The sequence below is a fragment of the Acomys minous genome (genome assembly GCF_964271855.1).
Source record: "Acomys minous genome assembly, chromosome: 6".
Classification (NCBI taxonomy): Eukaryota; Metazoa; Chordata; class Mammalia; order Rodentia; family Muridae; genus Acomys; species Acomys minous.
Window position 1 is genome coordinate 95114685 of NC_140487.1, and position 568304 is coordinate 95682988.

The following is a 568304-nucleotide window of genomic DNA, read 5'->3' on the forward strand; positions in this document are numbered from 1 at the left end:
CAATCAGCTTAAAGGACAACTTTCCTATATCCCTCTGATCTATCACATAACAAGAAGGCTTAGAAACGGCTTAGGACACCTGCCCCCCTACATGTTTTTTATTTAAACCCCATTCCCTTAACAGTAGGGGCTGCCATCTTCCCTCCTCATGAGGGGGCTGACAGTCCAGGCTCTGAGCTTGACTAATAAATAAGACCCTGTGTGATTTGCCTCTGGATGATTCCTGGTGGTCTTTGGGGGTTTCACGACTTGAACATTACAGCCTCAAATTCAGAGATCCCTCTTTCTCTGCCACTGGAGTTTCTGAGATTACAGGTGTGGGCCACCACACCCAGCCGCAGTCCTGATTCTTTAGATCCCTCTGGCTAACTGCTCTTCTCTCAGCTCTGGTTGGACCTTTAATCATCATTTTGGTTGGATTAATGATGGGCCCTGCATCTTAAAATTATAAGCAGGGCGTGGTGGCCCACACCTTTAAGCTTAGCATTCTGGAGGCAGAGGCAGGCAGATCTTTGTGAGTCAGAGGCCAGCTTGGTTTACAAAGTGAGTCCAGGACAACCAGGATTATTATACAGAGAAACCCTGTCTCTAAATGTGTGTGTGTGTGTGTGTGTGTGTGTGTGTGTGTGTGTGTGTGTGTAGCCAATTATGTATCAGTTCAGTAAAATCAAATCAATGGGCCTCAGGACCAACCACACCTCTGCAGAGTGGATGACTTCATGGTTTGACTCATTGGAGGCTTAGCAATGTTAAATGGGCACTCAGGAGGCAGAGGCAGGTAGATCACTGTGAGTTCAGGGCCAGCCTGGTCTACAAAGCAAGTCCAGGACAGCCAAAGCTACATAGAGAAACTTTGTCTTGAAAAAACAAAAACAAAAAAACCAAGGTTAAATGAAAAACAGCTTAAAACAGATTTAAAAGGAACAGGTTTAAATGTGTGTGTGTGTATGTGAGAGAGAGAGAGAGAGAGAGAGAGCAATTATGTCCCTGAGAAGTGGCAGAGTGCAAAAGCTCTTCTTGGAGGGTTGTGGGGTACCAACAAAGCAGTTCCTTGCACAGCACTTCTGCAGCTACCCCCTTCCTGATGAGTTAGCCTGCTGGGGGCCGGGCCCTCAAGTCTTCATTCAGACCTCTTCCAAAGCCAGCAGGAGTGTCCGGAGCTAGAGTTTCAGCCAGACCCGGCAGCTGAGCTCTGAAACCTAAGGTCTCTTCATCTGGTGGGTCCTACCTAACGCAATTCTACTTCCCTCTTGTTCATAGAAGCCTAAGCTTACAGGGCACCGGAGGAGTGGAATGGTGTCAAGGGAGGAGAAACTGAGACCATCTCTGGCAGGGCTGTCAGCCTAGTGGATGAGGAAGATCCTGAACCCACCAAAAGTAACTCAAAGGCCGCAGGTGTTTCTCTGCCGAGCCAGGGAAACTTGCAGTAGAGCTATTTAGTTTGTTTGGTTGGTTGGTTTCTTATCTGCACCGATTGCCCTGGAGGCACAGCTCTTAGCTGTCAAGAGGCTCTCTGAAATCTCTGTTCCAGGGAGGGGCCCTTCCTGCCTGCAACACTTTGAGATAGTCTGATTTCTATCTATCTATCTATCTTTCTTTCTTTCTTTTTTTTTTTTTTTTTTTTTTTGGTTTTTCGAGACAGGGTTTCTCTATGTAGCCTTGGCTGTCCTGGACTCTCTTTGTGGATCAGGCTGGCCTCGAACTCACAGCAATCCGCCTGCCTCTGCCTCCCGAGTGCTGGGATTAAAGGCGTGCGCCACCACGCCTGACCCGATAGTCTGATTTCTTATCTCTACCTGGAGCCAGTTGATCTTTAGGGAAGTGGTTTACTGTTGCCTAATAGATTGTGGCCATATTTTAGGATAAAGTTAATGAGATGACTGCCTTGGGCGTGATGTCCTGTCCCTATAATTCCAGAATTCAGGAGTTGAAGCCGGGGATCTCAAATCCAGGCCAGCCCAGAGAGACGCTGTCTCAAAAACAAAACCAACCCAAACGGTAGAATTACCTTCCTTCTTTTCAGTAAATGCTTTAAGATATAAAAGGGATAAACTCTCTAGTCCAAAATTGAATGGGTTTATTAATTTTGTTGTCATTATTGTTGTTTTTCAAGGCAGGGTTTCTCTGTGTTGCCTTGACTGTTCTAGACTCACTTTGTAGACCAGGCTGGCCTTGAACTAACATTCATCTGCCTGCTCCTGCCTCTGGAGTGTGAGGGCCACCATGCCCTGCCTGAGTTTTATTAATTTTAATTTCATTTTTATAGGTGTTTTGCCAGCATGTCTGTCCATGCCAGAGGGCAAAGGAGGGTGTTGGGTACCCTGGGATTGGGGTTAGGGAGGGATAAAGCACTCACTATGTGGGCTCTGGGATCCAGTCCGGGTCCTCATAACAAGTAGCCAGTGCTTTTAGCTACGGCAGCCGTCTCTCCAGCCCTGAAGATTATATGAAACCTTATAGGAAAGAAGCTAAAACAGATGCAGAGCAGGTGGGGCACACCTGTAAATCCAGCACTGGGGGTTGGGGTCGGGGGGGGAGAGAGGCAGAGTGACTTTGAGGCCATCCTGGTCTACAAAGCGAATCCAGGACAGTCAAGAAACCCTGTCTCAAAAAAAAAAAGGAAAAGAAGAAGAAGAAGAAGAAGAAGAAGAAGAAGAAGAAGAAGAAGAAGAAGAAGAAGCAGCTAAAATATTTCTAAACATTTGTGCACCTAACGGACAACTAAATATATGAAGACAACGTGGCTGAACTGAAGGGAGAAACCCCCTTGGTTCTGGCTAGAACAAACCAGATAGGTAAGGAAAGAGAGGGGTTGACCAACACAAGAAACACATAAAATAAATACATAAATAAATAAATAAAATAATTTTTTAAAAGGCCAGGCACGGTGGTGCACGCCTTCAATCCCAGCACTCCGGAGGCAGAGGCAGGCAGATTGCTGTGAGTTTGAGACCAGCTTGGTTTACAAAGTGAGTCCAGGACAGCCAAGGCTACACAGAAAGACCCTGTCGCAGAAAAAAAAAAAGCAAGCAAGCAAGAAAGAAAGACACAGAACTAACTGAGGTTTAGATAATTCTATCGCTGGATGGTAGCAGGATGAGGAACAGAGGCAGGTGTTTCTCTTGAGTTTAAAGCCAGCCTCTTCTACAGATCCAGGGCAGTAAGGACTCCAAAAAGAAAAGGTCTAAGGTGTGGGGGACAAAAACAAAGACAAACAAACAAACAAACAAAAACAAAAGCAAATCTATTCATAAACAACCAAGAATCTGCATTATCACTGAAGTGACCTGACAGAATTCTCAGTGTTTCCAACCAGAAATCACTTTTGATTATATTTTCCAACTATCAATAAGATGGAATCTTCATATTTCAGTAGCTGATACAAAGCTAGAAATGCAGCTATTTATTAAAGATTCAACCCATGAGAGCACAGTCGTTTGCTTCAAATGCAGACTCAATATTTTTTTTCTTGTTTGTTTGTTTGTTTGTTTGTTTTTTCAAGACAAACTTTCTCTGTGTAGCCTTGGCTGTCCTGGACTCGCTTTGTAGACCAGGCTGGTCTTAAACTTGAAGAGGTCCACCTGCTTCTGCCTCTCCAAGTGCTGGGATTACAGCTCTGTGCTACCTGCCCCACTATGAGGCAACCTTTTAGTACAATCTCTCATCCTGTGGTGATCTGCATACATAAGATTATTTTTGTTGCAACCTCATTACTATCCTCTTTGCTACTTTTATGAATTGTAATGTAAATGTAATATGTAGTCTATCTGATAAGGGTAAACGATGAAAAGTCATTCAACCCCCATATAGGTCGTGAACCACAAGTTCAAAACTACTGCTCTAAGGCTCCTTGCTAGAAAATCCAATAATTCCATGGTCCCAGCCCCTTGATAGGTGTACATTCGCTGCAGGAGGCTCCTCCCCCAATGGGCGTGGTCACAAAGCAACATAAAATGCAAAGCCAGAGCTTCTTCTGCTTGTGGGTTTCTCGAAGTAACCCTTGATCATCTCAGCTGGTGGTCACGGTCCAGGATCTGCTTTCTGGATCTGCTTTGGTGAGTCTATGGTTCGAATCTCATTGGGGAGGGTAGCTAGCAAGTTTGGAAAGGGACAGGGGAGCATCAGCTTAATGGGGTGCAGTAAGGCACAAGTATCTGAAGAGCTTCTATTATGTAGGGGCCCATTTGCTGAGTGCCAGGGCGTGCCTGCCACCAGAGGAACGCAACCTGTGAGGAGACCTTGGTATGCCTCCTCACCGCTGCCTTTCCGAGGTGTGGTCGTAGTTCGACCCTCAAGCAGGCTACAAGGGTGTGTTGAAAGCCAGGGCTGATGAGTGAGTCAGATGCCAGGATTAGAGTTTGGGGCGCACAATACAAGTCCCAGCACTTGAGACAGAGGCAGACAGATCTCTGGTTTCAGGCAAGCCAGGTCTACATACGGAATTTCAGACCAGCCAGGGCCCCTTCTCAAAATAATAAAATCACTTTAAAATGCCGGGCAGTGGTGGTGTACGCCTTTAACCCCAGCACTTGGGAAGCAGAGGCAGGTGGATCACTGTGAGTTCGATCCCTGGTCTACAAAGCGAGTCCAGGACAGCCAAGGCTACACAGAGAAACCCTGTCTCAAAAAACCAAAAAGAAAAAAAAAGAAACTAATAAAGCTGGGTGTGGTGCGACACGCCTTTAATCGAAACACTCTGGAGCAGTGTCACATGTCTCAAAAAAATTTTAAAAACACACACAATAGTAGTAGCAGCAGCAGCAGCAGTAGTACTAAATTAATAAAACATTTGGCTTTTGTTGTTTTTGTCAGGTAGCCCTGCCTGTCATGGAATTCACTATGTAGACCAGGCTAGCCTGGTATTCACAGAGATCCGTGCACCTCTGCCTGTAGGAGTGCTGAGATTATAGGCATGTGGCACCACGCCCGCCTGTCTGAGCTGAATTCTTTTTTGGGGGTGGGGGGGTGGGGGTTTTTTGGGGGGTTGTTGTTGGTTTTTTTGGTTTTTTGGTTTTTGAGACAGGGTTTTTCTGTGTAGCCTTCGCTGTCCTGGACTCGCTTTGTAGACCAGGCTGGCCTAGAATTTAAGTGATCAGCCTGCCTTTGCATCCCAAGTGCTGAGATACAAGGTTTGCGCCACCACACTGAGCAAACTGGATTTTTTTTTTCAGAGCCCCCCTCTCCCTCTCCCACACACAATATGAGTACTAGGATCAGGTCCTCTGGCAGAGAATCAAGCGCTCTGGCCCTAACCGTCGAGCCATCTTTCTCATTCCCTAAAGGTCTATTGCTTTGGAATATTTGTGGTGGGGTTCTGGGTCTTTTTGTTGTTGTGTTTTTGTTTTGGTTTGGTTTGTCTTTTTGTTACATAAATAACAACCGTCTCAATAACTGTGTGATCCCTCGAATTTCCTTTTCCTAAGTTGATAGGGGGCCTTTGTGCTTGCGTGTTACCCATTCGTATGTATCTCTTCAGGGACATGGTTGGGGTTCTTGGCCTCTCCTGTGTGTGCTGGAGATTGAATCCAGGTTTCCAGGGAGGGAAGGGCTGTGCCCATGAGCTGTGTCCCCACCCACAGCCTCCCAGCCGTGTTTGAGGTGCTGGAGTGTACAGCGTACATAGTGCAAACTGTATGTGAGCCATGCTCTACCCTGAGCTGCTCTCCCCAACATCTTTATTGTTGTTGTTGTTGTTATTTTGGTTTTCCAAGAGAGATTCACAGTGTAGCCCTAGCTGTCCCTAGAACACACTTTGCAGTCCAGGCTGTCCCTCTGAACCTACATAGATCTTCCTGCCTCTGCCCCCTGAGTACTAGGAATGAAGGCATGTGTCATCGCCACTCAGCTATTTTTTTTTTTCCAGAACTGAGGACCAAACCCAAGGCCTTATGTTTGCTAGGCATGCTCTCTACCACTGAGCTAAATCCCCAGCCCCCAGCTATTTATTTTTTAAACAGTCTTTTAAGATTTATATTTGTTTTTGTCTTGTTTTTGCATTTTAATCTAGACAGTTTCTCTGAGGCCCTGTCTATCCTGTACTAGCTCTGGAGATCAGCTGGCCTAAAAATCAGGGATCCCCTTTGATAGCATCTGAGTGCCAGAATTAACAGTGTGCTCCACCACCACCTGGCTATTTATTTATTTCGCTGGGAAATAAAAGTTTTCTTTTTTGGTTTTAATTTTTTTCTAGACAGGGTTTCTCTATGTTATCTTGTCTGTCCTGGACTTGCTTTGTAGACCAGGCTGGCTTTGATCTCACAAAGATCCTCCTGCCTCTGCCTCCTATGTGCTGGGATTAAAGGTGTGTGCCAGCACGCCCAGCATGAAAGCTTTTTTTAAAAAAATATTTGATTGGAGTCCATCATAGACATGAGGAGAGCCGGGCGTGGTGGTGCACGCCTTTAGTCCCAGCACTCGGGAGGCAGAGGCAGGGGGGTTGCTGTGAGTTTAAGGCCAGCCTGGTCTACAAAGGGAGTCCAGGACAGCCAAGGCTACACAGAGAAACCCTGTCTTGGGGAAAAAATGAGGAAAATGTCATAATGAAACCATTTTTGTACATCAGATATATGCTAATAGAAAAAGTTAAGCCAGACATTGTGACACAAGTCTGTAATCCCAGCACTCAAGGAGGCAGAGGCAGGAGAATCTCTGTTAGTTCAAAGCTAGCCTGCTAAGAAAGCAAGTCCAAAACAGCCAAAGCTACACAGAGAGAGTGTCTTGAAAAACAAAAGAACAAAAAGCTTTTAAAAAAGGGTTGAAAAGATGGCTCAGCGTTAAAAGCACTGACTCTTCTTCTGAGTGTACATGCAGATAGAGCACTCACATACATAAAATTAATCAACGCATCTTTTTAAAAGTTCATTTCTAAAAGTGGTTGCTTCTTTTTGAGTGAGAGTATAAGAAGAATCCTGGAATGATGATTGAATGATTTCTAGAAATTAAGATGTTGACTTTGTTTGGTTTTTTGTTGTTGTTGTTGTTGTTGTTTTCTAGACAGGGTTTCTCTGTAGCATTGCCTGTCCTAAACTCACTTTGTAGACCAGGTTGGTCCCAAACTCAGGCATCCACCTGCCTCTGCCTCCTGAGTGCTGGGATTAAAGGCGTGCACCATCAGGCCCAGTTTAAGGTGTTGAATTCGTTATAGAATTAAACTTGAATTGTGGGAAAGTTCTTTTTGAAAATATTTAAAACTTAATAGCAAAGTTCAGATTGCTCTTTTTTTTTCCACCCTTTAGCTTTATGTTCATCCTCAGCTTTTCTTGGTTTTAGAGAATCTAAAAGGTTTGTGACCCAAGCTCACAAGTGAATGACCTGGTCTTTGTCAAGTAGCATTTGCAAATCTTTTACACACTGGTTTGTTTGTTTGTTTGTTTGTTTGTTTGTATAGCCCTGGCTGTCCTGGAACTCTCTTGTAGACCAGGATGGCCTCACAGTCACAGAGATCCATCTGCCTCTGATTCCTGAGTGTTGGGATTAAAGGGTGTGCCACCACCGCCCTGCACAAATCTTTTTAAAAAACAATGCCACTGCCATCTACCACAAGTCATGGGGGGATTGTATACACACACACACATAGACCCCCAGTTTAAAAGAAGCCGTGCATGAATGCTTGTCACCCTTCTATATTGCAGCACCCCCACAGCACCTAATCCTGTCAGTCTTACCTAAGTTGGTATAGGGATGGCAGGCTGCTCCCTGACTCAGCAGGCTGTGCAGATGTCCCGTCCTCTGCTGCTCCCTGACTCAGCATCCTTCTATGTTCTCTCTCTCAACCTGTCAGAAGGGCCCCGAGGCCAGCTGGAACAAGTTGCTAATGTTCTAGTTCTTTCTTTTTTTTAAGATTTTATTTGTTTATTACTTATACAGGCACATGTGTGCCTGCCCACCAGAGGAGGGCGTCAGCTCACATTATAGGTGGTTGGGAGCCACCATGTGGTTGCTGGGAATTGAACTCGGGGCCTCTGGAAGAGCAGACAGTGCTCTTAACCACTGAGCCATCTCTCCAGCCCTGAGTTCTAAGACAACTTTTTAGACCTTTAATAGTGTTTTTCTTCCCCCAGTAAGATTTCACTTCAAAAAAGAAAAGGCATCATCCAATAAATTGCTGTTTAATTTTTGTCTTGTTTTGTTTTGTTTTTTGTTTGTTTTGTTTTGTTTTAGACAGGGTTTTCTAACTATTTAGTCTAGGAAAGCCTCAAATTTAAGACCTGCCTTCCTCAGCTTTGCAAGTCCTGGAGTCTCAGGAGGAGATTACACCATGTTATAGCTATTGAGTTATAGTCTGGACTGCAACTCAGGAGACCTGCATCTACTTCTTGCTGTTTTCTTTCTGAGACGGGACCAAATCAAGCTAGCCTTGCCCTCCTGTCCCCTGCCTCCTCTGAAGTGCAGGGAATTAGGTGGACACATGTCAATTCTGGATTCTACCTCTCACTCTCTTTGGATCAACAGAACGGCTGAGCAAACTCTGTGTCCTTATCAATCAGGAAAAAATGCTGCTAAAATTAGGAGCTTTTCAGGAAGATTTAAGTCCCATGGGAACTGAAAGTGCTGGTAACTTAGTGTAAGTGCTCAGACAGGTTTGCTTTTCAGGCACTTTTGTAGCTTAACTGACAGATTCCTGTCTAGTTCTGTGTGATAATGAATTCCTATCTGCTGCTTCTTCCAAGGAAGGGTGGGGTCATCAGTGGAGCCACAGTACGATGTGAGGAGGGCAGTTGCCTGGGTCTCCCACTTGTCTGCTTGTTTTCCAAGTTCTCCAATGCATGAGGTGTCTCTGCGAACCTCATGATGGCCCCAGAACTGTGGCCTTTGATGATGATCTGATCATTATACTGCAACTCCGTCTCCAGCAAGGGACAGCCAAATGCTCTCTCTCCCCATCCGCTCTCTCTGTCACTTTCTTTCTCCATCTCTCCATCTCTCTCTCCATCTCCCCCGCCCCTGTCTGTCTGTCTCCTCCCATCCATCCGAATGTCTCCCCTTCCGTCCATCTGAATGTCTCCCCTCCTGTCCGAATGTCTCTCTCTGTCTCTCTCTCTCTTTCTCTTTCTCTCTTGCTGTGATTGAGTCAGGCATGTTTTTAGCCAAACACTGGAAACCAGGCATCTGTTCCAGCTGCTTTCTCTCCCAGCCACATCCCACCTCTGTTTCCAGAAGCAAGCACTGCTTTACTAGGAAATGTAATGAATCCACACACTGGTATCTCTACTCAGCCCAGGCCCTGTTTTCAAATACAATTTATTATTGCTGTTGTTGTTATATAGTTTTTCTGTAGCCCTGGCTGTCTCAGAATTCATTCTGTAGACCAGGCCAGCCTGGAACACAATGTTTTTGGTTTGGGTTTTGATTTTGGTTTTTTAAGACAGGGTTTCTCTGTCTAGCCTTGACTGTCCTGGACTTTGTAGACCAGGCTGGCCTCCAACTCACAGCGATCCACCTGCCTCTGCCCACCCTCCCAGTGCTAGGATTAAAGGTGTGTACCACCACCACCCAGCTGGAACACAATCTTTTTTATTTTTGATTGTCAGGCTAGCCTTTAATGGTTGACCCATCTCTCCAGTCCTATAGTCTTTTTTTTTTTTTAAAGAATATGTTTTCCTTTCTATTTTATTGGTGTGAGTATTTTGCCTGCCATCATTTCAGAGAGCCACATGGACATAGCACCAGCAGAGACTTGAACTGGAGTCATACAGACAGTTGTCAGCAGTTATATGGAGGTTGGGAGTTGAACCTGGATCCCTGGAAGAGTAGCCGGTGTTCTGAACTGATGAGCCATCTCTCCAGCCTTTTTTTAATTAAATACACAAGCAGATGTGAACCTGTAATCCTTCTGCTTCAACCTTCCAAGTAGCTGGGATGAAGCAGCGGATCTCTGTGAGTTCAAGGCCTGGTCGACAAAGAGAGTCCAAGACAGCCTGGGCTACACAGAGAAAACCCTATCTCAAAAAACCAAAACCAAAAATAAACACCCCAAAGTATCTGAAATGATGGGCTTGCCATACCATGGGGTGTGGTGTGTTTCACGTATGCAGGCATGTGTGCCTGCATGTGGCACAGTGCAAGTGTGGGTTACAGGACAATGTGCAAGAATAGGTCTCTCCTTCCTCCATGTGCATCTCAGATTTGACCTACAGCACCTTCACCCACTGAGCCATCACCTTCCTATGAGCTCTGCTCTAATCTTGTTTCCTTCTTCACCATCTCTGAGTCCCTTTCCTCATAGGTCCCCAAGTGGTAACTAAAGAAGCAAGTTGTTTTGTCATGTTTCCAGTCTCTCAATGCATTTGTAGCTCTCCATGTGGCTGTTTTCTCTTGAAAACACTGTTATCCATGACACCTGGGGCCACTGTAGAAATGTTATGTCCCTCACAAGTGGATTTATTCCTTTAGCCGGGTCTCTACTGAAATGCCTGGGGAGGCCCAGAAGTGAGTGAGTCAGTAAGAAGAGATTGTGGGAGGGATTAGCGGGCCATCAGCAGGGATGGGGAGGTGTAAGGATTGGGATTTAGTCAGGTGTGATGGCACACGCCTTTAATCCCAGCACTAGGGAGGCAGAGGCAGGAGTGGTCTACAAAGAGGGTGCAGGAGAGCCAAGGCTCTGTGTAACAGAGAAACCGGGGATTGAAAAACCAAAAAGAAGGAGGAGGAGGAGGAGGAGGAGGAGGATGAGGATTGGAATTTAAGATAGAATTCATTGACCTCCTGATTTTTCTTTTTAGGTTCTCACAACTCAAAATCTAGTTAAAAAAAAAAAGCTTTACTCCATCCCCAAACATCTGAAGAACTTGAGTTTCCCCATCTTCCTGCCATATAAGCACCAGCTGCCGGCACCAGCTTAGCCTCAAGCCTTTGTGACTCTCTCTGACCCTGTAAAGGGTCAGCCATGGCAAGTCAGCCCAGAGCCAGGTGTCCCTGCTGTCCCCAAGTGTCCTCTGAACGCTCTATCCTGCGAAGAATTCTTACTTATGAGTTAACAACATATCCTGAAAAAGACCAGTATACGGTGCTTGCAGAGCCAGCTGAGGCTGTTCCTATAAACCAAGAAGCTATGCCTGCGGATCAGGTGACATCTACAGCAAGCTCTCAGCTGACAAGTGACAATGATAGCACCGAGCCATTACTCACTGATGGCCAGAAGACAACAGTCATGGAAAGCAAGGTGATAGTTTCTAATGAAGGCAGCCAGATAAACACCCCCTCTGGTAATCAGCTAGCAACACCTCTAGAAGGCCAGGAGATGAGCTCCAGTGATGACAAAACCTCAAGTGAGGACAGTCCAAACACTTCTGGGGGTGACTCGGCCTCCAGCATTGACCAAACTTACCACCTCCATAGTGACCAGAATGGCAGTGGCAGTCAGATGAGAACTGCCAGTGGTGACCAGACCATCTGTAGTGATCAGGTGACAATCGGTGGTGACCAGACCACCTATAGAGATCAGGTGACAACTGGTGGTGGCCAGACCATCTATAGACATCAGGTGACAACCGGTAGTGACCAGACCATTTGTAGAGATCAGGTGACAACTGGTGGTGATCAGACCATCTATAGACATCAAGTGACAACCCACGGTGACCAGAAAGCCAGTGGAAGTCAGAAGAGAACTGCCAGTGGTGACCAGACCATCTGTAGAGATCAGGTGACAACTGGTGGTGACCAGACCATCTATAGACATCAGGTGACAACTGGTAGTGACCAGACCATTTGTAGAGATCAGGTGACAACTGGTGGTGATCAGACCATCTATAGACATCAAGTGACAACCCACGGTGACCAGAAAGCCAGTGGAAGTCAGAAGAGAACTTCCAGTGATGACCAGACCATCTACAGACATCAGGTGACAACTTATGGTGACCAGAAAGCCAGTGGAAGTCAAATGAGAACTGCCAGTGATGACCAGACCATCTACAGACATCAGGTGACAGCCTACGGTGACCAGAAAGTCAGTGGAAGTCAGAAGAGAACTGCCCGTAGTCACCAGACCATCTATAGGCATCAGGTGACAACTTATGGTCACCAGAAAGCCAGGGGAAGTCAGAAGAGAAGTGCCAGTGGTGACCAGACCACCTATAGAGATCAGGTGACAAACTACGGTGACCAGAATGTCTACAGAAAGAAGATGAAAACTCTCAGTGGTGGTCAGACCTATGATAAGGGTCAAATGACATTCTCCAGTGGTAGCAAACCTTTCTATGGAAGTCAGATGACAAGTCCCAGTGGGGACCTGATCATATCTGCCGGTCAGAACATACCACCTGACATCAACCAGACTCTCTATGGGAGTCAGATGGCATCCCTCTATGGCCACCAAACTCTCTATGGTGGTCAAATGACAACCCCCAATGTTTACCAGATCTTCCATGAGGGTCAGACAATGCCCCTCAATGGTAACCAAGTGGACTATAGAAGTCAGATGACAGCCCACAGTGTTGATCATACCTACTATGTGAAACAGATGACATCCTATGATCATAACCAGACTCTCTATGGGGGTCAAATGTCAATGCTAGATGGTAGCATGGCCTTCTCTGAAGGCCAGACAGCAACCCCCAGAAGTGACCCAACCTTCTGTGGCATGAAGATGACAACTCCCAACGCTGACCCAACCTTTCGTGGCATGCAGATGGCAACCCCCAATGCTGACCCGACCTTCTATGGCATGCAGATGGCAACCCCTAACACTGACCCGACCTTCTATGGCATGCAGATGGCAACCCCCAACGCTGACCCAACCTTCTATGGCATGCAGATGGCAACCCCCAACGCTGACCCGACCTTCTATGGCATGCAGATGGCAACCCCCAACACTGACCCGACCTTCCATGGCATGCAGATGGCAACCCCCAACACTGACCTGACCTTCCGTGGCAGGCAGATGGCAACCCCCAACGCTGACCCGACCTTCCGTGGCAGGCAGATGGTAAACCCCAATGCTGACCCAACCTTTGGTGGCATGCAGACGGCAACCCCCAACGCTGACCCGACCTTCTATGGCATGCAGATGGCAACCCCCAACACTGACCCGACCATCCGTGGCATGCAGATGGCAACCCCCAACACTGACCCGACCTTCCGTGGGAGGCAGATGGCAACCCCCAATGCTGACCTGACCTTCCGTGGCATGCAGACGGTAAACCCCAATGCTGACCCAACCTTTGGTGGCATGCAGACGGCAACCCCCAATGGTGACCAGACCTTCCATGTCATGTAGATGGCAACCCCCATGTCTCAAGAAGTTTACATTTTAAATTGCATCTTAATTTATTGCATTGGGTCTGAGTTTAGATCAGTGATGACTTTTGGGAGTCAGTTTTCTGTTTTCAGTGTTTGGCCCTAGGCCTAGAAAACTTTGGGTGGCATGTGCTCTCTGCTCCATGAGGTATCTTCTCAACCCATCTCATGAATTGTATTTTTTGTTCTTTTTTTTTTTTTTTTTTAATATGTAGCCATGGCTCTCCTGGAATTTTCCCTGTAAAACCAGACTTGCCTCAAACTCAGAAGATTACCTGCCTCTGCCTCCCAAGTGCTGGAATTAAAGGTGTGCACCACCGCTGGCCAGCCTCATGAACTTTCTTTTAATACAGCTTAGAGGAATCTCTTTGTCTTTAAGGAAATTATCTCCTCAGCCAGGTGTCGGTGAGAGACGGCTCAGTGGTTGAGATTACCTGCCATGAGGACAGAACCTGAGCTCAGATCCCAACACCCAAGCAACAAACAAAGCCAGCAGTGTGTTTCTTTCTCGTGTGTTCCCAAAATTTTAGCCCCATGGAGATGCCTCAGAGATGAGATTAATGCTGATTCCCAGGCCAGCTGGAGGTTCAGAGAAAGACCTTGCCTCAAAGGAAAACCAGAGCTTGACAAGGAACACCAGTGCCAGGCATGGTGGCGCACGCCTGTAATCCCAGCACTCGGGAGGCAGAGGCAGGTGGATCCCTGTGAGTTCCAGACCAGCCTGGTCTACATAGTCCAGAACAGTCAAGGCTACACAGAGAAACCCTGTCTCGAGAAAAAAGAAAAAAAGAAATGGAACATGCTCCATTGATTGATTATATGAACAGCACAAGTTGAACTTGGCATTAACTTTTCTATTTTTTTTTTCCTTCTTGTGTGGTGGGAGGTCATAAGGGGGAGGGTTGGATCTGGGAGGGCTGGAAAGTGAATGTGATCAGGGTACATTATGTAAAATTTCCAAAATCAATAAAAACCTCTGGATAAAGGGTCTGGATAAGGTCTAGTGTGTGATGTATTTTACTCATTTATTTGGGGTACTAGGGGAAGTGTTTTCCTCTCAGAGCTATTAAAAGGGGGCAGACCATAGATTCCCAGCAGCACGGTTGCCCCACGCAGCATTTAAGGGTCTTGACCACCTGTTCTCACTGTAGAACCACCATAGTTAACACCTGTGTCCTGAGTCAAGGAGACAACAGTAGAGATCTTGGCTCTGACTGTGTGCAGTCAGGCAGAGTTGCTTGGAAGAAAAGTTAGCACATTAACATAACAGTACCTGGCTAGTGCATCTTTCAGTTCAAGATAGTGGACACACCTGTTTCTCTGGAAGAGTTGGAGTCATGAGTCAGCGGCCCGGGGTTTCTTCATAGGCAGGAGAGCTGAGTGGCAACTACAAACAAAACCAACCCAAGAAGAATGCTGAAATATCATTACTAAACATGTTTATGTTTATCATATATTCATATATAATATACTTCAGATACTCCTGTTTTATATTATAAAATCAGTACCTTTATTATCATTATTGCTAATTTCTGTGCATCCAAAGAATCAGAAGAGTCTTGTCAATGAACCAAGTCTTCCAGGAACTTGTTGGATTCCAAAGCCAAGCGTCGTGTCGCCTGGCCAGTGTCCTGCCAGGAGCTCAGGTTGAAAGGACTGAGAGGTTGGATCCACAGGCCCTAGGGGACGTGACCTGTTGCAGAGCCCTGGGCATTGTGTGCATAGGCCCCACCGAAAGGTAGAGCTTTTCTGGTTACCCTGGTTATATGGAGATCCTCACGTGGTTTATGTGACAGCACCAGTGGCCACCACCACCCGGAGCCCACCACCCGGGGGACAGACAAGGTCACGTGCTTGGAAATCCTTCCCTAGAACAAGAAAACATGCTGCCCCTGCCTTAGATCACACTTGGAAAATTCAATGGATCCTGGGTACTTGTGTCTTTGTGTTAATCACGCAAGCACGTTGTTTACAGTCAACAGAGGAACCTCAGCCTACTCAACCTAACTCTTGAGGGTTTTTTCCTTCAAATTTTGTTTTGTTTTTCTTTGTTTTGTTTTGTTTTTCAAGTCCGGGTTTCTTTGTGTAGCCCTGGCTGTCCTGGAACTTTCTCTATAGACCAGGCAGGCCTAGAACTTACCGAGATGTGCCTGCCTCTGCCTTCCTGAGTGCTGGGATTAAAGGCGTGCTTCAGCTTTTTTTTTTTTATGTATGTGGTGCTCTTCCTGCATGGATGCCTGTAATCCACACGCACGCAGATACCAGAAGACGGTGTTGCATCCCCTAGAACTGGAGTGACAGATGGTTATGAGCCCCCATGTGGGCGCTGGGAACTGAGCTTGAGTCCTCAGGGAAAAACAGCCAGTGCTCTTAGCCACTGAGCATCTCTCCAGCCCCCTAACTCTTTGTTTTACTTTATTTTTGGAAGTCAAAACCTTAGGTAAGATTGGCTGGACTCTAATTCATCTTCAGACTCACTGGGAGGGAGTGCTGGTTGTCAGCCCCACGGTCTTTGCTGGGCGGTGCCAGTTTTTCTGGACCAAACAGGGTATGCCGACATAAGTGAAGGTGAAGGTGGAAGGCCTTTTCCACCATGTGATAAAACACAGCTGAGAGCCGGGCCGTGGTGGCACACGCCTTTAATCCCAGCACTCGGGAGGCAGAGGTGGGCGGATCGCTGTGAGTTCGAAGCCAGCAAAGTGAGTCCAGGACAGCCAAGGCTAACACAGAGAGACCCTGTCTCGAAAAACCAAAAAAAAAAAAAAAAAAACACCACACACACAGCTGGACTGAGTTGCTAGTAGAAGGACAGCAGAGGTGCACTGAATTGAGCACAATCCTCTGGATATAGGGAGTGTGAAAAGGGCACATGATACCCAGTTTGGCCAGCCACTGATGGGTTATCGCTGCCAATGAAAGAAGCCAATGGAAGCCAGATGCAATGTATAAAGAGGGCAGCTTTATTTGGGAACTGAGGCTCCTCCGGGGCGGGTTCAGCTGCCTGAGGGGAGGAGGCCAAGAGAAGTGGAACCTCTACTGTGGCAGGGTTTTAAGGACTGCAGGTGAAGGAAGATGACACAAGATGTCTGCAACCTGCTGGGCTCGGAAAGCCCCACCAGGTGTGGATGGGGAGGGGGTTGGGGCAGTCCTCAGGAATGCCAGGACTGTGGAGGCCTTCCTTTGAAGGAGCATGGTTGGAGATAGTGCTGGGAGTTACCCTCTAAGGTTCACAACTGCCTTATATAATTAATTTTTAAAAAATAAATTACAGGGCTGGAGAAATGGCTCGGTAGTTAAGAGCACTGCCTGCTCTTCCAAAGGACCCGAGTTCAATTCCCAGCACCCACATGGCAGCTCACAACTGTAACTCCAAGATCTGACACCATCACACCAATGCACATAAATTAAGATGAAATAAAATATTTTTAAAATTTTTTAAAATTACATACTGCCTAGTTCTTATAAAAAGGAATATAGGGCCGGGCGTGGTGGCGCACGCCTTTAATCCCAGCACTCGGGAGGCAGAGGCAGGTGGATCGCTGTGAGTTCGAGGCCAGCCTGGTCTACAAAGTGAGTCCAGGACAGTCAAGGCTACACAGAGAAACCTTGTCTCAAAAAAAAAAAAGGAATATAAACTGGGTATGGTGGTGTACGTCTTTAATCCCAGCACAGGCAGGTGGTTTGCTGTCCCGAAAAACAAAAACCAAAGGATATATATATGCATATGCTTTGATTCTGCAAGGGCTAAAGATTAGAAAAGCCTTGACAGTGACAGTGCTTAGTTCTGCCACTCAGAACTTGGCCACTCTTTAGAATTTTACTAATACATGGAGCCACCAAAGCTCCCTCACACATCTTTAGCAAAGGATGTGCTGAGAGAGCACCAGAGAGATGTCTGTTCTTCCTGAGGATCCAGGTCCTTCAGCTAAGTGAAGACTTTCAGAGGACATCTTTGTTGAGCTAGTGTCCAATTATAAATGAGTATATGCCCTGTGTATCTTTCTGGGTCTGGGTTAACTCAGGATGACCATTTCTAATTCCATCCATTTGCCTGCAAATTTTAGGATTTCCTTATTTTTAATAGTTGGGTAGTATTCTATAGTGTAAATGTACCACAGTTTTTTAAGCCATTCTTCGACTGAGGGACATCTAGGTTGCTTCCAGGTTCTGGCTATTATGAATAAGGCTGCTATGAATATAGCTGAGCATATTTCCTTGTTGTGTGGTGGAGCATCTCTTGGGTATATTCCAAGGAGTGGAATAGCTGAGTCTTGAGAGAGCCCTATTCCCAGTTTTCTGAGAAAGCGCCAGATTGATTTCCAAAGTGGTTGTACAAGTTTGCACTCCCACCATCAACGAAGGAGTGTTCATTCTCCACATCGTTGCCAGCATGTACTGTCACTTGAGTTTTTTGTTGGGGACAATAGGCCATATAGCCAGTGTTCCGCCATCTTGTCCAAGTCTGCACCTTTAAGTCTCTGTCTTTCCCAGAGCTTGCCTTTCACCAGAAATTAGCTGACCCTGTTGTGGGTCAGCAGTTAGACTAAAGACAGATGAGATGGAGCAACCCTGTTACGGTTTAGCAGTTAGACTAGACAAAGAGGGAGCCAGATACCCTGTGTGGCAGGACATTATGACCCTGCCTGGAATTCCCTGTGTTTTGAGAAAAGCCTGCAGCTGGGTTGCTATAGCACTATGCTCCCCTGCCTTCTGACTTATAAAAGCATCTGCCTGACTAATAAAGTTTGAGAGTTTGATCAATCAGACTTGCTCTCCTTCTTTGTGTCTTGCATTTTCAACAGGTGGCCTTCCTCCCGAGTTTTAGTTGAACCCCGCAGGCCGGGGCAGTTTTTGATCTTAGCCATTCTGATTGGTTTAAGATAAAATCTCAGAATCATTTTGATTTGCATTTCTCTGATGACTAAGGGTGTTGAGCATTCTTTAAATGTTTCTCAGCCGTTCGATATTCCTCTGTTGAGAATTCTCTGTTTAATTCTGAGCCCCATTTCTTTTCTTTTCTTTTTCTTCTTAAGCCAGGGTTTCCCTGTGTATCCTTAGCTGTCCTGGACTCACTTTGTAGACCAGGATGGCCTCGAACTCACAACAATCTGCCTGCCTCTGCCTCCCAAGCGCTGGGATTAAAGGTGTGCACAACCACGCCCGCCCAGCCTGAGCCCATTTCTTAATTGGGTCATTTGGTCTTGTGGTCTTAAATTTCTTGAGCTCTTTATATATTTTGGATATTAGTCCTTTGTCAGATGTAGGGTTGGTAAAGATCTTTTCCCAGTCTGTAGGCTATCACTTTGTTCTGTTGACAGTGTCTCCTGCCTTACAGAAGTTTCTCAACCTCATGAGATCCCATTTATTAATTATTGACCTTAGAGCCTGGGCTGCTGGAGTTCTATTCAGGAAGTTGTCTCCTCTGCCAATGAGATCCAGGACTCTGAAAAGGGAGATTGAAGATGACATCAAAAGATGGAAAGATCTCTGTTGTTCATGGATCAGGAGAATTAATAGTAAAAATGGTCATCTTATAAAAAGCAATTTACAGATTCAATGCAATCCCTATCAAAATACCTACACAATTTTTTAAAGACATTGAAAGATCAATCCTCAATTTCATATGCAAAAACAAAAAAGCCCAGAATATCTAAAACAATTCTGTGTAATAAAAAATCCTCCAGAGGAATCTCCTTACTCAATCTCAAGTTATACTATACAGCAACAGTAATTAAAACAGCATGGTACCGGCATAGAAACAGGCTGGTTGACCTATGGAATCCAATTGAAGACCCAGAAATAAATCCACACACATATGGACACTTGATTTTTTTACAAAGAAGCCAAATCTATTCAATGGAAAAGGATAGAATCTCAACAGATGGTGCTGGTCTAATGGATGTCTACTTATAGAAAGATGCAAGTAGATCCATATTTATCACCATGCACAAAACTCAAGTCCCAGTGGATTAAAGACAACATAAAACCAGAGACACTAAATAGGTTAGAAGAAAAAGTGAGGGAAAATCAGTTTTTTAAAGAAGAACAAAAGGGGGCTGGAGAGATGGCTTAGAGGTTAAAAGCACTGGCTGCTCTTCCAAAGGTCCTGAGTTCAATTCCCAGCAACCACATGGTGCCTCATAACCATCTATATTGAGATCTGGTGCCCTCTTCTGGCCTGCAGGCCAAATACTGTATAAACAATAAATAAATAAAAATAAAATCTTTAGAAGAATATGGAGGAGGAAGAGATGGCTCAGGGGTTAAGAGCACTGTCTGCTCTTCCAGAGGTCCTGAGTTCAATTCCCCCCAATCACATGGTGGCTCACAACCATCTATAATGCCCTCCTCTTCTGGCACACAGGTGTACATGTAGACAGAGCTCTCATATACATAAAATAAGTAAATCTTTTTTTTTCCAAAAAGACAGAACCCAGAATAAAGAAAAGATGTAATTCTCTTTTTTAAAAGAGAAGAGCAAAGGTCAGAGGCACACTGTGTTAAAAATCTGGCAGAACATTCCAGACAGCCTTAGTATCTATGATAGACAAGGCTTGGTTCTTCTGAATTTGTTGAGTGGCAGAGTCCATCAAACACCAGAGGAGAAACTATTGTGAAGAAATGTAAAGTTCCTGGCTCCTATGTGCTCATCAGCCAATAAATGAGGGGAGACTATATAAGGGTGCTCTTTCCTTTGTAAGGTCTCTCATAGAACTTGCCTCCTCTTTCAAAAGGAAGTTTCCTTGTGATGGCATTGGACCACTCTTGATCCCAGACTGAACACTGACATTTTCTTTCAAGTTGTGGTGAGTTGTTTGTTTGTTTGTTTTGTTTTGTTTTGTTTTTAAAGACAGGGTCTGAAAGCTCTGGCTATCCTAAAACTCTCTATGTAGACTAGGCTAGCCTGAAATTAAAGGCAATTTGCCTGCCTCCCTCCTCCTAGTGCTAGGATTGCTATGTCTTCCTAGTGCTAGTGTCTTCCACGCACCACCATGCCTGGTCTTACCAATATTTTGTAACTATGCATGTGCTACCCCACGCATCTTTCTGTGTTCCAGAATTAATATACCCTAGGACTTCACATATGTAAATTGCCTTAATTTTCCTTTCCTAGGTTTATCACAAATGTTTGGGTTGGTTTGTTTGGTTGGTTGGTTGGTTGGTTTGTTATTTGTTGTTGTTGCTTGGTTGGGTTTTGTTGTTGTTCATTTGTTTTGGTTTTGGTTTTGGGTTTTTTTGATTTTTGGAGACAGGATTTCTCTTGTAGTCCTGGCTGTCTTGGGCTTGCTTTGTAGACCTGGCTCGCCTCTGCCCCCCAAGTGATAGGATTAAAGGTGTTTGTTACCACACCTGGCCTATCACAAATGCATTTTTTGTTTGTTTGTTGTTTTTTTTGTTTTTGAGACAGGGTCTCTCTGTGTAGCCTTGGCTGTCCTGGACTCTGTGTAGACCAAGCTGGCCTCTACCTCCCAAGTGCTGGGATTAAAGGCGTGTGCCACCACGCCTGGCCCACAAATGTATTTTAAAATAACTTGGGACTGGGGTGAGGCTCAGTGGTAGAGGACCTGCTTAGCATGTGCAAGGCAGCAGGTCCACCTTCCAGCATGACAAAAACAAATTTAAAAATAAAATTGATTTCCCATGTGAGCTTGGTAAGTATTCTGCTGTTATACATGGGCTTGTGGAACTTTCTTTTGTTCCACTCCCTGTTCTATCTCTCACATCCATCCATGCTATTGATAAGACTGATTGGTCACTTCATTCACTGTAGCCAAAGTCCCAGGAGACTTCAAGGGATGAAACAGTGCTGGGTTTGGTGATACACACTGATCTCCCGTGCTTGGGAGGCTGGGGCACTAGGGTGAGGAGTTCAAAGTTCAAGGCCAAGAGTTTGAAGCCAGATGATATACAGGAGACCTTGTGGGGAAAAAAAAAAGGCGTTTGGTGCACGCCTTTAATCCCAGCACTCAGGAAGTAGAGGCAGGTAGATCTCTGTGAGTTTGTAGGCCAGCCTGGTCTATATAGTGAGTTCCAGCACAGCCAGGACTGTTACACAGAGAAACCCTGTCTTGAAAAAAAAAAATTAACAAAAATAAAATAAAATAAATAATCAAATAAAAGGGAAGGGGAGTATTATGTTGGTTCATAGTTTGGTGGCATCAGCACCTGGGACGCTGGGCCCACTGTGTTTGAGTTCATGTTTGTCAGCATGTTGAGCAGAAGAACCCCAGAACGGAAATGAGAGGAGGGGTCGGGCGAGCCTTCAAAGGTCTAACTTCCTTTTAATGGGCCCCTGATGTTTCCATCCTCTTCCCGTTTCACCTCAGGTAGGAGACCGAGTCTTCCACACGTGGGCCATTAGAGGACATTCAAGGTCCCAAACACCACAATTGAAATTTTAAAAGTCTCCATAGCAAGACACCTGAAAGGTAGGGGTAGAAGGTCAGGGAAATGTGCTTGGGTCTTACAATAATTGCAACAACTGTTTAAAAAAAAAAAGATAATAGTTATACCTTATGATCCACATCTAATCTGTTGGATCATGAATTTTTGGACAAAAGGAGACTATATTCCATTAACTTAAACGGTAACATATTCCCAACCTATCCTAAAACCCCCATCGTTTCCCTCAAATTTCGCTAAAACTCATAACAATCCATGGAGTATTTCACATTAAAGCCCCCCAATTACATTTTATCTAAAACTTAATGGAATCATTTACAGACACAGCAGTGTGCAGAATGCAGCGCTGGACCGTAGTCTCCAACCTTCTCACACAGTGACGCGGGTGGTGTGCTCTGAGACTGTGTCAGTCTGAATCCAGCCAAGAAAGAGGTACACACACACACACACACACACACACACACACACACACACACACACACACACACGGTTTGCTTGTTTGTCTACCATAAGTGTGCCAGGTCCCCAGAAGGGGTTATCAGGTCCCCTGGAACAGGAGTTATAAGAAGTTGTGAGCTGCCATGTGAGCCATCTACCAGGCCCATAAACAGGCAGAGACTGGCACACAGAAATTTTCAAATACAGGGGACTGGGTTTAGGGACTCACATCTGTAACCCCCGTACTCAGGAAGGAGAGACAAGAGGATCGCTGCAAGTTCAGGGCCAGCCTGGTCTATGCGTGGCGACGTAGGCCAGCCAAGGCTACGGTTTATTCAGCGGAGGTCAGAGGTACTACCAGTGACCTTGTACATATGTAGGCCAGTGGCCAACTCATGGCGTCTGCTCTCTCTTTCCACCATGTACGGCTTGAGGATCAAACTGAGGTCATCAGGCCTGGTGTAAAGCCCCATAACCCACTGAGTCATCCTGCAGGCGCAGGCGGGGCTACACAGCAAGAGCCTATCTTAAAACAAATTTAAAATCCAATAAAAAGACCAACGGGAGAAAATACGAGAGTGGGCAGAAGAGAGACACAGACACGTGGAGTTCCGTGAACTTCCTGTCGGTGATTGCTGCTTCCCTGGCTTCTCCAATCAGAATTGGTCCGGTGCTCGTTTAGCAAACTTTTCATCTAAGACTAGATTTCCAATAATGTCTGTACTGCGGCCCCTTCCTCCCCCCACAATGGGATTAAAGGCGTGTGCTTCTGGGCCCTCTAAGGCTGGGATGTGGGCCACCAATTCTGAAAAGAAGTGTTTCTTGTGAAACTGTATTTTCTCCAAACATGTTTATAATTTGAAAAGCTAAAGTTAAAAATAATAGCCGGGCGTGGTCATGCATACCTTTAATCACAGCACTGGGGAGGCAGAGGCAGGTGGATCCCTGTGAGTTCGAGGCCAGCCTGGTCTACAATGCAAGTCCAGGCCAGGCCAGCCAAGGCTACACAGAGAAGCTCTGTCTTGAAGAACAAAAAAAAAAAAAAAAAAAAGGCTGGGCTGTGGTGGTGGTGCACGCCTTTGTGCACACCTTTAATCCTAGCACTCCGGAGGCAGAGGCAGGTGGATCTCTGTGAGTTCAAGGCCAGCCTGGTCTACAGAGTGATTCCAGGGCAGCCAGGGCTACACACAGAGAAACTGTCTCAAAAAACTAAAATAATAATGATGATAATAATAAAAATGTAAAATATAGCTCTTTCCTCTCTCCCCCCTCTACCTGCTCTATCTCCTTTCTCTCTCTCTCTCTCTCTCTCTCTCTCTCTCTCTCTCTCTCTCTCTGGGGTACTCCTCCCTTTTTTCCTTCTGTCCCCATGCTCACTTAATAAGCCTCATATAATAAAAAATTTAAATGTAAAATATAGTCATATAAGTATGAGGGGGAAGAAGTGAATTCCTACACCTAAGAATTTAGAGGGGCTGGAGAGATGGCTCAGTGGTTAGGAGCACTTGCCTCCCTTCCAAAGGTCCTGACTTTAATTTCCAGCACCCACATGGCAGCTCACAACTGTCTGATGCTGTCTTCTGGTGAGCATGCAGACAAAGATCCAATAAGATACATAATTTTTTTTTTTTAATTTGCCAGGCACGGTGGTGTACACCTTTAATTCCAGCACTCGGGAAGGAGAGGCAGGCAGATCGCTTTTGAGTTCAAGGCCAGCCTGATCTACAATGCGAGTTCAGGACAGCCAAGGCTATACAAGAGTAACCCTGTCTCAGAAAAAATAAATAAAAAAAGACTTCAAGACTGACTTTACATTTTTGTTTTAGGTTTATTTTTCACGTGTAAATGTTTTGCCTTCAGACATGTGCATACTTGCACTGTGCTCTGTCTGTACACCTGGTGCCTTCAGAGACGAAAAGAGGGCATCGTAGTCCCTGAGACTGGAGTTGGGGGTGCTTGGGAGCTGCCATGGGGGTGCTGGGAACCAAACCCAGCTCCTCTGCAAGACTAAGACGTGCTTTGAACTGCTGAACCATCTCTCCAGGCCCTGGAAGAGATGGGTATTTGTGGGTAAATACGGTGGCCTGTAAGTCCCAGTCCCTAGAAGGATCAGGAGTTCAAGGCCAACCTCGGCTACATTCTCAGCTATAAGGCCAGACCAACTTGGCCTTGAGCTCACAGAGATCCGCCTGCCTCTGCCTCCCCAGTGCTGGGATTAGAGGCGTGTGCCACCGCGCCCGCTGAGATGGGGTTTCTTTGTATCGCCCTGGCTGTCCTGCACTAGCTTTATAGACCTGTCTGAGATCCTCCTGCCTCTGCCTCCTGAGTGCTGGAATTAAATTCCTGCGCCACCACACCCAGAGGCTCAGTTCTTAAGAGGAAAACAATTGTATGTGATCTTTTAGAATTGACTCACAAGACTGAGTAGTGCGTGCCTGTGTCCCAGGACTCCAGATGCTGAGGCAGGAGGATTGAGAGTTTGAGGCCAGCCTAGGTTACATAGTGAAACCTTATCTCAAAAGTTAATGTAACAAACATTGGGAGATGGGAACGTATCTCAGTCCTCAGAGTACTTGCACACACAAATCCTCGGCACAGAACCATATAAAAAAAAAAAAGGCACAATACATGCTTAGAGTCCTAGTAGCTTCCGTGGTAGAGGTAGGAGGGTCTGAGTTCAAAGCCGTCCTCTATTACATAGTAAATCAGGCCTGAGCTACACGAGACTGTGTCTCAAAACATTTTTATCTATCTATCTATCTATCTATCTATCTATCTATCTATCTTTCATCTATTTGAGATGAGTGTTCTCTGTGTAGCCCTAGCTGTCCTGGAACTCACTCTATAAACCAGGCTGGCCTCGAACTCAGGGATCCATTTGCTTCTGCCTCCCAAGTGCTGGGATTAAAGGCGTCAAAACCATTTTTTCAAGTAGGTAAAAATAATTAAGTCCTGTCCATTCAAGGCTGGGAATAGTTTTGTTTCCCTTTGCTAGAAAACAAACGTGCAATATACGTAGCACTAGACAGAGTGCTTAGGATAATGCCTTGGCATGGGAAAACTGTAAGAAAGTACCAAAAGCTCATTCTGGGTCTGTCTTTAAGATTAAAAAGTAAAGCCAGGCACGGAGGCGCTCACCTGTAATCCCAGCCCTCAGGGAGGCAGAGGCAGTTGGATCTCTGTGAGTTCGAGGCCAACCTGGTCTACAAAGTGAGTCCAGGGCAGCCAAGGCTAACACAGAGAAACCCTGTCTTGAAAAAAAAAACAAAAACAAAAACAAAAGCAAACCACTGATTACATCCCCTAAAGTTAAAAACCAAGGTCTATTCCCTTATTTGGCCACTGAGGGTGACAACCAAAGTCTAGCTATCAAAGTACTGAAATCCAGCAAGGAACTCCCCCCACCCCCCACCCCCACCCTGCCTTTAGCTCACCTAATTAACATGCCTAATCAAAATTAAACACATCCTAAAATGGGTTTCTCCTTTTTACTTTATAAACTTCCATTTACCTATTGTCCCGTGTCTCCTCCCATCCACAGATACCCCTTCTTTCCTCCCTGGGTCCTCCTTTTCCCCCATCCTCTATCTTCTGTCTTTATTCCTCATCTCTGCCCTCCTTTGTGCTGAGAACTTGGTCTTGGGGTGTCTAGAGCCAAGGCTAAGGTTCCCTGCAAGGTACACCTCTTACTCCTTCCCAGCCCCCACCAGCTGGGGACCGAGCACTCACACACACGAGCCTATGGGCACCACTCTCACTTAGACCCCACCACAGGGAGAAATCCGACAGAGCAATTGTGGCCAAAAAAAAAAATCTCCAAGCTTTTAGACAAGAAATCATCATACTAAAATTTATTGGTCCTCAGATTGAAAATAGCAAGGGCATACAAAACCGATCACTGTATTGTTAAGGGGTAGATTCATATAAAAGACAGTAACAGTACTAGGTTTACCAAGATCTAAAATTTACATACATCTCTTAGAGGTTTAAAAAGACTCAACGGTATACAGAATTCTTTGACTCAAGTGACTTATAAAATAAAATTTTTTAAAAAGCCAGACACGTCGTATTCTTTAACTCGGATCCCGGATACAGCCTTCAGCTGGCATTGTAGGTAGCTTGGTGGTGGTGTTCAGCCAGCATTCATAGAGCCCTGGGCTCCATCTCCAGCACCCAAGTAGTTGGCACATGGCTGTAATCTTGGCACTTGAAGACAGAGTAAGTTTAAAAGTCCGACAATCATCCTCGGTGACGCACTGAGTTCAGAGCCACCTTGGGCTACACAAGACCTGGTCAATACATTTATATATTAAAAGACTGTTTTCCTATATGGTGGACATCACAACAGATACCCCAGTGGCTAAGTCCTTCAGTCTGACACTCACAATGCCTCTGAGGTCTTTTCTTCTGGTACATCCTTTAGCTATGGAGCGTTGTGGGATGACTCCTGAGAACCTGCCAGGGGGCACCATGTAAGTAGGGCCAACATTGTCCCTGTTCTGTACTCAACACTTGGCACAGGACTGTGCCTAATCCTATAGAACACCCAGAGAAGGTACCAGCTTTTAGGGAAGAGCCACACTTTGGGGGCAGTTGGGTAACTCCGCCAAGCCACTTCCTATCTCTTTTCAATTTAGTAAATCTTTGACCTCCCCTGAGGTGCATGAATTAAGGCCAAGCACTGTTCTATTAGCTTAATGCTCAGTAAAATGGCCGACTGAATCCATTCAACCTGAAGACTTGAGCAGCCCTCCGGAGTAGAATGGGCGGGTTCTGGTGGAGAGCCAATCCACGCCAGGGCCAGACCATAGGAGAGATCTTTGAACATGATGCTTTTTAATATCTTAGTGCTAGAACATACTGGACACATCACATGTGCTGCAACGGATTCTTGCTGGCCTTCACATGCCCAGAGTGTCTGTCTCTTCCCAACAGTCTTGGACGGAATGCCCCAACTACAGGGCACATCATCTGGCATTCCATCGGGCCACCAAACCCAAGCCTTATAAGGAAACTAGTATAAATGGGAGATAGAGAGGCAGCAATTCTCTCCCTGACACCCATGAATTAATGTATTTTCTGCCATATAAGATGACTTTTTTAGCCCCCACCCCCAAATCTGTGCCAAAGTTGCGGGTCACCTTATACACTGGGTACTTACCTGTAGCTTGCTTCCCCTTGCTTCATATGTTGTGCTGTGGCTGGTTCCATCGCTGTGTGCGGGAAGCATGAAGCAGGGGGCAGCAAGCTGCACACATCTTCCTGTACCTCGAGGAGGAGAACATGAGCGTGGACAAATTTTGTCTAACCAGGATAATTATAGTCCCTCTATCCCATAGGGCAGGAGAGGCAACTCGTGAAGCCCAGTGGCTGGCCTATACCTGTAACTCTAGAACTTTCCAGGCAGATGCTAGTCAGCTTAGGCTACACATGAAGACCTGTCTGGCAAAAGATGCTGGCTGCCAAGGCTGACAACCAAGTTTAATCCTGGGGACCCACACACTGTCCCTAACATCCACCTATGAACATACAATAAACATTATTTTTAAAATGCATAAATGACAACCTATGACCTGGTACCTGGGCCAAGCAGGGAAGAGGTTACTGTGGGGTTTGTGCCCAGCCCTCCTATTCCCCAAACCATTTAAAGTCTAAACATTGCTTTTATTTGGGACACTCAAAGCCAAGGTATAGGAGAGAGAACATCAGATGGAACAGAAACAATAGGAAGTGGTACAAGGCAACATGAGCAAGCAATGAGCATTGCTTCATAACCAACCTTGGAAGAGGCTGGCATGTCTGCTAGCTGCTTGGCAGCCCCCCCACACACACACATACAGGATGAGCTATCAAAACAATGCCTTGAAATAACCGTATTTTCTGGCAATATAAGATAACCCCACCCCACCCCCATTTTCCCAGGAATATACTCGCTGTATAAGACTACCCCTCTTCCAAGCACACCCTGGGCAGCAGACCTGGGCACGACTGTTGTCTATTTGCAGGCAGGGCACAAGCCAGCCAGACACTATATTAAATGCTGGCAGATAGCCAGGGCCAGCCGACACTGCCCCTTTAAGGCGCACTGCACACACTCAACCTGAAGACCTGAGCAGCCCTCCAGAGTAGAATGGGCGGGTTCTGGTGGAGAGCCAATCCACGCTCATGTTCTCCTCCTCGAGGTACAGGAAGATGTGTGCAGCTTGCTGCCCCCTGCTTCATGCTTCCCGCACACAGCGATGGAACCAGCCACAGCACAACATATGAAGCAAGGGGAAGCAAGCTACAGGTAAGTACCCGGTGTATAAGGTGACCCGCAACTTTGGCACAGATTTGGGGGTGGGGGCTAAAAAAGTCATCTTATATGGCAGAAAATACATTAATTCATGGGTGTCAGGGAGAGAATTGCTGCCTCTCTGTCTCCCATTTATACTAGTTTCCTTATAAGGCTTGGGTTTGGTGGCCCGATGGAATGCCAGATGATGTGCCCTGTAGTTGGGGCATTCCGTCCAAGACTGTTGGGAAGAGACAGACACTCTGGGCATGTGAAGGCCAGCGAGAATCCGTTGCAGCACATGTGATGTGTCCAGTATGTTCTAGCACTAAGATATTAAAAAGCATCATGTTCAAAGATCTCTCCTATGGTCTGGCCCTGGAAACTGTGGAAGGCCCCAAGAGAGAACACGGGTTTTGTGGAACAAGCATGAGAGAGTGTCTTGCCTGGAGCTTCTAATAGAGTCCCATCTCTGGTTCCATGTTCTCGTTGGGAAAACTCATTGGGCAGGAGTCAGTAACCCAGAGGGGTGAAGACAACCCATGTTTGAGGAATCCTCCATGGTGTCCAGAGAGCTTCCTGGGGGCTTTCCCCCACCACTTCCTAATCTTCCTGTCTCCATCTGAACCTTCACTTACCCCAGAGAAATCTGGTCATGGGCAGTAGACTCTTATCCAGGAGAGAGGGCTAAAGCTCCTCCTGGCCATAGTCAGGAGGACCATTTGTCGGTTCGACGTCGGCTTGAGGCTTCAGGGGGCGCCTATGCGTTCGGTCGTGCTGCTTGAGGTGATCGGCTCTCATGAACCGTCGGCCACACTCCTGGCACTTATGCGGCCGGTGTCTGGTGTGGGACAGGTTGTGTCGTTTGAGCTCATCAGAGCGAAAGAAAGACCACGTACACCCTTCCCATTCACACACGTAGGGCTTTTCACCTATGGAGAGAATGGGAAAGAGTGAAATTACGTGGAAAAGGCCACGAGGTGGGAATGAAGGTATCTAAGGCAAGAGCATTCAGAGTTGAGAAACCAAACCAGAAGAAAGGAACGAGGAGGGGGAGGCAAGAGCAGTAGTGAGCCAGCAAGCTAGTGGGGTCAGGAGGGCTTGGAAGAGAAAGGGTTAATCCTGGGCAATTACAGATCAGCAGGACCACGTGAACCAAAAGAAGATGGGCCTTGTACTTAAGGGCACTTGCTGCGGGCTGGAGAGACGGCTCAGAGGTTAAGAGCACTGGCTACTCTTCCAGAGGTCCCGAGTTCAATTCCCAGCAACTGCATGGTGGCTCACAACCATCTATAATGTGATCTGCTGCCCTCTTCTGGCCATCAGGTGTACATGCAGGCAGAGCATTGTGTACATCATAATAAATAAATCTTAAAAAAAAAAAAAAAAAAGCTCTTGCAGAGGACCCAGGTTCAATTCCCAGCACCTACATATGGTGGCTCAAAACCATCTGTAATACCAATTCCAGGGGGGAACCAAGCCCTCTTCTGGCTTCTGTGGGAATCAGACATGCACATGGCACACAGACATTCATGAAAGCAAAACACCTCTTTCACATAATAAAATAAAAGATTTTAAAAGGACAAGGAGCCCTAGATCCCTTTCTCCACCCAACACCCACATTTACCTGTGTGTGTGCGTTCATGACACACGAGATGAGAGCGCTTGGTATAAGTTTTTCCACAGTTGTCGTATGAGCAGACGTAAGGCCGTTTCCTGGCTGCCCCTCCTGAGGTACTGGGGCTCTCAGTCTCCTGTGGAGCAGGTGTGGGCTGATCACTTATGAAAGGTTCTTCCTGGAGGTTTGACAGGGTCACAAGAGAGCGTTGGGATTCTAAAGCTGACAATGGTTGGTGCCTAGCTGGGGGCACCCCAAGGTAGCCGGAGTGCACCGTCTGACCTGTAAAGGGGGGCATAGCATGGGTCCCAGGAGAAGGCATGCCTGGGACAAAAAATACTCCGTGGTTTAAAAAGCCTATGGAAGCAGGTGCTGTTAGGGGTACAGAAATAGGCCCTGCCAGGGCACTGCTGTGGCCCGACACTGAGACCCCATGGGAAACTGAGCCCGGCGGGCCACTATAAGGCAAGTTCTCATTGAAGGGTGCGGCCGCTCCCAGAGCATCTGGACTCCCTATGGCCATCCTGTGGGATTCCCTCCCAGTCCCTCTCTGAGGCGACTTTATGAGCTGTGACTCCCTTGCACCCTCATTGTGTCTGAATTCCTCAGCAGATAACACAGAGGGCCTTAACATCTCCGGCAAATGTTGAGTGGCTGGGAGTTGATGAACGTTACTCATTCCAGAAAGCTCAGGTACATGCAAGGCTGGCATCGGCATCGGCATCTCATTGTCCTACAAGAAAGAGTTGTGAGAAGAAAATCCCCTTTGCTCTACTGAGCACCACACCGTTCCCGCTACCGGGGGCCCTACCCCTACCCCGACTCCCAGGACAGGCCAATGATGAGCTGACCACAGCTTGTCGAAAGGACCTTGATGGCTGAGAGAAGAGACTTCTCTCTTCGTCCTCCACCCCAGGCTGGCTGAAAGTCACTGTGTAGCCCCAGGCGTTGCCTACATCCAGCAATCCTCCTGCCTCACCCTGCTGCTAAGTGATAACTTAAGGTTTGACAGGCACCTAACTTATGATTGGTATACCCACCGAGGGACCTAGGTTAGTTTTGATTACGTGGCCTTTGTGGTATTTGGATCTTTGTGGGTAGAGTCCCATCTGGGATAGCTCATTATTTTATTCGAATTCTGGCTGGCCATGGAGTTTGCCACCACTGACAACAGGGCTGTCAAACTGTTGGGTTTTCAATTTCCTTCCTGGACACCAGAATGGGCAGAGGATTCAGAAGACGGAGCTAGGAAAGGTGTTGCTGCGGATAAAGCATTAGCAGCACAAGCTGAATGCTCATCTACAGAACCGATGGAAATCCAGGCTCAACAGAGAATGCGTCTGCAGTGCCAGGGCTGCTAGGGACTTGAGAGGCAGAGAGAGACAGCAGAGTTCCTGGAAGCCCTAGGGCCAGCTAGTCTAGCACACACACCGGCAAACAACCAAAAACCAGACCCTGTCTCACACGGCTGGGAGAACAGGACTAACATGCAGTATCATCTTTTGACCTCCTCATGCATGCCCACACTCACATATATAAGCACATACACACACACACACACACACACACACACACACAACCTCTAGTGTGTGTGAGTGTGGTGGCATACACCTGTAATCCCTGCACTCAGGTGGTGGAGGGGAAAGGATCAGGAATTTAGGGTCCTCCTCAGAGGCAATCAGATCTCTGTAAGTTCAAGGCTAGTCTAGTCTACAAAGAGTTCCAGGACAGTCAGGGATACAAGAGAAAACCTTATCTCAAAAATCAGGAGGGAGAAGGAGGGAAGGAGAGAGGGAGGGAGGGAGGGAGGGGGAGAGAGAGAGAGAGAGAGAGAGAGAGAGAGAGAGGGAGGGAGAGAGGCCTCTCTTCTCTCTTCCTGTGGTTTGGGTTCCAGGCATTGAACTCAGGTCATTGGGCTTGGCAGCAAGCACCTTGACCTGCTGAGCCATCCCACAGCAAACACTGGCCATGTCTAACTGTTAAGCACTGCTGCATTAAGGGTGCGTTTTTATGTATGTGGAGTTTTGTTTTTGACGATTCTAAATACTAACAGCTCCAGATACATTTAAATTAAACAGCAAGTTGTTAGCTAAGGGGACTGCAGTCGACTCAGGGGATACTAATGTGGTGACTAGCACTGTGTTACATTAGACATTTTAAGAGAACTCTGTTGTTAGCGCACTCCTAGCCTAACAGAATTCTAATAATGGTATCTGGGGACACCGGACCCTGAGATGCCCATACCCTTCCTTCCGTGGAACTCTGATCAACTCTGACAGAGCTTGGTTTCAGAGCGAGTTGCAGGACAAAGCAGGCATGTCATCATTTCAGGTAAAGAAAGGAAACCAAGAGCTCAAATTTATCCTATCCATCAACAAAAAGGAAAAAAAAAATCTTATGCTCGGTCAAGGTAAAGCAGCGCATGTCTGTAATCAAGAGTTTACCATGGCTGCAGAGAAAGCCTATCCGGAACAAAGGATGAAGCAAAAAATCCCAGCTAAAAATAAAAACAGGAATTCATCCCCAAAATAAACTAAAGTTACAAAGCCATTTGACTGCCCCGCAAACATTCCTTTGTTTTATTTTATCTATCTATTTATTTATTTATTTATTTATTTATTGGGGGGGGGGGTTTCTGTTTTTGTTTGTTTGTTTGTTTTGGTTTTTCGAGACAGGATCTCTCTGTGTTAGCCTTGGCTGTCCTGGACTTTGTAGATCTGCCTGCCTGTCTCCCGAGTACTGGGATTAAAGGCGTGTGCCACCACACCTGGCTACACATTCCTCTTTTTTTTTTTTTTCCAAGACTCGGTTTCTGTATAGGATCTGCCTGCCTCTGCCTCCCTCAGTGCTGGGATTACAGGCGTGCACCACCATGCCCGGCTTTTCTGAACTCCAGGAGCTTAAACCATCTCCATAAGCAACACAAAGAAAATTGTTACAGAATATATACAAAAGATATTGTCATTAATCTTAACAGATTAATAGTATTTTAGCAAGCTGGGTTTGGTGACATATAAGTGGCAGAGGCTGGCAGTCAGCCTGCTTTTCGTAGTAAGTTCCAGGCCAGTAGTAGAGGCTATAGAGACTTTCTAAAAAATAACTTTTGGCTATCAAGGCACATTTTATTTGTTTGTTTTCTCTGTGTAGCAGCTCTGGCTGTCCTGGAACTCAGTCTGTAGACCAATCTGGCCTCCAACTCAGAGATCTTACTGCCTCTGCCTCCCCAGTGCAGGGATTAAAGGGGTGCGCCACCAGGCCCCGCTTTCACCTGGGTTTCCCAATAGCTTTCTAACCATTACTTTGAAGTTGGAACCCCTAGTCTCCAACAGCACTTTTAGAGGGTGTGTTGGGTTAAAGAATTTAATTTTTTTTATTATGGACAGGTGTGGAGGCACCTTTAATTTAATTGGGCATAGCTGTGCACACCCTTAATCCCAGCACTCAGGAGGTAGAGGCAGGCCAGTCTGAGTTTGAGCCTAGTCTAGCCTACATAGCCCAGGACAGCACCACAGAAGGCTACATAGAGACCCTGTCTCAAGATAAATAACAATAAAACTATCGCATTAAATGTTTTTTATAAAGATCATGGTAGCTCACACAATCCCAGCACTCTGGAGGCAGAGGCAGGTGGATCTGAGTTCGAGGCCAGCCTGGTCTACAGAGGAAGTTCCAGGACAGCCAGGGCTACACAGAGAAACCATCTTTGAACTCCCTACCCTCCCCCCCCCAAAAAAATAAATGGAGTCTGGCAAAGGGCTCTGATAAATAAGTTTTGTTCCCCACACCTCCTGCGGTACACAAATCCCTCTCTCTACAATTGCTTCCAAGGCCCTGGTCTATAGAGTTCCAGGACAGCCAAGGATACACAGAGAAACCCTGTCTCCAAAAACAAAAAACAAAAACAAAAAAAAAACTTGACTGACTAAACAAGCCTCCTCTGGCCTTGTGCCCTTACTCCCTTCACCTTCGCTCCATCTCTACCACCACCTGCAGCAATTTAGGATGGACCTCAGACTCACCATGGGAAACTGATGCGCTGCCTGCGACAAATCGCCGTGCTCCATGTCGGTCCGCACCGATTTCAGACCAAAGGGGAGACTGGTGCCGTCACAGGCAAAGGTCCCAATACCACTACGCCACAATCCCACAGTGACTGCGTGGACCTTTTAATGGCCTCTGAGCCACTGGGCGGAGTCAAGGCCACGCCCACGCAGAACCCTTCCCACTCAGCGCTCATCCAATGCCACAACTCCTTAGCAGGCCTTATTCGCTGACCTTTAGCTCCCCACCCCCACCCCAGTTTTTCGAGACAGAGTTTCTCTGATGTTCTGGAGTCACTTTTTCGACCAGGCTGGCCTTGAACTCACAGCGATCCGCCTGCCTTTACCTCCCAGAGTTCTGGGATTGCAGGGGTGCGCCACCGCGCCTGGCTTGAACCTTACCTCTTCTTAAAGACATTGTGTCTGCCCATCTCTACCTATATCCTCCAACCTACAGTCTGAGCAACTATTTGGCCCTAAAAGGTGCTGAGGAAACCGCATTCCCGATCTGAGATTTCAGCCAAGCAAGTTTCTCTGACCTCAGAGTGGAGAAATCAGAGAAAGGCTTGGTGACAGGGGCAGGACAGATGCCTCTGTCCACAAGACCAAAGCAGTAGGCTTTCATAGGGCAAGATCCGTGGTTCCTGCTAAGACCGGGCACCTCTGTCCCTTCTCCACACAGACTGAAGCCCACATGCCCATGTCACCCAATTTAGGTATCCCTTAGTATTAACCTTACCCTGTGGGTGGGCACTGGTTTTCTGTAACTCCAGTTCCAGGAGACTGGACACCCCTCTTCTGATTTGCTCGGGCACCAGGCATGAACATGGTGAACATGCATTCATGCAGGCAAAGCACTCATACCATAAAAATAAATTTTAAAAAAATAAATTAATAAAATAATAAATAAATAAATAATAAAAAGAAAAATAAGTGAGGCTGAAGAAATGGCTCAGAGATTAAGAGCATTGGCTGCTCTTACAGAGGACCTGGGTTCAATTCCCAGCACCCACATGGCAGCTCACAATTGTCTGTAACTCCAGTTCCAGGGGATCTGACACCCGCATACCGATGCACATAAAATTAAATAACGAGAAATAAGCCAGGTAGATCTCTGAGTTCAAGGCTATCCTGGTCTATATATTGAGTTCATGGATAGTGAGGGCTAAAGTAGTGTGACTTGGTCTGAAAATTAAAATTAAAATTAGGTTAGTAATATGCTTTGAATCTGGACACAGTGGCACACACCTGTAATCCCAGTGTCTGGGAGGCAGAGACAGGAGGATCTCCAGTGTGTGAACAGTCGGGGCAGTGGGGACAGTAAGACTCTGCCCCTGCAAAAAACAAACACACACACATAAAATTTAGCTATTTTGGAAGGACCTGTGAATTGGATTGGAGCAAAACAAAAAGGAGTGTGTGAGTGTGAGTGTGTGTGTGTGTGTGTGTGTGTGTGTGTGTTGAATGCCCTTGGTCAGTGTGAGGCATTGGAAGATACAAGGTGGACAGAAGTTACTGTGTTACTGGGCTGATGGGGGGGGGGGGCGGGGATGGGGAGCATTTCCCCGAGTCCCAGGGAAGCCGTTGGTGCTGTTCCCTTTTGGGGAGAACATTAACAAAGGTAGGTTTTTCAAGACATGGCCTTGGCTGTGTCCCGGAAGTAGCTCTTTTGTAGCCCTGGATGTCTTTGAATTCACGCTATAGACCAAGCTGACCTTGAACTTGGAGCTCCAGCTGTGCTTCTGCCTCCAGATGGCTCAGAAGGAGCCTTAGAGAGCAAATCTGGGTGGAATGGTAGACTTCAGACTCGAGGCCACGTGCAATAAACGAGATCGTAGGGGGTTTGAATACGGAGGGAGAGGGTTCAGGACTTGACCTGGGGGGACCTGGGGTGGGGGGACGGTAAGTAAAGTGAATCCATAAAAGAGAGAGGAGCTGTAACCCAAGGTTGAGTTTTCCTTACTAGCCCTGTTCTTTTTGGGGGGCTGGGGGGGATGGTGGTTCAAGAAAGGATTTCTTTTTGTGTAGCCCCTGGCAGTCCTGGAACACACTCTGGAGAGCAAGCTGGCCCCAGAGATCGACCGGCCCTCTGCCTCCTGAGGGCTGAGGCCTAGGATTACAGACGTGCACCACCACGCCCAGCTCAAGCCTTAAATCTTATTGTGGAATATTCTGTCTTCCTGAGAGTATGAAAATCGAAAACCTTGCGGGCATGGTGGGCTCCAGACACACACAGAGTATGCCTCTAGCCACGCGCGTGAAGCACTTAAACACATACGGAATCAAACGAAACAAGCTGGCTTCACCTGTTTGGTTTTGCATCTCGTCGGCGAGGACAGGGCCCGCAGTTTGGAGTTAATCACGTCTCCACGTTACTGCTCCGTTCTCCCCGTCTCATTTCCAGATGTCTATCTCCTCCCCCCCCTCTCTGTGGTGCTTTAAGCCATAATGGCCTCCCAGGCTCACGTGTCAGAAGGCTTGGCCCCAGCGGTAGAACCGTTTGGGAAAGCTTAGGAGCTGCATGTGGCCTTGCTGGAGGATGTGTGTCAGTGTGTGTTTGCTTGCTTCTGTGCTTCCATGTGGGCCCAAAATTCTCGCCAGAAGTCTCAAGAGACAGGGTGCAAGTTTGAGCCACGACACCAGCAGCAGCTCTTGGCCATTTCTCTAGTCTTTTTCTCCTTCAGTGTGTCCCATGGTCCCTTTGTTTGGAGATGCTTGCTTGTGTTTTTAACTTTTGGGTTTCTGTTTCCGGTTTTTGTGCATAGGTGTTTCTTTTGGTTGGAAGTAGAGTCTGTCTGCATAACCCTAGCTGTCCTGGAGCTCACTATGTAGACCAGGCTAGCTTCAAGCTCACAAAAGTCCACCTGCCCCTGTCTCCTCGGTACTGGGATTAAAGGCGTGAACCGTCAGTCTGGCTCCCTGAGGGCTTTTTTCTTTCTTTTTTTTTTTTTTTTTAAGATTTATTTATTTTCCTTTGTGTGTATGAATGCTTTCACTGCCTGTCTGTGCACCACATGTGTGCCTAGTGTTGGCAGAGGTGAGAAGAGGCAGGTTGCACCCACCATACGGGAACTGAACCCAGGCCGTTTGGAGGAGGGCCACGTGCTCCTAACCCCTAAGTCCTATCCAGTTACCTCTCAGAAGACTCTCTAGTCCTGCTCCAAGAATGTTGTTTGGTATTGCAGCCCGGTCTCAGGTAGCCCTGGCTGGCTCAACGACCTACGTATAGCTGGAGATGACCTTGAATTCTTCTGGTATCTGGGTTACCATCATACCCTCAGGTGTCTGAAGATGATCCAGTGTGGTAGGACTCGGCAATGTGCCTGTGGTGGGCTGTGGAAATGTCCTTCCCCTGGGCTATTTTGAATCTCCTTTTCTGTTTACTTGCAGAAATTTTGTTTTAATTTTATCCGGTTTCACTATTTTAAGATAGTTTCATTTTATTTTTATTTATTATATATATTTGGTTTTTCTTCTTTCTTTCTTTCTTTGTTTTTTTTTTTTTTTGTTTGTTTGTTTTATTTTGTTTTTGTTTTTCAAGACAGGGTTTCTCTGTGTAGCCTTGGCTGTCCTGGACTCGCTTTGTAGACCAGGATGGCCTTGAACTCACAACGCTCTGCCAATCTGTCTGCCTCTACCTCATGAGTGCTGGGATTAAAGGCGTGCGCCACCACGCCCGGCTATTTTTTTTGGTTTTTCAAGACAGGGTTTCTGTGTAGCCTTGGCTGTCCTGGACCCCAGTAGGCTGGCCTTGAACTCAGAGATCTGCCTGCCTCTGCTTTGGAATGCTGGTACTAGAGGCTTACACCACCATGCCCAGCTTTTTTTAAATAGTTTTTTTCATACAATATAGTCTAATTATGGTTCCTCCTCCCCGGCTCTTCCTACATCCTCCCCATTCCCCATCCACCTAAATCCACATCCTTTCTTGCTCTCATTAGAAAATAAAGAGATGCCTGGCGTGGTGGCGCACGCCTTTAATCCCAGCACTCGGGAGGCAGAGGCAGGCGGATCTCTGTGAGTTCAAGGTCAGCCTGGTCTACAAAGCGAGTCCAGGACAGCCAAGGCTACACAGAGAAAACCTGTCTCAAAAAAAAAAAACAAAAACAAAACAAAAAAGAAAAGGAAAGAAACAGGCATCTAAAAAGAATAATAAGATAAAATAAAAACAAACACATCTGAGTAAGACAAACAACAACAAAAAGAACCAAAGAAACACATCACAGATAGATGCAGAGACACACACATTCACACAGAGAAATCCCATAAAAACATAAAATTGTTGGGCATGGCAGTGTGTGCCTTTAATCCCAACACTTGGAAGGCAGAGGCAGGCAGGTTGCTGTGAATTTGAGGCCAGCCTGGTCTACAAAACAAGCCTAGGACTGCCAGGATAACACAGAGAAACGCTGTCTTGAAAAACTAAAGAACAAAACAAAAACCTGCAAAATCTTTGGAACTATAATACATACTTATACGTGTACATATGATATATATGTGTGTGTATATGTATACATATGTATATGTGTGTGTGTGCGTGCGCACACACACAAAGCAAAATAAATAAATCTACAAAGAAAAACATTGAAAATCTCTAGAGAGCCAGATTGGTGGTGCACTCCTTTAATCCCAGTACCAGGGAGGCAGGGGCAGGTGGACCTTTGTGAGCAAAGTTTATGAAAATGCTCTCCAGTGGCTGGAGAGATGGCTCAGCGGTTAAGAGCACAGGCTGCTTTTCCGGAGGACCCGGGTTCAATTCCCAGCACCCACATGGCAGCTCATAAATGTCTGTAACTCCTGTTCCAGGGGGTCAGACACCCTCACACAGGCATAAATTGATTTAAAACAAAAAAGCAGCCGGGCTTTTAATCCCAGCACTAGAGAGGCAGAGGCAGGTGGATCACTGTGAGTTTGAGGCCAGCCTGGTCTACAAAGTGAGTCCAGGACAGTCAAGGCTACACAGAGAAACCCTGTCTTAAAAAAAAAAAAAAAAAAAAAAAAAAAAAAAAAAAAAAGCGAAGAAATGCCCAGACAGAGCATTACAAGACAAAAACAAACAACAACAGAAACCTCCAAAAATATCAAATTCAGTTCGTGTTGGCCTTCTATTGCTTAAGTTGTAGTTTGTGTACCCAGTGAGACTCTGTTAGGTAGAAGAAATTTTTTTCCCTTCGTTAACTGCAGACAGCTTCTGAGTTGGGGATGAGGGCTGTCCTCCTCCTGCCCTCTCAGAGCTGTTCCTTATCTGGCTTAGACCCGCGCCCTGGGTTTCAGCGGTTTTCAGCGTGAGGGTAGTTTTCAAGAATCGTAGTTCAATGGCGCCCCCTTCTGTCCGTACTGTAAAGTACAGGTCTTGAGTGCCACCGTCTCAAGGGTTCCCGAAGGTTTGACAGCTACTTTCAATTTAAGCTACTTAACAGTACAAAGATGTTGTTTGCCCTGTTCTTTCTCACTCTCTCCTCCCTCTCACCTTCACTCTGTATTCCTTCCCTCACTTCCTTCATTTCTCTTTCTTTTTGTTTTTCGTTGGGGGGGGGGGGGGTGTCATGGCTTTTTTTTGAGACTTACCATTTTTTATGTGTGTGTGTCCTGTCTTTGTGTGTAGTGTTCACACCACACGTGTGTGGCTGCCGTGGAGGCCAAAAGAGAACATCAGATCCAGATATATGGCTGAGAGCCACCTGATGTGGGTGCTGGGACCAACTCTGGTCCTCAGTAAGAGCAGGATGTACTCTGTACCTCTGAGCTGTCTCTTTTTCAATCTTCTCCACACTGTTCTGATGTACCAGGGTCCCTCTTTCAAACTGATGTACATATAATGCATGCAGGGAGTGTGTGTGTGTGCGTGTGCGTGTGCGTATGCGTGTGTGTGTGTGTGTGTGTGTGTGTGGTGCTGGGCATCAATCCTGAGTCACTGCACAATCTAGGCGAACTCTCTACCCACCGAGCTACATCCTGAGCCCTTTCGTTACATCTTTAAAACACGGGCCTGGCCCACAGGGCATGAGTTGTTGACCCTTTGTTCTATACCGGTATTCGGAATGTTAAGATGTTCAGATTTAGGCAGTCATTATTAGTCTTGGGAACAAAGGCGCCCATATTGATTTCTTGGAGTTCTTTATATATGCGAAGTAAACACACATCCCCGTGGCAGCTAGGGCTGGGTGGCCTGGACCCTCTCCTGGTGGGGGGTGGGGGCAGGGGGTGAGGGGGAAGGGGGCGGGGAGAGCTGTGGCTCTGCTGCAGGGAGGCACCAAGAAGATGACATCTGGCAGCCGGCTACTTCAGGGACCCTCTCATTTATGGATAGCTGCAGGAGGTCAGGACTTCCAACAGCACTGCTGGGAGGAGGCACCGGGAGGCAGAGGCCTCATTTCTTTCACGGGTATTTATCCCTCAAGCCCCCAGCACATCCAGCTCAAGCCTCTGTACTTAGGCACCTCCCTCTGAGACTTGAACTTGGTTACAATGCAATTTGTTTCTGGGCAGAGACCTGTCTTAACTATTTCTTTCCTCTCTCTCTCTCTCTCTCTCTTTCTCTCTCTCTCTCTCTCTCTCTCCCCAACACCCCACCCTCACATTTTAAAACTTACCATCCAATTGACCTGATACAGTGTGTGTGTGTGTGTGTGTGTGTGTGTGTGTGTGTGTGTGTGTGTGTCACTCCTTATGTCTCAGCCTCCAAGTACTGGGAGTATAGATGCACACCACTAAAATCAAAACCATCCCCTCTCCCCCCCACACACACACACTTTAAAATAACAATTATTATTACTTATTTATTTAGTGTGTGTGTAGTTCAAAGGAGTTGGTTTTCTTCTTTCACCGTGCGAGTTCCAGGGTTTGAACTCAGGTCTTCAGGCTTGGCAGCAAGCACCTTTCCCCCATCATCTATCGCTCTGGTCTTTAATGGCGTTTTTATTAAGCATGAAGGGTTAGAGAGAAAGAGCTGCTCAGAGGCAAACATGTGAGAGCAGGGGTATGAGATTCCCTAAAATAGAGGCCTCCCCACCCCTTCCTTTCCCCCTTCCTTCCCCCTCCCCGCCCCCTTCTTCTTTGACTTGCTCTCACTGAGTTAATAGTCTGGCCCTGAACTCATTATGCAGCTGAAGCAGGCCTGGAATTCTCTCTCCTCTTTCCTCAGCCTCACAACACTTGGTGCGTGTGCTTATCTTCGTGTGTGGGGCAGTACATACGTGTGCACACGTGTGTGGAGGCTAGAGGACAACCAACACGTCATTGTTGGGGACGATAGGCCATATGGCCAATGTTCAGCCATCTTGTCCAAGTCTGCACCTTTAAGTCTCTGTTTTTCCCAGAGCTTGCCTTTCACCAGAAACTAGCTGACCCTGTTGTGAGTCAGCAGTTAGACTAAAGACAGAGAGGGATGGAGCGACCCTGTTGTGAGTCAGCAGTTAGACTAAAGACAGATAGGGATGGAGCAACCCTGTTGTGAGCCAGCAGTTAGCCTAAAGCTAGATGAAGGCAAAGCAAGATACCCTGTGTGGCAGGACACTATGACCCTGCCTGGAATTCCCTGTGTTTTGAGAAAAGCCTGCAGCTGGGTTGCTATAGCAATATGCTTCCCTGCCTCCTGACTTATAAAAGCTGCTACCTGACTAATAAAGTTTGAGAGTTTGATCAATCAGACTTGCTCTCCTTTTTGTCTTGCATTTTCAACAGATGACCTCCCTCCCGAGTTTTAGTTGAACCCCACAGGCCGGGGCACGTCATCACTCAGGAACTATCTGCTTTGTTGTTTGGAGATAGGACCTCAAGCTGGGACCGAGGGTGTAGTGGAAGTTTTGGCTATGTAAACATCTTTTTTGTTCCGATCCCAACTGTAGGATGTGAAACTGCTTTGTGAGAGAGTGCCTGGTGTTTGTCCACCGGAAACAGACGCTTGAGAGGATGCCTGCTTCATGAGGGGGCATGGTTTTTGCCATCTGAAAAACATCCTGTTTCAGACTCTGCTCTGAGCCTAGAGCAGAGAGAGGTCACTTTACTTTGCTTCACTGCGCTTAGCTCCACTTCGAGATGCTTCCAGAGAGAAACGCTCTGAAGAAAACTTGGAAGAGGCTACTGATTTGTTCCACGGCTGCTGTTTCTGTCTGTTGTTTGCCATTTGCTGCCACTGTTTGCTGTTTGACTGGACCGCTGTAATCCTGCCAAGGAAGAGTGGAATCACCCCCAAGGAACTGTGTTTAAAAAGGTTTACATACCCTGTGCCTACTAACCTTCTTCCTCTTCTGCCTAGGCTTGGTGGGTTGGAAGGGAGGTAGAAGCATTAAGGAACCCCCAAATAAAGTAGGTTTAAAAACAAAAAACAAAGAACAACAACAACAACAAAAATAACCCAAAGCAGCCAGGTGTGGTGTCGCTCACCTTCAATCCCAGCACTCGGGAGGCAGAGGCAGGTGGATCACTGTGAGTTCGAGGCCAGCCTGGTCTACAAAGCGAGTCCAGGACAGCCAAGGCTACACAGAGAGACCCTGTCTCAGAAGAAAAAAAGCAAAGCAAAACAAAACAACAAGCAAAACCAAAGCCTACATGGAGGACTTGCTACCTAAACTGGGCTGGCTGGCCAGTGAGCCCCTAGGGTCCTCAGATTCAGTCTCCCTAGTGCTGGGGTCTACCACCCGGCATGCCGCCACTCCCAGCTCTTTTAAGTGGGTGGTGGGGATCAGTCTTGGGTCCTTGTGCTGGTGTGGCAAACACTTTAGTACCTGAGCCATGCCCCACCCCCACCGCCAGAGCCTGGACCTCGATCTTGAATTCCAACTTCCAAAACGAGGAGGGAATGGCTCCCTGCCACGTCAGCCACCCGCTCTTCAGAATTCAGCCTAGCGACCTTAACAATACTCCACACAAGCCAAGTGTGGTGGTGCTGGCCTTTAATCCTGGTACTCCGGAGGCAGAAGCAGGCAAATCGCTGTGAGTTCGAGGCCAGCCTGGTCTACAAAAATGAGTCCAAGACAGCTAAGGCTAACACAGAGAAACCCTGTCGTGAAAAACAGGGGTAAAAAACAACAACAACAACAACACTCCACATACACTTCCGCCATCATCAACCATGACAAATGCTTTCACTCCCTTGGCTAGGTCTCAACAGGTTTTGTTTTGTTTTGTTTTTTGGTTTTTGGTTTTTTTTTCTGAGACAGGGTTTCTGTGTGATAGACCTGGCTATCCTGGACTAGCTTTCGTAGACAAGGTTGGCCTAGAACTCACAGAGCCCTGCCTGCCTCTGCCTCCCAAGTGCTGGGATTAAAGTGCTTGGTAAAAGTGAAACTCCAGTGAAACACAATTCTTTCTTTCTATCTGTTGGGGTGGGGGTGGGGGTGGGGGGGCATCTCTGTGACCACCACAGCCAAGAGAGTAGTGATCCACAGGAGGCAAAAAGGCAGTTTGGTTGACACAACCCAGCAGTAGCCAGTGTTGACCCAACCTTTGGGTACCTGACTCTGAGTAGTTTGTTTTAGCAATACTCAAGAGCAACACCATTTGGTGAAGGCTTTTCTGGTGATAAACAACTCAGCCGCATGTGCCCAATAAAGCATTTGTAGATCTCCTTGAGGAACACAGTAAGCAAATAAGGATCGGCCCACTACAGTGAAACTCCTTGTTAAGCACATATGACACCATCCGTAAAGATGGCTGGAGAGATGGCCCAGGAGTTAAGAGCAGTGACTGCTCTTCCAGAGGACCTGGGTTCAATTCCCAGCACCCACATGGTACCCCACAGCTGTCTGCAACTCCAAGATCTGACACCCTCACAAAGACATACAGACGAAATACCAATAAAAATAAATGTTTTTTTTTAATGGGTTCTCTAGGTTGACTAAGAAAAACAAGCTTATGATAAGGTTCTGGGGGAGGGTCCACTGTGGTCTCTGGCCACTCAGAGAGCATAAAAGTCATCAGGCTAGAAAACAGGTCCACGCCAGCCTTCTGGGTGGATAACAGGTACTGCACTCCTTCCCATGAAGAAACAAGCCTGAGTGCTAACATGCCAGGATCTCCTGATGCTTATCTGTGAGCACAAGAACCTCCATTCCTCCTGCACCTATCTATCTATGTATTGTTCTGTCTGTCTGTCTGTCTGTCTGTCTGTCTATCCATCCGACTATACAGCTAGCTAGATATTCATTTTAGTAGTCTTAGAGTCTTTTTTTTTTTTTTTTTTTTTTTTTTGGTTTTTCGAGACAGGGTTTCTCTGTGTAGCCTTGGCTGTCCTGGACTCACTTTGTAGACCAGGCTGGCCTTGAACTCACAGCGATCCACCTGCCTCTGCCTCCCAAGTGCTGGGATTAAAGGCGTGCACCACCACACCCGGCTTAGTCTTAGAGTCTTATGTGCCCTGGGCTAGCCCCAAACTCACTCTGTAGCAAATAGTGACCTTAAAATTTCTTTTACATTTTAAATTATCTTGTGTGCATGCGTACATCATGGGCACACACATGGCATGTGTGGAGGTCTGAGGACAGTTTTGGGGGGAATCAGTTCTCTCCCTCCACCCCCACCTGCCCTGGGGATTGAATTCGTGCGGTCAGGTTTCAGGAAATGTCTTTCCCTGCTGAGCCATCTCACAGACGAAATTTCTGATCCTCCCGCCTCCATCTCCCGAACGCCAGGCTGCAGCGTGCACCACCGTGTCCATCTTGGAAACTTGATTCTGCTCAGTCTACATCAGTGCTGCAAAACAAGGCTGAAGGAAGCCACCAGCTCGGTGGCAGCGGCCATGCTTTAAATTCATGACGCTTACCCTGTGCGCACTTAATATCCTAGCAACGACTGACTCTACATTTTTCTAGCCCGTTACCCTCCTCATATCTTTCCCTCCCCTCTTCATCTGTGTTCCACCTTAACTCTCTGCCGTTGGTCCCACGTCTTCCGTTCCACCTTAACTCTCTGCCGTTGGTCCCACGTCTTCCGTTCCACCTTAACTCTCTGCCGTTGGTCCCACGTCTTCCCTTACAAACAGGCCGCTAGAGAGCACTTTCTCCACGTGCTCCAGTCTGCAATCCGCACCCAGGCCCTCAGTCCCCAGCACTGCAGGCATGTGCCTTGCAGTGTCCCCAACCCTCTACGCAGCTAAGATTCATTGTCCGGTGGATAAAAATGTCCAAGGTATGGCTCAGTGTCAGAGTGCTTGCCTGGAATGTGGAAGGTTCTGGGTTTTAATCCCCAGCACCAAAAGACAATAAATAACTTATAGTTTTCTTTTATGCAGGTGTTAGGTTTATATGTGTTCTGGGGTGTGTGTGTGTGTGTGTGTGTGTGTGTGTGTGTGTGTGTGTGTGTGTGTGTGTGTGTGCGCGCGCGCGTGTGTGTATAAGCCAGAGGACAATCTCAGATGTCCCCAGCGATGCTATCTACCTCCTTTAAGACAGAATCTCTTATGGGCCTGGAGCTCAACAATTAGGCTAGGCTGGCCAGGCAGCAAACCTGAGGGACCCTCCTGTCTCTGCTTCCTGGTAATTACAAGTGTGCACCTCCACGCCTGTCTCATATAGGATGCTAAGGGATTGAAGTCAGGTCCTCGCCTAGCAACTGAAACAGGAAGATGGCAAATTCCAGAGACCCGGGCTACCATAGCCAAACTTGCCCTCATCTTTTTTTCTTTCTTTTCTTTTTCTTTTTCTTTTCTTTTCTTTTTTTATTTTTTTTTTTTATTTTTTAATTTTTTTAAAATTTTTTAACACATTTTTTCTTTTCTTTTTTTAATACTCGCTGATTACCCCCTTATGTGAACACCACACCACACAACGATACAAGGATCAGAATCTGTGACAACACCTGTCTGGAATTCCAACATTTGGGGTGCTAAGGCAGAAAGATTAAGGGGCTGAGAGTAGCCTGGGCTATACACAACAAGTCTCAGCTAAATAGTGAAACCTTATATTTAAAAACAAAAAAACAAAAACAGTGTCACACTGTGCAACAAGACAAACTGCAAATATTACAATTTTTTATTTAAATTTTGTGTTTGAAACAGGGTCCTGGCTGTCCTAGAGTTTAACTATGTAGACCAGGCTGGTCTTGAACTCATAGAGTTTGCCTCTGCCTCCCAAGTACTGGGATTAAAAATACGAGCCATCTCTGGGCCAGCCTGGTCTACCAAGTGAGTCCAGGACAGCCAAGGCTACACATAGTAACCCTGACTCAAAAATAAAAAGATGCGAGCCACCACACCTGGCCGGCCTTTTTTTGTTTTGTTTTAGTTTTATTTTGGATTTTACCTGTGTGGGTCGTTTGCCTGCATGTATGCCTGAACACTATATGTGTGCAGTGCTGAACAGCAGCCAGAAGAGGGCATCAGATGCCGTGGGACTGGAGTTACAGAAGGTTGCAAGCTGCCTTGTGGGTATGGGAATTCCACTGTCCTCTGAGGGAGCAGGCAGCGCTGGTAACCACTGAGCCATCAGAGTCTCCAGCCCTAAAAATAATCTTTAAAAGTAAACAAAAGGATGGGAGAACCTGGTGGTGGTGGTGACAGCGGTGGCAGTGGCAGCGGCACACACCTTTAATACCAGCATTTGGGGGACAAGAGGCCTGCACTGGGGACCAGCCTGGTCTACAGAGTTCCAGGACAGCAAAGGGTACACAGAGAAACTGTTAAAGGAGGAGGAAGCGGAGAAGGAGAAGGAAAAGGAGGAAGAAGGAAGGGAAAAAAAGAAAAGAGTGTGAGCTTTGTGGGGGGAGGGAATATTTGCTTTTTTAGCTAATATTTAACTCTGGTACCCAGAGTATTGGCCTGTATTACTGTTACTATGTATTGAACATAGTAAATGTTCAATAAACACTCGTGAAATGAACAAACAGAAATGTCAACTTTCCCGTGAATACAAATAGCTCAGCTTCTACCACAAAGGATATTTGTAAAACTTTCAGTCATTTATTTGCAAAAAAGAGAAGTGTTTAATTGGTTATGTTTTCATAATTAATTAATAAGTTCATAACTAACTTATCAAACCATCATTAACCAGAAAACATCACTCTTGGGATTTAGCAACTTTATTTCATGTGTGTGTTTGTTTGGGCTTGTTTTGTTTTAAATGGGGTCTCTTGCAGCCAAGGACATCCTTAAACTCTTAAGGACCACTTTGCCTTGACATCCACGTATTTGTGTGTGAGATGGCACATGGATACAGGCATCCACAGAGAGCTGGAGTGGGAGCTGACCAGCAGGGATGTTAGGAACTGAACTAGCGTCCTCTGCAAAAGCAGCTGGTGCTTTCTAACTCCTGAGTCACCTCCCCAGTCCCTACTTGAATTCTTGATCCCCCTGCCTCCACTCCCAAGTGCTGGCATAAGAAGCATGCCCCGTCATGTCCAGTCCAGCTCAGAGGCTTAAAGGCACAGCAAGTGTGTGGGTCCCTTTGTGCATCGAGGAGACTAGATGTTAGGTTTAGTTCTCCCACTGGTCACACTGCCCCTTCTGAACATGCCAGTCTGGTTTGAGGTCTGCTTTTTTAAGGTGTAGGAAAACATGGCATTCTAAACTGAAAAGGCTTGTCTACCCCAGAGAGAAAATGCTAGCTAAGAAATTTCAAAGAGATCCAAAATGACTGAGGGGCCTTTGTCTGATCTGTGTGTGTCTGTTCTGTATGGCTTTTGTGAGTCAAAAAAAAAAAAAAAAAAAAAAAATCAAGGCTGGAACAACACTGTCCTCAAGCTGTTCTTTCTGTTCGTAAGAAGTGTTCTATCTCTGCCAGGTTGAGTCTCCTGACAGCAGTGTCTCTCCTCTGGGAAGATGTCTAAATCTAGGTCATAAAGCAACTGTTTTTGACTGCTGCTGGTACAGGACCATAACCTCTCTACCGCCCCCTCCCCCGCCCCGCCCCTGCACACACTCCCACCCACCCTAGATGCACGCCACTACTCCCAGTGTCATTTCCAATGCCTCCGCTCCCTCCTCCACAAATAGCCACCACCATTAAAGGGCTTTAATGTTTCATTCCAAATGGATTGGTTCCTGCGACCAATAGCCAGTGTAATTATAATGAATGTCGTGTTAATCCGCGCGGTATTTCCCTGAGTTCTGTATACCACTGCATCTCAATCTTTCGCTCTTTGGCTGCTCAATTACCCTCTGAGGCTGTTGGCGGTCTTTTATTGGGGCTTATTTCATCTGTGGTACATGGGCTCCAAGGAATTGGCTTGTGCGGTGATGAGGATGTTACTCTGGCTGTGCGTCACTCCTAGTCTCTCCCCTAAGCCACATCACGAAATCCCAGAGAAGCAGCTGGAACAGGAAAGCTTTGGACATTAACTTTCACCATAAGTGTAGTGGCGCACACCTTTAATCCCAGCACTCATGAGGCAGAGGCAGGTGAATCGCTGTGAGTTCAAGGCCAGCCTGGTCTACAAAGTGAGTCCAGGACAGCCAGGGATACACACAGAGAAACCCTGTCTTGAAAATTTTTTTAAAAATTAAAAAAAAAAAAAAAAGAAAAAGAAAATGTATCTAACTTTTAGAACATTAGAACTATGTGATGCCACATAGGATAACATACTAGAAAATAATACAAAAACAAAACAAAACAAAAACATAACAATTTAGATGTAATATGAATAAATTAATAAAATATATTTTTAAAAAACAAAAACCTCTGCCACTAGCAGTGTGGCTCAGTAGATATTTCTCTTTTGGGGGAGGTTTGTTTTGTTTTGTTTTGTTTGAGATAGGGTTTCTCTGCATGTATCCCTGGCTGTCCTGGACTAACTTTGTAAACCAGGCTAGCCTCAAACTCACAGGGATCTACTTGCCTCTGCCTCCCGAACGCAGGGATTAAAAGCGTGCGCCACCACGCCCAGGCCACTCACTAGACACTTCCAACAGCCCTCCCGCTTTAAAAACATATTGATGCTAAGTTTAAATACATAAATTTTCATACGCTTTATTAGGGCTGTTAGAAAGTAAGGAATTGTCTAACAGCCTAAAACAGAGCGCAAAAAGCTGAGACCAGTGTGTTTCCATGTAGAAGGCAGATGGTCTTGGAGGAAATGCTAGGAAGTGCCCGTCCTAGTGTGTGAGATCTGGTCTCACCACACACTGTGAGGCCAAAGAAAAAGGCAGGCAGATCTGGGATCCCACAGAGTACAGTTAGTGGGGAAGCAGGGCATGGAGAGGTTGCCAGTTGGGTCCCTGCCATCGGAGCCCGAAGAAGGAGCCACTCATACTGGTTATGTGCACTGGTTAGGAGAGTAACCTTACTTAAGTTGAAAGGTACCTGGTTTACCTTAAGCTAATACCGAAGAGTCCAGGAGGAGGTCTGGGGAGATGGCTCAGTGGTTAAGAGCACTGTCTGCTCTTCCCAGAGGTCCTGAGTTCAAGTCCCAGCAATCACTTGTTTTTGGGCTTCTGTAGTTCCACCTCCTTTTTTTTTTTTTTTTTCCTTTTCCTTTTCCAGACAAGGTTTCTCTGTGTAGCCTTGCCTGTCCTGGACTCAACTCGCTTTGTAGACCAGGCTGGCCTCGAACTCACAGCGATCCACCTGCCTCTGCCTCCTGAGTGCTGGGATTAAAAGCCTGCCCCACCACGCCCGGCTTGTTCTAATTCTTGTAGTGATTACAAACATGTTTTTGTTTGGATCCCAAGTGTGGGATGTGAAACAGACTTGTGTGGGGTGTGCAGTGTTTGTCCACTGGAAACAGACTTGTGAGAGGAACTGCAGTTTTTTGGTTTCCACATCACTTCCTATCAGTCACGGACGTTTATGACTCCGCTTCGAGCCCGAGCTTCCGGATTCCGGCTGCTGCTCCAGGTTCTGCTGCTGGGGCTGCAGTCGCCTTTGCTGAATTGCTGGTTTGTGGTTTAACGGGTCTGATAGAATCCTCAGGATGAAGAGTGGAATCCTCCCAGGAACTGAGTCTAAGAAGGTCCACGTCTCCTGTTCCCATGAACCTCTTTTCTCTCCTATCTAGGGCAGGTGGGTTGGAAGGGAGGTATACGCATTAAAGAACCCCAAATAAAGTAAGGTTGAGAAAGTGCACAGCCCACAGCTTCTGGCTAACTGTTCCTGTTAACTGAAGTATGTCACCCCAGGACATGGTTTTTGTGCTGAAAAGCTCACCCTGAGAAAGTCTCCAGCCTTCACTGGGATCCCGAACACCCACTGTAGTCGCCAGCCAGCTAATAAAGACTTTCTATTGGCTTAAACCCATGTCCAGCTGGTCTTCTCTGGTGGACACCATACAAGCACAGCGTCTCTCCAAGTACAGGGTAGATTTTCAAAGCTAATACAGGGCTGGCAAGATAGCTCAGAGGCTACGAGTATCTGCTGCCAAGCTGGGGCTCTGATGCCAGGGCCTGTGTGATGGAAGGGGAGAGCTGGCTCCTATCAGTTTTTCTTGGACCTACACACACACTGTAGCACATGCATACACACACACACACACACACACACACACACACACACACACGAGGTGGGGGGAATCTTAGAAAACTGTGTGTGGTGGGGGTGCTTCGATTTGTTGACTGCCACTGAGGCACATTTTGCTGAGATTCATAAAACATATTTCAGAAGGTTTCAGGAAGCTATTTTTTAATTTAATTTTATTTTTTTAAATTTTATTTTATTAATTTATTCATATTACATCTCAATGGTACTATTTTTTTTTTAATCTGAGATATGTTTTATGGGTCTTAGCACTGCCGTCAGGCTTTCTCAGAGTTTAGCAAAATGTGCCTTCAGTGACACTCAGCAACTTGTGTAGCCGAGGCTGTCCAGGAACTCACTCTGTAGACCAGGCTGGCCTAGAACTCGGTGATCCTCCTGCCTCTGCCTCCCAAGTGCCTGGGATTAAAGGCATGCATCAACCACTGCCTAGCTATGAGTGCATTTTCTTTAACTTTACAATAGCGTCTGTTATCTATCTATGGGGCACCTAAATGTAGAGGTCAAAGAAAAACTTGCTAGGTTAGTTCTTTTCTTCTTCCATGTGAGTCCCAAAGATGAAACTTAGGTTGTGAGGACTGGTGGCAAAGGATCTTAATTGTTGAGCCATCTGGCCAGCCCTATGCCTCCTGTCTTAAAAATAAAGCTTCCCATGGGCCAAGGACGCGGTTCCGTTGACAAAGTGCTTGCCACAAATGTGTGGGGACCTGAAGTCAGAGACCCAGCATCAGTGCAAGAAGCCAGGTGCAGACTGCACACCTGTGCTCCTAGAGCTTGGAAGGCAGGGACGAGAAGGTCCCTGGTTCATGGTGACACTCCAGTCTGGCCAGTCAGTGAGCTCCAAGTTCAGTGAAAGAGACTTTGTCTCAAAAAATAAAATAAAATAAAATAAAATAAAATAAAATAAAATAAAATAAAATAAAATAAAATAAAATAAAATGGGGCTGGAGAGATAGCTCAGCAATTAAGAGACTGCTCTTCAGGAGATCCTGAGTTCAATTCCCAGGAGCCACCACATGGTGGCTCACAACCTTCTATAATGTGATCTGATGCCCTCTTCTGGCATGCAGGTGTACATGCAGATAGAGCACTCATACGTAAAACCAATAAAACTTTTTTTTTAAAGGGGTGGGGGGACCGGATTGGTGGCTCAGCTCTCAAGAGCATTGGCTGTTCTTTGAGGACTCAGGTTCAATTCCCAGCACCACACCCAGGAGACATCATGAGAGAGCAACTGGATCAGAGAAAAACCATAAAGTGCAAGTATCTCAGGGATTTTAGTTGGAAGGAAGCCAGATTATCTTAGAAGGTTAAAATAGATTAATGCTGCTCAGTTCTTGTGCCATAAAGCTTGTTAAATAAATATAATAGTCCAGTCTCAGTTACTTGGATGCTAGCAGGGTTAAGAGAGAAACTGCAACACATTTTAAAAAAAGATTTATTTATTTATGTTCTGTCTTTCTGTATATCTGCATTACAGAAGAGGGCATCAGATCCTATTATAGATGGTTGTGAGCCACCATGTGGTTGCTGGGAATTGAACTCAGGACCTCTGGAAGAGCAGCCAGTGCTCTTAACCACTGAGCCATCTTTCCAGCCCCCCTGCAACACATTTTTAAAGCAACCACTAACAGCATTGCATAGCTGGACTATAGGAGGAAAGATGATGAAAACCCATAAGCCCATAAGCAAAAGGGGGCAGCAGCCAGGTCAGTATGCTGTCCCAAGGTAGTAAGTGCTGCTTTTGACTTCCTCAAATTAAAAAAAATAATAATAATAACTTATCAAGCAAATGTTTAGACCTCAGTTCACTTGAACTTTGGCACAGTTGTTCACTTCCTCCTCCTCCTCCTCCTCTTCCTCCTCCTCCTCCTCTTCCTCCTTCAAACACGTTTCACTTGGCTCCGGTTAAGACGGCCTCACTCTGTTGCCAGCCTGGAACAGCTCCTGAGTGGCCGTGACTCCAGGAACAGCATCCAGCCCGACACCAGGCGTTAGGTTATGTTCAGTCTCGCCGGGCGTGGTGGCGCATGCCCTTAATCCCAGCACTCAGGGGCAGAGGCAGGTGGATCACTGTGAGTTCAAGGCCAGCCTGGTCTACAAAGTGACTCCAGGACAGCCAAGGGTAACACCACAAAGAAACTGTGTCTCAAAAAAAAAAAAAAAAAGATTAAAGATGATGTTCAGTCCCCTCCTACATGGCTATCTTTCCCTTCTCTGGATCCTCTGTCTGGCTCCTTCGTTCTATTTGCATTTTGCATTTATTTTCTTGGTGCTAGCATCCAATTCTGTTGTTTAAACCTCACCTTTCCACCGCTGGCTCAACTTCAGCACAGGTCACAAGTCATCCCCCCTCTACTCCACCTCCCCCCCCCCCACTCCTCCCCCCCACCTACACGCACGCACGCACGCACGCACCTCACTGGATTTCTTCTTTTTTCCCTCCCTTTGTTTAGATATAAGGTCTTACTATGTTCAAGCATACTGGCTGGCCTGAAACTCCTGGCAACCCTCCTATCTCCCTGCCTCCCCAAGTACAGACATTACAATTATGCACCACCACGCTTGCCTCTAACTGGATCTTACACACACACACACACACACACACACACACACACACACACTCGACCAGGTCTCAGGTATCCTGGGCTGCCTTTGAACTAGCTACACAGCTGAGGATGACTTTGAACATCTGAGCCTCCTAACTCAGCCTCCACTTGCACAGCCACACTCGATTTATGGGGTAACAGGAAATCTAACCCAGGGCTTCATGCATGCCGAGCAAGCACTCTAGCAGCTGAGCTCCACTCTGGGAAGTGTGTGATCTGTGAAATATAAAGCCGTCGGGGAGTGGACCCTGGCCCCTGAGAAGATGTTCCCAGGAAGGAGGAAACGGCTGGAGGAAACACAGGCATGGACGGAGTGACACTGTGAATCGCTCCACTCTCCTGAGTGGGCCCAGGCTCTACCTGTACTAGTTAGTTACCTCAGAAGTAGTCTTCTAGTGAAGGATTGGCTTAGTCACCTCCCTCTCTCACAAACCTGGACTTCCCCACCATGTGACATCTCCCTGTGACACAGAATGAAGACCTTAGCAGAGTCTGCCCCTCTGTCTTATATGTCATAGCACCCAAAACAGTGAGCCTAATATGTTCTCTTTTTTAAAAAGATTTATTTATCTTATTTATTGCATATGAGTGCTTTATCTGCAGAAGAGGACATCAGATCACATTATAGATGGTTGTGAGCCACCATGCGATTGCTGGGAATTGAACTCAGGACCTCTGGAAGAGCAGGCGGCGCTCTTAAGCACTGAGCCATCTCTCCAGGCCCTAATACGATTTTCACTCGTTGTAAATTACCAGTCTTTGGTATTTGGCTTTAGGCAGAGGGAATTGAGGCTTCTTTCTCAGCCTCACTTTTAGGGTATGGCACCTACTCAGTTAATGATGTCACCAGTGGTGACCCCAGAAGACTTTTGGGTGGCAGTTGTGTTGGGAGAGAAAGAAGGTGGGCAAGGGAAGACACTGTTTTTACTCAGATTGTGTCTTTTCTATTTATTTGGGCTTGCCTGTGGGTGGTTCGTGGTGTGTGTGTGTGCATGTGTGTGTGTGTGTGTGTGTGTGTGTGTGTGTGTGCATGTGTGTGTGTGTTACATATATGTGCCATGGTGCACACGTGGAGGTCAGAGGGTAGCTTGCAGGACTCCGTTCTCTCCTACCATGTGATTCACAGGGATAGAACTTGGGTCCTGGGGTAGGGGGGTGCCAGGCGCCCTTACACACCGAGCCATTTCAGTGGATTGTTTCTCAAAGGCCTGACTGGGAGGTGGATGTCTGTGGCCTGGTTTTGGTGCCACTCTGAAGTAAACAATGGTCAAAGCCCGGACTCTGACCTTGGAGAACTTTGCCGGCAAAGCGCAGATTAAAACTTCCTGGTGTGTCCTCCCGTGAGGACGGAATGTTCTGCTCCACAGCGAGGCAGTTTAGGAAAATCCACCCACACCCAGAGAGACACAGACCCCCAGAGCCTGAGATCAGGGCCAAGAGGGGGAGGGGAGGTAGGAAGAGGCTGCCTAGAAAAGCCTCAATTCCCTCCACCTAAGAAACTGGGAGAAGGGTCCAGGGCGCTGATCACCAGGCTGAGGCCGAGACTCACACAGTCGGTGCAGGGCACTGCCCAGGAGCTCCATCACTCAGGCCACACCTTGCTGAAGGAGCCGGACTGCAGTGAGATCACGGACCTCCAGATGACAGGGCCAGACAGTGGAGCACATGTGTAATGCCAGCACTCAGGAGTTAGAAGCCAGAGGAACAAGAGTTTAAGGCTAGCCAGGCGTGGTGGCTCACGCCTTTAATTCCTAGCACTCGGGAGGCAGAGGCAGGAGGATCGCTGTGAATTCGAGGCCAACCTGGTCTACAAAGTGAGCCCAGGACAGCCAAGGCTATACAGAGAAACCCTGTCTTGAAAAAACTAAATAAATAAATAAATAAATAAATAAATAAATAAATAAAACAAGAGTTCAAGGCCAACCTCAAGGTGAATTTTATGAACAGCTAGGACTATATGAGACCCTATCTCAAGACAAAATTAAATAAAGCCTGTAAGCCGGGTGTGGTCCGCACCTGTGAGCCCAGCACTTAGGAGACAGAGGCAGAGGTACGGAGATGCCTGTAAGGACATCAGCCAGGTTCACACAGTGAGTTCCAAGTGAGCTGGAGTGCTCAGCTGTAGGCAAGATGGGGACTTTAAGGATGAATAAAGAAAATAGGAGGTGGGGGGGGGGGCAATTCAGCCATTAAAAGATGAATTTCTGTGGTTTGTGATAACACAAATGGCGGACATTACTAAGTGAAACAAGCCAGGCACGGGAAGACCGGTGGCAGCACACGGATTTTTCTCACACATAGGAACTGAAAAACTTGAAGTCATGGGAACAGAGAGAGCGAAGGCTGGGCCTGGAGGAGACTCGCTGCACAGGGAGGAGTCAACTGCAGACAGATAAGGAGACACAAATGTTGAGATCTGATGTAATGCAGTGTGACCACTGTGTAGTTCAAAATAGCTAAGCAAGTACATTTCTTGTGTCTTATTACAAAAGTGATAAGCATCAGAGGGGGGCTTCATCAGTTAAAAGCACACATTGATTGATCTTGCCTTGGACCTGAGTTCAGCTCTCAGCACCCACTTGAGCGCCAGCTCCCAGTGAACCTGTGTTCATTTCTGTGAGCACCTATACTCAGGTGCACACATACAATTAAGAATAAAATAATAAGCCGGGCAGTGGTGGCGCACACCTTTAATCCCAGCACTCGGGAGGCAGAGGCAGGCGGATTTCTGTGAGTTCGAGGCCAGCCTGGCCTGCAAAGTGAGGCCAGGACAGCCAGGGCTACAAGAGAAACGCTGTCTCAAAAAAAAAAAACAAAAACAAAAACAAAACAAAACAAAAAAAAAAAAAAACCACCGCATACACACACAAAAGAATAGAGCTGGGCTCAGTAGTGCCCGCCTATAACCCCAGTACTCAGGGGTCGTTTATGCTAAGGGATCGCAATCCATGTGTTGAAGATGTCTGCACACCTGTTTGTTGCAGCAACAGATAGTGTGGACTCTACCTATTTGTCCACCAGCCTATGAAGGGATGAAAAAGATATGCTACGTACACAATGGGGTACTGATACTGTTTGCCTACCAGGGGATGGTGTGCTGGCATTTTAAGGCAACTTGGGCAGGATTGTGGGATATTGTTGAGTGAAATACATCAGTCCAGAAAGAAAAATACTGTGTGCTCTTACACGTGGAAGCTAAAGGTGATTTCAAAGAAGTAGATACAGTGCTAACCAGAGCCTGGGAAGAAAGGAGATAAAGAAAGTTGCTCAGTGGAGCGAGGGCTCTCTACGGACTGGAGGAATAAGAGTGTGTGTGTGTGTGTGTGTGTGTGTGTGTGTGTGTGTGTGTGTGTGTATACATACTTGCAGGGGCGGGGCCCTTACAGGTGTCGAGGGTGGTCGAGAAATGGTCCAGGTAAGGTAAGGAAAATTCAGCTCAGCCTGACTTAGTCGGTCGGTGCTGGTTCAAACTTCTGGAGTCTGACAGCAAGCCGGTTGATTTTAGACATATTAAAGGACAATATAATTTTAGGGGAAAAAAAGTTTCCTGGTACAATGATCTCAATCCCATGTTCACAATAAAGCTGAAGGCATGACTGTTTCAAAACTCTTATGCAAAGTCCATGTGACCTCTACCATGAACACGAGCTCTACATGTAAAGGTCTAAGTAGGCTCAGGTGGCCTCTGGGGTAGCAGAGAAGCCAGCAGGGTATAAAACGCCTGTGGCTTTCCCCTAGGGATGGCGTCTACTTGCTGAGAAACAAAGCTAAAGCTAAAGGCCTGTGGATGGGGAGGTTGGGGTAAGTATTCTCGGGGATTAGGGTGAGCGCTGGCTCTACTGACAGCAGACAGCCAAGATTATCAAGTGATTAGCAACATCCACTTCCAGCCTTCTGGGTAGAAAACAGCATTCATTTCTTCCCTCGAGGAAAGAACCCTTCGTGATTAGCACTCCTGGACTCTCCAAAACTTAGCTGTGAGCAGTTGTGCCTTCGACACATGTTCGTGTGTGTGTGTGTGTGTGTGTGTGTGTGTGTGCACACACGCACGCACATGTATCCTAGCACCGGCATTACTTTACAGACACATGCTGCTGAAACTTGGCCTTTACCTGGGTGCTGGGATCTGAGCTCCTGTTTGTGGAGTCAGCACTTGACTCACAGCACTATCCCCCAGCCCCAGGACCATAACCTGTAATGCTCTGTGGCTCAGGATAGCTATAGTTGGTAACTGCATACTTCAAACTAGCTAGTAGAGGCGTTCAAGGGGTAGGTCAGTGATAAGACATACCCTGAGGCTCTGCGTTCCAGCTCCAACACCCCACTCCACAAAAGGAAAAAGATTAGAGAGAAAGGAAGAAAAGGTGAGGAGAGAATGTTTCTAAAAGTCCCAATGCAAGGAAATGGCACATGTCTGAGGTGACAGATGTGTGGGTCACCCCAACCTAATCATTTCACATAAGATATACACATTGAAATGTCACACTGTACCCCATAGACAAGTACAATTACTATGTGTTAACTAAATGTTTTTAAATATAAGCCAGATGGTGGTGGCACATGCCTTTAATCCCAGCACTTGGAGACAGAGGCAGGTGGATCTTTGAATCTGAGGCCAGCCTGGTCTACAGAGTGAGTACCAGGACAGCTAGGGTTATACAGAGAAACCCTGTCTTGAAAAACAAAAAACAGACCGGGCGTGGTGGTGCACGGTTCGAGGCCAGCCTGGTCTACAAAGCAAGTGTAGGACCCCCAACGCTACACAGGGAAACCCTGTCTGGAAAAAACAAAAAAGAAAAAAAGAAAAAGAAAAAAGCAAACAAGAAAAACAGTCTGGAGAGCTGGCTCAGCGGTTAAGAGCGCTCACTGCTCTTTCTGAGTTGTTCCTAGCACCTCTCACACCAAGCAACTGAGTGACTCTCAGGATCTGACACCTCCTCTGCCTTCTACAGTGCCCACGTACATATGACACTTATAAACTCACACAAGCCTACACCTGACTAACAACAGCAATAATAACGGGGTATGGTGGTGCTCACCTCTAAGCTCAGCACTTGGGAGGTGAAGACAAGCATCCTTGGCTACATAGTAAATTTGAGACTAGCACTTGCTACATGGACCTCTGTTTTAATTTTTTACATTTAATAATAAATTAAGGCACTGTACTGGGTCAATAGCCTGCACCAGCCAGCTGTAGGTAAGCACACCTTATAATGGCCCACAACAGCAATGCCCTACTTAGAACACATCCAATCATTAAATAAGCCAGGATCCTACATAATCACTATATTATTACACATATACCAAAACACCATATGGCATCTTGTAAACTTATACAATTATGAGCCATCATTTAAAATAATATCATTTTGAATTTTTCAAAAATGCATTGTTTATGTGTTATTATTGTGTGAGTGAGCACATGCTATTGCACATGAAACTTTTTGCTTGTTTTTTGGTTTTGGTTTTCCAGACAAGGTTTATCTGTATAGCCTTGGCTGTCCTAAAACTCTCTCTGTAGACCAGGATGGGCTCACAGAGATCCGCTGGCCTCTGCCTCCCCGAGTGCTGGGATTAAAGGAGTGCGCCATTGCACCTGGCTATAAAAGTATCTTTTATACAACCGGTGGAATTGTCATCTAGGAGGCTCACTGCCTCCGTCTGCTAACCTAGGCCTAGTCCTGGGAGCTTCCAGCCTCCATACAATCTTGTATAGGCCTAGAATATTTTCAGCCTCTGAGACTCACTGATAAATAAGCTCATCCTTTCTAGTCCTTTCTGAACTCTGCTTGGCTGGTTCAACTCAGCTGTTCTGGCTTACACTCCTCTTCTAACTGACTGAACCAATCTGGCTTCTCTCTCAGCCTCCGACTCCATTGCTCTGCTTGGCCTCATACTTACTCCGGCAATCTGTTCTAATCTTCCGGCTCCTTCTCATTCTCTGGTTCGTGCTGTCTCCGCCTGCATCCAGCTTGCTCTCTCTGCAGCCTGCCTCTGTACAGCTGTCCCAGTAAAGCTGTTTCCTCCTCCTCCTCTCTGTGTGCTGCTCCCTTTTAGGTCATCTCTCTTTCCTCTCTGTTCCTGTGAGAATTGGGCATATCCTATTCTGTCAAATCTTGCTCTGACTCATCACTTTGTCTGCCACTCAATTAGACACCACTTTTAAAAAGGAAGTTAGTAGCTGGGCAGTGATGGCCAACACCTTCAATCCCAGCATTCGGGAGGCAGAGGCAGGTGGATCACTGTGAGTTCGAGGCTCATCTGGTCTACAAAGTTAGTCTATGACAGTCAAGGCTACACAGAGAAAAACACACACACACACACACACACACACACACACACACAAAGGAAATTAGTTCCTTCTAGCAGCTAACTTTGCCTTCGTTGTTTGGGATTAACAGTGTGTATTAAGGATGTGTCTGTATTCCAGCCTTAGTCACCTTGTTGCTGGATTTAAATACCTACACACACGCACACACACACACACACACACACACACACACACAGAGAGAGAGAGAGAGAGAGAGAGAGAGAGAGAGAGAGAATACAAATAGAAGAATTGGGTACCATTATAACTTGAATATAGAAATATGACAATTCCAATTCCTATCTTCTTTTACATTTATTATATGTACAGTGTACTACCTGCATGTACACCTTCATGCCACAAGAGGGCACCATATCTCATTATATGATGGCTGTGAGGCACCACGTGGTTGCTGGGTATTGAACTCAGGACCTTTGGAAGGACAGACAGTGTTCTTAACCTCTGAGCCATCTCTCCGGCCTAATAATTCCTATCTTGATGGCGTTATTGTGAAGTGGTAGGAGCTAGAAAGTGGTGTTAGCTTGAGTAAGTAGGTCACTGAGGGGTGCTTTCCTGTCTGATTAACTCTGTTTGGTGCCTTCCATGATAGGAGCAGCTTTGCTCCATCTGGCTCCTGCTGTGATGTTCTGCCTCACCAGGCCCTAGAAATGATGGAGTCGAGTGACCACAGTCAGAACCAAAATAAGTCTCTCCTCTTAGTTGTCTCTTTCAGATAATTTGTCAGAATGGCTGAAAAGCTATCGTAAGTATGCACTTGAGTATACTTTCTGGATATGCCATCCTAATGATGTAGGATGAAGGTAGCTTGTTTTTCAGGGTGATGGCTGAATTTACATGCCCACCGTTCATGTGTAAGAGATCTCACTGAGGAGAACAGAATGCAGTGGAAGCCGGGTGTGGTGGTGCACGCCTTCAATCCCAGCACCCAGGAGGCAGAGACAGGTGGATCTCTGTGAGTTCGAGGCCAGCATGGTCTACCTAGTGTGTTCTAGGACAGCCAAGGCTACAGAGAGACCTTGTCTCAAAATAAAATAAAATAAATAATAAAAATAACTCCAGATGGATGTAGAAGCACGCATCTGTTACCCCAGCCTTCCTACAGTGGGGTGGAAGGCAAGCCAGAAGAATGGCAGGAAGCTCACAGCCTGGCTAGCCTGGCACGCGCATCTCAGCCAGTCGCCATGGCACACGCCTGCACACGCGCACACACACACACACACACATACACACACACATTACTACACGGAAAAATACTTAAAAAGGCAGGTGAGATTGCTCAGTGGCTATGGGGGACTGACTGGGGTTCAGTGCTCAGCACAGTACCCACACGGCAAGTCACAACAGCCTGTAACTCTCATTTCAGGGAACCCAACACTCTCTTCTGACCTGAGGGCGGTACATGCACAGGACACATTTGCATATACACAGACAAAGCACTGATACACATACATCTTTCAAGGGTGCACTGGTATCCTTGACCGGGTGGTGGCGCTCAATCACACAGAGGTGCATTAGCTCCTCGTACTAATTATAGCTATCAATACAGAAAACCATACATTTTTTTAAAAAAATTGCCCTAGGGACTGGAGAAACGACTCAGTGCTTAAGAGCACTAGCTGCTCTTCCAGAGATCCCAAGGTCTACTCTCTGCACCCACATGGCGACTCAGCCGGCTCTACCCCAATCCCAGGGGGATCTGAAGCCCTCTTCTGCATAATTTGACGCATAGACCAGGCCAGGCCAACACTTAAACACATAAAATAAAAATAAATAAAACCTAAAAAATAATAAAATGATAAAATTTCCTCAGGTGGCCTGGTGCTGTGGCCCACACCTAGCACTCAAGGAGGCAGAGGCAGGTGGATCGCTGTGAGTTCAAGGCTGACCTGGACTATATAAAGCCAGTCCAGGAAAGCCAAGGATGCACAGAGAAACCCTGTCTTGAAAAAACAAAATAATAATAACAACAATAATAATAATAATAATAATTTTTTTCCTCAGGTGTCATTCCCTCAAAGCAATCATCATCAGCTAGGAATGTTAGTCTCATTCTAGGTATTTTCCATACAAATTAAATTTCCATATAAGGATATTATGAAGCATTTTACCATGTACCATGTAAAGTAAGTAGTTCCTTGTAAGCAGCACATTGCAGTTGGCTAGCAGACTTGGTATTGGGTTCACATCTGCTCTCCCATCTGTGGCTTTGGCCTGAGTCCTTAGATAGCTCGGTAGTCAAATGTCTTCCGTTTCATTTCTGACATCTTAGTCAACTCAAGGGTACAGTTAATACTTCAGAGTAAAATGTTATCATAGCGGTTATTTAAAACCTGCTAAGTGTATGCACAGAAGCAACGAGGAAGGATTTTCAAATATAGATTTGATCTTATTTTATTTTTGAGATAATTGTCGTGTAGCCTGGGCTGTTCTTGAAGTCAATATGTAACCGAGGATGGCCCTGAGCGCCACATCCTCATTCCTCCAACTCCTAAGGCTTAAATATGAAAACATTGAAGTTTACTGCATCAGCTGTTGCGGTAGCAAACGTCTTTAATCCCAGCACTCAGGGAGGCAGAGGCAGGTGGATCTCTGAGAGTTCAAAGCCAGCCTAGTCTACAGAGCAAGTCCAGGACAGCCAAGGCAACACAGAGAAACCCTGTCTTGGAAAACCAAAAAAAAAAGAGAGAGAGAGAGAGAGAGAGAGAGAGAGAAAGAAAGAAAGAAAAATGTTTACAAGAACTTGAATAATGCAAATTAAAACACTAGCATTATTGTATATAATAATTCCAATTGCCAAATGATTGTTTGAATAATACTATTCATAAGACTAATAGAATAATATGAATAGCTATATTGGTTCTGTTTATTACACCTAAATAATAAAAATGCAACCTACATACAAAAAAGATAATTACAATGAATCAGTAAAGCATTAATAACTTGGATTATGGGCTGTGCGTAGTGGCGCACGCCTGTAATCCCAGCACTCAGGAGGCAGAGGCAGACAGATCACTGTGAGTTCGAGGCCAGCCTGGAATACAAAGTGAGTCTAAGACAGCCAAGACTACACAGAGAAACCCTGTCTCAAAAAAAAAAAAAACCAAATAAATAAATAACTCAGATTATTGTATATACAAATAACACCATTAAAACTGTAAGAAAGGAGGAACTACTTCAATAGAAAAATAAATCAAGGGGCTGGAGATATGGCTCAGTGGTTAAGGGCACTGACTGCTCTTCCAAAGGACCATGGTTCAATTCCCAGGACCCACATGGCAGCTCACAACTGTCTGTAACTCCAATATCTGACACCCTCACACCAATGCACATAAATTAAAATTAAATAAAATATTTTAAAAAATAAATCAATAGAAAATCTCAGAGTTGAGCATGGTGGCACATGCCTTTAATCCTGGCACTTGGGGAGGCAGAAGCAAGTAGATCTCTGTGAGTTTGAGGCCAGCTTGGTTTACAAAGCAAATCCAGGCCAGACAAGGTTACACAGAGAAACCTTGTCTCAAAAATCAAAACAAAACCAAATGAAAAAGGATAACCTCAAAAAAGGAACCATGTACAACTGATGAATTAATGAAAATGTTCAGTTTTACTAATATCAGAAAAATGTAAATGAAAACTAAAATGAGATACTGCATACCTCTATTTAATTAGCCAAAATAACTATGACACTGTGTTCTGATGGCTTTGGTTTGGTTTGGTTTGGTTTTTTTGAGACAGGGTCTCTCTACAGAGCCCTGCTATCCTTGAATTCACTATGTAAACCATGCTGGCCTCTAACTCACAGAGATCCTCCTGCCTTGGCTAGGATTAAAGGCTGGCTTTATTTACTTTATGTATTTTTCCCCTTTTCTTTCTTTATTTTTTATTTTTTATTTATTTATTTTTTTTGGAGACAGAGTTTCTCTGTGTAGCCTCGGCTGTCCTTGACTCACTTTGTAGACCAGACTGGCCTCGAACTCACAGCGATCTGCCTGCCTCTGCCTCCCGAGTGCTGGGATTGATTACAGGCGTGCATGACCAAACCCAGCATTATGTATTTATTTTTACTGTGGCTCTGGGGACGGAACTTAGGTTATTGGCCTTGTGTAGCTAGTGCCTTCTCCACTGAGCCATCTTGCTGGCCACGGCATGTGTTTTAGTTTAATAAAGACCCTTTCCACATTTGCTGTCTGGATAAGTGCTGTTTTAACAATACATTTATTTGATTGGTTTTGTGGTTCATTGCTTTTAGCCTATAATGCCTTCCTCAGTTTTCAGCTGGCTTTTCTCTCTCTTTGTTGTTGTTTTTTAAAGATTTATTTATTATTTATACAGTATACATCTGATCACATTATAGATGGTTGTGAGCCACCATGTGGTTGCTGGGTATTGAACTCAGGACCTCTGGAAGAGCAGGTGGTGCCCTTAACCACTGAGCCATCATCTCTCCAGCCCATTGTTGTTTTTGAGACAAAGTTTCTCTGTTACACAGAGCCCTGGCTGTCCTGGACTCTCTTTGCAGACCAGGTTGGCCTAGAACTCACAGAGATCCACCTGCCTCTGCCTCCCAGGTGCTGGGATTAAAAGCGTGCACTGTGCTTTTCTCGGTTTTTTAAAGGTACATTGGCATTTTACCTGCATGTATGTCTGTGTGACAGCGTCAGGTCCACTGGAACTGGGATTACAGACAGTTGTGACCTCTCAAGTGGTTGCTGGGAATTGAACCCGGGTCCTCTAAGCTTTCTCTCCACCACCTACCTACCTACCTACCTACCTATCTACCTATCTATCTACCTACCTATCTATCTATCTATCTATCTATCTATCTATCTATCTATCTATCTACTTTTTGTTTGTTTGTTTGTTTGTTTGTTTGTTTGGGGCAAGGTCTCACTATGTAGCCCTGGCTAGCCTGGAACCCTCTATGTAGACTAGGCTAGTCTTGAACTCACAGGGATCCACCTGCCTCTGCCTCCCAAGTACTAGGACTAAATGTGTGCGGCCCCAGGCTCAACGTTTCGTTCTTCTCACTGTCAGCTGCAGCCATTTTAGGGAGACCTGTTGGGCAATTGGGCTGATATTCTCCCTCTGCTCACACTGTCACCTTCTACCTTTTCCCCATCCTGCTCTGCGCCCCCACTATGGCTCCCATCAACTGTCCTTGCCTCCTAACTAGGGCTAGCTTCTGCTTCCTTCCCGTCAGGATCCTGCAGCACAAATCCAAACCCAATCCTGCTGTCTAAAATGCTAACCCAAGAACCTCTGCAGTGTGTGCCCCACCCTGCTGCGGTAAACCAGCTGCATCTAATTTTCAGCAACTACAAATCTACTCCTTATAGCCGTTTGCCTTTTTGCTGATAATTTTTTTTTAAAGATTTAGTTATTTACTTTTATGTATGAGTGCTGTCTTTGCATGTACACCAGCGGGCCAGAAGAGGGCACCAGATCTCATTATAGATGGTTGTGAGCTGCCATGTGGTTGCTGGGATTTGAACTCAGGACCTCTGGAAGAGCAGACAGTGCTCTCAACCGCCAAGCCATCTCTCCAGCCCTTTTGCTAATAAATTTTGATCTACTATGCAAACTCATTCCTCCTGAATCTGTGTCAAGTTAAAACACAGAGCAAAAAGCCGGGCGCAGTGGTGCACATCTGTAATGCCCGCATTCAGGAAGCAGAGGCAGGTGGATCTCTGAGTTCAAGGCCAGCCTGGTCTACAGAGTGAGTCCAGGACAGCCAGAGGTACACAGGGAAACCCTGTATCAAAAACAAAACAAAAGCCGGGCGTGGTGGCGCACGCCTTTAATCCCAGCACTCGGGAGGCAGAGGCAGGCAAATCGCTGTGAGTTCGAGGCCAGCCTGGTCTACAAAGTAAGTCCAGGTCAGCCAAGGCTACACAGAGAAACCCTGTCTCGAAAAACCAAACAAAACAAAACAAAACAAAAACAGAGCAAAGCCGGGTGTGGTGGCGCACTCATTTAATCCCAGCACTTCAGAGGCAGAGGCTGGAGGATCTCTGTGAGTTCAAGGCCAGCCTGGTCTACAGAGCGAGTACCGGGGTAAATGAAGGCCAGTGAGACGGCCCAGCAGATGAAGATGCTTGGTGCCAGTTTCGGTCATTTGAATACGATCCCTGGAACCTCACATGAAGAGAGAACTGACTCCCATAAATTCTTTTCTGATCGTCTTACACACACACACACACACACACACACACACACACACACACATACACACACACACACAGTAAATAGATGAACTGGGCAGATGGGCCGCACTTTCAGTCCCAGCACTCACAAGGCAGAACCGCAAAGATCTCCGTGAGTCTGAGGCCAGCCTGGTCTACACAGTGTGTTCCAGGAAAGCCAGGGTTAAAGAATGAGACCCTGTCTATAAATAAATAAGCATAATAAAGTTTTACATTTAAAAAAAGGGAAAGAAAAATGAGGGCTAGGGATGGCTCCGTGGGTAGAGGCACTTCTCTTGAGCCTGACAAGCTCAGTTCAATAAGGAAGCCACGTAGCAAGAGAGACTCAGCACTTACACATCGGCCTCGCTGAGTCCACTCCTATGCAAAAATAAATACATACGACTTTTAATTTAAAAAGCATGTAATTACTTTATTGTTATACTTGGCCTTTGGCTAAACCCCCACAAGTCAAAACTCAGACTATGTCCTAATTTTTAAATTCTATTTTAGTGGGGGGGGGGGGAGGCGTAGATGAGAGAGCGCCTTGTGGGAGTCAGTTCTTTCTTTCTGCCAGGTGATTTCCTGTTCAAACTCAGAAGGTCAGTTGGATAGCAAGTCTCTTCACATGATGAGCTGTCTTTATAGCCATTATTTGCTCTAAAAATTATGTATAAATATTGTTTGGTTTTTTTTTTTCCAAGACAGGGTTTCTCTGTGTAGCATTGGTTGTCCTGGCCTCAACCTCAGAAAGCCACCTGTCTCTGCCTCCCTAGGGCTGGGATTAAAGGAGTGCACCACCACCACTGCCTGAAGGCTGAGATCCTACGATTTTTTTAGGTTTTTTTGAGGGTTTCTCCTATGTAACAGCCCTGACTCACTCTGTAGACCAGGCTGGCATTGAACTCACAGAGATCCACCTGCCTCTGCCTCCCGAGTGCTGGGATTACAGAGGTGCATCACCACACTCAGCTGAGATTCTGGTTTTTTAAAATAAAAATTTAGGGTTGGCCCGAGAATAGTGGTGTTTACAACTAACTGATCACAACCAGTTACAGGTTTCTTTGCTCCTTCTCCACTCCTACTGCTTCACTTGACCAACCTTTAAAAAAATAAATAAATAAATAAATAAATAAAATAAAATAAAAATTTAGGCCAGCGGTGGTGGTGCACTCCCTTGATCCCAGTACCAGGGAGGCAGAGACAGGTGGATCTCTGAGTTCAAAGCCAGCATGGCCTACGGAGTGAGTCCAAAACACCCAAGGCTACACAGGGAAACCCTGTCTCAAAAAACAAAAAAAAGCCGGGCGTGGTGGCGCACGCCTTTAATCCCAGCACTCGGGAGGCAGAGGCAGGCGGATTGCTGTGAGTTCGAGGCCAGCCTGGTCTAAAAAGCAAGTCCAGGACAGCCAAGGCTACACAGAGAGACCCTGTCTCGAAAAACCAAAAAACAAAACAAAACAAAACAAAACAGATGGGGCTGGAGAGATGGCTCAGTGGTTAAAAGCACTAGCTGGGATTAAAGATGTGAGCCACCACACCCAGCTAGAGTGCCGGGGTTAAAGATGTGCATCCCCTACTCCTAACTAATTATTTCATTTTTTGAGAGTAAGGTAATAAAATCTCCCACTGATAAGTATAGCTGTCAGTTTTCCTCCTCATCAGTTTTCTTGATAACTTCTGGGGCTATCTAGCCATATCTATACACTTTTTCCCCTCTATAGCACTGTACTTATTGCTGATGGGTCAACACTAAGCAGTGTATAAGATCTTTGCTTCTATAAAATTTTTTATTTAAAATTTTAATGTTTCAAGATTTATTTTTATTTTATGTATGTGGCGTTTTGCCCGCATATATGTGTCTATGCACCACGTGTGTGCAGTCCCTGTGAAGAGCAGAAGAGGATGTTAGATCCCCTAAAACTGGAGTTACAGAAAGTTGCTGGCCACCATGTGGTTGCTGGCAATCAAACCCAGGTCCTCTGGAAGAGCAGCCAGAATTCTTAACTACTGAGCCATCTTTCCAGCAGCCCCTTGTTTAAAATTGTCCTAATTAGCTTTAATTGTCAACTTGACACAGCCAAGAGCCATCTGAAGGGAAAGCCCTGGTTGAAGGTGAGATCAGACTGGCTTATGGGAATTGAGTTGCCTTGATCACTAATTGATGCACTAGGGCCCAGGCCAACGTGGGCAGCACCACTCCTAGACTTACGACCACAGGCTGTATGAGCAAACTAGCACAGGAGTGTGTGAGTGGCCGGACCGGCAAACGGCACAACTCCCTGCTTTCTGCTTCAGGTTCCCCCTCTGTCTTCTGCCCTGACCTCCCTGGGTGATGGACTGTGACCTGGAAGTGTAAGCCAAACACACGCTTTCCTCTTCCAAGTTGCTTTGGGTCAAAGCGTTTTCATCTCTGCAACAGAAAGGAAACCAGGACAATGGCATTTCCACGTGACACTGCAATGTCAAGTAAACATCGGAAAGAGTCAGGGCTGCCCCTGACTTAGAGACATCAGTCTGGCTAATTGGCAGCTGTCACTGACATCACCGTGAAGACTTGCCAGCCGTATGAGTTTGTTTAATTTAAATATAATAAAACACACACGTTGATCCTGTCATTATCTGGATCCAGAACAGACAATCCCAGCATCCTTAGCAGGCTCTCCCCTGCTCTCTGCCCCTTTATAGGTCACCCCACCTGCTCGGTACCCCAGTGGACTAGTGGTACGAGGTCTCAAACTCTACTAACTGTGATCAACTGCGTGTATTCTTTTGTTGCTGTTGTTGTTTTGAGACAGGGTTTCTCTGTGTAACAGCCCTTGGCTGTCCTGGATCCATTTGTAGACCAGGCTGGCCTCAAACTCACAGAGATGAGCCTGCCTGCACTCTAGAAATCGAGTTCCAGGACAACCGGGCCTGTTCCACAGAGAAACCCTGTCTCAGGAAAATAATAATAATTTTTTTTTTTCTTTTGAAGAGGTCTGGAGAGATGGCTCAGTGGTTATCAGTGTTGGGTTGCAGACTCAGGACAAGTGACTGAGGTGCATATTTAACATACAAAGGGAGCCTGGCCTCCAGGTTCTCCCAGCATCCCTCAGTCCCTACCTGTTACAGGGCATGGCTTTCCAGCCCAGGGGCTGGGCTTCCCTATGTAATCCAGACATTTTGGTTTGCTCGCTCTCTCCCTTTCTCTACATTTTCTCTCTCTGCAGCTCTTTCTCTCTTTCCCTTCCCCTCCATCTCTGTCTCCCTCCCCATGGCAACATCCCTGGCCTCTGTCCTTGGGACCAGTGAACCCACCCAAGAGCTGCATCAAGAAACCTGCCTATAAATCTGACTTGAACTGGCTCATTTCATTGGCCGAGGAAAACCTATTAATAAGTAGTAGATGCTCTTCCAGAGAATCCAGGTTCAATTCCCAGCACCTACACAGGGGGAGGGGGAGGGGGTAGGGGGCTCAAAACCATCTGAAGTTCCAGTTCCAGGGGACCTGACACCCTTTCCTGGCCTCTACGGGCACCAGGTATGCAAGTGGTGTACAGACAGGCAAAATACCAGTGCATATAGAATAAAGTGTAAAATAGATAAAAAAATAAATAAGGAAGGCACATTGAGGTGGCTCCGTCTCCGAGTCTGAAGGTGGGAAGGAAGGTCGCTCTGAGCCGTCCACCCACCTGATAGAGAGAGGCTCCTGGTCAGACAAGTCTATCATCCATAGCGGTGACATGTTTCATAAATACTTCTGCCATGTCACATGCAATTTCTTGCAGCTCCAGCCTGGTTCTTCTCTGTGTTCCCTCTGAAGTTGTACCTGATTTTATCAGTTTTTAATACCAATCCTTTGGGGGAGTAGAGCGATTTTGCTTCAGTATCTTGGCCAGAATTGCTTGATCCAACGTTCTTTTTATTCTTTTTTATTTTTTTAAAAGATTTATTATATATACAGAGTATTCTGCCTGCATGTACACCTGCAGGCCAGGAGAGGACATCAGATCACAGTATAGATGATTATGAGCCACCATGTGGGTGCTGGGAATTGAACTCAGGACCTCTGGAAGAGCAGCCAGTGCTCTTAACCTCAGAGCCATCTCTCCAGGCCATTCTTTTTCTTATTATTCCAATTTTCTTCATGTGATAATGCCTCATATACCTGAGGCTGGCCTCAAATTCACAGTGTAGCCCAGGATGACTCTGAACTCCTGATCCTCTTGCCCTGACCCTCCCAAGTGCTGGGATTATAGGCTCTCACTGCCTGCCCAGCCTGATCCCGGGATTCCTGAGAGAAGTCATGACAAAGGACAGAGTCAAGCACACACACTAGGATGGTGGCAAAAGAGAGAAGATTTGTAAAGGGCTGAAACCAGAATGTCCTCATTTTTAAATTTGGAGGGTTGTGTGTATATATAGATAGACGTATTCTATAAAATAAGAGACGTCTGACGTGAATAGTTAAGCTTGACAAAAAATTAAAATATTTTTCCCACTCCTGTTTTACATTAGAAATCTAAAAATATTGAACACAAATTTTGAGTCAGGGTGCTAGAATCAGTGGCACTTTCTACTCTTGTTAGTTTTCCAGCATCTACCTGGTGGCTCACAGTCTGTTAACTCCAGCTCCAAAGGATCCAAGACTATTCTGGCCGGGCGAGTTCCAGGATGGCTTGGGCTGCACAGCAAAACCCTGTCTCAAAAAAAAAAAAAAAAAAAAAAAAAGACCCTCTTCTGGCCTCTACAGATATCAGGTATGCATGTGGTATATGTACATACATGTAGGTAAAACACACATATTTATATATATATATATATATATATGAAAGATTAAATCAGGCACAATGGCACATGCCTGCAGTCCCAGGAGCACTGTTGCAAGTTTGATGCTAGCCTGAAGTTCCATGCCAACCAGAGCTATGTAGCAAGCCCTTGTCTCAATTTTTTTTCCCCATAGGGGCTGGTATGTAACTCAGTGAGTAAGAACCTGCCCAGCACATGTGAGACACTTATTTCCCCAACTAGCCACTCACATTAGTTAATTACTTATTATCTCTCTTTAGGGAGAAAACAGCAATACCATCAAATGATGGAAAACTTGGGGTATTTTGTTTGATGGAGTCTTGGTTAATAACTAACAACTGGCTCCCTCAAGAAAGACACCCCGCCAGGCCATTGTGGCGCACGCCTTTAATCCCAGCACTCGGGAGGCAGAGGCAGGCGGATCGCTGTGAGTTCAAGGCCAGCCTGGTCTAGAAAGTTAGTCCAGGATAGCCAAGGCTACACACAGAGAAACTCTGTCTCGAAAAACCAAAAAAAAAAAAAAAAAAGAAGAAAAAGAAAAAGAAAAAAGACACCCTGATGTGTGGAGGTTGCCAATGGCTGTGGTGTAAATACTTCTACCATGGCTGAACTGCCACATACAGCTGGCAGGACTGGAAATTGGTGCAACCACTTTATAAAACCGTTTGATGCTGACTAGAAAGGTAAACATATGTGCTGGGCGTGATGGCACACTTCTGTAATCCCAAGAGACAACAGTGAGTGGATCGCTGTAAGTTCGAGGCCAGCCTGGTCTACAAAGCAAGTCCAGGATGGCTAAGGCTACACAGAGAAACCCTGTCCAGAAAAACAAAACAAAAGTAAACACATGTAAAAAGATCAGAGGCAAATTCTCCTCCTAGCCATGTGTGCCAAAAGACACACATTATTTACAATAGTTAAAAACTGAAGAAAAAACTAAGCCTAGCAGTAATGGTGTATGTCTTTAATCTCAGCACTTAAGAGACAGAGGCAGATGGGTCTCTGAGTTAGAGGCCAGCCTGATCTACAGAGTGAGTACCAGGACAGCCAGGGCTACACAGAGCCTCGAAAAACAAAAATGCCAAAACAAAAGAAAACCCCTGAAAAACTGGAAGTCACACATGGCAACATACTCACGCCAAAGGATACCATACCACAGTGAAAACAGACAAGCAAAGCCAAGGGAAACCTCCCTGGCTAGTGGCTACCTGGGGAGGACCAAAGGGGTCCTAACTAAGGAGTGCACAAGACACAACTTTCTAGCCGGTCACTGCTGTCACTGCTGGCAACTAAATGCTGCACCCTCCTGAAACCGCAGAGGCCTCATCTCCATAGCCTTAGGGGCTAGAGCCATTACTGCTTGTGATTAGAAGTCCCAATGAGAAGGTAGCCATGTTCAAGCTAAGAAGAAAGCCCACACAGGAAGCGGCCCTTTCAGCAGTTTGGTCCTGGATGATCCAGCCTCCACGTGAAACGTGTCTGTTGCTGATGCAGTATGTTACGGCATCCCCAGCCGACTAAGCCAGCCAGGGTTACGCAGATGTGTTCAAGCGGCAATTATGCGTAGCCTATGATTAATACACTCTTCTGCATGAATTATTTACTTCAATAACGTTCATTAAACTAATGTATTCATGTACTATTTGCATACAAAAGCAAAAAATAAAAGCTTCATTATCACACTCAACTTTTCAACATGTCTAATTTGTAGACAAATCTTACTGTGATTCATAAGTTAAACTCATTACACCTTGGCCAAACACACAGTTTTTCCCAGAGAAATTTAGGTTAAAAAAAAAAAAAGCCGTTCATTTATGTTCTTAGAAGGCAGCCAGATGCAGCCAAAATACACAGTATTAACCAGGCAGTTATAAATCTAATTATATCAAAGAGAGCCTGAGTCTCCAAACATACATTTTAAAACAAATAATTTCCTACTGAGGAAGAGCCTTAACTTATCTACTCTGGCACCCAGCCCCCAGTGAGTGGATCGGCCCTTTCATGGTTTCTGCCAAGTCCCCAAACTGACGCCACCTAAATTCTGGACACGTCCATGAGAGGGCGCTACAGCCCCACTTCTAACCGGAGCTGGATACACAAGGGCTTTTGTGAATTCCTCGTTCCATCCAACCCACGCCCCACAGCTCCAGAGACGCGTGCCTCACCCAAGGAGGAAGTGGTTGGCACGATGAGGAAGGAAGCCGGACTCAGCTGTCCTCCAGTTCCCATGACCCTGGGCTCCACAGCAGGATCCACACAGTTCCATCCAGCGATTCCTTGCCTTAAGACCATGTGAACCTCCCCCCCAACCCCCCACACCCCACTCCCCAACCCCTCACCCCCCCAATCCCCCACTCCCCACTCCCCAACCCCTCACCCCCCCCACCTCCCCACCCCCCTACCCCCACCCCCACGCCGGCCAATGTGTTGGTAGTGACATAGATTTCTCCATGACGGTTAACAACAGCGCAGGAAAAGTCAGAGCATTGAGTTGGGTCTTGGGTCACCGTCCAAACCTTAAGAATGACTTAGGAGCTTATCCTCTGACCCCGCACCTGTCTGAGATGAGTTGTTTCCGGGCCACCGTCACCACCTCTCCTCCTCCTCTCCCCTTTCTCCTGCCACCCTTCTTCCCAGGACCCTAGGGTTGTTGTCTAAAGTCACCACACGTCTCTTGTTTGTCCAGTGAGGAAAGTCGCCGCCTGGGTGCCTTAATGCTCTTAGCACGACTTGATCTTAGGGAAAACGAAATGAGTTGACTCTTTGTGTTGGAAGCTTTCCTGTGCCTGACCTTAGCTTACTAACGCAACAACAGTGCCTCTTGCTGTGCATGTTACCATCAGCCTCATTTGGCAGCCAAGCATAAATGCATTCTGGGAGGTGGGGCAGCCTGGCGTGGGGGTGGAGGGGTGCATGCTTCTAAGCTAGGTTACCTCTGCGCAAGCCCTGGGTCTGTGGTTTACATGCTCCGTGGACATGGAAAAGCCTGAGCGCTCTTCCTATCATTTCTTTATGTGTTAAAATGGGGAACGCAATAGTACAGTTGTATGAATCTCTTATTCCAAAAGCTTGAGGACCAGCCAGGGATGGAGGTGCGCACCTGTCACCTCCAATTCTTACAAGGCAGGAGGATCCCAAGCTCAAGATCAGCCTGGTTTAGAAAACAAGATTCTGCCAAAAGAGGGGGGAAAAAAATCAGGAGTTTGGACTTTAAAATGTGAGAATATTTACCTATACATGAGATGCATTGGGCACACAAGTGTTCGGCTGAAACCCCTGCTGCCTGCCCCACCCCACACACAGAAGCTTGGAAACCCCTGTCTGCTCTCCTTCCCTCAACCCCACCCTCATGGAGAAAACTCCAGGCTAACACATCATCGCCCCCTCACCTCTGAGTTTCAAGCAACCCACCCAAGAGTGCTTGTCCAGGGCCTCAGCTTTTGACCAGATGTATACACAGTCCCAGCTCCTAGCTGACACATTATCACTCCTCTTCTGAGCACTATAAGACCTGCTTGCAGCCGGGGGGGGGGGGGGGGGGTGTCTCACACCCTTGATGCCAGCCCTGGGGAGGCAGAGGCAGGTGGATTTCTCTAAGTTCTTCTCACTCTCTTTTCTGGTCATGCCTGGCTGCCTAATACCTTTACTTGGCCGCAATATACTTCACCTCTTTGGAGCCACCCCCTCCTTGGCTCCCATATCCTCTCCTGACTCCCATCTTCCTCCTCTGGTTGCGTTGCAGACTCTTACCCCAAACTGCCCTGCCCCTACACTACTGAATCCTGTCGACCCCAAGTCCGGGGTATCTCCACCCCAGCAATGGCTACCCTCCACCAATGGTCCTAGTTCCCCTTTTCCTTCCCTTCTAGACCCCAGCTTCCCATATCTGAAACCCATCACCCCAGGCTCCAGCCCGTCATTACCCACCTCCGACCTCAGGGACTCCTAACTCCTATGACTCGCCCTGCAACACTCCCATTCTCCCTGTGCCTATGCCTTTGGGTGCCTACCTACCGCTCAGTTCAGGCCCTCCCCCTTATTAGTGAGGCATCCATCCCAACCCACCCACCTTTACCAAGCCCTACACCCTCCTAGTACGCTTCTTTGGTATGTAGATGCCCTCTTACTCTGCAGCCCCTCCCTGTCTCTGTCCCAGAGAGCCACCTCTTAACTTCTAAACAATCTTGGCTCCTTAGGATAGTGGGTCTCCCCACCTAAAGCTCAACTATGCCCTCTCACTGTAATGTATTTGGGCATTCAACTTAGCCAGGACTGTGAGACCCCCCCCCCTCATCGCCTAAGTCTTTAGAGCCCCGGTGGGCAGGACCCTACACGGTGATCCTTACCACCCCCTCAGTAACCAAACTCCTAGGACGTCAGTGTTGGTACCATCTATCCAGGCTCAAAAAGGTCCCTGGCCCAAAGATGCATGGTCCTTCAGCAGCTGGAACCCACCACTCTCCTCTTCAGGGATCCTCAGGAACAGGTCTGAATGGTCAAGCCTGGTTGCATTCACTCTCGGTACCTTCACCTTTGCCGCTTTCTTTTTCTGGGTCAAGTTTTGTTTTTCCCCGTTGCCACTGCCACCACAAGTGCCAGGTCCAATGATACCCCTACCAAGTCGTCCTTTGACTTACAGCCATCTCAGTCCTTGCCCGCCTGGGCAAGACTGTGCCAGCTCCAATATACTTCCATGTTCCAGAAACGTGGACTGATGGAGCTATGTAAGACCCACAGTGACATCATGGGCCAGGCCGACTGTCCCTCTAAGGGATGCCAAAATGTTATCTCCATCCCAGCAACCCGCTTTAAATGCACAGAGGGGTACAGTTACTCCATGCTTTGCTTTACCCTTGACCAGAGAGACAAAGGCCTGTCGCACCCAATGGGTCACAGAAAATAGGAGCTGTCCATGGGGCTCTTGTGGAAAGAACCTCCCAGGATGATACAAGCAGAAATTCTGTGGGCTAACGTGGCCAAGGAGAGGCCAAAACACTGGTTTACCAGTCCCCACTAAGGCACAACACTACATTAATATCCTAGGTCCTCGGAACGGCCTGTGGGCTCACCAAGTAGTAGGCAAGGTCCGTCAAAGAGAAATGTCTACATATCCGCGTGAACAAATAGAAATCTGGCACACCTCCACCCAGACCCTGCCCCCTGCCCCCCAGAACTTGGCAAACATCACCGAGACCACACAACAGTGGAAGGAGTCCTTCCAACCACACCTGGGGACCCCTCCCAATCCTGGGTAAAATCTAAGGAAAATGAACCTTTCTCCCAGCTGAGCCTCACCCAGGAGTGAGCAACCCTACCTAACCTCACTGGAGCCTCCCACCTTAATAACTGTTTTCTCTGTGCTCTGGGTCATGCACCCCCCCTCCCCCATCAGACTGCAATGCCCCCTCCTCAGACCGCAATGCCCCTGCCAAGGGCTGACCCCCAACCAAGGACAGCCATTATGAAAGATGTACCCCTCCTTCCAGAACTCTGTGGACACCTGATGCCCTGTCTGCTACTCAGGGCCCTACTCTCTTTGCAATACTCCTAACAGCCCAGGCAGATATCTTCTGGTGCAATGGTTCCATATCAAAAACCATATCCCCTGGTGGTCCCTCCTCTCTACATATCCTGGTGATACTGGGAAACTTTTTCCTCCAAAAATTTATTTATTATTTATACAGTATTCTGCCTGCATGTGAGCCAACAGGCCAGAAGAGGGCACTAGATCTCACTATAGATGGTTACAAGCCATCACGTGGTTGTTGGGAATTGAACTCTGGACCTTCAGATGAACAGCCAGGGCTCTTAACCTCTGAGCCACCTCTCCAGCTTTACAGGAAGCCTTATAGGCTATAATGGCCACGCTCTCTTTTCCTGACTCCTTCCGTCTCGGGCACACTACTAGAACACACCAGATGGTCGCAGTTGTTGTTGTTATGGTCTTGTCAGTGACAGCCAGCTTAAGCACAGGTGCCATGGGATACTCTGCAGCTGGGATTAAAGGGATGTCCAACTGTCTCCAAAGGGCCATCGACAACTCAGCTGTGTCACTGGCCTCTCTCCAATGTCAGATCACTCTGGTGGCCCCAGAGACCATGCAGAACTGGAGGGCACTGCACCTCCTCACAGCAGACAGGGGAGGCACCTGCATGTTCCTGGGGGGGGGCTTCCTGGGGGGAGGGAGATGGGGGGGGGAGGAGAGTGCTATTACTATAGAAGGAATCTGGCCTGGTGGGGATTAACTGTCTGAGGTGGGGGTGGGGAATGTGTTTGGAAGACCGAGCCAGGAAGGCCTTGAGTTCAAGGCCAGCCTGTGCTACATAGCAAGTTCAAGGCAAGTGTGAACTATATAGTGAAATCCTGTGGCACCTCCCTTTAATCCCAGCACTTGGGAGGAAGAGGCAGGTGGATCGCTGTGAGTTCGAGGCCATCCTGGTTGACCAAGTGAGTCCAGGACAGCCAAGGCTACATAGAGAAACCCTGTCTCAAAAAAAGAAAGAAAGAAAGAAAGGAGGAAGGAAAGAAGAAAGACAGGCCTTATTTGTAGCATTTCCAAATTTTGTGAGCTGAGACTTCAAGCTGTCAAGAGAAATCATAGTGAGCCACCAGGGAGGTTTTGAGGAAAAGGATCGGGGCCTGAGGGACTGATGGGTTTTGATGGTGATGGATTTTGTTGTTCTTTTCTTTGTTTATTTGGGGTTTTTTTAGATTTATTTACTTATTATGTATACAATGCTGTGTCTGCATATATGCCTGCGCACCAGAAGAGGGCACCAGATCTCATTGTAGATGGTTGTGAGCCACCATGTGGTTACTGGGAATTGAACTCAGGACCTCTGGAAGAGTTGGCAGTGCTCTTCACCTCTGAGCCATCTCTCCAGCCCTGTTGTTCTTTCTTTCTTTCTTTCTTTCTTTCTTTCTTTATTTATTTATTTATTTATTTATTTATTTTTGTTTTGTTTTTCGAGACAGGGTTTCTCTGTGTAGCCTTGGCTGTCCTGGACTCACTTTGTAGACCAGGCTGGCCTTGAACTCACTGCGATCCACCTGCCTCTGCCTCCCAGACCTGGAGAATGAGCAGAAACCAGAGGAGGAGGGTGAGAAGTCTGTGGGGGAGGGGAGGGGGCAATCAGCCACCTCCCCCTTAAGAGCGCTACAAAGAGCTAGCATGGAGGGTCCTGCACACCTTTAATCCCAGCCCAGCACTCGGGAGGCAGAGGCAGGCGATGGCTGTGAGACCGAGGCCAGCTTGGTCTACAAAATGAGTTCCAGGACAAGGCTACCCAGGGAAACCCTGCCTCCAAAAACAAGCAAACAAAAACACTACAAAGGGTAGGGAGTGTTCAGCAGTGTTTTTAAGGTTGATAGGTCACCCTAGTTTAGAAGAGGGTGCCCCATAACCCTGATGAATCCGATGCTATGTCACCCTGAGTTCCCCACAACCCTCAGGTAAGGACACGTCTTTTTTTTGCCGTCTCATGGACCTCTGATGGAAGCGCCCCATCCGCCAATTAGGCGACTCTGAGGAAAATCTTGGAGCTCTGGGAGATAAGACACAAGCTTCTCTCTGGGATGGACAAGCCTCTGACATGGGGGCCTGGTCTAGGCTTTGTAGGATTTTGGGCGGCGCCCATGGCCACTTCCTGTTTAAAGAATGCACATGTGCCCTACCCCCAAGGTTCCACAGCTAAGAATGTGTCCAGCTCCAGGCGGACCTCCATGAAGGGGGGGGGGACGGGACACACAGAGGGGTGGGGGGGCAGAGGGGTGGGGAGGATGGGGCGATGGGGGTGGGGGGAGTGGGGGTGTGTGTGCAGGGGGTGGGGGTGGGGTGGGGGGGTTGCAGGGGGACCCTCACATTGCCCCAGTTAAACATTTCTGCCGCTCCCCAAATTCTTTTTGAATTGTTATCCTTGCATCATTGGGATAATCTTGTATTAGCTACGATTCAAAACCGCCCAATCTGTCAAACACAAATGAGCCAGTGTTCCTCAGGGCGCGCGCGCGCGTGCACGCACACACAACACACACACACACACACACAGCCACTTAATCACCTACAAGTCTGTGTCCCCATGTCCTGTCCCAAGCCACAGTCCTGTCATGGGGACTCATTGCCCAGTGCCGACAGCTTCACCCACAGAAGCACAGGACTGTTGGCATGGTAGAAACACGGATGCGCATACTCAGAGGCAGGAAGCTCATAAAAGCAAAGAGGCTCGCAGTGACGGAGGGTGGCCTTCCCAAGGCCACTACTGGTGGTGTGCTAAATAAGTCAGTCGCTGGGGTCCCACCAAGGCTGCTGCTAAGTCCTGCTTGTGCCTTCAAGTCCCATCCCCCTACCTGTGGATTAGGTCTGGGGTGGGGGAAACTAGATTGGAAGGGTAAGGAGCTTACACCCAACGTGACAGCTAATCACGGACACAAGGCCTCTGTCTAGGTCACCAAGCCCTGAGCATCCCCACCCCCACCCACGAGGCCAGAGGAAGGAGTCCAAACCCTCCCCAAATTCCTTCTTCCCCAAGTGAGGAAGAGATGAGAGATGCCCACCAACATCTAGAGTGTCAGCAGGGGCTCTGAGGGAGCAGCGACAGAGAGCCTGAGTTTTCTACTAGACTGTCCAAGGAAAGGGCGTGTACCATCGGAGATGTTCTGCCTTAACTTGAGAGATACCGTGAGGGCTGATGGTTCCTCCTCTTCAGGACACTCCGGTTTGCTCAGACCCTATGTTACTAAGAAAATCAGGCTGTGTGTGGGCAGTGGAGTAGGGTGGGGGGATGCAATAAAAGGCTTTAAAGAGCCCACCCCAAGCTCGCCTGGCATGGTTGCCATGACAATGCCCCAGATACTCCAGAGGCAGCTGCCGGGTCCTTGAAGTAGGGATGGTGATACACAGGATCTTCACACTGAGGCGGGTTGGGGTGAGAGGTTACCCGTGTCTGGGAACATTCCTGCTGGGAAGATGGCTGGGGCTGAACTCCTCCCCACTTCAGTTCCCAGTTCAAGCCCCTGTCTCTGCCCCTCCCTCTCCCTCTGGCCTCCACTCCTCAGCTGCTCCCTGGAGAAGCGCAGAGTCTGGCTCCCAAAAGGGCTACAGTGGCTCAGCTGGGCAGATGCAGGTAAGGGAAACAGATGGCCTCACAGAGAAGGACCATGAAGATCTGATGCAGAGGACAAAGTGCTAGAAGAATGAAAATCCAGGCAAAGCCGGGCATGGTGCCTTTAATCCTAGCACTCGGGAGGCAGAGGCAGGTGGATCTCTGAGTTCGAGGCCAGCCTGGTCTACAAGACGAGTCCAGGACAGCCAGGGCTGTTACACAGAGAAACCCTGTCTCGAAAATCAATCAAACAAACAAACAAATCCAGGCAAAATATCATTGTTAAGAGCTTCAAGTTTCAGGAATCCTTGTTTTTAATAGCTGGGTAGTATTCCATAGTGTAAATGTACCACAGTTTCTTTATCCATTCTTTGACTGAGGGACATTTAGGTTGCTTCCAGTATTGGGACTCCAGGTGAGAAAAGTATGGGAAAATGGGGAAATAGAAGGATCCAGAGCGTCTGTGTACTATGTGCATGCAGTACCTGAATAGGCCAGAAGATGGCATCAGATTTACTGCAACTGCAGTTACAGACAATTCTTAGCTACCATGTCAGGTTCTGGGAACCGAACCAGGGTGCCCCTACAAAACAAGTACTCTTAACCGCTGAGCCGTCTCTCCAGCCTCAGATGAATAATGTTTTAGTGTATGTATTTAATAGAATCTAAAGTAGTCTTTTTAGTTTACTTTGCGTTAAAGAGGATTTAAAATCCATCCATCCCTACAGGTGTTGCTTTCTATCCCCGAGGTTTTCCTATCTGTAAAATGGATAGTAACAGTGTCTAACTCACAAATTCTTTCTTAGGAGTAAATGAGACAACAAATGTAAGACTTTAAAAAAAAACTATTTATTTATTTATTTATTTATTTATTATGTATACAATGCTCTGCCTGCATGTGTGCCTGCCTGCCAAAAGAGGGCACCAGATCTCAATATAGATGATTGTGAGTCACCATGTGGTTGCTAGGAATTGAACTCAGGACCTCTGGAAGAACAGTCAACGCTCTTAACCTCTGAGCCATCTCTCCAGCCCAAATGTAAGACTCTTAACATGCAAAGTGCTCCATAAATAATGGCTTTAAGAGAGAGAGGGGGGGGGGAGCGCAAGCCGGGCCTGGTGGCACACACCTTTAATCCCAGCACTCAGGAGGCAGAGTCAGCCAGATCTTTATAAGTTTGAGGCCAGCTTGGTCTACAAATCGAGTCCAGGACAGCCAAAGCTACACAGAGAAACCCTGTCTAAAAAGCCAACACCACCCCCCTCAAAAAAAAATGGGGCTTAAAAACAGAAGAGACAGAATTAAGCAAGATCAGCTGGGCAATGACCCATGCCTTTAACCCCAATACTCAGTAGATAGAAGCAGGTGGCTCTCTGTGAGCTTGAGGTCAGTCTGCTGTACAGACGGAGTTCCAGGACAGCCAGGGCTACACAGTGAAACCCTTGCACATGGAAAGAATTAAGCAAGATCACTAGGAACAGTATAGCTCCTGGTCGGCCAGCCTGCAGCCATATCTGTCCTGGAGACAGTCGCTAGGGAAAGCGCAATTTCCTTCCTCCTTATGGAGAAAAAAAAACAACGGACCACGTGTGGAGAAGGTGACAGCACACACATTCTGCAAGGGAGAGGGAAGGAGCTCTGCCAAGCGCACTGGGAACAAGATAAAAATGTGGAGCTCACCCGTTGGGATGCCAGCAATAACCCTTGCCGTCAGGAGATCGAGGCCTCGGGACCAGGCCGACCTGGGCTGCAGATCAAAACTCTCTCTCAAAAAGTAATTAGATACATTAAAAAGAAGTAAACAAATAATAATAATAATAATAATAATAATAATAATAATTATTATTATTATTATTATTATTATTTTCTTTATTTTGTGTATGGATGCTTTGCCTGTGTGTACATCTGTGCACCACATGGGTGCCTGTGTGGAGCAGGAGGAGACCAGAAGAGAGCGTCAGGTCCCCTGGGATCAGAGTTGTGGTCTCCATGTGGGTACTAGGAATCAAACCTGGCTTTCTGCTGGGCGTGGTGGCACACGCCTTTAATCCTAACACTCAGGCAGGCGGATCGCTGTGAGTTTGAGGCCAGCCTGGTCTACAAAGTGAGTCCAGGACAGCCAAGGCTACACAGAGAAAAAAAAAACCCTCAAAAAAAAAAGTTATTTCTGTCTATAAGCACTCACACCATATTGCACGGGCATATCTTGCGTGGCACCCCATCTGAAGCACGCAGGAGCCACAGCTGAGGAGGGCTTTGGGCTACAATTCTCTCCAACGGCCTTACGGTTCCTTCTGGTACTACAAAAGCTAGCCCACAGAGAGGAGATTTTTTTGGCTCAGTCCTCGCATTATTTCTTTAACTCTTGCAAACAAAGTGTGTAACATTTTTAGCAACAGATTCTTAGCATCCAGTTCTGGAACGTGGCCAACAGTGATGGCCAGAAGAAGGCACCAGATCTCATTATAGATGGTTGTGAGCCACCATGTGGTTGCTGGGAATTGAACTCAGGACTTTTGGAAGAGCAACCAGCTCTCTTAACCTCTGAGCCATCTCTCCAGCCCCCCCCCCCCCGCACATTTTATTTATTATTTATTTATTTGGTTTTTCAAGACAGGGTTTCTCTGTGTAACCTTGGCTGTCCTGGACTCACTGTGTAGACCAGGCTGGCCTCGAACTCACAGAGAACCACCTGCCTCTGCCTCTTGAGTTCTGGGATTAAAGGTGTGCGCCACCACAGCTAGTTTGTTTCTGTTTTTCAAGGCAGAGTTTCTCCATGTAGCCCTGGCTGTCTTAGAACTCTCTCTGTAGACCAGGCTGGCCTCGAACTCAGAGATCCACCTGCCTCTGCCACCAAGTGCAGGGATTACAGGCTTGCGTCACCGTGCCCGGCTTGGGTCTCCTCCTTATGGTCTTGTTTCTGATTATGCGTCTGTGCGTGGGCAAGTGCACAGAGTGCAGGTGGCTGCAGAGGCCAGAGGAGTTGAATCGCCCTGGAGCTAGAGTTACAGGAGCTTGTGGGAAGTTTGACGTAGCTTCTGGGAGTCAAACTTGGGTCCTTTGTGAAGAGCAGTTACCTATTTTTAACTGCCAAGCCATCTCGCCAGCTGTGGTTTGCCCTCTGACCTCAGTGGTGAACTGGTAAGCCTCATAAAGCCCCAAAGGCTCACCAGCACCAGCTTTGAGTCCCCATTTGTTATTTTCCTAAGGAGCAAATCCACCGGCGTTCCCATCTGAGGGTCGTGACGAGGTCCCTTCGCTGGGCTTTCTCTCATTTTATCTGTTTTAGCACCTGATGGACCGACATCATTTATGTCTGGCAAAGCCCTTCCTACCTCCCAGAGATTATGTCCGACCATGGGGCTTCAGCGACATCACTGGAGCACATCACTCAAGCACCACACCCGTCTCACTGTTCTTTTTTAGTTAACTACGTTAATTACTTTCTCCACCCTCTAACGCGCATAGTCGTATTTGGCCCCATAAGCTGGGCATCCAATGTGCCCTCTCCCATGCCCACCTCTCTTCTCCTCTGTTGTCCTCCAGTCCCTGGCATCCATAGGGGATCTCGACTGGTCATAACCACGAGTCTCTATGTGGCTTATCTGAGCCAGTCCCTTAGCGAGTAACTCGCCACCTCAGGCACTTCAACCTTCGTCTCAAGGAGGAATGGATGGGTTATATTGCTTAATTTTTCTGCTCCCATTGGTCCCCATACCTCACAAGCCAGGTGGCGAGAGGCTCTTTGTATGTATGCAGTGCTCCACCTGCACATACACCTGCAGGCCAGAAGAGGGCATCAGATCACACTATAGATGGTTGTGAGCCACCAGGTGGTTACTGGGAATTGAACTCAGGACCTCTGCATCTCTCCAGCTCCTGGCTAAGAGGCTACTTTTATTTATTTATTTTAATTTAATTTTATTTTTTAAATTTATTCAGATTACAACTCAATTGTTATCCCATCACTTGTATCCTCCCGTTCCTCCTTCCCTCCCGCTTTCACCCTATTCCCCTTCCCCTAGGTCTATGGCCTAGGGGGACCTCCTCCCCGACTATATGGTCATAGGCTATCAAGTCTCATCTTGGTAGCCTGCTTATTCTTTCTTTGAGTACCACCAGGCCTCCCCACCAAGAGGAGGTGGTTAAATATGGGGCACCAGAGTTCATGTCAAAGTCAGTCCCCATTCTCCCCGTAACTGTGGAAAATGTCCTTAGAACTCTCTCTGTAGAGAGTTCTGTCCATTGGGTAGATCAGAGTAGAGGTTCTATGTTTACTACTTGTATTGTCCTTGGTTAGTGCAATAGTTTGAGCAGAATCCCCTGGGCCCTGATCCACCCATCACGATGTTCTGCTTGTAGGTTTCCAGGACCCTCTGGGTCCTTCTATTTCCCAATCTCCTATATTTCTAAGTCTCCTATATTTCTAGGAGTCCCAGTGGGATGTCCTAGGAGGCTCCTTTTAACTGCTGTTTTTAAAGTCTTTTTCAACTCACCGGGCAGTGGTGGCGCACGCCCTTAACACCAGCACTCCAGAGGCAGAGGCAGGTGGATCTCTGAGTTTTGAGGCCAGCCTGGTCTACAAAGCAAGTCCAGGACAGTCAGGGCTACACAGAGAAACCCTGTCTTCCAAGTGCTGGGATTAAAGGTGTGCGCCACCACGCCTGGTCTAAATTTTTTTTTTTTAATCTCTATATTCACTCACCAAGCAGGAATGCCATTGCCACACGGAGGGAGAGACCCTCACTAGGATGCCCCTCATGGACTGGTTACCAAGACTGCCCCTTTGGGATTTCCACCACAATGATTTATCTTATAGGAAATCACTACATGACAAGCACCAAATAATCTTTTCAGCTAATTGGGGATCATCCTGATGTTTCAGGAAAGCTGGAGATAGTAGTTTCCTAAAGATAAATTGCAGAGAAATTTTTCATGTTTTATTACACTCATTGGTCTGTTCTCGTTTCGTGAGAATCATGAGCTCGAGGTCAGAATGGATAAGAGGAAAGACTCTGTCTCCAGAAAAGTATCCGTTAATCTGTCTTTGAAAGCTCTTTTTAAAAACAGAGCTTTTTTTTTTTTTTTTTGTGGGCATAGTGGTGCACACCTTTAATCCCAGCACTCAGGAGGCAGAGGCTGGTGGATCGCTGTGAGTTCGAGGCCAACCTGGTCTACAAAGTGAGTCCAGGACATCCAAGGCTACACAGAGAAACCCTGCTCAAAAAAGCAAATAATAATAATAATAATAATAATAATAATAATAATAATAATAATAGTTATTATTTATTTATTTACTTTTATTTTATAGGTAGGAGGATGTCAGATCCCCTGGAACTGGAGTTACAGACAGTTGTGAGCTGCCATGTAGGTGCTGGGAATTGAACCATGGTCCTCTAGAAGAGCAGTCAGTGCTCTAACCACTGAGCAATTTCTCCAGCCCCTTGAACAGTTCTTTTACACAAGCATGATTTTGTAACAGGCATTTAATCATTAGAGAAACACTGCTTGACCAATCTCTCTCTCTCTCTCTACACACACACACACACACACACACACACACACACACACACACACAAAATGTCTCATGTAGCTCAGGTTGGTCTGAAACTCACTGAGGTTGAGGATACTCTGAACCCCTAATCTCCCTGCCCTCACCTCCCACATGTTGGGGTTACAGTCATGTACCCTCATGCTCATTTTTCTCTTTTTTTCAAGGCAGAGTCTCTTAGTGTAACCCAGGCTGGCCATACTCAGGAGTGAATAGAACTCATGGAAATCCTCCTGTCTCAACCTCTCACATGTTAGAATTAGAGGCACGAGTCACCATGCCTGGCTTGTAGAACTTCTAAATGTTGACATATCTCACTATACAATATCAAAAACTCAGCAGACAGGCACAGTCAGAACGTTACCACCAGTCTGATCAGCCCTGGGAAGCTTCAAGTTCCTGGCAGCAGATAACACTTTTACCAATTTTTAATTTTCATGTGGAAGCTCTAATTTCACCGTTGGCAACAAACACTAATACTTTATTCCTTGAACTGACACACTCATTTTGTTCATTTTAGAGGAAAGGTATGACAAATGCTCCAGTCTGAGAATTACAGCTCATCATGCTGGGAAAATCCAGCTCATGAGCTTCCAGCCACCGCAGGCGCTGAGCCTATCTCACAATCTGCATCCCTTCATAGTGATCCCGACTCTGCTAGGTGGGCACTCTGCTTTCACTGTGGACCAGCAGCCCAGGATTCTGGTAAATAAGGCATACTTCCCATCTTATACGCAGTATTAAAGAGGCCCGGACTCAAAGTCAATCATTGAGCCGGGCGGTGGTGGCGCACGCCTTTAATCCCAGCACTCGGGAGGCAGAGGCAGGTGGATCACTGTGAGTTCGAGGCCAGCCTGGTCTACGAAGTGAGTCCAGGACAGCCAAGGCTACACAGAGAAACCCTGCCTCGAAAAACAAAACAAAAAAAATCATTGAGTGGGGTGTGGAGGCACACACCTGTACTCCCAGCACCTGGACACCTGTTCTCCCAGCACCTGGACGCCTGTTCTCCCAGCACCTGGATGCCTGTACTCCCAGCACCTGGATGCCTGTACTCCCAGCACCTGGACACCTGTTCTCCCAGCACCTGGACACCTGTTCTCCCAGCACCTGGATGCCTGTACTCCAAGCACCTGGATGCCTGAACTCCAAGGACCTGGATGCCTGAACTCCCAGCACCTGGACGCCTGTACTCCCAGCACCTGGATGCCTGAACTCCAAGGACCTGGATGCCTGAATTCCCAGCACCTGGACGCCTGTACTCCCAGCACCTGGACACCTGTTCTCCCAGCACCTGGATGCCTGTACTTCCAAGCACCTGGACACCTGTGCTCCCAGCACCTGGATGCCTGTTCTCCCAGCACCTGGATGCCTGTACTTCCAAGCACCTGGACACCTGTGCTCCCAGCACCTGGATGCCTGTTCTCCCAGCACTTGGGAGGCTGAGAGATGACTAGGATCTTGGCTCACAAAGCAAGTTAGTTGGGGCTGAAGAGATCGCTCAGAGGTTAAGAATATATTTTGTTCTTGTAGAGGACCCAGGCTCGATTCCCAGTACTAGCATGGTGGCTTCCAACCACCTGTAACTACAGTTCCAGGGATCCGAAGTCCTCTATGGACTGCTGCAGTCACCAGGCACAGACACACAGGAAAAAAAAACATTCATACACATAAAAAACTCAGGACATCTCCAAACAAACCTAACCCTCCCTTCCCTTCCTTTAAAAGAAAAGAAAAAAACAATTCAATGCATAGTGGCAGAGAGAAATCCCAAGCCTCCCAGTCAGTTGCCAAGTGCTGTAATCCTGCTTACGTGCCAGCACTTTTTTACTCTCTGTCACTCTTGTGTCCTAAGTGAAAACATCAGCAACTGTTAAGAGACAGATACTGATTTAACTATTGTTAGCAAATAGTTTTTGCCTGTGGATACCCTGAAAGGGTTTTTGTGCTTACAAGTATTAGTGAACTTCTCAAGAATTGTTCAAATTAAAGAAGTACAGGAATTAGGCTGGGCATGGTGGCGCACACCTTTAATCCCAGCACTCGGGAGGCCGAGGCAGGCGGATCTCTGTGAGTTCGAGGCCAGCCTGGTCTACAAAGTGAGTCCAGGACAGTGAAGGCTGCACAGAGAAACTCTGTCTCGGGAAAGAAAAAAACAATCAATAGCCTGTATACTTTTTTGCCTCAGTTTGGTTTGATTTTTTCAAAACAGGGTTTTTCTTTTTCTCTGTGTAGTCTTGGCTGTCCTGGACTTGCTTTGTAGACCAGGCTAGCCTTGAACAAACAGAGATTGGCCTGCCTCTGCCTCCCAGTACTAGGATTAAAGGCCCACACCACGACAAAGCAAGTCCAGGATAGTCAAGGCTACATAGAGAAACCCTGTCTTGAAAAACCAAAAAAAAAAAAAAAGCTACCATTCCAAAGCATGTAAAATGTTTTCACAAATGTCTCATGAGGAAAAAAAAAATGAAGACCAACTCCATCTGTGGTACTGTTTGCTTTATTTCCTCAAAAAAATAAAAGCAGGGGGGAGGAGAGAACGGGAATTCAGCCCCAGGGGAGTGTGTCAGACACGTGAAGCCATCCATCATGTTTGTCATGGTGAGCGGACTCAGTCCTGGGACGGAAAAGCCAAGTGGTGCTGGGAACTCAGGGCCCTCTGTCACCTTCTCTCCTCTCTCGATCCCACTAGCTACTGAATGTCCACCACAAGTCACACGGTCATGTTCTTTGTCTGTCTGTCCACCTATCCACCTGTCTGCCTGTCTGTCTGTCTCTCAACACACACAGACACACACACACACACACACACACACACACACACGCACGCACGTGCACACACACACACACACACACTGCCACGGCTACTCTCACACAGTGTTAAGTAACAAGCTGAACCAGGTGTATGTTACAGCCACGCAACCACATAAAAAGCCATAGAAAAAGTCCCATCAGCCAACAGCAAACCTCAGCGCCCAAACCCATTGTCACTGTTTCATAGGCACAGCTAGAGAGCCTCAGTGGCGGGAGACTCATTCATGACACTCAGACAACCAGTGTGGCTCATATGTTAAACATCTACTGCCTGGAGTGTCCATGTAGGCACACGTGCACACACGCGCGCTCTCTCTCTCTCTCTCTCTCTCTCTCTCTCTCTCTCTCTCTCTCTCTCAAGTAGTCTGTGCACACTTGTGATAGCATAGACTTTGGAGACATGCCAGCCTGGGCTCCAGTTCAATCTTTACCACTGATTAATAGTATAATTATTTGTCCTACGTGTCCTTGGTTCTAGGAAATGGAGATTTTTTTTTCTTACCTTACAAATTTGACGTGAAGAGGACATGAAATAACCAGGCAAATGATAGCATACTGTCTGACCCACTGTGACCTGAGGCATCACACTAACAATTGCCATGTGTGGCTTTTGTCACCAGAGGGCACCAGGGCTCCAAGTGGAATTTCTTGGAAACAAATGTTCCAGGGAGGCTGGGGTTCCTGGAGTTTGGGGTGTGTGTACAGACCAGGGAGGCGGCGGTTAGGTGCATTGAGGCTGGGAGGTTCTGGTGACCCCAGCTAGGGTCCCTGTACGTTTCTGGCCATGTAGGACATACTCCTGGGGAAGATGCTGACGTGTGAGGGAGCACGCACAGTTCCCATACGTACAGAAGGCTGGCTCCTTTCTCCTACTGGGCAAATCCTTTCATGTCCCACATCTCCAGGCTTCAGTCATTGCTCCTAGCACAGAGGAAGCCTCAGGAACATGGGTTCCAAGTTTCTCAGACAGCAGTAAGGACCTAGGGTGCCATAGCTGGGACATAGGATTCTTTTTTGGGGGGGCGGGGGGGACATAGGATTCTTATTTCCCTTTCCTGGGTTGTACTAGGACTTCCCGGCCCCAGCTGTCTCCCCTGGTACTGAGCCAGCCCCAGCTGGCCTTGCCCCTCTTCCAGCCAGCTCCACACCTGCTCCCTGGGGCCAGGCCCTGGTAAGAGCCTTATCAGACATGTGTAGGGAACAGATAAGACATGGTCCCCTGCACCCCACAGGTCTCTTATCCAGCCCTGCCTTCCCAGCTGCTCGGACTTGTAGGGAGCTGCCAGCCGCAGGAACCCCACCCACCTACACAACAGGCCACAGTGTCCCCAGCCCTCAAGGGTTCTCTTTGGGTCATCCCTTGTGATGTCATCACTTGTAGCGAAGCTCTGTCCTTCATTCAAATCCAAGAGAGTTACACAGCAAGAAATGCTCCCCGCTCCCTGCTCCCCGGCACCAGGTCAGCAGCTAGACTGGGAGCAGGGGTGGGGTCACAGGATCCTCCCCCAGGGTACAGAGCTATTTTGGTGTTGGCTGCCTTTACATATGGCCCCTCCTCTTCCTGTCCTCCCAATCCATAGAGGCTCTGGACTCTTTGGGAACTGGGACAGTGGGAAGAATGTATCCCGTCACATGGAAGGACCGGGTGTCCGGAGCCAGCCCTGTCCTCCTCCTCACAAGGAGACTCAATATTTGGGAGCCTGAGGGGACCTTCCATCCCATCCCTGTGAACAGCACCAAGGAAGGAGGGATCGCTGGAGCGGCCAGTCAGACGGTCCCAGCACCGTAGACTAACGGTCGTACTAACGTGTAGACATCCCTCCTGATGACACAACATGTTTACCATCACATGCCAACAGCCTCTCATTCTCCAGGGGGCCACATTCTAAACTACACACCGACAGACACTCCAACAAAGAGACACCCCAAACACCCCATGTGTGGAGGTGGAAGTACTTTTTTCCTCGGGGCCATATTCCTGGAGAGCGTCATAGTTCCCAGCACACAGTAGATGCTCAGAAATATTTGTTTTGTTTTGTTTCCGAGACAGAGTCTATTTGTTTGATTTTTGGTTTGGTTTGGTTTTTCAAGACAGGATTTCTCTGTGTAGCCTTGGCTGACCTGGACTCGCTTTGTAGACCAGGCTGGCCTTGAACTCATAGCGATCCGCTTGCCTCTGCCTCACGGCCACGCCTCAGCTCACAGAGCCACCCCTCCCTTCTTTTCTCTAGAGAACCAAGACAATGGCGCTCTGCAAGTCGCGTAGTAGGAACATTCGGAGGTGTAGTTAGTTCAGCATCGTGACCACGGTGTGAGTCCTCAACAGTGTTGGCAATTCTGGCTTCCTTGGCACTGTCAAACACTCTTAAAAGAATCTGGGCATAAGCTGGGCGTGGTGGCACACAGCTGTAATCCCAGCTCTCGGGAGGCAGAGGCAGGTGGATCGCTGTGAGTTCGAGGCCAGCCTGGTCTACAAAGTGAGTCCAGGACAGCCAAGGCTACACAGAGAAATCCTGTCTCAAACCCCTCCCTCCCCCAAAAGAAAAGAATCTGGCATAGACTGCTCTGGAGATTTCAAGGGCTACCTGGACCGGGCCAAAATCAACACCTCCTGTCTGTCTGATTTCACTTGTGGCAGCTGAGGTCTAGCCTGGATTGACTTAAACTGGGAAGAGTGAGGGTGGTATAAGATGACCCAAGAAGCACCCGGGGCTCCAAAGAACCTCATGGATTTAAGCAGCTGTTCCACCTTGGGCCAGGGCAAGGGGTGGGGGTGGGGCGGCCGGGGGAGTGACGTAATGACGGTTGGGTTTTGAGTTCAAGAAAGGATGAAACTGAGAGCAAGGGTAAGGCAGGATCCGTCCAGCACTGCTTCCTAGCCCCTGAGGCAGGGACTCTAAGGAGGTAGAGGCAACTGATCAAGCTGCATTCAAATTTAAAGGAAAGCCCACCCCACCCCCAATTTCTCAGCAGGGTGCTCAGCATCAAGGTGCCTCTCAAAAAACGCCTCAAGTCTGGTGTCCTGCCTCCTGTACCTATGCTGACTCTGGCTAAGTCCCCTGATACATAGGACTTACCCTGCCTGGTTTGTTGGTGACAACAGACAGGCGCCCAGCCAGCACTGGGGGATCTGACGCTGGGCCTAGCCCTCCCAGGAAATAACTCTGTAACTGGAGGTTCCAGAGACACGCCTAGGCCTGCAGTGGGTGTGGCCCGGCACTGCCTGCCCACTTGCTGTCCTGTCCTCAGGTAGCAGGCCACTGTGATCTGACCCCCATCCTTCCTCCTGCCTATCAGAGCTGACCACCCTCCTCTCCCCGCTGGCTGGCCATGTCTTTTCTTCCTGTGGGCCAGCTGCCCAGGGCGGGGACCTTCCCGCCAGGCATGAAGGCCCTCCTAGTTCTGACCTGGGCTAGGCCCGGACCTGTCTCCCTTGAGACCTCATTCTGATTGGGGAAAAAAACAGATGCGCCAGTTCCTGTCTCCCAGAGACAGCTTTTCACCATGGAGTCTCTCTCTAGCCTCTCTTTAAGAACCCCCCCCCCGAAGATTTCTATGAATCAGGTGGGTAGCACACACACACACATCCGTTAATCTTTGTACACACATATACTTTTTGCTGTGTCACTGTTAACCAAGCAAAAACTTCACAGTCCACATCCCCAATTTCTCCAAATGCCCCTCAAGATAATCTTCTCCCTCAGACAGTGGTGAGCTTAAACCCTAGGTTGCTTCTCAAATCCCAGACGCTGGTAGCACTAATTCTGCACACCTTCCTCTTCCTCAGACCTCCCCTAGGTCTCAGCCCTGGGCTGGCATGGACCCTGGGGGTCTAACTCTCAGGATTTCTCCATCAGGTCCCTGTCAAGTGGGTTTCTTAAAGTAGGTAAGAGAGCTGCTGTCACTGGGCATTAACAAGAGAGGTAGAGGCAGAAGCAAGAGGACTGTGGGCAGTCGGGCATGGTGGCGCACGCCTTCAACCCCAGCACTCCGGAGGCAGAGGCAGGCGGATCGCTGTGAGTTCGAGGCCAGCCTGGTCTACAAAGTGAGTCCAGGACAGCCAAGGCGACACAGAGAGACCCTGTCACGAAAAACAAAGATAAAACAACAACAACAACAACAATAACAACACAAAAGAAAAGACCAAACAAACTAAAAAGAGGGCTGTCAGATGTTCAAGGCTGGCCAGGGATACATAGCAAATTCCATGCCAGCCAGAGCTGCGTACATAGTGGTCACAGTCTCAAAACAAAAACAAAAACACACACAAAGCTGGGCATAGTGGTGAAAGCCTTTATTCTCAGCACTGGGGAGGCAGAGGCAGGTGGATCACTGAGTTCAAGGCCAGGCTGGTCTACATAGTGAGTTCTAGGTCAGCCAGAGCTACGTAGTGAGACTCTGTCTAAAGGAAAAAAAGAAAAAGAAGAAAGAAAAAAAAAAAGAAAGAAAAATAAAAATTTAGACATTTTCTTGGACCGCTTTTAATGCCTTTTAGGTTCTTCTCACCCTTATAAGGAGAACAGAGGCCTCTCTCTCAACCCTAACCCTCCCTCTACCTGGTGGCTTCTCCCAACAGCCTCCAATCCATCTGTCCTGGGAAAGAGCCCTTTTGGCTAATACAGTGATGACGCAGGATAGGAGAGACCATAAACAATTTGTAGAGGAAGCTAACTCCTGGTAGGAAAGATGAAAAGTGCTTGGATATCATCTGCCCAGATCCCAGGACTCGAGCATGCACACACGCAACTACACAGCCTGCTGCAGGACACACAGTTACCCTTCCAGAAGCTTCTGCACAAGCATAGTCAAAGGTCACAGACGCAACAGATAGCTTAGGTAGAGCTCTCCGTGTGTTCCCCCTCTACTCTATACAAAGCGCCTGTAACTAGTTCCGTAGATTATTATTATTATTATTTTTTTTGGTTTTTCGAGACAGGGTTTCTCTGTGTAGCCTTGGCCATCCTGGACTCATTTTGTAGACCAGGCTGGCCTCGAACTCACGGCGATCCGCCTGCCTCTGCCTCCCGAGTGCTGGGATTAAAGGCGTGTGCCACTACGCCCGGCTTAGTTCCGTAGATTATAAATCCCAAACAGGCTCTATACCCACGTGAACCGCATTGCTCTGCTGTGTTCAGAGGCACACTCAAAAGGGACATTAAGTGTCTTCCTAAGATCTGATGGAAATTCCAGTATAAACAGATTTTGAGTTCCATGATAGCTAGTCCTGGCAGAGAGGCCAGCTGAAGAGAGAGAGCGTGCTGGCTAGCTGGACACCTGGTGTCTCTTTCGGCGATTATAAATTAATAAGGAGTCTTCTCACACCAGTTGGTCTTGTATGATTTAGGCATGGATGCACCTGCTTTTTGGAGGCTGACTATCGATAGATAAACAAGCAAGCTTCCCGGCTGGACGAGGATGAGAACTCAGGGTAGAGGGTGGCAGGAAACCCGGAGCTTGTGTCTCCAGACCGGGGCCTTTCGCTGAGCACAAGCTGAACCAACAGTCCCTAGGGCTGTCAGGACTAGCTGCTTTGATGGAAGGGTGGCTCAAGGTAAGCAAACGTGGGAAGCCTGTGCCAGCGGCCAGGCCGCGCTGCCAGTCTGGAGCAATGCGATTCACGTGGGTACGCGTTTGTTTAGCTCGACCTAAACAGAGGGGGAAACTGAGGCTGAGCGAAGCACCTGAAAATTCTTAGAGACTGCAGTCCAGGTTCTGTCTGCCCCACCTGAGGAGCCCTCGGTAGCATTACCACCCAGGTAGGGCTGATCAAATCAGCGTTGGAGAATTCCTGGTGAAGGCGCCCAAGCCTTGCAATTCCAAGGAATGGGTCTCAGGCCTCACTCAGCTGTGCCCACAGTCTCCAGCGGCGCTACTCCAAAGGGAACGGAATTTGCTCTTGACTTCTCTCTAGGGGGAACGCAGGCGCAGAAGGCCAGGGGCCTGGCGGGCTAACTGCAGCTCCAGCCCCGCAAAGCGCCCCCGGCCTTTTGGCTTTATTCCAAGCCTAACGCGAAGGAGAGGACATCTGCTTCCTCCAAGGGTCCCAACTGAAGGGCTGGGAGACAAGGGAGAAGGGAACTCCTATGTCGAGCCCCACTCCCAGGCGTTCGTGAGGATCAATCAACTGAAAACTAGAGCCACTTGTAATTTTATTCCCTAGTAGGAGGAGCCTGAGTAGTCCGCACGCGGGAGGAGATGGGACCAAGGGCGGGGGAGGGCAGCCAGGGGAGCCGCTCTGGGAGGGGAGGGACTTGGCTAGGTTTCTCAAGCCTTCTCCACTCTCCAAACTTTCACCAAACTCTTAGCCCCCGCCTCCCCGAAACCAAAACACAACAAGCTCTGGAGGAGCGGCAAGCAACGCGGCGGGGCGGGAGGACTGGCGGCTGCAGAGAGCCTCGGGAGGCTGATGCAACTTTCCCTTTAAGAAAGCCACCTGGGCGCACCGCGGTGCGGACCCAGCACGCCTGGGCCGGGGGCTGCAGTATGGTAAGAGAGCTGGGGGAAGGGGGCTTTGCGGCCCGCGCCTCGGTCTGTCCTGTCGTGGTTCTGGGCGTTTCTGTGACTCTGGGAGGCTGAGCCCCAGGACCAGCGTTTGGATGTGTGTGCGGTGCGTGGATGCGATAGCGTCTGCTTGCGGGCATCTGTGGCTAGGAGTGTTGAGTGCTTGCACCGGGATGTCTCTCTCGCGGAGAAGGTCGGGGTAGGTGCGCGAGTCTGTTTGTCATCGCTGTCACCAAGGAGCTAAAGCAGGCGGGAAGGGGGGGTGATTTCGGAATGGGGGGGCGCTGCGTGCCGACGCCGGTTTGGTCGGGGGCGGCTGGTGCGGGACTGTGCGCGCAGTACCGGAACCGAAGAATGTCTACAGTCCGTCTGGGGCGCCAGTGGGTCTGCGGCGGCCGGGAGCTGGCGGCGGGGTCTGCGCCCGGCTTGCAGCTTCTCGCCCCACCTCCTCTCCCTGCCGTCCCGGCTACCTATCTGGTCGCCCCAGCCGGCGGCCTTCCTAATCTGCCCGCCCACTCTTGCTCGCCCGGTGCCGGTTCCCGCGCGCCCGTGGTTCCTGGGAAGCGGCGAGGAAGAACCCCAGCGCCCGCCGGTTCCCTTTTGTCCGTGGCTAACGTGGCTGCGGCGTTGGGAAGAGACTGCGGGCGGGGAGTGGTTTTGGGGGGTCTGCCATTCTGGGGGGGGGGAAATCCGCGCCCTGCCACTCGAGCCTTCACTCTAGCTTTCCTTCTGGGCGCGCCTGGGGCGAGTGCGGGAGGCCACAGGTGAGGCCTGGGTTCTCGCAGCTCCCGGGTGCCCGCTCCCAGCCTGCGCCCCCGCAGCCGGCAGCCACGCACGGGCCGGAGCTTAGGCCGGCGAGCCGGGAGGGGGCTCTCCCGCAGACCCGGGAGGGGCCGAGGACTGGCGGGGGCGGGGCAAGGGGGCGGGGCGCTCGGCACCCCGGTACTTTTCCACCGCGGGGGGCGGGGTAGCATCCTCCACGCCAGCTGAGAGGCGCACACGTGGTAGCTGATGTAACGCCCGCCCCCCAACACACCTTGCACGCTGATTAAAGCGGATCGGTCTCATTTCGAGTAAGCGGGTGCTCCGTGTGGTGCTGCGGCCCCAAAAGTGACCGCGCCCCACACTGCCCGCCCGTCCAGGGCCTTCTAGTCCCGGCGGTGCAGCTACTTAAAGGGGCCGCACCCCCTCTTGGGCCTGCTTTCCACAGGCCACGCCCCTCGCAAATCACTCTTAAAGGAGCCACGTACCCACCCAGCGCTCTGACAGCTCCCCCACAAATTTTGTTCTTTTTCTTTTTCTTTTCTTTTTGCTTTGTTTTGAGGTAGAGTTTCTCTCTGTGGCCCTGGCTATGCTGAAACTTGCTTTGTTGACCAGGCTGGCCTTGAACTCAGAGATCTGCCCACCGCTTTCTCCCAAGTGCTGGAGTTAAAGGTGTGTTCCTCCAGGGTTTGGTGTCAGTTGCTTAACTGAAGCAAGTCTGAGGCTATGGCTGTTAGAAAATAAAGGATAACGGCCAAAGAATGGGCAAACAGAGCACCTGAGAGGTTAGAGGCATCCCCAAAGGGAGAAGCAAAAAAAAAAAAAAAGATTAGAGAGAAGGGGGCGATAGGATTGACTCGAGGGACTGGGGCAGAGCACTGAGAAGCGCGCCCAAGAGTTTCCAAAGACCTCAGAGAAAACCACCTCCTTACTCTCCTTACTGAACCACAGTAGTGTAGCTCTCAGGACACAGAAGAATCATACCTCTGCCCCCGCAGAGCTCTCCAGCCTAGAGGAGGGGACCCTCTTGGACAGAAGCAAGCGTGCTGTACTTGTGACCAGCATGCTAAGCAGGACACTGCATTCACGAAGGGTACCGTGGGAAGGTTGGCAGCAGGCACTGGAAGGCTTCGTGAAGATAACGGTGTGGGGCCTGGTGTTGAAGTGGGTAGGCTATTTGCAGGTGACCAGAGACCCTTCCTGGGGGGAACTATTGCCTGAGCAAAGGCAGGGTGGCAGGAAGCGGAAGCTGAGAAGGCTGAAGGGAGTCCCATGTTGGGCAGAATGCAGCAACTAGCTGGCTTGGGGCCCCAAGCAGGATACACTGTGCCCCGGCACTGTCCTGACACTATTTCCATGCACCGACTAGGGCCTGTGAAGTCAGGGAGACCTGTTGCCTTCGTGAGGACTTGGTTCAGACAGACGCCTAGAACTGGTCTACCCAGGGGCTGAAAAGATGGCTCAGTGGTCAAGGATGCATCTGGGACTGGAGAGACCACTAAGAACACTGGGTGCTCTTCCGGAAGACCAGAGCCTTGCTCCGGGTTCCATGGCAGGATGCTCACAATCACTCTTTACTCCAGCTCCAGGGAAACCTCCAGGGAAATGTGGTGTCCTCCACAGGCCCCCACCCTACCTCTGTTCCACCACTGTATGCATGAATTCACACACACACACATATAAGTAAAAGTTTAAAATAAGCTGGGCTGTGGTGACACACACCTTTAATCTTAGCACTCAGGGAGGCAGAGGCAGGGGCATCTCTGCGAGTTTGAAGCTAGCCTGGTCTACAGAGCGAGTTCCAGGACAGCCAAGGCTACACAGAGAAACTATCACCTCAAAAACAAAACAAAAAAATTAGAGCCAGGAGTGTTGGTGCATGCCTTTAATCCCAGCACTCAGGGAGGCTGAGGCAGGCAAATCGCTGTGAGTTAGAGGGCAGCCTGGTCTACAAATTGAGCCTAGGACAGCTGAGGCTACACAGAGAAACCCTGTCTATAAAAAGCCCCCAAAAAAGGTGGAGGTGGGGAAGAAATAGGAAAAAACAACAGCAAAAAGTAAAAATAAATATTTTTGTTATTTATTTTAGGTTTTTAAAGATAGGGTCTCTCTACATAGCCTTGGCTGTCCTCGAAATTGCTCTGTAGACCAGGTTAGCCCTGTTCTCACAGAGATCCTCCTACCTCTGCCTCTGGAATGCTGGGATTAAAGGCATGAGCTGCCACCATAAGGGTGAAAAAAAAACTTATAAAAAATTTATTTATTTTTCATGAGCTCTGGTGTTTTGCCTGCATGTATGTCTGTGTAAGGATGTCAGATCACCTGAAATTGGAGTTAAAGACAGTTGTGAGTTGCCATGTGGGGCTAGGAATTGAACCCTCTCTCTAGTCTCCAAAATAAATCTTTTTTGTTGTTGTTGTTTTTGTTTTTTGAGACAGTTTTCTCTGTGTAATAGCCCTAGCTGTCCTGGAACTCTCTTTGTAGACCAGGCTGGCCTCGACAAAGTAAATCTTTTTTTTTTTTTAAATTTATAGTAGTAAATTTTAATTTAAAACAACATGGGAAAGTGGGCTTTAGTTTATCTCAACAGTCCCAAAGTTAACTACTAGAATTAATATTACAGGATCATGTGATAATTTTATTTTTAAATTCTGTAGAATTTCTTTTTTTTTTTATGTTATTTCTTTTTTTTTCTTTCACATTTTTATTGAAAATTAAAAATAGTTCCTATTACATCTCATTTTTTATCCCATCCCATGCATCCTCCCATTCCTCCCTCCCTCCCACTTTCACCCCAATCCCCCTTCCCTATGACTGTGGCTGTGGGGGACCTCCTCCCCCTGAATATGGTGCTAGGGTATCAAGTCTTTTCTTGGTAGTCCGCTATCCTTCCTCCGAGTGCCATTGGGCCTCCCCCACAAAGGGACATGGCCAAATATGGGGCACCAGAGATCCTGTGAAAGTCAGTCCCCAGTCTCCACTTAGCTGTGGAGAATGTTCTGTCCCTTGGCTAGATCTGGGTAGGGGTTTGATGATGACTGCCCGTTTTGTCCATGGTTGGTGCCTTAGATCAAGCAGAATCCCTGGGCTCAGATCTAGCCATCATAATGTTCTTCTTGTAGGTTTCTAGGACCCTCTGGGTCCCCCTACTTGCCTATTCTCTATATTTTCCTCATCTAGAGTCTCAATAGGATCGACAAAGTAAATCTTAAAGCAAACAAACTGCATAGTGCTCTTGCAGAGGACTCAAAGGTTTCCAGCAACCGTGGTGTGGGCTCAGAACCACCCAGAACTCCAGCTGCAGGGGGACTGACTCCTTCCTCGTACTCACACACATATGCTCACACACATAGTTAAGAATAAACATAAACACATGTTTTAAATTGGTCCACCTGGCTGCTTCCTGGTCACTGTGCCATCAGGAGCTTCAGCAATGGCCAGGCACCTTAATGAGGGAGCCAGTAGATCACCAACTACAGCCTCTGAAACCATACCCAAAAAACAAACCCTTCCCTCTTTAAGAAAAAAACAAAAAGCCTATTTGGCAATCACGTCTGAGGGACAGGAAAGTCACAAGTACCAAAGGGCTCTGTGACCCTCCCAGCATCAGCCTTGGAGGCTCACAAACAGCCCAGAGTCAGTCTGCCCCCTTCAGACCTCCTCTCCCAGCTCCAAACCCGCAGCCTCACCAGCTCCTGTCCCTGGGACTGCTACCAGCTTCCTCTCATTGCAGCGCTAGGAAGTAGCGGAGGCCCTTCCTTTCCTCTCACCGCATCAGTGCATCACCAGTGCATCACCCAGTTCTGTGTTGTTACTGTTTCTCTCTTGTTGGTGCCCCCTTCCTTGCGCCATCACCAGCTCCATGGTCCAAGCCCTTTCCTCCTGCCCTTGCTCATCTCCTTCCTAGCTGGTGATTTCTCTTCCACGGTTGCCTCAGTGTTTTCTCTACATGTTATCTGGAATGGCTCGTATTCTCTCTTTAATATTTAATTTTACGTGTGCGCGCCACGTGTGTACAGTGCCCGAGGAGATGAGAAGACACCAGATCCCTGGAACTGGAGTTACCCAGAATTGGGAATTGAACTCGGGTCCTTTGAAAGAGCAATCAGTGCTCTTTTTTTAATTTTGTTTTGTTGTTGGTTGGTTGGTTTTTCGAGACAGGGTTTCTCTGTGTCAGCCTTGGCTGTCCTGGAACTTGGGTCTGTGGACCAGGCTGGACTTGAACTCAGAGATCGGCCTGCCTCTACCTCTTGAGTGCTGGGATTAAAGTGCTGTCTGGCACAGCCAGTGCTCTTTTTTTTTTTTTTAAATCTCCCCCCCCCCCCACCTCGAGACAGGGTTTCTCCAGTAGTCCTGGCTGTCCTGCACTCACTTTGTAGATCAGGCTGGCCTCAAACTCACAGAGATCCACCTGCCTCCCGAGTGCTGGGATTAAAGGCACGAGCCACCACGCCCGGCTCTCCTCGCATTACTTGTAGGTGCAGAAGATGGTACTTTCTTAGCTTCCTGAGTACCTGAGACTGTAGGCAAGCACCGCCACACCCAAGGTGCGGTACTTTCTAGCAATCCAGTCTCCTCCCCGTTGATCTGCTTAAAAGCCCTTAATAGCCACCAATGGCATAGGGCTAAGATGGACATCCAGACCCCAGAGGCCCTTCCCTGGGTATCTAACCACTTTGCCTTTCTCTTCAGCTACCAGAACAGCGCCGGTTTTGTTTTCTGCTGTCACCGCTGCCCTCTTCCTCCCTCCCTTCCCACTGCCAATTGTCCTTTTGCCCAGAGAAGCCTCCCAGACTGTCACCTGCTGTAAGAGTACACACAGAGTTTTCTCCAGCACACTGTTTATCTGTCTGTAATTACTTGGTTTGAGTCCCCCACCCCCAACCCCAACAACCCCTGTCATCTAGGATGCAGGAAGGCAGAGAGCCCTTTGTGTTCTCGACGCCTAGCACAGGTCTGTCTACCCAGAGCAGACCTGCAGTGACTATTTGTGGAACAGACGGATGAAGTTGTAGCCAGCCTTAAAATGCCTGATAAGCAGCGGCAGTTCAGGCCAGATCCTGTTGGCTGTGTAAAACCCTAGGAGGGGATTGAAGCTTTAGGGTTTTCGGAAAACTAGTGGATGGGAGGGAGGAAAATATGAAAACTTGTAATAGACACAGAAATTAAGCAAAGACACGTTCCCCCCCCCCCCCCCCGCACTCCTCCCAGGCTTAACAAAGGAGTTATTAGCTGCCACAGCCTCCAGATTGAGAAAAGTCAGATTCGAAGGGGTCTGATGCCGATCAGAATCTTACCTAATGAGTGCCTGGGGCCAAATCCTGCCTTGAGCTCTCAGGTCCCAGAACCAAAATCCTTACTTGATCCTACAGTGACCATGACCCGCTGCTAGTCAGTGTTGCTCAGTGTATGGCTTGGAGCATATGTCTGGACCTGGGTATTTCAGGTCTTTGGCACCTCAATGAGGGCCTGACGTACGGTAGGCATTTGGTGGGTACTTTATTGTTTCTTCTCCCCACTACTAAGGCTCCAACTCAGGACCCCCAGCACGCCAGTCAAGCCCCATCACTGACCTGTACCCCTTGTACGCCATTGATTCCTTTTGAATCAATGATCCCCCAGAAATGGTAGAGGAAGGAGAAACTACAAAGCCGCACAACCCCCCTCATTCTACTGGTGCAGGCACTAAGCAGCCTTGTCCTTGCTCTAGTGCACAAGCTCCTGAGGGCAGGGACTGCATCTGCGGTTGGCATTGTGTACTCCAGTGGCTGCCTGGGTATGATTGGCCATGTCTGCCGTAAAAGTTCACTCAATCCTGCCGGGCTAGGCATTGGCCTCTCTGAGTCAGACCCCCCGCCCCCCAGTTACAAACCTCAGGAGAAGCGTCAGGGTAGCCTGGTGAGAATGCTGTGTGGGTGCAGGCTGAGGATATTCTCAGTTTCCTGAGCTGCCCAGAGGACATGACTTCCCGCCTGGGAGGTGGCTCTTAATAGTATGGACTGCCATGATTTGCTGTCATCTTTGTCATTATTGGTCCTTGACAGAAAAGAGGCAACTTAGGGAAGTTAGGTCGAAGTACTGAAGGGTTCAGCGGTTGAAGAGAACAAAGGTATGACGGGCTCTTGAGGGCCACATTCCTCTTGTGACTGTCGCCAAGAGACAAAAGCCATGAGCATGGCTTCTTTAATAGAACGCCTTTTTGAGAGACAGAATCCAGCCCCAGCTACTGACTGGTGGCTTTCCCTCCTCGTCCCTGCCCCTGGTAGGGAAAACCAAGTGGCTAGGACAAAGGACCTTATGAATCAGGGGCTGATTCGTATAAGTAAACAGTGGCGCCTTTCCTCCAGACTTCAGAGACTTCCTGTAGGTGAGAGGTGGCCCTTGATGGGTGGCTGCTGGTGACACGAGTGATTCTGAATAGACTTTGGAGTGGAAATCATCAGCGGCAGAGCCAGGTCATCCCTGGGACCAGGCCCAGTGCGAGTTGGACCACCTGGCTCACCTCGCCCCAGGTTTCCCCTCCCGTGACCAAGTTCTTCAAGGCTCTACTGATTGATCCTTCCTGAGACCTGTTCTGTCCACATCTGGCGTTGACGGCGTGAGCTTTGCCTTGTGGCTCACTCCTCCCGCTTTATCCTTCCTCCTGTCCACCTCACCTGCCCACTACACGGCTCTTAGCTGCTTCGTGTACAATCCCAGCCTATACTTGCTAACTGTGCTAGGACCTAGGCCCAGAAGGGTGAAGGAAGCAGTCCCAAGTCCCCGAGGGCTACAGAGAGGATGTGACATTTAGGCCCAGTCCGAAAGGATTTGCAGGATTTCACTTGATACGACTGGAGGACTGTGTTGTGAAAGCAGGAGGTGTGACCACATCTGGTGTGTCCTGTGTGGACCAGTGACACAGCAACAAACCCAGCCACCCTGGAGCCCAAGCAGAGTGGCACTAAGGTTGGAGGGGCGCATTGTGGTCGCCTGACTGGGGAGGGCCCACTGATCCAAGCTGACCCCTCCCTCTCCTGGGAAAAGGTTGCAGCCATTCACACAGATGATGAAGGTCTTGGACCCCGTCCCAGTTCTGTGTTCACTTTTTTATCTTTTATAGGATTGGGCATCTGGAGAGTCAAAAATAGACCTTTGCCCATTGGGACAGGAAGCCTGGAGAGTAAGGGATCTGGGGAGGGGGAGGGTTGAAGGGGCTGGACCCCAGGGTCATTCCTGAGGGAGCTAGATTAAGAATGGCCTGGCAGAGGCAGAGGGTGCGGAGAGGGGGACGTGAGGTTTTCTGGCTGGTGGTGTGGGTGCCATACTGTAAGGATGCTATGTTGGAAGGCAACCTCTGCTCAGGCTACAGTACCTGCTGTGGCCTCCTCTCACAGATACCCATAGGCTCCCGTGCTAAGAGACATCCGGGGACCGGGATCTCTCACCTGGGAAGTCCACTCAGGATATTGGCGCCTTGTTTTTTCTTTCCTACTTCCCTACCTCCTGGCAGGAGTGGCTTGCGCTGTGAACCCACCCTATCTTCAGAAAGGCTTAAGAAGCGATGCCTCGGTGGGCTCTGACTTCTCTCTTCAGAGTTCTCACCATGCTCTGGTGCTGGGGCCTGAATTGTCTTCAGGGGCCCTGCCATGCAGTTGCCTTTCTGTGTGTCTGTCCATGGGTACTAGTAGCTTTATTTTATTTTAGTTTTTGAGACAGAGTGTCTCTGTGTAGCCTTGACTGTCCTGGACTTTGTAGATCAGGCTGCCCTTGAACTCACAGAGATCCGCTTGCCTCAGCCTCTGGGATTAAAATGCTGGGTTTAAAAGTGTGTGCCATCAAGCCCGCTTCATATTACTTGTTTTGGAGAGCCCAGGGGGGCCTGCCTGGTCTAAAGCCTTACCTCCTTCTGTTTGCTCCACAGCTCTTGAGGCCTGTTGTCTGAAAGTGTGCAAGTGTGGTCCAGGTCTCCAGATCCCCCCAACCCACCGCCACCATGGTAGGAAAAGGTGCCAAAGGCATGCTGGTGAGTACGGGGGCCAGACTTTGGGAAGGAAGAGGAATTCCTTTTCCTAGGGGGCCCTCCTGCCAGCTGCCTGTCTTGACACGGGGGCCTAAGAGGTTCCACAAGGCCTGAGTTGGCGCTACCAGGGCTCCCAAGTGCCAGTGCTGCCCCAGGCCTGGGCAGGCAGCCCCTTACCCAGCAGGTTCGACTGGGCTCCAAGCCTGTAACTGGGCAGGTTTTATCACAGACCCAGCGAAGGTCTGCCAAGGAGCAGAGGGCACCTATCCTATCCTGGTTATAAGAGATGCTCTAAGGTGGACATGGGTTGTCTTGCTGAGGGGACAGTGGGTCACATGTGATTAGACCACACGCCCACCCAATGCTGGGCATGCTCAGACCCTGTCCAGGTTTCCCCACTTCTCGGTGGCCTTCTCACTGCAGGAAGTAACAGATGCCTCCCCCTGGCTTCTCAGAGAACTCGATTCTTCTCTACTTCCCTAGCCTTAGCCCTTCCTCTGCTCTCGACCTTAGCGCCTGCTTCTGCCTCCCAAATGCTAGAAGCAAAGAGCTAGGCCCCCATGCCTGCTCTCCTGTGAACCCCTTCTTTCCGAGTGGGTCTGAGCAGATAAAGATGCACAGCCATGCTTGGCCATGGGTCAAGTTCTTGAGGAAGGAGGGAAGACGCACTGATGGACGGGGCAGCGTGGGCTGCAGATCCTATCCCCGAGCGCTAGGCTATGTTTTCCCTTGGGAATCTTGTTTCCGAGGAGAAGCCAGAGTGGGGGCATTCGTTGAGGTGGAAGCCAGTGACAAAAGACAAGCCCCTCCCTGAGCAATACCCTCCCTCACATCCCCTGACTTCCACCGCTTTCTTTATTCAGTTAAAGGCGGACTGCCTTGAGGTCTGTGCTGAGCCCACCTCTCTGAACGAATTCTGTCTCTCCACCAAAGATTTCTGAGAGAGGGTTCAGACTGAGAGAGGGTTCAGAACCTTTCTCTAGCTCTGTTCAAAGCCTTCAGACACCAGCCCTTGGCCCAGCCCCTCAGGCCTGCTCTAGAGTGACCCCCCTCCTCCTGTTGGACAAATACCTGAGCCAATCAGAAGTCGGGGACCTCAGGACCTCCAGAGAAGGGAGATCACCCTACCTGCGTACTTCGTTAGGGAGGACTTTGTCCTAAGGCCCAAAGAGGACCTGACCTTTCCTCTAAAAAGTCTCTCAGATTATTGCCGGCCTGAGTGGGACATGGGGTATAGCTCTGCTTCCTCCTACCGTGGAGAGTCTGAGCCACATGAAACCCTTTGAACGTTCCGTGGCCACGGTCCTTTTCTCTGGTGTGACCCTGGAAAGGCTAGACAGGCAGGGGAGAGAGAAGGGGGGGGGCACGTGGGCGGAACAGAAAGAAGCATGAATCACAAGGTCCCACAATCCCTGCCCCAGCTAAGCTTCCGGGACCCTGTCCTCTGCTGGCCAGCCAGGCCAGTCTGTCTGTGGGAGGGAAGGCTGCCGTGGGACTCCCATTCCCAGCACTGGGCTGTGCCTAAAGATAGCCGAGGCGTGCCTTCTTCAGTGCTCTCTGCCCTTTGGCTTCTACCCATTGCTGTGTTGGAGGCTCACAGCATCTGTCCCATGGGCACCCCGTGTGGACGCGGCTATTCCTGCCTCCATTCAGTTCTGCTGATGACCTTGGACTACTCTGTTCTTGCGTCTGTTTGGAGCAGATGCTGCCTGCACTCACTGTTTGTCTCTAGGTTACAGCCTTGGAGGTGTACCCGGCAGTCGGCCCCTGCCCAGCCAACCCCACTTTTGCCTCTCTAACAGGGGAGCTATGTCAGCACCTCCTGGGTGCTGTGTTTTCCTAAGGCCAATGGGATGAGCTGAGGGAGTTCCTTCCCTCCAGGCTCCTCCTCAGGATGCCCAGGGAGGTCGATGGAGGGGGATGAGGGATGTGCATGCAAGCCGATGGCCCTTGGACCAGTCTAGTTCTCTGTGGAAGTTTCACTCTGTCTGTGCCCTGTCTGTAGAGTTGACAGCTGGCACCGTTCTATGGAGTCCTCGGTTCTGTCAGCCTTCGTCCCGGGTCTAAGTGTGAGAGCCTGGGCCACTCAGGTCTCTTCACTGTCTTCACCGTCAGTAGACACTCTTGGGTTATCCTTGATACTTCTGCCTGGCCTCTGGAGCAAGTGTCCCATGGAGGAGCAAGTCACTTCCCAGCACGTGCCCGGGCCCACATGCTTGCTGCACGTGTCTCCCCCCACCCCTTGCTTTCAGCCCAGATGGTCTCTGCCAGGCCAGCTCAGCTGCCTTCCTCACGGCTCAGTGGCTCCTAGGACAGGGCCGCAAGAGAACCCAGCTGGCCAGAGTGCCTCGAAGCAGGGGAGCAGCTGGGACGCTCGGGGCTACTGCGGGTGGGTGAGGCGGTCCCTCCATGGAGACCTGGAGCCTCTGTACGCGTGTGGGGGCAGGACTAGGTCTCCAAGGACAGGAACCGGAGGAGGACAGCCTAAAACAGGCAACACAAGGGCCCTCACCACCTCGCTGTTAGCCCCACCATCGCACACTAAGTTTCCATGCTGGCCACCTCAGTCAGTCCATACCCATGCGCTGAACCTTAATTCTTCCCATGTCTTTAAAACATGCTGGTTGCCTCTGACCCTGGGAAACCTCCAGAGTCATTCTGACACCAGGGTGCTTGGTGCCAGAGGCTTCTAACTCCCAGAAGGCTCTGCAAGCGCCACAGGGCCACCCGAGGCTGCCCCACCCTGACCTGTTCCTTTAAAGTTTAGCATGAGGATTTCGATACCTCCTATCTGCAGGCTCTACACAGGGCCTGGCGCACAGTGGGTACTGGCTCACCAAGCCTGGCCTTGGCATCTAGCAAGTGTTCAACTAGTATGGGCTTGGCACACATTGACCACGCCCTTGGTAAAGGGCCTGGCAGGGTTGGGTATAAGTCTCAGCATGTGGCCAATGCCTAGCTAGCAGAGACTTAGCACATGTTGGGTGTTCTCAGCACAGGGCCTGCCACCCGGTGGGCGCTCATGGAGCACGGTGCTAGGTGCACAGTGGGTATTTTGCCACATCTGGTCCTTTCCCTGAACCGGATGTAGCATACACAAGTTACTCACCGAGTGCCAAGACCTCATACCCCAACAATAGTTCACACCACATGGGCTGACACACAGAGTTCTGAGTATTAGACATGGAACGCAGTAGGCATTCCTCTAACAGAATCAGGGAAGCACACAGTGGGTGCTTTCCCAGTGCACGTCTGGCGTATAGTATATATTCTTCGGGCCTTGGACTTGGCAAACAGTAGGCACCCTTGCTATCGCAGGTCCAAGCATACGGTGGGTACTCTCCTAACACAGACGCTGCACACAGTGAGTTCTTTTTCAGCACACGCCTGGATCACAGTGCATTTCCTTTCAGCATTGTAGTCAACATTCAGTGGGCACCCTGCTGACACAGGCTGTGGCACTTACTACCTGCTTTCCTAGCATAGGCTTTGACCCGTGCAGGAACTCTCTTAGCTCAGAAACCACACATGCTATTGGGAAGTGCCCTCCTGGCCAGAACAGGCTAGGCAGCAGCCTTCCACTGGTCTCAGTGTGCAAAGGCTATACCTGCAAAACAGAATATCAAGATTCAGAGTGAAGAAGGGACCTGGCTTCTCTGCTTTTTCTGTAGGTTCCCCCCCCCCCCAACTTCCTTCTCGCCTCCCCTGTAGCCGTTCTACTCAGCCCTCACACAGCTTCTGCTAGCCTTCCCCACACCCTAGCCTGCATACCTCAGTCCCGGCTCAGCAGGACCTTCTCGAGAGAGCCACAGAGGACAAGGCCCCTAGACTTCTCGCCCCTCTGGAAGCATGCCCGCTCTTATTAAGAAAAGTCAGAGGCTGGGGCTGGGGGAGCCGGCTTCCTTAAGTGGGGATGGCGCAGCTGGATCCCACTAATGAGGCCTCATTACGGGGCCGAGCCCAGCTGGGCTGCTGCCTTCTGTCCCCATGGCCAGAGCCAGGGAGAGCCATCCAGCCAGGGCCGCCTGTTCTGGGCACCCAGCCCAGCGCAGGGCAGCCAGAGCCCAGAGCCCACCCTGGGTGGAAGTAAGCATTTGGGCATCATGGGTGACTGGGTCTTCCTGGAGCCTTGGCTCTGGGTCTGTGGCTGCAGGAAGTCAGGGAGTGTCTCGGGACCCTCCTGCATGACGCTGACCCAGTGAGCAGCTGGATTAGTGGGGTCTGAAGCCCCTGGGGAGACCTAGTCAAGCAAGGCCCCCAGCAAGTAGAGAGAAGGCGATGCTGTGCTATAGGGTCCCCAAGAGGCCAGCGTTAGTAGGTATGAAGGGTTTAGGTAGAGCCTGGCTCATAGTAAATACCTAATATGTGTTGTTTGTCTGGTATTAGCACCACTAACCGGCTTTAGTGAGTGTACACGTTATCCGTTTTACAGAAAACCAACTAGACAGTTGAACAAGCAACCTAAGGTTATAGTCGGTGAGAGATGGGATAGGCCTGCCTGGTTTTTTGGGGGTTTCGTTTTGTTTTGTTTCAAGACAGGGTTTCTCTGTATAGCCTTGGCTGTCTTGGACTTGCTTTGTAGACCAGGCTGGCCTCGAACTCACAGAGATCCATGTGCCTCTGCCTCCCCTAGTGCTGGGATTACAGGCATGTACCACCACTGTTTCTATTTTTCAAGGTAGGGTTTCTCTCTGTAGCCCTGGCTATCTTGGAACTCTCTCTATAGACCAAACTGACCTTGAACTCAGAAAATCTGCTGGGATTACATGCCTGATTTTTTTTGTTTTGTTTTGTTTTGTTTTGTTTTTTGAGACAGGGTTTCTCTGTGTAGCCTTGGCTGTCCTGGATTAACTTTGTAGACCAGGCTGCCCTCGAACTCACAGAAATAATCTGCCTCTGTCTCCCAAGTGCTAGGATTAAGGCATGCATCCCCATGCCCAGCTGCTTTTTTTGTTTTTGTTTTTGTTTTTTTAAGATTTATTTTTTAAATCATGGGTCTGCTGGGGTAGAGTGTATGCACGTGTGAGTGCAGGAGTCTGTGGAGGCCAGAAGAGGGCCCCGGTGAGGCACCTGATGTGAGTGCTAGGAACCAAAGTTGGGTCCTTTCTAAGAGCAGTGTGCACTCTTAACCACTTAGCCATCTCCCAAGTCCCTACCCTGTGCCATTTTAATTTTTCCACCCCTCTAAATAATATTCCCCCATGAGGTCACACATACAGACTCTCAGGAGAGTGGTCCTTACACCGGAACTCATCCATGGCACTATCCATCAGGTATTTGCTAAGACCCCACTGTATGCCAGGACTTCGCTCTCCTGGTAATCCCCAGAGGGAGGTGTACATTCCTAGTACCAGAACATTGTGCCTGCCTTCCCAGGTCTCTGACTTAGGGTGTCTGACCAATGAGTGTGGCCTCAGAGAAGATCGGTTGCATGGGTCACTTGATGGAGGCCAGTGCACAGAACTGGATATGGCACACAGTCGCCACCTTCTAACAGAAGCGGGCATACAGGTCAGGTGGGGACCAACGTCCACCACAGTCATGAGACACTGCTGGAATCACCCAGCCTACTCCTCGGATGCCAGGTGACGCAGCTCAGACCCCCCCACACAGGTCCGTATTCCTCACCTGCCTCGCTTTGTCTGGACTTCGTAGTAACCACTGTCTTGCTCTTAAGACGACAGGCAATGGCCCAGTCACTACTACGGAGACACCCCATCATCTTGGTTGGTTGGGAAATCCATAGTTAACCAGAAACAGGTGCAGGCGTAGGACCTCGTATCTCCTAGCTTACACCGCTCACTCACTCGAAATACTGTTTGCTATGGACTGTGCCCTCCACTCTCCTGTCCCAACACCGTCAGTCCCCCCTACGGGTACCACCTACCCTTCTAGTAGCCTTCTAGTAGCCCATTGGTGCCCAGCTTGCAGGCTCCGCTCTGGAGGCCAGCTCTTTGAAGGAACAAGCCATCCCATTGCCCTGTCCTATGCCCAGTGTGTGTGTGTGTGTGTGTGTGTGTTGTTCTTGTAACTTGCTGAAAACAAGGGGACGGCACAACAACCCCATGCTTCATTCTCCAGCTCCAGAGCACCCGCACCGGGGCTGCGTCGGGACTGGCCAGAGGAGGAGGGCCGGGGAGGGGGTAGGCAGAGCTTCGGGAGGAGATGAGGTGAAAGTAATTGACGCAGCCCAGCCGGGCAGTGGGAGAGGCAGGGGATGTGTCGTCAGTGTCACGCTGGAGCTGGCAGAGGTGTGAATGAGCGGTGGAGACACGCGTGCCGCACACCGGCCGTGAGTGCTGGTCTCGGGATGGCTGCCGCTCACGGACCTGTGGCCACCTCTTCCCCAGAACAGGTCAGTCACCTTCCAGAAGGTCAAGGCCCCCTTCCCTGGTGCCAGGCAGGCTTGGTGGCTAGGCTGGTGGTGGGGCAGGGGACTAAGTAAGTGGTCAGTGCCAGGAGGGACAGGCACAGCCTGTGAATGAGACAGACACCAGCCAAAGTGACCCAGAAAGTTGTGACTGCTAAGGGAGCGCAGGAAGAGTTAGCTGCGTGGTGGGGGTAAGAGGGAGGCAAGTGGGGGTGTTGTTAGGGCTCCCCCAGCCCAAAGACCTGCTGAGAATCTCCTCAGAGTTTCAAAGCTGCATTGTCCCAGCTCCCGGGGAGACGGGCCGGAGGTGCCCAGGAATTGTGCTAATCAATACAGCCCCATTGTCTGTGCCACGGCAGTTACTCCTATGGGGAGAGAGGGGGTGTGTGTGTGGTGGGGGGACAAGGAGTGTGGTACAGGGGCTCAGTGGTGAGAGCTGGGGGAAGGGGACAGGCAGAAGGCCCTGCTGGGAGGACCCTTTGGAGCATTTGCCCACACAGGGTGGGAACGGTGGACCCTCAGCTTTGGAAGTTGAGGATGGGCACGGCACAGTACGGCTGATGGTGGTGAGGCTGCTCCTCTCCCCTGTAGGACATCCTGACTTGACCTTCTGAAGGCAAGAGAAGGAATGTCCTCTGAGGCCGTGTGGGCTGGTTTTGGAAGACGCTTTATGTAGGCTGTTCTCAAACTTAAGGATTGCTTAGAGCCAAGGAACCAGGGCCACTTCCCAGAGTACCATCCTGCTGCCAACTGATGAGGCAGAAGCTGCCCACAGCTGCCTCGGCCCGGTCTTGTAGGCTGCCAGGCTTCTCCAGGAAGGAAGGTGAGGGCATGGGCAGGGCCCAGGGCCCACCCAGCATTCTCCATCACTCTCGCCAGGACCTGGAGCCAGAGCCTGGCATGCCTAGGGTGCCGGTGTCTTCTGTCTGCTGCCTGTAAAATTGGCAGGTCACTCTCTGTCGATCAGGGCTCTGTAATGATCAGGGCTCTGTAATGATCAGGGCTCTGTAATGAGCCACTATCAGGTGTATCCCTGCCTCTCTTAGCTGCCATATGAGGGCCTGGACTCTGCAGGCACTTGGAAAAGGTCCTGGGAGGGGCCTAGCATTGTTTGGAGTTGTTTCCTTGAAGTAGAATGCATCCAGGACCCCGGAGATCATATAGGATGGGCCAGGTTTTACCATTTCTGAACCCCGCTCCCTGCCCTCCCTCTCTCCAGCCTCCTGCTGTCTCACACCTAGGTTGCTGAGGCCAGAGATCAGGCCTGCGGTTGAGTGTCTCTAGTCCCACTTGACATCCTGCAGCTGAAGGTTGTCAGCCCGTGGCTGCATGGGCCACAGCTTGAGAGCCACCCCGTTCCCCGATGCCAGGAGAGCATACAGGAAGACAAAAGCAGAGGGGTGCCTGGGGGGGGGAATGACTCGGGGTCTTCTGAGGCAGCATTGTCTAACAGCTGCTCTGGCCTGCCCTGCCTTGTTTCTGCACTGGGGCTCCGAGCAAGTTGCCTGTGATCTGATTCGGTTCCAAGTCAGTCTGGGATGTGAGGTCTTGCCGTCTCCCTTCCACTGCGTTTGTCTTGGACTGATTTCATCCCATGAGCAAAAGCCTGGGGCCAGAGAGTCCCGAACAAGAAGCCTGCCGGGTCCCAGCGGAGCCCGCCTGCCAGGGCAGCTCCAGAGTTCTTCCCTATCCACAGAGGGCAGGTGGGGGAGGGGGGAGGTGAGGGGGGGGAGGGGGTGTGTGAGTTCACAATTCACAAAAATACCCACTGAACGCTGACCTGGGAGTGGGGGAGTCCCCAGCCAGGGCAGGGGTGTAATTTGGGGTTCCGGGGCTGGGCTTCTGTGTCCATATGAGGAAGCAATGAGGGGCCGCTGCCTCATGTGGGCTGCTGGGGTGACATCAGAGCTGGGCCTGCCTGCCATTCCTGGATGCTATTTTAGGTTTTCACATCAAACTTTTTCTTCCCCCTAAAGCCAGGTGGAATGGCTCACACCTGAAATCCTAACACTCAGGAGACCAAGGCAGGTTCACAGGTTGACTGTGAGTTTGAGGCTAACCTGGGCTACAGAGTGAAAGCTTTAAAAAAAAAAAAAAAAAACTCTAGAAAGCTGGTGGGCACCAAAGGGAGGTAGTGGTGCAGAGACAGAAATCATTGAGTTGTGTAAAAACACTCGCTGCACAAAGTGTAAGGACTTGAGCTTGATCCGGGGATCTCACAGTGGAAAAGGAGAACCAATTCCTGAAGAGTTCTCCAGGCATTCACACACTATGATAGCATTAATCAAAATTTCAGAGTCTGTTTTGTTTTAAAGTAATAGCTGAAGTGCAGGTGGGGTAGAGCCAAGGAGCACTGGGAGAGCCTACAGCAGGCGCCCAGTGTGCCCTCCGGTTCCCTAGGTAGGTACACTGAGGTACCTATGATGGAAGGGACTTGCCCAGGCTGCTCCAGAGCAGGTTCTAGACTACCCAGGTTCTGACCTTACACTTCGTATCTTGGCCAAGCCCCCCCCCAGGGGGGGGGCACAGAGAGGGAGATCATGATTCCAGCAAATAAGCCAAACAGAGGTCTATGCAAAGGACTTACATAATCAACTCAGCTTAGCACGGTTCAGTGGGTGGTGGTGGTGGGGGGATTGTTAACCTAACAAAGATCACAGTCCCGATGAATGCTTCAGTCTTCCGTGGCCAGCTCTGTGAGCGAGGGCTCTTCTGAGGAGTATGTGTGTGCATGCACACGTGTGTGTGTGTGTACACATGGTGCCAGTCAGGTGTGCCCATTCAGCTGTGGGAAGAAAGTGCTCAGTGCATTCTGCCCAGCCTAAGAGAGCTTAGGTACCTGGCAAGGCACCCTTTCCTAAAGAACCACCCACTCAGGCCAGGAGCGGTGGCAGGGCGCAGACAGGAGAGTCAGAGGGACCTGTGTGCCAGGTCGCAAGGAGAGTCTCCAGTGGTCTCACTCTCATCCCCACTAAGGTATAAGGAGGCAGGAGAGAGGAAGGGCATCAACGGGCAGCCAGAGTGACGTGTGGTGGGCCGGATAAGACTGGAACTCAGCCCGTCCAAGTTCTTAGGCAGCCAGGCTGACAGCCGAGGTCAGATCGTGAGCACAAAGAGGTGCGGGTTTTTTTGTAGGCATTTCAGAGCCAATGGGATGGTTAATATTAGTGATGAAGCAGGTCAAGAAAACAAGGGGTTAAAAAATATTAAAAATAAGAATGATGATGCAAGGAGGGCAAGAAGCTATGCGGCATAGAAAATGTGGAGGAGCTGGGCTTACCCTGTGGCAGAGTTTGCCAAGCATTCATGAAGCTCTAGGTTCAGTACACGCACACACACACACATCCACACGCATACACACATCCACACACATACATACATCCACACACATACATACATATATATATACACATCCACACACACATACATACACATAAACACACACATCCACACACATGCATCCACACACACATCCACACATACATACTCACACACACATAAACACACACATCCACACATCTATACTCACACACACATCCACACACATACATACACATATACCCATACACACACATACATCCACACAAACATCCACACATACATACTCACACACACACATACATACATACACATATACACACACATCCACACAAATATATTCATACACACACACACACACACACACACACACACACACACACGTAAGAGTGAGTGAGTCCTTCCCTGGAGTGGCTGGCTGGGACGTGGAGGGTACTCCAGAGGAGCGCTGGACAAAGTACAGACTTGGAACACTCAAGAAGCCCCCATAGAAAGGTGGGCTCCCTCTGTTGACTGAGGACGTGGCACATCTAGCTACTTAAGTTAAGATCTACCCAAAATGGAGGCGTCCCGGGGCCAGTGGTGAGTGAGGTTCCCCACATTAGCACCACTGCGCCATTGGTCTGGACAGGAGAAGGGCACCCCGTCTTGAGGCAGCCCTAATTTCATCAATAAGTTCTTGCCAGTGCCTAGTGACAGGCCGGAGTCTAGCTCCTGTCCTGGGGCGTCAGCTTCCCTCATTGTGTGCTCGGCTGCATCAGTTAGCACACGGCTCACTGGTGTACGGCTCCGGCTCCGTGGTATTGGTCTCGTTAGCTAAGCCCTAGATTTGAGGACTATGAGGAGCCTATGGCACGTGGCTGGGGACTTTACCACCCCCACTCCGTTCCTCTTCTGTCCCCCTCTGGCAGGGAGAGAGTAGAATTTTGGGACTCAAATAAGGTCCTGATGTACTTGGTTGGAGAGGCCAGGAGGCTGTTCCTGGAGGCCCTGAGTCAGGAGAGATGTTTAAACATTAAGCTTTGGAGTTGGGGGGCCTTGTCCCTTCCCTGCCTTTGGGGCCATCTTGAACCCTCAGTTGTCCCTTTTACAGCTGGAACTACTGTCCTGTGACCCGACCCATGGGCTGTGGAGCTGCCACAGTCCAGCATTGTGCTCCTAAGTAAACAAGCCTGGGACAGAATAAAAGTGTTATTGTGGGGCCAACAGACAGGAGCCCGATGTGGCTGATATTTGTTTGGGTGCAAGATAAATGGCCCTAAACAGGCCTCATACCGTTCAAAACATAGCCCAGGCCCTGCCCCAAAGAAATATTGCTAGAGGTGCTTGACGTAGTGTTCTATAGGGGTGTGTCACAGAGGGCTGCCACCACGCCTCCCAGGGCCCATCATGCCTTGCCTAGACCCCACCCTGCCTTCCTTTTTTTTTTCCCCCTCACATACTCTTAGAGCTTTGAGGAAGTCCGTTTTGTGATCATACGGAAGTTGCATGTAGGGTGATACGTGTTTTCCTTTTTCCCTCCCCGAGACAGGGTTTTCTCTGTGTGGAGTAGCCCTGGCTGTCCCGCTATAGACCAGGCTGGCCTCAAACTCAAGAGACCTTCCTGCTCTGCCTCCCGGGTGCTGGGATCACAGGCGTGCACCCCCACACTTGGCAATGTGTGCTCTTAGTTCATTAATGTCTCTTAGCACTGTTTTGTTTCCAACTGAGCTGCCATTGCCTGGCACATGGTGTAGGGGTCTTGACATTTGGTGAATGAATGAGTGGGTTAATGAATGAGTTAATGAATGCAGGTGCCTTTAGCCCGCCCAGTCCCATCTGGTGCTCTGGGAATGAGCCCCCCTCCCTAATTCCTGGTGCTTCCGCCTTTGAGGGCGTGAAGGGGCTACATGTCTGAGTTAAACTGGATACGCAGGACTGTCCTCCCCCCCCCCCCCCCGAAAGTGCTCATCCACCAGGCATGGGTGCTACCTAGGTCTCCATTGCTTTTCAAAAGGCCCTCGTGAGGCCATTCAGGCTTGAGGGTCTGACAGTGTCTCAAGAGTGCCAGGCCATCTTGCTATACTGGTTGCCAGAGTGGCTGCTGAACTTGACGCTTTCACATGACAGGTCAGTGTCCTGTCTCCTGGCCACACTGCTCCACCCTTGATCCAAGTGCCTGTAGCGCAACCCCTGTCCTTTCCTCTCAGGGTCATAGCTCAGCTCTGGGAAGTTGTTGGTGGTGTGCAAGCACTCTGTGTGTATTTCTCTGCTGGTGACTCCCAGGGTCCTTATGCCTCCTTAATGACATTCTTGGGCCCCTGAAGCTGGCTTGTAGTGGGTTCCCACCCATGGTGGGGGAGGGCTAGGAGAAGAGTGCCCCAGAGAAGGGGCACACAAACTAAAAGACTTCCAGAAGTAGTTCTACATCCGAAGCAGAGACTCTCACGGGGGTGGCCCCAGTGGGTCCTGGACAGCCTAACCCATCGCTTCCCATGGGCAGGCAGAGTACCCATCAGGGATTCGTGCCGGCCACCCTCTCGTTCAGTGAGGCCCTTCCCTGGAACCACCTCTCTTTCCTCTAGCAGAGCCTGTCCTCAGAGGCTGGCATGGTGCCTACAGCTCTGGTCTCTACCCTAACTCACAGCCCGGCGTCCCCAGCTGTGGCTCAAGTCAGCTTCCCCAGGGCCCTTTCTGATCTCCACAGTGTCCAGCCCAGGTCTGGCCAAGCCTAGCTGCACAAGCCCCCTCTTTCCACCCAGCCCTGCTCACCATGTGCCCCCAGGAAGAAGCCTTCGCTAGGGAGCAGTCTAGCCACTGACTGCCCATGGGCAGCGTGCTTAGCCTGGCGATGGGGTAGGCGGCGGGTGGGGGGTAGCTGTCAGGACACAGGCCCCTTTGTGCCCAGCTTGACTTGGCTGCTTGGTATGGGGCTCAGCTGCTCCTAGGTCCTTAGCCCGAGAGGGAAAGGCAAGGTTTCAGAAAGGTTAGGGGGGCTCTTGGCTCAGGCTCCTTCCTTGGTGTCCCCTTTTCCTGCTGTTAACAGTTCCCTCCGGTGGGCTGATACACCTGGTATACCTGGCATAGGGTGCTAAGGGCTGGGCACCATCTGGCAGCTGCGCCTTCCTTTTCTTCCGCCAGGCCTGCCCTCAACTCCTGCCAGCAGAGGGGATGGCCCAGGGTATATGTTGGGGGTGACATGGAGGTCCAAAGAAAAACCACTGGAGGGGGGGGGGGACGACCCAGAGAGGGTCATACATGGGACACAAATGCCTTACTGACGTTGGCTTCTTTCCTATTCCTACAGAATGGTGCTGTGCCCAGCGAGGCCACCAAGAAGGACCAGAACCTCACACGGGGCAACTGGGGCAACCAGATCGAGTTTGTACTGACGAGCGTGGGCTATGCCGTGGGCCTGGGCAATGTCTGGCGCTTCCCATACCTCTGCTATCGCAACGGGGGAGGTACCCAGTGGGCACAGGGCAGGGACCACCCACTTGGGTAGAGCCCACCCACCAGGGCTTGGGCCACTATTTCCCCAGAACAGATATTACTCCAGGAAGATGCTGGCATCTGGCCCTGGTTTCACCCCAGCCCTGGCTTAGGCATGATTTTGCCTCAGGTGCAGATCACCCTTAGACGCTGGCAGCCTGTTTTTTTGGGCCCGATCCTACCAGCCTGCTCCTTGAAGGCTAGGAGAAATACAGAGAGTCAAATTTTCTGGGTTCCCTACCTTAGTGCTCCATGTTTTAATAGCCCACCCTCCATATAGTACAGAGATATTTGAGGACCTTGGTGCTGGTGGTGTGTGTGTGTGTCTGTGTCTGTGTGTCTGTGTGTGTGATCATTAGGTTAAACTATCAAATCCTACCCCAACATGGCAGTTCTAGGGTCTGGGTTTTCTCCAGAGCAGACTTCCTGGGAGCCTCTGTCAAAGACATTTCAAAGACAGGGCGGAGGGGGTGGGGGGTAGGGCTGGAGAGATGGCTCAGAGGTTAAGAGCACTGGCTGCTCTTCCAAAGGTCCTGAGTTCAGTTCCCAGCAACCACATGATGGCTCACACCCATCTATAATGAGATCTGATGCTCTTCTGACCTGCAGGTGAAACATTGTATACATAATAATAAATAAATAAATCTTAACAAACAGACAAAGACAGGGCGGGGAGTGTGCCTCAGCCCTAGGCTGCTGCTCAGTGCTGACACACAGCCATCCCAGGCCTAGTGAAGCACAAAGGTTTTCGTGTAGCTTCTGAGCAGGAGACCCAGGGAGGGCTACCACAAGCCCACCCCTGAGCCTGACCTCTCCCTGCGTGCCAGGCGCCTTCATGTTCCCTTACTTCATCATGCTGATCTTCTGCGGAATCCCCCTCTTCTTCATGGAGCTTTCCTTCGGCCAGTTTGCAAGCCAGGGCTGCCTGGGGGTCTGGAGGATCAGCCCCATGTTCAAAGGTGAGGTTCTGGCAGCGTGTGTACATATATATATACTCGCATGCGCTCATGCATACACTCTTTGTGCATGTGCATGCACACGCGCGCGCGCACACACACACACACACACACACACACACACACACACACACACACACACACACGGAGGCTGCCTTGTCCATCTGTACAAACATGAACATCCCCTGATGAGACTCGGTGCTGACCTCAAGCCCAACATCAATGGCCAAGGCCACGGACACACGCTGGAACTCCTATTTACTTGGCCCCCACCTTTCCCTCCTGCCACGTATATACACAAAACCCCCTTCCTCCTCCTCACGTATCAAGGCCTGAACCTTCTTCCCTTCTGTAGGTCTCCACCAAGCCTGCCCCTTAGGCCTTTAGGAACCCTTAACCTTTACCTAGATGAGTGAGGATCCTCCCTCAGTGGAGCTTACGGTGTCTTCCCACCCCCCTGCTCACCCCCTTCCCCGGCGCAGGCGTGGGCTACGGCATGATGGTGGTGTCCACGTACATTGGCATCTACTACAACGTGGTCATCTGCATCGCCTTCTACTACTTCTTCTCCTCCATGACGCACGTGCTGCCCTGGGCTTACTGCGATAACCCCTGGAACACGCCTGACTGTGCCGGCGTGCTGGATGCTTCTAACCTCACCAATGGCTCCCAGCCCACTGCCCTGTCTGGAAACCTGTCTCATCTGTTCAACTACACCCTGCAAAGGACCAGCCCCAGCGAGGAGTACTGGAGGTAAGGCTCCCATCAGACGCCGGCTCATGGGGGGGGGGCACTTGGGAGCAGCCCTGAGACCTCCCTGTCCACATCCGGCAGCCATGCCTTTGTCATCTGTACACACTGACTACCACCCAGTGGGTGGAGGCGGGTTGACTTGACGGACATACAGAGGGCTGTGAAGACTTGAAGATGGACTAGGAGTCTTTAGACAGTAGCAGTAGAGGGGCAGGTTCTGGAAATCTTCTGTCTCCAGAGGCCAGGCAAGGCAAGCGGGGCTAGCCTGTTAGGGAGAATAGCATGAGTGAGGGTCCCAGAGGACCCAAGGTTATTGTCTTAGCTGTGCAGAGCCCACCCCATGGAGACTCCCGTGGGTGGGCAGATCTTATGGGCTCTAAGGTGGTCCTGAAAGGGCACTGTGTTCACAGAGAGCTGACAAGAGTTAAGCGTCCCCTTCACACTGCAGAACAAAAGGAGCCATGGACATTCACTAAGCCCGGGATGCCAGGACAGCCAGACCCATTCTGTTCAGAGGTGACAAAGAGACTAGTGTCTCTGAGGCCCTCTGACGGGAGGCAGCTGCTGGAGGTGTCCGAATCACCTTGTCCCAACGGGCAGAGAGAGGGCACAGGAGGGCACTCTTCCTGTGTCTTAGTGGAGAGTCCCAGGGTAGAGGGTCTTTGCACGCCTCTGTGCCTGTGAGGTGTAAGATGGTCCCGAGCCTCTGTTCCCTACTTAAGTATATCAGGCGTGGACACTCTGGCACGGAAGTGTGGACGGGGCACTAAGTGGGTAGTGGTAAGTTCTGTGAGATGGTGACAGGTGATCATACTTGCCCAGAAATGGGTGAGAGAGACGAGCAGAGGCCATGAGGCAAACTGAGGCCGAGATTAGGAACAAGTGGGACCAGGACGGACGGAGTACAGCACATGGTACCGGCAGCCTAGAGGCTAGAAGCTTTCCCTGCTGTGTGATGAAGGGCAGAGGCACACCAAAGTTGTAGCAGGTCCTCCTAAGTCCCAAAGATGCAGCCGTGGGATGGGCCACTTGCAGAAGGGAGACCGGGAAGAGACCAAGACAGAGCTCACACCCAACCAGAGGACTCTGGGTAACACTGTCCACTGGGGGGGTGGGGGCGTGATGTGCCCTGCACAGCTTGACCTAGATGGACAGACTGAACACCTGGAGTTTCTAAAAGCACAAACCCTGCCTACCTTCCTCACCCCAAGCAGATGCTACAGTGCTGCCCGCCTCAGGGGCAAAGCTCCCGAGACTTTCACCAATGAAACCCGTGGGGAATAGCTCACAGAGACTGGGCCTAGGGAGGCATACCGAGGGACCAGCTGGGTCCTGCTCCCCAGCTGGGGCTGTGCCAGGCCTACCTAACCAGCTCAGTTGCTACCCCCAGTGGCTCCCTGCTGCCCCCTCCTGGAGAGCTTGTAAAGAGACTTTTCTGCTTTGTTGGTAATTGAACACTGCCCTACCCCCCCCCCGCAACCCCCACCCCTACTCCCATGCCTGCTAGGCAAGTGCCTTACCCCTGAGCTATACCCCTAGCCTTCTTTTTTACATTTTTACTTTGAGACAAGGGCTCACAAAGTTGCCAGGTTGGTCTTGAACTTGTGATCCTACTGCCCAAGCGCTAGGATAGCTGGGATTGTAGGCCTGCAGTCCACATTCCTGGCTGGAAGGAGGCAGCGGGCAGGTGGGTGTACATCCAGTGGCAGAATACCTGGCTAGCATGTCTGAGCCCCTGTGTTGGATTCCCCAGGACCAGAGGAGAACAGAGCTGCCCTGGCCTCACTGATTAGAGGAGGGTGCAGGTTACTCCCTACTAGGTGCCAATGCATTATCTCAGCAAATCTTGTTAGCTGTTTCCAGGTTTAGAGACTGACAACCTGAGGCTAAGGATCCAGCCAGCTCTGGAGGTGGCTGGGCTGTGTGTGCCAGGCCTGCCCTGGCTCTGCTGTCATCCGGTCCTAGGCCAGTGGTGCTCTGCCAGGGTTCTTACTCTGAAGCGTTCCTTTGAAAAATGGCTCAATGGGTTGGGGCGCAGTGGTGCACGCCAGTAATCCCAGCACTCAGGGAGGCAGAGGCAGAGGCAGGTGGGTGTCTGTGAGTTCGAGGTCAGCCTGGTCTACAAGGCAAGTCTAGGATATCCAAGGCTACACAAACCCTGTCTCGAAAAACAAGAAGAAGAAGAAGAAAGAAGGAAGAAGAAGAAGAAGAAAAAGAAAAAGAAAAGAAGAAAAAGAAAAAGAAAGAAAGAAAGGAAGGAAGGAAGAAGGAAAAAAAAAACAAAAACCAGAAGGTAGCATGATGTAGTTACCATTTTATGAATGAAGACAGCTGGCTGCAAGGTAGATGGAAGAAGGCTGGGGTGTGGCTCAGTGCTAGGGCTTGCCTAGCATTTGAGGTCCCAGGTTTGATCTCCAGCGCCTAAACAGAAATAGACAACAGACAAACAGATGCCTTTAAAGAGAGAGCCTGGAGGGGCCGGTTTCTGAGCCACTCCTACCCACCCCCTCTCCAGACTTGCTTCTGTGCCCCTCTGAGTCCGGCTTCTGACTACGGCTTGCCAGCTCTGGGCCCAGGGCAAGGCTTGCTCAGCTCTGCAAGCCTCTGTGGCCGGCAGCACCTGACCCAGCGGACTCTGATCCCAGCTCCACCCTCACCCAACCCAGAGTCTCATGCCAGCTTCATAGTCAATGCCGACGTCTCAAATCCTGGCTCTGCCGCTGGCCCGCCGCGTATTCATGGGCAGCCATCAAACCTACCTAAGTCTTGGGTGTTCACCCTTCAAGTCTGGGTGGCTATAATTCTCCCCTCATTGTCACAAAGGTGAAATGTGGTAACATGCCATAAATTCCAGAGATCACAAGCGCGTGCTCAAGTGTCTGCGTCTGTGAGAAACAGGAAGAGGGCTCTCCCCTCTCAAGCCAGCTACTCTCAACTCAAGGATATAAGATCTCTATATATCTGGAATTTAGGATTTTTTTTTTCTTTTTGAGACAGGGTCTTATATAGCTCTGGCTGGTCTTAACTCCCTGTGTAGAATCAGGCTAGCTTCGAACTCACAGAGATCCTCCTGTCTCTGCCTTTGCCTCCCAAATGCTGAGATTAAAGATATGGGTCACATCTGGCCTTTATTTTATTTTATTTTATTTTATTTTACTTTACGAGACAGCGCCTCCTAATATCTGGAGACATTTTAAGCAGGGGAAAAAAAAAAGCTGAGCATGGTGACTCTTCTGTAATGTCAGGGCTAGGAGGCTGAAACAGGAGCATCATAAGTTAAGAACCAGCCTACGCTACCCTCTAGCCTCAAGGAGGGAAAGAGGAGGGAAGCAAAACAGTCCCCACCAGGTCATGTGTCAAGAGCCAGCTTATAAATAAGTCGCCTCCGAAGAACTCTGGGGTTAACTGTTTGATCTCAAAAGCACATGGTCCAAAGCAAAACAAAGAACTAAATGTGGCACAACCTAAAATAAAGCTAGAGTCGTTCCTCAGTTCCCAGGCTAACAACCATCTGAGCTCTGCAGCCCCAGTACAGTATCCGCTGGGCTCGTGCAGTAAAAATAACATCAGATGCTGTCATTTTTGCATGGGTAATTAGGCAAAAAAAAAAAAAATTTTTTTTTTTTTTTGAATCCTTTAAGCGAAAAGGGGTTTCTTGACTTGAATGTTGGCACTTGCGGGAAAGTGACTCAGTAGTAGAAGCAAGGCAGCCTGCGGTTACTCCGAAGCTCCCACCTCGCTGGCACTGGTTCTAACGTAGGAAACACCCAGACAGGCCTGGCCTAGGCTGCCAGGAGCTCCAGTCCGTTGTCTTCAGCTGTGTCTATCTCAGTGGGGCCAACAACATTGTTTTCTGCGTCGGGGAGAAGACAGGAAAGTGATGCCAACGGGAACCTGGAGCCTCTGGGGTCCCCTGAACTTCACACCTCTGTCTGTTGATTTCCAGGCCCTGCCAGCCTCAATGTAGATAGACAGTGGGAGAATTGGGCAGAGGGAGGAGGAGTCCGACAGCGCCCTCTGCAGGCCATGCTGTGAAGGGTGGCCTGGGAGGAAAAAGGAAAAATGTTTAAGGAAAAAAAAAAAAAAAAAGGGAGGGGGGCAAGGAGGGAAAGGAAGCCAAAAGGAGGCAGGTGAAATATACTTTGGATGGTCAAGGCGGGCAGGCCAACCAAACACCCAAGTTCCAGCCTGACAGCGTTGCTCCACAGAGACCCAGACTCATTAAAGCTGTCTGTATGAGGTTTGTGGGCATAGCTAAGGATGCTGAGCAGGGGAGACCAGCCTGCAGACGGGACCTATGCTGAGAGGAAAGAAAGGAGCCTGCGCTTTCCCCGGTTATCCCAGGTGTCTGGGGCTGGTGGTGTGGTCCCATCTGCAGCTGAGGAAGCTGGGGCTCCCAAGCGCCTGGCTGAAAGTTGCTCAAGAAGACCCCCCTTTGAGAAGTGGCCATCTAAGTGAAGACTGGGGGGTCCAGCTGTATCCTATACAGGAATATAGTGTAAAACATAGCACTTTGGCCAGGCGTGGTGGCGCACGCCTTTAATCCAAGCACTTGGGAGGCAGAGGCAGGTGGATCGCTGTGAGTTCAAGGCCAGCCTGGTCTACAAAGCAAGTCTAGGACAGCCAAGGCTACACAGAGAAACCTTGTCTCAAAAACAAAACAAAACAAAACAAAAACAAAAAAACCCAAAAAACAAAAACAGCACTTTGTTCACATGTGTAAAGGATGTCAGGGTGGCCCAAGGCCTCATGTGCATATAGTTCTGTGGGGGAAGAGAAGTTGGTTCAGCAACGGTGGCAAGTACAAAGGTCCTGGGGTGGGAGCGTGCTAACATGGCGAAGGACAAACCAAGTCTAATGCAGCTAAATCTGCGAGCAAAGTGGGACGGGAGAAGCAGGGGAGCTCAGAGAAATGGCAGGGCTGGGGGGGACACTGGATCCCTGCAGGGCCTGGAGCCAGCACAAGGGTTCTGAGAGCCACTGCAAGGCTTGGTTGGAGCCATAGAGAAGGCATGAATATCCTTAAGCAAACCAGCTGACGAAAGCCTCCCAGTGCCTTCAGGGGGAACGGGAAAATTGTCCAGTCTCGCTTTCACAACTTCTTACAACCGGGTCCCTTCCTGTCCGCCGCCTTTCTATCTTGTCTATCTCCTCTTCCTGCTCCTGAGTGAACCAGCGTGCTCAGGCTGGTCATGCCAGCTCCTGGCCGCCTGCCCTGTTGTAGGCCTGTCCTTCCCACTGCCCCTTTCACCTACATCCTCACACCACACTTCCAACCTCATCCTCTCAAGGGAGCCTCTCATCCTGGCTCGTCCCCCGGGCTTGAAACACATCCACACACATACCCGTGTCCCGTCCACTCTGTCGTGTCCTTCCCACGCATGGTGGTCCTATGTGCTCTCCTCTACCCTCTTCCTCAAGGACTCTGGTACGCTAAGTATGTGATTGACTAAAAAAAAAAAAAAAAAAAAAAAAAAGCACAGCCTGCAGAGCATAGGGCTCCAGGTGACGCCACACCCACATTGGAGGAGTCAGGGTGGCATCATCCCTCTGCTGGCTGCTCAGCTCACTAGAGCTGGAGCAGACTTTCATGGTATGCCTCTCTCTGAAGGCTTCCTGGAGGATGTGCTTTTGATGGGATGGGTGGGCCTTCCTAGTGTAGAGTGCACGTGAAAGCAGACACTCAGAGTCATGCTGACCTAGGAAAGACAACCAGCTCAGGCTTGATCCCTTGAGGGTCCCAGGGTCCCCAAAGCAGCCCCCCCCCGTTCTCCCACAAGCAGGCTTCTGGGATCTTGCAACCCGGGGCATCTAGATCATGAGAACCGGTTGCTGGGTAGCAGAGGCTGGCCCTCCGTGACAGTCACTTCCCCCCTCCCCCTCTTCCTCCCTCCTCAGGCTGTATGTGCTGAAGCTGTCAGATGACATTGGAAACTTTGGGGAGGTGCGGCTTCCCCTCCTCGGCTGCCTCGGTGTCTCCTGGGTGGTCGTCTTCCTCTGCCTCATCCGAGGAGTCAAGTCTTCAGGGAAAGCAAGTACCCTCCCCAGGCAGGGTTGGTTCCCACCCTGCCTCTCCTCTCTGGGTGGCTGTGGTGGGGGGAGGCGGGGGTTGGAGAGGGCTCTGGGGAATCCATGGAGCCTGTCTTGTGCCAGGTGGTGTACTTCACGGCCACGTTCCCCTATGTGGTGCTGACCATTCTGTTTGTCCGCGGCGTGACCCTGGAAGGAGCCTTCACGGGTATCATGTACTACCTGACCCCACAGTGGGACAAGATCCTGGAGGCCAAGGTGGGATGTGGAGGGTTTGACCCCAAAGGGACTAGGGAGTGAGCACATCTGACTGCGATGGCTCACTGGCCGTCCTCTCTGCAGGTGTGGGGGGACGCTGCCTCTCAGATCTTCTATTCCCTGGGCTGTGCATGGGGTGGACTCATCACCATGGCGTCCTACAATAAATTCCACAACAACTGCTACCGGTGAGCAGCAGCTCCCCCCCCCCCCCCATTGCCAGCCTGAAGGCTTCCCCCATGTCCCGAACTCTCCACCATCTGACCCTGGATCCACAGGGCCACCGGACTCCGGTGCAGCTTGCCGCCTAGCAGTGACCTCCTGTACTCATGACCTTGAAGCCCTGAGAATCTTCTCAAGTGGTTCATGAAAGTAGAAGGCAGGGCTGGAGAGATGGTTCAGTGCTTAAGACCACTGTCTGCTCTTCCAGAGGTCCTGAGTTCAATTCCCAGCAACTTCATGATGGCTCATAACCATCTATAATGAGATCTGGTGCCCTCTACTGGTGCGTAGTTGTGCATACAGGCACATACTATATACATAATAAACAAATCTTAAATTAAAAAAAAAAGTAGAAAGCAAAACACTGGCCAGAGACGGGAATGGGTGGTTGAAGGGCCTTTAAAAGACGAAGAGCAGAAAGGAAAAGGAGTTAGGGGTACTTTTGTTTCTAGAATATCCAATCTCCACGTCTTCTCTTGGCCCAAACTGAAGAAAGGGAAGCAAGCTGGGTGTCCTAAACTTGTCGTTTTCCTCTCCCTCAGGGACAGCGTCATCATCAGCATCACCAACTGTGCTACCAGTGTCTATGCTGGCTTCGTCATCTTTTCCATCCTAGGCTTCATGGCCAATCACCTGGGTGTGGATGTGTCCCGAGTGGCAGACCATGGTCCTGGGTTAGCTTTCGTAGCTTACCCTGAGGCCCTCACGCTGCTTCCAATCTCCCCACTCTGGTCCCTACTCTTTTTCTTCATGCTCATCTTGCTGGGGCTGGGTACTCAGGTATGATATGTGTGTGTGTGTGTGTGTGTGTGTGTGTGTGTGTGTGTATCCGGCTGGCTGGCAGCGTGGGCGGGAGGAACTGGGGCAGAGCGGAGCGCAGGCCCCTATTCTGAAAGCCGTGTCTGTAGTTCTGCCTCCTAGAGACCCTAGTCACCGCCATCGTGGATGAAGTGGGGAATGAGTGGATTCTGCAGAAAAAGACCTACGTGACCTTGGGTGTGGCTGTGGCTGGCTTCTTGCTGGGCATCCCCCTTACCAGCCAGGTAAGGATGGAGATGGTGGCAGGCAAAGCGGCGGGGGGTGGGGGGTGGGGGTGGGGTAGGGGAGTGCTGCACTTGCCAGGGCACTTGGGAATGGGTGGGTAGCCTGGTCTGTGGCACCCTGGCTCACCTGCCTGCTGGCCCACAGGCAGGCATCTACTGGCTGCTGCTGATGGACAACTATGCAGCCAGCTTCTCCTTGGTTGTCATCTCCTGCATCATGTGCGTGTCCATCATGTACATCTATGGTAAGTGCTGCCCTTCCGTGGCCTCGAGCGTCCCAGTCTCTGACTGGTCCACTCTGTCTGTCCTCCTGGGCCGCTGACACACACCCCCTCCCCCGCATCTCTCCAGGGCACCGAAACTACTTCCAGGACATCCAAATGATGCTGGGGTTCCCTCCGCCTCTCTTCTTCCAGATCTGTTGGCGTTTTGTCTCTCCGGCTATCATCTTTGTAAGTTTCCCAGGGGCCCTCCCAGGTAGCTCTGCGCCTACGGCTCTGGCTCTTTGGGCATCTAAGAGGCCTGGATAGTTAGATGTGTGCGCCCTCCGAGGTGCCAGATCCTGACCTTGGCTTGGGAAGGGATACTGAGCCCACTGTTTGGCTGAAGCCAATAAGCCAAGCTCAGAGCTGCAACGACATCAGGGACCCAGCCTCGCTCCCTGGCACCACTGCCCAGCTGCCTTGAAGGGGCCTCAGGGAGTCACTGAGTGACTTCTGTCTGCCCTTTCCCCCAGACACTCATGGAGGCTGACCCTAGACAGGGACGACATGTGAGACCGCGGCAGCATTCCTCTGAAGCCCTGGAACCTGCCGGTGCAGGGCTAGGGGTTAGGTGGGCTCGGTGGTGGGGGGCATTTCCTAAGCCTCCGGAGGCTAGGAAGTTGGACAGCTTCGAAGGGAGCACCCCCATTTCTGCAAACGCTGTGCCAGCAGCAGGGACAGTCATCAGAGCAGAGCACTGGTGTTAAGACTCCCTGCAAGAAGAGAGCCGGGCTCTTCCTCTGCTCCTCTACCCTGGTGACACACCAACTCATGCAACAGCTCTCTGGGTTTTCACTGGTCTCCTTATTCTACACACAGGGACGTTGAATAGGCCCACCTCCACCACACACTTAATAAGGGGCAAGAACGCCGGTGCAGCCCAGTGTGCCACAGGAAACCATGCTAGAGACGGGATGCATGGCCTGTGGGCTAAAACCTGCCTCATTTTGCTGCTTGTGTGAAGTGAGAAGGGGAAGGATTTGATGGTATAGTGGTCACTGTGTAAGGAGAAGGTCTGTGTGCCCACTCGGTCCCTGGGCTCCCGCAGTGGCAAGACAGTGTCCAGAGTCACCGGTGTCTTGCTCAGTTCCTTGGCATCATGGGGAGCTCTGTACCAGATGTCAACACTGCCTCATGTTTCTGAGAAAAGGTCCCCGGAGGACCGAGGCCTCCACCACAACGGGGTGTGGGATGTTCCCAAGCCTGGCACGGGCACCAGTTCTGGCCACGGGCCCGGCATTGAAACAGGAGAAGCGGAAGTCTTTCAAGGCTGAGAGGCCAGAGCGGGCTGGAACCCCTGTCCAGCACCATGCCCTCTGGGGGTTTGGCATTGGCCAAGGACCAGGGCACTCTCTCCTGAGGGCTAGGAGGCTACACTCTGTTATCTGGGGTCACCCACTAAAGGCCTGAGTAGAGATTGATTGAAGCAAGCAGTGCCCAGAAAGCCAGGCTGGAGGTACCTTATGGGTTTTTTTGTTTTGTTTTGTTTTGTTTTTTGAGGCCTAATGTGCCTGTGAAAGCTCTTGACAAACCCCATAAGGACAATGAAGGAGTTCATGCTCATATACATCAGGCTTTGTCAAGACAGGTGTGGTAGTGCTCAAATTTAATCCCAGCACTGGGGAGGCAAGAGGCAGGGGCAGGTAGTATTTGAATTTGAGGCCAGCCTGATCTATATAGTTTCAGGCTAGCCAGTGTGACCCAAGTGAGACCGTCTCAAACAAAAGCAAAAACCAAACACACACACACACACACAAGCCAGGCACTGCTAGGTCCGGAAACACACACACTTCGTGTATGGTGTCCCAGGAAGGATGCCCTAGGTTCAGTGTGGGGAAGGCTGGAGGAAGTTGAGCTCCAGGATGCCCCTAGGCTGAGGGGCATGTCGAGTCCTTCCACAGGGTCACCTCGCCAAACCTCCTGTTTCTTTTAGTTCCTTTGTTCACCTCACCCAGCTCTTTGGAACCGGACACAGCATTTCCAGCCTCTGGGCTCTCTCCAGGCTGAATGTCACCTGTTAACACAGCCACAGGGAGGCAGCACCTCACCTGGCCTGCTCTCTTCAGCAGCCTTCCCAATCCAAGCATCTCCCCCGGCACAAATCAGCTCAAATAGATAAATGAGATTGCGCAAGGCACCCTAGACCCAGGCTTAATGCAGTAATCCTCCGTGCTCGCAGGCCTATGAGCAGCGCAGAGGGAAGCAGATGCCGCGGAGGGAGAGGCCTTCTAGGAGGCAGGAAACCCCGAAAGGCTTCCTGAAAGAGGTGGCACGGGCTCAGGGCTTGACAGGAATGCTGAGGGTGGGTCTGCAGAACATCGGAGGCCAGCGAGGTCCTCTGGCAGAGTTGAAGTTTAAGGCTAGAAGTGAGAGCCGGCCGTGGTGGCGCACGCCTTTAATCCCAGCACTCGGGAGGCAGAGGCAGGTGGATAAGTGTGAGTTTGAGGCCAGCCTGGACTACAAAGTGAGTCCAGGACAGCCAAGGCTACACAGAGAGACCCTGTCTCGAACAACCAAAAAAAAAAAAAAAAGGCTAGAAGTGTGTTCTTATCTCACTAGGCAGCACAGGGCTGAGAAGGTGGCAGCAGCTTGCTTCCTCTCTGTCAGTTCAGCACACTGGCAAAAACATAGCTGCTGGGAGGAGGGCTAGCCTGGGGCTCTGGCCAGCCTCACACGTCATCCCACCTCTCCCCCGCCCTCTACAGTTCATCCTCATCTTCACGGTGATCCAATACCGGCCAATCACCTACAACCACTACCAGTATCCAGGCTGGGCTGTGGCCATCGGCTTCCTCATGGCTCTGTCGTCCGTCATCTGCATCCCGTTGTACGCACTGTTCCAGCTCTGCCGCACAGACGGCGACACACTTCTTCAGGTGAGGAGCGAAGACGGACTGGGCAGCAGGAGAAGCGCAAACACTTTGCGCTCACAGGTTTTCCTGACACGCTCTTTTTCACTGTGCCCCCTTGCCTACAGCGTTTGAAAAATGCCACAAAGCCAAGCAGAGACTGGGGCCCTGCCCTCCTGGAGCACCGGACTGGGCGCTATGCCCCCACTACAGCCCCGTCCCCTGAAGATGGGTTTGAGGTCCAGCCACTGCACCCGGACAAGGCCCAGATCCCCATCGTGGGCAGCAATGGCTCCAGCCGCCTCCAGGACTCCCGGATATGAGCACAGTTGTTGTCGCAAGGGGGAGAGGCCCCACCCAACCCTTGCTCCCACCACAGAGACTGGGGAGGCAGTGGACAGGTGTGGCTGCCTGCCCCGTCACGGCCCTGGCCAGGATGGCTGCTGTCACCTTGGCCACCACTGCTAGTGCAGACGTTTGTGCTCATGTCCCCAGTGTTTACACGTCCTTCAGATGCCAAGACAGCAGCTGTGGGGTGGGGGGGTGGGAAAGCCATGGGAGGAGTGATGTCAGGCTGGGGCCTGCGGTGGTAGTGTTCAAAGCACTTTGGAGGGAGGTCTCAGGCCAGGTCCCCAGAGGCCTTGCCAGGCTTCGTGTGGCCTCTGATGCCCTCACGCTCTGCCCCGAGCTGTGGTTCACTAGGGGATCAGAGGTTCTGCTGCCACAACCCCACCTGTTCTCCAGCCTCATGACCAGTGTTCCTGACCCCAGAACAGACCCTAGCCTCTGCCCAGGCAAACCTGTATCTCTCTGTCCTCGGCACAAGGGGCGGGGCCACGGGGTTGCACAGTGTTACTTGTCAGCCTCTACCACCCAGCCCTGTCCATTTGCGTAGTTATTTTTGTAAACATTGTGTTGCCTGTGGTTGCCCCGCCCCCCCCCCCCCCCCAGCCTTGGGTCCAGTCTGTCTTCCAGGCCTGCCTGCACCTCACTCAGGGGCTGCTCCAGGGTCTCTCTGCCCTTTGTTCCAGCCCTGGTTGTCAGGCCCAGCCAGCAGAGGCTGTGTGTGACCCAGCAGCCTGCCCAAAGCTCTTGTTTATGGAGGGACAAGGAAGGGGACTTCTCAGTAGGAAGTTTGAGCCCAGAGTCCTGGGGAAGGGAACCCTGCACGGCATTCCCTTGTCCACCCTCCACCAGGTTGAAGGCCCAGTCTTCCTAGATGTGCTAACCCCCCACTCTATGTGCCAAATGGCCCCAGTCCACGTGACCCAACACCCTACTCCCGCCCACCCCCCATCCCCAAACCCGGAAGTCAGAGCTCCTCCCAAGCCCTGCAGTGTCTGTTTGTCCGTCCTCTGTGCCCTCTGCAGTGACAGCCCTGGCCAAGGCACCTCTAATCCTCTGTAGCAATAACGGTGTGCCGCCCACCACTGCCCATTGTCCATCACTAGGGTTTTAAAAGTCCGTAGATTTTAATGAAATTTCTATTCCTGTCTCTGAGCTGCTGCTGTGCTTTGTCTGGGTCCCTAGGGACAAAAGTAAGGTTGGAACCTCTCTGTCCCCCAAGCCTCTGTGGAGGCCTGAGTGGAGGAGACTGACCAAAGGCTTTGAGGGTTAGAACAGGTGTCCTGCCACTCAGTCCTGGATCTACCAGTGACCCGTCAAGGGTTGGGGCTGGGACCAGACCAACACACAGCTTGGGGTGAGGGGTGGGGAGAATGAAGCAGAAACTGGTAGGGCCACAGCAGCTAGAGGCAACTATAGATGGGCTAGTTGAAGCAGAAGCAGTAGCCCTTTTTTTGTGACCAGTCCTTCAGGTCGGGGCCCGGGGTGCCCCACCAGACCCTGATGTGGAAGTTGGCTTGTCCCAACAGCTGTACCGAAGTTTTCGTCCCCAACGTCCGGTGGTTGCCTGCCCTCGAGGGTGGGGGCAGTGCCCTGGAGGAGGTGTAGGCATGTAGCCATGGAGACAAGGGAAGGGTCTGAGGCCTGGAATGGATGACCTCAAGGGCTTCTGCCTGCACAAGATGGGGAGCTGTGAGGTGACCGCGACCTGGCCCTTCACACTACCCTGTCCGCCCTCTGTTTTGGTGTACCTGTGCATGGCAGAGGTATAGGAGGGCCCCAGAGAGACCTGTAGCTCCTGCTGCATGGCCGCCTTCTGCTCCTTTATCTCTGAGGAAGGGATAAAGCGTACCTGGCCTCTTCTAGAATATGTACAGTATGGGGTAGGGGGCTGGGGACTCTGGGGACCTGCCTGGAGTCCTTACCTGTCAGGGTGGGCATCAGGGTAGCCTGGCAAGCCTGCTCCTGCTCCATTTCCAAACAGTGCTGTGGAGAGAGCTGTTTCAGTGGCCCTGCCTAAAGGTGGAGACAAAGAACCCTAGTTTGGGGCTCAGGAATAAAGGCCACGGAGTCTCTCAGGCAACCATCATGAGGGCATAGCCTGTGGAAAGCCAAGCTTAGCAAGAGGGCGGCTGGGCATGCACTCAGACTTAGTGAGAGGATGCAGGAGACCTGGGACTGTCAAGTGGGTTGGTCTAGAACTGCCGACCATGGCCTCTGATAGCTGAGAAATGGGGTGTAGGACTCACCAACCTTGACATGCACATATGTGTACACACATGCACACACACACAGTCATGATCCCTGCTAAGCAGAGAACCTGGGGGAAGGCCTTGGGCTGTGCTCACCTGCAGGTCAGAGACCTTGCGCTGCAGCATGTGGCACTCCTCCTCCAGGAGGCCCCTAGATAGGAGCACGAACAGGCAGAACCAGTGAGGCAGGACCTGCCCAACTAAACCCACCACAGGGCTCCAACCTCTAGAGCTGCTAGAAGCCACTCTAGCCCCTCCATTCTCTCAGGCCACATTGTCCTCTGGGTGCTGGCACAGTCTTCCAAGCCCCCACTGTTTCCAGGCACCTCAGTGTTTGCCCCTCCCCAGGTACCATCCTCGTCTGTACCCTGGCACTGGGCCCCTGGCTCATCCTCCTTCCATTAGCCCGCACATCATAGCCTACTTATAACCCTCCCGTGGCTCCCCCTTGTACCTGGCTTAAAATCCTACGACCCTGGCCCCTCCTGCTCCCTGCAATTGGCTACTTGCTGGTATCGTAGCAGCCCCACTAACTCTGTCCACCTCAGACACACACAGCCCCTTAAAATCCACTCCTGATGGGCGCTGGAGAGATGGCTCATCGATTAAGAGCACTGCCTGCTCTTCAAGAGGACCTGAGTTCAATTCCCAGCACCCACATGGCAGCTCACACCCGGCTGCAATCCAGCTCCAACTGATTTGAAACCTTCACACAGACATGCAGGTGGGCAAAACACCAATGCACATAAAGATAAATCATAAAAAAAGAAAAAAAACCCACTCCTGTCTTTTCGTCCCCAATCTATACACACCCATGTGCCCCTAGGTCTCACCTCAGGTGTTTGACAACCTGGTCAATGTTCGACACATTCAGTTGGTCTTTGATGACACTGAGGTCCCTGTGACAGCTGCTGGCAGGTGGGGTTAATGTCACTGTCTCTGTGTTGCTCATTTTAGTCCTTCAGGGTACAAATGCCACGTCTAGAAAATTTTGTTTTCCATGCACAGGCAACGTAATATCGTACAAACGTACAAATGACAGTTCCCGAGCCCAGGCTTGCACATGGCTTCTGCCCCTGTGACCTTGGGGAAATTGTTTATCCCTTTGAGCTTTCGTTTTCCCACCTGAAACCTGGGGACTGTGCTCAGCTTACAGGACTTGGGGGGTGGGGGTGGGGAACATCTGAATAAGACGTTGCTGCAGTCTACTCATGAACATGAGCACATTCATTTTTATCTCATTCTGTCGCCAGCTGAAAATGTCACTTGTCACCTCCTCTCAGCTCTTCGTGTATCTCTAGCCCAGCCCTCCATCTTGCTTGCTAGGCCTGAGAACGGCTCCCTGGAGGTGACTTCCTGTCCTCTAACCTGCATCTGCTTGGAAAACTGCTCCTCCTACTCTAGGACCCAGACCGAAGCAGTCCTTCTCCCGACAAGCTTTGCCTGCCTCCAAGCTGGGCAGGTGTCCCCTCAGGACTTCAGCCCTCACGTACCCACCCCTACCACAAGCGGCTATAGAAGTGCCCAAGCCTCAGAACCAGAACTCTTCCACAGAAACGGATTGGATCCACCAAGTCGGTAGAGACTTCTAGTCAGGGACAGAGCTTCCTCCCTCCTTACCATCTCTTTACCTGGGCTCACCAGCTCTCATTGAGAATACTTCCGGTTGGGTTGAGTCACATCTGGGCTCCTCTAAGGCAAAGCGAAGAACCCTAGGACTATACTGGGCCCACACCTGGGTCTGGTCCCTGAAAATCATGTGCATGAAGGGACCGACCTGAGGACCTCCTTTCAGGAAACCCCAGGAAAGGCCACCTGGGCTCTTCTTAAGGGGCAGACCATCTGATGTCCCGGCAAGGAGGCCATGCCTGAGACGCCCACCTGCCCTCACAGATGGCCTTAAGGCGGAGGCCTTGGAGCAACTGTCGGAGTTCTTGGCGCATGAGGTCCCTCAGAGGAGGGGGAGGTGCCAGAAGGGAGGGAGAGTCAGAGATGGGGTGGGATCCCGAAACTTGAGAAGACCGGATATCTTGGAGCAGCGCCTTTAGCATCGCCACCTGCAAGGAGAGCTGGGGCACCTTGCCACTGGGGCAGAGGGGATGGGTGTAGTGTGTTGGTGGGGGGTTGTCAGGGATGGGAGGAGCCAAACAGGGGAGAACAAGGTATTAGGGGTTCACCAAATGGGGCTTGGGACCCGGTAGGGGCACAGGAAATCACGTGAGTTGCAGGGCAGGCCTGGAATGTGACCCACCCCCAACCACCAGACTCCCACCTCCTCTCGCAACTCCAGGCTCAGGTCCACTGCTGCCTCCCCCAGAATCCTCTTCACTTCAGGCCGCTCTGGGAGTGGAACATGCTCCTCCACCAGCTCCCACAGTGCTGGGGAGTCGCCGGGCATGGCCTGCGTCGCGATCCCCTGTTCAGACCTATAGGACTGACCGACCGACTGCAGGTCAGAGTGCTAGATTTCCTAGGAGACAGACGGTCGCTCCGGACCAGAGCCACGCCCACGAAATCCCTTCAGCTGACATCGAGGCCCCGCCTTTATCTGCCTATATTCCCCACACTGGATTTGTGCTGTCTCTTGGTGGCCTACCGGGGACAGACCCTCTGGGGTACAGGATCCTGGCCACCTCTAGGAGAAGCTTGGCTTTAGGAATCAGGTCTTAGCCCCTCCCCTCCCAGAGGCGGTCACCTGGGAAACCAACTCGCCCACGGATCGGCCCTCTAAAGAGGCCTTGCCCTGCCCAGGCGCTCCTTAGTCTTCTAGCACCTTGGGCTTACCCTGGGATGCCTTTCTACCATGGAGTATGTAGAACTGAGAAATCTGGTCCCATTGGGTTCGTTAGGCTGAAAGCAGCATCATCAAGATAAACCCTTACCCCCTAGAACAGTGGAGGTACAAGGGCTTGGAGGTTATTAACTAGAGGGCCCTGGCCAGGTCACCTCCCACAACGGATACTAGCTTCAGGGAACCAGATCCCATTCCCAAGCAGACATGGCGCTGTTCCATTTACGTTTTTTACTAAAGCACCCACACAAGTTTCTGTGCAACATATAAACAGGGCAGGCCCTGGGACTTCTGCCTCCTCTCTAAGGGAGGGAGGCCAGAACCGTGAGTGACCCAGCTCCTACCTGTCCCTTCATGCAAAGGCCAACCCCATGGTCCCAGGAAACAATACAGCACCCCTTCTGGTCCCCTCCTGGGGGCGCTCCTCGGTAGGTGGCTCACAAAAGCTTGCCTCCTACAATTTTGAGTGAAAAAGGTTTCCCCTGCCCTGGAAACATGAGGGTTCTCCAGATCTGAGAATTCCCCCTGGAAGAGACACTGCCCCCTAGTCAAACCTCCCACCTTTCCAGGCCTTAGGGGACTTGAGGGTGTGGGGGGAAACTGAGGCACAGAGAGGTGGAGTGACCTAGGCCAGGCCACTCCTCGAGGCAGTGCAGGGGCTGGCCCAACCCTAACATTGAGGAGGTTTGGGCTGGGGAAAGTAGGGCAGGAAGAAGGGTTGACCCCAAGGAGGGCCATAAAGAGGGGCTTGCCAAAAAGCCCTCAGAGTGGGCTCTGAAACTTGTAGATGCAGCTGGCTGTCTATTAAGACTCTCAGAAAAACAGCTCACAGTCTCAAGTCTTGGGGAAGCCCCCCAAAGTAGCTGTCAGCCAGGCTGTAGGTCAGTCCTCTGGCAGGCAAGCCCTCCACACCAGAAGGGCACGGGAGGCCTTTGTCCGTGAGTGTCAGCCTTGATTGAGATTGAGCCATGACATGGGCTGTCCAATGTCCACTGTGATGTTGGTGAAGAGAGGTTGCCGGGATACTTCCAGGACGCGGTACCGCACCGAGCCAATGCCGTCCCACTTCATGCTCATCTTTGTGTTTTGAATCTTACTAAACCTAGGAAGGGAGATGAGTTCAGATCAAAGCTAACAGTCTCTGCACAATCCCAAATCTCTACGGCCAAGGCACAGCCGTCCCCTCCCAGCAAGGACAGCTTAACAGATGCCCGTTGCTCTGTTTGTTCTCAAAATGGAGGCCTGAGCCCCTCTGGTCAGAGAGCATAACTGCAACTCTCACGGCGTCTCCATTCAGACCTTCAATATACATACTTTATTACCACGGGGACACGTGTGTAGAGGTCAAAGGACAATGACCTGAGATTAGGTCCTTCCACCTTTACCTGGGTTGGGGGGGGGGATTGAACTCAGGACTCCAAGCTAGCCCACTGAGCGCCTTTACTCGCTGGACTACCTTGCTGGCCTGACTCTACTATCTGAGGCCTCCCACATGCTTCCAATGCAGTATACAGCCCACGTGTGACCTGCCATCTTTAATCTCCTAACCCTTGCCGTGTTTTGTTCCTCTTCCCATTAGTCACGACTTCCATATACACTCCTGCATGCCAGACTGCGCGCTGAGCAACAGGGACACAGCCGTGAGCAGGATGTGCAAGTCCTCCCTCCCCACAGCAAGCTTGCTTCACAGAGGGAGACAGATCCTTGGCAGAGGGAAGGTCTGCGTGCTGAGGGCACAAGGTGACTACTACTTTGGGAGAAGTATGAACTTGACAAAGGGAAAACAGACTGGCTTGTGGGTCAGAGCACGCATGGGCAGGACTCCGTGAGTCATAATAAGCAGTTCACAAGCCGTGAGCAAGAAGACACCGAGGGAATCTTAACCCAGTTTGGGCAGAAGGGTAGGATGGACTGTGGGAGGGCAAGGAGGAGGCGGGACACCCTCGCAGTCCTTGGGGCAAGAGCACAGATGCCAGGCTAAGGTAAAGACAGAGAAGTGAAGCAGACAGGCTCAAATGCTTGGTGGGTGGTACTGACAGGCCCTGCAAGTCACTCTGTAGACCAGGCTGGCCTCAAACTCATAGAAATCTACCTGCCTCTGCCTCCCAAGTGCTGGGATTAAAGGCCTGTGCCACCACTGTCCAACACCCAAATAATTATTAAGTTAGAGGCAAAAGGTATTAGAACCAACAGCTATACATACTTCCTTAGCCCCCAAAATTTCATGCTGTCTAGCCCTATCCACACCCAAGCAGACATCACTAATTGATGACCAGCTAATCCTACAATGAGACCAAGGGTCCTGGCATCAATTTACCTCCCTGTCATTCCTTCCCTGCTGACCATGGTTCCATTGGCTCCCTGGACACCCTGGGGGGGGGGTCTCATACTCCAGCCCCAAGTCAGTCCACAATCCATCTCTCCATTCCTATAGATTAGAGCAGAAAAGTTGGGAGACATAGAAGTCCCAACGGTCCTTCCCCTGACATAGCCCCTCCAGTTTTATGAATTCAGGCTTGGTCAAGGTTCTCCCTAGGTACATCCAACAACTAAACCATTCCTTCACCTCCCTGGAACTCAGAAAGTCAGACTTCCAGACAAATTCAGTAGTGTCTCTCCCCGTAAGGGACTCTCCAGTCTCTCTGAGAAAAAAAGCTAAAATACCCCTAGTACTCAACGACACGGCCCTGATGACCTTCTTGTCGCTGCCAGCCTCCAGATATCTAAGAACCAAGTTGCTTTAAGGTTTCAGTCTATGCCACGCAGGCGCATACTCAACTCATACAAAGACTCTGGCTTCTCCATCAACCCAGCACATCGCACTGGCAAGCATATACCCAAGGGAACGTGAGGCAAACTTTAGTGAAGGAGTAACTTTCCAAGTCCCACCTTATGTTCCCTCTACCTTGGTCCTTGTGGGTCGTCACGACATGTGCCGTAACCATTGACCTTGCCTGGTGTTAAAGCCTCACAAGAGAGAGCAGGACATGGCCTGGATGTGACTCCAGAAGGCTTGCCACCACTCAGAGATGCACCTGGCAGCTCAAGGAGTCTGCTTGTATTTCCCACGCCTGTCAGATCTTTCCCCAGCCAGCCACAAACAGCTAACGCGGGAAGGAGTTGGTGGCTCTGCCCTCTCTCAACCCTCCCTCCCCACACTTCCTGTCTGGTACACCTTTGTTGGGTTCCTAGGATCTGTGGCTGGCACCTGCTCTCATCTTATCTGCTCTGACAGGGTCAGAATAAGCAGGGGTCATCCAAAGTAACTAAGTGAGGCCTTTGAGGGTACTAATAGAAGAGCAGTCTAGGCGAGAACACAAAAAGCAAGCTGGAATTTAAATCTAGTCACCACTAGGAACCAGGCCAGGGGTGCCAGGAGTCACCGTTAGAGGTCAGGGGTCAGGAGTATTTGGGTCATTTCTAGGAATCAATTGCCTGTGGCAGGCACTCCTCAGGGGCCAAGGATGCTCAGAGGCTTCCTCTTATGGGGTCAGAGATCAAAGGCATTTGGGGTCCTGGGAAGTTACCTCTAGGGAGCAAGGGAATCAGGGGCACCTGGGGTCAGGGGTGCTGGGGTCACCTCTGAGGGTTGGGCTCGTTATGCTTGTCCCGGTCGTGCTTGATCATGCGGTAGCGGCCTATCCGGACATCCGGCCGTGAGATCTTCATCCCGGTTAGCGAGATCCTAGGGTGAGAGACGGGCGGACTGAACAGGCACCAGGAAGGATAAGGAGCCCCACCCAGGCTGTGCCTCCTCGCACCCTGACCCAGCCTGCTCTCTCCCACCTCTACTTACCGGTTGAAGATGTCATCATCCTCACCGCCCCAGCCCCAGTACTCGTTGGGAAAGCCATTGATCCTCAGAAACTGGGCCTTACTCAGGCCCGACACACCTCCAAAGTAGCTAGCATAGGGCAGCCTATGACATGGGAGAGCAGCTGTTAGGGTCACAAAGGCATTCGAGATGCAGGGTCACAGATGGTGTGTGGGGGTGACGTGTAACAAGGACTTGGGGGCGGATCAACATTACAGGGAGGGAATCTGAACCAGGGCTGGAGGCTGGGAGGACACGGAAGCTGGGACTAAGGGCCTGGGTGACGCAGGTCTGAGTCTCACTAAGAGAGTCTCACCGGAAGCCAAACTTGTCCATGGCTATGGCAAAATGGCGGGGCTGGTCACCACAACGGTACAGATTGCGGTCATCCATAGGGACCAGGTCCACATCACTGAAGATGAAGCAGTCATAGGCAGCATCCTCTTTCAGTGCCTCTAGGAAACCCACATTGAGCAGCTTGGCCCGGTTGAAGGTCTCCTCACCATGCTGATGGGAGGACACAGGTCAGCTCTGGGTCCGTGACCAGCAGGCACCTGCCACGTCAGTTTCCATGATAATCCCAGGGGCCCACACAATAGTCCCCCAACCCCGACAGCTCCCTCAGACTCTCAGGATTAAGTGCATCTTCTCACCCTAGATCCCCCATTCAAAGACCTTTTACAGTTTGGTTCGTCTCCTCTTTGGTGTTGCCCAACCATGTTACAATGCTTAGGTACCACAGATCATGCGGGACTTTTTTGTTACCAGGCATGAGGATGGGGATGGGGTTGGGGGTGTGGCTAGCAGTTCCCCTGTCTAGAAAAATGCATGCCTGGGAGAGGCTGACTTCTGAAGAAAACTCCAGGCCCAGTACCACCCCCCTTTCTCTTCTGGGCTTTGTCTATACCTCGTCTCGTTCGTTCATTCAGACACACCCTGCGACTTTTCCCTCTGTGCCAGATGCCAGGGCGGGGTGGGGGGGTAGTCTACAGATGAGACACCGGGGTGGGCCTGCCTCCCTGCTGAGCCTACAGTCACGATGGGAGACAACGAATGCCCGAATGCCCTAAATGACCAGGGCTGAAGCAGTCCCGCTGGCCCATTTCCATCCACTTCCAACTCCCTGGGCAGCCTCTGAGACAACACAGGACTGTGCTAGATGACCGTGTCCTCCCAATAAAAAAGACAAGCAAAGGGCTATTGGCAGCTACACCTCTGTGAGCCGGGGACCCAAAGAAATAGGACTGCAGGGCTCCTGGCCATACAGGCCCAGGCAACTCTGGACAGAGAGACAGGATCTGTCAAGAAGAAGTGGCCGCTTGACCTCTTTTACAATCCATGCTAAAGACAAATGCCTCTGCAGCTGGCATCTGTGAGTGGGTGCCTCCCAAGGACGGGGGAGACAGCGGACACCCCCAGAGGCAGGAGCCGCTCCCCTGGAACAGTGACCACTACCCCTGCTCACTGCCTTCCCCCCATCGTTCATCTAGTCTCTCTCACCAGCATCTTTCCCACCCGGCTCCTAAAACATGCTCGGTTCTCTCTCTGGAGGAAAAAAAAAAGCCTCACCTGTCCCCTTCAGCCATCACCCTATCCTTGGCCTTCCCTTCTCAGCAGAGATTTTTTTTTTTAAGAGTTGTCTCCAATTAGTTACTTTGTCAAATCTGATTCCTTCTTCAACCCACTGCAATCTGCTTCCGCCCCCACCATGCCCCTGAAATGGCTCTCACTAGGCCCACCTTGTTGCTAAATCCACTGGACGTACTTGGTCCACATCCCTCTCACTCCCCCACACTGCTCACACAGCTGCCTTGCTTCCTTCCTGACACTGGCTGCTGGGCTTCCAGGATATGCACTCCCCGGGGTCTCCTGACACTCTGTTCCATCTTCTGGGCCTCTTTAGCTACCTCCCTTTCTCCGTAAAACCCTCCAATGCTATTCTCCGTCCCTCAATAGTCCACACTCTGTAGACATGTCAGATGTTGTGGGTTTTAAGACACTTCTAGTTGGTCAGATGGCTCAGCAGGTACAGCAATTCCTGCATAAACCTGATGACCTGAGTTTGAAATCAAGTACTCCACAAAGTTATCCTTTCACTTCCAAAGTGTTCTATGGCACGCGTACGTGTGTGTACACACGTACGTACACACACACACACACACACACACACACACACACACACACACACAGAGTTATGGGCTAGTGAGGAAGCTCAGTTGGTAAAGCATTTGCTGAATAAGCTTGTCAATTTGATCCAAGGAACCTCAAACCCAAAACCCATGTAGACTGGGGAAGGGGAGAGCTGACCCACAAAGTTGTCCTCTGACCTCCACAAGTGTGCCATGGCCTGAGTGTGCATACACACACAAACAAACATTACACAATAAAAAATGTGTAAGCTGGGTGTGGTGGTGCACACCTCTAATCCCAGCACTTGGGAGGCAGAGGCAGGCGGATTTCTGAGTTGGAGGCCAGCCTGGTCTACAAAGAGAGTTCCAGGAGAGCGAGGGCAGTTATACAGAGAAATCCTGTCTTAAAAAACAGAAGAAAACGTGTTAATAAAGAATTGCCTGCCAGGCGTGGTGGCACATGTCTTTAATCCTAGCACTTGGGAGGCAAAGGCAGGTGGATCGCTGTGAGTTCGAGGCCAGCCTGGTCTACAAAGCGAGTCCAGAACAGCCAAGGCTACACAGAGAAACCCTATCTCAAAAAACCAAAAGCAAACAAACAAAAAAGGCTGAGCCGGACAAGTCAGGCGTAGTGGCGCACACCTTTAATCCCAGCACTCAGGAGGCAGAGGCAGGTGGATCGCTGTGAGTTCGAGGCCAGCCTGGTCTACAAAGAGAGTCTAGGACAGCCAAGGCTACACAGAGAAATCCTGTCTCAAAAAACCAAACCAAACCAAACCAACAACAAACAAATAACCAAAACAAACAAACCAAACTAAAACTGAAGAATTGCCTACATCCTAGTGTTTCCAGACCCCCGACAGATGTCCCTCCTAGGCCCAGACTTACATCTGACTGCCTGCACAAGGCCCTCCCCCCCCACTTCTCCAGTCTATCATCCCAGACAAGACAGCATCCTGTCACTCTCCTCCTGATATGGCCTAGCTCCTGTGGTCCCCATCCCTCTCACAGGTGTGGCCATCAGCCAAGACTAAAACCCTTGCTTTGTTTCCACATCTCTTTTCTTCCCACCCTTTGACTCCACCCATAAGCCCATTCACCAGCTCTTTTCTGGCTGCTGTAATCTCTTCCTAATTGGTCACACTGCTTCTAGGCAACCCCTCCCTCCATTCTTCACACTCATCACAGCAACATACACACACACACACACACACACACACACACACACACACACACACACAGACACACACAGGTTACCCCTACTTCACACAATGGCGCCCCACCAGCTCAGGCTAGACTCCAACTGCCAGACACATGTCTCAAGCTTGTCCTCATGCCGTCTCCTCCCCCCCACCCCCCACCCCTGCCCCGGCCCCACCTCTGGCCTACTGTTGCTACCCAGCCTGTATGCTGAATTCCACCCCTTAGTCAATAGGTCCTAAACACAGAGATCAGTTCTCCCAGTAAGCTCTGGCCTTCTAGGCTCCTCTTCCTAGAAGGGTCGCCTCCTCCCGCTGCCGGCTGTGTCTGCCAGTGCAGGCACCTGGACCAGGTTCCCACCGCCCATGCTCCAATCCAACCATACCCCTTCCTCCTGAATGCTCCAGGGGGCAGAGAGAGTACGCATAAGGTCCTCTCTGAGACCCAGTGACGGTTCTAGCCAGGGCTTAGATGCGTAAGCAACTTACGGTTTCAGGGTTCACGTTATCTTTCAGAGTCTAAATCTCCCTCTCCTCAAGGCCCCCAACACTGCCTCCTACTTGGTGCACACTAGGCCTCTACCACCTTTGTTTTAACATCTCTTCAATTCTACAGTGCTAGATGCCAAAGAGATGTGGAAACAACCTATGTACACCGAGTCCATGCTAACATTTATATGTCCATACCCTCCCACTCTAACCTTCCTGTGTTCACTGGCAGACACGTAGTCCCCAGTCTATGTCGACTCACACGACCACGAACACGTGAGGACCCACAGATTTCTCCAGCCCCACGTGCCCACCAACAGGCATGGGGGGGGGGGCAGGGGGAGGGCTCCCACATCCCTGAGCAGGCACAGCCACAGGTGCATGTGAGTTCCTTGATGCTGGCTAGCGCTCAGCCAAGGACCACAGACCACGCACCTGGTTGATGACATAGATACCGTAGCGCAGCCGCTGCCGCCTCAACATGGGGTGCAGATAGTGGAGCCAATAGCGTAGGTGGTGCTCCCGGTGTCTAAAGGGGATGATGACTGCCACCGTTTGGGCTGGGGTGCAGTCAGGTGGTGTATAGCGGCCGCCCAATAGCACGCCTGGGTTCTCCCTCTGCACCCGCTCCAGAGGCATGGGTGAGGTGAACTCGATGACCACTCGGCCCACTGCAGGCAGGACAGTGTCAAGAGTCAGGGCCTTTGCCAGAATCCAGGGACACTAGCCACCTGGGAGTGGGCGACAGAGCCCCAGGAATCGCCCTTTTTTTTTTTTTCAATAGACCTGGAGCCTTGGTGCCCCCATGGTTCAGCGCGCCAACTCCCTAGTCACACTGGTAGGAGTCTCTCCCCACCCCTACAACAACAACCAGGTAGACCCTACTCTACAGGCTCACCAAGACCGGGCGGCACGTCAGGACAGGGCGGGATGACTGGGGCCGTGGGGCCCGGCCTGGCACTGGGCACTTGAGGAAGCCCGGAGCTAGCGGCAGTGGCGTTGGGCCGAGAGCAGTTGGTACTGCTGCTGGCCGCAGGGTACAGGGCATGGGCTGGGCTTCGGGTACTGAAGCGACTGAAAAAGGCCAGGTGCTGGGCGTAGACGTCAAAGTAGAGGATGACGGCCACCAGGAAGTGCAGCACGCACAGAAGGAGCACAGCCTTGCAGACCCGCTCCAGCGTCCCCCCCAGCAGTCTGCTCATCCCGCAGGTGGCCAATGGCTGGCCCAATGGGCCCAAGCATCCGGCTGGCAGCCTGAGCAAGGGGAAGAGAAACAGATCGGCGGTCAGCACAGGACAGGTAAGGCTACCTAGCTGCTTTCTACTCGGCCGCCCACTCACAGACCCCTGCGTACACTTTGTATATACCTCTCATGAACTTGTTTGCATTCTGCTTGCAAAGACACCAACAGTCACTGGCAAGCGGGGTTTCTGCTATCTTAGACACACCCCGAACACTAAGCCACTTATCCACACACGTAAACCCTCGCTGTACGGCTCCGTATTCGCACACCCGCTGCGGTACAGACAGGTGAACTCGATTACACAAGGCCTGCGCCTCAGCACCGAACCACGTTTATCTATAGGCTCCACCTGGGCTCCCCAGAGGCCGGCTTCCTCACAAGATCGACTCAATACAGGCCACATGGTTAGGGAATGGATCACCTACTGAGCAGCTGTGGCTGTCATGAAGGAAGGCTTTATACTGTGGCTTCATTTAGTCCTTCCTACCAAGGGGCCGTAATGGGAAGTCATTTAGACACATGGCTGGTTTGGATATTCAGGTTCCATCAGCAAGCAGGCCTGGCCAACTGGGACCAGGCTGAGAAGGGGCCTTCAGCATCTAAGGGGTGGGGTGGGGGGGCCAGAAAATGGAGAGGGCGTTCTCCCTGGAACAATGGGTGAAAATACAGTACCAGGCAAGCAATTGATAGCCCTCACCTAAGAGCTCACGCTAGCTCTGGAGCCTCATTAGCCAAGCTATTTCTGAGTCCTGAAATGGTGTACGCTTGGACCCTGGAGGAGTAAAGTTCTTAGGGTGGCAGAGGTGGAGACAGAAGGGCCCTTGCGTGGGCCAGGCCTCCACTGTAGTTTTCAAAAGGACAACAAACACTTCTGGCAATGTTCCTGAGAACAGACTATCTCCAACATAACACAGGATCGCAAAGGCAGCTTTAGGACCAGCAGTAGGCACCCACACTCAAAGGGCACACAGAGACCTACATATAGAGCCAGGCACACTTGGGGTGACAGTAACACATGAGCCACATACATCAACAAACCGCGGCTCCCAGACTTATACAAGCTCACCCATACACCCAGACCCACGTGCAAGTACTCCCACCCCTCCCTCCAGGGCAGGGGCTCTGGGTCAGGCTGAGGGGGTGCGTCTGGGCGGGGCTGGGAGGTTGAACACGTGGCACCCCGGGACGGGGGAGGCAGCAGAGGACAGGTGGGTGTGGAGCCCTGGGGAGGGGTGCATGCAGTGGGGGATGTGGATGTGGGGCAGGGGCCCGAGCGCCTCTGCGAGACACAAGGCCGGGGCGAGCGAGGACAATGAGGGAGGCCGGTTGGGGGCGGATGCAGGAGCCCGGGAGGCTAGCGGGATGGGGGTAGGGTGGGGTGCAGCCAGGCCGGGGACAGCGCTGGCGCCTCGCTCACCGGGTCCTGGGCTGGGATCTGGGGCGGCGCGCGGGCGGCCCCCTAGCGGGACCGGGTCTGGAATGTCGGGGCCTTGGGTTGGGGGCCGCGCGCGCCCTCCTCTCACCCAGCGCTCGGGGCTCAGCAGGGAGCTCCGTTCCAGCTCGGGTAGGGATCCCGGCTCCGGCAGCTGCGGACCGCTCTGTCCCCCATGGCCCGGCCCCACAGCCCGGTCAGCGGTCCCCGCGGCCCCCCGGCCACCTCCCGCCGCCGCCGCCGCGGGCCATGGAGCCGAGCCGCCCCGGGAGGCAGGGCGGGGCCGGGCAGACCCACGGACCGGCGGACCGACGGACCACTGCACTGCCGCCTCCCTCCCGCGCTACGGCTCCTCGGAGGGGCAAGCCAGGCCGGCGCGCCCGCGCGCGCGCCCCCGCGGCCCCCGCCTCCAGCGCGCCCGCACGCGCCGCGCGCCGCTCCGCCGCCCGCCCCTGCCGTTGGCCCTGCGCGGCCCAGCCGGCGGGGAGAGCCGAGACCCTGGAGGGGCGCAGGAATCCATCAGGTTTCTCCACCAGCTTGCCTTGGGATTGGAAAGAGGCCAGGAGCTGCATGGCTAGGCCCTTCAGGTAGTTGGGACCGGGTGTGGCTAGTGGGCGACTCAGACACGGGGTTAAGGCCTTACCAACTCTTTCATGGGGGCATGATTCAGATTCAAGGTCAGTCAACTAGGGCTGACTGCTTGGTAAGACCCTTAACGATGTTGACGGAAATTGACGTCTGGGTTAAAAGCATGTTGGATGAGATTAGGGGGAGGAAATCCAGAATTGGATAGGAATGGGTGGAGCTGAACAGGGCAGCAGGGATTGAGACCAGAGAAGACGGTTCTGGAACGGCTTAGGTGTTCATTCAGGACTATCAAGAGAAGTAAAAATTAGGCTCTAGCAAGACCCAGGTGTAGGGAGTTTCAGCAATGTTAAGCCTGCGAGGAGAGCTAATTAGCTGTAGTGAGTTTGGGTCTAGTGCACAGGGATCAAGGCCGTAGGACTAGCAAGATCCTAGAGTCCAGACTTCCAGGAAGAGGCTCCTGCACCTAGTCTGCCTAGCATTCCCCCCCCCCCCCCCAGCAGTCAGCACTGTCCAGAGCAGTGACAGAAAGTTAGAAGAGGTTGGAGTGAGTGCACAGACCCTACCCTTCCTCGGTGAGAGGTGTCGCAAAGGGCCAACAGAAGCCTCATTGACTGGGACAAACACCAAGTTTATTTCATGAACACTAGGAAGATGGGCTGGATGGGGGTGTGGGAGAATCGGATGCACAGGTGCACAGAGGCACCATCAGCAGCCTGCTCCGCACACTGGGGTTCAGTCTGGACTGCAGTGCCTCCAAAGTCAACAGGCAGCAAGAGGTGAGTGCAGGAGGGCCCTGAACGCCAAGCCCCGGAAAGGCTAAGGGACACAGCTCCAGCTGTCCCAGGAAACCAGCAATAAATAACAGCGGGCACGGCCCCACCAGACACCCCGTCTAGTCACCCATCTTCACTCTGGAGGTCTGCAAAAGAAGAACAGGACAAGTCAGGCAGGGACAGTGATAAAGTGACAAGATCAGAACCCGCAAGCCAGTGGGTGGATACAGGCCACAGATGGATGACTATACAAGGACAGACACACCACGACAGACAGACATGCCCAGTGACAAAGGAGTTCAGTTGTACAGCAAAGACAAGTCCCACATGGAGAGTGCCAGTGTCCCCAAGGGCCAACCCAGACAACCTTCAGGTGGCCATTTAGGTCACAGACCCACACACTGTGACCAAATGCACAATTCAGACATGCTATTCTGGTATCCTTTCCCAGACATATGCACGCAGACCCTAAGAGGAACACGTCACGTTAGACTGACACAGACACCAACCCAGGATATATCACAAAGAAGACGTTTCTAGAGACAGCAGGGAGGGAAAAGATGCAAAGAGACTAAAGAAGAGATATGTGCATATAAGGCAACAATGACGAGGGAACCGAGAGATGAGAAGGGTTTCCACTGTTATGGGTAAAGAAGGGAGGCACTTCTATTCCTCTAAAGCTGAGTAAGGTTGGGCTGGGTACAAGGACAAAAAGGCCAGAGCTCCAGGGATGGGGATGGGAAGTGGGGTGGGGCGGGGGTGGATCCAGCACCTGAAGGATTGCCACAATGACTCCAAAGAGGCCAATGGCACTGCCAAAGATCTCCACGATGAGAATCTTTACAAAGAGGCTGGGGTTCTGTGCATCCGCCAGGGCGGCCCCACTGCCCACGATGCCCACACAGACTCCACAAAACAGGTTGGACAGTCCGACTGTGAGGCCAGCCCCAAACATGGAGTAGCCTGGAGGATAAAAAGCAGCTCAAGTGAGGCCAAGGCAAGCACAGGAGACGAATGAAGTGTCCAGAACGGGCCAAGGGGGCCAATCCCACCCCAACACTGCAAAGTGGACTAAAGCAGCGGAGTATAAAAGGAGCAGGTGTGTAAACCTGGACACGTACAAGTACGTGGCCAATGTTTCTCACTATGGAGCTATGTAGTGCTGGCTGGCCTCAACTCACTGCCTGCTGCCGCCTCCCAGTGCTGGGATTAAAGGCCCCTACCACCATGCCGGGCAAGACCAAGCATTTTGGCTGTCCACTTACCTGCATGATAGTTTCGATGGCCAATGGCCTTGGGGTCAGTAGCACTGAAAGGCTGGGGAGGACAAAGCCAAGTCACCAGAAGCCATCCCTTAACGCACCTACCTTCTCTCCCCTCCAATCATTAGGCAAAGCGTAGACCGTATCAATGGATGCCTATCTCCTCTTGGCGTCTCCTTACCTCAGCCATGTTGCTAATGACAATGGCCATGATGATGCCATAGATGGCCACAGCTTCACAGAAGATAATGCTGGCAACAGTAATGGTAAATGGGGGGTGGGGGGTGGGGGTGGGGGAGGGGTGGAGAAAAGAGAGGAGAAGGAAATCAGCCATTCAGAAAATCCCCAGCCAACTTTCCTTGACTCACATGCACGCTGCGATGAGACTGGTCACCGTATATGTCATCAGTCCTCCACCACAGCTGGGTTTGACAGAGAAAAGCCCTTATACTCACCTAACCAAGTTCTTGGTCTTGATTCTGGGGGCCTTGACTCCACCCCCAAGGATGGAAGAGCCAGTAATATAGATGCCCCTGGTGGAAGGATAAGAAAAGGAACACAAGTAGTCATGGTCATCAGGATTATTAGGACCCCAGCGATAGTTGGGTGCAGTGTCACACGCCTGTAATCCCAGCACTCGCAGAGGCAGAGGCAGATGGATCTCTGAGTTCGAGGGCAGCCTGATCTACAAAGTCCAGGACAGCCAGGACTACAGAGGGAAACCCTGTCTCCAAAAAAAGAAACAAAAAAAGGGAACCTAGTGATGCCACCACCTGCTCCCACTGCCCCTCCGACTGGTCCCAGCACCCCAACACTCACCAGGCTGCTCCAACCACAGACAGAGAGATTGCTAGGCCAATGCCCAGATTTGACCACATGAAGGGGGAAGTTTCAGTCAGGAACCTGGTGTGGGAACACGGATAAAAGTGACTCGGCTGTGGTCAGGAACGGGCAGGGGTAGGGAGACCACACTAAACTCGGCTGCCACCCAGTTTCAGCCCACCAGTCCCTGGATGCTACATTAATAGATTTCATATTCCCCAGTGTGTGTGTGTGTGTGAGAGAGAGAGAGAGAGAGCGAGAGCGCGAGCGAGCTGGGCTCAGACTACAGAAGAGAAGAGGGGCTCCTCGGAGAATCCTCTCCGTGCCCTCCCTTACCATGCTACATCAAAGCGGAAGCCCAGGTCAAAAATGGTGTAGCAGATTCCTGCAGCAAATGAGGAAAGGAGTTAAGGGCTGCTCTTTTCAGACACATCCTCCAACTTAAGAGAAACACTGCTCCGCAACCTACATCTAATTAGACAAGTGAAAGTCCCGGAGCGAACAGCACCTCCGCCCAGGCCTCCATTTTTTTTTTTTTTTTTTTTTGGTCACTCCCTAGATAACCGGTCTTCAATGACACCAAGCCCCTCCACAAGCAGGAGAGAACAGGCGTTGCGCCCAGGCCGCGCCAGATCCCGCCGGCCCACTCGCTGTTTACCCAACAAGCTGTGAAGGGGGGAGGGCAAGGAGGAAAAAGAGGAAGCGGGGCGCCCAAGTCTGCAGCTCCTAGGCGAGAGGGAGCCGGCGGTCACGACCCTGGAAAGGCCAGTGTGGCTCTCGCAGCCCGGGGCCGCCGTCCTCCGTCGCGGGAGGGCTCCGTGCTGGGCGGGCTCCGGCTGCCACCTGCCATCTGCCCCCGCCCCAGCTGGCCAGCTTGGCCCGCCCAGGCCCCGCTCACCCACGACGATCATGCAGGCCCAGAAGGCCACAAAGATCCCGGTGTAGAGCAGCGCCAGCCCCGTCATGGTGGCAGCGACGGCGGGGGTCGGATCGGTGGGACCTGAGCTCGACCGCGTCCACCGTCCGCCCCGCAGTCTGTTGGCCCGCCCCTCAGCGCCACCTGACCGGCGCATGTGACGCGCAGTCTCCACGTGACCCCCCTGCGCACGGTGGCTGGCTGCCTGTGGACCCGGCTGCGGGTGACGTCGTGCCGCCGAGCACTGTGGTGGTTGTAGTCTCGCGGGGCGCTCGTCGAGACAGGTACCGGCTCTGCACTGCGCTGTTCCCTAACTTGCCCGTGGACTCCCAGTTTATTCTCTAACCAGTGCAGATCCTTCTAGTCTGTTCTAGTCCTATGTAGTTCTAGGAAGGCACTGGAATGTTCCCTCTGCTTGAAGCAGGATTTCGTGGTCTGCTGGTCATCAGAGGTCATTCTTCTAGGTTGCCTTTCCTAAGCCAGAGGCAGGCTGGAGTGCCAGCTGTGAACTCCCATGATGCCCACGTAGCCTTTTTTTGTTTTTGGAGACAGGGTTTCTGTGTAGCCTTGGCTGTCCTGGACTCGCTTTGTAGACCAGGCTGGCCTCGAACACTCAGCGATCCACCTGCCTCTACCTCCCAAGTGAGTGCAGGGATTAAAGGCGCACACCTGACCCAGGCGATCCTTATAAGGCCATGCCATTCTCCTGTTGAAATGCCCTGCAGTTCCTAGTACGCTCGGGCCAGAAGAGAAAATCCTTAGAATCCTACAGCATGTAAAGCAAGCACTAACACAGAGCTACATTCCCAGGCCCCTAATACCTCATATTCTACCATGGGCCAGCACCCTAAAAGCTACACCTCCAGCCCTCCGTAACTCTACTTAGGTTGAGGTGCCCACTAGAGAGTCCAGGAAGCAATATTGATATTGAACCAAGGTATCAATATCAAATCACTACGTGTGTTCTGTAGCTATTTGGCCCCCATGTAGGGTCCAGCTTGACTCAAGGCCAGCCAGCCTGTGCTGAGGGTCCAGCTTGACTAAGGCCAGCCAGCCTACGCTGAGGGTCCAGCTGTATCTAAAAATATTCCACTACCCCTGGAATGTACTTACCCCTCCTAGCTAGCCTGCTAAATTCTGCCTTTGCAAAAAGATATAAAAAGCACTTGCTGGGCTGGAGAAATGGCTCAGGGGTTAAGAGCACTGACTGTTCTTCCAGAGGTCCTGAGTTCAATTCCCAGAAACCACATGGTGGCTCACAACCATCTATAATGTGATCTGATGCATACTGTATACATAATAAATAAAACCTTAAAAAAAAAAACGCACTTGCGCCTGCTTTTCAAGGTCTGCAGCTTGAAAGAGCTTGTCAGACCTTGATGTGCACCAACTCAATAAAATTCCTGTGCATATTGCACCAACATTGGACTCCGTTTCTCTCTGGGGACTCCAGGTATAGACTAGAGATCTCTCTGGAGGTCTCAGTCTTACAGCACCATGGTGACTGAATTCCGTCTGTGGTTAGGCCCAAATATTCTTTTCATGCCTTTTAGTCTGATAATACTTTTTCTTTATAAGATCCAGCTTAGGACTCCCCTGTCTGGGACGCCTCTCGAGTCCCCTTCAGGAGCCTGCCATGGGGTCCAGCTGTCCCTGGGGCGCCCTTCTTCGCATACCGTTCGGTTTCATGGGCTCACAATTTCCTCCCAACCACATTTTGAGGACAGAAATCTGATTAAATATAACATATCCATCCACAGGAACTGTGTAGAACCAAGGTTTATTTGGTGAATAAAAAGAAACAGAAAAAGCATTCCATTTATTTCAGTTTCTTTGGTGTCCCCAAGAAACTAGTCTGAGCCAGTGTAGCCCAGCACTGTCCAGCAGAACTTTGTGCTGAGACGGAGCTGTCCTCCGAAGTCCACGTGCAGCCGTGCGAATGCCTGAAATGTGACTGGGAAACTGAGGTTCTCGTCCACTTTAAATCACAGAAGCCCTGTGTCTAGTGAAGACTTTCTTGGACAGTGCAGGTCTAGACCAGCGGTTCTCAATTAGGAGCAGTGATAGGCATCTGCCAACATCTGGAGATAATCTGGGTTGCCATAGCTGGGGGGGGGGGGGGACGTTCCTGTCAGCTGAAGCCAAACATCCTACCATATACAGAATAGCCTCTGCGGTAAAGAATGACTCTACCCAACATGTCAACAGTGGAAGAGCCCTGGTCTAGGTCATCCAACTCCTGCCCTCCCCCCGCCACCCACCGCCCGCAACAAGGGCTGAACTACCTCCTCACACCAGGGGCTGGGATGAGCCACAGTCCCAAACAAGCCCTGGGGCTCCTCACTCCCACCACCAAACCGGCAGTTACTGCACTACTGTGTGCTGAGCCAGGACCAGGACAGGCTAGGCTGCTCCGCAGGGAGGAGCCACCTGCACTCCCCCTGCCCAGGCCTCAAGTACCATTGCGAGAGGACGAGAAGCTGGTTCAGGGAGCACAAGTCCCAGCAGTCTTAACGCCCTCCGACTCTGGCCTCACATGGTATGAGCTGCTCCCCTCATCCTCATAGGCAATGGCGATCCCTCGTCTTCCACTGACGGCTTCTTTCACTGGTGTCTGGCCCAAGCGGGGCTCCAGCCCCTGCCAGCTCCGGGAGCTAAGGAACGACGCTAGAGAGAGAGAGAGAGAGAGAGAGAGAGAGAGAGAGAGAGAGAGAACAAGCTGTGTGGGCCGGGCCTGGACAAGCATCCAGCAGCGGGCAGCTATTTGCATGCTTACCTGCGGGGCTGCTCTCAGCCAGCTCCAGCTGGGGCCTTGGAGTTAGGGCCGAACATCCAGTGTCACTCGGTGACTTCCAAGAAGGTGGTGGTCGGAGCTCCCCAGAGATGAGCGACACATCTGGGGTGTCCCACAACTCTGACTCGGGTGGCGGGAGTGGCACATGGAAGGGAGAACCTGACACGGAAGGAGAAAAGAAAGCTGTTCTGGTTCCTCAACTCCAAGCCCCAACTTTCAAGCCGAGACTGCGGCCCCCACCACTCACCAGGCAGCAGCTCTGCATAATGTGTGAGGTGGGGAGCGAGGCCTGGAGGTGGCCAGGCAGGGTTACAGGCAGCCTCCAGTTCACATGGTGTCAACACAGGCCGCAAGAAGCCACCTGAAGGCTGGGGAGCGAGGGCTCCCAGGGGACAGGACAACAGCACAAAGACATCCATCTCGGGGAAGTTGGCAAGCTTGGCAGGTGTGGGCCTCCCCAGGGCCAACACATAGCTACATTTTCCAGCAGCTTCAGTCAGTTTCCGCAGGTGTGCCAGGGCCTCACGGTGTTGAGCCACACCTAATGTACCTGCCAGCAGCCCTACCACACGGGCATCCCTGGCCCTCTCTACAAGATACAGTCTTCGCGCTCGTAGCCGCCCAGCCTGCGCACCCTGGTCTTGTGTCTGTCCTGTGTCTGGACAACAGGAAATGAAGGGCTGTCCTGGTGCCCACCCCAAAAGCAGTCTGCTCAGATCTGGATCAAGGCTGGGGTCAGAGCTTGCTTGAGAACCCCCCACATAGAAGGCACCATATTCTTCCAGATGTCTTCCTGGGCTCAGGGGGAAGCGGCGTCCGAAACGCTCCAGGGACTCGGGCTGTGAGCTTGGGGACTCCGCTGGCAGGGGAAGAGCTGGGCTGGCGATGAGTAGATCTTGGTACTTTGGGCGCAGGAGGGTGGCCAACGCCTCTGAAAGAGGAGGTGGTATCAGAGTCGAAGTCCGGCAGAGTAGGAGGTGTCTCTCATCCAGGTGCCTAAATATGACCCTAAAGCACAAGCTAGCTAGGCAAGAGCTCTACGGGCTTACCCCCTCCTTCCCTCACAGGTGTAATTTCTCACCTAGGGCGTGGGCACAAGCTGGCTCACTCAGCAGTACTACCGGTGCTGTGGTATCTGGGTTCTGGGCTTCAAAGGCCTTTGCACAGAGCTCTAAGGCAACAGGACGCTGACCAAGGACAAAGGTGATGGGCAGCAGGCGGGCTGGGGGGCTTAAGCAGGCAGGGCCAAAGTGTATAAGGGCTTGCGCTCCCGCCTGCTCAGCACCCAGCACATCCACACAGCAGCTGCAGGGAGAGAGCATTGGTGAGAGGTAGGCATTTCCTACCTGGAGAGAGTTGTCATCTAGAGGGAATGTGACCAGCAGAGAAAACGGTGACATGTTAGGAAATTCACTGTCACTGAGGGGAGCTGGCACCAGGAGTTTCTCATCATGCGAACACGGACAGTGGAGGTAGTCACTATGTGCAGGGAAACCCCACAAGGCGCAAGTTTCCTTCCTCATAACTTGACCACTTTTTTTTGAGACAGGGTTTCTCTATGCAGTCATGACTGTCCTAGACTCACTTTGCAGACCAGGCTGGCCTCGAACTCACAGCGATGCACCTGCCTCTGCCTCCCGAGTGCTGGGATTAAAGGCATGCACCACCACACCCAGCTTGACCACTTATTCTCAGCACGAGTTCATACCTGCCATAAGCTGTGTCCCCTAAAATGAACATCTTAGACCCTGTGACTTCCTCTAGCCGGGCAGCCACCGCCCCAGCATCGCCCAGTAACTGGTCAGGGAACTGCAAGGCCACCTGCAAGCGCAAGCCATAAGGTCAGCAAAAACCTCACCCCTCCACCAAGCGCCTCAAAAGAAACACGCAAATTTCCAAGCCCCTACTTCCTGGGGGACACTCAGCCCCACGGAATGGGTGGTCCGTGCAACATGGGCAGACTCCAATTTCCTCAACCCACCAGTTCTCACATAGCACCCAAGATCCCAAGCCCGCAACCCATGCCCAGAGGGGAGCCCTATGTCGACCCTCACCCGCTGACACCCTAAGTCGCAGACAAATTTCGTGACTCGCTCCAGCTCGTATACTCGGTCGAGGTCTTCCCGAGGGGTCAACAGTGCAGGGACGCCCGCCTCCCGTTGCAGGGCCGCCTCCGCGGGGCTGCTGAACGTAGTCTCCATCGGGCACGATGCAGTTGCGCCCTCAATAGTCCTCAAAGTCAGAGCAGTTTTGTTTGTGGATCGTGACCAACCCGTCCATGAGCCCTAGGATCGACACTGTACGCTTCCAAACTCCCGGTCCTCCACTACACATGGGCCTACGGAGATTACTTCCGGGTTCAAGGAGTGCCCTCAGACAACCAATCACCAGCCTCGCACTCAGGACCAATCGGAAGTGCCGCAAAGCCTTGTGGGTGTTGTGGTTCCACTGGCTGCAGCTCCCTCCTGGTACTTTCAGGAGAACCTGGGTAACATCAGCTTCCTAAGCCACTAATTCAGCGTGAGCAGGTTCTATATACTGGTCACATTAAGCATCTTCTGTGCAGTGAAGTTTGTTTTAAACATGTGCGTGCGTGCACGTGCACACATGTATACATATGGTAAGAGAAGGGGTTCTTGACCATCCAACTCCCTAACCCACCAAACCATCTCATGGGGTCCCATAATTTGCGACAGGGTTCTGCAGTGTAACTGATGCTGGGACTCCCAGCACTGTGTAATTTCTAACTCAGTGCCCACTGTTAGGGTTTGAATATTTGTGGGTGGACACTTATCACCAGGCTTCATAGGACTGTCTCTATGCTCTTTACCTTGTCAGCTGAAGGATTGTCCCAAGGGTCGTTATAACTTTACAAACTAGTCCTTGCATATCCCACGTGTTGTTATCCTCACACCTCACAGTCTGCCAGTCAGACACTGAGCCTTGCTAAGTTCATCAGGCGCCAATTCTTTTTTTGTTTTGTTTTTTTGAGACAGGATTTCTTTGTGTAGCCTTGGCTGTCCTAGACTCACTTTGTAGATCAGGCTGGCCTCGAATTCACAGCGACCCACCTGCCTCTGCCTCCCAAGTGCTGGGATCAAAGGCGTGCACCATCAAGCCTGGCTCAAGCACCACATTCTTAGGGGCAAGAATTATCCCATTTGATAGATAAGGAAACAAAATTAAAACCAGGTCTGCTAATGTACTCTCTCCCCACCTCCGTGGGACTGAACCTGGGTCTCATGCAACTCTACTGCTGAGCTACATCCCCAGCTCTAGACCCTACATTCTCCTACCTTATATACATGAGGAGAGATGGGAGAGGACAGAAAAAGGATTGAAAATAGGCAGATCTCTGTGAGTTCGAGGCCAGCCTGGTCTACAAAGCGAGTCCAGGGAAGCCAAGACTGGCTACACAGAGAAACCCTGTCTCGGGGGGAGGGGTCTAAAAGCATGTGGATTACTATCTCTGTATCCTCCAAGAGAGCAGAGAAATAAGTACTATAAGAACGGGCCTGATGGAGACGGGTGGAGAAACGGTTCAGTGGCTAACAGCACACATTGCTGTTTTTGCAGAGAACTAGGTTCAGTTACCAGCACCACATGGTGGCTCATACCCGTTTGTAACTTGTTCTAGGAGATCCCTTTTCTAATACCTGCAGGTAACTATACTCATGTGGTGTGCAGACAAATTCAGGCATACACACATACACATAATTTGTTTTTAATTGGGACTGAGGAGTTGGGTGATAAATGATACTGTGGAAGAGACTGAACCTAGCTGGCTCAGGAAGCCACTGGATGAAAATGAATGACAGAATCAGTACAAAAGCTGGGAAAAGAACAGAGGACTGGGATGCAGTTACTCCATCAAATGGATTCAGGTGTCACAGATGGCAGTGGGGTGAACTCAGCTCCTTTCTTACTGACTGGGAACCAGAAAGGCAGGGCTGAGAGAAAGTTAAGAGTCCAGCAGCCAGGCGCTGTCCGTGGTCCTGATGAGCCCAGCTCATCTACATAAGAGGTCCTAAGAGGGCAGAGCTAGGGGTCCACAGGCAATGTTAGGTAATACTTACTCTTCCTGTAGGGGCTGAAAGGCATTCCAGCTCACCTCACCCCACCCTACGTTCTACAGCCCTCTTGACCATATGCAAGTTCAGATGTTCTTAAACACCTTATCAGAGTGTAGGCGGCACACTAGTACACTAATTACAGCCCAGCTCTCTGTCCACTTGCAATGTACTCAATATTTTTCCTAAAAATATAAACATAAATGTAAACAAAAATAAAATACCCTACCACACATCCATCCTGGAAATCAAATCTCTGTTTCATTTCTTCTCATACTCCAAGTGGATCCTGAAGGCCCATACTCTCATCAGAAATACAACTTCCTCCACACAGCCTTCCTCACCCATTTTCTTTTTTTCCTTTTGGTTTTTCAAAAGACAGGGTTTCTCTGTGTAGCCCTGGCTGTCCTGAAACGCTCTTTATAGACCAGGCTGGCCTCAAACTCATTGAGATCCACCTGCCTCTGCCTTGAGTGCTGGGATTAAAGGCGTGTGCCACACCACTAGGTTATCCTCACCCATTTTCTACTGAACACTAGGTAGCTATGAATGGGGTCAGCCTTTGTTTGGCCTAGAACCAGGGACCCAGGATTCAGCATTGTAGATTAAATGTCTGCAAGAGTCTAACAGGAGCATTTGTGGGTTACGGATGCTACAGTAGTCTCTCATCCTGGGAGCAAGGGAGGGCAGTGTTTGGTTTCAGGCCAGGCAGCTTGGGCAGTAGTGCCTACCCTGTGAGCTAGGTGTTCCCACCATTCTGCCTTGTTTGCTTGAAGTCAGGGTCTCACTATTTAGCTCTGGACATCCTGCCCTGGAGCTTACTGTGTAGACCAGGCTGTCCTTGAATTCACAGAGATGAGCCTGCATCTGCCTCCCAAGTGCAGGGGTTAAAGGTGTGTGCAACTGCACCCATTCTGTGTCCCCACTATTCTTTTGTTTGTTTGTTTTTGTTTTTTGAGACAGGGTTTCTCTGTATAGCCTTGGCTGTCTTGGACTCACTTTGTAGACCAGGCTGGCCTCGAACTCACAGCGATCCGCCTGCCTCTGCCTCCCGAGTGCTGGGATTAAAGGTGTCTGCCGCCACACCTGGCTTCCCCACTATTCTTAATCAAGGCCTAGGTCCAAGCATCCTTCCATTCTTCCGTCAAGCTTGGGTCCAGTTAGGCGATGGTGGAAGCAGAAAGGAAGCAGAGGCAGCAGTGAGAGTCCAGTTTACTCTTTGGGAGTAGGAAAGGGTGTGAAGGGGTGAGTGGGACACAGGTGTCCCTCAGTAGTCAGCTGTGTAGTCTGTGCCATGTAGCCCCCGGCACAGTAGTGTAAACTCCTTCACCATCTCCTTCACCCTTCTCTTGTTCACCCGCTCACTGGGGGAGGGAAGGGAGAGTATATTAGCATCGTCTGCCGCACCGGCACCTCCATACCCGGGTTCAGGCCCACACCAGCTCTGCTCACCGGAGGATCTGCTGGCTGAAGGTGTCCTTCTGCTCAGTGCTGAGCCGGGCAGATGGGAATCCAGGTGGCTGTAGTGCCTCCTTGATCCACATGCTCAGGAGGCTAAAGCAGTGTTTGTTCAGGGCGAACAGGATGTCGGCAAAGCAGTCCATGAGGCTGCGGGAGGCCTGGCCCCCAATGGCCTGAGGAAGAGGGGTTCTCAGTACAGCAGACCTTTCTCCTATGTAGCAAGGAGGCCTAGACATGTTGCGGGCTCTCTGGGGCACATCCATAGCCAAGCTGTGTAAGTGAGCACTGTCTTTTGAGAGCTAGCTGATCCTCGTGGCAAGCAATGCTCAGACATTTAATCGTGGGAGAAACAGAGTCAGAGAGCTTAGGAAACCCAAGACTCGCCCCTCCCCCGCAATCCCAGTTGCCTCAGCAGGGAAGAGCTCCCCACACCCAACCCACCACTTACTCCAGCTCACCTCCAGCACTGCTATGAGCAGCACGCGGCCATCTTCCTGTACCACTTTCCCCACAGGTTCTATTTCCCCACACCGAGGCAGTAGCTCCGTCTGCAGAAGAGAAGCCTGTCAACCCAGCTCCTCCCCACCTCTCCCTGCACACCACGCCCCTACCATCTGAGTCCCAAGGGGAGTCAAGGGTCTGCGTGGGACTCACAAAGAAACCACAGGAGGCCTTGACGGTAGGTGCCTCAGGGAACTTGAGGGCCAGCACAGCTGTGGGAGAAGTGGAGGTTAAGTCAGAAGGGGCCTCGCAGTGGCAGGGGAAGCCCAGGCCCGCCTTTCCACTTGGCCCCACTTACCACACTGGAACACAGCTTTGACATCCAATCTCTCACACAGGAACAAATCTGGCTTCCGCTTCAAAGCCTGCAGGAGGTGGAGCTGGTAAGGCCAGCCCCAGCCGGCTCCAAGGACCATCCCTCCCCGTCACCTGCCATCACCAGCTCCTAACTTCACGAAACATGGGTACAGGATGCCACCCAGACATCTCTGAGGAACCCCCATCACCCCAGAGTTCAGTCAAGTGAGAAGCTGCCCCAGGGATGCTGAGTGTACAAGTAGGTGTACCTGAACGCACAGGTGTGAGAAGCTGTGGGTAGGGACCATTAGTGAAGAGTATTTAGGTCCCAATCACTCCCTAAGCAAACAGCTTCCCTTCTCCCTCTCCCAAAGGCTCCAGGCAGCCTGAGGTGAGGCTACTGTGTTTTGAATGGCAGAGAAGTGCACGCCCCTTGGGTGTGTGGGAAGGGTGGCAGGAAGAGGAGCTGGCAGTTGGACTGAACCCCAGCCCAGCACTGCACTCCCACACCCCTCCCTGAATTCCTTTCATTTTCTCTCAGTTCTTCCTCAAAGAGAAATACAGGACACTCTGTTGGGGCGCCTTCTCAGCCACCCCCATGCTAGGAGCCACTGCTGCCATGGGGTAGCAGATGGAAGGGTGAGGGCAGATGGCCTGCCCCAAGTGCTACCACACACGGTCAGCACATCCTTGAGTTACAGAGGACGTTCGGCACAGCTCCAGCACTCCTTAAACACTGCCGTTCTCCAGCGATGCCCCCAGCGCACACAACATAGACACCCTCCGACCCCTCATGGATACCCACATGCTTATTCCGGTGCAGACACCCCTACATGTGCCCCAACTCGAAATGCCCTGCCATACCTTCATAAATGCTCTTCTGCACTTACAGCACGCTCACGACAGTCACAAACCCAACCCTCACACATCCCAAACCATCCACACACTCGCAGCCCTCTCCCACAAGTGCGCCATTCCAGCATCCCCACAGCCTTCTTGCTAGAGACACACCCTTACGATACTCACACGCAAACCCATCTAGGGCCAGAATACCCCCCCCTTCATTCCTCTGCCCCATCCCCACCAGACTGGAGGCTCCAGGACAGCAAGAACCACACCACTGTATGTGCTTATCTAGAGTCACAGCATAACTACAAGCTCAGCAAATGTCTGTGGGATGAGTAAACAAAAAGATATCCCATTTATTCCAACTCACAGAACCCTTCCAACTCATAGGGACTCATCACACTGACCTCCACCTGTCCATAGCGGTGGTGCACACCTGTGATCCCAGCACTTGCAAGTTAGAGGCAGGCGATCTCAGTGAGTTCCAGGCCAGCCTGGTCTCTAAAGGGAGTCTAAGACAACCAGGGCTACAAGAGAAACCCTGTCTCAAACAAACAAACAAACAAACAAACAAAACCTCATCTCTCGGCCAGACATGGTGGCACATGCCTTTAATCCTAGCACTTGGGAGGCAGAGGCAGGAGGATTGCTGTGAGTTCGAGGCCAGCCTGGTCTACAGAGTGAGTCCAGGACAGCCAAGTCTACACAGAGAGACCCTGTCTCAAAAAACAAAAAACAAAAAAACCCCAAAACCAAAAACCAACTCATCTCTTAAGTCCAAACCCCACCACCATCACACACACACACACACACACACACACACACACACACACACACACACACGGACACACACAGGCACATGGGCACACACACACGAACACACACACACTGCCAACACATATCCATGTTCAGTGTGCATCAATTGTCTAACAAGTCACATGTCAACATTCGTACAACATAAGGGCCACCCTCATCACACAGCACATCAGTCTCACACCTTTTTCAGTGTCCAGCACAGTGCACATCCCACTTACAGTAGACAACTTCTGTTCCTTTCTGAAACCAGACTCCAAACATACAAAATAAGGTCACAGCCCAGACACAAGCACATCCTGCTAAGGTCTCACAGTGGAGCCTGCACCCCACGTCTGGCAGAACGAACTCTCCACCAGATGGACCCTGGGCTGCACATAGCTCCTTCACCTTGAGCTCTGCTTTTTGGAGCTTCTCCTAGCCTACCTCTTAGGAGCAAGCTGGGAGCACTGAGGCAGGCAGTCCCCGGCGGGAGCACGGGGACAGTGAAGCCCAGGCCCTTGCACTTCAGCCCTACCCTTGACGGCTCTGGGTAAGCTGGCCACACAGGAACTGTTGGGTACAGTCTCCACCCCCTCCCTTTCCTTTCCCTCCCTTCAGGATCAGCCTCTCTCTGGTCTTTTGAGGGTGACTGAGCTAGTTGAGGCAAAGGGGCACTAAAGGGGGGTGTTGGGTTGTCAACTTCCACGGAAACAGATGAAGAAACTCTATTCAACTGAACAGAAAAAAAAAATTTGTCAACAGAAAGCTAAAAATAGGCTTAAATTGAATTTCAACATAAGAGAAAGAGAAAGAGAGAGAACAGAACGTGAATGAATAAAACTAAAACACACCTGTGCCAGGAGTTGCATAAATGAATCAACAATATCAGGATGATCCCTGGGCCCTAAAATATAATAAAGATGGAACTTAAGAAAAAATTATACAAACAGCAACTCAACCTCATATAGTTATGTGGGACTGAGAGCCTGCAGGAGACAGCGTGGGGGCACATGAGCAGCAGGAAGCAAGATAAAGAAACAAAACATACAAAAACCATGAACTGGGAGAGCCCAACAGAAAGAGACGGCAGAGTGAAGGACGGGCCTGCCCCAGCTCCCTCAGGGCCTTCCACCTACTCCCCATTCCACCTCAGCCCAGGCCCCACAGTCATCTCTTGGTACTCAGACAATTCTAGATTCCACAGAGCTGAGGAAACAGTCTAGCTCTGATCACCTGGGGTAGCCCTACACTGCTGCTTGGCATATGCTTCCCTGTCACCACCATCTAAGTGGCTGCAGGTTGCTCTGTGGCACTTCATTTTAAGGCTTGGCTGCAGGCCCTGGGAAGTCCAGGGCATGAGAGCTTGAGTAAGTGTCCCCTTTGGTCTTATGGCCTTGGGGCTCTTGGTCTGGCCAAGGAAAGAATTTGTTGTCTGCTTGAACTAAAGAACTCCTATTAGGGTAGGGTGGGGCCCTGGGTGCTAGGAGGCTGGCCAGTCAAGTCATCAGTAGGGCCTGGAGAGTAAACTGTATCGTGAGGCCATGAAGGAGAGTGCTATCCCAGCAAAGTCCCCTCCATACGGCAAAGACTTAGGAGACAGCCAAACTCAGGACTGAGGACAGCTCCCAGTATCTGGACATACCAAAATGGGAAACCAGTCAGTATGTCACCCCGTGACCCAGCAGGAAGTTAGAGCCTGAGGAAGCCTGAAACTGGGACAGCAAAACAGGTAGGGAGACCATCCTGCCCAGAAAGACAACCAATAACCCTGACAAATAGCGATGTTGGCCATCCCTGCCTCAGCTTTGACCATTCCAGGGCATGAGCAAGGCTTGCGCCCGCAGCTCCTGCTTGGGCTCCTCCACTCTCAGGAGGGTGCAGTGGAAAGGCCCGTGCCTGAGACACCACTGAGTAGCTGTGTGATCTTGTGTAAGCCACAGGTTTCTGTCCCCCCACCTGTGACACATGATCTCTCCTTCGCTTCCTTCTCCAGGCTCCTAGGAGCCACTCCCTAAGGCCGATCCTCTCAACTCTCAAGTCTGGGCTACTCAGGTCCTGGAAAGGTCTGATGTGCCATATGCCTGGGTCGTACAGTAAAAGAGTGAGTACAGTGTGTGGGCCTTCCTGCTTCAGCCAGATAGTGTGGGAGAAAGGTTCTGAAGGCAGGAGCCCTCCCTGACTCAACAGTGTTTGAGACTGGCCTCATACAAGGAATGCAGGAGAGGAGATGCAATCCTGCCCTAGAGGTTCAGTCTATGAAGAGAGACAGACGTGGAGGTTACTCACTTTGTGCCCTGGGCTTTATCAGCAGTCTAAGTATGATGCAGTTTTAGCACATAGCTACAGGTGCCCAAGCCTGCCTCAGACTCACTTGTCTGAGGACAAGTGCCTGCCTCCTGACTAAGACACGAAAGAGTGAGAGCTCGCCCAGTCAAGGGCATAGCACTTTTCAATTGTAGGAGCAAGGCAGAGTTCACGTAGGGCATAGTAAGGATAGAGTCAGTCAGTGGGGCTGGATTGCCCCCCTCGTGAGAGAGCATTAGAGATACACCAGAGCTTGGTCCTATGCGAATGTGACAAGAACCTGAGGGCAATGGGCAGCATTTGAAAGGCTTTTAGGTCAGAGAGGAAAGCGATCATATTAGTGTTTTATGGAGTACAATGACTGCTGTATGCTGGATGGACTGGAGAGAGGGCAGGTGTGCACACAGGAGTTTATGGAGTTAACTGAGGTGAGGCAGAGCCTAAACTAAGAGCTCATGGAAGGTGAGGAGTGAGCCCACTGAGGGATGAACAGACCTAAGATCATGAGGACTCATCCAGAAAGGGGGAACAAGGAGTGGGCGAGGTGGAGTGGAGGACAGTCACAAGTGGATGTGCTCCATGGCCCACAAGGGACCAGACACTAATGGTATGAGATGGGAGCACTCTGGGCCTCTGAGCCCCTGCTGAAACCTCTGCTTGACTTCAAAGCTCAAATCCAGGTTAGGCTTACAGGGCTGAGAGAATAGCATCATTTCTGTGTCAGCTTAGAACCTGGGTTAGACAGGAAGCCCGAAGGCCAGTTTCCAACTCTCTCAGACAGAGGGCGGCAGAAAGAGGGACTGGGACCACCCGTAAGGCTCTTTGGGCCCCAGAAAGGACTAAACTTTGACATGGGAAAAGGAACTGGTGCTTTTGAGTACTCTATATGCAAAAGCCCAAGCCAGGACCCAAGGAGCCAGAATGCCTGAAGTGATATGGAAACCAGGCTCAGCACAGGTCCGTGACTTGCCCAAGGTCACACAACTCGTTTGGTGGTGGTGAGCTTAGATTCTAGGTCTACCTTGTTTCGAAGCCCATGCTCCTTCAACTTCTCATTACATCCCAAAAGCAATGAGCCAGACCCATGGCCCAAGTCCCTCAGAGTCTGAGCCCAGCGCCCCCCAATATCCAGGGTGGCCCGGTGCGCAGGCAGGCTGTAAAAGACATCGTTCACCATCTTACCCACTTCAACGTGAAGTGCCAACTGCTTATAGATAACCATTGTGCTGCACCTCATCCCCAAAGTTTCCCATCAAGTCCCACGTGTGGCCAGGGGACCGAGAATGGAGTGAGTAGCTTTGGCTTCCTGGTGGAGGAAGCGGACGCAGCGGCAGAGACCCTGATGGGCACTTACCTTGCTGGAAGAGAGTGAGTGTGACGGAAGTGACCAGCAGGAAGAGGGCCTCTATTGGGGGAAAGTGGGCAGGCTCATGAGCAAAGATGTGGACCAGCTACAACAAAGCAGGGGGTGCTGGTCAGCTGAGGCCCGCCTCACCAGGACAGACCAACTCCCCTGGAACACAGGTGGGTACCCCAGCCACGGCAAGCATCCGCCACACTCCCAACCCAGAGTCAGGTCTCTAACTAGGGTGACACCCAGAGCACTTACTGCCCAAAGCAGATGGCTTACCTGTCGAGTGAGGTCAAGGGCAGAGGCCTGGGGAACAGTGCTGTACATCCGACCCAGCATCTCACAGAGCTGTGGCACCATGGGGGCAAAGTCATCCAGCAGTGTCTTAACAGACTTCTCGAAGATGGCGCACACCGCCTGAGGAGGAGAGCAGAGAGACCCTTGTCAGCAGGTCATGGGAGGGAGGCCTGAGAAAGGACCCTTACCCAGAAGTCTGGCCAAGGCCTGCAAACCAAGCAACTTCTTCTTAGCCTGAAAAGAAGGGGCAAAAGGCTCTTCACAAAGGAGCCCAGGCTCAAACCTTGTCACTTGACTCCCGCTACATTTCCTCTCAGGGGACATAAGAGCAACCGCAATCACAACTCACAAGGGACCAAAGCCAGGTTTCTGATGCTACAACAGACATCTGTACTTGGTCCTGACATCACTATCATTTCCCCCCAGCACTGCTGTGATACAGGGGAGGTGGCAGGTGGGGGCTGGGGGCAAAACACCCATCTGCTTTTGTGTCAGTGTTGAGCCTTCTCCCCTTATTGGGGCTAGGCAGCAATCTTTTCCTCTGGTACTTTTAGCCCAAGTCAGCCGAGGAACAGAGAGGGTCGGGGCTCACCTCAACCACCTGGGCATCGTTCAGCCACTTGCTCAGCACCTTCTGGATGAGCTGGAAGACTTGCTGTAGCACAACCACCACCTAAAGACACAGGGAGGTGTGAGGCGCCGCCACGGGTACCACCTTCCCGCCGACGCGGCAGGAGGCTGGAGGCCAGGCTCATCCATCACCCCTGACTACACACTGAGGATTTGCTACGTAGGACCCCTGGGTCAAGAAACGGTGAGCTTGGCCCCCGAAGAATGACAGAGAAGACTATCTGGAGTTGCAGGTCGTTTGAGAGGAGGACTCAGCGCTGCAAAGCAGAGACATCCTTAGCCCTTGATAAGATTGTGATAAGCTTTGCAGGCGAAGCAAAACAAGACAACAGAACAAGTCATTCTCTACCCATTTCTGCTCAGAATAAAAACCAAAGCAATGGGCTAGCCCCTAAGGAGGAGATGCTCTCTCACCAAACGGAGGAGGGGTAGGGAGCCCCACGGGATGCGTAGATATGGGCAGCTTATGGCAGAGCAGAGAGCAGGCTGAGGTCCTGGGAGATAGGGAAGGCAGAGTGATCACTGCCATAGAAGAGGAGGGGGCTCTGTGGGATGATGGTGGCCCAGGCTTGGCCAAGAGCCTAAATGGTAACTGAAGCTGAGGTGTGGATCTGAGCTGAGAGCAGGGTGTCCCTGGCCTCATTTTTTTTTCCCCAGGAGAAGGCATATGGCATGTAAGTGCAATGACCAGTGCAGTCCTGGTATCTGTGCAGAACTTTGCTGTCTGCCAAGCTGTCTCACTCAAGCCTCCTGTGCACCAGCAGTCCTGTGTCGAGCACCCGCAGGCCCCAGTGGCCACAGCTTTGCGAGGGAAGCCGAGGCTTGTCCCAGAGCGTACAGATCACCTCAAGGGCTGGGGATGTAGACTGGTGGCAGAATGTTTGCCTAGCATTTTCAGGACCCTAGGTTCAATCTCCAACCCGACAAAAACAAGACCGTCAAATTCCAAATGCCTTTGATCCTAGCACTCGGGGAGGCAGAGGCTGGAGGATCTCTGATCTTAAGGCCATCCTTATTTCCACAGCAAGTTCTAGGCCAGCCAGGGCTACTTAGCAAGACCCTGTCTCAAAAGAAAAAACAAAAACAAAAAGGCAAAGCGGTCAGCCCAAAACCCGTGCCACGTCAGCACAGTGCTTATCACTCTGCTCTGCAGAGGTCTGTTTCTGTGAATTTCCTCTCAACGGGGGCAACCTGAAGGCAAGAATGACTACACGTGGACATGTGAGCATCCTGAGTGCCTATAAGGGACAGCGAACGAGGAAGCGGGAGGCCCAAAAGAGACGGGGTTGAACACGAGCTGTAACACAGTTCAATGGGACTAAAAGATAATTCCAGTTTCCCTTGGGGGTGGGGAACAAATAAACCTCAATGACAACACCCCAACTGGGCTGAGGACAAGGAAAATGTCATCTACAGGATGAGAGATGCAATGGCATGGCTACATAGGAAGTGGAGGGTCAAAGGACCAAATACTTGACCTCTGTGGGGTTAGGAAGTGACACCGACATTACCCACAAACTTGGAGAGTGACAAAGACATTCCCATGAGGAAAGGGAGTAGCAAAGACAATGTCACCTACTGGGTTGGGTCCCTGCGGCACTGGCAGCTTCCGGAGCTCAGGGCCTTCGTGATCATCCTCGTGGTGACTGACGTCCAGTGTGGTAAAGAGGTTAGAAAGAAGCCCCAGGATGTGAACAATGGCCAGCTTGTTGGAGGGATTGGGCTACGGGGAGAAGGCAATCAAGCTCTGGATCTCCCAGGCCCAGCCTAGGGGCCAGCTCTCAACACCAGACCTGAGTGCCAGTTCCCACATGCCCACCCCTAGGCGCACACAGTGCCAGTTCCCACATGCCCACCCCTAGGCGCACACAGTGCCAGTTCCCACGTGTCCACCCCTAGGCGCACACAGTGCCAGTTCCCACATGCCCACCCCTAGGCGCACACAGTGCCAGTTCCCACATGCCCACCCCTAGGCGCACACAGTGCCAGTTCCCACATGCCCACCCCTAGGCGCACACAGTGCCAGTTCCCACATGCCCACCCCTAGGCGCACACAGTGCCAGTTCCCACATGCCCACCCCTAGGCGCACACAGTGCCAGTTCCCACGTGTCCACCCCTAGGTGCACACAGTGCCAGTTCCCACGTGTCCACCCCTAGGCGCACACAGTGCCAGTTCCCACATGCCCACCCCTAGGCGCACACAGTGCCAGTTCCCACATGCCCACCCCTAGGCGCACACAGTGCCAGTTCCCACGTGTCCACCCCTAGGTGCACACAGTGCCAGTTCCCACGTGTCCACCCCTAGGCGCACACAGTGCCAGTTCCCACGTGTCCACCCCTAGGCGCACACAGTGCCAGTTCCCACATGCCCACCCCTAGGCGCACACAGTGCCAGTTCCCACATGCCCACCCCTAGGCGCACACAGTGCCAGTTCCCACATGTCCACCCCTAGGCGCACACAGTGCCAGTTCCCACATGCCCACCCCTAGGCGCACACAGTGCCAGTTCCCACGCGTCCACCCCTAGGCGCACACAGGGAAGCTCCCGAGCCCCAGCGCTGCCCAGGTCCCCAGAGCTCACTCACTATCTCTTCCGCCAGCTTCTCCAGCTGCTGGATGTAGGGCGAGATGAGTGAGTGCAGGTTCTTTAGGATCTCCTCCACCTGCAGGGCTGACAGCAGGAAGCCCAGGGCCTGCATTAGCCACATGCACTGGCTTGTCTGTGGGAGTGGAAAACAGGGATGGGCCATCCTGGTCACATCTGCTTGTGACAAGAGGGACGAGCTTCTTGGGGAAGGTTACAAGAACCAAGAACAAGAGATACATGGGGAGGAGAAGAAGGTGAAAGGCAGGGTTTAGGGGTGACCAAGTCCCCTAGAAAGCTTGGGCCGCACCTTGTGGATCTGCTTCATCAGCACGTCCTGCGGGCAGGGAACAACGTGTCAGCGTGGAGCAGGGCACTCTGAGGCCCGGCACCACCCGGGGCCCTGCATACCTGGGAGACAGCTACAATGTTGGCAGCGTACGGTGGCAGGTCATACTTGCACTCTCGGCAGATCTTTTTGAGGGTAGACACAGAAGAGACAGACAGCTCGGGGTTGCCTAAGGCATGTAGCACGAGGGGCAGAACGCTGTTGATCATGACGGGGTGGTCAGCCAGCCACTCAGACAGAGCTCCTACAGGGAAGGGAAAAGAGAAGGCTCACTGAGGCAGGCCAGACTTTAGGACTGGATAAGTTACAGCCCCAGGACATCCAGAGTGCTTAGAGGACCGCGTGGGCAGAGACTCTGATGCTCTAGCGTGAGCCTCACTGCTGAAAAGCAGAAAAGGATTACTCAAGAGAGGCCCAGCACTGCTGCTCCTCTGTCTGACTGACAGCAAACTAGCATCACTGAGATGCAGCTCAGTGCACTGCAGAAGGGAGCCCAAAGCTTGCCAGGAGGGCTAGTTGGCTGCAGTGTTGACTGAGGGGTGGGGTGGGGGTGGACAGGACCTTGAAGCCCTGCCATGCTTCATGGATGGATGGATGGATGGATGGATGGCAGGTCTCACCAATGGTGAACATGACAGTGTCTGCCAGCTGCACGTTGCTGATGCTGATCCGTGGGATGAGGCCGATGAGCCCGGGTACCACATCAGAATAGTTGACATCAATGGTCTCCGCGATGGATTGGAAGCCATAAAGCAGGGCCTCTGTGTGCTGGGGAAAGAGGGTGCCACTGGCGTGACTGAGGAGAAGGGTGCAGCAAGCTATGGAGGGCAGAAGGAATCAGGTTTGGGACATACCTGCCAGGAGTAGGGCTCCTCTGAGCTGGTGAGCAGACGGCCCAGCTTGTCGTAGAGGTTGCTAAGCAGCTCAGCCCCCAGCATCTCATAAACATACATGAGCGTGTCTGAGATGTCTACCCTGAAAAGCACATAAAGGCCTTTTATACTGCCTGGATCTTTAACATAAGCCAGGAGCCTACCCAGGGGCCCTCATAATCCTGCGAAATTGCCTAAAGGCCAGAGAAAGGCATCCTGGAAGTCAGAAGGCCTTGCTTATTACCTCTTGCCTTATTTTATTAGGGTTGGCCTGTGAGCATCACCTGTAGATTCGGAACTGCTCCTTTTCATCTGAGGACCAGAATCCATATTCCTCATCGGAAGGGAACTGGGCCTTGTGCAGAAGCACGTCCACTAGCTGGAAGTAGACTGGCCGGTACACCTGCTGGTACACAGCCTGCTTCTCTGCCTCAAAGGACAGAATGTCATCCTGAGAGAGAGCCACGGAAAAGAGTTAGCGGCCTCACCAGCAGCCACAGAAGCCCATGACCCACCTTCTTTCATGATGGCCCAGTCCAGCTGATGGGTCACACAGACACACCTGCAGCGTGTACCAGAAGGTGAGTGTGAGGGAGCTGGTGGTCTCATTGACAGGATAATGGCCAGGGATGCCCGTGCAGAACATGATCATGTTGACGAGTGCCAGGAAGCTCTGCCAGTGCTCTACTTGGTCTAACAAGGCCCTGAAGGGAGGTGGGGAGAGGAGGGGGTGATGGAGAGAGAGAGTTAGGGTCCACGATTTTAACCTTTCACAGGCCCTGCCATCCAACCAGCAGCTGCCCCACTCCCTACCGAGAGTGGTTCTCGCCCAGGGCCACAGCAATGCGACAGATGCCGTGGGAGGTCTCCATGTCCCCATTCTGCACGGCCTGTCGCAGTTGTTCCTGCAGTCCCAGCACCAGCGGGATGAGTTTCAGGAGTGTGTTCACGTACCTAGAGGCAGGAGGTAAGGTGGCCCATGAGAGCTGTTCACCCAACCCCACAAGATTTGAGAAGAAAGGTACAACCCCCACTCCCACCTCCCGCTTCCTCCAAAGCCCTCCTATCAAAGAGGCCAAGGCTGCTTTGATGCTGCCCATGCTGAGGACATTAGGTCAGAGACCTTCAGGAGAGCTCTGGGCGGGAAGCACAAGAGAGGCCGAGTTAGAGGCTGAAAAGCTTCCAGCAAGACTGGAAGTTGACACTGGCATGGGTTAACGTTTGGAGGGAATCAGGATGAGGAGAATGCGTTTCTGTGTGTGAGCGTGACAGATTGTTTTGGGTTGAAAATCTCCTTAGAAGGTACGCTGAAGGGCTGGGGAGACAGTCTGTGTCGTACAATCATGAATTTGATCTCAAGACCCTATGTCAAAAAAGCTGGGTGTACTTGTGATGCCAGCACTGGAAAGGCAGAGATGGGAGGATTCTAGGGGCTTGCTGGCCTGCCAGCCTGGCCTACTTTGTGAGCTCCAGCCAGTGAGATGCCCAGTCTTAAAAAACAAGGTAGACAGCTGCTTAGGAACAACAGAGGCTGTTGTGCACAAACAATGTTGGCATTCTACCCCTAGGTACCTGCATGGCCCGACACTGGACAAGGGTCTCATGTCAGGAACCCCGTTAAAGAGGACTTTGGAAAAAGCATCACTGCAGATAAAAGCATACTAGAAGAAGTGTGCTCCTAATCCACTATGACTTGAGACAGCCATGTGATGACAGAGACACCGTGGGACAATGCCAAGTATAGAGAAAGGTAAACACTCAGAGCAGTGCAGCTGCAAGCCAAGGAATGCAAAAGCTGCCAACAAACCAGAAGCCATGAGGAAATCTACAGGTTTCAGAGGGAGCGCAGTCTGGCCGACACCTTCATTTTAGACTTCTGGCCTCCGTAATTGTGAGGCGCTTTCTGTCATTCAAAAGCACCAGTTTGTGGTACTTTGTTATCACAGCCCCGGAAGGGAACATAGTTGGTGTCAGGGGACACTGGACAAGGGTGGCCATATCACCCTTTAACACTGTTAAAGAGGATCTTGGATGGAAGTGACGGCTCCTAAGGGCATCAGTTCCCACGGGCTGCCTCCACGTCCCAGCTCCTGCGTCTGGTGGCAGCAGGATAGGAGTGACCTAGATGATGAACTTAGAGCAACAGGTAAAAGGGACAAAGCAGAAGACTGGCTGGTTACAAAGGCCAACCCTCCACCAAGGAAGGAAGGCCTGAAGTTCCTGAGACGCGGAGAAGGCAGACGGGGACAGGAACACTGTACTGAGAGGTGAAGCTCAGCATCAGACAAGGTGTACACGTACAAGTGTTCAGAGAGATTGGACATGAAACCCTGAGGCCCAGCGGCGAGGTCAGAGCAAGACATAGATTCAGAACTCATCAGCTGGTAGCTGAAGATACAGGAGTCATTAAGAGCTGAGCAGGAGGAGGTGTGCAGTGAGAGAGATGTAATGTCCAGGTCAGGATGCTGAAGCACAGGGGAGGCAGAGAAAGCCAGGACACCAAGGGAGATGCGGGTAACTCCATCCACCCTGTGGGAATAGGGCGAAGTAGAGGAAACCACGGTCTTAGAGAAGATCAGATGCTTGGGACCTCTCTGATGCCAACCAGTGTCACCATAGTAATCTATGTATGGCAGGAAGGGGGGAGGGCGGAGGGTCCATGGTACCTGGATTTGCCCTAAGGAAGTTGTTAGATGACACCATCTGGACCACAGTGAAAAGATGAAAGGACATAAAGAGGCAGCCAGACCAGGAAAGTTGACTTCCTTCTCCACAACCTCGTTCTAGATTCTGCTAGCAAAAAATTTTCCCTACCAGGATACCCCCAGTTCAGAGACATCCCTAGGGCATGTTGCCTGGAGACGGCTGGGACAGCTTCAGTCAGTCTCAGGATCCTGACACAGGCTGCACCACGAGACAATGGGTATCTTCAGGCCAAGCTCTAGCACAAAGAGCCAGGGGTGGGGCCAAGGCTATGACCCATAAGCTCCCTAGCAGTTGAAATGGAAGCTAACTCCACAGTATCACCACTGTCTTCCGAGGCATCCTCTACCTGACAGGTCATGCAGACAAAAGGGTGGTAGTGAAGGCCCTTAGTGTGTTTCAAATAGGCTAAAGCAAGGACAACACAGCCTATAAGGTTAAAGAGCAACTTAGACACAGATCAAACTGAGAAAGTCTTTAACTGCTGTAGATCCACTCCCCTTTCAGGGCCCAGACAGAATTTCCTGCAGAGGATCTTATGTGCAGATCTAGGTTTGTATGTCTAGCCCTTATGATGAAAATCTCAACACCCTGAGAAGGTATTCCAGGCCGGGCATGGTGGCGCACTCCTTTAATCCCAGCACTCTGGAGGCAGAGGCAGGTGGATCACTGTGAGTTCCAGGCCAGCCTGGTCTACAAAGCGAGTCCAGGACAGCCAGGACTACACAGAGAAACCCTGTCTCAAAAAAGCCAAAAGAAAAACAAACCAATAAAACAGACAAACAAAAAATGTATTTTGGTGGTGGTAGTGGAGGGGGGAGTGATTTAAAGGAGAGAACCAGGAAGCAGGAGCAAGTGTGGAGGAACAGGAAAGGAAAGATGACTTGAGTGCAAGCACGGCTGGAGGGAAGGCTGATACCGGGACACCCGGAAAGGCAAAAGACACTGGATTGATTACCCAGGAATCAGTCACTGAAGACCACTTTCTTAAGGCAAATATAACAAACATGATTGGACAGGACAGAACCCCAGTGCCCACTCCTGGCTTGTTGTAGCCCACCCGTGGGGAAACCACCTGTGTAGATTTCCTACCACACACGCTCCAGACCTCTGAGCAAGCAGAACAAGCTTGAGACCTCAGGGCTTTCTAGACACGTGGAGGAAGCCTGAGAGGACTTTAGGGCCATGGTTAGGGCAGGTTCAAGAGGCGGGGCTCAAGATGGTCAGCTCCTGCAGCTGTAGCGAGGCTGGCTGTGGGGATGTCTTGGCTGCCACTCACACAGAGCTCAGCCCAGACCTACAATTAGAGCTCTGGGAGCAGAGCTGAGAAAATGGGAAGAGTTGCTAAGCAACCAAGGGGCTGCAACCAATGGGTGCCTAGGAGGCTATGGGTTCCCTCACTGGCCCCTTGCTTGCTCATTCGTTCAGAAGAGAAGGGGTATCTATTACTTGCTAAAGCCCTCGAGACAGGCTGGGTGGGTAAACGTGGGTGTATCCAAGGATACCCAACATCACCCTGGTATTTTTCTTGATAATTCTCCTTAGCCCACCCAGCACTTGAGCTTCATGCTGCCAATAGAACCCTGATGAACTTGTTACCCACCTCATGCTAGGGAGCCAGGTGTTTCTTACTAACTGTCCTTGCAAAGACAATAGCCAGTATTAACGAATATACGTGATGTTATGGAGAACCCGCGACCATGCTAATACCTCACGTTATTTAACCTCTTATTTACCCTTCATACCAATGTTTTCGTTGTTGGTTTTTATTGAACCTAGGGGCTCATGCATACTACACTACTACTGAACCTTGATAGCCACAGCCCTTTAAAGTTTTAAATAACAGCAATTAACCATATTGCTTGTGTGTGTGTGTGTGTGTGTGTGTGTGTGTGTGTGTGGTGGGGGGGCAAAGCACACTGTGTAGGAGCTTTTGCCCACTGAATGTAACAGTTTCTACTTCTTACTTGCTTTAAGCAAACAGCTTTAATCAGTTCAACAGTAACTGTTTCTTTCTAAAAACAAAAAAAGTTAGCCATTTACCGCAAACGGTAAAAGGACAAGCCCATCATACACACAGCCCCTACTTTACAGCATGTGGCATGTGCATAACACGGATGTATTAATAGGTGCTGCTGACTTCCCACAAAGAGCAGCCATGGCTCAAGGAATTGAAATACTCTTTGCTGAATACCAAGGGATGGCCCTGCGCACATCATACTGTTCTAAGCACTACAATTACTCCACATGTTTTGTATAATTGCCTCAATTTTTGCTTGGGAGTGGTTTACCCAAGGTCTCACATTTAGTAAACAAACTCTGAAATGCAAATGCAGACATGACCGTTGGCAAGGCTGCGCCACTAGCCACTCCTCCACACGCCTTCAGCGGTTTTCCTCTCCATCTCTGCCCAGGATTCCCAAGCCTCTTCCTCTGAAGTGCTAGGGTCAGGTTTCCAGTCTTGTTCTTCCAGCCCGACTTATACCCCAAAGCCGGGCAGTGGTGGCGCACGCCTTTAATCCCAGCACTTGGGAGGCAGAGGCAGGCGGTTCGCTGTGAGTTCGAGGCCAGCCTGGTCTACAAAGCGAGCCCAGGACAGCCAAGGCTACACAGAAAGACCTTGTCTCAAAAACACCCCCCCCCCGCAAAAAAAAAAAAAAAAAGAATCTTAACACACCATTTCCTATATAAAATCCTTCAGCAACTTTACACCCATCTCTAGGATGAAAACTTAAAAACAAAAAAACCCCAAACCTCTCAAGTGTGGTTAACAAGTCCTACATGATCTGAACATGGTCCTCCTACCGCTCTGGCCTTTAAGCCCTGCTATCTAGTCATCTGCAGTAACTTACAAGCCACCGCTAATTCCTTCACGTCTTTCACCTCGCTTGGATGCCTTCATCTGTTGGGATGTCCTCTGCAAATCTATCAACGCATCTGACGAACTCTCCAGAGCCTTGCTTGTCACCTCCTCTGGGAAGGCTTTCACTTGCCTCAGACGGAGGTAAATGCCCCCCACTGGGTTCCCACAGCCTCTGCTCTCTCCATCAGCACTGAATGGTAGCTGCCTGCTCGTGCGCTCACCAGACCGTGAGCAGCTGACACGAGGAAAACCTTCACCTGCGTGCCTCCAGTGCTCAGGGCGCAACACAGCCGGTCCCCGGCGGCGGCTGTCTGACAGACACACACTTCGCTGCATTCACCTTCTTTCTGGTCTTGGAATGTGCGGCGGCACCGTCCACCTTAGGGTTCTGTGCCTGCCGTGGTTCCTGAAGCTAGGGGTGTTCCTGCTCGCCCAGCCTTCTCTCCCTCCAGCCGTCCCTTCATCAGGCAACTCCATTTTCCATCCACTCAGAAACTAGTGGATATTCCATTTCCCAGGCTCAATGAGATAAAGCAAAATGACAGGAGTCAGTGTCCTCGCAGTTGAGTGGCTAATGGGGACACGAGCACTGAATTCTGAGGGGATCACGTTACAGGCTGGGGAGGGACACCAGCAATATCACTAAGAGCTCTGAGGTAGCACAGTAAAGACCAGCTTGGTCTTAAGAAGCCTTGGGGACTTCTCTACGGAAGTGAGATGGAGTTTAAGCGGAGGCAGAGGTGAAGTACCAGGCACCTGTTCGGGGGCTGGGACAGAGCAGGAAAGGACAGCAGAGAAGCGCAGGACGTCAGCAGAGTGACATGACAGGAAGTTGGTGTGGGCCTCCTGGAGGCATCGTTCAGAGGTACACTAACGATGCTGAACTTAAAACACAGAGGAAACCACTGGTCAGAAAGGAAAGGAAGGTTTGAGCCTCTTTTCCAGAAGGTCACTCTGACTGACAGGATGACCAGGGGTACAAGAGGGGAAAAGCAGGGGACTGGTGAGAAAGCTCTGCTAAAGTCTGGGAAAAGAGACGGTGACAGCTGGGACTAGGGTGGTAGCAGCAGAAACCAAAAATAATAGATCTGCAATGTGGTTGGGAGCAGAGCAGCCAGGACTTAGCGACAGGCAAATATTTTAATAGTCTACCAGATAATTAGCTGTTGAGTGTCTGCCTCACTTTCTCAACCATGAGGACGAGGGGGGCGGTGGCTGTGTCTCCTTTGCATCCTTCTTTGTGTCTCCCATATAGGATAAAGTGTGTGACAGACACTCCGTTCATGTTTATTGGGTGGGTGTGAAGCTGTCCCTCTCTGGGAAGCTGGTGACTAACTCACCTTTGGGCATCAGGCTGGGAGATGGCGTTGACAATGGCCTCCACGCTGCTGTCAAAGAGCTCCGAGTCCTGCAGGGCGGTGAAGGCAGCCTGGATGAGCGCCTCACAGTCCTGCAGGGGCACTTCCAGCTGCACCCAGCTGGAGAAGCACTTGAGCACCTTCTGACGCACACAGCTGGGAGAGCTGGGCTGTTGCAGCAGTTGCTCCAGCAATGGGAAAACAGCCCCGCACTCCACAGCCAGGCTGGCCCGTACCAGACCTTTGCGGTACTGGGGCAAGCGGCTGGTCTGGAACTCCTCGGGCAGCACTGTCAGCAACTCTAACAGGGCCAGACAACGGCCCTGGCCATCCACCGGCGAGTCCTCAGCCTGAAAGAGTCGGACCATATCGGCGACAGCACACGGCCAAGCGTCGGGCATCATGCTGAGAGCCAGCGAGGCCAGCGCCACACACAGCCGAGTCAGCACAATTTTGGAGCCACTGGCAAAGCGGGTGATCTGGGTGAAGAGCTGGGCCTTGAGGCTTTCATACTGGTCGGTGGGGATGTCACTCCAGTAGCGAGAGATCTTGATGTGCAGGGCGCTGGCCCCAAAGTACTGGATCTCAGGCACCTTGTCCGGCTGTAGTAACTGCCAGCTGAAATGCCAGGCCTGTGGAGAGACCTGGGCCTGCATCAGCCACTTCTGTGCCAGGTTCTTGTTCTCGATGTTGGGGTCGTAGTAGAGCTGGTGCAGCGCCTGCAGGACAGCAGAGGACTGAGCAGGTGCTGGCCACTCTGGATTCTGCCAGAGCTCAGAACAGAGGATGTGACTTGCTCCTGCAAGATGCTGCCTCTCCCTGACTTGGGGGGAAGGGGGAAGGGAGTGAGCAGGAAGGGAGAGCCGAGGGCTCGGCTGACCTCTTGAAAGCCTGCATCTTGCCCATGCTCGTATCCTCTTCTTAAAGCACAACTGAGTTCTCAGAGGGACTCTCAGCAAAAGTATGGGGGGGGCTGGGCTCTTCCCATGGGGAGGTATGTAGGGGCAAGACCTAGAAGCAAGGAATGGCCTCACGGGGAGAAATGTGAGCTTGAGACAAGTACAGAGCAGCCTGAGAGGGCCTGGCCCTTCCAGATACAGCTGACTCTCCCATTGGTTCCAACAAGCAAACTCCATTTGCTCCCCAGGATCATCCCGAGGTCACTCCGGAGGCTGGCACTAAAGCCAGTGGGGAATCTGAGAAGGGCTGCTTTGGGCCAGGTAGCCCTGGAACAGCTACACTAGAAGGGAGGGGTGGGAACATCTTCAGAGAGTAAGTGTCCAATCAGACTGACAGCAGAGACGCCTTGGCCCAGAAGCAGCCCAAGCAAGTGCCTACCCAGGGGCCGAATCCCCAGGGCCGAACTCCGGTGAGACTTCATGCAGTAAGAAAACAATGGCTCCATCTCCCCGGCAGCACACGGAACCGCATGCCACCATGCCAACGCTGTCCGGCCCCAAGGACCAGGTTCCCTAAATGGAACCAACTAGGAGTAACCCTGAGAGCCACTCATGGCTACCGTCCCTTGCTCAGCCACTTGGGGATGCAAAAGGAGAAATCGAAACAGAAGGGATACATTCTCCACATCTGCGAGGGCAAGCAAGGCTCAGGAATAATAAATGAGTTTCTCTAACTGCCCGTTGCTTTCCAGCAAGGTATCCCTGGCTCTCTATTCATCCCTGGGGGCATGGGCTGGGGTGGGGGTGGTATATTCCTACATCCCTGGATGCTGGGAGAAGAAGAGAATTAAAAAAAAAAAAAGATGGCCTGGGCAATGGAGAAGTCTGGAAGGAAGCCATGGCAGAAAGCCACGTGGGCAGGTAAGGAAGGGAGGACGGAAGGGCCCTATAAAAGTTGCCAGCAGAGCCAAGCCCCTTGGTCCCAGCACAAAGCAAGGGAGCCAGCCACACTCCTGCCTGCCCAGGACCGGTTTGGCTTCCATCCAATAAGGAAAATACCCTTTTCTGAAGATGAATGAAAACATGACCCAGATGGGTTTAGTTTCAGATATTTTTGTGAGCCTTTGACTGAACAAAGTGAGTCAGGTCCAGGATGGTTCAGCGTCGGTGTGGTTTTTAAGGTGGAGGTGGGGGATGGGCTGTCAGAGACAGGTGTTGTGAGTTCCTGGTTTCCTCTAGAACTACTGCTGCTTTTTCTTCTGGAACTGGTCAGGGGCCAATCTGGTCCTAAGTCTTGGCCCATCAGCACCCTAAGACTCTAGAGAATCTCTCTGAAAGGGGACCTGTGTCTACAGAGAACCAAAAATAGCCCATTAGGCACTGCAACACTGCTGTCCAAAGCCGGCTGCCCAAGAGAGAGACGGTAAATACCAGGTGCTCTAGCGGCATCATCCCAGCGGGCACTGAGCCCAGGCCTGAAGCTCTAGCGTTAATGTCAGTCCCCAGAACTTCTGCTCTGTCACTGGACTGCCCACCCCAAGGCCCTCATACCTTCTCCACGTTCTCCACAGTGAAGTCCAAGGCTGGGGCTGCTCCAGCCCCTGCAGCCCCCAGCTGCTCCTCCCGCCGCTCCATCTTTGCTCCCTGCCTGGCAGGGAGGTGGACCCTGATCTCTCTCTTGCCCCAGCCCTTTGGCTGTCGGGCCCCTGCTAGACCCCGGCTTGAGTACCCAGGAAACGGTGGGCTGAGGGGATGCCCAGGGAGGGCATGGCTGCCGAGGCCTGCCCACCTCGTTTGGAGGGTGAGGGTGGGTGGGGGGTTTGCAGAGGTCAAAAGATGTGCTCTTTGGAGGGGACCCGCTGAAGCGGCTCCCAAAAGAGAGGCGTCAGTGAGGTGCTCCCAGGCAAGGGTCCTAGTGGGAGGTCACAGCTCTGTCCCTTGAATCAGAAGTCATAGGGGAGGGAGGCCTAGAGGGGAAACAGAGGCCCTGGCCCGTGAGGGGTCACAGGGTCAACGGCCTGTACCCATAACACCCTAGTCTGGGTAAGCTCCTAGATGATATGAGGTCAGGGGGCTGGGAGATCACCCGGGAGAGAGCCCTTCGCAGGATACGGAGGCGTCCAAAGAAGCGCGGGGTTGTAGTTTCGTGAGTCTGGGGCAGAGTCGGTGATGTTGAGGGGCTGAGCTAGATTCCCTCCGTTGGCCTGGCCCGCGATCTGTTCGCCTCCCGGCTCTGGCCCCGCTATGGTCGCTGCCTCCGCCCCAGTGACTGACAGACGGGCCGGCCTGGCCGGGACGGGGCGGGGACCTCAGCAAGACGCGGGCTGTCCCAAGCGCCTGTCCCCAGTACCACCAACTCAGGCCCCCACCCACGCCTGTCCTGGCCCGGCACGACCAAGCACATCCAGGCACGGCGCGGCGGAACTACGCGGAAACTCATTCCGGGTCTTTGGCCTTGTCCTCGTGCCAGCCCGCGAGCCCCCGAACAGGCGACGGAACGGCACACTCAGGGGCCCCTACCCGAAGCAAGGACCTACCTCTATGCATCTTGGGAAATGTAGTTTTCACTCTGCCGGAAGGCGGCTCGTGAAGAGATAGGCTTGGAGCACGTGGGTTTGGGTCCTGTGGAGCCCCAACCTATTCCCGGTTTACGGCAGAAGACCGTTTTGTTCAGTTATATTGTCTAGGAATGCAACTCCTGCGAAGACGTGATTCTTGGGGCCTGTGATGGAGTTAGAAGTCAGGACTGGAGGGTGCGGGGGAGAGGATCAAGTTCGGTCTCTGCTCACTGCCAGGGCATGGTCGGGCCAAGGAATCGGTTTGTGTTGGTGAACTATCCGCACCTGCTAGAGAAGAGAAAAGATAGGAGTTACTTGGTGCCTCACAATTAGCTTGGGGGAAAAGGCCATGCAGAGGTGTGTGTGTGTGTGTGTGTGTGTGTGTGTGTGTGTGTGTGTGTGTGTAAATGACGGGAAACTTGTAAGTTTTTCATTGTACCTTAGGTCTGTTCTTTGCCTGCTGTGGTGTGTTGATTTGTTTTGAGATGGAGTCTCTTGCCAAATATGGTGGCGCCCACCTTTAATCCTAGGGTAGACACCCTGGCCTCAAATTTAGAGACCCACCTGCCTCTGCCTCCTGAGTGCTGGGATTAACGGTGTGCACCACCATGCCATGCCCAGCCTAAAACATTATTATTTTTTTTTTTTAAGCTTAACTATTTTAAACTATTTAAGTTTACTGGATGACTTATTTCTCCTCACTAATTATAAACTTTTCCCAACACAGAGCCTTCTAGCAGGAGCACAGTTTAATGTAGGAGATGGGCTGGCATATCATCAGGAGGATCAGAAGTTTTGGGGAGGATACAGATTAAGACAAGGCTTTAAGGGCTGGAGAGATGGCTTAGAGGTTAAGGGCACTGACTGTTCCCTCCAGAGGTCCCGAGTTCAATTCCCAGCAACCACATGGTGGCTCACAACCATCTATAATGTGATCTGGTGCCCTCTTCTGGCCTGCAGGTGTATGTGCAGCTGGAGCACTGTATACATAAAAAAAGACTTTAAATGTGCACCACCGGAAAAGAAACTTGATAAAAGTTTGAAGAATCTTCAAAGCCTGGGGAGGAGAATGACTCAGTAGCTGCTAAATCCCATTGCTCAGGAGACAGAGGCAGGTGGATCTCTATGAGTTCAAGGCCAGCCTGGTCTACAGAGCCAATCCAGGACAGCCTAGGTGACACAGAGAAGCCCAGTCTCAAAAAACAAACAAACCAAACAATAAGAAACCAAGCAGATCCCTATGAATTTGAGGCCAGCCTACTGTGCATAGTGAGTTCCAGGACAGTCAGAGCACTGAGTCCCTGTCTCAACAACAAACAGCACTTAAAGAACACTAGTGAGTTCGGGTGTTTAAGGGGCTGCGTGCAGGTGAGGAAGAAGGAAGGGCTGTTTGACAGAGTTACTTGTGAAGAGGAAGTTGAGGGCAGTAGACGTCTGTAGGAGCTTAGCCATGGTCCTGAGTGCAGTATGAGACTGCGGTGGGGTTTCACGTGAGTACTGGTGGACTGCCGTTACATTTTAGAAAGACCTGCCTGCAGTGTGGCCCGGAAGTGAAGGAGGAAAGGGTAAAAGGTAGGAGAACCGGGGAGCCAGAAGGAAGTAACTGATCCCAGGCCTTAGGATGTGAACTTCAGCAAGCTGCTGCTAGCGGAGGGTTTCCAAGCCATACGAGAGTAGCCTAGTGGGTGGCGCAAACTGAAATAACACATGGCTAGGAGCTGGCCCACAGTCACAGCGTGGCTGCTCTGTGTTCTTCCTGTTTGCAGCTAAGGGCTCCTTCGCCTCGCCATCACCTCTTAAGGTACCTAGACCGCCACTTGCCGGCTTCGAGACAGATCAATGAGGATTATAAATCCCCTACTCATGATAGGCTTTGAACCCACCTCCTATTTTCTGTAGCACTGGGAAGCATCACAAATGTTTCACCCTTTAAAATGTAAAATGCTGCATGAAAGGGACTGGAGAGATGGCTCAGTGGTTAGAGCTCTGGCTGTTCCTCTTCCAGAGACCTAGGCTTGATTGATTGCTAGCACTCACATGGTGGCTCACATCTGTCCTAGTTAAGGTTTCTTTTCTTTCTTTCTTTTTCTTTTTCTTTTGTTTGTTTGGTTGGTTTGGTTTGTTTTTCAAGACAGAGCTTCTCTTGTAGCCTTGGATGCCCTGGACTCGCCTTGTAGACCAGGCTGGCCTCGAACTCACAGCAATCCACCTGCCCCTGCCTCTTCAGTGCTTGGATTAAAGGTGTGCACCACCATGCCTGGCCTTTTTTATTTATTTATTTTTCCTCTTTTTTCTGTTCCGGTTTTTTGAGACAGGGTTTCTCTGCGTAGCCTTGGCTGTCCTGGAACTCTGTCTATAGACCAGGATGGCTTCAAACACAGAGATCTGCCTGCCTCTGCCTCCCACAACCTGGCTAGCTAGGGTTTCTATTGCTGCAACAAAACACCATCACCAAAAAGCAAATTAGGGGTGAAAGGGTTTACTCAGCTTAACACTCCAGATCATAATCGATCACTGGAGGAAGGTCGGGACAGGAACTCAAGCAGGGTAGGAACTTAGAGGCAAGAAGTGATGCAGAGGCCATGGAGGGGTACTGCTTACTGTCTTGCCTCCCATGGCTTGCTCAGCCTCCTTTCTTACAAACCCAGGACCACCAGCCCAGGGATGACTCCATCCACAATGGTCACTAATTGAGAAAATCCCTTACAGCTGACTCTCCTGGAGACATTTCCTTAGCTGAGGCTCCTTCTTCTCTGATGACTATAGCTTGTGTCAGGTTGACACATAGAACTAACCAGAACAACAACCATCTGTAGCTCCAGTCCCAGGGGATATGACTCCCTCTTCTGGTCTCCACTTGCACCAGGCACACTGTGATGCACAGATGTGCAGGCAAAACATTCATCATAAAAGTGAAAAATCAGAGGGCTGGAGAGATGGTTCAGCAGATAAGAGCACTGTCTGCTCTTCCAGAGGTTCTGAGTTCAATCCCCAGTAATCGCATGGTGGCTCAGAAACCAACTTTAAAAAAAAAAAGATTTATTTATTTATTACATATACATGTATACCTGCACACCAGAAGAGGGCCCTAGACCTCATTATAGATGGTTGTGAGCCACCATGTGGTTGCTGGGAATTGAACTCAGGACCTCTAAAAGAACAGACAGTGCTCTTAACCACTGAGCCATCTCTCCAGCCCCTCAGAAACCAACTTTAATGTGAACTGATACCCTCTTCTGGCATGTAGGTAGGTGTGTATGCAGATTGAACACTCATATATAAATTAAATAGATAACATCTTTTTGTTTTGTTTTGTTTTGTTTTGTTTTTCAAGACAGGGTTTCTCTGTGTAGCCCTGGCTGTCCTGTACTCTATTTGTAGACCAGGCTGGCCTCGAAATCACATCTGCCTTTGCCTCCCAAGTACTGGGTAAATAAAATCTTTTAAAATAAATGAAACGCTGAAGCCAGGCGGTGGTGGCACACACCTTTAATCCCAGCACTTGGGAGGCAGAGGCAGGTGAATCTCTGTGAGTTCGAGGCCAGCCTGGTCTATAGAGCGAGTTCCAGGACAGCCAAGCCTACACTGAGAAACTTTGACTTGGAAAAGCAAAACAAAACAAAACAAAAACAGATAAAATACCATATGAAAAAAATGAAGGTTTCAGGGCTTTGTTGAGGCCCATTAAGGGAATGCTGCTTCCTCCTAGTCAAAAGAATGGAATCTGACTTCTGTTCTGGTTCCGGGTAGAAACATGACATTTTGATCAGACTCAGCAGGTTACGGCACTTCCTGTCAAACCTGAGGACTTGAGTTCAACCAGGGAACCCACAGAAGAAAAAATAAGTGGCTCCCAAAACTTGTCCTTGTGTACATGTGCGCGCCCCCCCCCCCCGCCCCAACAAATACATGAGCAAATAAACAGACCCATCAGAAAGTTGATCTACCTGCCGGGCCTGCCGATAAGCTGCCTGGGAGACCACCCTCAGGAAGGCCGGCCACCTGAGGACAAGCTAAGGAGATGGGAGAAATGATCTCCTTAGTGGAGTAGCGTACTTGGGCCCTCCAAGCTGCTCCTCTGTCACAGCAGTTGCCTGTAGCTCTGAAGAGCTCAGCCTGCCTGCCTGAGTTGTAACTCAGAAAGTATAACTCTTGCTTGCTTCCTTGTCTTCAGACATTGGCCAAAAGCCCAAGTATGCATTCTCCAAGACCCTGGACTTTCTCACTGCCTTGCTTCAGCTGCTTGCCAGCCTCCTTGCAGAACCCAAAAGGCATAACTTTGCCTCTTCTTTGTCTCCTTCCTCCAGCAGTTGTTGAGACTGTCAGCCTCTCTCCCGTTGCTTTTCTCTCTGGCTCTAATGAAAATGTCCCCAAGCTTCCTTCTGTGCCTGTTTTAAAAATTATTTTATCGATGAGAATAACAATTCGGAAAAGAGACTCCCCGGTTCCCCCTTAACATTCCCATTGCTGTACACAGGAGCCAGTGATCAATCCATCAGACGCACGCTGCCTCGGTTTACTTTTCTGTTGCTATGGTAACACCATGGCTTATATGCTCTGATCATAGTCCATCCTTGAGGGAAGTCAAGGCAGGAGCAGAAACTCAAGAAGAAACCCCAGAGGAACAAACTCTGCTTCCTGGCTTACTTTCCCAAGTTTACTCAGCTTGCTAACGTGACCCAGGACCACTTGCCACCCACAACAGTCATTAAATCAAGAAAAGGCCTCGCAGACATGAGCACAGGATCATCTGGTGGAGGCAGTTCCTCAACTGCGAGCCTCCCTCCCCAGATTTGTTCTGGTAAACCTGGACATAAGTGTCAAATTGACAAAATACAAGCAGCCCCCACACCCTAACCAACCCCACTGGGCACCCTTCAGTGCTCCCTCAGGACGAAACCCAAGCTCTATGGTGTAGCACATAAAGCCTTGCGTGACATCTCAAGCCCCTCTCTTCATCTGTTTCCTCCCCAAGGTTACAAAACTTCTGATCCTCCTGATGGTATGCCAGCCCATACCGAACTTCCCCAGCTGTGCTAGTGCTAGAAGATTCTGTAACCAATAAGGAGAGAGAAGCTATACAGTAATCCCAAATTGAGTTTAATATAGTTTATCTTAAAAATAAAGTTTTAGAGCTGGGCTCTCAGGAGGCAGAGGCAGGTGGATCTCTAAATCTAAGGTCAGTCTGGTCTATACACAGAGTTCCAGGACAGTCAGGGGTATGTAGCAAGCCCCTGCCTCAGAAAAACATAAATAAGTTTTTAAAATGTTCTATTAAGAGCCGGGCTTGGGGTGCACGCCTTTAATCCCAGCACTTGGGAGGCAGAGGCTGGTGTATCTCTGTGAGTTTGAGGCCAGCCTGGTCTACAAAGTGAGTCCAGGACAGCCAAGGCTACACAGAGAGACCCTGTCTTGAAAAACAAAAAAACAAAACAAAACAAAATGTTCTATTAGCACATATCAGTCATATGTAATGGTCTCTTTGTGACATTTTCATATATTCATACATTATAAATAATGCATTTTAATAGCAGCCATCTCTCTTGTCCCTTTTCCTTCCACTGACGCTTTTTTCCCCCAGCTAATCCCCTTTCTTCTTTTCTGCTGTGTCGGTGTGTCCCTGCCCAGCCCTGTGTGTGTCCCAGTGCATTTCACCAGGGTTGGTTACAGGAGCATAGCCATTACAACTGAGGAAAAAGTCATTAATTATCTATAACTCCTCATGGAGCGATGGGGCCTCCTGAGGCCCTTTGTGATCAACGACAGGACACTGATGGACCCACTATTGTGTGGCTAATCATTCGCTGCTCGCCTTCTGCCTTTTCCCCAAGCCTTGGATGATGTGATATAGATGCCCCACTGAAGGCTGAGCAGTCAACAGTCACTTAGTCTCATCACTGACCCATTATGAGGCTCTGCAGTTACTGCTGCCCACGACAAAAAGAAGCTTCTCTGACCAAAAGCGACAGCGGCACTGACCCAGGGCCATAAACAGTCATTAGAAGGCACTTTGCTGGCCACATGGTGTCAATTTAGCAAAGCAACAGAGGTAGTGTCCCCATTAGCACCTGTGAATTTCCCAGCCATGAATTTCTGACTAGGTTTACAATACCAGACATGAGTTCCCCCTTTGTGCAGTGGGCCTCAAATCCAACCCGGAAGTGCTTGTTACCCCAATACCCGGCATGCCACTATTTCGCCAATGGGAACATCTTGTCTGGCAGGTCAGTAGTGTAGCACATGACGCTCACAAGTAAGGAGGACTGGATGATAATCCTCTTCCGGCAGCCTGGTACCAGCCAGCAGGAGGAAGCTTTGTTTCTTTATGTCCTACAAACCAGAGCGCATGGTAGCTTCAGCAATAGGGTTTTAGCATTAGTTTTAATGAGCAGCCAACAGAAGCAGGCATTGTTGCTTTAGGGCCAGTGGATATGCTCAAGGAGTCTAGCATGTTGCCCAGGCTTCAGGTTGAGGTTGCTGAGCGGGGAATATTGGAGTGGTTGGAAAGCTGGAAAGCAGGGAAGGTCATCAGTATGAATCACACGGAGGAGAGTGGACAGCGATGGAGAGCAGAGGTGAAGGACAGCCGACACCATGAAGGTAGGTGAAGCTTGAAGACACACGGATAAGCATTAGATCACAGGCTCAGGGCTCGCAAGGGTCTAGGCTAAAGAAAAGTGTGGGCACCATTAGCGTGGAGATGGAACCGAAACCCCGGGAGGAGATAGTGCTGGGGGGAGGGTGTCTGGTTTCAGAGCCCTAGGGCCACATAAAATGCAGAGAGAGGAAGAGGAACCCGAACATAGTCAGAAGGAACAGCTGGAGTGGTGAGAGGGGGGTGGGGTAGGGGGTGGGGTGGGGGGTGGGATCCAGAGAGGCAAAGTACGTTTTCTAGAAGCGGCCATTGAGGCCCCCGAGGCCTCAGTAAAGTCCCCTTTGGAGAAGGAAAGTCAGAGCAGATGCCTCCGCCAATCTCCTCCATAGTCCCAACAGCTCTCTCTCTCTGCGATTCTATTCCAGTCAGTATAAATACAGAGAGATGCGCAACAGAGAAAGGCTGAAGGGTGGAGTGTATTGTAAATAATTGACAAGGCCCTGATATCGGAGCCCGACTACATCAGGAATCAATTCAGCCACATAAGGTCCCTAGAGTAGGGCATCGCATGGGGGCCAAGGGCTCCATGAGACCTCTGGGTGAGCATCAGAAGGTGTCCCCTGCCTCCCACGTACACCTTAAGTTTAGTGATGGATTTTCAGATCAGTAACCTTTCTGGGCATCTGGTGCGGGGAGACGGCCCACAGCTTTCACGGGGCTTCTCTGAAGGCTCTACTTCCAACGGCAGAGGTACCATCACGGAGCTCAAAGTCTCTTAAGTCTTTTTTCTCAACTTTCTTTTCGATAGGAGATGCCAGCCAGTCCCCAGAGACTACCCCACAGGGACCCACGACCAGGAAGAAGTTAGGGGTTCCTTGGCTGAGAAGAAGAGAGCCACCGCTAAGGGCCATCTGGCAGAGCAGGAAACGTGGGCATGGGGAAGCGCAACCAAGAACCTCACTTCCCAGATGGAATGAGCCCAGAGGAAGGTTTGGGGCGTTCCCTAGGGCTAGCAAGACACATTGCACAGCTGCTTATAGATTTCTGCTTTCAGAGGAGACAGACTCTGCTAGGACGGTCCAGGAAGATCACTCAGTGCGAAGTGTAGTTTTGTAAGTGTGAAACATAGACCAGGGTCGGAAACAGAAACACCAGAGTGCCCTGCGCTTCCAGGAGCCCCGCCGGGTGCCTAGGCTGGTTACCTTGGCTGCATTGCAATCAGGCAGGTGCAGCCCTGCAGCTGTTTCTTTGACCAGAAAGCATCATTTTCAAGACTTGACTTAGAGGGCTGGAGGGATGGCCCGCTGCTTAAGAGCTCTGTCTGCTCTTCCAGAGGACCAAGGTTCAATTCCCAGCAACCACATGGCAGCTCACAACTGTCTATTACTCTGTCCAGTTCCAGAGGACCCAACACTCTCACACAGACATACATACAGGCAAAACACCAATGCACCAAAGAGAATGACTTGGGGGATAGACTTGGAAAGGAGTGCTGACTGCTCATGAGAGTGTGCCTATCTGTCTTGGAGAAGACGGTATGCTGGAAGCACAGCGCAGCTTCAAGATGGAGGTGGACCCTATCCTCTCAAGGATTGTGGTTTGGGGCATGTGAAAAGCCAGCCCTCAGCTGGGCGTGGCTGATCATGCCTGTGATGCTTGGGGGTGCTGAAGCCAGGGGACTGCTGCAAGTATGAAGCAAGACTGAGTTAAAGCAAGAACTTATCTAAAACAAACAAACAAGCAGCACTCCCCCCCCAAAACAAAACCCCAAAACAAAACAAAACAAAACAAAAAAGAGCTAAGCAGTGGTGGCACACGCCTTTAATCCCAGCACTTGGGAGGCAGAAACAGGTGGACCTCTGTGAGTTCCAGGCCAGCCTGGACTACAAAGTGAATCCAGGACAGCCAAGGCTACACAGAGAAACCCTGTCTCGAAAAAAAACCAAACCAAACCAAACCAAATAAATAAATAAAAACAGAAAAGAGAGAAAGCAACAAGAGCTGGCCCTTGGCTTGGGCTGGCAGCTCACTGTGAGCATTCTCATGAATGACCCAGGGCAGCAATGCCCACGGAAGACTTTTGGCACCAGGTTCAAAGGTCAGCAGGGTTCTCCCTAGCCCAAATCACCTTAGAACTGAAGGAATGATAAGGCTCTCTGGCAACCTTTTCTTTGGGGAAGTGTGTGTGTGTGTGTGTGTGTGTGTGTGTGTGTGTGTGTGTGTGGTGTTTGGAAGCAGAGGAAAGGGTGAAGGGAGTGCCTGTGGGTATAAACCCACCAAAGTTTGGGGAGCGTATAGAACTGAGGTGGAGACTACGGCTTGGCTTGCCTACTTGACCCAGAACAAGCCCAGTCTTGCTACTTCTTTGCAGCCTTGGTTGGTGAAGGGCTCCTGCGGCAAAGCAGGCAGGCCCACGGTGGGGGTGGGGGGGAGACTGGGTGGGGGGAGTGGAGGAGGGAGGAAGGACTCTGCAGACGATGTTAAAGGGCTGGGGTCCTACCTTCAACCTGATCTTGTCTGTGGGATCTCATATGCCCCTGGCTACAGCCTCAGTGCCAACAGCTCTCAAGTGTGTCCCCCCCTACCCCCCTCAACCCTCCCCCCCACCCCCCTCAAACACCCCCCCCCCCCCCGCTTCCCTGCTCTGCTCCAGACCGCACCTGTGTTGTGACATAATTCCTCAGACATTAAACGTCCCCATCTTGGAGGCTTGGGAACTGGTCAGTTGATTAGTGCTTGTGGCACAACCATGAGGAGCGAGGGCCTGAACTTGGTCACCATCATCCACGTACAGCCCAGTGCTCACGCTGAGCAAGGTGGCTCAGTGGGTAAGGTACCGGGCACCAGGCCCATGGATCTTGGTTTGGTCCCCGCGACCCCACGGTGGACCGAGGGAGCTGACTCCCAGGAGTTGTTCCCTGACCTCTAATTGTGTGCTGTGGCACGTTCACCCACACATGCGTACAAAATAAGGTAAACAAAATGAAATTACACTTCAAGAAATTACCTGCCTGCAATTCTGGAGCTGCGGAGGTGAGGTAGGAGGATCCCTGGGTTTTCTGACCAGCCAACCTAGACACCTTGGCCAGCTTTAAGTTCAAAGACAGACTGTGTCTCCAAAGTTAAGGCAGAAAGCAGCAACTGAGGGAAGACATGGTTGTTGACCTCTGGCTTCCACACATACAAGCATACACACACACACACACACACACACACACACACACACACACACACACACACACACACACAGAGTGTCCTGTCCTGTTTTAAAGAAGAAAAATCATACAGTCTCCTCGATGCAAATGCCTAGGAGCAGGGAAATAGTTTTTCTTCCTTCTTCCGTTTCAGACAGGATGTCATGTGGGCCACGGTGGACTGGAACTTGCTGTGGAGCTGAGGGTGATACCGAACTCTCTTACCTCCATACCTCACGTGCAGGGTTACACCTGTGCACCGGCACAACTGGTTTAAAACATGGTTTCAAAGGCCACGCAGAAAAGCTCAGATAATCGCACTGATCTTTTGGAGATGACCCGAGGACAACACTGACTTTCTTTCCAGTTGTTTTTCATACCGTTAGCCACACTGCACTTACATGAGTATAGATGCCATTGCTTGGTTAATGTCTGTCTTTCCTTTTTTTTTTTTGAGACAGGGTTTCTCTGTTTAGCCTTGCCTGTCCTGGACTCTTTTTGTAGGACAGGCTGGCCTCAAACGCACAGAGATTCCCCCTGCCTCTGCCTCCCGAGTGCTGGGATTAAAAGCGTGCAGCAGCACACCTGGAGAGAGTATTTCTTTTACTTCTGAATCTTTTTCCTTTTGAGATGGACTGCCATGTAGCCCAGGCTAGCCTGGAACTCAGTATGTAGCTGAGGATGCCCTTGAATTTCAGATCTTCCTGCTTCTGTCTCCTGAGTGCTGGTATTATAGGCCTGTGGTACTACACCCTGAACCAAGGCTTCTAGCATGCTAGGGAGCATTCTAGCAACAGCCCTTGCCTCAGTTCTGCATCTTCAGCGCCTACATCGTAGCTGACATTTCACTGTCAGGGTTCACTGGGTGAATAAATGCATACTCTTGCTCATCACCCAAAGTCCACTCTCTGTTGAGACCCTCAGCGCTTCCTTCCCATAGACCAGCACCCCGGTGCTCCTCTCTGACCCTCAGTCCTTCTTCAGACGTTTTCTTGCCCTGGGATGCTTCTGGAATTGACTACCTGTAAGTGAAAGCAGTGTGTGCATCTGTCAGGGAGCCTTTTAAGACAGGCCCTTGCATGGTAAGACACCTGCTCAATACACACACATACACAGGAAACAAAGGGACAGATGAGGGTGTCGGGTAGGAGCGAGCCCGCCTGGACATTGATGGTGTGGGGGACAAAGCATGGTTTTCTGTGTCTTTACCCACTAAGCAGGGGCCTCAAAGGTGCCAGTGCTGGCAGGGTGGCCTTTCTCCAGAGAAGGCTGTATAGTTGATTTTCTCGCAGGTAATCCAGGCCCCCAAGTACTGAGGACTGTGCATCTTAGTCACCCACCTGTGCCTCCCATCCATCCCAGAGCCACCTGAAGTGCAAGCAGTAGGTGGTCCAGGTCAACACTGTGATGGCTAAGTCAGTGTGAAATGTGGAGGTGGAGAGGTGGGGGGTGTGGGGGGGGGAGCGGGCAGCAGGCACATCTTCAGCCTCTTCTACCCATTCCCCGTGTCTAGGAAAGGATCTGACGGACCAGCAAAGTAAATAAATAATTTAGAAATAATAAATAGGACTTCAGCTTCCACAAGTGAACACAAGGCTGGCTTTTCAGCACAGGCTCTTCTAGCAAAGTCACTACAATGTATCTCCTCAAAATTCATTCCCCAGGGCCTGGGCTCATTTCTGGATTCTCCCGGAGGAGTTCTCTTTGGCTGAGGTTTCTAGTGTCTGTCAGAGTTGGGATCCATGAGTGCCTTGAGACTGTTACCAAAGAACCCAGGTGGCTCGGTCATCTCCCCAGGCTCGGCGTTTGTCACTCACTGGCCTGGGGCCTGAGCGCTACAGCCTCGATTTCCCGCTGAGGCTCCGGGCTACTGAGTCCCGGAGGGTTTGTTCCAGGTAGGGCGGCGACACGTGGATAAAGAAGGTCCAGTGTGCAAAGGCTTGGAGAGCATCCTCAGCCCAGACAGCCGCAGGCGGTGGCTGAGAGGTGGTCTACGGTCCTCCAAGTGCTGTTCACGTCCATGAAGGAGACGGCTTCATAGCGAGTGGGCCGGCAGCAGGGTTGGCTGATCGGCCGGGACCCGGGGGGCGACCGCAAGGCCCCGGCGCCCAGCAGGCTGGCCAGGCTGAGGTCGTGGGGGGAGCGTGCTCGCCGGCACGAGCCGCTGCAGAAGCGGAAACGGACCAGCTCGTCGGAGCTGTGGCCCAGGCCGAGCGCGCTCACAGGCACCAGCTGCGAGCGCAGGCGGCAGCCGCGCTCATCTGTGGCCCGCGCGCGGCTGCTCCGGGTCCCTGCACGCGCTGCTCGTGCCCCGCGGAGCGCAGCGGGAGGAGACTGGAACCCGGGACCTGGCGGCGGGGGTGCGGGCTGGGGAGACTGCGGCGGTGGTGGCAGGGTTCTTTCGCTGCACAAATGCGCAGCGCGTCCCCCTGGAATGAGACTTAGTCACTTTCGGGGGCGGGGGGGGGGGACGGACGACGGGGGTGTCTAGGGCAAGCCTCGCCCCTGTTCGCCCTGTCGCGCTCTCACCTACCAGGCAGGTGGTCCGTGGGGGGTGCCAGGACCGGTGAGGGACCATCGCGAGTGGCGAGGCTGGGAGACATCTGGTCCAGGGAGGCTTCTGTGAGACTGCTCAGCAGGGCAATAGCAGTTAGGGTTGGCCACAAGATTGGCTGCTCAGAGAAAAAGAGGAGACTCGAGGAACAGGGCACTCCGGGAGGGTGGGGAAAAGGCTCCTCGCTAGGTGGCAGGGTGTAAGGAAGGGCTTAGGTATAATAGGCATTTGCTGCTTCCAGGAAGAGCCCAGGGGAGAATCACCTGACAGCACTAACCATCCAGAGAAATCCTGTTTCTTTCCTCCTATGACTGTCTCCTCCCTCCTGCTATTTCTCCTTTCGTATCTGACCCCTGCCCAGGCCATCGCCAACTTCCTTTCCCCCAATTAAAGCCAGCCGGGAAACGCAAAAGACTGACTCACCTGCCACCTAGGCTGGGGGCAGTGGGGCGATGCAGCAGGGTCTCCAAGTCCCACTTCCATCTCTGTCAACACCAGGAGCTCCCATCAGCCTTTCGTGGACCTGTTTCCCCACCCTCTTGTTGAGGCAGCTTGCAAATCGGAAGATGGAGTTAGTTATCTTTAGGGGTATTTATCCTTCGACTTCAGTTTCTCAGGTAGCTGCGTGGGAAACCTTAGTGCGTTAGGTGCTGTGCAGTATTCCCTCCTCCACGATTCCACAAGGTCAAGGGCTCACATTTCCAGATTGGGAAACAAGGCTTAGGTGAGCTCACAGATTGTCTAAGGTCACGGGGGTAGGGGGTGGGGGGTCGACAGGACACTCACACAGCTGTGGTCCTGTCTTCTAAGACCCTTCTGCTCTGTACTTCAGGGCTGAAGGTACCAAGGTGGTTGGAGAAAGTAGTAACTGGGCTGCTCTCTTAGCTCCATACTGGGCAGTCACTCAGTACCTCAGGGGAGGAAGCAGTGCCCTAGAGAATTAGAGTGTCAGTTGGTCACTCTGAGTTATCTGATGACTGGGAGCCTAGGCCTCCTGCAATCTCTGGAGCCAGAGTCACTTGAGTTCTCTCTTGGGCCCACAGCTGTTCCTACCCCCCCCCCCCCAAAGAGTCCACCTATTATCTGGTGGAAGTGATGGTCCTCCTGAAAACACACGGCCTGGGCTATGGCTTCCTGTGACCGCCAGGGGGCAGAGTTTGTAAAGTCTGCAGACTTAGAGGGACAGGGGTTTTCCCCACACATCCTCTGCACGTTCAGGTCTGAGCAGTTCCCAGGAGGATCACCTAGTCCTCCACACCAACCTAGACTCAGAGGGCGAACTACCCTGAGTGCTGGCCCAAGTCTGGGCCATCTGCCTTCTGCCGACCTAACACCCTAGCCTTTACTCCTAGGAGTTTCCCCCATGAACCATCCTTCCTGACTCTGGCCGGCCTTTCCTGAACACCACTAGTCTTTGTGAGCCACCGCTCTGGGGTCCCCAGAACCTTTAAGAGCACTCATTCGTTAGTCTCCTCTTGAGTCCTAGATGTTACCTTCCGTCCTTCTGTTAGCACACAGAATACATGGGGAGTGTGACACACGACGACTCCAGGACACGACACATACCTCCCAGACCTTTTTTTGTTTTGTTTTGTTTTCTTCCAGGAAGCGGTCTGGCAGGGCTAGGTGTGTACCTGTTGGCTAACTAGATTCAGATCCCTGGTTACTATTCTCTTAGATGGACGCAAAGCCAGGCATGGCAGCCTTAGGGGTATCTGCGCTAGGGGGAGCCCAGGAGCAAGTCCCTAGAGGGCAGCTCAGAGCAGTCTCTCCTTTCTTAGCATCTGGGATGTTTGGTCCTCCAACCCTTGCCTCCCTTAGCCACCAGCCCTATACTCACCAAGGGGGTCCTGTACCGTGTCCTTCTAGGCGCCTTTCCTGGGGCCAGGGCTGGGATTTCCCCCGAAGCTCAAATGGATCATGCCCAGAGTTGTGCACCTGGCGGCGCCTCTTTCAGTCAAAAGTGGGGCCTTGGCAGCCGGTCTGTGCCCTGCGGCGGCAGCGGGAGCCTCACATTACAGCCAGCCAGGAGGGCTTACACAGTCGGACAGGCTAGCGACAGAGGAAACTGGAGGGGCTGGGAGGGCTTTAAGGCGACGCTGAGGGCCCAAAAGAAAGAGGCTGAGAGAAAAGAGGAAGACCTTTCGGCTCCTTCTCCTGCCCTAGGAGCGTCCATCAAGGGGGTGGACAAGAAGATTGGCTTACCTCGGGTGCAGGGCTCTGAGCCCCAGTTGCAGCGAGGGCTGGGGCCCGAGGGACTTGTTGCTGGCAGAGCCCGCGGGCCGCATCTGGGGGCCGAGCCCAACTCCATCCCTCAACAGCCTCCTGCCCGCCGCCGTCCGGTGTCAAATTCCAGCCCCGGCGTCACCAGATCCCGGGGTGGGGCCCAGAGCGCCCCCGCCCCGCCCCACCTTTCAGGGCTCACCTGGCCGCTCCACCCTCCGGATCCGGTCCCCGTTGGCTCGGCTAGGTCCCCCTAGGTGGGGGCTAGACATTGAGAGAAGACCCCAGGAGGCAGAGTAGAGATCGCGGGCGGCAGCGAGGCGCTGAAACTGGGAATTCGAAGTTGGTAGACACGCAAAGTAGGGAACTGGGAGGCCTGGCCAAGGGCGGGAGAGAGGAGGGAGGGCGGTGAAGGAGGGGCAGCCTGGAAGAGAGTTCCAGCCTGGGCCGCGCAGACGTTGGGGTTCTGGCTGGCTACCTTTCACCGTCAAGTGGTGGCTCTGGGACCCCCAGAAGACTCAGCTGCCTCAGACTCGCTGGGCTGTGCCTTGGGCTCCCAGGGTCTAACGATAGTATGTTTCAAAGCTCAGCTTCAGAGCCTTGGGGCTCTCCCAGTGAAGGCAGTAAGAGTGTGTATGGGACCAGGGGTGAAGAATTGGAGGGCCACAGAGTATTGAACTGGAGCTTGAGGTGCGATGAGGCAATTTGACAGGTGGTCTGGGCGTTGGTTGATGGCCACGATCGGAAAAGTCCTTCGAACTAGTCTGGAACTCATCACAAAGATGCTGGGGACCAAAAGACCTTCGCTGAGTATTTTGAGATGTGCGTTTCCGTTAAATGACTGCACGAGGAAGAGTGTGGTTTTGAGACAAGCAAGACAGATGAGGGTGGGGGGGTTCAGGCTGCTGAGGGCAATAGGATAAATCCTGAGCAGGGTTGTGGGGAGCTAGGGGGCTGCTGGAACCCAATCCCCAACATTCCCTTTTGACTGATTGTACAATGGTGTGCCTTTAGCATTGGCCTGGGTGACCACAGAAGGCTGAATTTTAGGAGCTGGCACTCCCTGGGAGAGGTTCAGATGCGCACACGTGTATATGGTGTGTGTGTGTGTGTGTGTGTGTGTGTGTGTGTGTGTATGTGTGTGTGTGTGTCGGGGGTGTGTGGGCATGCTGAGTTAGAAGGTATGTGAACTCCTGTTGGAAATCCCCCTGGAAGCAGCTTAATTTGTAGCCAGGAGTAAAGTGAAGGCAGCTGGGCTAGTGAGGTTAACTTGGTATTTGCTGATCAATATATAAGTACTAAGTATCAATATATAAGTACTAAGTAGAGGCTGGGAGGTAGAGTACCCAGCGGGCTCTCTAGTCCCTCTACGTACATCTAGTCCAGACATAGTAGATGTATGATGCCGTGACAGGACATCAGATGCCCTGGAACTGGAGTTACAGGCGATTGTTAGCCCCCAGGTGGTTGCTGGGAACTGAACCTGGGTCCTCTGCAAGAGCAGCAAATACTCTTAACCATTCAGCTGGAGGACTCTGGAGGTCCGACACTTGACATGGAAAGTGGAAGGGACCCCAGGAGGCCAGGGGCTGGAAGGAAGGTCCCTGAGTTCAGTGCAATTTTTGTTTCTTCCAGAAGTCAGAGAAAACAGAAAGCCATATTCAAGGGAGAACTTTATTGTTTCCGTAGATGGTTGCCTGGGCCAGCTGCGGCAGCCTGGGTAAGGTCCTCGAACCTCACTCCCCTGCGGCCCTGGGTAGGACCCACAGAGCTGGCAGCATGTTTCAGCACTGTTTTGGACCTTTAAAAACTACCCACATCCAGGCTCCATCCCAGATCTGAATCAGAATTTTGGGGAGGGCAGGTGCAAATCTCCAGGTCTTCACCTTGATTCTGGCACACAGCCATGGTTCATAACCACAGCTCTGGAGAGAGTAGTTTTGTGTGGTGCTTGAGGCGGAAGTCTGACTGCAGAGACTACAACTGCCTGTCAGGGCTGTCCCCAGGCTCCATAGGACTGCATTGTGGGATAGGGTACAGGGGAGGGAGCGATGCCACATGTACTGAGCACTTTACTCTCTTTTCTCATGTAACTGGTTACTTAATTTTTGTTTTCTTCAGCCAGGACTACCACTGACAGACGTGGCCGAGGCAACATGGGGGAGCACTGTGGTTCTTCAGGTGGCCAGGCCTCGCTTTCCTTAGCAGGTTTACCCGTGGGGCTTACTGGGATTTGATGTAGGAGAGGTAAGGGGACAGCTGTCCTACTCACTGCCATAGTGGCCAGGGTCTGGCAGGAAGCTACCTCCATGGGTGTATCTTTGAGCATTCTCAGATTTACTTGGGGTTACTTTAAGAGGGGTCAGATTCCAGAGCTCTAAGGAGGTGAAACAGGATCTCTTTTCTAAAGTCCCCGAGAGTGCCTAGGGCTGGGCTGGGGGCTTTCCTGTTTTCTGTTGAAAAAAAAAAGGGGGGGGACAGTGTTAATGGGGAATGGGCTAAATCCATTTCTAACCTTTGTTTTTCTTTTAAGATTTATTTATTATGTACAGTGCTCTGCCTGCATGCAGCCTGCACACAAGAAGAGGGCATCAGGTCATATTATAGATGGTTGTGAGCCACCATGTGGTTGCTAGGAATTGAACTCAGGACCTCTGGAGGAGCAGAGAGTGCTCTTAATTGATGAGCCATCTCTGCAGCCACTTATCCATTTCTAAGTTGAGCCATGGATGACAGGGAGTAGCGAAGAGGTCTGTGGGTTTCTCTGTGCTGTTGGCCTCTGCTGCTGGTCTTTTAATATGTTAACTTTGTTGTGTCTGAGTGTGTGTGTGTGTGTGTGTGTGTGTGTGTGTGTGTGTGTACGTACATATATATATATACATATACATACATACCACAGGAGCCCTAGAGATCAGAAAGGGACATCAGATCCCCTGGAACTGGAGTTACAGCTATTGTGAGCCCCCAGGTGGTTGCTGGGAACTGAACCTGGATCCTCTGCAAGAGCAGCAAATGCTCTGAGCTGGAGAACTCAAAGGTCCCACACTTGACATGAAAAGTGAAAGGGACCCAGGAGGCCATGGGCTAGAGGGAAAATCCCTGAGTTCAGTGCAGTTTCTGTGTCTTCCAGAAAAGTGAGAGAAAAACCACAGGAGCCTAGATTCAAGGGAGAGCTTTATTGCTTCCGTAATGGTTGCCTGGGCCAGCTGCGGCGGCCTGGGTAAGGTCCTCGAACCTCACACCCCTGTGGCCCTGGGCAGGACCCATGGAGCTGACAGTCTCATCAAGCAGGCCGGACCATCTGACAGTTGCTCAGTCCAGGCAGGAGCATGTCCCATGGACCAGGGACAGCCATGGAGAGGAGCCACTCCCCCCGGGGCTGGGCTAGGCCTTGCCTCCTGAGTTCTCTCTGCTCTTGTCCAAAGAGCTGTCCTGTTGGCTTTAAAGGGATGGCTCTGGGGTTCCCCTATGGGACACTGGGGGGCTGGTGAGAGGAAGTACTCCATCTTCTCCCCAGGGAAGGCCAAAGAGTATCATGAGCTGGAGGTGGCTGGCGTGAGATGCCACCCACCTCCCTGTGACCCTGAAGCACGGTCTTACCACGTACATCCTTCAGGGAGCTCACTGGTACCGCTGTCTGACAGGCCCTCTAGTGGACCTCTTTCTGCACAACAAGTGGACCAAATGTGACAGCTTATTTAAAAAATAAATTATCCCACCCCTCCCCACACCCAATTTCACGAAATGATAATACACCAAACACTGATTAGAGAAACGGATTCTGGCAGCACTCTTGCTACCAAATGTCCCACCTCCTGCATGCGGGGCCTGCTGGCCACAGCCAGTGGCCTCCTGGCCCTCTGGCTTCACGGACCCAGGCTGCAAGGCAGAGTGCTGGTCTCTGAAGCTGGCCGATAAGCAGGCACAGCTCTGGGTGCCTTGCCAAGGCCTCACTGGCCCTCGGGCTCCCTTGGCACTGTCCTTTTCTGGGTCGGAAGATTCTTGTGCAGGTGGCAGCTGCTTGCTCCCTGGTGTGAGCCTCTCTGGCCCAGTGGAGGGCCCACTCAGATGCCACTGCTCAAGTCGGTGATGACGCGCGCTTTCACTAGCTTCCGTAGAAACTCTTTTTCTCGCTGGATGTTGTGCGTCCAGGACTAGAAGGAGAGAGACGGAGGAGTCATGCCGTGGGACAGTCCAGAGGGCTTCTGGGACATAGCCTTGCTTAAACCTGAGCTAGTGCTCGCTTCCAGCTTCCTCTGAAGCTCTGGGCCTGGGAACAAGCAGGCACCCATTTGTCCTAGGTTTCTGCTACAAGACCACAATAGCCAGGTTGTAGAACACTACAACTTAGGCTTCTCCTAACAAGCCTGGTACCCAGCATCACCCCAGAGGAACTCTGCCCTGGGTTTCTCTTCTGAATCTTGAGTAGTCTCGGTTCCCTGTCCCCTCAGCGCTCAGAATCTCATTCCCTCAGTCATGAGCCCACAGTGCCTTGGCAGCACTTGGGTTCTAGACACCCTGAGGGCAAGGAGCTGAGTCACTGGACCGCACAGCATGGCATGAGCTGCTTCCCTGGCCTGATGCAATCCTTTCTCCAGGCCTGAGGGAGCTAATGAAAGCCTCCATCCTATGCACAGGAACCAGGGAGCCTAAGGAACATACCTCATCTCTTTTCTTTTTCTTTTTTGGTTTTTCGAGACAGGGTTTGTGTGTGTGTGTGTGTGTGTGTGTGTGTGTGTGTGTGTGTGTGTAGTCTTTGCTGTCCTGGACTCACTTTGTAGACCAGGCTGACCTCAAACTCACAGCAAAGATCCTATCTCTGCCTCCCCAAGTGCTGGGATTCAAGGCTTATACTACCATGCCCATATCTCATCTTTTTGTAAAAAGTGTGATCTTTTGGGGTGCGGTGGCACACACCTGTAATCCCAGCACTCGGGGAGGCAGAGGCAGGTGGATCACTGTGAGTTTGAGGCCAGCCTGGCCTACAAAGTGAGTCCAGGACAGCCACGGCTACGCAGAGAAACCCTGTCTTGAAAAACAACAACAACAACAAAGTTATCTTTAAAAAATTAAACATTAAATATTTATTTACATTTGTTTTATATGTACTATTTCTCTCTCTCTCTCTCTCTCTCTCTCTCTCTCTCTCTCTCTCTCTCTCTCTCTCTGTGTGTGTGTGTGTGTGTGTGTGTGTGTGTACATATATAATGTATGGCTTTCTGAGTATGGGCCTGCTCATACCACAGTATGTGAGTGGAGGTCAAATGATGACTTTTGGCAGTGGGTTTCCTTCTACGGTGGGTTCCAGGGATTGAACTCAGGTCATCAGGGTTGCATGGCTAATGCTTTTACCCACTGAGTCAATCTCAACCGCCCTGGGTTTTTTTTTAAGATCAAGTCTCACTTAGGAGCTTGGGCTGGCCTCAAACTCATGGCCTTTATATACCTCACCGTCCACATGCTGGAATACAGGTGTGAGCCTCTACACCCATCTGCTTTCTTCTGAAGCACGTGTCACTATATAACACACACTGGCCTTGAACCTCTTTTTGCCTCCGCCTTCCAAGACCAGGCTGGCTCCCAGTGGCTAAAAGCACGTACCCATACCATCAGCCTTGATTTCTCCCTGCCTTAACAAGCAAAACAAAATAAAAAGTACTATATACTTAAAAATTGCATTCTTGTCGGGCGTGGTGGCGCACGCCTTTAACCCCAGCACTCGGGAGGCAGAGGCAGGCGGATCGCTGTGAGTTCGAGGCCAGCCTGGTCTACAAAGTGAGTCCAGGACGGCCAAGGCTACACAGAGAGACCCTGTCTCGAAAAACCAAAAAAAAAAAAAAAAAAAAAAAAAAAAATTGCATTCTTAAGCCAGGCATGGTGGCGCATGCCTTTAATCCCAGCACTCGGGAGGCAGAGGCAGGTGGATTGCTGTGAGTTCGAGGCCAGCCTGGTCTACAAAGCGAGTCTAGGAACAGCCAAGGATACACAGAGAAATCCTGTCTCAAAAAAAAAAATTTTTTTTTCATCCTTAGAGAAGATGCCACACTCCAGGGCTTATGGGATTGGATTCCTTCTCATTCCCAGAAACCTTCCCAGGAAGCCTTGGTGACTAAGCCTCTCAAAGAAGGAAAAGGCTTGACTGAAGGAACAAGGGATGATGTCATTAGCCTCATGGCTTTTACCAGCTGGCCTCTGCGCGTGTCAGCACTGGGCCCCTGTGTGCCTGTACTCAGCCGTTATTTACCGGTGCTAAGAGCTAGGGGCTGTCCAGCCCGTATCTTGAGTCCCACAACACTCTCCCACCTTCCAAATCCCTGTAAATCTAAAATTCAGACAGCTATCAAGCGGAGGCTCTATACCCACTCCTCAGCTTCCTTAAGGCCTCCTGTGTGAGCCACAAACCTGGCTGCCCGAGTGGCAATGGTTTCCTCCCTCACAATCCGTAGCACAGTGTCTGAAGTGGGCCCATCTCCCTCAGTTTTTCTCCTGTTTTTGCCATCTGTCCCCTGACCCCGTCGAAAGACATAGGTCTCGGCTTTTGTCCTTCCACCTTGCTGCTGCCTCTGCCAGTTGTCCTCCTTGTCTCAGACCCCTGGACAACTCACGCCCATTCTTTGAGGATTCAGTCATCTTTCCAGATGTTTCTAAGGGCAGGGATGGTTAGACAGAGAGTGGGCACTGCATGCGATTTGTTCAATGGAATCGGATTGAACTTCTTTCTCATTCTTCTCTTCCTTCTTCCTCTCTCTTCTTACCCCCTCTCTCTTTCTTGGTGTGTGTATATGTGTGTTTGTGTAAGCGAAAGAGAGATCGTGCATATACGCTTGGGGAGGGGAGGGGGGGATGTTACCACACTGGCCTAGCTCTCGCTGATTCTCTGAAGACCTTGGAGCTAGGCTGCTGCTCAGGATTAAATATTTTGTTTTAAATTATTCATTCTTATTATATGTGCATTGGTGTCTTGTCTGCATGTGTGTCCATGTGAGGCTGTCAGATCCCCTGGAACTGGAGTTACAGGCAGTTGTGAGCTGCCGTGTGGTTGCTGGGAATTGAACCCAGGTCTTCTGGAAGAGCAGCCAGTGCTGTTAATCACTGAGCCATCTCTTCAGATTTCAAAGATTTTATTTTCATCAGTCCTTAATACTAATACACAACTACAAATATAGTGATTTGTAAATCACTAGAGCCCATGTAGAGTTTTATGAGTACAAAATAGAAATTCCAAACCTATTGAAAATTCTCCTAAGAATTCCTTCCTTGGGCTGGAGAGATGGCTTAGAGGTTAAGAGCACTGGCTATTCTTCCCAAGGTCCTGAGTTCAATTCCCAGCAACCACATGGTGGCTCACAACCATCTATAATGAGATCTGGTGCCCTCTTCTGGTGTATATGCAGGCAGAACACTATGTATCTATGACAAATAAATAAATCTTAAAAAAAAAAAAAAAAAACAATTCCTTCCTTGACTTGAAAACTAAAAAAGCACTGGGATGATGTGTGCACCTGTCCTTGACTCCCTAGCTTGATTCTGCTGCCCTTCCTGTTTAATGGGATGTGAGGGCTGACGCTCTGAACAGGCTGCGGCATGCAATCTGTGCTACAAACCGAGGGGCAACATCAAATCCAAGGGTTTGTCTCACAGAAAGAAGGTAGCTGAAACAGTCAAAAAGGGCTTCTTCCTTGCTGAGCCTCTGACTAAGGAGATGTTGTTAGACCTAGGGCTGGAAAACTGCTAGAGAATAAAAGGAATTTGTTTAGAAGCTACGGGAAAGAACTGCTCTCCGACTTTCACTCTTCTCCCTCATTTCTGGCAAAAAGATGGGGATGACTGTCCTTTGTAAACATTTTAATTTAATTTAATTTATTTATTTTTGCTTTTTTTTTTTTTTTTTGAGATGAGGTTTCTCTGTGTAGCCTTGGCTGTCTTACTTGCTTTGTAGACAAGGCTGGTCTGGAACTCACAGGGATACCCCTGCCTCTGCCTCCCAAGTGCTGGGATTAAAGGCGTGCGCCACCCACGCCCGGCTGATCTTCCTTTTTTGCCTCAAGAGAAACAGAAAATTCTTGGGGTTATGTCTTTTGTAGTTTGTAACAATAACATGAAGACCAAGGAGATGAGGCAGAGCCCCGTTGGATTAGAGAGTAAGGAGGAAGCTGCCAGAAGAAGGTTGAACTGGGGTGGGGTGGGGTGAGGGTGGGGGTGGGGGTGGGGGTGGGGGTGGGGGTGGGGGTGGGGGAGCTGGAGAGATGGCTCAGCGATTACAGAGCACTGGCTGCTCTTCCTGAGGGCCAGGGTTCAGCTCCCAGCAACCACACAGCAGCTCATAACTACATGTAATTCCAGTTCCGGGAGCTCTGACCCCCCTCACACAGACATGCAGGCAGGCAAAACACAAATGCACATAAAAATAAATTACTAAAAAAAAAAAAACAACAAAAAAAACACACACAGAATAAAGACGAGAAGTTGAATTACCTTTCCGTGGTTGGTTAAAATTTGCACAACTTCTTTACCTTGGCAAAAAGTCAAGCTGCACGGAAGACTGAGTCTAGAGCGTTTTATATTTTTTGGTTGTGAGCCTAGCCTTTAACGGTTGAGCCATCTCTCCAGCCCGATGAGTCTAGAGGTTTTTTAAACTTTCACCCAAGAGGGCCTGGAGAGATGGCTCAGCGGTTAAGAGCGCTGTCTGTCTTTCCAGAGGTCCTGAGTTCAACCCCCAGCAACCACATGGTGGCTCACAACCATCTGTAATGGGATGATGCCCTCTTCTGTTATACATGCAAATAGAACACTCAGACAAATAAATATTTAAAAAAACAACCTTTTACCCCAGAAAAATGATGAACAGTGTATCACGGTCTAGACACAACGAGGAGTGGAGACCAGGAAGAGCTCTAGAAACCTACAAGCAAGTATTTCAGCTATGAAGACAACACTGTCCTCGGATGGTCCCAGATGTGTGTGAGTGGTGGAGGGGACACTGGGACTCACCCTCTGACTCGGGCTGCAGTTACACGTGCAGACTCTGTCTGATGTAACTGTGGGATTTCAGAGTCTCCTGAAGGAACACAGCTTCCTTCCGGAGGAGAGCTGAAGAGGCTGGGTGGGGCCAGGGAGGTGGCTCAGCAAGCAAAGGCACTAGCTGCTCAAGCCTGGCAGCCTGGGTTTTACCCCTCGGCGTCACTCGAAGGTGCGCGCCTGACCTCTGACATTCTGACTTCCTGTGATTTGAACGTAGGTCCTCATGCTGGTGTGGCAGGGGCTCTTATCCTCTGAGCCATCTCCCCGGGCAGAAATTAGATTTTTTTCCCAAGACAGGGTTTCTCTGTGTAGCCTTGGCTGTCTTAGACTCACTTTGTAGACCAGGCTGGCCTCGAACTCACAGTGATCCACCTGCCTCTGCCTCCCAAGTGCTGGGATTAAAGGTGTGTGCCACCATGCCTGGCCAGAAATTAGATTTTATAGGCAAAAGCAAAGCAACAACAACAACAACAACAGCAACAGGTTCAGAAGAGCGGCAGGAAGGGCACATTCAAGCAAACAGGGGCACTTATAATCTGTTCACCCCACACCTCCTTTCTCCTCCCAGCAGAAGTAACCAGTGGACGAGTCGGTTTCAAGTGCACCCACTGGGAGTCACTGAGGGTTAACAGGTGAGCAGAGCACTGGATATTCCACAATACTAAGACATTACTAACTTAAAAAAAGATTTATTCATATATTATGTATGCAGTGCACATTAGATCACATTATAGATGGTTGTGAGCCACCATGTGGTTGCTGGGAATTGAACTCAGGACCTCTGGAAGAGCAGGCAGTGCTCTTAACCTCTGAGCCATCTCTCCAGCCCCATTACTAACTTTTTAGGTGTGGTATCAAACTAGTTCTTATCTTTCAGTTACTGAATTTCTGCCCATAATGCTGTATTTAAAAGCATGGTGGCGCATGCCTTTAATCCTAGCACTCGGGAGGCAGAGGCAGGTGGATCTCTGAGTTCAGAGACAGCTTGGTCTACATAGTGAGTTCCAGGACAGCCAAGGCTACAAAGAGAAACTCTGCCTCAAAAAAAATTTTTTTTTAAAAGATTTATTTATTCATTATTATGTATACATTGCTCTGCCCACATATACACTTGCACGCCAGAAGAGGGCATCAGATCCCATTATAGATGGTTTTGAACTCAGGACCTCTGGAAAAACAGGCAGTGTTAACTTCTGAGGCATCTCTCCAGCCCAAATCATTATTTTTTAAATAATGTGTATGTGTCTACATGCTACATATATGTTGGGAATAAAGCTATGTGTGCTCTTAACTGCTGAGCCATCTCTCTCCAGCCCTGTTGTGGCTTTTTTCTTCTCCTCCTGAGACAGGGTCTCACTGTAGCCCTGGCTGGCGTAGAACTCACAGAGACCCACAGAGATTAAAGGCCTGGGCCAGCACACCAAGCCTAATGCTGAGAATTAGGAGTTAGACTCCCAGCACTCTAGAGGCAGAGGCAGGAGGATCTCAGTGAGTTTGAGGCCAGCCTAGTTCTACAGAGTGAGTTCCAGGACAGCCAGAGTTACATAGAGGAAAAAAACCTGTCTCAAAAAAAACCAGAAACACTAGAAGTTAGGGGAGCCTAAGCAGGAAGAAGTGGTCAGTATAAAGAAGGTTTTTGGCCCGGCGTGGTGGTGCACACCTTTAATCCCAGCACTCAGGAGGCAGAGGCAGGGGGATCTCTGTGAGTCTGAGGCCAGCCTGGTTCTACAAAGCCAGTCCAGAACAGCCAGGACTACAAGAGAAACCCTGTCTCGAAAAACAAAAACAAAAACAAAAACAAAAAAAAACCCTCAAAGTTTCTGTGCAATCAGGAAAGATGGTCCATGGATGGAGAATACAAACACTTGCTGCATCAGCCTGACCACCTGAGTTTGATCCCCAGAACCTACAGTGGGAAGAGAAACTGAATCCAAACAGTTGTCCTCTGACTGCCACATGTCTACCATGGCACAATGCAACAATGCACCCACCACCACAACAGTAGGTAAACAAATGAAAATAAAGAAAGATGGCATGCGTGTGTGTGTGTGTGTGTGTGTGTGTGTGTGTGTGTATCTATATATCTATATATATCTCCATATTATGTATGTATGTATATATGTATGTGTGTGTATACACACACACACGTATCCATTAGACTCAGCATTCTTGAGATGGGTTACTGGTAACTTTGAGGGACGTGAAGTCAGGTGAGGGGTAAAGGGTTGGAGAGGGGTGAAGAGTGCAAAGGAGGTGCTCGCTCTGGGACAGGGCCCTGCAAGTCCTACTGATGCCTTCAGATTTCTCACTGCGGGAGGGAGTTGGCCAGAAGGCTCCAAAGCACAAGGCTCAGGAGCTGTCGGGGTGTTGGGTAGTATCTGCCAGAGCCCCTGGATTCACAGGACTGTGGACCTGCATGAGTGAGCAGTTTCTCCAAGCACACCCACCCTCCGGACTGTCGGGGTTCAGGCGTGGCTGAGTGCGAGGCTGCAGCAGAAGCGGAAGTACGGGAAGGGTTCACCCCGTCTCCCAGCCGTATCATTGCTGTGGGGCTGAGAGGCCTGGAGAGCTAGAAGCTACCTGTACAGACGGAGTGCCTGGGAGCGCGCAGGGTGAGTTCTGTGCTTGGTGCCGGAGGGCGTGGAAGGAGCAAGAGGCGAGTGTGATGGCCAAGTGTAGCAAGGAGGGGTGAGGTGGGGACCAGTGCAGCCCATGGAGGGAGCATTCAGGAAGAAAGCCAGAGGAAAAGGGCTCTGGGCTCCGGGGAAGGCTGGGGGAGAAATGCATAGTTGGCTAGAGGCCCGCATGCTAGGTGGATGGCAGTGGGTGAAGGTGGCCCTTCTGGGAACTCTTAGCGCTGGTCCCCCCTTAGCATTCGTTCCTTTGTACAGATGCTGCAGCCCATCCTTCGTGCTGACGCCCCTCTTTGGCTCCACCCAAAGACTGCTACCCGCCCTCACCCAGCTCTCACCTCTTTGATGGCTGCCATGCGCACAGTTTCATAGTAGTGCAGGGGCGCGTTGGGTGTGTTCATGTCGTAGCCAAAGCCGGCCACTGCCACTTCATCACAGCCGTGTAGTGCCATGGTCACTGCCACACTGCCAAGGGTTGGGATGTTCTGGAAGAGGAGAAGACAGAAGTAGAGTTCTGTGGGGGTGGGGGGCCTGGGGGAGCTGACACTGCCACCCCCCCCCGCCCCAGAGCTAATGAAGCCCATTTCCAAGATAGCCTTTTCCCCACCAAAAGGAGCCTCCTACCCGCCTCCCTCCCAGGCTGCTCTGCCTAGTTCGCCTCCTCCCCCTGCCTAGGGGTCTCACCCCCCTGCCCATGAGGCCGTTGTTGAAGGGCAGTCCGATGAGCGTGAAGGCAGCCTCCTGGATGAAGTACGGGTTGAGGATGCGGATCTCAGGCGGCTCCTTGGGCACGCGAGTGGCCACAGACTTCCAGAAGCCATCGGATGCACTCTGTGGGCACAGCAGAAGAAGACATGAGCCGGGCAGCCCGGTGGTGGCCTTGGAGGAGGGGAAAGGGCCCACATGCGCCGTGAGGAGAGAGCACGTGTGTGGAAGGGCCATCCGAGGTCCGTGGTGTAAACCAGCACAGGGAGGCTTTGGCAAGCGAGGGGGTCATGGGACGTTGTGACGAGGCATATACGTGTTGGGGAAGGCTGACCATGTGGTGGGGTCGTGGTTTGTAGTGGAGGGCACAAAAGTGAGTTTTGAGCAGAGGACAAAGTGTGGGGCGCTGTTACAAAAAGAGTGCTGCTCTGGCCTGAGTGCAGGAGCAAGGGTCTAGGGACTGGCGCCCAGCAGGGGCCTGCCTATCTGCTCTGCTCGCCTCCTTCCCCCCTTTTCTGTCTTTCCTGGCTCTCTCTCTTAGCGAACTGTGCTAAAGCGGACCTGGAAAATAAAGACATTGCACGAGCTGTCACAAAACTGCAGAACGACACTCAGATCTCAGTCCTGCCACTGAGCAGAGCTGGGCGGCGTCAGGCCTGGTACGTGTAGACTAGTTCTTTCTCCCTCATGGTGCGTGGCGTCAAATGCGGACTCACTGCCTCTGAAACCCACGCATGTCCGACCCAAGGCCATGGTGCCTCTTCTTTCCTCCTGTCCGACCTCACGAAGACCTCTGACCCCCCAGCGTTTCCTGGTCTAGATCCCCCAACTCAGTGGCTTAACTACTTTCGCAAGCTCCCCTTTCACCACGCCTACAACAACAGGGCTCCTTGGTATGCTGCAGGAAGCGGTGATCCAAGCAGTCGTGGCGCCGTTACCATGGCCTCCAAAACAGCAAGCTTGTTACCTGCCTAGCGGACGTGCAAGATCAACTAGACACAGAGAACTGAGCATGCCAAGAGGAAACAATCACTGAGTACAAAGAAAGAGGCCCCCGAGGCCAGCGAGATGGCGGAAGGAGAGAACCAAGCTGCCCTTTGACCCCCTCACATATATACAGGTGTGTTACATACAATAAACAAGCAAACACACATGAAAAAGGAAATTTCCCAATTGCAATTCCCCATTGTATTTTTACCTGCTGATCTATCTCACTGGCCCTAAAAAGAGTTTTGACTTTTTCTATTTTTGGGGGGGGGGGGGTGTTTCTCTAGCACTGAGGTCAAATCCAGAGCCAAAAGCATGCTCAGCAAATGCTCTACCACTGAGCCACATGCCCAGTGCAACTTTATAAACATTCTTACATATGCACCTCAGAACACACACAGTGTGCACACACAGAGTTTAAAATAAACAAGTCTTTGAAACATAAAACAACACAAGCAAATTTAAGAGAGAAACAAAAATGTGGGAAGTCTGCCACAAGTAGTTAAAAAAAAGTTCATTTTTTTGTTTGTTTTGTTTTTTTGAGACAGGGTTTCTCTGTGTAGTCTTGGCTGTCCTGGACTTGCTTTGTAGACCAGGCTGGTCTCGAACTCAGAGATCTGCCTGCCTCTGCCTCCCAAGTGCTGGGATTACAGGCACATGCCCGACGAGGTTCATGTTTTAAAAGTTAGTGAAAAATAGCCAGGCATGGTAATACAGTCTTGTAATCCTAGTACCTGGGAGGCTGAGCCCAAAGGATGGTGCAGGCTTCAAGGGAGGCTAGCCTGGGCTACATAGCAAGACCCTGCTCCAACAGACAAAAATCATGAAAAAAAACAAAACAAAACAATAAGATCTCATAGAAATGGCAAGAGACGGTTACTCAGCAACCCAGGGCCATCCTCAAGCTAGTCAGGCAGAGACCCACACGCCAGGCTGCAGGTGGGGGTACTTACAAATGTGAGGCACAGGAAAATCTCCAAAAGTTAACAAAAGCCAAGTGATACTGGACACAGCCCCATAAAGGAAATGCCAGATATCTAAATTTTTAAAGGAATTTTACCACATAGCTTTTTGCCTTTTGCTCATCTCTTCTGATGTACCCTAAGGAAGAAGTGCCCACTAGCCTTTGAGAGATGATAAAACAGAGTCAAGGGCCTCAGCCCTGGGCTTCAGCTGTAGCTCACTGGGGTGGGGACTCTCAGCCAGGAAGAGATTCCTAATGGACAAGCCAGAGACACTGCATGTTTACCATGTGGGTCACTGTGAGAACTATACAGGCCCAGGCTCCTCTCAGATTCATTTCTGTAGCGCAGGACCCAGCCCAGCTGGGGCAGAGCAAGGTTACTGAAAGGGGTAAAGACATTCTCCCAAAGCTCCTCCACCGGCCTCAGGAGCAGAACAACAGGATGACGTAGGCCCAGCACGGAAGGGAACAGGCTGAGCCATCGGATAGAGTTATGGAGACACCCCTTCCTGGATGGGCCAGGCTGTGATGGGGTGTCCAGAAGTGGCAGATGTGCTGGCCACATGTCTCACACCTGTCTCTTCTCCAGAGCTCAGCAGGCCCCAACAGCCCACCCTCAGGCTTCTGCCTGTGCCTGTTTCCACACACCTGAGGAGGAGAAAGAAATCACGGGTGTCCCCCACCTCCAGGAGCTGCAGGGGTGAGGGAAACGGGCACAGCAGGGGGAGGGGAGGGACGAGGCTCCCTTACTTATCTCTTCTTTTATCTATGTCACAGGCACAAAGGAAGACTCTCAGACTCACAGAACCTTCCAGGCTGGGTCTACATTGAAACCTAGCATCTTGGTTCCAAGGCAGGTGTTTTGCTGCCGGGCCATTATACCTTAGCATCGCTGTTCCCTTTCAGGGAGTCTACAGCACAGAGGAAAGGCATCTATCTCCCTGTTGCCTTCCAAGAGCTCTAAGGTGGGTCAGGGGTCCCTTGGGAACATGCTGGGGGCACATATACAGCTGGCACAGTGGGGCACATCTAAGATGGGTTCCACTCTGGAAGCTGGGATCTTCCCGTGATTCGAGGCATTGTCATGGAAACCATCGTTCGGTTCTCAGCCAGTATCTAAACCACTATGTGAAACTAGAGGGAATTAGCTAGTGTATTGCAAATCCCTCTAAGAATCTGAAAAAAAAGTGCCAGTGGGGAAGGGCAGGCCACAGCCTTGCTTCTTGTGGTTAATTTTCTGGAAGGAGAAATGACTAACTGGGTGAGGATCTGAGGACGTAGAGGGTCCCATTTCCAGTAGGAAGTGAGTGGTCTCTTACACACGTAAGCACACGTGTGCATACATGCTGATGCGCACACATACGTGAGCAGCGCCCCCTCACTCCTTGCTTCTGTGCAGCATGGGATAAGCTGAGGCAGGGCCTGCATCCTGGGAGCAGGCAAACACTTTCTGCCCATGCCCAGCACGTGTGCAAGCTCTGACATTTGTGTTGCTTTGGGGCAGCCGGAAGTGGCTTAAGGGTAGTGCTGGGACCCTGGGGAAGAGTCCCACACTCAGGTCCCAAGTCCCAGGAAGCCTCACAGGCCGTGGCACATTTCAGCGTCTCTTCTGCGTCTTCCCATTGGCCGTTGTCCCAAGGTAAAGCTTCTTTGGGAATTCAGGGACAAGCACGGTCGTAAGAACAAGGCGTGATATGAGTTTTTGTTTCCCTGGCTGGAGAGATGGCTCAGTGGCAGAGGACACTGGCTGCTCTTCCGAGGACCAGGTTCAGTTCCTAACACTCAATATGGCAGTTCACAACTGGCTTTTTTTTTTTTTTTTTTTTTTATTGCATGTGCATTGGTGTTTTGCCTGCATGTGTGTCTGTGTGAGGGTATCAGATCTTGGAGTTACAGACAGTTGTGAGCTGCCATGTGGGTGCTGGGAATTGAACCTGGGTCCTATGGATGAGCAGTCAGTGCTCTTAACCGCTGAGCCATCTCTCCAGCCCCGTGTTCACAACTGTCTTTATCTCCAGTCTCAGGCATCTGATGCCCTTTTCTTGCACCAGGCATACATGGAGTACACACATGTACATGCAGGCAAAAATACCCATAAACATAAACAAAAAACCCATAAATAAATAAATAAATAAATAAATAAAACTATGAGGTGTCAACCAAATCTCAGCCCACCTCCGAACACCAAACAAGCACCCCCCATGACTCCTCAGAAGTCTGAATGGGATAGGCTTTGCAGTGTGGAAAACTGAGGTTCACACCCCAATTCCACATCTCTGTGACCTGGGGCACATCACGTCATCTGGTTAAAGCCCCAGGTTCCTCTTGCATAAAACAGGGATGACAAGACCAACTTCCCAGAAAGCCAAAGGGATTAAAGGAGATGCTGTGTTTGATTGCACTTGGCAGTGTCTGGTATGCGGCGAGAACTCAATAAATCTTTCCTATTATGACCGACTGTTGCAGAAGCCAAAGAGATTGAAACAGAGGGTGTGGCTGGAGGTGTCAGCCACCACAGAAAGGCCAGCATGCATGCACACCTGCACAGGTCCACACCTGCACCCATTCAGACACGGGAGTGTGGGGCCAGCTTCCCCCCCCACCGCCCGCCTCTGCCCGCCCCCACTGGTTACTGCAGGCACTGGGTGCTAGAGGCCCGCCTGCTGCTGGGCGCACTGTCACAAAGGCTGCTTACATCTCACTTCTCCCCGCCCACAGGACACAACCCAGAAGCCAGTCAGTGGCACCGCACCTCTCCTTGAGGATAGCTGTGGGTTGCATTCCTTGTCACTCCCTCCTCCAGGAATGTCCCTGCCTTAGTCAAGTCTGGGCTGGCTCCTGTGTGCGGAGCTGCCAGGCTCCTGTTGATGCAACCTGCTTTGCTCTTCTCAGAATAGCCAGAACCAACTGGAAAAAAGATCTGGAAAAGAAAAATAAGGGTGTCTCCCCGAAAGGGTCCTGTTACCACAATATTTCTTGGTCCCTGTGAAAGATTTCTTCTGAGGAGTCTGAGGACAGTGACAGCCTGGCTTTCTGCAGTGACAGATCAGATGTGTTCACTCTGAATGTTGCCCACTGCTCCTGCCTCAGGATGGGTCATGGGCACTCCTAGGACCATTGCATCAGCCACCACCTTACCGTCATCTTTCTGTTCCTTGTACTTCCCTGCATAGGTCTGGTCCTCAGCTTCTCAGGGCTAAAGTCCTCAGTGGCTCCCACTGCCCTCTGGGATGGCTGGTGTCAAAGGCTAAGAGTGTGGGTCTAAGATTCAACCCAAACTCCTGGCTGCTCAGTCTATGTCCTTTCTAAGTCTTATTATCTTCCACTACAGGGTAAAGACAGACAGTCCCAGTGTTGTTCTGACAGGAATCATGCATATAAAATATCTGGCTCAAAGTCAGCTCCTGTTAGCTTCTGTTATTGTAAGTCTTTATAATAATAGGTCCAGAGCCTAGAGAGCGGGCCAGTGGTTAAGAACACTTCCTGCTTTGCCAGAGGGGGCGAGCTCAGCGGTAAAGTGCTTGCCTAGTAGGATCAAGGCCCTGGGCTTGATGCCCTGCCCTGCAACCATAAATGAGAAAATAAAATCCATACTCCAGGCATTAGGAAGCTATAAATCAGTCTATCAGGCTGTTAGACACCTTTCCTTTAAAAAAAACTGCCACGGAGGGCAGAGTTGGAATCTGGAAATTGGACCTGAGACTTACAAGGAGAAGAGCTGCCCTCCTTCCCATACAGTAAGGCCTTCTCCTGTTTGCAGCCTCCTCTCTCTGTATATCCCAACTCGGCTCACAGGCCCCACAAACAGCCTTCCCAGAGTCAGAGGAGGATTCAGAGCAACATTCTACCTTCAAGGATGGAAGTGGCCTCCGCCCTGTCAGAGTAGGAGATATGGAATTCTCCAGGACATGGCAAGGGACTCAAAAGGGTAGGTGAGCCTGGGTAGGCCCTTCGCCCTTCTATACTTTTCTTCACTCCATGCCCCCGGATGTGGCCTGAGTACGTAAGGAGGACATGCTTTTCTTTACTCACTATAAGGGTAGCACCTTTCTGACGTCATACCAGATGAACTAGTGTTTTTGTTTTTGTTTTTGTTGCTTTTGAAATGGGGTTTCTCTGCGTAGCCCTGGCTATCCTGGGAGGAACTCACTCTGAAGACGAGGCTGGCCTCAAACTCAGGGATTTTGCCTCTGCCTCCTGAGTGCTGGGACTAAAAACATACGCCATCACTGCCCAGCTGAACGGAATGGTTTTTAATTCACTAAAAACAACAAACAAAAAACCCACACAGCTTGCCAGTGCTATCCTCTGTGCTTGAAACCTCCCTCATCTGGCTAGTCTCCTCATGAGGCTAGAGATTGCAAGGCAGCCAGTTAGGACCTGGAATTTACAGTAAGTGTCCCAGGGGCAGAGAGACAAGCAGTTGGACCCTTTTGACCAGGGTAGCATCTGTTCCCTTCTGCCAGGGCCGAGGCTTGCCCTGACCCAGCTCCTCTTGGCCCTGAGGCTGGGCATTCTCCACAGTGGGCAGAGGTGCTTACTGGGCCCAATCCCACTTCTCGGAAAGCAACCGGAGTGTCAAGGGTTGGCACATGTTCACCGTCCTGTTGGTCTCTACAGCTGTGTGACAGGTGGCTGTGGCAGAGGAAGAAGATAGTTGTGGGGGTTTGAAGGAAAATGAGCCCCACAGGCTGGTTAAGTGGTACTGTTGGGAGGTGTGGCCTTTGTTGGAGTAAAGGAAGTGCATCCCTGGGGGGGGGGGGGAGAGTGGACTTTGAGGTCTCAGAAGCTCAAGCCAGTCTCTTCCTGCTGTCAGCCAATCCTGATGGAGCTCCCTCTCCAGCACCGCGTCTGCCTGCCTGCCTGCCGCCATGCCTCTCGCCCTCCCGATAACAGGCTGAACCCTTGAAACTGTAAGCCAGCCCCAATGAAATATTTTCCTTTATATGAGTTGCCATGGTGGTGATGTCTCTTCACAGTGGGAAAAACTCAATTAAGCCTAGCCAGGGGCAGTGGTACACGTCTGTAATCCCAGCACTAGGAGAGGCGGAGGCAGGTGGATCTCTGTGAGTTCGAGGCCAGCTTGGTCTATGAAGCAAGTCTGGGACAGACAAGGCTACACAGAGAAACTCTGTCTCGAAAAAGAACCAAAGATAAAACAAAACAAAAAACCCACCTCCAAACCCAAAACACTAATGAAGACAATAGTTTTAGTACCTAACATAGAATCCAGCTCTCTGTTCACCATCCTTCCTCACACGCAAAGACTAGGAGAGTGACCGTGACGGCGGCTCCAGACGTCCACACCCACTGTAGACTGGCTACGCGCTCCATTCAGCAGTGACAACCATAGTTTGTGTAACCAATCCCTTGGGTCACGTTTGGATTTGGCTACTATAAATACCAGCACGATAAAAATCGTGTATGCAGGGTTTTCCTTCCTCTGGGGGACTGTTCTTGGCACCGTGTGTCACTTCTTTTCCAAAACCCATCCCTCCCCATATAACCTGAGAGCACCTGTCTCCCCACTCTTGCCACTGTACTATGTGTAATTTCATGTACAATTTCAACATATTTTTTGAGAACGTGATGGGTGACAAGTGGCACCCTGCTGCCTGCGCGTGCATGTCTCCCACTGCTGGGCGGGCTGTGCGCACTTGGGTCGTCGTTTCCTCCTCATCTCTCCTCAGCAGCCTGTGCACCCCTCTTCTTAGCTGCAGGGCTCTGACGGCTTTCCTAGCAGCCCCAGAATAATAAACCTTTGCCCATCGTATTTTCTAAACATACTTTTCAAAATGTCTGGAGTAGTATTTCTGTTTGATTTAAATGGATATTGTTTAGGTTTCTTCTAGAACTTCTGGGCCTTAAAAGTTTGTCCCTTCCTAACTCTGGTGCCCCTTTTCTGACCATGTCCCCTGGATGGGGAGGCCTGGTGGAAGGATAGCAAGTTACCAAGAAGAGACTCGATAATCTTTTTTTTTTTTTTTTTTGGTTTTTTGAGACAGGGTTTCTCTGTGTAGCCTTGGCTGTCCTGGACTCGCTTTGTAGACCAGGCTGGCCTTGAACTCACAGTGATCCGCCTGCCTCTGCCTCCCGAGTGCTGGGATTAAAGGCATGCGCCACCACGCCCGGCCTGAGACTCGATAATCTTAGAGCATATATAGGGGGTGGAAGTCTCCCTTAATCACAGACATAGGGGAAGGGAGAAGGGGGGAAGTGGGAGGGAGGGAAGAATGGGAGGAAACAGGGGAAGGGCTAACAATCAAGATGTAATATGAATAAATTAATTAAAAAATGGTAAAAAAAAAAAAAGTTTGTCCTTTCCTGCCAAGCATGGGGGCTCACACCTGTAATCCAAGCACAGGGAGCCAGCCTCCTAACAGTGCAAGACAGGGAATTCAGCCAGGCGTGGTGACGCACGCCTTGAATCTCAGTATCCAGGAGGCAGAGGCAGGTGAATTGCTGTGAGTTCGAAGCCAGCCTGGTTTACAAAGTGAGTCCAGGACAGCCAGGGCTACACAGAGAAACCCTCTCTTGAGACCCCCCCCTCCCCTCCAAAAAAAAAAAAAAGCTAGGGAATTCAATTCAATTAAACAAAAAGATAAAAGGAGAAGCATGGAGGACCGGGTGTGGTGGCACACATGCTTAACCCCAGCACCGGGACAGCAGAGTTAGGACAACACAGTCAGAGCCTGTCTCTGAACAAAGGGATGGGGGTGAGGCAGGAAGATGGCTCGGTAGGTAACGATTCTTGCTGTCAAGCCTGACAACTGGAGTTTGGTCTCTAGTACCTCTAGCCACTGAACCCATACAATGCAGAGAGAACTCACTCTTGTAAGTTGTCCTCTGTCACATGAGAGCTGTGGTACATGCCCCCCCCCATAAGTAATAAATGTAAAATAATTTTCAAAGTTTTTTTTTTTAGAAAAGAGTTTGGTATCTATTCTATTTTCTTCAAAATCTCCAGCTAGTTGTGGTATCTCACACCTGTAATCCTAGAATCTGGAAGGCGGAGCTGGGAAGATGGATGAAAGTTCAAGCCCAGCCTGGGCAGCACTGTGAGACCCAGTAGTATATCCATCCTTTAGTTGTATTTTTATATTCTGCTTTTTAGTCCGCTTGGGATTTATGTTGATGTATGCTACAAGGGGGGGGGGGGGCAAACAACCTTTTTGAAAGCTATATTTGGTAAAAGCCAAGAACAAAGAGTCAGTTTGGGGTGGCTGTGGGCCACCGGCAGCTCAGGCAGGGAGCCAGAAACTGTTCAGCTTTTGTTTCCTTTGTGGAGGAACCTTCTTGGAACTGCTAATGAGGCTCCTCAGGAGAAGCAAGAGATCAAGAGGACACAAGGGTCCAGACCGCAAACGGATCACCTTCCGGGGTTGCAAAAGCAAGAGGCAGCTTCGTAGAGAGGAAAGATCCAGACTGTGAGCCCCACGGTCTGGTTAAAATCCTGACTCCTCAGAAGCTACCAGCCTCAGTTTCCATGTTTATTCATTTGAGAATGTCAGCTCTGCTCCAACACTGCAGAAGAGCCTGGGCTTGCAATAGATAAGATGGCTCCTGCCTCCAGTGCCTATGAGAGGGGTCCTAACCGCCCTGGACAGTGCAGGCTGAATGCAGTAGTATGAAACAGGACACGCAGTTTGGTGTTGACAGCACAGAATGTGTGTGTAGGGTAAGAGAAAGCGGCAAAGACAAGAGAGGTTCTGGGGATGCCAGAGTTTGAATTCGGTCCTGCAGGCCAGCGGTTCTTACAAGGGGGTGGGGGTGGGATGACTCATTAAAACAGGTCACTGGTCACCTCCAAGTTCCTCATTCAGAAGTTCTAAGGTGAGACCCTCACCCAAACATCGAGATTGCAAGTGATACTGACGGTGTTGGTATGAGACATCACACTAAAAACTAGCCAGCCATGGGGACATGCCAGCATGGTTCTGAAGGCGTGCGCACATGGTGAACGCACTGGAGGAGGCCTGACTGGAAGCAGAGACCCAGGAAGCTGCTGAAATCGCAGGAGCAGAGCTGTTTATGGAAGGGCTGATTACAGAGCTGGCTAATCAAAGACTGAAGGCATAGGGCGAAGAGAGATTGGAGGGAGTCAAGGCTTCCGAGGGATTCGGTCAGGACTGTCTTTAGGCCCTCACGCTACCAGGTCACGTAAAATGAATGCCCTGAGGGTGCTGGCTGCTGAGTTGCCCCTCTATTGTGGGGACAGAGAGTGAGTCTTCTGGCTTTAGAATCAGAAAGTCACTCCAATAGAGGGGTGGGTTCGGATGCCGGGACAGAGGGGCTGTATAGCAAAAGGGGTTGACTATTCCAGCTACGTGAGACAGGAGGTAAGAGGCTGAGTAAGACAGTGCAAGGGCTTAAATTCATTTACTACGTATATTTATGTATTCATGGTGTATGTGTGTGTGTGTGTGTGTGTGTGTGTGTGTGTGTGTGTGTGTGTGTGTAGAACTCAGAAATGGGACTGGGACCCAGCCATGAGATGCCGGCTAACATCATGGCCCATGGTGACAACCTTGCCACAGCTTGTGCTGGGGACTGCAGGACATCTGGTGGGAGGCAGTTTTCTTTTCTCCCATTGTGCAGTTCCAGGCTGCAACCTCAGGTCGGTGGGGTTTGGTGGCGGTCGCCCCTTCCCACTGAGCCACACTGGCAGCTCACAGGCCTATTTTTAAAAGGAGAAGGGCCTGAGTGAATAGACAGATGTGAGGAGAGCCTCAGCAACGGAGGTGAGGAGACGGAGGGGAGAAGACCACCTCAGGGGAGGAGAGAAGGACTCCTGGCTCAGGAAAAAAAAAATGGGGCCTGGAGAGATGGCTCAGAGGTTAAGAGCATTGTCTGTTCTTCCAGTGGTCCTGAGTTCAGTTCCCAGCAACCACATGGTGGCTCACGACCATCTAGAATGAGATCTGGCGCCCTCTTCTGGCCTGCAGGTGTACACTGTATACATAATAAATAAATCTTTAAAAAAAAAAAAAAAGAAAAGAAAGAAAAGGAACCTGGTCAAGAAGGCCAGGGGTGGCGGAAGAGAATAGAAGCAGATGTGGGTTTTACTGTGGTGTCTGAATGAGAATAGTCCCCCATAGGCTCAGACAGTTGAATACTTGGTCCCCAGTTGGTGGAACTGTTTGGGTAGGCTTTGGAGGTGTGGCCTTGCTGGAGGAGGTGTGGCCTCAAAACAGCTCTAGTAGACTCTCTGCTTCCTGCTTGTGGCTAGGGATGTGAGCTCTCAGCTGTCCCTGCTGCCATGACAGCGGTTTCCTGCCACAGTGGACTGACAGCCCTCTGGAACCGGAAGCCTCCATAAGCCCTTCCCTCTCTAAGTGCCTTTGTCATGGTGTTTCATCACAGCGACAGAAAAGTAACTAATACACATCTGTGGACGGGAGGCTGGGAAGTTCACTGATGTGTCTCACTTACAAGCCCAGCAGAGCTGATGGCGGCAGTGAGAGAGAGAGAGAGAGAGAGAGAGAGAGAGAGAGAGAGAGAGAGGGAGACAGAGAGAGAGACAGAGAGAGAGAGCACCGGGAACACTGATGACTAGGGACAGGATGCTGGCAAAGGGACGCCATGAGCTACAGCTTTGGCTGTGGTGACATTCAGTCTCTGGTACAGGACGGGCTGGATGCAGAAAAAAGGTGTGGCAGGGGTGTCAAGTAAGAGGGGTGATGATGGTAGCCCAAGGGCTTGGCATGATGTTGGCGACTGGTCTGGATTTGAATGAATGGGCCAGTGAGTAAGCAAGAAAGGCTACAGTGAACAGTCAGGATGAGACGGCTTTGACTCACAATGCAGATCCACCACTTAGGAGCATGAGCAGCACCTGCCTCGGCCAGCCACGGGACAGCTGTCAGGCAGGCACGCACCGGGGCCTGTCATGGGCAAGAACTAAGAACACAGGGTCCTCCCAGGCCACGGCAGGAAGGGGGCGACACAGAGGATTGTAGGCAGGAAGGCATGTGGTCAGACTCCTCACAGGGACTGCTGGGGCAGCCAGATGTGGGGGTTACACCCAGTTCCTAACTACTTAACTAGCTTGTTACTTCAGCCAGGCACTCCATCATCTCTGGGCCTTGGCTTCCTGGTGTCTACACTGAGGATGGCAACAGTACCAGTCTAAGAGGGTTGTTATGAGGATGGAATTGGGGGATTCAAGGAAAGCTGAGAACAGAAGAGCGTAAACAACAGTGATGATGATGATGGTGTGTGGGAACCAGGCCAGACTGGGCTGCCTGCCTGTCTTGCTGTCGCATGTCCTGTTTTTAGCACCTTCCGTGCGTCTGTGCTTATGTTGGTTAGCTAGTCATGGTTACTGCTCTGAGAACGCACCCCTCCCCTCCCTGGGACTTTCCCTCGTGTGCGCAATCACCTCTTGAGGGATTTCACCTGCGAGTGGCATCCCTGCTTTGCTGCCTATAAAAAGGCTCTTTGGGCGCCCAATAAAGGACCTGCCGTTCTATTGTGCGTTAAATCCACAGTCCCTTGCCCTTGACTCGGTACTGCAGTGGCGCAGGCGCCACAATGATGGTGGTGGTGAAGATGGTGATGATGGAGATGATGATGATGATGATATGGGGAAAGAGAGAGAGGGGAAAATAAACAAGGAAAAGGAATGGGAGGAGCAGGAAGACACGGAGAGTGACAATTATCCTAAGGCATGAGCAACAGGGCACAGAAGGAAGTGATGATGAAGAGGAGAAGGCGGCGGTGACCAGTCCTGCTCCTGAGCATTTGAGTCTGCGGTGGAGGAAGCAATGGGCACGGCACAGGAAGGCCTTCTGACTCCTGCATGGAGCAATGCCTGGTGGAAACAGTATGGCCACTGGTGATGGCCTGCCAAGAAAACACCAGCAGAGGCACGGAGAGGGGTCCGTGGCCACTTGTTCTCCAGTTGGGGCACAAGGAAGGCCTGCCCTGTGTCTTCCCAGAGGTGAGGCAAGTCCCCCTGCCAGCTCCCCTGAGCAAAGTTCTCTCAGGTCAGAACAGGGAAGAGGCTCAAGTACAGATGTCATCCAATCCCTAATTTGGGCCCTGTCCAGTAAGGCCTCGTATTCAGGGACCTGATGGCCCTGTCTGCCCCGTAGAGTTACCAGACTACTCGGCTAGCTCTACCGTTGGTCCACAGAGGGCTCCCCTTTTCTCTGGACCTGGTCTGACTCCTCCTTTTGGGTCACTCTCTAGGCCAGATCCCACAGCATAGATAGAAAAAACGCTTCACTTCTCAGTTCAATGGGGCTCTAACCGCAACCACCAGTAAACAAAACAAAACGACAAAACCCGCTAAGAATGTTGGAGTAGCCAGAGTCTCGGCACTCTGGAGGCTGCGGCAAGAATATTGACAACGGTTCAGGCCCAGCCAGGGCTACAGAGTGAAACTCCTGGAACTGCTGCAGCTGAGAACTTACTGCAATGTTTGTGCTAGGCTTTAATGTCTATGTTACCTTAATTCTTAAAAATATCAGCTGAGCCTGGTGACTCACATCTATAATCCCAACACTTGGGAGGCAGAGGCAGAGAGGCAGAGAGGCAGAGAGGCAGAGAGGTAGAGGTAGAGGCAGAAGCAGAGGCAGAGAGGTAGAGAGGCAGAGGCAGAGAGGCAGAAATGGTGGGGAGTGGGAGGGTGCCGAGGAGGACAAGGCAAGCCTGGGCTACATGGTGAGTTTCATGCCAGCTTCTCTGAAAACAAAAACAAACAAACAAACAAACCCCAAAACCAAAGCCTAAACCGAGGCCACCTCCTGAGCTTGAATGTGGGAGCCTGGCTGGCCTCTGAGATCCTGCCGCCCCTCCCTGGGGAAAGAACGTGTCACTGTAAGGTCAAGCCTGTGGTGACTATCCAAGGGCCATCTCGGGCCTTCATCTTTCCCTTCCCTCTGCATGTTGGGAGCACAGCCACACTGGCCCAGTCCAGACAGGAGATATCAGATGCCTAGTATCAGTGGGAAGATGACGTGGGAGGAAGGAAAGGCCCCAGGGGGGCTCTGCAGCTCTGGGCCACCTGGGAAGGCTGGCAGGAGCACAAGGTGGCAGCCTGAGTGACCAGATGAGGTACTCTGTCCTTCACATGCCCTTTCCTCCCCAGTCTTCATGCAGGGCCAGGATGATGATGGGCCACAGCATCTGGGACACTGGGCCTCAAGCTCTGACATCAATGGCTGTGTGCGCTGTCCACACAGTCTTAGGGTGGGAGTGAAGCATGGCCTCCCAGGGTCTCCATGTTTATGGTTCCTTTTGCCTGACACACCCGACTCACTCCCACCTCTTCCTTCCCCCTCCAGCTAGGCAGTGTCTTTCAGGAGGCCTTCTCCTGGCCTTCCCGGTCTGCCCCCAGCTTGCTTTAGAGGGCTCCGCCATCATGGCACTTCTTACACTGCACAATCATTGTAGTTTCAGGGACGGTGTCTCCCATTAGACTGTGAGTAACTTCTGGTTTGGAACAGAACTGAATTTGTCTTTGAAGTCCTAGGGGCTGGCTCAGAGCTCACACTACACTGATGCCTGGCCAACAGGTGACTGCACAGGGGAGGTGGCAGTCTGACTCGGCGAAGAGATTTTTTCTGAGCTGAGGCTCCCATCAGGGACTTAGTAACATCTGGCTGCTTCTCCCTCTCTCTGGCTCCGCCCTCCCTCTTAGCCTCAGATCCACTCAGAATCCACCACAGCCTGCTGGGAGCCCCTATCATACATCCCTTGTTGGCTTGATCCAAGTTCCTGGAACCAGGGAGGTAAATGGTCTTTGTAATCTGTTTGGAGATTGCTGCCCCTGTCCAATGTGTTAGAAAACCAAGTGGTACAAGTTTGCACTCCCACCAGCAATGAAGGGGTGTTCCCCTTTCTCCACATCCTTGCCAGCATGCACCAACCAAGGACAATACCTGAAGTAAGCATTGACCCCCCTACTCCGATCCAGCCAACGGACAGGACATTCTCCACAGTTGTGTAGAGAACAGGGCCTGACCCTGACATGAACTCTGGTACCACATATTTGACCCATTGACCCCCCTACTCCGATCTAGCCAACGGACAGGACATTCTCCACAGTTGTGTAGAGAACAGGGACTGACCCTGACATGAACTCTGGTACCACATATGTGACTACTTCCCCTTAGTGGGGAGACCTGGTGGCACTCAGAGAAAGGATAAGCAGGCTGCCAAGATGAGACCTGATAGGCTGCGACCATATGGTGGGGTAGGATGTCCCCTTCTGTCACAGAGGTAGGGGAGAGTAATAGGGTGAGGGAGGGAGGGAGGAACGGGAGGATACAAGTGAAGGGATAACAATTGAGATGTAATCTGAATAAATTAATTTTTTTAAAAAAGAAAGAAAACCAAGTGGTGACACCCAGTGAAGGGTAGAGCCATTAACATCTTCCCTGTTCCCAGTGCTCTAGGCTCCTGGGTATGAGAAAGGGACATGCCATAGGCAACGTAGCAGCAGGAGCAAGCAAGTGTCTGGGTCTCATGCCTGCTCCAGCCCTGCCGAGCTCTGGCCCTGGAAGCGGAGCAGTTTCCTGCCAGAATTCTGCAGGTGAAACCCTAGACAGGCATAGCGCTTGCCAGCAGCCAGAGGCTAGGCAGCTCGAATCATCAATGCATGAGCAGGCCAAGCCTGTGGCGGAACCCCAGACACAGTGGGGAGGGCTGGGAAAGGCAGCCTGGCTTAACACCTATACTATCTGAGAAGTGATGCGCAGCCTGGAGAGGTGGCTGGAGGCCACCGACCTCAGGCTTGGGGGAGGGGCACTCAACAATGGGCCTCTGGAGTTTCACCTGGTATAGTGGTTTGAATAAAATTAGCCTTCATAAGCTTATAGATTTGAATGCTAGGTCACCAGGGAGTGGCATTATTTGCAAGGACTAAGAGGCGTGGCCTTGCTGGAGGAAGCACGTCATTAGGAGTGGGCTTTGAGGCATGCCCAGTGGTTCTCTCTCTGTGTGCTGCCTGCGGATCCCGTAGAACTCTCGGCTACCTCTCCAGCACCGTGTCTGACTGCGTGCTGCCATGCTCCCCACCAGGATGATAACGGACTAAATCTCTGAAACTGTAAGCCAGCCTCAATTACATGCTTTTTGAAAAATAAAAGTTGCTGTGGTCACGGTGTTTCTTCGCAGCAAATAGAACACTGACTAAGACACACTTGGGATGTGGAGAAAGGCGTGACTATTACTGGCATGACTTGGTGGCTCATTCAGAAGCCCAAAGCCATCGTGCTGTGGTGCCACAGAAAGCCCACAGGATTTCAGAGGGCTGTTTGCCATGTTCCCTCTCCCTACTACAGTCAGGAAGGCCACGTGTGGCTAGGACAGGGCCAAGCGAGGGCTTGAGCATACCCCACACTGTGCCTCTGCCTTCCTGGGAGCAGCAGGGGGCCTGATCTCTGCTCCTCCCTGCCCCCCCCCCTTCAGTTGACTCTCGCCTTCCTGCCTTGGATAGAAAGCAAGGGCTCTGACTCCACTGACCTTGGTGCTCTTGGAGGTAGAGGTGACCATACACAGCTGTCTGCTGTCCCCAGGGAATTGGGACTATCCCCCACTTTTCTCAGACTGCTCCTCAGGAAGCAGGAACTGGTGTTTGAGCCAATTCCAAAGCATCTGTAGTGATAGGCACCATGGGGCGGGCACTTAATGGGATCAGGGCCCTGCTCTCTGGCTCTGAGAAACGTTGGGCTTTCTTAGGTGTCTGTGGGTCAGGAACAGGTGGGCTGATAGGCAGAGAGCATATATGCAAAGGGCTCACCGAGGCAGATCCAACTCACTCCCATTTCTCCCTCTACAGTGCTTGCCTGTTACCTTAAGGCAAACAGAAAGGCTGGAGGGATTCTGAAAAGAGAAGGGTGCTCCTCTAACCCCATTCCTACCCTAGTTTGGGAGACAAGAGGCCTGCTTGAAGCTGGGGCTGGTTAAAGCCAATCCACGCACTTGTGTCTTCACCCTTTCCTTCCCTTTGGAGATCTGGACTGCACCCAACACAGCCAGCTACTTCACTCAGCCTAATCCTGAGATGGGCTGTCTTCCCCGCTGTCCCACCCACCTTGAGCTTTTGGACCTGACTTCTGTTTTCTCTCTTGCTTGCTACCCACTTGACACTGTCTGCATTTGGCCATGCTTGGAAAGGGCTGTGGATTCAAATCAAATTGCACTGAGCTCCTCATAGGCAGGCTACGCTGCTCCCACCATCCATAACAACTAGCTCCTTCCTGAAGGCAGAGGGTAATCTGACATCAGTCTCTAGGACGAGGCTTGGGCACTGGGAAATGAACGGCCTGAGCTCTGCGTGCCCCTCCCCTGGGTGGCTGATGACAGCTGGAGGGGAGGAGACAAGGGCCTGGGGGTGGGAGACAGACTCAGACAAGTTGGCAAGTATCCCTGCAGGCCCAGGAACTGGGATACAGAGGTCTCAGGAGGGGCCCCAGTGGGTGGTCACTCATGGGCAATGTGACCCTACTCTACCATATGTGCTCCCTAGACACATGGGCCCAGATCCTGGCCAGCTTGGAGCAGTCAGCACAGTGGCAGCCTGGAGAACAACCTACAGGCCTGCAGTTAAAATACAGGTGGAGAATGGTCTGGATTTGTGAGTTTGGGAGCTGACCCTGTCCCTGTAGAAAATACCCCAGAAGGCTTTCTTTCCCTGCTGAGGAGGAGGTAAGGCTGTAAGAGCAGTCAGAAAGGCTCCGTGGAAGGGAAGCGGGGCCATGGAGGCAGCTCCAGGCAAAGGCAGGAGGCTGTGAAAACTGGGAGTAGCCCTGAGGATGGCCATAGGGATTCCCTGGGATCGGAGACACAAGGCTGAGGAAGCCCCTGGGGCAGCAAAGGACAGGCATATTAGCCCCAGTAGCCCATTAGGCACCCTGCCATTGGCCTCTGTACCTTGCTGGATTTGCTGTCTTTTAGCTTTGGGTCAATTTGAAGTTTCCTATTTGTTCTTTGTGGGGCCTGGTGGGAGGAGGCGCTGCCTGGGAGGCCGGGGGCAGGAGAAGGGGTGCTTTTGGTAGGAGCTCACCACTCTCTCCTTGTAGACGATGTACTTCAGCCACTTGAAGTCCTGCCACTTGAAGCCAGCGAGGACAAAGAGAGAGTCTCGCTCATACTGCTCAGGCCGCTGCATGGCGCCCTCAGGGTAGGTGATGCGCAGGGTGGTCTTGCTGCCCACGTCCCTCTCAAAGCCCTTCACAGGTGCTGAGTTCAGTCTACAACGAGCCGGTGCAGTCAGAGCTGGCCTTGGGCCTGTGTTTGGGGAGGCACCCTGAACCCCAAGCACCCCAGGCGCAGAGTGGGAATCCAGGCCACGTCCTTGTTCCTTTTTAAAACCCCGCCAACCCAGCAGCGCTCTTGAGGCTTCCGTTAACCCCCTAGGCTAGGTGACCAGATGGTCGGGACAGTTCTCAATGCATGGGGGGGGGCTCGGGATTTGGGCCCCCAACATGCATGTGCCCAAGGTTTAAGGGCGCTCACCTGACCACAATGTCGTAGTCGTCAATCCGTGACCCCAGAGACTTGTTGGCGAGGACCCCTCCGTTGCCCACAATGATGCAGCGGCGGCACTGCAGGCTGAGGGAGAGAGCAGAGGCCTGTGAAGGCGGTCCCCAGCTTTCTTTCCCTTTGCCTCCTTGCTCTGGACTCTGCTGTGACTTTAGCCAAGGCCATGCAGAACTTCTGGAAGGAGTCCAGAGCCATACCTCAGGGAGCTAGAGACCTTGGGACACTCTGGCACGGCTAGTGTCTGACACTTCTAAGGAACACACAGGAGAGGCTCGGTAGCCCAGCCGTCTATTGGCTTCAGAGCTCTGTTCCCATTAGCTGCCTCTATCAACTCCCCAGTCACCTTCAGTTCCTATGCCCAAGTCAGGGACGTCAGAGGACTGAGAAGCCTTGCAAAGTGCTTTACGTGGCAGGGGGTACGCTCGGTCCTACTTATATAGTCTGCCCACAGTGTGTGCACTGTGTATGCGTGGGAGGTATGGCAGAGAAGCTTTCCAAATCCAGGAAGAACTGGGCCACAGCATATCTGCGCATGCCGGAGAGCTAGGGGGAAGGGGGGGTGCCGCTCACCTGTCCAAGGCAGGGGTCAGGCGATACTCTTTGGTGACTGACAAGATGGCTTTGATCAGATTGTCTGTGGACAGAGGAGGGAGGTGACTGTTAGTGAGACACGTTTGCTTGTAATCTCACTGGGAGGGCCAGGTCTGGGGATAGAATGGAGGTGGGGATGGGCAGAGGGGAGCTGCAGACACAAGGCTGGGCCCAGCCACAGTTAGTTTCCACTCCTCCTGGAGGCAGGAGATGGAGGTAAGGTAGCAGGCGAATTCGGCTGTGCTGGGAGCCAGGCTCTACCCCCAGCACGTACCTTTGTCCCACAATCCTTCCTTGGAGCCTTGTCTGGGTTTCTGAGGTGCCATTGCTAGACCTTGGGACATGTGTCCCTACGCCAGGGCTTTGCTTGGAATGGGAGTCTCTAGTCAGAGACACACCACTGATGTCTTAGCACCGTGTCTCGTGGGGCAGATTCCAGGGAACAAATCAGCCAACTAATGGCCGAAGGGCTCACCCGAGTAGACCCCTTGCCTCGGTGTGTGATACAGCCTTCTCTCTTTCCGCAGACCCCTGGTCACTCCAGACTGCTCACCTCTGATCCTGCTCTTTGCCACGCTGCCACGCTGCCTCTTCTCCCTCACCTGTCACACCACCTGCAGCTTGTCACCTGCCCACCTGCACTCCACTCGGTACTCTCAGCCCGGACCCTGGGACCTCTGCTCTCCCAGAGCCTGATCTGAGAGAAGACCTCACCTTTCTGGCCTTTGGGTGACTGCTCGTCTTTAAACTGTGGGCAGCAGGAATATTCAGATGTAACGGAGGAGAAGCGGTTGGCTCCATCGGATTCTAGTTCTGCTACATAAGACCCCGTGACCTGGCACAAATCACTCCCTTCCTTTGAGCTCTCATTTCCTCGCCTTTAAGACAATGGTGGCATCCCTACTTTGCTGAGTTGTTGGGAAGATATAATAATGTACATAAAAGATCTATAGCAGCAGCTCTCAATCTGTGGGTGGTGACCCCTTTGGAGGTCGCACATCAGATATTTACGATTCATAGCAGTAGCAAAACCACAGTTATGAAGTAGCAATGAAATGTTTCTATTAAAGATTTATTTATTTATTATTAAGTATACAGTGCTCTGCCTTCATGTACACCTGAAGACCCCAAGAAGGCACCAGATCTCATTATAGATGGTTGTAAGACACCATGTGGTTGCTGGGAATTGAACTCTGGACCTCTGGAAGAGCAGTCAGTGCTCTTAACCTCTGAGCTGTCTCTCCAGCCCATGAAATGGCTTTAAGGTTTGGGGGGGGGGAGGTGTCACCATAACATGAGGAGCTGTATAAGGGGCCACAGCATGAGGAAGGCTGGGAGCCACTGCTCTATGGACAAGCAGCCTGGTACCACCGTGGTGGAAGGCATAACAAAACCAACCAAAACCTCATTGGTGACACATAGCTATGTGTACCAATGCAGATCAAGCTAATCTATGCCAAATATCAACATAAAAATGTACACATGGGGGTTAGGGATTTAGCTCAGTGGTAGAGCGCTTGCCTAGCAAGTGCTAGGTCCTGGGTTCGATCCTCAGGTCTGGAAAAAAATGCATACATATATATATGCATATGTAATGAAACCTATAAAGTTTAAAAATATAACAAAATCAACACACACACACAAACATTTTCAAAACAAAGTCTAAAGCCCTGGCTGGCCTGAAACTCAAGGAGATCTGCCTGCCTGCCTCTGCCTCCCAAGTACTGGGATTAAAGTATTCATCATCGTGCCCCATAAATAACTCATTTATGTTTAATGGATATGTGAATGTATAGCAAAAATAAAACTCAAGGCAAAGAGACATGAAATGTCAACATCAAAACAAGGATAATGGTATTGTGAGGGGACAGTTCATGGGAGAGCACCCAGAAGCTCTCTTGTGGCTCGTATTTTATTGCTTTTCTTTTTAAATATATAGCTGTTTTGTCCTCAGCGTGGCTGTACACCCTCTGCGTGTCTGGTGCCCGTGGAGGCCAGAAGAGGGCATGAGATCTCCCAGGCTGGAGTTACAGATGGCTGAAAGCCACCAGGAGGATGCTGGGAACTGAACCCCGGGTCCTCTAGAAGAGCAGTCAGTGCCCTTAACCACTGAGCCATCTCTCTAGCCCCTATCATGCTTTATTTTATAAATTAGAAAGGCAATGTATGATGCCCATCATATTATTTTACTTATTTTATTAATTCTGAGACAGGAGCTCATGAATCCAGCCCCCAGGGGCTTGATTTGTAGCTGAAAGCGGCCTTGAACTTTTGATCATCCTTCTGCCTTTACCTCCCAAGGGCTAGGATTTCAAGCACGTGCCACCAAGCCTAGTTTTATGAGGTCCTGGGGCCAAACTCCAGGCTTTATGTATGCCAAGCAAACACTCTACCAGTTGAGCTGTATGGTAGTCTTACATTTCATGTGGAGAAGAGGCCTCCAAAATCAAAAGCAATACAAAACTTTCTGCCTTTTTGTTTCACTTGGTTTTGTCGTACCTGGGGTTGAGTCTAGACAGCCTTGCATATGTTAGGCAAGCTCTCTACTAGCTACACCTCAGCACCTTGGCTGGGCATGGCAGCATGCACGCTTTTCATGCCAGTACTCAGGAGGCAGAGGCAGGTGGATTTCTGTAAGTTCTTGGCCAGCTAGGGCTAGCTACATGGTGAGTCAGTGTCTGTCTCTCTCTGTCTCTGTGTGTGTCTCTCTGGGTCTGTCTCTCTGTCTCTGTGTGTGTCTCTCTCTCTGTGTCTGTCTCTGTCTCTCTCTCTCCTCACACCACACAGACACTATTTCGGGTACAGCAAGAGGTCACGTGAAGGACCGGAAGTACCCTTTCCATTGCACAGGTGCCCTGAAGCAGCAGGCAAGAAGACTATTCAGGCTGCGCGTGAGACCCGGGAGGATGCGCATGCGCATGAGCCCCACGTGCTGGATGAGAGTGGGCTGAGGAAAGGAATCTTTAGCAAGGTTCTACACTAAGTGCCGCCTCCTGATTCACCTTACAGTGGGGAAGACCTCTCATTCCCTTCTTTTCTCACCTCCAAATTTACCCAAGGAAGAGGTCTTCACTATTAACTGACCAATGGACGAGGACACAGATGGGGCTTTGCTTTCTACAGAAGGGCACATGTGAGGGCTGCTCTCTTCTTGCTGGCTGGGGACTCTAATGGCCTTCGCTGGCCTTTGGAGCTACTTAGCCCGTCCTGAGGAGGGAGGAGGAGTCTGCCTGGATACAAGCGCTGAAGAAGGAGCTTTTCATATGGCTTAACGTAACCCATTGGCTGTGCCTATTAAAGGCTTGAGGTGTGAACCCCAGTCCGACCGCATTTTTGCTGGTTTGTCTTCTTTCGAGGGAGGGCTAGGCTAGCAGAGGAGAGGGCTACGTCTCCTGGGCAAATGTTATGTCCCTTCAACAGCTCTTTTCTTAATTCCGACCATAAGCATTAAACAACAGAATGATCTCTATTTAGCTGACAGAAAAACTCAAGCGCACACAGGCTAAGAAGCCCGTGCAAGGTCACAGCTAGGCAGGAGGTAAGTATAGGGAGCTGACCCTCCCATCATGCCATGAAACAGCAAGGAACTTGACAAAGAAGCAGGGCTCTGTGGAAGGGGTCCCTGAGGTGAAGTTAGGAGGGGCAGTGCACTGGATAGAGAGAGAAAGGTTAGCTTGGGACCAGAAAAAACAAAACAAAACAAAACAAACAAACAAACAAAAAACAATTAGAGGGAAAGCTAAGGATGAAAGACATTGGGTAGGGATTACAGGAGCAGAGTGTGTTATGTTGGTGTTGGTGTCTGTCTGTCTGTCTGTCTGCCTGTCTATCTTTTCCATGTAGCTGCAGCACTGTTCCAACGTCTCTAGCACATCTCTATTGCAATCTCACGGCAATGGAGTCTGGCCCTGCCCTGAGTACCTGCTCCTTCCCTAGACTAGAGCTTTGAACAAAGGGACTGCATCTGCGCGTCTCCGTGGCAGACCCAGCTCTGGCGAGTACAGAAAGGGACTGCTCTGTTTTGTTGAGACAGAGTCTCATTATGTAGCCCCGGCTGTCCTGGAACTTGCTAAGTAGACCAGGCTGGCTCCAAACTCAGAGATCTTCCTGCCTCTGCTTCTGTGATTAAAGGTGTGTACCACAATGACTCTACTCTCCCTACACACACACACACACACACACACACACACACACTCACACCCGCTCATGTGCACAGGCACTTACACATGTGCACCATGGAATCAAAGGGCAATTTATCACTTCCACTCTGTGGGTCCCAGACATAGGACTCAGGTCATCAGACTTATCAGCAAACACCTTTCCACACCGAGTCATTTCACCAGCCCCCAGTGCAGAGTTTCTAAAGATACAGAACCGTCTTGAATTACAGGGAGTTAGCACCGGGAAGACGGGGTGTTTAATGTTCAAAGGGTTCCCAACATACCTTGACCTTTGATGCCAAAAGGTGGCACAAACTCCCGGATCCTAGCCCACTTGCGAAAGGAGTTATCCAGGAACATGGGTGCTGGCTTGGAGAACCTGGAATACAGCAACAACGCAATAGGCTATAGGGCTGGCTGGCTCTTCTCACATTGCCTTGGTGATGGCTCTGTGAAGCCACCCTCCACCTTCCCATACAACCCTCCCCTCCCAGCCTGTTAACTGGGTAGTTGCTGATTTTACTGAGTAGAACTTGAGTGTGAGAAAGCAGGCCTGGTCAGTCTTTATTTGGCTGTGGGAGTAGAAGGACGAGCTCTGCTCAGCGCGGATTAATGTCTGAGAGCTGGAAGCCCTCCGAAGGTTATCCAGGGCCTCATCTCCACTCGCTCCTGCCCACTACGTTCCTCCAGTCTGGGAACACAGGGATAAGACAGTGCCAGAGGAGCACGAAAGTATCCAAAAATCCATCCAGTATCGGGGAGACAGAATGCCGGAGAGGATTCTGGGAGTCAGACCACCCAGGATGAGGAGGAAGGCAGACTCACGATGACACAGCAAAGTGGGAAGAGTACCGGAAAGAGAGAATGTTGCTAGGAAGGAAAAAGCAAATTCAGAGTTCTATGATTAGGGTGCGGGGCTGACATGAGAGGTCAGCACAGCCAGAACCGGGGTATGCTTGTTGGTGTACCCTAAGTTCCTATGGAGGCGGGGAAGTGACTCATAGAGTTTAAGGAGATTCATTTGGGTCATAGGAAAGATGGAAAGGAAAGGAAAGAAGGAGAGAGGGCAGGGGAGGGGAAGGGGGGAGGGAGGGAGGATGTTGAGTTATAAGGAGGAATGGCAGAATATCTTCTTGGCCAGGGCAGGCTGGGGGCTTGGGGATGACTGTACAGATCACAAGAAATGTAAGGGCAAGTGAGGGGCAGTGGGCAAGGACATAGGAGTCAAGCTCTTCGGAGATGCCTGGAAGACACTCCACAGCATCCTGGTCCCAGACCCCTCTCAGGCTGGCAACCTTGGAGGCGGCCAGCACACTGACTGTGCTGAGAATTCCGCTGCGGGGAGCTCCTGATCAAGAGTCACCACGTGGAGGCCTTGGCCTCAGTGACTACTAACCTTTGCTTCTGACTCAACTCCAGTTAGCTTGCCTCATAGTCGGAGGCTACAGGAAAGCACCCCCTGCACCCCGGGGCCCACCAGGAAGCTGGTCCATTCCCTCCTCACACACTGTAAGCTTAAGCATCCATTTCTCACGTCCATCACAACTAACTCCATTATTCCACCATCCCGAAATAACGAGCTAAGGAATCACTCCAGAGGCCTCATATCTCTAGAGACTTTGACATGAACTTGAAAGGGATAGAAACACAGTCCTGCTCCCTCCCCCGTCACTGGTTACAAAGGTGGCCATGCTCACGGCCATGACGGTCTCCTTCAGACTTGTGGGTCCCAGCAGCTGACACTCCCCTTTATGCACAAGTTCGATTTCTCACATTGATAGCATATTTGAGACTTTCTGGAGGCAAGAATCGTGGCCAAGGTCTACAAGCAGCGGCAGTGGGAACAAGGTGTCCGGGTGCACACGCACCGAGAGCTAACCCTCTATCTCAGCACTGACGTGACATGAGCTTTGTAATGTTCCAGAGTCAAGCCTGGACGGGATTTTATCTGCTTCGCGCACAGTATGTACGGGATGTCATATGCTAATAAAATCTCAGATCTGGCTGAGAGAGCTACATGTATTTTTTTTCCTTCTCTCCTTTTTGTCCCCCAAGCTATTAGAGTTTATTATAATTCTTATTCTTAAGAAAACTGTATTTTGGGGGCCTGGAGAGATGGCTTAGTGTTGAGAGCTTGATGCTTTTCCAGAGGACCCAAGTTCAGTTTCTGGCACCCACACCAGGTGGCTCACAAGCTCCTGTAACTCCAGCTCCAGGGCATGCCATACCTTCTTTTGGCCTTCACAGGCACACAGACACGCACACACACACACACACACACAGACATACACACACACGTACACATACACAAAGATACACACACAGACATACACACACATACATACACACACAGACATACACAGACACACACACACAGACATACACAGACACACACACACATAGACACACACACACACAGACACACACACACGACATACATATATAAATACAAGTACACTATTTTCCTTTTTGAGACAGGCTCCTATTGTGTAGCCTTGACTGTCTTAGTCTCACAGAAATCCTCTGCCTCCAAAGCGCTGGGATTAAAGGGGTGCACCACCACACCCAGCAACACCTTAGTTTAATTTCAAAAAAACATTTTCTTCTTATGTGGTCTACTTTTGCCTATGAATATAGTAGGCCCAATAAGGAAGAGTAGCGCTCTCTCTCTCTCCCTCTCTCTCTCTCTCCTTCTCTCTCTCTCTCTCTCCCTCCGTGTGAGTGTGTGTGTGTAGTGTGTACATGTGCATACACATACATGTGTGGAGGCAAAGTTAAGATTGGAAAAATGCATTAAATGGTGTTTTCCTTCATCATTCTCTACTTACTTTTTTTTTTTTTTTTTGAGACAGAGTCTCTCCATGAACCTGGAGCTTTAATGTCTTGCCAATGAGCCCTAGGGATCCACCTGTCTGCCTTCCCGGTTCTGGGATGGCTGGGATGACAGGCACGGTGGCATGAGAAGCTGTTTCAGCTTTTTATGTGTGTGCTGGGGATACAACGTCAGGTCCTCAGGCTTGCACAAGCCCACTTCCTCAGCCTCTAACATGTCCCAAATTTAAAATAGATTTTTTTTTTTTTGAGACAAGGTTTCTGTGTCACCATGGCTGTCCTGGACTACTCACTTTGTAGACCAGGCTGGCCTTGAATTCACAGCAATCCGCCTGCCTCTGCTTCCCAAGTGCTGGGATTAAAGGCGTGCGCCACCACACCTGGCTTAAAATAGGTTTTTTTGGGAAATGCGCAGGCAAGCACACATGTGCCACAGTCCTATACCACAGACACACGTATCAAAACCGATGCTCCCTTGCGAATATGGTTCTGTAGACTGCTTTGTGGACTGGCTTTCCCTTAAATCACGGAGACTGGATCCAATAACGGAACCTGGAGGCTGTTGATAATGTGACCCGTGTCAGGCCCCCAAAAGTCAAAAGGAAAAGAAGCGACAAATGAAAATGTTAACTAAGCAAAGTGGGAGTTGCCAAATTAGTAAGAGTCAAAAGAAGTTCACAGGACAAGACTGGAAAAATGCATTAAACGGGCCAGATAAGGCCTCATAAAAATCCATCTGTTTAGAGCTTGTGACCTACCCCTTTCTTACTTTTACGATGCTTTCAAACACTTGCCACTCGGCCTCATTCTTTTATTGGGCCTTCCTGCTTTAGATACTCACTCTGTAGCCTCTTTTTATATCCCTTCAAAGAAGGAGCCGGCCTCCCCTAGTGGTCCTTGCGGCTGGTGGGTGCACCCCTTTACAACCGGCACCCCTCCCTCTCCCCGCAGTAGTTATACTCTTAAACTGCTTGCTATGCTGCGGGTAGAGATGGGGGTCTTCCTACCTGGCAGACAAGTGCTCTACAAATAAAATACATCCTCAGCTCCCATTGTTCTTGTCTTACTTAAAAAAAAATTTTTTTTTAATTTATTGTTGGGCTGGAGAGATGGGCTTAGTGGCTAAGAGCACTGTCTGCTCTTCCAGAGGTCCTGAGTTCAATTCCCAGCAACCACATGGTGACTCACAGCCATCTATAATGTGATCTCATCCATACTGTATACATAATAAATAAATCTTTAAAAAAAATAAATTTATTGTGTGTGTGGGTCAGACAACAACCTATTTGGATTTGGTTTTCTCCTCCACCATGTGGGGTCCCAGGGATAGAGCGCAGGCCTTCAGACTTGGTGGCCCTTTATCCAATGAGCGATCTCGGTTGCCCATCTCCCCGCCCCCTTACGTCTTAACTGGTTCTTTGAGAGTTTTGTACTTATTCACATCTCCCCTAACTCCTCCCAGATTTACTCATTCCCCCACAAGTTCCCTACCTACCCAACCTCGTAACCTCTCTCTCTCTCTCTCTCTTTTTTTTAACCCATCAAGTACAAGTGGTGCCTGGATGTCAACTGGGGCTAGAGCTGGAGGCTTGACCCGACTCAGGTTCGGCAGAGGCCACCTAGGACACACAGATGCTCCCCTGTGGTGACGAGAGCTGATGTGGCTTCGTACACAGGGCCTTCAGCAGTCACTGGGGTCCGTGCCCAGACCTGCCAGAGGCTGGGTTGTAGAAGCTTCCATTAACTTCTACCATCTCATTCAACAACTCTTTGGTCGTCCTCAGGAACGGGGCTTCTGGGTGAACTAATTCATTATGATCATTTCTAGTTCAATCCATTTGTCCACAAATTTCGGGAATTCCTTGTTTTTAATAGCTGAGTAGTATTCCATAGTGTAAATGTAGCACAGTTTCTTTATCCATTCTTCTACTGAGGGACATTTAGGCTGTTTCCATGTTCTGGCTATTATGAATAAGGCCGCTATGAACATGGTTGTGCATATGTCCCTGTTGTGTGATGGAGTTTGTTTGTTTATTAAGATAGGACTTCACTATGTAGCTCTGGCTGTTCTGGAACTCACTCTACATAAACTAGGCTGGCCTTAAACTGTCAGGGATCCATTTGCCTCTGCATCCCAACTGCTAGAATTAAAAGCATGTGTCACCACACCCAGCCTGGCTCTTTCTTCTTAAAAACTATTTATTTTTATTTTTAATTATAAGTATGCTTGTGTGTCTCTCTGTGTGTACGCGCTTGTGAGTGTAGGTGCCTGTGGAGGCCAGAGGTGATGTGTCCCTGGACCTGGAGTTATAGTTGACTGTGATCTACTCAGGGTAGGGGCTGGAAACTGACCTCAAGTCCTTTGTAGAGCACTGTGTGTTCTTAACCAATGAGCCATCTCTCCAGCCCACACCTCATTGCTGTTAAGTTGAGCTCCTTTCTAGTAATATCAACACATTTAGTTGCTTTATCCTAACATGTACATACAGGAAATACACACACACACACACACACACACACACACACACACACACACACACACACACGACATTTCAGAGAGTACCAGCATCATTACTTACACTAAACTGAAAAAAAAATTACATTTATTTAGTAACTCTCTCCTTCCACCATGTGGGTCCTGGGGATTGAACTCAGGCCTCCAGACTTGGCTGCAAGCTCCTCCTGAGCCCTACTCTCTGGCCCTACTCACTCTATCTTTACCAAAGACAATCTAAGTTCTCTTGCATTTCTCTTCTGCCTTAGGTGCCTTGAGTTCCAGCGTGACAAGTGTAGAAAATGGCTTTGCTTTTGACACTTGAAAGAATTCATCTGAGTTGATTTGTGCAGAAGCCGCAGTCAGGTTTTGTCTCGTTTTTTGCTTTAAAAGGGGCTGCTTTCCTCTCACTTGAGTTGAATTTTGCCTTTGGATGTCATAAAGCTTTATGCAGTGCCCAAGGTAAATTCACAAAGCAGCCTACTCAGGAAGTGCCGCTTTCACCTGCGCTCGTCTCCTGTCATCATTTCTATTCCCCCAGGGTTTCCCTCCTCCTCTTCTTTTTCTTCTTTCTCTTCCCTTTCTCCTCCTCCTCCTTCCAATTTGAAAGCTCCTGCCATAGCTTTCTAAATGCTGTAATTATAGATGTAAGCCATTCCATTCCCTAACCTAACATATTACACACATTTGGACTACTGGTATATACCTCATATGCCTTGACAGTTATGTACCATGTATAATGCAGTCAGCCCCTTTGTTTCTAGTCTTTTATAAAACAGGTTCCAACACTAGTGGCTAGCAATAGCAGCAGCAGCTTCTCCTCCTCTCCTCCTCCTTCTCTCCTCCTCCTCCTCCTTCTTCATCGATGTCATCTTTTGCAGTCATTGTCCAGGCTAGCCTCGAACCTGTGACTCTCCTGCTTCAGACGCCTAGGTGCTGAAATCACAGTGTTTGCCAGCACACCTGGCCCCACACACCTTTTCTGTTTACCAATGAAGAGATCCCAGGAGTGCTGAATAAAATAGAAATTGTGTCTGTGTGCTGTTGCTCCATATTGCCAAACTGTCTCCCACAGGGACTGTGACATTTTGTGACACCCACCAGCAGTTTGTAACGTCCCACTTCCCAACTACTACAGTGGGAGAGGACACTGTTAGACTTCAGGCTTGTCAGTCTGGTAGCAAAGAGACTGCATCACTGTCATTTTACTTATTCTTTATTTGGGTTTCTAAAAAATAATTTTATTACTTTATCTGTCTGAGTGCCTGCATGTATGTCTGTGCGCCACACACATGCCTGGTGCCCACAGAGGCCAGAAGATGATGTTGGGTCCCCTGCGACTGCAGTTACAGATGGTTGTGAGCTGCCATGTGGGTGCTGGGGATTGAGCCTGGGTCCTCTAGAAGAGCAGCCAGTGCTCTTAACCACTGAGCCATTTTTTCCAGTCTCTCCCCAGTCTTTTTTTTTTTTTAAGGTAGGGTCTTGCTGTGTAGTTTAGAGAACTCACTACGTAGCCCAGCCTGGGCATGTACACAAAGGAATCTTCCTGCCTCAAGAGAGATGGGGTTACAAGTATATGCCACCATGCCGGGCTGTCACTGCCATTTTAGCCTTCCTTCCTTCTCTCCCTCTCTTTCAATTAAAACATGGCCGGTACCACCCCACCAGGCTGCATGCTGTATGAATAAGACTGCTAATTGTGGGCTGGGCGTGGTGGCACACGCCTTTAATCCCAGCACTTGGGAGGCAGAGGCAGGTGGATCGCTGTGAGTTCGAAGCCAGCCTGGTCTACAAAGTGAGTCTAGGCCAGCCAAGGCTACACAGAAAGACCCAAAAAAAAAAAAAAAGACTGCTAATTGTTCTATACATGAAAAGGTCATTTGTGGGTCCCCGTGAACTTTGTTTAAACCCCTTAGTGCTTTTTTTTCTACCAGACATTGATCATTTCCTTTTTTTTTTTAAATCATGAAGTTTTTTACATATTAAATATATAATCCTCTGAGATAAAATTACATTTCCTTTCATTTGTTTATTACTTGGCTGGTGGTATTTTCCTTACCTTCTTTTCTTCTATTTAATTAAAAAAAATTGTCATCAAGAATCTGCCAACCCTTTTTATTGCTTCTAGATTATGAGTCTAAGTTTTGACTAAGATTTTGAGTAAGTTTTCTTCATCCCAGGCCACAGAGAGACCCATCCATGCTTCTTTCTGCACTTTGTTATTCTTTCTCACATTAAAAAAAAAACAAAAACCAACCTTTTATCTTCATTTGCTTATTTTTATTTTATGCACATTGGTATTCTGCCTACGTGTACGTTTGTATGAGGGTGTCAGTTCCCTTGAAACTGTAGTTACAGACAATTGTGAGCTGCCATGTGGGAGTTGAACCTGGGTCCTCTGGAAGAGCAGCCAGTGTGCTTAACTGCTGAGCCAGCTCTCCAGCCCCCTCTTTATCACATGCAAATGTGACCCATCTTGATTGGTGTAAAGATTGGATCCATTTTATTTACTTCTATGTCTATCAAAAGACTCTGTCTCCTTTAGGACTATGCTGTGACTCTTGACCCTTTCTTGTGTGTGTGTGTGTATGTGTGTGTATGTGTGTGCACGTGTGCACCCACTCTAGTGTGCATGTATGTCCTGGTTTCCCTTTTCTGCACCACTGACTCTAGCTATACAAATTTAAGCACAGTCCACACTGATCCCTTGTTTCGACTTGTGTTAGCTCTGTCTTTCCTGCTGAGAGGGTTGGCGTTTCAGGGTGGGAACAGGCCGTGGTACCCCACACTGTTGTGCTGTTCTTCCCTTGGAACTCCAGAAGAGAAGGCAGATGCTGCAAGTTACATCACAGAGAACACTGTAACTTTCATATCACCGCCACCACCAACACCGCCTAACTCTCCTTTTAGCAGGCTTTCAATAAATCATCTACAAATCTGCCTCGTGCACGGAAGGTTCAGCATCTGCGTCATCTTGCATGCAAACCCCCGTTTGCTCATCATTTTCAGAAAGATCAATGTCCTAGAAGCTTCCAGAGATCGTACTTAGCTCTAGTTACCCTTGTCATGCATAGCTCCACTCCACATCAGCCTTCATTTCTCAGGCGCAGACTGGACCCCTCCATCACTGCACACTGTACGCACACCCTCCATCACTGCACACTGTACGCACACCCTCCATCACTGCACACTGTACGCACACCCTCCATCACTGCACACTGTACGCACACCCTCCATCACTGCACACTGTACGCACACCCTCCTAACAGTCCACCTTCTCTTCTCTCTCCTGTGTTGTTGCTCCTGGAGCTCTTGGCTTCCATACACATTCCTAGTCTGTTATCCTCCTGGATAGAACCTACATCCGTCTCTTCAGTGTCTCTCTTGTCAGGACCACGTGTCCCTCCCCCTGCCTCCTTTGTCATTTTTTTTTGTCCCACTCATGAGGCAAAACCTAACCAGAGACTAATCTAATCTCACACCTTTGTACCTTTTATTATGGTATGGGGGCAGCAAGGAATTTCAGCCATAACTTCCCCCTTTGTCTAGAACATCCAGGTAAATACACACACACACACACACACACACACACACACACACACACACACGGACATACACACATACACCCAGATAAACACACACACAGACACACACATGTATACCCAGATCAACACACATACACAGACACATACATATACACCCAAATGAACACATACACATACACAAAGACACATACATATACACCCAGATGATACACACACACACACATGTGCACATACATCTGCACACAGATAAGCACACACACAGACGAACACATGCATCTACACACAGACAAGCACACACATCCACATCCACACTGGGCAGATGCCACCACTGATTCATAGACCTGACGCTCGGCTTTGCTCGGCACCTTTTCCAAACATGTTCTACAAACTCTCTGGCCTTCCCACATCCTTGGGCACAATCAGATAGAAAACCAAGAGCATCGAATGGGACCGTCTTCAGCTTCTTGCTTCCCTGACTCCTCCAGCCCCTTTACCTACCTGGATATCTGCTTTGTTGTCTGACTGCTCTGCCACCAAAGTGGGAGCTGCCATCCTGCCTCAGTCTGCTCCTACTCCACAGGTGTTCCCTCAAGAGCAGAACCAGCTGGCTTTCCTTTCTTTTTAAAATGATTTCTAGGGGGCTGGAGAGATGGCTCAGCAGTTAAGAACACTGTCTCCTCTTCCAGAGGTCATGAGTTCAATTCCCAGCAACCACATGGTGGCTCACAACCATCTATAATGTGATCTGATGTCCTCCTCTGCCTGCAGATGTACATGCAGGCAGAGCACTGTATACATAATAATAAATAAATAAATCTTTAAAAAATGATTTCTAAAACATGTTTTAAGATTATGCTTGTGGGGGCTGGAGAGATAGCTCAGAGGGTAAGGGCACTATCTGCTCTTCCAGAGGTCCTGAGTTCAATTCCCAGCAACCACATGGTGGCTCGCAACCATCTATACTGAGATCTGGTGCCCTCTTCTGGCCTGCAGGCACACAGGGGCTGGGGAGGTGGCTCAGCGGCTGAAAGCACTGGCTGCTCTTGCCGAGGATCCTCCTCCAGCCTCAGTGGGCACCAGATGCACAGACACACGAGACAACACCCATACACATAAAATATATATTTAAAAATAAGATACTCTTCTATTTAGATATTTTGTATGTGTGTCGGTCAGAGGACAACCTGTGGGAGCCAGTTCTCTCCCAGTATGTGGGTCTTGGAGGTCGAACTTGGGTCACTGGGCTTGACAGCAGCCACACCTTCACCCACTACAGCATCTCGCCGGCCCCTGAACAGACTTTCCTGACCACGTTACCTTTCGCTACAGACATCTTATCCTTAGAACTTTCAGAAAGAGCAGAGAAAAGATGGGCGTGGTGGCGCACGCCTGTAATCCCAGCACTCTGGGAGGCAGAAGCAGGCGGATCGCTGTGAGTTCCAGGCCAGCCTGGTCTACAAAGGGAGTCCAAGATAGCCAAGGCTACAGAGAGAAACCCTGTCTCGAAACACCAAAAAAAAAAAAAAAAAAAAAAAAAGAAAAAGAAAAAAAAAGAAAGAAAGAAAGAAAAAGAGCAGAAAAAATTCTGTCCCCATTCATCGCTCAACCTTATGCTTTATGTCATCTGCACTTGAGCCCCGGCACCACTGCTCTCCTGGTCACCCTCCCTCCCTGTGTCCTGTGTGGCTCCCTGAACACAGTAGTCCTCAAGCATTTACCTGGGTCACCTCTCTGCTTTCAACACAGGGCCCTCCTCTAGTCCCCAAACCTTGCCTCTCTGTCCACTTAGAAAATTCTGTTTCTGTTCTGTTTTAAACTTAAATGGTGTTTCCTCTAGAAAACCTTCCCCTGGTTCCCCGGGGTAGAGTTGTCCTCTTCTCGCTGGCACACTTACTGGGCACCTGTGAGGTGGCTCAGGGCCCAAGAGGCCTTGGAAGCTGAGCCAGGGGACACAAACAACAGGAAGTGTGGGGGCGAGTGATGATGCAGGTGGGGTGTATGTGTGCTGTCAACTCTGGAAGTGGCCTGTGGTAGCATCTCATACGCCTAGAATAGCACGCAGGGGCTTCCCTCCATACCACGCGCCAGTAGGGGCCCCATACAGTGTAGCGGTGGCCTTTCAGGTGTGGGACGACTAAAGGATGACTGGCCAGGGTCCTGTTTGCTCTGGCCTAGAGGGTAGCAGGGCAGGGTGAGGCAAGCTCTAACAGACAGGCCCCAGCGCGCCAGCCCCGAGAGAGCCCCAGCACTCTGAGGCAGCCTCAGGATCGGGTTCCAGAAGGGTGTGTGAGTGCGTGAGAAGGTGTCCCGGAAGGAGGAGGCGGAAGTCCTTCAGAGACCTGCCTGTTATTTTCCCTTAAATCCAAGAGCCCAGTAGTTTGGGGACTTGAGGCCCTAGAAAGGCACTAACCTGAATGTCTCTTATGGCAAGGCAGGAGCCAGGAGGATGCCCTGCTGTCAAGCTTACAGGAGGATGCCTTGCTGTCAAGCTTACAGGAGGATGCCCTGCTGCCAAGCTTACACACTGGCACAGGACCATGGTGAGGTATCAAGTCAGCCTGACGGCCAGGAATGATGACACGGGACCCTCTTAAGGGATCCTCCAGCTCAGCCGTGTGCCTGAGGTACGGTGAGGAAAGTAAACACCCTGGACCTCGCATCTGCCTAAAATACTTCTATAAAAATATGTCTATTCACCAGGCGTGGTGATGCACACCTCTAATCCTAGTGCTCAGGGAGGCAGAGGCAGGTGGATCTCTGTGAGTTAGAGGCCAGCCTGGTCTACAAAGTGAGTCCAGGACAGCCAGGGCTAAAACCCCAAACAAAAACAAAAACAAAAACAAACCCCAAACATTTATTCTGTGTGTGTGCGTGTGCGTGTGCGTGTGTGTGTGTGTGTGTGTGTGTGTGTGTATGTGTGAGTGTGTGTGTATGTATGTGTGTTGAGTGTGTGTATGTATGTATGTGAATGTGTGTATGTATGTGTGAGTGTGTGTGAGAGAGAGTGTATGTGTATATGTAAGTGTGTATGTGAGTGTATGTATGTGTGTTTGTGTGTGCGTGCCTGTTGGATGGCCCGCCTGTTAGCCACGTCTATAAATAGCCTGCAAAGCACAGAGAGCATAGAAGGCAGAACCTTGCTGTGACGGCTTGGACCAGAGAGCACAGCACACTTGTCCGCTAGACTCAGCTGGAGGCTTTGCCCTAACCCTAGGATGCGACTCATCTGGTAGGGGAAAGCCAGAACCTACAGTGAGGAGGGTGGGTACATAAAACAGAGAGGACACAAGTTTTCTAAGACCTACCCAGTCTTGCTTAAAGCATCTAATTGCTGCAAGACATCATAGAGGACCTGGCACAGTAAGGCCCTGGGATATGTCTAAGCGAGGAAGATAAATGCTTTCTAAATGCCCTGTCAGCCTTACGCCGTGCTGTCCTCTCCCACGGGAAAGCAAGCGTCTGAGGAGAACGGATGCTAAATCTTTCAGATAGGTGGGCATACGCCCTTAGGGCGCTCAGAGGAAAAGAGACAGACAGCAGGTGCCTACCCCCCAGTACGACTGTACTTGAAGCTCCTTTCACAGCTTACTGGGCACTAGCTGGAGCTGCAGAATGCATCTCTGTCCCTTGCTCCTAGGTTGTGGGCCCAGTGCTAGCTGAGAGCATTAGTGCTCACCAGCGCTGGTCCTTCTTACAGAAGCTAATGGTAGAGACAAAGAAACCGGCATAGGGAGGTCCGTCTCCAGAGCCTGTATTTTGGACACAAAGGGTATAGAGCAAATTGGGCACACAGCAAAGATTTCTTGAAAGGAGATGATGACTAAACTGGGCTGGGCTTTGAGTGACAAGCAGTCCTGAGCCTGGCAGAGAGTGCTGGGGAGGGCATTTGAGCAGCAGGGTACTATAGACAAATGGCCAGGGAGGAGATTTAGCTCGAGTCCCAGGGGCTCTGCCCTCTGGTCCCACCCGGGTAGGTAGTGCAACAGGGAGGAAGGAATGAGCAAGCACCTTCTGAACTGGGTGCAGCAAAGTTGTGTGCAAACACTGCACACGGGAAAAGGCTAGGCAGGCATTTGCCAGCACTGCGGGGCTGGCCCGACCGCACCCGCAAGGCTATGCCGTGTTTCCATCACCGGAGACTTCAGTTCAAGTTCTCTCACTGTAGTTTGCAGAGGATGTTTACATTTCAGCCCCTTTTTGTTGTAATGGTGTTCTGCTAGTTGAGCACACACACACATACACGCACACACATGCACAATAAATAACTAAATAAAATTAAAAAGAATAGGAGGCTGGAGAAATGGCTCAGTGGTTAAGAGCACTTGCTGCTCTTGCAGAGGGCCTTGATTTGGTTCTCAGCATCCACGTAACAACTTACCACTGTCTATAACTCCAGTTCTAGGGGACCAGATACCTCTTTGGACCTCTAAGAGCACCAGGCACACACACAGTGTATATACAGTTGAAGCACTCATACACATGAAATAAAACAAGATAAAAAATTCTATATATATAAAAGACTAGGCACTTAGATACCAGAGGAAGTAGGAGGTTTTTTTTTTTCCTATAAAGATCACAACCCCTCTAAGCCAGTTGTTTGTTCCCATAAATAAAGTTTTATTGGAACACGGCCACACCCATTCATTTCTACAATAGTCTGTGGCTGCTTTCATGATCCAACAGCAGAGCCAAACAGTTGTGGCAGAGACAATCTAGACCAAATCCAGCTTGAATTTGCCAAAGCCAAATGTAAGTGCTGTCTGGCCCCTTAGGGAAAAAAAAAAAGCTGGCCAATATAGATAGGCTTAGAAGTGTGGGGTGATCCTGAAGCTACCTGGACACAGCTATCATGATAGGATGCCAAGGAGAAGGCAGAAACAAGCTGCAGGCTTGAGTGGGCCAGGAAGTCTAGCAACATGGCTTAGTCATCTGGATGTGGGATTCCAGCAGCTGTGGCTGCTCGCTGGAAGACAGTTTCAATGCTCCGGTCTGGTGCACATGTTTGCAATCTAGCTCCTTTCAATCTCTCTAGTCCCCAGGTATCCTATCCCCTTCCTTCCCCTCGGCTCTGACTTTTGTTTGTTTTTTTTTTGAGACAGGGTTTCTCTGTGTAACAGAGCTCTGGCTATCCTGGACTCTCATTGTAGAGCAGGCTGGCCTGGAACTCACAGAGATCCACCTGTCTCTGCCTCCCGAGTGCTGGGATTACAGGCCTGTGTCATCACATCTGGCAGCTGACTTATTTTACAATTATGTAATTATGATTTCTAGAATCCACTGAGCCCCTAACACCTCATGCCTGCCGGCCTCCTGTCTCACTCCCAGGAACTGCTCACTCTCCGAGGCCTGCCCTACAGCATGTCTACCTTGCTGTCACCGTCCTTAGGTCACACGGGGCCTACGAAGGCCTTCTGCCCCACCACTGTTCTTTGTGCATACTATGATCTTACCATCTGTCAAGATACTAGCATCATCACTTGGCTCCCCACCAGACTGTGGTACCCCTAATGTAGCCAAGCACACAGCAGGTGTGTGGCCTGTGAGAGAGGGTACCAGCTTGGGGTGACAGCCCCCTCAGTATGGATCTTCCAGGACTAATTCACTCACCTGTGAAGATCTGGATGCTACCTTCTGTGCAGCAACTCATGGACAGTGTGTGTGTGTGTGCGTGTGTGTGTGTGTGTGTGTGTGTGTGTGTGCGTGTGTGTGTGTGTGCAAGTTAAGGTCAGAAGTCAACCTTCAGAGTCACATTTGGAGAGAGGCTATCATATTGGCCAGGAGCTTACCAAACAGGCTAGAATGGCTGGCCAATGAACTCCAGAGGTCCACCTGCCCCTGCCTCCCTAGTCCTGGGATGACAAATGCACACCACCTCACTTGACCTTTTTTTGTTTGTTTTGAAACAAGGTTTCTCTGTGTAGCCCTGTCTATCCTCGAACTCAGAGATCTGCCTGCTTCTGCCTCCGGAGTGCTGGAACTAAAGGCGTGCACCACCATGCCTGGCTCATACTTGGCTTTAATGTAGGTTCTGAGGGTTGAACTCAGGCCTTCACGCTCCTGAGGCAAGCCCTTTATGGACTGAGCTATAAGCCCCCCAAGTCCCCCCTCCCTCACCCATACTCCCCCATCTCCGTTTCAGAGGGCAAGATTTCAGCGATGTCTCCTTTGTTCAGAACCACTACCCACTACCCAAGTCTGAAATCCTGCCAGTGATCGCCCTTCGCCTGCAGAGGGACTGTGGCCACATCTGTGTCCAGACAGGCTGGAGCCACAGCCTGACATGTATGACAGGCAAGGAGGGAGGCCTGCGCTGAAGGAGCGGAGAGGCTGTGCCAGAGGCCCTCGAGGGGCAGTGCCTGAGCTCCTGCTGACAGGCTCCCAGTGGCTCTGCTGACAGCCTGTACCTAGTGTGGAGGAGGACGGAGGGGAGCAGGGAAGGCTGTGGGGAGCTACGGGACAGAATAGAGAGCACGGGGGTGAGGGTGGGCAGTTGCTCCAAGCAGGGAGACCCCCGAAGGATGGCTAGACTGTCAGGATAAGTCACAGAACCCAGAGAGCACGGCACGGTCCCACTGGCCTCCAGAATCCATCACCTGTCTCTCCAATATATTTCATGTAGTATCCCACGCGTTGTGCTGGTCACTGGGAATGTGACAACAAGAGCCTCAGTCCCTGCCTCTGTGGATTGTGGGTGAGGCGACCAGGTAGAGAGGCAAGCTGTGAAACACAAAAAACACACAGCTAACAGCAAACAGCTCCTGAGCTCTTCCTGTGTCCCTGGGCCTACGCACATGCACTACCTTACTTGATCAACAGTGACTTCACGGGTCGGTACTATTTACTGCCACATTCTTACTGTGTTGCTTGTGGGAAGACATGAAAGCCACTGTTGTGGCTGGAGAGAGGGGCAGGACCAGAACTGCAGGGCTTGAGGAGACAGAGAAGGAAGAAAGTGATGAAGAGAGAGCCATGGCCACTTTTTTGTTTGTTTGTTTTTTGAGACAGGGTTTCTCTGTGCAGCCTTGGCTGTCCCGGACTCGCTCTGTAGACTCGATTGGCCTGGAACTCACAGAGATCCTCCTGCTTCTGCCTCCCGAGGGCTGGGATTAAAGGTGTGTGTCACCACCACCCAGCTGCCATGGCCACTTTTAAAGAGTAGAGATGGGGGAGACGGAAGTGGAAGCTACAGAGCGAGGGCAGGTGAGAAGGGCACATCTGCATTCCAAGAGGAAGAAGACAAGTTTGACAGGGCACAGGTGCTGAGGGTGACAGTGGACCCCAGAGGGAAACAGATGTAAAGTACGGGGAGGGCGATGCTGTGAAGATGGCTACCCTGACAGGCAAACTTAGTAGTAGGGAGGAGCCGACAGTCTCTTCTCTGGGGTTCAGGGTTCAGGGTTGGGGGTTAGGGGAAGGTGGACAGCAGTGACCTGTGAATGCCAGAGATCAATAACAGTCCCACGACAAGCCAACAGGACCGCTGAGAGGCGCTGAGCAGTCCCAAGAGGCAGGGACCACAAAGCCATTGGCAGCACCAAGACTGGTACTTGCTTGTGGCCAAGGGCCAAGCTGCCCAGAAGCAGCACACAGAGGAAAGGTGGTTGGATGGGTTCAGCCCAATGTGTGTGTGTGTGGGGGGGCTGTTGTGAAGCCAGGAGAGTAATGAGCTGGAGCCACTGGCTACACGGAGGCCCAGAAGCTTGGGGTGCTGGCAGTCATGGTGAGGAGGAAGGCCAGGCGGATGCTGTTGGTCAAACCCCAAGCCAGGAGTCAGTCATTTTCATTTTTTTTTTTCGGTGCCATTTGCCCGGATCCTCAGACACGACAGGAGGAATGCCTATTTTACACACAGATCCCTCTCTTGCCAGCTGGGCAGCATTCCTCGGAGTCACTCTTGACTCATCTCTTCTTGGCCGCTTCTCTGCCAGTTTATCAGCAAGTTCTGTTAGTACTATCTCGCCCACTCGCCTGCCCCATCTACTGCCATCCCGTGTCGCTTGACTACTGCAATGGGTGATGGCCTGCTTCCACCCTTGCCCCTGCCCTCAGATAGGCTCTGGTGGCCCTCCCAGAGCACCCGAGTGACACTCATTCCTCTGACAGGAATTCCTTCTCACTGCCTCTGAGGAAACCCAACCACAGGACATGGGGTAGAAGCCTCACCCGCTCTCTCTGGACTGTGGTCATCCTTCCCTCCTGATCCCACGTTCTGATGGCCTCTGGCTACCCTTGGATGGAGCAAACTTTCTCAGTGTCTGGACCTTCCTCAAGGTTGGCTCTTGTGGGTTGGATGCACCGCTTCCTTTACAGAGGTCTTGTTGGGCTCTACCACCTGTGTGGGCTTCCTATTGTTTCCCTGGGACATCCCACAGTGTCCTCCGAGGCACAGATTACCGTGGAAAGCCGTCTGGCTCACCGCCTCTCCTCTCCCCTGGGCTCTTGCTTGTTGCTATATGGAAACCTGAGCCCTAGTTGAACTGTGCACTGCTATGTACCCTGGCACCAAGGACTGTGCCTGTCACAGCAGATAGGATCCACCAGAGGAGGTCCAAATCTGCAAAGCCACCTGTATCTGCAGCACATCCTTCCTTAGACAGAAAGGAGCAAGTCTCTCCCTCGAAGATCAACCTGTCCCCCACGCAATGCCTGCACACCCCATGCAGAGACCCAATGATGGCCTGTGGGCCTCAGTTTCCTCTCCGACCCAGTCTCCTACTAGCTCCTGGCCACACTTCTTGCTGCCTTAGGGCCTGAAATGTTCCTCTTCCAGATAGACACTGGCTTCCCCTCCCCCCACTCCTTCCAATCTTTGTTCAGATCTCATAAGGCCAACCCTGACCAGCCCGCTCACCACTGAGCCTGTCTGCTCCTGTCACCCTGCCTCCCTCTCCTCCTCCTCCTTTTTCTCCCTCTAGTATTTACCTTATTCTAGTCTGTGAGGTGGCTTACTCACTACTGCCTTCGTTTTTCCTGGCAGAGAGCAAACCGCACAAAATGGGACTGGTAGATGGGCCGTTCCAGGCTTGGCAGCTGGGAGGGCCTGCTCCGTACTCACACGCGGTTTTAGGTGAGAAAGGCTGAGGGCAGCTTCCCCCGCACACAGAAGGAGGGACAACAGGACTGCAGGAGCCACGTGACCACTGGATGAGCTGTGCCCACTCACCAAGGGCTGGGGATCTGGGTGACAGGGAGCCTGGTAGGAGCTGGGGCACGGCTCAACAGACACCAGAGCCACGAAAGAGGAACCTTCTAGAGCTGCCTCAGGAACCCAACACAGGTGCACTACGCTCTGAGCCCTGTAGACACGTTCTAGAGAAAGCGGTCACAGTTGTTTGTTTTCTTCTGTTCAGGGATGATACAAATGGCAATGAATGCACAGAGGTTGACCTTCTACCTTCAGGAGAGAGGGCCAAGATGGAGGCCCAAAGACAGGCATATGGGCAATTCTTATCAATTATCGTCTACTCTACAACCCCTTATTGCCTATGGTCTAAGGAAGGATGTCAGCGGGGGGCGGGGTGGGGGTGGGGTGGGGGCGTGGGGAGAGTAGAGAATGTGAGTGTTCAAACAGTCAGATAGTCAGTCTCCTGTGCTGAGCTGGTGGTTGCCAAGGCCACACTTAACCAGCCGCACTCTGAGTGAGTATCTTACCCAGATGCCCCATGGGCAACTACTAGGCTCACCAAGTAAGACAAGTGTCATCCCCACCCCCTACTCACTCTCTCTCTCTCTCTCTCTCTCTCTCTCTCTCTCTCTCTCTCTCTCTCTCTCTGTAAGATAAAGGGTAAGGATGTGGTACCCACTGCCACTAGAGCCTTGAGGGTGGTCTTCAAGGGAAGAAGGGAGGGTGTGTCTCTCGTGCAGGAGCTCCTGTCCCAGGGGCCTGGATTGCATCACGTTCCGCACCCACGATGCTGGGTTACATCACAGTCTGTCACTGCCCTAGGGTGGCAATGCACCAAGTGGTTCCCCTGGGGACCGTGCTCCTAGGAAAGTACTCTGGCTACCTTCTTGGGTTCAGGGGCTCCAGCATTGTGGCTAACCTTGGGTGGGGGCCGGAGTGATAGAATTGTTTCTTTTATAACACCAGATCAATCACCAAATGGCCAGGGAGAGGCTGGGGACAGCTGGAAGAGAGACTGGTCTCAATGCTTAGGGAGACTTGGTCTACAGTTAGAAGTTCAGCCACAGCACGACACAAGTGTGGCTCTCCTAGGACCTCAGGCCATCCTCAACCTCCACATCCCCAAGATGGCCTATTTTTGTTTGTTTGCTTTGTTTTGTTTTTGAGACAATGTCATGCTATGTAGCTCTGGCTGTTCTGGAACTCTCTCTGTAGACCAGGCTGGCTTTGAGCCTTGAATTCACAGAGATCTGCCTGCCTCTGGCTCCTGAGTGGGGGAGTTAAAGGCATGTGCCATCACACCCAGCTGGGAGGTACTATCTTGACCTCATGAGAAACTGACTAATCATTTCCCTCCCTCCCTCCCTCCCTTCCTCCCTCCCTCCCTCCCTCCCTCCCTCCTGCAAGATAGGATTCAGGACCCTGCATAAGCTAAACATGTGCTCTACCACCGAGCGACATCACTTTACCTTCAATACTACACCCCTGGCACCTAGGACAGCGCTCGGCATATTGTAGACTCTGTGCACGGGACAAGAGCCTGCCATAGCTGTAAACTACAGGGCCATAGCATTTCATTTCCGTAGCTCCCCCATTCCCTGCTGCAATCTGCACCCCATGACTGTCCATCCAGGACTAGATTCTAGCCACACAACAGCTCCCCAAGACATACACTGCCAAGCCTAGTAAGGACTGGTTCATGTTTGAACCCCCTTGTCCTTGATGCCCACAGTGGCGTCTTATAGTGGCGGGTGAGAGGCAGCAGCTCCCACATGCTGATTTATATATTTGTTCTCTCTCTTCTTCTTTATCCTCCATCCTCATCCCTCCCTCTTTCTCGTTCTGCATCTTGATCTCTCTGAAAGCCTTGAGCCTCTGTGACCACAAAACACCAGTGACTCATGTGTGCAGTCAAGTTCACCACCCCTTGCTTAGCAGGTGTGTCTCCTCTCGGCTGTGGGCTCTGTCAATATCAAAGTGGGGGATGGGCTCTAAAAGCAGTTGTTATCAATCTCGATACGGACAGTGTCCTCCTTTCTCCAACAGCAGGAAACAGGAGAGAGGCTTCCTTCTGAACACAGAAACTGGGCACTTGAAGGGGAGAGGTGCCCGGACCTTGTCGACTCCTGGGACCTGCTTTTCCCCTACCTGTTCCAGCTCTGTCCTGAGTTAGGTCACTACTGATAAACGGAGTCCTTTCTGGCGTCAATCCCCAGCCCTTCCTCAGCAGTTCACTGTCTACAGCTAGCTCACCCGTTCTCACGCTATACCTGGGTTCACCCGCCATCTTTCCAGGGTCCTCTGGCTGCAGTCCTCAAGTCTGTAATTGAAACCGCCGCCTGGCCATCAGTCTCAGCTTCCTTGCTTTTCTCTTCGTGTGAATGGGAAATCACCTACCTCCTCCTCCACACCTGCACAGATATGAATGAGGAAAGTACACCCTGCTTGGTCTCACTCTGAGTTCACGGGAGGCCCTTACGCTGCCTGCAGCCACACAACTTTCTCTAGTCCCCGGGATGACGGGGCAGACTTTCTGTCCACAGCTCATCAGATAGCCCGCTGCACGTATCTGCGACAGAGTGTCTACCAGCTCCGCAGCGACGCTCACCCGCATCCGCATCTCTACGGCACCCCTACCGGTCATTTGAGCTGTCCAAGTTCGTAACCAGGGTCAGCTTCTGTGCCCTTTGGTTCGTGCTTGTTTGCCAAGCTTGTCTCAAACAGCAGTCCCTCCAGCACCCGCCTCTCCATTCCTCATCACTTGCCTCTGACACCTCCAGTCACAGACCCTTAACTGTACTTATTATCTGTCTTGTCTCTGCGCTCTGTCTCCGCTTGAGCATGCACCCCGTGAAGGCAAAGCATCTGTCTGTCAGCTGCCCCCATGGCTAGCACAGCTTGACACTTAATCGTCACTCGCTAAATACTTGATGAATGGATGGATGTGATGTGGGCCGAGCGAGCGTGCTGCCTACCTCTCCGGTTGCTGTAGAGATGAAATGTGATAAGGCGTAGGAAGTCTTGGCACGCCACATTGCTCAATAACTGGCAGCTCCTCTCCCTTCCTCCCCTCCCAGTTTTGGTATCAGCCATGCCCTTCTCACTCAGGGAGTGCCAGGTCAGAGGCAGGGTGGACAGCGGGCCCGGAAGGACTCCCTCAGCCTGCTCCCGCACTCCACACTCCGCTGTCTCTGGCTAGGTGTGAGCCGTTCTGCTCTGGCGGGAGTCTGGAGGCTCCAGAGTGACTGAGAACACTCGGGCAAGCCCTGTCCTCACAGCAGAGCTTTGGAGTCAGAGGCCCAGGCCCAGTTACATCTCTTATAGACCCCATCGACACAGCACAGGCAACAGCTCACTCTCAAAGGCTCGTGCAGTGTCAGTGTCTGGCTGCACGTCCTCTGCGCCTTTCCGCAGGGCACTTACTAGGGTTTTCTTTTCTTCTTATTCGCTATGAGACAAGGTCTCATGTATCTCAGGCTGGCCTTGAATTCGCTACGTACGCTCACATGTCTGTAGCTGAGTGCACTCATTAGTCAGAGAGGACATCGGGCGTCCTGCTCTATGTTATGTCTTTGAGATAGAGTCGTCTATGCAGTCTGGCATCCCTGAAATCCTCCCATCTCTGCAGGAGTTAACAGATGTGTGTGTGTGGCTGCGCCTGGCTTTTGACATAGGTGCTGGGATCTGAACTTGGATCCTCATGCTTGCACAAGCAACTGCTCTTGCCCATAGAGCCATCTCTCCAGCCCAGCCTTGAACTTCTGATCCTCCTTCCTCCTTCTCCCGGGTGTACCACCATGCTCAGTTTCCATGCCCCATTTTGTTTTATCTGTCTGTCTGTCTGTCTACCTATCTACCTACCTACCTACTGGACAGGGTCTCACTACGTAGCTCTGTTTGGGTCGGAATTCCCCATGCAGATCAGGGCAGCCTTCAACTCACAGATCCACTGACCTTTGCCTCCTTAGTGTTGGGATTGAAGGCATGGGCCACCAGCCCTGGCCTTCCAAGCCCAGATTCGTGCTGTGCTGGGGACAGAGTCTAGCTCTGTGCATGCTAGGCAAGCATCCTACCAACTGAACTACATCCCCAGCCCCTTTTGTGTTTTTCTGGGACCTCTGGGTTGGTGTTATGTACTTTGGACACACTTTGTTCGAATGAAGGCAAGAAGACACCACCCACCAGAGAACAACACCGCTGTCCTCGCGCGTAGGGAGGGTCTTGGGACTAACCAAGGATAGTCCAAGAACCAAGAAAACCAAAGTCTCCTCCTTCTCCAGTGTCACCAACAAATATCTCATTCCATACTCCTAATCCTGTCACATGGAGGTGGCTCCAATATGGCACCCAGGTTTGGTCTGGGCCCACAAATCCATCACACATGCCAAGTGGCAGCCTGTAGAGACCAGGCCTGCAGAGTGGGGATCTATTAGAGCTGAGTGGCTTGGTGTTTGTCTCGTACATACAAGGATCCGGGTTCAATTCCCAGCACTGGGGGGAAAAAAGACTTAACGGTCAGTGTGCTGATCAGCTTTAAGTATCACGTGACACAACCTAGGCTACCTGGGAAGAGAGTCTTCTTAATGAAGTATTGTCTGTTGGTTTGGCCTGCGGGCATGTCTGTGAAGAGCCGGCATAATTAAGTTAATTGATATTATGGGAAGACCCAGCCCACTATGGGTGGCACCATTTCCTAGTCGGGGTATGCTGGACTACACGAGAGGGAAGAAACCAATCTGAGCACATGCAAGCAAGCAAGGAGACGTGTTGCACCCATCCTTTCTCTGCTCTTGACCATGGACGTGACCAGCTTCCTCAAGTATCTGCCGCTTTCACTCCCTATAAGATGGATGTAACCTGGAGCTAAAATCAACCCTTTATCCCCTAGTTTGCTTCTTGTCGGGGTATTTTATCACAGCGTCAGACACGAAACTAAAAGAGTCAGTGTGACACGATCACTTTTAAAAAAAGTAGCATACGTGGAATGCTGGCTATTATAAAGGGCGTCCTCTGTCTGGTCACCCCCTGGAGGAAGCACACGTCCTATTTGTGGGGGTTCCCTAAAGGGAATGGAAATAAATGGAACTGACTCAGGAGAGGTCCACCAGGACAGAAAAGGGCTCCTGCAGATGCCTCATGAGGGCAGAGACCCCGAAACCACGTGACCACCAGCTTCAGCTCTCTGGACAAATGGTGCAGGAGAGAGGCTAGGTTTGTTGTGTGTGGCTCTAGAAGGCACAGGGAGGACCACGGGGAGAGTCACAGGGCTGAGGAACTCAGCTCTTCAGAGCTGAACGCTCCAGTGGCTCTCTAGAATGGCTGTTCACACGCGTCACACTCCTGCTGGTCCAGGGTCCCCAGTTTGGGGAAGGGCAACCTGCTAGGGACTCTCCATGATTCTGGCCACAGGGACTCCAGATGGACAGAGCTCAAGAGAGTGACCGGCACCATGCTCTCTTGGGGATCACTAGGGGTTGACAACAGTCGCAGCTTCCAGGCTGGTCTGGGTGAAGCACAATTTTATGGGTCACTGGTTCTGGGGTCCGGGAACTTTCTCGTAGGGCCGCCCACAGTTTGGATTAGCTGTTTTCTCTCTTTAAAAGGAAAACCCTGGAAGGAAGGAGGTAGGGGAGACTATTTCCATCCTGAACGTCTACCCCGAAGCGCTGGTGTTTTGCCAGGATTTAAGCATGGTATACACTAGGCTGTTAAAAATAACTGAACAGAAGGCGTGGGAAGAGGGGACGGCCCCGCGACTCTGCTAGAGGGGGGGAGAGGTGGGCAAGAACAGGAACGTGCACCCAGAGACCCTGGGAAGGGTTTTACTCCAGAAGAACTATGCGGGCACAGAGGGACTAAGTGCCAGCAAAACCCTGGCCCTGGCCGAGCTTTTCCAGGAAGAACGCCCCTTAGTGCCAGGCGGGACATAAACAGGCTGCTGGGTCTGGATGGCTCTCCCAGGACGGACTTGAATGCCAGCCTAGGAGACCAAGGTGAGAGGAGACAAGTGGCAGGAAGCCAAGAAAGGTTAATAGAAGTCAGCCAAAGACAGAGGCCACAGAAAAGGCATACTGGGTGCAGCTGTCGGGGATGCTGGCGATTTGTGTGTGAAGACTGGCGGACTTCTCTTTCCATAAGTGGACATATATAATACGAGAGGCATGGCCTTATATATCTTGCTCCATAATTCACTTTAAAAACTCCTAAACTATAAATTAGGGGTGACGTCCGCCAGTACAGTTGGTCACCGCCGTTTTTCATGAATGTGTACTATCCGTCAAGTGGATGGACGGCTTGAATCATTCTTGGCTGAGAGACATTTGGTATTTAGGTTGCTCTGATGTTTTTGCTATTTTTATAAGCATACCACAAAAGGCATATTGCAATGACATATGTACACACAGGATTTCCCCCTTATGTTAATATTTAGAAGCAGATTATTGAATCTAATAAAAATCAACATTTTATATTATACACTGTCTATGTTGCCTGCTATCATTTCAGAGAGGGCAAAATTCTGTTTTCTCAAATTTTTCTGTTTCCCTCACTACCCACTCTCTACACTTAGGAAATTGTAAATTTTCATTATTTTTAAGAATGTGTCAGCGGAGGCAGCAGGGTCCAGAGGCCTTGGATCTCTCTGCGGCTGGAGCCTTCCTACATGAGCGTGGCAACCTGAATTCGGGTCCTCTACAAAAGCACATTCTTAACCGCTGAGCCACCTCTCTGGCGCTTCTCCCCATGACTTGCAGAACCCTAACAGTTTACTTATGGGGAAACGAAGACTTCTGATGTTTTCCTCCCATCATTCCTCGGCGGGAATCAGACTAACGTGTCTTTGCACCGAAATGCCAGAATCCTCCGTTTAAATATTGCTGCTTGGGTTTGCAGACTTGATCAAAAAGAATCATTCAATGAATCTGACTCAGAACCAAGACAGAAGTTCCAGAAATTTCTGAATTATTATTATTATGATGATGATGATGATGGTTTTTTGAGACAGGGTTTCTCTGTGTAGTCTTGGCTATCCTAGACTCACTTTATAGACCAGGCTGGCCTCGAACTCACATTGATCTGCTTGCCTCTGCCTCCCGAGTGCTGGGATTAAAGGCATGCGCCACCACCCTTGGCTCAAAGAATTATTTTAAAATAGACTTATGATGTATTATTGGCCAGTGTTGGTTTGTATACTTATCTCCTTTTTTTTTTTTTATCAGATCGAATGCAGATTTATTAAGAATGGTGAGAAGGACTCCCAAGGGTGGGAGGGGCAGCAAGGAAGGAGCACTTTTTTACATCTGGTTTGTGTGTACTGCACATGGGGTTGCATCAACGTTTCCTGGGTGAAAAGGGGTCATGAGTGGAAAATTTTAAGAAGCCTTGGGCAACAGCAGTCCTTTGAAAGAGTAAATGTGATTACAGCTTTCTTTTGTCTCTTGCCTCAACCATGTCACTTGTCCTCTTAGAAGATGAGTATGCGCACACATGCAAGCACACCCACATGTGGAGGTCAGAGAACAACTTTACCAGATGGTTCTCTCCTTCCATTATGAGGGTCCCAGGGACCGAACTCAGGGCGTTAGGTTTAGCGGCAAGCATCTTTACCAATTGAGCCATCTTGGTGACCCAGAAGCTCGTGTCTTTTAGAGTGAACTCTAAGATCTTTTCGTTGCTTTGTTTGTTGTTTTTCCAGACAGGGTTTCTCTGTGTAATAGCCTTGGCTGTCCTGCACTCACTTTGTAGACAAGGATGGCTTTGAATTTGAACTCACAGAGATCCACCTGCCTCTGCTTCCTGAGTGCTGGGACTAAAGGTGTGCGCAGCCACACCCAACTTCTCTAAAATCTTTCAAAAGTAGCCTGTAAGCCGGGCGTGGTAGCGCACGCCTTTAATCCCAGCACTTGGGAGGCAGAGGCTGGTGGATTGCTGTGAGTTCGAGGCCAGCCTGGTCTACAGAGTGAGTGCAGGACAGACAAGGCTACGCAGAGAGACCTAGTCTCGAAAAACCAAAAAAAAAAAAAAAAAGTAGCCTGTAAACTATCTCAGGATCTGGTCCTGGTGACCTCTTCTCCCAACAGTCTAGGATGTAATGTCACACCCTAAATATGCTCAGCTGCTTGCAGTCTTCAGAACAGTGTGTGTGTGTGTGTGTGTGTGTGTGTGTTTTCAGCTTGCACATCTACTCTTCTAGAATATGTGCCCTGCCACTTTCAACTCCACAAGTCCTATGCGATCTCTAAGATGTGACTAGAACATCACCTCCTCCAAAAACCCTTTTTACTGCTCCCCCCCCCCACAAAGACAGCTTCCTCCAGGTGCTGTCTGTCTGTCCCAGGGCTGCACCCACTTAGCGGGGAGGAGTGAAAACATTCACAGTGCTAACCCAGGCTGCTGATGGGCTTGGACTCGGCTTTCCTCCAATGCCTCTGAGGAAAAGCAGGACTGGGGGGGAGTGTGGGTCAGAAGACAGCGGTGGTCTGGAGGAGGAGGTCAGGAGAACAGGGAAGTCAGAGCTTGGCTCTGGATGTGCTTGGCCTCGAGGGATCCATGAAGGGCTTAGGTCCACACACCCAGTACTGACAGACGTAGCCCACCTGCTCACTATTCCAGCACCCATCTCTCCCGAATGAAATGCAAAGGCAAAAAAAGGAAGACAGCTTCCGCTGAATGGTGGTGAGGCACTACTCTCCAGTGCACCAATGGCCTCCCTTGGTCTTCTCATGCCAGGAGCAGATGAGCAAGGCCAGGCGGCTCTATAAAGAATAATGGCGACAGCAGAGGTGTGGGTCTGGGTACTTCTTTAGCCCCTTGGGTTTGGCCTTCTTTGGCCGTTGGGTTTAGCCAGGAGTCTCCCTCCTGTGTTCCCAGCAGCCTGCACCCTCACAGTTACGGAGTCTGTACCATGTGGTTTTGGCTTTGTGTTTGACTCTACTTCTGAAGTTTTGGGGTTGGGGTTATTCCTTGCGCCCAGCACGATGCCCAGGGAATGGAAATGCTTCTAAAACAAAGATGACAGAGGGGAAGGGAGGGAGGAAACGGGTCCCGTGCTGATCAGTGATAGAGGAATACAGCAGATAGACAGGGGCACCATCAGTGCTTATCTTTGAGAACAGAATTCATAGCGATGTTGCTCTCCGCAGAGAGAACCCGAGGAAGTCCTTCCATCAGAGGGCCTTGGTGTGCACATCTCCAGGCAGCTCCAAGCTCAGCGTTTCCTAGAGAGCTCAGCAGCTGGCTCCAAGGTGCTAACTCCGGCTTTCACAATCTTGCCAGAACCCCAAAACTGGGGTCCTGGCTCACGCTCCTCCCTTTCAGTCAAACCTGAACCAGCCACCTGCTGTGCCCTTCCCTGACATCCCATAAGCCCATCCTTGCCCCATCACTACTCCCCAGGGTCTCCTGGTCTAGGCTCACCTCCCAAAAGCCTTTCTTCCCACTTTAGGCAATGCATCTGATGCCGTCCCTCCTTCCTCACTTTCAAACCTTGGCTGACTTCATCATACAGTGTAAGCATGTCAGCATGAAGTTTAAGGCTGGTGGCCACCCAGGACTTACACTCCAAGCAGGACAAATTGCTTGCACATGTGTCTCCTTTCTTTTATGTGAGCCCTTCCCTAGATCCTTTGCCTGGAGAGTTAGCTTACTTTATATTCTATCTTAATTTTCTTTATTCTTAATTTTAAAAATTTCTATGTGTGTGGATGTTTTGCCTTTATGCATGTATGCCTGGTACCCTTGGAAGGCCAGAAGAGGGTGTCGTCAGATCCTCTGGAACTGGAGTTAAAGAGCATGTGGGTGCTGGGAATCGAGCTCTGGTCTTCTGGAAGAGCATCTCTCTAGCCCTTGTATTTTAAATTCCATGACACAGTACTTGTATGTCTTTATGGGGCATGGTGTATTTCAATACACGCGAGAGATACATAAAGCTTAGCTGACGTGCTCCATCACTCATCGCTTGTGTTGAAATACGACTTCCTCTCTCCTATTTTCATCTGTACACAGCTGTCCTCAACCACAGCCGTCCTACTGTACAGTGGACATTATTCCTTCTGACATGGGCCCCTGTGTCCGTTACTCACTCTCCTTCTGCCCCGATTCCCTTCCCAAGCCCTGGAGACCACTGGGCACCTCTTCTGCGTGGAGATCAGCATCCTAGCTTCCACACGGAAGTGAACTGCATCTGACTCCTTTTGTTACCATGGTGTCCTCTAGTTCCAGCCAAGTTGCCGCAAATGGCAGGATTCCATTCTTTTTGATGGTTGATTGATATCCCATATTTTCTTTATCTACTCATCCACCCATGCCTCAGGTTGCTTTCCCGTTTTTGCCTGCTGCCAACGCTGCTGTAATAAACACGTGGATGCACACATCCCTGTGGACTCAGACCCAGTGGTGGAATGGCTGTTTCATATGGCAGCTCTGTTTCAAATTGTTTTGTCTTAAATTCTTACATCATTTGTTAAAGTTGGGGGTAGCTTAGCACAACCTGCCTGGCTTCCGTTTTCCATATTGGCTGTACTGTTACATTCCCATCACAGGAGAAAGTGTTAGCATACTGCTCCCACTCTGCCTAGCAACCTATGATGTCATTACCTGCCTGCCACTAGGTGGGCCGGCTGCCCAGGATATAAAAAGGGCAAACTCTCCTCATCTCCCTCTCTCACTTCTCTGCCTCTCTTCCTCTTCCTGTTTCTGTCTCTCTGGGGTGCCCCTCCCACTCCCCTGCTCTCCCACACTCCTATAATAAACCTTTCCATATCATATGTGTTGCCTGGCGTCTCATTTTTAATCATTACAGAGAGCATTCCCTTCCCTCCACTGGCATTTGTTATTTTCAGTCTTTTGGGTAACAAGTCACCCTAAGTGGAGCCAGAGGACTTCTCACAGTGATTTCAATTTGTCTTCCCCTGGTGATTTGTGATGTTGAACACTTCCCCCCCAATACTCTTGGCAGCTGCTTGTGGTTTTGTTGTTGCTGCCTGTTTTTGGGGAGGGGTTTTCTGTTTGCTTGCTTGCTTGTTTGAAACAGGGTCTTACTACATATCCCAGGATGTCCTCAAACCCGCAATCCTCCTGCCTCAGTCTCCTGAGCATTGAGATTAAAGATCCGTGCTCCACCTGGCTCACTTGTTATTTGTATAACACACCTTTGCTTGTCTTTTGAGACAGGATCTTAAGCATCAAAAGCTGGCCTTGAACTCTTGATCCTCTTGCCTCGCCTCCCTAGCGCTGGGATTAAAGGCTTGTACCACCATCCCTACCTTGTATACTTATGGGAAGTGTCTGGGGTGGGGGTCGGGAGCTGGTGGGATCGCTTAGCAGGTAAAGATGCCTGCTGACCTGAGTGATTCCCAGAGCTTACATGGTGGGAAGAGAGGACAGGTTCACACCAGCTGCCCTCCGACTTCAGCATACATGCTGTGGAAGGAGCACATGCGTACACACAATTAATAGCACATCTTTTAAGGAAGTGTCTATCTGGGTTATTTATTTGTTTTTAAATCATATTTTTTTTTCCTTGTCAAACTGAATGAGATCCTTGTAAGTTCAGCAGAGTAACTTTCTGTTGACAGAGTTTGCGAATGTTTTCTCTCCTTCTGCAGGCTGCCTCTGTTGGCTGTTGGCTGGGTGGAAGCTTTTGGGGGTTGCTATCATCCCGTTGGTCAGTCACTTGCATTTGTTCCCTATGCTTTTGGGGTCACATCCAAAACATCTTTAAGTAGACCAATGTCCTGAAGCATTTCTCCTGTTTTCGAGTAATTACATTGTCTTGGGCTTGGGCTTATGCTCTTGGACCATTTTGAATTCACTTTTTATATGGTGAGAAACAATGGTCTGGGCTTTAAAAAAAAAAAAAAAACAAAATACAAGTGGATATCCAGGTTTCCCAGCACATAACTCAAGAGATTCCTGGATGCTTTGGCTGGCTGGCTGGCTGCCTCGTTCAACATTAGCCAGCAGTAAGTATGTGGGGTTGTTTCCATGCGGTATGCTCTGTCCCACTTATCCTGTTCTGATGACTATAGCTTGTATTTCTTGTTGAGACAGTGCCTGACTATGTAGCCCAGGCTGGCCTTGAACTCATAGAGATCCACTTGCCTCTGCCTCCCAAGTGCGGGGATAAAGGCTGCACCACCGCACCTGGCCAGCTTGCTTGTCTGATTTTGACTCTTTCTTCTGGTCTCTCCCTATAACATCCATAACTTGAATGTCGAAAATGTGTTCACTTAACGGTACCCTTTAAGTCTGAGGATTTTCTTCACTCTTAGATTTTTTTCTGTCCTATTATTTCCTCCTTTCTTATCTGATTGGACCCATTCTGTTATTGAAGCCTTCAGCTGTATTTACGTATTGATTCCATTAGCTCCAAGATTTTGTTTTCTTTTTCTTGTTTCTTTAAGATCCTGTCTCTTTGCTAAATTTCTCTCTCATAGCATGAACTGCCTTTGTGCTGGTTGAGCTCGGGTGCCTGTCAATGTGTGAGAGACTCAGGGGCTACGCTGGACCAGTAGGTCCATAAGGAGCCCTCATCGGTATGCAAAGGGTTAAGGGTGATTTTGCCTACTCAGGGGGAGGCCAGCCCTGTTGCTTCTCAGGGCCAAAGGTGCGCAGGCTGAGCTGCTAACAGGGTGCTCATTGCTTCTTGGGGGCCCCATCTGGAGTTGGGGGGAGTTGCCTGACCAGGGGTGAGGGTGAGTGGATGGGACTAATCATGGTGAGGGACAGCAGCTAGGAAAGCCTGGCTGCTTCCCAAGGCCCTCCTTCAACAGGACAAGCTGCTAAGAATTGACAGCCTGACTACTTTTAAAAGAGGCTGAGGATGGGCAGGTGGCACTTGTTGGTCAAGGACACGCTATTGCTGGGAGGGGTGTAGGCCTGCCAACCAAGCTGATCAAGTGAGCGGCTCAGGAGGTGCTTCTAGGTTTAGGGAGGGTGAGAGGGTGGGCAGGGACATCAGGAACTGTTCAGAATATCTGCTCTGCTGGCCACAGGACTGATGGCGACAGAGTCTCGCCACAGCCCTGTGCAACTGGTACCTGGGTTTTAGTGTGGGCTGGGTTCACTCTCTGTGGCCAACAGTGGGGAAACCTGGACGCTCGCCCTAAACCACTCATTCATTTATTCTCACCAGGGGCTGACTATGTAGCCCAGGCTCTCCTTGAACTCACCATGCAGCTGAGCTGGTCTAGACCTTGCCGCTGTCTTGCCTCGGGCTCTAAGTGCTAGGACTGAAGGTATAAACCCAAGCTCTTATCTCCAAACCGGCCTTTGGCCCTTGAGGGCATCAAGTGCTTAAGTGGTGACTGCTGGGTACCTGGCTGGCTTCTGGCTTCCCACCCGCAGAGAGCACAGCGCCAACCTCCGCTACAAAGACTTCTGCATGCAGTTTAGTGAGATGCCCTCAGGAAAGCAAACTCAGTCCACTGTCCCTGCAGTGCCTGCAGTCCCCACACTGGCACAGCATCCACTCACGGCAGCTGTTGGCTGAGTTCTGGCCCCTATAGCAGTTGAGGAGGAGGAGGAGGTTTTCTCCTATGCCCAGGGCATACTCTGCAGGAAGCTTCCAGAATTGAGCCCACATGCTGTGCAGACACAAGCCCAATCCTAGGAACAACACTGAATGAACCACAGTTTTTCCTGTTCCCCCTTTTGTGCCGCCTCACCATTATTATTATTATTATTATTATTATTATTATTATTATTATTATTTGGCATTTTCAGGTAAGGTCAAGCACAAGTTGGCCTTAAGCTCCTGGCACTCTTCCTGCATCAGCTTTAGAAGTGCTGAGATTACAGACATGTGTCACCACACCTGGCCTCGTTTTTTTTTTGTTTTGTTTTGTTTTTTTGTTTTTTCCATTCTTTATGGTCTCAGAATTGCAGAAGCAGAAATGGCTCGCCCTCAATCTGGAGCTCTTCATGAGCTGTCTAGAAGAAATGTCAACGGGCTTTTGTCTGGGCTCGGCTTGGGTGAATGGGCCAAGACTAGCTCGGGGGAATCTCCTTAGATGCACCTGTGTGTCTACCGCCCTGCTCTGCACCAAGTCACCCTCAAGCTGGTTGTTCTGAGGCTCCAAAGCTGTCATCCTTCGGTTCCTGATACTGCCTGCACAGCTACCATGCATCAGCCTCCATTCTGGGCAGGACTGAGGTCTCTGTAGTGACAAACCCCCCAGCCCCTGTCTCAGCAGCCAATCCAGGGCAAGGGTGGGGTGTTCAGCCAAGTCCCCACCTTTTCAGTTTTAGGTGAATGTCATCAGAACCCTTTAATGCAACTTCAGTCTCCCAGATGTTCTAAAACAGCTATCTTGGCTAAATCTTAAAAAATGATCTTCCCAATGTCCAGTGCAGTTCCTGGAGCTCAATTTACAAAATGCACTCTAGGCTGGTAAGATGGCTCCCAGAGTAAAGGTGCCTCTAGCCAACACTTGTGACCTAAATTCAATCCCCAGGACCCACAAAGGGGAAGGAGAGACCTTCAAGTTGCTCTCTGACTTCCTCATGTACCCACACACCTGTCCACCCACTATTTGAGGCAAGAACCATCTAGAACTTTTAATACATTCTCTTCTCAGTCACATTAGTTTCTCTCCACTGCTTATGGATAAGAACCCAGAAGACTGTGTGCTGTGGTGCAGAGCCTGGACATGGCAGAGTGCACAGGTTAGAAGGCCTACTCTCGCCTGCTTCACCAAGCCCAAGTCAGGTGTGATGGTATGGTGACAGGACAGAAAAGGGGACCGGGGGAAGGTGACCCCACATCAGTCAGTAAGTGTTGATACGAGGTAAGTTAAAGATGAAAGTTGGAGGGCTGGAGAGATGACTCAGTGGTTAAGAGCACTGTCTGCTCTTCCAGAGGTCCTGAGTTCAATTCCCAGAAACCACATGGTGGCTCACAACCTTCTATAATGTGATCTGATGCCCTCTTCTGGCCTGCAGGTGTACCTGCAGGCAGAGCACTGTATATGTAATAAATAAATATTAAAAAAAAAAAAAAGATGAAAGTTGGACAAGGATGAGTGAGGACACTCCCAGGAAGGTGCTTCAAAATATTACAAAAAGAAACATGCAAAGAGCTATGGAAACACTATGATGAGAAAGATGTCACAGGCCAGGTGACATCTAAGGTGGGGTTGTAAAGGCAGAGAGCACACAGGGACACTTTCGGTAGCATATGTGTGTCGACAGTGTACCAAGCTGAATGCCGGTTTCACCCAGTCCTGCTATGCCCTCAACTGTGGGGGAGCAGCCTGTAGCAATCAGTTCGGCCAGAAAAGACTACAGTTCTTGGTGCCAGCAACACTTGGGCTGCTTGTTAAAGTAAAGGCATGGCTCTTAGGGACAAAGCTGGGAGGAAGTCCCTGCTGAGAAACAGGTACAAAAGAAGTGTTTTCAGGGCAGTACCCGGAGGCTTAGGTACCTGGAGACATCCTTCTCTGGTGCTCTGACAGTTCTGTCAAGGTGGTCAAAAGGCTTTTTTAAAAACCTAAATTATAAGTTATCAGTTGCACCCTGTGTGGCTGAAGATGCCAACAACCACCTTCCTGCTATGCTCAGTGGTCCTGTATCAACAAGTGCCAATCACCTGGGATTGTACGTACAGTCGACACAAGTCCCGACAGCTCCTGCCCAGAATATATTACGGGAAGGTATATGTAAGGAGGCAATGGGGAAGGGCAGAGCAACAGCAGTACTTCCTGCCCCTGACAGAGCCCTGACTGCAGGCTCAGCCCCAAGGCCATGAATTATGGCCTTGGTGGCCACCGCCTGGCACTCTTGCAGATTAGGCCAAAGCTCAGCTTGACAAAGACACTTATGCAGGGTCACACAGCTAGGTTAAATGGTGGAGCCCAAGTTAAATGACTGAAACCCAAGTTTGCCTGGCTCCAAACCCTCATCTCTTTTCCCTTGTGTGGACTTAGAAAGCTGAGGCCCCACCAGCTGCAGTCAGTCTTTGCTAGGGCAACATAATGAGCTACTGTGAGCCTGGACAGGGTACTGGCATCAATGGATCAATGACCCCATGGTGAGGTCACAGGGCAAAGATGCCCTTCCCCCACTCCGACCAGCTTTATTTCAGTGCCAAGAGATGACAATCTGAGCATGGCCAGATCACTGCTCAACCACCAAGCTCCCTGCCCCTCCAAAGCCACATCCACGCTCAGAGAAGGTCTAAGATGAAGCCAGTGATGAACCCAGTCATGGGTTTTCTTTCCTGGGGGTGGGGTGGGGCAGGTGTGAGTGTTCTCCAATGGGAGGTAACATGGTATCTACAATTATTTGCAACCCAGGTTCCCAGGTGACCCTCTGAATAACCAGCCTCCGAGTCCTGCCTCCAAAGGCTCATGGCCGGACAAAATGGCCACTGCTTACGGAGGTCGGCTCTGGGATTCTGCAGATGACTGTCTTGCCTTTCCTCTTCTTCCTCTGGTACATCTCCTGTGTTGAGTCTCTGCGTGAGGACTGGGCCAAATATGAGACAACCAGGTTTACCCTCTCCTACCAGACCAGGACCTTGTGGGCAGGCACTCTCTCTGCTGGGTGCCTGCAGATCTGAAAGCCCAAGTTCACCGTAACAGAGACTGTAAAACAATGAGTTTTTGTGAGGCAGCTGTAGACAGAGCTGGTAGGGGGCCTGACCTCCCTCACAGCAGCTTTCCCCATGTGCCCCAGTCCTGGGCACGGGCAGCCTGTGCCTCCTGCGTTTTTTTTCCTTCATTCTCCCTGAATAAGAGTGGCAGCAAACAGAGCTAGCAAAGCCACAAGAGGCAGCCACTCACCACAAAGATCCCTATTTCTTTCCACAAGGAATCCCATGGCTCACGGTTCCTACTCTGACCACTGGCCACTCTCATTACGTCCTACCCGCCGGGATGAGGAGAAACGGAGACACGTTCACTGGCTATCAGGGCACCTGTGATGCAAGGATCTACGAGACAGACACCGCACGGGACCATGGATAGGTGCTGGCCAGAAGCACTCTGATGGGGAACGTATCCCCGAACAAAATCCTACATGTAAGCTCATTGCCTGGTCCTGATGGTGTGCTCGAGGTGGATGGGGTGATGGAGAGTGAGGCGGCAACAGCCTTTTACCTGGCCAGAAGCTTGCTGCTGCTCACAGTGACCTCGGAGGCAAGAGATCAGGGCTAGTGGCAACAGCAGGCACTAGACTGATCAGCCTCCCTGAGGGGTCCCATGAGATGGCTTCTGAGCCCAGGCCCTGAGCACATGCCTTACCCCTTTGGTGGTCCTGCCTCATTGGGTGTCTCTTTCTTGGGGTGAACTCTGTAGCTGGCCCTGGGGCCCAGATGTTCTCTCTGGAGGGTTAAGCAGCAGAGTAGACAATGTCTGTCTTCCAGCTATGTCAAGTGGTTCAGCTACAGGAGACCCTATCTGAGCCCTCAGAGCCTGGGTGGGGAATGAAGGGGGATGGGGCCTGTTCCAACACGAGAGGCATGTTGGCAGGCTCGACCCTGTCTTTCATAATGCCCTCATGGTCAGGATGTATCTTCCCCACCAGAGGTGCCCTCTGGCTACTTCAGTACTTATTTATTTATTTATTTATTATTTTAATAAAGTTCTCAGACTGCAGCCCAGGCTGGCCTAACATTCACTATGTAGCCCAGGCTGGCCCTGAACTTTCAACAATCCTCTTGCTTCATTCAGTCTCCCATGTGCTAGAATTACAGATGTGAACCACTAAGCCCAGCTCCCTTTCTTGCAGAGACCAGGCCTCTGTATGATTAGGCAGAGCTGAGCAGAGTTTCTAGGCTGGGCAGGCACGGGCTACAGTCCTGCCTCCATGGGGGAGAACCGGGGGTCTTTCTCTCTTCTAGCTCTGGCCATCTGTGTAGGACAGTCAGTCCTCTGGGAGCAGATGAGCAGGGAAAGTGGGTCCTGAAGGAACGGTCAGGCATCCGGCTCACTTGCTTGCTCGCTCACAGTCCCAAAGACTTGTGTAGCGGGTGGGACTGAGACTTGAGCCCTCCCTCTGCGAGGCGCCCGCCTGCCCCCAGCTTTCAGCAGCTTTTGCTCCTCACAAGTGACTGAGCTCCCACGTGGGGATCTTGTACCTGAACCAAAACAAGCAAGGCTGCTAATCTGAGGAGATCAGTCTTCAAATACCACAGGAATGCAGCCCGCCTGCTTGCTCGCACCAGGGGCTGGGCTGGGCTATGCTGCTAAGCACGTGGGTTGGGGCGGGGGGTGCACTCCTGCTATCCTTATCCTTAACCAGCTGGGTCTTCCTACCACAGCTCCTTTACAGACCAACTTCTGAAGGGCTGTTGGCCTTTCTAGGATATAGCAGCTAAAGAGGCGGTAAGGGAGACTCTGAGCGGTGAGGCACACCAGTCCCACCCTCTTCCAGAGCCTGTGCTCTTCCCAGCATGGCCCAATGCTTCTCAAGGTCTGTGAAGGACCATTTTTATTGTTGTTGTTGTTCTTTACACTTCAGTTCTTTCCCAGAATGATAAAACACAACAACAAAAAAGAACCATTAGGGAAATGAAACACCCGTGGAAAATGTAATCCCCCCGTCTCAAAATTATTAGATTCATCAGCATAAAGTCACTATAATTGCTATGAAAGCATCCAAAATTTAGTCTGTTTGTAGGAAATTGTGATGCAGACCGGTTCATATCACTTTTCATCCTGTGATAGTCCAGAGGCTCAAAGATGACTGATGCCCAGTCTGGGGCATTCTGCTGAGGCTGCTGCCTGCTTCACCCTCAGGAAGAAGCTTAAAGGAGGGAAACGTGGAGCATCTCAGGCCCTGACCTGGGGCTGGTGTAATGAGCACAGTAAAAACAATGCCCTTTAGGCATGTGAAACTAGCCTAGGCAGGATCCCCACTACCTCCAAGGCTGCACCTGATAACCAGAACCCAGCGACATCACTCGCTCAAGATAACCAGACACAGTCCTAGGACCCCATGATGCCCACAGCATATAAGCAGAGACCAAAAGTGATGCTCTGCTCTGCACATCTGGAGAGACGCCACCTTGATCTGCCCTGCAGCTGGAGAGTGTCCCCCAGGATCCTGACGCTCAATTCAGAGACCTCCGTTAAGAGATTGGGCCTGACCTTTAGCTAAGCCACATGACACGGGTGGACAGCCTTGGGGGGATGGGCTTAGGGCTGTAGTTGAAGAACCCTTAGCAATCGTAAGATACATAACTCTTCTTATGCTAACTACACGTTTCTACCTTCTTGCTTACCATATCAGGAGAACAGACGTACTCAGCTTTGAGAACAGTCAGAAGACTGAGGCCTAGCACACAAATTCACAGACAGCGCACACAGTGGGTCAATAGTAAGTACCATGCAAAATGGTGTGGGTCTCCAGACCTCTACGAAAGGAGTGGTCACCCCTCAAAACAACCAACCAACCAACCAACCAACCCACAACTCTGGCCATCTGCTAAGTCCCACCTGTGAAGGTTGGGGGACAGAGCAAGGAAGAAAGAGACTGGGCATGCAGCTTTAGGGTCCTTGAATGGTGACAGAGGGCACGCCAGTCCCTAGGAGGGTAAAGTTAGTTTGGAAACTGAAAGTGGATCGGTTTTCAGAGGAGGTCAGAACACTGGATGCTTAAGAACATCGTGGGAACAGTGGGAGAGCTAAGAAGCCAATCAGACTCAGATGACAGTTCAAGCCCTCAGGTCAAAGACAGCATCTGCCATCTGTCAGTACACCAGCAGCATCCTGCACTCAGCAGGGGGTCTGGACTCAGCTTGCCCCTGCTCTTTTGAGAAGGAAACCCAGTAGCACCCAAGGGTTTTGCTGCAGAGGGAAACTGATCAAAAGCACTCAACACACCCTCCAAACAAAAGGAATCTGTATTACCCCCAAAAGGTGCAAGGTCCAGAGTCCCAAAATAAAGGTATACAGTATGGGGCTGCTGGATTTGGTCCTGGCTACTGTACCCTCGGCGACAGCTTTCTCATCTATAAAATGAGTCCAGGAGCACTTACAGCGGGGTGGTCGCGTAGAGGCTGAGGTCAAGAACAGTGTTCAGCACTGTGGCCAGCTTGCAGTGGGTTCGCTAACAACCATGACTTTCCTTGTGTGTATGGCTGACTGCAGTAAAGGGGTAAGTCTCCAGGATCTAGAAATGCACATGCGCCTTGTGGAAGGAACCAAGCGGGTAAACAATGACAGCACACAGCCAGCAAGGGACAGGAGAAAGAGAACCAAGACCCAGGTGGGAGGACCTGGTGACGGGGGAGGGGCCCGACTAGAGAAGAGATTCTGCAGACTTAGGGAGCTCTGGAACTCAGGGGCTGCTTAGGTATTCATGTGGGGAAGGAGGAAGACTCCAGAAGTTTTGCCCAGGTGAGAGGGGACAGCAGTGTCATTTACTGAAATCTGTGATGTGGTCTGGCTCAGTGTAGTTGCAAATTTGGGAGACACTGGGTTTGAGATGATTTTTGAGTCGGGTCTTCAGGTTGGAGAGTGGTCTCAGCTGAAGGCGTGCGCTGAGAAGAGAGAGCGGAGGGTCAGAGGACGGAGGGAGAGGGGACAAATCAGAGTTTCTAGGCAGAGGAAAGGCAACCAGGAGAGGATCATTTGTCAGTGGGGGCTTTCTCATGATCTGGACACGAGCAGCATTTAAAGGAAGGAGGTGAGAGAGAGAGAGAGGGGCTGGATAACTCAGATTGAGGCTGGGAAGCAGGAAGTCCTGACAGGGTGGGGGCTGGGCATCTTCCTCCGAAGCACAGAGATGTGCTGGAGTGGGGAAGAAGCCTCCACTTTTTGTGATTTATCGTATGGGACAGACAGAGTCCATGCCTCTCAGCCTTACCACACCTCCCCGGAGTTGTAGAGATAAAGGTCTCGGGGGTTCCTTCTCTGGAGGGGCAGAGAGGAAAGTGCTTTGGAATGTGGCCATACCAGCTACTCGGCTGCCCTGGCTAGGAGCCCACAAGCTTTCAAAGCCCCCAGGGCAGTGCAGCAAGCCTCCTGCACCTTCTCACGCAAGGGTCCTGAAACAGGCAACAGGGACTACGCTGGCTCCAGACTTCCTGCAGGGGCTGGGCGGGTCACCCTTGAACTCTTGAGGGAATGCAGCCAGCTTGGACCAACGCTCAGCAGTCCAAGAATCACAGTACGGAGGCTTCCTAAAGCAAAGTGTCTCAGAAAAGCACACTTTTCTCCTGCAGAGCTGCATAACAGGGCATAACCGCACCGCTGCCTCAGCAAGGCATCTGGAGAACATCTGTACCCTGCCCACTAGCCATCTGTCCACAGCTGTGACAGGACGTAGAGGCGATAGTTAGGCATGTAGGCGCTGCAGCCAGAATGCTTGGATTCAAAACTCAGCTTCAACCAGAAGTGATGGTTCGCATGTGTAAATTCTAGCACTTGAGAGGTTACGGCAGGAGGATTGTCATGAGTTCAAGGCCTGCCTGGGCCACATAGTGAAGTTCAAAATGGCATGGGGCCTGTTTTAAACACCAAACCAAATCAAAATACCTACACAGCGTTCATTCTTCCTTATCTTTGTGCCTTTGGACAAATCCCTCCACTTCTCTGCACCTCCATTTCTTCATATTAAAACTGGACTGATAATCAAATCCACACCACAAAGTCGTCAAGAGGACTAAGACAGAGACCCAGGAAGACTCTTGTCACAGAAGCCACTGGTGGCTGTGACTTTCACTGTGCAGCACAGGACATTGCTCTGCTGAAACTGCTGGCCATGGACTCGGCCTGGGGATGACACTCCACACTGAGTGGCCAAACTGGTCACCATATAAAAGACACGGCACTCAGGCTGGAGAAATGGCTCAGAGGTAAAGAAAGAGCACACGAAGGTCTTGCAGAGGACCTGAGTTCAAGTCCTAGCACCCGCATCAGGAAGCTTGCAATTACCTGGGGCATTAGCTTCAGGGAGCTGATACGCATTGGCTCGGACAGCCATCTGGTCTCCTTAGGCAAATACACAGGCACAGGCATGTGCGCACACACACAAACACACATGCATGCATGCAACATGCACATACATGTACACACGCACACATGCACACGCGCACACACAAATAATACATCTTTTAAAGGTATGCTACTCAATGAACTCAACCGTCTTCTACCAATAAGCAAAAGAGCTGCCCACATGTATGAACAAAGGATTGCTAGGAATATGGAATATCGATTCTGGTTCTATATAATGTATTCAAATGAATTATAATTTTTCCTTTAAAACAACATCCAAAGTATTTATTGTGACCTACTCTGAGATGAGCATTTCCTAGATAGTAAAGTAAACAAAACAACAACAAAGCCTCCCGACTCATCTAATTATAATGAAAGTCACTGGCAAATGGAACTTATTTGCCCAAAGTCCAATTTACTGGAATCATCTAACATTTACACAGCCCCAAGAGATGTCATCTGATTTCATTTTCTTGACTTAAAGGCTGTTCCAAGTTCACACAGACTATTACATGAGAACGCCAAAAGGACTCAAGGACACCATCCAACACTCATGTCTTTCCAATGTAGTGTATACTGCAAGATGCCATAATAATTTTCCTTCTGCCGTTCCTCACTAAGAGAGTGCAAGAGAGCACCGTGCCAACAGTTCTCACACTTAGGACTCTCAATCTTTGGAGAGCACACACACACACACACACACACACACACACACACACACACACACACACACCTTTTGGGGTGGCTCAAGACAGGGTTTCTCTGTGTAGCCTTGGATGTCATGGACTCGCTTTGTAGACCAGCCTTGCTTTGTACTCACAGAGATCCACCTGCCTCTGCCTCTCAAGTGCTGGGACATATACAAACACCTCTTTTCTGTCAAAATCTGATGCTGTTTCCCTTTCAGCTACCTCTCAGTTTTGGTGGGCTGGTTGAAGATGCAGATCTTCTGCACCATGGGTACTGTGAAATCCCTGTAATATCTACAGACCCCTTAAAATAAAGTTCAAAGATGGATGGGGCTATGAAGAGATGATGTGTAGAAATTTCCTCCTGCAGCAGATGGGAACAAACACAGAGACCCACAGTCATTTGGACAATGTACAAAGAGTGAGAGACCTTGGAACACTTAGCTTTAAATCCCTCAAGACTGCTCCAGACTTGCTAATAAAGCCAGGTGCAGTGGCGCATGCCTTTAATCCCAGCACTTGGGAGGCAGAGGCAGGTGGATCGATGTGAGTTTGAGGCTAGCCTGGTCTACAAAGCGAGCTCAGGACGGCCAGGGCTATACAGAGAAACCCTGTACCAAGATCTAGTGCCATTTAAAGGAATACAACAAAATCTAGCACAGAAAAGTTTAAAAAACTATTATGTCCAATAAAAATTACCAGGTAGAGAACCAGAAAAAACAAATATCAATAGAAGTCATTCCAGAATTAGCAGACAACAATGTTAAAAACAGCTTGCCTCTGTTACTTTTCTATTGTTGTGGTAAGACACCGTGACCAAGGCAACTTACAGAAGAAACAGTTTATTTGGGGCTTACAGTTTTAGACAGTTAGTGACCACTAGGGTGGGGAACATGGCAGGCAGGCAGGCATGGGGCTGGAGAAGCAGCTGAGAGTGTATATCTGATTCTCAAGCAGGAGGCTGAGAGAGAAAGCTAACTGAAAATGGCATGGACTTTTGAAACTTCAAAGCTCACCTCCAATGACACACCTCCTCTAAGAAGGCCACGCCTTCTAATCCTTCCCAAACAGTTTCACAAACTGAGTGCCAAGTGTCCAAATATATGAGTTTAGGGGAGCCGTTTTCATTAAGGCCATCACATAATTACTACAAATATGCTCACTAAGCAGAAAAGAAAAACCATGGACATAAAAACGGTGAAATCTAAAAACATACAAAATGTGTGCTTGGATTGTTTCTTCCTTTTGACAATTGTAAATAATGTGACTTTAACTTAGTTATAGCTACAAAAGAAAAAAAATCACACAAAACAAACAAAACTATGAGTCCACAGACTCTTAAGCAAAATAAACATATTAGACACCATCGATAAAGAGAAAAAAACCTCAAAAAGCAGAAAAAAAAGTGCAAAGGCTTCTCTGAAAGAATATAGAAGAGCAGGGCGTGGTGGTGCATGCCTTTAATCCCAGCATCCAGGAGGCAGAGGCAGGTGGATAGTTGTGAGTTTGAGGCCAGCCTGGTCTACAAAGTGAGTCCAGGACAACCAAGGCTACACAGAGAAAAACCCTGTCTCAAAAAAACAGAAAATAAAATAAAATAAGAAAGAATACAGAAGAAGAGAAAACTTTTTGGCAGAAATTATACAAGCTTTTAAGTAAAGAAAATAGTAAGCCCATAGCAAGTGCTTATTAAGTAATTCAATGGAATAACAAGTAATGGTGACAAAAAGAAACGGAGTTGCTTTAAAGTCCTGCAAGAGCTGTAGGTGTGGGGAGTGCTGTTACTCAGCCAGAAGTATAACAAGGATCTTTTCAGTCAAACTGAAGGACTTCATATGCCACCAGATCTGTTTGTTACCCACGCAAACACTTGTGCACATGCACACACAGGCACACAGATGCACATGTGTACTTACACACACACACACACACACACACACACACACACACACACACACAAAGTTAGAAGAGGTTCTTCAGTCAGAAGATGGAAATCTGTATTTATCGACTGTTACTGCAATCACCAGCATCTGTCCCTTTGTGGCTGGCTTATTGCACTGGGTGTAACATCTTCAGTCAGGGGTTCACACTATAGTGAGTCAGAGTGGCTTCCTTTTCCTGCCAAAAAAAATACTTCACTGTCCCGACTTGTCTTGTTTTCCCTTCATCTGCTGATGGGCCCTTGGGTTGCTTCTAGCTTTAGGCAAATATGAACAAATGACTCTATGACCTTGGATGTGTGGATAACTGAGTCCCTGATTTAGTTATTCTGGCCATACAACCAGAAGAAGACTTGCCAGATCACGTGCTACCCCTATTCTAATAAGGTTAGGAACGACCACACTGTTTTTCACAGAAGCTGGACCTTTCTACCTTCTCTACACCTCACAAGCTCTTGCTACCTTCTGCCTGTCTGGACATTAGCTATGTGTACAAGGAGGCCTCTCATGGTGCTTCTGCAGTGCATGTCACTCATCAGTGACACTGAGCATCTGTTTATATGCTCCTCGGCCATTTGCTTATCTTCTCTTGGCAGGTGCCTGTATAAGTTCTGTGTCTAGTTTAAAGCCAAGCAGCTCCTTTTGGTTGATGAACTTTAAGAGTTCTTTGTATATTTAAAAAATATCTTATTTTTTAAAACTATGTGTATAGATATGTATGTCAAGAAGAAATAAATAAAACAATACTGGAGCTTTATGATAGATAGATAGATAGATAGATAGATAGATAGATAGATAGATAGATATAGATAAATAAACAGATGTAAAATATATGATAAATAGCACAAAGAATGGAAAATATTATTATATAAGGCTGCTGTGTTTGTATGAATGTTATTAGAAAATAACTATAAATTAAAATGTGCCTTATAAAATGCAAACTATCCATTAAAAACAAAACAAAGAAATAGACCTACTAAGCCAACAGTGAGGGCAAAATGAGATCATAGTATGTAATTAATCCAAAAGGAGGCATGAAAAGAAGGAAACAAACAGGAAACTAATGGTAATATAGTAGACTTAAACACAATCATACTAATGACTTATATATAAATGGCATATAATTTTAGACGCATTCTAATAAAAGATAGATATTATCATATTAAAAAGCACTAAAAATGGGCTGTCTACAAGAATCCCATCTTAAATATGAAGACATAAAGACACCAGCAGATTAAAGGTAAGGATGGACCATACATGCAACAGTTAAACAAACAAGTATGCTACTCATATATATCTATATGAGGCATATATGTATATATATATGTCATATATAGAGAGACGGGGAAATAACTGATAAAGCCAATTTTAATCAAGTGGAACAGTTACAATGATTGACATTACATTAAAAAAAGGATTATTACAAGAATTATTAGCAGTGGGGAAAAAAATTCATTAAGCCGGGCATGGTGGCATACGCCTTTAATCCCAGCACTCAGGAGGCAGAGGCAGGCGGATTGCTGTGAGTTCAAGGCCAGCCTGGTCTACAAAGCGAGTCCAGGACAGCCGAGGCTAACACAAGAGAGACCCTGTCTCAAAAATAAAAACAAAAACAAAAATCAAAATAACAGAATATAGAAATCTAGAAATGTAGTTGGGCGTGGTGGTCCATGCCTTTAATCCCTGCAGAGGCAGGTGGATCTCTATGAGTCTGAAGCCAGGACAGCTAGAGCTATTACATAGAGAAATCTTATTCAAAAGCCAAAATAAATCAATCTAGAAATGTGATATGATTTCCATAAGTATATAAGAACCAAATAACAGAGCTTCAAATTGAATGAAGCAAAACCTGAGGAATGGAGGTTTCAACACTCCTGTCACAACTAAGCAGATAGAAGACCAGTAAAGATAATGGCAGTTTGAAAAAGAAATTAAAAAAAAAAGATAACGGCAGTTTGACAGCCCTATCTGATTGTCACTTGTAGAGTACCCACTAACAGCAAATACTCTCTTCTTGACACTCACCAAGATGGACCAGACTTTGTCCCATAAGTCAGATCTCAATCATTTAAAACTATCAAAATCATTGAAAGGATATTTGGATTACACACAGCCTCAGACAACTAGAAATTAAGCAGAACACTTTCAAAGAGCGCACGAGTCAAAGAAAAGTCATCATGGGAGGTTAGAAAAAAATACTTATCTGTAACTTTATTATATTTTTAGATCTCTGTCCTGGTTTCTAAAAACCCCAAGATAACAACACTAGGAGAATATTTTCCCTTTGTTTTAAATTTTGTTTTCAGTTCTTTGACGCTTCATACGCGCATATAATATATTTTGGTCATTTTGCCTCCCACACCCAAATCTCTCTCTCATCCCTCCCCCACTCTTGAGAAAACTCTTCCCTGAAAGTTCTCCTATTTTCACTCCTCTGAGGGGCCTTCTGACTTTATCCTGGGGGATCTTCTGCTATGATATTTGGGGGTCTCTGATCTGATACTAGGGGTCTTCTAATATGGTACTGGGTGTCTTCTGCCATGATATTTGGGGCCTTCTGATCTGATATTGGGGTCTTCTGCCATGATATTTGGAGCCTTCTGATCTGATATTGGGGTCTTCTGCCATGATGCTGAGGGTCCCATGATATGGTATTGGGGGCCCTCTGCTCTAATGTTTGGTCTTTGGTGCTCATTCCTAACCCAAAGTTCATAAGACTTTTGTAATTTTCAGAGTGACAGCAGCATCTGACAGAACTCCACATTCCTTGGCATTTGGGTGTGTGTGGTTGTGACAGGAACATTTTTACTCTAATGAAGAGACTGTCGATGGACACTGGAGAACCTCAGGGTGTGGGCTGACGTCAGGTGGACCAGTCGTGTGACTAGAGGACTGAGACCCTCGTCCACTCCGCATGCTCCAGGGTGTGAGAAGGGTGAAGGATGAGCTGACCACCAACTGCTGGCAAGATAATGACCGTACTGTTTCATATCACACCGAAGAGTCCACTTAATACGGCAAAGCAAGAAAAAAAAAAAAAAGAATAAGAGCCGCCAGGGCCAGCGAGACTGCTCAGTGGGGACAAGCGCTTGCTGCATTGTGTGACATGAACTTAATCCCGGAACCCACACAAAGGCGGAAGAAGAATACCCACTCCAAAGCTTTCTTCTGACCTCCACTTGTGTGCTGTGGCATGTCCCACCCCATCACACACACAACGATAATAAGTAAGATAAAATAAAAGGAGAGGCTACTATATCAGAAAAGATGAAATGAAACTGTCTTTAGTAACAGACACGGTTGTCCAATTGTGTGTGACACTGGTACAAGGACACAAAGATCAGCAAAACAGCCTTGCACACATCAGCTGATTTTCAGTAAGTGTAGACAGGTAATTCAGCACATATGTATGTGTGTGCATATGCACATGTGTGTATGTACACATGTATGTGTGTTTGTGTATGTTTATGCATGTGTTGAAAGGGTCACCAACACTATTTTGGAACCAGTAAACACATATATATATATAAAAAGAAATCCCAGGATCAGCCCGGCAGTGGTGGCACACGCCTTTAATCCCAGCACTCCAGAGGCAGAGGCAGGAGGATCTCTGTGAGTTTGAGGCCAGCCTGGTCTACAAAATAAGTCCAGGACAGCCAGCGCTGTTACATAGAGAAACCCTGTCTGGAAATACAAACAAACCAGCAAAACCCCAGGCTCTTCTATGCTTCTATATAAAAACAAAAACTCTAAACAGGTCAGAGGCTTAAATGGGAAAGCTAAACACATAACAATTCTAGAAGAAAACAAGAAAAAACCCTTTCTGACCTTGCGCTAGAGAAATATTTCTTAGATACAACACCCAAAGCATAATACATAAAAGAAAAGCAGCGATGAGATGGAATCCATCAATATTAAAGATTTCTGCTCTGTAGAGACATCCGGAGACTAACGCCCTCCCCATCCCCTAGGCTCACAGAAGGACGCTCCGCTGCGGGGACCGTCACACACTGATGGCGGGGAAGGAAAACTGGTGCAATCACACTGAAAGACAGCTTGGCAGATTCTTACAGCTGAGCCATACATATGATGTTGGACCCAGTCACTGCACTTCTGGGTACTCACTATGAACGGTGAACATGCGTATTCATACGAAACCACGGCCTTTTCTCTCCCCTTAAGCCCCACCTCACCGCTCTGGTGGCTTTCTTTATAATTGCCTTGAACTGGAATTTTCTAACGTGTCTTTGATTTCTGCACGTATAATGGAATAGTATAAAGGAATACTACTCAGCAAGAAAAAGGAGTCGACAACTCACGGACTGTGAATATATTACACCCCAGGTGTGAGAAGCTGCCTCCAAAAGCTACAGGCTAGGATGCTGTTCACATGACATTCTAGAAACACTGCAGGGATAGAAAGTAGGTCAGTGGTTGCCAGAGGCTGAGGGTGAGAGAGGGGCTCACTGAAAAGCAATGTGCTGATTGCTGTGCTCACACAAAGCTGCGTTTGTCAGAACGACACCAAAAGGCAAGGTTTAGTGTACATAAATTAAACTTTAACAAAGCTTGGTTTTAACAAAATTATGATATAGCCCTACAATTATATGTTATGCAATAATTTTAAATGATATGGACTGAAGAAGAAGAGGAGGAGGAAGAAGAGGAAAAAGAAAAGAAAGAGGAAGAAGAGGATGAAGAAGGGGAGGAGGAGGTGGAGGAGGCAGAGGAGGAGGAAGAAGAGGAGGAGGAGGAGGAGGAGGAGGAGGAGGAGGAGGAAGAAGAAGAAGAAGAAGAAGAAGAAGAAGAAGAAGAAGAAGAAGAAGAAGAAGAAGAAGAAAGCTATGGGGTACTGAATGGATAGTTTAGGGTCCTCAGCATCCCCCAGATAAATGAAAATGTCTAAAAAAAGATGGAGCTACATATCGTAGTAACACAATAATCTCCAACATAACCTTTAGAAGTAAAGAGTGAACTACAGAACAATAAAACACATTTCCACCTGTAGTGAGAGTGGCTTCTCTGGAAGGGATCAAGAGCCACATTCCTCACCATATGTGTGTATACACACACACACACACACACACACACACACACACACACATACTAACTTTCAACTAGAAAAGTCGAAAGAAAACCATGTCCAGGTCAAGGAAAACTCACAAGCGTCTGGGCTCAGGGACGGAGTCGTGCAGCTTTGATAAGAATACAGACTACTGTGCGTCACACTTTGTAGGGATTCAGTAACAGCAAGAGGACACGCGAGTGGCGGGAGGCAGAGCCCAGACTGAGGAGAACCCCTCTGAGCAGCAGCTACTCTCGCCTCACAGGCAGCTAGGGGGCACCTCTCACAATGGGCAAGAGGACGAGCACTCCTCGTGGGACCCCGGATCTGCTTTGGTGCCAGCTGCTTCTCAGCACCCCTCTGTGCACAGACCTAAGGATGGGAGGTAAGTCCTTCCCACAGCAAGCAGAGCTGCCCCTCCCCTCCAGCTTCCACAGAGGCTGAGTGCTACATCTCGATGCTCAGAGCCCTGCCTTTACCCCAGGTCTGAAGCTGTTTGCAGGAACAAAATGATACCGACATCTCTGGTGCTTGGAGACAGGGAAGATGATGCCAGCACTTCAGGCCCCATTCCTCACCAAGGCCTGATAAAGGCAGCTGGTGAACGGGACTTCCCACGCTAGGCACGGACTCTTTTGGCAAGCCGCCTGAAATTAGGGCTATCAGGTACCCCAGAATGCAAAAATGGACAGTGAGGAAAGGTTTGCTAAAAGCCAGAGAGCTCCGGGAAGCATCCATCATTCTTGCTTTATTTGGATATGTTTCTCTGAGGCCAGACAGTGAGACCCAGCTTGGTTTAACCGACGATTCCAGGGCCAGAAGTGTCCATGCGTTGGCTGGTGGCCTGGGTACCAGGCTCCAAGGGCCAGCCATGTCCTCCTCCCTCCCCTTCTGAATACACTGCAAGGCCAGGGCACAAATGCTAGATACAACCAGTAGAATGTGGCAAGGGCAGAGTGGGTGGGGTGGCACCGGTGGAGACAGAGGAGAGGTCTTACTTCCTCAGGAGGAGGTCACGCCCCTTTGGATGGCCCACATGGTTGAGCCACAGCCCACACTGTCCAATCATCTTGGGAAAGGCTCACTTACCTGGGGAAGATGGCAGTCATCAGGGCTGAAGCGTAGCCAGGTTTGCAAGCTCCCTCGGAAAAGTTGGCGTACTTGGTGGCTAGCTCGGCAGGACTGTGGGAGAGAAAGGAGGTCAGATCTGGGTACAGAGCAGCGGGGGGACTATCAACTCATTGGGACCTGCAGGGACTGAGGGAATATGACACTCTTTCTATATCAAGGTTTAGGGGTGAAACCACCTAAGCGAATAGGACAGCCCCCCACCCCCAAAATGGTCCCTCGATGGCCACCACCAAAAGGAACACCCTTGGTGTCATCCCACACATTCGAGGCCCTGTGGCTGGGCAGGTATAGGCCTTTGTCTGTAGGTGGAGGACACGCCTCCTCCTGGTAAGCTTCTGGCTTAGAAACAGGCCTGTGGACCCGCTGCTGGCAACAGTGCACAAGACCCGAGACAAAACGCGTCAAAAGGCTAATTCCTTGCAGAGACACTTTTGAAGCAAACCGCGCAGACTTTAGTAGACCAAAAGGTGTCAAAAAGCTCGCTCCTTGAAGAAACACATATCAAAGCTGCTCTGGGTTGATCCCAGAGGCAATATGACTCCTGCAACTTACACACCCTTGGCTCAAAACTCGGGGGAGCTCCCCTCGCCCCATCCTCCGCCCCCACTCTCCTCACCTTTCCTTTTACCCCAGCTCCCTGGCTTTCTCTTTCATCTTTAAGTTGGATAGAACTTTAGTGAATTAAAACCTAGCTCTCTGACTCTCGGCTGTTTTTATTTTGATCAAGTGCTCAGCTATCTGGCCTTTTCTCAAGTCCAAGTCACCCACCCCGCCCCACCCCCCACCCCCCTACCCCGCAGCATAAGTGCTTGGCTACCCTGCGCTCCTTCAAGCTAGGGCATCTGACTGGAAAGCTCCATGCCCTCGTGACCAGTTCTCGACAGAGCCTTCCTCAGCTAGTCTCCAAAAGGCTGAAAAAAAAAAAAAAAACTCTGCGACCAGAATCTCTGGCCAGCTTCCCCAAGAACCCATAGGCAGGCAGAGCCTGGGCAACTGTTGGACTTAGCCACGAAGGCCTCCGCCCATGCAGAGGCACCCACCAGCCTTTGCAGCTTTCTGGCATGACTCTATCTGTCCCATCTCTTCTGCTTTTATCCCCTCCAGCCCTACTCCCCAGTGGGGACATACACAGTGGCCTGGACACAGACACAGCAAATGCATGTTACTGAGTTACTGATGGATCCCAGGCTGACCTTCAGTCGAGTTCGCTCGCCTGTTGAGTTTGGTCCCCTGGTCCTCTTCCTAGAGAACGCCAGGCCCTTCAAATCTAAACTCAGAAGTGAGCTTCACAGAAGTGATGCCCTGACGCCCGGCCTGAGCTCTCTGCCTCTCTGCTCTGGCAGCCTCCTCACCCACCTCCTTATCCTGCTCCTAGCTGCACTGCTCCACCACAGGAGAACTGCCTCTCACTTCAGCGTCAGTTCTTGAGATCAGACCCCTCTCCTCACTTTGCACAGGGAGGGGTGCACAAACACCCCTATAACATTTTTTTTTAAACCAAGATGATGCTGACATCCTCCCTGAACTGTAATCTAAGACCAGGAAATCTCAGGGAGCTCCAGGGTAGAGACTGCAAGCCCTGTCTGGAGGGATGTGCTTGGCCTACAGCATCAGGTTTCCAAATCCTGTTCAGTGTGGTCCTGAAGTCACTGCCCTCCACCCCGCAGCTCGGCCCTGTGTAATCTGGGAAACATCAGGGCATCTTCAGCAAAGGACCTAGTGAGCGCCAGGACTCCAGGCCTGCCAGCTATGTCTGCCTGCCAGTTTTGATTCCCAACCTCTGTCCACCCCTAACCCCCTAATGCGCCCACCCCCCCCACCCCCACAGCAGGCAATTCCCTGGTGCACAGCTGCCCCGCTATGGGTGTGACACAACAGCAAGCTGGCCGGCAGCATGGCCCCTGCAGGGACTGAGGTGGGTGTGTGCGTGTCTGTGCTGGACAGCCAGGAATGATGATGCAGCATGTGCTGAGTGTCAAGTCCAATTCACCCCTGGAGGTCTAGTTCAGGGCCTTATGCAAGGGATGGCTCGTTAAGTACACACAGAATTTTAGAAATCTTATTTTTAAGCCTTTCCGACTGGTGAGATTCAAATGAGATGCAAATGCAAAGTGAGGGGCCAGAACTTCATTTGGTAAACAAAACAAAGGCAAAGGCTCAAACAGGAGAAAAACCGTACTTCCCTATGTAAACAACTGTATTTTGGATATGAAATATAGACGTCAGTGCAATTACAGAACTTACTGGAAGCTTCTGGATGAAGAGCAGTGACTAACTGCTCGTTCCTCCTCTCAACAGCCCTAGGAGTGAGTGCATCACAAATAGATGCTTGGGGCTTAGAAAGACAGAAGAGCCAGACCAAAGAAGAAGACCGTTGCAGCTGCAGCTGCTCGCATCAGGGGTACTGACGTGACACTACCAGCAACATGACCACAGAGGTTGGCCTGGAGCCCAGCACCAGTAGGAGCAGTTGACATGGCCGGATACGGGTAGCGATGAGGGTCAGGGAGGCCTCGCCCCACTCTTTGAAAGTATGTACACAGCGCTGTGGCATTTTGAGTGCCTTCATGCCAGACCCCTCACCCTCAGGGTTGTCCAACTTGTGTCTGTGGTCTTTCCGAATTCCAGAGAGTTTACAAAGGAGTTGAAAGGCGGATGGCGGTTGCCACTCATGGCAGTGCGTTGTAGAGCGAAATGCTCTGGAGTCGAACACCTGACCATATGCTTCCTCTCCCCAGTTCACGCTCTCAGCTCTTGAAAGGTACCTGAAGAGCGGCGGCTAGTGGACAGCCCGAGGCTCCTGGGCTAGGGTCACCCATGCTGGAGAGGGGAGCCTGCTGGCCAGATGGGGTGCAGAGGCGCGGGAGGTGGGCGGGGCGGGCAGGAGTCTGCTCTCTGTAGGTGTGCAAGGTGGCTGAGTATCAGGGATGGTGAATGCTAACCAACTCGCTTTTAGAGAGCAAGCCTGGGTGTAGTGGCACATGCCAGTTATTACCAAATTAAAATGCCTTAGAAATGGCCTCCCGAATGTCCCAGCGAGAGAAGAATAGGGAGAGTGTTGAGGACTCTGAGTCATACTGAGGCTGGGACCTCTGGGGCAGACAGCAGTCAAACCCACTAAGATTGATGGTTTCCAGCTCCCTCAGGCCAGAATAGTTAGTTTCTCTAGGCACCAACTGCAAATGCCAGGAGGCCCCCAGATGTTTGATCAAGTCACTCTGCCCTTGTTCTTTTCCCACTCTGTAGCTGGCCTTTCACTGTGGAAGACGGAGTGCTGCACCCACTAACAGTACCCATTGTGCTGTGAGCGAACGTGATGACGAGGCCCCTGGGGTGAGGAGTGTAAACCACGCGCTCTTCAGAGGAAGCCAGATGACCAGACTGGAACCCAAAAGAAATCCCAGCTTTCACTCCCCCACTTAGCTGAGAAGGGCAGAGTTTAGGGAACTAGGCCAAGTCCTGGGCAGTGAATGGAAAGAGGAGGGCAACATCTGGAGCCAGAAGCTTCCATGGAGAACGCTGACACAGGGAGAGAAGGGATGGGAAATCTCACTCTCAGCCTCCTATGCTGTGGGAACTCCGATCCCTGGGGCCTGGTGAGGATGGGGTGAGAAACACGTTTGGGGAGTGGAGGAAACATACAAGTGCCATAAGGAAGAGAAGGTGGCAGAGGCAGGCTGAGTGCCTGCCTCATGTCTGGATTCAACGCAATGGAGAGCTGCTACTTTTTGATTGACTGTGCATCGCTAAGGTCAGCATTTGAGAGATATCTCAGAGAAGCACTGGCAAGGGGCAACAGTGGAGACGGAAAACGAACCAGGAGACAAGACAGGCGAGGAGGAGGCGCAAGCCTATAATCCCAGCTCCCCAGGCTGACGCCAGTATCAAGAAACAAATAACAAAAATAGGGGCAGGAGAGATGGCTCAGCAGTTAAGAACACTAACTGCTCTTCCAGAAGGCCCGGGGTTCAGTTCCCAGCACCCACAGGTCAGTTCCTAACTGTCTGTAACTCTACTTCCTGGGCATCTGACACCATAATACAGACATACATGCAAGCAAATTACCAATGCACATGAAATAAAACATTTTAAATTATTAAAAAAAACAAACAAAGAAAAATAATCAGGAGAGTATGATGTCCCACAGGGACCAGTGGGGGAGGCTGGTCAGGTGAGACTGGGCTGGAGTGCTGATCTGGGCAAGATGCAGGCTACTGCTGAGGTCTGTGGGAGCTGTTTCACTCGTGGGCATGGGTGGGAGGGAGTGGGTGTGTGCAACTCCAATTCCACAGGATTTAGGAGGAAGCAAGGGAGGAACCAGTGTCACAGCAGAGACTATGTTGGGAGCTTGCTGCAAAGGCAGACTGCCAGGAGAGCAGGGTAAAGGTGGTGATGTGTTTTTACATTTGTGCTATCATGTTTGTATTTTATATTGAGGAGAAGAAGTATTTTAGCACTTTCATACGCTGATCAGAATAAGAAAAACTCCTGAGGCTTCAGAGATAGGACAGTGGCAGGAGCAATGTCCTTGGTAAGGGAGAGGAGGGGAAGGATGTACCCTGACCTGCCCTGGCCAGTGGCACTGAGTGACCTTAAGGTACCAATTCCTCCTGCCTGTGGTTCCCACGTGCCTCAGCACACACTTTCATCCCAGCTCGCTCACTTGTTTTCAAACTCTCCTTCAGTCCCTCCTCCTTCCCTTTCCTGCTCTCATTCACCCATTCAAACAAGTAATGGAGCCGGGCGTGGTGGCTCACATCTTTTAATCTCAGCAGAGGCAGAGGCAGGGGGAATCTCTGTGAGTTCGAGGCCAGCCTGGTGTACAAAAGCAAGTCCAGGATAGCCAGGGCTGTACACAGAAACTGTCTTGAAAAAAACAAAAACAAAAACAACAACAAAAAACCCCACTCAACCAAACAAACAAAAAAACCAAAACCAAATCCAAGTAATGGAGCCACTGTTTGGATTTTATCCTGACTGCATCACTTAGCAAGGTATGTGTCTTAGAGACGAGTTACTAGACTGCAAGATTTTTTAAAATTAGAAATACGTGTGTGTGTGTGTGTGTGTGTGTGTGTGTGTGTGTGTGTGTGTGTGTGTAGCGTGTGTATGTAAGCGCAAGGGCCTGCAGAGACCAGAGTCATGAGCAGGTGTCGCTGAAACAGCTTTCTGTACTAATTCAGGAAGACGCAGGAGGCTGGAAGGGGTGAGAACAGTTAGAGGGGAGCAGGGGATGAGTATGCTAAAAGAAAACTATGTGCATGTAAGAAAATACCACTATTTTACACAATCAGCATATGCTAATAAAGTGAGTGAACTGACCTGTCATTTAACACAGAACATATGCAGAAAGCACACAAGTACTAAGAGGCAGACAGAGCTCAGCCAGCCACTTTGACTTGCAACGCTACTGAGTGTGAGGGAGAGGGGGTGATGGTTGGGGCAAAAAGCTTGAGAGTTCATCTCAAGGCTCTACAGTGATGGATGCTTTGTGATCAGCAGACCAATCTCTAGAACCGGGTACCAGTTATGAGAGAAGCCCGGGTATGTAAGGCCTAATCCACTGCCTGGCCACTCACTCAGTCGGGGCCAACCACCAGGAGCGGTTGGCGGACACCCTCCGCACCACTGGGGTGGCTCCCTCTTCCCTTCCTGAAGGTCTGCTTCTCCGATTACTAGCGTTATTTCTGGGAAATGGTAGAAGTAGCTTTGTTTAGCTCTCGTCACCTTATTTGACTATTAAATATTGCCATTTGAATTTCCTCCATAAACCAGCCCCCATATAAGCAAATAGCTTAATGCGTGGCAGCTCCTTTTAGGCCTCTCCTTAAAGGTAGTCTGTCTGTCTGTCTGTCTGTGCCCCTCTTTCTCTCTCCTCTCTTGCACTCTCTCTGGTGCTAGGGACCAGGGCCTGCAGTGTACTTGGTAAGCTCTACCACTGAGCTACAGGGCAGTTCCTGCCTCTTCTGACTGCTGCGCCTCTAACCTTGTTGCTATAGTAACAAGGCACTCTGCAAGAAATAAGGGAGTGCCTGGGCTGACTGTTGTCCTTGGGTTGTCCTCAGTTTCTCCCAGTAGCCACAGGTGGTGGGGTGGTGTCAACCCACGCCACCCTGGCTGTAACACACTATTTGCTCTCTGCAGCCTCCAAAGCACACATGGATTTCTCCACAGCTCTTGTCTGTGCTCCTGTTTAGTCGGGAGCTCTGAGGCTGTCATTACTATAGTTTGACTTCATCTGGGGGCGTGGCGATTGTCTTTATCCTGGCAGGGAGGGTGCTGAGGAGCCCTCCCTGTGTGTCAGCCTGTGCTACACAGACAGTCCTTACAGAAGCCCCACCAGGGGCCTGCTGCGACGGCTCCAGCTCAGTTTTGTTTCCACACTTCGATTCTTTAAAAATATAAACACACCCTCTTGCTGGGTGGTAGTGAAAAGAGCAAGGGAATCAACACACCGAGCGTGGGCCAAGTGCCCAGCAGCAGATCCATGATCTAATCTACCTTTGTGTAAGCCTCTAAAGCGGCCCTGCCTTCAGCCCAGGCAGGCGGGGCTGCGAGGCTTCAGGAGATGTGCTTGGAAGATGTGCCGGTTCACGCTCAAAATCTCAAACGATGAAATCAATACAACCCCAAACCCATTTCTACTCATATTTTTCCTGCACGCTTTGGGCACGACAGTGGGCATTTGTAGTCGTCATTAGCAAAGTAATCACAACCTGTGAGAGTCACGGGCAGGAAGGAGAACCCTGAGCAGTGATGTCACTGGCTGAAGCAAATGGTCCAGCACTGTGTCTGTAAAAGAGGCTCCAGAAGGACCCAGCATCTCTACTTACCATCTAGAATACTTGGCAAAACAAACAAAAACCCATCCCATCTCACCCAGCCCCAGCAACTGGTTTATCCAAGCAGCTGGGGCTTTCGCATGCACTGATGATGCAGCCCTACCCCAAGATAAGTGTGCTTACTTATTTATTGTGAGTGGGGGTGGGGGTGGGGGGTGGGGGTGAGGGTGGGAGCACGGGTGTGGAGGCCAGAGGAAAACTCGCAGGAGTCAGTTCTCTCCTGCCATGTCAGTCCTAGAGACTGAACTCATGTCATTAGGCTTAGTGGCGGGGGCCTTTGCCCGCTGAACTGCTTCTCTCACTCTGTCGTTTTCATTTAAATTAAAAAAAAAAAAGATTTGTTTATGTGTATGACTGTTTTTGCCTACATGCATGTTTGTATGTGTGTGTCTGATGCCCACGGAGGTCATTAGAGGGTGTCGGATCCCCAGGAACTGAACCTGAATCCTCTGCGAGAACCTCTGAGGTGGGTGCCTCCTTACGTCATCAAATCCCTTGCTCTTTCGGTAGGAAGAAGACTTAAGTGCGTCGTCCAGTTTGTGGCCCCAGGCCATGTGCACTCCAGGACGGCTGCAAACTCGCGCCAGCACATTAGTAGATGACAGTGTCTGTTGCAATGTGAACCGGTTGGGCACCACAGAATCTTAAGGAGGGGAGACTAGACTTCAAGTAATAGGGTCTCCTACATGGTTTCTGGGGCTCTTAAAACAAGAGTAGGAGGGCTGACAGGAAGTCACCTGTCAGTCATTCGGCTTCTGCCTTCCCCGCTCCTAGTTCCATCTGGATGATCAGAGTTACATTAAATTAGAGAAAAATAACTGTTCCTTCCACTTTTGTTACCCAAATTCTTCTCTCTAACCCCTTGCCAGCTCCAAACGTCTGCTTGATAGGAACAAGGCCAACATTGGCACGCACAGGCCTGTCAGCTCCTGGCATCCCAGCATCCGTGTGAGCACCACAGAAAGGCCAAGTCCCAACAGATTTTTACTGTAAGTCACAGTAAAGACTTGTGTTGTGAGCATTTTGGAATTTTTATTTCTTTTAACACACACACACACACACACACACACACACACACACACACACACACACACAGAGAGAGAGAGAGAAAGAAGCCAGATGTGGTGGCGCACGCCTTTAACCCTAGCACTTGGGGAGGCAGAAGCAAGCAGATTGCTGTGAGTTTGAAGCCAGCCTGGTCTACAAAGTGAGTCCAGGACAGCCAGGGTAACACAGAGAAACCCAGTCTTGAAAACAAAACAGAAAAAGAAAAAAAAAATGAAAGAAAGAAAGACTGCTCTGTTTGTGTTCATTTTCTCACAGAAAGGCCGGAGCTGTTCAGGTCTCTCTCACCCTCTCCCCACCCATCAGGGATCTAGCTAGCATTTATATAACCCTCTGAAAAGCTCCCAGAATTCCAAATGTCACAGACTCCTAGAAACTATCGGCAGCTGGCAAAGCCACACCCTTGCTAGAGCACTAGGCAAATCATAGTCAGCTGCTGGGAAGCAGCCTCACATCCCCACAGCTGGGATTAAAATGAAAACATATTCTTATAATCTTTCTGTAACTCCAGTACCAGGGGATCCAACATCCTCTTCAAACCTCTTCAGGCACCAGGCAGGAACACGGTACACATATGTACATGCAAACAAACACTCACATACTTAAATAAATAATCCCAAAGAAGAAGACTACATCACAACAACACATATGTATTACAGAATCGAGCACAGAACTTTAGAAATAAAACCGAAAGCTCTTAAAGACTAATCTGCTTGAAGGCGACTCTCAGTGGGTGTGCTCAACCTCCCCCAAGCCCCAAACACACACACTTAGGTGCTCTGGAGGGACCGCTACAGAAATACAACACATGGAAGACTGGCGCTTCCATGTTGGATCCCGCCCTCAAGAAGCTTGTAACCCAGAGGCAAGAAGGTGAAATTAAAAACAAAAAGCAAAACAAAGACCTTCAAGGATGAGCACAGGCAGAGTCATGCACAGGGTGGGGGGAATGAGGCAGTTATCCTGGGGATTTGGGAGGGTGGGTGGAGCTCTTAGCAGGGGACACAATATATACAAAGGGAGGGAGGGAGGGAGGGAGAGAGAGAGAGAGAGACAGCCAGCGCCCCCCGCAGGGAATGCTGGGAAGTGCCGCTACACTGGAACTGACAGAGGGAAGCCTGTGAGGACAGGCCCTACTTCTGCTGCTGAGAATTCTGTAGAGAGGACTCAGAGGCAGAGCCCAGCAGAGTGACGAGCAGGCCTGCATGAAGGTAAGATTGGTTACCCCGTCAGCTGCTTGGAGAAGGGAAGCAATGGGGGGTGAAGGAACGCAATGAGCAACCACTGAGCAACACCGGGGGTTTGGCTTTGACTTTTTAAGTTTACATCATTGCTGAGTCTTCAGTCACTCTGTGCGACTGGTAGATAACATCACCATTTTATGAATAATAATAAAATAATATAGACATTCAGAGCCAGGCGTGGTGACCCACACCTGTAATCCCAGCACTTGGGGAGGCAGAAGCAGACAGATTTCTGTGAGTTCAAGGCCAGCCTGGTTTGTAAAGTGAGCCCAAGACAATCAAGACTACACAGAGAAACCCTGTCTTGAAAAACCAAATAAATAAATAAAGTATAAAATAAATAAAGGAACTGTAGAGGAATGTTAATTCAGAACATGGCTGCTCTGGAAAGAGATCACATCCAAAGATATTCCAGGTCTGAGTGATTGGGCTGGAATACAAACACGCCTTTGGACTAGGAGACAGAGGCAAACAGATCTGAATTCAAGGCCAGCCTGATTCAGAGCAAGTGTCAGGTAAAGAAAAGCTTAGGTCCAGGGCTGGTGGTGCATGCCTTTAATCCCAAAGGAAGGCAAAGGCAGTTTGTAGAAGGAAGCACCCATGTTTGAAAGTGGTGTCTAATTGAGTGGCGGAAAAGATGCCAAATCAGAGATTAGACGGAACAGGATATGTCCAACCCTCACAAGAAGAGAGAGGAGGCAGTTTTTACCAGGACTGTAATAGATATATTGCAGAGAGAGAACTCAGGCGAAGACAGAACGCGCCAGAAAATGGGAAGAAGCCAGAAGATTAGACCAGATTGCTAAATTAGTTTGAGGCCAGAGGAGCAATTCCAGGCCGAGAGAGAAGCCAGATTAAATAAGTCAGTTGGGAGAAGAGTTTGAGCCAGAACCGCTGGACTGAACCAGTAGCCCAAAGGTCAGTAAGAGCAAGAAAGGGTGGCCGGGCGGGGTGGCGCACACTTTTAATCCCAGCACTCGGGAGGCAGAGGCAGGTGGATCTCTGAGTTCGAGGCCAACCTGGTCTACAAAGCAAGTCCAAGACAGCCAGAGCTGTTACACAGAGAAACTGTCAAAAAACAAAACAAAAACAAAAACAAAAAACAAACAAACAAAAAACATATAAACAAACCAAAAAAGAAAGAAAGAAAAAAGAAGAGAGAGAGAGACAGAGAGAGAGAGAACAAGAAAGGGTGAGCTTACTAAGCAGTTAAGTCTTGGAGGCTGAAAAAATTCTAGGCTTAGGTTAGATTGTAGAGAGACTGGAAGCTTCCAGCACTAGGCCTAGGCCAGCAGGAGGAGGCAGTAAGTCTCCCAGACAACAACTGATCCAGGAGAAGAAAAGTTACTTTTACAGAGAATTCAACTGGGCAGGAGGAAGACAGAAATATAAGGCTGTGGTGGTATGAAGTTTCCCCTGCTGGGTTTCAGTGTTGCTTTGAACCAGCGTTTCCTCACTGTGTCCTGATTTCTTCCCTTTGGAATGGTAATGTATATTTTGTGCCACTGTCCTTTGGAGGTATGCAATCTCCGGCCCCCTTTTGTAAACAGGGGGTTACAATTAAGAGATTGCTTTGAGACTCAGAAGAAACACTGAACTTTGGGCTTTTAAGCCATGCTGAGACGGAAGCCCATGGAGACTTCTAAAGTTGCACTAAGCGCATTTTGTATTGTGATATAGCTATGCGCCTATGGGCACCAGGGAGTGGAGTGTGATGTTTTAAGTGAGATAGCCCCCACAGGGCCCCAGTTGGTGGGACTGTTTGGGAAGGAGTGGATGTGGCCTTAATGGAGGAGGCCTGTCACTGGGGCTGGGCTTTGAGGATTCAAGACTCCAGCCACTCCTAGGGCGTCCCCTCTGCCTCTGGCTCGCAGAGCAGGATGTGAGCTCTCAGCTGGCCTTGTCACCATACTTCTGCTTTGCCATCATGGACTCTAACCCTCCGGAACGGTAGGCTTATTAAATTCTTTCTTTTATAAGTTTCCCTGGTCAGTCATGGTGTTTTATCACAGCAACAGAAAAGTAACTAAGGGGGCTAAAGAGATGTCTTAGTGTTTAAGAGCACTGGCAGCTCTTCCAGAGGACCTGAGTTCAATTCCCAGTACCCACATGACAGCTCACACCCATCTGTAATTCCAGTTACAGAGGATCAGGCACCCTCACACAGGCATACATGCAGGCAAAACACCAATGCCCATAAAAATAAATAAATCAGTCTGGAGAGATGGCTCAGAGGTTAAGAGCACTGGCTGCTCTTCCAAAGGTCCTGAGTTCAATTCCCAGCAACCACATGGTGGCTCACAACCATCTATAATAAGATCTGGTGCCCTCTTCTGGCCTGCAAACATACATGTAGGCAAAACACTGTATAAGTCTTTCTTTAAAAATAAATAAATCTTTTTTAAAAATCTTATAAAGAAAAAAGCTGAGTGGTGGTGGTGCAGGTCTTTAATCACAGCACTCAGGAGGTAGAGAGGTGGGGAGATCTCTGTGAGTTTGAAGCCAGCCTGGTCTACAGAGCTAGTTCCAGGACAGCCAAGGCTATACAGAGAAGCCCTATCTCGAAAAACAAAACAAAACAAAACAAAACAAAACAAAACAAAACAAAACCCAAAACAAAAATAAACCAAAAAACCCAAAACAAACCAAAGGTCTTCTGATTTCAAAGCCCTTGGCTTTACACACACACACACACACACACACACACACACACACACACACTCACTCATTTTGGTTTGGTGATGGGAATGAATGATCCAGGGCCCCTCTATTGTAAGCATATGCTCTCTTGAGAATCTAAACCCCGTATGACAATTAAAAATTAATGCACTTCGGGGCTGGAGAGATGGCTCAGAGGTTAAGAGCACTGGCTGCTCTTCCAGAGGTCCTGCGTTCAATTCCCAGCAACTACATGGTGGCTCACCACCATCTATAATGGGGTTTGGTGCCCTCTTCTGTCATACATGCAAATAGAACACTCACATAAATAAATAAATATTTTAAAAAATTAATACACTTCATTTTAATGAGTAATCTTAGATTTTTGGAAAAGCTAAGCAAATAGTACGGAGTTCATACCTTCCCTCATTCCCCATTATTAATGCCTTACATTAATATAATACTTTTTTTGGTAACTGATGGATCATGATCACTTATTTTTATTAAAGCCCACAGTTCCTTAGAATTCACTTTTTGTGTTATAAAGTTAGTGGTTCTCAATCTTCCTAATGCTGTGGTACCATAACATTATTTCACTGCTACTTCATAACTCTAATTTTACTACTGTTATGTATTATAATGTAAATATCTGATATACAGGAAATGTGATGTGTGATGCCCCCAAGGGGGTCACAACCCACAGGTTGAGATCCATTGTCCTCTGGCTCCTGGCAGATATAGACTCAGTCATCAGTTTCCTCTTCTCCCTCCCACCTGGGGTCAGTGGATCCTTTTTAGCCTGCACACCTTGGCCTTTTCTGGAATATCATATAATTAGCATCATGTCGTGCAGACCTTCAGCCTGGCTTCTTTACCCATATTTCTATGAGGATTGATGGCCCCTTTTTCTCATGTTGAAAACACTCCACTGTTTGATGCTGGGTGTGGTGGTGCACGCCTTTAATCCCAGCACTTGGGGGGCAGAGGCAGGTGGATCTCGATGAATTCGAGGCCAGCCTGGTGTACAAAACAAGGGAGTCCAGGACAGCCAGGGATATTACACAGAGAAACCCTGTCTCGAAAAACTAAAACTAACAAACAAAAAACAAAAACAAAACCCAAACCAACACCCCCCCCCCCAAACAAAACCAAAGAAAACACTGCACTCTCTGGGGGTACCAGTTGCTCACTGTGCTTCCGGTTTGTCACAACCATGAGTTTCCCTTCTATAAATACTCATGAGCAGTTTTTGTGTACATGTAAGTTTTCAACTGACTTGGAGAACTCCCCTGGGAAATGGTGGCCAGTGCATCTGGCTAGACCATATTTGGCTTTAGGAAGTCTTGCCAAACATTGCCAACACAGCCAGAATTTTAAGCATCCCCACTGATAATACGTGAGAATTCCTGTCCCACCTCCTTGAAAGCACTGAAGATTGTCAAGGTTCCTTTATTTATTTATCTATCTATTTATTTATTTTAATTTTAGGCATGGGTGTGTGACAGACTCTCACTGTTTAATTTTTACTTCACTCAAGACATACAATGAGTTCCTTTTTATACACGTATCCCATATATTTATTTGACATCTGCTGTACTTTTTAAATGTCTTTATGTTTGTGTGTTCATAGGTGTGCACATACACAGGTTCCTGTGGAGGCCCGAGAGGAGGTCAGTGCCCTAGGAACAAGAGTTATGGGGTGCTTGTGAGGTGCCTGATGTGGGTGCTGGGAGCCAAAATCTGGTCCTCTCTGAGAGCAGCAACTGCTCTTACTTGCTGGGCCATCTCTTCAGGCCCTGTCTAGGCATCTTTTTTTTTAGTGAAGTATCTGTTCTGAGCCTCTGCCCATTTTTAAATGGTGGTTTTCTTACTGTTGAGTTTTAAGAACTCTTTGCACATTCTGAATGCAAGGCCTTTATCCTGGTCCTACAGCAATTAGTCTGTAGTCAGCCATGATTACAGCGACAGGCTGGAAGCCTTCCTTCCAAGACTCTGACCCTGGCATGTAATGGAACAACACAGAATAGCCTGGGAACTGTTTACACAGGACTCTCTGGGCAAGATGACCTAAGGAGTGCCTCGGGGTGCTTGGACCCCAGGTGTGAACTGTTGCACACATAGGCTTGTGTGTAAGGACACTTATTGTTGGTGACAGTCACCTGGGGAAGTGATGCGTTTCTCAGCTGGGAAGTAGAGCCTTAAGCGGTTGTTCCCAGTTGGACAGCATGTTAGGCTACACTCCTGAACAGCGAATTTCAAGTCTCTCGGGGCGGGAGGTAGGCATCTGCAGTGCTTTGCGGACCCCAGGTGATTCCAGTACTCAGTCAAGACCAGGCAGGAACCAGGGTGCAAAGAGGGATCCCCGGGAGCTGTAAAGCGGGAGTTTCGCTCTGGCTCTTGGCCACACAAGTATCAGGATGTCTCAGAGGCAGTCTCTGGGCAGAAGGCTGTGGGGCGGGCTAGCAGTTATGAGTCAGGGAGCCTAGCCAAGCCCTGGAACCGTGCTGCCCTGGCATAAAAGAAGAGGGCCCCGGCTCACGGGAGCTGCAGCGAAGACAGGATTTCCCTGCATGACGTCGCTCACACGCAGCTTCTGAAGTGTGGGCAGAACAGGTCACCTACCGCAGGCTGGGGGATAAGGGACGGGCAAGATGGGCCGGAGGTGGCTGAGAAAAGACGGATTGAAAGATGCACAGTCATGGCCAGCCAGGAAAGTGGGTCCCGGCGTTCAATTACGCAGAGGGCCCTTCGAGCAAACGACATCGTATCATTCACTTTGAAACAGCTGGAAGAGAGGGTTTTCAGGGTTTTTGTCACAGAGAAATGGTGTTTGAGATGGTGGCTGGCCTACGTGTTGTGAGTTGATCAACACACAGGTAAAAAAATGGACAAAAGCAACCCTGCATAGAAGAACCCCACTGGACTTTACAGAGACGTCCCATTTTCCATCCATTTTAAAGCTTATAATTCTAAAAAAAAGAACTATGTATCTGTTAAACCAGTTTGCAATTTTGTGTTCCCTGTATTCTCGGGGTTCATTTCTCTGCTGCCCTCTTTCATCTTTAGTCCCACACTTTTGGCTTTGCTTAGAAGAAACCAAGAGAAAACCATCCTACCTTCCCTCCCCCCAAATTTTAAAGTATTGAAGAGATGCTATGGAGAGAGAGGGAGGGAGGGAGGGAGGGAGGGAGGGAGAGAGACTACATTTTTTGAAGTCAGTGTAACTGTGGCAGGAGGTCATGAAGCAAGAGACCCTCCAGGAGAGATGAGATTCAGGATTAGGCAGGAGCCATGTCATTTTAAATTCTTAATTTAATTTAATTTTATCTTATTTTGGTTTTTTGAGACAGGGTTTCTCTGTGTAGCCTTGGCTGTCCTGGAACTCGCTGTATAGACCAGGCTGGCCTAGAACTCCCAGAGTTCTCTGCCTCTGCCTCCCAAGTGCTGGGATTAAAGGCCTGCGCCACCACTGCCCGGCTTTATTTTTTAAAATTTTGTAATGGAACACCTCACGAATTTGCATGTCATCCTTGCACAGGGGCCATGCTAATTTTCTCTATATCGTTCCAAGTTTAGTATATGTGCTGCCAAAGCGAGCACCTTCTTCTTTTTTTTAAACCAATCTGTACTTTTCAAAAAGTCGTGGCAGATCTTACTGGTTTTCTTCATAAAAGCTGGAAGTGCGGCCCACCTCACTCTGACTTAGCAAACATCCCTTGTGTTGTCCGCTGTGCACCGCAATCACTGTGGGTAGCACTGGGACCAGGTCAGGGCCCATTCCTGCCCGTATAAAGTGGACAGTTTCTCAGATTGAGTGTGGAACTCCACAGAGGAAGCAAGCAGCGCTCCCCCGAGGCCTCGGCTTCAGTTCCTGCCCTGCCCTCCCTCCGTGATAAGAGTGCAACCTGGAAGCACACTATGAAACTATTTCCTCCTTTTAGTCAGTGTTTTGCCACAGCAACAGAAAAGCAAACTGGAACAGAAAATAGCAGTATAAATTAGAAAAATATAGAAAGTTTTTTTTTTAAAAGTAAGTGTAGATGTAAAACGAGTGGAACTGGGCATAGGAGGGTCAGAATTAGATTTTAGGGGATAGTTCTCTTCTCTCTGAATGTGACTAAATTGCTTGTTCGCCCCACCCCTGCCATTTCCTCATCTATTAAAAGCATTTAGATATCGTCTATTTCATACGGTTATCTACCAGTTCCTTCATTCATGCGTCGAATACTTATCGAGCAATTACTAAGCAACGAGTGCTAGGCGTGGTGGGAACAGGAAAAGTCCTGCCCTCTCCATAGCGTAGCAGGTGGAGGCAGACAATGGACAAATCGGCAAAATGTACGGAGCATCCGGCAGAGATGAGCACTCCAGAATGGCACAGTGAAGAGGACCGGGGAATCGGGCCTTTTGGCGCAGGTCTACAAACCCAGATACTCAGGAGGCAGAGGTAGGGTGAGCCCAAGTTTAAAACCGGGCAAGGGAGACAATACTCTTCAATACGAAGAGTAAAACAGGGGCTGGGGGCACAGCCCATCCATACAGCACTTGCTCAGCATGGGTAAAGACCTACACTCAGCTCCCAGCACTGTGTGTGTGTGTGTGTGTGTGTGTGTGTGTGTGTGTGTGTGTGTATGTGTGTGTAGGGGTGATAGTCTGTGTTGCTATCAAAGGAATGCACAAATGCCAAGAGCCTATGGCAGGAAGGGGCCTGGGGTATTTGAGGCCCCCAAGTACAGAACTCAGTACAGAATAATAACCCTGGAAGGAAGCAGTAAGAAACCAGGGTAGCAGTCTGCTACTCTAGACCCCCGAGAGTCTTGTAACATCTGAGTCACCCTAAGAACCAAGGGGACACTAGACGGTCCTGATCACAGGAGGCAGATCACAAGATCTACCTTGCGTTTGCTTGTCTGTTCAGTTTTTGAGACAGCCTTGGCTGTCCTTGACTCGCTTTGTAGACCAGGCCGGCTTCAAACTCACAGTGATCCTCCTGTTTCTGCCTCCCCGAGTGCTGGGATTACAGGTGTGCACCACCACACCCGCCTTCTACCAAGCTTTTTTAACAGGCTCACTTTTGGAGGTCAAGGCTATGGTTTGGCGCCCTCTCTCTCTCTCAAAGATTTATTTATTTATTGATTAAGTATATAGTGTTTTGTCTGCATGTATGCCTACAGGCGAGAGGAGAGCACCAGATTTCATTATAGATGGTTGTGAGCTACCATGTGGTTGCTGGGAATTAAACTCAGGACCTTTAGGAGAGTAGCCAGCACTCTTTTTATTATTATTATTATTTATTTATTTTAATTTTGCAGCCACTGTTCTTAACCTCTGAATCATCTCTCCAGCCCTATGGTTTGGCTCTTAAATGTTCCTTCAAGGTCATATGTTGGAGGCCTGCTCCCTGGCGATGGCACTTGAGGTAGGGGCCTAGTGGAAGGATGTTAGGTCCACTGGGGCGTGTCCTTGAAGGGGATGCTGGGATGCTAGCTCCTTTCTTTCCTCGTCCCTTTGACTTCCACATATAGGAATTATAAGTTATGTGCTATCAAATCTCACATCCACTTTGTAGCTACCAAAAAGTATTGCCTCTCTGAGGGCTAAACTTTGTACTAAGGTCCAGGTTCAATGACTGGTCCTCTCTCAAGGGATAAGGTGGAGAGTGATGGAGCGGGACATCCAACGTCGCCCTCTGGTCTCCAAATATGGCACACACATACATGGGCAGGGAGGGAGGAAAGGAGGGAGGGGAGCAGAAAGAAAGCGAGTCCTGAAGCCTTTAAGTTCTTGCTACCTGGCCTGTATCTTCACTGGTCTCTGGAGTCAGCCCCCTCCGTTAAGATTTAAAGCTGGGCTGCTGTAGTTTTCAATTCCAGAAGCTCATCCATTATTTTTTTATTTTTAAAGTTTACGTACTGGTGAGCGTGGGAAGTCAGAGGACAACTTGCAGGAATCGACTCTCTCCCCGCACCGTGTGGGTTCCCGGGATTGAACTCAGGTGGGCGAGCTCAGCAGCAAGCACCCTTACTGGCTGAGCCATTTTGCCAGCCCACTTCATTATTATTATTATTATTTTTAATCTAGGGTCCTATTGCACAGTTGCTAATTCTTGTGTGGCACACAGAGCTGTTTTATGAGCAGCCGCTGGTCTCTGCGCGTTCTCGCCCTCCCATCACCTGCTACTCCCCGGGGTCCTCACTAACGCTGCTTTGTTGTTCCCTTGAGCAGCACTCTTTACTGTGACCTGCTCCTTTCCTTGAGCAGCTACTTGTCAGGAGTTCACGTCCTTTTCTAGACAGGGTTTGGGTTTGCTCCTGCCAGGTGCTTGGCAGCACTAGGCGAATCTGGGGTGTCTTACATGTGGGACCTGGGAATTCCTAGAGACTCGGGTAGTGAACGGCAAGTGCTTTTGTCTCGCCGACTTTTTAGCCTAATCCACCCAGAGCTAGGGTAAGCTCCCTTTAATCCTGGCCTGGGGACTCAGGGTTAGTTTTAGTTTATTCTTACACGGAGTCCTCTGCAGTTACAGTTTACCATGGCCAACACGTGGTGCATATGGAGAAGTGAAACAGCCCCAGAGGCTACTGTGGGAAGCTCTAAAATTTCACCAGAGGCTTTCAAGAGTAGGGAGTGTGGAAAGTAAAGAATGGTATAGAGGCAATATTTATTTATTTATTTTGCTTTCTTGTGCGAGGTAGCCCTGGCTGTCCTGGACTTGCTTGGTAGATCAGGCTGGCCTCCAATTCACAGCGATCTGCCTGCCTCTGCCTTCCTGAGCGATGGGACTAAAGGCCTACGCCACCACACCCGGCTACAGAAGCAATATTTAAAGAGAAAACAGCTGACATTTTTCAGAATGTATACATTCTTCTGCTCCAGAAGCGAAATTAACGTGAATTAAGATAAACACAAAGAAATCCTTCCATTTGTACGCTCACAATAGATTATACAATGCTTTCTTTTATTCTTCAAAAACAACAATGAATGTGAGTGAACAGTCTGCATTTTCCATAAGGAAAATCCGGAGTTCAAAAAGCTTGAATGGGCTGTTTACGGTCACAGAGCAAAAAGAAGCAGAGACAGAACTCAGCCCCAGTCCTGACCCAGGCCGTGTTCCTCCTACACATCAGAGACAGAACACCACACAACCAGAAGAAGCCTGTAAGGAGAGGTAGAAACATGGCTGAGGAGTTGCCTGTACAGCAGAATCCTTAACCGAGGAACCTCTCTCTGAATACATCTGTGTTTCCCTCGGAAGAAAGCGGCGGACTGGAGAAGCCCGTGCAACAAGGGGCAGGAAGGTCCTAGCTTGCCTCTCACAGTGCGAGTTAAAAACAGGGCCAAGTCAGTTCCCTGGCCAAAGTCCAAGTTGCCTCAGATGATTCATGGAGCCAGCCTGGTACTCAGCAGCAGGCTAACCGGCGATCTCTTCCACAGCATTCAGCTGTCAAAGCAGCAGGGTAGGAGTGTTCTCCTCCACTGTAAAGACTGCTTAAACACTGTGCTTAGTATGTCCACGGCAACGTCTCCTTTGTTCATCCGTACGATCTGACTCGGTAATTACCGTCTCTTTTCTGGTCTGGTGGCATTTCACTTGCTTCTGGCTTATACTTGATTTGTTTTGTTTTTCCGTTCATTACACTAAATGGAGTCATTTCTAAGAAGGAAACCTGTGACTCGTTAGCACAATCAAGCTCGTCCCCCCCAGATGTTAACATGGGCCTAACATCCCTTTGCCTGCCTTGTACAGAGACCAGACCATTCCTCCCTGGCAGCTGCCTCCAGGATGGATAAGAGCTGGGAGAGCTACAGTGCCTGAACCCACAGCTTGAGGCTCCAGAGCCTAGATTCCAGGAAAAGGGGCCAGCTGGAGCCATTCCATGGGAAAGCCCCACAGCCCCTGCTGTGATGATTTAACCTAGGTGTGACTGCCACCATCGGAAGCAGCCAGGTGTAAGATCTTTGAGTGCAAAAGAGCAAGAAAAGGAGCGCAACTCTCGTCTTCCATGACACTTAGACGGACAGAAGCGCAAAGATGGCTGACACCAGAGGAGACTAAGCATTAGCTGTGTGAGCGGACAAACAGAATGGATGGAGATCCAACTCATGGTGTGATGCTCAAATGGGTTTGTGTTCATCCATCCATCCACTCATCCATCCACCCACCCATCTATCCATCCATCTACCCACCTCCCATCCATCCACCCATCCACCCACCCACCCATCTATCCATCCATCTACCCACCTCCCACCCGTCCACCCGTCCACCCATCCACCCACCCACCCATCTATCCATCCATCTACCCACCTCCCACCCGTCCACCCATCCATCCATCTATCCAAGCACTCAGGATCTGTTGAGTACCTAACAAAGCTATACCTATGCTGTTCAGGCACCAGAGAGACCAGAAAAGAATGCTGGGGAATTGGATAGCCAGCACTCAGAGGTCCCAGAGTTAACTGCTCCAATTACATCCTTATGACAGCTTGTAGAGGATACACCCTGTCTTCATTTTACAGATGAAATGGGCTCAAAGTAGCTCAAGAGCTTGCTCAAGGCCACAAGTTCAGTTAAGTGGCAATCTGGGATTTGAACCAAGCTTTGCCTGGCTTTGAGTCTGTGCCCTTAATAGATTAATCATCATCACTTCAGTTAATTATGGGAGAGCCAGACAACTGGCAGGCAACAGGGCTAGGAAACTCAAAGGAAGCAAGGGAAAGACAATTTGATGCAGAGAGTAAGTGATATGGGGGTTTCCCAGCAGCCTAGCAAGAAGAGGCAGAGGTAACAAACCTCTGAGGGCCAGACGGCAAGGCCGGCCTGTGGGAGGAAGGGTAGGCGCTCACAGGGCAGAAGTTAGAGGCTTGCGCGCAGGATCGTCTGCTGGGAAGGCATCTTTGACAGTTTCTCTATCACTCCCACTATGTTGGAAAGCTGTTCCAGTACCCTCCATTCCTGGAGCTCCTGCAGTGGCCTTCTGTAATGAGCCACCTGTGCCAGCCAATGTAAGGCCTCAGTGTATCCACCCCAACCCCCATCCTGCCCAGGTTCCCAGCTTGAAGATTCTGCTTACAACCCGAGGGCAGAAGCCCCCAGGGAATACCCCCAAAATTATAGGGTAAGAGGGGTGACCCTTCTGAGAGAGACTCCAGCTCTCGCCGATGTCTCCGCAGAGCTACGGCATTTCCCCGTTCTACTTACAGTTTAGAGTCCAGCTTCAGGAGGAAGCCCAGGCGATCATACTCTGAAAAGGAAACGCAGAAAATGTCACTGAAGTCAAGCGTCGCTGCCACTGTGGGTTGCACTCCTAGAACTACACCTTGGGGACAGTCAGTGCTTGGAAAAGAACGCTTAACACAAGTGCTTCAAAGAACGGAAGCAAACACATACGCCATAACAGAATTGCTTCCCGGAATAAGCATGGCCATTGAAACCGAAGTGTGGTAAATGCGAGACTGTATGCCGTAGAAAGGTATGGGAAACCATCTCAAGTTCCTCGAAGTTCCGAGCACAGAATCTGTTTGATGAGCCAGTGTCCTAGTTAGTATGAGCTGTCAACTTGAAGCAACCCAGGGTTATCTCAGGTCATCTCATTTGCGGGTTGACTCAATCAGAACGGCCTGCGGCCCGGTCCATGAAGCAATTTCCTAACTATTAATTGATATAGGAGAGTCCAGCCCACTGTGGGTGGTACCATACCTAGGCAGGTGAGTCTAGGCTGTATAAAAGAAAGCTAACTGAGCGAGGCAGGAGGAGCAAGCCAATAAGGTGTGAGTGTGTGTGTGTGTGTGTGTGTGTGTGTGTGTGTGTGTGTGTGTTGTGAGTGTGAGGGATATACAATCTGTAGGGGGCAGAGTCACCCCCACCTTATTCCCTTGAGTCAAGCAACTAGGCTGCTGTCCAGCAAGTGCGCGAAATCCTGTCTCTGCTCCCACAGTGCTGGGGTTACAGGCAAGCACAGGCACACTTAGCTTTTTATGCAAGTGGTGGGGATTTGAACTCAGGTCCTCATGCTTGCTCAGCAAAGGTGCTTAGTTATCCTCAACCTGGGAGAAGACATCTTCACACTGAAAATAACAACTAGGACAAAGAATGCAACAGCAGGCTTTCTACCCAAAGAGAATTCCCCCCTGGTAAGCAAACTTTCCTCAGATAACCCTAGGGTTTTGGTTTTTTTTTTTTTTTTTTTTGGTTGTTGTTGTTGTTTTCTTTTTTCTTTTTCTAATTCAGAGATAGGACTTTACTTCATATGTTAAGAACTTATAAAAACCAGGAAGAAAAACAAAAAGGGCTCAATTCTAAAAACTAAAGAGTCGCTTTCAAAGTTGAATATTCTTTCAACATTTGTATTCTGGCATTCTGGGAAGAAGAAACGTCACCGACTTGCCCAACACTTGTCGATTGTCCCCGTGCAGCGGCTGCCCTGGGGTAGCCTTTGTGCTGGTGTGCTGCAGCCCTGACAACACACAAACGTACCACTCTCCAGTGGGCCTCTTCCAGAAGTTAGCGAGGGCCCTCACTCTTGCTGTGACCCAAACATCAGGCGACAGGCAAGAACACAACACAGAGGAGCACAGGGGACAGTGCGACAGCCTTTGGAGTCAACATTTCACACTGATGACTCTAACTGTCTCAAAAGATAAACCCAAGCTGGGCACAGAGGCCTCACTCAAGAGGCCGAGGCAGGAGAGCACGTACTGTAAGTTCAGGGCCAGCCTGAACAATTTGGTAAGATCAAATCTCAAAATAAAACTTTACAAGGGCTGGGGATGTAGCTCTGTGGAGAGACGGCTTGCCTTGCACGCTCAAGGCTCTGACTTCAATTCCTTTTTGTTGTTGTTTGTCTGGCTGGTTGGTTGGTTAGTTGTTATTTTCAAGACAGGGTTTCTGTTTTAGCCCTGGCTGTCCTGGAACTCACTCTGTAGACTCAAGAGATCCTGAGTGCTGGATTAAAGTGTACACCATCACTGCCTGGCTTACTTCAATTCTTAATGAGACAGAAGTGGAATGCTATTGAGTAGTCTTAAAAAAAAAAATCATTATCATCCCCTGTCTTAGTACTCGTTTTCCTGTTAAGAGAAAATATCTGGCAAAAGCAGCTTAAAGAAGGAAGGGCTATTTTGTTTCCTAGTTCAGGGTTGGGTCCATCATGGTCAGGAAGCCTGGTGGTAAGGACTTGGCTGCTGTGTTATAGTCAGGAAGCAGAGGGCCATGAAGGCCCCTGGCCATGTGGCTCTGTCCTATTTACTGAGTCTAGGACTCTAGCCATGGAAGGGTGCCACCAAAACTTCAGGCGCGCCTTTCTATCTCGATCTAATTTAAACACGCCCTCTCAGACACACCCAAAGGGTGACGTCCACGGTGATTCTAAGTCCCATCAAGGCGACGGTCAATACTAACCACGCACCACACTCATACCTTCCTACACAGCAACCACGAATACAGCAGTTACTGTCCACTGTCATTGTGAGCTTTGTCTTATCACACACACACACACACACACACACACACGAGTGTGCATGTACATGGAGGGAGGGAGGGAGGAAGAGAGGTGGTTGGAGGTTCTATAATAAACCAAGAATACTGCCTTTCTAGCCCACCCCGGTGCTGAGAATTATTAAACCCAAGGTTTGCACGCGATGGGCAAGCATCCCCAGCCAGCGCTGTCCCTCCCAAGGCCTCCCTGTCTGTCCTCTGAGACACGAACTTCACAACATTCTCCTCAGTCCACAGGAATTGAGCCCTGTCAAGTTACCATATTTTCTGATTATTTTTTTTTAAGCTGAGAATTTAGTTGTTGTTTTTTTATAGGTAAAATTCATCACTCTATAAAATGAGTGGTAGATTGAGCAAATAGAATCTGTAGATTGGTACAGAAATGGAAATACGCCTATGGCAGGAACCGGTCGGCAGGGTAACTGTGAGCAAATGGCCTTAGATTGACAGCTGATGAGCAGATGATTGACAGTTACTCACTGGCTGTCCTTACCAGGATCACTTGGTCACAACAATCATGAGCAGAAATTGATTAATGTGAAATTTTCATCCAAGCTTTTTTTTTTTTTTTTTTAAGATTTATTTATTTATTATGTATACAATGCACATCAGATCACATTATAGATGGTTGTGAGCCACCATGTGGTTGCTGGGAATTGAACTCATGACCTCTGGAAGAGCAGTCAGTGCTCTTAACCGCTGAGCCATCTCTCCAGCCCCCATCCAAGCTTTTAAAGTAACAAATTCCTTTTTCTAATTTATGTGTCGTGTGTGTGTGTGTGTGTGTGTGTGTGTGTGTGTGCGCGCGCGCGCGCGCGCGTCTGTACGAGCACATGTGTGCAGGTGGATGAGGAGGCCAGAAGAGGGCTTTCGGTCCTCTGGAGCTGGAGTTACAGGTGAGTGTGAGCCACCCAACGTGGGAGCTGAGAGCCGAGCTCAGGTCTTCTGCAAGACCAGCAAACATTCTTCCCTATCGAGACAACTGTGCAGCCTCTAAAGTTAGGAATTTCACACAGAGTTCTGAAGGCCTCCTCACGTCAAGTACAGGGAAGCCAGTTGCCAAAGAGAAGAGACGGTTTGAAAACCTCCTTTGAAGGGAACTGTTATAAAGCCCACATCTCAGAAAGCCAATGTATAGGCAGGGAAACTGTTACATGCCCCTCGAGTATGGGGGCACAGTGGGCTGCCTGTAGAAGGGCCTCCTATCTGGTAAGTCTAGGAACACTTTGATGGCCTGCCACAGCAGGAGAGCTGCATGGGGGGCTGGCCTGTGCTCTCAGAATCTGTGGCAGAGAAGCACAAATGAGCTGGGGCGGGAGGGGGCGGGGATGACACTCTTTTAGTTGCTTCCCCCAAACATCCGTATAGAGGGCTCATAGACAGGTCCTCAGTGGCCACAAGCACAGTAGCTACCCAGACTCCCCGGAGCTGTGGTACCCAAGATGAGCAGGAGTTAGCCGATGCCTACACCAACACCCCCTGCGCCAACTTTAAACACATGCAGGATCCAAAGAGTGCAACACTCCTCCAGAGTTAACTCGTCCTACCCTACAGCAGAGGTTCTCACCTTCCTAATGCTGAGACCCTTTAATGTTGTGGTGACCCCAAACCAGAAGATTTTTTTTTTCATTGTTTTGTTTTGGTTGTAGTTTTTCGAGACACAGTCTCACTGTGTTAGCCTTGGCTGTCCTGGATTCACTTTGAAGACCATGCTGGCCTCGAACTCACAGTGATCCGCCTGCCTCTGCCTCCCGAGTGCTGGGATTAAAGGCGTGTGCCACCATGCCCACAAGATTACATCTGTTACTACTTTATAACTGTAAGTTTGCTACTTTTATGAATTGCACTGTAAATATCTGTGTTTCCTGATGGTCTTAGGTGACCCCTGTGAAAGGGTTGACTCTCCCCAAAAGGATCACTACCCACAGGATACCCACTTGGATAGCTTCTCCACAGCTATCCAAGGGCAGCCAGCAGGGTCAGCCAGCTACTGGAAGGAGGCAGGAGAAGACGGACAGCAGTCCGCCTCCTCGCTGAGCAGGCGCCTACAGGGCAAGGCTTAAGGAGTCTAGAAGAAGTAACTACAACTCAGGGTTCCGTTCTGTTTTGTTTTGGAGACAGGGTCCCACTGTGTAGCCTTGGCTGGACAGGAGCTCGCCATTAGAGACTAGGCTGGCCTCGAACTCACAGATCTATCCCCAGAGTGTTGGGATTAAAGGCGTGCTCCACCATCCCCAGCTTCAGAACTGCCGCTCTGAATGAACTGAAAGTTACATAAGACCAGACGTTCTGATTCTGCACTTGCCAGTCAACGTGATCGTGGGCTTTAGCTACTTCCAAAATATCAAGAACTTCACTGGGCTTGTACCCTGAGAACATTAAGGGGACTGAAGGAGTCCGGATAAAGAATATTTTATTATCTTGCAATGCAGCTGGCATTTTCAGCCGCACTGGCATTTACATGGATAGTTGTCCGGTTGTTTCGGTTTTCTGTGGTACTGAGGAGAAAGCGCCCAAGCTAGGCAAGCTGAGCTTGCACCCCCAACCCAACGGGATGGTTTTAGGTTCATACACACAAGCTTTGGGAAGGGACGCAGAGGCCTCTGGGTACTGCCAGAGCTGAGCCTCCCCTGGGCTGGCTTTACTCTCCCCACAGTTCTCATCACAACATCCCAATGACTGGTGTAGGTGGTATTTTTAGTCTTATCACGAAAAAAGGGACTGCAGTCCATCCCCTCTGTTCCTGACTTGGAAACCCCTAGTGAGGGGTGGGTGTGGGGCAGGCTGGCAGAGGCTCTCCACTTGTTCAAATCTCAGACCCTGAGAAGGAGTCAGTGGAAATGATGAGTCTCCACGACACACACACACACACACACACACACACACACACACACACACACACACACACACGGTGGGGAGGCGGGTTTTACCAGAGGAATGTGCTGTCCTGAGCAAAGGCCCCTTGGAACAGTAGAACACTCTCTGGCGCTTTCCGCAGTAGCTGAACCTCTGAGGAACAATGGGCCATAGGCCTGTTCCCTCTCCTCATCCATCTTGCTGACAACCTCCTACATGAATCTTGCTCACAGTGCTCCCTGGGAGGGCAGCTCTCACCACCTGGCTTTCCTCCCTGCGCCCCCCCCCTCCATCTCCTGCCTGAACCTCCTCAGGGGCCCTGCCTCTGCTCTCAGGCCACCTGCCTGGAAGGTACTGTGGCTTCACCGCCTTTCTTAGTTTGGGGCTTGTGGAAGGCCTTGGATCTGTGGGCTTTAATCAAATTTGGAATAAAATAAAATAAAATAAAATAAACCAACCTAGCTCAAATATTTTTCTTCCTCCCTCCTCCCTTTTTCAATTACAGATGAGGCTGCTGGCCGTTCCATGCTTCAATACTGTTCTGCCTATTGTTTGCCTAGTAATTTTTCACTCCATTTCATTCTGGATAGTTTCTATTGATACATCTCCTAGTTCACGTCCCTCTCTTTTTCTACTGCATCTAACTGGCCGATGAGCCAACCAGTACAGTTTCCCATCCCGGACAGTATTGTTTTTATATCTAGTTCCTTTTATACCTCCTATGCCTTTCCTTAATGTTCCCAAGCTTCCTCCGCATTGTTGAGCAGATGGGATATGTTCTAAGGTCCTCGGCTACTAACGCTAACATCCACATCATCTCGAGGCTTGCCTTGACTGATCCCGCCCCTCCCCCTCCCCCGGGACTTCATTTTCATGCGTCTCTGAATTACCTGGCAGCATCTGGTTGGTGGCCCGCCATGTGAATTTCTGCCTTGTTAGAACCTTTGGTACATGGGGAGTCCTTAATTGTCCTGAGGTAGAACTGAATTCTTAGAGACAGCTCAATCTTTTCAACAAGGCTTGCTCGTAAGTTCTGTGGTCAGAGCTGGGGCAGGAGTGGCCTTTGTTCTAAGGCGGCCCTGCTACGGAGGTGCGACCCTTCACAGTACCTCATGGAATACTGTGTTTTATGAACTTTCCCCACCAATCCCAACGCTTGGTGACCTCTAGTTCTGAACACTCTTTGCCGTTTCCTGTGATTTAAGCATTCACACGGCAGTCCAGGGGGACTCGCTGCACGCCTCCAGAGTCCTGTGTGCACAGGCCTCTCCTCGTGGGCAATCTGCCTTGCTTCCCAACATCTCACCTCAGGAAGAGGCTTGGCTCTCCTTCTCTTCACTGTGGCCTGGAGCTGTTCGGGTACACGTTTAGCTCAATGTGTCTTCTTTTTTAAGACAGGATCTCACTTTGTAGCGCAGGCTGACGCGGAACTTGACATCCTCCTGACTCAGGATAATTGCAGGTATAAACCTCCTGGCCTGGGTCCAACCTCTTTTCTGAGCTTCGTCTTCTGACACTGTCAGATGGGCAGCCTGTCCGCTCAAACAAGCGTGTCCTCTGTAGTGCCTTCATCTCCCTCAATGCATAGACACGCCGCCCCCAACCCCACCCCAGCACTCCTCAAGCACAGCCATCACAAGGCTACATTTAACAGACAGTCCTGGACAAAAAGGAACTCTGTGGTGTGGCCTTCCCCCTTCCTCTCCAGCCCCATCTTGCACTGTCTTCTCCTGTGCTGACTTCCGGCCATTTTGGTCTTCTTTCAATCATTTTTCCTGGGGGAGGACTAGGAAGCGAGCGGGGAGGCCGGGTCCTACCATGTAGTCTAGGCTGGCTTTGAGCTCACGCTCCTCCCATGTCAATCCTTTGAGTGCTGGGGTCACAGGCTTACACAACCATGCTCAGCTTTCAGTTGAGTAAGCAAGTTTTCAACATAGTTTTTGTTGTTGTTTTTCATTGTTGTTGTCTCTTACCTGAAAAGTATCCTAGCCTTTTTATTTGGTTCTTTTCTGCCTTCTTCAAACCCTGGGTCAAAGGCTCTTCTTACCAGGGTATCTCTTGCCCTAGCTAGGCTGTGTCCCGCTCACTCTCTTTAACATGGCGTTAACTCTTCCCTTGCAGTTTGTAATTTCAGACCATCTGGCTGGCGCATCTCTTCTGCTGGTCTAGAAGTCCTGTGAAGGGCCCTCTGGGTTTTCTCACAACTGCACTGCGCAGCTTAGTTTTTTTGTCAACTTGATACAAGATAAGTTCCTCTGAAGATGGAACCTCAAGTGAGAAAATGCTTCCATGAGAGTGCCAGGAGGCAAGTCTGTGTGCCATATTCTGGATCAGTAGTGGATGGGGGAGGGCCCTGCTCGCTGCAGGTGGTGCCACTCGTGAGCAAGCCAGAAAGCAGCACTCCTCCCGGCCTCCACTTCACTTGGTTCCTGCACGGCTTCCTCACCTGAGTTCCCTTCAGTGGTGGACTACAGGCTCAGAGCCGAACAAACCCTTTCCTCCCCACGTTGCTTTGGTCATGGTGTGTTTGGCTCTGCTTGATGCCTTAAGGGGATGCTGGGTGGGACTGCCCTCTCTGCTCTCGCCTGTAAGCTAAGTACGGCTCACCTGTGCCCTGCACCTGACCTGCATCCCTCACTGCCTCCCGCCATTGTTTGCTTGTAGGCTTCAAGAGCAAAAGCCACTGGCCTATGCTCTTTTACAAACGGGTCTTAGTTTCCCTCAGGGAACTGCTTTTCTGCTTGCAGGCCAAGTGGTGGATCAGCAGCAGGCTGTGTGTCCCCAGGGCAGGCACCTGGCAGGTGTGGTTTGCTGTGTTCCATTTCTTCCTTAAGTTACTGACACAGAGAAAAACCCTGCTGAGGAACTGGGCCGTTTGTTCCTGCAACCTAGATCCCTGGAGTTGCCCTTCATATTCCTGAGAACCAAGTGCTTGATTTATTTTATTTTATTTTTTTCACTTGATAGGTACTTGGGCCCAGGCAGAAAATTCCCTTCTTTAAAGACTAGCCCAAACCAGTTGCTGTTGTTCATACTTACACATTGCTATCTTCTAATGAATGGGACACTCACGCACGTGCACTCACACACACTCAGGAGAGCTCACCTGGTATCTCCAGCACATAACAGGGTGCAAAGTTGGGGGCCCATAAATATGTTGAATGAGTGGTGTGTGACCAGAGGAGCCTGAGGACTAGCCTGCGACTTGAATCTTTGTCCCTTTCTACTTGTGGTGAGAAGGCAGTGCTGGCAGTGGCAGCAGTAACAGCCTCTCTGGGTCAGTCATCTTTCACTACAGTGATTGCCTTGCGCTGGGCGGTCCTGACGCTCAGCCCACCCACTGAGAGTTTCCCATGGCTCTGCTTAGACACAACTGTCTTCTCCTGTTTCATTTCCCTTGTATTGTCAGTTTCCATTTCTAATTTTTGCTTTGGGGCTCCCTCTGAGAGTGCCTGACTTGTCAGCAGATCATTTCTAAAGGCCCAAACGTTAACCTCCTCCACAAAGAGCCCCTGAGCTTCTAGACCTCCACACTTTATACCAATGAGTTATTGGAACTAGGTGCCTAGGGCTGCCTGCAGAGGAAACGTTACTTCGAACACACCAATGCTTCAGGGACAATGTGCCTCTGGGGTGGCCTGCAGCAAGGTCCAGGCCTCACCATCTTGAGCACAAATCTGTCTAAGGTCAGGAGATTCTAGGACTCCTGAGTTTCCTGGCTTCATAAGCACCAACAGCCACGCGCGGCTGATGCAGCAGTGGAAAGCGTTCTCCCAGACACTACAGCGGCGAGCCAGCAGCCGCTGAAGGGAAAATGTTGAGTCTCTTGGTGGCTTAGGCCTCCTGCTTCAGTCAAGCCAGAAAATGCAGGATAACACAAGCCACCAACCAAAGAGCACACATGTCCTGTGCTTTGTTCCTGGCTGGAAGTGGCTCGGGGGATGCAAAGCTCGCCCCTTCTCCAGCACCTGTGCCAGGACGGAGCTGTGGGCGCACAAAGTGCTTTTTCAGATGCCGCAAGACTTTGAAGTAAACTGTTAACTCTTCCACAGATCCTACAAAGGGATTAAGTATGCCCCTTTGAGTCACTGTAAGAGTCATAAAGAATTGGGGGGGGGGGGAACCCTATAGAATTTGTACAAACTCCCGGGAGGCTCGGGAACTGGACATAAACAAAAGCAGGCTGTGAGCAAACTGTGTGTGTGTGTGCATCTAATAAGGAACAGAACCGAGCAGAAATAACAGAACTACAAGGGCAAACCCACTAGGAAAATACACAAACCACTGAGAAACCAGAGCATAAAACAATAAGATTTGAACAGAGCAATTACTAACTGTGAACCAACTGGACGGCAGAGCGCACACACACATCCTTCCAAGCATGCAGCGGCCATTTTGGAAAATGACGGGTGAGGAAGTCCTAACTTAGCCGGCCCCTAACCCTAGTCTAATTAAACGCTAAGTTCCGGGAGGCTGCCCAGTGAAAGTACCTTTTCAAAAATATTAGTTTTGTTGGGAATGCGTGCATCAGAACTGGTGGTTCCTTGACGCGGCGTGCTTGCTCTGAGTTGTTTGCAGGACTCTGGGGTTTCAAAAGGCTGAAGTTTGCCCCCTGTTCTCTCAAGTAACGACAATGTCCCATGAGAGAGATGGACACAAGGGCTCTGTCCTAACTACGGAACAAGGGTGTCAGGTGCACTCCCATCCCATCATACAGAATATTAAAAAGATATGCACCCAAGGGGGAAAATCTAACAAATGCCAGAACTTCTGGGCAGGGGTGCAGCCAGGATAGAGGCCTTGTCTAACGTGCTGGAGGCCCTGGCTTCAATCTGCAACACTGCAAATGAACAAACAAACTGCTTCATCAAGCGTTGGTCCTGTAGAGGGCTGGAGAGATGGCTCAGAGGTTAAGGGCACTGACTGCTCCTCCAGAGGTCCTGAGTTCAATTCCCAGCAACCACATGGTGGCTCACAACCATCTATAGTGTGATCTGATGCCCTGTGGGTGTACATGCACAGCACTGTGTTCATAATAAAAAAATAAATAAATAAATCTTTTTTTTAAAAGAGTTAGTCCTGTCGTTTAAAAAATGTAAAATTTGTCCGGATGTGGTCATGTGTATGTGTGTGTGTATGTGTGCCTTTAAATGTTATCACTCAGGAAAGGGAAGCAAGCAGATCTCTGTAAGTACGAGCCAGCCTGATGTAGGAAGACATTCCAGACCAGCAGGAGTTACACAGTAAAATCCCGTCTCAACAAAAAGCGTACACCAGTCCCTCCACCCCTGCAAAAGCAAACAAACACATTTCAAATTTTCAGTTGTGTGTGTCCATAGAGAACACGCCAAGGAGACAAGTGCAGGCCAGCACTGTTGCTCTGTTTCAGAAGGGGCACAAGATCGACTGTGGTGATACATTTTAATGGAAATATCTATTACATTCTCAGAGACCTGAACTTTTGCTGGACCTCACGGCCGAGTTAATAACACACCTTGAGGTCACTTGGGACTTGGCCTGCACCCTGCCGCGCACTCAGCCTGCTCAGCCTGGCTTTACGAGAATAATGTGACAACCAACCTTACTTGCCTTGGGATCCCTGTAATCAGCTTTTTAAAATTACTTTTTATTATTACTTCTTTTTTTTTTTTTTAATTTCATGTGTGTTGACGTTTTGCCTGCATGTATGTCTATGTGAGAGTGTTAAATCCCCTAGAACTGGGGTGGGTGCTGGGAACTGAACCTCTGGAGGATCAGCCCCATGCTCTTAACCGTTGAGCCACGCCTCCAGCCCGCTTATTATAACTTCTTTATATGACACAGGTGCATCTAGTATGAGGAGGTCAGAGAGCATCAGAGCCCCCAGAGCTGGGGTGAGAGGCAGCTGTGAGCTGCCTGATGTGGGTGATGGGAACTGAAGTCTGGTTTTCTACAAGAAAACTATGAACTCTTAACCACTGAGCCAACTCCAGCTCCCTCTTCCTATGTACTTAGCTTTTACAACCTAAGCTAACGCAGTATTACTCTTGTTTGTAATAAAAAAAATAACAACAACAACAATGTTTTCTCAATAATAGGTGGATGTTCTCACTCTACCTATGTTCTGAAATGGAAACAACCAGGAATACTATTATTATGCAAAATCCTATTCCAGGCACCAGAAACCCCTCACAAAAGTTCCTCAAAGTGGAGGTGACAGCAAAGCCTCATCCTCAGCTACAGGGCCTAACTGGTCTGAGTGAGAATGCCCCCCACAGCCTCTGGCATTTGAACACCTGGTCCTCATTTGTTAGAGCTGTTTGAGAGGCATGTCACTGGAGGTGGCAGTGGGAGTCATGTCACTGGAGCTGGCAGTGGGAGTCATGTCACTGGAGGTGGCAGTGGGAGTCATGTCACTGGAGCTGGCAGTGGGAGTCATGTCACTGGAGGTGGCAGTGGGAGTCATGTCACTGGAGCTGGCAGTGGGAGTCATGTCACTGGAGGTGGCAGTGGGAGTCATGTCACTGGAGCTGGCAGTGGGAGTCTTGAGACTTGGACCATTTCAAGTTCCATTTCTGTTTCCTGCTATGGTTCCACCCTCAGCTTCTGCGCCAGCCCCCATGCCTCTCCTCTGCCATCATGGACTCTAGCCTTCCAGCACCATAATCCCAAAGGAACTCTCCTTCTGTAAGTCGCCTTGGTCGTGGAGTTTTATCACAGCAACAGGAGAGTAACCAATACAAAGACTGACATGCGACAGCCCTGTCTTGAGCAAGCCCTTCCTTTCCTCATTCTTCAGGTCCACCACCCATTCGCATCAGCGGACAGAAACCATCACCGAGTAAGGGACCCCTACTGGTCATAACCCTGTTTCTCATCCCGGACAGTTTATGGAAACATTAGTGAGGTACATAAAGTTCAGTACCTTATGGGAATATAAAGCCACTGGTTCTATCAGATAACCACAATTCTTCACAGTAAAAATTTTTTTCTCTTTCTTTCTTTTTTCTCTTCTTTGGTTTCTGGTTTTTCGAAACAGGGTTTCTCTGTGTAATAGCCCTGGCTGTTCTGGACTTAACTTTGTAGACCACGCTGGCCTCGAACTCACAGCGATCCACCTTCCTCTGCCTCCCGAGTGCTAGGACTAAAGGTGTGCGCCACCATACCCAGCTTTTTTCTTTCTTTCTTCTTTCTTTCTTTTTTTTTTCCGAGACAGGGTCTCTCTGTGTAGCCCTGGCTGTCCTGGACTCACTTTGTAGACTCAAACTCACAGCGATCCACCTGTCTCTGCCTCCCAAGTGCTGGGATTAAAGGCGTGCGCCACCACCGCCTGGCCTTTTCTTTAAGTCAAGGTCTCACTGTGTAGTCCTGGCCAGCCTGGAACTGGCTATATAGACCAAGCTGAACTTGATCTCACAGAGCCTCTGCCTCCTGGTACTAAGATTAAAGACATGTGCCACATACCTGGCCATCTTCAAATCTGCATCAAATTGCAAACACATACAGGCAAAATAGTCCACCCAGCATGCAAACCCCTCACACAAGAGAATCGGCCCCGCCCATCTTCTTTCTCATGGTCACTGGCTCCCATCGCTCAGCTATGATGGATTCCCCAAGTGCAAAGGGTACAGCAGTAAATGGATTGAGGAACAATTACCCAAAATAGATCTTTCATTTCCAACAAAGCAACACTGTACAGTCTCCCATAAAAGCTACATTAGACATAAACATCCCGTGTGTCCAGGCTTGCATGGAGAAAGAAGAGGACAACAGGTCCAAACAGTGGTCAAACAAGCAGAGTGAAAGAACAGATCAAAAAGACTACTGGCCACTGGCCACTGGCCACTCCTAGTGCCGTCACTGACACCTTCAATTTAATCCTCATACCCCAGATAAGGCTGGATGAGAGGGCATATAATACGCCTGAGGTCCCCAAGCACCACGTGGAATGGCAGTTGCTGAGCCAGCCCAGGCCCAAGTTCAAGGCTGCTTGTCCCTTCCTCAGTCCACACGGGCTCTCCAAGGAAACGAGAAGAGCAGACCCTCATCTTAGGAGAGCTGCATGAGAGCAAGTCAGTCCTGTTCCCTCCAGTCCCTGTCCCAAGGGCGGTCTCCACAGACCCAGCCACGCCACACACATATCATGGGAGTCAACGGGGGTTTGCTGAGAGGGGCTGGCCAAAGTGCAAATGACTCCCACATCATCTGCAGTCAGGGAGAAAAACCACAACACGGGATCAATTTATCAACGACAAACTAAAATAGGAAAGCAGTTTTATAAAATAAACACAGAGAATCCCACTGACCTGGACTAAATTAACTGACCCGGGAAAGTAACTTAGACGTTCACAAACTGAAACCCAGGCTCAGCTGGATGTGTGTATGCTGGTATTGGGGAGGCAAGAGGCTTCTGACAGGACAGAGTCCCCTATGGCTGACTCGTCCACAGCAGGGCGGCCCTAGTGCAGTACTACAAGGAGGGGCCCATGGGGAGTGGAACCTCTCTGACTCATGTCTCTCAACACAGGCAGAAGCAGCTCCCACCTCCCCTCTGTCCTGGGAAAACCAGGGCCAAATTCAATCCTGTCCACGCTACCAAGTGAGCCTATGGCCCCTGCAAGGCCTCCTTCATTCAGCTACAGGACTGTGAGCGACAGCTGGGCAAAAGAGCAGCTGGCCCAGAAGACTCACTCTACAGTTGTACCTAGTGTCCCCCAACATTCATATGAAGGAAGCTAGCCCCCAATATGGGGTTATGAAGAGGCAGGGCTGTTATGACATGATATGGTCACCAGAGTTCTACCCTTACCGGCAGGATCAGTGCTCCAGGGACAGGCTCCAGGGATCCTGTCTGCACCTCCTGCTATGTGAAGACATATGGCGGGGGGAGGCTTTGGAGAACGAGCTGTCACCAGCCTCCTGAATGGGCTGGCTCCTTCGTCTTGCACTCTCTGGCCTTCAGAACCTTGCACAGCCGAAGTTATTTTTGTTATAAAGATGAATGGACTGAGATGTTTAACAAAGTAAGAGTCCCCTCTCCAAAAGAAAATAAAAAGTTTTTTTTTTAGTCATAAAAATAATACATAGTCAATATAAAAACCAAATCAGGGCTGGGGACATGGTGCAGTAGGTAAAAAGAGCTTGCCACGCAAAGCTGATGAGCCAAGCTCAGTCCCTCGACCCCATGATGGAGGAAGAGAGCCGACCCCTGAACGTTGTCTTCCAACCTCCAAATGCATGCATGGCACACACACCCATACTCACACAGTAATAATAAAATTAAAAATGTAACTTTAAAAATCCAAATTAGGGGCCGGGCGTGGTGGCGCACATTTTTGACACCAGCACTCGGGAGGCAGATGCAGGTGGATCTCTGTGAGTTCAAGGCCAGCCTGGTCTACAAGAATGGGGGACAATCAATATCTCTCTCTCTCTCTCTCTCTCTCTCTCTCTCTCTCTCTCTCTCTCTCTCTCTCTCTCGTGTGTGTGTGTGTGTGTGTGTATGTATGTGTATGTGTATGTGTGTTAATGTGTACATGCTTACATGTATGCACCTGCTTTAAAAAAGAAAGTATTAGTCAGGAACTCATTATGTGCCAAGAACTGTTCTCCCAAAATACTCAAGGTCTGTGGTGAAATGCACCTGCAGTACAGTAAGAGAGGCTGACTGAACGCAGGTGAGGCCCACCAGGTTGGGTGTGTGAGTCTTCAGGATGAATGGAGGCACAGCCCTCTAGAGAAGGGATGGGCGTCTGAGAAGACCACCTTGGAGAAAGTGATCTTCCTGTAGGGTGACACTGGGCAGTGAAGGCAGTCACACCATGTGGGAGGTCAGGGCAGCCAGGAAAGAACAAAGGCAGCAAGGCAGGAAGAGACCTGGCATCTTGAGAAGGCTCAAGAGCACCCTGGCTGGTGGGCGGTGAGGGGGGCACAGACCCCGACGTGAAATCATGGAGGTAGGTAGGGCTTTGTAAGCCAGTTAAGACTGGTCGGCATGCACTGCTGAGGTCCCGGGAGAGCTTACATTGGTAACAAGACAGCAACCTGCTGTGTCTTCCGGAAGCCTGCCCCACTGCACTCAGAAAGGCCTCTGGGAGCCAACAAAGGAGCAGATGGGACTGGTCCAGGGCAGAGGAGCCAGGACCTTGGACAGTGGTACTAGAAGGCAGTAGCCGAATGAGGCTTTCTGAAGGGGGGTGTGTGCCTCCTTCAGGGAGGAGGACAATGATGACAGGGGGCTCGTGGCTTGAAGTGTGAGGAGAGAGGAAGTGTTTACCGACGGTCCTGTGTGTGGTTCATTTTTATCCATAGATGCTGGTTCGAGGGTGTTCACAGACACTTTCTAAGGTCTTTGTTCATTGCCTGCATTCACGTCACAATTAGCCTTTGCGTTTTGACCTTGGGTCCCGCATCGTGCTAAAGCTCGGGTACAGTTCTAGGAGTCTGGGGGAACAGTTTGTAGACTCTCTGGAATTTCCTATGTGTGATCAATGAGGAGAGCAGTTTAATTTCTTTCTTGCTAACCTAGATCTCATAAGGTCCCTTTTCCCCAGTTCACCGCTTTCTGGAGTGGACCGTGATTTCAAGCATGTGGGCCATAAGCCCTTGCAGGTGCCTTACATCAGCTAATGACACTTGTTCTTTTTAAGAACACTTTGACTACTTCCTTGAGAATCGCATACGATGTGTTTTGATCATAATCATCCTCCCTTCAAGAAGGTCCTTTCTGAGTGCTGAACTGTTTCTTCACAAATAAAGGTTGAACCTGCCAAACACTCTTTCTTCACTAACTGATGGGGTCTACAGTTGCTTTGTTTCTTTAATTTAAAAAATATTTTTTAAGACAGCATCTCTTATAACCTAGGTTGACCTCAAACTCACTACGGAGCCAAAGATGACCCTGAACTGCTCTCTCTGCCTCCACCCCCCAAGTGCTGGGACACCATGTGTGCATCACCATGCCTGGTTTATGCAGTCTAGGACCTCAGGAAGGCTAAGCACACGCTACACAGACCAGGGCGTGTATGAGAAGGATCTAGGCAGTCTTCCGATCGTCTTCTCATGCCTGTTTGGATTAGCTGACTTTCTCTTCACCTGGCACTCCGATGGCCAGACAGTAAAGCCTCCTGTTCTCAGGCAAAGCCCAGAGCTGTCACTTACAAATGCTCCTCTCTTTTTTCTTTCTTTCTTTCTTTCTTTTTTTTTTTTTTTTTTTTTGAGACAGGGTTTTTCTGTGTTGCCCTAGATGTCTGTCCTGGAACCCTCTCTATAGATCTGCCTGCCTGTGCCTCCTGGGTGCTGGGACTAAAGGCGTGCGTGCGCCACCGCTGCTGGCTGGACTGGATTACATTCCAACAGCTCCCCGCACCCAAGCACACTGACTCCTCTGCCACCGCCATTTTGTTATTTTGTGGATCTTAAGAACTCGGTTACTCTCTTTATTTATTCACTTGCTACTTTTGCCGAGACCTTCCCCGTTCCTGTCAGTTCCAGCAGCGTTTGTCTGTTGAGAGCATTTTTTATCCTCATTAAAGTCTTTGGTAGGACGTACCCAAGACTGTGCTATCCCAGCCTTGGCAATTGTTGGTTGGCTTTTCCCATGCAAGTTGAGGTTTCTCTGGTTCTTTATAAGATAATTGATTTTGGCTCATATCCGGGGCTATTTCGATACTGTTTTATGGAACTCGAGGTCTCGTGTGAATACAGCAGAGGGGGTTATTTTTGTTTTAGGAGACAATCGGGCAGGCTAGGTTTGGGCGGCAAGTCCTGACAGCCAGCATTCTGTGGGCTGTGGTTTGACTGTCAGCTCCACTGGTGAGCCTATCCAGACACTCTTGTTATGCACCACCCAGTGTCCTGCTGGCACTTGGGAAGTCACCTGTCCCTTGGTGGATTCGGAAAAGTTTTGTTTGAAGCCACTTTCCCAAGCACCCCCGTGCGCTCTGGTTCCTTGGGCCTCTCATTCTTGATGTTTTGAGCCTCGGTTACCACAGTCTACTATGAATTTTCTGGACTGTTGTACCCAGATCTGGGACAACCAGCAGGAAGGCAAAGATTTAAAAAATAAAATAAAATAAAGGTCTCTGCCTGAGACGTCAGCGTCTCCCAAGTCCACATTGGCTCTACTGCCATTACCTCCACAGTGGTAATGTCAACTCCGCCACCGTGGGACAGCTCAGGGCTGGACACAGGGGACACAGAATGGAATTACACAACCGTGGGATTTCCCCCTCTGCTTGAGCCTTAGGAGCCCTTTCTCACCCCCACAACCAGAGCCATAGCCAGGGGCCATTTCCTGGCGCTGTTTGTGTGGTGTCCACTGCCGGGGTGTGGGCTTCTAGGATGTGGGACGCTGAGGGAAAACTGGGAAGCACACTGCCGGGTTGATAATACATTAAGTTCTGGTTTTCTTCCCAACCTGTCTGCTATGACTAATGTTTCAGAGACCTCAAATAGCTTCCAGTGCATTCTGTCCAAGCCATTAGCGGCACTCGGTGACGGAGACATGGGGATCGCATCTATTCCTTATCTAGGGTGGAATCTTCTTTTCCTGTGCTTAATTACTCATGCTAAAGAAAGGACATAAAATAGGGATTAAGTATAAAACTGTTTTGCTAAGATACTAAAACTTTCTTGGCAATGTGGTATGCCTAGTGCTAAAAAGTCTCTCCACATAAAACAGTCGGGTGGCCACTGAGGAAAGCCTGCCTGGCTCTCCCTGCTTTTGGAAATGATGCAAAGCAGAAGACTGCTGGCCAGGGTTTCTTGAGAGCATGACGAAGGTTGAACTACCTGAGAAGTCCAGCTGGTGAGGCCAGGAAAACGGAATGCTGGGTAAACCGAGAAATGGTCCTAATCCAAGTCTGAGTCTGTATATGGTATGCCTTTGTGAAGATGTCATAAGAAAACCCATAACTTTGTATGCTCATTTAAAGCTGGGGCTAGAGAGATGGCTCAGCAGCTAAGAGCACATACTGCTTCCAGAAGACCCAAGTTCGGTTCCCAGCACCTAGGCTGTTGCGCGCACAACTGCCTGTGACTGGAGTTCTAGGACAGCCAGTGGATAGGATGCCTCTGGCCACTATGGCACTTGCATGCATGTGCACAGACCTACCCAAACACACACACAACTTAGTATTTTCTAAATCTAAAAAAGTTGAGCTGGGCGGTGATGGCATGTGCCTTTAATTCCATCACCTGGAAGGCAGAGGCAGGCAGATCTCTGTGAGTTCGAGGCCAGCCTGGTCTATAAAGCACGTTCTAGGACAGCCAGACCTGCTACACAGAGAAACCCTATCTCAAAACAACAAACTGAAAAACAAAACAAAACAAACAAAAAAGCTGGCTTTTGACCAGCTTACATCTATCCTCTACTACAAGACAGACAGAAAAGAATCCAAGTGTTCACTCTTTCCCCTTCCACAGGGGGCCATGAACAAACCTGGGAGCCTGTGTTGCTTGGTTTTCTGTCAACTTGAGACACAAGCCAGAGTCATCTGGGAAGAGAGGCTCGGAATTGAGAAAATAGCTCCGTCAGGCTGGACTGTAGGTGAATCTGTTGGGCATTTTCTGGGTTGCGAAGGGCCCAGCCCAGTGTGGGCGGTGCCAACGTTTGGCAGGTGATCCCGAGTTGTACGAGCAAGCAGGCTGAGCCAGCCACAGGGAAGCAAGCCAGGAGGCAGCACCACCGACGCCCGGGCTTCCACTGCAGCTCCTGCCTCCAGGTTCCTTCGCGGCTTGAGTTCTTGCCCTGACTTCCTTCAGTGACTGACTACGTGTACACCAAACAAACCCTATCCTGCCCTAGCTGCTCCTGGTCATGGCGTTTTATCACAGCAATGGAGATCCCCGGTTAAGACAGAACTACACCCCCTGGTCCATAATTATTTGCAAACTAAGCCTAACATATACTTTTATAACTCTAGGAGAGATGGAGGTGATGGACCAAGATCCCTTTTAAAATTAAGGAGAAGAGAAAAACAAAAAACAAAACCAGGAAGTACTTGGACAAGACTGTGGATGCTGGACCCAGAATGCTTGCACTCAAGCCCAGCAGTACCAGACCATGGATGCTGGACCCAGAATGCCTGCACTCAAGCCCAGCAGTACCAGACCATGGATGCTGGACCCAGAATGCCTGCACTCAAGCCCAGCAGTACCAGACCATGGATGCTGGACCCAGAATGCCTGCACTCAAGCCCAGCTCTGATATTTACTTGCTGTTTGATGTTGGATGAGGTGCTTCGCTTCTCTGTATGTCAGTTTCCTTAGCTGAAAAATGGGAGGGGTAACAGCAAAGCCTGGCTCTGAGAGTTGATAGGCGACAAAGGGCTGAGAACGCTGACTGACGCACAAGGCTGTCCCGTAATTATTAACTGCCCCTCCTCTCCTGGCCTCCCCTTCCTCCCGTTTCCAGGCAAGCACTGCCTCTGGCACGCCTGGGTCATGGCTGTCACGTGTACAGAAGAGTATATCAAATCTTAATGTACAGCCTAATGAGTGACTGTGAAAGGGACACTCTAACGCCCCCCTCAGGTCACTACAGAGAATGTCGCAGTTCTGAGACGTTCCCACTGCTACCCCAGCTAGTGTGGAATCCAACCTCTTATTTCTCCTTACTGCTTTAACATTGAATTGTGCATCTAAATGGATGCGGTTTCATTTTACTTTTGCAGTTCACACAAACGGAACCCAGTGTATGTTGTCTTTGCACTTTAAGACTCATCCGTGTTACTGCTGGGCACGGAGCTCAGTGGTAGGGCACTTACCTGGCGTACACAAATTCTCCCAGGTTCAATTCCTAGCACCACAAAAATGAAATAAAATAGAACTTTAAGATTTTTATCATCTCAGGGCTGGAGAGATGGCTGAGAGGTTAAGAGCACTGGCTGTTCTTCCAAAGGTCCTGAGTTCAATTCCCAGCAACCACATGGTGGCTCACGGCCATCTATAATACAATCTGGTGCCCTCTTCTGGCTTGCAGGTAGAATAGTCTTAATTTTTTTTTTTTTTCTCTCTCATCTCTTAGAGCGGGAAGGCTTAGGCTGGAGGGCTGTTGCAAGCTGGAAGCCACCCTGGGTTGTAGAGGGCATGCCCAGCCAGCTGGAAGTGGAGGTACCTAGTGATGCACCATCTTCAAAGCCAGGTGCAGCGGCACAGGCATGTAACCCAGAGCTTGGGAGGTAGAGGCAGGAGGACTGTCACGAGTTTGAAAACAGCCTTGTCTACAAAGAGAGCTCCGCAACAGCCAGGATGCTATCTCCACAGCGAGGATTCCACAGCAAAACCATGTCTCAAGAAATAACATTTTAAATTCTCATTTAAAATTTAAATAAAGGCAAAATAAAAAAGACTTATCTATGTTGTCCAGTCTGTGTATAGTTTGATCATTTTCTTCTGATCCTTACAAATGTGGTATCTGCATATTTACAGTTGTTCCCTATGTGGGTTGTTTTTAGATTTTACAATTCTGAATACTGCCTGGGGCTGGGAGAGCTACCTCCTTGACCTGAGTGAGGCTGGGTCAGAGGGCAGTGTGCTAATTGGTGTGTTCAGCACTGTTAACACAGGAGGGGAAGGGGTGTGTAATCCCCTCATGTGTAACTTGTGTCAGCGTGGATGTTAGCATCCACCCCTGTGACAGAGCTGGCCAGAAGGGGAACTGCCGTATAGGATATGTGCGGTTCAGACTTATGTACATATTGTCATCATCTTTTTCAGAGGGATTACACAGGGACCTGACCTCCCACGGGGTGGAGACTCACTTGTGCTCCATCATGGCCCTGCTGACACACGGGGACGCCAGGCTTTGCTGTTCTCTTGTTCCCTGGACGTGCACTGATATCTCAATGAGACGCTAGTTTCCACTTTTCTGGGTCCTAATGTAATTGAAAATGTGCCCACAGATTTATTGATCTCTTTTCTGAAATGCGTCCTCAAGACCTCCGCTCAGCTCTGCCCTGGGTTGCTCATTCATTCTTAATGGGTTTTGTAGTTCTTTGTTCGAGAGACTAATTCTTTGCTGGCTAATTATGCAAACTTCTTTTTTCCACGCTGCCTTTTCACTTTTTCAATGGAGTCTTTTGATCATAAAAGTCCTTGTAACACCCAGGTGCAACTTGGGGTTCCTTTAAGAACTCTTCCTTGTCTCATGGCTCTGTTGAAGTGACTTCGCATGCCTGCCTCAGGAGCCTCAGGAGGCAGTGACACGGTTAGCAAAGGTGGAGTGCGGGCTTTCAGGCTGGACTGGGATGGGTGGGCCACCAAACAGGTGACCGCGTCTCAGGACAATTAGGGAAAGCAAAGCCAGTGTGGAGGGTAAATAACCGAGGGACTCATAAAGCTCGCAGTACAGCACTGACGCACAGTAAGCCTCCCTACTGCCTCGTGAACAAGAATTAACCATGTATATGGCCAGCAAAAGAGAAAAACTGCCCTCCACAGGCCAGCCAAGTCCCCCTGGTATTCAGGGGGCACCCTCAGTGTGGGGACCTCAGCGGGGGTACCCTTTCCCTGGAGCTCCCCATGGGCAGCAAGCTGAGGAATAAGAGCAGCTGTCCTTCCGGCTCTGGAGGGGGCACAGCAACTGGGACAGCCACCGCCTGGCCTCAGGGAGTCTGGTCAAAATAGTATGTGCCAAATAGCGTGACCTGCACTGTAAACACAGGAAGGGAGGGATTGTTGCCTATGACTGACACAGGCAGGTGTGACACTCCCCTCCTGGAGCTCTCTACCTGAGCACATGGGTGTGTGTGTGTGTGTGTGTGTGTGTGTGTGTGTGTGTGTGTGTGTGTGTGTGTGGTGTGGTGTGATGGAAGGCATGTCCTCAGGAAGCTGGGCTGCTAGCTGCCTGCCATTCTGCAGGGGAGCCCTGATGCACTGGTGGCCTCTCAAAGTCCTCTGCCCTGCTCTGAGACAGGGTATGTGCTCAGACTAGACATGCTCACTAGAACCTGCACAGTTCTGTGAGGAGAAAGCATCTGCCTGAGGGTGTGGACAGGCCCCATTGAAGACTTTGTTTAAGGTAGGGTCTCACTACGCAGCCCTGGCTGGCCTGGAACTCCTGATGTACACCAGGTTGGCCTCAGGCTCGGGGACCCACCTGCCTCAGCCTGTGCCGCCATGGCCAGCTCAGTGTCCGCCCTGTAAAACAACTGAGGACTGTTTCACACTGTGTCCTTCTTCTGTCCCCTCCACGGTGAAGGCCCTGGGGGGGGGCTTTCCCATAATTCTGCGCATCTCTTGCCCTCCCCCGAGGATCCCCAACACTACAAACACGGCCAATACTAAGGAATTGACGAGATGATTGGGGGGTGGGGGAGGGGGAGGAAGTGGTACCTGTGCCTAGTGCTTGTCCAGCGGAGTCAAAGGAAAGAAGCAATGAATCTGCAACACAAGAGGACAAGTTCACGTCTTTCTTCTGTTGCCAGACAAGTGCCTGCTGGCTCCACCCGGCCTAAAAGCACTGACTCCTCCCCTTTGGCCACTCCCATTTTTAATATTCCTATGCATATCTGCTTACTATTCCCCGCCTTCCCCCCCACCCCCACCTCCAAATAAAACCCTGAAAGTAGGGTCATTAACTTATAGCATATGTTGGAATAACAAAGGGACGATGTCAAAGGAAGGGAAGGCATTGTAGAGTGGCAAAGATGTTAGTGCACAGAAGGCATGCCACCAGGGCCTTGGCAAGCACAGCAGGCAGAATTGAGGGGCGGGGCGTGAGCGCCCAAGCAGCCAAAGCCAAGGGAGAAAACGGTGCCGGGATTTAGTGCCCACAATGCATTGTTCTTCCATTCATTCGCACGGTCAGGAACTGTTGGTTGGGCATCTACAGTGTCTAAGTATCAACACTCAGGAGCCACTGCAGTGTCTATGTAGAGACATTGTACCAGGGCGCCATGATACCGTAGTCAGCAATAACAACAACAACAAGAAGACATGGTCTCCACACTCACGAGCCGCCTTGCCTTTCATCTTGAGAAGAGAAGTTATCAGGGAACAGACTAATCAGCTAGATACTGAGAAAATAAATCTGAGAGGTCTGTTACTTGCGTGAGGGGCCAGCCTGAGGGCGCTGGGCAGAAGAACTTCCCTGGAGAGGGTGGCCCTTGGGCTAAGGGCTGAAGGATATTGAGTGTCAAAGCCAACAAGAAGGGATGGGTATCACAGGCAGAGAGGGCTCGTGCGCAGAGACCTGAAGGAGGAGAGCACCAGTGTTTCCAAGCAAACAACTCAAAGAGCCAAATCCAAGTAAATGACGTACATTCCCTGCAAGTCCTCGAAGAGAGGGGACTGAGTGATGTCTGTTCCTACCACAACATCTCTAGAGTCTGTAGTTGGGAGTCTTGTATGGTTCTTAACATGTGACGCCGCCCTTCCCATCTCAAATGATGGTATAAAGTCAATGTACAGCAATTACACAGTGAGGGATACCAAGATGAGGTGTGGTCCAAACACCACAGGCTCACGCGATCACATCCAGAAGGCTCACTTGCTGCAGAGAGTGCTAGCTGGACACATGCAGGACATGTGTGTTCAGCTACCGCCCACTCTACAGTACCTTCCAGATCTCACTGCACATGGAAAATCAACCATCATCGTAACCCTAAATAACAGCCCCCGATGTTCCCTATAAGCTCGTGAAGGCAGCCAAGACAGCTGCTCACGCAAGGTTATGTCATCAGACCATACCTGACACCCAGGAACCACTGAAGAATTAGTTTCTAGAGAAAAGCCTGGACCGCAAGCCCTTCAGGCAACCCTTCAGGAATCTGTTTACTAAGAACCATGGGACAGCAAGCTAGGGGTATGGTTCCTAAAAGGATCCAGAGGCAAGCATCCTACATCCTCAAGCATCCTGCATCCTCAAGCATCCTGCATCCTCAAGCATCCTGCATCAACAGGTCAGGGCTGAAGAGGCAAGGCAGCCAGCTCTTTACAGAGCAGTGGACCCTTGATGAGCATCTGTCCGCCCTGGCTGTATAAGCAGCATCTAACTTGGGACTTCTACCCTTTTATCAGGATGCTTTGTGTCTGCTTCCTCTGAGTGAGGTGTGTTCCTCCTTTGAAAGCTGGCAGCCAGGGTAAGAAAGAGAAAGGTCTCACCCACCTGGAGGACAGGGACCCCTCTGACAAGTTGACTGCCCAGCTACACTTTTTTTTTTAAGGCAGCTCAAGAGTTGGGCAGACTGCTCAGTAAATAAAATACTTGGTGTGCAAGTGTGAAGTGGTGTGCTGAGCCCCAGGTCAGCACTCCTGTAAAAAAGCAGGGTGGCTGTGATGCCCTCTGTGATCCCAGTGAGCTCAGAACAAGACGCTGTCTCAGAATATAAAGTGGAGATAAAGGAAGAGTCCTGATGTCAACATCTGGCCTGCATACCCACCCACATAGGAACACACACACACACACACACACACACACACACACACACACACACATTTGTATGTGCAAAAAATTTAAGTACTTAATTTTCACTACAGCTGACACAGTTTTCCAATTATAATTTACTTTCTTCATTCTCACAAGCGATCCTAATTTTATCTTTTTTTTTTTTTGAAACTTTTAGATTCACATGTTAAAAAAAAAAAAACATAACCTCAACTAAATATCTGAAGGGCAGCAACTGTTGACAGTGGCTGCCTCTGGTGGTAGTCTCTACAAAATGCCAGCAGAGAACATGTGTTATTTGTATCAAGGGGGTGGGGGTGGGGCTGAGGACTGCACTAGGTGGGAGAGCTGCCTGAGACCTGCCTGAGAGCTGCCTGTGTGTGTGTGTGTGTGTGTGTGTGTGTGTGTGTAGGGGGGGAGGGGAGAAAAAAAGACTAAAAATAACTGTGTGCTCCAGTGCAAGCTTGCTGGTATTAAAGCCAAGGGATAGAAGATTCCAGACCCCTTCCATTATTTGTGCCGAGGGCTGGTCCTTTCCAGTTCCTGGGATCATCCTGCAAGCTCAGACCACTTACATCAACCTCTCAATGAACCAAGTCTCCCTCTTCTTTTCTTCTTCCTCCTTCACACAGTTTATTCCTTGGTCTTAGGAATGAAACCCAGGGCCTTGAACAAGCGAGGGAGTGCTCCCACACTGACTACACCCCCAGGCCGCTTCCCGCTGAGCACCCGTGCTGAACAAGACGTGTATCCACCTTGCAGGCCCAGGAATGAGTTGCAGGTACAGTGTGACCAAGGTCTTGAGAGGGAAGCCCCAGGCAAGGAGGCTGTCTCCGGGAAAGCAGCCTCTCTCTGCAAAGGCTGCTGTGCTCCGGCAGCATGTGCCTTCAGAGACGCAAGTCTGGGGAAGAGAGCGACACATTTCATGCTTTGTGTAAGCTCAAATGAATTTTGTTTTGAGTATTAAAGGCACAGAGCAGAAACGGCTCGGCGATTCATTATTTGTGCTTATTCTAAATGATGTAAGATTATTTTAATTATAAACCACACTGACAGCTTACGGGAAAACTTAGCATTTGACAGAGTGAGAGGTTTGCTTTGCAAGCAAGCAACAGAGCAGGAATCCAGATTTCTCCTTCTGCAGCTAACAAATATGTCATTTTCACTTGAGCATTCCAGGCTCCGGCTGTTCCGTCAGCCATGTGGCGTGTTGCACAAGTGACCGGACAGAATCCCAGACCAAAGCACGGCAGGGCTCGCTGCACAATGAGGAGAGTCAGAACTCACGGGGAGCTTTTTATTATGGTCAGATGTTTCCTGTGTCTGGTTTCTGAAGCAGAATAGAGAGACTATGGAGGGAGTGAGGAGGAAAACGCAGCCTGTATTCTGAGTGTTTGGTCAACCTAGGAAAGCCCCAGGCACATGTGAATGAACTGGGCTGGCGGGGGTGGGGTGGGGGGGTAGGGGGTGGGGGGGTGGGGGGGGAGCCGCCTGCTTGGCACCTTATACATCCCACATCTGGGTCTTCTCCTATCCACCCCATGCAAGCCTCAGGAGAGTGAGAATGGGGAGAAAACAGATTGTTCCCAAGCGAACAGGTAAAATACCAGCAAATAAAACTAACACGTTCTGGTAAGACAGGAAAAAAGGCAGTAAGGGCGATTTCACTTCTCCTTAATACAGAAAAATAGTAACTACCACACACCAGACATAGTAAGAACACCAGCAAATGCGTTTTCAAGAAATTCACATGTTAGTCAAAGTAGTGGAGTGGTGATGGTGAAATACCACACAAATAAAATGAGCAAAGCCATTTCTTTTTTGGGCGGGCAGGTTCCCGAGACAGGGTTTCTCTGTGTAGCTCTGGCTGTCCTGGACTCACTTTGTAGACCAGGCTGGCCTCTAACTCAAAGATCCACCTGCCTCTGCCTCCATGAGTGCTGGGATTACAGACGTGCGCCACCGTGCCTGGCTGAACAAAGTCATTTCTGACAGTGGTAGTTAATGCAGAGAACATTGCGCAGTGTTAAAAGGCCAAGGGTGGAAGAACAGACGTGATCCATAGGGTGATCGAGGCCCAGGGGCTAGATCTGAAGACAGAAACCATCAAAAGAAAGGGGAGAGGGAGTTCCAGGCTGGGGGAACACAAGCCTTGGAACCTCCCCACACGTAAGGGACAGAGGAGGCCTAGCTGCTGGAGCAAAGAAAGCAGGAAGGAGGACAACTTGAAGAAGAAAACAGTCACATCTGCAGGAGGCTGGTGAGAGATGGCTGCGTCCTGTTCAACGGCAGGACATTAGAATTCTTCTATTAAAAAATCAGCTGGGAGCAGTGGCACACACCTGTAATCCCAGCACTCGGGAGGGAGAGACAGGCAGATCTCGTGTTAGTTAGAGGCTAGCCTGGTCTACAAAGTGAGTTCTAGGACAGCCAGGGCAGTTATACAGAGAAAACCTGTCTTGAAGAAAGCCAAGCAATGTGTGTATGAATGTTTTGCCTCCATGTGCCCCACAGGAGTGCCCACTGTCTACGGATGCCGGGAGAAGGCAACAGATCCCTTGGAACTGGAGTACAGCTGGTTGTGAGCCATCATGTGGGAGCTGGGAACTGAACCCGGGTCCTCTGCAAGAGCAGCAAGCACTCTTAACTGCTGAGCCATCTCTGTGGCCCGTGTGTGTGGGTATTTTTCCTATAACAAGTCTGTGGACCACTTGTGTGCCTGGTACCTGCAGAGGCCAGAAAGTTGGGTCCCCTGGAATTGGAGTCACAGATTATTGTACGTCACAACGTGGGTGTTGGGGATCAAAGCCATGTCCTCTAGTAAAAACAGTCAATACTCTTAGCCACTGAGACAACTCCCCAGGCCCAAAGAAGCCCCAGGCCAGGCAGGATGGACGGAGGAGAGTGTGCTGTGGTATAGTGCCTGGCTAGCATACATAAGGACCTGCGCTCAACCTCAACACCACCATAACCAAACCAAACAAACGTTTCCAAAACCCAGGCGAGTAAAGGGTTCTCAAACATAAACTTTGGTTGCTTTATAGGAATGTGAGCTGTTGTTACTCTGCCGGCAGAGCAGAAAGTAGACCAGGAGAGGGACACTGAGGCATGGGGGGGAGGGGGTGGGGTGGACACAGAGAAGGTACAACACTACAGAAGAGAAGGGGTAATGACTGAGCCAAAACTGTGATGTTGGGGGCTGGGGGGGGGGTGATGGTTAGGGGAGAGCGCTAAGAACACGTAAAGGGAAAGCTTCAGGGTTTGCAGGGAACAGAGCAGGAATGAGAAACAAGGACAGAAGACCACACCCACAGGCTGGGCTTGTGCAAATGGATGCTGACTTCCCTGAGATTGAGAGTAGCCTACTGATGGCAACTCAGGTGGCCTGGTTACAAGAAGGTCAAGCCACTTGCTGATGGCTCCCTTCTGGGGACCTGCACTGGGAAGCAGGGAGTACGGGGGAGCCAGCAGCAGTCACGGTACAGAAGAGGAGAGGCTGGGTGGGGCACAGGCCAAGCTAGACACTTGGACCTGCAGCCCACTGACATGGCAGAACATTACAGGGAAGAGCCACAGCCCTGCTGTAGAGCGTGTCACAGAGACACCTAGAGATCAGCCTTCCCTTCAGAATGTTCTCCCAGCTCCTCTGTGGTGACCAGCTATGACCTGGACTACCCTCCAAGGCCTTAGGGCATGGCTTTCCTAAATGCCCGCGAGGCCTGGCCTACCACTGAGCATCTCCAATCCTGCCCCTGTTACCTTGGTGCACTCCTCATTTGCGGCAAGACTGTCTCCTCCTTTAGGCCACAGGCTTCCTGCTCCCTTCCCCACCCTCCTGATGGCTGGCGTAGAAGCAACTTGTTACCCATCACAACACATCCACAGCCTGACTCGTCAATCTGGCTTTACAAGGAGCCTTCCCTTGGCTAGGGGTGAGGGGTGGGGAGCTAGTGGTCTATTAACAGGAATGATACAAAAAATAAATAAATAAAAGAGGAATGATACTTTATTTTTACTATTGTTACTTGTTTGTTTTTGAGACAGGCTTTCATGTATCCCAGGCTGACTCTGATCTCAGGATGCATTAGAGGATGACCTTTGAACTTCTGATCCTCCTGTCTCCTAGTGTTGATCGAGATAACGGGTGCTCTCCACTGCGCCTGGTTTTACAGAGTGATGGGACTCCGAACCCAGGGCTACAAGCATATCAGGCAAGCTCTCTCCCAACTGAGCTACAGACCCAACCAGAGATAATATTTTAACAGCCACCTGCTTCCTTTCCAGTTTCTCCATTGCTTTGATCCTGGAATGATCGAGTCCCCTAACCCTGGCCCCTCAACTTCCTCCCTTTCAACCTCAAACCTCCTCACCACCACCACCACCCCAAAAAAACAAACAAAGCTTGAATAAACAGAATTACTGAAGAAACACAGAGGAGGAAAAAATGTCCGAGGAGAAGGAGCCAGAAGCGATGAGAACTGGTGACAAGAAGGGTATCCTAATATGGTGCACAGATGCTGCCTGCCTGGGAAGATGGAGGGGAGGGTGCTCCTGGCTTCGGTGGGATCAGGTTCCGTCCAGCTTCGAGGGCTCGGCTGAGAGTGCGGGAGCTGCACACTTCTTCCGAGAAGGTTCCCCTTAGACTCTATCGGTTTAGCTCACCAAGCGTAAGCTCCAGAGCTTTTACGAAGCTCAGGAAACTGTGCAAAGGAGGCCGTAATGGCTTAGTGGATAAAAATGTTTGCCAAGGACTGGAGTTCAGAGCCCCAGAACCCAGGTAAAACTTCAGAAGGCAGAGACTGGGGATCGTCCAGAAAGCTGGGGGGTGGGGGGCGACACTCACAGAAATCAGCAAGTCCAATAAGTAGAAAGCAACTGAGGGAGACACCTGACCAACTTAGGGTGTCCACACGCATGTGCCCACCCACATGCAAGCAAGCATACACAAATGCATGCACACCACACGCAAATGCACGCCCACACCCACCCATGGGGGCCTGGGGGAGGGAGGGGAGAGGGAGACGCTATGGAAAGACCAAAGATGGTCCCTGAAATCAAAGAATGTCTGAGCTACGCTGGGATCACGAGAGTCAACCAACAGTGTTAAACCTTGAGAGTTACGGTGGGAGTTCAGGTCTCAGGGTTTGTTGTTTTTTTTTTTTTCCCACTGGGGACAACAGGGAAGATGTGTAGGGCAATGTACCTGAGCCAGTATGAGGCGATCAGGCTGCAGGGGTAGGGTGGGAACAAGTAAACAAAAGCACTGGGGCGTGAGAGGTGAGGGGTGTGTGGTTTCAGGAGCATGCGGTCATCCCTAATTAACATCTTAGGGTTTCTCTCAGGAGGTAAGAACGCATGTGACACGGGGAACCGGTCAATACGGTGACTAAAGTTAAAAAAAAAAAGGGGTTTGACACATCAAAGACTATTTTTAAAAAGTGAGTCACCATGAAATTGAGGGGAAAAAAACTGCTATGTCATACCAGGAGACAAAAGGCACTTGGCTTAAGATTGGGGCAGGACAGTCCCTGAGGCATGAGCACACACTAGGAGAACAGGAAGTCTGGGAGGAGCTGGCCCTCTACCAACTGCTGCCCTCGGAGGCTGGGTAGTGGGGGGTGAGGGGTGGCACTGCTTACACACCTGTGTGCGCAAAGAAGCAGCTGGAAGGAAGATGGACTTAGGCAGGCGCTGAAACTGAGAGTGAAAATGCTAGAAGTGAGCAGCAGGGTTTCAGGGGCATGGGAAAGGTCAACGGGGCTACCCAAGGGAGAAAGTACCACCCAGCCGGTTGTCCAGCGCAGTGGGAAATGAGCAGGCCTTACACTAAGGCTCAAATGAAGGCCAGCCAAAGAGCATGATTGATGGGCAGAGAGGCAGACTTGGATGCACTGGGGATGAAGGAACTGCCGCCGCCGCCACCGCTGCCGGCAAAGTCCAGCCTGGGCGCAAAGGATGGGAGGAAAGTCATTGAGGGAACAGAGGGCAGAGGCAGGGACCTAAAGCTGTCTGGTGGAGGACATGGCCTTAAGGTGCCAGCTTTGAGGCAGTCTATGGTGTTTATCTACGCTCTGCTCCCCTACCCCAGTGTGTCTTGGATCTGACTTGTCCTGTGTAGGAAGGGGGAGGCGAGGGGAGAGCTGAGTCGCACCTGAGACCCTAAGACCCAGCAGTTCCAGGTTCTTATCCTTTATTGTGAGCATGTGTGTTTGTGTATGTGCGTGCACATGTGTGAACATGCGTGTGCAGGCCAGAAGATGACCTTCAGGGCCATTCCTTAGGCGTTGTTTTTCTTTTTTCTTTTTTTAAACAGGAGTCTCTCACAGCCTAGAACTTGCCAAGAAAACAGGACGCCCGGGCAGCCAGCTCGAGGGATCGGCGTGTTTCTGCCTCCCTTTCCGCTCCTTTTATACAGGTCCTGGGATCAGATTCAAGTGCTTGTGGTTGTTAGGCACGCCTTTCGGTGACTGAGCTGCCTCTCCAGCCCGTGGCAGTACTTCAGACGTTAGAGCATCTATATGCTGCGCAAACCAAACAGTACTTAACACCCCACCACTGTGAGGCATGGGCGCGGCATGCTGTAATGAAATACTTCTGCCGCGAGCTTTTACACTAAACTGGAGGGACTATAAATATATTCACATTCTTCTAGATCTGATTTTGTAGACAAATAAATTTTTATACTAATCTCATGCAGAAAAAATGCTTTTAAAAATCGTTAAGGGCCGGTAAGACAGCTTAGTGGGTAAAGGCACTTGCTACACCAATCCCCAGGATCTACATGTGGAAGAAAAGAACTGACTTCTTAAAGTTGCCCTCTAACCCCTCTCTCTCTCTTACACACACACACACACACACACACACGTGTGTGTGTGTGTGTGTATTCATGGGAGCACATATGTGCATGAGCTCAGGCAAGCACATGCATACAGTCACACATATATGAACACAAGCACAACTGCACATGAGTACACACACACACACACACATGTACAGGAGAAAATGTAATTAAAAAAAAAAGAGTTTTAAAGTTCATGCCCGTGACAGTGGGGTGAAGCCTGGTTAGGAGTCTGGATTTTATAAGTGGAAGCAGGAAGCAGAAAAAGGCATTACAGATTTTTTTTTTCCAGTAAGCTGATGATGTCAACAGACTTCAAAAAAAAAAAAAACCACTGTAATGGTGGTGAGAGAGTCGGTCAAATGCACACAGGCAGGCAGGCAGGCTAGGAGAGCCTTCGAGCAAACCATGTGGGGGGACGAGAAGGGTCTAGCATGGTGCTGTGGTGGAGGGAACATGGCGCACGGATCTCAAGAGCAGGTTCAAGGCAGTTACTAAGCATGGAAGCTGCACCGCCTCAAAGGCTGTGGGGGTGAAACGCAGAGTGTGAAGGGCCGATCTGCACTGTCCAGCGGGTGGATTGGACACACTGGGGGGACAAGGGAAGTGCTCCTCTGCGTGTGTCTGGTAAGGAGTCCGTTGCAATGACGAGGTCATGAGGACTCTGACCTAAGTTATTAGCAGGTGACAAGAAGCACAGGGCGGGGCCGCCAGGAGGACATGGGTCACTGGGACGCAGCCTCGGGGCTGTATCTGCCCTAGGCCCCTCCCTTATTTCTTCGCTGCCTGTCCACCATAAAGAAGCCCTTGTGTCCCCACCCCCACCACCATGATGCCCTGACCCACAATGGGCCCAGAAATATGGAGCCAAGTGATTGTGGACTAAATCCTTTGAAACCAGGAGACAAAATGAATCTTTCCTCTTAAGTTGTTTATGTCCCATATTCTGTCCCAGGCACAAGAACAGCAATTAAGGCACAGTCCGAATACACCCACGGGGTTCATTTAATATGATCGCTGGTGACTGTCACCATTCACCTCAGCTGGGCCAACTCAAGGACCGGGGTGACTCACGAACTACAGAAGTTGAAGCACCGGAAAAGTATGGAGGAAGTTGTCAATACAATTGGTTATTGATAAAACCCGAGTGGGTACCAGCCAGGGAAATTAAAGGGGAAGGAATCGGTGGCCCAGTTGGCCCAGTTGAAAATGGGTTTCACAAGCCGGGCGTGATGGCACACACTTGGGAAACAGAGGCAGGCGGACTGCTGTGAGTTCGAGGCCAGCCTGGTCTACAAAGTGAGTAGTCCAGGACAGCCAAGGTTACATAGAGAAACCCTGTCTCAAAAAACCAAAAAAGAGAAAAAGAAAATGGGTTTCACTTGGGAACTGGAAATCTCTCTATAGATAAATGGCCAGGAAATATTTTAAGCTCTGTTGGCTACATCAGTTCTTTGTGATGTATCCCATGGTCTTTGTTTGTTTACACACTTGTTTTGTTTTTGCTCTAAGCACTTAAAATACAAGACTCATTTTTAAGTGAGGCCCGCTTCGGACTATATCTGACACAGGAAAGAGTGTTTGCTGTTTCTGATTAATATACACGTCTTCCTAAAGACCTCCAAAGTGACAAAGAAGGAAAAAAAAAAAACCACACACACACACAACAAAACAAAACGGAAGTACGCAAAATTGAAGGACAAGAGAGGAGATGCCAGCACTGAAATCTGAAAGCTGGGGAGCAAGTGAAAAGTAGGACTCAGAAAACTAAAGATAGACGTGTTCTGGAACAGGAGTCACCGCTGAACTGCTGTGTGCAGTGCACTCGGAACTGCCCCAGAGCCTTGCCGGAAGGTGAAAGCTGTAAACAAGACGGCAGTCCTTAAATATTAACTGACAGCCGAGACCACAGGGCACTAGAGGAGAGCCTCTCACATAGGAGACTAAAACAAATTAAAACCAAAATGGACCTACCCACCAACACATGGAGAGATAAAAACTTAGAAAACAAAATATTAAATTTGGGTTGGGAGAATCTTTCTGTTCACTGCATAAAGGTTGTTGTCTTCGTAGTATTCAAATACTGACTTCCATACTGGCAGAGAGCTGAAGACTGTCTGGACCATCACCTGTTTCAGTATTTTGTAAACATCTTCTCCATCCCCTTTAATTGGTTTAATACAGAGCTGACAGCCCATAGCTGAGGCAGGAGAGTAAAGGCAGGAACTTCTGGGCAGAGCAGGAACTGTGGGAAGACTTGAGAGGCACGCTATTCACCAGCCAGACATGGAAGAGGTTGAACTTACCAGTAACGGGCCACATGGCAAATGTGGACTAGAATAAATGGGTTAATTAAGTTATACAAGCTAGTTGGGAAATAGCCTAAGCTATAGTGCCTAAGATTTCATTAGTAATAATAAGTCTCTGTGTCATTATTCCAGAGCCGGTGGGTTGAGACAGTCCAACAATAAATTTGTCAATGAAGAAATTTTACTCACAAGGGAGGCAGAAGATAACATTTAAAGGGTACATTTAGAGGATGGAGAGGTGGCTTCACTTTTTGAGAGAGTATATCAGTCTTGAGAACCTGAGTTCAATCCCCATCACCCACATGGGATGACTCATAACTGCCTGTAACTACAGCTCCTGGGATCTACTGCCCTCTTCTGGCCTCTGTAAGTACCTGCACTCACATGCACATCCACATATAAAGAGACCCACATCAAGTATCATTATCTCGAATATGAGAGCAAATAAGAGAAATGTGGAAAGGAAAAAATAATTTAAGAATAATTAAATGAAAATTTCCTAGAACTACAGGGCCTGAGTCTTCACGGTTTTCTATTTTTGTTTAGTTAGTTTTGCTTTATTTTAGCTTCAGAGGGCCTTTGGTGGATGAGGAAATGGCTCAGTCAGTAAAGTGCCTACCACACAAGCATGAAGACATGAGTTTGGATACCTGGCACTCATGTAAAAGTGGACAGGGGTGTGTCTGCAACAACGCAGGCCACTGCCACTGTTCTTGGCTGCCCACCATTAGATGGTAAAACACTACTCATTTTGGGTACATGGCATAAAGAAATCTATCCTAACTGAGCAGGAAACTCTCTGCCTACTGGGTAAGATATACAGGCTGCTGGGGAGAAAAGAAATTGATGGTCTTATCTAACGCTGGACCCTGCATGTTCTACATTACAAAATATTCCTGAAAAGATGCACTTACTGGTGCAATTGTGGCATGACGGTTATGCAGTTAACCAACCACTTTTTGGTCAAATATGAGGCCCCCACCACAGGATTTCCCACTGTTGTTGTTTTGCTAAATAGTCCATGCTATCAAGTTGCCTTCTAAATATTTACATTTGTACTCATAGACTTGTGTTGCTCTCAACTTTGGCCAGAGAAGCTTCTTTTTTTTTTGCAGTGGGAAGTGTTAGCGAGGAGACTCGTAACTGGTGAGAATGCTGAGTGTGCGAATATCATATTGTCACCGTGTCACTGCGTGTGTGTCAACCGAGGCCTGCCAGAGCTTGAGGCATATCACAGAACAGGAGTCAGGAAGAAGAATGTAGGGGCTGGCAGATGGGAGAGAGAGAGAGAGAGAGGGAGCTACTGACCTCTGGGCACGGCGCGACCGCTGCAAATATGAACTGGCAGCAGCTGTAGTTAGCTGCGCAAGCTCAGGCCAGTCAAAATGCTAGCACGGACGAGAGAGGTCTCTGAGGTCCCACCCCCGGGGGAGGAGCTACTGACAACTGGTGGGTGCCGAGGGAGAGAGGGTAGCTTCCTTTGGGGATATGGTTGATGACGGACTGCCCAGGCCTCAGTGGAAGAAGGTTCCACAACCACGGCATGTGGACAACACTAGTTGGACTCAGTGAGTCCTAAACACCACCACAACAACAACCACAAAGGAGCCTGTGAAGCTGGGCAGGACGGAGCAGGTGGCACTGGGAGAAGTTGGAGGGAGGCTGTGATAAATGGATATACTCAAACATATTATATAAATGTACTTTTAAAGAGTAAATATTTTTAAAGATTTTTTTAAATTTTTATGTGTATGGGTGGGTATTTTGCTTCCACGCACATATATATGCACCATATGAATGTCTGTGCCATGGACCCCTGGAACTGAGGTTGCAGACAGTAGTGAGCCGCCATGTGGTACTGGGAATTGAACCCAGGACCTCTGGAAGAACAGCCAGTGCTTCTAACCGCTGAGCCATCTCTCCAGCCCCCAAAATGACTTAAGAACAAACAAAACAAACAAGCAAAAAACCCTGAAAACAAAACACTGAAAGTTATCCACAAGAGATGTCTCCCACTTCGACACACCCAGCTTATGAAATACTATCCTGCAGTTGTTTTACTTATCCATACAATAGCTACAGAAACAGAGGCACAAGAGATGGCTCAGTGGTTAACAGCATCTGTTGCTCTTGCAGAGGATTTGGGTGTGATCCCCAGCGCCCACATCAGGCAGTTCACAACTCCCTGCAGCTCCATGCTGGAGTATCCAACGCCCTCTTCTGGCCGCTGCAGGTATTGCCTGCATTTTGGTGCACATACAGAGAAGCAGGCACATTATGTGTACCTGTACACATAAATGAAAACAAATTAATTTATGAAATATAAGAATAGAAAATAATTAAAAGACAAAGCAACCAAATGTTTGGAACTTGTTTGGAGCAATCTCTAAAGTGCTATGGAAGAAATCTGAAAGAAAAACAGGATTGTTTGAGTATGGGCTGGATATTAGAAGACATTAAGAAGTTACTGGAGGTGTAAGACAGTAATATGGTCTGCTGCAGGATATTTGATTATCGTACATAGAAAACCGAATTGTTAGCAAAATATAAAAGGCTTAAACGGATGTCAGATGCAGACAGGTGTGTGCTGGGTGTGCCCCAATGCCTCCATAGATAACAATGCTAGCAAAGTCTCTGCTCTATGACTGGAGGCAAAGTCAGCTGGGTGGCCTTGCGCTGCCCTGCCGGGGTGGTGAAACGGTCTGGCCCCTACTGACTTGGCTTGGAGCCCCCCTTCCCCCATGACGGTGACATGGCTCAGCCTGCTAAGGGTGTGAGGGAGAAGCTAGAGACTTCTGGTACAGCAATCAGACCTTTGAGGGCTCTCGCTCTCTCTTCCGCTTGGAAGAGGCCTCATGGAAAGAGCTCCGGCTAAGAGATGGGACTTTCTCTCTGGGCCTCCAGGAACAACAGAGAGGCAGCTGGCAGGACACAGGTGAAACAGCATTCTGGGAAAGAGAGCTAAGGAGCCTCTTGGGCTTGGAGAAGCTCAAGAGAAAGGGAGACTAGCTAGGTAAAGGACACAGAAAGAGACTTCTAAAGAGCTGGCAGTTTAGTTGTACAATCAGGCTTGTAAACAGATTTTTGTATATAGATAAAATAAAATTACCTCTCTGAGCTAGCAGGTTTTTACCTCAGTCTATATCTCCCTTGTCTTTACTGATATAAATATTAGCCATTTTAACGGGATAATTAATATCACAGTGATCACTTTATTTTACTTTTTAGCTATTATTTTTACATGTACAGGTGTTTTGCCTGCATGTATATCTGTGCACCATGCATGTGCCTGGTGCCCATGAAGGCCAGAAGAGGGCATTGGATCTCACAGGGCTATATAAGGTTGTGGGTCATCATGTGGATGCCAGGAATTGAACCTGGGTCCTCTGGAAGAGGAGCCAGCATTCTTAGTTTCTGAGACACCTCTCTAGTTCCCCGGCTGCTTTACTTCAAAGAGCTTTGTGTGTTAGAGATGCAGACTCAGGTATTTGTGAATAACATGGCATGCTTCCCAGGGTTTGCTGTAAAATCCAAATAATAAAATAGCATGAACGTCTGTGAGAACAAGGCCTGTATAACACACACACCAGGGGCCCCTGGATGGGGCAGCTGCTGAAGTCAGCCTTACGACAGTTTGTCCTCCATCTGGAAGAGATGCACTTGAGAGACATTAGAAGAACACGGTGCCACTTCATCCTCAAGAGAGAACAGACAGAGGAGCAAACAGGAACAGTGCTCAACAAGACTTTTATATTTCTTTCTAAGACATCTCAAATGCCTATTAGTTAATAACATTTTCATTTAAAAAAGCGACAACACACAGCTCTCCGTGGCCCAGCTGAGAACTGAAAAGGAGCCCAAGTGGCTCAAGCATTAACAGAGGGAGACATGGGGAGAAACAGAGGCCCATTCACTGCAAATGGCAATGTAAAATGACACCTCAGTCTGGGAGCTAGCCTGGGAGTTCCTCGGTTGGCATGGTGGCCTTTCTTAGTTGTCAATGTGACTACATCTGAAATTAACTGAAACCCAAGTGGCTGGGTACACCTATGAGGGAATTTCTTTTCTTTTCTTTCCTTCCTCCCCCCACCCCCAAGACGGTTTCTCTGTATAGCCTTGGCTGTCCTGGACTCACTTTGTAGACCAGGCTGGCCTCAAACTCACAGAGATCCGCCTGCCTCTGCCTCCTGACTGCTGGGATGCACCATGGCACCCAGCTAAGAAGATCTACCTTTAAAACTTTTTATTTTTATATGTGTGGGCATTTTGTCTGCTTGTGTATCCCTGTGTCACATGCATGTCTCGTGCCCATAAAGGCCAGAAGAGAGCATCAGATCTCTTGGCCCTGGAATTACATATGGTTGTGAATAACCATGAGGTGTTGGGAATCAAACCTGGGTCCTGAACTGCTGAGCTATCTCTGTGCCCCCAGGAAGACCCACTTTTAATCTGAACATTTTGTGGTGGGGAAACCCACCTTTACTCTGGGCCACACCTTCTGGTGGCAGCTTATAAAAAGGACCTGGAGGAAGGAGGCACTCGATCTTTGCCTGGTTGCTCACACACGCGCGCGTGCGTACACACACACACACACACACACACACACACACACACACTGGAAAGCTCATTCCTTCACAGGCTTTAGAGCCTGTTTCTTTGGAATTCTGACACACACTGAAGACTAGCCAAGACATCCAGGCTTGTGGGCTAAACAATTCCTGGATTTTTGGACCTGCCCTCGGTACTAGCTCTACCTTGAAAGCCATTAGCTGTACCACTGTAAGGCAGTGGTGCTCAACCTGTGGGTTGGGACTCCTCTTGGCAACTAACTCTCTCTCTCTCCCTCTCTCCCTCTCTCTCTCTCTCTCTCTCTCTCTCTCTCTCTCTCTCTCTCTCTCTCTCTCCCTCTCTCTCTCTCTCTCTTTCCCCCCCCCCTTTCCCTCTAATGACTTATTTATTTTTATGTTATGTGCACTGGTGCTCTTCCTGCATGTAAGTCTGTGTGAGGGTGTCAGGTCCCCTGGAACTGGAGTTATAAACCGTGAGCGGTGGTGAGATGCGTGGGGTGTGGGGGTGCTGGGAATTGAACCTGGGTTCCTTCGAAGAGTAGCCAGTGATGTTAACTGCTGAACCATCTCTCCAGCCCCTCTGGAAAATCTCTGATGTTCAAAAATATTTACATCATGTTTCATAACAGTAGCCAAGTTATAGTTATGAAGTAGCAACAAAGATAATTTTATAGCCGGGAGTCACCACAGCATGAGGAACTGTTCGGAAGGGTCCCAGCATCAGGAGGGTTGAGAACCATTGCTGTAAGCCAGTCTAGTAAACCCCCCCCCCAAATAATGTATAGGCTCATTTTATAGGACCTGTTCCTCCTGAGAACCCTGAGCAATACCGTTGGCTAAACGCACTTATCCTATGACTCAATAATGCTACTGCTAGGCATATACCAAGAAAATTGGAATGCTCTGCACACATCAAAACGTATGCATGACCATAGCAGTATTATTTCTAATAGTCAAAACCAGAAGACCCTAAATACCCACTGATGCATGGGTAAATAAAATGTGGTCATTACCCTGATATGTACTATCCTGTGGATGAGCACTAAATAATGCTAAGTGAAAAACAACTTTGTTTGGGCAAAGGTTATATGATTCCCTTCGCTGTATGTGCAATGCCCAGAGTACAAAAATAGACACTTTGGTAACAAACTAAAAAAAATACATTTTAGCCTTTGAGAGTGAATACGTTATGTTGAAAGGGGATTATTACTAAAACACTTTTCTTTTGAGATTTATAAAAGAGAACATACCTTAATAATATAATGTGTTTCTTATTTTGAGACCAAAAGTATATGCTGTGCATATGGTAAGTAAAGATCAGGGCCTGCAGCACTCCAGCCAATTCTTTTTTATTACACTCAGCTGTCTGTTTGGGGGCAGCCTGTGCTACGGCGTGCGTGTGGATGCCAGATGACAACTTTCAGGAATCAGTCTGTTCCATCCACGATGTGGTCTCGGGAGCTGAGCTCGGGTTGCCAGGCCTGGTGGCAAGCACTTTTACCCACCGGCCCAAGTCACCACCCAAGTCCCCCAAGTTTCCTTTTTTGAAGTTAAATTACTCTGATTTGCCTGTGTGTGGGTATGGATACAGGTACATCACACCTATGGGTGCCCACAGAAAGCAAAGAGGGCGTCAAACCCCCTGGAGTGAGAGGCCTGGGAGGCTGAGCTACCTGACTTGGGTCGGGCGCTGAACTCAGCTCCTCTGTAAGAGTAAACAGTGCTCTGCGCCACTGCGCCGCCTCTCCATTTCCTACCGTTCCTTTCTTTGTAGTCTCTCTCTCACTTTACCTTTTTTTTTTTCCTCTTATTTTTTTGAGACAAGGTCTCTCTATAGAGCTCTGTCCTGGACCTCACTACATAGCCCAGGCTGGGCTCAAACTCAGAGATCCGCCTGCCTCTGGTGAGTGCTGGGATCAAAGGCGTGCACCACCACACCCAGGCTGCAATTCTCCTTTGTTTAGTCTCAGTAATAACAGATCCATTTTTTTTTTGTCTAATTTCACATAAAAATGATATGATTTTTTATTGCTGAACAATATTCCATTCTATTCCAGTTTTCTTACTTGTTTATCTATTTATGAACCTTGATGATTTCTAATAGTGGAGAATTAGAAATAAGCTTCTATGACTCATTGCTCCTGGGCCCTGTAAGAGCATATGGTCTAATTTTTTTTGGATAAATATCAGTGAACGGAAAGTATGCACAATGCAACATGTGTGCTCTTGCCATATTAAGAACATGAAGAAATGCTTTCTAAAGATCCCTGCCAGAGATGAGAGTCAATGTTAACACGCACTCATCCACAGTGCATGGTCAGTTTTAAAAATGTTAACCCTTCTATCAAGCAGGGGATTTTTAGTTTGCATTTGCTACGTCACTGAAGACTAAAAGAGTTAACCTCTAAGAAGCTCATTACTTGTAGTGGTATTTGCGTGAGTATGTGAGTACACTGCACTTGACCGTCCAGCTTTAAATGGGTGCAATGTATGGTCTATAAATTATAAATTATCTTTCAAGAAAGCTGTCATCGGTCATACCTAGTGGCCCAGGCCTATAATCCCAGGTACACTCAGAAGCTTCCAAATTCAAGGCCAACCTGGACAACCAGACTCTGTCTCAAAAATAACACCTTTTTAAATTTCTTTTTTTTTTTAAACAAGAAGATTGGAATCTTTAGTTTAAAAAAAAAAAAAAAAAGGCCTGCCTAGCCTCATAGAAACAGTGATCACAATGGGTCAACGGGTCATGGAGGCCCACAAGGAACAAACCTCCTTTGCCCACCCCTTATAGATAGATATTCATCGTTTGGAATAAGGGAAGGAAAGAAGGAAGTAGGAAAAGGGAAAGTGCAATCCGTACTTATGATTGCCCTGAGGAGGGGGCTCACCCCACCTGTAACCCCAGCTCCAGGGGATCCAGTGCCTTCTCCTGACCTCCGTGAGCAACTGCAGTCACATGCACAACTCCCCCCTACACACACACACACACACACACACACACACACACACACACTTACACACCCCTACGCACAATTAAAAACAAAATTGATTTTAAGAATTAAGGTTAGGCAAGAAAGGAACTTCCCCTAATCCTTGAGCCAGAATTCTCACTAACTCAATAAACTAAACTTCTACGAGGATTTTCACTAACTCAATAAACTAAGCTTCTGCGTCCCGAGATGTTGTAAGCTGCAAGTTTGCAGATGTATCGAGTTTAGCCCGCAGGATGGTTGGGAAATTCTGAATTTGTTAACGTTTATAAGTCAGAATATTTCACAAAACAATTCCTTTTTCTAACTTCCGGCGCAGGGGGGAGGGGGGAGAGTCTGACATCAGGAGCGATCGAGTGCTGCGTTTACTCAGCTGGGATTAATGAATTATCCAGCTATTCGTAGGGTAGGCCAGCTGGTTCGTACTCTAAAACTAGGGAAGAGAAGGTGCCAGAATGGAGGAGAGGCAGGCACTTGGTGGGAGAGAGGCTGGAGGAGGCAGAGGGGCGGCAGCCCTGGAAGCCATGTCTCTTCCCCTGGAGAATCACCTTAGACCCAACTGCACACTCATCTGTGTCCGACGTTGGCTCCTTGTGGAGACTGAAACTGTGAGCATCACAGGACGTCCCTTTTATAACCCGGCATTCTCCCCTCAGCCATAGTTTCGCTTTCTGTGGTTTCAGCTGCCCACAGTCAACTGTGACTTGGAATTTGTCTGGTGGAAAATTCCAGACATAACTATCTCTTCGGTTTTAAACTTCTATGCTTCCAAATTGTGTGATGAAATCTCTTGCTGTCCTGTTCCGTTTGAGCTCTCTCCTGCTAGGGATGTGAGATGCTTCTTTGTCCAAAGTGTTGACGCCGTATATGCTACCTTCCCCGTAGGAGCTCAGGAGCGGTGTGTCCTGGTCATCAGACCAGTTGTTACAGTGCTGTGCTGCCTGTGTTCAAGAAACTTATTTCACTTAGCCACAGGCCCCAAATGCAGAAGCAGCGATACAGGAAATGCTAAAGGTGTACTGTCGTGATTATTTTATTACACTGCTAGTTGTTACTGCTAATCTCTTGCTGTGCCTGATTTGTACATTTTTTTTATCACAGGTATGTATCTGAAGGAAAACCCAGTGTATATAGTGTTTTGTGCAACTTCCTGAGACTGCCTGGGGGTGCAGGCATCCATCAGTTCCCTACAACATATCTCCCATAGCTAAGGGGATTATTCAGCCCTTCACTCAACACAGCCCCCCTCCCCCCAAGTAACTACTGAGTGACAAAGGGATGAACGAACAAGCAGATGACAAAAACAGGAGCTAGGGAATCTAAGAAACAAAATTCCTACCACCCACTTTTACACTGTAAATGGAAAACCGCAACTCTACGCAGGGACCCCAACACTTAACAGCTGGTGCCTCAGAACATCCGCAGCCCCGAGGACCCACGGCCGTACCTTCCACGCAGCCATCAGCCACTGTTTTCCTTCTCCTGGGGCTTATCCATAATTAAGCCCTCTGTGTAGTCCCTCGCTTAGCTCATACTCAGCAAGACAAAAGTCCTACGTATTCCAGCAGGAAGCCCACGGGGATCCACCAGACACCTGCTCACGCTGCACGGCGGCGGACTTCTGGAAACATCCCAACGCGTTCCACAACACAGGACATACATAAAACTTCCATTTTTTTTTCACTTGTGCAGTGGAGAAGAACAAGCTTCTCTCTCTCTCTCTCTCTCTCTCTCTCTCTCTCTCTCTCACACACACACACACACACTCACACACACACACACACTCACACACACACACTCACACACACACACTCACACACACACTCACACACACACACTCACACACACACACACACACTCACACATACATACACACACACACACACACACACACACACACACACACACACACACACCCCTGCCAGAACTGGGTGCCCCCAAACATAGTCCACACTCACACGTACCTACCTGTCACCAAATATCTTTCTAGCTCCTTTTCCTTGTATGTGTGGGTTTGCCTCTTTAGCCTCTCTGACTTACATCACATTCACTGCATTTTTTTTTCTTTACTCTTGTCACAGCCTTTTGTCAGCGTCCAGGACAACTCGTTTGGAGCACTTCCTACACATGTGGCTAATCCTTGGAGGCTGAACATTTGGGCAAGGCAGCCATAGAAGCACTGTGTGTGTCACACTCCTCTCTACAGAAGGCTCACCATGACGGGGTGTCCCATAGCCGTGCTAAGCTCGGTCATCTGGCAGCTGCAAAACTGCAGCTCAGTTCAGCCCCTGAAGACCAGTGAGTTGACTATTAAGTAATTCATGTGCGAGTTAACGGGACAATTTCTTTAGCATGAAAATGGAAATGGTGCCCTACTATGAAGAATAACCTTTTCTTTCTTTCTTTTTTTTTTTTAGAGGCAAGCTGAGATGGTCTGCAGGATATCAAAAGCTGCAATTTCTTCACATTCTGTTAGCTGGGCTTTGTGTCACATGCCTGTCATTTCAGCCCTTGGGAGGTGGGGGCTAGCAGGGGCAAACCTCAAGGTCATCCTCAGTTTCATAGTGAGGTAGAGCCTAGCCTGACCTACATGAGACCCCAAAGAAAGAGAAGGGGAATGGAGAAGAGGAGAGAGAGAGAGAGAGAGAGAGAGAGAGAGAGAGAGAGAGAGAGAACCACATGCTGACACGCCACCTACCTAGCCACTTTCCCACTAATGGAGAAAAAACAAATGTGGCAAATGTTGATACCAGCTGTCTGCCCAGTGTAGAGGGCCCTAGGTTCCACCCTTGGCACCCCAAGAAAATGTTTAAAACTAAGCTGTTGAATCAATACGGATGCTTTTCCTGAAAGTCAGAGGTCTCACAACACTAGCACAGAAACCATCTAAGATACAGGATTAGAAAAGGACGGTGGCACCTGGACACAGTGTTGAGTGACCTCCTAGAGTAGAGGAAACGACGTCCCATCCACTGCAAAACTGACAAGCTCCAGAAAGCAGGGAGAGCTGCCCTTCTGTCTAAGGAATTCATTTTCTTGACATCACCAGATTAGCATAATAATCCTAACTCTAACCATCGTGACCCTACCCTGGGTAGGACAGGCATGGCCACACATACACAAAGAAGCTGAGGCCTGACTCTGGGGCTTCATGCAATCTAGTCAAGTGCTCTGCCCACGAGTCACATCCACAGGGAAACAGAGAAACCAGAACAAAACAAAATGGCTGGGGACGCCGCCTGGCTTGCAGACTGGTCTTCCGGCACGCAGGAAGGCTTAAGTTTGGTCCCAAGAACCACATAAGCCGGCAAGGTGGTAAACAACTCTCCTCAGGAGGTGGGACCAGGAGGGACAGAGGTTCAAGGTCATTCTCAACTACATAACAACATGGCACACATGGGGCATGTGCCTTTAAACACAGCAGAGGCAAGGGGGATCTCGGAGTTCAAGGCCAGCCTGGTCTACAGATTGAGTTCCAGGACAGTCGGGCTACACAAAAACCTTCCTATTCAACACACACACACACACACACACACACACACACACACACACACACAGTGGGTGGGGAATGAATTTGATCTCTAATCTAATTTTTGGATCCTAGGTCAAAAAGTAGTTTCAAGAGAGGTCCCGGCAGTTAAGAGCACTGGCTGCACTTCCAGAAGACCTGGGTTCGATTCCAGCACCCACATAGCAGCTCACACCTGTTTGTTGCTCCAGTTGTAGTGTATCTGATGCCCTCTTCTGGCCTCCGTAGGTACTGAACTCACAAATGGCACACAGGTATACATGCAGGCAAACAGCTATACACACAAAAAATAATAGCTTAATTTAAAGTAGTTTAAAAAAAAACTCACCCATAGGTTTTATTATTTAAGTATGAAGCATTCTAGGAATTGAGTTTATGGCACGAGGGAAACATTTCCTAATTCATGTTTTTTAACCAGCCAGCTATCAATAGTAGACATATTGAGGCACTCATTTTGAATATAAAATAAATTCACAGCTTTTACTGTTATGCCAATAAAGAATTCGGTTTATTGCCCAAATGGAAGAATCCAGAAGAAAGAGGAGGGTGGAAGTCTTGGGGAGAGGGGAACCCATGACTCAATAGGGAATTCCATGGGCCTAGGGACTATAATTGGAGGAGGTGAGGCAGCGACCCTTTACGCTCATGGATAACAGTGGCTTCTATTTTGGAAAATGAGGGTGCACAGACGGCCAGAGATCGGGAGTGAAGGACTCTGAGTGCCACAACAGGAAGCCCTGCTGGAGCGCCTCAGGGCGCGCTCCCACTCAGAACCCACGCCTCACTGGACTTACTGCCCTATGCGTTTGGTTAAAGGCCTGTGAGCAGCAGGGATTTTGAAATATTTGCTAAACTGAGTAACCTCCTCTTCCTTTGAAACAATGGAAAGCACGATTTCTTTCAACCGGCTTTATTTCCAGCCCTGGGAGTCAGCCATGTCTGTCCTCGCGGTTTGCGGTTTGCGGTCCTCTTCTCTGCTCCAGGGTAGCTGGCCTCCCATACTCTGTTACCTGAGGCCTTTCAACAGGACACGCCCCTTCCTCACTGCATCCCTTCCCCTAACTGAACCTCACTCAGCACGTCATGACAGGCTGCCCCTCTCTCCTGTTCCTGACTTCTAAAATCCTCACTCGTGGCTCTTGCGAGTTTAATTCTTGGGTTTAATTCTTTGGCTCTTGGGTTTAATTCTCAGCACCCACATGGTGGCTGGCAACTGTCTGTAACTCCTGTTTCAGGGGACTGATGCCCTCTGCCGGCCTCTACAGGCACCCAGCGTGTACATATTGCATAAACATAAACAAAACGCTCATACACCTAAAATAAAAATAAATATTCTTTTAAAAGTCTGCTCTGGGTTGGGTGTGGTGGCACACGCCTGCAATCCCAACACTCAGGGAGGCAGAGGCAGGCAGATCTCTGTGAGTCTAAGGCCAGCCTGGTCTACAAAGTGAGTCCAGGACAGCCAAGGCTACACAAAGAATCCCTGTCTCAAACAAACAAAAACAAAACAAACAAATAAACTAAAAACTGCTCCATTTGTGTTAATTTTCTGCCGTGGAGTTAAGAATAACATGACCCTTTGATGTGCCTGTCCCTACCTCTGCAGGTCGGAAACTTCAGGCATGCGCCACGTGTCTAGTTTGTCTGGGTGCCAGGATCGAACCTCAAGCCTGCTGTGTGATGGAAAACGCTCTACCCGCTGAGCTACTTTGCCAGTCACTCCCTCCTCCCGACTCTTAATGGGGTGTAGTCCTCAAACTATGCTTCCAAGGCCTCCACACAGACCTTCTACTTCAAACACCTTTTGATTTTTGCGTTTGTAAGTTATGACTGACTTACTCCCTGGGTGGGAAGTTCAAGTGTGAGGCCCAACAGGACCCCGATCAGTGTATTTACACCCCTGCTCTGCCTATACAGGCAGCCACTTGCTGGACGTTCTTTTACTCCAGAGCCTCCTGAGTGGGAACTGGGTAACTATCAGTCACCTTTCCGTTGCCTCACTGCACCAGGCTGGACATCCAAGAGCGCTGTTCAGTAGCATCCTTGTCTCACCCTTCCGAAAGGGAACTTTACAAAAATCTACCCATGAGTAATTTGGTTGAGGCCGGGCGTGGTAGCGCATGCCTGTAATCCCAGCATTTAGGAGGGAGAGGCAGACAGATTTCTAAGTTTGAGGCCAGCCTGGTCTACAAAGTGAATCCAGGACAGCCAGGACTACATAGAGAAATTCTGGAAAGAAAGAAAGAAAAAAAGAAAGAAAGAAAGAAAGAAAGGAAGGAAGGAAAGAAAGTTAATTTATTGATGTGTATGGTATATACCTGTGTGTATGTGTGTGTGTGTGTGTGTGTGTGATGTGAGCAAACAGATGTGTGTGTGTGTGTGTGTGTGTGTGTGTGTGTGTGTGTGTGTGTGTGCAGAGGTGGACCTTGAATGTTTTCCTCTAGCACACTACATCTTTTTGTTTTTTATTTTTGCTTTGTTGACACAGGGTCTCTCACTGAACCCTAGAGGTTGCCAATTAAGCTAGACTAGCCCGCCAGGGAGCTCTCAGGACCTTCCTGGCCAGCGACACTAGGTTTCAGACACAAGCTGCCCTGCTCACCTTCATGTGGGTCTCCATGCTTGCCCATGGGCACCCAGACCACTGAGCCATCTCTCCAGCTCATCTGCTTGAATTTCCAGATCCCCTTTGCAGCCTGGAGCCCCCCACTATGCCAGCACATAGAGGAATGCCAGGAGGACAAATGCTCAACTTTATTTATTTATGTGAAAAAAAAAACAAACTTTGGTGTTTTTTGTTTTTGTTTTTGTTTTTTTTGCAAGCTGGGTGTGGTAGCACACACTTGGGAGGCAGAGGCAGATGGATTTCCGTGAGCTGGAGGCCAAACTGGTCTACAGAGCAAGTTCCAGGCCAGCCAGGGATATACAGTGAGACTCTGGCTCAAAAAAAATTTTTTTTTCTAAAAATCTGTGTATATGTGTGATATATGCACATGTGTGCATCCATGCTCCTGTGGGGTAGGTGGAGGCACATGTGTGTATGTGCAGGTGTCCATTAATGTGGAGGCCCAAAGTCAATGTTTGGGTGTCTTTTTTGTTTTGGTTTGGTTTTGGTTTTTGAGATAGGGTTTCTCTGTGCAATAGCCCTGGCTGTCCTGGAACTCACTTTGTAGACCAGGCTGTCCTCAAACTCACAGTGATCCACCTGACTCTGCTGCCCAAGTGCACCACCACACCCAGCAAGTGGGGTGTCCTCTTCAGGTGCTGTTTTAGTTAGGGTTTCTATGGCTGTGATGACAACTGACCAAAAGCAGTGTGGGGAGAGAAGGATTTGTTTCAGCTTACAGTGCCACATCACTGTCCACTGCTGAGGGACGTCACAGTAAAAGCTCAAGTAGGGCAGGAATCTGGAGGCAGGAGCTGATGCAGAAGGCATGGAGGGGTGCTGCTGACCAGCCTGCCCATGGCTTAGTCAGCCTGATTTCTTAGAGCACTCAGGACCATCTGCCCAGGGGTAGGTCACCTACATTGAGCTGGGTCCTTCCACATCAATCGTCAGTCAAGAAAATGCACCCCAGGCTCACCCACAAGCCCATCTGTTAGAGGCTTCTTCTCAATTGAGGCTCCCTTTCCCAGATGATTCTACCCTGTGTCTGTGTCAAGTTGACATAACCCCAACCAGAGTGCGCTCTCTCTCTCTCTCTCTCTCTCTCTCTCTCTCTCTCTCTCTCTCAATGAGTCAGGGTCTCTTGCTGAACTCAGAGCTCATGGATTCCAGCTAGGCTAGCACTCCAGCTCTCCAGCTTGCCCTGGGGATCCTGTCTTGGCCTCCCAAGTGCTGGGATTACAAGCAGCTTCCACGCCTGGCTGGCTTTTATGTGAGCTCCGGGGGATCTGAACTCCAGGCCTCACATTCTGATGAGCCGTCCCCCTAGGCCAGTAAATGCTGCGTTTTATTAAATTGATCCATCTATACAAATTCTCAGAACTTTTTGGCATAAAGTTGTGCATAATATCCTGGCTGTCTTTGGAAGTCTGCAGCTTTTGTGGCGTTCGCTTGTTCGTTCCCGGCTGCTCTTTCTCCCCCAGCTCCGCTGTCATCTGCCCTGCCAGGGACTTGCAGTTTTATCACTCTCTGGAAAGAATGCCTCACTTTGGTGGTCTTCTGTGTAGCACGATGCTTTCTTCTTGCCAGACACCTCGTTTTTGCTTTTCCTCCTTGAATTGAAACTGCTGTACGGATCTTTAACTTAAATATTAATTGGATCCTTATATTTATGTGTGTGTGTCTGTGTACGTGACATGTACGGGTGCCCATCGAGGCCAGAAAAGGACACCGGATTCCCCCTGAAACACAGATGATTGTGAGCTGTGATGTGTACGTTCAGGAATCAAACTGGGGTCCTGTGGGGGACCAGCTGGTGCTGAGACAGATACTGACAGGGTACTGAGACAGAGAGGACAGATACTGAGCCAGTATCATCTTCATCTTCTTCTCCTTTTTAAGATTTATTTATTAAGTATAGTGTTTTGCCTGCATGTACATCTACACGCCAGAAGAGGGCACCAAATCTCATCATAGATGTTTGTGAGCTACCACATGGTCGCTGGGAATTGAACTCAGGACCTCTGGAAGAGCAGGCAGTGCCCTTAACCTCTGATCCATCTCTCCAGCCTCGAGCCGGTATCTTCTTATGTAGCCTGATTTGTATTCCTCCTGCCGCGGTCTTTGAAGCACCAGAATTATAGGTCTGCATCACCGTGTCTAGTTCTAACTTCTTGAAATCGATGTCTAAACAATTTATTTTTCCCCCCCCTAATAAATACAATTAACTCTATAAATTTTCCTCTAAGGTTGTTGTTATTAGCGTTACATCGATTCTGGCATGTGCCATTCTCATTACTATTTAGTTGAAAATATTCTAATTTACATGATGTTTTCCACTGGTCCAATGATAAGACACTCGGTGAGTAATTGCAAATAGACAGGGAGGTGGGTTGGTTATTTTTCTATGGCAGACTTGAACCTGTAGTCAGAAACTCACTATCAGTTCTGAGAAACCTGCTTTGTGCAGTGTCTGCAGCCTCCTTTTCACTCACCAGGTAAGGTCTAAGGCCCTTGTGACCTGACTCGCTGCCCGCTCACCCTGAGTGCCAGCGGCCATCCATCCTCCGCGCCAGCCACTCCAGTCCTCCTGAGGACGGATGCCACGTTCTTTCGAGTCGAGCCTTGGCCCGCACCCACCCTCTGCTCTCCATCCTTGCTGTCTGTGTGGGCTTCCCTCGCACTGCTGGGATCCCATCGCGGCAGCAGAAGCAGAAGTTCACGTCTTCGAGGCCGAAGCGTAAGTGGGGCTGTTCGCGTCACAGTGGGACAGAAAGCGGGGAGCAGAAACAAGGCCTGCACCCAGGACCTACTTCCATCTCCTAGGCCCCATCTCCCCAAGCTCCCAGAACCTCCTGGAGCCACGAGCTGGGGGCCAAGCATGCCCCCCCCCCACGTTAGCCTACCCTTCACAATGCTGTTAGCTCCCATCTTCAACGCAAAGTCAACTGTGTTTCTCCAGTGCTTAAAATCCTTTCACTGACCGCTCCCTCTAACCCAGAAACTGTAGTACTACTGAATTATAGCTACGCCACTGCATAAAGCATTCCTAAGAACACTTCTAAGTGCTAAAACTACCTAGTGTAAAATTACTGTCTGGACCAGCTATACATCCTACACAATGCGACCCTGGGCTAAGAGTTAACTGCCTGACCATTAACTGTCATCTCCGCTTCTGTAAATGCTTGCTTTCCTGCCTGACAGTCACAACTGTATCTCAGTTGTGGGGTTTTTGCCCTTAAAAACGCAAACCATGGGGCTGGAGAGATGGCTCAGTGGTTAAGAGCACTGGCTGCTCTTCCAGAGGTCCTGAGTTCAATTCCCAGCAACCACATGGTGGCTCACAACCATCTGTAATGGAATATAATGCCCTCTTCCGGTGTGCATGGAAATGGAGCACTCATATATGTAAAATAAACCAATCTTTAAAAAAATTAAAAAAAAAAAAAAAAAAGGAAACCTCAAACCAATTGGAGGTTGGGGTTGTGTCCCACTAATCAACTTGGGGCGGCAGTCCCACCCACCTCGTGGTTAATGAAGACTCCATTGGGTTTATTCAGGCCTCGCTTATTCTGGAGTCCTCTTCAGGTACCCCATAACAAAACAAACTTAGCATCCCACCCAAGAACAGCCTTTTCCAGGCCCTTCCACCTCGCTACTGCTGTGTCTAGCAGGCAGCCCACCTTACTCATTCCTCGGCAAGTTCAGGCTTGAGCTATAGGCTCCAAGAAGCCTTTCCCACACCCCTCTCCCAACTGTGTGTCTCTGGGTCAAATGAACCACTCCCTAGATATTTGTTTTGAAATATAAAGTAAAGGTGATTAAGACATTCTTTTAGGTTGATTCCTACTGCCAGGGCTGCCATGCGCTTCCCTGTCTCAGCTCATGGAGCACCAACAGAACTCAGGGGTTTTTTGGTTCTGGTTTGGTTTGGTTTTGGTCTTTCGAGACAGGGTTTCTCTGTGTAGTCTTGGCTGTCCTGGACTAGCTTTGTAGACCAGGCTGGCCCCAAAATCAGAGATCTGCTTGCCTCTGCCTCCCTGAGTACTAAGATTATAGGCGTGCACCACCGGGCCCAGATCTAAAACTTATTTTTTAAGCTAAATTATATTAAACGCACACCCGGCTCGCACCTAGGTTTTTAAAAGCTTGCCGTTCTTAATCAGACTGTAGTTCCCTCGAAAGTGCAGCAAACTCTGATGTAACTTTGGTTGCAAACATTAGGTCAAATCAATTTTGATCTTAACAAAGCTCTCATAAGGACTGATAGAGTGACCTGCACAGTGAGTGGTTAAGTGGATGTGGGGGGGAATTTTGCTGAGAAAGTAAGGGAACATAATCCCCAATGTTCAATTCCAGACACTCTATAATCCTAGCACTTAGGAGGTGGTGGCGAGACCCAGAGAATCAGGAATTCAAGACCATCCTTGGCTTTAAAGCAGGTTTGAGCCCAGCCAGGGCTACATGAGCCCAAGTCTTCAAAAGGAAAATTCTCATTCATTCATTCATTCATTCATTCATTCATCTATCCATCCATTCATTTATTCTAGGCACTCAAACAGAAACCAGAAACACACACCACTACCACCTCCCGCTTCCAGGCCACTCACAGACAACATGGAGACGTCCGAAATGTTCCAACTCTCCACTCACCTGGAGCGTTCTCTCTAGGTCCCCGATGGCCCTCGACACTTGTCACAGCACAGCTTTCTCAAAGTCCCCCTCAAGCCTGCTTCTTCCTCATCTCTGGAACGCTCCCCGCTTCTCACTCAGTCCTACCTGCAGTTTCTTCCCGTGGACCTCAGCTGTGGATCTGCACGACATGTCAGGCCCAGAGGCCTCTCTCCTGTGCTCACACCCACGGGGATGGACCGGCGGAAATAAGAAGCTGCCCTGGGTAGTGATCCTTCTTGACTGACAGAATAAGTCACTGATATCTCTTCTGGGCTTCTCCTGCCCCAGAGCTACGTGGGTGGCATTGCCCTGACTCTAGCATGGTGCTGTCAGGGCTATTTGCACAAATGCTTCCTTGTAACCCAAGATCCCCCAACTGTCATCACGTCATCTAACGGAGCTGAGGGAAAGAGATTAGCTGGGCCTCATGGTTTCCTGACAAGCTTGCAGCTTCTCAATCTAAAAATAAACAAACACACATGCACATGAACACATGCATGCACACAGGCAGGCGAACACACACGCAAACACATGCATACACACAGGCATGCAAACATGCACACACACGGACACATTCATATACACAGGTGTGCAAATACACACGAACACATGCATACACACAGGTGTGCAAACACACATGCATGTGAACACATGCATACATAAGTGTGCAAACACACGTGTGAACACATGCATACACAGGCAAACACACACACACGCGCGCGCACACACACACACCATGAAACTATTTTGTCTCCCTACAGCAAGAAACCTTTAGATTCTTAGTTTTATACTCTTTCCTTTTATTCCTTCCCTCTGGTAAAATTTAGCTCTCCCTGGCCTTTTAATTTCATTTTTATTGTTTCCCCTCTGTCTTTTTAAATGTCTCCAGGTAAGGAAAACAATGAGGTTATGCTGGTAGTGACTTAAGCTTACAACTTTAAGAAATCTAAAAATGTAGTCTTAAAAGTATCTTTGGCTTACCAATAGTGACGGGAAGCAAGCTGCCCTCCAGCTGTGAACCAGGCAGGCACCGCTGCAGCGAGGACCACATGGCCTTCCTGTCTTCCCTCGACTAGGTGGGACCATGTGAAGCACATGATGGCGAGAGCTTGATTCACAGGGGCCTGGTGCCTAAATACCCACATAAAAGCTGGGCATCGCACAGCTCTGAGGTGTCCCAGCACTGGGGAGGCAGAGACAGAAGAACCCTCAGAGCTACAAGATAGACTGGCAAGCTTCACGTTCAGAGAGAGAGAGAGAGAGAGAGAGACAGAGACAGAGACAGAGACAGAGACACAGACACAGACACAGACACAGACAGAGACACAGACAGACAGACAGACCCTGCCTCAAAAAAACAAAGGGGAGAACAAACTACTGAGGAAGATCCTTGGTGTCAACCTGTGGCCTCCATATGCATGTGTGTGTGTGTGTGTGTGTGTGTGTGTGTGTGTGTGTGTACCTGCAAAAGTGTATGTGAGTGTGCAAAAGTATGTGCGCATGCGTGCAATTTCATCTAAAGCCATCTCTTTTTGTACCAGCCATGTGCCACAGTTTGGAAATGGCTCGTCTCCGACAGGCTCCTATCCTACAAGCTCCATTCCTAGCGCAGGGGTACTGAGAAGCGGGTGGTGGGGCGTTTTAAGGGGTCTTTCAGCCTATTGGAGGAAAATTAGGTTTGAAGAGTTCTCAGGGAGTCATACTTGTCAATGAGAACACGTTGTAATAATGCAAACCCAGGAGCCAGGAGCGGTGGCGCACCCCCTCGATCCCAGCACTCAGGAGGCGAAGGCAGGCCGAGCTCTGTGAGCTGAGGCCAGCCTGGTCTTGCTATCAAGTTCAGAGCCATCTCTCACTAAGCAGTCATGGACACTGTTGAACCTCTACACTCCCTGCCTCCCTCCCACCACTCCTGGCTGATGTGGAGCTGGGGACTGAATAAAGGACTTCGAGCATGTTCGGTGGGCACCCTCCACCTGAGCTGCATCTGCAGCCCTGAAACCGATGACTCCACAGGAGGCATTTTTGTCACAGCAACACAAATGGATCAGACACCACCTTACCGGTCCCCCTTTCAGGTGACCTGGACGCTGTGGCAAAGCTACAGGACACTGGAGCATGCAATAGACCTGCTCACCAGCTGCTGTGAGCACGGTGGCCAGAAGTGTAACCGCCCCCCGCCCCCCACTGTCAGCACCCTTGACTGAAGGGCACTGTTTGCTCCGTGGTCATGTCCCCTCCCTGGGGCAGCCTCAACCTGTGAGCAGTGTAACCGAGGACCTACAAGAGGGCGCTCCCTCCCCTCCAACTCACCTCCCATGTCCTCCGACGGAATCATAGCGTGGGAATCATAGCGTGACTTCTGATGTGAGTGTCCCCTGCATTCTTCCTCCTCCCTTCCTGTCCTTCCCGGGGCTGCTCCCACAACCACGCCCTGTGAGCTTATCCCACGCTGACTTTGTATCTTAGAGTTTGCTTTCCTCATGCAACACCACATTGCCCAACTGCCTCAGCATAAGCACAGACGCCAGATTTCCTCAACAAAAGCACACACAGACATGCTGGGATGGGAGCTTTAAAAATGACACTGCAGAGACCTGGCACTCACATACATGCATGCATGCATACATACATACACACATGCATGCATACACACACATACGTACATATATAATACATGCACACAGACATGCACAGGCATACAATTAAAAGACTACCTTATAGAGGGCAAATGAGGTCATAAATATTTTGTGAGCCTCTGAGAAAAGCAGCTTTCAAATGGCTCTAAATAAATATTTCTACCTGCTCACAATCAAACAAAAACAATTACTGAATAATAAGAGAGAGCCACAAATCAAGAATCCAGTAGTGGCACATGCTTTTAATCCCAGCACTCAGGAGGCAGAGGCAGGTGGATCTCTGTGAGTCTGAGGTCAGCCTGGTCTACGCAGGGGTTCCAGGACAGCCAACGCTACATAGAGAGACCCTGTATAAAAACCATAACAACAAAAACACCAAAAAAAAAAAAAACCCACTAAGAATCTATTACACATCTCTGCTGATAACTGATAGTATTTTAACTATGAGCACCTATTTAAAAATGATTTTACATTAATGTATTGTGTGTGTTTATGTGTATGTACGGAGGTCAGAGGGCAACTCGCAGGAGCCAGTCCTTGCTTACTCTGTGTTCCAGGAATCATGCACAGGGTGGCAGGCCTGGTGGCAAGGGTCCTTCCTTCCCCATTGAGCCTATAATTGGCTATTCTGAATGCTCACCATAGTGCAGTGCTAAGGAGTTTGCTTAGATTATCCCACTGATAATCCTAGGTTTGCAGAGTAAGAACATAAGTGACCCAAAGTTGCGGAGCCAGGACTCAGTGTCATGCGGGGAGGCTCCTAAGCACTAGCATGCTGCAGCACCCCTAACGTGTCCTATAGTGTTCTGTAACACACTAAACAACCAATCTGCAGGAGAAGAGGGAAGGAAAGGGCACCAATGCACGATTCCCTCTCACCCCTCTGCTGCCTCTGGGGTCGACTCCCACACCGCTGTGCCTTCTAGGTGCACAAAGTTGAACAGAAGGACTAAGCAGCTGAGCTTGGCCAAAAGACATTCTAATGAGTTAAGGCAGCGCCGTTGCAACCAAAGGATTCTGCTGCCCCCTTGTGGTCCTCCAGGCGCACTGCTACTCAGTGACGATCCAGTACAGAGCTGAAATACCATATAAAGGCACTTGGCCACCAGACACAAGTCAGTAGGAGGCCACTGTGATTGGCTCAGAGTGGAACAGGTTTAATAACTAGCTCCAAAATGTGATTTTGCCATTCTTCTGTGCCAACTACTGCTCATAATGAGAAAGCTCATAATAGTGATGTGTTGGAGCCCGGAGGAAAAATGTTTTAAAACTATTTTACAATAAAGGGACTATAGTCAGCAGCTGCACCCACTTGGAATGACCACAAACATTGGAGCACTGTCGGCCCTGCACAAAACGCATGAAGACACATTCTAGAAATCCTCTCCCGCCAGTGTCCTCCAGCTCACCAGATGGGAACCGTAACTCGTTAACCTGTCCCTCCTGATAAACACCCAAACGGCTGCCAGAAGCTCACTGCTAAAACAACAACAACGGCGGATTAGAGAGATGGTCCCGCTGCTAGGAGCTCCGGCTCTTCTTACAGAGGACCCAGGAGATCCGATGGCCTCTTCTGGCCTTGGGGCACCAGGAACACACGTGTTGCACAGACACACACGCAGGCAAGACACCCACACATGTAAAAGAAAAAGGGATAGAAACGGTGCAGATAACGACACGGAAAATTCTGCAGTGGGTGACTGCAGATGAGTGCTCGGGAGTGGGAATGCTGGGTAACACAGCATGGTGGGAGTGTGTGCGCACACACAAACGCGCATAGACACACACACACACACACACACACACACACACACACACACACACACACACTTTCCTTTGGCAACCTCTCTTCCCTGAGCCTTTCCTCTCCCCATCACTCTCACCTCCGATCTCACATTTCCCAGCTTTCTTCCTGGAAGGCAACCAAAGTTATTATTTCTAGATTTCATGCTCACAGTTATTTTATACACACATATGCAAATCTAGCTGTGATATATGCTTATGTATATATAAACACGAACATATGTGCCCTCTTCTGAATAAACGGCGACATTTACACCCAAGCTAGAGCAGTGTCAAAGGGATGCTGTGGCCAGCCGCCTTCAAGATCACGCTGCGGTTTCAAACATTTTTCAACTGATATTTGGGCTCTTGGCCAGCGCACTGCTGTGGACGCACAGGGGAGGACCAGACTAGAAAGACTGGCTCCCACCAAAGCCTGCTGTATTTGAAGGTCTCTGAAAGCACAAAGTCCACTGGGCCAGAGCTGGAGATGGCTCAGTGGTTAAGAGCACTGGCTGCCCTTCCAGAGGGCCCAGGTTTAATTGCCAGCAAGCATGTGCGCATGTGCATGCAGACACACACACACACACACACACACACACACACACACACACACACACACACACGGCTCAGAAACTGGAATCTCCAGTTCCGGGAGATTGAACATGTTCTTCTGCCCTCCTTGGGCACCAGGAATACACACAGTGCACAGATGCACACACCCACGTCCATAAAATAAGTTTTAAAAAACTAAAAAAAATAAAGTTCTCTTTTTTGTATTGAATTTTAGTTGTGCTTTCAAGTTTCCCTTCTTTATAATGAAATAAAAATTCTTCATCCTTCAAGAAGCTAGGGCTGGAGAGGTGGCTCAGAAGTTAAGAGCACTGCCTGCTCTTCCAAAGGTCCTGAGTTCAGTTCCCAGCAACCACATGGTGGCTCACAACCATCTATGATGTGATCTGGTGCCCTGTTCTGGTGTGTAGGCATACATGCAAGCAAAACACTGTATACTTAATAAATTAATACATCTTTGAAAATAAAAAAATAAGCTAATGATTGTTTATTCATGTAGTTGTTCTTTCTCTTCCTTTTTGAAAGGCTCAAACCCCATGGATCTAGGCAACTATTCTATTACTTTGATACATACCAAACCTTGATTCCTTTTTATTATTATTTTTTTTTTGTTTTTATGCACATCTATGTGTGTACATATTCGGGCTAGGCAGGGGCATGTACATGTGGGAGCAAGTGTGTTTGGAGAACATTCACAACTGTTCCCTGAAAGGCTCTCCACTTACTTTGGGTTTTCCTTTGTTTGTTTGTTTGTTTGTTTGTTTGTTTTGAAACAGGGTTTCTCTGTGTAGCCTTGGCTGTCCTGGACTCACTTTGTAGACCAGGCTGGCCTCAAACTCACAGAGATCCGCCTGCTCCTGCCTCCTGGAGTGCTGGGATTACAGGTGTGCGCCACCACACCCAGCTTTGTCCACTTACTTTGAGAACGGTCTTCATTATCCTGGAGCTCACCAGTTAGCTACCCTGGCTGCCAGGAAGCCCAGGTGCTCCCCGGGACTCCCCAGGTGCTCCCCAGGACTCCCCAGGTGCTCCCCAGGACTGGGATTCTGCACACACCAATATCTTGGCCCTTTTTACGTGTATTCTGGGGAACTGAACTCTGATCCTCATGTTTGCAAGGCAAGAACTTTACCAACTGAGCCACCTTCCCAGCCCTGACCGGGCTTATTCTATAGCAGTAACTCACCACCAAGCCAGATATGGCATCTTATGCTTATAATCCAAACACTGAGGAGGCTGAGGCAAGACCTAGCTGGCCTGGAGTGAGACCCTGTCTCCAAAACCAAAAGAAAAAAAAAAGCCATCAAGTTTACAGATACTCAGTGTACAATGGGGCCTATGTCCCCATCGATCCCTAGTTCACTGGAAAGGATAGTTAAGTTGAAATGCATGGAGAGGAGGAGCTGGAGAAATGGCTCAGTGGTTAAGAGCACTCAGTGTTCTTCCAGAGGACTCAAGTTCAATTCCCAGCACCCATGTTGGGCAACTCGCTGCAGCCGCTGCCATGCTTCCTGCCGTGTGTGCCTGCTGCTGCTGCCATGCTTCCTGCCGTGTGTGCCTGCTGCTGCTGCCATGTTTCCTGCCGTGTGTGCCTGCTGCTGCTGCCATGCTTTCTGCCGCGTGTGCCTGCTGCCGCCATGTTTCCTGCCGTGTGTGCCTGCTGCTGCTGCCATGCTTCCTGCCATGTGTGCCCGCCTGCTGCTGCCATGTTTCCTGCCGTGTGTGCCTGCTGCTGCTGCCATGTTTCCTGCCCTGTGTGCCTGCTGCTGCTGCCATGCTTCTTGCCGTGTGTGCCTGCCTGCTGCTGCCATGTTTCCTGCCGTGTGTGCCTGCTGCTGCTGCCATGCTTCCTGCCGTGTGTGCCTGTGCTGCTGTCATGCTTCCTGCCGTGTGTGCCTGCTGCTGCCATGCTTCCTGCCGTGTGTGCCTGCCTGCTGCCATGCTTCCTGCCGTGTGTGCCTGCTGCTGCCATGCTTCCTGCCGTGTGTGCCTGCCTGCTGTCATGCTTCCTGCCCTGTGTGCCTGTGCTGCTGTCATGCTTCCTGCCGTGTGTGCCTGCCTGCTGTCATGCTTCCTGCCCTGTGTGCCTGTGCTGCTGTCATGCTTCCTGCCGTGTGTGCCTGCTGCTGCCATGCTTCCTGCCGTGTGTGCCTGCTGCTGCCATGCTTCCTGCCGTGTGTGCCTGCTGCTGCCATGCTTCCGGCCGTGTGTGCCTGCTGCTGCCATGCTTCCTGCCGTGTGTGCCTGCTGCCATGCTTCCTGCCGTGTGTGCCTACCTGCTGCTGCCATGCTTCCTGCCGTGTGTGCCTGTGCTGCTGCCATGCTTCCTGCCGTGTGTGCCTGCCTGCTGCTGCCATGCTTCCTGCCGTGTGTGCCTGCTGCCATGCTTCCTGCCGTGTGTGCCTGCCTGCTGCTGCCATGCTTCCTGCCGTGTGTGCCTGCTGCTGCCATGCTTCCTGCTGTGTATGCCTGCCTGCTGCTGCCATGCTTCCTGCCCTGTGCGCCTGTGCTGCTGCCATGCTTCCTGCCCTGTGTGCCTGCTGCCATGCTTCCTGCCGTGTGTGCCTGCCTGCTGCTGCCATACTTCCTGCTGTGTGTGCCTGCCTGCTGCTGCCATGCTTCCTGCCCTGTGTGCCTGCTGCTGCCATGCTTCCTGCTGTGTGTGCCTGCTGCTGCCATGCTTCCTGCCGTGTGTGCCTGCTGCCATGCTTCCTGCCGTGTGTGCCTGCCTGCTGCTGCCATGCTTCCTGCCCTGTGCGCCTGCTGCTGCCATGCTTCCTGCCGTGTGTGCCTGTGCTGCTGCCATGCTTCCTGCCGTGTGTGCCTGCTGTTGCCATGCTTCCTGCCATGTGTGCCTGCCTGCTGCCATGCTTCCTGCCATGATGGGTATGAGCTATACCATCCTCTGAAACTGTGAGCCCCACATTAAATGCTTTCTATTGTAAGTTGCCTTGGCCATGGCGTGGTATCACAGCAATGGAAAGTAACTAAGACAGTACCTAAACTCAGATGTACATTATCCATGTGCACACACACACACACCACTTAAAAATAATGTACACACTGGGCCAAGTGTGGTGGTGCACACCTTTGATCCCAGCACTCAAGAGGCAGAGGCAGGCAGATCTCTGTGAGTTATGGGCCAGCCTGGGCTACAAAAGCAAGTCCAGGACAGCCAAGGCTATACCAAGGAACCCTTCCTCAAAGGAAGAAGAAGAAGAAGAAGAAGAAGAAGAAGAAGAAGAAGAAGAAGAAGAAGAAGAAGAAGAAGAAGAAGAAGCCGCCCTGTCTCAAAACAAACAGCGTACGATGCAATGCACCTTACCTGTCAACTACAGCTACCTTAGGCTGCCTTATTAAACATGTCGGACACTTAAATTGCACAGTTAGGCTAAATCGTCACCTGTGGTTATGCCTATGAGATAATGTGCTGCACGTTTTGTGCAATGTATTGAATACGGCACTGTGAGTGAGAAGGGGGTGATTGTGTGGGGACTTTAAAGTTTATTTTGGTATATGTGCGTGTGTGTGCGTGTGTGTGTGTGTGTGTGTGTGTGCGCGCGCGCGTGCTCACTTGAGTCTATATGCAGTACACATGTGCAGGAAGACGTTTTGCACTACTGTGAAGGTAAAAAGCATACTGTAAGTTGGGTTGTTGCTTGCTTTTTGTCTTAAACCTATTCAAATTACTATGCCATAAACAAACTTCTGAAAGTCACCCAACAAACAGATCAGCTCATAGAATGCATACTGAAAAGCCAGTCAACCTCTCCAGTGTCAGCTTTTAATGGTGCTGGAAAAACAGCAGCACCAAAGCGTGTCAGCCTTCCGGATCGGTTTTTTAGTTTTGTTTTGTAATATTGGTTTTTTGAGACAGGGTTTCTCTGTGTAGCCTTGGCTGTCCTGGACTTGCTTTGTAGACCAGGCTGGCCTTGAACTCACAGTGATCCACCTGCCTCTGCCTCCTCCCGAGTGCTGGGATTAAAGGCGTGCGCCACCACGCCTGGCCTTTTTTTAAATTTTTGTTTGGTGAGTTTAATGGTCAAACTTCCTGAGGGCTGTCAAGAGCATCTGTGTATCAGTCAATACTTACGTTAACTTTTCTATGTTAGAAATGAGAACAATTTAAAAAGGCCGACTCAGCCAACATCAACAATAAACTCATTAGATATCATCAGAAACACAATTTTATGAAGAACTGCACTTCACAAAAGAAGATGAGAGTGACATTATCTTTTTGCAAATTTCTTCCGTTTTCATCTTGTGCTGACTGAATGTGAAGTGTCCCCCACAGGCTCCCAGATCTGAACACCTGGTCCCCTGACGCTGTGCTGTGGGCAGGAGCTGTGGAGCCGGAGAGGGCGCCTACGCTCAGCAGCTTCCTGATCCGGGGACACGAGGAGGTCCTGCCACAAACTCCCTGCAGCTCCTAAATCTTGAGGTAAATAACCTCATCCTCCCCATATGGTGTCAGCTGCTGTTTGTAAGACGTAACTAATGCAGAAGTCCAGACGGAGAAGGCACCACGTCATTGCTGTGCCTGGGTCTGGCAGGGAGCTTGGCGGCAGCATTGACAATGTACATTCTACATGGTGCTATTGTTTTTTCCAAGCGTGTATTTAGAATGCAAGTCCTTACGGGGTCACAAAGGCTTGTCCCAAGGGTCTAGGAACATGGTGAGTCCAGGCAATGTTTAACAGGGTCAGGTTTCTTGCATAGAACTCTGGAGTGGGCTGTGCAGGTGAAATCTAATGTATGAGGGAGATGCCAGGATGTTGAAGGGTCCAGGAATGTGGGGCACTTGCAAAGGGAAGCGCCAGGCACTGCGCGGAGCCACCCCAAGAGATCCAGGGAAGCAAGTCCTGCCGCAAACTGCCATCACCACCGTACACAGATACCAGGATAGGCAGTAGCCGCACCTGTAATCCCAGCACTGAGGGAGGCAGGCAGATCTCTGTAAATTCAAGGCCAGCCTGGTCTACAAAGCAAGTCCAGGACAGCCAAGGCTACACAGAGAAACTCTTGTCTTGAAAACAAAACAAAACAAAGGAGGTGAGTGGGGCATCACTGTTCCTTGAGACTATGACCATCTTTGCACGTTTCACAATGACCCCACAACACAGCCACGCTTGCTAACATCACTACGGACCCTAGCAGAAGGTGCTTACACAGTGGAGCTGCAGGCTCATGGAAGCTACTATGATAGTCCCATTTGCTCTGGGTATAGCATGGCCATCCATCAAGGGACACACTACTGTCCTGACCTACAGAATACCTTGGCCCCACAAACAAGGAAACACAGCGACAGTGAGGCCAACCGGTAATCAAAGTGTTAACTTCCCCCATGCGCTCTGTCTACCTCTCCTCACCCTATCCACCCAGCTGCAAGCGGACTTGGGGGGATGCTAGAGTACCGAGGTGCACTAACTGGGGTGAGTTAGTGTTTTCAGGCCACACACGAGGAGTGGATACAAGTTCTCCAGAATTGTAATCACTTAAAAGCTGGGGTTTTGTTATTACCACGCACAGTTGGCGGCTTCCTTTTTCTGAGAAGAGGTCATTCACACCCAGCCCTAGATAAGGCAGTCATCCTTTGCCTCCCCGTCGTTCCTTCAAGTAGAAACACTGTGTCCAAACAGCAATTAGCTCAGCTTGCAGGTCAGGGAGCACGCACAGAGTCTAGAGCCTCGGAGAGTGTGGGGCACAGCGGCCCTTCCACGATTTATCACACCACACTTGGGTAAGATGAACATAGCTAAGGTCAGTGCTAAATGAACCTAATCTGTTTCGACAACAACATTAAGTGAAACTGGAGTAGCTGGGCAGTGGTGGTGCACGCCCTTAATCCCAGCAACTCAGGAGGCAGAGGCAGTGGGATCTCTTGAGTTGGAGGCCAGCCTGGTCTATAGAGTGAGTTCCAGGACAGCCAGGGCTACACGGAGAAGCTCTATTTTAAAAAAAATTTTTTAATTAAAAAAAAAAAAAAGAAAACAACCCCTTGCTTTTGTCAGAAACAACACATGGTGCATGGCTCTCCTGCTTTAAGTGTCACTGTTTAGTCCAAATACTGTGGGCGTTCCTTCAACACTATTTTTTCTCGCGTTGACTTTCCTGATTCCTTCCCACCCCTATTATTACATTTTTGCTTGTTAAGTGTTTTGGGGTTTTTTGTTTTGTTTTAAGATCTTAGCTCATTTTGAATTGTTCGGGTCTAAGTAGGGGCATAAGTGTGCATGCAAGTGCAGGATCTCAGGAAGACCACAAGAGGGCGCAAGAGTTCCCCCTAGAGGTGCAGTTCTGAAAAGCCTGAGTGCTTGAGTTCTCAGCAAAAGAACTCCTAACCACTGAGCCATCCCTATAGTTGGTCTTTAAATTGTGTACTTCACCTACACGCTCTTTTCTTAACTTAGAAACTTCACCTGCCCACTTAACAAGGGTATCAAGGTATCTGTATATACTACCAAATAATGCAAGAAAAGTGCTTTGACTCCTGAACTCTCTTCGTATTTAGATCCTGTCCGTAACTGGCAACATAACATCCTCCTTTAATTTGTGATGATGCCAAATGCTGATTGGACAACGCTGCCTGAGGGTGGAGCCAAGGTTTACTGTTTACCTGTTTACCAGGCTCCTGGCCCACTCCTCTTGCAATCCCTCCCGGGAGTTTCAACTTTGTCAGCCCTTAACAGGCAGTGAATTTTCTTCAGTCTCTCATTCTTTTTTTTTTTTTTTTTTTTTTTTTTTTTTTTTTTTTTGGTTTTGCGAGACAGGGTCTCTCTGTGTAGCCTTGGCTGTCCTGGACTCTCTTTGTAGACCAGGTTGGCCTCGAACTCACAGCGATCCGCCTGCCTCTGCCTCCCGAGTGCTGGGATTAAAGGCGTGCGCCACCACGCCCGGCCCAGTCTCTCATTCTTAAAAGGCAGTTTCTCTGCCCATTACAGCACAGGACAGGACGACAGCTGCTTTCTTTTTTTTTTTTTTGTTTTTGTTTTTGTTTTTGTTTTTCGAAACAGGGTTTCTGTGTGTGGCCTTGGCTGTCCTGGACTCACTTTGTAGACCAGGCTGGCCTCGAACTCACATCGATCCACCTGCCTCTGCCTCCCAAGTGCTGGGATTAAAGGCATGCGCCACCACGCCCGGCTGACAGCTGCTTTCTTTAATGATAAAACAGTTCATCATCGTTTGGCTTTTATTGATCTTGAAATGGCAATTCTATCGAAGCAGTGTTCCTTCATGGGTAGGGTTTTTTTGTTGTTGTTGTTTTTTGGTGGTTTTTTGTTTTTGTTTTTGTTTTTGTTTTTTGCTTTTGTTTTGTTTTGGGTTTTGGTTTTACTCTCTGGCTGTTTTTCAGACAGCATCACCAAATTACAGTTCACATATACTAAAGTACCCCCCTGGAAGGTGTACACACTGATGTACTGTGACAGTCATTATCTGAGACGTACCGTGTGACGCCACAACTAAGCTAATGAGCATAAAGCAACCCTACACCCTCCTTACGCCCCAGTCATTCACGAGGCCCAGCTCTGCTTTGTATTTCATAGAATTCTGCACAAATATATCACAAAGTGGGTTCCTTCACCCAGGATAACTATTTGAGATTCGTGCAAGCTAATACGGGCATCAGTCGTTTGTGCGTTTGAAAACAGAGCGGCACCCCACTGCGTACACACACCACGGTTTATTGTTCAAGTTGTTTCCAGTTTGGGCCATTACAATAAAAGTTGCTTTAAAAAACCTTCTGTACGAGTTTGGGCATGGATATATGCTTTAATTTCTCTTAGTGTGGTATGGCTAGAGGGATGCTGGCTGAATGTTAATTTTCAAAATATTGCCAAGCTGGTTTTCAAAATGGCTGTACCATTTTACATCACCCCCCCCCACCTCCACCCCGAACCTCCCTGCAGCAGTGGCTAGCCCGTCGCTAACCTGATAGAGTCTTTTAATTTTTGCTGTTCTAAAAGGTTATTAGAGTAGTCTATTTCCACGGCTTTAATTTGCACTTCTCCTAATTACTAATATGGTGAGCAGCTTTTCAAATGATAACCTGCCATCTGTAGGTCTGCTTTAGTGAGGCGCCTATTTGTACCTCTGCCCGGTTTTAATTGGCCCTTTGTCTTCCTGTCCTGGCTCGTAAGACTTCGTAAGTGGTCAAAACACACAACATGAAAGGGAAGACTGCGGACAAAGAGAAAGACAGGGAGGAGGAGAGTCATGGGAGAACGGCAGAACCTCTCTCATTTTGTGTGCGTATGTGTGTGTGCGTATGTGTGTGTGCGTATGTGTGCGCGTGTGTGTGCATGTGTGAAAACAGAGAAAGGGGGGGGGGTGGAGAGTGGTTGAGACAGGTCTCCCTGTCATGCAGGCTGGCACGGAACTCCCTCACTGTGCTGCCAAGGATCAACTTGGGCTTCCGGCCCTCCCGCCTTCATTTGCAGAGTGTGAGGATCACAAGAAGAGTTCTGAGGTAAGCTGTATGTTACACCGGCTGCCTACAGCCTCCTCAAGCCGGAGCACCACACTCCGCTCATCTGTTTGTTTGTTTATGGTTTTTCAAGGGTTTCTCTGTGTGTAGCCCTGGCTGCCCTTGAACTCGTTATGTAGACCAGGCTGGCCTCAAACTCACAGAGATCCGCCTGCCTCTGCCTCCCGAGTGCTGAGACTAAAGGTGTGCGCCACCTGACGAAATTTTTATTTTTTAGCAAGTTCAATATACTAAGTGTTTTTTTTTTTTAGACAGTTTACCAAGCCTAAGGTGACTTGGATTCCCCTCCTGTACCTGCAGCCTTTACGCTCTTCTCTCTACTTAGGCCAGTGTCTCTCAAGCTGCGGGTTTCGAAGCCTTGGGGGGGTGTCATACAGCAGATGTTAACATTAGGAGTCCTAACAGTTGCAAAATTACAGTTATGAAGGAGCAACGAAAATAATTTTACGGTTGGCATCCCCACAACACGAGGAACTGCAGGAACGGGTCGGGCATTAGGAAGGTTGATGAATCAACCATTCCGAGGAACTTCTGTAGCTGGTAAGAGACAAAGGTCAGTCTGTGTTTCTTCTGCAATCGCTAAGTGTTCGGACCGCACTGTCAGGGAACTGCACTGTCGGAGGGCCGAAGGGCTCTGACCCTCCGGCCAAACATTAGTTGGCCACGCATGTGTGGGTCTGTTTCTGGACTCTGCTGCCCCACTGATCTGCATGAGCACTTTATCCAGCACTGCCATCCTGTAGTTCCACAAGAAATCTCACAGCAGGCCATGGGAACCCTTCTCCCACCTGCTTTTTTTCTAAAAAATGCCTTTACTATATGAGGGTCTCTGTACTTTCACATGCATTTTTAAATCCATTGTCAATTTCTACAAAAAAAAAAAATAAGAGACAGAAAAAAAACCCTCAATCTTTCCCAGATTTTGGGTTGAAAATGATGCTGAACTCTGAAACAAACTAGGGAGATTCAGCGTCTCAGCAACCACACAGTTTCTGGCCCTCAGCAAGCATGGTTCTCTATCTTAGTATTGGCTCACTCCCACAGCAGTGTCTTGTGGGCTCACGTCACTGCTGGTCACCTTTGTTGGTGTGGCTGTCCTAGCTGCCGTGAAAAGTACAGGCACACAGAAACAACTATCCCACTATACTGAGTGCCACACCCTACCAGCTGGAGAGCGACATAAATCGGACCTTGGCATCCCCCTCTTAGTTAATTAATTAACTAATAATAAATTAACTAATAATACATTAATTAACTAATAAATCAGTATGTTCCTATTCCGGGCAGGGGAGGGGCACGCACATGTTAAGAGCATGGCTGTCAGAGGATAACTTTTGGGAGTTGGTTCTTTCCATCCCAAGGATTGAACTCAGGTCTTCGGGCTTGGCAGCAAGCACCTTTACCCACTGAGCCAATTTGCTCTATTCTTTTGCATCTAGTTTCTTGGCTCAGAATGAGTTAGGTATTCACCCGTGGTATTGCGTGTGTCAATTCGGTTCTGGTGTATGTGTGCTCTACAAATGTGCGCGCATGCATGTACTGGCATGCTTGCCCGTGTACACATGTGTGGAGACCAGAGATTGACACTGGGTGTCTTCCTCGGTCACTCCCTGTCTAATACTTTGAGACAGGGTCTCTTACTGAAGCTGTAAGTGGCCAGGTGTTAAACCCGGGAGCCAGAGGCAGGTGGATCTCTGAGTTTGAGGCCATCTTGGTCTACACAGAGAGTTCCAGGCCCGTCAGGGCTGTATAATAAAATCCTGTCTCAAAACAACAAGAAGAACAAGATAGAAAAAAAGAACCTGGAACTCACTATTTTGAGAAGTGTGTGTATGTGTATGTGTGTGTGTGTGTTGGCCTGGCATGTAAGTGCACGTGTTCATGTAGTGCCCATAGAGACCAGAAAAGGGCACTGGATCCTCTGAGACTGGGTGGGGGAGGGGCAGAGGGTTATAGTTGTGAGCCACCATATGGGTGCTGGGAACTGAACCCAGGTCCTCTGGAACAGCAGCCAGTGATCTTAACCACTGAGCCATCTCTCCAACTCCAAGAACTCACCAGACTGGGCTTTCTGGCTAGTGAGCTCCTGGGATCCAACTGTCTCTGTCTTCCTGGTTTTACAGGTGTGGGTGACTATGCCCAGTGCTTTAACACGAGTGCTGGGGGGGGGGGGTAAGGGAGTGAGCGGTGGGGGCGGGGGGCAGTGAGCTCAGGTCCTCATGCTCACACAAGCGTTACCTCCTGAGCCATCTCTCCAGATCCCCAATTTGCTTCTTTTACATTGCTGCGTAGTACTCCATTATGCGCTCACGTCTTTTTGTTTACACCAGGGTCCTGGGTAGCCTGAGCTGGCCTGGAGCTTGCTAGGTGGTGTTGGATGATCCTGAACTTCTGATCACCCCACCTCAACCCCCCGAGTGCCGGGACCACAGGCGTGTGACGCTATGCCCGGCTGGAAATGCCACAGTTTTGTCTGTCTAGCCACCTGCTGACAGACAGCTGGGCTAGGCTGGCGTTGTGGAGCTGCTGGTAGCATTCCAGTGCAGGTCTGTGTGTGGACACGGGCTTACATAATTTTTCTAACACATATACTTAAATAAGCATATGTATCATTTGGCAACCATGTTTATCATGCTTAAAAAAAAAAACCTGCCAAATCATCTTCCAAAGTACTTGTAGCATCTCCATTTGCGACAGACTACAGGATGCTTGGCGCTGCACATCCCAGCCAGCATCTCCCCATGCTTCATACCTTCATCCTTCCGGCAGGCAGAGTCTCTGTGGTTTCCCATGTGCCTGGTGATCAAGGCTGAGAACTGTCCCCCGTGTGCTCGAGTCCCTTAGAGGTTCCCTTTCTCGAAGCGCCTCCCGAGTCTCCCGCTCATTTTTAACCAGGCTGCTTATCATCTCACTGTTAAATCGTAAACGCCTTATATTCTGCACATAAATCTACACGAGTATTGAATTTACCACTGGAAGATCTGTATGCAGGTACGGAGCATTCTCCCTATTGTGTTTTATGTTTGTGTTCTCTTCTGAATAGCAGGCAATTCTAATTTTGTTCAAAATTATCTAATTTTTTTTTCTTTTCTTCTTCTTCTTTTTTTTTTTAAGATTTATTTATTCTTTTCTTTTTTGGCAACTGAATCCACCGCAGCTTAGCGTGGGCCAGAGCCCCAGTCCCAAGTTCAACAGTTCTGAATCTTTCAGCTCACATTTCTTTCTTTCTTTTGTTTTGTTTTCTCTGTGTAGCCCCGGCTGTCCTAGAACTCAGTCTGTAGACCAGGCTGGCCTCGAACTCACAGCGACTGACCTGCCTCTCCTCCTGAGTGCTGGTACGCTTCAGCTCACCCTTCTTAGAGCCTACATACAGCCTCTGCACGTGTACTTTCCGCAGGCTTGATGTTTTGTTTTTGAGATTCTGCAACCCAGGCTGGCCTTTCACTCACGGAAATCCTCCTGCCTGAGCTTCCCAAGGGCTGAAATCGTACCTGTATAAATTCTACTCTCCTATTAGTTCAAACAGAGCTTTCTTTTCTTTCTATATCCTGTCCATATCTCACGTCTATAGCTTTTGGCGCCAGGCTGCTGTGTACCATTTATGACGTCACCCTGCTTCTAGCCCTCGCGCCCCCACCCTCGGGGTGGAAGTTCAATCGTCTTCCAGCTGCTTGGTCCAAGACAATGCATGTCTCTGTTGAGCTGTGTGGAATATAAAGGGGAAAGGAGAGGCATGCCAGGTGACACGCTTAAGTCAGTTCTATCACACTGCTCTCCACAACAGTCGCACCGTCTACTCCCTGCCAGCAACATAGACATCTATTGGAATTCTTGCCAAAGAGGTAGAAAGTGCCATTTTGGTTTAACTTGAGCATTTTGTAGTCTGAGTGTTTGTCTGTCTTCCTACGCCTAGTCTCAGGGGTTTCTTAATTCTTTAAAATGCCTGCTACAGTTCTTTGCCCATTTCCTGTTGGGATATCAAGCCCTACCCTCGTCCCTCAGTCTCTGGACAGAGTCTCAGACAGCTCAGTCTGGCCTTGAACTCAGGCCTTCTAACCCTGCTGCCCACTCCCTCCCTGCCCCAGATACAGGGGTCTCCACAGCTTTGATGCCGTCCCTGGGATCAGAGCAGGGCTTCTTCCTGCACGTTAGGGATGGCATCAAGGCCAGACCGAGCGATGACCCATCAGGGTACCTGCAGGTCTGCAGGTCTGTGTTCTAAACAGCAGCCCTTGTAAATTCCAAACCCTGAAGCTCTCTTCGCTGGCATAGGCTCTGTAGCTAATTTAGTCTGTGGTAGCCTTAATAACACAGAGTCCTTAAATTTAGTTGAAAGAAACTGAACATTTTCCCCTATGATTTTCTGTCGTTACTGTGTTTGACCTTTGTTTTCATTTTAACAGTCTCATGTAGCCCAGGCTGGCCTTAGACTGACTGGCTCTGTAGCTGAGGATAAGCCTTCTTCCTGTACCTTCAAAGCAGGGAGACTGCAGTGCACCACCATGCCTAGCTCTTCCCTGAGGAGGCCTGTGTTTAAGGCTTTGTTTCTGTCCTGCTCTTAGACACCTAAGACACTCTGATGCTTACTCTTGTGTCCAACCAGAAGTTTCTGGAAGATTAATAAAGCACATCTCCCGCCCCCCCCCATGTCTCTGAGGGTATTTCCAAGATGAGCTAACTAAGTGTGGAAGATGGGTGGGTGGCACCACCTCACAGCCTGGCGACCTGGATAGACCAGAAGCCGGCAAAGGAGAAAGCAGCGGGCACCATTCTGCTTCCTCGCTGCCTTCTTGTCCGTTGCTCCGCTCTGTCACACCTGCCTAGCCACGGCAGACAGCCTCAGAAGCCAAGAGCCGAGCCACTCATTCCTCTCTTGGTTGCTCTTTGCCACTTGTCACAGCACTGTCACAAAGGCAATCTTTTACTTCCTTCTAATTGACCGTTCTGCTTAGACTCTTTCCTTCTAAGGATTTTGAATTCTGTGTTTGTATGTCTGTGTGGGCATGTGCACATGTGCAGGTGCCCAGGGAGGGCAGACAGGTCGGGCTACATCCCCCTGGACCTGGAGTCACAGACACACATGGCGTGAGTTTCAGGAACTGAACCGAGGTCCTCTGCAAGAGGCAGTGCACGCTGACCCCCGAGCTGACCGCTGAGCTCTCTCCAGCCTGGCTCTGAAAGCCTGAGGCTTCTCCAAAGTCTAAGAGTAGGTGTGACTTCATGGAAGCCGTTCTCCTCAGGCTCCTTAGTGAGGCTCCACCCTTCCTGCTCTCACTGTCAAACGCTTTAAATTCCTCTCCTGGGGGCTTCTGTCTCTGCTCCCTCTAGTTTTCAAATGGTTCCTTATTATTATTATTATTATTATTATTATTATTATTATTATTATTATTATTATTATTATTATTATTATTATATGGAAGTTTATTAAATGAGCACGTGGAGAGAAGGAAACGGGGGAGGGGTACCCCAGAGAGCGGAGACAGAGACAGAGGAAAAGAAAGAAGGAGGGAGAGAGGTGAGAGAGAGGGAGAGCCCTTTTTTTTTTCTCCACATGTTAGCAACAACACTACTGTTTTCGTTGTCTGACAATAGAAATGTCTTCATATGTGTGATGGCAAGAGCCCCTCCTCGCTGTGGAGAGAGATCAGTCTGGGTATTCGCAGCTTCAAAGACACAGGAGGCACTGTATCCAGCCCCAAGAAAGGAGGAAGATGGTGGCAAAGGACAAGAGGGCAACAGCGTGAATTCAGAACCTGAGAGGGGTGTGGATGGCGAAGGCTGTCAACAACAGCCAATGAGCAAGAACAGAGAGCGGCCCAATTCTCATCAGGCACACACACAGAGGAAGCCGCGTGATGGGGCAGGGCAATGGGCCTTGCATGCGTGGAGCCTTGGGTTCAGTGCCCAGCACCACACAAAAATGAGGTGTGGTGACAAACACCTGTAATCCCAGCAAGCAGGAGGTGGGGCAGAAGAATCAGCAGTTTAAAGTCAGCCTCAGCTACATAGTTTTAGGTCAGTCTGGGCCACACGAGGCCCTTGTCTCAAGAAGAAAAAAAAAAAAGTATGATTCTAGAACAGCTTACTGAAGGCTTTTTATAATACTCCACAAACTGACCCAAAAAATGCAAGTTCACTCTTTGTGACACAAGGTACCCCACGTATCTTTCCTTTTACTCTGTACCTATTTATCGGAATTAGATAATTAGACTGTACCTATTTATCAGAAGTCTACAAAAGAAATTACTGAATTATTTTTTTTTAATAAATCTGATTTAAAGCCAGGTGTGGTGGTGCATACCTTTAATGCCAGTACTTGGGAGGCAGAGGCAGGTGGATATCTGTGAGTTCGAGGCCAGCCTGATCTACAAAGTGAGTATAGGACAGCCAAGGCTACAGAGAAACTCTGTCTCAAAAAAAAAATTTTTTTTTAATCTGATTTAAGTAAAACCAAAAGGAGCATTTGTCCGGAGCGCACTGCAAACTGAAGTCTGTGCCTGGCGAGCAGCCGGCAGTCCGTGCAGCAGTGAGCCACTGCCCTCAGACGGTTGGCTGCCCTCCACCCACGCGTACCATTCTGACCCTTGCTCTAGTCTCGGGAAGTTTCCAGTGCTGCCTTAAAATGGCCATGGTATGAAATCACTGCTTTTCTTGCTGACATCTCAGATCTGAGTTGGCTCAGCCACAATGTCAGTTGACTGTGGACTGCGTACTAACAAGCTCTACTACAGTTAGTACCACTGTGCACTGATATTAGTATGATTTCTGATGTAATTTTACAGTACAACACCTGGGAGGGTACTGTTCAAACACGGATACAGCCTCCACATGGATGTGTGCACAATCGCTCTCAGTTTACTTGTACTGAGCCTGGCTCCCCTGTCGTTTCGTTCTGATTCCTCTGAAGTAAACTCGAAACTCACCAAGTGGCTGTGGTCAGAAATGCGACTGAGGGGCAAGCGAAAGGAAAGACAGCTCCAGACAAAAGGAATCTGGGGGGGATCGGACCCCTAGACACCAACACTGAGCCCAGAGTGCAGACCTGTCCTCACTCAAGACCAACTCACTTAAAACTCAGTTTTCCCACGGGGGAGAGACAGAACACGCCTTTAGTCCTTGTAAGCAGAGGCAGAGGCAGAGGCAGGCGGAGATCTGTGAGATCTAGGCCAGCCAGGGCTACGTCGTGAGATCCTGTCACAAAACAAACAAACCCCGGCAAAGCCTGAGTTTCCCCATCTATAAAACCGTGTAAGAATGACCCAGACTTTACAGCTCCAGGCGTGTGATCTCAAACAAGGTTTTAATAATAATGTTAAGCCTCATGAATGTCAACTTTAAACTGTGGAAGTTCTACAAAACACCCTAATAGGGGCGAAAGCATGCGTGCGAGCTGGGCATGGAGGCACACGCTGGCAATCTCTGAACTAGGGAGACGGAGGCCGAAAACAAGGAACTTAAGATCATTCTCAGCTACAAAGCAAATCCGAGGCTACCCTGGGCTACATACGACCCTTTTCTCACAAAAACGTAAGCTGCATGAGCTATGCTCCAAGAACATGAATCTTCAGGATATTTCAGTAGGTGCTGGAGAGACGGTCCTTCGCTTAGGAGCACTGGCTGCTCTTCCAGAGGCCCCGAGTTCAGCTCCCAGCACCCACGGGCTGTCTTTAGTCAATGTTCTATTGCTGTGAACAGACGCCACAACCGACCTCGGCAACTCTTATAAAGAAAAACATTTCACTGGGACTGGCTTACAGTTCAGAGGTGAAGTTCATTATCGTCATGGTAGGAAGCCCGGCAGCATGAGGGCAGACATGGTGCTGGAGAGATCGCTGAGAGCTCTACATCTGGATCAGCAGGCAGCAGGAAAAGGCATGGCTTGAGCATCTGAAACCCCAAAGCCCCGGCCCCAGTAACACACCTGTCCTCCTTGCAAGTGGCTGCCTCCTTGTTGGAGGACAAACAGGACACACCTCCTAACAGTGCCACTCCCTGGTAACTAAGCATTCAAATCTCTGAGCCTATGGGGGGGTGCTGGGGGGGCTCAGGGAGTGGGGGGCATTCCTATCTAAAGCACCACAGTAGCTCGTGACTGTGTGTAACTGATGCATGCACATCAGGTACAGACACGCACTCAGGCACACACACACTTATACACGCGTTTTTGTCTTTCTTTTTAAATGTTTTTCACAGGGCTGTCGATCCTAAGAGCCAGGAGAGAACAGCAATATAAACACATGTGTTTACCCCAAATCCCTGACCAGCAGAATGCAAGGACCACCCTGCCTATGCATCCTTCCTGCTCTGGGTTTTGCATTCCTCGCAAAGGACTGCCCTTGTGCACACAGGTGTGCATCCGCATGCATTCCAGTGTGTGAGCGCGTATAGACATCTTTATTAGCACGCGCCCTCTCAGTAAGTGCGCTCACCTCACCTACTTCAATGGCTCTAGTGTGTCCCTCCTGTGGAGACATCATTAGCATCACAGTAAAACAGTCACAGGACTCCTTCCCAAGACCAAACTCCAAAGGTGATGCACCGCCTCCCTACAGAACCCTGGGCACATCCTGCCACATCCTGTGCATCCCCTCCTGTGCACTCACATCGCAACCACCCAAGGTAACGTAAAGGGGTGAATTATTTGGGAGCAGCTACAAGAGAGAAAAAGTGTGGGCACACACCTTTAATCCCAGTACTTGAGGGACAAAGGCAGGCCTATTTATACAGGTTAAAGCCCAGGCTACTCATACAGCAAGTTCCTGGCCTCAGGACTATGTAGTGAGACCCTGACTCAAAAACAAATAGATATAGACAGACAGACAGACAGACAGACAGACAGATGGGAGAATTACTTAGGCCAAAAAGCTGTGAATAACTCAGGAAATGTGGTGAGGCTACAACTCAACAAGTAAGAAAATAAACACGAACAAACAATTTAAAACTATATTTAAAAAAACAAAATAAAACCTCTACTATGACTGCTGAACTTTGGGGACATATTACTGGGTTCTGCTGGAAACAGGCCTGGGAGGCTGTGGTTCAAGGCCACTTTTGCTGGCCGTAAGCAAGGTCTCCAGCACCAAAGAGCACACATTTATTTATTTATTTATTTATTTATTTATTTTGGTTTTTTGAGACAGGGTTTCTCTGTGTAGATTTGGCTGATTTGGACTCACTTTGTAGACTAGGCTAGCCTCAAACTCACAGTGATCACCTGCCTCTGCCTCCCCAGTGCTGGGATTAAAGGTGTGCACCGTCACATCTGGCTCATAGCTCTTCTTAAAACTGAAGGCGTTTATGCCCGATGAAACTGAGCTCTACTCAGACAAGAGATGTGCTTATGTGTGTAAAGCAAAAACAACACACTGACCCCTGGAGACAAGCCAGACCAAGCCAGAGTGATCTGGGGAAAGGTAACCCGGGACCATGAGAACAGTGGCACAGTTCTTGTCAAACCCCCCAAATTTGATCACACAGTGAACCCCAAGATTGTATACTGGAAAAAAACCTGTTTCTAGTTGTGGTGTGGCTCAGCCCTAGCACACCCCTTTAATCCAAGAGCTTTCTGTAAACAGAATTAACTAAAGTCAGCCATAGGACAAGAGGCGGAGGGGAAAAAGAAAAACCATAGAAAGTGAGAGGAAGAATGACGGACAGATAAACACACAGGAAGTAGGAAGGAGGGACCTTCAGTTTGAGGATTTTTAAGACATCACAGAGGAGAAGGGGTTTTTCCTTCTGGGATTTCTGAGGAGTAGAAAGGTCAGCTGGGCGCTTTTTCTGCCTCTCTGAGCTGACAGGCTTTCACTCCAGTGTCTGCCTTTACTGGTAAAAATCAAACATTTGAGTTTTTGATTAAAAACAACACCCACAGCAGCCTTCCAACAAAGGCCACTGGACAATGAATCCATGCTGTTCCCTCCTGAATTTAAATGAATGAAAAGTAAATAAAGAAAAGTGGATTTGTAAAAACAAAAACAAAAACTCTGTCATATATAATAAAAATGTTATTTGTTATTTATCTTTGCTTAAAACTTTACAATTTCCTTCATGTAAAAATTTTCTAGACAATATATAACACTTTGCACTCTCCTCTTTTATGATTCCTGAGCTTGATGTCATGTCAATATACTTTTCAACCTTAATATTATACTCTTTATAAACTTGATATGGAATTGAGTTTTGTGTGAGATATGAGAAGGATTTGACTTGAATTTGTCTGACTGAATTATGCAACTATCTGAAAACAAAGTAGGACAGCCCATCTTTGCCCTTAGATCTGAGCACTCCTGTCCCTCGTGACCGAAATTCTGTGCACACACTCCTCCGACAGCTTCCTGTGTTGGGGTGTCACAGCAGACTTTAATGCTTTTTTTTTTCAGTTAAAAAAAAAATTAAGGTCTAGAGATTGGCTTAGCAAGTAAGAGCACTTGTTTCTCTTGTAGAGGAGCCAAGTTTGATTCCCAGCACTCACGTGGTGGCACATAACCATCTTTAACTGCAGTCCTAAGGGATGTGATTCCCTCTTTCGACCTCTCTGAACACCAGGCACACACATGGGGCACTTAAGTACATGCAGAAAAATGCTCATATGTAGAAAATAATAATATTAATAAATCATTTTTTAATGAATTAATTTATTTATTTTGTGTGTACGCGTGTGCATGCACAGGCATGCCACGGTACACACACGAAAGTCAGAGGACAACCTGTAGGATTCTGTCCTCGCCTTCTACCTCAGAGGTGGCTGGAGATCAACCTCAGGTCACCAGGCTTTGCAGAAAGCACCTTCACTCACTGAGCCATCTTGTTGGCCCTAACTTTCTATTTTAAAATAAAGATTTTAATGAAATATATTTTTATTTTTTTAAAAATGCATAGAAATAAAATTTACACTTAAGTAGACAGACCTTCCGATTTCTAGCAAATATGCATACTTTTGTGGGCATGACGGCATTTCATCTCCCCAGAAAAATTCCTTCAAGTTCCCACAATCCTCTGCGTATATCAACCACTAATGTATGTAATCTCTACAGCCAAGGACTAGTTTAACCCTTTCTAGAACTTAATCTAAATGGAATCACATGATTTATACTCTTTTCTGCCTAGCTTCTTTCACTCAGCGCATGGCTATGGGATTCACCCATGTTGTATCACATGACAGTAGCCTGTTCCCTCTTCGTTGCTACGTGGTGTTCCACGTGCACTACCAGCACCGCGTGTTTCACTCATCACTAACAGAAACTGAGGGTGCTTCCAGTACCTGCCTATTGTTAATAAACTTGCCACAGACATTTGTTTACAAGTCCTCTCCCACACAGAAGTTTTCGGGGAGTGAATAGTTACTGACACACATGTTGTTTTCTAAGTTTGAGGCATCCCAAACTTCAAAGGCTGTCTTCTGGGCGCTCTGTCGGCCTTCTGAGAGTGGGCCCATAGTGGGTCCTGTGAGACCTTGACGCCTAAGGCGTGGGCTTTCAGTGCCTCGGCGTACCCAGTGTTGAGAGCTTTCCACTGCAGGGCGGGAACTCTGATGTCCCAGCACGCCTCCCCCATCACGCCTGCTCTGCCACTTCTATGTCATCCGAGGGCAGAACCGTAGAAGCCTCACTGTTTCCGCTCTGCATGTGACAGCCCGGACTCACTGGAATCCTCCCACAGACGTCTGAGCACCCCCATGCCACAGATTCCCACTGTTTCAAACCCCCCAATGGTGCTCCTAGTAGCTCTGACTAGCAGAAGAAACAACCCACCCCCACCTCCCCCACTCCCCACCCTCAACACACACACACACACACACACACACACACACACACACACACACACTGACCTCTGAACAGAGAGGTGGTGCACTGCCAGGAGGCTGGGCGGCCGTGGAGCTCCCTCAGGGCTTTCCTTCTCAAGGGCTGAAATCTACACCCTGTGGCCCATGGTTGACACAGGTGAAGCTAAGTCTGACACCAGTTACTCTCTCGTCATAGGAGCAGAACGTCTTAGCCCGAGGCTAAGTGCTGGGGGCTGGCCCCAGGGCTCCATGTTAGGACAGACGGAGCCATGTTCTAAGTTCCTTTTATGTTTTGTTTTGTTTCCAACTTTCAGACAAGATCACAGTAAGGTGCCCAGCCTAGCCTTGAACTCACTTTTCAGACAAGATCACAGTAAGGTGCCCAGCCTAGCCTTGAACTCACTAATCAGCCCAGGCAGATCCTGAGCCTTTGATGTGTTTGTGTCAGCCTCCCGAGTAGCTGAGATTAAAGACCTGGACCACCAGGCTCCACTTGTCTGCTTCTGAAACAGTGTCTTGGCATGGAGCCTAGGCTGCTTCAGCTCCTCAGGTGTTGGGTGTGTGTGCCACAACACCTACTTTCTATACTAATTTTTTTTTTGTCTCTAATAAAATTTTTAAAAGATTTGTTTATGAGCCGGGCGAGGTGGCACACGCCTGTAGTCCAAGCACTCAGGTGGCCGAGACAGGCTAATTGCTTTGTGTTAAAGGCCAGCCTCGTCAACAGTCCAGGACATTCAAGGCTACACAGAGAAACCATGTCTCAAAAAAACAAAACAAAACAAAAAAACCCGAAAGATTTGTTTACGTTATTTTACTTTTCGTTTTTCTGAGTCGGGAACTGGATGACCTGGATCACTACGTAGCTCAGGTTGGCCCCGAACTCACAGAAATCCAGCTGCCTCTGTCTCTTAGAGGTTTCCCTCCCTCTCGCTCCCTTCCTCTTACTCCCTCTTTTGTTTTTTACTTCGTCTCTGAGAACCTTTTCTCTTCTTATCAAGTACAATAGAATTAAACTCTCTCCTCTGTTTGTAATAGTTGTCCATATGACATGGGTCTTAACGATGGCAAATCAGAAGCCAATTCCAGCTGCACCGTGTGTGACCCTGGCACATTAATTAAAAGCTGTGGTTTGTCCCAACTGGAAAATGAAGAGGAATGGCACCTTCACGGACTAGAATTAAGAATTAAATTAGATGAAATAAAACATATATATTATCTGCCTGAGTGCGTGGCTTTATAGGTATTCCTTTTGACTTCTCTAGGAAAACATTATTTGGTCCTTAGTTATGACTTCGACGGGGGTGGGGTGGGGGGGCCTCTGTCCTTTGCACACACTGACATATGACCATTTGGGATTCTACACTGATACAAATGGCCCTTACCTTGAAGCACTCAACCTTAATGCTAATAAGTCAGGACAGACAAATTTGAATAACTTCTTGAAACACTAAGTAGTGATAATTATAAGCTAAGCTTTATTTTATTTTTTTAAAAATCTCATGTAGCCCAGGACGGTATTGGTTCTTGACATACTAGGTAAGCATCCTTCCTACCAAGTGAACCCCAGCCCCATCCCATTTAAGAGGCAAAAACAAACAAACAAACAAAAATTAAATTAAATTTTTTAAAAAAGAGGCACAAACATTCTAATCAAAGCAATAAAGATTTTACACAGTATTTTAAATCTTGCCTTAAAATTACCCTCGTAGTTTGGGCCACGTGAGAAACACCTGCTCCACCTCCCGACAACAGCTGCCGGGTTGGGGGGGGGAGTCTCAGGACAGGGGCAAGCCAGCTGCCAGCTGCCTCTTCCACCCCATCTTAACCTCAGCCCAGAGGCTGACCGTACTCTCTAGTTCTACACTGATGCCCAAGAGCTGCCCATAAAAGTAAGACTGGTTTTGAGAACACACATCAGTGGGAATCAGACCGGACAACATAATGTTTTCTAAACCAAGACTAAACAAAACAGCCAAAGAAGAGGCATGCGGGGTGCCCTGTATGACACTTCAAGCTGTGGCTCAGAACAGACAATGACGGGTGACAAGTGAAGTCATCACCTCAACTGCACACCTGTAACTCCAGGACATCAGGGAACAGAAACCAGAGCCGTTGGGCTGTGCGTGAGCCGCTATGCCACACCTGAGGCCAGAGGCTCACCTGGAGGGAAGGGGTCGGGAGTTGCCAGGTCAGGTATCAGTTCAATACCAAAGGGCTGCACAGATGAAGGAGACAAAACTTCCTCAAGGGAAAATAAAGGCACACCAAAGTGAAACTTCAAGGACAAAGTGAAGAAGGATGCTCTAAGAGCAGAAAAACCAACTTCAATAACAACCCCGAGGACGTGACTGAGAAGCACGGGGGGGGGGGGGGGGGGGGGGAGAGACACGACACTGCACTAATTAGAAAAGACAATTCCTTCAGGAGCTAGAAACTGCAGGTACAGCCCCAGGTGTGAACTGAAGAACAGCACAGGCTCACCGGGCACACGAAGGAAGCTGAGATTTGCCACAGCATGCGGATTGAAGTGGGGAGAAAGCATCAGAGTTCTCAGCACGCAGCAACTACAACGCCTTACGCCCCACAGGCACTGCAGCTACGTGGGAAAGGCTTGGGGTGAGCCACAGCGGCCATACTTACTGGAGTCTTCCCATTGGAGTAAGTGAAGCTTCCAGGCAGAATAATACAAAAATCCCAGGACCAGGAAGAGGCAGAGGGCTAGCAGCAGATTGCGCACAAATACCAAGAGTCCCATCTTCACATGATTTACAATGTCCTACATGACCTAAAAAGGAAAATGGAAAAGCCGTTAAGATATAAAGCAATCATCTTTATACGTGAAAAAAAAAAACTATAGAGACGGTTTCCAAATGAGGGGCAGTCACTGAGTCACTCGAGGCACCTGTCTCAAGGGAATGACTCCGGATAGCTCAGCACTTAGTCATCCCTGACCTCATGCCTGTCAACAGCCAATTTTTGGCAATTATAAGCTCTTAAATAATCTTTGTAGAAGTTTCTTTTCATTTCATATGGAGTTCTGTCTGTATGTGTGCACCGTGTGTGTGCTTGGTGCCGGCAGAGGCCGGAGGAGGGCATCAGATGCCCTGTAGCTGGGGTTAAAGGCAGCTGTGGGCTGCCCCACGTGGGTGCTGGGAACGCAATCTGGATCCTCTAGAAAAGTAGTGCACGTTCTTAACTACTGAGCCATCTCTCTAGCCCTTTTTAAAGTGGGTGTATACTTGGTGTACGGTGGGGTATGTGCATGTGTAAGTGTAGGCGCCCCCAAAAGAGAACCTCGGATCCCCCAGAGCTGGAGATATGGGTGACTGTGAGCCACCTGATACAGATGCTGGGAACTGAAGTTCAGCCCTCTGTAAGAGTAGCAAGCACTGCTAACCCCTCAAGTAAATCTTACATTATACGCCTTCCCACCACCCCTACTGTAGTTGCTTGCGCTGTTACTAGGTCAAGTGTCATTCCTCAGGAACTACCTACTCTGGGGTTTGGGGGTTTTTTTTGTTTTGTTTTGTTTTTTGTTTGTCTGTTTGCTTTAGGTTGGGTTTGGGTTTTTCAAGACAAGGTTTCTCTGTGTAACCTTGGCTGTCCTGGACTTACTTTGTAGACCAGGCTGACCTTGACCTCACAGAGACCCGCCTGCCTCTGCCTCCCGAGTGCTAGGTCTAGGATTACAGGCGTGTGCCACCATGCCTGGCCTGTTTGAAAGTTTTAAAATGAAAAATAAAGAGATAAACGGAAGCTGCATGAGGAGTGGGTCAAATTTAGCTTTGTCTATATCTTCGCATCACGTTGCATCGTCCAACGGCAGGTGGGAGGATCCTGCCCAGCCAGCAAGCAGGCGTGACGCAGCAGTGGACGTGAGCAGAGCCCTCGGCTCCACCACTGCTCCGCTAACATCCACCTGGGTATAGCGTCTGATCCCAGAGGCTGAGAGCACAGCAGTCCCCACCAGTCAGTTTAGACTCTGCATCCATTTTTGCACACAGAACTATTGTGCTCTTTCAAATTGTTCAGGACAGGGTCTCGCTACGCGGCCCAGGTTGACCTAGCCCTTGTCCCCTGTAGCCCAGACTGGCCCCCAAAGCTATGATCATTCTGTCTCAGCCTTCAAGTGCCGGCTGAGACTTCAAGCATGTGCCTCCATGCCCGGCTCATGATCATTTCTAATACAAACTCTAAAAATGTTGATTTCCCTGCCCAAACCCCTTTAGATCCGTTTTCTTCTGCCGCTAAATCACAAACACAGTAGGGGCAGACTAACAGTTAATAGTAAAACACATTTACTAGCTCAGCGCTCTGGAGGCCAGCACCTGCCACTGAGCGGCTCAGCCTGGCCCTTAGTGTACAGTCACACAAGTCCAAACCAGTGCGGTTCCAGAAAAGAACCCGTGTCCGTGCTCACCCCAGCTGCTGCCAGAATCTCATCCTGGCAGCCAGGTCCCTTGTAGGAAGGACCAGTCTTTGCCCCTGTAGTCTTTCTCTAACTTTCTACATGGCCCCCACCGGTCCTTGAGACTAAGCCTCTCTCACTCTCCAGTTTGCCCTTCTATAGCAACTCACTTCCACTTTTCTTTTTTTTTTTTTTTGGGGGGGGGGTGTTTTCGAGACAGGGTTTCTCTGTGTAGCCTTGGCTGTCCTGGACTCGCTTTGTAGATCAGGCTGGCCTCGAACTCACATCGATCCGCCTGCCTCTGCCTCCTGAGTGCTGGGATTAAAGGCGTGCGCCACCACGCCCGGCTCTCACTTCCACTTTTCAGTTGGAGAGATTCCTTCACTTTTGGGGGGCTCCTGGGATTATACTGGGCCCAACTACATAATCCAGCCTAACTGCCTTCTTTAAAGGGTCAAAATCTTTATTATATCTAGAAAGAGCCCTTGCAGCCTGGCGTGGTGATACACACCTTTAATCCCAGCACTTGGGAGGCTGAGGCAGGTGGATCTCTGTGAGTTCAAGGTCAGCCTGGTCTACAAAGACAGCTTCGGAACAGCCAGAGCTATTACACAGAGAAACCCTGTCTCAATAAGCCAAGATCGAAAGAAAGAAAAAAAGAAAGAAAGAAAGGAAGAAAGGAAGAAAGAAAGAAAGAAAGAAAGAAAGAAAGAAAGAAAGAAAGATCCCTTGCCAAGTCAGGTAACACACTCGTTGACTCAAGCAATCACAGTACAGGCATGTTCAGGGACCACCGTGCTAACGGGCCTGTCGCTCCATTCTAAGTTCTACTCTATAGGGTAGGGCCCCTGCTATCTTTCCGGCTCCCCTGCCTCTCTCAGCCTCACCAACGCCCCATGCATTAGCCCCAGCCAAACGGCCAGTACTGCTGACCCAAGGGCTACAGTCAGTGTTCTCTAGACCGCTCCCTAGGTTCCACTAATTTGATGGACTAGCTCATGAATCCCAAAGAAACACTTAATTTAGCAGTTTCAAGTAAGACATTACAAAGGGTGCAGATGAAGAGACATGTCAGCTAACACAGAGGAAAGGGGACAAGGGGCTTCCATGGCCTCTGTAGCTGGCACCCCATGATCTTCACCTGTTTGACTCCATCCTTTTGGATTTTGAGACCTTGCCAAGTGGGCCAATGATTACACAATGGCCACTTGTAAACAACTTACTCTCTCTAAAAAGGATAGAGAGTGGGACTAAAGATCCCAACCCTGGGGCTGGAGCGATGGCTCAGTGGTTAAAAGCACTGCCTGCTCTTCCAAAGGACATAGGTTCAATTCGCAGCACCCACATGTCAGTTGACAAGTGTCTGTAACTCCAAGATCTAGCCCCCCAACCAACGCACATAAATTAAAATTAAATAAAATATTTTTTAAAAAATATTAGATCCCAATCCTTCACACCCACCCCAGTCTCTTCCGGAAAAGTGTGGTTTGAGTAAGAATGGTCCCCATAGGCTATGTTTGAATATATGGTCCCCAGTTGGTAAAACTGTTTGCTTCAGCCATGCGTGGTGTCATGAACCTTTAATCCCAGCACTCAGGAAGGCAGAGGCAGCCAGATAGCTGTGAGTTCGAGGCCAGCCTATTCTACAAAATGAGTCCAGGACAGCCTAGGCTACAAGGAGAAACTTTGTCTCAAAAAAATCAAAGGAAGGAAGAAAGACAGCCAGACAGTTTGGGAAGTATTAGGTGTGGCCCTGATGGAGGAGGTGTGTCACTAGGGGCTGAGAGGATCAGACATTGCTACATTGTTAAAAGGCCTATTGCTAGAGTTACTTAGTAGCATCCACAAACACTGGCCAATCCCAGTTAGAGTCATGTAGCCACAGACAGGCTTCCCCTAGACGCCTTTAAAAGAGCCTGCCAGGGCTGGAGAGATGGCTTAGAGGTTAAGAGCACTGGTTGTTCTTCCAAAGGTCCTGAGTTCAATTCCCAGCAGCCACATGGTGGTTGACAACCATCTGTAATGAGAACTGGTGCCCTCTTTTGGCATGCTGGTATACATGCAGACAGGACATTGTTTAAGTAATAAATAAATAAATTAAAAAAAAAAAAACAGCATGGTCTACAAAGCGAGTCCATGACAGCCAAGGCTACACAGAGAAACCCTATCTCGAAAAACAAACAAACAAGCAAAACCCAAACAAAAAACAAACAAAACAAAAAAAGAGCCTGCCAGCTCCCCTTCAGGGTTGCCACCATTTTGTATGGATGGCTGACTCCTGCATGCAAGCTGTGTCTGCAGAATAAACGTTCTTTGTTTTTACATACTATTTGGGTCTGGGGTCTTCCTTCAGAGTGAGCTTTAATATTTCAAAAGACTCAAGCCATTCCCAGTGTCCCACTCTCTACCTCCTGGTTGTGTGTCAAGGTGTAAACTCTCAGTTACTGCTCCAGAGCCACACCTGCCTACCTGATGTCATGCTTCCTGCTATGATGTCACTGGACTCTAACCCTCTGAAACCGTAAGCCTTAAATTAAATGCTTCTAAAAAGTTAGCTGCCTTGGTCATGGTGTTTTTAATCACAACAACAGAAAAAGTAACTAAGACAACCAACTCTCCCATCCTGCAGCCACAGAGCAGCTGCTAGCTGTCAGTCAAGCTGCTGTCTGTCAGTCAAGCTGCTGGCTGTCAATCAAGCTGCTTCTGTCAGTCAAGCTGCTGTCTGTCAATCAAGCTGCTAGCTGTCAGTCAAGTTACTAGCTGTCAGTCAAGCTGCTAGCTGTCAAGCAAGCCATTAGTACACACCAAGCGATCACCTCAGATATTCTAGAGCTTTTAGGAGTTATATTGTCAGGAGACAGAGGTGAAGACCAAATGTATGTCAGATGAAAATTTACCTTCTCTCATATCAAAACTAACTCCAAGCTGTAATTATTCAGAGACAGGAATACTGACATAGGACCAAAAAAAAAAAAACATAATGGAGCTGTGGATTCTAAAAATGAGCCCCCTCAGACAGATACACAGACGTATAGGCATGAGTTTATCTACGTACACATATGCATGTTTATTCAATGCTAAGCATATACGGTGCAATGGCACCATAATTGTCATACTGGCTGCCCCTAGAGAACAGGATGGGGTGTAACACGTGCATTCTTGGGAGGCATTTGTTTTTCCCTTATACACTTCTGAATTACAACTGTGATTCAGTGAGCACAATGGGCCATAGTATTGCCTCCAGAGTTCAAATTTACAATGTTCCTACACCTTAACTCTGCCCTGCAACGAATAGTACAGGGGATCAGTGTGACGGCTCTGCAGGTGGAGGTGCTTGCTGCCAAGCCTGCCGACCAGAGTTCAATCCAGAGATCCATATGGTAGAAGACCCAGACTTTTCAAAGTTGTACCTGATGAATGCCACAGCAGGTACAGATTTAAAAAAAAAATGGCCCTGTGCAGGAATGCCTATTAGCAACACAGACTTTAAAGATAAAATTAACACCGGGCATGGTGGCACACAGCTTTAATCCCAGCACTCTGGAGGCAGAGGCAGGTGGATTGCTGTGAGCTCAAAGCCAGCCTGGTCTACAAAGCGAATCTAGGACAGCCAAGGCTACACAGAGAAACCCTGTTTTGAAAAGCAAAGCAAAAAAAAAAAAAAAAAAAAAAAAGATAAAATTAACAACAGTTCAGACGCCCAATTAGCAAGGAAACCACAGATCTAAGATTCTCTGCAGCACGTCTTCTGGGCCTTGACAGGAAGTACACTGAACATGCAGAAGGGATCCCAGAGGAGGTGTGATGGCAGGATTCTGTAAGCTGTGTGGGTAGGGTTTTTAAAGAGCTGTTGGGAGACTAGCAAGGGCAGGAGGCTGCTGCTTCTCTCCTGAGAGTGTGAGAGGAGAAAGCTGTGACAGAGCTGGCAGGAGAAACGGGGCTGGATAGAAGCAGCGAGACCTGGGTGTAGCTTTAACTAGGACCGTGGCCAGCGGCTGTGGGGTGATAAAGAACATCCTAATCTCTCTCACTCACTCTTGGAGCTGCCTCTTGCCAACGGATCCCAAATGGAAGCCAGAGGACCAGGAAGTGTGATAGCACCGTTCACAAAGGCCAGCCATGGCACACAGCGGAAGGAAGGATCCGCAGAAATCACCTAGACCAAGAGGAGTGCACGTTTGTACAGCCTCATGCCAGCAACAACAAGCGAGGTAGTTGTAATTTAAAACTTAGGAGGATTTGGGGGTGGAGATGGCTCAGTGGTTAAGAGCACTTGCTGCTCTTACAGAGGACCTGGGTTAGGCTCCCAGGACCAAGATGGCAGCTCACAATCGCCTGTGACCCCAGTCTCAGGGGAGCCAACGTTGTCTTCTGAACTCCCTCCTGCATGCACGTGGTGCATACAAACCCACACAGGCACACACGCACACATGCACGCACGCGCACACACACGCACACACGAATACATCTTTAGAAATTAAGGTTTGGAGGGGCATATTGTGCAATCTATTCACATATTTATTTTCAGTCTTTATAAAAAGGCAATATACAAAGCTTTCAAAGTGAAGAGAAAGCAGTGACTTTGTAGGTCTTTATTTTTTTCATGTCCTTCCCCGGAAGCCATCTTGTTTTATGAAACAGAGTCTCTCACTGAACTGGGAGCTCACCCAATCAGGTAGTCTAGTCTGGCTAGCAGATCCCAGAGCTCACCCAATCAGCTAGTCTGGTCTGGCTAGCAGATCCCAGAGCTGGGATTAAAGCACAAGGCCCAACACCAGCCTCTCATGTGGGTGACAGGGTCATGTCGGGTCCTTGTGCCTGCAGAGCAGTACTTTACTGAGTCACCTCTTGGGCCCCAGAGACGTGAGCTTCTGGCGGCACAGTGGACTCTGCATCTTAACTTCCCTCTAAGAGCTAAAGAGCTGCCTACAAGATGCAACAACCCTCAGCAAGCTTTCCTTTGAGAGGGCGGAAGCGATGGCAGTAGTGTCGCCTCAATCAGTGCAGCCAGGCAGCAACCACAACCTTAGGCTCTGGCAGACACACGGCAGCCCCAGCTTGAGTCAGTCTAACAGACTTACCCCTTTATTCAACAGGGAGTTCGAGGGCAGGGTGCGTGGCCTACACAGGAAGAAACAGCGCCTCCTTAGCATGTGCGGGGCCCCGGGGTTCCACTCCTAGCACCACACAACCAGAAACCCAACATCTAGACATCTTGTGTCCTCACTGCCGTCCTCCTTTCAGGGGATGAGCAGGGCAGTGCATGTGGGCACGCACACCAGTGTGCTCACGTGCTACCTGCAGCTGCACTGGCCTTCCCGTCTTTCTATACGGAAAGCAATCCGTTCGCCCTAATACTTCCAATTCTAACCCAAACCAAATGACTACTCCCAGCTTTTCCCTTTACGGATGTCAATCATTTAGAAACCCTCCCACCACTGGCTTCAATATATTCACCTTTCCACTCTGTGCCCCCTTGAGCCCTCTGTGGGCTTCTCCCTGACTCCTCACCTACCTTGCTCTGCCCCCCTAAAGCCTATGTATGGTTTGCTTAACTGAAGTATTCGGAAAAGGAGGGGAGAAAAGAACTATCACCCCAAGGAGATGCTTTAATTTACCATCAATATGTCGGCTCTCTCAAACTGCTCTTGACTGTCAGTGGTTTCACAGATTCCTCTGACTTTGCTTTCAAGCCCCCTCTCCCTCAGGGGAGGGGGCCACTGCCCCGATGTAGAACAGGGCCAACCGTCTTCATCAGGGCAGCTGAGACGCCTACAGACAACCTCAAGGTCAGTCAGGAGGATCAGTGCACCCTAACCTGAGACTCTAGGCTCCCCCTCCTAAACGGTCCTGTCAGCTGCGTGAGTCCGCAGCTGCGGTCTTTTGACCCGTTGGTGGTGACAATAAAGTGCTTATTAAGTGGAAGGTTTACTGGGGTGGGGGACTCATTTATGCAGCCACGAGGAGGTTTGGTGTTCCCTCCTAGGGCGGGACTTTTTGGTGGCGTGGATGTTTCTCGGTGACCAATACTCCTGTGAGTAACCCCTGACTCATACTCTGTAGGTAGGCCTAAGAAACTCCTTGGTTCACCATATTGGACTCTGGTGGACTTTGGTCTGAGGTCAGCGCCTTCTCAGGGATGAACAGATACTTGCCCACTTCTGGAAAAGCACACACAACAGGAACTCCTCAGAAAGCCTGGAAACAATGTTCGACACTCCCAACACATGTCAAACAAGCCTTAGGAATTTTACCTTCTGGCTATACCTGGAAGCCTCCACCCATGCCATGCAGGAGACTGTATTGTCCCGTTCCCTGTCCCCCCCACCACCACCCCATTCCCACCTAGTAATCTTCAGTTCTGTGACAGCCTCATAGGAACCTGTAGCCTCTGTCCCCACCCTCCAACTCACATACACAGCAGCCAATGTGATACGACTCCTGCCAGGCATCAACTTCCCACCATCCTTAGCTTACCTCCCCAAGCACTGAGCCAGGCTCTCCCACTCTCTTCCCATCCCATCTCCCCGCACCCTCACCACGAGCCTCCTTCTCCGGCCAGCAAACCTCTGTCTGTATTTAGAGCTCACCCTTCCCATCCGAGGTCAAAGTGAAGCCTTTGCCATCCACTTGCTGTGAGACAGTGTCGCCGTATATCCCAGGCTGGCCTCTGGTGAGGTCTATTCATTTTATTTATTTACTTATATATTTTTATTTATATACACATATTTATTATTTCTGTTGAGTATGCCACATGTGTAGGCCAGTGCAAGCCAGAAGAGGTGACTGAGTCCCTTAGAGCTGGGGTTTAGAGGTGGCTGTCGACACCCTGATGCAGATGCTGGGAACCAAACTCCAGCCATGGCTGGAAACTGTTTGATCAGACTCCCTTCCTTCTAGCCAGGTGCTACGCACCCTTCATTTTCATCTTAAAGTTGGATTCGTTCCACAGGGAAGTGTTACCTGTCTCATACCTTAGGCTAAGGTTTCTTTCAGATGCTCCCACACACCTGTGCGGCCCGTTCTTGTTCACAGCGCACTTACAGTTGGTAAGTGTAATAATCTAGCACTTACACTCGGGCTCACTCAGATGGGAAATTGCTGTTTTGTTTACCATCGTACCCTGGTACGTGTTAAAAGCTTATCTATGAACTACCTGATGACACAGTAGATTACAGCATGCTTTAAAAGAGTCATTCATTCCGCAGAAAACTGGATTGCTTTAATGAGCCATAGGAAGAAAAGTTACACAGAAGTCTGAACTGCCTGAAAGAAACTGCACCCCAAACCATTTCTAGAACACTCTATAACTGATTATTTCTGAAACTGAACCTGCAACATCTAGAATGGAAGTGTCAGTGCCGCTGGCGCTGGGGTGTCAGCTACAGAACAGGACTGTCACCATCCGAAGCCACAAGGCACTTGTAGGGTGTCCACTGTGAAGACTTTTGAAGCAAGCTAATCGCAAATTATCACATACAATTTATTAGCCAGCTTCCAAAACTGGTTCTTGAGAAACTTATCAGTTCTTAAAAAAAAAAAAAAAAGCTTTTTGCTGAACACACCCAAGCCATTCAGAATTTACCGCTTGACTGAACAGATTTAAACAGTTAATATATATGAAATGTATGAAATTACTCTACTCAGAACTGTACCTGGATTTTTTGGGGGGTTACTTTATTGGGTTCTTTTCCCTACCTCCCTACACCACCCTTGTCCCTTCCAACTTTCCAACACCAGATAGGAGAGAAAGAAGATGTGGGAGGAAAGGGGCGTCAATGTTGTTAGGCTTCATCCTGCGTTGAGTTCCTTGGGGAAATTTTGATCTTTACCGTCAGGATATCTCCAACCAGCAACCAGCAACAAAGAGCACCCAAGAGCAGCAGTAGGGGGAGCAGCAGCCACCCCACATCTCGGGGCTCTGGCATTGATAACACCCTCTGCAGAGTCCCCGGAATTCCAAACATGAACTATCTACAGCTGGCAAAAGCATGCCCCTGCCAGAGCATGAAGCAAACCACAGTCAGCTGCTGTGGGCCATCGGAAGCAGCCCCATATCCCACACCTGGGGATTAAAACAAAAACACAGCCACATAGCACTTCTGTGTTTTTAAAGAAACCAAAAGTTCTCGATACACAGAACAACTACATTCTTTCTAATCACCAGCAATAAGACAAATAATAGTGCTGATATTCACATAGCACTTAGTGTGGACCAGCCCTGCTCTACGAGTTTCATCCGAGTTAATTTATTCGTTCTGCTTATTGAGTCTATGATGTTATCAGTCACAGTTCACAGTGAAGAAGTCCAAACACAAAGCAGTTCCAGATCACAGCCTAGTACACAGCAAAGCGGGACCCAAAGTCAGGTGACCTGGCCCCGTTCATTCCGCACCACCCTCTCTTCGTAAAGAAAGGGGTTAGGGATTACCTCACTGGCAGAACATGGGGTTCTGGTAGAAGCGGCCGGAGATTATCTCGCTGACAGAGCATGGGGGTCTGGGTTCAAATGCCCAGCACCAAAGACAGACAGACAGACACAGAGAAACAGGGAGATACTCAGAAAGGCCACATCAGAACAGCAACAGAGCCAGGCAGTGCACAGGCCTTTAATGCCTGACCTCAGGCGGCACAGTTGAAGGCCGACCTATATAGCAAGTTCCAGGCCAGCCAGGCTACGTAGTGAGACCACGTGTTGTTTTGTTTGTTTGTTTGTTTGAGACAGGGGTTCTCTGTGTAGACTTGGCTGTCCTGGCCTCACCTACCTCTACCTCCCCAAGTGCTGGGATTACAGGTGTGCGCCACCACACTCGACTGCGAGACCATGTTTCGAATAAATAGATCCTAAGAGGAAAGAATGGGCACATTCCGGAGCTATATAAAAACACTGCCACAAGAGTGGGAAAACAGAAAGGGTCAGGGCAGATCGAGGGAAGTACGGAAGACAAAGACAAACAACAAACAACAACAACATGTCAGAGAACCAGCAAAGATCATTAACAAGATCAGCCTGGAGGTGTAAGGAGTTCAGGCATAGCTCCGGGCAGAGTGTTTCCCAGGGATGTGTGCAGCTCTGGGTTCTGTCTCCAGCAGGAAGTCAGTTCCACCACCCAAAAAATGGCTACAGAAAAACAAACCAACAGGGGCAGAGGCCAAAGAAAGAGCCACTGGGGAAAGAAAACTAGGTGCGGTTACCTTTATGTTGCTATGACCAGACACCCGAGGAAAGCAAAGAGAAGAAAGGTTTACTTATGCTCACAATTTCAGAGGCATCGGTCCGTGGCCTCGAGACTTCCATCTGGAGCTGACAGTGAGGCAGGAGGGCTGGGTATGGCGGGAGAGGTGATTCACTCCAATGGACAGAGAACCGTTCCAGGAGCCACAGACGCTTCCTCTAGCTCCGCCCCCACCTTTCAGAGCTCTACACCATCTGCAGAGTGCGCGAGGCCTAATCCTCTCTAGAAACACTCTCACAGACACACCCAGAAGTTTGTTGGCTAGGCTTTCTCAGTCTAATCAAGTTGCCAATGGAGATTAACCGCTGAAAGCAGTAAATCAACAAACCAGCTCCGGGGGACAAGGAACTGAGGGGACAACCATAAAAAAATAAGAAGAAATATGAAAGAGAACGTGGACTCTCCTGAAAATACAGTGAGGGTCATAAAGGCTGTGAATGATTTTAAAAAAAAAGACAGGCAAGGTAAAATGAGAAAGACATAGAAATTAAAGAATTTCCTGCACATGTCGAAACCAGCAGATGTTACAGGACAGTAACGCTGCCTGAGCAACAACCAGGCAAATGGGTCAGAGAAAGATGAGAAAATGGCAGTTGAAGGTCATTGGGGAAACTGGCCCCTCTGAATCTTCATGGCAAAGGCGTCAAGGACAGCCTGGAGATCAGCGAAGGGGGTTCTTTCCTTGACGTGCGTCAGTGTTTTGTCTGAACAGATGTCTGTACACTGTGTGCGTGGCAGGGGCTGTGGAGGCCAGAGGAGGGCACTGGAGCCTCATTACAGACGGTCGTGAGCCACCATATGGGCACCAGGAAGCAAACCCAGGTCCCCTGGAACAGCAGCTAGTGCCCTTAACCTCAGGCCCCACCACCCCATGCCCCTCCTCCTGCCCCTCCCCCCTCCACAAGGGGAATTTGAACACTAAGGGTACACTGGGTACCCAGCTACCTACTATGATGGTTACATATTTATTGCCTATGAGTTCCTAATTCCAATCCATCTTTATGCTAATTATTCTTTTTTTAAAAACTACCTCCGTGTGTGCGTTGCGTGCGCGCGCATGACTGACGGACACAAGGTGTAGAGGCTGGAGGAGAACTTGAGTCAGTTTTCTTCCTCCGCCATGGGGCCCCACGTCACGGGCTGGGAGATCTGGCTGGCCCCACTCGACACTTGAGATATCCTTCACATATCAGGTGCTTTACCCATCCGGAGTAAGTACTTCAGGGGCTGGAGAGGGGCTCAGGGTTAGGGGTGCTGGCTACATAGACACACATACACACACACACACACACACACACACACACACACACACACACACACACACTGGGGGCTGGAAACAGTGATTAAGAGCATATTCTGTTCTTCCAGGACCCAAATTCAGTTCCCAGCACCCATACCAAGTGCCTTACACCCCTCCTGTAATTCTAGTCTCAGGAGATATGATGCCTCTGGCCTCCACATGTGTCTTCACACGCGTGCGGGCGCACACACGCGCGCGCACACACACACACACACACACACACACACACTTTTTTTTAAAGAATTGAAATTAAAATATATATATATATGATTCACTGGTTCTTAAAATATGCACACAATGCTGGGTGTGCGCCTTTCATCCCAGCACTCACAAGGCAAAAGCAGGTGGATCTCTGAGTTCGAGGCCAACCTGGTCTACAGAATGAAGTCCAGGACAACCAGGACCACACAGAGAAGCCCTGTCTCGAATATTAACAAGAAAAGAATACTCACAAAGCTCACAGAGCCGTACAAAGGCCACCTGCGTCATTGTTCGGATGCACCCATTGGCCTAGGGAGGGTGTCCCTAGGCTGACAGCATCCTACGGAATCCCCTGTTGCTCCAATCCTAATCTACTTTCCATCTGCAGTGATGTGCCTGCCTATTCTAGAATTTCATTAAAAAAAAAAAAAAAATCACGCGATGCCCGGGAATTACTGTTTGGCCTCGACCAATTAACAATGAGTCTGAGGCTCATGGTTGCTGTGATACATATCAACACTCATTGCTTCTTACTGTCAGATAATGCTCCCTTTCCTTACATGACTGTACTGTACACATCTGATTTACCCATCCATTATGAAAAAGGATTTGAGCCCTTTCTTCCTTTTGTTTGAGTAATGTTGCCACAAACATCCATCTATAAATTTTCATAGACACATAGCTTCCTAGCTGTTCTTGGAGATAGACTCTGGGGCAGCAGTGGATAAATATGGCCCAGAATGATGTGTGTCTAGGCCGGACATGAATTGTGTTTAGCGGAGGAAATGGCAGCGTTTTCCAAAGTGACTACCCTATTACTAGCCCTGTTACTCCCAGGAGCAGGGCTGGAGAGTTCCAGCCTATGACGTCAGCTTCCTGGTGAGTATGAGCCGTATCTCACTGCTGGTTCTTGATGCCAACCACTGGCCCGCAAGCCATCTGTTTACTTGTCACCAGTCCACCCCAACAGCATTCTAACTCTTTCAATCGGTGATTTTTTTTTTCTTTTTTGAGATGGGGTCTCTCTGTGTAGCCTTGGCTGTCCTGGACTCGCTTTGTAGACCAGGCTAGCCTCAAACTCACAGTGATCCACCTGCCTCTGCCTCCCGAGTGCTGGGATTAAAGGTGTGCGCCACCATGTCCAGCCCAATTAATTATTTTTATGTTAAACTTTGCTGGTGGCTGGAGAGATGGCTCAGCGGTTAAGAGCACTGACTGTTCTTCCAGAGAACCCAGGTTCAAATCCCAGCACCCATATAAAGGCTCACAATCATCTATAACTCCAACTCCAGGGGATCTGACACCGTCTTCTGGACTCTTTGGGCACCACGCACACTTATGTGCACAGGCACGCATGCAGACAAAACACCCAGAGACACCAAAGAAGTAAATACAATAAACTTAGTAAATTTGCCTTCTCCGGGTGCCATGTGGGTTCCTTCTCCTGACTTGCCCCAGCCCCACAGCGGCTTTCTAAATAGAAATTAAATATAGAGTTTTTGAAACCAGGAAACAGGAGTCATCCAGGTGGCTTAGCATGTAAAGGCACTTGCCAAGCCTAACAACCTGAGCTCAATCTCTAGGGCTCACACTGTGGAGGGAACCAGGCTGTTGGCCCACGAGTTCCACACACACACACACACACACATACATACATACATACATGTAATTTTAAAAGCAACAACAAGAAAATGGACGAGTAAAAATGAAAAATATGTTATTGCCAGTCATAGCCTCAGGGGTGTGCTGACCCAAAACTTAGACTATTATTTTAAGTACGCCAGGACTTATTGCAACTTTTTTTGGTGACGCAGCTGTGTAGTTCTCAAGCATGAACTTTGTAGATGAATCATGCTGCGGTGTCAAAAAGCTGAACACAAGCCAGGCATGGTGGCGCACACCTTTAATCCCAGCACTTGGGAGGCAGAGGCAGGTGGGTCGCTGTGAGTTTTTGAGGCCAGCCTGGTCTACAAAGCAAGTCCAGGACAGCCAGGGCTACACAGAGAAACCCTGTCTGGAGAAAAGAAGAAGAAGAAGAAGAAGAAGAAGAAGAAGAAGAAGAAGAAGAAGAAGAAGAAGAAGAAGAAGAAGCAGCAGCAGCAGCTGAACAGTTGAACACAGAGGCTGGAATAATGGCTCAGCAATTAAGAGCACTGGATGCTCTTCCAGAAGTCCCAGGTTCAATTCCCAGCACCCTCATGGTGGCTCACGGTCATCTGTAACTCTAGTTCCTGGGATTCGATGCTCTCTCTGACCTACACTGGCACCAGCCACACATGCAGGTGCACATACATATATTACATACATTCGGGCACACACACATACACATGTACTTGGAAAATGATAAAATAAATCTTGGTTTGGTTTTTGCTTTTTTTTTTTTTTTTTTTTTAAGTTTTTCAAGACATGGTTTCTCTGTCTAGCCTTGCTTGGTCTGGACTCACTTTGTAGACCAGGATGGGCTTAAACTCACAGAAATCCGCCTACCTCTGCCTCCCGAGTGCTGGGATTAAAGGCGTGTGCCACCATGTCCGGCTGGAAAATAATAAAATAAATCTTAAAACAAAACAAAACAAAACAAAAAACCGAAAGTGGACACAAGCGGGTGAGAAGGTTTGGTGGTAAAGGCACTTCCGGATGAAAGATGGCAACCTGAGTCAGATGCCCACACCCTGCAGCGGAAGAAGAGAACCAACTCTCAAGGGACGTCCTCTGACCTGCAGACAGGCACCACAGCTTATGCCCACCTGCGTTAACACGCACACCGCACACACACATACAGTAAGAATAAATGTACTTTACACTGCTCACGCCTGCTGGAAGAGTTTAGGAAGAGCAGAAATCGGTTGCTCACGGCTGTCCCTGTAGTGCTTTGGAGGCTGAGGAAGATATAGGAGTGAAAATCCACAGGAAGACAACTTTTGGTTTTGCACAGATAACGTCATTATCACTTTTACTGAATGGAGGGGGGAGGGTCTTTAGAAAAGAGCTGTTAAGATCTGGTTTTAATGATACATACATACACATAAATGTAGTGTGTGTGTGTGTGTGTGTGTGTGTCAATGGTGTTCAGAGGAAAAAATTTTTTATTTGGAAAAGGTGACTTCTACAAGAACAGTAAGAATGCTGATGCAGGGAGTGGTGGCACACTCCTTTTTAAAAATATTTATTTATTTTTTATTATGTATACAGCAGTCTACCTACATATACACCTGGAGGGCAGCAGAGGACAGCGGATCACATTACAGATGGTTGTGAGCCACCATGTGGTTGCTGGGAATTAAACTCAGGACCTTTGGAAGAGCAGGTGGTGCTCTTAACCTCTGAGCCAACTCTCCAGCACACCTCCCTCCCCCCAACCCGCCCCAACCCGCCCCTGCACACCTTTAATCCCAAAACTCAGGTGGATCAGTGTGAGTTAGAGGTCAGCCTGGTCTACAAAGGGAGTCCAGGACGGAACAAAGAATGCCCAGTGAATACTTGAGAAGACGGTACTTCAGTATTTGAGAACTGGCCCTCCTCTGCCTGGCCTGCCTGAAACAGGGGTAGGGGCTGGTGTGGAAAGTAAGGCTGGGAGAAGGCAGGAGGCCCAGAAAACTGGAAACCAAATTGCAGCTCAAAAGCAGCTGCTAACGATATATAAACAAAGGTGCAGGCCTGTGCCCCTAAGGAGTACAGGCCAGCTCACTGGACTCTGCTCTGTGTTGTGCACAGACACAGAACATGTAACCGAGACAGGAAACAGAGATGGGAAGAGAAAGCTCTTAGAACCAAAGCTAGGTTGTCTCTGGCTTTGTGCCTGAAGGAGAAAACATTAGGGGAGGAAAAACACCCAGGATGCCTTTCCAGACAATGTAATGCATTTCTTTACAAAAACCAACGGAAACAACGTGACATCTATAGACTCAGTGATGAGTTCCGTTACTCTTATGCTGTTCTTTCTTTGATTTGTATGCTTCATATTTGGGGGTGGGGGTGGGGTTTCGAGACATGGTCTCTCAGTGTAGCCTTGGCTGTCCCAGACTCACTCTGTAGACCAGGCTGGCCTCGAACTCATAGTGATCCACCTGCCTCTGCCTCCCGAGTGCTGGGAGTAAAGGCGTGCAGGAGCTGGCAGAGGTCAGAAGCATCAGACAGCGCCCCTGAAGCTGGAGTTACAGAGCGTGGGGCACCAGATGTGAGTGCCGGGAACCGAACCGCGGTCCTCTGCTCTTACCCGTGCTGGACAGTAGACGGTTATAAACGTGCGAGAAATGCTCCTTCCTGTTCTCCTCTGAGACTGTGTATGTTTAAGCCTATGCGCCATATGGTTTACCCATTCATCTTTAAAATCAAAAAAACAAAAGGCAGATAGGCAAGCAATAATAGCCGGCACTCAGGAGGCAGAGGTAGTCAGATCTCTGTGAGTTCAAGGCCAGCCTCATCTAAGTAATGAATTCCTGGCCAGCCAGGGCTACAAAGAGACCCTGCCCTTAAAACAAAACAAAACAAAACAAACAAACAGACTGAGTGGGTGAGAATAAGCCACTGTGCCCCAGGACTGAGAACAGCCACCTGGAACCACTCTATCTTATCAGAGCAAACAAAGTCGCTATTTACCTGCCCTGTGCTGACCGCTGCCAACAGCAGGGAAGCTACAGAATAAACAGGGCTCAGACATTATGGGATAGTGGCTGTCGGAGAGGCTCAAGGGTGGTTCTGAGAGGTGATGCCTGGACCAAACAGAGCCTGCGAAGCTGGTACCACAGCCCTGCTGGAGAATCTGAGCTTTAGCCCAGTGAGAAACTGCTCTGGGATTATGTGGAAGGGGACACAGATTTGTTTCAGAAAGGACACTCAAACCACAACATGGAAGAGACAGGGCAGACCTGCGCCAAGGCCAACACGATGCCATTTTAATAGCACGGGCTACTTGCCCTTAAAGGCAAGGGACAGAGTGTCCCACGAGTGTACCAAAAGACGCTGCCCGAACTCTTGCTTACGAAAGCAAGAGCTTGCTTTAATTTCACTGGCACTGGTTCCTGGGGCATGGGGGTGGGGGGCTGGGGGAGTGGGGGGTTAGGGCGTGGGGGAGTGGGGGTAGTAGGGGGAGAGGGGCGGGGGGAGGGGTGGTGGGTTCAGTAAGTGCAGAAGCTGCACAGGGCAAAGGTGGGGACATGTTTACTTCCTAACGTACAGTGTTCACGCAGTGCTAAATGACACCAATGTGAATGTGACCAAGTCCGCCAAACTCAGATTCACACAGCGGATCATCGCCACACATGACGATGAAATGCTGAGAGACCACAGGCCTCGTCAGCCTTCATCTTGCCTAGTCCCTACAAGGCTTCTAGAACTTAACCATGCTGTTTTTCCTCCATAGGAATATTGGCTTTCTAGTTTTCAGACCATATGACCTACCTGATACCAAAAGTGCACACGCCGGGGCCTAGTGGCACGTGCCTTAATCCTAGCACTCAGGAGGCAGAGGCAGGAGGATCTCTGAGTTCGAGGCCAGCACGGTCTACAAAGCGAGTCCAGGACAGCCAGCCGGGACAAGAGAAACCCTGTCTCAAAAAAACCAACAAACAAAAAAAAGTGCACACACCTGTCCTTCCCAGACAAAGCTCCTGTCTCGGCAAAGGCTAACGTGCATCTGACAGTAGATTTACTTTACCAACATTACTCTTCTTGTTACTTTATTAGCAGGGTACATACAAGCATTATATAAACACTCTTATACTACACACACACACACACACACACACACACACACACACACACACACACACGCATCTCCCAAAGTGTATCCCATGGACCTGTGGTCCCAGAACTTTTCAGGGACTCCATTTCCACGATCATTCTGAAATATAACTCTTTATTCACACTGCTCTCACGATATTGAAAAATATACCTGAGTGCTCTTGTGAGATAAAGTTTTCTCAATAGCTAATAACTTTTTTAAAAAGTGATTTACTCTCCTCTAGTAACTTTTTATGCGTTCAGTACACCTAATACAGTAAAAATAAAAAAATAAAAAAAAAATTGGGGGTGATGGTTTCAAGACAGGGTTTCTCTGTGTAGCCTTGGCTGTCCTGGACTCACATTGTAAATCAAACTCACAGCAATCCGCCTGCCTCTGCCTCCTGGGCGCTGGGATTACAGGCGTGCACCACCACCACCCAGCTACAGTAAATGATTTATCAACAAAACCCGTGAAGATGAACGTTCTATGGCGTATTTAAAATTCTTAACTGTTAAAGAGATCCTGAAGCCAAGGTGTCTCTGAAACACATAAGTTACAGGGTTTCACAACTAGCCTTGACTTTCTAAACAAAAAGTACAATGAGGCTGGGAGGTAACTCAGAGGGGACAGTGCCAGCCTCACCACTGGGTGGGAAACGGGGAGGCACGTGTGGATGCCTAGGGCTCACAGCCAGTCAGCCTGGCCCAATTGCTAAACTCCAGGTTCTAGTAGACCCTATCTCAAAACAAAAACTAAAACCAAGGCAATGATTTCTGAGGAACAACTAAAGCTGATTTTGGCTTCTACATGCACACGGGCATGCGCACAAGCACACAAACGTACACACACACAATACATTTCAGGTGGGGAGACAGCTCAGTAAATAGAGCATATGCCATGCAAGCACAGAGATGTGAGTTCAAATCCCCTTATCCCATGTAAAAGTGAGGCACAACTGTCTGGAATCCCAGTGCTTTTAGGATGAGGTGGGAAAGAGGTGATGACAGGCGAATCACCCAAAGGTCAAAGGTCAGCTAGCCAGGCATATCGGACAGCAGGAAGAAAGGCAAGGCCTGTCACCTGAGTTTGCCCTCTGACATACACACATGCACACACCTGCACTCATATGCATGAGCACATGCATACACACATAGACACAAGATTTAAAAAGAAAAAACAAAAACAAAAAGTGATTACGAGGCATGGTGGCGCTCACCTTTAATACCAACAGTCAGGAGGCAGAAACAGAGAGATCTCTGTGAGCTCAGGGCCTCGTCTACACAGTGAGTCCTGGGACAGCCAGGGCTACACAGAGAAACCCTGTTCTAAAACAAAGCACATAAGCATGCCACCTTATCATTACTTTGAAAGAAAACCTGACATGAAGGAAATAGAAATGTAGTGATAAGGACAAATACTGACAAGGCAACAGATAAAAGGCCAACAGGACAAAATACAACAAAGCTCTGCAGAATTCAGAGGAACACCTTGTGCCAAGCCAAGCTGGCTAGAGAGGAAGCTGACAGGAAAAAAAAAAATCTGAACTAAACCTTACTATCACCCTTATTAAAAAAAAAAAAATGCTGCCAGAAGACAGTAAGAGAATAAACTCTCAAGGGGGAAGTTGGCAAGAACAGGCCAAGGAGACACAAAGATGTCAGTAGCCCGTCATGTCATCCTAAGTGGCGAAAGGTGTAGGACACACTTGATGTGTAGTACACACTTGGGTCACTTCCAAATGAGGGCTGGGAACCAAAGCGGTTAGCGTTTAAACACTGTTTTAATTGGAAGGAGGTTCGTATCAATTTTCCCTCCTTAATGTCAGAATAAATTCCCTTATGCCTAACACTCTGAGACAAGCATCATCAATCACCTCAAAGACAGTAAAACTAAACAAAACAACAAAACAAAGGACCATGAGGGGCAGGCAGTAGTTACCTTTAGGGAGGGGAACTGTTTTAAAGATTTATTTATTTATGCACTGTGAGCCTGTATGACAAAAGAGGGCATGGGTCCCATTATAGATGGTTGTGAGCCACAATGTAGTTGAGGGGAAGTGAACTCAGGACCTCTGGAAGAGCGGCCAGTGTTATTAGCCACTGAGCCATCTCTCCAGCCCATAGTGAGGGGAATTTAAAGTAAATGATCACCACCATGGCCAGGGTAGTATAGTTTAAATGTTAGGAACAGTAAAATCAATATTTTTATTGCAAGACCTTTTTGTTGTTGTTGTTTTGTTTTATTTGGGACAGGGTTTTTCTGTGTAGCCTTGGCCGTCCTGGACTCACACTGTAGACCAGGCTGGGCCTGCCTCTGCCTCCCAAGTGCTGGGATTACAGGTGTGCACCACCATGCCCAGCCTGAAGGGTTCTTTATGGGGCTGTGGGCATGGATCAGTTTGACAAAGTACTTGCCATATAAGCAGGAAGACAGAAGTAGGATTCCCCAGGGCCCACTTGAACAAGAGTACTTTAGTGTACGCTTATAATCTCAGCAACATCGAGATGAGGCCGGAGGGTGGTTGGCTGGCCAGTTGCTTAGTCAGAGAGCCCCAGGTCAGGGAGAGAGCATGTCAAAAACAAAACAAGACAAAAAAAAACCAACGTGTGGCCGGGCTGTGGTGGCACACGCCTTTAATCCCAGCAGTCGGGAGGCAGAGGCAGGCAGGTCGCTGTGAGTTTGAGGCCAGCCTGGTCTACAAAAGTGAGTCCAGGACAGCCTAGGATACATAGAGAAACCCTGTCTTGAAAAAAACAAACAAACAAACAAACAAACAACATGCACGGCTCCTAAGGAGCAATATCTAGCCTCCTCATGCAGCTACATGCTTACCAGCCCCGCATCACACACACATACTTTTTTACATTTATTCTAGCTGATCCTCATAACAACTGTGGAAGGTAAGAGATTTTTGCCTCACATTTTCAAATCTGAACATCGGGAAGACACAAGAGGTTTGCAGCCCACCCAAGGTCACAGGCTAGGCACTGGTGACGCTGACTGACTCTAGCTACTCTGCTGGCTCTTATCTGCTCTTCCACAGGCCCAGGACACACCTGTCTTTGTTTGTTTTTTTGTGTTTTTTTTTTTCCAAGACAGGGTTTCTCTGTGTATCCTAGACTGTCCTGGACTTGCTTTGTATACCAGGCTGGCCCTGAACTCACAGCCTGCCTCTGCCTCCCGAGTACTGGGATTAAAGGCATGCGCTGCCACTGCCGCCTGGCTCATCTATAAATGTTTTATGACTCGTAGTAGGCATGGGACTGTGGCTGTAAACCTCAGAGCTATCTGGATAAGGATAGTCACCCCCTCCCTCCTGGTCCTCCCCATCTTCCTCCCTCCCTCCTCCCCCTCCCTCCAATGATCCAGTGATCAGGCAAAGCTGATAATGTCATTTCCTACTGTCCAATCCTCCCCTGGCCCCTAATCTTCAGGGTGAAGCATTAACTCACAAAGCTTTAGCTCAATCTTCTTGACTGCCTTTTACGTCATTTCTTCTCACGGCCTGGAGACGTTCTGCACTCCTACCGCACAGGCGGCCCCAGGATACAGCCATGTCCTTAGGTCTCTAGGTCTCTAGACCTGGTATATGCTGTTTCTGTGTGAAAAACCCTGATGGTCTGGAAACCGGAAAGGTAGCTGAGTAGATAAAAGTGTTTGCATGCAAGCCCAGGGACCTAAGTCCTACCCAGAAAACCCACATAAAAAAGGAGGAAGAGAATTAACCCACAAAATTATTCTTTGAGCTCTATGTGTATGAATGTTATGACACCCCCCAACACACATACAAGTAATAACATATATATATATATATATATGTTTTAAAATATATATATATTTTAAAGCCCATATTTCTTGCAGAGGACCTGAGTTCAGTTCTTAGCACCCACATCAAGGGGCTCAAACCTTCTGTAACTCCCGCTTAATGGGATCTGACACTCTCTTCTCATCTCTGCAGGTACACGTGTACACACACACACACACACACACACACACACACACACACACACACACACGGTCTGTGATTTGATACCCACAGGATTTATAGTAATTCTTAGTGCCAAAACAGCTTTGGCTCTCGGCACTAATCATAATAAGCAATTTCCCTCCCAGCTTTAAAGTTAGACGAGGCCACGTGCCACTCTCTGACCGACGAAATACTGAGTATCGTCACAGAATTGAACCTGTAAAACCTGGTACCTACTTGACCACCCACTAGTTTCTACTGCCGCCATCCCTAATCCAGTGTGACGGGCAGAGAGGTCTGTATATTCTTAACGACCGGGGGAAGATGAACAGAAAGCCCGTTTTGGTGCTGTTAAGCCACCACCAAAATCTTGAGACTTTTTTTTTTTTTTACTCTTAAACTATCCAAACCAACACCTCAGACCTCTCAGCAAAGCATTCTCTCATATAGTAAATTTATTTGCATGTTTTATGACAACATTTTGATTATACAAAGGATATTTATTGTAGCTGTCCCACTTCAAGGCTGTTCTTTATTTGCAGGGGTGGAGGTGGGGAGCAAGAACTCACATAGCCCGGGCTGGTCTCAAACTCCACAAACAGCTGAAGATTAACTTTAACTTTTTTTTTTTTTTTTTTTTTTACTTTTGTCTCGCTCTTTTTAAGTTTGTTTGCCCAACAAACAGTACCCATGTGGCAGTCGGAGGACAATTAGCGGCTATCAGCTCTTTCCTTCTGACCTGCGGCTATTCCAGGAATCAAATTCAGGGCACGAGGCCTGACATCAAGGGCCTTTGCCAACTCAGACAACGGGATGGCCCCATCTCCAACCTCTGATCTTCCTGCTTTCACCTCTAGAGTGTTGGGGTGACAGGCACGTACTACCGTACCCTATTTATGCACTGCTGGGGATGGAATACAGAAGAACCTCACAAATGCCAAGCAAGCAACCAACCGAGTCCCAGTCCCAGGTTAACCGCAACCCTCCCCACCCCCCCACCCCCACTCCCCGCTGCCTCTTTGCTGGTTTTTTAGTGCACTGAAAGGGTGCAGTGACCAGTAATTATAGTGGATAGGAAGAGTAGACAGTAACTACAGTATTACCTGCGTCAGAATACTGTTTTCTACATAAAATGCGTATGCCGAGTACCTACCATGTAAAAACACTGTGCCAGATGACAGGGAAGGCAGCCCCGCCTTTAAAAGCACATCTTATATTGTGAGTGGAAGAGGACGGTAAAGCAATCTATGGCAAACTGGTAAACTGTGAGGTCTTGAATCAGGTGACCTCAATCTCTAATCCCAGCACCGAAGAGCTGAGGAGACAGGAAGAGGCTGAGGTCAGGGTCCTCAGCAACACAGTGAGTTGGAGGCTGGTCGGGGCTGCCTGAGGTGCTGTCTAGAAAGGAAAAACGAATTTAAGGCAAGTCTGGGCTAGACAAGATCTTGCCTCAACAAAACAAAACAAAACAAAACAAAACAAAACAAAACACCAACCAACCAAACACACACACAAAGCACATCCATGCACAAGAAAACCAATATAAGACAAATACAAATACAAAAGGCGGAGCCCCAGAATGAGAGAGGGGCAGGTCATTGTCTGGCGGGGGGGGGGGGGAGTGTTAACAGAAGAAGTTCCACATCAAATGGCCACAAAACATGAGTTAGGGCAATGATGGCAAGTGAAGGGGGCATTTAAGATTTAACAAACCAGCCGGGCGAGGTGGCGCACGCCTTTAATCCCAGCACTCGGGAGGCAGAGGCCGGCGGATCTCTGTGAGGCCAGCCTGGTCTACAAAGTGAGTCCAGGATGGCCAAGGCTACACAGAGAAACCCTGTCTCAAAAAAAAAAAAAAAAAAGAAAAGAAAAAGAAAAAGACTTAACAAGCCAACACACAGCCCAGCCAGGCGGTGGTGGCCCACACCTTTAATCCCAGCACCTGGGCGGCAGAGGCAGTTAGACCTCTGTGAGTTCGAGGCCAGCCTTGGTCCACAGAGTGAGTTCCAGGACAGTCAGAACTGTTACATGGAGGAAACCCTGTCTTAGGGATTCGGGGAAAGGCGGGATGAGGGTGGGGCGGGGGCAACACATGCAAATATATATATGGAGCTCAAACAATAAACACGAAGCCAAATAGCTGAAGTGACTTAGAAAATACAACATAGCAAAGGGTACAGCAATAACCTGCCGATTCCAGGCTGTCCTGGGCCTAGCAAACAGTTAAGAACTCCTGGAAAACGAGAAGTGATATGCCTATGTGTAATGGTGGCAGAGGACTAACAGAAAGGGAGGGGAAAAAAAAATGTTCAGGGACTTCCAGGGCAATTCCCAGAAACACCGGGCCCAAAATCAGTGTGGTGACTATAAAAGAGTTGAAAGAAGTCAGCGCCAGAGCAGTATGGTGGCAGCACTAGGCAAGAAGCAACACCCGACTCCCAGCTCTGCTGCTGCGGGCCCCAGCTACTATTAAAGTGACAGTGCAATCTAAATGCTACTTACTGGGCTGTTTCCTGCCAAGTTCAAGTCCATGTGACAGACAATCCTTTGCTCCTCATAGGACACGGGTGCCTCTCTAACCTGCGTTCTGGCCAAGGCTAGCCTCACTATGTAGTCAGGAGTGACCTTGAACTGCTGATCCTCCTGCTCCACCCCCCTACCCCACCCCTGAAGCGTCAGGATCATAGGCGAAGAGTATCAACCATACTTGGTTCTTACATGGTGCTGAGGAAAAGACCAGCACTCCTTGCATGCTGAACGCTACTCCCAGCCCCCAACTTGCCTTCTGTACGACCTCATCTCCCCTTTCTCCTTCTGCTAAAGAAAGGCCTGGAGCCATCACCTGGAGCTCCTCACCCGCCACCGTCAGCCATCCTCACTTTTCATCGGCTCACTTCTCCGGGCAGCCTTTCCACTCTTTGTGGTTCGACTCAAAACTTCAGCTCCCCCATGGAACCTTCCTTAAACGCACACTTCTTCTCCTCTTAACGCTTTCTCGGAGTACCGCAGTCTTGGAGTCCTAGAGGCCACGCCACAAGTTCTCATGCGTGTGTTTCACTCCCACAACTACCCTACATGGGTCTGTCTATATTTTTAATTGTCCGAGTTTCCCTCGAGTCAGCAACGCCTTGCACAAAACACGCATTCCGCAGACTCCTGCCTGGCCTGTGTGAGCAAGCCGATTAGTCCTTACGAACACATTTGCCTTGCTCCGTCATTGATAACTTTACTTGTTATGAGACACAAGACATCAGACTTGTGAAATGGAGAAACCTTAGGAAACTATGAAATTCCCATTTGGTCATAAGGTTTTGCCCCAATTTTTTTTTTTAACCCTCCAGTCTTTTTTCCTTTCTTTTCCTATTTTTTGAGAATTTTGAGGCTGGGTCTTGCTATGTGGCTCTTGTTGACGGGTATTATACTATGTAGGCCAGGCTGGCCTCTGAAAGCAATCTTCCTGCTTGCTTCCGCTGCAGGTGTGCGTGTGCCTATCACACCGCCCCCCCCCCCCCCCCCCCCCGTTCCAAGGTCTTTTAATTCTAAAGTTCACGGACACAACTGAGGTCTACTGTGCTACAATATCGAGAGTCTGTTTTGTACTTTTTTTTAACCTTCATATTCCACTATCTATAGTACTGATAATTCAAAGGACGTCACAGAAATGTGTAAAGTCCTCTTTGCTTTCTGGGATAACAGCTGTCCCCTTCACTGGGCACTCCCTGGGTTAATTACAGTGACTCAGTTTTACCATTTTCACTCTCTCCCCGTAGCGACAGAAATAAACAAAACTGAGGTTTATTGAGGAATCATAAAAATGGGTGTTTTTGTAAAAAGGATTCTAAACACGTCTGTGGGACATCCTCCTAACCATATCTGCCGTCCTCGCTAAGATTTTTCTCTCGCAAGCAAGATCATCGAGAAGACAATGGGGGAAAACACTGCAGAAGCAAAGGTAGCGAGAAGACGCACTTTGACAAACTGACCCGGTCGCTCCCAGGATCTGGCCCCCGGGAAGGCAGAGATGACAACCGCTACTCTTGCTGACTCCCGCTAGGCTTTCCCCGGACTTTCCTGCGCTCGTCCCACAGCGGGTCCCGAGTGACCGTGTCCCCTCCTCTGCGCCCAGACTCGCGCGCTCCGAGGCGCTGCGCGCAGGTGACCTCCGCGCGCTCGGCCCGGGCTTGCACGGCCCTCCGCAGGCCTGGCCCCCGCCCGGGCCCAGACTTCAGTCCCCCGCGCCACTCGGGCCCGCCTGGCCGGGGGAGGGGCACGGCGGCGGAGAGCTGCGTCGGGGGCGTAGGGCAGGGCCTTACCGCAGCGGAGAGGGAGGCCGGGGATGGGTGGCGCCTGAGCGCACGCGGAGCCGGGAGGCAATTGCTGCGCGAGTAGCGGGGACAGCCAGGGAGACCCCGGCGGGAGCCCAGGACGCGGCGGGCTGCACTGGCGCCGCCATGGTGAGGACGCAGCGACGGGACCACCAATCCCGCGGTCCGCCTCCGCGGCCGCGCCGGGGGTCGGGCATCAGCAGCCAATGGGCACAACGGAACTGGGCGGGGCGCCGGGCAGGCCAATGCGGGGCTTCGCCGCAGGGGTGGGCGGGCCCGGGCCCGGGAGACCCAATGGAAGCCGGAGGCCGAGTCCGCCCCCCATCCCGGGGCAGCTGGAGTCGGAGCTGGAGAGGATCGCCGCGTGGAGCTCCCGAGCTGGGGCGGTCGGGCTAAGGTCAAGTCCTCTCTAGCTCCTAGAGGAAGTATCCAGCCCTCACCCCACCTCTCAGCTGTCAGACCGGGCCGCTGGAGGACCCAGTCCACGTGGACCCGTTTCCTAGGTGCCAGTGGTCGTGATCTGAACCCTCAAGATCGCCTCCTGAAACCCTTCTTGGGAGGTTAACTGCCCACCTAAATCCAGGCGTGACCTCTTAGAAATGTCGCAGACGGGCCACAAGGCCACCCTAGTACTCTGCAATTCAGAAGGTCGCTCCTTCATCCCGCAGCGGGATGCATGTTCCACCTAAAGCAGAATTTAACCCAGAATTTCCCCGAAAGGAGATGGGGACATAACGACACGCTCAGATGCCAACCGGACACTGCGGCTTAATCTATACAAGACACAGAGTCTGCTTTGGCAAAAGGATGCTGTGACGGGAAGCCTTTGGCTGTGGTCGTTCTCAGATTTGACCGCACTGGCCGGCAAGAGCCTGAGGCAGAGGCAAGCTTAAGTTTAGCAAGCTCAAAGCCCCGGCCTATCCCCAGCACCACAACAAGCAAAAACCTCAGCACAGTTTTGTTAGACTTGGGAAACTCCCATGGCTTTTTTTTTTTTTAAAGCTGGAGTTTTCTTATAGCTATTACACAGGCCAAACGCGTTTTTGAATGGTTGGCTTGGCCAATCGCAGCAGCGCTGGTGTGTACTCAACAACTCTGTAAGCTAAAGCAGGAGGACTGACCATTCAATTCCAGCCTGGACAAATTGGTGGGTTCCTGTGGGGTTTATTGTTATTTTTATGTGCGTAAGTGTAGGCATGGATGTATGTTCTGGTGCCCAGGAAGGCCAGGAGAGGGCCTCCTACCCCATGGAACTGGAGTTACAGGCAGTTAGTTGCAAGCCACCAAGTGGGTAGTGGGAACTGAACCTGGGTCTGCTGTGAGTCCAAGTGCTCTTAATGGCTAAGCCATCTCTCTTTCCCATGGGGGGGGGGGGAGTCCATCTTTAGGGGTAAAAAACGTCAAGAGTGCTGTCAGTGGGTGCGGCTCACAGTAGAGTGTTTGCCTGGTGCATTCAACGGCTTAAATTCAACTTTCAGTTCCCATAGAGCTGGGTTTGCACCAGGAACCTAATTATCGGATCCTTCCTTAAGGCTGGGATGGAAACCATGAGGAGGAGCTATGGGTACCGAGGAAATTAGGGCTTACTCCCTTCTAAGGATGGATGCTTCTGGGTCCCACTCACCATCCAGGAAAGTTAGTCCAACCTGCCTTTCCCAGCCATATCTCCCTCAAAACCCCGAGGAACGGGGAGTCGATTTCTTTTCCTTGCCTCTTATGAGTTAGCTTTGAAAACCATTTTGGTCTTCTCCATTTCCCCCCAGCCAGTACCAAGTGGCAGCCACCTCCCAAGGCCCAGGGATACAAAGCACCTTCTGTACGCATGCTTAGTGTCTACCATGGGCACAAAGCTAAGGCCAGCTGGAGCAGCTACGCTGTGCAGGCGCCTTGCACCTGTTCAACCTGGCAGCTGCCCCGATGCTCAGGCTCACATTCTTGTCCACTCGGGGAACCGTTGGACAGAGACCAGGCTTTCCTCCAGGGATGCACTCACCACCTACAAGGCCATAGAGCGCAGCTAAAACATATTCCCTCCTGCTTCCACATGAATGGAATACATATGCAGGAAGTGATTTGGCTCGGGATAAAGATGACAGCAAGTGGGGTTCAAGTAAAAACTGGAGAACACTGTAGTCCGAACCTTTCCATCACCTCCTCCAGGAAAAGCAAAACGTGGCACCGGATGGCCAGAAGGCCCTGGATGCTCAGGGCCCACATCACCCACCTCCGCGAACAGCTTCCCAGGCCCTGGTCCACAGCCTGACCCTGGGCCACTGGGGCTCCATGGGGCAGAGCACAGTCAATCCTCTGTTCAATACATTTTATTGCTAAGGACAAGGTAATGCACCAGTTTTCAAAATAATTTGGTTTATAGAGTTCATACGTAACAAAAAGGGGGAAGTATTATAAATCTGACTCCAGTATACAGAGCAAGGTATGAAGCCCTCCAATCATGGGCCCAGGCAAACAAGTTCAAGAGGAGCAAAAGCCTGTTTAACCCCTTCGATGCTGCCCTCCAGTCCCACCCCCACCCTCACCCAGCCCCGCCCCACCCCTGACCAAGGGCACAGCTACACCTGGCCCTGGCCTCCAGTGGCCCCAGTTCATCCTAACCCATAACCCCTGCATAATTCAATTTCCCCTGCACAAAAATCACCCACCAGGCTCTGCCTGCTTCCATATTAAAATTCTCCCTTCAGGTAGTCCCCACCCACACCCTCAAATACTGTGCCATCGGGGCTTCTGCGCCTCGAGTTTGCAGCACAACCTCTGAGCTCTGCTTCAAGGGCAGACAGAGGTGGCAGCCCGCTCCTTAGCATCCCAACACTGCAGCTTTGCCAGCACTCTCTTGAAATTGGTCCAGGAAGGGACAGATGGCAACCCACCTCTGACCATCCCCCAGGGCCCCTACTCAGCTTGGCTGAGGGCAGAATTTCACATTTTGTTTGCCCTGCAAGAGGCAAAGAAGAAAGTGAAGGCCAGGGGCTGGCAGAAGCTGGTCCAGACCAAGCACACACACACACACACACACACACACACACACACACACACACACCAGCACTCGTGCACACATGTGCACACACACACTCACGCACATGCGTGCACACACAAACACAGGTGCACACTTGCACATGCTCACACACACACATAAATACAAAAGGGGATCTAGTCAAGCGCCAGCACCTCTTCCTTGCTGGTGCAGGTGGGCGGCAGGAAGCTAGTCCGAGGCCAGGAAAGAGCAAATCAATCAGCTGGCAGAACAGCTGACCCGCTTGGACAGAGGGCTGATGCAGTCACAGCATTCCAGTGTCAGCCTCTTAGCTGGGGACCAGCAGCTGCTGCCAAGTGCCCACCAACGGCTTGTCTTTTCATGGCAGAATCCAATGAGGGTGGAGTGAGAAGGTGATGGGGTCGTACACGTCATTCCTTTCCTTTGTACATCTTCACTTTTTGAGACTTGCGAGTTCCAAGTGTCTGCTGTGCTGTGGAACCCTAGAGTGCTCTCGCCTTGATGGCTGGGAACCTCTTAGACCCTGGAAGCATCTACTCCATGATGGCCCGGTACAGCGCTGGCTCGATGTAATCCTCCCGGTACCTCGAGTTGATGACCCGTTGCCTTTTCTTTTCTTGCTTTACTTCCTTCTCTGTGAAAATCTCATTGAAGCGCATATCTGAAGCTACTGACTACAAAAGAAAAGGCAGGCAAATTGTCACTTTGTGGCCGCTTGGACCAATAAACAAAGGGACAACATTCCTGCCGTGTTGCAGACAGAGGCTAAGGGCACAGAGAGCTCACTCACCAGTCTAGACTTGACTCTCTTGGGAAGCTCCTCATCCAGTGTGTACACATCATCTCTCTTAACCACAAGCTGTGAGCCATCCTCAAACTCCACCTGCCAAGCAAGCAAAGGCCTTTTAGCTAGGGAACCAGAGTCCTGCGGAACCCGCGCACACTGTCAACTTCCTACAGCTATAGGAAGGCAAAAGCTAGTGGGTGCAAGGCAGGGCTCCAGATCTGCAAAGGCTGTCACTGACCCGCAAGTCCTCTTGTCCAAGAGGGAAACACTGGACTAATAAAGCACTCCCACCCTCAAACGCCCACTCATGAGTCTTGGCTACCTGGTACATCTGGATGGGGTGGGAGGCCACAAACTTAGCCCCATACACCTGACCATCTGTCCACCTCACTTGGACCACTTCGCCTTCCGCAGGAGGCCCCAGTTGGAGACAGTCCTGACTCTGAGGAAAGAACAGAGGAGGAGAGTCAACAGCAGATCCACCCACCACACTGGGAAGTGACAATGACTCAGGAAGGACCGCCCAGAAAGTCCTGCTCACAGGCTGCAGCAAAGGCAGCTTGCTCTAGGGTGAAAGCTACAGTAAGTCAGACAAGTCTGCCCCATTCATCCTATCGGCCCTGATCCCCCTGCTGCCTCAAGGTGAGCAGAAAACGAACAAAAAGCTGCCAGACAAACAAAACAAAAACATCAAAAAGGTATAATGAACTCAGTGAATGAAGCACAGAAGCAAGTGTGGGGTTCTGGAATCTTCCTCCTTGTGTCCTCTCTCTGCTGTGGAAGAATGCTAGCACTGTGCTGTGGAACGATCTAGATGTCTTCTTGAGATAGAGAGCAAAGGAGCATAGTGAGGCACAGCTCAAGACCAGCAGAGGAGCCTGAGTGAGGCTCAGGCGATGCAGAGTGACCTGGTCTAAACAAACAAACAAACAAACAAACAAACAGTAAAAACAATGCCTGGGGATGTAGCTCTGGCCCTGAGGCCCAGAATTTAAAAATAAAATAAAATAAAAGAACAAAACACAAACTGCTAGCCTTTTCACTGTGTTATTATTCCCAGCACAATCTATGATGTGTATAAAAAAACAGGCCATGTGTGCAAACTGAAGCGAAGACACCAAACTTCCCCAGTTTCTACTGTGCATGCAAAACGCAAGGAAGTAGAAAGGCAGGGTGTCTCAGAGGAAGATGAAGCACCGGCGATTAGCCTTCCTATATTTCACTGCTGTAGTATGCATGCAAGGATCTCTGAGACACTTGAGGCTACAGGGTACAGGATGTGTGGAAGAAAGCTTACATTTAAGCCAGGAGTGAGGCTGGGTGGCAGGTGGATTCAATCCCCACCACCGGCTGATGGAAAGAAAACCATTTGCAACCTGTGCAATTTGTGATTACATAAGCTTTTTTCTTTTTAAAAAGAATACCAGCTTTGGGCTGGGCATGGTAGTACACATCTTTAATCCCACCAGTAGGGAGGCAAGAGACGGGCAGATCTCTGTGGGTCTGAGGACAGCCTGATCTACATAGCAAATTCCAGGCCAGCCAAGGAAGTCTATACAGTGAGATACTGCCTCAAGAAAGAAAATGTTAGCCGGGCATGGTGATGCACGCCTTTAATCCCAGCACTCGGGAGGCAGAGGCAGAGGCAGGTGGATCCCTGTGAGTTCGACGCCAGTCTGGTCTACAAAGTGAGTCCAGGACTGCCAGGGCTACACAGAGAAACCCTGTCTCAAAAAAAAAAAAAAAGAAAAGAAAAGAAAAAAAAGAAAACGTGTCCTCCATTCCACTACAAATCTATGTCAAGTTAAATTTTCTTTCTATACTTTTTTTTTTACTTAACTCTTTCATTTTTGGCACAGGCTCACTATATGGTCATGGCCAGATCTGAGCTCTTAGAGCTTGCTGCCTTAGTCTCGTAAGCACTGGGTTTATAAGGCAAGTACCACCATGCCCTATAGTTAACCAAACAAAGTATAACAACAGAATGAATAGTGACCTGAAAAGATTTGTAAAACTGGAGAAATATGGCAATATGGAACAGACAGACAAAGATATTAACTAATCTTAGTTTTAATTTCTGATAGGATAACTATTAGTAGGTAAAATCCACAAATATACACACGCTCTCTCTGAGAGCTTAAAAATCTCTTAGAAAAGAAAGCACCAAGAGTGCTGTTCTGAGGTTGAGCACTAACTACTTCTCAGAGCATGTGTAGAAGGGGGAGACACTGACTACGGCCTAGAGCACAGCTCCAGGGACGTGTAGGAACTTAATAAGCCCTGAGGGTGCTACTGCTACAAACATCCTCACCTTCACGATGGCATCTGCCCTGTGACTGACTGTGGTGGTCTGAAGGGGAAATGGCCCCCCCCCACCCCCCGGGCTCATGTCTAACACGAGGTCCTTAGTTGGTAGAACTGCTCGGAGAGGATTAGGAGGTACAGCCTCGATGGAGAAGGTGTCACTGGGGGAGGGCTCTGAGGTTTCAGAGGACTCTTAACTGTATTCCCTGTGTGTGTGTGTCCCTATGCCATCATGCCCCCTGCCCACCCACCCCCGCATCCTCCTGTATCCTACTTGCAGATCAAGATATGAGCTCTTAGCTGTTCCTGCCGCCATGCCTTTGCATCGTGGACTCTGAAAACTAAGCCCAAATGACATGCTTTCTTGGTCATGCTGTTTTGTCACGGCATCAGAAAGGAACTGAGACACTGTTAACATGCTTTTGGCAATGAAGTTGCTGATGCAGTGTAAGTATGTGAAGAAAGATCTGAATCGTTAAGGAAGAAATGGCTTTGCCCTTTACGTCGGGCCCTCCAGCTAGCGCATGGAGAACTTGAGCTGAGTTCTGCGTACTGAGCCAGGACGGCTGGGCCCAGGGTCAGGTAGGGCTCTCATTTCGCAGGTGTTGACAAGGCACGGCCTCTTCAGGTTCTTTCTTTGCAGCTTCAAGCCCTCACCTGTCAAGAGCCCAAAGCAAACAATACACACATCCGAGAAGGCATGGCAGAAAAGAGGGTTGGATCATTCTTTAAAAATAACAAAAAAATTGAACCAGGTGTGGTGGCGCACACCTTTAATCCCAGCACTCGGGAGGCAGAGGCAGGCGGATCCCTGTGAATTCAAGGCCAGCCTGGTCTACCGAGTCCAGGGCACCTAGGGCTACACAGAGAAACCCTGTCTCGAAAAACCTAAAAAAAGAAAGAAGGAAGGAAGGAGAGAGACAGAGAGAGACAGAGAGAGACAGAGAGAGACAGAGAGACAGAGAGAGACAGCAAGACAGAGACTGTGTGAACAAATGAGCCTACAGCTTTGGTGCAATCAAAGCACCTCAGCACTGCTTTGCTTCTGGAGTGTGGGCTTGCACCTGTACTAGATGCTGTCGGAGACAATTCAGTCTGAGACGTAAGCATGCGTCAAAGAACTGCAGGAAACACTAACTCCCATGAACTCCCAGGGGAAGCAGAGCACCCTAGTACTTAAAACTCTGCCTTGAAAGGGAACCCTGGAATAAATATGTTTCTGTTTGGGGACTGACATGGGGTGGGGCAGAGAGGCCACCGTTATCCAGCTAGCAATGCCAAGATGTCCCAGTCCCAAAGTGTCCCAGAGGTGGCTTCAAGACATTACCACTATGTCCTCGGGGTAAAGGTTGTCACTGAAGGAGCCATCGTCAAAGTTGACTTCATAGAAGGTCTCGGTGGTGAGCCTGACGACCTCACACTGGTAGAAGCGCCCGTTCTTATGCTTGCTGATGACCTTCTGGCCGGCGGTGATGCTCAGCAAGGCTCCCTTAGCACGCTGGAAGAAACAGCCTGGGTCATCCTGGATCGCACCGACAGTTCTGACAAGCTCCTCCTCACGGTGGTGAGGAAACAAGTGAGGAAAAAGACCGAGCCGCATGGAAGCTGGAATAGGCCTTTCCAGATAACTACATTCCAGCCCTAGGAACCACTCACTGAAGCTCCAAGCCCACTGCTCCTTAGATGACACTACCTTTTTCTTGGAGTATTTTATTTTGTTCTCAAATTTGCAGCAATCTCTTGCCTCAGTTTCCCTACTGCTAAGATTATAGGCTCGCATTGCCCACAAAGCATTGTACGTCTTATCCAAAACTCCATGAACTCACTAGCCTTCATTATTTCCCTGAAACCAACCATAACATGACTAATGTGTGCCGCTCAGGTACGCAGCACAGCGTCTCAGCCCTAGACCCTGAGCAACACTCCCAATGACCTGGGCATTAACCCTCCCCTCAGGAGAAGGGCACAAGAACCGAGGTTTTCAGAGGTCCTCGGCTCCAAACAAAGTGACTCCATTAACCGGCCTTGCCACTGCTGGTACCCGACCTCACAGACCCTTTCCATTCTGACCCTGTCCTTGATGAGACGGCTCCATCCAGCTACTCCCCAAACCCGCCTCTTCACTGTTGTCTGGACACATGTGCTACCTCATGTTCCTCCCTCAGGGCCTTTGCACGGCTATTCCTGTAACCCCACATGCTACATGACACGCTAGCCCACACTCTGGCTCCCTTACTCCCCCGTGTCTACTCACTGGCCCCACTCCTCACAAGGCACTCTTCCTGACCTGTACTGACTTTACCCACTGCACCATATGCAACCTTGTGATACCACATGAGGGCTGGGTGTCTCGTACACTGGTAAATTCCTAGCTGAGCCTGGGATGTGGCAGATGCTTAACAAATCTTTGAAGAATGAATTATAAAGAAATATTAACTGGATTCCCCCGTGAGCCCAGCAGTCTGTAGGTACCATAAATCTGCCATCTTGTTCCATGACCAAGCTCAGCTTTCCCAGCCACCCAATGGAGTTGCTGCTATCTCAGACGCTGACTGCAGCACAGCCTAAGCCTCACGTTAGAGGTCAACCCTGCTGCCCTGAAGTCTCATCCACACCATCATGAGAAAAGCACGCTGGAGCCCATCTCAGTAACCAGACGGGTGGCAGGACTGCCACAGACTTGAGGTTAGAGCTGACTGCACAGCGAGCTGGAAGCCTGAAGGGGCCACAGAGTGATACTCGGTTTCCAAACATCACCTGCCCTGCCAAAAGGAAAGCCAACCCCGCCTCCCAGCGACGGCTTTTCTGTGATCCCAGATGGCAACGTCAAGAGCTCCCTGCCGTGACTGGCTATGTCCTGAGTGCTTTCTCTCTCTCTCTCTTCTTCATCACCCTCCCCTCCCCCCACCCCCCACCAAGACAGGGTTTCTCTGTGTAGCCATGGCTATCCTGGACCAGGCTGGTCTCAAACACAGAGATCTGCCTGCCTCTGCCTCCCGAATGCTGGGATTAAAGGCGTGCCTCAAGTTCTAAGTCCCTGAATTCTCCTCAAGCAGTGTAACACTTAAAATACTTCTCAAGAGCCAGTGAGGCGGCTTGGCATGTAAAAGCATTTATGGCCCAAGCCTGAAGATCTGAGGTCAACCCTAGGAACTCACATTTAAAAAGCCAGCCAAGGATGGTGGCGCATAAGCCCCAGCAAGGTGAAGGCAGACATAGTGGACCTCTGAGTTAGAGGCCAGCCTGGACCACATAGTGTCATCTAAGAACGAGAGGAGTACAGAGACCCTGCCTCAAAAACAAAACTGAAGCTAGCCACGGTGACAAGTATGCGAGATCACGGCAGCTCTGCTTCCTGAGAGATGGAGCCAGAATAAGCACCATTCAGTGGCCAGCTGGCCTGGGACGCACAGTGCAGCAGCTGAGAGTACCTGCCTCAACACGGTGGAGGAGAGACCGGACCTCCCAACAGCTGTCCTCATTTTTATGGGCACTCTACAGTATGTGCACAACTGCACACAAATGACTCGGAATCAAGTTCTCCTCAATCAATGAGAAGCAGACCAGGCGTGGTGGCGCACGCCTTTAGTCCCAGCACTTGGGAGGCAGAGACAGGTGGATCTCTGTGAGTTCAAGACTAGCCTGGTCTACAAAGTGAGTCCAGGATGGCCAAGGCTACACAGAGAAACCCTGTCTCAAAAAAAAAAACCAACAAGAAAAAAGAAGAAGAAGAAGAAGAAGAAGAAGAAGAAGAAGAAGAAGAAGAAGAAGAAGAAGAAGAAGAAGCAGCAGCAAACTTCAATGTGATGGTCCAGGGTGACTTGGGCACCGCCCACTTTCCATGACTCCCCGCCAGATTCCCAGAACCAGTGCACTCTGTCTCAAGCCATGGATACACCCTTACACCCTCACATTCTTCTACTTCTTCAGTGACCATCCAAGCCCCTGCGGGCTTCCTCCAGGTCCTGTCCCATGAGTCCTGCACACATCACCAGTGAGAGAACTGTGAATTGTCTCCTATGTGGCATGAAATGGCCAACTGCCATTGAGTCATCAGCTCTCACCACTTACAGAGCTGCTGTGAGGCCCCAGACCCTGGGGCGAGGAAAAGGACGCTCAGATTAACGATATGAAGATCTTTAGGGAAATGACCTGGGAAAGACAAGCAAGGAAACACATAAACCAAAGAAAGAAACCATGGCTTGTTTAATACCACTGGACTTCGAAGGCCAAGGCAGGAAGAAGGGACAGACAGGGCCATGTCTTACTGCTAAGTCATTAGCACTTTCCCTCACAGATGAGCCAGCAACACACACAGAAAATGATCCCACAACCTGTGAGGAGGACTCTACATGGCGTCTCTCACCTCTAAACTGGGAATCTTGTGCCGAAAGCAGGTGATGAAGACAACAAACGGCCAGTCATCCGGCTGCATCACCACCCCGGCCGCCTGGGCACAGCTCACGTGGAAGGCCGTGGGGCAGCGGCCGTGAGAGCACTGCACACAGCAGCCAGCGTTCCTTTTCCTTCGCTTCTTACAAAAGACACACTTCTGCACAGAGGAGAGCAAACACACGGTTCCATGCATGATAGTCCGTCTCTTCTTCTTTTCCCTCCCAAGTACACAAAACCAACCCCCTCCCAGACACGAGGGCACCCAGGGACTGGTCTGGACCTGTGCCAATGTGAACTCCCCATAGGTAATTTAGCCACGGGGAGAGCAAAACTGACCAAAGCCTAGGGGTAAAGGAGGCCAGGAGCCAAGCTGAGAGCACTCAGCTGCTCCCACACTCAGTGGGGGGACCATGCAAATCCCACAAGCCTACCCTGGCTTACCAGTTTGAAGCGGGGCAGAGGGATTTTGCTCACATCCACTGGACTCCTTTCAGCAATGTTGACAAACCTTGCTTCTAGAATTGCCACAGCACACGAAACGTGGACCCATCTGCCAAAAGAGGAAGGGCTCAGTCACGTCTTTCCACAACCGTGGGGACCTGCTGACAGAACTTCCTCCATCAGCCAGTACGGCCACTTGGTCACCCTGATCCCAGGACTCAGGAGGGAAAGTGTCATTTATCACATCAAGTATGGCACACACACTGCCCAAGGTTAGTGTGGGATCACCCTCTTACACAGCTTCCTTGTTCTGGCAAATAAGCTGTACGGCAGCTGGCTGAGGGGGGCAGGCTCAGGAGAGGAAGAAACAGGAGAGTGCTATTCTGGTTTCCCACCCAGATGCTTTTTGGGAAACAGACATGTCCCAAGTGGAAAAACCCAAGACTGTGAAATCTCGTAAATCAGGCCATTTTAGGGTTCCACTGACAGTATGTGTCAACCGCACAAGGCCCTGGGATCAACCTCACCCAGCCCCACCCATATGAAAACCTACAGGAACTGTGGAAACTCACTACTCTGCACTACTAGCAATTCTGTGTTTGTGGCCTTACAGAGAGTAACAAATTAAAAGGGCAAAAGTCAGGGGTTCAAGCAAAGCCGTTTCCATTCTAAATCAGGAACTGTCACCAGGCAGCCCTGCCCTGCCCTGCCCTGCCCTGCCCTGCCCTGGGAGAATTATAATTACCACTGATTTAAAAAAAACAAAAACGAAAAAAACCCAGCACGCCTTTAAAGGAGGGTAGTACACAGCCATCCAGTGCGGGCAGCATGATGGGGGCTGCAAAGTGGGAAGCTGGAGCCCATGGGCTTCCATTCAGAGGCAGAGGCAGGCTATCCACCCCCACCCACGTGTGCAACTCCCTACACAGAAGCCCCCTCCCCAGAGAAAACCCTCACCATCTTGTATTTCTTCCTCAGAGAAGGTAAACCTGAGACAGCACAAAAACACAACTCAATGAGAACAATCTGTATGATGGCCGAGAAGCCTGGAAACTTCTATAGTCTATAGATCTAACAGTGGGCGGTCTGCCTAAGCACTCCTTAGCTTTCTACTGTTCTGCCTTGAGGACATTTGCCTGCTCTCCGAACAGCAGGTCTAGCCAGGGAGAGATTAAACTCTGTGGAAAAGTGCTTGTGCATGTCTGCAACCCCAGTCTGTGGGAGGGTGAGGCAGGAGGATCACCAGTTAGAGGCCGACAGGGATTATACAGGACATTTGGAACCCACACAACAGCCTACAACCATTTGTAACTCCAGTCCCAGGAGCTCTTCCTGCCTCTGTGGAAACTTGTGCATGTGGTGCACAGATATAGGTGCAGGCAAAATATCCCCACACATAAAATGATGATGAAGAGGAGGAGGAGGAAGAAGAAAGGCAGGCAGACAGACTGGCTTCCTAACTGTAACAAGGTCAATGTCCTCACTTCCAGGCCACAAAATGCCTGTGTCACTTTCGCAGGGCCATCATCTCTCCTGCATTTGTTCTTAGCTTTTCTCAAAGAAAGGTGCTATCTATAGCCAGGTAGTGAGGGCACAGCACTCAGGAGACAGAGGCAGGCAGATCTCTATGATTCAAGGCTAGCCTGGTCTACATAGGGAGATACAAAACAGTCAGGGCTACACAGAAAAACCCTGACTGGGGGGTGGGAGGGTGGGGGAGGGAAGCCACTGAGGCCTCTGAGGCAAAAATGAAATGAGACAGGTAGTCTGGGGCTGCTGTTAGAATGTGTCTTGTTCGCTCTATCACAGCCTTGCCGTGTACTGTCCAAGCCCTCACTACTCCCTCAGGAGCAGCTACTGACCTCACAGCACTGGGCCTGCGCTTCAGAACTGGGCAGGGGCATCACCAACTTCTCAGAGAACTCACCTGTCATCGTTTGCTCTCTGCAAGGCCCCTCCACGCAATGAACATAAACAGCAGTCCTGCCCAGCAAGAGAGGAAAATGGTTAGCAACAGTCCATGTACTCATGATCTGCCCTCCGAGACTTCCTGAGGAAAACTGGACTCCACCAGAAAGTGGTGCAGTGGCAGGTGGGCCTTCAGACACATGCCAGACAGACCACAATGCAGAACTAGGGTCACTTGAGCTCCATTTTGTGACGCCAAAGCCAGGGCTGAGTCCTGCAAAGGAAGTGATGGCTGCTCCACAGGACAGCTACCTGGTCTTCCCCGACAGAGCTTTGAGATGCACTCTCTGACGTCATGGAGTACCAAATCCTAAGCCAACTGCCGCAGACATAAATTATGTCCAGCACGGAAAGAGGATAGCCCCAAAGCCACCCGTCTTCTGGGGAAGATGGGAAGAGCATGGGGCCACTCACCTCCTCCAGGGCATTGGCTGAACACCGAGAACACATCCATTCTTCAGAAGCCTTTGTCGGGGGCACCCCATAGCAACCTAGAAGAGCATCAGAGGGGCAGGGGCTGGAGTCAGAATGTGGGTGAACAATACTCTTCTGTAGATACCATTCCCAAAGATAGTGACTCATACAGAAACCCCTGAATTCTGGGCCAGGGTAGCCAGGGCTCAGCCATACAGTATGGTCCAGTACCCAGGAAAGTCAGAAACGTGTGGATTCACTGGTACATCTCCCTAATAAGCAGCCAGGGGCTAAGCTCCAGACACCCATAACCCAGGGGACCCCAAAGTTGACAGGCATCGGATGGATGTTGGGTCCACAATGAGACTCAGCCACCAGCCACCAAGTTCCCAACAATACACAAGCATCCTTTGCAGCAGGAGCCTGGGAAGGCCAAAAGGAGACAACAGCTTCCAGCAAGCAGAAAGTCTCCCACGCTGCTGGGACGAGGAAGTGTTCGAGGAAGGTGAGCAGTACTCACTGGCGTGGACCCGGACACTGCACTTCTTGCAGGACACTAGCATGCTGGTGCCGTCCTCCTCCAGGTAAGGGGTAGACAGGTTGATGTCTGTGCTGCAGCCAGTTGTGGTAAAGCACATTTCGGGGATCAATGGCTTGGTCCTCTGGGTCTGAGAGGCTGGTTCTGAAGCATTCCCACAGTTCTGACTAAAGCTCCCAAATTCCACCTAAGTGAACAGCAGAGAACGCGCACAGCAGAGTGAGCACACGCCTAGTGCTCCTAGCCCGCCACCTGCTCCATCAGCTGAAAGCTGGGCCTCTTCCTGCTATGACTGCAGCTATAGCTCCCGGGTGCACAGCCATTATCCTAAAGCTACTAATTGAAGTTACCTCTAATGACTCAAATTCAATTTCTCACAGCAGCATCAAACAAAGGCCCCTGGGGGACAACTGAGAAAAGGGAGCAAGTAAGAGGCACCTGGGATTTCAGTCTTCCCAAACCCAATGATAATGAAATGTACCGAGACACTAGCAGCAAGGTGCTGCCTGTTCCCCAGGTGCTGAGCCACATGGTGGCCCCACTTGGAGACAGCACCCAGGCCACATGCTCCTAATGGGCCAGCACTGATTGCCTCCAACGGACCATGTCAGCAGGTCACCTGAAGGGTGGCTCTGCCACATGGCTAGATCCCCACCTGTGATTCCTAGAACACTGCGTTACACACTGCCCTTGGCGAGCTACATTCACGACAAGTATCCTCTGTCTCTGCCGCTGGATGGCACCATTATTACCCCTGTCCCGAGGACATCCTGGAAGCATGTCACCCTCTTGAGCCTAGGCCATTCAAGAAACCCTGGCCCTGCCTAGTAGATCTGCTGACAGTAACAATCGGGCCAGTCATGTTCCTCACAAACAAAGGCACAAACAGCTCTTTGCTTTTGCTTTCTGTGACTACAAAGAAGCAGTGGGCTGTTGATCTAGCATGTGGGTCCAAGCTCCATCCTTCTGCAAGCATGAGCCTGGGGCCTTGCCAAGCTCAGGGCAGCAGTGCCACAAAACCACCACAGGGAAACGGCTTACCTCCTCCCGCCCTCATAGGACCCACTCCAGCCAGAGTTGGCTCCCTGGCACCTGCTACTCTGAATTCCTGCCTGACCTTCTAGAGCTTGATCCGAAGTGCTCCATGGCGAGGTCATCAGTGCCCCAGCATGGGAAGACCACAGTGGAGCCCAGCCGTCACTGTGTCAGACCCGCTACCTGGCCCTCTCCCCTGCCCCCTAGCTGCCTTCTGCTCCAGCAGCACTCACTATGACAATGAGGAAGGAAAGAAGAAGATGACATGAGAAGACCCGGCTCTTCGCCCAAGGCTGACTTCAAATCGGAAAGAAACTGCATTCTTGTATCCTGACTGACCAGGACTACATCACATCAGCCAGGAAGAGCCCCAGACAAGGAAGAAACATGCTCTGCAAACAGTGAGGTCACCAGGTAGGCTGGGTCGTCTGCCGGTCAGAGCCTCACCAAAACACTGACAGAGCGAGGATGCTGGAAAAAAGGCCCCCTAAAGGCAAGCAGTGACAAGCCCTGCACCATAATTAAACTCGGCTTCCTCGGATTGCTGGCCTTGGATGCCTGGCGGTCACACTCACCTGATGGTAGGTCTGGAAGATCATACAGACAGCACAATGAGGGGCCTGCTGGGCCATGACTTCATTGAACTCCTTTTCGGCCTCAAAGTTCGGGGGTCGGTTCTGCCACAGCTGGCTTAGAGGCTTGGCCCATGCCTCTGTCTCCTCGGCCTCTTCCTCAGGGCTCAGCTGTTCAGAAGTCTCTAGAGGAGAAAGCAGAAACATGAGTTAGCACCGGGCTGCACATGGAGGTCAGCCCACAGAGCATGGGCTGCACATGGAGGTCAGCCCACAGAGCATGGGCTGCACATGGAGGTCAGCTCACAGAGCATGGGCTGCACATGGAGGTCAGCCCACAGAGCATGGGCTGCACATGGAGGTCAGCCCACAGAGCATGGGCTGTACATGGAGGTCAGCCCACAGAGCATGGGCTGTACATGGAGGTCAGCCCACAGAGCATGGGCTGCACATGGAGGTCAGCCCACAAAGGATGGGATGGGCCAGCACTCCTGGTCCCAGGCTAGGACTGAACTCAAGGTTCCAGACAGTGCTAAAAGGCAAAGGCAGAACAGTTACAAACAGACTCCTTTAAGGCCTGGACAACTTGGCTGGGATGTGAGCTGGGGGTGAGGGGTGGCTGTTTGCAATGTCGGACTGACTCAGGGTCTCTGCTCTCCCTCGTGTTTCAGGCACTCATCCCCCTCTGCTCCCTGGAACAGCTGCTGCATCCATCCCTCTCTCTGCCCTCTCTAAGGGCAGCACAATCAAGCACCAGCCTGCCAGCCACTGTGCTATTTGCCGCCTCCCAAATGCCAGCATGTTAAGTCCTTTCCCCCTTTGGGCTTTCCCTTCAGTTCTGCTGGGGAAACAGGCAGAGAAAAACAGAAAACTGGTGAAGTCTTAAAAAGTGTTACATCGTGGCCTTTAAGTGAGGACTTTCCAGCTCACTCTGGAAAGTCAGGGGAAGTGGGGGGTAGGAGGGTGGGGGTGGGGGCTGCTTGTTAGGGGCAGGAGGTTCAGAGGATGAATCTTCTTCTGCGCCTTAAAGTGTTTGTCACCCTTCGCCCAGGAGCCTGTGAACGGAGAGCCTATGGGCATAACCCACGCAGCCAGGAAACAATAACTGCTCCTGCCTTTTCAAAGAACAGGGGCGAGGGAGAGAAATGACCCCAGGGATAGAGCTGAAACCAGTCGCTGGCTGGCCCTCCTCAGAGCCTGGGCCACAGACCCCTCATCTCTCCTCAGTGTGCCCCACAACTCAGGCGCCCTTAATCACAACCCAGGGAAAAGCCTTCTCTGGGCCCATCTTCCCAAAGAGTGAGACTCAGAGCAGAACGGATAGCGTGGAGGTCTCAGACAGCAACAAAGGTGCAAAGCCCGCTAGCCCCTGGCATACCCAAGGCCGAGGAGCAGGGGGAGAGCCTTAGTGATTCTGAAGGCTGGTAGCGGGGAGGGAACTCTGACGGACGCAAGAGCAGACACCACAACAGATTGCTGCAACAAGCCGGTGTGGCTCAAGCTGCAGGCACTGCTGCTGAACGTAGGGTGAGAAGCCCCTGTTGCTGTATCCTGCCTGGCCAAGCATTCCGTGTCTGACAGGAGGTTGGCTTTGACACTGTGCCATCAGGTACTGCCATGCGGACACTGCATGCCGGCCTGTGTGTGTACCTGCAGTGACAATGGCGAAGACTACAGCACTCCCTCCCCCGGAGGCCCTGAGATCTCTGCAGATCACACTGAGTGAGCTGTGGTGGCCAGCCCTGCACTAGGCGCCCGTTCTCACTCCAGGCAATTCTAGCACAATGCAGATAGCCCATTTCCTCCTCCACTGTCTTAGTCATGTTTAACCTAAAGGAATCTGGCAGCTGCCATTGTGCATGGTCCCAGTGAAGGGCAGCTCGCTGTAGCGTAAGGAGGTCAATGCAAACAAACCAAATCAGCCTCTAAGAGCCCCACGGTTCATACCGGAACGAGAGTGCCTGACCCAAACATGAGGGACCAAGATAGTACAGAGGAGACAGAAATAGACAAGCTCATAGCCCCAGTGATCACACAGTGACATCTGTTCTGCTTATAAAGCCTGAGTGGCCTAAGTCATCACATATGTGAATACCAAATGCCAAGGGGAGGCTGCCACTGTGTTAAGTGAAAACTTCGGGAATCAAAATTTTAACAGTTTACAGACGTAAAGCTTCACAGAGCCTAATAGTCAAGACATGGGCATTGACTAAAAATGTTGTATTTCAGGTAAAAAATGTCTTTTAAAAAAGTCGGAGGAGGGCCAATGGTACATGCCTTTAATCCCAGCACTCGGGAAGCAGAGGCAGGGGGATCTCTGAATTTGAGAACAGCCTGGTCTAAAGTGCAAGTTCCAGGACAGTCAGGGTTACACAGAGGAACCCAGTCTTGAAAACAAAACAAAAACAAAAAGACAAAGTTGGAGAAATGGAGCTTGTAATTCCAGCCCTTGTGAGGCTGAGGCAGGGGAGTCATAGGTTCAAACCCCATTTGGCTACATGTTTCTAAAAAAGAAAAAGGAAGCAGAGGGGAGGGGATAGGATATATCATGCATAAACTTTGTTTGGTTTATATTAATTTTGAAGGGGGGAAAAACCTACTGAATACATTCTTAGGTCAAACCAGGGACAAGGCAAAGCTGGACTAAGGCTATTAGGGAACTCCTGCTCTGCGCATGAAAACAAGGTTAAGAGCAGCGTTTATTTAGGGACAATCCTTAGGAGATGCCTACTGGTACCCTAATGTGAAGGAGGGCTCCAGCTGGGCTGGTGGCAGTTACTCTGGGATGGAGTACAGGTAAACAGAAAGTCTGAGGCCAGCCTAGGAAATGTGGTGAGACTCTGTCTCAAGATAGAAAGTAACAAGTGGGGGCTTGGGGGATGCTCATCAGTTAAGAGCACTGGCGGCTCTTCCAGAGGACCAATGTTCAACCAGCAGCCTCTACAGGCTACTCACAACATCTCTAACTCCAATACCAGGAGAGCCAATGGCCTCTTCTGTGGGGGCACTGTATGCACATGGGACAGACATACATGCAGGAAAATAGAGGGCCAGGGATACAGGTCAATAGTGCTTGTCTAACATGTCTAAGGGTCTATAATCCCAGCACGCAGGAGGCAGACACAGGAAGACTTCTGAGTAGTCCAAGATAGCAGAGAAGCCTTTTCTCAAAAACAACAATGAAATAAAAAGGAGCCAGTGAGCTAACCAGACAGCCACCGCATCCTCTCAGGGATACAGCAGGCGTCCACGAGGCTGAAGCCGCTCAAGCACACACCTAGACGCCTAGCACCTCAAGTGGAGGAAGAGAATCAGGTGCTCAAGGCCAGCCTCAGCCTCAGCCTCAGCCACAGAGCAAAGGCCAGCCTCAGCCTCAGCCTCAGCCACAGAGCAAAGGCCAGCCTCAGCCTCAGCCTCAGCCACAGAGCAAAGGCCAGCCTCAGCCTCAGCCTCAGCCACAGAGCAAAGGCCAGCCTCAGCCTCAGCCTCAGCCACAGAGCAAAGGCCAGCCTCAGCCTCAGCCTCAGCCACAGAGCAAAGGCCAGCCTCAGCCTCAGCCTCAGCCACAGAGCAAAGGCCAGCCTCAGCCTCAGCCTCAGCCTCAGCCTCAGCCACAGAGCAAAGGCCAGCCTGGGCTGCACAGATACCCTGTCTCAATAATGCACTGGCAGAAAGAAAGCAGACAAACTCAAAAGTAAATGTTCTGATAACAATTTAATGCATAGGGAGGCCACATGGCGTCCCCATCCCTTCACTGAACAGCGCTTATCACAGAAGATTGAGGGATATGGTATAGTTAAGCTATTTCTATGCACACCTACAAATGCCCGTACTCAGTACTCACACGTCACTCTCTGAAAGGGTCATTTTTCTTTTGTCTCTTATGAAAACTTTTGGGATTTTGATGGGGTGTTTTGGCTTTGTTTTGTTTTCATTTTCTACAATTTGTGTCTTTTTGTTTGTTTGTTTGTTTTTTGAGACAGAGCTTTTTTTGTTTTGCTTTGTTCTGTTCTATGTAGCCTTGGCTTCCTGGAACTTGCTCTGTAGACCAGGCTGGCTGAGATTAAAGGTGTGTGCCATTGTCACCCAGCTAATCTGTGTCATTTTAAAACACTGAAGGAAGAAATTACACAACAGGCGAAAGCTCTTGGCCGAGCTGGAGCATAAGCTCAGAGGAACAGCTGGGACCTGACTCAGGGTCTGGCCAATCGTCTGCTCCCAGGACCTCTAGGCTGTCCCACACCCAGGCCGCCACATACTTTGTAAAAGGAAAATGGAGAGATGAGCTGTGACAGAACATCACAGGAGGGGACAGAGGAGCAGAGGGCTCAGCAGTGGAGTCACCAGCTGAGGTCTAGCATCCTCCCCCCCCTCCTCCAGCTCCTCCTACTCCTCCCCCTCATTCTCTCGCTCCTCCCCCTCCTCCTCCTGCTGCAGGCCACCTCAGAGTGACCACTCCCTGGTGTTTTCAAGATGAGCTTCAGAGGCACGTTTCCCACTTCTCCGCGCATAGGTCTCTTAGTTCCCTTTTCTATCGCCTTCCCAGGCTCCTCTGCTCCACTCTCCACCCATGCCCTGCCTCTGCTCGCCTTCTCTGCCTTCTCAATGAGTGAGATTTCCTCATTTAAAAATAATCCTACAAGGGCTGGAGAGACAGCTCCTCAATTAAGAGCACTGGCTGCTCTTCCAAAAGTCCATCTGGAGTTCAATTCCCAGCAACCACATGGTGGCTCACGGACCATTTATAATGAGATCTGGTGCCCTCTTCTGGCCTGCTGGCTCACATGCAGGCTGGATATGGTATAAATAATAAATAAATAAATCTTAAAAAAAAAAAAAAATCCCACAGAGCCAGGTGTGGTGGCGCTCACCTTTAATCCCAGCACTTGCGAGGCAAAGGTATCGACGTGAGTTCAAGACCAGCCTGGTCTACAAAGTGAGTCCAGGACAGCCAAAGTCACAAAAACAAAACCGAAATCCTACAAAACACACCCGTGTCTTCCCATGTCAATGTCCTCTGTCCACACTAAACTTGGATTTCTGAAGCCCAGCGAAAGGCACAAAGATGAGACCATCAACTCCTCCTCTTCCTCCCTGGGGACTACCCTCGCAGCTCTACACACTGTGGCCCAATCTCGCTGGCTCTATCTTCGCTACTTCCACTTCCCCATCCCGCCCAGCAGCATCCTAGCCCAGCTGGCCTAGGGGCACTCCTTCTAATGCCAACCTGACTGTGCTGCTATCCTGCTTCCAACACTTCCGTGGCTCCTAACTGCCTATGAGAAAAGCCTCGGTAGGCTCATGAGAGGAACTGTGTAGGCCCAGCCTCACCCCTGCCTTGCTCCTCCTGCTTACTTGCATCTGTCACTGTGCCCTTGAACTTGGGCCGTGCTGAACTGATGACAGTCCCTCTGCATTGGTGCTCCCACTCCCCCTCTGTTTCCTCATGCTGTGCCCTCAGCTCGGATGTGAATCCTTTCTTTAGATCTCTTTAGCTGTCTGTCCCACTCCTCTGTGGGCATCTTGAAGGCATGGACATATCTTAGCTTTGTACACACACATCCAGCAGAGGGCTTGACATCATTGACAGAGGTTAGCGTCCTGAAAAATAAAATCAGCCTTGTACCTCCTAGGAGTAAGGAAAGAGCCTACATGCAATTATCCTGGTGAGGCACAGTCCACCAGTCGTGAACTGATAGTGAAAACCCGTTTGCAAACTCAGTATGAAAAGAGATTCCTGTCCTGTGCCTGCGATAGCTGGGAGAGGGGCTGGGCCATGGGCCCACACTCACCTGGACCACGATGCCCCGTGAGAGCAAGGCTCAGTGTGTCGAGAGGAACTCACCGTCATCGCTGCCACACTCCTGCAGCACGAGCGGGTGATGGCGCGGGAGCTTGCTTAGGGGCTGGCGGCGACCCTTGGTCTTCTTACTCTCCTCCAGGGAGAACATGTACTCATCTGCAGCCTGGGCAAACAGAAGAGAGCAGCTCGGTGATGAAACTGCAGGCAGTGATGATGACACACACCTGTAAACACCTGCAAGTCCTACCACTCGGGAGGCTGAGCCGTGAGGACAAAGAAGCCAGGGGCAGCCGAGGCTACGCATGGAGTACACAGTCTCAAAACCAGACGGACGGAAGGGAAGGTGAGAGAATTGGAGGGAAAGGGCAGCCAGGGGGAGAAGAGGGACACAGGAAACAAGGAAATATAAAACTGAACTCGTATTAAAAAAAAAAAAACAACAACAACAATCTTGGGACTGGAGCGATGGCTGCTCTTCTAGAGGCCCCAGACTCCGTTCCTGACACCTGCGTGGCAGCTCAAAAGCATCTAAAGTTTCCTGCCCAGGGAATTCTACACCTTCTTCTGTACTTGTCACACACTGTACACATGTGGTGCACAGACTATATGGAGGCCAAATGCTCACAAACACCAAATAAAATAGAAACTTACAGAAACTTAAAAAAAACATGTCTCAGAAAAGCATAAGCCAGAGTGCCGTGCACGCTAAACTACACTAGTGTACTTCAGAATTTTAGGGCCAAAACCTGTTTATGTCTTGCTTCCTGGCCTTCTCAGAAGCTGCCTACACTAGAGGACAAGCCAGGAACCCTCTAGCCTTAGGGTCCCTGGCCATGAAACACATCGGGACATCAGAGGAGCCAAAGCGCCCCTTTCCTTGGAGGTCAGCATCTGTTACAGTACACCTGCTGGGCAGCAGGACCATCCACACGGAGAACAAAAGGATGAGGGCACCGAAGCCAGTGCAAGGAAATCAGAGCAGCTCCAACGCTATCTTCCACCCTGTCGAGACCTGGGCTCTCATGGCCACTGCTAACACCCTAGGTGAGGTGAGTGTCTTCTCTCTAAGAGCAAGCATGAGCCAAGACAGTGTCTGCCCTCTGGCCTACACGCTAAGGGAAGGCTGGTTTAACACTGCATTTGCATCATGCCCGAGGAAACATAATTAGCTGTAAGATGTTCAGCACTGACTAATATTCCATGAGTTTATTTTTAATCAACATACTTAAAATTGGTTATATGACATTCCGAGACGCAGACTTGGCAAAGCATTAAGTGAGGAAATGAGGCTAGAAGTTTCCTGCTTTGCAACACTGACTAAACTAAAGACTTGGATCTACAGGAAAGTGGTGGCACTGCAGGCCAGTTTAGAGTGCCTTAGGCCCACGGAATACAGAGCATCGCAGTGCTGAGGGACAGCACTTGGGATCCCAAGAGAAAATAGTTCTGTACAGGCCACATTCAGGCAAAGAGAGCCTGTTCCTGTCAATACAAGTTTACCCAACAAGTTACCACGTCCACGAAACCATTCGTTCAACAAATGTTGACTGGACACCTTCTGTGTGCAAAGGCCTCGGGAACGGAGGAGGGGGTGCGGAGCAGAGAGCTGATAGGGCAGGGTCTAGCCTCCCTGAGAGAAAGGTGCAGGGAGCAGCAGGAAGGGGGCAGAGTGAGGATATTCAGTTGGCATGACCTCTGACACACAACCAGTCTTCCAAACAGACGCCAACTGCACAGTACGCCCAAAGCAGTGCTTTCCCAGTGTGCAACAGGCGCATGGCGCCGCTCAGTGGTGACAGGCTAGGCTTAGCCCCCTGCATCAGAAAGTGAACAACGGATGTGAGGAAGGGCCCTCAACAGCCTTTCTACCCGAACGGCTCTCCGTCTCACACACTTGCTTCTTCCTAGATCTTTGTTTTGTTTTGTTTAGTTTGAGGCAAGCCTATCCGAGGCTAGCCTTCCACTCACTATGTAGCTGAGGATAACCCTGAACCCCTGCTCTTCCCACTCAGCCCTCCTAAGCGCTGGGTTACTCAGGGGACACACCACTGCACGTTTAAGCAGAGCTGGGGATGGACTCCTGGCCACACTCTACCAACGGAGCCACATCCCTGTCCCATGAGTCACAACCTTCAAATGAGTAAGATTACACTAATTTCTTAGTATTTATTTTTACGCATAGGAATGTTTGCTACATTTATGTCTGCGCAACATGGTCCCGCCTGGTACAGCATTAGATCCTCTGGAAATGGAGTTGCAGATGGTTGTGAGCCACCATGTGGGTGCTGGGAATTGAACCTGGTCCTCTGCAAGAGCAGCCAGTGCTCTTAACCACAGTCAGCACAAGATTTCACTTTTTTAAAAAAAGAAAATTCTAGTCCAATTTATTTAAACACTATTCCCCTGTGAATGACCTAATTCTGTACATTTTTAATTTCCTATACGGGGGTAAAATAAAGGCAAAAATAATTATAAATAAATTTACAATTCTCATAAAATTCACAATATTCTGGTACTCACTACTTTGAACATACATAAGTAACAGGCGTAAACCTGCCATGTGGCAGAGACCCGGGAGAGAGGCAACAAGAAAAAAGAAGCCAGAAATTGTAAAGACTCTAGACTGGATTAGCACAGTGAGAAGCAGCTAAGGCGGCTCACGAGGATAAAGACAGTGATAACAAAATACGCTAATCATAGAGCATGTCGCAAAGCGGATCTAGCGGCCTCACTCGCTTGTTACACCCCTGGAAGTGTGGCTAACGCAGAGCGGTGCAGAAGCAGTCAGGGCAGGGACTGTGCCTGAGACCCCTCAGCTTGTTTTGTGGCCTGTACTTGTCATCCTACTTGGGAGGCTGAGGCAGAGGGACCACTCAAAGGCACAGTTAGAGGTCAGCCAGGGCAACACAGCCCGACTCCCAACTCAGATGAAAACCAGAACCACAGAGCTACAATCAGGAGGAGCTACAAGCCTGAGGAGTAGGCTTCCAGCATTGGACGGACAGAAGAGACCAGGGTGTGTCAGCCAAGTGAGGAGTCCCACACAGCTGGGAAGGCTCTCCAGGACTGTGAAAAGAAGCATGGAATATGCCACAGGGCTCAGAGGCCTTCAGGAAAGGGGGGCGCCCTGCTGACAGAGCAGAGAGGTGCCCAGAACACAGGGCGAGCCAGGTGTCTAGACTTGCGGTCTACCCGTCCTCGCAGATAGCAGGAGCAGGAAGGAGCCTTGGAGCAGAGAAGTGGGGTTAGTCTGAGAGGGGAGTGGCCCCCAGGACAGACGCCCCTAAGCATGGTCTACAGCCGGAGAGAACAGAAGCCGGTCAATTGGAGACAGTAAGACATGTGGACAGACAGAATGTCCACAAGCTAACCCTGTCAACATGTTAGGATAAGACGACAAAGGAAAACTAAGACTGGTAATCAGGGCCTGGAGGGATGGCTCAGCAGTTCAGAGCACTGGCTGCTCTTCCAGAGAGCCTGGCTTCAATTCCCAGGACCCACATGGCAGCTCACAATCATCTGTGTCCCATGGGATCTGATACCCTCATTCAGATATAAATGCAGGCAAAATATCAATGTACATAAAATAAAAAAAAAACTTAAAAGACTGGTAATTAGGTGGCTGTAAAATAGGGGGACTGTCCCAGGTGATCTAGGCAGGACCAATATAATCACTGAGGCACAGAGAGCAACAGCACCAAGGAGGGGTCAGGAGCCTTATGCAGAATCCCAGGCCCAGGCCTACAACAAAGCTGGGTGGGGCCCAGATTCCAGAAATTTCTGCCTCCTCATCCCAGTGCCAAGAAGCAGTGGTGAGTATAGATCGAGGCTAGCTTCTCTGTGCCTCTCTTCCTTTTTAGCCAGACACCTGCAGGGCTTCCCAGGAGAATGGGAATGCAACACAACGCAAGAAGCTTCCGGAAGTGGCTTCTGGCAAGGGCCGGGTCACACTGAGATGATACCTATTCCAGGACACCTTCAACAACCCGTCTCCTCCCATTCCAAAAACATCTACTGAACAGACACTGAAAATAGAGCTAAAATGGCAAATTTGTCATTATGTTTCATTACATTTTAAGAAACAAAACCCTATGTGCAACTGTCCCCTCCCAGTCCTTCCACCTGTGCCATTATGCCCCCAGGATCCAGTCACTTCTCTCCCCAAGAGCAGGGTGCCCCGACTTCAGCCAACCCCCTCCATCCAATCACTCTTTCCCATCACTCCAACCTCCCCGACTCGGCAGGCTCCCGCCCTTTGGTTCCAGGCGCACATGGCCACATTGCACTGTCCTGAATCCTCGGATCCTCCTCCTGGAGTGGACTGCGCCACTTTCTACTGGACCTGCCCTCTCGCTCACTGATCCCCCTCGTCCTCTGTGTCCTGTGTCGTGCCCCCTGCCCCCTCAGCCCCTCGCCATCTACCTCCACCATGCTAGTGCATGCCCTCTGACAACCTCCTCGGCCTACCCTGCAGAAGACCGGCGACATGCCCTGACCTGAACTCACTAGGCAAATGCTAAAAAGCCCTTCAGTTTTCTCAGAATCTCTACTTTCCACAGATGATGCCCTTGCTACTCCAGGGCACCAAGCCGAGGCCTAAGTTGCTTTAGCTATGCTACCTGTTGGCCATCCTGTCTCCCAGCCCTGGGTCCTTACCTTCCAGAAACTCAGGTGCTTCTACTGCCCCCACTCTGTCACCACAGCCCAGCTCCCTTCTCACTACACCCCACCCCCACCCTGTCACCACAGCCCAGCTCCCTTCTCACTGTACCCCACCCCCACCCTGTCACCACAGCCCAGCTCCCTTCTCACTGTACCCCACCCCCACTCTGTCACCACAGCCCAGCTCCCTTCTCACTGCACCCCACCCCCACCCTGTCACCACAGCCCAGCTCCCTTCTCACTACACCCCACCCCCACTCTGTCACCACAGCCCAGCTCCCTTCTCACTGTACCCCACCCCCACCCTGTCACCACAGCCCAGCTCCCTTCTCACTGCACCCCACCCCCACTCTGTCACCACAGCCCAGCTCCCTTCTCACTGTACCCCACCCCCACCCTGTCACCACAGCCCAGCTCCCTTCTCACTGCCCCCCACCCCCACCCTGTCACCACAGCCCAGCTCTCTTCTCACTGCACCCCACCCCCACCCTGTCACCACAGCCCAGCTCCCTTCTCACTACACCCCACCCCCACCCTGTCACCACAGCCCAGCTCCCTTCTCACTGTACCCCACCCCCACTCTGTCACCACAGCCCAGCTCCCTTCTCACTACACCCCACCCCCACCCTGTCACCACAGCCCAGCTCCCTTCTCACTGTACCCCACCCCCACTCTGTCACCACAGTCCAGCTCCCTTCTCACTACACCCCACCCCCACCCTGTCACCACAGCCCAGCTCCCTTCTCACTGTACCCCACCCCCACTCTGTCACCACAGCCCAGCTCCCTTCTCACTACACCCCACCCCCACCCTGTCACCACAGCCCAGCTCCCTTCTCACTACACCCCACCCCCACCCTGTCACCACAGCCCAGCTCCCTTCTCACTGTACCCCACCCCCACTCTGTCACCACAGCCCAGCTCCCTTCTCACTGCACCCCACCCCCACTCTGTCACCACAGCCCAGCTCCCTTCTCACTGCACCCCACCCCCACTCTGTCACCACAGTCCAGCTCCCTTCTCACTGCACCCCACCCCCACTCTGTCACCACAGTCCAGCTCCCTTCTCACTGCACCCCACCCCCACTCTGTCACCACAGTCCAGCTCCCTTCTCACTGCACCCCACCCCCACTCTGTCACCACAGTCCAGCTCCCTTCTCACTACACCCCACCCCCACCCTGTCACCACAGTCCAGCTCCCTTCTCACTGCACCCCACCCCCACTCTGTCACCACAGTCCAGCTCCCTTCTCACTGTACCCCACCCCCACTCTGTCACCACAGCCCAGCTCCCTTCTCACTGCACCCCACCCCCACTCTGTCACCACAGTCCAGCTCCCTTCTCACTACACCCCACCCCCACCCTGTCACCACAGCCCAGCTCCCTTCTCACTGCACCCCACCCCCACCCTGTCACCACAGCCCAGCTCCCTTCTCACTACACCCCACCCCCACCAATGAAACAGGTTCCAAGGGACTTTCCTTTTTTGTTCTTTCTCCTTTTTTGTTTTTTCGAGACAGGTTTTCTCTGTGTAGCCCTGACTGTCCTTAGAACTTGCTCTGTAGACCAGGTTGGCCTTGAACTCAGAGATCTGCCTGCCTCTGCCTCCAGAGTGCCCAGATTAAAAGGTGTGCCGCCACCACCTAGCCAAGAGATTTCTCTTTTTTAAATCCTTTTTCCTCCTTTCTTAGAATAGAATAAAGAAATATAAACTGGGCTTGGGAGCACATTCCTTTCATCTCAGCACTAGGGAGCAGAGGCAGGTGGAACACAGTGAGCTCCAGGCTAGCCAGTGATACACAGTGAGATCTAAAAGAAAAGGAAAATATTAAAGAAAGAAGTTACATGGCATCTGAGTTTAAAGTAGTAAAAGCAGAATGGAGAAGCCGGCACGGCGAGCACGAGGTCAGCATCAAGGCATCCCCAAGCTCCCTTCAGCTCTCATGCTCCACCTCTGTGCATTGCAGAGTGTGGCATGGAGTTCCAGTCCCCAGGCACAGCATGCAGAGCAGCCCCATCACACTCTGACCTTGGTGCGGGCTCTCAGCGCCACGAAGAAGACTCCTCCTCGTTCCAACCGCATTCTGTCTACCTGGTGTATTCCTCCACACTAAAAGGCTGAGCCAAGCATCGCCGTTCTACAGCTGCCCTGAACTCCTTCAGCTCACCCAGGCAGGCCAGCTGCCATCTCTTGCATTGGGTGCTGTACCAGGCATCATCACCCAGTGCTGATGCTCCTATCTGTCCACACGCACAGGTCTCGAGGAGGTCCTGGAAGGCAGCGCTAGCTCACAGACACAGGCCGCATGACTACACAGGTGAGTAGGCAGACAGATCAGACGAGGCCTTTTTGAAGAACTTGGGGTTTTTTTGGTTTTTCAAGACAGGGTTTCTCTGTGTAACTTTGTTTCGCTTTGTAGACTAGGCTGGCCTGGAAATCACAGTGCTCTGCCTGCCTCTGCCTCCTGAGTGCTGAGACTAAAGGCCTGTGCAACCACCACCCGGCTCCTTTTGGGAGAACTTAAGTAGTTCAAAGCTACCAGCACACACTGACAGAGCACAGACAAGAATTATTACGAATAAGAATCCACAAAGAAATGAGAAGGAAGCTGAAAGCCCTCGGTTTTCCAGCAGGACCGAGAGGCATCTGTAGAGAAAGCCTCCCTCATCCGTGTGCATCACTGTGGCAAAGGCGTCTTAGCTTCTGTCCGTGCTGTGGATACTCAGGCTGCATCAGTGAGCCATAGTCTCCCGTGTGCAGCAGGAGTACATGCAAGTCCACAATCTCACCATGTGAGAGCTTGGGCAATGCTCTGTCCCTTCCCAGGGCCTGTAGACATCCAGGACTGTCTGTCCCTAGGAGCAGACGAGCAGGACCATTTGCCCACAGGTTAAAAAAAAAAAAGTCACTTTGTTCAATCATATTAACTGATAACAAAATGACATTTAAGCCCATATGCCCAATTTTTTAATCCATCACATAACTGATATCAAATATAGGAAGAAAAAGAGATGACTAGTAATTACTGGCACGCTGCAGGCTCTCCAAACTAAAAATAAAAACCACACCAAAAAACTCTAATAAAATTAATTTACAGTAATGGGCTGAACGATGTTTATAAATTATTTAGCATCCATTACATCTTTGGACTTCGACTACAACTAGAGGCAGAAAATCAGGATTCTGCAAGCACGGGACAGACAGAGTGACTTGCCATGCCACAGCAGGGCAGGCTGGCACCTGCGAGCTTGTGAGGAAGAACAAGGTGGCAGCTGCAAGGGTTAAGATGGTTTCCAAGCTGGGAAGCATTTTCTTGTGGGTACTGCGCTAAGGGTCACAGAGAGCAGTGATAATGTTATGGAGAAGGAAGCCCTGGTGGTTATTAATTCATTAGCCTGCACCACTATGAGATCTACGGAGGAAGTCTATAGAACTGAGCCTTGACACTCAGAGGAAGTGAAGAGAATTATTCGGTACCAAGGATAAGAGGCCACGAAACGGCTCAGCACCACCCACCGAGACAGACCACCTGTGAGTGTGATCCACGGGACCCACACAATCAAAGAAGAGAACTCATTCCCAAATCTTGTCCTCTCACTTCCACATGGATGCCATGGCACACACATGCCCACAGATATGTACAAAGTCACCCACAGAAGGAAAAAATGGAAAGAAAAAAAAATTAGTAAGAAGTCTTCCTTTAGGGCTGGAGAGACGGCTCAGAGGTTAAGAGCACTGACTGCTCTTCCAGAGGTCCTGAGTTCAATTCCCAGCAACCACATGGTAGTTTACAGCCATCTATAATGTGATCTAATGCCCTCTTCTGGCCTGCAGAGCACTGTATACATAATAATAAATAAGTCTTTAAAAAAAAAAAAAAAGAAGTTTTCCTTTAAAAAAAAAAAAAACAAGAGGTATGGGCTATGGCGCTAGCTACAGCCTCAGCACCTGCAAAGCTGGGGACAGAGGAGCTTTAGGTCAAGGCTACATGGTGAGGTGCAGGTCAGCCTAGGCAACTTAGTGAGAAACTTACTGAGAAGATTTGCGGAGTTTCGGAAAGAAGGGGTGCCATGCAGGAGGCTGAAGCAGGGCTCGGGGAGCCTAGAAGTTAATGCCAGCCTGGACGTGTCAGAGCAAGATCCGTGGCCAGTGAGATGATTCACCAGGCAAGAGCACTTGCCACACACCAGGTGAGGCCCATCCCTGTAACCCATAGGAAAAGCCAGCTGCGGCGGCCAGCATCTGTGATCCCAGCATCCCTAAGGCAAGACGGAGGCAGTGGCCGACTACCGGCAAGTTCTCAGGCCACGTAGACTGGGGCGCACAGAGCAGTAACAAGAGACTCTACCTTAACAGGGAGCATACGATTTTGGTTTTCCTTTTTTTTTTTTTTTTTTTTTTTTAAGATAAGGGGTAAAGGAACTTTAAATAGGGGTGAAAGGCAACATTATGGAAACCTGGACACAGGATAAGTGAAGACGAGGAACACCACAGCAGCGTGCCTACTAACACTGGGCCGTATACTGAAGATCAAGTTGGCCCATCTGCCAGGATGGCAGCAAACTCACAAAGCATTCCTGTTTTTCAAAGACACCCAACCAAACAATATGAAGGAGAAAAAGAAAGGCACGTAGATCTCTGAGAGTTCAAGGCCAGCCACAGGGCCACACAGTAGGAATTGTCTCAGAGCAACGACAGAAGGAGAGGTAAGGGGAAGTAGACACTCGGGGTCTATAGCACACATGTGGAGGTCAGAAACAACTTTGGGGGTCGGATCTCTCCTACCACGTGGGTTCAGAAACAGAATTCGGGGCAACAGGCCTGTTGGCAGGCAGCTTCACCGATTAACCAATCTCTCCAGGCCCGTTGTATTGTTTTTAAAGGCAAGGTCTACTATAGCCCCAAGCTGATCTCAACCTCATTTTGTAGCCAAGGATGACTATGAACTGCTGACCCTACGTCCACCTCCCAACTGCTGGGACTACGGATGAGCACCACCGTGCCCAGCTCGCTCACTAACCCTGACTGTGACCTGGGAAGCCAGGAAGAAGGTTATGTGGGTAAGGTGAGCCGGCTGCAGCCAATTCACATTCTTCTCCGCATGGCTGACCCACCAGAAGCCACGACATACAAAGGGAAGAAACGCCAGCTTCTGGTGACAGTGGGGACTAGGAGGAAGCCTGGACAAACACATCTCCATTTACAGCTTTCGGAATTTGTCCTGGCCTCCAAAAGGATGATCTGTCAATGACAAGCTAGGATTCCACAGAGCAGTGAAAATTCCTAAGGAGAAAGTGTGAGCCGGGGGTGGGGTGGGGTGGGGGGTGGGGGTGGCGGCAGCGGCGGCGGCGGTGCACGCCTTTAATCCCAGCACTCGGGAGGCAGAGGCAGGCGGATCGTTGTGAGTTCAAGGCCAGCCTGATCTACAGAGTGAGTCCAGGGCAGCCAAAGCTAACATAGAGAGACCCTGTCTCGAAAAAACAAAAACAAAAGAAAAAGTGTGGTAGTTTAACTAAAAATGTCCCTATCAGGCTCATATATTTGAACGCATATTCACCAGGAAGGGCCACTATTTGAAAGGATTGGGGGTGTGCGGCTTTGTTGGTAGAAGTGTGTCACTGAGGGTAGGCTTTGAAGTTTCAAAAGCCGCAGCCAAGCCCAGCTGCCTCCTTTCTGCCTGCAGATCAGGGCGAAGCTCAACTGCTTCCCCATGTCAGCCATGCCTGCTGCCATGCTTCCCACTGTGACGGCGAGGGACTAAGCCTCTGACACTGTAAGCCAGCCCCCAATTAAATGCACTTTCTTATAAGTGTTCTTAAGTATTTGCTATCTCTTACAAGTACTTATAAGCGCTGCCTTGACCACGGTGTCTCTTCTCATTTCAAACCTCAAAACATCGGGGCTACAACCACTGCCGTTCAAACCTTTCTGTCTCTAGGCCAGGAGGTCAGGAGAGGGGCTACCACCACATGGGTGCCTCTCACCAGGCTTAGGATTTACACTGACTGCACCGTCCCTGCTGCTGTTGCAGCTGAGATGTGGTCCTCAGATCAACAGTCACACACAGAGGAAAAAGTAAGAGCCAGGAAAGAGCAAACTGGAAGACAGGAAATGCCACCTGACACTGACACAACGAATGCAGGTGGTAACTGCAAGATGAGAGGCAGAGGGAGCCTCTCTCCCGCCCTCCCACAAAGCTGCAGCGCCTTCCCCCTCACAGGCCCCCTTGCAGGGCCGTGGCGTCCCACACCGCTGCACAGAGCCTCTACCTCGGCCAGCTCCTGCTCGCTGATGCTTCGCTGGGCGCTGTGCTTCTTTTTCACACCCAGCTGTCCCGTGGTGGCCCTGCCGTCCTCTCTGGCGTAGCTGTGCACGGTGAGGACTCCTGTTTTCTCTTGGCCTTGGCAAGAGACAGACTCGCTGGTTTCGGAATCTGAAGAAACCGAATCTTGGGATGAACGGGAACCCAGGCTGGAAGAGGATTTCTTTTGGGGACCCGAGAAGACAAGGCGTCCTCCTACGGATGCAGGGTTCACAGAAAGGTCCAGCGCGGCTGCCTCGGGCTCCTCATCCTCATCATCCTCTTCGAGTTTGACATTCTTCAGCTCTTCAAATTTGACCTCAGTGGGGTCAGAGTAATCTGAAACACAGGTGCACACTGACAGAACCAGGCGGGAACCTTGATGAAAGTAAGGCAGCAGATGACAACAAACGTGGGCTCTAAGTGAGAACTGGCTTCAAATCTCACTCCTCACTGCCGAGGCCACTGTGTGACCAGGACCAACTGCTCACCCTCTAAGGGCCCCAATTATGTCCTCTCCCTGCTACGTGACGTTCCTACCATTTCTTTTCAGGGGTCTTAAGTGCAAGTCCTGGGTGTAAGGTGTTACAACTCACACACGACAGGGTTATGAGCAAGTGGTTGCTGCCATTCGCTCCCTCAGGCAGCAGAAGCCTGGCTGCCAAAGTTAAAAGGAAATCTGCTAAGAGCTATCCAAGCCCTACAGCACATGTCCACAATGCTGTCCAGCCATCAGATGTATGCTTAGTATACTAAACAGATTTCTTCAAGTCCAAGATAAACCCGTCCCTGATAAAGCCAGACTATCTGAGTAGCTGTCCCAAAACACAATGTCTTTTATGATACACTTCGGGCCTCCAGCCTCTAAGTAAACAAATGCTACAATGGCGTGTACCCTGGTCTCCTCCGACAGGTACAGTTGTAAGTAATTAAAACTTTCTTTTGTTTTTTTGAGACAGTTTCTCACTGTGTAGCCCTGAGTGGCCTGGAACTCAGTACGTAAACTAGGCTGGCCTCAAGCTCTCAGAGATCCACTGCCTCCCAAGTGCTTGGATTACCTGGCCCCATAAATAAAAGTTTTTTTAAAAAAATAGGTTAGAGAATAAATAAAATGGCAGCGTCCCTACATCATCTCGCCCTCTTATCCAGCCAGGTCACACACTGGCCCATCCTTCCTGACCTATATCACATTCAGGGAAATCACCACAGGCTCCAGGAGACGGTGTTTCCCATCACCAGGCCCTGCCTGGCTCTTCCTCACTGAGATGCCCTGCTCCATCCGCCCACCCTCTGTTCCTAAATCACCTTCTCGGAAGGAAGGTGTTCGGTCTGCGGTGTTTCCCTGAGCCTTTCCTGTGCCTGGCTGCCCCACATGTCCCCGAGCACACTGCTTCTGCAGTCCACAGACCAGGCTCTTGCACTTGTTTCCTCTGACCCCACAACTCAATACAGCACTGACCCCCCGAAAAAACAGGTTATCAGTTAGGGCTGTGGACAAACCAGCAGTCAGCTTACCTGGGAAGGGAAGGCTGTCCTCAACTTGCCGCACGGAGCTGTGGGTAGGTCTCACCTGGCACTCCGTCATCTCATATTGTCCAGAACTCAGTTCTTCCTTGGGGAAGAGCTCGCTCTGACTCACTTCCTGTGGTATTTCAAGACAGACTCGGTGTCTCTTTGTCCCTATTCGGTGCTTGGCCAGGCTGCAAAGAGAAAGCCAACCCTCTAAGAACCCATATGTTCCACCTATTCACCATTCACCCAAATGCACTCATACGTACGTGCCCACACACAACCCAAAGCAAATGGCCAGGTTCCGTCACTGCTGCCCACCGTGGGCATCTACTGTGAGGATGGCCACGGGGCACCCGGCCTACACCAGGCAGCCCCACATCCCTCCCATCTTCCCTCAGTGTGCACAGATCCTCTGGCTCAGACCCAGATGAAACCAGGTGCAAGTCCTTACTCTGCCTGAGCAGTAAGTCAAGGTTTGTCCAAAAGCCACTTATGTGGTGATGCTGGGGAAACTGGGTACAGCACAGGCTCACTACCCTCACTCCTGAGCAGGAAGCTTCTGGGGTCATCAGCATGGTGGCTTCCAGAGCCCTTCCCTAGGCCTGCCTGTGTGCAGCGCCAACAACATAACACACTGTGAGAACCGCCTCCTCCCCCCACAGGCAAGCCCACGAGCCTGCCCAGTACCTTCTCTTCGTATCTCCCTCCTCGCCCTGCTCGACCCCTTCTGTGTCCTCCTCTGGGCACTCCTCATCCCCAGCTCCTGAGGTTAGGCCACTGTCCTTCAGAAACTCCGCTGCTTCTGGTGTGGGCAGGGTGTGGTCAATAGCTGTGCTGTCCTTCCCAGCTTTCCAAAGTTTGTAGCGCTCCGGCTGGAACCTTCTCACAAACACGTCCATGGAGATCTTTACCATATCTTTTCTGCAAGAACACTGCCACATGCAGGCAAAACACCAATGCACATAAAATAAATAAAATATTTTTAATTAATTAACCAATTAATTTTTAAAAAAGGCAAAGCCAAGTGTGGTAGCACACACGTTTAATCCCAGCACTTGGGAGCCCGAGGCAGATGGATCTCTGTGAGTTTGAGGCCAGCCTGGTCTACACAGAGAAACCCAGTCTCCAAAAAAAAAAAAAAAAAAAAAAAAAGCTGAGGATACAGTTGCAGTTATCCAACATGCAAAATACCCTAGGATCAATCCTCGGTTCCAGTTAGGAAGACACATGCACACAGACACACACATGTGCTTGTAAAGTAAGTCCTTTTTTTTTTCCTTCAGCTAATTAAGTTAACCAGGTCCTGGTATACAGTGGTTGCAAATAGCAGCCTCCTTGGAAGTGCCTCCTATACAGGTTGCCCTAGAGAACCTTGGGAGGCTATTCACCCGTTTTAGAATTCAAAGCTGTACCTAATGCAGGCCCTTGATGGGTCCTCCACAGGGTGGCTCTGTGGAGCCCCACGGCCAGTAGGTCTGGTTTCACATTAGCCAGGTCATCATGCCCATTCACACCAAGCTACAGGATAAGGAACATGACAGAGGCTCAACTCAGAGCCAAGTTCAAGTGCCCTGGCCACCAGAATATCCACATTTTAAGAAGCGGAGCCCCAGCCTGGTGGAACCAATGGCACACACCCTTAATCCCAGCACTTGGGAGGCAGAGGCAGGCAGTTTTCTATGACTTCAAGTCTAGCCTGGTCTACAGAGCTAGTTCCAGGACAGCCAGGGCTATTCAAACAAACAAATGCCTCATCTAGCCTACTAAAAATATTTTTTAAAAAAAAATTTTTTTTTTAAGCAACTGAGCATGGTAGTGCATGCCTTTAATCCCAGCACTCAGGAAGCAGAGGCAAGTGGATCTCTGTGAGTTTCAGGCCAGCTTGGTCTACAAAGCAAGTCCAGGACAGCCAGGGCTAAATAAAACAGGGAAACCCTGTCTCAAAAAAAAAAAAAAAAAAAAACTTTGAAGCTAGCCTGGGCTACACTAGAAGTTCCAGGGCTACAGAGTAAGACTCTGCCCCAAAAGACAAAACAAAAACGCAGGGCAGTGGTGGCTCATAACTTTAATCTCAGCACTTGGGAGGCAGAAGCAGGAGGCTCTCTGGGAGTTCGAGGCCAGCCTGGCATACAGAGTGAGTTCCAGGACAACAACAACAAAAACAAAAGGCCTTTATGGACACACAATAACTCCCACTTATTCCCAGCCATTGTTTCAGATTCCAACAGCTCAATAAATGTTCTGACAAGAATTTCCTCAACCAGACACTTCTGCCCATGGCGTTACAGGAGAAATCAAGACGGGCTTACCAGTACAGCTTGTTTGCCATACTCAATCCACCGACGGGTAGCAAAATTGGTAGACTCGGCACAGTTGAAGCCGTGGTTGAAGCCAGCATGGTAACCATATGGAAAAGTGATCATAAACTCTCCAGCTTCTTGGGTCACCTGAAGAAAAGCAGCCTTGAAGCAGCTGCCACAGCTGGCAGAGGCCTAGCACAGAACTGGGCTTCTTTGCCATCCCTTAGCCGATCAGCCAAGGGTAGGTCAAAGCCGCCAGGCCTTCAACTGTCTTTTAATACATCACATGCATGCTAAGAGACTAATTAACCAAGTCTCCAAATTAATCCTGTGTGGAAGCCAACGCGCCCTCAGCACCAGGAGAGCACATTAGCCACCTGTTGTCAAACTCCACCCTAGAGACAGGAACAATAAACTGGGCAAAACTCTGTCCAACAAAGGGCAGAAGGGGTGCTTGTGTGGGACCACAGCCCACTCACCTTGTCAAAGGGAATGCCATACTTCTTCAGCATTAGTGGGGAAATCAGGGTCATCTTGTGGCGGAGAAAAGCCTCACAGCTTTGAGCACTTCCTGGGAAAAAGCCTGTTTGAAAGGATGGTAGGTCTGAGTTAACGAGGTTCTGAGTTAACGAGGTTCTACACAAGCTCTGTGATCCTACGGTCACTTCCCATCTGCAGATCTCAGGGGTGACAAGGACAGTCACCAAAATGACGCTAAGAGGGGCTGGAGAGGCTGAACAACAGTTAAGGGCCTGAGTTTGGTTCCCAGCACCCGTGGCGGGCAGCTTACAGCTACCTGTAAGTCCAGCTCAAGGAATCCAAGACCCTCTGTTCTCTCAAATAGTACTCACAGACACAGACAGACACTCAAGCACGCAAATTACAATTATAGTAAAAGAAACACAAACGCTGGGGGCAGGGGGGCATTGTCACTGTTGTAGCTTGGCTGAGCCACCATGTCTGGGGAAGAAAAAAAAAAAGTGGTGCTGATGCTGCTCCAGGTGCAAGAAGTCTGAGCCCTCTGGTGAGCCTCCAGCTCTCCCAAGTGAGGCGTTACCTGGGCAATCAGACTCAAGCTCCTCTGGTCTCACAGAGCTGAGAACTACTGAGGATCTTCTCCAGGCCCTGAAGGGTGAGCCTGTACTCCCAGCCCTTCGCAGGTAGCTCATCTAATAGTTCCATCCACCCAAGATCTCTTGAAATAGGAAAGACTCTAGACCACAAGCCTATCAAAGTCCACTTAAAGGAACCTACACACACACACACACACACACACACACACACACACACACACACACACAGAGTAACTAAATCCAGGCTTTTGCATTTGGATCTTAGAAGAAGCTGACCAAGTCGCTTCCTAGTTCAGAGGGACGGAGACAGAAAAAGTTGGGAAAATGACCAAGTCCTTTCGCAGACAGAGCAGGAAAGGCTCAGACTGCTCCCGTCCCACTAAGGTGTACCATCTGGCAGCTGAGCTCACTCAGCCCTCCACACCTGCAGGACTGTGACAGGTCACAAGCCATATGACCACAGAGAATGAACACTTCAGTGCAGGGGGCTGGCCTGGGAGAAGGCGACCCTGTAGCTGGAGGGGACACGGTACCTTTGGCGAGCCGCTCCAGGCGTTTCCCATGCTCAGGGGGGACAGAGTACCTGCAACCACGTGATAACATCAGACACCAGGAAGGAGGTAAGGCACTTGCTTTCACTTACAAGTACATGGAAGGAAACACATCCTAACAAACGTCTGAGGTGATGGGTACGCCAAATACCCCAACCTGACTGTACATCACATACATGTACTGAAATATGTCACCACTGCTCATAAATATGTTGTCACTATGTGCGAGCTCAAACTATACTGCGGGGCACAGGGAGCTGAGGTTGAGACAGGGTCTCACTATACGGCATGGTCTTGCCTGGAACTCACCATGTAGACCAGGTTGGCCTCGTATCCACAGAGACCTGCCAGTCTCTCTGCCTCTCTGGTGCTGGGATTAAAGGTGTATTCCACCACACCAGGCTTAAAAATTGAATTTCCTAAAAACACCTAAGACAAAGCAAACCTAGGAAGGCTGAGACAGGATAAAGAATTCAAGGCCAGCCTGAGCTATATAGAAAGGGTGCTAAAAAACAATCTATGGAAATGAGATAGTTTAAGACACCGGTGTGGCCCTGGTAGCACTGACTCAGGACTGGCCCCATCTGGACAGGGCACCGGTGGACCTCTAAGCACGTGCCCGGTCAATCCAAGAGGCCTGCACATGCAGCTCACACCCGCCCCCATGCTGCCACCATCCCGCGCAGCTCTGGTCTCCTACTTTCCAGGTCTCAGCCTCGCTCTCATCTAAATCCGCCAGCCCGCCTGTGTGCACCTTCCGGGAGCTTCCTTCACCGCCCTGCCCCGTTCCACTTCCTCATGCGTCCTGACCAGCTTCCCATCTGTGGGCTCACTGTTGTCACAGGCAGAGAGCCTCCACTAAAAGGCTGAGACTGAGAGATGGGGCAGTCCACAGAGACCGCACTGAAGCAATTTTTGTCTCCCCTAACACCGGAAACAGGAACATGTCCGTGTCCAGCACAGCCTCATCTGCTGCGCACCCAGTCACCTTCCCACCAGGCCAAGGAATCTCCTCCCCCCCCCCCATCTGAAGAGTACATTTAGCACACAGACAGCTGGTCTTTAAGAAATCCCCCAGGAACTGGGCATGGTGACACCTGTCTGAGATCCCAACCCTCAGGAGGCAGAAGTGGGTGGATATTTAGAGGTCGGGGCCAGCCTGGACTACAGTGAGTTCCAGAATAGCCAGGGCTACACAGGCCTCCTGAGAAGAAAGGCTCAGAAAGCATCAGCCAGCCTGGAAGCCCCATAGCTTGGAGTACCTCCACCATGTGACAAGGGTCTCCATGCGCAGGCGTGGAGGACTCTGCTCTCTAAGGCCCTATACGCGGCCACGCATGGAGGGACATGCACATTAATTCCAGCGTTTGGGAAGCTGAAGCAGATGGATCTCAAGATTAGGGCTAACCTGGGCTACGGGGTTAAGACCCTGTCTCAAACAACAAAGAACAACAAAAATAAAACTTGCTACTCAAAGGCATCTGGGCCGGCAGAATGCCAGCTCCATGGCAAACCTAGTACCCAGAACCTGCCCTTCCCAAGTGCAAGCCCTGGGCTGCCGGAAGGGCGGAGCTAAGGGCGGAGCTAAGTGCAGGCTGACTTTACCAAGACTTTGGCTCTCCAAAGTGCAGGTAGTTGATGCTGTAGAGGTCCATGTCCTCCGTGTGCCAGGCAAACGATGTTTTCCACATGCCAAAGTACAGGTAGGGGGTGTTCACCCCTTCAATGGTGATCCCACTCTCCTTTTCCACAAGGTCCAGGATGGTCCTCAGCCGGCCAATATTCCACTCATCGACGTGCTGCCAAAGAAACAGCAGGCCAGGGCACACACTTCAGTACAGGGGCCTCAGGGAAGCTGCCACTGCTAACTAAAATGCGGCCCGTCAAATCCACAACATCCCAAATACATAAATAGCCAGGCATGGAAGCACACACCTTTAAATTCTGCATCTGAGAGTCAGAGGCAGGTGGATCTCTATGAGTTCGAGACCAGTCTGGCCTACATAACAAGTTCTGGACAGCCAGGTCTACACAATGAGACCCTGTCTCAAAAAGGAAAGGAAGGGAAAAAAGGATGTCAGACAGACACATAGATGGAAGGCATGTAGGTAAAATTAAAAAATAAAAAGTTGATGGGGCTGGAGAGATGGCTCAGAGGTTAAGAGCGCTGTTTGCCCTTCTAAAGGTCCCAAGTTCAATTCCCAGCAACCACATGGTGGCTCATGATCATCTGTAATGAGATCTGGCTGGCAGGCACACATGCAGGCAGAATACTGTATAAATAATAAATACACTGTAATAATAATAAATAAATATTATTTTTAAAAAGTTGAAAAGTTTGAAAGTAAAATTTTAAAATATTTAAGAAAGGGCCAAGAAAATGGCATAGCAGGTGACAGCACTGGCCAAGCCTGAGGCCTGGGCTCAGTGCTCAGAACCCACAGGGTAGGGGGAGAGAACTGGCTGTCACTCGTCCCCCTCTGAGCACAGCACGCCCCTTCCCTAGGATCTAACGGTTAGCCATGCAGGGCTCTCTTCTAAGCGAGCTCTGGATAGCGGCGCCCTGCTTTCCTACCGCCATCTCAGGTACTCAGAGCCGACATGTCACCTTCTAGAGACTCTCACCCTCCGCCCACCTGTGTGGCCTTCCTTACGGACCGTGGAACCCACTTCTTGCTTTCTGGACCTTTTCCTTCACCATCCTGTCACCCCCTCCTTCTACCTGTGACTTCCCACCACCCAAAATGACATCAGCAAACTCAGAATTCACTTTCTAAACTCTTCACTTTCAATAGTTTATGACAATATTCAACCCAATCTGAGGGGCTGGAGAGATGGCTCAGAGGTTAAGAGCACTGGCTGCTCTTCCAAAAGTCCTGAGTTCAATTCCCAGCAACCACATGGTGGCTCACAACCATCTATAAATGAGATCTGGTACCCTCTTCTGGTGTATACATGCAGGCAAAAAAAACTGTGTATCTATGAATAATCTTTAACAACAACAAAAAAAAAAATTTGAGAGCTAATCCCTGAAAAGCCTTGTAAGTCTTTTTATTCACCTAAAGACAGACCCAAATATTTCCCCCTTCTACCATAGAAAGGTGATTTCTTAGCCCCCCCAAAAAAAGCACTAGCTCCCAAGGCAGTAAAAGCTATTAAAATAGCCCCTGGTGCATCCCACTGGAGAGCCCTGAGGACCAAATGCGCTTCTCTTCTTAAACCCCCACCCTTTCATTAGTCAGGGAGCTTCTCCTGCAGCAGCCACGCCGCTCCCGCTCCTGGCGCCTCGTTTTCTGTCATCTGCTCCACCCTCTCGAGAAATCATCATCTACCACCCACAGACTGCGCACACAGCCCTGGAAAGGACACCGCAGCACCCAGTTCACATGCGGCGTGGGCGACACAAAACTCAGTCACATGCAGAGCTGCCAACGGCACACCGGTGGGAGAGCATCTGTTCGTTCATCGGCGCGTTCAGCCTTTAAGCACCTACTGTGTGCCAGGCGAAAGCTGCAGGGCTCTCAGTGGGCTCACCTTTTCGTAGAGAGTACCATTCACATCTGCCCCGTAGATGGGTGGATTGAAGGTGAGGTTCTTCCAGTATTTACGCTCCAGTTCTTCAAATTCGCTGTAGCGTGGGGTACAATACCTTTCAAAAATAAAAGGAAGGTGTTAGCCGTTTACAGATGGCATGGCTTGAATGAGAATGGCCCCCACAGACTGGGAAGGAGTAGGACACGTGACCTTATTGGAGGAGGGTGTCCCTGGGGAAAAGCTCTAAGGTTCCAAAGGCCTCTGGCCCTGCCTCAGTGTGCTGTCCCCTTTGCCACTTGAGAGGTGAGCTCTGCCCTCCTGCCACCATGCCTTCACTCCACTCCCATGGACTCTAACCCTCTGAAACTGTAAGCCCAATTAAACGCTTCCTTCCCACGTTGCCTTGGTCATGGGGCTTTATCACAGCAACAGAAAAGTAACCAACATAACAGAAGAGGACGCTTACTAGGTATTATGAACCACATGCCACCCAAGCCACTATTCCGGGGACAACAACAATACACAAGGCCAAGAATATGTTAACAGTACTTGCCTGGCATGCAAAAAGCTCTGGGGTCCAATCCAGGCATGGCTGAACATGCCTGCAACCCCAGGACCTGGGAGGTAGAGGCAAAGAATCAGGGCAAGGTCATCCTCTGCTATGTGAGACACTGTCTCAAAAACAAAAACAAAAACAAAAACAAAAACAACAAAAGCTGGAGAGATGGCTCCACAGTAAGGAACAAGTACTGCTCTTGTAGAGGATCTGACTTCCCTCCCCAGCACTCGTACTGGGCAACTCGCAGCTGCCTGTACCTCCAGTTCCAAGAGACCTGGCCTCAGCAGTTTCCAGCACTCATGTGCACACAACCACACAGACGCACACTAAATAAAAATAAAGTACACTTTGAAAAAAAAAAAACACCAACCAGAGGGGTGACCACAAGACTTAAGGAGAAAGGTTCTTGGCTGTGCAAACCTAAGTCAACGGCCAGATTCTACATAAAGGGAGAAAGATAAAGCTGCCCTCCACAGTGCAGTCTTCTGCCCACCACACATGGGCCCTGGTACATGCAATCCCCCCTCCCGTCCCACACACATAAAACAAAAGTGATAAATAAAATTGAGGAAGACATTGCTCCAGGGCTGAGGAGCTAAGGGGTTAAGGGTGGTTCCCATTCTTCCTGATTCCCAGCACCTACATGGCGGCTCACAACCGTCTTTAACTCCAGTGCCTGGGGAGCTGATCCGCTCTTCTGGCCTTGGCTAGCACTTTGAGCACCTGGTATACAAGTGAACATGCAGGCAAACTTCCTTACACAGAAAATAAAAAATTTAAAATTTAACCGGGTGTGGTGGCGCATGCCTTTAATCCCAGCACTGGGGAGGCAGAGGTCAGCCTGGTCTACTGAGCGAGTCCAGGACAACCAAGGCTAACACAGAGAAACCCTGTCTCAAAAAAACAAAAAACAAAATACAAAAAAAAATGTAAACTTAAAAAAAAATTCCTCCCTTTGAGCCTCTCACTCTAAAGAGGTTTTTTTTTTCTTTTTTACTTTTCTTTAATAAATCTGTATTTGTTCTGCTTTATAAAACAAGCAAGCAATCTTGGCCTCCCAAGTCCTAACACAGTCCCCACCTGCACGCTCAGGAGGTAAGACAGAATCACCACGTTGAGTCGGAGCCAGCCTGGGTTACCTGGGTTACACAGTGAATTCCAGGCAGATCTACTACACAGCACCACCCTCGGGAGGCCGTGGACAGGAGGAAGCCTGGGCACGGTCACAGGCACAGATGTGAGCCCACTCTCCCTTAGGGACATGACGCCCTCCCGCCTCTGGAGAGGCTGTTGCGCCCTGCAGATGCTAGAGTGACGTGAGAGGACAGGCTTACAAGACACACATCCAGCCACACCCAGAACCAACCCTCCGGGACGTAAAGAGCAGAGGCCGTGGAACAGCGCCAGTACCCCTGCATGAAGGGCAAGAAAGCTGATCCCAGCAGCTCACTTGTCACTGCTCTATTCCCAGCACCCTCTCAGACTAACACTCAACAGATAATTAATGGGGTGAAAACAGTATTTGAGGAAAATACTAGGCAACAACAGAAACTAGGAGCAAGAAAGCTTTTTATATATTAGGATGGTGAGTGGGAATAAGGCTTGCATGAGGACACACACACGCACGCACGCACGCACGCACACAGGCACGCACACACAGTATCTCTAAGTAAAATTAAAGATAATAATAATAAATATACCAGGGTGAAGGGAATAAACTGGGTAATTTGACATAAATATTACCTGAAGAAAAAAAAAAACTAAGCCAGGCATGGTGGGGCACACCTTTAATCCCAGCGCTTGGGAAGCAGAGGCAGGTTGATCTCTGTGGGTTCAAGGCCAGCCTGGTCTACAGATTGAGTTCCAGGACAGCCAGGGCTACAGAAGGAACCCTGTCTCGAAAAACCAAAAAAAGAAAAAAGAAAAAGAAAAACTAACATGTGCTGACAAGCAGAAGTGATGGGAGGCTGGAGACATGGCAGGATAACTAAGGGCCACTGGCTGCTCTTCCCAGCATGCACATGGTGGCTCACAGCTGCCTGTAACTCTAGTCCCAAGCGTTCTGACGGCCTCTTCCGGCATCCACAGGCATGTGGTGCACACACATACATCAGGTAACGCGTTCTTCCAGACACACATGCAAGTTCTGCTTTGTTTTGTTTTAAAGAGACGACAGAGAGGAGGACAAAGCCTTGCTGGGCCCACGTGGAAAGCAGATGGGTAAGCTCGGCCCAGGGCACAGCTAAGCAGACATGAATGATGGCTCAGACGTCACTTACAGAGCTCTGTGCTTACACTCACTCGCTGGCCAGCAACGCAGTCACCTGAGTTAGCAACAAACCCGTAAGATCTCAATTAGTATTGTGACAAGTAAAATGAAAAGGCAGAAAGTAGAAGACGTGTGAGGTGCGAGGGAGGCTGATGATAAAGTACACTGAGCATGCCCAGGTGTGAAGACGGAAACGTAAGCCTCACGGCTGGGCTTGCTCAGCGGAGGTGCAGTTCCAACCACCAGGCTGAAACCGAGCAGGTGGGAGAGCAAATCCCAGGGAAAGAAGAAAGGGAAAAGGACAGAATCCCCCGTGGATCCTCAAGGATGAGGAGCAAAGTGGGAAGGGAGAAGATTCGAGAATTATGATTAAGAGAGCAAAGTGCAATGCAAGAAACAAACAAACAAATACCTTATTCTCTGGACTGTGTGTGAATGAAATGAGAGCTAAATCTTAAAAACAGCGAAGGAAAAAAAATGGCTGCAAACAACAGAGCAAGCAGAGACACTGGGAAGAGACCACAGCAGGAGCCTAGCAGACAGAGACACCAGCTTGGGAATTACTCATTCGTATTTTGTGAGTGCCTACACAGCATGAGACATGCTCGTTGCATAGGACAGACAGAAGGGGAATGAAATGACCACAGCCACTTCCCAACAAGCAGGTGGAATAGATAAATCTACAGCAAGCTCCTTTTGCCTCACCTCCAACTTTCTCCTTCATAACTATGCAGTTTTCCAGAGTCAAAAATGCACCATATGTCTATACAAGAGACCTTGCGTGCTATCAACACCAACAATTTTTTTATTTTAAAAAACAGCAACAAAACCTAAATCTATTCCAACTGGGCCCAAAGACCTGGCTCTGCAGCTAAAGGGCTTACTGATTTTGCTGAGGAGTTGAGTGCGGTTCCCAGCACCCACATTGGGTGGCCTACAACTGCCTGGCTCTCCAGTTCCACAGGATGTGTCTTGACATCCACTTGCAGCCTTGAGAGTACCTATGTGTTAGTGTGGATACACACAGATTTTTTAAAATTTTTAGATGAATGAGACATTCAGGCTGGCCTGAATTTGCTATATCGGCCAGTGTGACCTCAAACTCACAGAGACTTGCCTGTGGCTGCCTCAGGCTAAAGGCGTGCCACTATACTGGTAAAATAAAATAAATCTTTACCACCACTACCAACACCACCATCACCACCACCACCACCACCATCACCACCATCACCACCATCACCACAACCACCGCCCCCGCCAAAAACAAAAACAAAACAAAACTAGCCAGGCAGTGGTGGCGCACGCCTTTAATCCCAGCACTTGGGAGGCAGAGGCAGGCGGATCTCTGTAAGTTTAAGGCCAGCCTGGTCTACAAAGTGAGTCCAGGACAGCCAACGCTACACAGAGAAACCCTGTCTTGAAAAACACACCAAAATACTGGTAGCAGAGAAATGGATTCGTGGTTAAAAGGACCTGTTGCTCTTGCAGAGGACCTGGGATAAATGCCCAGGACCTGAATAGTGGCTCACAACTTTCTGTAACTCCAGTTCCAAGGGAGCCAACATCCTCTCTGGCCTCCGCACACACGAGGCACACAAGTGCTGCACAGACATACAAACTAAAATAATTTTTTTTAATTACTGCCAGCAGTAGGACAGCAGCAGGATCACTTTATGTAAGGACAAGGGCCGGCAAGATGCCACAGCAGGCAAAAGTGACAAGCTCCCCTGGGACCCCTACGGCAGAGAAAAGTGACTCTCAGAGTTGTTGTTTTTTTTTAATTTCCCCACAACAGCCATGACATCTATGTTCACATACTCCTACAATAAATTATATGTGTGTGTGTGTGTGTGTGTATACATTTTTTTTTTAAGAACATGAGGCCAGGCATGGAGGTGCACGCCTTTAATCCCAGCACTCAGGAGGTAGAAGCAAGCAGATCTCTGTGAGTTTGAGGCCAGCCTGGTCTACAGTCCAGTGGGTAAAAGTACTTTTTTGACAAGCCTGATGGCCTGAGTTTGGTTCCTATAACCTCCACAAAAAGGTGAAGGGAAGAAACAGACTTCGCAAAGTTGCCCTCCGGCCTCTACATTCATGTTTGGCATGCATGTGCCTACACATACCTACATGTAAATCAAATTAAAACAGCCAAACATGGTGGCGCCTGCCTTTAATGCCAGTACTGAGAAGCAGTGACAGGAGTAGCTCTTTGACAAAGACAGTCTGGTTTACATATCCAGCTCCAGGCTGCCTCAAAACTAAATCAAGTTGAAAAACTTTTTAAAAGAAGCAATTCTAGGCCTAGGTGTTGAAAGAGGGGGGAAAGGGTATTGCCATTTGCTGAGCCCCGAGCGTGAGCCCACTACCTGCTGTGTTGGGAGGATGAGAGCAGCCTAGGCTACACGGCAAAACTCTCAGAAACAAAGCAGAGCAAAATGGAAAACGCCACAAGTGTCCCCACTCACTTGTCACTATTGGCGATCTTGCGGAACTCACGAACAGTCATGGCTTTTTTCTGGATGTTGTACTGCGTGAAGAGACCAGACTGGCCAGTCACCAGCTGCTGGATGGGTGCAGGGATGACCAGATCATCAATATCGTCATAGGATGTCCGTGGCTTCCACTCTTTGGGAGGAACGACCTACGAGGACCAGAAGAGATGGAGGCAGATGATAAACCAGCAAGCCAGAATCCAGCAAGTGTATAAGCCACCATCCAAATGAGCTGCTCACTTTAGGAAAGTAACTCTGATTTACCTATGTTCCTCCAAACCCAGGAAATCACACTGTCAAGCTAACACTGATCTCCTATAATCTCGGTGACCTAAGCAAAACACTACTTGTAAACTTAGGGGCCTTATCGGCTGAGGAGCTGATTCTTGAACAGCCCTGGGGCTCTTTACCAAACAAAGCAGCAGAAACAGATGTGCTGGCTGATAACAGTCCTCTTAGTACTCCAGGCTGTCTCCTGTTTGGAACTAACGTAACTACCTAGTCCACTCTAAGCTAGCCTAGGCTACCAGTGAGACCCTGTTCTCAACCAAGAAAACAGTAATTAACATGACTTTTATGAATGAAAATACCGGATATGTATCACAGAAATCTAAACAGCTTTGGATAAAATCTATAAAGTATGTCGATTTAACCCCCACCATCACCACCACATATTGAAAAGCTACCCTGTCTGCCCTGAGGGTCCTAACAACTATGTGGACCTAGCAGGAGCCATTTACACTTTGACCACTGACAAGAGCCTCAGAGAAGTCACCAAGGTCCAAGGCTAGTCCTCAGCTGCATGGCTGAAGTTCTTGCTTTTTGTGTATGTATATATGTATTTTCCCACATATCCAAAAAGTAAGAGCTGGAAAAAGAACATGGTGACGCACATCTTTAATCCCAGCGCTTGGGAGGCAGAGGCAGATAGATCTCAGAGTTCAAGGCCAGCCTGGTCTATAGAACAGGACAGCCAGGGCTCCACAGAGAAACCCTGTCTCAAAAAACCAAAAAAAAAAAAAGAAAAAGAAAAAGAAACCATCTCTAAAAAAACAAACAACAAAAAGGAAAACAACTCAGAGGTAGAGAACACTAAATAAATAAATTGAATCTTCAGTACCATAAAAATGAAAAACCAAAAGTGGACACACAAATATAGCAGAGAATTCAAATCTGAAGCAGAACATCTCCTCTTGGTTCAGACTAAGTCTTTTGCATCCGTTTCTTACAGAAATGCCACCTCTTTACCATGGGGCACTAAGGAAACCTCAACTATGACTGAATATATGAAGGGCTGATTTGACTAGGGGTGGGGAGGATGGCCCTAATTCACTGTATAGGGAGAAAAGAAGAACAAACCAAAAGCCAATTTCAAACTACAGAGACCAGAATACTAATGTGGTCTGGCCAGTGCATTCCCTCCCTTGAAGAAAGTCCCCGAGGGAAGCGGAACTCTATCAAGTGCACCACAAGAGCAGGTAGGTGGAGGAACCCCGGTGGCAGGTACCATCCATTAAAGCCCCTAGCCCCAGGCCTGGCATGGAGACACTGGCTGTCTTCTTCCCTTTCCTAGTCCACTGTGCACGCTCTGATCTTAGCAAGGATCAGCTACGCCCTCTCAAGAAAACTTCGTCTGGTCTTTATTTAGGGAAAAAATTAAAAAAAAAAATATATATATATATATATACACACACACACACACACACACACACACACACACACACACACATATATATCATCCATTTCATCTTTAGGGACTCAGGAAACATGATTGTGACAGGATGTATGAAAAAAATGATTTGGTTGGGGAAGAGGAGAAACAATTTATTCAATGCAAAGAGAGAAAGTAACTACAAACCAGAAACTAATTTCCAATTATAAAGACCTGAAGTAGGCGGGTGTGGTGGCGCACACCTTTAATCCCAGCACTACGGAGGCAGAGGCAGGCAGATCTTGTGGAGTTTGAGGCCAGCCTGGTCCTCAAAGAGAATTCCAGAAGAGCTGAGGCTACAGAGAAACCCTGGGGGTGGGGGAGGGGCATGCGGACAGCAGAGGGACTCACGGACCGGCTGCCTCAGCAGGTTGGCAGCCCTGCTCCTTACCTTGGCTAGCCCGGCTCGGTGAGCTCCTTGGGATTCAATGTAGGCGATGTACCTGCTGAAGTTTCGGAACTCTTCCATGGTGGGGTAGAAGGTCATGATCCGAGCACTGGGGTTCAAAGTTTCCGATTCAGAAGCCATTTTTTTTTCTTCTTCTTCTTCTTCTTCTTGAGGTTGATTTGTTTGGATGAAAATCTGAAGTAGTTAAGGGAACAAAATTAAGGAAACTGCCACCAAGATAGTTTATTTAAATGAACTACAAGCATGAATAAAATCCCTTCTGTTTAAAAAAGAACCCGAGGAAGCCAGAAGGAGACCCAAAGTCTGCAATCCCAGCACTAGTTTGGAAGCCAAATTCTACAATAAGGCAAAGGGGGGGGGGGGGGGGAGCCTGATGTACCAGGCAGTGGCGGTGCACACCTTTAATCCCAGCACTCAGGAGGCAGTGGCAAGAGGATCTCTGAGTTCGAGGTGAGCCTGGTCTACAGAGCTAGACCCAGGCCAGCCAGGAGTACACAGAGAAACTCTGTCTAGAAAAACAAAACCAACCAAATACCAGATGTGCCCATAATGTATATATCCATATCTCACTTGATATATTGTTTCGGCTAAAAACAAACAAACAAACAAACAAACAACAAAAAAAACCCCACAACCTATTATCATTTAGTTATTGGTCCTGTATAAAAATACAGCTGAACTAACGACCTTTTAACTTTACCCTGACTGCTTCAAGTTATTCCTCTATTTATATATAGCCCTGACTGTCTGGAAGTCCCTATGCAGACCAGGCTGGCCTCAGTCTAACTCTGCCCGCCAAGTGCCGAGATTAAAGGTGTGTTACCAACACCCAGAAGCAACCCCTTCATTAGACATACAATAGAATCTAATACACCCCTGATGGGCTCTTTTCTAGGGCACAGCTTTGCAACAGGATTCAAAATTCCTGAAGAGTAATCTGGCTACAGGTTATAAAGCTTCAAGGTTAAAAAGTATTCAGAAGTCAGGCTTGGTGGCACACACACCTGTAATCGCAGTGCTCAGGGAGGCAGAGGCAGGCGTTTATCGATGTGAATTGGAGGTCAGCCTGGTCTACAAAGCAGTCCAGAAATATTTTAGGATGAGGCCCTCAAGTAAATGGGCAGACCCTACCTCCATTGTTGGTAATACAACAGATCACCACAATTGAAGGAAAAAAAAAAAAAAGACAATGAATACTAAAAGAAGCCAGTTTAAAAGCAAAGCTAGTATGTCCTTACTGCACCTCTCACCCACAGCCCAGAGTTCCGCTCCCCCCACGGCCACTGACAGTCCTACTAAATGGAAGGAAACTGCTTACAACCTTCCAGGAACCTAGTAAGGGAGGGCTCTGGGAGGCAGCAGGGAGTAAAAACCATCCTGTACCCTTTAGGCTTCCATTGCATTCAAAACGAGGTCTTTCTGGTCAGATGGTTTTTCATTAACTTTGCATTAAAGGTATACTGTTATCCCTGGTTTACATATCAGGAAGTGTGCTCACGGTCCCCTCCCTAAGGCATCTCACCACCACCTTCTCAGCCCTAATGCCTACCTGAACAAAGTCCTCTGCAAGACAACACTGAAGTGCGGAGAAGGCCAAAGCCTATTCGAGCTGGGCGACTTTACCGTCTCAAGAAAATTTCTAGATATTCTACTTTTGAAATTTTAACATAAACACAGGACTGGGGTCCCTCCCCTGGCCTTCAAAGGGGTCACAATGGTGCTTCATCGGCCTCTGGCTCTATTTACCTTTGTGTGCCCACAGCCCAGAATAATGAATGTCACAAAGTAGGCACTCAGTAACGGCTAAATAACTCATTTCCTCTGCTCGCTTTCAGTGGGCCATCCCGTTACTTTAACCCTAGGGTTCCTTTCCTGCAATAGATTCCCTAGAGGAAATCTGGTCCGGGACACCTTTCCACCCGAATTCAGCAACAAAGCAAAGAGGATCGAGACTGCCGGCTCCAGAATTAAAACTCTGAATACTGATCCGGTTTCTGCCACTTTTTAACTCCATGACCTTGGCTGTGTGAGTGGCCTATGATAAGTCTCAGTTTCCCCACCTGCAAAATGGGGATCCCAAACCCCCTGCCTTTGCTAGATCGGTATGGTTAACTTAGATGATGCAAGCGAAATCTTAGACGCTTAGGCCCGGTACTTAAGCACTCCATAAAGGCAGCTGTGGCTAACAGTGGCCTAAAACTCCCGCATTCTCCACCGCCTCAGCCACCCCCGCGGCATCCCTCCAAAGGCAGCCCAGCTTCCCACTGTCCCCGCACCTCACCGCTTACAGACACTGCCCCTCCCGGCCCCACCGCCTAGGCGAGAGGGAGGCCCAGCCGCAGGAAGAAGAAAATAAGGCCCAGTGGGCCCGCCCCCCTCTCCCGACTCCCACTGGCCACTAGAGATTGGAAAGAACCAATCGCAGAACTCAGTTTAGAAATTCATTTTTCTATTGGTCAAAAGGCATGCCGATCACTTGGCAAGAGAGACCCACCCGCCACCCTCCCCCGCCAACGGAGCTCACGGTCACGGTTTTGGCAGCATCAAACCCTTTGGGATCCAAAGCCCGATGGCTCTCACCTAAAGCCTACAGCCCTGGCAGGGCTCAGGCTCTGCTTCTGCTGTCGCCACTCGCCAGCCCCACTGTCTTTCTTGAGGGCGAAAGACAAAGCTCCGCCTCCTTTAAAGCCGGACTCTGCGCAGCCTCACAGAGCCTTATAGTCAGCCAACCCGAGGATGGCTTTAAATCCCCAGATAGCCAATGAGCGCTCACTAACAGCTGCTCATCGTCTGGGACTAAGCGTCCATTTAGCCTATGAGCACCAGCTCGAGCTGTTGCCAGGAGAAAACGCTGAACCTCTCGGGACTGCGGCCACTGAGCATCAGGGCTGGATCTGGAGTTGGCCAATCAGGAGCTGACTCAGACCTCCTTAGCTAAGCAGGGTGGAAAGAGGCAAATACCCTGAAGTGGGCTGACCGGTTATGGGCAAGGGCGAGCAGGTGGTTTATTGGATGTCTCCAGCAAAAGGATAAGCCTAGGTTTTCTTGCAGCAACCCCTTTGCCTAAGATGGAAAGGCGATGGAAGACCTCTGGGAAAGTTTCCAAAGTCGAGGAGTCCCGAGAACGTGACCAGCCTGTCCGGGTTTGTCCAGGACTCTGAGTTCTCAAAAGTCTTGCGTTCTCAGAAGCCCCTCACCAGCTAGCACGGCGGCGGGGTAGTTAGGGATCTTCTTCTAGAAGAAGGAGCCCTGGGGGGTCATTAGGACAGATCCTGAAGGAAGATATCCCTGGGGCTTTTCAAAAGAGGTTCCCCCTGAGCGAAGACATGGGGTCATTAGCAGCTCTCCGGGCGGGCGAAGAGGGTGATTCTAGAAGTCATTAAAGGAACTTCAGGAGGCCGAGGGGGATCCCAAGAAGTCATTAGGAGCAGGTCCTGAGAGGTGCTGCCTTAAGGAGCTCTCAGATTGTCGAGGATGATGAACAAATTGGCGTTAACCGGATGCCCTTATAGGTCAAATAAGGAAGAGAACTCACCTAGGCAATAAAACATAAGCAAAACTCCCGACAGCACTGGAAAGGATGGTATTGTGGCTGACCTGCTTTCAAAGCCAACCTCTTGGTCCAGCGAGATAACTGAGAGAGGAAGGCACAGCCTTATGATCTGAGGTAAACCGTTGAGGAAGGAGAGAAGCAACACTCACAAGTTCACAAGATGTTCTCCGACTTTTGGGGGATGCAGTGCTACCACCCCTACAAACGCACACACTAAGTAAATATGTAATAACTTAAAAAAAAAAAACAAAAAACTTCTCATTCATGCCTGGATTTTCAACGGGAAGAAATTCAGGGGAGTTGAGATGGCAAGAATTTACCAACGTTAACTAAAAGGAGATACTACATAAAATGCTATGCATTAATAAATTGGGCACATATTTGTTGGAAAGGTTGTTTCAGAAAAAAGAGTTTGAGAGTCTGGCGAGATGGCTCATGGGTTAAGAGCACTAACTGCTCTTCCAGAGGTCCTGAGTTCAATTCCCAGCAACCACATAGTGGTTCACAACCATCTATGATGTGATCTGATGCCCTCTTCTGGCCTGCAGGTGTACATGCAGGCAGAGCATTATATACGTAATAATAAGTAAATCCTTATTTTTTTTTTTAACTGCTGAACCATCTCTCCAGCCCCCAATAAATCCTTTAAAAAAAAAAAAGTTTGACAGCTTGGTGCAGTGGCACAAGCCTGTAAATCCAGCATTCAGGGAGGCAGAGGCAGGAAGTTCAAGGCCAGCCTGGTCTACAAAGCTGCCCAGGACAGCCAAGGCTACACAGAGAAACCCTGTTTGGGGAAAGAGAGAGAGGGGGGAAAGGAGGGAGGAAAAAGAGAAAGGGAGAAAGGAGAGAGGGAGAGGAAGGAAGAAAATATAAGATGAAAAAAATTCCATTCATGCCGGGCCTGGTGAGTTCAAGGCCAGCCTGGTCTACAGAGTGAGTCCAAGACAGCCAAGATTACAGAGAAACCCTGTCTCGAAAAACCAAAATAAAGTTGTTCAAGGACATCCTTGGCTACATAGCAAATTCCAGGCCAGTGTGGACTGCATAATACCCTGTCTTTGTTGTTGTTGTTGTTTATTTGTTTTTTCAAGACAGGGTTTCTCTGTGTAGCCTTGACTGTCCTGGAACTTGCTCTGTAGACCAGGCTGGCCTCAAAGTCTCAGGGATCCACCTGCCTCTGCGTCGTGAGTGCTGGGATTAAAGGCGTGCACCACCCTGTCTCAAAAGAGAAGGAATAGGAGAGCCAGGCGTGGTGGCACACACCTTTAATTCCAGCACTCAGGGAGGCACTGGCAGGCTAATCTTTATGAGTTCCAGGCTAGCCTGGTCTACAAAGTGAGTCCAGGACAGCCAAGGCTACAGAGAGAAAACCCTGCCTTGAAAAAACCAAAGGGAAGGGGCTGGAGAGATGGCTCAGTGGTTAAGAGCACTGTCTGCTCTTCCAGAGGTCTTGAGTTCAATTCCCAGCAACCACATGGTGGCTCACAACCATCTATAATGTGATCTGATGCCCTCTTCCGCCTGCAGATGTACATGCAGGCAGAGCACTGTATACATAATAATAAATAAATAAATCTTTAAAAAAAAAAAAAAAGAAAAGAAAAAACCAAAGGGGGGTGGGGGTGGGGAGAAGGAATAGGAGGAGAGAGAAAAAGAGACAGTAACTGTCCCAAATATGTATATATGTATATAATGAGGTGAGGATTTTTTTTGGGGGGGGGCAGTTGTTTTTGGTTTTGTTTGGTTTGGTTTGGATTTTTAAGACAGGGTTTCTCTGTGTAGTCTTGGCTGTCCTTTGTAGACCAGGCTGGCCTTGAACTCACATCGATCCACCGGCCTCTACCTCCCAAGTACTGGGATTAAAGGCATGAACCACCACGCCCGGCTTGGTTGGTTTTTGGTTTGGTTTGGTTTGGTTTGCTGTTGGTTGTTGTTGTTGTTTTTGGTTTTTCAAGACAAGGTTTCTCTGTACAGCTCTGGTTGTCCTGGAACTTGCTCTATAGACCAGGCTGGCCTTGTGAACTCACAGAGATCCCAAAGACCCACCTGCCTCTGCCTTTGAGTGCTGAGATTAACGTGTGCCACCGCTGCCCAGCAATCCTAAATATGTCAATTGACTCTAATATTCATTTTCTTCTAATGTCAAAACTTACATTTATTTAGGCTGGACATGGTGGTGTATGCCTTTAATCCTATCACTCAGGAGGCACAGGCAGATGAGTGTGACCTTTTTTTGTTTGTTTTTTGAAACAGGGTTTCTCTGTGTAGCCTTGACTATCCTGGACTAGCTTTGTAGACCAAGCTGGCCTCGAACTCATAGCGATCCGCCTGCCTCTGCCTCCCGGGTGCTGGGATTAAAGGCGTGTGCCACCACCGCCCGGTGGAGTGTCTGTGACTTTAAGTCTGGCCTATAGAGTATCTTCAAGGACAGCCAGCACTAATAGTGAGACCCTCTCTCCAAAATAATAATAAAATGCCATATATTTGTTGGAGGGCAGTGCATATTCATGTGACGGCTAGAGGACAACTTGCAGGAATCAGGTCCCTCCTCCTTCTACAGCATGAGTCTTGGGAACCGAACCTGGATTCCTCGCCTTGGCAGCAAGCACCTTGCTAGCTCTTTCGTTGAGGTTGTTTTAGGCTAGCCTTGAATTCTTTTTGTTTGCTTGTTTTTCGAGACAGGGTTTCCCTGTGTAGCCTTGGCTGTCCTGGACTCGCTTTGTAGACCAGGCTGGCCTTCAACTCACAGCGATCCTCCTGCCTCTGCCTCCCGTTGTGATGGGATTACAGATGTGTGCCGCTGTGTCCGGCTTAGCCTTGAATCCTTGAATTTAAGATTCTCCTGCTCTACTGCCTGTTGCTTGGGGCTGGAGAGATGGTTCAGTGACAGCCTGTGCTGCTCCGGCAGATGGACTCAAGAGTTCAGTTCCCAGCACCGCAGTCACAACCACCTGCAATTCCAGCTTCAGGGGACTATGACCCTCAGACTTCCACCAACAGCTGCATGCATTTGTGCACATGCCTCCTTCACATACAAGAGGGTACATGCACACATGTACACACATGCAGATACATAATCTAAAGTGATACATTTTTTGTTTTGTTTTGTTTTTGATTTTTCAAGACAGGGTTTCTCTGTGTAGCCTTGGCTGTCCTAGACTTGCTTTGTAGACCAGGCTGGCCTCGAACTCACAGCGATCCGCCTGCCTCTGCCTCCCAAGTGCTGGGAATTAAAGGTGAGCACCACCACGCCCGGCTTAAAATAAATCTTAAGGAATTAATTAATTACCAGCCGGTCGTGGTGACTCAGGCCTGTAATCCCAGCACTCGGTAGAAGCAAGTGGATCACAGTGAGTTTGAGGCCAGCTTGGTCTACTAAGCGAGTTCTTGACAGCCAAGGCTGCACAGGGAAACCCTGTCTGGAAATTTAAAAAAAAAAAATTTAGTTACCAAAATATTTTGTCTACATTTGGACCATGTTTATCCCTTCAGTAAGAGCCTCCATCTCATTTCTAATGTCTGTTTAAAAGCTGGGCTCCCGCCCCAGCTATGGGAACCAGGCCCTGTGTGTAGATTTGCCTCTTCTGGTTGTTTCCTGTAAATAGAGCCGTACTGTGTGTGCTTGGTGCTTTGTGTCTGGCTTCTTTCACTGAGCATAATGTCTTTTGGAGAGTCACCCATGTTGCACTTGCATCAGTGTTTCCTCCCTTTCTGCTGTTGAATAGCATCCCATTGTGATATTGATTGACATCTGGATTGTCTCCACTTTGGGGCTGTTATGAATAGGGCTGCTATGAACATTTATGCACAAGTCTTTGTGCGAATGTCTGTTCGCATTTCTCTTGGGTAGATAACTGGGGTGGGATAATTGCTGGGTTGTATAGGAAATTTGTGTTTATCTTTTTAAAGAAACTGCAAAAAACTATTTTCAAGAATGTTCATTCCCATTAGCAATATATGAGGATTCCCACGTCTGCAACACCCTTGCCAACATTTGGTACTGTCTGTCTTTCTGATTACAGCCAAGCTAGTGGGCATAGAGTAGTATCATGTTGTGATCATAATTTGCATTTTCCCGATGACTAATGAAGTGGACCATCTATTGAATGTGCTCATTAGCTGTGTTAATATATACGTGGGGGGCATCATTCAAATCTTTTGTCTGATTTTGAAGTGGGTCGTTTGCATCAGGATGACTGAGTTGCCAGAGTTCTTTGTGTATTCTAGATTCACGTCCTTTACCGGACGTACGTAGACTTTACGAACGTCGTCCCTGACTCTGTGCCTTGTCGTTTTCACGTTCTGTAGGGTGTCTCTTGAAGCATGTGAGTCTTCGATGTTGATACAGTTTCCGTGTATCAGCCTTTATTTTAGGACTTGTGCTGTGACACTGACGTGGACCTGGTTCTGGTTTGCGTCTGGTATTAACCTCCAAGAAGGGAGGGCTTCCCTCGACCTCTTCTGCACCCTGGCCCTGGCCATCTGTAGCTCGAATAGGGTAGCTGCCGTAGCTCCACAGGGGTTAGCTTCTGCTCTGGCTCCTTGTGGTCTCCTTGCCACAGCCCACTGAGGGACTCTTTCCTAGAAGCGAGATCATGTTTCTCCTCTTCAAACCATCAAAAGACATCTCCCCTCATTTTGGGAGAAAAGCCAAGTCCCTTTGGAGACTAGGTCAGCTCCCAACCCAATAGCTCCACCCTCCAAACCCCAACCCCCAACACCCCACCCCCACCCCCACTTTCTCCTTTCAGCTCCTTGATGAAACAAGGCTTCTTCGGCCAGGTCCTCCCAGGCCCCCATCGTAAGCTTACTCTGTTCTATACATCAGTCCTGACCTGTTGGAGAGGCTGAGGCAGGGGGATCGCGAATCCTAGATCAATGACTGCGGTGATTTTAGGGCCAACCTGGAAGACTTAGTGACTTGACTGGACCCTATGACTAAATGCAAAGGTGATGGGGGTGGGGTGCTTAGCTGGTAACAGCCCATACACGCGTGGACAGAACACTCATACCCATAAAATCCAATGATTTTTTTTTCCAAAGTGAACTGGCGGCAGGAAGAGCCAGCAGGTAACAGCATTTGTTGCCAGCCTGGAGATGTGAGTTTCATCTCTGGGACCAAATGGTAGAAAGAGAGAACCAACTCCTGCAGGCTGTCCTCTGACCTGCACGCCTGCACAGTGGCATACATGCACTCACACAGAAACACATAATAATAATAATAATAATAATAATAATAATAATAATAATAATAATAATAATAACGGGGCATGGTGGCGCACACCTTTAATCCCAGCACTCTGGGAGGCAGAGGCAGGTGGATCACTGTGAGTTCCAAGCCAGCCAAGGCCACATGGTGAGCCCTTGTCTAAAAAATGGGGAGAGGGGGTGCATGTAGTACATGTCTTTAATCCCAGCACTTGGGAGGTGAAGGCAGGTAGAGGCCAACCTGCTCTACATATCCAATTTCTAGCTAGCCAGGACTACCTAATGGGACAGTGTCTAAATTAGCTACTTAAATAAATAAAAATTAAAAGTTACCAGGCACGGTGGTGCCTATAATCCTAGCACTCAGGAGGTGGAGACAGGCAGATCTCTGTGACACAGAGAAACTCTACCTCGAAAAACCAAAAAGAAAAAAAAGAAAAAAAGAAAAAGAAAAAAAAAGTTAAAGAAGTGACTTTTTTTTTGTTTTTGAGACAGGGTTTCTCTGTGTAACTTTGGCTGGACTCACTTTGCACCACCACACCCAGCTGGAGATACACACCTTTAATCCTAGTACTCAGGAGGCTGAAGTGAGTGGATCTCTGAGTTCAAGATTAGCCTGGTCTGGGCTGGAGAGATGGCTCAGTGATTAAGAGCACCGCCTGCTCTTCCAGAGGTCCTGAGTTCAATTCCCAGCAACCATATGGTGGCTCACAACCATCTATAATGTTATCTGATACCCTCTTCTGCAGATAAAGCACTCATATGCAATAAATAAAATAAATAAAATCTTTAAAAAAAATTAGCCTGGTCTACAGAGTTCTGGGACAGTCAGGGCTACACAATGAAACCCTGTCTCTCTCTCTCTCTCTCTCTCTCTCTCTCTCTCTCTCTCTCTCTCTCTCTCTCTCTCTCTCACACACACACACACACATACACACCAAAAAAAAAGAAAGAAAGAAAGAAAAGAAAGAAAGCTGTGGCAGCTGGGCGTGGTGGTGCATGCCTGTAATGCCAGCACATGGGAGGCAGAGGCAGGCGGATCTCTGCAAATTAGAGGCCAGCCTGGTCTACAAAGTGAGTCTAGGACAGCCAAGGCTACACACAGAAACCCTGTCTTGGGGGTGGGGGAAGCCGGGTGGTGGCACATGCCTTTAATCCCAGCACTTGAGAAGCAGAGGCAGGCGGGTCGCTGTGAGTTCAAGGCCAGCCTGGTCTACAAAGCAAGTCCAGGATAGTCAAGGCTACACAGAGAAACTCTGTCTAGGAAAAGAAAAAGAGGAGAGAGAGAGAGAGAGAGAGAGAGAGAGAGAGAGAGAGAGAGCGCTGTGGCTGTAGCAATAAATCCCTACTGAGTGGAGGAGTGGTGCTCTTCCCTTTTGCCTGCATAATGAACTTCAGCTTTGGAGGTCAGCGTTATCACTCACTGTCTACCCTGTGCAGCTCCGGGACTGTGGATATACTAATGACTTTGGCCTTCACCTCTGGTTCAGTCACTCCTAACCCTTGCCTGTGGCATTAGCTGCTGAAAGGCAACACTTTTCCCAGGTACTTTTGGAGGCCTTGGGCACAAGAATACCAATCAGTAGCAGGAACTCTGATTTGGCCTCAGCGGTTCAGCAGGTTCACTGGGCAGGGAGCTCTGGCTGCCAGCCGGGGCACGTAGATGAGGCCTGACCTTCACCTTGCAGACAAGGGCAGTTGAAAAGACCTGGCTTCCCAGCCTATGAAATATAGAAATACAAATACCCATTTGCATAATTAGACTGGCAAGATGGCTCAAGCAGTTAAGGTGACTGCCACACACAGCCCGAGATAGCTGATTCCCAAAAGGTGTCCTCTGGCCAACACCATGGCGTGTGAATACGCTTACGCACAGACTAGGTACATTTAATAAAGAGTAAATAAACCCAGTGAATTCCTTACCCCATCAAGACCTCTTTAAAAGCTCACTGGCTAAGAGTAGAAAGGTATGCTTATAACCCATCATTTGGGAAGGAGTGATGGAGCCAGAGCAAGAGTACAAAGTCATCCTCATGCAGAGTTCCAGGTCAGCCTGTGTAAACAACACCATCAAGGTATCTGGGTGTGGAAGCTCATGCCTGTGGTCTCACATGTGAACAGCAGAGGCAGGAGGCTGCAGCAAATTACCGAACACCCTGGTCTTACCAAGTTTCAGTCCCAACTAGGTCTATAAAGTGAAACCCTGTCTCAAGAAGAAAGAAAGAAAGAAATTAAGAAAGAGAGCCGCACGTGCCAGCCTCACTTACATAATAAGCACATAGTGAGTGTCTGGACAATCAGGGCTACATAATGAGAGCTTGTCTCAGGGAAAGGAAAAAGAAAAAGTAAAATAAGATAAAATTACAAATGCTGGGTGTGGTGGAACGAGCCTTTAATCCCAGTGCTCGCAGAGGCAACGGCAGTGGATCCCTGAGTTTGAGGCCAGCCTGGACTACAAACCAAGTTAAAGGACAGCCAGGGCTACAAAGAGACACCCTCATGGGTGAGGAGCAATACTTGTTGTGTTTTTTTTGGGGGGGGAGGGAATACTTGTTAAATTATGTGCTTACGAATGCTAGCAGATATTATTTTACTATGCCTAGTAACAGGAATACAGCATGGACTAATTACACGCCATGTGCTTGTGGAGTTCAAATGTTGAATGGTAACTGCACAGAATGCTCTGGAAACATACCAGAGAGAGAGCTGGAAAAGGCCAGTTTTAGGAAAAGGTGGGACACCACAGCACAGGCCAGGCCTACTGGGCATTTACTTGAAACATGGAGTTGCCTGGTAAGCCACCCACCTCACCTCTGGAGTGGGAGCCTTTGTCAATCACCAGTGCCGGAGGCTGGCGGAGAAAGGCAGTTCATCCTTGAGAAGAGGACTTGACGTGGTGGATTTGAGCCCCTTAACTGTGGGGGCTGGGAAGTCGCTCTGGGAGCGACTAGGGTGTGTCTTCACTGTGTGCCACTCTGAGGAGGGAGGCAGAGATCCTCAACTCTGCCTGCAATTCTGACAAGGTCTCTCTCTCCCACCTGAAGGCCAAACAAGTATGTCATGGATTGCTGTGGGCCAGGCTCTAAAACTGGGAGGTGAGGGAGACTTGGTCTTGGCTCCAAGTTCACACAGTTTGCAATTCATTTGTGCCCTGCAACCAGGATAATCCCCTCGATTGTTGTCCTATGTTTTACTATTTGAACAGTTGAAGAAGCAAGAATAATGCTTCTAACACAGTGCTGTATGGTCACTGGGCCAACAACACAGCTGGACTTGAGACTAGACTGGTGAGGAAGGGGAAGGAGAGAGCTTGAGATTCCCAAGCCGGGCATGGTGGCACATGCCTTTAATCCCAGCACTGGGGAGGCCGAGGCAGGCAGATCACTGTGAGTTCGAGGCCAGCCTGGTCTACAAAGTGAGTCTAGGACAGCCAAGGCTACACAGAGAGACCCTGTCTCAGAAGAAAAAAAAAAAAAAAGAACTCCTCTCTAATCCCAGCACTCGGGAGGCAGAGGGAGGTGGATCTATGCAAGTTCAAGGCCAGCGTGGTCTACAAATCGAGTCTAGGACAGCCAAGGCTACACAGAGAAACCCTGTCTCAAAAACAAACAAACAAACAACAACAAGACTCCCAAAGGGGCTAGGAAAGGCACCTAGGAAGTGGGCCTGACACATGCAAGCATAGCACAGTGCTTTTCTACCTCTGACACTTATCAAAAGAAGTGCATGTCAAAGGTAGAAAAGCTAGAAAGTGCACTTGAAACACACGGGAACATCACCCCTGCATCGTTGCTAATGTTTTTGGCGCACATCTTTGTCAGCCTGTCTCTAATTTTAATGCTCATACCAGTGCCGTAAGGAACTGTCCGGGTACAACCTCCAGGTCAGCAGGTCTGTAGCAGGGCCTAACATTCCGTGTAAGAGTACCCAGGAGATACTGATCCTATATCTGTGTCTATATCTCTATTTTGGGTTGCTTCCCAGTTTTTAGTATTATGAATGTTGCTGCAGTGTTTAAATGATTTGTCTAAGTGTTTCCCTTATGTAAATTCCTAAATATGTATAGCTATGTAATGATGGAGAACATTTAAATATGTTAATTATTCTATCTATCTATCTATCTATCTATCTATCTACCTATCTATCTATCTATCTATTGGCTTTTCAAGACAGGCTTTCTCCGTGTAACCCTGCCTGTCTTGAAACTCACCCTATAGACCAGTCTGGCTTCAAAATCAGCAATCCACTTGCCTCTTCTCCTTGAGTGCTGGGATTACAGGTGTGCGCCATCACTACCTGGCATCATTTTATTTTTATGTGTGAGTATTTTGTCTGAGTACATAGCTAGGGTCCACAGGGTCCAGAAGAGGCCTCTGAATCCCTTGGAACTGGAGTCACAGCTGGTTGTGGGCTGCAGGGTACTGGAAACAGGCCAGGAGTCCTCTAGAAGAGAAGTCAGTGCTCTTAACTACTGAGCCATCTCTCTCTCTCTCTCTCTCTCTCTCTCCTCTCTCTTGGCTTTTTGAGACAGGGTTTCTCTTTCTCTTGTAGTCCTGGCTATCCTGAACTCACTTTGTAGACCAGGCTGGCCTCAAAAACACAAAGATCTGCTTACCCCCTGCCTGGGATTAAAGGCATGCACCACCAGACCCAGCATTCTCCCTGGCCTTATCTTTTATATAATGGATTATTTTTGAAAATATTTTTTATTTCTTCTTTGAAAAATCCATCCATTCATCCATCCATCCATCCAATGTATTCTGATCAAATTCAACCCCAACTTTACTCCCATTTGGGTCGGTGTTTTGTTGTCTGTTTATTTTTTAGTGAGGTTTCACGTAGCCCAGGCTGGACTTAAACTTACTGTCTGTAGCTCAAACTGGCCTTGAACTCCAGATCTTCCTATTGCCATGTCCCAAGTACTAGGATTACAGACACATGTGTGACACTCTTCCTGGGGAGGCACGAACAAGAGTCTCCTCACGCTAGTCAGGGAGCTGACGACAGACTAAAGCAAAGTCCAGTGTAGTAAACCATGAGTTTTGTTAGGGTTACCTCTAGGAACCTGGGGGAATGGTTACTACAGGACATCACTGACTCACTAAAACCCCACCCCAGCATGGGTGAACACCCACACAGTGGAGCACAGTGCACAACCTGCAGGCAGCTTTCACAGGCTAGAGAGCATCTTTTTAAGGCCACTGAAGGAGTAAGAATAATAACAACACAGCACTATGGTCATTGGACTAAGAAGGCAGGGTACCCCAGTGTCTCTCAGCAGTCCTTACAGCTTACATATACTTGGGGAGGGAGAAGAGTATTTATTATATCTGATCAGTTTCAAGGGACTTCCTAAAGTGCTGAGAGATTCCCTGAAAGGACTGATTATTTCCTTTAAAAGTATAATTTTCTTTTTTACATTTTTTGGTGTGTGTATGAGTTTTTGCCTGCATGTATACATAGTATTATGTGTGCCTGGTGTCCTGGAACTGGACTTTAATGATAGTGAGACCCGAACCCCAGGCCCTCTGCAAGAGAAGAAATGGGTATTCTTTTTTATTTTATTTTAAGATTTATTTATTTAGCATATACACAGTGTTTTGCCTGCATGTACACCAAAAGAGGGCCTCAGCTCTTATTATAGATGGAAGAGCAGTCAGTGCTCCCAACCTCTGAGCCATCTCTCTAGCCCAGAAATAGGTATTTTAAACTGCTGAGCCATCTCTCAGGTCCTAGGACAATCTTAGGCTCAGTGAGCTTTGGAAGATTTTGTTTGTTGGGTTTTTTTTTTTTTTTTGCTTGTTAGTTTTGCTTTTTTGTTTGTTTGTTTGTGAGACAGGGTCTCACTATGTAGCTCTGGCTGTCCTAGAACTTGGCCTTCTAGGTGCTGGGATCAGAGGAGCGTGCCACCGCCCCTCCACCTGGATGGAAGACTGCATCAGGGAGGAAGTTGTTATAAAACAGCAGGTATACACATGCCTGGCTAAATATACTTAGTAGTTTCAACTAAAACTTTCTCCCTGCTCAGTAGTGAGCATGGGATGCCACTAAAGGGCCACACACACGCTAGGGAAGCTCTCTACCTCTGAGCTATATACACACCCAGTATGCCTCTTTGTTGGATATAGAGTCTCACGTTTCCCACGCTGGCTTGGAGCTTGCTCTGGAGCTGAGGACTAGCTTGAAGTTGTGCCATTCCTGTCTCCACACTAGGAGTATTGGGAGTGCCAAGATCACACTCCACCCAGTCTACGTGGCGTCAGGGATCGAACTCAGGGCCTTGTGCATGGTAGGCAAGCACTCACCAACTGAGCTACAGCCTCAACACCCAATATGATTTTTGATAAAAATTGCAAACTTTTCTCTAAATGGGTAGATTTGGTCTGTATTCCACTAGCAACATGTGTCCAATTCCCTACATCAATATTGATGTGTAACTAAATTTGCTTTTTTTTCCCCCTTACTTTGCCTATTTGATAGTCAAACACCAGCACCTCATTCTTGTTTCAATTTGCATTTTTTTTTGACTAGTTAGGCTGTGGACCATTCCATGTTGTGATGAGATTTTGTAATCTTCTTTTGAAATTGCCTATTGGTCTCCATGCCTATTTTTCTTGCTCCCACTGATTTGAAAGAATCTTTACCATGCCCCCTCCCCTTTTTCAGACAGTATCTCACTATGTAGTCCTAACTGGCCAGGAACTTGCTATGTAGCCCAGGCTGGCCTCGAACTCACAGAGATCCACTTGCCTCTGCCTCCAGAGTGCTGGGAGTCAAGGAGTATACTACCAGCAAACTCTTTTTTCTTTTCTTCCTTTTTTTTTATTTTAAAGATTTATTTATTTCGGCCAGGCGTGGTGGCACACACCTTTAATCCCAGCACTGAGGAGGCGGAGGTAGGCAGATCACTGTGAGTTCAAGGCCAGCCTGGTCTACAAAGTGAGTCTAGGACAGCCAAGGCTACACAGAGAAACCCTGTCTTGAAAAAACCAACCAACCAAACAAAAGATTTATTTATTTATTATTTATATAGTATTCTGCCCACATGTGTGCCTGTGCCCCAGAAGAGGGCACCAGATCTCATTGTAGATGGTTGTGAGCCACCATGTGGTTGCTGGGACTTGAACTCAGGACCTCTGGAAGAGCAGGCAGTGCTCTTAACCACTGAGCCATCTCTCCAGCCCCCTTCTTTTTATTTTATTCTATTTTTAAGAAACTGAAAGCGGGCTGGAGAGATGGCTCAGTGGCTAAAAGCACTGCCTGTTCTTCCAGAGGTCCTGAGTTCAATTCCCAGCACCCACATGGTGGCTCACAACCATTTATAATGAGATCTGGTGCCCTCTTCTGCAGATAAAGCACTCTTATGCAATAAATAAAATAAATAAATCTTAAAAAAAAAAAAGAAACTGAAAGCTCAGTCTAGAAAGAAATGATTAATTAATTCATTATGATGATGGGTTTTGTTTGTTTGTTTCAAGACGGGCTTTCTCTGTGTAGCCCTGGCTGCCTGGAAATCTGTAGACCAGGCTGGCCTCAAACTGAGACCCACCTGCTTCTGCCTCAAGTGCTGGGATTAAAGGCGTGTGCCACTGCCACCTGGCTGCCAATATACAAGTCTTTAAAGATTTAAAAAAAATGAAATGTGTATTTGTGTGCGTTTGTATAAATGTGTGCACGCACGTGAGTGTGGATCCTTGGAGAGGTGAGAAAATGATGCCAGGTCCCCTGGAGCTGTGGTCACAGGAGCCTCGGGAGTGATTGCTGCAGACTGACCTCTGGTCCTCAGGAAGAGCAGCAGCGGGCACGCTAAACTGCTGAGCCATCTCTCCAGCCCCATGCCCTCCTCTTTTTTTTTTTTTCCTTTGCTTTTCTTTCTTTCTTTCTTTTTATTTTTTATTTTATTTTATTTTTTTGACAAATCTCATTATATCTTCCTGCTTCAATTCCCTTAATGCTGGGATTCCAGACATGCGCCATCATGCCTGACTCAAGACAACTGGTCTCCGTGCTGCATGTGCACATGTGCATACCTGTTGAGTGTCTGTGTATGTGGAGACCAGAGGCTGACTTCACTTATCTTCCTCTATCCATATCCACCTTGTTCTCTGAAATGGTTTCTTATTCAACCCGGAGCTCACCATTTGGGTTAGAATAAGTAAAAAATAAGTTCTGGAATCTACCTGCCTCCACCAATACCATCCTTGCCCCCCAACACCAGAGTTACAGGCACCACATCACATTTTATTTATTTATTTATTTATTTATTTATTTATTATTATTATTATTATTATTATTATTACTACTACTACTACTACTACTACTACTACTACTACTATTTTTTTTTTTTTTTAGAGACAGGGTTTCTCCTTGTAACAGCTCTGGCTGTCCTGGAACTCCCTCTGTAAGCCAGGCTGGTGCTGGCATGGAATTCACTGAGATCCGCTTGCCTCTGCTTCCCAAGTATGGGATTAAAGGCATATGCCCCATCACATTTTAAAAAAATTTTTTATTTTATGTGTATGAGTGTCCTGCCTGCATGGATGTCTGTGCACCACTTGCGTGCCAGGTGCCCAAGGAGGCCAGTAGAGAGGGTGTCAGATCCCATCAAACTGCAGCTGCTGATGAGTGTGAGCCACCATGTGGGTACTGGGAATCGAACCCTGGTCCTCTGGAAGAGCAGCCAAGTGCTCTTTACCACTGAGCCACTTACTCCAGTGCCCCACATCACATTTTTAACCCTGGTACTCAGAATTCAAATTCAGGCCTTTATATTGTAGCCTAAGCACGTCACCCACTGAGCCACTCCCTGGCCCCAATAGCTCACTTTTGACCACCAGCAAGAAGCTTTTAGTCTTTGTCTTTTTTTTTTACACATTTTTGTTTTGTCTTGTTGAGACAGGGTTTCTCTGTACATAGAGCCCTGGCTGTCCTGGACTCACTTTGAAGGCCAGGCTGTCCTTCAACTAACAGAGATCCACCTGCCTCTGCCTCCTGAGTGCTGAGATTACAGATATGCACCACCACGGCCAGCCTGACTTTGTTTTTCTTCTATGTTAACATGCTCAGTTAGTATTTCTATTGCTGTGATAACATTTCATGATCAAATAAATAAATAAATGAAAAGATTCACTTCATCTTATACTTCATCATCCAGAAAAGTCAGAACAGAAGCTCAAGGCTGGAACCTAGTGACAGGAACTGAAACAGAGACCATGAAAAATGCTGCTTATTGGTTTGCTCCCCAAGGCCTTTTCAGCCTGCTTAAAAAGAAAAGAAAAGTATTGGGCTCGAGAAATGGCTCAGTGGTTAAGAGCCCTGTCTATTCTTCCAAAGGTCTTCAGTTCAATTCCCAGCAACCACATGGTGGCTCACAACCACCTATACTGAGATCTGGTGTCCTCTTCTGGCATGCAAGCTAACATGCAGGCAGAACACTGTATAAATAATAAATAAATAAAACTTTAAAAAATTATTTATTGCCCGGCTGTGATGATGCATGCCTTTAATCCCAGCACTCTGGGAGACAGAGGCAGGAGGATCGCTGCCAGTTCGAGGCTGATCTTGTCTACAGAGTGAGTTCCAGGACAGCCAGGGCAAGACAGAGAAACCCTGTCTTGAAAAACAAAACAAAACAAACAACAACAACAAAAGATTTATGAATGTTCTAGCTGCATGTACACCTGCAGCTATACTGGGAGCATCTGATCTCAGTATAGACTGGTTGTGAGACATCATGTGGTTGCTGGGAATTGAACTCAGGACCTCTGGAAGAGCAGACAGTGCCCTTAACTACTGAGCCATTTCTCTAGTCTCCTCAGCCTGTTTTCTTAAACACCCAGGACCTCTTGGCCAGGGGTGGCACTGCTCACCGTGGCTGGGCTCTCCCACATAAAATCACCTATTAAAATCCATAATGTTAGCCAGGTATGGTGGTGCATGCCTATAATCCCAGCACTTGGGAGGCTAAGGCAGGCAGATCGTTGTGAGCTCAAAGCCAGCGTGGTCTACAAAAGCAAGTCCAGGACAGCAAAGGCTAATACAGAAAGACCATGTTTTGAAAAAACAAAAATAAAAAATAAAAACAAAAACAAAAATCCATAATGTTATTTGTTGCAATCAGGCATGGTGGCACACATCTTTAATCCCAGCACTGGGGAGGCAGAGGCAGGCGGATCCTTGTGAGTTTGAGGCCAGCCTGGCCTACAAAGCAAGTTCAGGATAGCCAGGGCTACACAGAGAAACCCTGTCTCGAAAAACAAAACAAACCCCTCCCCCCCCCAAAAAAAAAAAGAAAAGAAAAAAGAAAAAGAAAATCCAGCTGGGCATGATGTTTCATTCCTTTATCCCAGCACATGGGAGGCAGAGGCAGGTGGATCCCAGCTTGGTCTACAAAGTTAGTTCCAGAATAGCCAGGGTTACACAGAGAATCCCTGTCTTGAAAAGTTAAAAAAAAAAAAGCCCACCAATCTTTTTCCCCCCAAGATCGTATCTCTGTGTAATAGCCTTGACTGTCCTGGACTCACTTTGTGGCCTCAAACTCACAGAGATCTGCCTGCTTCTGCCGTTCCAGTGCTGGGATTAAAGGTGTGTGCTACCACGCCTGCCTTCAGAGGACAATCTATGGAAGCATTTTCTCAATTGTGTCTCCTCTTCTCAGCTATGTCTAGGTTTGTGTCAAGCTGACAAAAAACTGCCAGCACACACGTCTACTCTTCAGATGTGTTCCTGTCACCTTTTTGAAGATACAATAAAAATCTGTTATGAACCCCGAGGGAGGGAGGGCCTGGAGGTTTGCCTCAGTTGACAGAGTGCTTGCCCAGCATGACCGATGCCCTGGGTTTGATTCCCAGCACCTCATAGGCACTATAAATCGGGCATGCTAGTGTACCCTTGGAACCTCTGACCTCTCAAGATAGACAGGAAGATCAAAAGTTCAAGATCATCTTCAGCCACAGAGAGTTTGAGCCAGCCTGGGCTACGTGCGAGAGACTCCATCTCACAAAGAGAGAAAACGGGGTTTGGTGATGCTGGAGAGATGGCCCAGTGAGGTTAAGAGCACTGTCTGCTCTTCCAAAGGTCCTGAGTTCAATTCCTAGTAACCACATGGTGGCTCACAACCATCTATAATGAGATATGATGCCCTCTTCTGGCCTGCAGGTGAACATGTAGGTAGAACATTATACATGTAAAAAAAAAAATTTTTTTTTTTTGGTTTTTTTGAGACAAGATTTCTCTGTGTTATAGCCCTGGCTGTCCTGAACTTACTTTGTAGACCAGGCTGGCCTCAAACTCAGAGATCCACCTATCTCTGTTTCCAAGTCCTGGGATTAAAGGTGTGCGCCACTATGCTCAGCTTAAATAAGTCTTAAAAAAAAAAAAAGTGGGTCTGGAGAGATGGTTCAGAGGTTAAGAGCATTGTCTGTTCTTCCAAAGGTCCTGAGTTCAAAATCTCAGCAACCACATGGTGGCTCACAAACACCTATAATGAGATTTGGTGTCCTCTTCTGGCCTGCAGCATACATGTGCACAGAATACTATATAAATAATAAATAAATCTTTTTTTTTTTTGAGACAGAGTTTCTCTGTGTAGCCTTGGCTGTCCTGGACTCGCTTTGTAGACCAGGCTGGCCTCGAACTCACAGCAATCCGCCTGCCTCTGCCTTCCGAGTGCTGGGATTAAAGGCGTGTGCCCGGCTTAAAATAAATCTTTTTAAAAAAGCAGTTATTCTTACAGAGGACCTAGGTTCAATTCCCAGTGCCTGCATAGTGGCTCACCACTGTCTGTAACTCCAGTTCTGGGCGTCCCAGCTCTCTCTTCTGACTTACTCAGGCACTAGACATGCATGTGATGTACATGCATAGTATGTACACAGTACATAGATAGACATGCAAGCAAAATACTCAGACACAGAAAATAAGCTAGGGTGTGGTGGCACATACCTTTAATCCCAGCACTCAGGAGGCACAGGCAGGTGGTTGGCTGTGAGTTCGAGGCCAGCCTCATCTACAAAGAGAGCTCCAGGCTAGCCAGGGCTACACACACACACATACACACACACACACACACACCCCAAAAACAAAACAAAACAACAACAACAACAAGAAACTCTGTCTCCAAAAACACAAAAACAAAACAAAAAGAAAGAAAATAGGCTAAAATTTGAGAATTTCAGCTGGGCAGTGGTTTCACACACCTTTAACCTCAGCACTCAGGAGGCAGAGGCAGGTGGATCTCTGAGTTCGGGGTCAGCCTGGTCTACAGAGTGAGTTCTAGGACAGACAAAGCTAAAACAGACAAACTCTGTCTCCGAAAAAAACAAAAACAAAAACAAAACACAAAATCAAATAAATAAATAATAAATCGAGAATTTCCCCTAAACAATTCAATGTTCATTTGGAAGAAAAACAGGGACTTGTCAAACTAATCAGAAAAATATAAAAGGATGATGGTAGTGGATTAGCTATGTAATAACAGAAGCCACAAAAGGTAGATGCCTAGTTCTGGCTAAGTGGGTAGGTGATGGAGAGTAGGTGATGGAGACTCCGTGGCCCAGCAAAACATGCTGACCACTTTGTGTATGAAATACTTCTTCAGACAAGGTCTCCTGGAGCTCAGGCTAGCCTTGAAATTGCTATGCAGCCAAGGACTGCCTTGCTGTCCTGATCTCCTACCTCTACCTCCTGAGTGCTAGGGTTGGCGTCCTGCTCCACCAGACCCAGCTCTGATATATTCATTCTTCAATATTTATCCATCCATCTATGTATCTAAGTATTTATCTGTGTACCTACCTACCTACCCACTTTTCTATCTATCCTCTATTGAGATAGGTTCTCACTACGAAGCCCTGGCAGTCCTGGAACTTACTCTATAGACCAGGCTGGCTTTGAACTCATACAGATCCTGCCTCTGCCTCGAGTGCTGGCTTTAAAGGCGTTTGCCACCACCCCAGGCCTCTACGTAAAATTTTAAAAGAATGCATTATCGATCTATACAGGGGAGCAGTGTGGTGCTTCACACCTGTAATTTTTGTCTGCTTGCTTGCTTGTTTGTTTTTTGTTTTCGAGACAGGATTTCTCTGTGTGGTTCTGGCTGTTCTGGAACAGCCACTTAGACCAGGCCCACTTAAAAAAGTAAATGTTGGCACACGCCTTTAATCCCAGCACTTGGGAGGCAGAGGCAGGTGGATCTCTGTGAGTTCCAGGCCAGCCTGGTCTACAAAGTGAGTACAGGACAGTCAAGGCTACATAGAGAGATGCTGTCTTGAAAAACCAAAAATATAAAATAAAATAAACAAATGTAAGAACTGTTCTACAGCATGTTCCTTTGTAAAGAACCTGGAGTAGGTAAACTCACTACTGAGTGTGTGTGCAAAAGATATTCTCAGGCATGCAACCACCATAAAATGTACAATCCTGTGCAAAAGGTCTTTGAGAATGAACGCTCCACGGAAGGGGCATTAGTGCGGGAGGTCTGCCGTGGTGCAGTGGCGGTGGAGTAGAATCCTAAAAGGAAAGGAGTAGGGTGGAGAAATCAGACAGAAGTTTTTTGAAGCTGGGAGCTGGTGGCGCACACCTTTAATGCCAGCACTCAGGAGGCAGAGGCAGGCAGATTTCTGAGTTCAAGTCCAGCCTGGTCAACAAAGTGAGTTCCAGGACAGCCAGAGCTAGAGAGACCCTGTCTCAAAAAAACAAAAACAAACAAACAAACAACAACAAAACCCCAAAAAACAAAACAAAAAAAGAAACGAATGCTTGAAAGATTTTTTATAAACAAATAAAATGCTATTCACTGGCTTTTAATTCTTAGAAGGAGAGACTTCATTGCATTAACAGAGCAGAGAGTGTTATACACACCGACAAGGTGAGATGAGGGGAGGGGAAGGTAACGGGCAGAGAGGACTTCCTCCTTTTCCCTGAGGGTAATCAACAGGGCTCCTCCACAGGTGATACATCAGCAAACAGAGCCTTACAGATCCACATTTAAAGCCAAGCAGGGAGCCCAAGATGAATTAAAAATCGTAATATATCTTACAGAATTAGGAGGTAGAAGGAAAGTAGAGGTAAGAGGTCAAGTAAATTTGCTAGACCTGTCACATTTATAGGCAAGGAGTCAACAGACATTAATCTGGGAAAGACATCCGAAGTCTTCCGTCAGAAGAGCTGAGCGCAAAGAGGAGGCTTACCTTCCGATTTGGACTCTTCAAGCAGCTTTGCCAGAGAACACTTGCCTAACAGGTGCAAAGCCCCGGGTTACACACACACACACACACACACCATGCACACGCGTACATGCATGTGCATGTGCATGCATGCGTAAAGCCTAATTTCTCTGGCTGGGTAGTTGGGAGTCAGGAATGAGGGTTTCCACATGCTGTACCTCTGTACTACTCAGGCAGGCCTTTAACTCACCATGCTCCTGCCTCAGCCTCCTGAGGAGCTGAGAGTATAGATCTACACTAGCAGGCTTAGGAGTTTTCCGGCTACCAAAGACAACTGTATTTGTGCCTCTTTTCCGTTTGACCTCATGTCCTGTCGCTCTCTGCCCCTTGCAGAGTGTCAAAGTCATGCTGGTCTCATCCCACAAAGCACATTTCTGCCCCTTTACTCCAGTGACGCTCTCTGCCTGAATGGCCACCCTTTTATATGTGTAGGGGTACTTTGCCTACTTGTATGTGTAATTAATTGCAGGCCTGGTATTCTCAAGAATCAAAAGAGGGCATCAGAGCTCTTGAAACGGAAGTCAGAGATGGCTCCGAGCCACCACACAGGCTTGGGAACTGAACCTGGGCCCTCTGGAAGAGCAGCAAGTGCTCTCAGTGGCTGAACTATCTCTCTCTAGACCCTGGAAAAGATGGGAGACAAACTCTTCCACAGTGTCAAGTCTCCCCTCAACCCCATCTCTGAGGAATAATCTGTACACCTGCATGGTCTACCTGACTGCTTTGAGAAGCACATTTCTGGGTGCAATTGTGACTCCATTTCCAGACTGAGAGGGAAGATACACCCTGAATGTGGAGACTTGTGTAAAAGTAACATTTATTCTCCTGTTTCACTTACTGCCTCCTGTGCTAACCTAAGCCTAGCCCTGGAAGCTTCTAGCCTCTGTAGTACAATCTAGCGTAGGCCTAAAACATTTTCAGCCTCTGAGACTCACTGCCTAATAAGCTCACACTTACTTGTTCTTTCTAAGCTCTGGGCTGCCTGGTTCAACTCAGCGGTTCTGGCTCAAACTCTTCTCCCAGCTGACTTATTTAATCTGGCTTCTCTCTCTGCCCAGAATTGCTCTGCTTGGCCTCAAACGAACTCAAGCAATCCACTCTAATCTTCTGGCTTCTCATTTTCTGGCTCATTCTGTCTTCACCTGAGTTCTCTCTGTGTAACCCATCTATCTCCTGGTGAAAACTGCCTGCTCTCTCTGTAAAACTGCCTCTTAAGTTGCTTCCTCGTCCTCTCTCTGCATGAGAGTTGGGCGTATCCTATTCTATCAAATCTTCTCTGATTCGTCACCTTTTCTGGCACTCAATAGACATCACTTTCCAACATGGATGCTTCCTTCTACAAACTAACTTTACCTTCATTTGGGATTAAAGGCATGCACCACCATGCCTGGACCACCTAAGTTTTTCTTTACCTGACACTTGCTCTATACCAGGCCGGCCTTGAACTCAGATCTATTTGCCTCTGTCTCCTGGATTAAAGACGTGTTTGTATCACACAGACCTAGAAGATTGTTTTGTGTGTGATCTCTTGCCAGAGCAGCCATATTTTGAATTAACATTCCTCTACAGACCTGGACTGAGTTAATGGGATGAAGGAGAAAGCTGGCAACATGCCGCCCCCTCCCAGGTTTGTGACCCACCATGACAAACTCTGCTGCCTTATCATGATGGACAGAAACCATATGACAAGAAGAACCCTTTCCTCCCTTAGTTCATTTACTCTCTCTTTCTAAAGTGTCTGTGTGGTAGTAATGTGCTGTGTGTTTATGTAGTGCAGGAGTGTTGGGTGTGTAGGTACTCGGTTCATGTGTGCATATGCGGGGTCATCAGATACTGTCTGCTAACTCTGCCTTATTACTTGGTAGCAGGGTCTCTTTCTAAACTGAAAGCCATTTTGGTTAGGCTGGCAGGCCAGAGGGCTCCAGAGGTCTGCCTATTTCTGCCCTCCAGGACTGAAGTGAAAGACACCCACAGCCATGCCTGGCTTTTTAAAAAGTGGATGCTGGGAATTTTTGTTTTTCAAGACAGGGTTTCTCTGTGTAGCCTTGGCTGTCCTGGACTAGCTTTGTAGACCAGGCTGGCCTTGAACTCTCAGTGATCTGCCTGCCTCCGCCTCCCAGAGTGCTGGGATTACAGGCGTGCGCCACCACATCCAGGTGAATGCTGGGAATTTGAATGTAGATCATCATGATTGGACACACTCTTACCCACTGAGCCCCCCTCACTGGTCCTTGAGGTGTTTCTGTCATGCATCTAGGTAAAAGAACAGGAAAGGGGCTAGTATGCCATCTTTCAGTGAAGACTGCCTGGTTCCTCCCACTTACCACCTTCTGACATGTTACGAATACATATATTCACTAATTTTCCTATGAATCCTCTGTCTCCTCAAGAATGTATGCCTCTAGGCAGCAATCTGTGGGGATCACTGATGTGTTTCCGCTGAACTCTCCAATGGTGGCTGCCACATGGCAAGTTCTCATTAGGTACTGGAGAAGTGGATGAAACAGTAGTCTAAGAGACAAAATGGGCGTCACAGAAGCAACCTTATAGCTCGTTGAAGATTACATGAAATAATAGACTTCAGGTTCTATCGTCTTACGTCATTTAGGATGGTTACCTCTGCATTCTGAAGGATTTTCAGCTGAAACTTAAAAATTGAGGAGTAAGCCGGGCGTGGTGGCGCACACCTTTAATCCCAGTACTTGGGAGGCTGAGGCAGGCAGATCACTGTGAGTTCAAGGCCAGCCTGGTCTACAAAGTGAGTCCAGGACAGCCTAGGCTAACACGGAGAGACCCTGTCTCTAAAAAAAAAAAAAAAAAAATGAGGAGTACAGGGAGTTGGGTGGAGAATCTGAGTGGGAGGAGTTAGGGAAGGGGGAAAGTGTGATCAGAATACAGTGTGAAAAATTGTTTTTCAGTTAAAATAAAATGAAAACAAAGCAAACAAATGAAAAGCCCAGGAGTCACCCAGGTAGACAGTGGGGGAGAACGCTTGTAGAAAGGTCTGGAGCCGAGAGGATGGACAAGTACGGAATTCAGACCACTGGTTTGGAGCTAGAATAGCTTGCCTAGTACGTGCAAGGCCCTGGTTCTGTCTCCAGCCCCAGCAGCAGAAACAGTGCTGCACTGAGACAGGGCAAAGGAACAAGGAAGATGAGACGACAGAGGCCCGATCCCCCAGGCCTGGAAAAGCAGGGACCTGAGGGTGAGTTTGAGGGCTTGCTGGGTCTCTTCAGTCAGGTCTACCGAGTATGAAGGCTCACGCTGGCTGTCATGGTGAGACCACGCCGTCTAGGGCAGGCTTGGGAACAAGCAGACCGTGTAGAAGGCATGCAATGGCCCAGCTGGGAAAGGACGGCTTAGGGTTGGGCATGGTGGCTCATGCCTGTAATCCCAGCGCTCAGGAGGCTAAGACAGGAGGATTACCATGAACTGGAGCTACACTGAGCAACAGGATGAGACTCTTGCCTCAAGCTGGAAGGTGAGTGTATGGCTTGGGCCAGAAGCCGTGGGAATGCACACAGGAACAAGAGGCCACATGGAGAGGGTTTGGTGGGGCCTGAGGGTATACAGTAGGAGAGATGTCCGGTTAGAAAACCTAGTGCCCGGGGTGCTAAACTCGGCAACAGGAGACCTCAGGAAAGCATGCCTGAAGGTAAGGACAGACTTAGAGAGCAAGGGAAAGGTGGAGCTCAGTTGGTGAAGCGCTTGCCTGGACGCCATGAAGCCAGAGATGGTGGTTATCTTCCTGGAAGCTCTGACTTGGGAGGCAGAGGCAGGAGGATCAGAAGAGGTCCTACTTAAAACAGACAACCCCCCCCAAAACCCAAACAAACCAACCAATCAAAACCCCAAAACTAAACCAAACCAACAAAAGAGGCTGGGTTTATGGCTTTTATCTTTAATCCCAGAACTCAGGAAGCAGAGGCAGGCAGACCTTTGAGTTTGAGCCTGGTTCTCTATGATGAGTTCCAGCTCAGGCCAGCCTGGTCTACATAGTGAGACCTTGTTTCCGAAGCAAAAACAAAACCCAACACCAACCAATAAAAAGTACAGGGGTGGGGAGGGGTTGGGGTTAATACTATTGGGGATGGAGGAAAGGCTTTGAAACAGACACTAGCGTGGAGGGGCCCAGCTCTGGCCTTTCTCTAGTAGAAGCCCTCACTAGTGAAGGCTAGCAATCTGTGGAGAGCCCGCCTGGGGCAGGTCTGAATGCTGGCCTTTCTCAAGAATAGGCACGGTATTTACTCTTCCCTTGACAGTGTTTCACGGCTCAATCTATGACTTTGCCCCCTCCTCAGAAAACACGACATGATGGTTGCCTTCTGAACACATATAAATGGGTCAAGCACTAAACCAGATGTGTGGGATACAAAGGAGGGACCCATTCTAAGCCTCGGGTCATTCACTGCTGACTGCTGCTAATCTTGCAATTATCTTGCTGGGGGACTCTACCCCTACTGACCCAGGGCAATGCAAGATAAGCCACCCGCTGGCAGGCACATCCATCCACTCAGTGACCTGGCTCCACCTACCCCTTTCCCAGCCCTAGGGTCTCACAACATTTCTTAGAACTTGATGCTTGCTGTGGCTTAGGCTTCCAAGCCTTTGCACGGGTCATTTCTTCCTACTATTTCTCCCCCAGACAGGGTTTTCCTGTGTAGCCCTGGCTGTCCTGGAACTCACTCTATAGACCAGGATGGCCTCCAACTCAGATCTGCCTGCCTGCCTGCCTCCTGAGTGCTGGGATTAAAGGTGTATGCCACCACACTCAGCTTCTACCCACCATCTAAAAACGCTGAGCCAGCTGTCACCTGCAGGCCTTCCTCAGGGCCAGGTGCTGCCTCCAGAAGTCTGTGACAGCTTTCTGCTGTGTGACTTAGGTATTTCTCTTCTGGTTTGTCTTTCATCTCTACAAGCTCCATGATCCTGAGGTCCTGCCTGACCTTCTGATCAGCAGCGTCGAGACTGCATCAGTGAATCCCAGAGGGTCTTGCTGTGTGTGTCCAGTGTCCACATGGCAAGAGTCACAGGATTTGTTACTAATCAATTTCCATATGATCACTTCCTAAGTCCACAGGTTATCCCATTCCTTAGAGGATGAGAGAAGATGTGAATGTGAGAGAGAGAGAGAGAGAGAGAGAGAGAGAGAGAGAGAGGGAGGAAGTGATGGATGTGTGGCTGTGCGTGTGTGCATGCACACGCGTGTGTGGCACCCTCCATTTGCAATCCACAGCAGCACAAGGTGAAAAGAAATGAAGGGTGTGAGAGCACTGGGTGCTCTTCACAGCTGCAGCTCAGGCCTGGCCCTTGGTGGTTCCATCTTCCGTCTGGGTAGCGAAGGCAGGAAGCTGCCCAGTCACAGGCCCTCAGGTTGGGCCTCCTCATCCTCTCAGAATAGACTGTACAGAACCCACCCTAACCACCGACTTAAGACAGCACATTCTAGGTAGGGAGAGAACCAAGACAGAGGCCCGGTGTGTAAGAAAGCTGATTATTCAAATTTATTACCATCAAGAAGTATGCAATGATGCTGTAGTTTTTCTTAACAAATAGAAAACAGACTGTGTACAACAGTGAACTCTACAGCACTAGCATCCACAAGGTAAAAATGAATGTTCCATCCACCACCACCAACCCTGGATTGTTGATCTTGACTTAGCCTAGCTAGATCTGGGGACGTCTGCAATCGAGTCCCTCGGCTAAAACAGCTATGCACCCTTCCCCGCCCCCACTTACCTATCTAGATAGTGCTGCCCAGAGGAGGAGACCCTCCCCCTGCCCCTCAGCAAGCTGAGATAATAAGACTGAGTATAGTACCATGGATACAAGTCCAGTAGTCTTGCCACATTGGTTTGTGAGGGCAACTTGAAGGAGTGGAAAAGAGCGAGTCTTGGGGGATTTGAAGACAGCTGCAAACCAGGAGAGAAATCTGGCCCCTGTTGAGGACAGATATGTGCTACCAGGCCCACTGGCCTAGACCTGAAGGGCCAGCCACGCCCCCGCTTGGCCCTGAGGTGTGTGGGGCGTGGCCCAGGCCCTCACCTGTGCCATTCATTTACTGAGGTGGCCAGAACCCACAGCCTACAAACACCTGTCACACTGCAATGCTGGGGATGATAAGAGACTCTGTGGGCCCATGGTGAGCCCCAGGCACATTCAGTTGCCTCCCACTTCCAGATCTGAAGTAGAGGCCAGGGGATGAATTTTTTTTTTTTTTTGGTTAAAAAAAAAAAAGTTTTGTTTTTTTTTTTAATTTTTGATTTTTGAACCTTTGCAAACACGATGGTGATGAGGAACGCCTTGCCAGGCTCCCCCAGACACGGCTGTGGTTGTAGGCTACGAATGTTAAATGCGCACTGGGGGATGTGTTTCCTATCGCCGCCCCGCCCACCACTGTCTGTGGGGCCTAAAAAAAGGCTCTCAAGGAAAAACAAAACCTAAAATGAACAAAAAAAGTGTTTCCCTGCATTTGGCTGGATAGGATCTCATCTGAAAGGCTGGAGGAGGGCAGGAGACCCGCTGCCTCCTGGGCCACGGCCGGCTTGCTCAGGCAAGGCCCGAGCTCTGCCCGAGGAAGGCATGTACTGTCCTTCAGCAGAAGTTGTACAAGAAAGGATCCAACGTGAACTCAAAAGGAAAACAAAGGAAGTCCCAACTCCACAGCAGCCCAATCTGCAGTGAAAGATTTGCAAAAGGAAAGTCAGAGGGAAGAGGCTAGGATCCCTCAGTCTACCCCGCCTAATGTATAAAAAGTGGAGGCTGTGCCCCCTTCCCCACCCCATGAGAAGCATGAGAAACGCGGAGCTGAACAGGGAGCTCGAAGCGGGGCTCCACTCGGCCCGGCCCGGTGGACAAGGGCCCAGAGCCAGGCCGCCAGGCCGCCTACGGGCCCAGGTGTTCCGGGCTCTCTGACGGGCGTGGCGATGTTCCCGAAATGCTGTGTGATCCCAGTGGGCTGTGCTCTGCTGGCAACAGCATCCGTGCAGGAGGGCTGGACGATGGTCGGTATGGCTCAGAGGAGCTGGGTCCCCCCCGGAGCCCCTCGGGGGAGCGGCGGAGGAGAGGGGAGCAGTAGTTACGTTGCATAGTGGTCAAAGCTGCCGAGGTATTCCAGGGCCGCACGGTAGCACAGCTGGTATTGGTCCTTTGAGAAAAGGGGGGGCTGGTCAGTGTAAAGAGTGCCAACAGCTACTCCAAACAGAGAACAGCACTCAGGCTGTGGCCGGTGGCCACAGAAGTAGCCTCTGCTGGCTCAGAGCAGATGCTGGACCCATGGAACTGCCCAGGTACTCTCCAGACGAAGCTCCTGAGGCCAACTCTGCCTCTCCCTCTCCCAGGCCTGTAGGCACCTCCGCTAGTCCCAGCACATTTGTCTGCACCCAGGATGATGCATCTTATACAGACTGCTTTATCCAACCCTGACCTAGACGGCAGCACGACCCTGGAGCTCAGGACAGAGCTACTGAATGAACGCAGCTCGCTCTCCTCCCCCCTGCACGTTAGGCAGTACAAGTAATGCCACACGGCTATAAGAGGAACAAATCCGTGTGGGCCGGCTGCAGCTGCAGTGGAGGGTTGTAGGCAGACACACGGGTCCTTCACTCTGGTCTACGTACCTCTGTCTGCACCATTGCAGGGCGCTGTGTTCGGAGGGTCTTCACCGTCTGGAACATGTCAACCACACCCTCGTACCGCATGCGCTCCAGGACAATGCTCAGAGTGATGAACACACCGGTGCGGCCCACACCAGCACTGCTCAGAGAATGGCCGTGTCAGGGGGCCTGCTCACCTCAGCTTACCTCAGCTGGTGAGCCTTGAAGGCCTTCAGCGCCACGCCCCACCCTTGGCCCTACATGGGGACAGCCCACCTGCAATGCACAGTGATGGGCCCGTCCTGTCCAAACTGTTCTTTCGTCTTGTGCACCTGCCCGATGAAGTCGATGAAGCCTTCCCCCGTTTTGGGCACTCCTTGCTCGGGCCAGTCTGTAAACTGGAACTGTCGGATTGTCCTCGACTGCCCATCCTGGGAGGGAAGGTCATGGTGTGTACCTTAGCCTGTAGGCCCTCTAGTCTGGGAGCACAGCAACACCTGCGCTCACGGGAACACTCTAGGAGTTAACAAGCCCAGCTCGGGACTCGTTCCCCGCAGTTTGACCTGATGTGCCATGGGGGCAGACCCGGACCCCACACGTGCTCGGGTAGTGTTAGGAACATGCTTATCCTCTGGCCAACACTCACCCGGGCATCTGTGACCTTGAATTCGCGCAGGATGTACTGGGGCATGTTGTACTCAGCCATCGGGTCAACAACAAAGTACTGATAGCGAGCAGAACGCTCTGCTGGCCAGTACTGGTGACACTTCTCCTGTGGACAGAACACCGGGCACCCCGGCATGATCAGGTGGGAAGGCCAGGGGACCAGAATGCCACATTTCCGAGGACTCTGGGGACGCATGCCTCAGGTGTTGGTAAGAGCCCGAGACTATGCATATGGGAAACTGGGGTTATGAGAGCCGAGAGTAAAAAAGGAGCATCTTCCCCAAGGGTGGCTGGTGACCTCCCTGGTATGAGAGGGGCCCTAGGGGAAGGGGTGGGCTCACCCTGCCCATCTCCCGGAGCTTGGTCAGCATGACGATGATGGTGGAATTGTGCTCCCATAACATGCGCCAGAAGTCCTCGGTGCTCTCTGCCAGAGGCCCCTGTGTAGCTATGTAGGCCTTCTGCTGTCTGGGTGACATAAGACTTGACATGCTGGAGCCGCCGCCGCCTCATCTATCCCGACACTGCCTCGACCCCTGGGACCTTGCTCTGAGGGCAGCCTTCCTCCAGGAAGCCCTCACTCCTCTACCCAACTCACTCTTAATCTTTTGGGCAAGCTCCCAGTCCCCCAACCAGGAGCAGACCAAGGTACCAAAGGGTGCGGCGGGGCAGGGAGAAGCACGCCGACCTGTAGCCGTCCAGGAAGCTGGCATTGATGTAGTCAGAGCCCTCCACACCACGGATGGGCTGCAGACACACTCGGGTCATCTCATAGGGCATGATATTCACTAGGCGGTTCTTGAACTTGTTGCAGGGCAGGTTGGCACTGATGAAGCGAGATGTGTGGGCCTTGGAGTTGGCCAGCAACTGTGAAGAGGAAGGGTTCTGTCAGGCCTGGCTCCCCATGACCCAGCCTGGGACCCCGGAGTCAAGCAGGCCCTCTGGAGTCCCACCTTGAACTCAAGCTCCATGGCAGTCACGCTCTCCCCAGGAGGCACTTGGCCCAGCTTCTGGATGTGGGCGTACAGGTTGCGAGCAGGCACCTCGGTGTGTCCGCACATGGCAGCCTCCAACAGTGCCTCGTGGATGAACACATACTGGTCCTCCGTCTGTACCATGTAGTTCCTTTGTGAGCGCATGCACGTCACGTGGCCATAGATGTCAACTGTCTTCTCATGCTTCATTCGCTCCAACATGGCGTCGATGACGATAAAGCAGCCCGTGCGGCCCACACCAGCACTGAGGACAAGAACACAGCTTGGGGCAGTGGTCTCCTCATCTCCAGCCCTAGCCCTCTGGTAGCTCCGTACCCTCTCACCTGCAGTGCACCACCATGGGTCCTGCATCTAGTGGGTTGCAGGCCTTTACCCGTCTCAGGAAGGCCAAGATCGGAGTCGGGTACTCAGGAACCCCGTGGTCTGGCCAGGCCATGAACTGGAACTGTCGCAGCTCGCGCTTCTCACTGGAGCCGCTCTGCAGAAGAGTCAATAGTGATGAGGAGGTCTGGGGTCTGCCTGCCACAGACGCAGGGAAGGGGCCACACCAACCACTCACGGGTGATAGTCAGAAGTCACATCAGACACAGTCACATGACACAGGCTGTGACGATCCCTCACATACCTCCCAGACCCTGAGCCCAAGGCCGCTCCCTGCCATTCCATAACCCTTAGGCCACTGTCCTTACAGTCTAAGTGGTAGACAAGCACTGGGCACTCAGGGCCATACCTTATGGAGTGCAAAGGTGCGCATGGTGTACGTGGCCAGCTCCACAGTGTCCACCAAGGTCACTTGAATGAGGCCATAGGTCTCAGTGCCACGGGCTGGCCAATACTGATCACACTTCACCTGGAGGGGGATGGGCAGGGCAGGAGACAAGGTACAGGTGACAACGTTATAGGCAGCAGCAGAGGGAAAGGTCCAGCTTGCCTGGCTACAGGGCCCCAGCTCTGAACTCTCCTCACCTTCCCTCTCCCTCACCAGGCCTCATCACACTAGGCTGCCACCCTTGCCCTCACTGGCTGAAGGAGGACCATAATTGAAAATTATTTATTCAACGCCAGATCGCACCAGGCACATTTTCTGCCAAATTTACCCGTAACGTTTATGCCCCATTTTCAAGCTCTGTAAATTTTATGTTCCAGTCAATGCTTTGCGGTGCAAAAGCAGACATCAGCAGCTCTTTCCACTAATTAACTTAGATGTGTGAATGCCCCAGGAACACTCTGGCATCTGGGGAACATGTGAACACCCCAGGAACACCCCAGAAGCCGGGGAGCACAGTAACATTCCAGAAAATGACAGCATTTGGTGAAACATACTAACATCCTGAGACCCCGTGAACGCACTGCACTACATCCCAGCGGTTCCCCGGTACCCAGGGAAATGAGACAGCACTCTAAGAAAACCACAGCCCTTGGGGGGGGCCTTGAAAAACTTCACAGAAGGCGGTACACAGCGCCACTGAGTCATTTCCCGCCCATCCCCCTCACCCGGGATTTCTCCTCTAGCCTGGTCATCATGACCACTGTGGCTGTGCGCTGTTCCCACACCATCCGCCAGAAATCGCCCATGGTCTCAGGCAGCGGACCCTGCGTGGCAATGTAGGCGTTCTGCTTTCGGTAGCCATCGATGTAGTTGGCATTGATGTAGTCACTCCCGGGAACACCTGTTGACAGAAGAGCGTTACGATGGGGGCGCCAGGCCGGCCCTCTGTGCCTGCGAGCACTCTAGAGAGCAGTGGGGAGGAGCGCGAAGGGGTGACAGGGCCATCTGGCCCCGGCTCACCGTCAATGGAGGTGAGGAGGACTCGAGAGTGGTCGTAGGCGATGACATTTGCATAGCGGTTCTTGGGCTTGTTCACTTCCGAGTTGGAATTCTCCCACGTGAACTGCTGGCCAGGGTCAATGGACTGCCGGAAATGGAGGAAACAGGGAGAGTGAGGGCCACGTGGAGGAGGCCTAGCAGCGGTGCTCTGCTTTGCAGAACCGAGTCCTCCTGCACTCTACAGCCACAGGGCCAACACATCCCAAGTCTAGGAAGCGACAAACTGAGGACTCAAACTTCCACACCAGATCTCCTCATCAGGTAGAGTGGCTGAGGATGGGGTGGGGCATGAGACAGCCCCGCCTACTCCCCCACCCCCATACTTAACTAGGGAAATAAGCATCGGTTATCAAAGCAACTGCAGCTGCCAGGGCCGTGCTGGAAACGCCCAGGGCTCCAGAGCCTTGCACCATGTGGCCTAGCTCTGCTCTCCATCTCTGGCTTTTCGTACTCTGCCTGTCCGCTTATCCTGGCCTCCCAGCAGGAAGGAAGGACCTGGGCTCCTGCACATCGCCACCAAGCCTTCATCTCACTCCACATCTTCTCCTGCTTCCCCTCTTCCCTTTCACTGCTGAGGAAATGGCTTTCATTGACAGGATCTCACGTGTACCTGGCTAGGTTTGACCTTGCTAGGTAGCTAAGGATGACCCTGAACCCCTCATCTTCCTGCTTCCAGGAATACAGTGTGGGTGCTAACCCAGTTGTGTGGTGCCGGGGCCGGGGGGGGGGGGGGGGGGGGGGGGGAGGGGGGCAAGGAATCAAATCCAGGGCTTGGCAAATGCCAGGCAAGCACTCAACCAAATTAGTTACATCCATAGTCTGTTCACAAGATGTTTTTCTTTTCTCTCTGTCCTAAAATGCATGTGTGCACATGTATATGCTTGTGCACCGGGTGGGGGATGGGCTGGAGGACAACCTTAGCAACCCCATCTACCTTCTCTGAGCTGGGACCTCTCAGTGGCCTATAGCTCACCAACTAGGCCAGGCCTGCTATCCTCACACTGGCTCTGGGACCTGTATGTGTCACCGACTAAGCCAAATGATGAGGCCCTACAGTCAAAGGACTCTTATGCTTAGATGATGAGCTGTCCTGACAATTCTGCGGCTCCCTGGTCACCTCTACGCACAAGTCTCTCCACCTCAGTCCTTTTTTTTTTTTAAACCATAGACCAAGCCTTGACTTTTATTACTTAAAAAAGCTGCATACCCACGCACGCCTTTAATCCCAGCACTCGGGAGGCAGAGGCAGGCTGATTGCTGTGAGTTCGAGACCAGCCTTGCCTACAGAGTGAGTCTAGGATAGCCAAGGCTACACAGAGAGATCCTGTCTCAACCCTCCCAAAAACCCAATCCCGCCCCCCCCCAACAAAAGCTGCGTATTTATTTTGCTTTCTGACTCTGTGTTTGTGCCTTCAACACTTTCACAACGATTTTCTACTCCTCAGTAAGGAAAGCCCTCTTGATCCTGTCACGGACACACTTGGCACACACGGAGCCACCGCAGGCCCTGCTGACATGCTCCTTTGTCTCAGACAATCTCACAAGGACTTTAGGCCGCACAGCATGAACCCCAGGCAGTCCGCCTGGGCACATACCGCATGCAGATTTAGGTGCTTTCCCAACCTTCTTGGTGTACAGGGAAACAATCCTGTTGCCAGGGGTTCGAGACAGCCTAGTTTTGTTAGAGGCTGTCCTGTAGGGGAGCCTATGGCGGCATGTCAAACGCTGGAGCATTCTGAGGGCCTCTAAGCACGCCAGTCCTTATAAAGGCCAGCCTCTCCACTTCCCATCAAAGCACGCTTGACTGTGAGACTCCCTCTTGGAGGAGAGCAGCATCACTCACTCACCCAGGAAGCCCAGCCAGCTTCCGAAGCCCGCCTCAGAAATTCTCCAAGGCCCCTCCCTTCGCTCACCACATCCCACACTCCCTTCCTCTGCTATTCTAAACTGACTGCCACTGCCCTCAGCCAGGTACCTAGCTCTGCTTGGTACCTCCTTGCCTCCTCTCGCTCTACTCCAACTCACTCTGTCCTTCAGCCAGAACAACAACAACAACAACAACAACAACAACAACAACAACAACATGCAGACCTGAGAATCAATTTCCTACTGAAAAGCCTCTGGTGTTCTTGACTGGCCTAGGCCACAACAATGCTAACTGCTATGTTCCTGTGGTAAGTCATGATGTTCCCAGCATTGTTCTACACAGCCATGTGCCTCTCTGCATCTCTTTCCTCATGGCAGGGATGGTTATTATCCTTACTTTGCAGATGGACAGAATCTAACACCTATAGCACAAAGTCTCCTCCAGTTTTGACCTAGCCTCATTATTCTCCAAAGAGGCTGGCTCACCACTCCTGTGAGGACTCACCCCTGGGACACACCCACCGTCATGTTCGCTATATATAATTTCAGCACACATTGTCAGAACCACACACTCAGCATTGATTATCTGTCTGCCCGTGTTTCTCAGTGACTGTGTCCCAAGGCCATTTGTCTCTACATATCCAGGATCCAGCACACGGACTGGCACAGTCGGACGCTAGCAACAGTATGACAAATGATTAACAGCCTGTGAAAGAGAGAGAGTGATGGGAGAGCCCACAGTTGATCTGGGTAATCAGGGAAGGCCTCTAGGACAAAGCAGGTCCTTTAAAGAAAGCTCAGATGGCAGGAACGGGTTGCGGGCGGCAAGGTGACTGCTGCGCACGGGTGCCCTGGGAGCCACGACGGGCAGAACCTTATTAGGAGGATGGGAAGGTGTGGGAGAGGACAAGGATGAATGTTGGTGAAGGAAAAGGATGGCCTTCTGGCCAGAAGCCAAGCTAAATGCAGGATGCCTGGCTTACACGCTCTGTTCCAGAGGCAGCGAGCACTCTACAGCAGCAGCGGTGGCGGCACGGAGGCCGTGTGGTAACATGCTCATCCGTCTACCCGCCAAGCTCAATTTTCTTCTTTGGAAGCCTCGCCTATTACCCTCGGGATCTACTGGCCCACGGCCCATTAGAAGGGCACTTCCAGGACCTGGGATACATCCCCCAAACATAACTCAGAGTGGACACCTGACTAGAAGAGAGCAACACCCTGGGTCCAGCTGAACAGATCCATCCGCCATCTTCTGAGGCCTACGTCAAGGGCTGGCAAAAAGAGAGGCAGACATAGCAGCAGAGACAACATCACCTGTGCTTCCCAAAGAAAGGGGTAGGGGTCTCTCCTTATCACTTCCTTTTTAGCAAGGCTCCCCTGACTAGACGGCTTGGGGGACACTCAATTATCCCTGACAATGAGCTGTCGGTGGGATAGAAGCTCACCAACCCTAAAGTCTGAACTCCCAGAAAACAACAGGCCAAGACCAGAGTAAGGTGAACACTTGGAGGGGTTCCTAATGCCCGATCTATGAGCTGTGCACTTCTGAGTGCACATGTGATCATGGGGAGACTTGGGGGGGGGGGGAAGCTGCACTGAAGACAGCTTTCCTGCTCCTCACTGACAATGGTCACCATCAGGAGACTCAGTAACCCTGTTTTATCCAAGCCTGAGGTGTGGATGGTCATGCAGTCAGGCACAGCACAGGTCCAGGTTGCCATGGCTCCACTACTGACCCTGTTGGAGTCCTGCTTCCTGGTACATATGGCAAGGCTGTTGATAGTAGCACTCCATGGGGGACCAAGTAAAAGGACGGTGTCCAGTGTCGGGGAAGTGCTGCCCCGTTCTTATCAGGGACCAGCTACTGTATCCACTGTTGCCAAGATCAGCGCCTGTTTCCGCTAGCATGGGGACATTAGCCTGTGCACCTAACAGAGCCTTCTGAAGCATGTCCAGGGGTGACCACCAGAGGGCTGTGGTGAGCCTGTAGGCTGGGCCCAGCACCTAAGGAGACCAGTTTCCCAACTGAAGTTTACTGTTGGCCTCCCTGGCTATTCCAAGAAAACCTACATCTCTAGCCCCAGCCAGGACCTGGGACAAGACAGAATTTGACCTGGGTAGACTGAGGCCACATGGTGGGGGTGGTGGGTGTCTTACCTCATATTCCTGGGAGAACTTGAGCCCGTCATTGGCTTTGAGGCGTTCAATATTGTCTGCCAGGTCGGTGATAGGAATAGGCGGGTGGTCTCGCATACCTGGGGGAGGTGGAATTAGTGTGAGTTCTGAGCAGGGTGGCAGACAGCCCAAGGCATGTGTGAACACGTGTGATCATGGAGCACTCGGCACTGGTGGCATGGAGACATCAGCACATGCGGCGACAGGAATGGCAGGACACACGGTGGCTGGGGGTCAGGGGAGGCCGGAGGGGCAGGTGTGTGTCCTGTGAGCACACGGAAGCACATCCAGATGAGCTACTGTTTGCATAGGGACCACAGGGCTCTCTGCCCGGCAGGTCTGCCTGAGAGAACAAGAGACTTCTTCCCTCCAAGGCTGGGCTCAAAGTTCAGGGACGCGGCCAGCAGTCGACAGGCTGGAAGCTGGGCTCTTACCACACCTGTCTGAGCCAGACCCCACCCCTCACTGATGCCAGTCACCCTGGGAGATCTGGTGACCCTGTCGTCCCAGGCACCAAGTGTGTGGACGGAATGGCCATGGAGTGCAAAGACAGTGGCAGAGTGACGCAGAAGTCGGGTGAGAAGCAGAGATGAGGAGGAAGCTAAAAAGGCAGAGGCAAGGTGACAGGACACAGAGCCACCAGACAGGTGTGTCAGACTGGGACCAGGAGAGAGGGTGGGAGAGAGGAGACTGGAGAAAATAAAGGGGGGGGGGGGGAGGGGGAAGAGGGGGGAAGTGAGATCGCTAGGAGAGGAGGGCGCAGGGGAAGGGGCAGGAGCAAGGAAGAACTAGGGGAAGGTGAGGAAGTAGAAGAGTGGACACAGACACTGAAGCCAAAGTGTCCCCAAACACAGGAACTTTGGAAACTAACTTGAGATATTCGGGCAACTGGGGGCACTGGAACCTGTAGAGAAAACAAACCAAGAAAACAATGGGGTGGAGCAGAGCCCGTTGACCCTTCTCTGGGCACCCGGTTCTGCCATAAGACACTGCAGGGGCTGCAGGGGAAGGGCAAGAGGAAGGGACACAGACGGAAGTACAGGATGGGCCCGGGACCAGCTCCCTCGTCTTTCCGTGACACAGACTTCCCACCTCCAGAAGTGAGCATTTCCAAACACCATAGGTCTGAGTGGCCTCTTGGGGCTCTACAGCCACTCAGTCCTGAACTCAGCCCTCAGCCCCTCAAAATCTGACCTTGGCTATTTTCAGGTGGTCTCCATACCAGGAATGAAAAATCCTTTTTACTTCACACTGCTCTCTTCTTGAGGATGCTGTGTACCTATGGTGTCCTTCACACACTGATATGTGAAAGGGGCTCTGCATGTCCCCTTTGCTGCTCATGGAAACACTTCCGTCTGGAGGCTGGGTCTCACCCAACAAATCTCTTGGCCCTCCCTTCTCAGTATTGCACTACGCTAGCACTCGAGGCAGGGCCTCTTTCTGCGCTAGCTGTACATTGCCCCCACACTACACCACAGGGCCCCTTTCTGCCGGTATCTGTACACTGCCTCCTACACTACAGCATCCTGGGAGAGTCTGCTCATTCTGGGCTTTGACACCGCATGATCCTTGGCCCCACTCAACGTTGGTGGCCTCAGTGCTGAGGTCAGCACAAAGGTCTAGACCTACACACAGCCTATTAACACTTAGACATCCTCCATGGCAGCAGCCACAGAGCCATCTTGGCATCGCTGAAGCTGAAACCCTCTGTCTTAGCCACCTTCAGCTTTCCTGAGCCTGCTCTTCCCCTCTGTCCCCAGGGCCACTTCCCTATTGCTTAACTGTCTTGCCCCGAGTTCATCCCCATGGGTCCACTCTCCACAGAAGCAGTCAGAGGTTTCGCTACAGCAGCCCTGCTGGTCCCCTGATGAGGACCTTCACAACTCCCTGGGTCCCTGCGGATGAAGTCCAAGCTGCTCAGCCTGCTGGTCAAGGAGACCCCTGCCTCGCCGCAGCTACCTCTTGGCATAATATTCCAACGCTGCAGAAATACTCTAAGGGTTTTCACTTGATGTACACATAGTGAGTGCTTCCACTTAGCACTACCTCCAACCCAACTTCCTGTATGCTGCCCGAGAGACTCAGCACCCTCTGAGAGCAGGCTCGCTAGTCACACCACCCTGGTGCTTACGCATTCCGCGCAGAGCCACTCTCTGCTTATAGCAGCCTGCTAGGTCTACAGGGCACACTCTCTCAAGACACGTTGCGCCTTTGGAATTCAGTCACAAGGCTGTGAGGTACCAACCACCAGAAAAAAAACCACCCAGGGGTTGGCAAATGTTCACTACAATAGGCCAAAAACATTAATACTTTGGGCTTTCAGATGTCCAGGGTCTCTTCTGCCTTCTATTTGTAAACTGGCCTCTGAAGTACAAAGGACCCCAGAAGGGACCGGGTGTAGTGGTGTGCCAGGAAAACTTTATTTACAAAAGCAGATGGTGGAACGCATTTGGCTCCAGGCCATAATTTGCCAGCCCCACTTTAAATGACTCTAGTTCCCAGCTTTCAAGTCTTGCGGCTGAGGGCCGGGGCACTCTGGAACGGACACTGATCTTCCCAGGCCCTGTCTGAATTCCTGACTCATAAAAACCGAGAGAGGATACATAATTACTGTTGATTTAAGCCTCTAAGTTTAGGGGTAATTTGATGTGCAGCGCTAACTGGCTCACACATACACAACCCTCTGTGCACACACATTAGTTCCCCCATTCACTCCATTGTTGTGTGCTCACAGGCATCCGGCGAGAATCGACTGCAGGATACAAACAAGGATGGGGCTGAACAAGGCAGGTCCTGGAGCTACAGCTACGGAGACTGTCACTGAGGCGATTTCCGGCTCTTTGAGAGACATCTTGAAGGGAGCTGAGGCCTGAGCTCTCTTGGGGAGGGGGGGTTGGGGGGGCAGAGGGCAAGAGTGGTGTTCCGGGTGGCATAAACAGTTGGAAGTCACATGTACTGAGTGTGGAACTGGGGCCCCACATCCCTGCACAGTGAACCTGAGACAGCCCTCAGGAAGGGCCAAGGGTGAGCGCCCCCATCCACCACCCGGTCTGCTACTGTTTCTCACTTCACACAGCCTGGTCATGTGGGAAGGGCCAGAGAGTAGACGCACAGAATGGCCACTTGTGCCAGAGATGTGAGCGCCAAAAGGTCCCCTACAGTCCATACCCAGAGCCTGGAGACACACAGGGACCACTGCTGTTTCTAGAAGCCTCCTAGCCCCCAGTGCCTGTCCATCTATTTGGTATGGATGCCTCAGTCATGTCAGTCAGCCCAAGGGGAACAAAAAGGGAAGAGGCAGCAAAAAGTAAGTATACTCAATGCCCTTCGGTGGAGAGCACGGGGGCCTGCAGGACAGAGCTGGAGGGCAAGAGGCCAAGGGGTCAGCCCTACCTGGGGTCTGGTAGTTGAGCCTTCGCATCTCCACAGGGTCAGAAGAGTGGGCCAGCAGAGAGTCCTTCAGCCCAATTGACTGCTCATCTTTTGACGACGGGGAGTGAGTTCTTTTCCTGAAGAAGGAAGGAGAGGCTAGTGAAAACCTGGAGCACAGGCAGCCGCATGCCACAGATGTCTTCCCACCACCCATCTTATCCGAGGATCTCTGCGCTTGAGCCAGGGGCAGAGAGCAGCGTCAACACGAGAGAACACAGGGTAGGGATGAGGCAGAGAGACAGCAGGGGTGGAGTGCGCACAGGAGCAGTGCAGCGAGGAAGGTCAGAGAGGCTGGTGGGTCCTCTGGACAGGAGGCAGGCCACCACTGGGCAGTGGCTGCTGTCCTTAAGACTAGCATAGCTGAGGCAGCAGAAGCCACCACAAAAACACATGCAATGACACATAAAACACACCAACATTATAAGGGACTGGGTCCCAGGTGCCTGGCTCTCAAGGTATCAAAGTGAATGCCCAGGGGAGGGGCAGGGAAGGCGGCGCCCTAGCCGGACAGAGTCCTCTCTCACTGGCCTCAGCCTGCCCATCTAAGAAGGACAGGGCCAGAGACAGACCACTCAGGGACCACCTGCAGTCCTTGTAGAGGAGTGTGTAGGGAGAACTTGGGAGACATGCTGCTGCGCATCTGTGCATCAGGACACCTGTCCCGGCTGCTCTGCAGCGTGCAGACATGGTCTCTTGTAGGAATTAGGTTGGAGAAATGGGAGCCTAGGGAGGGTTCTGGAGAGCTCTGTGGACTCAGGGAAGCAATGAGGGCTGCAGCGTGCACATGCCCCAGGGACGAGCATCTTCTGTGGCGGGTAGAGAGTGGGAGTAACAGGAGCGTGAAAGAGCCTGCCCCTCATGCCAATGAGGATATATCTGGAGCCAGGGAGCCTACTGAGCTGGCCCGGTGGGCAGCTTGCTGATTAAAGCCACAGGCTAAGAGGGTTCTGCTCAGAGCTCCACCCCTCCCTGTAGGCCCAGGATGTGCACAGGGACCAGTAGAGGGGGAGGCGTGTAAAGAGAGAAGGAACGACGACTCCTACCTTTCTTGTTTACTAGGTCCCGAGAGACAGGCAAGGACAGAAGAAAGGAATGGTCATTGTTTCTGATGAGCACTCAGCCCTCACGTGACAAGGGAGATGTGGGGCCCTGATAATGTACCCGTAGGACAACCTCAGGAGGGGAGTCTAACTCTGTGCACAGACATCAGAACCCAAGCAGGAATGGGTGGTGGTGGTGGTGGTGGTGGGATCTCCTCGGTGCCACCTACAGGTCTGTCCACTATGAGAGGAAGGATCATGGAGTTCAGACAAGGGCAGGGTGATGACAGGGCACCGGAAGTGGGCACCTCCACAAGGTGTCGTATCACCCATGGAATGGCACATTTCCAAAAGCCAGCCACTTGCCAGGTGCTGGGGGCTCAGCGTAAGCAGCTGCAGGACCAGCACATGTCCAGCGGGGCATTCTGGGTAAATGAGGGGCTGGATGAAGATGGGCCTCTGAAAGTGAGTAAGAAGATCGAGGGGACAGCTGCCAGGTGAGGTAGTAAGTGGGGGGGCTGCTGCAGAGCAGGAACCCAGGGGCAAAGGAACTGTATTTACTTGGTGTAATTATGCTAAAGACAACAATTAACGAGGTATTTCAACTGTCAGCCTCAAAGCTTGGGCTTTTAAAACATTTTTCACGTTTTTTGTGCACATGCAAAGGCAGGCACTCCTCACTGAGTGCCTCCTCGAGTGTTCCTCACCTCAATGTTATTTATTTATTTCTTTCTTTATTTGGAGCTAGGATCTAGCTAAGTTACCCAGATTAGCTCTGAATCCTGCTACCTCAGTCCCCAGAGTAGCTTGGGAGACAGAGGCAGGAGATCTCTGTGCGTCTGAGGCCAGCCTGGTCTACAAAGTCTAAGGAAGGAAGCCAAGGCTACATATAGTGACTGTGTCCAAACTTATAAAAAGATTTTAAATTGAGAATGGCCAAGAAAAGTATCTGGAAGTAGCAGGAAGGCCACCTTCAGGGACAGTGCTACAACTACCCAAGAGAGGTAAGTGTTAAGAGGCAGCTATGGGCATAATGGGTCCTAAATAAATGTCTGCTGTGTAAATATTAATGGGATGTGGGGTCTGCAACTCAGTCTGGACCTCTGTGGGCTGAAGCAGGAGAGGAGGCCAGAGAACCACCCAGGGACTAGTGACAGAAGAAATGTGCACAGCACGAGACCAGGAACCAGTGGCTCCCGAAAACTGCAGAGGAGACAGACACACTCACATGCACAAAAACAGACAGACAGACAGACATGCCTGGGGACGCACATGGGTCTCCTCAGCCCTTCTTCACGAAGGTGAACCTGCACAGATGCACACACACACAACCGCTGCTTCCGTCCATCCTGGCTTCCCACTGCGCCCAGGGGCCAGGCTGGGGTGGCCAACTGAACACTGCCCCACAGAGTGCCTGAGAGGCAAGAGGCAGGCTCTGTCCCTCCAGAGCCAGGAGCGCCACTCACCTCTTGAACAGGAGGATAGCGATGACAATCAGTATGATGAGAATGACCGCCAGGACAGGGCCTGTCACCCACAGCATCTCGGGCTCCTCCTGCTGCTGAGCTGGTGTCACCTGGACTACAATCTCATCCGAGTAGGGGCTGGAGGCATAGCGCTTCTGTGGTCCAGTGAAGCAACAGCAAGGGCTGTGAGCACAGCATGAGAAAGCCCCACCCTCACCGATCAAACCCACAGGGGACAGTGACATCTGGGTACAGTGGGCTGGCCCAGGCTCTACATCCTGTAAGACTGGCCAACTTGTGGCAGATGAGCAGGACCGGGTTACTGAAGCCAAGTTAGGGCCAGCATCACGGGATACCTAGTATAGGTCTTGGTCCTCAGGGCTGTCCTACTCTTAGGATGTTGGGAGTCTCAGAGATAATGCAGACCTGTGGTCTCCTAAGGTCTGAGACTGGCCTTAGATTAAGCCTGGGGTCTCAGGGTTCTGAAAGTCACGCCAGCTCAGGCCAACCTGGTCCACGGGTTCCTTGAGGGAGGCGAGCACGAAGCACTGGTAGCTCAGATCCGGAGACAGGGGCCGGTTGTAGAAGCCCTGGTAGTTCTTCTTGTCCCCCAGCGTGAAGGTCTCAGGGAGCTCATCCACCTGAGCCGCCACATACGGCTTCAGCCTCTCTGCTTGGCGCCGGCGCCTCCGCTGCTTCTCCCCACCCTGCTCGATGGCTTCCAGAAGCTGGCAGAACAGAGCACAGAGTCAAACTCGGCCTGCAAGCCAACTGCCCCTGGGGCCATAACCTGGGACCATCAGTTCCTGAAGCTGAGATAGGGGCTCCCTGCCTCATATCGTAGGGAGACCCTCCTGGTAGCCTATGAGGAAGGGCCTCATGAATAACCTTATCCTAACCAGAGAAGCAGTTTCCACATGAGCTGTGAGGAGGAAAACAGGTGGTTTCGTGTGCTCAGGAGAACTCAGACTTCAACTCAGGTTCAAACCCTGCGTGGGCTCTACACCATAGGCCTCTCTGGGGTCCACAGGCTCGGAACACCCTAAGAGCCACAGTGACATCGCCACTGGTTCCTATACCGTGGGATTCTTACCAAACATCTCCAGAGAGGTCCCTATAAGTCCTCCTGGAGTTCTCAAAATACGCCTGGGGGTTCCCCTCAGAGTCCCTCTCCCCAGAGAGGGAGTGGCTGACAGCCAGATCCTGTCCCTTGGGGCAGGACTCAGGGAAAAATGGCCACTGCCAACCACATGGGGCTGTCCCCTCAGTGCTGATCCTTCCCTAGGCACCTCGTCCAGCTCCAGCTCCTCTGGCGTGTTCCATCTTGGGGCCAGCAAGTTCCCGCCCACACGGTCAATGGGCACCACGACAATGTAGAACCACCTGTTTGGACAGAGCAACAATCAGACCTTTCACTGCCAGTAGCTACCATGCCGCTCCCCACCAGCCTTCCGGCCTCTTCTGCACACCTGACTAGAGAGGGGTCCTGCACTTGAGGCATGGAGAGGGAGAAGCGGCCATCCTCTATAAAGGCAGAGGCAGGCAGCGGCTTGTGTGGCAGGAGGTCTGGGGCAGTGCGGATGGACACCAGGTGCTGCAGGCCCCCAGCACTACTGCCACGATTCATCAGCACAAAAGAGTACTCCGTGTTGGGTTGCAAGTCTGCAATCAGCTTCCGCATGGAGTGCCCATCCACCTCCACACTCTGCCCATTGTACAGGATCTGTGAGGGGAAGAGAAGGAGCAGCTAGCGCCTCTGGGCGAGGAGCCTCTCCGTAGGTCTGCAGGGCGCAGTGGCTGCACAAGGACGCAGTTCGCAGACATGTCTGCGTGCACTGCGATCGGAATGGCAGGTGTGGGGGTCCTGGTCTAGGTCGGCAGTGGTCCCTACGCACCTTGAAGGGTACAGCTGACTTGTAAGAGTCGGGGACCTCCCAGCTGAGCAGCACAGATGTCTTCATTGCAGCCGCCACCCGGAAATTCTTGGCAAACACTGTGGAGGCATGAGGAAGGAGTCAGCTCTGGGGCTAGGCCAGAGGCTGTGACAATGGCTAAAGCACAGAGGAGGAGGGAGAGAGGGGATGTGGACTGGGGGTGACAACCAAGTACCCCCAGTCAGCTTCACACTGCATGGTCCAACTCCCAAGCCAGGTTCTTCCACAGAGAGCACTGGACCGGCTGGGGTGGCACAGCGCCCACGGCCAGACCTCCACAAGAGCATGGGTGAAAGCCTGGGCTGCGACACCAGGTCATAGTAGGCAGGGGTCAGTGGGCTGTGGTCATGAGAAGCATGTGGCCACACTCAGAGCATGGCCTCTGGATGTCAGTAGGTTAGGCCCCAAAAGATTAGTGCTACAAGCCAAAGTACAGTGAGCAGCACACCCTAGAGAGGCGACACAGCGAAAGATCAGTGGATCAAGGTCACAGCAGCATAGGTCAGTAGGTCAAGGACAGCAGAGGTCACCTGTTCATTAGTGGTTAGCGGTCATGAGAGACTGAACTGGCACACAGCAGAGGCTGGTGGATCAGTTGCGAGAGAGGTCAGTGGGTCAAGGACAGCCCAGGTCCCTAGGAGCAGTCACGCTTGGGCAGGCATTGCCGTGACCGCAGCACACACCTTGCTCCATGGGCATGGTCCGGGACTGGATGCTGGGGCTGAGTGGGCCGGCGCCTTTGCTGGTATGTGCACGGACCTTGATGTCGTAAGTTGTGTCCGGTTTGAGGCCAAACAGTGTAAGGTGAATATCGTCAGTGACATTCTGCAGTTCGTGGTGGCTGTTGATGTCACGGTAGACCACAGTATAGTTGGTGATGCGCCCGTTCCTCTCTGCCAGTACCGGTGGATCCCAGGCCAGTTCCGTGGTAGATGTGGTTAGCCCTGTCACTCGAAGGTTTTGAGGAAAGCCACTGGGCACATCCTCGGGGGTTGTGATCTCTTTCTCAAACTCTTCGCCCGGGCCAGCCCGGTTCTTGGCAGCAAGCCGGAAGATGTAGGTGGCCCCTTTGTGCAGACCGGTGACTGTAAAATGCTGGTCATCCTTGCCAAAATCTATGGTGTTGGGCCGTGCCTCGTCGGCCCGACGGTACTGTAGACGGTAGCCCAGCAGCTCTCCGGGCAGCTCCTTGGGTGGGTGCCACTGCAGCAGCGCGGTGTGCATGGCTGTGGTGCTGACCATCATGGTGGGCCGTCCTGGGACTGAACAGCACGCACTGGGCTCTGGTGCCGCCCTCCCTGCTGCCCACCCAGCTTTGTCCCTGATCCCTCACTCACCTGCCCCTGTTGTAGTAACCACTTTGGGCTTGCTTCGGGCACCATCCCCCTTAGTGGTGTAGGCAGCAACGGTGATGGAGTAGGTGGCCTCCGGGGTGAGGCCACTGATGGTGGTTTCCTGAAGGAGAAGGGGGAAAGGCAGGTCCCATCATACTGGGTGAGGAGCTAAGACCATCAGTCACACTGTAGCCAAGGCTGCGCCAGGTACACAGGAGCAGGGTCTTGGGAGGTGGAGCTGGACAAATCCTTACTCTGCTGGAGGCAGGACAGCCAGGTCGGATGTGGACTAGGAGCATGCCACCCACACCAGAAGCCCCATGCCTGGGGCAGACAGCTCATTCTTCCTTTCAGAGAAGAACAAAGGGCCACACTATTTCTTTCACTCCATTGTACTGTGAGTGGCACCTCATGAGATCCCTACACACATAAACCAGGACAGAGCCTTGCACGCGCCCAGCACCTTGCATGTCCCTTGTCACGTACATGCATGCAGATGACAGACTATAGACCCTCCTGTACTAGCAGGTGCAAGGCAGCTTATAGATAGACACTAATGCAAACATAATATGCCCCCCCTGCGCGCGCACGTGTGTACGTACACACACACACACACACACACACACACACACACACACACACACACACGATAGAGGAGAGAACCAAGGCACAAAATGTTAAGTTAGAGTGACCCCGTCTACTCCAGTGACTATGCTATCCAATCCCTCTGGAGACCACGTGAGAGCGGGAGAAAGACAGGACACAGAACTCCTCAAACCCGGGAACATTTCCCTTGTTCCCACTGGTGCCAGAGAAAGTCAGCCATTCCATTTCCTTCTGGCTTGGCGGATCCTACCCACACAGCCATCTAGCAAAGGGGTTGTTTCCGGACATGCGGAGAAACACCACAGGAGACCAAGCCACGCCACACAGAGTAGAGCAGGGAGAAGAAAGGAAGGGTACCACCGTGGAGAAGAAATAGTACTGTCAGCACCAGTCCTGCTGTCCCTCCAGCTCTAAGCCTCAGGAGGGCCAACTGCAGATGCCAACAACCCTCTGCAGGGCCCTGCTTGCCCAGGCTGGAGGGTCTTCCAGGGCTGGGGCTTCAGCAGCACCATTGCCGGACCTGACTCCCCAGTGCTTCTCCCAGCCTGGGCCTGAGCAGGTGATTTTTCACTCCAGGGATCAATAAGGCCTAACGATCAGGATTGGATTTAACTCCATCCCTGTCTGGCCAGAGCAGGGGCCAGGTCCTGGTCGATTGTGAACATTGGCCTCAAATTGCCGCTCGACAGGCGAGGAGTACGGATTAGAGGAAACGCCAATCACTGCTCGGCCTGGTGCTCATGTCTACATGCCAATTTTCTCTGGATGTGGCTGGTGCCCTGTGGATCTTGGCAACACAGGCTGGGAGAGGGGGAGTGTCCCATGAGCCCAGCCTGACCCAGTCTTGCCCGTGCTTGCACACCTGTTACTTACATAGTCCTCGGACTCCTCTGGTCTCCACTGACCGCAGGAGAGGGAAAGAAAGGGAGACAGGATGGTGAAGGATTTGGCCTGGAGAGGACCTGGCCCTGGAGGACTGACAGATAGCTCTGAAGTGCCCACTGAGGTGACAGCCCAGCATCACTCCCCCCTCTAGGTCCCTGAGTACCAACTGTGTGTGCCAGGCCTGACGAGGCCAGGGAGACAGGACGGCCTGTCAGATGTGGAGACAGGCTTGACAGCTCAAGGAGAGGGAAGACACTAAGGGACGACCTCATAGCCTGCTGTGCCTGGAGTCCCAGCATCCTGTCTGTCTGTCTGTCTATCTATCTATCTATCTTCTCCACTCTTAGCTGACATAATACATTAAAGTCACCTGAGCCAAGGAGTGTCCCAGAACACAAGTGCTGGACTTATGGCTAGAGTGGGCCATGAGTCAGGTTTGCCAGCAAGACTATCAAGGGTAAGTAGCCAGCTCAGAGCCTGGGCATTACCCCAGAGCCAGAGAGACCTCATAGGCCCAAATCCCATTCCACAGGTGCCTGGGGTGAGTTTCATGGCTGGCAGCGGTAACATCTAGGCAGTATGCCCAGATATGCTAGGGGAACACACAAATGGACTGAGGCCCACGACGCGACGTCCGTGGTCTCGAAGCTAGGGGCTGGCCACTGAAGGACAGGCCCTGTTTGGAGTCCTCCAGCACACTACTCTCTGATAGCTGGCCTGGCCTCTGTCCACCCGCCTGGTGCTGGAGTGGCCTGATCATCTGCTTGTCTGGCAAGCTCTGCCATAAAGTCTTTGAGACAGAATATAGGACAAGCCATGAAGACTCCCCCAATGATCGTGTCTACTTCAGAGTGGGCTGGGACCAATTCTTGTTAGGTTTCCTTCCGTGACGGGAGACCTGGGCTTCTCAAGCCCTGGTGTGGAGTCATCACGTGTACCCTCTCCTATGACAGGCAGTGAGAAAAGAAAAGCTGAGGGGCAGGCAGGCCAAGAGGAGTAGGGAGAGGAGGGAAGGAAAGAGAAGAGGATGGCTAGACAAAACTACGGGAGAAAAACCACGAAAAGGGACAAAAGGAGGCGGAGAGTGTCAAGTTTCATATAGAGGGAGCCCAGTGGGGACAGGCTGGGCTGCACACCCCAGGTGGGAGGACACATCACATGTTTTTTCTCTGATCTTACTGGAGGCCAGGACTGCACAGATGGTTCTATTGGGTGGAGAAGGGCAGGATGGGGTGTCCTTGACAAGAGTGACACAGGGGATACCTAGGCCCTCCGGCCAGGCTGGATAAGTGCTCCATCTGGTCTCCCACTGGCCCAAAGCAGAATGACCTAGTCCCACGGGGCAGGAGGCTGCAAGGCCTCCCTGGAGCCTACATGGCTATATTCTTTATAAAGGACACAAACAAATACAGGGACAAGATCCCTGATCTTATTGCCTAACACACATCAAACTGCTGGGGACCAGCACACAAAAGCACATGAAGTGACTTTCCTAGAACCCCAGTGGCTGCAGCTGTGGCGCCAGACTCCTAGGATGGGAGGGGCCGGAGCGAGTCATTCTCTGGATGTTTCTGGGCGGGTGTGTCTGCTGAGACTTTGTGAGGAGCCCTCAACCTGCCCCAGGAATGCAGGGTGGTGAACACACCCACGGCCCCCACCCCTGGGTCCCTCAGCCACAGGCAGGTTGGGAGAAGAAAGAGGGCACCCTCTGGGCAGAAAATAATTTTGGCTCAGAGGGTGGAGCCTAGCCAAAGGCAAGAAGGCTGTTTGTCTGTGTGGGAGCCCATCCCTCAGCACAGCCTGAATATGGGGTTCAGGCTTGGTGGAGAGGGAATCCAGGCTCTTCCTGCTGGGAGTTAGTGCTAGCCCAACAGTCCTTAGCACCTGGTTCTGGACAAGGAGACCCAAGGGCAGACAACAGTTTTTCTGGTTCTTGATGCTCCTTTCCCTCAGGGCAAAGATCTGGCCTCCCATCCAAGCCCCGCCACCCACCTGCTGGCTCATTTCGGCCATACACACAACGTCACATATAACCTGACAGTGCTCTGTGCTCCTGGATGGAACAGCAAGCTGGGGTGACAATACTCCAGGACCTCACCGTAAGCTTGTGGGCAGAACCCCCAGGAAGTCAGAGGCTTCCAGCAGGCTCGGCCTTGGAGATAAGCATCAGGGGTCAGGAGACAAGTGACACTCAGGTAATTATTTGCAGAGCTTCACCTCGGTCACTGGCTTGAGGCCAAAGAGGATAGAGAAAGTCTTTAAGTCCCTGTCTGCCTCTGGCTGTGTGGCACAGGGAGTAGTCAGAACAGAACTGCCCGGGGACAACAGCACAGCTCAGAGCCACAGCAAATGTGCTTCCTGCAAACTACAAGGGTGACTGAAGCCCGTGCGGTGTGCAGGGAGCCTGGAGTCTTTGGACACAAGGCTGTGAGCACTGGTGGCTAAGCCAGCTACCAGGGCAAAGGGGTTAACAGAGGCTAGGTTAGCATAGCTTAAGAAATCCTGACACACAACCGACGTATCCCTGGAACCTGGGCCTCACACCTCCTGATCTCAGAAACTCCTATATGGCAGACCAAGGCCGCCCCAAAGACCATAAATTGCATAAACACTTCTGAGGTCGGACGGGGGAGGAAACAAATCTGGGCTCTAGGGAGTAAAAGGGACACAGCGGTCACTGTCGACGCTGCCACCCAGCCCCGTCAATGGCATACCTGAGCCTCGGCCAGCATGACATCCTGGATGATGGGCTGGCCTCGGGGCTCCCCGTTCTCCAGCAGCACGTAGGTGACCTGGTAGCCACGGATCTGTCCGTGCTGCTTCTTGGAGTCGGGCAACTTCCAGGACACATGAACAGCAGTGGAGTTCAGAGGCTCGACCTCCACCTTCCGTGGCGGCCCGCTGGGCACTGGGGACCAGGGAGAGAGGGAAGTCAGACATGAGGGGACTGAGCCTGGCTTAGGGTACGTACAGCTAACTTTAGGGACGGGCCTCTGCCCCCACTCCCCCAGGAAAGGCTCCAATGTTGTCTCTTTGGCTGGCTGATCCCTGCCAACCCCTCTGGCAGGACTACTTATCTGTGGGGAACACAGATGTGTGTATGTGTGACAGAACAGACAGAGGTGAGGTACCACGCCTTCAACGGCCCAGGCTCACACCATCTGTTACACATTTTGTCAGTATGCAGCCAAGGGCCACTTGAGTCTTTCTGCACTCATCTTCCCGATCCTGGCTCTCACGTTAGGTGGGGCTGCTTCTCCTGCCACAGCCGTCTAAGGTTTTTACGGCTTCAGATACCTTGGAGATGAGCCACAAGCCAGGACCTGGACATGGGCCACCCCACCAGCTACATCTCCCCTGAGTTTAGACCATGAAGCCTAAATTTAGGAAACTAGTCTGTCAGGTCCTGAGGAGGGACGATCCCTTCCCCACCCCGCCTCACAACAGTGCAGCCTACCATCCTCGTCGGTGCGCACCAGCACCGGGCTGCTCTCAGGGCCAGGGCCCACATCTGTGTGTGCCCGCACCCACACCCGGTACTCCGTCCACTTCTCCAGGCCCAACAGGTCCCAGCTGGAATGCTCACGGCTGATGCCATCCACCACATGCCGCTTACGGTCCTCGCCGTCCACTGCCTCATAGGCCACAGAGTACTGGGTGATAATGCCGTTGCGCCTGTCAGCTGGCGGCGGAACCCAACTTACCCGGACTGTGGTGGAGCCCGTGCTCACACATGTCACCTTCTGGGGAGGGGCGGATGGGGCTGGGGAAGACAAATGGGGGGAAAGCAGGCAAATGGAGGGTGGGGATCACAGGCACAGTGACCAAGTAACAAGGGATTGGACACTCACCCAGCCATCCTGAGGCCCTCTATGCATACTGCTGCTGCCACAGTCTAACTCCCTCTGAATTAGCTTTCTATTCTTACACACACACACACACACACACACACACACACACAGTATGTGCAGTGTCTCATACGCGCATATGGAGTTCTAACAGCGTCTCTCCCATGCATATGCCGTCTCACACAAACATGGTATCAAATATATATGCACGCACACACACACATAAACCCCAGAACTTGGAAAATATAATTCTCTTCTGGGGATAAATAGCACAAAGGTCTCTTTTGATTTAAGATGACCTTAACCAGTGCCTCTGTGGACAGACATGGTCTCTGTGCTTAGGCTCATCAAAGTCTGAGGCTAGACAAAGGGATGGGCTAGTGGCCCCTGCAGTTTGGAAAGAAAGTATTCAACAGATTTTTTTTTTTAGGTGTCAGGTGGCAAGTATGTACTCTCTTTGTGTCTGGTGATTTCTCTAGACACCACGTCCAATACAGCAACTTCCTTTTACCTCCAGTTTGCCACTCCCTGCCCAGGTAACTTCAGCAGACATCCACTCGCTGGCGGCAGAACTCCAAACCAGAGCTGGGAATGGCCTTACCGCCCAAACTGTGGACTTTTACCTCCTTTTGTACAGCCTGCCTCGTGCCAGAAAAGTCACCCCAGGGTCCCAGCATTCTACTCTTTATCCCCGGGGACCACTCTCACCCACTTTCATCCTTTAGCCCTTAATAGTCAGCTCTGATTTAAGGTGCCGCAGCTCACCATTCTCACCAATATCTCAAGCTCACTGCCTCATCTTTCTTTGTATGCGTGTGTGTGTGTATGCGTGTGTGTGTGTGTGTGTGCGCTTGTGTGTATAAGCTGAAGGATGATGCCAGGTACCCTGCTCTATCATTTACTACCATCTTCCCTTGAGACAGGGCCTCTCACTGAGCCTGAAGCTACACCGGCAGCCAGCAAGCCACAGAGAGCAGCAGCAGCTGTCTCAGCCTCCCCACACTGTCAGTGTTAAAGCTGTGGATGTGGCCATACCCTACTTTGTATGTGGGTGCTGAGGATTTGAACTCAGATCCTCATGATTATGCAGCAAGCTCTCTTACCTGTGGAGTCATCCCCCCAGCTCCTCAGTTTCCCACCATCCCTTGACCCTACTAGGTAATGAATAAAGCAGCGCAGAGACAAGCAGAGAAGCTGCAGCTCCAGGGGGCTCCCTGGGCTCCCTGCCGAGGTCTACTCTATCTTGCTCACTCTGCCACTTTACAAATAATGCAATAAATCCGCACAGCTCCCAGGCCTCCAGCTCCCTTTGCCTATAGGCATAGGAGCTTGCTGCCGCCTTCCAACAGAAGCTCCATTTCTTCCTGTATTCCCTCAAGAGTGGTGTCCAAGGCCTAGCTCTTTATGACCCACACGCTGCCCTCTTCCTTGTACCTCCAGAGACTTTGCCAGCTGTCCCTCTCCTTCCACTTCTGGCTTTGCCCTCTTGACTCTCACAACAGCACTTGGATGCACCTCAACGCCACAGGCCCTCCAGGTACAGCGGTCCTCTTGCAGCCAGCTTCTGGATGACATGTAAGCTTGCTGGCTTACTCCCTCACCTTCCACAGCCCCCACCAAGCTAGCACGCATCTCCCCCGAGCCCTCTTTCTCACTACATCCAGTTCCTTGCAACACTCAGGGGCAGCTTCAGGTCCACCTCTGTAAACTTCCCTAGCCCTAGACTTCGCGCCCTCTCTGTTTTGCCCCGCCTGGCTCAGGCCCTGCTACACCTCCATGTGTCTACACTGACAGGCACAGTGTCTTGGATGTGGGTGTCTGAAACCAGGTTACTGCTGACTTCCTGTCCTGGGGGCCGAGTGCTCTTTCAGAGCCTCCCACCTGAGACAAGCTCCACCTCCACATCCCCGTCCTACTGCCTTTCTTTCTTTCTTTCTTTCTTTCTTTCTTCTTAGTTTTTCGAGGCAGGATTTCTCTGTGTAGCCTTGGCTGTCCTGGACTCACTTTATAGACCAGGCTGACCTTGAACTCACAGCAATCTGCCTGCCTCTGCCTCCTGAGTGCTGGGATTAAAGGCATGCGCCACCACGCCTAGGTGCCCCTCACTTTCAATCCATCACCGGGTCCTGGCCAGTCCGCATCCTAGGTAACTCGAAACCCACCACTACCACATCAGCCAAGCCAACTGCTTGCCTGGTGCACTGAAAAGGCATCTAAGTGATCTCTGCATCCTGGGTCACCTGACCATCTTCAGGGCTGGCAGAGCTATGCCTGATCTTTAGTCCTGACTGCTGGAGCTTAGATGGCTGCTCTGGGAACAACAGTCCACAGAGTCCCTGTCTAGAGCCACCATGCTCCCTGTTCCTTTTACCTAGTTAGTTTCCACGCTTGCTTCAGCCTAGGTGAAACGTTCTAGCTCTTTGACCTCTGACCAACAGTGTTTCCTGTACCGCCATCTCTCCACCTTCCCATCTCACTCTGCACAAGTTTAATTAGAAGCTCATTTGGGTAATTACAGGCACACTGTATGCCTCAGTCCACTGCAGGGGCCCTACGGATAGAGGCCTTGCCTTCCGACATACTACCAGACCTAGAGCATGTCAGGTCTGGCCCCCCAGCAAGAGCACTTGCTGATGCTTCTAGAATAAATTTATGACTATAAAGTCAGGCAGTCTTTGTGCACACAGTCTCACGTCACACTACACCAGGCTGCACTCACACTTCCATAACCCACCACTTTCCTCGGCAGAGCTAGAGAACTACAGAGTCAGACAGACACGGTCACACCAGGACACCCTGACATACTTAGGTGCTACAGGCCAGGCGTTCACACGAACTCCCCGTGGATCTACCAATAGTCATGTTGTCATATAAGCCAAGTGGTCCCACACACACAGCCACATTCTCATGGACCTGTCCCTGAGCTCACGGGCCTCAGAGAGAGTACGTAGCTCCCAAGGAATCACCATGGTGGGGTATGAAGAAGGGGATGTGGGCGATGGGATGTGGGACCATGGGGAGGGCAGACAGGCACCCAGGCATGTCCGGAACACGGCAGGCCACCAAATCAGTGCCATGATCTGTGGATGGCAGGGGAGGGCTAGAGGATAAAGATGAGTCACAGTCACATACAACTTACCTGTGTGGGGTGTAAGGGTCACAGGGGTAAGAGAGGGTCAGAAGGCTGGGCAGGGGACAGAGAAGGCAACCGCTGCCCGGACACAGACTAGCTGGGCACTTACCTGTCCCTTTCTTGGGGTCCAGACTCAAAGAGCCCAGACCGGAGTCCAATACTGAACTCAGCAAGAGTCCATACTGACCACCCACCTGCTTAAAGGGGAAGGGTGTATGGCTGTGTGTGGTGTCCCAACCCACATGTGGCAAGTGTGGCCTTAGCGGACACTTACTGGACTGTGCTGTACGGGCCTCTATGGTGGGAGTGAAGACGCCCACCCCCACATCTGAGCGGGCCGCCAGCTGGAAGTGGTACAGTGTGTCAGCCTTCAGGTCCTCTAGAGTGTAGGAGGAGGTGGGGTCGAAGGTCACCTTGTGCTGGAAGAGCAGAGAGCACTTATTGACTGCTCAGATCTCAAAGGCCACTCAGAGGTTATTCCCCACATGGGCTGCTAGCAGCTGGCAGGGGACCCACTGTGGTTCTGTGATAGCCCCGCCCCACACAGTCACACAGGCCTCACAAAAAAATGCATGGCTTGACTCATGCCAACTCAAAGATCACAAAGGCCATCAGGGAATCTATGGCCCCAAGGGAAACTTCAGGGCGAGGACAATATCACACGGGCCACGAACCCAAGAGAACAAAGGTAGGCCTTAGAAGCTTTGCCTTTAGCACAGGAGTGGTGCAGACTACAGAACCACAAAGCTGCAGGGGAAACCCAGGGCCTGTAGCCTGTCTAGGCGTACCCATCACAGACCACCAGGGACTGGGGGATAGCCTCCGTCCACCCTTCCCAGCCTCGCGCTCACCTGCTGGCCTTCATCCTCTGCTGCCCAGTACACCAGCTCATACTTGACGATCCGCTCCTGCGGAGGCAGCAGCCACGAGAGCTGGATCCTGCTGTCCGACTCAGCTGTGGCCTGGAAGTCTGCAGGCTGTGCAGGCACTGCAATGCCCACCCCACGCACCGTCAGCTTCACGGGCCCAGTGAGAGGGGGCCAAGCTCTCACTAGCTTGGCCTGCATCCCCGGTGAGCACACATCTGTGCAGTGTGGCACCCTCGCCCTCCCCATGCTCCAGGTTTCATAGCCTGAGGAAACAGGAGGGACTGTGCCCAGGCCTCTGTTGTCAGCTGTCCAGCCGGAACGCAGCCCCTACCTACCTCCCTGCTGCGTCTTGACTTGGATGGTGGGGCTGGGTGGGCCATCGCCCACGGCAGTGAAGGCAAGCACACGAAGGCTGTAGGTGATGCCAGGTAGCAGGCTGCCCACGGTGGTAAGAAGTCCTGCGTCAGTGTTGTGCTTATGCCAGGCGCTCAAAGGGCGTCGAGAGTCTGGAGTGTAATAGACGCGGTATCCCCGTACCAGGCCGTTGGGCTCTTCAGGTGGTTCCCACTGCACCAGCATGGTGCTGGCGCTTAGCATGCGGGCCTGCACACGGCGTGGAGGGCTGGAGGGTGCCTGCTCACCCGTGCGTGCACGCACCGCCTCACTGGGTGGCCCTCGCCCAATGCTGTTAACAGCCAACACACGGAAGGCATATTCCGAAAAAGGACTGAGGCCACCAATACTGTATCGGGTGCTGGCCACACCATCCACTTCCTGGAAGGGGCTATCTGTGCCAGCTGCGCGATACTGGATGCCATAGAAGGACACAGGCTCGGTATTTCCAGAGTCCCATGTCAGGGTAACACTGGTGGCGGTTGTCTCTGTCACCACAAGATCAATAGGAGGCTTTGGCAGAGCTGAGGAGAAAGAATGGTTGTACATGGTGACCCCGAGGACAAGCCAAGACATCATCCAAACACGAGGTATGGCCACCTGAGTGTGGTTGACACCCGAGACCCACCTTAAGAAAAGGCAGCTACTGGGACTGAGTCACTGCAGCAGGTCTATTGGTGGTCCCAAGAGCCGTGAGCCCTTCAGTACGTAACACATTACCCTTGGGACCATCCACATTGACGCATCATCACATTAGTACATGTGCTTCATCCAACAACAGACCCGGGCCCACACAGTCCACACACCTGGACCAGGCAGAGACCTGGTTGTTTTTTTGTTTTTGTTTTTTTGGTGGGGATGGGGGTGGAGGTGTTTCAAGACAGGATTTCTCTGTGTAATAGCTCTGGCTGTCCTGGACTCGCTTTGTAGACCAGGCTGGCCTCGAATTCAGAGATCCACCTGCCTCTGCCTCCCAAGTGCTGGGATTAAAAGGCGTGCGCCACCACGCCCAGCTGAGACCTGCCTGTTGCTCACTTACACTCACCTGTACCAAGTCTGTGTAACAGTGTGTGAGCACACACATGTGCAATTATCTCCCAAGGAATTGGCCTTAAGAGTTCAGAAAGAGCCATGAAGCTGTTAGGCCCAGTACACCCCATGACTTGGCTCAAAATGAAGGTGGTAAAATCCCAGGCCCACGCTCGCTCCACGAGGACTGACTACTAAATACCAGGCACCACTTCCGTGCCACAACGGCTCGAGGTCACATCCTTGCTTTCTGGAATTTATACTTTGGGGAAATAATCAACAAATGAATTCATGGTGATTGTGTACAAGGACAGTAAGAAAAAAAAAACCCACGGCTTCTCCTTGGATGGGGTGAACAGGAGAAGACACACAGCGCTGAGGCCTGAAGGGACAGGCTGAGCCCCTGACCCTGACAGCGGACAGGGAGCAAGTGAGGGGACTAGAGCAGTATGCACCTGTGTGCTGGCAGGTGCTGAGGGGGGACTAGAGCAGTATGCACCTGTGTGCTGGCAGGTGCTGAGGGGGGGGGACTAGAGCAGTATGCACCTGTGTGCTGGCAGGTGCTGAGGGGGGGACTAGAGCAGTATGCACCTGTGTGCTGGCAGGTGCTGAGGCGGGGACTAGAGCAGTATGCACCTGTGTGCTGGCAGGTACTGAGGGGGGGGGCCAGCTGATGTTCCTGGGTGACTCAGCGTGAGCTCCTGAAAGCTACCGCTGCTTTCATGCAAGGACAGAGCATACGGCCAGCAGTGTCGCTCTCAGGGGAGTGTGAGGTCCTGGGCACTATCCTAAGGAACCTAGCACCCAAGGTGGACCAAGTGGAGTGACATGATCCTGGCTTACATCCTGCTTTGCTTTTTGCAGTACTTGGGGTTGGATCTAGGGCCTCAAACATGGTAAATGCTCTACCAATTTAGCTGTGTCCCAGCTCTTAGTTTGAATCTAAAAATAAAAATAAAAATAAAACAAAACCTCAAAAACCCAGCCAAGTTAAGTGAACATATCTTTAATCCCAGTACTTGGGAGACTGAGGCAGAAGGATCTCTGTGAGTTCAAGGCCAGCCTGGTCTACAATAGTTCTCCAGGGCAACAGAGTTGGCACCAACGCACCCCAGACTCCCTGAAAAAACAAACGAGCAAAAACCTACTCAAGTTTCAGAGTAAGGGATGGGTCAAAGACAGACAAGAACGGATGGCAGGGTCTGACACTTAAATACTAGATATCTGGCCAGCATGGTGGCATAGGCCTTTAATCTCGTCTCTCAGGAGAGCTCTGTGAGTTTGAGGCCAGCATGGTCTACATAGTGAATTCCAAGATAACATTCAAGACCTTGTCTCAATAAAAAACAAAACAAAACAAAAAACCTCTGAACCAAAAACAACAGTTTATATGTTGGGCTGGAGAGATGGCTCAGTGGTTAAGAACACTTGTTCTTGTTCAATTGTTCAATTCCCAGCACCCACATGATGGCTCACAAGCATCTGCACACTCCACTTCCGGGTGATCTGATGTTCTCTTCTGGCCTCCCAGGCCCTAAAGCACACACATACACACATATGTAGGCAAAACATTCACAAATAAACTGAATAAATCTTTGAAAATTAATTTTTAAAAATCATAAATATTAATGTTATATTTGCCTGTGCCCCAGAGGTCCCCAGAACCCTCCCTCTGCCCTGGCTACCAACACACCCTTCTCACTGGGAGGCTGTTCAGGGCAAGGAGTTGCTGTTAAATAGTGGTTGCAGGGAGAGGGTTGTGAGCTCAGACCACCAAGGCTGAGTCTCCGCTCTGCTGTTTACTTCAGCGTGAGCCTGGGTAGAAGATATATTTGAATCGCTCGCTTGTAAAACAGGGATAATAAGAGCATCTGCCCTACGACCTCCCTAAGGAGCAAAGTCAACTATTGCCTGGCACCGATGCCTGGCACCTGGAAACCCAATACCAGCTAGTGAGAGGACCTGTCCAGAGCCAGGGGCACCGTAAGAGGCGACGGTGGCAATCCTTCAGCTCTGCCTGCTCCCCTATCAGCCAGCACCCATTTACCTGCCCCAGGCCTGAGTAAAGCCCCGCAAACAGAGGAGGACATCGGCTGGCTGAGGCACCCGGCGCACTTACCTTTTACTGTGACCTGGGCTGTGGCCTCTATCATGCCTAATGAAGAGATGGCCACACAGGTGTAGTTGGCAGATCGCACGACATTGCTGAGCTCCAGGACGTTGCGGCCAACCGGCATCTCATCCTCTTTGGTGAGCTCTTCGGCACCCAGCATCCACTTCACATACGGCATGGGCGCACCCACTGCCACACACGTCAGATTCACGCTGCCACCTGGCATCACCTCCTGGCTGATGGGAGGGATGGAGAAACGAGGAGCCACGCGGCGCACTGTGGGAGGAGGGAGAGAGGCACTCACAGGCTGGGCAGGACACATGGGGAGGCAGAAGGGCAGGGGCCCTTCATCAAAGAAGCCTCTCTCAGAGGCAAGCCCATGCTCAGAGACTGGAGGAGTGGCGTCCCCAGGGCCTGGCTCACCACTTCCCACCTCACTTTGGGACTAGAAATAGTCCCTGTGCTCAGGGACCATCTGGAACGCCTCTTGATGAGAATTTGCACAACCAAGCTCCCAGCTTACGGCCCTGGACGCTCAACCAAGGTCACACAGGACTTAGTGCAAGAGCCAGGCCTGATTAGGGCCACAGTCCAGGTGGTCTGCCAGTGACCACTCTTGCTTGCTCCTGACTCCTTTCCTCCGGTGTCTCCAGAGGGACCAGTTGAGACACCAAAGAAAGAAATCCAGGTCGTCCGAGCATGGCTGGGGCAGGGCAAAGGATCAGTCACCTCAGTAACAACACGGCCACCTTCCCTGGAGTCTGTGCCTCCATCTCTTAGGCCATGGCCCCAGGAGAGAAGAGGAAATGGCGCAACCACCTGCTGGGCCACGGCTGTGCGTAAGGTCGGGCTGGGACCCACACCGTGGATGGCCTCTTAGGAGGGCTAGTCCAGGGACAAGGGGTCGGGCGGGCCAGGGACGTGGTCCGCGGGCAGGATGGGCATGAGGATGGCAATAACATGATGTGCACCAGTGAGTAAAGGTCCCAAGGAGGAGGGTGGCTGTGCCTGGCCACGACCCCCGGCCTTGGACTCCCCTGGCCAGAAGCTGTCCTGGGCTTCTCAGTCCAGGGTACAGCCTGGAACCAACCTGAAGTTGCAAGCTTGGCAGGGACATTCAGAGCATGCAGAGAGGGTAAGGTGAACAAGACCTAGCCACACATAGGCATGCTTGGCATGCAGACAGGCCATGCAGCTGCTGGCAGAGGCCCATAGATACCCTACGTAGTCACCCTTTCACAAAGGGTCAGGGAGGACAGGCAGCAAGCCTAAGTGACCTGAGGGCACACAACAAGAGCACGGGTGGGTCTCTGAGGACTCTTGCTGGGGAGCCCAGACATGCAGAAGACCCATGGTCCCACATGAGAAGCATCTCACACACAGCAGCAGGTCACAGAAGCAGAGGTGGAAGCTCCGGAAAGACCACCAGGTCCAACGTCACCTCAGTTCCCAGGGGTCAAACTGAAGCTCAGCGCTGAGACACTTAGTAAAAGTTACCAGGCTACGGAGCTAGCTGGTACTGCATTGTCAAAGGCCACACACATAGGTAACTGCCACTAGGAACATCTAAACTACCACTCCTTCTGCGGTCACTCGAGTAGCTCCACGCTGGCTGTCTCTCATTGTACCCCACTCCCACTCTCCACAGACAACTGGCACTCTCCCAAGGAACAAGTTTCTGCGTGGCTCCCGACGCTCCAGGGCCAGCCTATAAGACTTTGGGTAGAACCAGCTTCCACACTTTGTACGTCGGTTTCACCAAGTCCCACCAGTGGATTCACTATCCTGGCAGCCCCAAGTGAGCCCCCGTGAAAGGCTAGCACACCTGGTCTGTTCGGCCACACTCATGTCAGGTGTTTATTAGGAGTGTATTGCACACATCCAGAGTTCTGCCTTCATGCAGAAGCAGCATCCTCATTCTCCCTGCCCCCCCCCCCCAATCAGAGTGCTAGGGTTGAATTCAGGTTTTGTACTCTACCACTGAGCAACATTTCCAATTCCCTTTTCATTTTCTCTAGGGGAGCTATCTCTCCATGCTTGGCACACAGAGTGTGTGATCTAGATCTGGCTAGTAAGAAACAACCTTTCAATGTTTGCACGACATGAGAGCAGTAACACACTTTTCAGGGGCAGCTGAAGCTTGGGAGACCCACTCCAGGACAAGGGAGCAACAGTAAGAGGTAACGACAACGACCTGGCCACACTAAAGACCTGGCTCCATGCCTGCCCCATCAAATCTACTTCCAAACTTCCCAGTTCCATAACATAACAGACTGCATTGCTTATACTATGGTAAGTGGGCTTCTATCATCAGCCTCTTTTCAACTATGTATGTACGTATGTATGTATGTATGTATGTACGTACGTATGCGTGTATTTATTTATCTATCTATGTGTCTGTTTATCTGTCTGGTCTGTCTGTGTCTCTATCTATCTCTGTGTAGTCCTGGCTACCCTGGAACCTGCTCTGTAGACCAGGCTGTCCTCAAACTCAGAAATCCATCTGCCTCTGGCTCCCAAGTTATGGAATTAAAGGCGTACACCACCACTGCCCAGCAAAATTTTATTTTATTATTTATTTATTTAATGATTCTATTTTGGGTGTACGGGTGTTTTGCACCACATGCACGTATGATGCACAAGGAGGTGCTGAGCTCCCATGTGGGTAACGGGGAACTGAACCTGGGCCCATTGCAAGAACAAGTGCTCTTAATTACTGAGCCAACTTTCTAGCCCTAAACATTTTTATTTTTATTTTATGTGTATGTGCATGTAAGCTTGCACAAGCGTATGTGTAGCGCATGTATGCTGGAGCCCACGGAGGCCAGAAGATGGTGTTGGAGACGCTGTAACTGCAGCTACAGATGGTTGTAAGCCACCAGGTGGGTGCTGGGAACTGAGCCTGGTCCTCTTCAAGAGCTGGTGCTTAACCCCCTCCCTACCCGGCTAAGCCATCTCTCCAGCCCCTTTATCATGTGTCTTGTTTCTTTGTTTTGTTTTTCATGATAGAGTTTTTCTGTGTGGCCCTGGCTGTCTTAGAGCTCACTCTGTAGACCAGGCTGGCCTCAAACTCAGAGATCCACCTGCCTCTGTCTTCTGAGTGCTGGGATTAAAGGTGTGCACATCATGTCCAATGGGAAGCCACTCTTGAGCATCTGCCTTTATAAGCACAGTAAGATTAGGTCTGTGTGGCAAAAGCTCACATCTTTGAAAGCCATGGTTGACAGGGCTGAAGGATACCCCAGGAGGCTATGGGGAAGAGCTTTAGGGCTGGCGTAAGACGGAGCTCCAGATGGGACTTTGACATTTACGCCAGGGGAAAGGTCAAGGCCAGATGGCTCTAGCTAATGGTGGAGCTCTAACAGAAGAAGGGGCCACTGAGTGTCAGAGTCCAGCGCTGCTGCAGGAGGAATAACCCTGGGGACCATATCTAAACATGTACCAACATTTACCCCAGGATAGTCAGTCCCTGGCAAACTGTGTTTTCAGAGCCCGCAGAGACCTCATGGATCAGGCTGGGGGGCCAGGCTAATGCTTTGGGCCACTCCTTTGAAAGCCTTCACCTCTAGCCACTGTCAGGAAACTGAGGCCCTAGGGGAAAAGATACTAAGAAGGGCTTTTATTTTCCCTCAAAGATATAAGTGATAGGGAGAACTCTAGGGGCTGCGGACAAATGTGAGGTCAGTATCAGGCCCCAGGTGTGCCACTGACAACTTCCTTCCTATAAGGTCACTAGGTTCCAGCCATGGGCAAAGATTCCAAGAAGGCAGTTTCCTAGAGCTCAGGTCATCACATTCACAGAGAACAGTGTGGGGGTAAGGGGCAACAGAGTGCCCCACATACCAGCGAGGCCCTGTGCCCTACATCTGGCCGGACAGCTACCCCTGTACCAACAGCTGGAAATAGTTGATGCCCTGACACAACATCTGCACCACCCTCCCCCTGCCGCTACAAGCAAAGGGAACAGGACTCACCCTGGACTCGGTCTATTGACAGAAGCAACAGCAGGGAAGGAAAAACTGGAGCTGGGAAAAATGCACTTAGGGTCTAATCTCAGGCTCCAACAATGCCGGTCTATTACCGTTCCCTGTGCATCCTTAGTGCTGACATTTTATAGACAATTTCCAAAACAGGGCCCTGCCATTTCTGGATTATATTTCAGCTGTAACTTTTAAGTCTAATTATTTGCGCTGACAACCCCCTATAATAGGGCGGTGCGGCGCCCAGAGGCATCAGCATTCAGTGGAGTGACAGCCTAATCGCAGGGGGAGGTAGCCCCGCAATCTGCATTCACTTGCGGAAATTTCTCTGATGAAAATAACACAACATTAAGGAGGGGATAAGGGGCAGGATCCACTGTATCAAGATAAAATAACTCTTTAATAAATAACCTTGTGGCTGCCGCAGAGCAGTAATTAAATGCTGGCACACCCGGCACACAGTTTTAAGTAAAGCTAGAAAAATGTAAGATGCAATTATCAGCACCAAACAAATTACCAGCCCGGCAAATCCCCCCGGAATATTTAGAAACTCATTTCTCCATCCTGTTAAATATTTGTGTATGCGCTTATTTTTGGTGGGACCACAGGGTTGGGGGTGGCGGGGAAGGACAAAGGATGTAGAAGGTGGGTGAAGGGGTGAGGGGAGTGGCTGCGGACTGGGATGTCTGCTGATGACTGTTTTCTGACCGCTCTGGCAGATCCGCCCGGTCAGCGAAATGGTGTAACCGAAATGCCCCAGAGCTCAGGAGTGCATACGGATGGAGGCTAATGCTGCTATCTGAGCCCAGGCTGCTGCCCTCCTCCTGACGGGCTCCCTTGTCCTCCTGGAATAAACTCAAAACCACAGAGGAGCAAGATGCAGAGGGCAACCTGGCAGCTTGGGTCTGTGCTATGTTTCCTCCTTGGATCCCTAAAGCCCAGTGGCCAGCAGAGCTACTGACCCTGGGATCATAAGGACCCCCACCCTTGCTGGCCCAGGGCTGGGAAGCAGAGGCCTAGCTCCAAGGGGATCCAGGGAGTGTCAAGAAGCCCCGCCCAATCTAAGGCTGAGCTGGACTGGACTCATGGCCCCAGCCAATTATAGCTGATGATTCAGTCACTCCAGGTATGAGCATGCTGGATCAGGATGCCCAGTGGCACTGCCCAGCATGGGGCTGAGGGCTGTGAGCTGGCTAGCAAGCCATATACACTCTACCTTCAGAAAGGTACAGAGGCTGCCTTAGAAATAAATGCAGGCAGAGGGGTCTAGGCTGGAGGGATGACCTTGGTTTGAACCTGGCAGGGGACAGAAATGATATAGTGATGGGACACTTGCTCAGTGTACCAAAATGATGCCACTTGCTTTGAATCACAGTCATCAGGGTCCTTGAGAGGCGGACCAAGGCTGGTCTGAAGTCTTAGGTTGGCCGATCTGCTTCACCAAGCACTGGTAAGACTCTGTGGGCCTCAAGGACAGGGCAGACACTGCAGGACTGTGCCGTGTACTGCAAGATCTCAAGGGGACAGCTCCTAAATTAGCCTCTTTCTATTGGCTTCTGTAGCTCTGGCTTCTCTTAGGCAAGCTTGGCCTACATAAGGGTGGGGAGACTGAAGAAGCTTCCCCAAGCCCCTGTACATGCCAAGCGCCTCAGCCTTTACAGTCCCTCTGACCACAGATCCCACAACCATTCCTGTGCTCGAACTCTACCTGGAACAGACAGCTGGCCTGTCCCAGGTGCAAAAAAATGGGGTGCGGTTTTGTGCCGTGCACCATGCGTGTGTGGCCACTCCAGCAGCGGAGCCCGGCTAAGGGGACATGCAGACACACAGTACATGAAGGAGTCAAGCAGCAGGAGCATGCAGGGCAGAAGGCCTGCCCACCCATCCCTGGTCCTGCCTGCCAGCCAGCCCAAGCAGTGATGAGCAGAGGCCAACTGGCGGGCAGGCGCGGCTGGAGAGAGCCTGAGGGAGCTGACCAAGCCCGCTGGTCCCAACTGACGGGCACAGTCGGTGGGCGGACTGTAGATGGATAAGAAGTGAAAAAGACCAACCTTCTCGCTGATCTGAGAGATGAGAGTTTGGGTTGATGGCAGAGTGCGATGAGGATGAGGAGGGAATAAAAAAAAGACAAGGAGAAACACAGAGAGAGTAAAAACAGGCCAACCTTCATCTGCCCACACAGCACAGAGACAAGACAAGACTCCTGTGCCCCTCGCACACACGTGCACACGGACCACGCCGCTCACAAAAGACTCAGGACTCATGGAGGGACACAGTGGACAGGGCTGGGGCCCACCAGCGGGTGCCAGGGACGGCGAGGGGAGAACTGGTAGGGGTGTAAGTGGCGCGTGGGCCAGTCTACAAGCCTCACACACCCTCACAGGTCAGACAGACCGGGTACAGTGGGCTCTAGGGTCAGGGCCCACCCAGGTCACAAACCCACCGAGGCACACAGGCCACCTCAGCCCCACCACCATGAGGAAGCCCCATGCTGTGAGACACCAGTGTGGGGAGCACGTCTGCATGCCTGGTGGAAAGAAAAGCCAGGAGGTAACACCCTCGTTTCAGGCCGCAGAGGCTCAGGTGCCAGGTCTCGGAAGAGAACGGGGAGGGTGATAGTCCTAGTACAGGGAGGCCAGGCTTTGCCAAGGGCGGGGTTCCGCCTCGGCCCTGGCAGCTGTATGCCTGGGAGCTGCAGAGGAGAGACACCGTGGATGGAAGGAGAAAGTGAGTCACTTAGGGCGGGAGTCAGATGGTGCTGGAGAAAGAGGCTGGTCTGCTCAGCATGCCCGGGCCTGCTAGACTGTGGGCGGAATTGCAGGGCAACTGTGAACAAAGGCAGATGTAAACGCACGGTGCGTGTCCCACAGCGCTATCCCAACAGAAACCCAGACAGCTGACTCTCGTGTGCTTCCAGGGCACCTGGCGGCACGCTGGGAGCTTTATGTGCTCCTTCTGCTGTAGCAGCCCCAGGGCCTCACAGAGGAAGGGAGAGCCCTGACAGTTTGGTGAACAGAGGAACAGTGTGGGGAGGCTAAGTCTGAGGAGATGAGTCCACAGACACAGACCAAAGTTAGGGATGGAGACAGAAGCCCTTAGGAGGCAGCAATCCTGCACAGAGTTCTCCACAAGGGCAAACTTCCTCTGGGCACCAGTGTCTGGAGAGATTTGGGGCTCTTTAGACTGGTCTGACTAAGGGTTGTTACTGGCACCTGGCTGGCTACAGATGCTTCTAAATATCCTACTACGCAAACAATAGCCCTCAACAGAGATGTGTCCAGTCTGCAGTGTCAACAGTCAAGTGCTAAGGTTAGAGTTGGGGATTCTATCTCTGGGTCGTAACGGGAACCACGATGGAAGGGAGACTTGAAGGCACCATGTTGGGAGACAAGAGGCCAGCAGATAGGAACCAGGACGGGGCAGGCTCTTCTATGCCTATCTTCCATGCAAAGTTCTAAGTACAGAGCTAGTGGCTAGCGCGACGCTGGCTGTCCCAGAGTACTCCTGGGGCAGATGGGGCTTTGCTGGGTACAAAAAGAACACTGGGGACACTATGGGCGGGGCCAAGGAGCCTTTCTTTCTTTTCTTTTTTTTTTGGAGACAGGGTTTCTCTGTGTAGCCTTGGCTGTCCTGGACTCACTTTGTAGACCAGGCTGGCCTCAAACTCACAGTGACCCGCCTGCCTCTGCCTCCCAAGTGCTGGGATTAAAGGCATGAACCATAACTGCACAGTTTTTGTTTTTTGTTATTTTGTTGTTGTTACTGTTTTTTGTTTTGTTTTTATTTTTTTAACAGGGATTTTCTTATGTCAGAAATCCTAGACAGAAAGGGCTGGCATAGATATATATGGGCTCTAGACATGAGGCAGCACCTGGAGGGTGAGGTTGGCTATGTTAGACTCTAGACAGGGAGGGCCAAGGGTAAAGGAACCCCTATGTCCCCCACCTCCCAAAGCTCTTCCAAGTGGCGCTTACCCCAGAAGATGGGACAAGGCAGGGTCCAGTGAGGGTCATACTCAAGCCCTATCATGTGTGGACCAAGGGGACTCTGAGGCAGGGATGCTTCTTCAAGTAGTTAAGATCTCCTGGTCTGTGTGCCACCTCAGCCCATTTCCAGAGATAACCACCGCCCTACAACCGGGGTGGACCACAGCCAGCATGGCAGTGCTAGCTGAGTGGCTGTGGTGCCTAGGTAGGATGCCCCGTGGCCTCCTTTTTGAATCTGGGTGATCTTTTCCTGCTTTGGTCCCGCCTCTGGCAGCTCTACCCTGGGAAGGGGCCATAACACTATACCTAAACAGCTGGCTTGGGGCTTACGAAGCCTCTGCCTGGATTCTCCTCTCTCTGGTATGGCCACGCACAGGCGGGCTGCCTAAGTGAAGGAGGCAGGAGGAGGCTGGTCACTGCAGTCTTTTCAGCTACTTATATCCCGGAGGGAACTTTCCAGAGTCCTGGACCTTTGTTAAGGTACTAAGCCTGGATCAGCCTACGTGTAAGTCTGTGCTCTCTATGTTTCTGCTCTTCTCAGCCTTCAGGAAGCTTTTGGGTCCCTGGCCTCTGTCTTGATGCCTAAAGACAGGCAGCGGGCCACCTCACTTCACTGCTATACAGGACACCTGACAACGTGGGCAGTGACAGGGGTTTCCCAGCTCCCAGAAGGAGCCCAACACAAAGTGCTCCAATGCGCTGGACTGGTCCCCTAACAGGCTGACACCTGCAGCCTCGCCAGATCCAACTTGTGCCCTAGGGCATGGCTGGCCCTCCGTAAGCAGCTGGCAGCTGCCTCCTCTGCCTTGAGTAAGTCTACCAAACTGCTCTGAGAGTAAAGCAGGCCACCGCCATCACTCGGGCTCCATGAGGCGGAGAGACGTAAGACCATCCTCAAAAAGAGGTGAGGAACCTTTCGTGTTCCTCATGATGGAGTCACTAGTGCAGGAAAGCTGAATCTTTGTCCTTCAGTGGTCCCTAGGCAGGGGCAGGCAACTTAACCTTTAAGGGCATCCATCTGTGTAGGACAACTAAGTGAAGGGACAGCGTGGATAGAGGACATCCATGGCCTGGCCCGGGCTCTATATTTTCTAGACTATCTCATGTGATCTCAGGGAGGGCACACAGGTGTCCACTTTGATTCCCTTGGGCTACTCACAGAGGCTAGGCACACCAGAACAGTCTCCAGACCTTTCAGCTGTGGGCCTAACTGTAAATAGCACGCAGTCCCTTTGGCCCAAATGAGGAATGCCCAAGGCAACACACCCAAAGGTACTCACAGCTACCTCAGCCTTATCCACAACAAGAGGGGTGGAGCTGGTGACGGAACACAGCAGGCTGCCCCAGGAGGGTCCATCTGGTTCATCCCTGAGCCCTGCTATATCTCAAGTTCAGAACCAGAGTCCTAGAGCCCAGCCCGCTGGAATAGGTAGGAGAAAAGTCAGGTCAGGAATGCATATTCACACGGAAATGCACACATCTGTGCAAAACACACACGCGCACACACACACACACACACACACACACACGAACAGCAGTATCTGGTCTGAAGGCTCCAGACTCCCATAGGGCTCTGGGCCCAGGCAGCAAAGACCTAGAAGAGATACAAACGCTCCCAGGGGCAAAGGGTAGAGGGAGCGTCTGCTTTCCCAAGGGCCTGAAGGGAACGGAGGCAAGTAGTGGCGGCTGCTAGTAGATTGCCCAGCGGGAGCTACAGCGATGACGGCTGCTAGTGCTGCTGCAGAGAGAAGTGGGAAGGAAGAACTAGGCTTGCAGAGTCCCTCCAGGGTCTGCACCAAGGTCTCCTCCAGGCAGCATGCTTGGCAGTGAAGCTTGACTCCAAGGTGACAGAGCCAGGCATGGCCAAGTTCTTACCTCGCACATACAGGTTCGCAGGGGCCGAGTAGCGTGTGCCTGCCGAGTTGGTTGCCACACACTCGTACTTGCCTTGGTCAGACTCCTCGCTGCTCTCAATCTGCAAGGCACCTGTGGGGACACAAGAGAAGAGGTCAGTCACGGTCCATGGTGAGTGTGGCTGGAGCATGGAGGCCTCAACAGCATCGGCAGCCCCAGCTGCAGTGGCTCACTTGGGCCACAGCCTAGGGCCTGTATTGGCTTCCAGGAGGCTCTTTCTAATCAGCAGGAATCAAGAACTTGGAGCAAGATGTCTCTACTATAGGCCAGACCCTGTTCCACCCAGGAGTTGCCCACAGAGTGCCCACTACTGTCCGAGAGTCCTAAGGCCTGTTTACCCACAACCACACTTACCAGTGTTCTTGTCCTAAAGCCTACAGACCCACAGGCCTGGAATTCCTCAACAGGTGATGTCCTCATCAGATAAGAGCCTGAGCCACTATCGTCTACTCAGAAGGGGCCCAGGATCTTCAGCCGCGCTCCTCCCACCTCCTCCCACTCTGCCCCGACCCTGCCAGCCCCACCCATTCCAGCTACTTTGTTCAGCTTGGTCCTGCTAAAGTGCTTCGATCCACCAAGGCTTCTGCATAATTCAGAAGGCTAATGGAGACTGCAGCTCCCACTCGGGCCAGTGCCCTGAGGGGCTGCTCTGGCCACAGACGGACAGACAGGAGCCAAGACTGGGGATGGGGGTAGTTGAAACGACCCTGAGAGGATGGATGAAGCTTGCATTTGGGACCTGTGCTGTCAGATCAAGGGAGTGAACCCAAGGCGGAGGATCACTCGCATCGATCACCCCCCCCCAACCCCCAAAGCAATAAACACTTGAAAACTGCTAGTGAAAGCATACTGGGCCAGCTATCTATGACAGAGAAACCCACAGGGCAAAGCACCATGCCCCTCCCTGGAACAATTTGACAGACAATTACACCCACACAGGACAGTCCAACGGACAGCTAATAACCCCCACAGGACACAGTCTGACAGAAAACCACCTCCTGCACGAACAGCTGGAACAGCTCTAAAGAGCTTCTTCCTCTATGCCGACTGACAATCACGCCCACACAGGACAGACAGAACTTGCCAGGCCCTACCTAACTGGACTGGACAGGAGCCTCAGAGGGAGTTTCAAGCTGCGTCCTCACAGCCCAGGCCCAAGAGGGGACACTATGGGCCCAAGCTTCAAGCCCAGTTCTTTCCCCTCCCACCATCACTGCCCAGGGCAGCAGAAGGGGCTGTGAACCCCAGAAGGCCGAGGGCTGGTGGGAGTACAAAAGGGTGCCACCAACCCAGAAGGGAAGCGGCTGGCTTCTCTGTGGCCCTGGCCTCAGCCTCCTCACGGGTGTCAGAGCACAAGCCAGGTACACAGTGGCTGCAAGAACAGCGCTGACCGGCAGCTAGAGGGGCATGTTCACGGAATGGATGGACATCACTGCAGTGGATGTTCACTCAGGCAGGTGAGGATCCGGGCCCTGGCTGGGGGGAGGGGGTCTGCCCACGGTCAGCTCAAGAGAGGTTTGGTGGAGACAGGTAGCTGGTGCCACAAACTGAGGACAGGAAATAGTACCTGGGATTGCAGCTGACGGAAGGAGGAAGGTCCCCTGGGACAAGAGCTCAAACCGTGTCAGGAAACCTAAGCTGTTTAGTCATTTCTAAGAACCTCACATAAGATACAATCATGTGGGAAGAGGGACCCTAACTGAGAAAGAGCCCCATTAGACGGGCCTGTAGACACGTCTGTAGGACATTTTCTTGGTTAACAGTTGATGTAGGAAGGCCCACCTCACCGTGGGCGGCAACATCTCTGGGCAGGTAGTCCTGGACTATGTTTTAAAATGCAAGCTGAGCAAGCCATGGACAGCAAACCAGCAAGTAGCTTTCTTCCACTGTTTGTCTCTCTGCTCCTGCCCGATCCTGCCCTGACCACCCTCAACGACAGACTGTACTCGGGCATGTTGGCCAAATAAACTCTCTTTTTTCCAAACTGTCTTTGGTCATGGTGTTTATCACCGCAATAGAAAGCAAAATAGGACAAGACCCAGTACGGACCCTAAGTTATTTATTTGCACACAGACGTCTCCAAATCTGGCATGGACGCCCAGACCCTGTAGCAGGGAAAGCCAGGTCGGCACGTGCTAAGTCAGTGTGCAGGGCGATGCACAGAAGGCAGGGGAACTGAGTCCTGCCATCAGGGTGACAAATAACATCCCACAGGACACAAGCACTCCCAGCCCCAACTTCTGTCCTGAGCACTTTAGCCTTGAACTGAGAGTCTAGACGTGCCCACAGATATTGACAGACGTGGGGAGAAAATGATGGGATAAAACCAGGAAGACACCACTCTGTCTGGGACCAACTGTCTACCTCCATCGCCATTCCCGTGTGCATCTCACGGCCCCGAGGGGAGGTGGTCCTGGCTCCAATTCTAAGAGGAAGAGACAGACTTGATCCCTGATCTGGAGTCCTGATTCTCTTGGGTCCAGAATCTATACTTTCTCACCAACAGGTTGCAGCGCCCCTTTGCATGAAGGTAGCCTGAAAGGGGGGGGGGGCCTGCAAGCTGACAGGTCAGGTGACCTAGTTATGCAGGGGTTCATTTATTTCCTTGCTGCCATCTAAAATGAGATGCAAGGGATGTCCTTACTTGAGCATAGGACCAAAATACTAAAGGAAAAGTCAAGTAGCAATCTAAGAAAAGGGAGGTTCTCAAGGGTAAAGGGAAGGCTTGGATATGCTCCCCAACCTCACAGGAAGTGTCTCCATCCATGTCAGCCTTAGGGACAGGCTAGGCTTCACTATGGGCGCCAAATGGGTCCCTTCCATGGGGCTGGCCCCGAAGGCGTGGGTAGGAGGGTTAGCCACCCCGGGTGGTCTCAGCTGGTATCTCCACAATGCAGACTTGTAATGGATGCGTCCACAGGAGGGAATGGCTCAGAGTGGAGGTGTGTGGTGGCTGGTGGTACTGTGGGGGCTGGAGCTGGAGATGAAGAGGCTGGAGAGGTCGGGATGGGGATGGGGAGGTGACGGACTAGACGGGATGGAGTGGAGGTGACCAACGGCGACAGCAGTGGCGTGGCGTGGCGTGGTGTGGTGTGGCGAAAATGCACGGACAGCATTCTTACCTCTGATTGGTGAACCACCTGGCGAGGTAATTTGAATGCAAATAAGATCAGAGAGAAACATTAGTACAAAGGAAGGAAAGCCACACAAAGCCAAAGCAGAGAAAACAAAAACGCTAGGAAAGGCCTTAACTATAAGGAGAACTATAAGGAGGGCTGGAAACATTAAGAGGCTTCTATGTGAGGCAGCAGGGTCTAACCCAGGCCTCAGTGTGGGTGACTCAAGTGTGTGTGAGCAAGCACCAGGCTGGATGTGGGTGAAGCATGTCCCCTGGGGGTCATTGGCACTGCTCTGAGGACATAGAAAGCTGGAGGTGTTAACAGGGAGCAGGGAGGCAGGACTGGGCTCCTGTGACCCTTGCTAGTTGGACTGATGGAGGGGAAGAAGAAAAGAGGCAGTACCCAGCCTAAGAACTCCCCAAATCCCACTGGTAAGAGTCCAGGGAGAGTATTTACCAAAGGAAAACCAGCATTTAAATAGGCAGGGTTAAGGGGAGAGCTCACAAAGATTACTACAAATCAGGGCTCCCCAAACACAGAGCGGCCCTGGCATCCAGGAGTGGGGCGTGGGACTCAGTCAGCTCACAGCCCAGTGGCTGGCTACTGTAAAACCCACCTGATCCTATTAGCATAAAGTAGGCAGAATACCCCAGCCTGTCTAGCGAGAGGCAAAGGGCTAGTGCCCACCCCTTTCATGTCTGGTGCCTCAGAGCCCTGAGGTCAGCAGCCAGGAGGGACAGGCGCTTGCCTTCCACAGCCAGGCCTATTATGAGGCCGAGCAGGTTTGCCTTCTAATAGGTGCCTCTCCAAGACTCCCACTTCAACCACTGGAGCCAGGAATCTATAAGCAGACCAGGTCCATGTTTGTCTATTCACCTGCTGGCTCCTTTGGAGCGTGGGCTGGAAGTGTCCAGGGCCGCAGACCAGCTCCTGTCTCTCTGAACTTGGCAACACATACTTGGAAAAATACCCATCTCTACACACAAACAAGGAAGCGGAGGGCTGGAAACATTAAGAGGCTTCTATGTGAGGCAGCAGGGTCTAACCCAGAGCCTTCTCGATGGGCCTCCAGCAGATGTGGAGGCTCAAAGGCAAAGGCGGTGGCTGGGGCAGCTGTGTAAGCGAGTGAGGAGAGTGAGCTATCATAGAGATTCCCCGAGTGTGGTCCAGAGATCTACGGGTTGGGGGAGGGTCACTGAGAACCTTTTAGGGGGTCCACTAGAACAAAACCCACAATTAGTAGCTCCTACCAATACTAAGACTGGGGGTGGTGGAGTCTGCCTGCGATCTTAGCACTTGGGAGGCTGAGACAGGATGACTGTGGCAGGCTCCAGGCCAGGCTGGACTCTGTAATGAGATCACACCAGCCAGGGCTATACCATAAAGACTCTGTTTCAAAAACAGGGTAAGAGTTATTGGCCTTATTTGGTCGCTTTCTCTCATGGCTGTGCAGGGGCATTTCCTGAAGGGTACGCAATGTGTAATACATCAACGGAGTGAACAGCCACAGCTGAACTCCCTATTAACAATGAGGTTTCTCTTACTAAACATTTTTTGTTTTAGCTAATATAATTATCTTTTTTTTAAATTTTAGGATGTTATTTATGTTAGCACTTAATTGTTTTTAAATTATTTAAGAATTAGTAAGTATTTAAAGTCTTCCATCTTCAATCTCCACTACAATAAACATCAATAGGTATAATCTAGATCAACAAAACTACCTTAAAGGTACCAAGACCAGAAAGTTGACAACCACTGACCTCTTGAGGTCTAGGCCGGAGTTAGGCAGGGGTCCTGGCGTCTACAGCCTGGCACTGAAGCCCCAAGTCTACGGCCTCTGCTCTTTCTCCTGCTGAACTGAGACTTTGCCTTTTCCGTTTCACTAGTCAGATATTTTGGCCTGAGGGGCCCCAAGAGCCAGCTTCCCCAGGAGACTCATGCCAGTGAGATCAGAACGTAATCACACGCTGACTGCACCGTTCTGGAAGACCAGGCAAAGGCAGAGCAGCGTGCTGTAGAGGGGCCTTCCTGTCAGAGCTGGGCCAGCCAGCAGAGAGGGGGCCACAAGCGTCTCATCAGAGGGACCAAATGCTTCCTCCTGCAGCCAGAGGCACCATCTCTGCTTGATGCCACTGGCTCTGCCTCTGCCAAGCAGGCCATCCTTCCTCTTGGGCTTGCCTCAGGTCTCAAGCTCAAGTACTTCATAGGGGTACCGTGACAGCGGGTCACACTGCTGCAGCAGGAAGAGCCCTTCAAGCAGAGTGCGCACCTAACCAGCGGACATTGCCAGACCTTGCTCTGGGGCCATACTATGCAGATTTGTGACGGCTCAGGTCACAGATGCTGGAGGCACTGTGGGGACTGCCAGAGGGACTTGAGATCTGGAGAGCAAAAGTGTGGCGCTCTGGTGGGATGCAACTCCTCCTCAGGCTCCAGGCACTCGGAAGTCACCTCCCAGAAGAGCTCCTAGACCCCAGTCTCCACATGTGACCTTTGACTTGTGGAAAGTGGACCTGATAATCATAGCCTGTCCTGCTGCAGAAAGGCTGCAAGAGACTCACTGGTAACAAAGGGCAGAAAAGCACTCTGTTAAACTGTTGGTGACGTGAAAACCACAAGGGTCCCTGAAAGTACGCAAGTGTACAGGAGTCTGAACCCACTCTGTGAAAGGATGTCCCCACATGGCTCCACCCCACGCACTGGGCACACACGCCCTCTTTAGCCTATGACCCTTAAGTCATAGTTTCCTGGTGGCAGGAAAGGTCAAAGGAGTAGATATCATCTTCAGTGATAAGTCCCAAAGGTCAATAAAATACTTTTCAGTGAGGACTTAAGAGAGAACAGGGTACTGGGAGAGGGGGCACCTTGCCAAGCAAATCTGTCCTCCTACATCTAGCCTAGGTAAGCAGGGCTGGAGACAAATGGGGGCACCAGGAAGCAGGGTAGCTCCTGAGGGAGCAGCAGGAAGCTGCGTGCAGGCTCCCAGTGGAGGAAGCTGAAGTGAGCAGACGGCCAGGTGGGCAAGCACAGTTCCTCGCAAGTGGGGAAGAGGCAAGAGGCAGGAACAGAGCTTTGCCATAAAGCAGGCAGCAAACTGTCACTGTTTCCTTAAAGCAGCTAACTCTGCAAGCCGTGACGTTATTTTAATTGAGGCCATAGAACTAATGAGGGCGTATACTGATAGGACGGGGGGGGGGGGGGGGGGGGGACGACAGGTGCCTTGACCAGGAGCACACATCTGACCATGCAGGCAGGGTCGAGGGTTATAAGCCCGGGTCCAGCACTGGCTTTCAAGGTCTAGGAGGAAAACGACCAGCCAGTAGCAACAGCTGCAGGAGGACAGAGGCAACATGAGGAGAAGGCACCAGTTTCAGATCCGTCTGGTGATACATGAAGAGGGCATGGCTCCTTACTTATTGGGCATGCTGGGTCTCTTTCAGGTTTAGGGGTGGGGAGTCGCCACTCACGGAGAAAGGCTCAATGGGAGCTGGATATGGCTGTTTATAAAGGAAGTCGTTGCATGTCCAGGACAGGGTGACATCCAGAAGGCACTGAACATGGGACCTGGAGCTCACACAGGATGTCTGGGCTGGGCTGACCAGAATGGGTGCAGTTAAAGAGGTGGCGACTTAAGTACCAGGAGCGATGGAGTCGCCTGCCGCGGGACAGGCTATGTCAGCGCAAAGGTGAGGCTGGCAGGGCTCTGGGCTGGAGGAACCAGCGCTTCAGGCGAGGGCAACAGGGCAATCAGAGGCAAATCAAGGGTGACCAAGCCCAAGGGAAGGCAGGGGGGTTTGCTCAAGAAGGGCTGTCGGCCACGGTGAGGCCCGAGCTGCTTCCAGTGGAGTGCTGGGCAGGGGAGGGGTGGCATGGGGTCTGGCACACAGCAAGCGCTACATAAATACTTGATGAACAAATGCTGGAGACAGCGGGCCTTCCCAGAACTGCTGCCTGCCGCAGACAGTCAATGCCATTCCGGGGAGGAGTCAGGCCTGTAGGGAGGACCGTCTGGCAGCACGGGGAAACCTGCCTGGGGCACCCACAAGCGAATGCAGGGGAGCCGAGCCATGCCGGCCTCTGTACTGTGCTGGGCAGCAGCCACCAACGCTGCCGGACCATTTTCTGCCTTGATTATGGCTGTTTTAATTAACTGCACTACAGCTGCCTCCATCTTGTTGAGTTTTAATTAAATTAAATGAGCTAACACTTCGTGGGCTGTCTCAGGCGGCCGTGGCTGGGGCCGGAATCCTGCCCTGCTGGGTGGCTCAACACTCCTTCTTCTCCCTGGGTACCAAAATGGTGTGGGCCTGACAGAGTTGTTGGAGTGGGGGCGGGGGAGTGGGGGGCGTCTCTGAAGCCAGCAGAGCCTCAAGAGGAGCTGCCACGTCCTTCCTGATGTTGACATCATAGCTGATGGGCAGGAGGAATTCAAGCCATAGCTGGGCAGACTGCCGAAGGCCTACCAGGACTTTTGGAGCCAAGTCTGCAGGTCTAACCTGAGCTGCTAGCAGGTGTAGAACGCAGTCCAGAGGACTCCGAGTCTCCTTTCCCACCCACTCCATCCACAAAATCAGAATCAATTTTCTTGGCGGGAGCCTCACAGGCAGATCGATCCATGGGGCGACACCTCCCTCTTGGTCACAAAGACATCCCTGTCCCCAGGGCTCCAAGGTGGCTCAACTGAGACATCCATAGGAGTCAGGTGGCTCTGGTGGCCAAAAGATAGAGGCAAGTCCCCCCAGTTTCAGGCTTTCAGGCTCCATCTGAAGCCCTGATGAATCAAGTGTTACTGGCTCCTTCCCCAGCAAACGTCGCTGCCTAGAGGAGCAGAGCTGCAGGCTGGGCTGTGGGAAAAGTAGAAGGTGAAACGCCAGGGGCACCTTCCTCAGCCTGCCATGCTGGCATGCCATGCATGCTTGGAGGGGCAAGACTGGCCCAAAGTGTGGCATCTGACAATCCCAGAAGGGTCAGGACAGCACTTGCCACTGTACCCTCTCTGCTCAGTCTTCCTTAGACATCTCACTGAACTAAGCTGGATGATGTCTTCCCTGAGGTAATTATGGCACCTTAACTCAGCTCACCTGAACGCAGCTGCTTGATGCGGCCGTTGCTTAAAGTAGGATCCACAGGAAGGAAGTCTTTGAACCAGGAGATCTCAGGGTCTGGATTTCCACCAGCTGCGCACAGCATGGTGGCCGTGCGACCCTTCTCCACCACCTTCAGTTGAGGTCCCATGTCGATGGTCGGGAACCCAGATGGCAGCTGGTCCTCTGCAGGCAAAGGGTGACATGTGCATCAGGACCGGTTCTGCAAACCTCTGAGGCCCTCTTTGTGTAAGTTCTCCCGACTTCCAGGTTAGCTGGACCCACAATACACTTCTCTTTCCCACCCCTGACTTCTAAGTACCAGCCCTGAGCCAAATGAGGAACCAGAGTCCTAGGTCCCTTTTGGTAGGGCAGGGGCTGCAAGGGGGCCCACACCACCACATCCCTGCTGGGAACTTTCCAAGTCTGGGGCGCACAGACTGAAAACGTCAGCACTTACCGCTCTAGGTACTGGGAAGAGGAGAGATCAATGTTCTGCTGGCGGCAGCAGAAAGTGCTATACGGACACGGACACGGACACGGACATGGGGTGGGGGCGGCAAGGGACACACAGCTCCCAAAGCATCAACGGCCACAACCCCAGCAGGGGCTGTGCTTGCCCAGCCTCCGCTTCCTTGTCAGCACACTTGATAACCCTGCTTGGCCTGTATCCCTTCGCTGTTCCATGTCACTGACCCTGGGCACCTCCCTATCAGTCATCTAACTGTAGCCTTGCCTCTGACCATTTCTTTACTGCAGCTCTGACCCTTGGCCTTCCTCCCCACTCCTTCATGACCCTGAGAACCACGATAAGACCTAAGGACCGTGTCTGAGCGTGTGTAGGCTAAGAAGACCCGCACACACACACCACACACAAATAAAATAAAATAATCCAGCCGGGCGGGGTGGCGCACGCCTTTAATCCCAGCACTTGGGAGGCAGAGGCAGGTGGATCGCTGTGAGTTCAAGGCCAGCCTGGTCTACAAAGTGAGCCCAGGACAACCGAGGCTACACAGAGAAACCCTGTCTTGAAAAACAAAACAAAAATAAAATAAAATAATCCATGGTCTGTCCTCCTAACTTTTCCTAGAGGTAGAGACACACATAGTAAATCTCTAACACTTGTCCACTTCACATAATGGTTCCTGACGCAGTCCCCATCGGATAAAATTAAACTGCCCCGCCCCCACCTCTCAGAAGCTCCAAGAGCTGGGAAGGCAAGCCCTTCGACCTGTATCGACTATGTGACACTAACATCTCTACCACTAGCTGCCACTTCCAGGGCTTTTTGTTTTGTTGTTGTTTTGTTTGAGACAGGGTTTCTCTCTGTGTAGCCTTGCCTCTCCTGGACTCACTCTGTAGACCAGGCTGGCCTTCAACCCACAGAGATCCACCTGCCTCTGCCTCCCCAGTTCTGGGATTACAGGCGTGCACCACCACCGCTGGCCCCGCTCTACACTGTTTTTGATCTGTCTACTGGGTTTAGGTGTCCACCTTGTAGAGACACCTTGAAGACTCCATCAGAAAAAGAGCCCAGGGTGCTAGGGAGTACCTGACACAGAACCTGCACTCGTGACCATGACAAGTTATAATTAGCCAGGCCTGAGCCATTGAGGCACACAGACACTGGAGCCGTAGCCTGGCGCCCCCTTTTGCACTCTAGGCTGGTAAGCAGTCCTTCCCATTGGAGCAGGCGTTTTAGGAGAACTCAGCAGGTCTTCTCCTCCTCCCAAGCTTGGCATACCCAATGAGGGGACAGGGAATGTGTGCCCTTTGTCTACCTTTTGGCAAAAAAGTTGGGCCTGTGGTAAGGAGAAGGACAGCACCACCCTGCCCTTCCCTTTCACACGCCCAGCACAGGATTAATACATAGGAACACTGGCTGAGGCCAGGGCCCATGCCAGGAAGACTCAGCCTCGGAAGAGGAAAACTAAAGGGCAGGGCGGGAGTGCCAGCTTCCCTGCCCGCCAACTCCCGCAACCTAAGGGGAGCAAGCGACTAAGGGCACATTAGAGATGAAGCTGAAGGAGTCACACCACGTAGAGGAAGCCCGTTAAAGCTGTAACTTCTAGGGACGTCCTGGCTGAGGCACAGGAGAACTTCCAGCATGGCCCTGACTTTCACACCTTGCCCAGGAACTGGCTATACCCTTCCCTGTTTGCAGCTCTATCAGATTCTGGATGTGAAGCCAGGGTCTCCTCTGCTCTAAGTACGATCCCACAGTGCCCTGACTCTCAAAAGAACCACACTCGACAGTAGCAAGACACTAGGAGGGCAGAAACGAGGACTGCGGGTGCACAGCTCCCTTTGGCCTGGTACCACTTGGGAGACAAGAGCAAGACCTGAGGCCTAGGCACCATCCCCGCCCCCTTCCAGCAGCTGAGGAGGCTCAAGGCCGCCAGAGCTAGTCAGCAAGCAGGGCAGCGACCTTGTCCTTCCAAGCTCTTACTCCTCCTATCTGCTTGAACCAAGGGGGAGCAGGATGAGGAGGGGGGTAGGTCCTGCCAGTCAGAGCCTCTGTCGCCTATGTGTGCAAAGTACTGGCCAAGAATGGAAGAAGCCCTGTGGCCCAGGAATCTACTCTGAGTTCTTGACACAGGGAAGGTCTTTGGGACCTACGCCAAATTAAGGACAATTAATTTTCCTCCTTCAATTATCACGCCCTCAAATGGCTCCGTCCTTGGCTCAGATCATCCCTCAGGCACCACCGCCAAAGCCTAAAACCAGTAAGTGTAAAGAGCTGTCTATTGAACAGCAGGACCCAAAAGCCGGTCCCTGGTGCCAACTGGGCTCCCAGGCAGTGCTGTGAAGGCTGCTTCTTAGCCCCCTCCAGGAGGGAAGTTGAGTTTCACAGGAGGACTTCCGCCTCTCAGGCCTGACCTCCTCTCTCACCTGGGAGCCTTCAGCACATTCATATCAGCCAAAGACAATGGGCATTTCCCAGATGCCTATGAGTGACTGGCTCCCTATGGGCCAGCAAGACTGGCATCCTTGCCACCCTCACACCCCAGCACCACCAGAGCTCTATCTACAGTAGTCTGAACCACTCAGGTTAATGACCACGGCAAATTTCTCAAGAGGATGTTACACTGTCATTTCCAACCCATCAACAACTGAGAAAACTGAGGCCTCTGGACACAGGGATAAAGTATTCACTCTGGTGCAGGTACTAACAGCTTTACAAAATGACAATCTTTACCAAAACCCTATGAGGCATATGAGCAAATGGGGACTTGGCAGAAATCTGGAAATCCGCCCAAGGTCACTCAGTTAAATTGAAGGTGGGGCTTGGAGGAAAGCAGGTGGCAAGACCCTGGTGCTTTAGAGGAGCAAGCATGAAAAGGTGGGCAGGGCAGGGCAGGGGAAGGGAGGGGCGTCCCTGGGGGAACCACGCCCACCCACCTTTTTATGCCCTCAACTGGCTTCGTTTCCGGGCTCCACTGCAGACCACCCCCGTGCCCATGCACACACGCCCCTACGTTTTCAGGTGCTGTAAAGCGAAGCAAAATGCCCCCCACATGCGAACACCCCTGGCACGTGCCCATGTTCCCCAAGCGGGGTGCACGGGTTACGCTATAGCCTCTCCAAACACGTCCTGCCTGCACAGGGGCTGCTGGCGCGGGAGGGCCCCTCCCCCTCCAGGCCACCCGGTAACCATGGCTACGGCAGAGAGGCGGGTGCCACGGTGGAAGGGCTGCGCGCGCTTGTGTCCGAGCGGGCACGCGCCTCCGCGTCCAAGTCTTACTGGGCGCCGCCCTTCCCATCCCTACCTAGGCAGAGCAGCCGCGCCCCCTCCCTGGACCCAGCTCCTCAGTTGGGGTGAGGGGGAGAGCCTCCCTCTTAGAGATTCCAGCTCTGCCGACGCAGCGCACCCAGTTCCTGCTTGTCTGCCTGGGTCCATTACAGCGCGAGGGGCCATAAGTTGCCTTTGCTTATACAGTCGCAGTGTCTGCCAGACCCTCCACTGCGTCTAGGGTTCCCAAAGCATAAAGAGAAGCCCACTTGGCTTTGGGGGACTCTGGAGAGGCACCAACTCCATAGCCTAAGCCTGACAGCCTCCACATATAAGTTGCACGCAAAATCAAAAGTCTGCCCCACGCGCACAGATCTGTGCACCTAGAGTGAGCATCCTAGTGTTCATGAATGGCTGCAACCAACTGTGCTGTGCTTTAGACACTGTACTTGAGAGACCTAACCCCTTCCCTGGAGAAGTCCTGTTGTCTCAGAGCTTAGAGCGGAGATACATGTAGGAGGGCGTGACTAAGGGGGGGGGGGTAGGGGGTGCCGGGAGCATGGCTGATGTCCCTCAGCAGTAAAGCTAATCACTATGGCTCCACCTCTCATCTGCTATCTTGGTGACTTCCTGGAGGAAGGAGATCAAGAACGATGGCGCAGGGCAGAAAGCTTTCCCTGCACGCTGCCCGAGTAAGGACTGTAAGGAGGACGGAGGAACAATAAATAGGAAGGTGAGTCTGGGTTCCGCACTGGAGTTCTAATAGAGGAGGACAGGGTAGGGGTGGCTGCGGATGTTTAGACCCACAAGCTGCAATGACTGGGGGAGGGAGGGAGGGAGGCTGCTGAAGGCCCCTAGGGAGCACACACAGGTCTCTTTGTCCAGCTCAGCCCGGGATGCCTGGGGTGGAGTCTGGGCCAGAAGCAGGGGGCTGCACCAGGGAAGCTAACAGATGGAGACGCGGGGGTGGGTGGGGGTGGGGGGTGTAGTAGGGGTGAGCACCGGCACCGTCTGTCAGTGAGACCTCTTCACCCATGTTTACCCAGCTTCATGGCATCTCTGAAGACTGGAGCATATGCGCATGCACGTAACCCTGGCTCCCTGGGGTGGTGCCGTCTGTGAGGGTGACCCCTCCTCTATGCATGAGCTTATCACCCTGTCCCTGAACACACAGACACCTTAGAAACATGCACAGCCAGGGACCTGCAGAACTACATGGAGAAAGAGACAGGTGCAAAAATAGAAACCTACATGTGCATGTGGAGGGGCATCTGCAGTGACAAGCACCTGTGGAAATAGACTCCTGCAAGCAGATCCAGGGGCGGCATGCACCGAGATGTGGGGACACGGATGTGAGGACATGCAGAGTCAGAGATTACGCATATGCACCTGGAGCCACGCAAGAACCTGTGGGTGGCTGGGCCCCACCCTGCCCTTTGGGCACTCCAAGAAAGCCCAAGGCCACCACTGCCCAGTCCCCAGAGCAGCTCCATTTCAAACCAGTAAGCTCTCATACTCAGGGCCTAGGCACACCCCACCCCCAGGCTCCCAGGCAGTAAGGGGGGCCTGAGGGCCCACCTCCCTTCGCAGCTTTCAGTCTCGACTTTCAGCTGTTTTTCCAGGAGAAAACTCCCACCTCTTCCAGCACTCAGATTTCATCAAACTTGGCATCTTAAAAGCCTGTTTTGTTTTTGAGTCTGAGCTGTTTGGGGCCTGTCGGCAGCCACGGCCTCCCCCTCTCAGTAATCCCCCCTCCCTTGGGCTTCCCTGGCACTCCACATCGTCCTACTCAACCTGGTAGGTGAGGCCTCTGCACCACGCACGGCCAGTGGACTCCCGGGCCATAGCCTGGTCCCACACTCTAGGCGCCAGCTCATGCTGGGCCTCCTGGGGATTTAAACTATTTACCTCTCTAGGCTCAAGCCTTGCTCCCAGTCACTCCAGACCACTGACAGGCTCCCACTCGCTCTTCAGCCCCCCTGCAGCCCTGCTGCCACCCCCACAGCTTTCTGAAGCATGCTCGCCAAGGTCAGCGACAACTCTAGAACCAAATCCAGAGGCCGCTGCCCAACCCTCATCTTGCTTGGCTTCTCCTCCTTCACAGTCTTCCAGCAAGTTCCACTCACTGCCTCGATTGCTCTGGCTTCCCTCCTATCTCTCAGGAACCTCCTCCCAACAGCAAAAGCCAATCCCTGGGGATCCTTTTGGCTTGGCTTCTTGGCTTCCACAATTCCATTTCCAGCCGGCCCTCAAGAGTGCCAGGCAAACCCGTACCAGGCTTCTCCGCATCGTTCCTTGGATGCCTGCACACACCTGACTTGACAGATTTTCAAATGAGACTTAACTCACCTTCTCAGGCTTGGGCCTCTTCCTGTATTTCAATCTTAGGAAATTGGTTCCGCCATTCACCCAGCCCTGGAACCAGGAGCCCAGAGCCACCTACTTCAGAGGCCTCACAGGCAGCTGGTCAGGATACTACCTAACATGCTCTCGATCTGTTTCCCTTCCTTCTCTCTTCACAACAAGGTTGGGGGCGGTGCTAGATTGACTTTGTCCACCTTTCACTGGACTGATGCACGCGCACCCCACTTTGCACCAGCAAGGACTTCTCTGAAGCACGAAGCTGGTCACGCCATTCCGCTTAAAGAGCCTTTCTCTCCCTTGGCATCCAGGGTGAGGAGGGCACCTTAGGAGGGCGGAGAATACACACCCGGGGGCACCTAGAACCTCCAACTTTGAGAGCTATTTCTAGAGCTCCTGGTTCAGCCCATGGTCACAAGCCAGGTGGGAAAGGGCAGCAGCACAAAGTGGGCCTAGAGACACATGTGACCACAGGGATGGAGAGCCAGCCTGGGCACATGGGAGGTGTTCTGTGTCCACAGCTAACAGAAGAGGACTCCAATCAAAAAGATTGGACCCCAGGGTCTTGGAAGACTTTCAGAACGGGAAAAGATTAGAGGATTCCAGGGACAAAGAAAGCCAGGGTCTGACCTCCAGAGCTGCCCCATTCCAACAGTGCCCTCCTACCCAACAATATCTCGGAATGGGGCCTGGCCGTCCCAAATCTACTTCACATCTGCTTGGTCCTGAGATCTACTGTGGTCACAGCAAATGGAGGTTAGGTCCCAAAGTCTGCTGGACCAGAGGCACGTTGGTGTCCTTCTGCCAGGCAAGCATGAAGGCTGTCTGGAGTTCCAGGCTTGGGATTTTCTATAGTAGCTCTTCACCTTGATCTTTCCACTACGAGTGAAAGGAGCAGAAAGGCTTAGGGCAGGAAAAAGGGTGGGGCAGGGAAAGATGATCCCCAGGAAAACATACAGGCATCCTGCACAGCCCAGGCAGGACACCTAGGGACAGGGTCAAAGGTTGCTCATCATCAGCCTTTCCTCTGGAGCTGTGTGTCTGTCCGAGGAAGTTACTCATCACCCTCCAGCCTCAGAGCCTACCAGGGTGAGAGCAAGTGCAGAAGCCAAGATCCAGTGTTACACTGAAATACCGTGACACTGGCCACGGCCTCATAGTCTGCCCTCCAGGAGGACACTCTAGCTGGATCCCTGGGCCAAGAGGCATAGTCCAGTCCTGCCCACCCAGCAGTCAGAGGCCAGATGGAAGCAAGAGGACGGACAGGTGGGCTAGGTCCAGGGGTGGGATAGAAAGGAAAGGTCCTAAATCCTCCTAACGTTGGTTTAGTCAGAACTTATCTCCTGTGCCCTCCTCCTGGTCTGGTTACAGAGGAACTGCTGGGAGTGCCGCTGCAGCAGATGCCAATGACACTTTAGCCCTACCACGCTGCCCAGCATCCACTGCTGTCCAGCCGTCCCACCTGACTGACAGATCTGAGCAGAGACACTGTGGGGTCCCAAATCTGAATATAACACCTCTGGCCCCCCAACAGCACCAGACTGACCCTACACATCCATTCCAGACTACTGACCCCTGCTGTTCACAAAGCTAAGGTAGAATATCCCCTGCTGTAAACCTTGTGTCACACACACACACACACACACTTACACACCATACCTTCTGTCATATGTATTCCACAATCCAGACATTGCCTGCTGTGCACATGTATGCATCTTACTACACACATTGCCCATAAAGGACATACCACGTGCCTTCACATCATGCCCATCCCCCACCCCACGCCTGAGGCACGCACATGTACAGACCCTGCTACACTACCCCTTTTGTATGAGGCACACTCCTGGTATACACAACACCTCACATACATGCTCACACCACTGTAGGCCCATCATCAGCCATGTCCATGGAAAGCAAACATGGAGCCCTTGAGCCTGGCCTCTAGGACAAGTCAGAAACAGTCTACCCCTGCTCCACAGCCTCTTTCCCCATCTTCCTTTGGGCACTGTGTCCCTTCCAGAACCTACCCGGTCACTAGGGCTCCACCCACACCTGTAGCAGTCCAGCCTCCCTCCCTGAGGTTTTCCCTGAACATGGTTCTGCCTGGCCTGGACTCTGCAATCCCTGGGGACTCTGTGACCTCCAAACTGAGCTCAACACCCTCAGTACATCTACCTACCCACTCCACCTCTGAAGGGAAAGCCCAGAATCAAGGCCTGCCTCCCTTCCTCCACCCCACACCCCTCCCCCGTGAGGGAAAATGTCAGATTCCCTGTCTCAGTGGCGGCAGCGGGCGGGCGGTTGCAGGGGAATGATTCAGCCACCGCCTCAAGAGTGCGGAGCGAGAAGAGCTTTTCCTGCCATTACCCGGCGAGGGAGAGGCTGGCGCGCTAATGGCTTCAATTACCACTCAGACAGGAACGCTGGGCAGCAGGGCCCTGGTACTCATCACAGGCCAGGACAGGACTGGCCCACCCCTAGCCAGCTTGTGCTGGACACCCCACCTTGTAACCTGACAGGGATGTTGGCACAGAGGCTGACCACCCAGGACAGTGGGCTAGGTCTCACACAGCTGCACTAGGAACAGCACTCTTGCTCCAGTAGCAGCAGGGCATGGAAAGTCATGAGGGACCTGGTGTGGCAGTGTCCCCAGAGGCTGCAGTGGGAGTGGCCTGAGCTAGGTCTGGGGTGAGGTAAGGGCAAAGGGCCCCTGAAGGAGTGTAATCCTGGGATTCCTTTTTAGATAGATTTCACTGACCCTGCAGCACCTGGACCAGGCTCGCCTATCTCTCGCTGAGCACTCAGCACCAAACACTCCTGTGTGTAGAGTGCTACATGCAGTGTGAGATATTGGCAAGGTGCTCAAGCATTATCTCCCAGCCCTGAAAACAAGTTCATCTCTTCACTACTGAGATTCTGTGGTGGCCTCACAAAAATGGCCCTGGCTCTCCCCTGGTGCCAACCCCAGAGCTTAAAAAAAAAAAAAAAAAAAAAAAAAAGAGCCATCTTTTAACCTATTTCCTACAAGCACCCCAGCTTTCCTACCCCACACACCCAGGAACAAGTGGAGGAAATGGGGCAGGGTTGGTCTAGGCTGCCTCTCGAAGGTCCCACCCCCTGTGACATTCCTTTCTGTCAAGCCTAACGCTAGCCAAGGTTACAGAGAGCAATAGGACAGACAGGTCAGCACTTTGTCTTGCTGGTGCAGTGTTTCAGGAGCAGGAGGGGCCCCAGCCGCCCTATCACAGTAAAGCCCCGTCCCACACTTCATCAGACACCTTCCCGTCCCCAGAGGCATGAACAGATATCCTCAGGCCAGGCTGGGGATAGAAGTGTGTAGCTAGTACTGCCTTCTACCCCCAACACCACAGAAAAATAACCTCTAATCCATGGAAAGAAACCTTTGACCAGGAAGGCAACCCTCTGCACGTGTGAGCTCCCCTCCCCAGGCTGCGAGGGACCCTTTGGAGGCTAAAGTTAACGTAGTAGGATGCCTGGGAGGAATTAGTTAGTGTTCCATTCTCACAAGGAGACTGCTCCCCAGGCCGAGATGATGCCCACTGAGATAGGGGCCACAGTTCTAATCTTGTAGACTCCACTCAAATGCCAGGCGGGGCACATGGCTCTCTGCAGGGGCAGATGCCAACAGGTGGAAGTTTGGGCCAGAAATATTTTCTCCTGGGTCACAAAGGTAGAGAAACGAAGGTCAGAAATGACTGGGAAGAATCTCAGAGCTAGTGAGTTCAGCGCAGTGCTGGTTTTCTGGGCCCCTGCTCCCAAATGGAATGGACAGTGGGGCAGGCACAACCCAGATGATGCCAGCAGCAGCAGCAGCAGCAGCAGCAGCAGCAGCAGCACAGAATGTACACTGAGATCCTAGGGATGTGGCTTACGTGTAGGTACTGCAGCTTGGACAGTGGGTACTGTCCCCTGGATCCAGGATGGAACAAGTGAGGCTCAGAGGCACAGTCAATAGCCCAGGGTCCCTGTCTTAGCCATTGTCATCATCTACGGTCCCTCAACAGGGGAGGGCCTAACACAGCTCTGTTAGAATCCATTGATTCACACGAGACACACAGATGCAAGAATTACTGAATGGATGCGCGTGTGAACACAGAAAGCCACAGCGTAAAAAACGGCCAGTGTGAAAAGATGTTCAACCGCTCTTGTAATCAAAGAAATGCAAATTAAATTGAGATGCCATTTTTTGCCTATTAACTTGGCAAAGCTTTTTTTTTTTAACTGGTAATTTCCACTGCTGGTGAAGAAGTGGAGAGAAGAGGTCCTCGTGTGCCCTCCCTGGCAAGAATATAAACAGATACAATCTTCTAGCAATATTGAAGGCTTAAAAATGTGTGTGCCCTTTGACTTAGCAACTCTGCTCCATGAACCCAGAATAAGGATGTGATCGGCAAACTGAAGGCATCTTCAAGGACATGTACGACACCTTACTTGTAAAGGCTGAAAGCTGAGAACATACGCACCCAACAAAAAGGGAATAGCTAAATAAATTAGGGTGCTTCTGTGTGACGGCTTACCCACGGCCATTAAAAATAATGATACAGAAGCATATTTAATGGCAAGGAAAATGTTCACAATATATTTTTTAAGCAATAGCTGGGGAGATGGCTCACTAAAGCACCTGCTGAGCCAGCATGAAGGCCTGCGTTGTTCAGTTTCCCAGCATCCACGTAAGGAGCTCAGCATAGCGCTAAGTGCCTGGAACCGCAGTGGTGGGGAGGCAGAGAGACAGAGGAGGACTCCTAGAGCTCCCTGACCAGCGAGGCGAGCCAAAGAGGTGAGCTCCAGATTCAGTGAGTGAGCTTGTCTGAAAAGCCCTGGGTTTGCCCTCTAGCACCGGAAAAATCAAAACAAAACAAAAAAAGCTCTAAGTCACGAAACAGTGTGTGATCACTATTCTGTTTATGTATTGTTAGCACAAATATACATACACACATATACAAAACATAACACAGGAAATGGGCCACCGAGAAATAACCAATATCCCAATAAGGGTAGGAAAATAAGAGATTATTATTTTTCCCTACTTACTATCCTACACTTCTCAATTTTTTTTTTAAAAACAGTGAACAGCTATTGGTATTGCATTTAAAAATGAAAGCAACAATCAATACGGCATTTTGAAAATGCACATTCAGATTCAGGCATCCATTGTGGTTAGCGTTTGATCATGTCACTTCCCACCCTTATCTGTGGCTTTCTATGTTCTCAAGGAGCGGGTCGTTTCTCAGCCTGATCCTCCAGAGTCACTGAATTACCCTTCCCCTCCTGTCCCTGTCTTCCAGCTCTCCATTGGAAAAGCCTCAAATTGACCACTCACAGTTCTGGAAGGCCTGCTCCCTTACACCCTGGGCCTTGGCAAAGACAGAATTGACTGGACACTGAATGAAGGTAGCATGCATAAAATGACGTTCTGGGCGTTGTGGCAGCTCAAGCAAAGTTTGTGAATAAAAATATGAATGAATGAGGCGCCGAATGAGAAAAGACACTAAGATTCACATTTAGAGCCCAGCTCTGGCTCCTTGATCGGAGCACCAGGAGAACGCTGACGCCAGCTGCCAGGCTTCACTGCCACAGTCACATAATCCCAGGGTCACAGAGCTGCAGCACCACACCTCCAGTCTGACCCAGACTCAGGGGAGCAACGGCCCAGCTCAGCAGGAAGTCACACAGCTGGCTTCAACTCAGACCAGTGAGCTTGGCCTGCTGAGGCGGCCAGTCCTCGTGGGCTCCGCCCACACCTCAATCTACCTGGCCTCCGTGCCCCGTCCCTCTCGGTACATACCTTCAAGCACTGACAGCTTGGCACTTGTGTTGATCTCGCCTAGACTGTTGGTGGCTGTGCACTCGTAGATGGCTTCATCTCGCTGCACTCTCAACGGCTGGATCCGCAGCACTGACCCTGCTCCATCGTCAAACTCAATTACCTGTCAGAGGACAGATGTGGCCAAAGGCTGTTAGGGCTGTGGGGATCCACTACAGCCAATTCTCCTCACATCCCCAAAAGGCCCTTGAGGGAGACCAAGAGGAACAAGAGAAGGAAGCACAAACCTCAAAGCGCTGGGAGCTCACTTTCTTCCCCTTCTTCATCCATGTGATTCGAGGCTTGGGTTCCCCTGTGGCTTGGCACACGAAGGAGGCCACCCCTCCCGACAGCCCAGTCTGGTCCTCGGGGACCTTAACAAAGACAGGTTTGCCTGGAAGAGACAGAGACACTAGGTCATGAGGGCACAGTCACAGCAGGGATGGCCGACACTGCAGGTAGCAGTCCTTGGGGACAAGGGGGCAAGAAATAAAACAACACCTCACTTGTGTATAGTGCTCAGTAAGGGCCGAGCCCTGTTCCGGGACCTGAACCCTTAACCCTTTGAAGCCGAGGAGGTGGGTGCTATAATCGCTATTTACAGAGAAGAAAATCAAGGCGTAAGGAGGTCAAGATATCTGTCCAATGTGACTCAGCCGGTAAAGAGTGGAGTCTGGAGTGGAAGTCCCTGCCTCTGTGTGTCTCTGTCTGTGACCAAGGAGCTGGAGCTGGGCTCTGTATGTCCTGGTCACTCCAAGCTCCAGGAAAAACAACAAAACAAGAGCGGCACCGGAGAACTGCTTTCTGGGAAGAACCACAGACTCTCCTAGAGCCTTTCCATCCCCCCTAAGCCGTAGGCAGTCCCTAGGACGCCTCCTCTTCCCTAGCCCTACATTCCAACAGCCCCAAAGGCCTGGACATTCCAGCTCCTGAGAGGCTCTGGATGGCTTCCCAGAGGGATGCTTTCCCATAACCCCCTGCTCCCACCCCTGCCCCCACACAGCACAGGCAGCTCCTGAATTCCTAGTCCTAGGAGGACAGGGCTCAGGCACATCCTGCCACCGCCTGGATGGCATGCCAGGGCTGACCACAGCCTCTCATCCCTTCCAGTCCCACCACCCAGGGCCGAAGCCCCAAGAAACCAGGCTCATTGAGACGTAGCAATGCCTCGTTAGTCCTGACAGTGGATCCATTTCCTATTAATCAAGCCAATGAACAGTTCCGGGAAGCCTGGTGCCTTGGGAACTGACCCTGCAGACCACCTGCTTGGTGGCCACGAGCTCAGGCACAGTGTGGGACTTGGCAGAAAGCACCCGGTGCTTTATCTCATTTCTCTCAGGGTCTCCATGTTATAGGCGGAAGGAAGTATCTAGCCACGTATCTGGGTGTTGTCCCAGCCAGCTGGAATAAAGACTTCTAGCTGGCTATAGACTGTGTCTGAGTAGCCATCTCCAGGGCCCCCTGTAACGCTGGATGGCAGAAATAACTCACCGGGCATCCATTCCTCTAGACTACCTGGGACCCTGACAGACTTTAAGACACATCAAAGTCTTAAAGTGCAAAGTGGGAGCACTATGCCCAGGATGATTGATTGATTCAGTACGGTGGGGGGTGGGGGCTGTGATCCAGGGGAAAGGATGGGATCCTGGGGGAGGGATAGGGTCCGGAGGACCAGATGGGATCCAGTGGATCAAGTCATGTGCTCCAAGTCACACAGCCAGCGAGTAGTCACACATCTGGGACTTGAATTTAGGCCCATCGGAGTCCAACACCTGATGCAAAAAGTGCACAGGACACAGCTGGGGTACCCTGCCAAAGAGCACGGCCAGTGGCAGCAAAAGTCAGACTAAAGAGACAGAGGAGTGGCCATGGAGAGGGAAGGCCACAGGGGACTAGTAAGGCAAGCTTTGACTAGGAAAGAGAGGGCAACTGGGGGGAAGGCTTGTAAATTCTTGGGGTTTTATTTTCTCTGTACCGATGGGTATGTGCCTGCTTGTCTGTACGTGCACCACGTGTATGCAGTGCCCACAGAGGCCTGAAGGGGGCATTAGATCCTCTAGAACTGAAGTTACAAATGGCTGTGTACTGCCTGATGCTGATGCTGGGAACCAAACCCAGGTCTCTACAAGAGCGTCTGCAGCAAGTACTCTTAACTGCTGAGCCAGCTCTCCAGCACCAATTCTGGTTTTGGTTTTTGTGTTTAAGGGCATGAATGATGATGGTGTGTAAGAGGCAGGCCTTCAGCAAGGGCAGCCGATCTCTTGTTTGCACCACCAAGGCTTCAGGTCAGCAGGTAGGTTATTACCCTTATTTAGAGACAGGGAAACAGATGCAAGGGGCAAAAGGACCAAAGAGCAATGAGTCACAGTGTTTTGGGGTGGAGCTGGGGTTCATCCTACATTCTAAACCCAAACTCATTTTTAAAGACCTGTGTCCTCCCTGGGGAAACATCTTACGACTCACCAGTCTCTGTTCCTGAGGACTAGGCTGAGCCACTCAGAGGCCCAGTGCAGGGGCTGGAAAGTCGTACAGATGGCCCAGCAGTCTCCTCTGCCACCCCCAGCTGCCTTTGGAAAGATCTTTCCTAGTTTCCATAGTTCCTAGAATTTGCAGAGCCTGTCACTGTTGGCTACACTTGTCTGACAGGGGGCCCCTTCAGGATCTGCTGAGGTCATCTATTACCCCACCCCACACCACGCCCAGTAGCTTCCAGCCCCCCCCTGCACCGCCACCACCTCAGTGCCATTTTCCCTCCATGGGACAACAAGCTGGCTTCGCACCTCTGTGTCACCCCCACCATACCTTTTTCTCTACCCTGACGCCAGAGGACAGCCTCCCTCTGATTAGATCTCCAAAGGCCTCCCGCTGCTCTTTGCCAGGTCTGACCCAATCACCATCCCCAGAGTCCTGGCTTTAGAGACCCAGATAAGTAATGCTCCGCGAAGCCTCAGGCCTTTGCGTAAGCTGCACCTTCTGCTAAGAGGCTCTGAGACTACCCCTTTACCCACTAAACTCCTAAGTCACCTTTGAACATCAAGATCTCAGAAAACCGTCCCCTCCCCCTCCCCCATTAGCTTAGTCCATAGTTTTACCCTCTCTCTGCCTCCCACGGTATGCTCACAGTTCCAGAATGCATGTGAGGCTACAACCTTCCAGCTTTTTGGTGTTTAAAAGTTGCTCCCCAGACCATAATCCTGGGCAGGGCAGATTCCATGCCTGCTCTGTTTCCTGCCCTGTCCCACTGTCTGACCCAGTTCCTGATACCCAGGGGTGCAAAAGAGAGGAAGAAATGGACAGAAAGAAGAATGTGAGGAGTAAGTGGAGAACGGGGCCCCTACATATTCCTTCCCTCTGGGCAAGAGAGAAACCCAGGGAATAAGTGCCCCTCCAGGTCCTGCCTCAACGTGTCTACAGCGAAACCAGAGCGCGGAACCTGAAGAACCAGAAAGACTAGGAGAGTGTGCTGGCATGGGGCGGGGCCTCCCGAGCCAAACAAAGAGCAGAGAGCCTGGGCGGGAGAGAGAACCAGGTAGACCGTGAGCAGCCACTCCTGGGAGCTGTGTGGGGGGCTGGACTGTGCCCAAGGCCTGGGGCCATCAGGGAGGTAAAACCACTCCCCTCCCTTGGAGGCTGGAGATGAGCCAGGGTGCTGCCCAGGATCAGGCTGGCACTGCTACTCCACTCCCAGGCTGCCTGGGCCTTCCCTTGCTCCCTAACAGAGCCCCAGAGCCACGGGGCCTTTCCTGGCTAGCCTTGGAGCTTCCTCTGTTCCTCAGGAGACCTTCAGGGACCACAGTCAAACCTTATCTCTACACTGTCTCCCCAAATTTGCTCCTACTAGCGTCTTTAGATCCACCTTTCCCCCCTTTCAACTAGTATCTTACACTCACTTGCTGGAGATCAAGCACTATGTGGAGAATTTAGCCTGGGCCCTGGTGTACGCACCCACCATCCAGGCATGCCTCTGCGTGCACCCTGAACCCCTTATTAACCCCTCTTCCAGGCTGCGTAAGCCTGCCCCACGTCACACTGACAGTTGGGGTGCCAGGCAGGCAAGCAGAACCAGGCTGCTGTGACCACTCTGCCCTGCAGCTGCTGGTGTGTGTGTATTCATGCATGTGCCTACGTGCCATGGTGCATGCATGGAGGTCAGAGGACAATCTGGGGCGCCAGCTCTCTCCTTCCACCACATAGACTCTAGTCAGCCGCTTGTCACCCAGCCCTGCGGGCAGCTACTCACACTGTTTCGAGACAGGGTTTCTCTGTGTAGCCTTGGCTGTCCTGGACTCACTTTGTAGACCAGGCTGGCCTCGAACTCAGAGATGGGCCTGCCTCTGTGCTGGGATTAAAGGCGTGCGCCACTACTGCCCGGCTGGGACATTCTTGACATGTCAACAGTTGACCCAGTAGATGAGAGCAAGTAGCTTGGGCCAGGGGAAGAAGCCCCACCCCCTGGAGGGGCTGCAGGCATGTAACCCCGGAACAGTCAAACTGGCCACCTCCAAGGCTCCTCCACACGGGGACTGACTGCTATTTTGTGCCTCCCCCGAGGGGCACATATACACAGGCACATAAAGAGTGTCACACATGGAAGGAGATAGCACACACAGAAGGACCGTGAGGGCAGGGAGCAGCGGGAGAGGTGACTTCCCAGGTCCTGAGCAGCCAGCGAGCTGGGGACTCGGTTAATGAGCTCCTGTGACTGCTTGTGGCAGCCTTCCCCAGCCCAGTCCACTCAAGGGCAAACCTGGTTCCAAGAGGCCCTCCAACAGGGGGAGCACTTAATAGGTGCCAGGTGCCATGCCCATGTGACCTCGGTTAACCTTTACAGGTAGGAGTGATTACCCCTGTTGTGCAACAGGAAAACAGGCTCAGAGAAAGCACATGTGCCGGAAGCCCGGGAGGGCAGGGGCTAGCCGGGCCACCCATAAGCACAGGGGGGAGGGGACTGTGGGGGAAGGGAAACTGTGAAGGGGACACATGCTCTTCCGGCTCCTGCTCACCTGTACCCACCCCTTCAGCACCCAGACACCTGGCTTAAGGCCAATGCCTGCCAGTAACTTGGTCCTAACCAGAACCCAACTTGCACCTGGTCTTGGTGGGGGATGAGTGTGGGTGGGTGGGGGGGATGAGTGTGTGTGTGTGTGTGTGGGGGGGGTGTCCCGCCACTGTCCTGTGCTGTCTGCAGGTCTCACTCTGGTTTTCGAAAAAGCTCAGAAGCCCAGGGGCATGACTTTTTTTCTCCCCCTTCCTGCCAGTCTCACTTTTTCATTAGGCAATGCCCACTCATCTTCAGGGGCCCTCTATTCCAGGAAGCCTCTCAAGACGGTCAGGCTACTGCCTGTGCCAACACTGTCCCAACCTGCTCCCTCGGTTCTGTCAGCTCACAGACTTGTGCCCAGCTTGCGGGGTTCTGGCCTGTGATGGGCGTGAGAGAATCCTTTCTATTCCAGCACTTAACCTGAGCCATCAGCAGAAACCTCTGCCGGAGGCTGGACCGAGACCACCTCTACGCCCACCCCCACGCCCACGTCCATAACCCTTCCCTCCCGAAAAGGCGCAGCCGCTGAGTGCGGCTCCGAGGTGTGCGTGCATGAAGCAAGCACGCCTCGGACCCGGGTTCCCACTGGCACTGACTAGGCCTCCACGCTACCCTCCAGGCTAACTCTTGCAGCTGCTCCTCACCCGGCTTCTCTCCACTCCCCTCGGAGGCCAGGGCCCCCATTCATTTGTCTCGTTAAGAGGCCTATGGAAACACATTTGTCCGCTCTGCGCTTCGCTGGCCTGGTCGTCAATCCTCTGGGGGCACACCCGCCCTGCCTTCTGCAGCAGCCCTGCCCGTGTCTGGCTGCTTGCCCCTAGTGAGAAGTCTTGCAAGTTCAGCCCAAGCCTTGCCATGATGGGGGGAGATTCAAAAGTGAGGGTGATTTAAGGGTAGGCCGGGAGGACAGACCCTGTGGTTGGCTTACCACAGCCCCCAGCTGATGCCTCTGCTCCATGGGGCATTGGCCTGGGACACTGCCCAAGCCGCAGCACCTGGGGAGGGAGGGGGTCCACCCTTAGCAGAGGCAGGGTCTCAGCTTCTTCAAACACCTGCTTGGTGTCTGTAACCAAATGACGAAGGAGCCAGCAGGAAGATTCGGGGAAATCTGCCCTAAAAACAGTTCCACTCCCGTTACTTATTCACTAACCTACTCCAGACCCTGAGCTGGAAATATCTAAACTCCCAGGACTACCAGCCTACCCAAGCCCAGACCTAGGGTCAAAACGTAACAGCAGCATGCTATGAGTGCAGAGGACCAGAGCATGCCCAACACTTCTACAGGAAGTAGTGACGGCTGAGTCAGAAAGGGTAGGGAAAACACACATACACTTGTTTTTGGAGGCAAGACTGTCTCGTAGCCCAGGCTTGTCTTCGACTTACTACATAGGGCAGATAATCTGCACCCCCTAATCCTCCTGTTTCCACCCTCTCAAATGCTAGGATTACAGCCACCACGCCTGGCTGCGGACGAGTGGAAACAGAAAGAGTGAGGAAGGCCGGGACGCAGCTGAGAGGAGTGCATGGCGGGTTCTGCGTGGAGAGGGACGGGGAAGGGTAAGGCCGGCGGAGACGAGACACTCAAGCTGACCCTGCAAGTGTGGTCAGTGGGCGGGGGGCGGAACACAACCCGACTCTCACTGCGGGGTAGAGAATGGGTAGGAAGGAAGGGACTGGCGGCATCAGAAGGCTGGTGCGTTCTCAAAGCCTAGCAGAAGCTGGAGGCGGCTTGGCAGAAGGTGGTGGGGAGAGCAGAGTGGACGCATTCCCAAGACACTCAGAAGGCAGCGGTCACAGCACCTGGAGACAGACTACACGTGGGATAAAAGGGAGGGAGGAAGCTGGGAAGAGGCCCAGGTTTCTGACTTGGTGACCGGGTGGGTGGTAGTGCCAGTCACGGAGAGAAGAGAGGCAAACAGGAGAGTGGGGCTGGCGGAGGGTGGGGTGGGGGTGCTGGTGCTGGTGCTGGTGGTGATGCAGGCTGGAGTGTGCTGGGTCAAGCAGGGCGGAGAAGAGTTACTCTCCTAGGTCTCATTGTTTCTCAAAACTCGGTGGCATGTCCTCCCCTGCCACCTTGGGCCCTGAAACTGAGGATGGTGGAGAAGAGTGACAACAGTCCTTCAATATCCAAGGCCCACTCGCTGACTACGCCAGGCCAGTGCTCTTGTCGCCGTCAGTCACACCCAGGTGCCCTCTACTGCAGCCTGCCCCTGTAGCTCCCAGCTCGCTCTCGCATCAGCCCCAGCCCGGCCTGAAGCCCATCCACTCTCGCCCTTGCTAAAGTTTCCACCTGACTTCTCTTCTGGACACCCCAGCCCTCCTGCACTATCTTGAACAGACGCTCCATTCTACCCTACCCAGGGCCCAGGCTCTGAGGACAAAGAGAGGGGTGCTCCAGGGCCACCCACTTCTGTGACGGCCTCCTGAATTATTAATGAGCCATTTAGAGAGAGAGGACCCTGATGGGACAAGGCTCCTGTCTTCAGACCCGGAGGGGACACAGGGATCCCTATGGCTTGCTGTCCTGGGGCCTGACCCCTGGGTTGGCCCTGGACTGCCTCTGGGTTCAGGGCAGGCTGGGAATAGCCTCTTCCCACCCCACCCCCCAAGGGACCTCCGCTCCGACCTTGCCCCCTCCCCCCAGCCTGCAGATTGGCTAAGCCTGTCCCGTGCTCCGCCTCCCACCAGTAACCAAGCAGTGGTAACCATGGTGACGGGGCGGGCTATGGCCAGTCTTATAGTGCCAGGCAGGGGGAAGGGCAGCAGCAGGGAAGAGACCAAAGTTCAGAGTTGGACTTGAGTAGGGGACAAATTGTGCCCCCAACACACAAACACACATACTCATTTTCATTCCCCGCCCCTCTCTCCCTCCTGCAAGCCAAGTGACACAGACCTTCCCCATTTTTCAGGGATTGCAGGCCTGGCTCAGGAAAAGATGTCCTTTGCCTTGAAGGTTCCTTGGAAAAGGCAAGGATACGGATTACTCAGCTTCCAAGCCCTCCCTGGACCTGTGGGCATGTCTGGTACCCCTCTTCCCTCTACACAGGGTCCTCTACAGAGGCCTGCAATGAGGACAAAGCACATGCCTATGCACGTCACACAAGAATCACAGGAACCGAAGACATGGCTCCCCAACTCCAGACGACAGGGTCACACTTAGACACGCACCACTCTGCAGAGCCTAAGGGTACCCAGATGCTCCACGGGATGTTCAGAGGAAGCTGAAAGGGGCTTCGCAGGCGCGGCTCTCTAGGCCAGGAAGACTAGAGGGTTATCCAGCTGGTCACCCTGGTTCTTCTTCCCAGGACCTAGTGCTGTGCTCCATCCTAGAGATCTGCTAGAAGGCAAGCCGCACTCCAACCTGGTACATCTGTATGACAAGGAGTCAGACTTACTGTCGCCATGAGCACCTGCCATCAAACCAAGCATCACGAGTGCAGGCACCAGGGGCACCATCCTCCTCCCTGGGGCGGGCTCAGGGGCCATCCAGGGTTCTAGCTCCACAGCCAGCCACAGCCCAAGACAATCCACCTGCAACAGAGAGAAGGGCGGAGTCAATTAGCCAGGGTCCGCTTGTGTTCCTCCTGCCCACGCTGCCTCCTGGCCCCCACCCATCCTCACTGCCCACTCAGAGCTGACTTCAGCAGTCCCATAGTGGGCTGTGTAATGGCCACCAGAGATCCCTCACCACTGAAGGTCAACCCATCTTATAGAAGAGCGCAGAGGCCTTCAAGGCCCCAGGAAGGGAAGAGAGCTGGTCAGAACCTAGCACAGGGGTAGTCCACTCTAGAGTTTGCGTTTCCAACTCACACCATTTAAGGGGTTGGGGACAGGGAGCGAAAGACAACACACAGGTTGGGACAAAGACCAAACAAAAACAAGACAGAGACAGAAACAGCGAGCAGATTTACACAGTCCAGGGACATCCCAGGCCCTGGGCCATCCTGTTGCTCTTCCTGGGGAAGCAAGGGGCCAGACCCTGACACACTCAACAGAGGTCCCAGAACACAGACCGAGCAGCGGTTGGTTCCACGTTGTCAGCGGCTCATAGCTAAAGCCACAACCCGTCAGGGCTCGCCAGGCTGCTCTCTACACGTTGCCCCACCTGGCCACCCTCCGCCTGCCCAATTCCCATGGCGCCTTCCTACCCCAAAGACAAACTATAAAGAGGCTGGGAAATAGATTGCCAGACCCTCAGAATCAACGCCCACCTCTCCCCTTCCCCCTGGTTCCAGGTATCCAAAGCAGATGGGGGAGGGCTGTGCGCGGGGCTTGCTGAAGCCTTCAAGACCTCGCTCGCCCTCCTGTTCCCATGCCTCTTCCACTCTGCAGCCACCTGCTGAAGCCTTACAGTGGCCACACTAAGTACTGGAGACACCTCAGCCCCAGGGCTGAGCTTCGAAAGGTTTCTCTTCCACGGTCCTGCCTGGGGGCTTAGGTGACATGCAGCAGTGCCCACCAGTGCCTCTCACACTGCCACATATAGACCACTAACATGTGGCCAGGCTTCATCCACACTCTGAAAACACAACAGGGTATAATGGGGGAGTGACACTGGACATGACCTGGGGCCCCATGGGACCCCACAGTGCTAAGGGCAGTTTCAAGGTGAGAGGACAGGGAAACAGAGGGCATGGGGCTCAAACATGGTTCTGCTCCCTCTTGGAACTTGAACCCTTCTCTGGACTTAGGACAGTCCAAAGATCATGAGGTGAGCCAGCAGCAGGTGAACCAAGGTAGATAAGGCAGGTGGGACTGTAAAGTGAGGCAGGGGCTAGAGACACAGGGGAGGGGAGATGTTCCCTGGCCGAGAAGCTTACCCAAACTGCAAGTGAAGCATAGGCAGCAAAGGGCGGAAAGCTAAAAGGACATGGTACGGCGTCCAGCACTACTCGGTCCGGGTTCTGAGCGATCACAGAGCTGAGGTGGGCCAGTCCAGAGCGAGCCCATACAATGCCATGTCAGCATGGGAGCCGAGGTGGGCCAGCCCATAGCGAGCCCATACACTGCCGTGTCAGGATGGGAGGCCCACACTGTTAAAGGCCCTATCTGGGCTCATTCGTCACAGCACCATGATGATCTTAGTGTGGCCGTCAAGACATCAGGTGGTGAACTGCCTGGCCGGGTTGCCATATGACCATGGTTCTCCGGTAGGACACTAGCTTTGGTACAGATACCCAGGGTACAACTCAGAAAGTGTGTCACACCTCAGGTCAGGCAGAGCGGCCTAGGCAGGTCTCGTGGGTAAGACATCACAAAAGTGAGAGTTTAATTTCCATGCTCAAGCATTCCAGGCACGGTCTCCTCACCGCCCCCCCCCCACTCCCTCCCCAACAGCGGACGCCATCTGGACACAATCTTCAGCACAAGTATCATGGGGGCACACTGCTCTGGTCTGGACATAAAGGGATGCGACAGAATAGAAGTTACAGGGTACAAGATGCACAGCACAGTCATCGTGGGACAGAACTCCCCAGCACAATTACAGAAGCTTAATCCCCTGTAGCTGCCTCGGTATAGCAATCACAGCATGGCAACTCCCAGGTGCAGCCATCACGGAAACAGCGTCTGGTCCAGACATCATGTGGGTGTACACAGAGGGTACAGACAGCTGTGGGTGTAGCTGCCTGATTCCCCAGGACACTGCCACAGAGGTGTCACAGACATGGGGTAGGGGTGTCAGCAGTAAATATTAAAGGAGAACAAAGCCCCACTCAATAAAGCCACCATGCTGCCTCACTCCCAGAACAGCTATGTGAAATTCTGGTCACAAGTGTTATCTGAGCCCAGTCCCCAGTGTAGCGAAGGCCAGTGGCTCTCACTAGAGGACTCAAGATCCCCTGTGCGCATCAGGGAGAGTGTTTGGAGCACTCTGTTCAGATCCACATAGGAAGAAGGCAGAAGAGCTGAGAACAGGGGCCTGAGAGACAGCACCGAGTTAAGTCCCCTGGCGGCTGGAGGACCTGCAGTTGATTCCCAGCACCCACACGGCAGCTCACAGCTAACCCCAGCTCCAGGGGATCCAGCACCATCCTCTGGCCTCTGTGGGCACGCAGACACACATGCAGGCAACACTCACACACAGAACACATTGAAAGCTTTTTCCCTTTTAAGTTGAAAATCTAGACACCCCTCCCCAAGAGAGCCGCTCCCAGTGGTCCCTAGATACTGAGACACAGACAAGTAGAAACACCAGGAGACTCCAGGGACATACATAAACACGGGCACCAATCTCAGGGAACCGCTCTGGCAACCATCTAGTCTTCCGAGCCAGGCCTCTCCCTCTCAGCAGCTCCTAGTGTGAGCAAGTGGCTCCCACCCTTGGACTCTGGGCACAGAGCCTGCCCCGGGTGTCAGGCAGTTCAGGCTGCTCGCAGTTCCACTGCCTCCACCCTCATCAAAAGTCCCAGGCTTGGCCTTGAGTCCAGATGGTAGTCCTGCTCACACCTGGTCTCCAGGTCCCCTGCAGAGCAAGGCTACCCACCCAACACAGCAGTGCTTAGCACAGACACCCACTCCAACATGGCTGAGCCTCGGACAATTCAGATAGAATCAGGGCCCAAACACTTGGGCACTCAAGTTCATCTGTAAATTTCACTGTGGACCATCGGTTCTCCCAAACTGACATACTTGGGCAGGAAAACAATTACGTGGCATATGATATTATAGGGTATAATTGAGTGTAATTTTTCTACATTCAGAATGGCTTTGATATATCTTTTTTCTTTGCTACACCACTGTATAGCTGCCAACTGCCCTTTCTTAGGAAGATATGTCCTTTATTCTCAAATTTTGTCCTTGGTGCTAAAATGTCCTTTCTTGTATGAAGTGATGGGGACAGCAGATAGCAGGGTTTTGTTTTTTCATATATATATATATAATGTCCTTACTTGGCAAAAAACAAAACAAAATAAAAAACTGCTAACCCCATGTCTGGCCCTCAGCATTTTTGGGAACTGAACTGTGTGTGAAACCAAAGAGCCTGGGAATTGCTGCTCCGAGGAAAAAGGGATTTGCAGGCACAACACCAAGCCACAGGACGCATGTATGCATATCATGGAAAATGCATGTCACTTCCATGAGGTCCACCCCAGCCATCCCTGCCAAGGCCAAAGAGGCCCCAAGAGACCATGTGATGCCAGGGCCGAGGGACTCCCGGATGGAAAACAGCTGGGATCATTCTCAAGGCCCCCCCCTCATGAATATGCTAACACAGATTGATTTGTTTCCCGTGGGCAAGAGTTATTATTCGCAAATATTAATTAGTCTCCAAATACCACCTGTTCCTCTTGCCTCCCCCACCACTCCTCTCCAGGCCAGGACCCTGGCTCCCAGGAGGCTGGAGACCAAACACGGGCATAAGCAGAAGAAAGGGCACACAAGGGTTCCAGTGTGCTTGGCCAAGGAGAGGCCAGGGCTTAAGCGACAAGATGCACGCTGGGCAGGGAGAGCGGAGAGCCGTTCATCTTCTAACCTGTGGCGGCTGCTAACCGAGCCCTTTTGTCATGTCCTGGAAGGTTCACCGCGTGGTACTGCAGCAGCAGCCGCGGAGGCGGAAACAGGCCTTGTCACACTTGGGAAGGAAAACCAACATGTTTCCAACTCTCACCAAACCAGCCACTGGATTATGATGGGAATAAATCAGCTTTAGCCTTGACCCCCGCCCAGAGAAGGTGGCTGGCAGGAAGGAGCCTAAGACTGTCTTACCTCCTCCAGCCGGGCGGCCAGAATCCCCCGTCAACAGCCAGGACCAACATTCCCTCTGGCTCTAGTATTGGGGGGGTCCCCTAAGTATACCGAGCACCACCCCCCTTTGTAGCACTCAGCTTCTGACTCTCTGGGGGAGTCAAAGGGGGAATAAGACGTGTCAAATGCCTGTGAGTGGCAGCCAAGAACTTAACAGGGGCCTAGTTATGAAACAAACACAACTCCAAAGGGGGCAGCAAAAGTTCCTTGGACAGCTACAACCCCTTAGCCTTTTTCTTGGAAGGTGTGGAGTACGATTCCCTTGGATTAATGTGCAGCAACTTGGCTGCCTTGAGGCCGCTATACTCTGTCTACTGCAAAAGATGGCCTTCTCTTGCCCTAGCCACTCACTCCGCTTCAGACCCGGGTTCAAGTAATCCATCAATGTAAAATCTCCCTCAAGTGACTCTCGCTAGGCTTCCAGCTTGTATAGTTTAGTGAAATCATGAGAGTGAGGCGAACAGACCAGTGGTTCTCAGCCCAGGGTTGCTCTGGCTGCCACAAGACGTGAGGTAATGTCTGGAGACTGACTGGGGATGGAGGTGAGGGTTACTAGCATCCGATGGGAAGAAACTGTGGATACTGTGCGACATCTTACGACATCACGCCAGACCCTCCCCTCCAAAAGGATCACCTTGTCTAGAAAGTTTACAGTACCACAGTTGAGAAACCCTGACAGAGGGCAAGCTGTCTGGCCTACAGCCTGACCTACCCCCAGCCCTAGAACCCGGCCCCCCTTGGAATCACTCTCTCACCTTCAACTAAAGGCAGTCCCAACCTGCTTCACGTTGCTCCCATCAGCACCTTCTTAGTCTTTCGAATCTCACAGCATCTCTCTCTGCCCTAGACTAACTTCAGCCTCCAGACCAGACACCAACAAGTAGCATCCCCAGAGGACAAAGGCCGCTTCTTCTGGCCGGACTGCTGGCAGATCAGACCCCTCACCTGAGGACGGACTGAAGGGCGCACAGTGGCCTGACACCCACTCTCCCTATCCTAACTTTCCGCCTGTAGCGATCCCTCCCTTTTGCCTTTCTGCGCAATCCCGCTGCCCATCTCACTGATACTCTCGGCACCCCCATTTGTGGTTACGTGGAGGTCAGAAGATAACTGTGGGGTCAATTCTCTGCTTCCACTTTTACCACTGGGTTCTGGGAATCAGACTCGGGCTGTCAAGGCAGCGGGCACATTTACCTGCTGAGCCACCACATGGCTCCAGAGCAATCTTTGTCATGGCTCCCTTTGTTTAACCATCTATCTAGAACTGCCCAACGCGCAGGGTGATGGCCAAGAGCCACGGGTCGTGCCTTGAAGAAGCTTATAGAAGAGGACACCCTGTCACCCAGGTCAGCAAACCTTTGAAGGTCCTTTCCTCACCCCAAACATCCACCTTGCCAGGAAGTTTGAATTTGTCTCGTTTCAATCCTAACTACCTCTCCCGCCCTCAGTGGGCATCCCATCTTCGGTCACTCCCTTTCTATCCATCCTGTACACAAGCCAGTGGTGCCTTTAGCTGGAGAGATGGCTCAGCAGTTTAAATACCATTGCTGAGGCCCCAGGTTCAACTCCCAATACCCATATGGGTGGAGGCTCACACAACCTGCAACGGATCCGCTCCCCTCTGCTGCCTCCACCAGAGCCAGGCACACACATGGTGTATATACATCCACGTAGGCAAACGCTCATAAAATAAAAATAAAGCAATCCTTTTAAACACAAATCTAATGGTGCCCATCACTGAGCTCTGTCTGCTGACAAGAGGCACTCGCCAGCGTTCCGTGAATAAAGAACGCACAGACGTGGTCGGCTTAAGAACCTCCAGTGCCTCCAAAGCCCCCTGAGGAAGCCACCTACAGCCTTCAATGCAGACTCCTAACCTACTCTCTAGCCCTGCTCCCTACAACTCCAGCCCACTGCCCTGAGTACTCAGTGCCTTCTACCATAATCTTCAGTTGACAGCCAGTCTTTTTTCCCTACAGAAACGTGGTGAATGGAGCAGCACAGATCCTGGTGTCATCGAAAGCCTATTTCACACCTACAGCAGCTGATGAGCTGTATGTCGCTCCCCACCCACCTCCATCCTCCATGCTGGCCAGACAGCTCCCCTCCTCCCTCATGCCCACACTAAACCTCACAGTGGCCATCTTGACCTCGCTAAATAACACTCAAATCCCTTTTCTTCCTCGTATCACTGCTTTCCTGGCGACCTCTACCACAAGCACACTGGCCACCTCCTCCACACCTTTATATGGATCTGACATGAAAACCCAAGCCATTGGCCAGATGTGGTGGTGCACGCCTTTAATCCCAGCACTCAGGAGGCAGAGGCAGGTGCAAGTGGATCTCTGTGAGTTCAAGGCCAGTCTAGTCTACAAAGAAAGTTCCAGGGCTATTACACAGAGAACTCCATCTCGACAAACCAACCAACTGAACAAGCCAAACCACCACCGCCAACAAGAACAACAACAACAACAACCCCAAGCCATTCAGCCTGGCTTGCGGACCCCCCTACAGCCCTGCACCTGGCCACAGATAGGGGCGCACTCACCAGGTCTCTGCTTGCTTATACCAGTCACTGTCGCTGGGCAGTCAGCACTGAGGGCAAGGCACCAGGGCCTCCGCTCCTTCCTGGACAGAGAGGAAAAGATGAGAAAACATCAAGAACTTCATCAGAGCAGAATATAAATTGACGCAGACAGACTTTTGAAATTCACCACTTACTTACGCAGGGAAAAGAAAAGAAAGCTACAGGTCTGTCAGTGTAGAGTGATCCCCATTTAGTAAAAATGCCCATCTGGTCACTTCACTGCGTTGGTCTGATGTCCTCCAAGCCCCTACTATGTGCCTGCCCATCTGCCTAATTCCCTGTGGCCATAGCAACACAGGCCACACCTCCAACCATGGCCATAGAATCTGGGTCTAAATTCCACAGTGACCCGGAGTGGAGCAGTCACCCAGGCTGCCTCCAGAGCCCTACCTGCCCAGGTTCTCCTCTCACAAGCCAGGCACAGGAACATTCTCTTCAAGTGTGCCCTACTTCCTCAGGTCTCACAGCCGTGCCTGTGCTGGCGTCACTGCCTTAGACGGAGCTACCTGTGTGCTTCTGACTGGTGACCACTCAGATTTCAGAGCCAACAGCACTTCTCAGGGACGCCTTCCAAGGCATTGCCAACTACATGCCTGGACTTTGCCTCAAAGCAGTGACCACAAATGTATTTATTTACTTACATGACTCCGAGGCACTAAAATAAGCTAGTAAACACATGGGGCACACCTGCCCGGCTCAACTCACCGTCCTCAGTGCCTGGCAGGAACCCAGCACACAGTAGGTGCTCAATCAACGCATGAGTTCACAGGAAACAGCCCAGCCAGGGGGACACGCCTCAGCACATACACCAGCCTTCAAAGAAGCTTCAGGAACACTATTTATTTTTGACTTTCTGCTTCTCTATAATTTTTAAAATGAAGGTGTGCCCCTGGGTGCCTCCTCCGCTGGCACACACATAGCGTCAAAGCCCTGCCCCTTCCTTCTAAAACTATTACTGAGCTCTCACTAGCATGCGCGCGTCCCGGGTGGGGGCAGGGCTGAGTCACGCTCACATCACCTCATCACTAGCTCAGCTACTCCGCTGGTGCCCACTTGAAGCATGCTGCAGCCCGTCCGGGGCGCCTTCTGGGCCTCATCCCGCACTCACGCAGTGTTCATGCCACAGTCCTGCCACCTGGCTCTTCTCTGAACAGGACACGGGGACAGAGAGGGGCTGGAAACATCCTTATTGACTCAGGACTGATGCTCACCACAGACTACCTCCGCACCTGGGAACTGTCCTCACTGTGTCTGCTTTTTAGATTTATTTGATGTAGATGAGTGTTTTGCTTGCATGTATGCATGTGTACCATCTGTGTGCACATATGGTGTGCTCAAGTTCAGAAGAGGGCATCAGATATCCTCAAACTGGAGTTATGGATGGTTGGATGGTTGTGAGGCACGCCATGTGGGTGCTAGGAACCAAACCCAGGGACTCTGCAAAAGCAGACAGTGCTTTTAACTGTTGAGCCATCTGCCTAGCCTTTGTCTGTCCTTTAACACTGGTCATCTCTGGAGCCTTCTTAGGTAAAAAGCCACTGACTCACACAGCCAGATTTCACCAAAGCAGCCTCTACTGACCCACCTACGCTCTGCCAAACCAGAACCAAAGGCCCTGGGCCTCAGGGTGCCGGTAAGGGCTTCTAGCGCAGTCCACCGCATTTCTCCACAACATTCCCAGTGGCCACTGCTCCTGTAGCAGGCTGCCAAGCGGGTCTGGCCAGAGAAACCGGCTTCCGTGTAGCAGTGTTGCAAACTCAAAGGCCCGTTTGTCTGGAGTTGCCCGCCCAGCCGCCCAGCCTCACAATGTTTGCCGTGGGCCTGTTAGCGCCATTTCTCAGGAACCCAGGCAGAGGGGTAGTGTTCAAGGCACGGTGTCACACCCAAGGCCATGCCAGCAGCACTTGTCCTCCTGCCCCACAAATGGGACAGGCCCTACCTAAAGTAGGAGCCGTATCTGAAGAGAGGCATACATCCAAAGTGGCCACAAAGCAGGTCTCAGAAACACATAGGATCCTGAGGCTACCAAGACCCCCGAGAACACACAATAGCCCAAGGCAGCACTCCGGAACCGGTGTGCTGGAGCACACCAGTCCAGGATCAAAGCCCAACCAACTATCAAGTCACCTTTAGATAGGCCACCAGCAGCCCACAGAACCACTCCAAACCCACAAGGGGATAAAGGCCTATGGCCGACTACCCAGAGAACAAACTGGCACTGACATCTGGAACTCAGACTGGACAGCTGCTCAGCCAGGGCCTAACTGGACAGGACTTCAGTGAGAAATCACACTGGGTACAACCCAGAAAGATCTCAGATCAGGCTTAGGTAACAGCCATGACCAAGATCACGTAGAAGGGCCTTGCACCAACCTGGCTGGCCTCGGTAGGGCTCCACGTCACCCGCCAGGCTGAAGCCCGGCCCACCAGTGGGACCAGGAACAAGCAGAAACCCAGAGCAGAGACAAGGACTGAAGCAACCTCCAGGCAGCCCTGGGGCCACACCACAGTCACCCGGAAGCAACAGACAGTACAGGGCCAAGGAAATAAACCAGGAGTTCTCAGGCTCAGAGGCCCAGTGGGTGCACAGAGACTTGGTGCATCTGGACCTCGGAGGCAGAATTAGAAAAAAAGCACCTTGGGAGGAAGCAGGGCAGTAAAGCACAGAAGCTGCCCCTCCCCACTGTCCTCCTCACGAGGGCCCCACCTCCAGCCTTCTCACACCTACCTGCGCCCTGAAGGTCAAACGCACTGGTGAGCATGAGGCTGGGGAACAAGGTAGCTGCCCCCTCACCCCACTGAGCATCCCCCCTTTAAGGTCCCGGGTCACAGGGCAGCTACTGCAGGCAGGTACCTCAGCCTGGACGGCACGCGTTTCCAAAGACAACTCAGTGGTTTGCTGAATCTGAAGGAGAAGTGGATTTTCAACACCTTTACTGGCGGCATTAAAACAACTGCTACCACTGAGATAACACAAGGTGTGAGGCCCTGGCCCAAACCCTTTAGGCTTCTCTTTCATTGTCCCTAACAACCCTGTGAGGCATGGAGTTCCATCGTACCCATTTGATAAATGAGGGTCAGAGACGATTAGCAACTTGTTCAAGGTCAAGGCAAGCTCCAGCCGTTCATAATCAATGTAAGCTCTCAGCCACTGTTGACAGGTGTCTTCCCTGAGAGAACATCGCCACCCCTGGCTATCACGTAACTCTGGGTGTCCTTATCTGGCTTAAGACTGTCTTCGTACCAAACCCTCCTGTAGGCTCCTGTACCTTCACCAAAACTCAAATGCCTCAAAGGTTACACACGGGGCCTGAGCGCAACATCTACTCAGGCTGTGCCTCTCCTCCCCAGGTCCCTGGCTCAGGGGCTTCAGGGAAGCCTGGGCCTGTTCCTCACGCCACATGCCACCCTCCACACAGTCCTGTCACACGGGCTTCCCCAGCCGGCCTGTGCTCCTCCCCGTCAAGCCACCTTTTCTCTCGTCTGTCTGTCTGGCCGGAGCATCTTCCTCACTTGGAATCCTGTCTCCACCCAGAGCTTTCCATAGCCCAGAACCATCCTCTAGTCAAGCAATTGCAAGCTGACTACTGGAGCGTGACCCACAGACTCCACCCAAACCTTAAGCCACTGGTCTCTCTGGGTTTTCAGAAGTCACACGGTACCTCACAGAACACCCGAGGCCCGGTGAGCTACTGTGTTGCTGGACACGCCACAAGTGATAACATCTCTCAATCTTCACTCATATTGTTTAAGTTTCTTAATTAACTAATTAATTTGTAGTGCCGGGAACTGAGTCCGGGGCCTCGAGCACACCAGGCACCGGCTCTTCCACTGCAGTATTTCCGGTGCTGCTCACGCTGCATCTGCAGTGTTCTTTCTCTTTTTCAACTGGCAAACTCCTACCCATCTGTCTAAGCCCACTTCAGAGCGCCCTTTCTTAGTCTCCTCTAAGACCCGTCCATCTCACAATGACCCTGCATCTCTGCCCTGACTCCTAAAAACTCCTCCAATCTAACCCCAGCTTAGAATGACAGTTGCTCTATACGTGGCTAGAGCTCCCACCTCAGCAGCTGCTAGGAGATGGGCTTCCTTTTCTACACAGCTGCTAGTCCCACAGGAAGCAAGACTGCCAGGCCTAAAGTGCCTAGCCCTGTGCCTGGCACGCAGTCAGCAATCAATAGCAGGTTACCAAATCACTTCTGCATTCCCACGAAGTGATCGCCACCACTGACTCGCACAGCGGCACGGTTCCCTTGGCTTCGCAAGCAGCCCTGGGACCCACCTACACTTGGTTATCAGCCCCATTCTACAACGGACTGAGCCTGAGACACCCCTCCCGTCCCCAAAGAGACCCCCTTGCCGTATCACTCTGCAGCATTAAGGCTGCTCAAGTCTAGGGGCTACCTCTCCCACTGAGGACCTCAAACTGACTCCCAGTTCCGGCGTCTGGGAGGAAGTAGAGAGAAAGCACAAAACACGGGGGACAGTATCTCTCGCTGCACATCAACACAATTCACAAGCCAGGGTTTTCAGCAGGCCTACCCTTGCTGCAGTCAACCCCAGCTCCTGGCAAACTGCTTCTCCAACACCCAGAACTAAACTCTTTTCCCATAGCCCTAAACACATGAGCCTGGCCAGAGGGAAAGGGGTTGGGTGGCCAGAGGCTGCAAGAGGAAGAAGAGGAAGAAGAGCCATGTCAAAATTGTCCTAATTAAAGGAAGGGGAGAGGGACGATGTAACTCAAAGACAACAGAACCAGGAAGAAACTGAACTAGAGTGTGCAAGCCAAGAAGAAAGTATGTGTGCAGGAAGGCCTGAGACTGAGTGTGCAGGATGCACAGGTGTGCTGTGAGTGTGCAAGCACAGCAGGTTTCTGTGGGGTGTGAGAGGGGGTGGGGGGCAGGGGGGCTCCTCCTTTCGGGAAGAGTGGAGGGTGAGCTGAAAACGGGAATGAAGGGCTACGTATGGGGTGTGTGGCCCAAGCCCTGGCCCAGAATGAAGGGTTCTTAAGAAGTCGCTGAATCTGTCCTGGGCAGATTCACATAATCAGTTAAAAAAAAAAAAACACAAAAAAACAAAAAAACAAAAACAGGGTTTTCAAGCTCCCTAAAGCAAGAGTTAATACGGATCCAAACAGAATCCCTCAGATTTCCTATCAGATTCCTGGTGCCTCCCAAAGGATCTCAGACTGGGCCCTTCGTGCAAGAACTGCCACTTCTCTTCCTTCTGCAGGCCTCCCAGCACAAAACACTTCCCTGTATTCCCAGGCCAAAGCCAGCACCAGGTCACTCAGGATGCCACCCTGGTCCCTTCAGAAGCAGAGGAGCCGTCCTCAACAACAAGCCTTGGTCACCCAGCATCGCCAGGCCCTGCGCGGCTGCTCTCACGGTGGTCTTCCCTCCTGTTCCGCAGCTAGGGGCAGGTAGGGCTCCCACCCCACCTGCTCCGGCTCAGGGGCCCTGGCAGAAGGAGGGGTGAAACGGGGAGAAGGGCTAGCCCCTCCCCCTCCCGGGGTAGAAGAACCAGAGGGGCCGCATTCCAGAGAAGTGGGGGAGGGGGCCTGATGGGGGTGGGGGGGCTGATACAGAGACACCAAGCAGAGAGACACCTAAGGAGGGGAAGCTACAGGGACATGGAGGCACAGAGGCCCGGGGAGGGGGGAGGGAACAGGGAGCCTCGGGGGGAGGGAACAGGGAGACCTGGAGAGAAGGAACGCGGAGACCTGGGAGAGGGAACACGGGGAGACCTGGGGAGAAAGGACAGGAAGACCCGGGGAGAAAGAATCCGATACTCGGGGAGAGAACGCGGAGACTGGGAGGGAAGAGAGACCCACAGCTGGACACGCTGGGACCGCAGGGAGTAAGATCTGGAGACAGGGAGAGACACAGGGAGACAGAGACACCTAGGGAAACCGAGAAAGGCGCCGAGACCAAGACGCGGGCGCAGAGACTAGGGACTGGGCACACCCGGACGGGACGGGACGGGGCGGGATACCGGGAGGCGACTGAGTGAACTTTCGGAGCGGGTCCGAGCGCACCCGTCCTCCCGGGACAAGGGGCTGCGGGGCCTCGAGGGCGCCGCTCCAGGTGGGGGTTGGGAACGCCCGGCCGGCCGGCCCCTCCCCGGCCCGTGCTCAGCACGGAGGAGACCAGGGGAGGGGGGAGCTCCCAACTCGCGCCCCGCGCATCCCGGGGCCGCACGTGCGCCCGGTTGCCCGCGAGACCCGGCGTCGGCTGCGGCTCTTCCGCCGGCGGGGAGGGGGCGCCGTGGGACGGGGAGGCGGCCTGGACCCGCCCGGGGCCGACGGGGGAGGCTGAAGGCCGCCCCCGGAGCGCGACCGCGGCGGGTGGGGAACCGGGCGCCCACCAGTGCGGGGAAACTTTGCACTGGGGGCGCCGGCTGCGGCTCAGGTGCGGCGGGGGCTCGGCCGAGATCGCGGGCGCGGCAGGTGGGGGCGCGGCCCGGCCTCCAGGCGCCCCCGGGCCCGCCCCCGGCTCAGCTTCGCGGACGCGGGGGCAGGGCGGGGACGGCGTGGAAGGGCCGCGCACCAAGGGGCCCGAAGGGGGCTCGGGGTCACTCACCGCCTCTCCGGGGGCCGTCGGTCTGCATGTCCCCCCTCGAGCCGCTGAGGCCGCAGCTCCCAGTCCACCGCTGCCGCCGTCGCCCGCTCCCGCCACCGCCACCGCCGCCCGAGCTGGAGCCGGAGCTGGAGCCGGAGCCGCCGCCTCTGCCGCCGCCGCCGCCACCGCTCCTGCCGCTCCCGCCGCTCCCGCGCCAGCTCCAGCCGCGCGCGCCCGCCCGCGCCCGCGTCCCTGCCCCTGCCGTGCGCGTCCCCGGCGCCGCCCCTCCCCTCGTGCACTCTTGCTTGTAGAAAGGAGAGGAGCGCAGGCCCAACGAGGTTGCAGACCAACCCCAAGTCTAAAGCTACTGGGACGCCAAGATTGAGCTTGAATCTCAGTGTTGAGCATGGATAGAGCCAAACTCCCAACACCAAGTGCAGACCCTCCCAAATCCTCACATGAGCCTAGTACTTCTCTAGGGTCCCCTGCCCCCAATACAGATATAAACCTGATACTCAGAGCCACCTTTGAACCTAATGTTGTTGCTTCCAAACCCCAAAATTTGCCTAGCAATCAGAAAAAGTAGTAATTTTGATTTTTATCTGAAACCCTACAGTGTATTGCCTGCAATTACATATCCTAAATGGTTTCATTACTTTCACCTGACCTAAGCTTGATACTGACAGTGGGGCCAACCTGGTCCGAATGAACTCCAGTATAGATATTGAGACCCCCCCCTTGTCCCCAGATAAATCCTAAGCTCTAAGACAACTGCCTCTCACTGTACCCCAAAGCTTTACTGAGTCCCAGTCCCTAAATAAAATCTCACTGGTTTATTTACATGTCAGACGAAAATATTTCCTGACTGGGATTCTTGATTTTTAAACGTTTTTAATTTATTTTTATTTTATGTGCGTTGGTGTTTTGTCTGCTTGTATGTGTGTGGGTGTTGGATCTTGGAGTTACAGACAGTTGTGAGCTGCCAATGTGGGCGCTGGGGATTGAACCTGGGTCCAAGAGCAGTCAGTGCTCTTAACTGCTGAGCCATCTCTCCGTCCCCCAGGATTCTCGAGTTTTAAAAAAGATATATTTATTTGTCGTGTGTGTGTGTGTGTGTGTGTGTGTGTGTGTGTGTGTACACGAGTGTTTATGTGTGTATTCATGTGTATGCGTGTGCGTGCATGCATATGCATGTGTGTATGCCTGTGCACTGTACGAGTGCAGGTGCCGGCCTGAGAGGGCTTCAAATCAGATGGCCCAGAACTGGAGTCAAGGAGACTGAGTTACCGATGTGGGTGCTGAGACCCAGACCCAAGTCCTCTGGCAGAGTAAGTGCTTGTAACTGCTGAGGCATCCTCTACTCCTGGGGTTCTCACTTTCAATAGCAAAATGGGGTCTGGGTCACCAGAGGGGTAATAACACAGACACTGTGACCCAAGTACCGACACTGACCTCAACACCCCTTCCTGCCTTTGTGGTCATTTAGTACAGTAACCTGATCCAACGCAAGACAGGACTGGTTCTGCAGAAACGCCACACAAGCCTCCGTCTCTGTCTCACTGTTTTTCAACTGTGCTCTTACCTGGCATCAACCCCACCCAGAGGCTCACCAGTATCCCAGCATCTATACTAATTCCAGCACGTATAAATTGACCCCTGCTCTCAAGACCCAGGGCCAATATAATAAACCTTGGCCTTGAATTCCAGACTCCTCCTTTTCTACAGCTGTCCCAACCTGAACCCACCCACTCTCGCCTGAATTTCACACTGCTCATACCAAACTCAGATGCATGTGCCATGTGTCCAGCGTACACTGTGCCAGCGATCTTGATGGACTAAAACCGGGAACCTACTTGAAGATTCATATTCCAAACTGTGCCTATAGGGACTTGGCAATATCCAAACAAGAGCCAGCCTTGGCACCAAAACCTTCAGGCCCCTCACACCCAGTCCATGTCACTATCACATGGAAAGCCATCCAAGGCCACACCGGCTCTTTTCTGTTCCCAGTCCCACACCCTGAGGCCTCACCATTAAGGGGAGAGCAAATACTCTGCCCAGCCCTGGGTGGCACCCTTTGTGAGGGTTCTGATCTCTCAGTATCATCTCTGGTTCTCCTCTGAACTTAAAATCAAACAAGAAGTAAAAAAACAAGATCTGACCTATTGAGGCCCCTAGATTCTCATATCTTAGTGGCTACCTGCTAGATTTAGGGATCTGGGTTGAGGGATCAAGTTCAGGGTAACACCTAATTCACAGCCTGTTTTTGTCTTGGAGCTGTGTTCACAGCAGTGCAAGTGCGCCCCCTGCTGTGTGATAAGGCAATAGGCCTGGCTCCCCTGAAGCTGGGCAATTTGGTCCAGATGCCAAATAGATCAAAAATGAATACTCCTAAGGCAGTGGTTTTTCACCCACGGGTAATTTTGTTGTGTTGTGGGAGAGCTGCTGCAATTTTTATGTATCTTTAGATATATTTTGTCTCTTTTTCAGAACTTTGGCTGTTTAGGCCCTCAATTTAAAAACGTATAATTTCCGGCCTGCTTTCTGCTGACTTCTGGAAACATTTTGGGTTTACTGGCCCACACTGTCCTTCGCAGCTACTTTGCTGGGTCTCCTCATTTCCGGGGCAGGCTTCTCCTGCCTCCCTCCATCCCTTAGGCTTCTTGGGAGCTCTGGATCCTTGCAGAAGTGATTTCTCCATGGTACTTCTCAGTTGTCCCTCAGATCAAGAGAATTCCCAATCCCAGCACTCGGGAGGCAGAGCCAGGTGGATCACTGTGAGTTGGAGGCCAGCCTGATCTTCAAAGCGAGTCCAGAACAGCCAAGATAACATAGAGAAACCTTGTCTTAAGAAAGGAGAGAGAGAGAGAGAGAGAGAGAGAGAGAGAGAGAGAGAGAGAGAGAGAGAGAATTCCCATCTCAGCTCCGTCCCCACTCCTCTCACTGGTCTAGAAATACAACATAGAGGTTCTTCCCAGTTGGTTATCAGTCCTGTAAGCCTTGTGAAAGAGACAGACAGA

General features: G+C 50.4%; 13 protein-coding genes and 3 long non-coding RNA genes across 51 annotated transcripts; 5 read left to right on the forward strand and 11 right to left on the reverse strand.

Moving 5' to 3' along the window:
- The first annotated feature begins 3922 nt into the window (after positions 1 to 3922).
- KLF18 (KLF transcription factor 18) lies at positions 3923 to 14230 on the forward strand. The gene is made up of 2 exons (XM_084784459.1): positions 3923 to 4055; positions 10722 to 14230. The coding sequence occupies exon 2, from the start codon at positions 10886 to 10888 to the stop codon at positions 13211 to 13213; it is 2328 nt and encodes a 775-aa protein (XP_084640585.1). The 5' UTR covers positions 3923 to 4055; positions 10722 to 10885; the 3' UTR covers positions 13214 to 14230.
- Positions 14231 to 27717: 13487 nt separating this feature from the next.
- On the reverse strand, positions 27718 to 34132 carry KLF17 (KLF transcription factor 17). Its single transcript, XM_084785239.1, has 3 exons — positions 33986 to 34132; positions 29976 to 30699; positions 27718 to 29280 (listed from the first exon to the last, which is right to left on the reverse strand). Exons 1-3 carry the CDS (start codon positions 34028 to 34030, stop codon positions 29036 to 29038), a joined length of 1014 nt encoding a protein of 337 aa, XP_084641365.1. The 5' UTR covers positions 34031 to 34132; the 3' UTR covers positions 27718 to 29035.
- Positions 34133 to 94010: 59878 nt separating this feature from the next.
- SLC6A9 (solute carrier family 6 member 9) lies at positions 94011 to 130081 on the forward strand. 2 transcript variants are annotated; one of them, XM_084785992.1, is made up of 14 exons: positions 94011 to 94269; positions 102950 to 103051; positions 116023 to 116179; positions 117035 to 117166; positions 117646 to 117916; positions 123815 to 123947; positions 124070 to 124204; positions 124289 to 124392; positions 124969 to 125206; positions 125335 to 125469; positions 125615 to 125714; positions 125821 to 125921; positions 128438 to 128608; positions 128710 to 130081. In XM_084785992.1, exons 2-14 carry the CDS (start codon positions 103022 to 103024, stop codon positions 128902 to 128904), a joined length of 1902 nt encoding a protein of 633 aa, XP_084642118.1. In that variant the 5' UTR covers positions 94011 to 94269; positions 102950 to 103021; the 3' UTR covers positions 128905 to 130081. The 2 variants fall into 2 exon arrangements, with proteins under 2 accessions (XP_084642118.1, XP_084642119.1); XM_084785993.1 differs by lacking the exon at positions 94011 to 94269 and adding an exon at positions 94465 to 94483.
- CCDC24 (coiled-coil domain containing 24) lies at positions 125939 to 134044 on the reverse strand. 7 transcript variants are annotated; one of them, XM_084786002.1, is made up of 9 exons: positions 133775 to 134044; positions 133451 to 133612; positions 133060 to 133235; positions 132810 to 132926; positions 132012 to 132137; positions 131275 to 131329; positions 130852 to 130942; positions 130678 to 130756; positions 130227 to 130599 (listed from the first exon to the last, which is right to left on the reverse strand). In XM_084786002.1, the coding sequence occupies exons 2-9, from the start codon at positions 133574 to 133576 to the stop codon at positions 130395 to 130397; spliced, it is 975 nt and encodes a 324-aa protein (XP_084642128.1). In that variant the 5' UTR covers positions 133577 to 133612; positions 133775 to 134044; the 3' UTR covers positions 130227 to 130394. The 7 variants fall into 7 exon arrangements, with proteins under 7 accessions (XP_084642132.1, XP_084642131.1, XP_084642133.1 ...); XM_084786007.1 differs by lacking the exon at positions 130227 to 130599 and adding an exon at positions 128493 to 128626 and having other exon boundaries at positions 133451 to 134044; XM_084786003.1 differs by having other exon boundaries at positions 130852 to 130912; positions 133451 to 134044.
- A 141-nt stretch (positions 134045 to 134185) lies between these two features.
- On the reverse strand, positions 134186 to 144654 carry B4GALT2 (beta-1,4-galactosyltransferase 2). 5 transcript variants are annotated; one of them, XM_084786000.1, is made up of 8 exons: positions 144367 to 144651; positions 143541 to 143615; positions 142499 to 142854; positions 142036 to 142271; positions 138100 to 138290; positions 137766 to 137888; positions 137550 to 137654; positions 134186 to 135071 (listed from the first exon to the last, which is right to left on the reverse strand). In XM_084786000.1, the coding sequence occupies exons 3-8, from the start codon at positions 142800 to 142802 to the stop codon at positions 134915 to 134917; spliced, it is 1116 nt and encodes a 371-aa protein (XP_084642126.1). In that variant the 5' UTR covers positions 142803 to 142854; positions 143541 to 143615; positions 144367 to 144651; the 3' UTR covers positions 134186 to 134914. The 5 variants fall into 5 exon arrangements, with proteins under 5 accessions (XP_084642126.1, XP_084642125.1, XP_084642124.1 ...); XM_084785999.1 differs by having other exon boundaries at positions 144261 to 144651; XM_084785998.1 differs by lacking the exon at positions 143541 to 143615.
- A 55-nt stretch (positions 144655 to 144709) lies between these two features.
- LOC311599904 lies at positions 144710 to 148612 on the forward strand. Of its 2 annotated transcripts, none has more exons than XR_014780054.1 (3): positions 144710 to 144862; positions 147027 to 147164; positions 148280 to 148612. It is a non-coding gene; the product is annotated as an uncharacterized lncRNA (long non-coding RNA). The 2 variants fall into 2 exon arrangements; XR_014780055.1 differs by lacking the exon at positions 144710 to 144862 and adding an exon at positions 146598 to 146735.
- ATP6V0B (ATPase H+ transporting V0 subunit b) lies at positions 145471 to 148906 on the reverse strand. The gene is made up of 8 exons (XM_084786011.1): positions 148619 to 148906; positions 148057 to 148105; positions 147718 to 147801; positions 147354 to 147431; positions 147080 to 147149; positions 146902 to 146953; positions 146409 to 146599; positions 145471 to 145782 (listed from the first exon to the last, which is right to left on the reverse strand). The coding sequence occupies exons 1-8, from the start codon at positions 148791 to 148793 to the stop codon at positions 145756 to 145758; spliced, it is 726 nt and encodes a 241-aa protein (XP_084642137.1). The 5' UTR covers positions 148794 to 148906; the 3' UTR covers positions 145471 to 145755.
- A 1494-nt stretch (positions 148907 to 150400) lies between these two features.
- Positions 150401 to 153784, reverse strand: DPH2 (diphthamide biosynthesis 2). 3 transcript variants are annotated; one of them, XM_084785995.1, is made up of 6 exons: positions 153485 to 153784; positions 153139 to 153251; positions 152512 to 152735; positions 151678 to 152361; positions 151413 to 151589; positions 150401 to 151303 (listed from the first exon to the last, which is right to left on the reverse strand). In XM_084785995.1, exons 1-6 carry the CDS (start codon positions 153629 to 153631, stop codon positions 151122 to 151124), a joined length of 1527 nt encoding a protein of 508 aa, XP_084642121.1. In that variant the 5' UTR covers positions 153632 to 153784; the 3' UTR covers positions 150401 to 151121. The 3 variants fall into 3 exon arrangements, with proteins under 3 accessions (XP_084642121.1, XP_084642120.1, XP_084642122.1); XM_084785994.1 differs by having other exon boundaries at positions 153479 to 153784; XM_084785996.1 differs by lacking the exons at positions 152512 to 152735; positions 153485 to 153784.
- Positions 153785 to 156694: 2910 nt separating this feature from the next.
- On the reverse strand, positions 156695 to 178062 carry IPO13 (importin 13). The gene is made up of 20 exons (XM_084787826.1): positions 177163 to 178062; positions 174695 to 175431; positions 168602 to 168742; positions 168351 to 168492; positions 168073 to 168239; positions 167771 to 167891; positions 167537 to 167684; positions 166979 to 167160; positions 166878 to 166904; positions 166569 to 166703; positions 165562 to 165705; positions 163945 to 164025; positions 163335 to 163472; positions 163059 to 163155; positions 160252 to 160304; positions 157761 to 157827; positions 157616 to 157674; positions 157420 to 157509; positions 156953 to 157134; positions 156695 to 156864 (listed from the first exon to the last, which is right to left on the reverse strand). Exons 1-20 carry the CDS (start codon positions 177244 to 177246, stop codon positions 156768 to 156770), a joined length of 2892 nt encoding a protein of 963 aa, XP_084643952.1. The 5' UTR covers positions 177247 to 178062; the 3' UTR covers positions 156695 to 156767.
- An 11434-nt stretch (positions 178063 to 189496) lies between these two features.
- ARTN (artemin) lies at positions 189497 to 202130 on the reverse strand. Of its 7 annotated transcripts, XM_084785064.1 has the most exons (7): positions 201619 to 202130; positions 192938 to 193111; positions 192353 to 192502; positions 191299 to 191444; positions 190936 to 191063; positions 190492 to 190630; positions 189497 to 190387 (listed from the first exon to the last, which is right to left on the reverse strand). In XM_084785064.1, the coding sequence occupies exons 5-7, from the start codon at positions 190993 to 190995 to the stop codon at positions 189912 to 189914; spliced, it is 675 nt and encodes a 224-aa protein (XP_084641190.1). In that variant the 5' UTR covers positions 190996 to 191063; positions 191299 to 191444; positions 192353 to 192502; positions 192938 to 193111; positions 201619 to 202130; the 3' UTR covers positions 189497 to 189911. The 7 variants fall into 7 exon arrangements, with proteins under 7 accessions (XP_084641190.1, XP_084641187.1, XP_084641188.1 ...); XM_084785061.1 differs by lacking the exons at positions 192938 to 193111; positions 201619 to 202130 and adding an exon at positions 192718 to 192924; XM_084785062.1 differs by lacking the exons at positions 192938 to 193111; positions 201619 to 202130 and adding an exon at positions 192718 to 192924 and having other exon boundaries at positions 190936 to 191133.
- On the reverse strand, positions 196664 to 404706 carry ST3GAL3 (ST3 beta-galactoside alpha-2,3-sialyltransferase 3). Of its 6 annotated transcripts, none has more exons than XM_084785055.1 (13): positions 404510 to 404705; positions 378000 to 378144; positions 320524 to 320571; positions 298057 to 298099; positions 277007 to 277099; positions 228575 to 228669; positions 224110 to 224173; positions 223513 to 223608; positions 223061 to 223247; positions 209798 to 209965; positions 205074 to 205220; positions 204728 to 204874; positions 196664 to 196889 (listed from the first exon to the last, which is right to left on the reverse strand). In XM_084785055.1, exons 2-13 carry the CDS (start codon positions 378112 to 378114, stop codon positions 196800 to 196802), a joined length of 1293 nt encoding a protein of 430 aa, XP_084641181.1. In that variant the 5' UTR covers positions 378115 to 378144; positions 404510 to 404705; the 3' UTR covers positions 196664 to 196799. The 6 variants fall into 6 exon arrangements, with proteins under 6 accessions (XP_084641181.1, XP_084641182.1, XP_084641183.1 ...); XM_084785056.1 differs by lacking the exon at positions 404510 to 404705 and adding an exon at positions 404180 to 404489; XM_084785057.1 differs by lacking the exon at positions 404510 to 404705 and adding an exon at positions 404166 to 404489.
- Positions 205231 to 212975, forward strand: LOC311599298. Of its 2 annotated transcripts, XR_014779859.1 has the most exons (4): positions 205231 to 206214; positions 207635 to 207745; positions 207823 to 208010; positions 210806 to 212975. It is a non-coding gene; the product is annotated as an uncharacterized lncRNA (long non-coding RNA). The 2 variants fall into 2 exon arrangements; XR_014779860.1 differs by lacking the exon at positions 207635 to 207745.
- Positions 404707 to 406827: 2121 nt separating the features above from the next.
- KDM4A (lysine demethylase 4A) lies at positions 406828 to 455877 on the reverse strand. 3 transcript variants are annotated; one of them, XM_084785053.1, is made up of 22 exons: positions 455743 to 455877; positions 453145 to 453336; positions 451016 to 451191; positions 445723 to 445837; positions 443794 to 443987; positions 442171 to 442220; positions 441044 to 441147; positions 440574 to 440711; positions 438952 to 439196; positions 438268 to 438452; positions 436721 to 437091; positions 425831 to 425951; positions 419989 to 420170; positions 418361 to 418565; positions 417841 to 417917; positions 417386 to 417441; positions 415459 to 415567; positions 414989 to 415174; positions 411950 to 412120; positions 408641 to 408760; positions 408322 to 408414; positions 406828 to 408205 (listed from the first exon to the last, which is right to left on the reverse strand). In XM_084785053.1, exons 2-22 carry the CDS (start codon positions 453280 to 453282, stop codon positions 408065 to 408067), a joined length of 3177 nt encoding a protein of 1058 aa, XP_084641179.1. In that variant the 5' UTR covers positions 453283 to 453336; positions 455743 to 455877; the 3' UTR covers positions 406828 to 408064. The 3 variants fall into 3 exon arrangements, with proteins under 3 accessions (XP_084641179.1, XP_084641180.1, XP_084641178.1); XM_084785054.1 differs by lacking the exon at positions 455743 to 455877 and adding an exon at positions 455444 to 455527; XM_084785052.1 differs by lacking the exon at positions 455743 to 455877 and adding an exon at positions 454712 to 455496.
- Positions 455878 to 481622: 25745 nt separating this feature from the next.
- On the reverse strand, positions 481623 to 565497 carry PTPRF (protein tyrosine phosphatase receptor type F). Of its 8 annotated transcripts, XM_084787082.1 has the most exons (35): positions 565306 to 565447; positions 558686 to 558765; positions 551787 to 551922; positions 543599 to 543744; positions 543333 to 543474; positions 531430 to 531618; positions 523191 to 523301; positions 513356 to 513625; positions 510150 to 510731; positions 509797 to 509933; positions 509220 to 509364; positions 505422 to 505727; positions 504679 to 504872; positions 501953 to 501979; positions 500477 to 500594; positions 499823 to 500401; positions 499101 to 499198; positions 498675 to 498928; positions 498495 to 498588; positions 497715 to 497933; positions 497206 to 497360; positions 494661 to 494776; positions 492139 to 492171; positions 491250 to 491347; positions 487188 to 487311; positions 486893 to 487068; positions 486129 to 486248; positions 485722 to 485876; positions 485357 to 485642; positions 485092 to 485270; positions 484745 to 484871; positions 484384 to 484509; positions 484014 to 484168; positions 483762 to 483897; positions 481623 to 483289 (listed from the first exon to the last, which is right to left on the reverse strand). In XM_084787082.1, the coding sequence occupies exons 3-35, from the start codon at positions 551875 to 551877 to the stop codon at positions 483221 to 483223; spliced, it is 5757 nt and encodes a 1918-aa protein (XP_084643208.1). In that variant the 5' UTR covers positions 551878 to 551922; positions 558686 to 558765; positions 565306 to 565447; the 3' UTR covers positions 481623 to 483220. The 8 variants fall into 8 exon arrangements, with proteins under 8 accessions (XP_084643208.1, XP_084643213.1, XP_084643212.1 ...); XM_084787087.1 differs by lacking the exon at positions 558686 to 558765 and having other exon boundaries at positions 565306 to 565497; XM_084787086.1 differs by lacking the exon at positions 505422 to 505727.
- LOC311600432 lies at positions 548999 to 550966 on the forward strand. Its single transcript, XR_014780246.1, has 3 exons — positions 548999 to 549702; positions 549835 to 549948; positions 550420 to 550966. It is a non-coding gene; the product is annotated as an uncharacterized lncRNA (long non-coding RNA).
- LOC311599692 (uncharacterized protein) lies at positions 558796 to 565692 on the reverse strand (the record flags this gene model as incomplete). Its single annotated transcript, XM_084785695.1, has 2 exons — positions 558796 to 559870; positions 561453 to 565692. The coding sequence occupies one exon, from the start codon at positions 565690 to 565692 to the stop codon at positions 564217 to 564219; it is 1476 nt and encodes a 491-aa protein (XP_084641821.1). The 3' UTR covers positions 558796 to 559870; positions 561453 to 564216.
- Positions 565693 to 568304: the final 2612 nt, after the last annotated feature.

Excerpts from the sequence above, each read along its gene's own strand:
- KLF18 (XM_084784459.1), top strand. The coding sequence starts at position 10,886 with ATGGCAAGTCAGCCCAGAGCCAGGTGTCCCTGCTGTCCCCAAGTGTCC.
- KLF17 (XM_084785239.1), bottom strand. The coding sequence starts at position 34,030 with ATGGAGCACGGCGATTTGTCGCAGGCAGCGCATCAGTTTCCCATG. Across the intron at positions 30,700-33,985 it reads CAGCGCATCAGTTTCCCATG|GACAATGAGATGCCGATGCC; the intron begins GTGAGTCTGAGG and ends TCTTTCTTGTAG. Across the intron at positions 29,281-29,975 it reads TCATGAACGCACACACACAG|GTGAAAAGCCCTACGTGTGT; the intron begins GTAAATGTGGGT and ends TTCTCTCCATAG.
- SLC6A9 (XM_084785992.1), top strand. The coding sequence starts at position 103,022 with ATGGTAGGAAAAGGTGCCAAAGGCATGCTG. Across the intron at positions 125,207-125,334 it reads TGCTGGGGCTGGGTACTCAG|TTCTGCCTCCTAGAGACCCT; the intron begins GTATGATATGTG and ends CCGTGTCTGTAG. Across the intron at positions 125,470-125,614 it reads GCATCCCCCTTACCAGCCAG|GCAGGCATCTACTGGCTGCT; the intron begins GTAAGGATGGAG and ends GCTGGCCCACAG.
- CCDC24 (XM_084786002.1), bottom strand. The coding sequence starts at position 133,576 with ATGCCCGGCGACTCCCCAGCACTGTGGGAGCTGGTGGAGGAGCATGTT. Across the intron at positions 130,757-130,851 it reads CCTGATGCCCACCCTGACAG|AGATAAAGGAGCAGAAGGCG; the intron begins GTAAGGACTCCA and ends TCCCTTCCTCAG. Across the intron at positions 130,600-130,677 it reads TATACCTCTGCCATGCACAG|GCAGAAGCCCTTGAGGTCAT; the intron begins GTACACCAAAAC and ends CATCTTGTGCAG.
- B4GALT2 (XM_084785998.1), bottom strand. The coding sequence starts at position 142,802 with ATGAGCAGACTGCTGGGGGGGACGCTGGAGCGGGTCTGCAAGGCTGTG. Across the intron at positions 137,889-138,099 it reads ATGGACAAGTTTGGCTTCCG|GCTGCCCTATGCTAGCTACT; the intron begins GTGAGACTCTCT and ends CCCATGTCATAG. Across the intron at positions 137,655-137,765 it reads GATGATGACATCTTCAACCG|GATCTCGCTAACCGGGATGA; the intron begins GTAAGTAGAGGT and ends CTCTCACCCTAG.
- ATP6V0B (XM_084786011.1), bottom strand. The coding sequence starts at position 148,793 with ATGCGCCGGTCAGGTGGCGCTGAGGGGCGGGCCAACAGACTGCGGGGC. Across the intron at positions 147,150-147,353 it reads AAGACCAAGAACTTGGTTAG|CATTATCTTCTGTGAAGCTG; the intron begins GTGAGTATAAGG and ends TACTGTTGCCAG. Across the intron at positions 146,954-147,079 it reads TCATTAGCAACATGGCTGAG|CCTTTCAGTGCTACTGACCC; the intron begins GTAAGGAGACGC and ends TGTCCTCCCCAG.
- DPH2 (XM_084785994.1), bottom strand. The coding sequence starts at position 153,631 with ATGGAGACTACGTTCAGCAGCCCCGCGGAGGCGGCCCTGCAACGGGAG. Across the intron at positions 152,362-152,511 it reads AGCTTGTGCCCACGCCCTAG|AGGCGTTGGCCACCCTCCTG; the intron begins GTGAGAAATTAC and ends CTCCTCTTTCAG. Across the intron at positions 151,304-151,412 it reads GGCTGAGAGCAGCCCCGCAG|CGTCGTTCCTTAGCTCCCGG; the intron begins GTAAGCATGCAA and ends CTCTCTCTCTAG.
- IPO13 (XM_084787826.1), bottom strand. The coding sequence starts at position 177,246 with ATGGAGCGGCGGGAGGAGCAGCTGGGGGCTGCAGGGGCTGGAGCAGCC. Across the intron at positions 166,704-166,877 it reads TGATGAAGCAGATCCACAAG|ACAAGCCAGTGCATGTGGCT; the intron begins GTGCGGCCCAAG and ends CCACTCCCACAG. Across the intron at positions 157,135-157,419 it reads TGCTCATAGCAGTGCTGGAG|GCCATTGGGGGCCAGGCCTC; the intron begins GTGAGCTGGAGT and ends CCTCTTCCTCAG.
- ARTN (XM_084785064.1), bottom strand. The coding sequence starts at position 190,995 with ATGGAAGTGGGACTTGGAGACCCTGCTGCATCGCCCCACTGCCCCCAG. Across the intron at positions 190,631-190,935 it reads GCCCCCAGCCTAGGTGGCAG|CCAATCTTGTGGCCAACCCT; the intron begins GTGAGTCAGTCT and ends TTCTCTGAGCAG. Across the intron at positions 190,388-190,491 it reads CCCCACGGACCACCTGCCTG|GGGGACGCGCTGCGCATTTG; the intron begins GTAGGTGAGAGC and ends GTCTCATTCCAG.
- ST3GAL3 (XM_084785055.1), bottom strand. The coding sequence starts at position 378,114 with ATGGGACTCTTGGTATTTGTGCGCAATCTGCTGCTAGCCCTCTGCCTC. Across the intron at positions 223,248-223,512 it reads GACTACGACATTGTGGTCAG|ACTGAACTCAGCACCTGTGA; the intron begins GTGAGCGCCCTT and ends GGCTCGTTGTAG. Across the intron at positions 196,890-204,727 it reads GCATGGCAGCCATCAAAGAG|TCCTGGACGCACAACATCCA; the intron begins GTGAGAGCTGGG and ends CTCTCCTTCTAG.
- KDM4A (XM_084785053.1), bottom strand. The coding sequence starts at position 453,282 with ATGGCTTCTGAATCGGAAACTTTGAACCCCAGTGCTCGGATCATGACC. Across the intron at positions 418,566-419,988 it reads TCTTCCAGACCTACCATCAG|GTGGAATTTGGGAGCTTTAG; the intron begins GTGAGTGTGACC and ends CTGTTCACTTAG. Across the intron at positions 408,415-408,640 it reads ACCCCATCCAGATGTACCAG|GTGGAGTTTGAGGATGGCTC; the intron begins GTAGCCAAGACT and ends CTTGCTTGGCAG.
- PTPRF (XM_084787087.1), bottom strand. The coding sequence starts at position 551,877 with ATGGCCCCTGAGCCCGCCCCAGGGAGGAGGATGGTGCCCCTGGTGCCT. Across the intron at positions 543,475-543,598 it reads TGAGCTCCCAGCGCTTTGAG|GTAATTGAGTTTGACGATGG; the intron begins GTTTGTGCTTCC and ends GTCCTCTGACAG. Across the intron at positions 491,348-492,138 it reads CAGTTGCCCGAATATCTCAA|GTATGCGAGACCACCCGCCT; the intron begins GTTAGTTTCCAA and ends CACCTCCCCCAG.